The sequence below is a fragment of the Ovis canadensis genome, chromosome 26 (assembly GCF_042477335.2).
Source record: "Ovis canadensis isolate MfBH-ARS-UI-01 breed Bighorn chromosome 26, ARS-UI_OviCan_v2, whole genome shotgun sequence".
Classification (NCBI taxonomy): domain Eukaryota; kingdom Metazoa; phylum Chordata; class Mammalia; order Artiodactyla; family Bovidae; genus Ovis; species Ovis canadensis.
Window position 1 is genome coordinate 35,284,807 of NC_091270.1, and position 576,716 is coordinate 35,861,522.

The 576,716-nt window shown below is 39.5% G+C and overlaps 7 protein-coding genes, 1 long non-coding RNA gene, 3 other non-coding genes and 3 pseudogenes across 16 annotated transcripts; 6 read left to right on the forward strand and 8 right to left on the reverse strand.

Moving 5' to 3' along the window:
• The first annotated feature begins 5,385 nt into the window (after positions 1-5,385).
• Positions 5,386-135,614, forward strand: MTMR7 (myotubularin related protein 7). 2 transcript variants are annotated; one of them, XM_069573327.1, is made up of 15 exons: positions 5,386-5,512; positions 46,094-46,216; positions 48,430-48,592; positions 56,632-56,789; positions 65,927-66,055; positions 74,503-74,637; positions 85,058-85,190; positions 94,827-94,936; positions 96,642-96,767; positions 98,316-98,365; positions 100,394-100,594; positions 102,050-102,190; positions 104,085-104,211; positions 128,025-128,102; positions 134,656-135,614. In XM_069573327.1, the coding sequence occupies exons 1-14, from the start codon at positions 5,489-5,491 to the stop codon at positions 128,091-128,093; spliced, it is 1,689 nt and encodes a 562-aa protein (XP_069429428.1). In that variant the 5' UTR covers positions 5,386-5,488; the 3' UTR covers positions 128,094-128,102; positions 134,656-135,614. The 2 variants fall into 2 exon arrangements, with proteins under 2 accessions (XP_069429428.1, XP_069429429.1); XM_069573328.1 differs by lacking the exons at positions 128,025-128,102; positions 134,656-135,614 and adding an exon at positions 105,154-106,189 and having other exon boundaries at positions 5,405-5,512.
• On the reverse strand, positions 34,990-35,061 carry TRNAE-UUC (transfer RNA glutamic acid (anticodon UUC)). The gene has a single exon. It is a non-coding gene; the product is annotated as a tRNA-Glu (tRNA).
• TRNAE-UUC (transfer RNA glutamic acid (anticodon UUC)) lies at positions 77,384-77,456 on the reverse strand. The gene has a single exon. It is a non-coding gene; the product is annotated as a tRNA-Glu (tRNA).
• On the reverse strand, positions 111,006-147,032 carry VPS37A (VPS37A subunit of ESCRT-I). The gene is made up of 12 exons (XM_069573333.1): positions 146,270-147,032; positions 130,711-130,785; positions 129,777-129,891; positions 129,173-129,273; positions 121,173-121,398; positions 119,844-119,914; positions 117,882-118,009; positions 117,744-117,802; positions 117,596-117,664; positions 115,129-115,272; positions 113,164-113,244; positions 111,006-111,604 (listed from the first exon to the last, which is right to left on the reverse strand). Exons 1-11 carry the CDS (start codon positions 146,395-146,397, stop codon positions 113,164-113,166), a joined length of 1,197 nt encoding a protein of 398 aa, XP_069429434.1. The 5' UTR covers positions 146,398-147,032; the 3' UTR covers positions 111,006-111,604.
• On the forward strand, positions 117,026-117,578 carry LOC138431118 (U6 snRNA-associated Sm-like protein LSm5 pseudogene; annotated as a pseudogene).
• Positions 137,500-138,211, forward strand: LOC138431115 (pleckstrin homology domain-containing family B member 2 pseudogene; annotated as a pseudogene).
• On the forward strand, positions 146,273-161,406 carry CNOT7 (CCR4-NOT transcription complex subunit 7). Of its 3 annotated transcripts, none has more exons than XM_069573336.1 (7): positions 146,273-146,960; positions 148,427-148,636; positions 150,150-150,343; positions 153,907-154,068; positions 155,585-155,729; positions 158,068-158,178; positions 159,782-161,406. In XM_069573336.1, the coding sequence occupies exons 2-7, from the start codon at positions 148,520-148,522 to the stop codon at positions 159,908-159,910; spliced, it is 858 nt and encodes a 285-aa protein (XP_069429437.1). In that variant the 5' UTR covers positions 146,273-146,960; positions 148,427-148,519; the 3' UTR covers positions 159,911-161,406. The 3 variants fall into 3 exon arrangements, with proteins under 3 accessions (XP_069429437.1, XP_069429439.1, XP_069429438.1); XM_069573337.1 differs by having other exon boundaries at positions 146,773-147,117; XM_069573338.1 differs by lacking the exon at positions 159,782-161,406 and having other exon boundaries at positions 146,737-146,960; positions 158,068-158,184.
• Positions 161,407-165,877: 4,471 nt separating this feature from the next.
• On the reverse strand, positions 165,878-232,284 carry ZDHHC2 (zinc finger DHHC-type palmitoyltransferase 2). 2 transcript variants are annotated; one of them, XR_011253532.1, is made up of 14 exons: positions 231,838-232,284; positions 200,736-200,762; positions 199,575-199,669; positions 191,537-191,657; positions 186,714-186,783; positions 185,961-185,993; positions 181,443-181,563; positions 179,004-179,136; positions 176,765-176,891; positions 176,398-176,490; positions 173,144-173,256; positions 170,906-170,980; positions 167,778-168,305; positions 165,878-166,826 (listed from the first exon to the last, which is right to left on the reverse strand). XR_011253532.1 is itself a non-coding variant. In XM_069573334.1 (13 exons), exons 1-12 carry the CDS (start codon positions 231,962-231,964, stop codon positions 170,940-170,942), a joined length of 1,101 nt encoding a protein of 366 aa, XP_069429435.1. In that variant the 5' UTR covers positions 231,965-232,284; the 3' UTR covers positions 165,878-168,305; positions 170,906-170,939. The 2 variants fall into 2 exon arrangements, 1 of the variants encoding a protein (XP_069429435.1); XM_069573334.1 differs by having other exon boundaries at positions 165,878-168,305.
• A 22,426-nt stretch (positions 232,285-254,710) lies between these two features.
• Positions 254,711-340,165, reverse strand: MICU3 (mitochondrial calcium uptake family member 3). Of its 2 annotated transcripts, XM_069573329.1 has the most exons (15): positions 339,454-340,165; positions 307,924-308,077; positions 304,088-304,119; positions 297,710-297,788; positions 292,496-292,543; positions 289,140-289,222; positions 283,440-283,511; positions 280,266-280,304; positions 271,778-271,873; positions 267,014-267,114; positions 266,333-266,504; positions 263,145-263,253; positions 260,213-260,370; positions 259,110-259,178; positions 254,711-257,121 (listed from the first exon to the last, which is right to left on the reverse strand). In XM_069573329.1, the coding sequence occupies exons 1-14, from the start codon at positions 339,841-339,843 to the stop codon at positions 259,110-259,112; spliced, it is 1,602 nt and encodes a 533-aa protein (XP_069429430.1). In that variant the 5' UTR covers positions 339,844-340,165; the 3' UTR covers positions 254,711-257,121. The 2 variants fall into 2 exon arrangements, with proteins under 2 accessions (XP_069429430.1, XP_069429431.1); XM_069573330.1 differs by lacking the exon at positions 280,266-280,304.
• Positions 325,550-327,393, forward strand: LOC138430784 (mitochondrial inner membrane m-AAA protease component AFG3L1 pseudogene; annotated as a pseudogene).
• A 7,410-nt stretch (positions 340,166-347,575) lies between the features above and the next one.
• On the reverse strand, positions 347,576-348,529 carry LOC138431119 (lecithin retinol acyltransferase-like). The gene is made up of 2 exons (XM_069573341.1): positions 347,925-348,529; positions 347,576-347,824 (listed from the first exon to the last, which is right to left on the reverse strand). Exons 1-2 carry the CDS (start codon positions 348,488-348,490, stop codon positions 347,671-347,673), a joined length of 720 nt encoding a protein of 239 aa, XP_069429442.1. The 5' UTR covers positions 348,491-348,529; the 3' UTR covers positions 347,576-347,670.
• Positions 348,530-349,536: 1,007 nt separating this feature from the next.
• Positions 349,537-356,634, reverse strand: LOC138431124 (uncharacterized). The gene is made up of 3 exons (XR_011253541.1): positions 356,281-356,634; positions 353,090-353,277; positions 349,537-350,576 (listed from the first exon to the last, which is right to left on the reverse strand). It is a non-coding gene; the product is annotated as an uncharacterized lncRNA (long non-coding RNA).
• Positions 356,635-374,176: 17,542 nt separating this feature from the next.
• FGF20 (fibroblast growth factor 20) lies at positions 374,177-383,694 on the forward strand. Its single transcript, XM_069572849.1, has 3 exons — positions 374,177-374,779; positions 380,557-380,660; positions 382,800-383,694. The coding sequence occupies exons 1-3, from the start codon at positions 374,494-374,496 to the stop codon at positions 383,043-383,045; spliced, it is 636 nt and encodes a 211-aa protein (XP_069428950.1). The 5' UTR covers positions 374,177-374,493; the 3' UTR covers positions 383,046-383,694.
• A 40,512-nt stretch (positions 383,695-424,206) lies between these two features.
• On the reverse strand, positions 424,207-424,278 carry TRNAW-CCA (transfer RNA tryptophan (anticodon CCA)). Its single transcript has one exon. It is a non-coding gene; the product is annotated as a tRNA-Trp (tRNA).
• Between the last annotated feature and the right edge of the window lie 152,438 nt (positions 424,279-576,716).

The following is a 576,716-nucleotide window of genomic DNA, read 5'->3' on the forward strand; positions in this document are numbered from 1 at the left end:
GCTAAAAAGGTTGGAGACTACTGCAATACAGTGTAAGTAGTAGGATGATTAGTACCATTGTTTACAGAACCTTCTGAGGAATGACCCAGAAAAGTTATCATCATGTGTGAAATCTGAGCACTAAACAACTTCTTACAGTGCGATTTTTGGACTATCATTCATTCATAAGTTGGTGATTATTCACGCAGACTCTGAAAAGTGACCAAGTGGTCAGGAACGAAATATCGAAAATAAACATGATCGGTTTTATGGACAGCTGATCAGGTTCCTCTGTCTGCTCTGTTCAAGCTCTTGAAGCAAGTCTTTACAATGGCAAGACAGCCAATCACATACGCCGAATCTGAAAGCAAACATGGGTGCTGCTCAGCAAGTTAGATCCAGGTCAGATCCTTGTTAGTTCACCATCTCGCATGAATCTTGTTTACCATTTTTCTTTACAAAAATATTCTTTCTGCCAAAGAAGAGATAGAAAAATTTCCTTGCAGGGCCAGCATGCAAAATTACTCATTATCTCCTCAAGAACAACTCTTATCTGTTTATTAAAAGTCTCAAATTACCCTGGCTACAAGATCTGTGCTTATATGCATTTTGTCAGTATTTAGTATCTGCATCTAAATTTTAAAAAGAGGGGGATTAAGATAAGGTTTTATTAATTATGTATGACCCAAACACCAAAGACGCATCTCAAATTTTTACTAAAAGTTAAAGATCAATTAAATAATTTTTATAGAACATTGGCTTTGAAGCACCACAGAACCTTCCTCAAAGCTGGATTATACTTCATAGAAAAATCTTTGGGTGTTTTTTTTTTTATTTGGTTGTAAAAATATTGTTGCCAAAATCCTGACAGCTCAAGAGGGAGTGCCCTCCTCTTTTCTTTTTCCAGTTATTGATGCACATTCGGGATATTGTTTTTATTGTTTCCTCATGGAAAATAAGCCCAATTTTATGCTTGAAAAATGATTACTTTTCAGGGAGATTACATTTGACTTGCAATTTTAGGAAGTACACACTTAAAAGAGTAGTACACTACTCTTCAGTAGTTAAAAAAAAAACTAAACTTTTCTCCACAAAAAAAATTTGCTTTGACTCTTGACACTGACATGCTTATTGATTATTACTTGTTTTTATTTGAAATGACCTTTTAAAGGACACATTCTTTGCAATTGTTAAAATATGTAAAATAAATATTTGTAAACTATAAAAAACCAAAATTATAATCTCCCACAAATCCGCCATCCAGATGTAATTGTTATGCCTGTACTTTTTCTTATTACTTTCACACATACTCATGGACTCATTTTTTTTGAACTTTTTTTTTTTTTGCTATTAAAAACAACAAAGATTTTTAAATCTGGTACATAAAATTCCTGATTCAAGTGCTTCAGGATGTCAGGAAGGTCTCCTCCACATGGTCATTTAGGATCTCAGATTTTTTGTTTTAAACTTTTTATTTTATATTTGAGGATAGCCAATTAACAAGGTTGTAATGGTTTCAGGTGGACTGCAATGGGACTCGGCCATACATATACATGCATCCATTCTCCCCAAACCCCCCTCCCATCCAGGCTGCCACATACCACTGAGCAGAGTCCCCTGTGCTGTACAGTAGGTCCTTGTGGGTTATCCATTCATACACACTCGTTTTGAAAAACAACTCAGATCACACTGTATATACAGTTTAGTATCTGGCTTTTCAGCTTAAAATTTTGTTATGAGCATCTTTCTATGTCATTAAATATCCTTTGGGAAAAAGCTTTCAAGCTCATATAGTATTTCATATAGAGCTACACCACATTTTATTTAAAAATTCTATTTATTTTTGATCTCTAATGTTTCTAATGTTCTGTTTCACTAATCAAAATGTGTCATGGAAGTCTTGAGTGAACTGGAGCTGGGGCTCAGAAGCTTCCAGATTGTTGGCAGGCAGAAAGAATCCTGGCCCCATAGGGCTGTTGGAATTACTACAAATACTTTCATAGAAGCTGATGAACCTACTGAATTTACAAAAATTTGAACCGTGCATAGATACTTGCAAAAGTCTGATGACTAGGGAGCCTGCGATGATTATCAACCTGCCCCACACATGTATCTAACTCCATCTAAAGAGAGAGAGGGAAACTTATTATAGATGAAAATGGGATCAAAATGAAAAGTATATCTTAGCATCAGGGCTTGATGTCAGGGGAGCACGGTGGTTCTGGGCCCAACATTCTACTTTAAAACCTTGCCTGTTCACAGAGTTAGCACTCCTTCTATGCTGGCCCAGAGGTTCCCCTTTGGTTCCTAGAAAAAGGGCAGAGCTGCCTGCAATCCACAGACCGCTTGTTTTCTATATCTGGCATAGAGCAAGGGCAAAGAAGACATCGGTATTTGGCATCAACGACTTTATAAAAATCCTGGAAGTGAGGATGCTGTTTCTTTGCAGAACCCCAAATGTAGCTCTCACTTGATCCTACTGGGTATCTAGCCTGCTTCGAGCTAAGACTTGGCTTCTACAGAGATGGGTGCCCTCCTCTACTCAGATCCTCATGGACAGCTGGGGCTTATTAGTGTGGAATAGGATTTTCCTGAGTTTGTAATCATTAGCAATACTACCCTCCTGAGGAAAGAGCTCTTGGCTTCACTCCAAATCAGAAGTTTTAGCTGCCTCAGGAGAAATATAAGAATTCCGGAAAACGTCTTCCAAGTGTTTGATATGTCTCCAAATCTCCTCGGGTCGCTGAAGATCACAGCATTTTCGGAAAGTTCCCAGTGAATATCAAGTTTGGATTTAAAAATTCCAATAGCAGTATTATCTGCAACTAGAATATCTGTGTGATAAAAACTTCTAAAGAAGTTCTCCAGGAGAAGTTTGGTAATACACAATACCATTGAGGTCTTCAATTCTGTCAAGACACAGAGAGGCAACGTTAATCCAAATGGCCTGTGGTTCATCACAAACACACCAGTATCATACTTGAGGAATTAAGAATATGACCCTGGGTTCACTTGTTATTTTCTGTATAATTAATATGACAAATGTAGGAAGTGGATCAGTCTCCCTTGAGGCTACTTTTGGCATTTCCACAGGCTCTGCTGCCATCTTATCGGTCTACTTTTCACCTCCTTGATGTTACCCTTATCACTGCTGTGGAACTTCCTATCTTCCTCCTCTGGGTCTCCCTTCAATTTCCCAGCTTCTGCCTTGGTACCTTGTGCATGACCATCAGTCAGTTCATATCAGTGTTTCTTAACCAAATGAATGGCTGGTTTCACTTTCTGCCCTAGCTCAGATCAACATAGTCAGCCACTTCAATGATGTAGTCTCTTCTCTCACTCGCCACTGCCCTCCAACTCTTGCTGCTTTGTTCAATTTCTTCTGCCCCACGGGCTGGTGGTTCAGAGAATCAGTGAAACATGGGGTAGGAGGCAGTTTAAGCATCAGAAAGTGCAGTGTGGCTGACTGGGGTTAACACAGCTTGTGATCCAATAAGCCAGATAGCGATTGGGGCTGGGGGTCAAGTCAAAGAGGATTCTTCAGGGAACTATTAGATCAAACCCAAATGTTTACTTATTTATTGAGATTTCTTTCCTTATTTTTATTTCTAGCCTATTCTATGTTAACTTATCCTAATAAATGGAATGCTATTCTTGACTCATTTTTCACCAAATGCTGATTTTATAGCTATGATGAATAGCAGCTGTTTTTGTGAGCCAACCTGGAAATTTTTCTTAGCACTAGGCTATTTATATTTTTCAGATTTATATCTTTCTACTCACCAATTTATGTTTTGGGTGCTTTAAAACAACTATGCTAATATGTAAGGTCCAAAAGACTTCTTTGCAAAAATTCATCACTATAAGACACAGAAAAACCCTGAAATCACATAATTCCAAGGTTATTATCTCTTTCAGAATGTATCCCCTCAGAATGGACATAGAATTCCTAGCACTGATAGAATTCTGAGATGGAAGCTACCTTTGAGATTATGTAAGCTTGTGACTTTCTCATTTCATAAATGAGGAGCCCAAAGTCAGAGGCTGAATGGAAACCAGAGAGCTCCTGACACTATTCTTGTTGTTCTTGTAATAAGAAGTTATACCCTGGGTCAGTTTTGCCATATGCAAACATCAGTTTACTGAACTTGTTCTTATTGCCTCCCAGAGTGGGAGGAGGATGAAATGATAAAAGGTATGTGAAGAGGATCTGGAAGTTTAAAAACAGGTGCAACATCGTATTGATTAAGTAAACATTTATTTGGAAGGTTGCAATGCAATGTGCCTAGGATGTACTGGACAAAAAAAGAGATAAACAATCAATGTCTCTAGCTAAAAAATTTACAAGCCAGGTAGAAAGGGAGATGAGTAGGAGCTAGAAAAAAAATTGGATAGATATTATTCTAAGAACTATGAACAGTTTTGTGAAATATTAGTTATGGTGAAACTTTACACACAAGTTTGCAAGGAAAAAAAGGCAGGGGGCACATTTCTTCTCTTTGACTTTTCCAAATTCATAAATGAAAAAATAATACCTTGTAATGAATGCGGGGTGTGTGTGTGCACGTGCTCAGCCCTGTCAGATTCTTTGAGACCCTAGGGGACTATATATAGCCTGCCAGGCGCCAGAGTCCATGGCATTTTCCAGGCAAGAATACTAAAGTGGGTTGCCATTTCCTTCTCCAGGGGATCTTCTTGATGCAGGAATCCAGCCCGCGTCTCCTGCATCAGCAGCGGGATTCTTCACCACTGAGCCACCTGGGAAGCCCTTATATAATGGATGCTTTGTGTCTGTATCTTTCAGTTCCTTTAGAGCTAAGTGAGGATGGCAAATGAGAACCCAATTTAGTGCCAGGGGAAAGCATCACTTCCAACAGTGAAGTCACAGGTTGATGTGAGATGCCTGAGTTAACAGCGTGTTCTAGGGCGCTAACACTGTGGCTACATTTCCAGCTTCGTCCCTAGTGCCTTGCCGGCTGGGCTGTGCTGAAACAGAGCCCACCAGGCCACACTGCATCTGGAGTGCTCGTGGCAGCGTTTTTCCCTGGCCCACCCTGAAGTCCCACCTATGCCGGGACGCTATGGAAGGAAGCCGACGGGCGGTGTGGAGCAGCGCCTGGCCCCTTCTGTCCTCCAAGAGGCCACACCCGACACAAGGCCCTCATTGTGTCTCGGGGAACAGTGACCCCCACAGGCCTACGCCGGCTGGCCTTCTTCGGGGGAAGCGAGCGGCGCTGGCTCCCGCGACCCCAGCCTGGCCAGGGGCGCCGAGGCGGCGGCGGGCGGCGCAGGTGGCTGAAGCCAGAGCCGCGCGCTCTAGGGCCGCGCGGGCGCCCGGAGCCCCGCACGCCAGCTCGCGCGGGCGCCGCCGCACCTGGGGGCGGAGCCAGTCCGCGGCCCGCCCCCTCCCGGGCGCGAAGCCCCCTCCCCGCACCCCTACCGCCGCTCTGCGGACGCGCGCAGGTGCTGGAGGCCGCGCCCGCCCAGGACCTGCGGACTCGGTCCCACCATGGAGCACATCCGCACGCCCAAGGTGGGTGCCACGGGTGCGGGCGGACGAGGGATGCTGAGCGGGCGGGAGGCCCGGCTTCCCCGCCCCGGCGCAGGCCGAATCCGCACCGCTAGCGAGTGTGGCAGGAGGCAGCGCCCGAGCATCTCCCGCTTCGCCGGGAGGCTGGGCTCCCTGGAGCTGCGGCCCAGGCCTGGCCTTGGCTGCCGCCGGATCTAACCTCTTGTCCTTGGGGGGTGCGCGGTGGACTGAGGGCTGGATGGAGGGAACCCTAATTGTCTGTTGAGTAATGGGGCTGCTGATAGGCTGATAAACGCTCCCTTCTGGTCTAGCACTGCTTAAAAAAAAACCTTTTCTTTTTTCCCTGTTGGTTGCTCTGAGCAGTGGAAAGAGAAACGAGCCTTCCTAATGACAGGTGCAGGGAAGTGAGTTAGGTGCAGGTGCGTTTGAAGGTACTCGGGAAGCTTGTTGAATCTAAGGCTTGAGACCCGCGCAACCCGCCCTTCTGCTTCTGCGTCTTCAGGCTATCTATCAACTGCAGTGGACCTTGGGCCGAGTAGACGATCAGTGTTCGCTCTAGTCTAAATGAATTATCTGTCCTTCCGTCTTCTTGCGTTTTCCAGTGGGTTGCAACTTACAGATCGTCCTCTGCTGTGCTTTGAACAACACCAGCTCTTACCAACTCAACGAAAGCAACTGGTACCAGGTCCTTCCAGTTAAATTGACCCCTGCACCAAACCTTCCTACTCATAGTTGTACTAGTGATATAATTTAGAGCGAAAAAGGTGAACGAATTCCCGATAAAAACGCTTAACTAGTGACAAAACCTGTTTCAGCAGCCAATTGCCTGTCTCTTGTTACTGCCTCTACAGCGCCTTGCCTTGCCATATTGATCGCTTCAAAACCTAGGCCCTTGACCGCGAAGTCAAAGCTAGCACTGAGCGGGCGGGACGTAGGAGGCCCCAGGGCTCCTAATGATGACACGGGGCCATTGCTCTGAAGTAAGTCCAGGAGGAAAAATTAATTCCTAAATTTTGGAGTGGTTCCTAAGTGCCTCTTTATAAAAGCAGTTTTTACAATTGTCTCATGTCAGTGGAAGAATAAAATCTTTTTGTTCGCTACATGATGTCAATTCCAGCAGTAAAATTCAGTTGTATTGATTTTGCACTGCGCAATTAAATTGTTGCATCACAGTCGGGAAATTGTAAACTTAAAGGAGAGTGCCATAAACCACAAAATAGGTGGCTCAAAGCTTTCAGGGTTTAAGTGGTGCTAAATAATTTATTCTGGAGTGAGGAATTTAGCTCATGGACTCTCTGCCCTTTCCAAGGGCATCCTTTTTATTTTTTCATGATGAAGGGAGCTCTTGATAAAAATGATGTCTAATGTGAATGTTAATAGTAATAGGGTGACATGATATCAGGTGCTTTTTTTTTCCCCTATGGAATGTGAATTTTGGGAGTCAAGGCCTTTTCTAATCTATTCAGACCCATTGTTTATAAAACCATGTGTGCAAACCTGAACAGCAAGCAATATCGTCACTTTGTTCCTCAAACTAGTTTTCATAAACACGCCGTAAGCAGTGTAGTACTTCAAACCAGAAATCACCTGTCAGGAAACAGAAGGAGATGGTGGTTGAGGAGGAGGTGGTTGTAATGGGCAGTTGTCTGAAATGTCATTGAGAGTCATTAACATTTAGGTGGAAAAAATTAAAAGTTAGAGGTTGGGTAGATCAGTCTGTTTATTTAAGTCATGCCACAGGTGTTTGAGAACCTTTCCTGTGATAGGTTCTGTGTTGTGTCCTGGGAGGCCCTGGTCTGAAGGGTTGTTGTTCATTCACTCAGTCGTATCCAACTCTTGGTGACCCCACGGACTGCAGCACGCCAGGCTCCATCCAACCATCTTGTCCTCTGTCATCCCCTTCTCCTCCTGCTTTCGATCCTTCCCAGCATCGGGTTGTTTCTAATGAGTTGGTTCTTCACATCAGGTGGCTACAGTATTGGAGTCTCAGCTTCAGCATCAGTCCTTCCAATGAATATTCAGGGCTGATTTCCTTTAGGATTGACTGGTTGGATCTCCTTGCAGTCCAAGGGAGTCTCAAGAGTTCTCTAACACCACAGCTTGAAAGCATCAATTCTTCTGCGCTCAGCTTTCTTATGGCCCAACTCGCACATCTGTACATGACTACTGGAAAAATCATAGCCTTGACTAGACGGACCTTTGTTGGCAAAGTAATGTCTCTGCTTTTTAATATGCTATCTAAATTGGTCATAGCTTTTCTTCCACGGAGCAAGCATCTTTTAATTTCATGGCTGCAATCACCATCTGCAGTGATTTTGGAGCCCAAGAAAATAAAGTCTGTTGAGGCAGCTGTAAATCTAGAGAGAAATGTGTACACAGGAAAGTGGGCAGAGATGTCAGTGGATAGAGGGTCCACTCTACCATAAAGGGTGAGGGAAGCCTTCTTCAAAGAGCTGAGTCTTAACACGCAAGATGCCAAAGAAGACCAGAAGCATTGGAGATGCTGGCAGGCAGTTGTGTACGTATGATGTGTTGTAATATATCATTACAACTTCAAAGATGCCAAAGGCCTTAACAGCGATAAAGATAGAAATGATGACACCATTCCCTGAGGTTAAACAATATAATTTTATTTTACATTTTAAAAACAATTTAAAAATTTGTCTTTAGTTTCTTTTTCTTCTAGTTTTATTGAGATAGAATGTACATATGGTGCTGTATAAGGTGTACGGTGTAATGATTCAACTTATATACATCATAAAATGCTTACTACAATAAGTTAATGACCACCCATCATCGTATAGAGAGAAAATTAAAGAAATAGAAAAAAACCTTGTGATGAGAACTCATAGAATTTATCATCTTAACTTTCATGTATAACATATAGCAGTATAAATTATATTTATCATGTTGTACTTTCCATCCCTAGTAGTTACTTATAACTGGAAGTTTGTACTTTTTGACCGTCTTTTCCCAGCCACCCCCCTTCCCATAGTCACAGATTGGATCTCTTTTTCTATGAGATTGTTTGTTTTGAGGTGCAGGTAAAAAGACTCTGATACTGGGAGGGATTGGGGGCCAGAGGAGAAGGGGACGACAGAGGATGAGATGGCTGGATGGCATCACTGACTCGATGGACGTGAGTTTGGGTAAACTCCGGGAGTTGGTGATGGACAGGGAGGCCTGGTGTGCTGCGATTCATGGGGTCGCAAGGAGTCGGACATGACTGAGCGGCTGAACTGAACTGAACAACATGCCTGTGTTAGTTCCTGTTACACAACATAGTGACTGCATAGTTTTGAAAACTTCATTTTACATTTAGAAAATATTTATCTTGGCTGTGCTGGGTCTTCACTGCTGCATGGTCTTTTCTCCAGCTGCAGTGAGCAGGGGCCACTCTCTGGTCGCAGTGTGCAGGCTTCTCATTGCGGTGGCTTCTCTTGTTGCAAAGCACGGGCTCTAGGGCACATGGGCATTAGTAGTTGCAACTCCCAGGCTCTAGAGCACAGGCTCAGTAGTTATGGGGCATGCGCTTGGTTTCTCCGTGGCATGTGGGTTCTTCCAGGACCAGGGCTCGAACCCATGACTCCCGCATTGGCAGGCAGACTCTTCACCACTGAGCCATCAGGGAAGCCCCGATTTTACATTTTTAAGTACAAAACTAATTTTCACAATGTAAATGAAAAAGGAGAGAATATTACTTAAGAGTTTGTATTGAGAATGCATAATTATTGACGGTCATAGTCATCTTTGTTTTTGGCTTCCATTATATTCTGGGGGTGTTGAATAGGTATCTTGCCTTATATTGTATGATTTCATGTGTTAGATGATTTGTGAGGCGTATACATGAAGTTTGTCTGTAGGTTTGACGTGTGTTTACCATGTGGGTAGCAGGGGTTTATTTTAAGAGGAGAGGAAATGCATGTATAATGTGCAGTTGTTTTCCTATTATAATGAAAGTCATTCATTGACTCTGCAAGCTGCATGATATCCATCACAGCCTGTGTGCTCCACTTCAGTCTCTGGAGTGCAGTGTAAGGAGACAGATGCCCATGAATAATCTGGAATGCTTTGCACATTTTTCTCTCTTGGTGTGTGTGTGTGTTTAACTGAAGCCTTTAATAGAGCATATGCTAGACAGGGTGTTCTTCTCCCAGAATGGTTCCTGTATCAGAAAGAAAAAATGTTCCAAGGTTGAGCTAGTTTGCAGTTGGGTTGAAGTGAGGACATCAAGCATTACCTGTATTCATCACAGTGAACTTTTTGTTTCTACTTCACTGTCAGGCTTTCTTTGACACTCTGAATACTCGCTGGTAAGGAAAAAACCTTGCAAGAAGCTTAGGGATAATTTGGGTTCAAGTGTTAGTTCTATAGAAAACCTTCTGGGCTTTCAGAAGTAGTTTGAAGTGTTCTGTAGGGTGTGGGGTTTTAGTATTGGATAGGTGCTAATGAGTCTAGCTGGGATTCTGGCAAAGTAATCTCTACTTTTTGTGCTTTGTCCTTTCCAGAAGACATTTTCCCCCCACATGTGTACATTTGAGTTGTGAAATAGAATACACGATGACCTCCATAGCTCCAAACTGACCTTGAAAATGCCTTCTCTTCCTTTCCACCCCCATTACCCTCAGAGCCTCCTAGCTGGTCTCCCAAGTTCCTCTTTGCTTTTCTCCAGTCCCGCCTCCACAGAGGGAGTCGGGTGATGCTTTTATGACACAGATTGGTTATGTTACTTCCCTGCTGGAATTCTCAGATTCCTTCCCTTTGTACCCAGGTTAGGGAGCAAGAATCCCCGAAAGGCCTGCCTGGATGGACGTCTGCTTCCTTGCCATCCTGGTTCTGTGACAGTCGTCTTCTTGCTTACCTTCCTCTGACTGCAGCTGGCCTTCGTGGGTTCCTCGCCTGTGACAGGTTCTTTTTCTGCCTGAGGACTTTCGCACTGCTGTTCCTCCTGGGGGATACTCTTATCCCCACTGTTTACTTGCCTAAGTTTCCAATCTTCCTGCTTTCAGATTCAGTGTAATTTCCTCAAGGAGGCTGTTGCCCCATTCTCCATCTAAATCAGGGCTGCCTGTTATATTCTATCATGGAACCCAGGTTTTCACCTTATGCCCCATGTTACATGCAAGTTTTATATTTATGCAAGTGATTATTCATCTCAAGCTCTTCTGTTAGACCAAGAGCCCTGTGAAGGCGAGGGTCACATCTCATTCACCCTTGTATCCACAGCACCTAAAATAATTTCTGGGACCAAGTAAGCACACAGTAAATAAATTAATAATTGGATAATAGAAAGAATGGGTAATTCTTTTTTTTAAAATGTTTTTTATTGTGTTAAAAGTCACATAATGTAAAACATACTATTTTAACCATATTTAACTGTACGTTTCAGTGACTCTAAGCACAGGAATGAGTAATTCTTAATTTCAGCCCTCTGGTTTTTAGTTTTTTCTTTAGTAATCCAGGCCTCTTGTGCATTGTACCCATGACTAGCTATGATATTGTCAGTCTTCTAATAGTATAAAGTACTTGTGGGTATCAATATAGTTTATAAAATTGATAGCATATATATATAATGATATGTATTTTGTCATTATATATAGTTTTAATGAGACAGAATTAAAATAACGTAAGATTCCCCATTCAGCCTTTTCAAAGTGTAAATTTCAGTGTTTTTAGTGTATTTACATTGTAGAGTTCCTCTCACCAGTATCTTATAAGGAACATTTTCATCAGCCCCTAAAGAAACCCATTACCTGTTAGTAGTCAGTGCTCATTCCCTGGTAGCTGCGATGATACAGAATCTGCCTGCAGTGCAGGAGACTGAGTTCAATCCTTGGGTCAGTAAGATCCCCTGGAGAGGGAAATGGCAACCCACTCCAGCATTCTTGCCTGGAGAATTCCATGGAGAGAGAAGATCGGCGGGCTTTTAAAGTCCATGGGATGGCAAAGAGTCAGACATGACTGAGTGACCGACACTGTCTAGGTTCATCCAACTCATAGCAGATATTGGTGCTTCATTCTTTTTTATTACAGAATGATATTCCATTCTGTGGATTTACATTCTGTTTATGCTTTCATCAGTTCAGTTCAGTTCAGTTGCTCAGTTGTGTCCGACTCTTTGCGAGCCCTTGAATTGTAGCACACCAGGCCTCCCTGTCCATCAACATCTCCCGGAGTTCACTCAGACTCACGTCCATCGAGTCCATGATGCCATCCAGCCATCTCATCCTCGGTCGTCCCCTTTCTCGTCCTGCCCCCAATCTCTCCCAGCATCAGAGTCTTTTCCAATGAGTCAACTCTTCGCATGAGGTGTCCAAAGTACTGGAGCTTCAGCTTTAGCATCATTCCTTCCAAAGAAATCCCAGGGTTAATCTCCTTCAGAATGGACTGGTTGGATCTCCTTGCACTCCAAGGGACCTTCAAGAGTCTTTTCCAACACCACAGTTCAAAAGCATCAATTCTATGGCGCTCAGCCTTCTTCACAGTCCAACTCTCACATCCATACATGACCACAGGAAAAACCATAGCCTTGACTAGGCGGACCTTAGTCGGCAAAGTAATGTCTCTGCTTTTGAATGTACTATCTAGGTTGGTCATAACTTTTCTTTCAAGGAGTAAGCATCTTTTAATTTCATGGCTGCAGTCACCATCTGCAGTGATTTTGGAGCCCCCCAAAATAAAGTCTGACACTGTTTCTACTGTTTCCCCATCTGTTTCCCATGAATTGATGGGACCAGATGCCATGATCCTCGTTTTCTGAATGTTGCGCTTTAAGCCAACTTTTTCCCTCTCCTCTTTCACTTTCATCAAGAGGCTTTTTAGTTCCTCTTCACTTTCTGCCATAAGGGTGGTGTCATCTGCATAGCTGAGGTTTTTGATATTTCTCCCGGCAATCTGGATTTCAGCTTGTGTTTATTCCAGCCCAGCATTTCTCATGATGTACTCTGCATAGAAGTTAAATAAGCAGGGTGACAATATACAGGCTTGACGTACTCCTTTTCCTATTTGGAACCAGTCTGTTGCTTCCTGACCTGCATACTTGTTTCTCAAGAGGCAGGTCAGGTGGTCTGGTATTCCCATCTCTTTCAGAATTTTCCACAGTTTATTGTGATCCACACAGTCAAAGGCTTTGGCATAGTCAAGAAAGCAGAAATAGATGTTTTTCTGGAACTCCCTTGCTTTTTCCATGATCCAGCAGATATTGGCAATTTGATCTCTGGTTCCTCTGCCTTTTTTAAAACCAGCTTGAACATCAGGGAGTTCACGGTTCACGTATTGCTGAAGCCTGGCTTGGAGAATTTTGAGCATTACTTTACTAGTGTGTGAGATGAGTGCAATTGTGCAGTAGTTTGAGCATTCTTTGGCATTGCCTTTCTTTGGAATTGGAATGAAAGCTGACCTTTTCCAGTCCTGTGGCCACTGCTGAGTTTTCCAAATTGGCTGGCATATTGAGTGCAGCACTTTCATAGCATCATCTTTCAGGATTTGAAACAGCACCTCCACTAGCTTTGTTCATAGTGATGCTTTCTAAGGCCCTGATTATTATGAATGGCACTGCTGTGAACGCTTGGGAGAATATAACTTTTTATTGTTTTTATTATTATTGATTTTTGTTACACATTTAAACAGTTTCTTAGAGAAACAACCTAATGAGATGAAGTTATACTCACATCATTCCAAATTCACTTCTAATTTGTGATAATATGCCCTTTTTATATAACCATAAGTAGTATGCTTTTTCTCTTAATGACCTTTTTACCCACCATTATTTTGCATGCTTATTTTATATTTGAATGTCATCTGCCTATATATTGTTTTAATAATTATGTAGTATTCATTTGAGTGTGGTTTGCTGAAACTATATCCACTCATAGGGATTTGGGTTTTGTGCCCCTAGGAAATCCCCTAGTACAGGTTTCTCAGTGTATTATTTGCCCAGAGTGGAATGAGGACAGTAGGAACAGTCTTCATAAGGATTCTAATAATGAGGTATCTTTCAGTATTGGAGGGCTTCTCATATGGCCCAGGGTTTAGAGAAACTCTTTGTAGTCCCAGAGAGCAGCAATGGAGGGACTGCAGAGGAGATCTTGGCTCCATGTAGAGAAGTTCTTTCCCACAATTATCCCTGTTGTGGGGCTTCCTGGATGGCGCCAGTGGTAAAGAACCCACCTGCCAACGCAGGAGACATAAGAGATGCGGGTTCAATCCCTGGGTCGGGAAGATCCCCTGAAGGAGGGCATGAGCACCCACTCCAGTATTCTTGCCTGGAGAATCCCATGGATGGAGGAACCTGGCAGGCTATAGTCCATGAAGTTGCAAAGAATCAGACATGACTGAAGTGACTTAGGGCACACACATCCCTGTTACAGAAATTAGTGGATGACAGGTGTTTTATGCAGAGTCAGGGTGACTCTTGTCAGTGGAGACACGAAGGTGTTTCAGGCATCTGAGGGGAGAATAGACTAGAATGGTGCTTGGATTTCTTCTGAGCCCAGTACCCGGCTACCCCAAGCTTCCTACTTCTGATGCTGAGAGCTCACTCTGTCCCTTGGCAATCCATGACCACCATGGACAGCTCTAGACATTAGGAAGTTCGCTTTATCTGGCTCACTGTTGTTTCTAGTAATTGCGTCTAGCTCTGTCCTGTGGGATGTTCCCCACTGCATCAACCCTCCTTCCAGAAAATGGCCCTTTGGCCACCTCTGTAACCCTTTCCTGCTACCTGAGTGGTTGGCTTTTCACTGCCTGTTCTGGCAACCAATCAGTGACTTGGTTTTAAGTTCTTTTATATCCTGGTTTCCTTTCTCAATGAGTTAAAACAAACTAACAAACATGTGATTACTCTCGGTTTTGTTGAACTCAGGGGGAGTAAAGTTTGCTAACTATTTTTCAAATTTAAATACCATCCAGCCACAGCTCAGTGGCCTTCTGGGGAGCTGACTGTGGAAGGGAACATGAAGTTATCTCCACACATTGAGCTGCAGAGTCGGGTCTCCCTGCCTTTTCCTTGAGTGATAGTATTGTACACTTTGCTTTGTTAAGTGTTATCTCATTGTACTTAGGGCTTCCCAGGTGGCTCAGTGGTGAAGAATCTGCCTGCCAATGTAGGAATTTCAAGAGATGCGGGTTCCCTGGGTCAGGAAGATCCGTTGGAGAAGGGCATGGCAACCCATTCCAATTTTCTTGCCTGGAGAATCCTATGGACAGAGGAGCCTGGACGGCCACAGTCCATGGATTTAGCTTCTTGCCCACTGCCCCGCCTCCCCCTGGATTTAACTTCTTACACACGCTCACGCACCCCTTAGTGGATTTACCTTGTTGCTTAATCCCTAGCTCTATTCTTTGGGGTTCTGATGCACATGTGCCATTCCTCTCAGCCAGGCACCATCCACAGCCTTGCCCTCTGCTATTACTTCATCCGTGATCTCATCCAAGAAAGAAACTGAATTAGGCGGATGTGACTTCTTAGTAGCTTAAGTCACTTTGCCTTCATCTCTCAAGCTCTCTGTCCTGGTAACAGATACACTAGTTCCCTCAGCTTGGTGCCAGCTACCGTTTGATAAACTTGCCCTCTGTCACCTCTCCAGATAGCTCATCAAAGACAAAAATGAAGTAGTCTGTGAGTGATTGAGTGAATCCTCGCGCTGACTGATGATTTCCTTTTCTGGGTTCATACAAAATTCCATTTTAGAATCTTGCCTGGAATGAATGTCAGACCCACCAGCTTATAATTCAGAATTCCACACCCCCATTTGAAAATAGCAACCTCATTTGCGAGATCTGTCATAGAGATTCATAGAATCATGAGGAGGCTGGCTTTGTGCCAGTCACTATCCTCATACTGTCAGCACCAAGTGTTATATCTTCTTTCATCGTTATTAAAAAAAATATTTTCAGGTGATAATAGTGTATTGCCTTTTGATTCCATAATAGGAAAAATATAGAAATTAGCCACTGTTAATATTTGAGTTTATTTCCTTCTGACTTTTTTCTTTGTATGAATGTTCAAATTTTTTATTTGCTTGTTTAGAAATTAAGGATTTCTCAATTCAATTTTGTACTATGCCTGTTTTTATTTACCCTATTGTGGTCTTTGAAAACGTGCTTTTAGAAGACTATGTGATTTTCTTTTATCATATGGATATGTCATTATCACATTAAGCATTTCCCCATAAGGCTGTTCCAATAATATAATGATGAATATCTTATTTATTATTTGCATATGTGATTACTCCCTCAGGATAGAGCCCTAGATGAAATTACTGTGTCTCAGAAGATGAACAATTTTATGGCCGATATGTGTTGCCTAATGACTTTCCAAAAACGTTATATTAAGTTTCAGAAATGGAGTACAGTGTCTCTCTCACTGTACCATTGCTTTATTATGTAAAAATATTTGTTAAAGGGGGATAGTGCTGCTTTAGTTCATTGCATGTAGTTTTTTTTTATTTCTAATAAGTTGAAATGTTTTTCAAAATTAAGTTTATTGACCATTTTGTTACTTTTTTGAATTGTCTATTTGTATCTTCTACCATTTGAATAACTGTTGCTTTTATGTGTATGTATAGTCTGTGTGTGTATAATGTTTAATGCTTTCAGTTCAGTTTAGTTGCTAAGTGGTGTCCAACTCTCTGCGACCCCATGAACCACAGCACACCAGGCCTCCCTGTCCATCACCAACTCCCAGAGTCCACCCAAATCCATGTCCATTGAATCAGTGATGCCATCCTACCATCTCATTCTCTGTCGTCCCCTTCTCCTCCTGCCCCCAATCCCTCTCAGCATCAGAGTCTTTTCCAATGAGTCAACTCTTCACATGAGGTGGCCAAAGTATTGGAGTTTCAGCTTTAGCGTCACTCCTTCCAAATAACACCCAGGACTGATCTCCTTTAAAATGGACTGGTTGGATCTCCTTGCAATCCAAGGGACTCGCAGGAGTCTTCTCCAACACCACAGTTCAAAAGCATCAATTCTTCGGCATTCAGTGTTCTTCACAGTCCAATTGTCACATCCATGCATGACCACTGGAAAAACTATAGCCTTGACTAGACAGACCTTTGTTGGCAAAGTAATGTCTCTGCTTTTTAATATGATGTCTAGGTTAGTCATATCTTTCCTTCCAAGGAGTAAGCGTCTTTTAATTTCATGGCTGCAATTACCATCTGCAGTGATTTTGAAGCTCCCCAAAATAAAGTCTGACACTGTTTCCCCATCTATTTGCCATGATGTGATGGGACCAGATGCCATGATCTTAGTTTTATGAATGTTGAGCTTTAAGCCAACTTTTTCACTCTCCTCTTTTCTGCCTTAAGGGTGGTGTCATTTGCATATCTGAGGTTATTGATATTTCTCCCAGCAATCTTGATTCCAGCTTGTGCTTCCTCGAGCTCAGCGTTTCTCATGATGTACTCTGCATAGAAGTTGAATAAGCAGGGTGACAATATACAACCTTGACGTACTCCTTTTCCTGTTTGCAACCAGTCTGTTGTTCCATGTCCAGTTCTCACTGTTGCTTCCTGACCTGCATACAGGTTTTTCAGGAGGCAGGTCAGGTGGTCTGGTATTCCCATCTCTTGAAGAATTTTCCACAGTTTGTTGTGATCATCACAGTCAAAAGCTTTCGTCTTTGTCAAATGAAGCAGAAATAGATGTTTTTCTGGAACTCTCTTGCTTTTTCCATGATCCAGTGGATGCTGGCAGTTTGATCTCTGGTTCCTCTGCCTTTTCTAAAACCAGTTTGAACATCTGGAAGTTCACGGTTCACATATTGCTGAAGCCTGGCTTGGAGGATTTTAAGCATCACTTTACTAGCATGTGCTGCTGCTGCTAAATCACTTCAGTCGTGTCTGACTCTGTGTGACCCCACAGATGGCAGCCACCAGGCTCCCCCATCCCTGAGATTCTCCAGGGAAGAACACTGGAGTGGGTTGCCATTTCCTTCTCCAACTAGCATGCGAGATGAGTGCAACTGTGCGGTAGTTTAAGCATTCTTTGACATTGCCTTTCTTTGGGATTGGAAGAAAACTGACCTTTTCCAGTCCTGTGACCACTGCTGAGTTTTCCAAATTTGCTGGCATATTGAGTGCAGCACTTTCACAGCATCATCTTTCAGGATTTGAAATAGCTCTACTGGAATTCCATCACCTCCACTAGCTTTGTTCGTAGTGATGCTTCCTAAGGGCCACTTGACTTCACATTCCAGGAGGTCTGGCTCTAGGTGAGTGATCACACCATCGCTGAGATGGAATTTACATACTATAAATTTACTCTTTTGAAGTATGCAATTCTGTGCTTTTTTGGTGTGCATTCACAGTTACATAACCATTACAGTTATCTTAATTCCACAGCATGTCATCACTCTAAGAAGCAGCTCCTTACCGTAAAGTCATTCTCCCTTTCTCCCTTGCCCCTGCTATCCCCGGCAATCATTAATGTACTTTCTGTCTTTGTGTATTTCCCTTTTGTGAACATTTCATATAAGTTGAATCATGCAGTGTGTGGTCCTTTGCGGCTTGCTCTTTTTACTTAGCATAGTGTATTAAGGATGGTTTATTCAAGCTTGTCGTATGAACTAGTGCGTCATTTCTTTTTCTCCATTCTGTGGGTATATCACGTTTTGTTTTTCAGGTGTTGGACATTTGTGCTATTCCTGTTTTTTGCTATTAGAAGTAACGCTGCTATGAACTCCTATGTGGAAATTTTTGTGTGGGCATATGTTTTTATTTATTTTAGGTGGAATTTCAACTCCTTTGAGTGAAACTGCTCTCATATGGCAATCCTTTTTTAACGTTTTGAGGAACTGCTGAACTGTTTTCTGGAAGTGACTGCACCATTATCAGATCCCAGCAACAATGTGTGAAGGTTCCAACTTTTTCCCGTCTCTGCCAGCGCTTGTTATTGTCAGTCTCCTTTATTCATTCCAGGAGGTGTGAAGTGGTAATCATCACGGCTTTGGTTTGCATTTCCCTGATGACTAATTGTGTTGAGCGTATTTTCATGTGTTTAATGACCATTTGTGTATCTTTGAAGAGCTGTCTATTCAAATCCTTTATTCATTTTTATTGGGTAATTTGTCTTTTTAATTATTGAGTGGCAAAACTTCTTTATATATTATGGATATAAGTCCGTAATCCGTATAATAAGTAATCCGATGTAAGTCCGTAAGAGGTATGACTTGCACATGTCTTCTCCCAGTCTGTCAGTTTTTTTTTTCACTGTCTTGATGGTGTCGTTTGAACACAAGGGCTTTCCTGGTGGTTCAGATGGTAAAGAATCTGCCTGCTAATAGAGGAGACCCAGGTTCAATCCCTGGGTCAGGAAGATCCCCTAGAGAAGGGAATGGCTACCCACTGCAGTATTCTTTCCTGAAGAATTCCATGGACAGAGGCACCTGATGGGCTGCAGTCCATGGGGTCACAGAGTCGGACAAGACTGAGCGACTTACACTTTTTTTTTAAAATGCAAAAGTTTTGAATTTTGATGTCAACCTTACCCAGTTTTTCTTTTGTCACTTGTCCTTTTGGTGTCATATCCATGTTTTTTTAAAAAACTCCTTTTTTTCCTGATTAAAAATGTAATACAGAAAATTTAGTTCAAAAAAGCAGAAAGAAAATGAAAGCCGTGCATAATCTCAACACCCAAGAACCACTGATAACTTTGTATCTATTGCAAGCCCTTTTCTTTGATAGCTCAGTTGGTAAAAAATCCTCCTGCAATGCAGGAGACCCCAATTCGATTCCTGGGTCAGGAATATCCCCTGGAGAAGGCTACCCACTCCAGTATTCTTGGAATTCCCTTGTAGCTCAGCTGGTAGAGAATCTGCCTGCAAAGTGGGAGACCTGGGTTTGATCTCTGGGTTGGGAAGATCCCCTGGAGAGAAGGGAAAGGCTACCCACACCAGTGTTCTGGCCTAGAGAATTCCATGAACGGTATAGTCCATGGGGTTGCAAAGAGTCAGACATGACTGAGCAACTTATCTTTATATAAACTTTATAAGCTATATACATATAACTTTTCTTTGTATAAAAATAGGAAAACAACATAAAACAAAATTAGGTCTCTTTTATTTTTGTGTGTGTGTAATTTTGGAAAGTGAGAACCTGTGTTTTGCATCTAATAGCATACCATAAATACATTTCTTACTTAATTAAACTTTCTTCTGAAAACTGATCTGTCGTCACTACACGATCTCACGTTGTGTGGAGGCATTATAAGTTGTTTAGGGTTAGAAGGCAATCACTTCTCCATGGGTCTTAAACATTTCTGCACTTTTGCTCTGAAGTTATCTTTTTCAAGGGTGATTTTGTAGTGAACCACCTTGGAAGAAAGACACAGTTCCCCCCCTGGGCAAAGGGCAGATTTGTTTGCTGTCTGGGATAAGAAAGACAATATTTTCCTCGGGGGCAGAGGTTGCTCAGGCTTGTTAGCAGCCCTCTTACCAGATTGGCATGTGGGCGGCTCTGGGCTCTGAGTTCTTCATCTGGGAGCTGCTGTGTGCAAGGCCTGTGCTGGGCACTCTTTTCCTATAGACTGGAGAGGGGGCAAGGGAAGGGGGCGAGGGGAGAGGGTAGGCGCCTGGCACAGGCCTGGGGCCCTGTGTTCTGGGTTGGAGAGAGTCACGGAGTCCAAGTTCCTGACCCTGGGGTCTTGTGTCTTCTGTCAGCATCCTTGATACCATGGATGATACTAACTTGTGAGGTTGCAAGCAGATTAACATTTCAGACATTTTACAGCTTTTAACTAAGTTTATTCTAGGCTTCAAAATCACTGCAGATGGTGACTGCAGCCATGAAATTAAAAGACACTTTCTCCTTGGAAAGAAAGTTATGACCAACCTAGACAGCATATTAAAAAGCAGAGACATTACTTGGCCAGCAAAGGTCCATCTAGTCAAGGCTATGGTTTTTCCATGTATGGATGTGAGAACTGGACTATAAAGAAAGCTGAGCGCCGAAGAATTGATGCTTTTGAATTGTGGTGTTGGAGAAGACTCTTAAGAATCCCTTGGACTGTAAGGAGATCCAACCAGTCCATCCTAAAGGAAATCAACCCTGAATATTCATCGGAAGGACTGATGTTGAAGCTGAAATTCTAATACTTTGGCCACCTGATAGGAAGAGCTGACTCATTGGAAAAAACCCTGATGCTGGGAGGGACTGGGGGCAGAAGGAGAAGGGGACGACAAAGGATGAGATGGCTGGATGGCATCCCTGACTCAATGGACATGGGTTTGGGTGAACTCTGGGAGTTGGTGATGGACAGGGAAGCCTGGCATGCTGTGGTTCATGGGGTTGCAAAGAGCTGGACACAACTAAGCGACTGAACTGAACTGAACTGATTCCTTAAAATATCTGATATTTATTTGCTTCCGTTTTGTCACTAGAACAAATAACTGTGATAAACATCAGTGTTTAAATTGTTGGGCAGATCTCTCTGTTGCCTTAGCTTAAACTTCTGCAGTGTGTTTGTGGGGTCCGTTTCTATATATACCGTAAAGATTTTTTACGTCATCTGCTCCATTTGCCGTTGGAGTTGTGTCGGCTTTACCACTGTAAGCAGAACTTTTTTCTTTCTTCTTAGGAGAATGATAAATGAAGCATTGCTGTTGTTCAGTCTCTGAGTCACGTCCAGCTCTTTGCGACCCCGTGGACTGCAGCATGCCAGACTTCCCTGCCCTTCACCATCTCCAAGCTCATGGCCATTGAGTCAGTGATGCCATCCAGCCATCTCATCCTCTGGGACTCCCTTCTCCTGCCCTCAATCTTTCCCAGCTTCAGGGTCTTTTCCAATGAGTCGGCTCTTCACATCAGGTGGTCAGAGTATTAGAGCTTCAGCAAGTGTGGTTTCTCATTAATTTATATAGCTTTGCTTGTGAGATTGAATATACTTTTGGTGGCTGCTGTAACACTAGCAATATAGTGATAGTACTGGTGAAAGAAAATCCTTCAGTAGTACTTTCTGTGTGCTAGGCACTCGGTTCATTAGTCCTTAAAATAACTCTATTAGGTAAGTATTGTTATTATCCCTGTTTCACAGATGAGGAAACTGAGGTGAAATGTTGGTCAGCTGCAAGGAGCAGAGGGAGGATTCAGAAGCAGACAGTATAGCAATGATTGCGTTCTCAACTCCGCTGTCTTGTATTTGGATGTTAAGAGCAGGAGAGAAGGTGGTCTGGGTTCCCAGTGCTTTGCACTCTCAACCCTCCTCACATTCTTGCCCCGAGGGAAGGTATCAGACATTCCTCTCATTTTTTCTTATTATTGCAAGTTGGTTTTGTCAAAAGAACCAAGGTCAGCCTTTTGTTAAAGACTGTCAATCCTAAAGAAAATCAGCTGTGAATATTCACTGGAAGGAGTGATGCTGAAGCTCTAATACTTTGGCCACCTGATGTCAAGAGCTGACTCATTGGAGAAGACCTTGATGCTGGGACAGATTGAGGGCAAGAGGAGAAGAGGGTGATAGAGGATGAGATGTTTGGATGGCATCACTGACTCAATGGACATAAGTTTGAGCAAACTCCGGGAGATGATGAAGGATGAGGAGGCCTGGCGTACTGCAGTTTGTGGGGCTGCAAAGAGTCAGACAGGACTTAGTGGCCAAACAACAACAAGGACAGATTATTGCCCAGTTGTTAAGGGCTGTTCCATTGCCCAGTATTTGACAATACTGGGGAGGTAGCCTGCGTAATCAAGTGCATGATCTCAGTTCAGAAGCAAGGCTGATAAGTTTATTACAGTGAAACACACCACTTAAGGGATGTGTGTATAGTTGTGGCTTATTTGTATTGTTGTATGGCAGAAACCAACAAAACATTGTAAGAAAAAAAACTAAAAAAAAAAAAAAAGAAAAAAAAGTATAGCTGTAGCAGTTACATTTTCTTTAGTTTTCTGAGTTGTGGCTAAGTGGGAGTTATAGTCAAGCATTCCTCAAAACCACCTATGTGTGTTGAAATCCTCACTTCTAGTAGGTTTAGCAAAAGTGTCGTTGAAGTCTGGGTTGTCTGTGGGTACAGAGCGCATAATGTGTCGTAGGCCATAAGAATCCCTATTCATTTTATACTGTGTAAGAAAGCAGGTGAAAGTGAAAGTTGCTCAGTCGTGTCGACTCTTTGTGACTCCATGGACTATACAGTCCATGGAATTCTCCAGGCCAGAATACTGGAGTGGGTAGCTTTTCCCTTCTCCTGGGGATCTTCCCAACCCAGGGATCAAACCCAGGTCTCCCGCATTGCGGGGGGATTCTTTACCAGCTGAGCCACAAGGGAATTCCAAGAATACTGGAGTGGGTAACCGATCCCTTCTCCAGCGGAATGCAAGCAGATTCTTTACCAACTGAGCTATCAGGGAAGCCCTTTCTAATTAGGGGGACCCACTCCAGTACTCTTGCCTGGAAAATCCCATGGACGGAGGACCCTGGTAGGCTGCAGTCCACGGGGTTGCACAGAGTCAGACACGACTGAAGTGACTTAGCAGCAGCACACTGTATGTGTGTGTGATGGTGAAAATTCTGTGAAGAGAAATAGCACAATATAAAGAGGAGAGGGATGTTGGTGGGAGTGAGTTAGGATGGGTCTGTTTGATAATAGGCTGATAATACAGCCTTCCTGATAAAATGACATTTGAGCAGAGGCCTGCAAGTGAGGGAGCCGATTACCTGCTCACCTGAGGACAGCAGAGGGTCTGGAAGTAGGCGCCTGTTTGGAGTCGCAGGAGCAGGAAGCCAGGTGGGTGAGGGGCAGGGATGGGGTAGCTGTGGGGAGCGAGCTTTAAGCGGGAGCAGGGACTCTCACTCTGCCTGTGGGGAGATCCACAGAAGGGATCCGAGCTCTGGCTTACCTTTAATAGGATCTTGGGCAAAAATAAACTGGATGCAGGTGGGAGGGTAGGCAAAGGTAGAAGGGATGAGGGTAGCAATGGAGATGGAAATAAACCAAATATATTTAAAAGTAGAGTGGTAAGGATTTACTAATAGAGTAGATAAGAGAGGAGAGAAGAAGAGGCATCAAGGAGAGCACCTAGGTTATTTGCTCCAGCCTGGAATGGTGGATTGCTAAGACGGGAAGAGCCACAGGAGGAGATTGGAAGTGAGGGGAGAGGGACCCTGGGGCTCAGTTTTGGACACACCGAATCTGAGATGCCTGTTGGGCACACAGGTGATTTCCTTAGTGGGATGGAGGCAGCCTGTCGAGGAACTGCAGAAGGACAATGTGAGACTGCATACTTTTTGAAAATAGGGCTGTTTCTTTTTTATCACTTTATAAAGATCTCAAATCCTTTAGAAGGTAGTCTGATGTGAATAAAGTCAGTCATGAAATACAAATTCTGGAAACTTTCTCATAAACCATATATGCTTGTATGTTAGGTCAGAGTTCCCTATGGATTTCATTGCGTCTAAGGACTAGCATCAAATTATTTTCAGTTGAATATTGAATTATGTGTCTTGTAGGTAAATAATATATTTTTTTTTGTTTAGTCGCTAAGTCATGTCCGACTCTTTTGTAACCCTGTGTACTATAGCCTGTCAGGCTTATTCCCAGTAGCTTAATTTTATTTTTTTTTCCCCCCACCTTCACCTATCATTTATCAAGATGAACTGTAAATAGATACATTTTCCAGCATGAGAGGAGTGTAATATTTAAAGGTGTGCTAGATGATTCCTTTGTAATAAGAAAGATTCTGCCGTGCTTTCTCTGGCTCAGATATTTGCACCTGTTTTCAAAAGGCAAACAAGTACCTTTATAATTCACCAATAATAACAAAATCCAAGCAGCTCAATTAAAAACTGGGCAAAGACTTGAATAGACATTTCTCCAAAAAAGACATCCAGATGGCCAGTAAACACCTGAAAAGATGTCCAGCATCACTGTTAGGGAAATGCAGATTGAAACCACAGTCGAATGCCACTTCATATCCATTAGATGGTTACTGATAACAAACAAACAAAAATAAGTTTTGGCAAGGATGTAAAGAAGTTGGAACTCTTGAGCATGGCTGGTGGAAATGTGAAATGGAGCAGCTGCTGTGGATAACAGTTTGGCGGTCCCTCAAAAACTTAAATATAGAATTACTGTGAGGGTCCAGCAATTCTGTTCCTACATATATGCCCCAAAGAATTAAAAACAGGGACACAAATAGACACTTGTATGCCTATGTTCATAGCTGCACTAGTCACAATCAATTACTATAGTATCATACAGAGTAGCTTCACTACCCTGAAAATCCTGTGTCCCACTTACTCATCCCTCCCATCCCAGCCCTTGGCAATCTCTGATATCTTTGTGTCTTCACAGTTTTATCTTTCTCAGAATGTCATACAGTTGGAATCATCCATTAGGTAGTCTTTTCAGTTTGGTTTCTTTCACCTAATAATATGCATCTAAGGTTCCTCCATATCTTTTCATGACTTGATAATTCATTTCCTTTTAGTGCTGAATACTATTTCATTGTGTGGATGTATCACAGTTTACTCACTCACTTACTGAAGAACATCTTAGTGGCTTCCAAGTTCTGGCAATTATGAGTAAAGCTGTTATAGACTTCTGTGTACAGGTTTTTGTGTGAATGTAAGTTTTCAGCTCCTTTGAGTAAATCCGAAGAAAGTAATTGCTTGATTACCTAGTTAGAGCATGTTTGGTTTTATAAGTAAACCATCAAACTTTCTTCCAATGTGACCATACCATTTTGCATTTCTATCAGGAATGAATGAGAGTTCCAGTTGCTTCACATCCTTGTCAACATTTGATGTTGTCAGTATTTGTATTCTAATCAGCATGCAGTGGTAGCTCATTGTTGTTTTAATTTGCATTTCCCTGATGATGTATGATGTAGGGTGTATGCTTATTTGTCATCTTTATGTTTTTGGTGAGGTGTCTGTTAAGGTCTTTGGCTCATTTTTTAATCAGGTGTTTTTTATCAGAAGTGCCTTTTGGAAATATTTTCTCCCAATCTGTGGCTTGACTTTTCAGTTTTGTTTTTTGGCAGTGTCTTTTTTTAAAAATTTTAATTGGAGGCTAATTACTTTACAATATTGTGGTTTTTCCCATACATTCACTTGAATCAGCCATGGGTGTTCCCCATCCTGACCCTCCCTCCTACTACCTCCTTCCCCATCCCATCCCTCAGGGTCTTTTACAAAGCAGAAGTTTTCAATTTTAATTAGCTCTCACTTATCAATTCTTTCTTTTGTAGATCATGCCTTTGCTGTTGTATTTAAAAAGCACTGTATTTAAAAACCATCAAGATTTTCTTCTGTGTTATATTCTAGCCAGATGTTCATTTTTAATTGTGTCATCTATATTTGTATTGTTGAGTTGTAAGTCTCTGTATATTCTGGATACCAGATCTTTATCAGATATATGACTTGGAGATATTTTCTTCCATTTTGTGGGTCATTTTTTTCACTTTCCTATTATTGTCCTTCAGTTCAATTCAGTCGCTCAGTCGTGTCCAACTCTTTGCGACCCCATGAATCGCAGCATGTCAGGCCTCCCTGTCCATCACCATCTCCCGGAGTTCACTCAGACTCACGTCCATCGAGTCCGTGATGCCATCCAGCCATCTCATCCTTGGTCGTCCCCTTCTTCTCCTGCCTCCAATCCCTCCCAGCATTAAAGTCTTTTCCAATGAGTCAACTCTTCACATCAGGTGGCCAAAGTACTGGAGTTTCAGCTTTAGCATCATTCCTTCCAAAGAAATCCCAGGGTTGATCTCCTTCAGAATGGACTGGTTGGATCTCCTTGCAGTCCAAGGGTTAGGGGCACAAAAGTTTTTGATTTTGATAAAGTCCAATTTCCCTACTTTTTCTTTGTTTGCTCGTGTTATATGCCATATCTAAGAAACCATTGCCTACTCCAGGGTCATAAAGGTTTACACTGTGTAGTTCTTTGATCCATTTTGAGTTAATTTTTGTATATGATATGAGACAGAGGTCTACATTCACTTTTTTGCATATGGGATTCCAGTTGTTCCAGCATCCTTCACTGACTTTCCTTATTCCCTTTGTCTGCACAACCATGTGAAAAATTATTTCCCTATAGATGATCAGACCACAGATGCTTGGGTTTCTTACTGGACTCTTGGTTCTGTTCCTTTGATCTCTGTCCTTCACTAGTACCACACAGTCTTGATTACTATAGCAACGTATATGATCTTGACTGAGTCACTTGAGGTCTCCCAAAGCCTTGATTTTTCCATCTGTAACTCATTAGGACATTAAACAAGAGGATACATTGAAACACTTAACGTGCCGTGTAGTAAATATTTTCTGTTTTTATTGTATTTATTATCATCATCATTGGGAAAGGAGGTGGGCACAGGTTTGTATGGTGGAAGAACTTTGACAAAATTTGAGAATAAAAATTTTTTTCTTAATCCAAACATTTCATTTGACTTACACATTCACTTCATTTCCTCACCGTACGATGTGGTTGAGTACTTTTTCCTCTGAAGGCACTCAGCAAAGAGTCCCTTCCCGCCACCCAACTGTAGTTCATATCCATATTGGAGAGCATATTTTTATTTTATAAAAACATTAATTTCATCAAACACATGGATTTGGGGAAAAGTGTCGAGTTTTGCTCAGGAAGCCCCCGCTGTGGCTTCTGTTCCCTGGAGAAGAAGCCTCCATGACATCATCGAGAACTTCTGAGAGAGAGTTCCCTTTGGAGTGGATGTGTGGGGAGGAAACTGAGAAATACACTGACTTGTCTTTTTTTTAGTGGGTGAAAATAACATGGTTACATTTACGCCTGCATTAAAGCTTTCAGAAGCTTCATGTCTTACAGTGAACACATTATACACCTTGAAATATTTGAACGCTTATGAGAAATGATCAAGACGTGAACACATAGCCTCCTACGTTTGTCCATTGGACATTCATTTATTTATTCATGGATTTCAGCATTTGTCACTTGACCTCACAGTATTGACTGATTTGCCTTTAGTTATCACCTCTGTCACATCTCCACAGGCAAACAGTGTCTGAAGTGCTTGTTTTCACAGAACCTGTTTACGTATATTTTCTCATCCTTATTTAAAGGTTATTTTTATTGGTTTTTCCATGGTGAATGGGACACACTGTGAAGTATGCATGAAAGTAAACTTCTTGACCGAACATCCAGGATTTCGTGACTCTGTCCCGTGTGATGGTTCTGTTTCATATTCTTCTATTGCACTCAGAGGGAGGCCAAGAAACTCATTTTGTACCATACTTCTTAGGCCAGGAACAGTCAAAACTATTTTTTTCTAGTGGCCTTTCCCCTAGTGGACAGCGAATTGAAGCCTTTGGGAGTTAAAGTTACTTCCCAGGACACAAGTCCAACCCTTCCTCCCACAGCCATTTAAAATAGGTTAAAAATAACCCCCACTTAACGTTTTGTGGCAGGCTATGACAGCTTTATAAAAATTGTATGTTTACTTTTCTCCTCTTTTTCATGTATTAAAACACTGCTTATCACAGATTCCCGGAGAAAGAAATTTATTGCCAAGCTCTGAAAGAAAGCCTTGTTCCTCAGGGCATGTAGCAAAGCACAGATGATTTTGAACGTTTGGGACATCGTTGACTTCCACATGGGAGTGAGCCATTCAGCCTGTGGGAGTAGTGGTGGCTTATCATAGGGATTCTACCTTCTTGAGCTGAGCGAGTCAGTTCAAGTACTCTATTCATGACTTTATTCTTCACTTGGACCTTCAACAGCTATTCATTGAGTGCTCTCTGTAGGTCAGGTGCTGTTTTAGGCCTTGGGGATCCATCTGGTGGTGAATAAGACAAGCTCCCTAGTTGTGTGGTACTTACGCTGTAGGAAAGGCATAGGCAAACAAACAAAAAAATATATCGCAATATATATATATATATATAAAATCACTGTAAGCCAAGACCTTGGAAAATCTTCCACTTTTAGATTTATTTGCCAAATCTTGGTTGCCTTTCTTCTCTTGTAAACCTTCCAGTTGCTTCTCACCCACCTCAGCATGCAAACCAATGTCCTAGGATCTCCCTGGAACACCTGACAGACGACTGGGTATTTGTGTACATTGTAAATTGATCACAATAAGTCTAGCTAACATCTGTCTTTAAACACAAGCTAGTGCTCCCTGGTTGTCTAGTGGTTAGGGTTCAGTGCTCTTATATTTATGCTAGTATTTTATTAAAATAAAAGTATTTCACAAGAAAATAGAAATACGGCTTCCAATAAAAATATTATACCTGGGCTTAGTACCAAGTTCACAGATTTTAGTTTTGCAAGGAAAATCAGGCTTTAAAAAGTGAAGCAACATTGTAACCAAAACTTTAATCCCAAGGATTCTCAGAAAACACTACAAATGATTGCATGAAAACTAGTTTGCCAGAAACTGGGAGGACATGGTGTGTTGAATAGTCTCAACTTTTCAAATAAAGAATTTCATGAAGAGCTATGTAATTACATACGTGCTTATGCTCACTTGTGTCTGTCAGTTTGCAACCCCATGGATAACCTGCTGTCTGTCCATGGAATTTTCCAGCAAGAATACCTGTGAGAAAACGAGTGAGTTGCCCGTTTCCATTCCAGGAGATCTTCTTGACCCAGGGATTGAACCTGTATCTTCTGCATTGCAGGCTGATTCTTTACCACTGAGCCATCTGGGAAGCCTGTAACTACATATAGCAATTGCATAAAGAGCTTATGACCTAAAGCAAAGTGACCTAAAGTTTCTTGAAACCTGTCAGATTCTATATCACCTGGGTAACGTCTTTCCAGTGTGAAGACTAGTTGGATTAAAAAAAAAAACTTAAGTAGTAGGGCGCAGCTTTTATTTTTACCTGGTGACTTGTGTTCACAGCAGCTTTTAAAAACTGATTGTTTAACCACAGCTGCATCCTATACCCCAGCTACGGGGAAGAAAGTCAAAAGTCTTAGTTCCATGGCATTTAGTTTTAGTCTTCACTTTTGCAGAGAGAGCTCTTTTGTTATTTTTTCATTTGTCCTTATTCCTTATTTCTTGTACTTGCAACATCTTCCAGCATTGAGAATTCCTTACCTCCTTGACTGAAGATTCAGATTCAGTAATAGAGCATTCTTGGTTAATCATATCTGATTCTACCTCTAAGCCCTCACATACTGTTCATACTGTTCATGGGGTTCTCAAGGCAAGAATACTGAAGTGGTTTGCCATTCTCTTCTCCAGTGGACCACATTCTTTCAGACCTCTCCACCATGACCCGCCCGTCTTGGGTGGCCCCACACAGCATGGCTTAGTTTCATTGAGTTAGACAAGGCTGTGGTCCTAGTGTGATTAGATTGACTAGTTTTCTGTGATTATGGTTTCAGTGTGTCTGCCCTCTGATGCCCTCTTGCAACACCTACCATCTTACTTGGTTTTCTCTTACCTTGGACGTGTGGTATCTCTTCACGGCTGCCCCAGCAAAGCACAGCCACTGCTCCTTACCTTGGACAAGGGGTGTCTCCTCACGGCTGCCCCTCCTGACCTTGAATGTGGAGTAGCTCCTCTTGACCCTCCTGTGCCCACACAGCCACTGCTCCTTGGATGAGGGGTTGCTCCTCTCGGCCACCGCCCCGACCTTGGGCATGGGATAGCTCCTCTTGGCCACCTCCCCTGACGTTGGGCATGGGGTAGCTCTTCTCGGCCACTGCCGAGAAAAGGCAAAATGATAGGATATTGAAAGAGGAACTCCCCAGGTCGTTAGGTGCCCAATATGCTACTGGAGATCGGTGGAGAAATAACTCCAGAAAGAATGAAGGGATGGAGCCAAAGCAAAAACAATACCCACTTGTGGATGTGACTGGTGATAGAAGCAAGGTCCAATGCTGTAAAGAGCAATACTGCATAGGAACCTCGAATGTTAGGTCCATGAATTAAGGCAAATGGGAAGTGGTCAAACAGGAGATGGCAAGAGTGAACGTCAACATTCTAGGAATCAGGGAACTAAAATGGACTGGAATGGGTGACTTTAACTCAGATGACCATTATATCTACTACTGCGGGCAGGAGTCCCTTAGAAGAAATGGAGTGGCCATCATGGTCAACAAAAGAATCTGAAATGCAGTACTTGGACGCAATATCAAAAATGACAGAATGACCTCTGTTCATTTCCAAGGCAAACCATTCAATATCACAGTAATCCAAGCCTATGCCCCAACCAGTAACGCTGAAGAAGCTGAAGTTGAACAGTTCTATGAAGACTTACAAGATCTTTTAGAACTAACATCCAAAAAAGATGTCCTTTTCATTATAGGGGACTGGAATGCAAAAGTAGGAAGTCAAGAAACACCTGGGCTAACAGGCAAATTTGGCCTTGGAATACAGAATGAAGCAGGGCAAAGGCTATTAGAGTTTTGTCAAGGGAACGCACTGGTCATAGCAAACACCCTCTTCCAACAACACAAGAGAAGACTCTGCACATGGACATCAGATGGTCAACACTGAAATCAGAGTGATTATATTCTTTGCAGCCAAAGATGGAGAAGCTCTATACAGTCAACAAAAACAAGACCATGAGCTGACTGTGGCTCAGATCATGAACTCCTTATTGCCAAATTCAGACTTAAATTGAAGAAAGTAGGGAAAACCACTAGACCATTCAGGTATGACCTAAATCAAATCCCTTATGATTATACAGTGGAAGTGAGAAATAGATTTAAGGCACTAGATCTGATAGATAGAGTGCCTGATCAACTATGGACTGAGGTTTGTGACATTGTACAGGAGACAGGGATCAAGACCATCCCCATGGAAAAGAAATGCAAAAAAGCAAAATGGCTGTCTGAGGAGGCCTTACAAATAGCTGTTAAAGGAAGAGAAGCGAAAAGCAAAGGAGAAAAGGAAAGATATAAGCATCTGAATGCAGAGTTCCAAAGAATAGCAAGGAGAGATAAGAAAGCCTTCCTCAGCAATCAATGCAAAGAAAGAGAAAAACAACAGATTGGGAAAGACTAGAGATCTCTTCAAGAAAATTAGAGATATCAAGGGAACATTTCATGCAAAGATGGGCTCGATCAAGGACAGAAATGGTATGGACCTAACAGAAGCAGAAGATATTAAGAGGTGGCAAGAATACACAGAAGAACTGTACAAAAATGATCTTCACGACCAAGATAATCACAATGGTGTGATCACTCACCTAGAGCCAGACATCCTGGGATGTGAAATCAAATGGGCCTTAGAAAGCATCACTACAAACAAAGCTAGTGGAGGTGATGGAATTCCAGTTGAGCTATTTCAAATCCTGAAAGATGATGCTGTGAAAGTGCTGTATTCAATATGCCAGCAAATTTGGAAAACTCAGCAGTGGCCACAGGACTGGAAAAGGTCAGTTTTCATTCCAATCCCAAAGAAAGGCAATGCCAAAGAATGCTCAAACTCCCGCACAATTGCACTCATCTCACATGCTAGTAAAGTAATGCTCAAAATTCTCCAAGCCAGGCTTTAGCAATATGTGAATCGTGAACTTCCAGAAGTTCAAGCTGGTTTTAGAAAAGGCAGAGGAACCAGAGATCAAATTGCCAACATCCGCTGGATCATGGAAAAAGCAAGAGAGTTCCAGAAAAACATCTATTTCTGCTTTCTTGACTATGCCAAAGCCTTTGACTGTGTGGACCACAATCAACTGTGGAAAATTCTGAAAGAGATGGGAATACCAGACCACCTGACCTGCCTCTTGAGAAACAAGTATGCAGGTCAGGAAGCAACAGTTAGAACTGGACATGGAACAACAGACTGGTTCCAAATAGGAAAAGGAGTACGTCAAGGCTGTATATTATCACCCTGCTTATTTAACTTATATGCAGAGTATATCATAAGAAACGCTGGGCTGGAAGAAGCACAAGCTGGAATCAGAATTGCTAGGAGAAATATCAATAACCTCAGATATGCAGATAATACCACCCTTATGGCAGAAAGTGAAGAGGAACTAAAAAGCCTCTTGATGAAAGTGAAAGAGGAGAGTGAAAAAGTTGGCTTAAAGCTCAGCATTCACAAAATTAAGATCATGGCATCTGGTCTCATCACTTCATGGCAGATAGATGGGGAAACAGTGTCAGACTTTATTTTTGGGGGCTCCAAAATCACTGCAGATGGTGATTGCAGCCATGAAATTAAAAGACGCTTACTCCTTGGAAGGAAAGTTATGACCACCTAGATAGCATATTGAAAAGCAGAGACATTACTTTGCCAACAAAGGTCTGTCTAGTCAAGGCTATGGTTTTTCCTGTGGTTATGTATGGATGTGAGAGTTGGACTGTGAAGAAAGCTGAGCACTGAAGAATTGATGTGGTGTTGGAGAAGACTCTTGAGAGTCCTTTGGACTGCAAGGAGATCCAACCAGTTCTTTCTGAAGGAGATCAGTCCTGGGTGTTCATTGGAAGGACTGATGCTGAAGCTGAAACTCTAGTACTTAGGCCACCTCATGTGAAGAGTTGACTCATTGGGAAAGACCTTGATGCTGGGAGGGATTGGGGGCAGAAAGAGAAGGGGACAACAGAGGATGAGATGGCTGGATGGCATCATCGACTTGATGGACATGAGTTTGAGTAGACTCCGGGAGTTGGTGATGGACAGGGAGGCCTGGCGTGCTGCAATTCATGTGGTCACAAAACGTCAGACATGACTGAGCAACTGAACTGAACTGAAGCCCTCACATAACTTTGTCTTTACCATAGTGCTGTTATTTTTCATTCACTAGACAAAAACTTTATCATGTGCGTGTGCTAAGCATTAGGGCACAAAGATGAAAAAAAAAAAAATACTGCCCATTATTAAGGGACCTCGTGTTGAAGGCTGCCGTGTTGCTCTGATATCACCGAGACGGTGCATCGTTTCGGGAAGTCAGGGAGCCAGGGACTGTATCTTTGTCCTTTCCACATTTCTAGTGCGGGTGTGGGTCTGCATGGTTCATGGTGTTGCAGGGAAGGTTGGAAATAAAAGAACCTCTTTGAGGACACACATTCTTGGAAACAGAGTTGGTCAGTGATAATAGCATGTAATAAACCAGTGTAGAATAAATGCGAAATAAATATTTAATAGTAAAACCAGCAGTGTCCCAGCAGTTTGAAGGAAAGTGGGTGATCTCTGTGATCTGGAATGGCCAAGGACAGGCAGGATTCAGGAGGCGGGGCACGGGTGCAGGCTGGAGGGGACAGACCGTGCTGGGTGTGTGGTGTCCTCAAGCTCTCGGGGATCTCAGAGCTCCCTGTCACAGGGAAGTTGTGTAGCCTTGGAAGAGGTCTTCACATCTTTGTGTCTGCACGACATCCTGCTGTATGCTTCTTTCCCACAACGCAAATGAGGGGCTCCCAAGGGCTGACCCGTAAGACGAGAAGGGGGAAAATATGGTGCCGATTATGGAGTCTGTCCCTGGGGGCGCAGAGCCAAGGGGTGAGGCATGGGAACGTGTAAATGAGCTGGAACCTGGCCTTGCCCGGCCGACCAAGGGCTCTCCAGCTTGGTCCTCTGGCGCCGAATCCTGCCAGGAGATGGTGGGAGGGGCCGGGGTGTATATGACTTGGTTCCCTCTGTGCCCGGCTGTCTCCACTCTTTGGACCAGCAGTAAGTTCCATTTGGCTCAACTTGCCCTTGGAAAAATGTTTTCCCATAGTTCTCAAAGAACTGTATAAGTAGACGGTTTAGACCTTTGCTAGCGCCGCCTTTGTCAAAAACACATCAACTTCAGGAGCATTTTGGAAATGTTTTTTAGAGGAAAATCATGAAGAGAAGCCTTTGCTTTTTATTGCTTCCTGACTAGGTCTTATTCTCCCAAATACTATCTTAGTTTTCAAAATCACTAATGTGTTAAGGCCAGCTATCTTCAATAGGTTACTCCATGGGCTTATTCTTTGAGTCACAGAGGGCCCAGCATCTGTTCTTCATTTATTTTCCTCTTAACTCTTCTTTCTTCCTCTTTTATTTCTTATTTAGGTTTGTTGAAAATGGTATTTTTGGTTGAGGTTATTTTAAGGTGGTGTTGAAATAAATCCCGAGTCTGTCCTCTTGTTCAACAGTGCGTGTTCTTTTAAGCCTACACATCCAGGGTCATCCTACCAAAATAAATTATATGGGCCCTGTGCAGATCTCTCAAGTGCCTGGCTTTATTTATGAGTTTGGCTGCTGGCATAGCATTTATAGTTTCTCTTGAGCAAAAAATGGGCTCACTTTTCTTTTCTCTGTCTTTTCCAAGAATTGCTAGCAGTCTCATTTCTTAAGTAGCTATGGGTCTGTGTCACTAACTATTTTAGTTTTATTATCTCCCCTCAGGGAATTTTTAAAATGTAGTTGCATGTCCATCAAATCAACTGTTGCAACAATTGTATAGGTAGATGGAACTCAACATCCTGCCCATTTATAGGCATTCAGGGCTATCTGAAATTGCCGAGATACTTCCTTTACCTTGACCTACCTAAGCTGGATGAAAACACTTTTCTTTTTTAATTAAAAATTTTAAAATGAAAAATAAAAAAAGTAAGCTGTGCCCCATGGTGTGCAGGATCTCAGTCCCCTGACTAGGGATTGAACCTAGGCCATGGCAGTGAAAGCACCACGTCCTAACCCCTAGACCATCAGAGGAGTTCCCCAAACATCCTCTTTTATATAGGAAAGTTGACCGGCTTTTTTTCTTCATTTAATAGTAAATTTTGCACAACTTATGTCTTTTCAGAGTATAGCCTTATTTATTGGAATTATCTGATGATTTGTAGGTGGCTTGAAAAATCTGTAGAAGTGTGTGTGTCAAGTACCCTATTTCTTATGTGAATAAAGGTCTTACATTTTTCCAGCAAACTGAGGAAATCTGTGAATTCTTCATTTTGAAAGTTGACACACCAAACATCCTTCTAACATGCATATGATTTGGGATCTTTATTTTCAGTGTCCTCTTTTGCAGCTAGCATAACAGAATATTCTGGATAAACCTATTCATTCTGGATAAACCATTCATTTGAAAATGAGATCAAGATTACTGGGATGAACTTCTCTACCCATATCTACCCGTGGGTCTATCTAAAGTCCTTGAATTATGAGTCTGTTTGAAATTGGGTTTTAGTCTTTCCAAATCCAAACCCTCCTGCTTCAGTTAACCTGCCTGAAACTGGCTCTGTCCAGGGAGACATTGGTGCTCGAGGAGGTAAGATTGAAGAGGCGGGAGATGCTGGTGGAGGTAGAAGCATGGGGGGTTTTGTTCCCATGTGTGGATTCTGGTAGCTCAGGATCTCTTTGGAGAATAATTGGCGGCACCTGTTATACGATACTGAAAGTGGTTTGGGGCATTAAAAAAGGAGCCTGATGAAAAGATAAGGTGGGGCCAGTCTGTGGAAGGCCCTGATCAGTAGCACTGGGAACCGGGGAAGCTTTAAATAGGGAGTGATGCACAGAGGTGTGAGGAAAGATGACAGGCTGGGAGAGAGTGTGTGGCAGCCGTGCTACAGGCTCTGGCTGTTCCCCGTGCATTCTCCCAGGCTCACCGAGGGCCCAGCCAGCTCTGCAGACCATCCCTGTGTTCTTCTGTGGCTCAAGCCCAGCCACTCACCTGTCATTCCTGTGACCACTCTGGCTGGCTTAAGGAGAAGCCTGGAGACTTGGGCTGTGGGGAAAGTGTGCAGTGAGGTTGGGCTTCTGAGCCCTGAGCCAGCAGAGAGGGAGGGGGCCCTGCTGAGAGATGTGGGGTGGGGGATGCTGGGGGCTCTGAAGCCCTGGCCAGCCTGATGGGTATGGATAAGTGCTTCCTTAAAAAATCCCTTTTGACTGAAGCCATATGAAGTTGAGATTTCTGTCTCTTGCTCTGTAGAAAGTCCTAGCGGACAGAGGTGGAGTCAGATAATCTGTGGGCAGTGTTGCTAATTAGGAGCCTCTGGATAACTCAGTCTGGGTCCTTGGCACAGGCTAGATATTCAACAAATTAATAACATGAATTATTAAATTAATGAAATTAACAGGGCTTCAACTGATGGGTGGCAGCCCAGTTTCAGGGATTTTTAACAAAGGCCTTACCTTGTATTTTATCTTGACTGTATTGACGTTTTAGCAAATAATTTGGCTTCATAGCAGGATACATTTTTGAGAGACTTAATTTTTCAGACAGCCTGAAAATAAGATTATTTTCATGCATTCTGAATATGTGTCTCCCTCCAGCATCTCTCTCAGTGTTATGTCAAGGATATTTTATAAGTTTTATGAAGGGCAGAATGTCTAAGTATTTCTTCTGGTTACATGCCATGTATTTTCTTGGATTGGGCTTTGTGATTTTTGCCTTTCCCTCAGTTCTTCTCCAATATCTGACCTCTGAATAAAATGGTCCTGGGAAAAGACTTTCATTGGTTTTATAGTTTTAAACAGATTAAATCTGCCTTTTGGGAGAAGGTTTGGTGTTTCTGATTTTTCTACCAAACGACTGGATTAGAAAACGCCTGAAGCTTAGTGACTACCCCCTTTTATGTGTTCAAGCAACTTTATATAACTTAGGAGAAATGTGTATCTCTTAATTTTTTCAATTAAAACTTTTTTTTGCGAGCAAGTTTATTATGCCACACTTTACCATGTAATTTTTCCAGTTTTATTGAGATATAATTGACACAGAACATTGTATTAGTTTAAGGTCTGTAGTATAATGATTTGATAGAGGTATAGGCTTCCCAGGTGGCTCAGTGGTAAAGAACCTGCCTGCCAATGCAGGAGATGCAAGAGATGTGAATTTGATCCCTGGGTTGCAAAGATCCTTTGCAGAAGGAAATAACCCACTCCAATGTTCTTGCCTGGAAAATTCCATGGACAGAGGAGCCTGACTGGCTACAGTCCATGGGGTTGCAGAGTCCGACACGACCAAGCACACACACACACACACACATATATTACAGAACGATTACCATAGTGTTCGTTAACATTCATCATTTCAAAAGAGTTAACAATTTATTTCTTGTGATGAGAACTTTTAAAATCTGCTCTCTTAGCAACTTTCAAATATACAATACAGTATCGAAAGTACTTCTTTTTAAATGAGAGAAATCAAATGCTTCCCCCCCATTGTAAGAGATTATAACAATTCCAAATAGTCTGCAGACTTGTGTATTTCTTTTTCTTTGTCTATGTCAAAATTTTTTGCAGCTACCACTGAGTAGCCCATCTATCTTGCAAACTCTGTTATCATTGCTGTTAAAAGGGAGAATGGAGTCACAGACATGAGGTGAGCATTCAGTGGGAACAAGAATGAAATCTCTGAAGTCTCTGTTATGGATTTGTCAGTAGTTACTGTTCATTCCTAACTATAGAGACGGATGCTTCGTCTCTTTCTCTCCCATGCATGCAGTTCCTCACTGGGGGAATCATTCATTGTCCAGGAGCTCTGGGATAAGGTTTTAAACCATCCTACTTAGCACCACAAGGACACCTACCATAAATGAAACCTTTCTAGAGTTAACACGTGGTTGGTGAGCAGAAGTGCAGCTTGATTTCTGATGCAGTTCTTCTGCCTTTGCAGGAGGTCATGGCACCTTCTGACATGAAACACGCCAGTGCACCTATCACAACTCCGGCTGGCTGGTCCTGGGACCCCCTGGGAACCAGGCTCTCCAGGCTGCCTCGGAACCAGGTGGGATGCATCCCTCCAGGCCAGTGAAATGGACAGACGGGGGGTTAACATGGCCATTGTAATGTGAAGCTCTACACTGAGTGATCAGTGCTTTAGCTTTGGCCAGAACTTTTCACTTGTTCACTGTGTCAGCTCTCTCATTGCAATTTTAGGGCAAATGGAGGCTGGGCCATTGAGCCATTAATTTACAATGTTAGGCCTGGACTGAAGCGGTAAAGTGTGGGAGAGACCTAGGGGAACGGATGTGGGAGTCAGACACTTCTGGTCTGAAATCTGTCTCTCTCGCTTTCTAGCTGCGAGGCCTTGGGCAGTGGATTTACAGGCTACACTAGTATCATTTGTTCAATGGGATCGCCACTTCTCCCTTTCAGCCAGGGCTAGAAACACTGTGTGAACAACACTTAGTACCTACCTGACACTCAGCGCTGTTCACGAAACGGTTGTCAGTGCTTCTGTTCTTATTCTCCTTTCTTCTTCTGCCCCTGCTGCTCAAGGGAGAGGTCGAGAGGGGGCTTCCTCTATTGTGCTTCCTTCTTGACCTTCAGCATTTCTGGAAACTTAGTCCTGGATCATCCAGTTGTGAGTCTCGGCAGTTTGTGAGTGAGGGGTAGTATCTGCTTGAAGCCAGAATAGCCTCCGCACCCAAGACTCTGAATGCCCAGGGCGGGCTCCATCCTTGGGGGCTTCTGTCCCAGCCATGGGACCCTTGCCACCCTCTCCTAATTCCGGTGTAAAAGACCATACAGTGGGATGGGGCACTGCAGTGGCTATGGGGCACTTTATTTTAAATTTTTAAAAAGTTTTAATTGGAGGATAATTGCTTTACAATGCTGTGTTGGTTTCTGCTGTACAACAGCATGAATCAGCTATATGGATACATGTATCCCCTCCCTCTGGAGCCTCCCTCCTGTATCCCCCACCCCCAATCACTCCTCTAGGTCATCAGAGCACCGAGCTGAGCTCCCTATGTGATACAGCAGCTTCCTGCTAGCTGTCTGCTTGACACATGGCAGGGTATCTGCATTAGTGCTGCCCTCTCAATTTGCCCCACCCTCTCCTTCCACCACGGGGCACTTTAAACAGCACATTTTTATGTCACGTTTGCCCACATTTTGTGGCTCATATGACATGTTGTGTTCCCAAAGAAGAGCATTTTAGAAAAAATGGATTCTGTGTGCCCGTCTAGGTTCTCATCATTGCAAAGGTCTTGAGTTTGGTTTCTGCATAAGCACTGAGCCATGTCCTGGCCAGTAGAGTGGGAAGTTGATGGATGGGTTTTAAGAAGACAGGTTGGTCTCTGTGCCGTGTAAGTTCGAGTATCACCATGAAAGATTGTTTTAAAAAAAATTGGATGGCTAGATAGATTGCAAAATATCATGTTGGCATTCTAATGTAAACATACATTTTACATAATTGTTTCATTTTTATCTGAAAGAATTTTATGAGCAATAAGATGATGTATCATACTTAAAAAAAAAGATTTATTTGTTCAAGAAAGGCAACGAGGAGACTTTCTTTTAAACACTGTAGTAAGAGACTTTATGAATTCAAACAACACTTAATTATCAAAGGTAGAAGTCACCCTTACCAAGTACTCGGGGGTCTCAGGCAACTATGTCCAGACTCCAAAGACTTTAGGAGGAAAGAGGAAAAGATATCAGGTTGGATGGGAGCCTGGAGACGGAGAAGAGCCAGGTGTGGCCAGTGGCCCCACCCCTGGACTAGTGGGGAGGATGCTCATCTCTCTCCTCTGGGCCCCAAACACTTGGCTTCAGTGCAGCCTCTGGTCCAGTTTCAGAGGCTGTCGTAGCACCTCTCATGGCTGAGGCTGGTGTTTCCCTTCCTGGGGAAACCTCAAGAGTTTTGTTGAGGTTGAGAACCACAGTCCTGAGGGGCTGAATTTCTTGAGATGTAATATTGAGTCATTATCGTGTGAATCCAACCATCTCATCCTCTGCCGTCCCCTTCTCCTCCTGCCCTCAATTTTTCCCAGCATCAGGTTCTCTTCCAATGAGTCGGTTCTTGGTTGGATGGCATCACCGACTCCATGGACATGAGTTTAAGCCACCTGCAGGAGATGGTGAAGGACAGGGAAGCCTGGCCTGCTGCACATGGGGTCACAAAGAGTCGGACACGACTGAGCGACTGAACAGCCACAACCTCATGTGTGTTTTCTAGCATCTCTCTGCAGCACCTCAGACAGAGAGAGCAGTCCGAGTGGGGAAAGGCATTAAACAGCCGTAGGTCCTTTGCAGGAGTCAGAACCCAGAGGGAGTCGCTCAGCCGCCTGAGCCCAGCGGATCCCTTTCAGAACCAAAACCAGAGCCCAGGCCTCCACGACTTCCAAATACTTCACTTTCCACGTTGCCGGAGTTAGAAAATGTCATGATACCAAATTTAGCACGACAAAGTATTTCTCTAGTTGCTTTTCTTAGATTAGAACATAAACTTGTCTTCGGTTTTGGCTGCTGCAGACACGTTGGTTTCTCCCTGGTCGGCAGCGTCTGGATCTCTTCCCTCCAGTGACTGGCAGAGGCCCTCAGCCTGCTTTATACGGTATTGAGCACTGGGCCTTTGGCCCAAGCCAGACCTGTGGCTGGTGCCGTTCATTTTCCTTGGTTTCAACAAAAGGTAACCCTGCTCTGCCCTTCAGACTCCCCGCCTCCAGGGCAGCTTTTCTTTCCCAGATAGAGATGATTCTAGAACCTCAAAACGACCTGCAGGTTAGAAAGTAAGGACTTCTGTTTAGATTGAAATTAGAAGGTGGTATGATGGAGCATGGTTGAGGAGAGGCTCTGTCTGCCCGTGATTGATGGGAAGGACCAGCGATGCCATGGTGGGACCTGGTGTTCTCACTGAGGCTTTTCAGCCTTCACCTAGAAAAGCTGATGAAACCTTTCTCCACCCCCCACCCCTGTCTAAATCCAGCAGGGCAGGGATGGGAATGAAAAGGCTGTTAAACTGGGGCACAGCCTTTTCCACTGAGGCTGTAAGATTCTTCAGCACAAAGACTCCATCCTATTCAGTCTCTGTTGTTCTTTCCAGAACCTAACACCATCCCACACAAAGGCATTCTGTTGAGTGGAATCAGATGTTTGCTGTTCTTTCTTTTGGTCGTGAGAATCCTAAACATCTGCCTATGCCAACATTTGGGTTCCCATATCCCATTTTCAGGCTATCTTTGGGTTTATCTCGAAGAGGATGAGGTGGTTGCATGACATCACTGACTCAGTGGACATGCATTTGAGCAAACTCCAGGAGCCAGGGAAGAACAGAGAAGCCTAGCGTACTGCAGTCCATGGAATCACAAAGAGTCGGACATGACTTGGCGACTGAAGAACCACCACCACAAAGGAGAATGTTCTGATGGTGGTTTGTGAATATAGCTTTGCAGTGTAATTTTGTCTTAAGGTGTTCTATTTTCAAATACCAATTTCAAGCAGAAAGTTACTTAAGATAATTGTTAGCCGATTATCCTAAACATATTAATATTGAGTGGTCAGGCTCCCCTCTCTGGCTACTGCCCACACTTCCACAAAGAGTTGAGTCTCCACTTTCTCAGCTTTGGTGCCTTCACTCCTGCAGCCGTTGAGTGATGGCTTCTGATCCCAGGGCTCCCACCACCCCTCCTGCATCTTCTGCGTCGCTGAATCCACTGGGCAGTTTCCAGTTCTGGCTTTACTTGACCTGGCGGCAGCATTCCGCATACACACTCTCTCTCATACAAACCACTCTCTCTCGTACAAACCACTCCCTCCGCACACTCTCCCCCAGTAGTGTGCCCTCTGATTTTCCTCCTCACTGGCCATTCCTCCCCGCTTTGCTTCTCCAATTCCTCCTCTTCCATCAGACCTTTCACTCTTGCATGTCCTCACATCTTTCCGCTTCTCACTCTACATGCTCTCCTGAGGTAACCTTTCAGTCCTGTGGTTTCAAATATCATTTGTACGCTGGTGACCGAAAACTAAACTGCATTTCAGCAAATCTAAGCCACACGTGATGTGAGATGCACCAAGATTTTATGTAAAGGAAAAAAAAAATGCTGCCAATGAAATGCCACAGTGTCTTACCATGTTAATCTTAAGATGCATTCCGCTTTCAGAAATGTCAGAATGTGAAAAATGTACACCCAATAGTTAATGATATAATGGGATATATCACATGGATATACTGATATAACGTGATATTACATAATGATATAATATCTTTTGTGTAGATGAACTGCCATTTGCAGAGCACAGATCCCTTATGTGTCTTGAGCATGGTGTTCCTAGGAACATGCAAATAAATTGCAATAACTTTGTCTTAAGGAAAATTGATAGTTTCTTAAAGGTCATCATTTCTCCAAGTATGAAAGAGGCCTTTTTACCATACAGTTTATTTATATGCATAGATGAGGTAGACTTGAGTTAGCCGAGCAGTGAGGCAGAGTTATGGAGCCACTGGGTCTTCATGATGGCATCAGCACAATTGAGGTGTATTTCACTTGGTCTAGAATTGACCGACTCTAGCATCACGGTCAAGAATGTCCTGGCTGTCTCAGTGTAAACCATGCAGGATCCCTGAGCGTGCTGTCCGTCTTCACAGAATTTCTCAGGCAACGGAATTTTAATTTTTATTACTCATTTCTTCTTATTACATCATTGGGAAATCATGCTGATGGTGTTTCCCTCATCTCTTTTTTTTTTTCCTCCCCCTACTTCAGAATTACTTTTGACAGCTGTGAGACCTATGAGAACGATGGCTATATCTTGAAATGTAATTTTCCTGCAGCAGCATCCAAAATTAACAAAAAGACATGGAAAAATCTCATTAAGTGTTCTAATCTACCACCATCTGTGAACCTTGTTCTGTTCCACTGAGAGGTTTCTAAAAATAATTTAAGTGGTATATCTTTACTTCTATAGGGAGAATAATTCATACTAGATGCTTTGACTTTAAAATATTATCTTATGGTCAGTATGGTTACCCTAATAAAGTTTTGTTTCATGGGTTCTAAGTGCAGAGAAAATTATTTATGTTCCATTTTTTGATATTGTTAATTGGTTTAACACCCTCTGATTTGTTGTTTGTTTTAGTCGCGCAGTCCAGTCTGACTCTTCTGAGACCCCATGGACTGCAGCCCACTAGGCTCCTCTGTCCATGAGATTTCCCAGGCAAGAATACTGGTGTGGGTTGCCATTTCCTTCATGGATCTTCCTAATCCAGGAATCAAACCCATGTCTCCTGCATTGGCAGGTGGATTCTTTACCTCTGATCCACCAGGAAAACTCATATCACCCTGGACCTCTGGTTAGTTTAGCTAGGCACATTTCAGTGTGCAACTGAGGTTTTTTTCCCCCATAGAAATGTCTTGCTTTATCTCCTTGCTCTTCTCCTCCCACTGCCTCTCCCATGATATCTTTCTCATAGGCAGTTCAAAGTAGAATATTTAAGGACAAAAGTTTAAATACCATAATCAAATCACATGGGAATTGAAAAATATTCTCTTTAAAAACTATTGGGTCAGAGAAGAAATAAAGACTGTAGTTGTAAACTACCTAGAAAATAAGAATGATAATATTACAAACAAAACTCATAAGATGCTTGCCAAAGATTTGCTTGAAGGAAAATGATTGGACTTGAGTCTTGTTATTAACCAAAAAGAATGAAAATTAATGAGCTTATCAAACCTGAGGATTTAAAAATGAACAAAGGAAAACCACATAATATACTCAAAAAAGCATGCTAAACCATTTATTAACCAACACAAGCATAAATGAATGATTGGAAAAGAGAAAAATTAATTTCATAAATCCAAGACCTGTTACTTGGAAGAGAAACCTCTGCGTATCTAATTATATCTAATTATAAACATGTAAGAACCTAGTTTACAATATTAGGAATGAGAGAAAGGTTGAGGAGAGAGGGATTTGCCCACAGACAAGAATGAAAAGATTATAAGAAATTAAAAATTAGCAGTAAGAAGATAATTTGAAAAAAATGAATGTCAAAATGAGATTTAGTAAAAAAAAAATTATATATATATATATATATATAGAGAGAAAACATTGAATGGATCTATAACTGAACAGAAAATTGGAAGAATTATTAAAGAATTGTTTATGTATAAAGAAGTGCCTGTATTTGTCTCAAATACTAAATAATTTGTATGTTGAGAGCTTCCTAATTAATGTAATCATAACTGATTTCACCTGATAAAAGTGGCACAAATAGGCTAATGTAGGCCAATATTTCTTAAAAGCATAGATGCAGAAAAACCAAAAAGGAAAACAATTATAGAAGATAAAATACAAGGAATATTAAAACATTAATACATGGATTCCAAGTTGGCCATATACCAAGAATCCAAGACTTAAGGGTTAAGAAAATCCATTACTATTATTGATAGCATCAGACTAAACAAAGCAAATATTCCTCCAAGGCATTGATGTTCATTTCTAATTTTCAAAAATCAGCACTCATTAGACTAGGAACAGGTCATTTCCATGATGTGCTATTTTTTTAAAAAATCAACATCAAATTCAATGGTGAAATATAGGAAGCGTTTTCATTAAACACAGGTGTGAACATGAGCAGACATTAGCATCTTTAACCACTAGGGAAATGCAAGTAAAAAATCACAAAATACCATCTCATACCTACTCAGATGGCTATGATCAAAAAAAGATTATAACAAGTGTTGGCAAAGACACGAAGTCAGAACCCTCATGGAGTGGTGTTGGGAGTGTAAAATGGTACAGCCACTTTGGATTTGGAAAATAGTCTGGGAATTCTGCAAAAGTGAAATAAAGAGTTACCATATGACCTGGCACAATTCCATTCCTAGGTATATATACACCCAAGAGAAATGAAAACTTATCCTCATAAAAACTTGTATGAGAAAAAAAACTTGTATAAGAATGTTCATAGCAGCATTATTAATAATAACCAAAAAGTAGAAACAACCCTAATGTCCATCAGCTGACAGATAAATAAAATGTGGTATATACATGTAATGGGACGTGTTTGGGGCAGTAAAGATAAATGAAGTACTGACATATTCTACAAATGGATAAACTTTGATTCAGACGTGGATTGAAAACATGATGCTAAGTGAAATGAACCAGTCACAGAGTACAAGGTACTGATTTGAGAGATGAGGACTGAGCCAGTGTCTGTTGTAGATGGTTCATTCTTGGCAGTAGTACGTAGCATTGCTAAGCCCCGCCGCCATTGCTGGAATGTTCTACGGGTGTTTGAGGTGGCTGCCTTATTGGGGTTGTCGTCATGTGGGTTTTCATTTGCCCTGTAAACACTCTGTCATTTCCTTTACGTTTCGTATTGGAATGATCCTGCTGCATGTATTCTTGAAATTACTCTATATTTCAGAGGTGTATACTTGGTAAAAATTGTTTGCAGAAGTCTTATCTGACAGTTTGAATTGTAGTTCAGGGGTGAGAATTCTATTTAGTAGAAAAATTTTATTATAAATATCAGCATCTTCATTTGGCAGATTTTCTTGGGGAACATACAGAACATTCTTGTGATGCTTTTTGCTCCTGTATGTATGTTTGTATTCCTGCTAGTTTATATGGGAGCAGACAACCTTGGGGCCACTTCCGCAACTGAGAAATGCATAGGAAAATACACTGTTTTCTTTTTAATAGAATGCAATTCATATATAGTTAACATGTATATAAAGAACTTTCATGTGTTTACTTCCTGCCTTAAGTTAGAATTATATAATTAAAGTAAAAACATTGACCTCTTTAAAACTCAGAGTATTCTTAAAAAATAGGGTGTGTGAATCTTTTGTGGCATGTTTAAGGTTGCATTTAAGGAATTGGTGAATTTGTATCTTTTGATATACAGACCTTTGTGAGATCTAATTAGCTTAAGGGGGCAAGTTTTTGTCTTTTGTTTTTGGAAAGATCTTGTTCAAAATCATATTTGGATTAAGCACGAGAGTACCTGCTGACTCTTGTTTGTGACTAGCTCTTTTGCTTTACGATAACCCTGTCAAACTGATTTCCCTAGGTTGAAAACGTCCGCTTGGTGGATCGAATATCTTCTAAAAAAGCAGCCCTCGGGACTTTGTATTTGACCGCCACTCACGTCATATTTGTGGAAACGGCACCTGATACAAGGAAAGAAACATGGGTATGCGGTCCTTAATTTTGGCTTTTTGTGTTTTCCACTGTTTGAAGTAACACGTTTTGACTGTTTTGTCTGTTCTCAAGGTGAGGAGGGTGGGACTTGGGGGGGTTGGGTGTTCAGAGCACTCTTTTCGGAATGTGAGCACTACCTTTTTTTGTAAAGGGTCATGTCCACTTGATCTGTTTACTCACTTTAAATACTGATGATTTGGACATCATCAAAGAGAGACAGAGGAATAGCCAGAGGTGTAAGTGCTTCGTGTCACAGCTGACAAGTAGAGATTCAATAATGTTACTGTACCAGATACAGTGTTTACACAGTGATTTGCAATCCGCTTTGTTCGTAGCATCCTGTGGTGCAGGCCGTTTAGTCATTATGTTGTCTACAGTTTTCTCATAATTTAAAAAAGAAAAAGTCTAGGGAAGAGTCCTATTATCAGGTATGTCTGCTACATAACAATGAGACCATTAGAAGGTCCTTATTTTAAGAGAGCTGCCCAACCATGGCATTAGGACCAGAACCGGAATTTGTGGATTGTAGATTCTGCCTTTTCTGTAGACTTGATCTTTGCAGCAGAAGGTGGCCCGCCCTACTTAGTGGAGAGGAATTTAAAGAATGAAGCGTTGCCACTGAAGACTGAGCAGAGACCCTCCTGAAAGCCAGAGCACTTCAGCATGGTTTCCTTTCAAATAAATCTCCTCTGCAGCCTGCCTGACCACCAACAGCTTAGAAAACAACCATCTCAAGTTGCTGTTGAACTCGAGCATTCCATGTGGAATTAAGGAGCATGGTGGCACCTCCCAGCGGAACCGTCTCTAACTTTTGTTGATTGCAAGGTTTATTTTACTAACTTCTCATGACCTTATTTAATTTTAGCTACCCAGTGCATTTCAAGCTTTGACGACCCAAATGTTCCCTTACCTGGAGCTGTGCAGAATTCTAGGCTGAAGGGTTTGCTTCGTATAATGAGCTTGACTATCAGAAAGCTTGGCACTGAAAAATAAAATGATGAATTCAGACAGCTGGTTCTTACCCCCAAACATACCAGTTCTTGTCAACTGAGTGCAAGCCAGCTGAAGGTCAAGGGTGTTTCTTGTCTCTATGTGTGGCTCAGAGATTGTTACCAAATCGCAAGGCTTTGTGCCCAATGCACAGTGAGGCCCATCAATACTAAAACACTAGCTTTTGGAACAGAGAAAGGTTTATTACAGGTTTATACAAGCAGACGGGTGGCTCATGCCCTAAGAACCCCAAAGTTACTGAAAGCTTTCAGCAAGCCCCTTTAAAAGCAAAAGGTGAGGTTGGGCGTGGTTAGTTGTTGCAGACTTCTTGGGGTCAGATCCTTTGCTCTTGAGGTCAGGTCATGGTCAGGTAACCATGTTCCTATAAATCTCTACCAAACGAATGTTATTCTCCGTCCTGACAAGAAAGGGCAAGGTCCCAGGGCACAACTCTCACCCTCCAAGGCCTCATTCCTGGCTAAGAGAAGGCCAGAGCTCAGCTGGCAGCTCTGTCAGGGCCAGGTTCCCACACCCTGCCCAGCTGTCATGCCTAAGGGAGCCAGGCACCTAATCCAGTTGCCCCTCGGTCTCCTCCAGGTGCCCAAATGGAGGGGCGGGGGGGGGAGGGGGAGACCAGGTCTCACAGACTGTGACCCAGACAGACGGCCACTGCTAGTGGGTCACAGAGACAGGGATGGGGGAGAGGTTCGCCACTCCTCAAGGCCTGGGCCATGGCTAGTGGAGTGCTTTAGTCAGAGCTCTGGAGCCCCGCAGGACGTCAGCCCCAGTCTGTTCCCCGGGCCCCCTGGCTCACCCACTGGCTCAAGGCTGGGTGAGCTGGAGGGCCTCCAGGAGAAGGCCTGACCCTGCCTCTTACCTCACTCTCCACCTGACGACCACCTCACTACCAACCCTTGAGTGGAATCCCTTCCCCAATGGTCCCTCATTGTCAGTTACCAGTGGGCAGTGCCCTCTGCAGCACTGACCAATGGCTGAGCAGGACAACTTACAACCGACCAATGGCTGAGCCAGACCTGTTGCCTAGTAACAGGGTGAAGGAATAATGAGGCCCAGCAATGGCTGCCTGCTAAGAGCTGTGCTCTCACCCTGCTCTGTGACAAGACCTGTTGCTTTCTGTCCTATGTACCTGTTATGTGTGCTTAGTTTACCCACATTAACTTTTTTTTTTTTTTCCACATTAACTTTTGTTGGTAGATTCTCCACAGTCAGATCGCCACCATCGAGAAACAGGCAACGACGGCCACTGGGTGCCCTCTACTGATTCGCTGCAAGAACTTTCAGCTCTTACAGCTCATCATCCCGCAGGAAAGGGACTGCCATGATGTGTACATCTCTCTTATCCGCCTCGCGAGGCCAGGTAGGGCAGAGCGGCCTGGCATTCAGCGTGGACTCACGCTTAAGAAAGTCACAGATCGTGTTGAAGAAATGTGGATAATGCTTCTTAATTATAGTGCTTTAGAGATTATACATTAGCCCAGCCTTCGGATGGGGGCTTCCCTGGTGGCTCAGATTGTAAAGAATCCACCTGCCAATGCAGGAGGTGTGAGTTCGATCCCTGGGTCAGGAAGATGTCCTGGAGAAGGAAATGGCAACCCACTCTAGTATTCTTGCTTGGAAAGTCCCATAGACAGAGGACCCTGGTGGGCGACAGTCCATGGGGTCGCAAAAGAGTTGGACACGACTGAACAACTAATCAACAACAAGCCTTCAGATGAGGCCAAGAAATCTGACTGATTTAGTTTCTGTCTTTTGGGGCCTGTGTCTGAGTTAATTACTGTATGAGCCTCTTTCATTATTCATAGTATTTATCTTGGAGGGAGGTTATAGTTGTGCTTTACTTTTGGGATGAAATCATCCCAAAGTGTGGTAAGCCACCTTGATTGAAGCCTCGGACAAAACCCACAAGTTGTTTTGTGTTGAAAACATATCAAATGGTCTAGTGCAGTTTTACCTATGTGGGGGCTTTTAAGTTTTGCTTTCTGTTGCTTTTTGATCCTAATATGTATGTTCCAAGGTTGGCATCAGTGACTGTTCAAGGTATGTATATGTTGATTCTCTGACAGAAAACCTTCTTATGTTTTGTAGGAAGAATGGCTGATTTGAAAAATGTATGCTTTTAGTTACTGTCTGGTTGTGTATCCCTTACTTAGAGTTTTCAGACTTACAGCTTATTATGCTATAAATCTATGACATTTACAGCTTACTAAGCTATAAATTTAAGAAGCTCTACACAAGTGTTTCTTGTGTGTGTGGCTTGTGTGGACTGTGGGGTTCCTTTGCTAAGTGTCTTGGAAGTGTACAGTGAAAAGAGATCATTTGTATAAACAGTGACATCCACAGTAGTGTTCACCCAGAAGTCACTAATAAGGGAAATAGGACAGGTTCTTACAGTTACGTTGTTGTTGTTCAGTCACAAAGAGTTATGTCTGACTCTTTGCAACCCCAGAAGCTGCAGCTTGCCATGCTACCCTGTCCTTCACTATCTCCTGGAGTTTGCTCACATTCACGTCCATCGAATCAGTGATGCCATCCAGCCATCTCACCCTCTGTCGCCCTCTTCTCCTCCTGCCCTCAGTCTTTCCCAGCATCAGGGCCTTTTCCAATGAATCAGTTCTTTGCATCAAGTGGTCCAAGTATTGGAGCTTTAGCATCAGTCCTTCCAGTGAATATTCAGTTGCTTTACTGAATAGATACTTTACTAAATGGTTTTTGGTTCAGGGCAAAATGTTTGATTGTAAACTCTTCAAAGCTTTTGGTTGGGTCCTCAAATTCTTATGATACGAACAGACCACATCATCTGTTGAGAGCCAGGAGCTGAAGTTTTGAGATGGGAGGGTTGCCAGGGAGCTGTCAGAATCTGATCACTTTGACTTGACTTAGCTTCCCTTTCAAGTCAGCCCACTGAGGCTTTTTTATCTCTGTGTGTTGAAAAGAACTGCAGAGTTAGCCAGAAATGCAGTTGAACTTTTTGGAGGGCGCACTATAATTGGAACAGAAGTTCTGGGAAGATGTACGTTAGGCTGCGTGTGGCAGGGAATGAGAGGGGAATTGTGCGCCAGCAGTTTCTGTGTCACTGATTAATGGATGTCCTGGATAATACATGTGTTCTGGCCGGATTAACGGGATTTAGGAGTAGCCCAGAGAACTGGGAAAGGCCTGAGTGGAAGAGTCCATCACAGTGGCGATGAGAGCCCTGGCCCCAGATAACAGCGAGCTCCCAGATTTACATTGTGAGGGTCCCCAGGGAGGAAACCTGCTATGTTTCCCCTGCTTTTAAAAATATATACTTTTTCTTAAAGATGTGGTTTTGGGAGTTCGGTGTTAGCCAGAGACCAAAGAAGGAGACTATAGTAATTAATTGAATTAAAGCCATTAGCTTGAAAGATGTTTTTTTAAAGCCACCAGCATTGTGAAACATTGGAATTAGAATTGCCAGTTTATGTAAAACATGGTACTTAAATGAGTGTGGAAAGAGGAACTAGAACCCAGGCAGCTTCACAGTTTAATGCTAAAGGCAAGGCTAAAATTAGGACATATTACAGCCCAGTCTTGGAAGTAGGGTTTTGAATCTGGGTGGAGGTGGGGAAAAGTGGAAGGGTTTCCCCTGGACGTGGGGTGGCTTCTCAGGACATCCCAGGACCTTTCACAAATTACACCTTCTCTTTCCTTGAGGTATGTCAGAAGAGGGCTCTGGGTGTGTGTGGTAGGGGGGCGCGGGGATGGATGTGTGTGGGTGTGTGGATGTGAGTGTGTGAGTGTGTGTGAGTGTGTGGATGTGTGTGTTTGGTGGGGAAATGACTTTGAGTTCCAGCAGCACAGTATTGATCTCTGGGGTTATTGTGGTTAATCATCAATACAAAGCTCGTATTTTCAGCTCTCCTTACGGATATAGCTAACTCCAAGGTCCTATAGAGGAGACTTTTTCTTTTTTAAACAAAAGATGAAACGTTTGGGAGTCTGTTTAAGTCAAGGCCTATGAAGAGATAGTTTTAAAGCCCTTGAGAGTCTCTTTTCACTGAATTGCAATTTCTGGGATAAGAATAAATCAAATGACTAAAAAATTTGTCGAGATTTTATTGGTTTGTCTTTTATATGAATTCAGGTTGGTAAGGACTTGGACATGGACTATGAAAGATCCCCAGCAAAATATACTGTAGCCAGATCCAGAGAACTCTTTAATTCTTCTTAAAGGAATAAGTTAAAATTGGGCTGTACCCCAAGTAAGGAAATGCATTGACTCTGTAGATCTGATGTACAAATAAGGGTTTTTTTGTACATTTTTCTGATTAGAGACCCCTGTTTCTCAGAGGGCTTCATTTCTCCCACATCCTTTCTTTTCTCCTCTCTCTCATTAGCTTCCTGCTGTTTGTTTTTATATCTATCATCTTTCTCTCTTGTAGTTTTTGTGGGCCCTTTTTAATATTTAAACCATTTTTGGGATCTGTTTTCCCATTTTATAGTAGCATTTTTTTTTTCCCTGCTCATCTGAGTCCCTAATTCTTCTGCATATTTTCTGTGGTTTTTAACATCTCAGGATTGACATAGTCTCATTAGCTTACTTTGACTTTTTGCAGTTCTTATCAGAGTCAGTGCCACTTAAGCAGTTTTTACAGTAACAATTTTTATTACTTTTTATTGATGATATTAAACTCTGGGTCCAATAGCCCTTTTCTACTAAGTGTCAGCTTCCTGATGTTTAATTCGAGTACTTGTCTGGTGAAAACAGACAAGAAAGTTCTCCTTATTTTTATTTTAAAATGTGCAAAACCCAATGTAACTGTTATCTTCTCACTCCTCTTTAAATGGTTTTTCAATTACATTTAAGTTGCCTGAATTAAGTAGAACATGGAGAACAATTTAACTTTCATTACTTTGGGTTCTAAAACCCTATAGATCAAAGGATGTGTGCATGCTAAGTTGCTTCAGTTGTGTCCAGCTCTTTGCGACCCCATGGACTGTAGCCCACCAGGATCCTCTGTTCATGGGGATTCTCCAGGCAAGAATGCTGGGTTGGTTTGCCATGCCCTCCTCCAAGGGATCTTCCCGACCCAGAGATTGAACCCATGTCTTTTGCATTGCAGATGGGTTCTTTACCTGAGCCACGGGGGAGGCCCCTATCAGAGAATCAGTTTAGTTCAGTTCAGTCGCTCAATCGTGTCCAACTCTTTGCAACCCCATGGACTGCAGCACGCCAGGCCTCCCTCTCCATCACCAACTCTCGGAGTTTACCCAAACTCATGTCCACTGAGTCGGTGATGCCATCCAATGATCTCATCCTCTGTCATCCTCTTCTCCTCCCGTCTTCAATCTTTGCCAGCATCAGGGTCTTTTCCAATGAGTCAGCTCTTTGCATCAAGTGGCCAAAGTATTGGAGTTTCACCTTCAACATCAGTCCTTCCAGTGAACACTCAGGACTGATCTCCTTTAGGATGGACTGGATGGATCTGCTTGCAGTCCAAGGGACTCTCTCAAGAGTCTTCTCCAATACCACAGTTCGAAAGCATCAGTTCTTCGGTGCTCAGCTTTCTTTATAGTCCAGCTCTCACATCCATACATGACTACTGGAAAAACCATAGCCTTGAATGGGTACATGTATATGTATGGCTGAGTCCCTTTGCTCTCCACTTGAAACTATTACAACATTATTACTTGGCTATACTCCATACAAAATAAAAAATTTTAATAAAGTAAAACCCCACATACCTGTCCTTCTGATGGATGACTCCTGGTGAATTTCCCCTTTCCTTCCTTATCTTGCCTTACTTAACTGACCTGGTGCTTAGTTGCTCAGTCATGTCCGACTCTGCGGCTACATGGACCTTAGCCCGCCAGGCTCCTCTGTCCATGGAATTCTCCAGGCAAGAATACTGGAGCCAGTTGCCATTTCCTACTCCAGGGGATCTTCCTGATCCAGGGATTGAACCCACGACTCTTGGATCTTAATTATTAAACATTCTGCTATGTATTTTGCAGGAGATGGAAGTACTTTGGAAATGTTCAGTAAACCTTGAATCAATGTGTATGGTACTTTTTATATTCTCAGAGTAGGCAGTTTGTAGCTGAGGGCTTCTCCTGGTGGCCTCTGGGTGAGAAGCTTGCCTACATTAACAAAACTGAGCTTTGACTTACAAAAATGGGGGTTTCTCTGCCATTATGAAGAGTTTTACATAAATTGGGCCAAAGGTATAGTCGATCACCCTTTTCCTTAAAAATAATTGAAAGAGAAAATTTTGTTATTTTAATGGAAACCCATTCTGATGGCTCCCAATTCAAGAGTGATCTTAATATTGGTTACAAATTATTCTTGCATCAATTTCTGTGTGGTTTCCTTGTCTCTTCCTAGTGACAGCAAGAATGATCCCAAACACAGAAAATCATCAGTAGTCATAGAGTGGTTTTCTTCCTCTACCTTTAAACCTATGTGTAGGCATTTTACCAAGGGAACTTAACTTCTGTCATTTCCCCATCTTCCTTAGCACTCCTTTCACTGAGGGAACGGAGGCTTTCTCAAGAGATTCTTTTGGCTTCTTAAACAAATTGCATTTGTGGTTAACATTATGATATCAGAAGCCTGAGTCATGAAAATGGTACTTAGAGATGGAAAACATATGTTGGTGTCAGGCTAACCATTCCCAGAACTGGATGTCAATTTTATATGCTGTCTGCTCAATTTGCTAAAATGGCAAGAAACTGTTTTTACTGGAAGTGTCTATGTTGTGCGTGTGTGTGTGCGCTTGTGTGCATATATGTGTACGTGTGCATCTTCTTCTTGGTTGAAACTGTATGCTCAATTCTCAAATTGGAAATACGACATCAAGAGACACTAAAACAGAATATAGCTCATCTCACTGATAAACCCTAGTCTTCTTGCTTCTTTTTCTGCAAGAAAGAACACCTGCCTAATGCTAAAGTCTAGTACTTAAAATACAACCCTTATCATACTTGTGTTGTCGTTCAGTTGCTCTGGCATGTCTGATTCTTTGCAACCCCATGGACAGCAGCAGCATACCAAGTTTCCCTGTCCTTCACTATCTCCCAGAGTCTGCTCAAACTCATGTCCATCGAGTCGGTGATGCCATCCAACCATCTCGTCCTCTGTTGCCCCCTTTCCCTCCTGCCTCCAATCTTTCCCAGCATCAGGGTCTTTTCCAATGAGTCAGTCAGGTGGTCATACCTGTAGGTAAGTTATTTCAATAGTAATCAAAAGAAGCTGGAAACAGTCTTGACCTTAGGCCGCCTGTGTGTTACTGCAGCCGTTTGCTGGTGCTAGTTTGCCCTGCTGGACCTTCAGATGCATGTTTAGGAGCATTCAGTTGTTCATGCTGAATACCACTGACAGATGAAGGAATAAAAATGATCGAAGAAAACTTTAAGGAGAAACAGTTCTGTTGGAGAAATGAAAAGGAAGTTTAGGGGCATGGTTGGAAAGAAAGTATGCAAAAGTGGCCTGCATGGGAGGAAGGGAGCAGGGGCTGCCTCTGAGGGGCAGCAGGTGTGGTGGGGAAGCACATGCGCTGTATAGCAGACTCCAACCTGCGTGCTGTGTGACCCTGGGGACTCTGCCGAGCCTCCCTGTGCCTTGGATTTTCTCTGCAAGGAGACCTGTGATGATGCCTACTAGATGCCCGTCAGTATGTTTAATCAGAAGAGAACCTGGAATGAAACCAGGGTTCACTGACTATCGGCCACGGTTTATTATCACCAAAAGTGCTTCGATTTGCACTGTCTAGAAGGTAACCGCTAGCCACATGGGGCTATCGAGGGCTTGAAATGTGGTTGGTCTGAACTAGGATGTGCTGTTCAGTGTGAAACACACACAGAGTTTCAAAGACGGTACAATACAATGTGAAAAATATTAATAGGTACTGTACTCCATATATGTTGAATGATGCCTTGGATATGCTGGGCTAAATAAAATATACTGTAAAGATTAATTTCACTTTCTTTTTACAATTTTCGTGTGACTCCAAGGACATCTTACATGACACACGTGGCTTACGCTGTATTGTGGGCAGCACTGGTTAAGTTGCCTCCCTCAGTGTGGCAAGGCCAGAGCAAGAGAACCGCAATCCTCGATCTTGCTGGGAACGGCTATCAGGCCTGGCCTTGCAAGCATAAACGGGGATGCCCAAAGTCAGAGATGGTCTGGCAGACCTGAAAGAAGCCTGTCATCGCACATCCTTCAGCTCACCACTCATGCACTGCGTGCCACGCACTGTGAATGGACCTCGTTTAATGACTCCTGGAAATGCTGTGAGAACAGTACAATTCTGACATTTACGTAGTTGTTGAAAGTTCAAGTGTGTTCAGTGCAGATATTTAAATATACTCCACAGTTTTTTCCAGCTGTTTTATCATTTCTTTTTCAACGCTATTTGAGCCTTAGAACATGGCAGTGGCCAGGCCTCTCTGTAACTCTGAGAAGCCATCCCAAACTTGAGCTCGACTTACATAAACGGATTGAGTTCTGGTTGTCAAAGGAATATGTATGTCCTTAAAAAAAAAAATTGCACTATATTTGATTTACTATATTGTGTTAGTTTCAGATGTATGGCAGAGTGATTCAGTTATGCCTGTATGTTCTTTTTCAGATTCTTGTCCTTTGTAGGTTATTACAAGTTATTGACTATAGTTCCCTGTGCTAGACAGTAACTCCTTGTTTAGTCTATATGTCGTGGTGTGTATCTGTTTAATCCCATACTCCTAATTCTCCCACTCCTTTCCCTTTGGTAACCATAGGTTTGTTTTCTATGTCTGTGAGTGTGTTTCCGTTTTGTAAGTATGTTAATTTGTACTGTCTTTTAGAATCCATGTAAAAGTCATGTCATATAATGTTTGTCTCTCTCAGCTTGACTTAGTGTGATAATCTCTGGTCTGTCTATGTTGCTGCAAATGGCAATCTTTCATTTTGTATGGCTGAATAATATTCATTTTTAATATATGTGTGTTTGGGTGTATGTATGTGTGTGGGTGTAGTATGTATGTATGTATATATATATAAAACATCTTCTGTATCCATTCATCTGTTGGTGGACACTTAGCTTGCTTCCATGTCTTAAATACTGTAAGAAACATATGTTCTTAATTCATTTTTAAGCTCCATATTTTATGTGGTCTGAAAATATATTAGTTTTCAAAAGAAATTAAAAAAAAAAAAAACACAAGATGGGGAAGGTCACACTCCTGAAACAAAGCTTTTAAAGCTTTGTTTGGTTGTCCTGAGGTCTTGTTGTTGGGAGGTGGTTGGTCCCACTGTAGAGACAGGGTGCCTCTAGGAGGGTCCCGAAGGTGAGCAGCTGGGCTGGCCTCTCCAGCCTGGACAGAATGTACTTGGGGGGATTTGGTTGTGGCTTTGACTTGGGTTGATTTGGTTTTATTCTCCCTTATTTTTTGCAGTGAAATACGAGGAACTATACTGCTTTTCATTCAACCCCAAGCTGGATAGAGAAGAAAGGGAACAAGGCTGGATGCTGGTCAATCTCAGTGAAGAATACAAGCGCATGGGCCTCCCTAATGATTACTGGCAGCTCAGCGATGTGAATAGAGAGTACAGGGTGAGTGGAGGCATTTAGTGAAATGAGTGCTTAGTCGCTCAGTCACGTCCGACTCTTTGTGACCGTTTGGACTGTAGCCCGCGGACTGTAGCCCGCCAGGCTCCTCTGCCCATGGGGCTTTTCAGGCAAGAATACTGGAGTGGGTTGCCATTTCCTTCTCCAGGGTATCTTCCCAAGCCAGGGATCAAACCCGCATCTCCTGTGTCTCCTGCATCGCAGGCGGATTCTTTTCCCACTGAGCCATGAGGGGAGCCCGTTTGGTGAAATGCAGATACTTAATCCAGATGAAGCCCTGATGTCACAGAGCTGAGTGTGACTTCTCTTAGCTCTCCTTTCTTTCCGATGACTCTTGTGGGTAGAGATGTGTGGAATTTCCAGGTCTCCCTTGGGTATTGCCAGCTGTATTCTCCACCTGCATCTGGGATCAGAAAGTTTGAAGAAGCCACCTTAGAGACCATCCGCTCCGACGGCTGAAGGAGTGGAACCCCAGAGAGGCCCAGCGGCGCCCTCGGGGCAGGCCTCCCTTCTCCCGCCCGGTCTTTTTATAGCTCAGTGAGTGATGAGTAGGGAGTCGCAGAGGCTCTGATGGCAGTTTGGCACCAGCTCCCTCTGGGCTCCCTGAACTCTTGATTGGTACACAAGGTCACCAAGAGGCTTCCCTGGAGAACTGTGGGGAAACATGTCTGCACTTCCAGAGGGAATGGGGGGTGGAGGGATGTGGAGGGTGGAGGGGGCAGAGCTGATTCATATTCTCCCTGAGGGTGGGCTTGCAAAGCAGGGCTGGTTTCCCTATTAATTTTTAAAGTGTTTCCAGTAATGAAAGTACAGTCAGAACATCGTAGAGAATTTGCAAAAGAGAGAGGAAAATTAACAAAACAGCCCGTATCTCATTGCCCTAATGTTCTTTCTGTGTGTGTGTTCAGTCATATCCAACTCTTTGCCTGGAGAAAATCCCATGGACTGTAGCCCACCATGCCCCTCTGTCCATGGGATTTTTCGGGCAAGAAGACTGGAGTGGGTTGCCGTTTCCTCCTCCAGGAGATCTTCCCAACCCAGGGATCGTACCCAAGTCTCTTGCATAGGCAGGCAGATTCTCTCCCACTGTGTCACCCGAGAAGCCCATATTCTTCTAGTAGGTTTTAAACTTGTCACTTTTTTCTCATCTGCGTAGTTTAATAACTTTTTTCTTACACGAGTAATGTATTTCATTGTTTATAATTGGAGAATGTGGAGGCAAAAGAATGGTTCAAATACATACAACAAAAACGGAATTATACTACCTGTGCCCGTGTCTTGCTTTTCTTCATATAACATATTGAGTATGTTGCTGTCAGTAAATATGTGGACTGTCAGGTCCTCCCACATCTTTCTTCTGAATAACTTTATTATTGTTTTTGGCTGTGCTGGATCTTTGCGGCTACATGGCCTTTTCTCTACTTGCCGTATGAGGGCTTCTCATTCCGGTGGCTTCTCTTGGGGGGCACAGGCTCAATAGATGTGGCGCACGGGCTTAGTTGCTGTGCAGCACGTGGGATTGTCCCAGATCAAGGATCAAACCCGTGTTTCCTGCACTGGTGGAGTCTTGACCACTGAGCCACCAGGAAAGCCCTCTTGTGAATATCTTGAATTTATAGATTATCTGGAATAGAATGGCCACTTTCAGGATACTGACTTTTCTTCCTAATGGCACTTAAATCTAGCAGTCATAATCTTACACCGTGAGTAGACATTTGCACCCTTTCTGTCTTAACCATTATAAAGTATCCGGCTAATGTAATGATTTGTTCCGCCACTAAAGCCAACCTTTGCAGTGGATTTTTAGCCTTGAAATGAAGGAAAGGATTTCCCTGGTGGTCCAGTGATTAAGAATCCACCTGCTAAAGCAGGGCACACAGGTTCAGTCCCTGGAAGGCGTGGGAGGATTCCACATGCCTCGGAGCATCTAAGGCCCGTGCGCCACGACTGCTGAGCCCACGAGCCGCATCTGCCGGAGCTCGCCCGAGAGTCTGTGCTCCGCAGCTGAGAGGAGCTCCCACTCGTCGCCGCTACAGAAAGCCTGTGAGCAGCAACGAAGACGCGGCTCAGCCAAAAATAAATAAATAATTGGTTGAAAAAAGAGAGAGAGAGAGGCAGAACAAAATGAAGGAAAATCCAAGTGTAGTATCGAAAATTGAATAATTAAAAACAATTTTAAAAAAACATGGCACACCCTTGAGTGAGGGTGAAAGTGAGTCTAAGCCGCATCTGTGGAATAGTATTTCCTTGGAAAACACAGGTTCTTCCTATGTCTGATGAGGTTTCCTTCTAGACTTAACACCACAAACATGACTCACATTTAGTCACTCAAGTCCCACCGTGTAGAGACGGCAAAACATGAGTTACTCAGCATCTTTTTCCCAAAAGTAATAGATAGCAAACATAAACTAAAAATCAGCAAATTGTGCTGAAACAGAAAAGGTGAAACCCTAGGGGATTTTCTGCTTTTTACAAATGTTGTTAAATGAGACAAAGATGATGAACCCTTATTTATTACCACCTTAGAAAATATAAGTTAATTCTGTCAAACTATTTCTGACTAATAGTCCATTGGGAAGGTTATGTCAGCATCCATTACTTTTGCTTTTAACCTCGTGGGTGAGAAAAACATCTGCTTTTTCCTTCCTTCTTTTATAAGAGTTACTTCTTTCTTTTCACAAATTCCTTGATGTAAGTGGGGCTAGTGGTATCATCTGTTGGAGAAGAAGCTATTGCCTGTGGTGGAAACAACTCCATACGTGGAGTACTGAAACTGAGGTTCCAGAACCAACGCTGGCCCCTCAGATGGATGCTACCCTGCAGTGGTAAATGCATTTACTGGGAGGTGGTAACCAGGGCAACAAGGATCAGTTTTTCGGGGAATGTGCAGTCTTTGGGCTCAGTAACTCTTTTGTTATTCATTACCGCCCTAGCACCTAACCTAACGCCTGGCACATAGTACGTCATGTTCAGTAAAAATTTGTTGATAGACATCAATATTCTGTTATAATCATTACACTTTTAAGAAACTAGAACTTCATGATTCCTGCCACTGAAAAGAAAGGATGATCATGTCACATGATAGAGGTGCTAATTGTCACTATGATGGCAGTCGTATTACAGCAGACAGATATATCAGATTAATATGTTCTGCACTGGAGATGGCAAGAGTGAACACCAGCATTTTAGGAATCAGTAAACTAAAGTGGAATGGAATGGGCAAGTTTAATTCATTATATCTACCACTGTGGGCAAGAATCCCTTAGAAAAAACGGAATAACCCTTATAGTCAACAAAAAAGTCCGAAATGCAGTACTTGGGTGCAGTCTCAAAAACGACAGAATCTCTGTTCATGTCCACGGCAAACCATTGAATATCACAGTAATCCAAGCCTATGCCCCAACCAGTAATGCTGAAGAAGCTGAAGTTGAACGGTTCTATGAAGACTTACAAGACCTTTTAGAACTAACACCCAAAAAAGATGTCCTTTTCATTATAGGGGACTGGAATGCAGAAGTAGGAAGTCAAGAAACACCTGGGGTAACAGGCAAATTTGGCCTTGGAGTATGGAATGAAGCAGGGCAAAGGCTAATAGAGTTTTGCCAAGAGAATGCACCGGTCATAGCAAACACCCTCTTCCAACAACGCAAGAGAAGACTCTGCACATGGAAATCACCAGATGGTCAACACCAAAATCAGATTGATTATATTCTTTGCAGCCAAAGATGGAGAAGCTCTATACAGTCAGCAAAAATAAGACTGGGAGCTGACTGTGGCTCAGATCATGAACTACTTATTGCCAAATTCAGACTTAAATTCAAGAAAGTAGGAAAAACCACTAGACCATTCAAGTATAACCTAAATCAAATCCCTTATGATTATACAGTGGAAGTGACAAATAGGTTCAATGGATTAGATCTGGTAAACAGAGTGTCTGAAGAACTATGAACAAAGGTTCACTGTATAAGAGGTGGTGATCAAAACCATCTCCAAGGAAAATAAGTGCAAAAAGGTGAAATGCTTGTCTGAGGAGGCCTTACAAATAGCTAAGAAAAGAAGAGAAGTGAAAGGTAAGGGAGAAAAGGAAAGATATATCCATCTGAATGCAGAGTTCCAAAGACTAGCAAGGAGAGATAAGAAAGCCTTCCTAAGTAATCAATATAAGATCAAGAATGGGAAAAGACTAGAGAGCTCTTCAAGAAAATCAGAGATACCAAGGGAATATTTCATGAAGAGATGGACACAATAAAGGAAACAAATGGTAGGGACCTAACAGAAGCAGAAGATATTAAGAAGAGGTGGCAAGAATACACAGAAGAACTATACAAAAAAGATCTTCATGACCCAGATAACCACAGTGATGTCATCACTCACCTAAAGCCAGACATCCTGGAATGTGAAGTCAAGTGGCCCTTAGGAAGCATCACTATGAACAAAGTTAATGGAGGTGATGGAATTCCAGCTGAGCTGAAATTTCAAATCCTAAAGATGATGCTGTTAAAGTGCTGCATTCAGTATGTCAGCAAATCTGGAAAACTCAGGAGTGGCCACAGGACTGGATAATGGTCAGTTTTTATTCCAATCCCAAAGAAAGGCAATGCCAAAGAATGCTCAAATTACTGCACAGTTGCACTCATCCCACATGCTAGCAGAGTAATGCTCAAAATTCTCCAAGCCAAGCTTCATCAGAATGTAAACTGTGAAATTCCAGATGTTCAACCTGGATTTAGAAAAAGCAGAGGGACAGAGATGAAATTGCCAACATTTAGAAAAAGTAGAATCATAGAAAAAGTAAGAGAATTCCAGAAAAACATCTACTTCTGTTCCATTGACTATGCTAAAGCTTTTGACTGTTTGGGTCACAACAAACTATGGAAAATTCTTAAAGAGATGGGAATACCAGATAACCTTACCTGCCTCCTGAGAAATCTGTGTGCAAGTCAAGAAACAACAGATAGAACCGGACATGGAGCAATGAACTGGTTCCAAATTGGGAAGGGAGTACGCCAAGGCCGTATATTGTCACCCTGCTTGTTTAACTTTTATGCAGAGTACATCTTGTGAAATGCCAGGCTGGATGAAGCACAAGCTGGAATCCAGATTGCCGGGAGAAACATCAATAGCCTCAGATATGCAGATGACATCACCCTTATGGCAGAAAGTGAAGAAGAACTAAAGAGCCTCTTAATGAGAGTGAATAAGCTGGCTGAAAACTCAACATTCATAAAACGAAGATTGTGGCATCTAGTCCCATCACTTCATGGCAAATAGATGGGGAAGCAATTGAAACAGTGACAGACTTTATTATCTTGGGCTTCAGAACCACTGCAGATAGTGAGGTGACTGCAACCATGAAATTAAAAGACACTTGCTCCTTGGAAGAAAAGCTATGACCAACCTAGACAGCATATTAAAAGCAGAGATGTTACTTTGCTGACAAAGGTCCGTCTAGTCAAAGCTAACATTTTTCCAGTAGTCATGTATGAGTGTGAGAGTTGGACCATAGAGAAGGCTGAGCCCCAAGGAATTGATGCTTTTGAACTGTGCTGTTGGAGAAGACTCTTGAGAGTCCCTTGGACTGCAAGGAGATCAAGCCAGTTCATCCTAAAGGAAATCAGTCCTGAATGTTCATTGGAAGGACTAATGCTGAAGCTGAAACTCCAACACTTTGGCCGCCTAATGGGAAGAACTGATTCATTGGAAAAGACCCTGATGCTGGAAAGACTGAAGGCAGAGGAGAAAGAGATGACAGAGGATGAGATGGTTGGATGGCATCACTGACTGGATGGACATGAGTTTGAGTAGTTTGAGTATGCTCCGGGAGTTGGTGATAGACAGGGAGGCCTGGCGTGCTGCAGTCCATGGATCACAAAGAGAAGGGCACAACTGAGCGACTTAACTGAACTGAACACCTGAAATTGTGTTTCCCTGGTGGCTCATATAGTATAGGACTTCCCTGGTGGCTCAGAGGGTAAAGCGTCTGCCTGCAATGTTGGGAGACCCTGGTTCGATCCCTGGGTCGGGAAGATTCCCTGGAGGAGGGCATGGCAACCCACTCCAGTATTCTTGCCTAGAGAACCCCATGGACACAGGAGCCTGGCAGGCTATAGTCCATAGGGTCGCAAAGAGTCAGACACAACTGAGTGACTAAGCATGCACCCACACCTTGAATTATCCAGTGTTATATGTCAAATATATTTCAATTTAAAAAAACTTGTTGAATGAGTGAATGAATTACCCCCAAAGATTCTTCTTGACCAGTCCAAGTAAGACATGTAGGCACTGCAGGAGGGTTTATTTAGTGGAAGACAAAGCAAATCACTCCCTTATTAAAATAAAAATATTATGCAGGAATGTTTTTAACTTAATCCACTTCAGTTGTCTAAGGCAGAATAAATATAAAGAAAGTTCAAAAGAGAAGCATTTCCCACTTTTCTGAACTTCTCATTTTCTCCCTGAATTTTCTTACGTGATTTTCCAGGCCAGACACACTTTCGGGGGGCACATTGAGTAGTCTCAGAATCTGGCAGCCTAAATTGCCCTGTGCTTTGTATTTTTCATTGTCATAATTTTAACTTCAGCTGTGTGAGCTTGTTGCAAAAGCATTACCCGTCAGTGCTTTCTGGAAAGTGCTGTCGGCTTTCATGCGAGCAGGGATGAATCTACTTTTGTCCACCTTGGTGGTAGTGGTTGTTGTTCAGTTGTGAAGTCATGTCCGACTCTTTGTGACCCCATGGATTGCAGCGTTCCAGGCTTCCCTGTCCTTCACCATCTTGCGCAGCTTGCTCATACTCATGTCCATTGAGTCGGTGATGCTATCTAAGCTCTCATCCTCTGGGGTCCCCTTCTACTCCTGCCTTCAGTGTTTCCCAGTATTGAGTCTTGTCCATTAAGTCGGTTCTTTGCATCATGTGGCCAAAGTATTGGAGCTTCAGCATCAGTCCTTCCAGTGAGTATTCAGGGTTGATTTGCCTGGAGGAGGAAATGGCAACCCACTCCAGTATTCTTGCCGGGCAAATCCAATGGACAAAGGAGACTGGTGGGCCACAGTCCATGGGATTGCAAGAGTTGAACAAGACTTAGCAACTGAAACCCCCACCAGCACTGTTAAAGAAAGTGGGTAATTCCCAACTTCTGAAAACCTACTAATTTCCTTTTTAAAAGTGTTATTTTAAGGAAACATAGTAAGTCTGATGCAGTGACCACACGTCTCTTGAATCAGTGTAGTCATGTCCTGGCTGCTGACGCGAGAGAGGTCCAGACACTGGATTTGCAGGGGAAGCCAGGGCAGTGTCTGGGGGAGTAATTCCAGTAAAAGCTCGGGTTCCAAGTAGGTTGGACCATCTATTCTTGGGATTTTCCTCCTGAGTCTCAGTGCCAGAGCCCACGTTGATGTCTTCGGTAATCTTTCCTAAAATGCCTTTGGGGAAATGCTTTGGGCCTGAGAGTGTCACTTCAGTGGCCTTTCCGTCTCCTGCTCAGTGTGGTGCCCAGTCTGGTAACAAAGAGAAGCGGGGAGGCAGGCGAGGGAGGACCTGAGCACAGAACAGCTGACGCGAGCTTTGTGGTGCATTTTCGTGCCCTTCTGCCTTGAGGTTCAGAGTGGTCAGGGCAGGCGAAATGGACAGAGGATATGCACACAGCATTTCGCCTGCTGCTGCACCTGCCTGAGGACTCGCCTTCAAATGCCCAAGAGGATGCTTGACTTCTAGGAAATAAAGTTTAGGAACTGCCGTTCAAATGATCCTCCTGTTGCAAAAAGAGGGATTGTTGTTATTTTAGTCAGTAAATAACATCTAACTCTTTAATGATCCCACAGACTGTAGCCCGTCAGACTCATCTGTCCGAGGGATTTCCCAGGCAAGAATACTGGAGTGGGTTGCCATTTCATCCCCCTCCAGGGGGTCTTCCCGGACCAGGGATCAAACCTGTGTCTGCTATACTGGCAGGCCGATTCTTTACCACGGAGCTCTCAGGGAAGCCCCAAACGATGGGTTGACTGATATCAAAGCAGATGATGTGTCTAGCAACAAGTCAACTGTTACTCTAGCCACCACTTCCACTTTTGTCAGACCTAATGGGTGAAGAGTCTTGTGGATGTTACCTGATTTGATCCTTGTATCAGCCCCGGGTGATGTCATTTCTGTTCCCTGTCAGTCTTAAGAGAGTAGCAAGTGCTCAGTAGTTGGATTTCTCAAAAGTCATAAAGTTGGCAAACTGGAACCGCGTTCTCAACCCCTGCTTTCCTTTTTTAAGATGGCTTTTTAACAGTTTTAATCTATTTATTAATCTGGCTGCACTTCGTTGCAGCACGTGAACTCTTAGTTTTGTGGCGTGTGTGCATCCAGTTTCCTGAGCAGGGAGCCAAGCCGGGTCCCCCCCACCACCCCGTATTGGAAGCTCAGAGTGGAGTCCTAGCCCCTGGACCACCAGGGAAAGTCCCCTAAACCCCTGACTTCTGATAAAATTCCCAAGATCATTCCAAGGCTCCAGAGATTCCACTGGGGGAATCATTGCCAGGGATGCGAAGAAAGGGTAATCCATTTCTTACCACTTGTAAAATCGACACATAAAAAGCAGAAAGCTGTTATATGCATGGTGAGGGGTGGAATGCTAGGAAGTCTGGGGGAGAGGCCCTGAGTTGGCCCTGAAGATGAGCTTGGGAGGTTGGAGGGAAGAGGGGTCCAGAGAGCACGCTGGCTCGGGTGTTGCCTCAGATGGGAGGACATAGAGGACGTGCCAGGGACAGAGGGGCCCCGAGGAGGACATTGTTTCCCAGGATTGGGCTATCTTGAACAGATAGCTGACATTTTCTCAGTTGCCAGGATGCAAAATTGCTTTTCCCTTTTTGATGGGAGAAATACCCATTGGTCCCTGTCTTGCCTCCCACTCCCATGAAGAGCCCTGGGAGATAAGGGGCAGTGCCCAAGGGCAGGAGGCTAAAGCGTGTCTGACTCTGTTTCACTGTGGTTTCTTAGCATCAGAGCTTCGTTTTCTCTGCAGGGGTTCTGTAACTGAAGAAAACTGAAGTATGCGACCCGCAAGCCCTGTGGAATGGAATTTCTGGTGGCAGTTTGCACAGCACAATGAGGCCTAAACACCCCTTGTGTTTTCCACGCCAGGTCTGTGACTCCTACCCGACCGAACTGTACGTTCCCAAGTCGGCCACGGCACACATCATAGTGGGGAGTTCCAAGTTCCGGAGCAGACGGCGATTTCCTGCCCTTTCTTACTACTGTAAAGATAACCACGTAAGTCTGAAGGCATGCTTTTGTTTCGGGCTTTGCTTTTCTTCTTTTATCATAAACAGGCCTTTTTCCAGGGGCCTTCTGCCCTGTGTGTGGGTTTGAATTCCTTTTCAAGTGTGTGGATGTTGCTGTGTGTGTGGTATGGCACAACACAACTTGTGTTAGAGCCTTATCTCGTGTGGACGTTGGCCTCCCATGTTTATTTGACAGTAAAGGAACAGGAGGCAGAACACTCCTAGACTTAATCATCTGAGTGAACACGTCCTCTTCTAACCGGTCACCTTGAAAGGCTCTCTGTGGCCAAGCCGTTGCAATGCCTGGTTTAGAAGAGCCCTCAAAGTCATGGCAGACTCTCTATCTTTTTTAAAATGGCATATATATACATATATATATATATATATTTATTTATTTATTTATTTCTAGCATCTAGTGCCTTTTATGTGTAATATGTGTGAGCTGCTCACATCCTGTTGGTTAGAACTGCACAGGGCAGGTGAGAAAACCCAGTCTTACAGGTAACCATGTAAACAACCAAAATGTATGCTTCCATTTCTGTGAAGGACACAGAAGCTAATTTGGGAAGAAAAGAATGGTCTCAGCTCCCTGCTTTAGAAGTCGTTTGACTTTAGCCAGGAGAAAAAGTTTGGGTGGTGCAGTGGTGAAGAACCTGCCTGCCAGTGCAGGAGATGTAAGAGACCGGGTTTGATTCCTGGGTGGGGAAGATCCCCTGGAGGAGGGCATGGCAACCCACTCCAGCATTCTTGCCTGGGGAATCCCATGGACAGAGGAGCCTGGGGGGGCTACAGTCCACGGGGTCGTAAAGAGTCAGACACGACTGAGCATGCATGCACACAGGCACTTGACTTTAATTCAAAACTGTTTGATGGGGACTTCCCAAGTGGCGCCAAGGGTAAAGAATCCACTTGCCAATGCAAGAGGCATGAGAGACATGGGTTCGATCCCTGGGTCGGGAAGATCCCCTGGAGTAGGAAGTGGCACCCAGCTCCCGTATTCTTGCCTGGGAACGCTGTGGACAGAGCAGCCTGACAGTTGCAGCAGATGTGTGTCAGTGTGTGTGCCATGCATGGACCTGTAGGCAGGATGGAGGACAGGGTCTATGTTTGTTCTTTTCTTTAAAAAAAAAGTCATTTGATTTTTGGCTCTGCTGGGTCTTTGTTGCTGCCTGCAGGCTTTCTGTGGTTGTGGTGAGTGGAGGCTACTCTCTAGCCGTGCTGTGCGGGCTTCTCACTGTGCTGCTTCTCTAGTTGCAGAGCCCAGACTCCGGTGCGTGGACTTTAGTAGTTGTGGTTTGTGGGCTTAGTTGCCCTGAGGCATGTGGGAACCAACCGCTAGACCGCTAGGGAAGTCCTCTGTCTGCTCTTAAAAGGAGGCTTTGGGAAATACTCTGAGCAATGCCAGCTTGGCTAGAGTAAGCGTATGGCCTTCAGTGTTGCCCACTTTGAAGGGAAATATTCAGCAGTGTACATTCTGTTAATTAAAATGATACAAATGGTGTTATTCTCACTGCTCTGAAATGGTCTGAAGAAGTCAAGTAACTTCATTAATGTCCTATATTGTGCTTTGCTAAGTCACTCAGAAATGTCTGACTCTTTGCAACCCCGTGGACTATAGCCCTCCAGGTTCCTCTGTCCCTGGGATTCTCCAGAGAAGAACACTGGAGTGAGTGTTGGGCCCTCTTCCAGAGGAGCTTTCCAATCCAGGGATCAAACCCACATCTCTTCAGTCTCCTGCATTGGCAGGTGGGCTCTTAACCACTAGCACCACCTGGGAAGCCCAATGTTGTATGTTATTTGACTCCTAATATATTTCAGCAGCTGGTGCTATGGTGAGAGGAAAAGGAAGATGTGAATCTTTTTTTTTTAATGATGGGATGCAAAGGGATGTGGAATTTCATGATACTGTATTGAATATTGAATTCAGGCTGCCAGTAACGTGTACTCTGTTTTGAAGCATCCACTGGTAAACAAGTAAGAGAGGAGAGGAAGGGAGGATCTTTTACTGTTATTTCAGAGGAGGAGGGGATGTGCTGGATATTGAAAACGCAAGCATGGCACTCATCCTGCTTCTTTTCCTTCTGTTCGGATTTTCTTGAGAAAAGGGGTTATTTTTTGGTCAGTGTGAGTATCATAAAGGGCAAATATGTCATGTCTGAGGATGGGAGAGAATTTTTAGCAGTTAGACCGCAGAGGCCGGCCTCTCTGCCTGATGACGTGAGACCCTCATCAGCCTGTTCCCGCTCTCGGGTGCTGTCCTCTGCTTGATCTCCAAGCCTGGAAATGAACTCACACAGCTATCAGTTATAGTTCAAAATAATTGATTTCCTGAACTTAAAAATGTAAAGCAGACAGTATCCTTTAAGTTTTAGCCCCTCTTACAAGGTGCCGAATAGAGATGTTTTCTAAGTGTGGCCAAAGGATCCAGTTGCCCCAGGGAGCTACTTCGTGTGCAGATACCTACACGCCTACTCTCCCAGCCCGGGGATCTAACATCTATGCTGCAGGTGGAATACAGTCAAATTTGTGGGTTTATAACAATGTTCAGGGCTTCCCTGGTGGCTCAGACAGTAAAGAATCTGCCTGCACTGCAGGAGACGCGGGTTTGATCCCTGTATCAGAAAGATCCCCTGGAGGAGGGAATGGCAGCCAACTCCAGTATTTTTGCCTGGAGAATCCCATGGACAGAGGAGCCTGGTGGACTAATGTCAGTGAGGTCACAGAGAGTTAGACATGACTGAGCAACTAAGCGCAAGGTCAGTTAAGTAAAGCAGGTAAATTAAAACCAACTGCAACCAAAGTCGGGCTAGAGAAACGTCCAGTCTTTATGGAATCTGAACTGAGAGGAAATATTTCTGTGCTTTGGGAAGACCGAGTCCCTGATCTTCCACCCACTCTTAAGACAAACCCAATAAATACTCCACTAGCTTTTTATTGAGTGACTAACTCAAACTTTAATATCCAGGTTAATTATGTCATGCTTCCGAGGTAACCAGGGATTTTCATAGCGGGAAGCGTCCTCATTAGTGAAGGTGGATTTCTGTGGTTCTGTGGGAGACACGGGAAGTAACAGTGCAGTTTTTGATGATGTTGCTCAGCAAAAACAAAACCCACCCTCCAACCAGGTGGTCTGCAGTGAAAAGTAAAGTTCCTAAGTTTGCTGACCTGTGTTTCTTCCTTTCTGTGATTTTATTTTTTAAATTATTTATTTATTTATTTACTGTGCTGAGTCTTCATGGCTGCGTGCAGGCTCTCTCGTTGCAGGGAGCAGGGGCTACTGTCTAGTTGGGGTGCGCGGGGCTTCTCACTGCCGTGGCCCCTCTTGTTGCAGAGCATGGGCTTTAGGAGCACAAGCTTCAGTAGTTGTGGCTCGAGGGGTCTAGAGCTTAGGCTCTGTAGCTGTGGAGCATGGGCTTAGTTGCCCCCAAGGCATGTGGAATCTTCCAGGACCAGGGATCGAACCTGTACTCCTGCATTGGCAGATGAATTCTTAACCACTGGGCCACCAGGGAGGTCCCTTTTTGTGATTTTAGACATTTTAGACTTGAGTATTTATTCCTGCTCCAGTAGAACTTCACTTCAGTTGCTCAGTTGTGTCCAGCTCTTTGAGACCCATGGACTGCAGCATGCCAGGCTTCCCTGTCCATCACCAACTCCCAGAGCTTGCTCACACTCATGTCCATCGAGTCGGTGATGCCGGTAGAACTGAGGCTTGTGAGTAAATATCACATTTTCTAGTTAAATACCATTCCTCACATAGCACCTTGTTACCAAGGAGCACCAAAGATTTTGTTGGTGAGATGAGTCGGCTACTGTTGGGTAGTGGGAATCGGTGATTAGATTAAGAAAAGTTTGCCACGTACCTCATGTCAGAAACAGGAAGTCCTGGTGAGGGTCCTTGGATAGAAACCCCCTTGCTGGTGGTATAAAATTCCTTCTGGATCAGCTTTTATCAGACATGGTGTTACAGTCACTTCCTGTTCACCCATTGGTGAGGTCAGGATTCCTGTCTAGGATTACTGGGATGCCTAACACACGTGCCACCTGACGCTGGACAGATTAGGTTGACAGCAGTTTATTAGCTACATACACTCACTGCCCAGGGGAGGAGAGCACTGTCAGGAATAGAGTGAACCAGCAGGGATGGTGGAGGCAGGCTTTGTAATATCAAAAGGGTGAGGGGACCCCTGGTTCCCAGTGGAGGATGTGATTGGCTTGTTTGAGCAATTCCACAGGTTGGCAGGACAAAACCCACTCCTTGAAAATGAGAAGGAGCTGCACCTGGTCCCCTGGGAGAAGGGTTGCTTATCTGGGGGACTTGTACCCACGGGGGCAGGGTATGGATGGGAACTTGCTGCTGGCCATTCAAGGCCATCCCGATTTACCAGGTGCCGTGGGCAGCACGTGCTATTACTTTGGGCCTTGAACCACACTCCAGGAGTTACCTGGAGCCATCCAGAATCATTTAGGATATCAAACATTAAACAGCTTTGTAGATCACCGTTGGAGAGCTTATGTGTGTCACTTGTGTTTGGAAGCTGCTTATCCTTTGTTCTTATTTATTAAGTACTCTTAATTATTTTTAAGAAAGCAGTTCTGCTTTTAAATTGTTAATAGCATGGCTCCCCAAATTCACAGTACAGATCTCTCAGAACCCAATTCTGGAAGATTTCCAAAGAGGCAGTTTTTTCATAAGAATAATACAGACCATCTTGCCCTCCTTTTATAAATAATGTTGATTGAAACTAACTGCGTTAGGCATAGTTCTAGGTGTGTTATCTACCTTATCCACTCTGCAGTTTTGTTATTATTAGTATATCCATATTAAAGGTGGAAAAAACCAAGGTTCAGAGATGACATGTAAATCACCTAAGATTATAAAGGAAGTGAGAGCGCTGTGCTTTGTCACTCAGTCATGTCCAGCTCTTTGCAGTCCCATGGACTGTATAGCCCGCCAGGCTCCTCTGTCCATGGGGATTCTCCAGGCAAGAATACTGGAGTGGGTGGCCACACCCGCCTCCAGTGGATCTTCCCAACCCAGGGTTCAAACCCAGGTCTCCCACACTGCCAACAGGTTCTTTACTATCTGAGCCACCAGGGAAGCCCAAGAATACTGGTGTGAGTAGCCTATCCCTTCTCGAGGGGATCTTCGCGATCCAGCAATCAAATCAGGGTCTCCTGCGTTGCAGGCAGAATCTTTACCAGCTGAGTTAAAAGCCAGGTGTTTTTGAATCCTGCATCTTAATTCTGTATCATGCTTCCTGACTTATTTACATACATGGACACTGTATTGTGTTGGTTCAGAATCCAGGAACAGGAAATAATTTTGCCTGGATTCAATTCCTGGCTTCCGCTGTCACTAGCTGTGTGACCTCGGGAGAATTACTTCACCTCTCTGTGCCTTGGCTGTCTCATCTATCAAATGGAGCAAATAATAGATCTTAATGTATATGGTGGTCGGGAAGATTAAGAATACACAGAGTTCTTATAATAGTGGCCACCATATAGGAAGCATTCAGAAAACATTGGCTGTTTTAATCAGTACCTCTGTTAACGGTGTGCGCGCGACAGTTTACAATTGCATTCTGACTCTGCTCTCACATGGCTGACATCAGTAAGACAGGCCACCAGGTAATGGTGAGATTCAGTCAACAGTCTGACTCTCTGGGGAGTGTGTAGGGTGGACATGAGCACCTTGAGGTTACTGACCGCCCTGTACCAAGTGTACAGCAGTGTACCAGTAATCACTGAGTCGGTGACGAAGTCTGTTTGGAGCCCATCTGCACATTACTAGGAAAATGTAACTACAAAATATTAAAATGTAGTCTAATATGTCTTGTTTAATTTATCGACTTATTCATCTCATAGTAGAACTCTGTTCTGACTTAACCCTTCACTGAAAGCAGTTTTCTCGGCCTGGAGGTAATTAGTAATGGTTGTTGTCACTGACTGGCTTCATTTCAGAGCGGGAGACACACTAGTTGAGTGAGTTTCGGTGTGCTACCTGCTTGCTTGGACAAACTCTCATTTTAAAATGTTCTCTTCCACATCGAGTTCTTCTGATAGATCTGAGAAGCTGCCTGATGGTAGCGGTCCTTAATTAGTATTTCTTTAGCCCAGATTAAGCAGCTCAGAACTGTTCTCTGCTCGGTCAAAGGGGGTGGCTAACCCGACCCCTCTAAACATCAGAAGACACAGGAGCCTGCGTGCAGCTCCATGAAAGCCATCTGTGGCGATTTGCTTTCTGCACAGGATGCAGCTCGCCTGTGGTCCCCGAGGCCGGCCGCCCCCCGCCACTGACAGTCTCTGCCATCAAGCGCCTAGCCCCTGGCTCTCCTCTTGCTGGCTGGGCGCCCATCTGTGGTCAGACGCCCCGGGCCCTTCCTCCTCCACCCTGTGGTTGGACATCTGTTGGCAGCAACTCAAAAATTCAACAGCCCTTTGCCTTGCTTCCCACTCTGCAGGCACCCCACTCCTGAATTCTGGCTGCAGGCCCAGGGCTCCTGGAGCCCCTCAGTAATTGCCGCTCTGTTACAGAATGTGCTGGAATCCTCAGATGGGTGCTGTTAGCAATTGTTAGAAATGTCTGCAATTCTCCACCCTGCCAGCAGAGTCCTCCATCAGCTGGAGGATCGTGTGTGTGTGTGTGTGTGTGTGTGTGTGTGTCTGTGTGTGTGTGCACATGCTGAGTTGCCTCAGTTGTATCGGACCCTTTGCAACCCCATGGACTGTAGCAAAGCCCTGTCCATGGGATTCTCCAGGCCAGAATACAGGAGTGAGTTGCTATGCCCTTTTCCAGGGGATCTTCCCAACCCAGGGATCAAACCCATGTCTCTTATGTCTCCTGAATTGGCAGGTGGGTTCTTTACCACTAGCGCCACCTGAGGATCATGCAGTTAGTAAGAAATATCCTGCCTTCTCCAGTGAGGAGCCTCAGAGCTCACCTTTCTCTGGAGAAACCCAAGCCTGGCTGAGTAGCCCTGGGATGAGCCTGACGGACAGTTAAGCTGCATTTGGACTCAGAGCCGGGGTGCCTTCCAGGATGGAGTCCAGTATGTGGGCGCCGGAATGGGCTGTGCCGTGGCTCTTTCCAGGGGAGGTTTCCCCCCTAAGCACTGCCCCCTTCCCTGAGCCAGGGGGCACCTCCGCCTTCGTACACGTGGGTACCCAGGCTCAGTGCAGATTCTTTGAAAGAGTCATTCCTAGATTGTATTTGGCAATTTGACTTCAATCTAAGTGTTAAAATAAAATCTAAATTCATAGGAAGTACTTTGCCACAAAAGTATAAGTTTCATGGCTGCGAGGTTGTGGCCATACTCACCCATTAGTAACTCAGAGGGATGTTTATGCTATTGTGTACATTGTCCCACAGTTCAGGGCGAAAAGTGAATGTCGCTCAGCCGTGTCCAACTCTTTGTGACCCCATGGACTATACAGTCCATGGAGTTCTCCAGACCAGAATACTGGAGTGGGTAGCCTCTCCCTTCTCCCCTACCCAGGGATTGAACCCAGGTCTCCCACATTGGAGGCAGATTCTTTGCTAGCTGAGCTACCAGGGAAGCCCTGAGCCACAGTTCAGCATACTTTGTTGGAATCACAGAACAGGGAGATCGCAGAACAGCACACAGATTGGTTCCCAAGGGAGCCCTTGCTTCTAACCCACCTGCGTCAGCCGGGGTCTAAGCCTCCTGTCCTTAGACACTGGTAGCAGTGTGGGGTCTGTCACCATGAACACTCCCCCATTTAGGATGAGAATCAGTTTGAGGGTTTTGTGATGTTTCTAAGTGAGCTAGTAAATGATGGAAACACTAAACAAGTAACTTTTATAATTTTTAGGAGAAGAGTTACTTTATATTTCTACTTTCACAGGAAGATGGAGTGGTGTCAAGCAGAGTAGGCTATTTATTTAGATGGTTTTACAATTTCATCATTTGGATCCTACCTAAACAACCTTGCATTCGTGCATGCCTCAATCGTGTCCAACTCTCTGTGACCTCATGGACTGTGGCCCACCAGGGTCCTCTGTCTGTGGAATTTTCCAGGCAAGAATACTGGAGTGGGTTGCCATTTCTTTCTCCAGGGAATCTTCCTGACCCAGGGATGGAACCCAGGTCTCTTATGTCTCCTGCACTGACAGGCAGGTGTTTTTTTTTTTTTTTTTAACCACTAGCACTGCTTGGGAAGCCCATGCTTATGTGTCCTAGTTGTTACTCAGAGAAGCTTTTTGCACTGCTTGCCCATGTAATGGTTTTTTGAGTTAGATGCCAACTTTGATTTCCTGAAAGCATTGATACTTTCACAAGCCAGGGGCGTAAGTAGACTGGGGAGTAGGGGTGAGTGGCCTTTGTTGTGGTGACTGCCCTGAGGGTCTCGGGGTGGGGGGTGCAGTCGACCCGCTGCCTGATGCTGCGGTGCTGCCGCGGCCTCTCCCCACAGGCCTCCATCTGCCGGAGCAGCCAGCCCCTGTCTGGCTTCAGCGCCCGCTGCCTGGAGGATGAGCAGATGCTACAGGCCATCAGGAAGGCCAACCCGGGAAGCGACTTCCTTTACGTCGTGGACACTCGGCCCAAGGTGAGTGTTGCCATGCCGATGCATGTCTTTGCAGTCTTTGCAGGGAGATGAGGCCTCGCCCGCTTAGGGAGCACCGTCTGCAGAGGGGCCGTTTCCCTTTGCACAGTGGCTGCCTGCCCGCCTGCTTCCTGGGGCCCTGAGCTCTGGGAGGGCCTGACGATGGCAGGGACTTTGGATCTTTCCTGGCTCTGAGCCTCATGCTTGGTACATAGTGCACACGACAAAAGTGTGGTGTGATTCTGGAAGTTGCTCTCCTAAACATGCTGGATTATTCTTTGGTTTGTTCACAAAAGGACCTTTTCTTCTCTAACAGTATGAAATTCACTGTGGAATCCCCACAGTTCAGTGTTTGTGGGATGTTCACCTCTTCTCTTACAAATTCAGCTTATAGTTAATTCCACTATGTCTATGACATGGAAAGATTTCCAAAATGGAATATTAAGTTTAAAAAAATAAAAAGAAGTTACAAATTAATATGTATATTACTGTGTCTATGAAAAACAGGGAACTATAGGTAGGTAAAAATGTCAGTTAAAACAGGAAAAGATCTGGAAGGATAACCACTCACCTAGTAGAATTCCAAGGAGAAGAGGGGCATGGAAGATACAGGATAAAATGAGATGACAGAGTGATATGGCCATTAATTCAACACATTTGGCATCGGAATTTCTTGCCAGTTATGAATAAAATATACCTGGATCTGTAAGTGATGAGAGAGAAGGGTACATGTTCTTTCTCCATGTGGGTGTAGAACAGTGTCTGAGATGTACTGTGAAACAGCAAGAGTGAGCTACAGAAACCTATGACATGATCTCATGTATGTAATAATAATTATAAAAAGTATACATTATTCTATGCACTGAAAAAAGTTTAAAGGTATATATATTAAACTGTTAACAGTGGTTTTTTGGTGTCCCCCCCACCCTTGTGGGGTGAGAGGAGGATTTTAACAAACTTTTCTTTTATAAATTAGTGTGAAAAAAATTTTAATCATAGGTTGACAGAACATAATGTCTTCAAAATGTTGGAGTGGGTAATTGCAGACATGGGTCTGTACTCATGTCTGATAAGAGAAATCATGGAAACTGGATACTGCCCATTGTGTGGCTGACCCAGACCCTGGCAATTTTGCTGCTGCTCTGAGCCCCATGTCACCAAATATTGTGATGCACGGTCTCGTTAGAAGGCAGACTCGTAGTTAGACTTCTTCCATCACTTCCATCACCAGAACAGTCCTGGATGGTCTAACAGGCGGGCGGCTGTGGGGTGGCCGTGGGGGGCAGGGTGGGGCGGTGAGGAAGAGGTCCTCTTAGATACCAGTAGAGCAGACCAACCACGCAGATCAAGGACACACCGGATTCCAGCAGATCACATTCTAGTAGATGACAGGTAAAGGATTCCCTTCGTTTTAGAAAAGTCCTCAAAGTACAGCAGGGAGGAGGCTTTGGACTGGGGGAGAAATAGCTTCTCTGCTTGAGGATTTTTACTTGAAAGGGGCTGGAAAATCTCTTTTACAGCAGCTCTCTTTCATTGTGTGTGTTTCTCTCTGCTTCGTCATCCTTCTCACCTTGACCTTCCCGTCTTCATTCTGCCTCTTGCGTCAGGTTAGGTGAGCTGCTCTGAATTTCTGAAGTCAGAGACGACTGCACAAATGCCTGTCTTAGAGACACAGGCTAAAGACAAAATAAGAAAAGGACAGGGAGTTCCCGGGCAGTCATTGGTTAGGACTCTGCGCTTCCATTGCAGGGGGCATGGGTGTGATCCCTGGTTGAGAAGATCCGCTGGAGAAGGGGACGGCTACCTTCTCTAGTATTCTTGCCGGGAGAATTCCATGGACTGAGGAGCCTGGTGTGCTGCAGTCCATGGGGTTGGCAAAGAGTCAGACATGAGTGAGCAACTTTCACTCTGAGGAACTAAAATCTCGCATACCACTTGGCCAAATAATAGCAATAATAATAAAGGGATGGAAAGACAGGGGCTTTAAAATGAATTAGGTTGCCCTTCTCCGATCCCCTTTTTGAAGATTTAAATAGAGGCAAACAGATTTGGCTGCTGATTTAAGGGCCAGTGATCCAAGTGTGTACTATGTTATGTAAACCTTCTGGGCAATGTGGCAGCTGTTGAGCCAGGCATAGTCCAGATTTAAAAGAAATTAATCCAAAGGATTTGATTTGAAGGGTATATTTAGCACTCAGTGTGTTTGCTCTCAGCGATAAGAAGTTGGAGGCTGATCCATTAAAGAAAATTGGTGTCTCATACAAGTCGTGGTGTCTTCCTATTTGCCTAGGCACACACACACCTTCACCGGAGTTTTAAACTGTTTGCTTAGAGTGTTCGTTCTTTTAAAGATCATGTCTGTTGATTTTTATTTCTCAGTAGCCAGGAGACCGGGTCCATGTTTGCTGTGGGCGGTGGGCATGGCAAATGGGCCCTCGCCAGGTTCGCTTGCAGGTTGAAATGAAATAGAGAAAGGTCAAAAGTCGTTCTTGGCCTTGGAGCAGGGCTCACCTCAGATGCTGCCTGAATTGCTCATTGGTATTAGAATCTAGGGAGGCAAAGGCCATGAGGACTTTAGCTCAATTTAATACCTAAAGAAAAAACCATCCCCTCAAGGTCATGTGTTACTGTGAGAATTTAGTGCATTAAGAGGACAGGAGGTCATATTGATCCCATAGTTGTTGAATTTTATTTTATTTATTGTTATTTTTTGTCTTTTGGCCACACCTCACAGCATGTGGGATTTGAATTCCCTGACCAGGGATTGAACCTGAGTCCCCTGTATTGAAAGTGCAGAGTCTTAACCACTGGACCACCAGGGAAGTCCCAGTAGTTGCTGAATTATAAAATGAGATCAAACTCCTTTTATCTCAGCCTTACTCATGACTTGACTTTGTTCTAGGATTTTGCCGAGCTTGTGAAAATGCCAGGCACTTTTCCATTTGACTCTTATAATACTCCTTCAAATTAGGAGCATTTTTTTTCTTTTTATGGATAAGGTCTCAGATCCAGAGAGGTTCAGGCATTTGCCCAAGGTCACACTAGGCTTATCTTGATCTCCAGGGGAACCTCAGGTCAGTCTCCGGGGGGTAGGGGGGAGTCATCCTCTCTGTACAGGGTTGCAGTGAGGCGGGGAACTCAGAGCTGCAGACCCAGCTGCTGGCTCATATGCACTCAGCCAGGGCCCGACGTGGGCACCTGGGAGGGCAGTGGAGCAAAGAGGCAGGGCAGGCCAGGCACCTGCTCGGCTAACACCTGGCCCCCTGTCTTGGCTGCTTCTCCAAGGGCAGCGCTGTGGCTTGGTGGCCTGTGATGTCACCGTGTGAGCACTTCCTTAGCTGTGTAACAGGAGGTCACATGGGAAGTTGTATCTCTCTGGAATCAGTAATGAGGTGGCTTCCACCCTGTGAGGGGTGTATCTGGGGCGATCTGTGGGAAAGAGCGGGGTGCATGACAGAGGGGCCGCAAGGAGGTCATGGAGGGTAAGTCACTGAGCAGGGCAGCAGGGGCAGCCATGGTGTTTGGGGCAGTGGGGCGTCTCCTTGCCTCTCTTCGGCAGGACCAGGATGGAGGGCAGGCCGCGGGTCCACTGGATGCTGAGAAGGGAAGTTGTACACGAGCCAGCCGGCTGGGGTCCAGTCTCCCCGCCCTTGGAGGTTCCTGGCTGCGAGCACTGCGGGGTACATGTTGGGGAGCAAAGCTGGGGCCCTGGAATAGGCTCAAGCCAAGGTGGGTCTCCACGTGAGCGAGCTCTGTCCATTCCACCCCTGCCAAGAGCCCGCAGAAGCGCCCTGGGATTTGGCCACTTATGTAGGAGTTCAGGTCAAGTGTTAACCAGAAAAGCAGTGATTACTAGCAGAGATAAAACAGCAGTCTTTTCCGGCTTTACGAAGAGATATTTACCTTTTTTTTTTCCTAACCCTCTCTATCACCCCGCTCCCTGGTAGCTCAGATGGTAAAGGATCCACCCGCAATGCAGGAGATGCAGATTCGATCTCTGGGTCGGGAAGATCCCCTGGAGGAGTGCATGGCAGCCCACTCCAGTATCTTGCCTGGAGAATCCCATGGACAGAGGAGCCTGGCGGGCTACAGTCTGTGGGGCTGCAGAGTCTGACATGACTGAGCGACTAACACTTTGACTTTCTACCTCCCCCATCTCCGGTATAAAGACAGAGCCTAGAAGAAACAGGAAAAGGAGAAAGAACCCCTTACCAGTCCAAATCGCCTGTAAGGCAGGAAAGATAATTTTGCTCGTATATGGGGTTGGGATTGTAAATTGAGCTGAATGCTGATTGTAAAGCTATTAATTCTTCCCTGGGGGATAGGGAAGAAGGATTTTAATTAGGAGAGTTGTAGACCATAGTTGCAAGAAATAAAATCATCTGTTCTTTTCTGGTTGTATCAACAAGTTCAGATTCTTCATGGCACCGGACACGGATGAAGATAGATGGACCATTAATTGATGCTGCAGGCTAGAGCCTGGTCCAGGCCTCCTGCCAGGGGCACCCTCAGTGCTCATTTTCCATCCATCAGATCAGATCCTGTCATTCAGGCACAGCATGTGCTCAGCTGTAACATTAGACTTCAAGCCCGAGATGGTGACCACCAGGCTGACCTTTAACTTGATAGGAAGATCGTCATTGTTGACTGAGTTTCCATGGTTTTGATGTGTTTGATTGGTGATTTAAGATTGGAGGGAAGGAATCTGATTCTGTTTTTTTTTTGTTTGTTTGTTTGTTTTAACATTCTTGGGCTGTTCACCTCTCAGCCTCACTCAGTCATTTCTTTGGTCAGTCGGCCTGTCAGTAAATCTTCACAGAGTGCCTGCTCTGTGCCAGCCCGGGGCGCAGGGTTCTAGGCCATAAATAGGCATAGGCCATAAATGAGACGAGCCAGCTCCCTTGTGGAGCTCACGTCCTCTACACACTCCAGTGGATCTTCTCTGACATGGATACTAAATCTCCATAATTTTTCAATTAAGCCTGTTCAGAGGCTTTCAGTAGCCCTCTGCTGACATGAATGAAGTCAGAATTTCTTAATCTATTAGCTGGCGTGTGTGTGTTAGCCGCTCAGTCATATCCAGCTCTTTGCAAACCCAAGGATTGCAGCCCACCAGGCTCCTCTGTCCATGGAATTCTCCAGGCAAGAATACTGAATGAGTTGCCCTTCCCTCCTCCAGGGGATCTTCCCAACCCAGGGATTGAATCTGGGTCTCCTGCATTGCAGGCAGATTCTTTACCATCTGAGCCATGAGGGAAGCCCAGCTTGTGTGTCAAGAACCCTAAAACTTCCCAGCTTCCTCTCTCTCTGCCACCGCCAGACTGGAAGCTTCCTCTGTGCTCGCAGTGGCTGGCTCACTGCTACTCACCTGCTCTCCTCTCTTCTCTTCCTCGGCGCTTCATGTTGGATGCCCTCCCCATGTCTTTCCATCTTTCCTCATCATTGAAGACCATCTCCAGCCTTCCTTCTATCATGAAACATTACGCCTGATGCCCTAGGCCACATGTGGCTGCTCAAGATTTTAATGCCTGCTACCGCCTCTGCCAGGCTCTCAGCTCCATCTGGAGTCCTGCTGGGCTCCAGCGGCCATCATTTGGTGCTGTGTGCTTGCACGTCTATGCTTGGTATAAGCTGCTGGTGGCTGGAAACACTTCTTACTGACATTTTTATTCCGTGCAGTGTCTGGCACACAGTAGGTGTTCATTAAGTGTTCGTTGAGACATGAAGTTTTTTTTTTTTGTTTCATGTATGAGCTTTTTTGCACCCAAAGATGCTGAGATGATCAAATAGCACGGTAACCCTGGGTTAGAAAACAGGACACTTTTTCCAGTCCCATTTGTCAGTTGTCTGTTGTGTTCCTTCAGCACAGATTGAAACTAGAATGCAGTCACTCCATGGTTTTAGCTGAGAAGTTTTTTTTTTAATAGACTTTGTATTTTGAGATAATTAGAGAATCACACACAGTTGTAGGAAATAATAGAGATGCCTGTACATTTTGCTCACTTTCCCCCTATGGTAACATCTTGCAAAACTGTGGAACAGTATTGCAATCAGGATATTGACAATGATGCAATCCACCAATCTTGTTCAAATTTCCTCAGTTTTATGTGTAGGGGTGTGTGTGTGTGTTTAGCTCTATAAAATATCAAATATGTGTGTTTGTATATTCAGTAGCACAGTCAAGTACAGAAGAGTTCACTTCAGCTGCTCAGTCTTGTCCGACTCTTTGTGACCCCATGAACTGCAGCCCGCCAGGCTTCCCTGTCCATCACCAATTCCCAGAGCTTGCTCAAACTCATGTCCAAAGAGTTGGTGATGCCATCCAACCGTTTCATCCTCTGTCATCCCCTTCTCCTCCTGCCTTCAATCTTTCCCAGGATCAGGGTCTTTTCACATGAGTCAGTTATTCCCATCAGGTGACCAAAGTAATGGAGCTTCAGCTTCAGCATCAGTCCTTCCAATGAATATTCAGGACTGATTTCTTCTAGGATTGACTGGCTTGATCTCCTTGCAGTCCAAGGGACTCGCAAGAGTCTTTTCCAACACCACAGTTCAGAATCATCAGTTCTTTGGCACTCAGCTTTCTTTATGTTCCAATTCCCACACTCATGCATGACTACTGGAAAAACCATAGCTTTGACTAGATGGACCTTTGTCAGCAAAGTAATGTCTCTGCTTTTCAATATGCTGTCTAGGTTGACCTTAGTTTTTCTTCCACAGAACAATTACATCACAAATAACCACACATCGGTTCTCCACGTCTATAAATTTTTTTCAAGGACATTATATAATTAGAAGCATAGACCATGTGACATTTTGAGGGTTTTTCCCACGATTTGAAAAGTTTTAGGAGCTGAAATGAATAGCTTTTTCTTGGTGGTGAAATGGAATTCTCACCCTAAAGGACAGGCCACCAAATTAGACTTTTTTTTTTTTTTGTAATATAAGAGATACTCTCTCTGAATGAATATGTATATAGGTCCAAGATAGCGTCTGACTTTTTATTAATTATAAAGCTGTGTTTCCTGCTTTGAGGGCTCAGCTTGTGCCCCATTATCATGAGAGGTTCTGTAAAACGTGTGCAAACCTTGAGAAAGTTACTCTTTGGATGATAGATGAAATATCGCCACCTTCTGTTCATTGTGAGACGTACCACTGACTTTCAGGAGGCCGTGTTGTGTCCTTCCTTTGCTTTTGAAAGACCATCGATAAATTCTCCCAGGTCATAGGCAATCAGCTCTTAAAAATGTGAACATAGGATCCTTATTATAGGTTAAAAATAATAGTATTTTGTTTTTTATTCACTGCACTGTTTAAAAAGTTATCTCTGTGGTATGCAGTGAGCAGACTTAAGTTGAATTATTCAAGGTGCAGAAATACATATAAGTTCATATAGCATAATAGGACATGCTGTTATATTTGCTGTATGATACTGCCTAGTACCCTATTAGCTGCTTTATTTATGAAGCTTGTGGTAAAGAATAAGCCAGGAACTTTGGAAAATAATTATACAAAGCAGTGATATTTTTATAATTGTTGTTCAGTCACCCAGTCACGTCTGACTCTTTGGGATCCCATGGACTGCCAGATTTCCCTGTCCTTCACCGTCTCCTGGAGCTTGTTCAGACCCATGTCCACTGAGTTGGGGATGCCATCCAACCGTCTCGACCTCTGTCATCCCCCTCTCCTCCTGTCTTAAACTTTTCCCAGCATCAGGGTCTTTTCTAATGAGTCGGCTCTTCACATCAGGTGGCCAGAGTACTGGAGCTTCAGCATCAGTCCTTCCAATGACTATTCAGACTGATTTCTTTCAGGACTGACTGGTTTGATCTCCTTGCAGTCCATGTATAATAGCACAATTTCAAAAGCAAAACGTCTTTAGGTAATTTTAGAAAAGTTTTCCCCTTGAGATATTTTAAAATATCCTAATATGTTGATGTATGACAGAAACCCACAAAATTCTATAAAGCAATTATCCTTCAATTAAAAAATAAATTAAAAAACATTTAAGGCATGAATATAACTTGTCTTTAAAATAATATTACTTTAATAAGTTTTTTTTAATGAAGACTAAACCCTTTATTCTCATAGCATGCTTGGGGGAAAAGGGATGCTCTTTTTGTAAACTGGAGACAGTGTGGCCAGGGAAGTTGTGCCCCAGCCGATGTCACGTGAGCCGACTCACAGAGCAGCAAAGTGAGGAGTCTGCCAGCCCAAGCCCCTGGTGGCAGGGACTTGCCTCTGCTGTTTTATTTTTCACTTCTCATACATTTTGCTTCTGTTATTTAATTTATGAACTTAGTATGTCTGGTTTGTAACAAAGACCAGAGGAGTGTACAGAGTGGTATTGATGGGCCCCCCAGCCACGTGACACCTCTGTCTTTCTGCTGTGACAGCTGCTAAATCAGCGTAGCCTTCTGTTCATCTGTATCCTGCTTGATTCAACATGCATAAACATAACCGCACGTCTGTAGCTTGGTTCCTTTTACAAAAAATAGGATACTTCGGAGAAGGCAATGGCACCCCACTCCAGTACTCTTGCCTGGAAAATCCTATGGACGGAGGAGCCTGGTAAGCTGCAGTCCATGGGGTCGCTAAGAGTCGGATACGACTGAGCACCTTCCCTTTCACTTTTCACTTTCATGCACTGGAGAAGGAAATGGCAACCCACTCCAGTGTTCTTGCCTAGAGAATCCCAGGGACGGGGGAGCCTGGTGGGCTGCCGTCTATGGGGTCACACGGAGTCGGACACGACTCAAGTGACTTAGCAGCAGCAGCAGTAGCAATATGAATGTTATTCTGGAGCTTACTTTTCTCACTTCACATGTCATGCGACACTCCCAGTCTTCCCTCCTTTACCTCCCCTCTTTTCTCTCTCTCCTCTCCCTCTTTTCTCTCTCTCCTCTCCCTCTTTTCTCTGTCTCCTCTCCCTCTTTTCTCTCTCCTCTCCCTCCCCCCAGTATCTGTATATCTCTTTGTGTGTCTGCTCACTCAGTTTGTCTGACTCCTTGCAACCCCATGGACTGTAGCCCGCCAGGTTCCTCTGTCCATGGGATTCTGCAGCCAAGAATCCTGGAGCGGGTTATCATTTCCTCCTCCAGGGGATCTTCAAACCCAGGGATTGAACCTGACTGAGTCTCTTGTGTCTCCTGCATCGGTATTCGGATTCTTTGCTGCTAGTGCCACCTGGGATGCCCATATGTCTCCATTTCTCTCTGTCATTATCTCTGTATCCCTTGATCCTATTAGTAGTGCAGGGTATGAATATACCATAATTTGTCTAGTCATCGCCCTATGGAGATATTCATAGGCTTTCAGTTTTTTTAATATCAATTATTATTTTTTAAAGGTTGCAAACACTTTTGGACATCTATCTTTGTGTGCTGGTATTTTAAATAGTGTCAGATTCTCACAAGAGATCTGGGTCAAAGATTATCTATGTTTTTAACTTAACTTGGCTTTATAAACTTTGATTTTTGTAAAGTATTAATATCCTCCCAATACTGCATTGTGGCCTAAAAACTGGTACTTTTCTGGTGGCAAGTTCTCTGCCTGGGCTTTAGCCCTCTTGCCCTTTGTGGGTAGAGGGAGAGAACGGTCACCGAATATAGATGTCTGGGATATGATGGCCCTCTTAGTTGACCGTTAAGAATGGAGTGTTAGCAATAATACATTCATTCTAGAAATCTGTGTGTTTCTCAGCTAAGGCAGGACTTGTCCCCTTCTTGACCTTAGTTACACAGGAGTACAGCAGAAGTTTACATCATGAATTTCTTCAAAGTCCATTACCGTTGAAACCCATTTGCACTAAGAGCTGCCACTTCTTATGTATGAAGTTGTGGTAATGAATGTGATTTTAAAAAGCCCTCTCTGGAGACTGAAATAGGGTGGCTGGAGGAAGTGTCTCTGGAGACGTAGCACCCACTGGTCCTCTGTCCCCCTCAAGGTTGAATTGGGTATCTGCGAGATTCCCCTAGGCAGATTAGAATGATATCGCCCTTCCTCTAAACTGATGTGTTTTTTGGCATTCTAATACTAGAAGATCTAATCATTTCACTTAAGAGCTGTATGTTGCCAACGAATCTGCCGGTACTCTTCTGCCAGCCAAGGCTGTCACATTTGGTGTTAAATCGGGACAGCTTGGCTCTACAGAATCCCACCCTGGGACCCGCAGAAGGCGTCTCCAGATGGGCTTATCTCTAGGATGCTTCCCAGCTCTGAAAATGTTCCCATGTCGACGAACGGACATTGTTGAATGTAGGCTCAGCCCAGGTGTCCATAGACACCCAGGCCAGCACAGTGGTCCTGGGATCGAACGCTTGTTTCTGCATGCCGTGTTGAATGTTCTTATGGATAGCCATGACGTGTTGTGATTGTTCCATGAATATCCTTGGTGACTGTTCTGTTTTGCTGCCCACTGCAGCTTAATGCGATGGCAAATCGTGCTGCAGGGAAAGGCTATGAGAACGAAGACAATTATTCCAATATCAAGTTTCAGTTTATCGGGATAGAGAACATCCATGTCATGAGGAACAGTCTGCAGAAAATGCTGGAAGGTAAACCATTTCCTTATGCACAGCACTGAAAAAAATGCAGTTAAATGTTTTGATGCCAAAGAGGAATAAGAGAGTCTCTTGATGTGAAAATTGTGCTTTACTATGACGTTGTTTGCTGGGGTGGGATCAGTTGGGAAGAATTTAGGGACTCTTTACACATTTAACAGCCATTCTCTTATTTTTGGTGTCATGGTGGAGTGGTTCTGTCACGTGGTCATTAGCTGTCAGCCTCTTTCCCGTGGTACACCGAAGAGAAGAGTGCACAGGGATATATTTTCTGTCTCCCTCGTACTAGTGTGGCCCACGTGCAAGACCATGTGGAGATAAAGCAATCCTGCCTTGAGAGCAATTGTCAACTGTTTGCGTATGGACATGTTTCATAAACTGTTTGTGTATGGACATGAGTTTCATAAACTGAATCCCAGTGCTTGAGCAGCCATTGGAAGGATGTTGAGGGTAGTGGTCCTCCTTTCCATCAGCAGCAGCCACTGTCGCGGAACCCCTCCACCTGTCCCTGCCCCCAGCAACGAGCACCAGGAGACACGTGCACACAGGCTTCCAGGCTCAGGGGGAGAGGAAGTCACAGAGCTGGGCTGTGTGACACAGAGCAGTTATTCGTGTGGCCACACCAGCCATAAACGAATTGCCAGAAATCACGTATTTCAAGCAAAACCGTCTTCATCGACTGGTTATGCCCTTGTGAGCGTCAAGGCCCAAAGAGGAGCCTGTTGCCATGTCCACCACTTCTAGCTCTCGTGGGAACTGAAGAGAAAGAGGAGGGTGCAGAACCCAGAGCTTTGGGTCTGGGGACCAGTGTGCGTGTGTGCTTAGTCCCTTTGTTCGTGTCCAGCTCTTTGCGATCCCATGGACTCTAGCCCGCCAGGCTGCTCTGTCCATGGGATTCTCCAGGCAAGAGTACCGGAGTGGATAGCTATGCCCTCCTCCAGGGGGTCTTCCCCACCCAGGGATCAGGCCCACGTCTCCTGTGCCTCCTGCACCGCAGGCGGGTTCCGCACCACTGAGCCACCTGAGAAGCCCGCCTGGGGACCAGGAGAAGCTGTAAATGCTGTGCTGCTCCCATGTCTAGGGGGTGACGCCCTGGGGAGGTGGCCTGCCTGTGAGGGGAAGGGGTGCGCGGTCCTCTCTGAAGGAAAATATGGGGCCTGGAGTGAAAAGGGACAAAGGGAATGCTGAATTACCTTTTTCTCAGAATACCCATCTGCTCTCAGTTCTCTGCTTAATTTCCCTGCGTAATGAGAGCAGGATGTAGTGAGAACCTAGAGGTGGGGCTGGAGGAACTTGAGTGGCACGGACAAGCCTGATTTCCATTGTCCTTCCTGGGATCCTGGGGTCATCTCGGTCATTATGGAACTTTAAATGCATCATGTATGTTCTTTGAGGCTCTGTTACCTGCTGTAAAATGAAACTATTGAACTAATAATTTCTGTGGACCCATCTAGCCCTGATGGTTCTGTGAGTCCACAGTTTGATGCCCCTGGTTGCAAATAGTTTAAAATGGAACCTTTGAATGGTTAGGGAAAAACCCTCTTTTTGCATCAGTTAAAAAAACAGGGCTTCCCTGGTGGCTCAGCTGGTAAAGAATCTGCCTGCAATTCAGGGGACCTGGGTTCAGTCCCTGGGTTGGGAAGATCCCCTGGAGAAGGGAATAGCTACCCACTTCAGTATTCTAGCCTGGAGAATCCCATTGACTGTATAGTCCATGGAGGCACAAATAGTCGGACATGACTGAGCAACTTTCACTTTGCATCTGTAGAATAATCACGGCTGCAGAGCTATCTCCATCTCTCCTCCACATGAACTTTGTTGTGTCTCAGGTGACAGGAGGGCTTCCCTGGTGGTTTAGATGGTAAAGAACTGCCTGCAGTGCAGGAGATGTGGGTTTGATCCCTGGATCAGAGAGATCCCCTGGAGGAGGGCATGGCAACCCACTCCAGTCTTCTTGCCTGGAGAATCCCATGGACAGAGGAGCCTGGTGGGCTACAGTCCAGTCACAAAGAGTCAACATGACTTAGCGACTAAACAACAGCAGGAGGTGACTGGAGCGTGCTCTGGGCTTCGAGATTCATCAACTTCTAGAGATTATTGTGGATGGTGTGCCTGTCCCTGCTATATGCTGTGCTTTTTAGAAGTTGGCAAACTGGACCAGCTCGGCACTGTTATTGATAGAGTAGTCTGATTTTAGTATGAAGACGGTTCATGATCAGAATCTTTAAAAATGTATCCTTTTTAGTAATGTCATAAGCTGACTTTTGAGAATATATGTTTTCTGCTATATATTCTCAAAAGAAAAAATATATCTTTTTCAGGGCTTCCCAGGTGGTGCTAGTGGTAAAGAACCCGCCTGCCAATGCAGGAGACATGAAGAGTTGTGGGGTTGCAGAGTCAGACACAACTGAAATGACTTAGCACGCACGCATTTTCTTATATGCATAAGGCGACTTCCGAGAGTGCTTGTCACGTGGCAGTCTGGCTTTTGTTTTAAAAGGAGCATTTACTTGGTTTCTTGAGGAACCTTGTCTCCTGCCCTCAGACCTGTGGTCTGACTTGCTGTTTCTCGAGGCCCAGCAAACTGATAGAGTTCCAGAGGGAGGGCGGCCTGTGTTCCTCAGGGGACCATGGTTCTTCTGCACCACTTTCTCGGCTCTGCGTCGGCCCCATAAGCGAGGACGGCTCTCTGGATGCCTTTCAGGGGACTTGACCGATGTCCAGCTATCTGTTTTCACCAAGTAAATTATAAACCACTCGTGGAGGCTTCAGCTGATGAAGTGATGCAATCAGACCCACCTTTTGAGGCTTTCTCTCCTTCCAGTAGTTGTCATGACATCAGAGAGACTGGGAGATTTGTACCGCTGCTCACTTGGTAGGAAGGGGAAGAATGCATTTCCTTGATGATTATTATCTTCTTCTCCGGGTTATTGATATTACCAGAAAAGATGCTGAATAACAGAAATGAAACGTTTTGCATTCTGCCCCTATATGGCCCTGTCTCTGAGCAAGAGCGGCAGGAGATTTCATCAGAAACTGAACTCCAGGACCAAGTTCATGTCTGGTGTGGGTCCTTTTATAGAGCTCATTGATTGAATGTTAACTTCCTTTCAAAATAACTTTATCTGTGTGTTTGGCTGCGCTGGGTCTCTGCTGCTGTGAGGGCTTTCCCCTGGTTTCAGAGAGCGGAGGCTGCCCTCCAGTCTCACTGTGGTGGCCTCTCTTGCTGCGGAGCGTGGGCCCCAGGACACGCAGGCTTCGGTGGTCGCGGTTCCCGGGCTCTGGTGCACAGGCTCCTTAGTTGCGGTGCACTGGCTACGTTGCTCCACAGCATGTGGGACCGTCCAGGATCAGGGATTGAACCTGTGTCCCCTGCACTGGCAGGCAGATTCTCTACCACTGAGTCACCAGGGAAGCCCTTGAATGTTAACCTTGGTTTCTAAGTTCTTACCCCAAACTGTCTTGTGGCATTCCCACCTCCCAGTGAAAAAACCCTTTCAGTTATGTACCAATTTTAACTGAGTTAAATATGAAGTGCTTTTCACAGAGCCTTTCCTTACTTCCCTCAGTATGACACTCTACGGATCCATCCCTGTTGCTGCAAATGGCATGATTTCATTCTTTTTAATGGCTGAGTAATATTCCATTATAACACATCTGGCTGCAAGGTTCCCGTGAAATATTTCTTTCTGCCCAGAGTTAATATTGCAGGTCTCAGCCCCACTGTCCTTTTCATCTGAAACTTTTTTCCCCCCTCACCTCCTTACTTTATGACATGATGGCTAATTCATCCTGGAAGTAAAGAAATATAAGTTAAAACCTCAAAATACCATTTTGAATTATAGTTTTAAAATTCAAAATTGAAAAGTTAAATTTATTTACATATTTAAATTTAAATTGGAGAAGGAAATGGCAACCCACTCACAGTATTCTTGCCTGGAGAATCCCCACGGACAGAGGAGCCTGGGAGGCTACAGTCCATGAGGTTGCAAAGAGTGGGACACGACTGAAGCGACTTAGCATACATGCACTGCTTCCTTATGGGTGGCTTTTCTTAATTCCTTTATTCAAGAGATGTGAAGTAAGCAGCATTTCAGAGGCAGGGAAGCGCATGCCCTTGTGGTATGATCTGTGTCCACTCAGCACAAGTTCATCAAACATAATTTAATAAACCACATGCCGGGCTGGGTGGGTGTTTTCTCAGCAAGTTGTTTGACAGAGATACAAGCCTCAGCCTGACAGCGATCAGATGGGAGCGGGGTCAGAGCACGGGAACAAAAGCCCAGTGCCCAGTCAGCAGTTGGGACAGTACTACAGTGAAGGGCTGTTTATAAGAGTCACTGGAAACAATTGGGATCTTTATAGCAGGCCCCAAGTGGTAACCACTTTTGTCATTTGTCCTGGAATTGGGGGCAGTGATGATGGAGAAAGTTTTGTGGTGAAATCAGCTGGCCCCAGAGACATCTGATCTGTGCTTCTCTGTGAAGCCCGATTATTCGGAACCTTTGTTGGGAATGAAGGGACTGTTGAAAGCAGGGAACTTGGAGTGCGTCCCAGGAGGCACCGCTGTAGCGGGTACTGTGGGCTCATGGCCCCTGCTCTAGGAGCCCCACCAGGGGGTCTCAGGGGCACTGAAATCTAGAAGGGAGCAGTCCCCCAACACACCTGGCTCCAAGGTTCCCATGAAATATTTCTCTCTGCTCAGGATTAACGGTGCAGCTCTCAGCCCACTGTCCTTTTCATCTGATACTTTTTCCCCTCACCTCCTTACTTTATGAGATGATGGCTAATTCATCCTGGAAGACGTGGTAGAGTTCAACCTTTTATATTCAAATTTTTCATTTTTAAGTATTTTCTGTAGTATTGCCTACAAGTTTATGCTATGAAGTTCTACCATATATGAGCTAATAAAAAACTATAATGGTTGATCTTTTTTTCAGTTTTCTATCTTCTGACTTTCCCCCAGTATTAATTTCCTGAGATTACTGACTTATTAGATGAGAAGCAGCCAGTAAGACATGGCTGATAAACCTGGTCATTGTCCCTCGGACTTGCCCAGTTGAGTGTTTGCAGTGAGGTTTGCAGTGAGTGTTCTGTTAGAGCAACCGGGCTCTGCATCAGGCTCACTGGTTATCAACTCATGGTTATTTGGCAGAAAGAAATCCATCAAGAGTATGCCCTTGCTCTCTGTGTTGTAAGAGGATGGATAATGTGGTGTGAGAGCGCTGGATGGCGGTGCCTGGGGTAGACAGTAGGACCACAAGCACCGAGGCAGAGAGGAAAGAGCATGACCCTTTCGGGGGGTGTGCATTGTGACCAGGATTCCTGCTCAGGGATTCCCTGGCTGAGTGACCAGGGATGATTTAGTAAACCTCTTTAAGCCACACTTGCCAGTCTGAAAATTGGGAGTGAACATACCCTGTATGGTGGACAGTGGATGTAGAAGAACCCAGCAAAGTACCTGTTTATGGTAAATACTTCATCACTAGAAGCTACGTAGTTATCTCAGACACTCATCTGTACATCAGACAGTTACCGAGAGTTTTCTTTATGCTGGGCATTGCAGAGAAAAAAAATGTTTCCTTTAGTAATACAAAGTGACTTTTGATGTAGGGCAAAAGTCACGGTAGGAAGAGAAGATAATGCTTGCTTACAAGTGATCTCCCTGCGGGCTATCCTTGGGTGAGTCATATGGTGGGATGTTTTAATTGGATGTCAAAGCCAAAGACTTTGCCTCTGGGTGACTTTAGCAAAGGAAAGGACAAGAGAAAACAGATTTAATGAGAATGACTATTTTTAATCCTAATTATGCTTTACCTTGATGATCCCCAGGACAATTCAGGTTAAACATTTTCACCCTCGGAATTATCATTTCTGTTTTGTTCATCTTGACAGCTAGTGTTTTTGATAACTAAAACATTTACGAAAGGAACACTTGGAGAAGAAAGTGTCTCCCATAAAACTAAAGATAGACATGATTCATATTAGGGAGTACACGAGCAGTTTTTCCATAAGGCTGTGATTGAGATTAGGCAATTCAGTCTCTGCTTGCCAGTGACAATGTGGTTTCAGACTCAGTGAGCATGTTGGTCCTGGCAGCTTTATGGAAAGATTCTCCATTCGTTATGTTCCCAGCTACACATGCTGCTTTTTTCACCACTTCTGTTATTTGCTGCCAGCATCTTAATCTTATGTGATTCGTGGCCATCTCTCCAGCATCTAGTCACTAATATCTTATATCCACCTAGCTTCCCTGCTCTCAGGGCGCTTCCTTTTTCCAAACTAGACTTCTCTATTTCCATCTGCCTTACATTTCCTATTTTAGTCTTTGTCATTCCTTAAGCCCCACCTGCAGCTGAGTCCCTAATTGAGGTGGCCCATTTACTTTTCAATTTTAGATCTTAGAGACGAGAAAGACTGTTCCACAGGGCTGGTCTCCACCCAGCCGCTCTGGAGAAAGAAATGAGCTTCATGTAGGAAACGGCAAAGGAAGATCACCAGAGGTTAATTTTATCCCGAATAAATTTCCTATTTCCTCAGGTACCATAATAATCTATCTTTTCTTTTTAAATGTTGTTTTTATGCTTGTGGGGTATGTATAGTTACCCTGTTCTGTATAAGACCAATGTCACTAGACCTGGACATTAAACTCCCTGTTAGTAAGTCACAGTTCTCTGTGATCCAGGCAGATGCCTGCCTCTGAGGTCAACTGAAATGAACTTTGTTCAGCAAAATGGTTTGTCATTATTGGTTTGGGTTTGGCAACAAGGGTGAATGGATTAGTATTTCCGCCTTATCCTGAGTTTATCCAAACAAACCCACCAGTTTTACATGTGAAAATTCAGGCGCTAACTGTTGGAGTCTCGAGTGTACCCCCCATCTGACCACCTGCGGGCTGATTGCTTTCAAGAAGCACCCCTCAGCATCTGACGGCAAGCACGCTCTCAGTGAAAAAAAAATGCATGAAAGCCAGGGTGGCTGTTCCACCGAACATCCCGTTTAGATGTAACTAAAAGCAGACGTGTTAAACAGGGAGCCGTCCTCAGTGTGGAGGGAAGCAGCAGCTGGCCCCCTGGCCGCAAGCTCAGTGAGGAGGCGGCCTGGGTATCCTCTCCCGGGGCGCCTTTTAGGGCCTTGTTCTCTGAGCCGGCCGGTCCCCTCTTGCCTGTTGGCCCTGGCCGCTCCCTTAGCTGGAAAGCCCGGTATGTTTATTTTTAAACGTGCTGTCATTTCTACACCTGGTGGGAAGAGAAGGCGCAAGGGATCATTTGTTCTTGGACTGAGCTTCAGAGTTTGGACACCAGGACATCCCTCCTACTCCCTGGACTTTTTGAAATGGAGGCGGATGCCAGCCAGCCGTGAGCGCTTTCAAACACCCAGAAAGTCGAGCTGGTTCAGTGAAACGAATGTTTGCCAGTCAGCGTTATCTGTGGAAGATTTAAAGGCCTCAGTGTGTCCTGAGAATGCTTGGTGGAATGTGTGTATTTAGGATGGAGTTGAACGCTCTGGGTCACGGCCAGGGCTCGACAGATGGACCAAATGGCAGGCGCCCGCGGGAGGGGCTGCCTCGCAGAGGGTGTGGGGATGTCCGAGCGCCACGCGGAGGGCGCGTGCGGTATTGCTGCCGGCCCCATCCTCAGCTGAGGACAGATCCACTCCCCGCCCACCTGACTCAATTTCTCACCAGGGCCGCGCGCATTTTTCAACTGCAGTAGTTTCCGTGCCTGTCTTCAAGCTGCGTATGTACATAATCCCCCAAGGTCACAGGGAAGGTTTTCCCAGGGGCGCTGTGGCAGGATTGTTTTATGGCACCAACTTCTGCACGTGCTCCTGTCTTAGAGATGCTCCTTGGCCCAGGAGTGAGCCAGCCATCCTTTCCCATTTCCCCTAACCGACTGCCCCTTTGCCACCTTGCAAAAGGCAAACACCTTCATGCTTATCATGGTGCATTATTCCACGGTGCATAAGAGGGTGCGTGCTAAGTCGCTTCAGTCTTATCCAACTCTTTGTGACCCTATGGACTGTAGCCCGCCAGGCTCCTCTGTCCATGGGTTTCTCCATGCGAGAATACTGGGGTGGGTTGCCATGCCTTCCTGCAGGGGATCTTCCTGACCCAGGGATTGAACCCGTGTCTCTTATATCTACTGCATCGGAAGGTGGATTCTTTATCACTAGTGCCACCTGGGAGGCTCCATGGTGCATGAGAGGGCATAGAGTTTTAAAAATCATTGGAGAGGCATGTATGCAAAAACTTTTGAAAACTGCAAATCAGGTTAATCTTACTTGAACAAACTGAATCCCTGCTGGTGGAGACGGGGCAGCACCATGGTGTCAGGCAAAGGGACAGTGCCTTGAATCAGAGTGAAGCCCATTTCTCCTGCTTGGTGTCTAGCTCAGTGCAGGTTTTTGGAAGGAAGAATTTGGAATCTTAGCTGAAGATATTCATAATACTGTTTTCTTATGAAGGGTTTTTTTTTTTTTTTCTGGGAATCTTGGTGTTATTTCATCATCGCTGCCATCTGTGACTCAATTTTTTGTGTGTGTGACTCAATTTAACTGTTATACTTGTGCTTTTTTGTGTGTGGTTCTTATGCTCCAGGAAATATGAGTGAACCTTCTGTTATCTGGCATATTTGAGGGAAGGGCATCTGATAAATGGTTGTTAACAGTTAATATGTATTACAAATGCACAATGCTTTTAAAAGACAACACATTTAAATCTGGGAGTTTAGAGCTGGAAGGGCACTTAGATATAATTTAGTACACTTTCCCTATTTTAAACATGAAGAAACCAAAGCCCAAGGAAATAAACAAACTCGATGCCCATTATTTAATTTCCTTGATTAACTTATAGGATTCCTCAAAAGAGCTTTATAGGTATGAACCTGGTGAACTTTGGAATGTCATCTTTATGTTGTAGTCAGAACACTGAGCCGTAAAGCTTTTTCATGCTTCATGTTAACTAAAAGAGCAGCTCTTGAGAGGAAACCGCCTGTGATGATATTATAGAGGTGTTTACACACCTGCCTTAGTTTTGTAAAACACAGGTATCTTTGGAATCCTGGATCTTCATTTTCAATCAAAGGTAAAACCCCTAACTTGATGCTCTAGAGGTGTTCAGAAGTCTCATATTTAAATTCATATCCTTTACTCACTTTGAGGGAGGGTTGCTAGCAGGAGGAGTTTGATAATTTCCATTTAAGACTTTTAGGACAGTTCTTGGTGATAGACTTCTAGTTGGGAAGGTGCTGGAGTTCATTATTTAAGTCTTTTCCTCCAGAGCACTCATACTCAAGTGCTCCTTGGTGGTCCACTTTAAATATATTAGCTGGAAGAATAAATCTTACTTTTACTATGGCAACATTCAATGATTTTTATAATATTAGAGTTTAAACTTTACAAATACAATACTTCTGAACAGATGCAATGTCCCCTGTGAACAAAGAAGACAGAGAAGGCTTACTTGGAACTGGTTCAGTGGAATGACATTTAGCAAGCTTGGGCATTTATCTTGACTCCTCCAGAAAATGGCTACAATGAAGGAATCATTAACAGACTACCTGCAAATATGATCACATGTACAGTGAAAGACACCTGTATTTTGCTTCTGTAACAGAGTTTATCTTGCAGTGTGTGAACTTAAATCTCCCTCCATGAGTGATTTTCTGTGGGGACTGGAGAACTCTGGCTGGTTGAGGCACATTAAGGCCATCATGGATGCAGGAATCTTCATTGCAAAGGTATGCGATTGCAGAGAACAGACTATGGGGTAGAGCAGTGCACTGTGATACCAGACAGAGATCCGGTTCCCTTCCATGAACTCCCCTGTCCTAAGCTAGATGATACCTGGCTCGGGGAGCTGGCTTTGCAGACCTCCATGAAATCTGCCCTTTGAAGATGGGATTTTATGAAAGATAGAATGATGTTCAGTTGATAGTGTATCATCAAGGCAATCAACTGGTAAAATACTTTCACAGCAATCTGAAAGTAGTCTTCAATTATGCTTGGTTCTGGGTGGAGGAAAGAATTTTTTAAAAATTATTAATGATGTTTAATTTTCTTATCTTCATTTGAGCAGGAACAATAGTTTGCTTTCAGAAATTAGGAAGTAGAGAAAAGAAAAAGGGAAATAACCATTCGTGTTAGAATCACTTCTTGTCCTTTTACATTTTGTAAAAAGAAAAATCAGTATTGAAAAATGAATGAATGAAACATTATGAATAATTCAGGCACTAAACAAACCTACAAAGATGAAAGTTTGAGTTATCCCCCCCCACACACAAAAAAGTTATCCCAAAGCCTACCACCTAGGAAAAAACCTTCATTAATATGGATGAACATTATTGTAGACATCTTTCTGTATATAGATAAGATATAAATATTTTTATAAAATTGGGACTATATTAGTTTAAAATAAAAGCATAAAATTTACTTTGCATTTAATGGATAAAAAAGAAACTGAAGTAAACTGGGAGGAATTATTGAGCTTTCACTATGTTTTCCACCATAGAAATAGTATTTCCTAAAAGATACTTCTAAAGTTAAGAATAGAGATTATTAACAATAAATTAACAAATTAATGTTTAAAGAATTGGAATATAATTGCTTTACAATGTTGTTAGTTTCTGCTGTACAACAGAGGAAAGAATTTTCTATGAACGAGTACATCCAAATGTGAGTCACCAGAGTGACCCAGGCTCCAGGCTCCCATCTTAGCAAACAGCTACCCATTTTTCAGCAATGGCATAAGCAAACCTCATGTTCCTGAACCTGGTAGGTAGATTCCGTTCTGCCAGAGGAAGATTTTGCTGTAACTTTCATACAAGCTATTTTTGAATGCATTATCTTATTTTGTTTTATGGTGTTTTTTAAAATAAATCCCCCTCAGATTTATTACCTGAAGACAAACATCTTTTCTGATGACATGGTATGCTCCCCTTTATTAGATAATTCATTATTTAACAAATATTTATTCAATGCCAGGCACTTTTGCTTGGCTTTTGTTCTTTTATCTCTAACTTCACTGTTTCAGTTTATAATTTTTGTCTTTTCATTTTTGAGAATGATTGTGGCCAGCCGCAGCTCCAGCATTTCAATTGGAAAGGCTTATGGTGGAAGCTGGGCGGGGCCCAGAGGGGTAGAAAGTAGTCTAGGAGACATTTGTACAAGAAGCTTGCTTGTATGAAGTTCAGAAGCTGGGCTCCTGGCTTCCGGATAGAAGGGATGGGAAGTAATGCTTTGGTGACCAGCCCAAACTGCTCCTTGGCTCCGCCCTAACTAGATAGGTATGTGCATACTCAATAAATGCAGGAACAGGGTTGTGTACTGATTTTTCCTTTTTGCCTGGAAATCTTTTTTTGATTCTGTGAGTGCAAAACTGAACCTAATCCTGATTATTTTTTCTGTTGATTGCCATCCTTTGTGACTGCTGATGCTGTTTTTCAGGCAGTTTCAGAGGAAGGGGCCAGTGTGCTTGTTCACTGTTCTGATGGCTGGGACAGGACCGCTCAGGTGTGCTCGGTGGCCAGCCTCCTTCTGGAACCTCACTACCGGACTCTGAAGGGCTTCATGGTGAGTGCGGCCACCTGGCCACTGTCCTGTGCACACTGTGGCTGGGCAGAGTGGACTTCTGGCAACTATTGACAACTCTTCTTCCCTCCTCACCAATGTTATTTTTCTGTCAGTAGGTCAGCAAGATTAATTAAAGGGGGAAAGGTGAAATAAGCTTGGAATATGATGAATTTCTGGGATTTGGGAGCCAATTCAAATCGATGCTATTAAAGGTGAATTTGGGGGCAAATATATACATTCAGCAGTTTGCAAAATCGTTTCTTACATAATTTGTATTATGTTTCAAGTTTGATATATATTTTCAAGTTTGAGGTAACACAGGACTATAAAACAGAAAACACTTCAGAAAAAATATTTGGAGGAAAAAAGCTATAGGAAAACGTGTTTTCACTTACTGCTTTTGTATTTCAAATAATCCTTCACAGTTGTGGATGAGAATATTGAAAATGTCAGTGTCTTGGGGTTCTTTCCTGAAATTGTGAGTACATTCTCTCCTAGATCTAGCACTTTTTAGGTATGCATCAGAACTTGATGCATTGCTTCAATTGCAAGGCATCTGTGATATTTGTGTAGGTGTCTGGAAGGGTGAAGCTTTGGCTAAGCTGGGACCATTTTCTTAGAATGACTACAGGGACTTCCTAGTGGCTGGGAGCTTATCTGGTTTCTGCCTTTTTAAAAACTTTTTCGACTAACATTTAAAATTTTATTTACTTTTGGCTGCAATGGGTCTTCATTGCTGAGGGGTTGGTCTCCTTTACCCCATCCTTCACCACTGGCTCTTTTTGATTCCTTCCCATTAAATTTATAGGTTTTCAAGGCAAAACTTAAACAAATTTTTTTTTTTTAAAGAAAAGAGCTCTGGCTGTTTTACAGCATTGGTGATATTGACAGTATTATCCTATATAACTATTTTTTAAATTCCAGGCAATTTGAGAGTATAAATTTGTGTTACATCTCTGACTCCACAGCAGGGCTGAAATTTTCAGTATGCTCCAAACCCTCCTCATTCTAGAATTCTTCTAAAGTATATTAAAGATCACTGGAAAACTTTCCTTAGTCTCTTGTAAAGAGGTTGGTATTTCATATACTGCTAGGCAGCATGGGGTACTGACTGAAAGTTGGACTTGATGGGGTGTGATGGTTCCTGGAGCTGTTATCAGGTGGCATTGACCACTTTCTAAGAGTGTGATATTGGATGAGTAACCTCCTTGTTTCTCCCTCTGTAAAATGACAGTGATAGAACACCTCCTCCCCCTCACCCCCGTGAATGAGATGGTACATGAAGCGACATTAACAGTGCTTGTCAAGAGCATTCTGGGTGATGGCATTACATCTTCCCACGTCTACTCCCGTTTATTTCTCCTGCGGAAGACCTTCAGCTTTGCCCTCTGATGTGCACCTGTGTATGGGTAGATAGTGTTCATTCATTTGCAGGTTACCAAGGGTAGTGAATTGCGCTCCAAGAACTTTTGAATCCTTCAGAATCACTGGTCTGGTCTCTTACTTTCCCTCATTTGCTTCTCTCCATATTTATATTTTCTTATATAGGTATTAATTGAAAAGGACTGGATTTCCTTTGGTCATAAGTTTACTCACAGGTAAGAAGTGTTTTAAAATCTTATGATTTTAAATTGTGAATTTAAGGTTGAAAAAAAAATTGCTTCTGAACTTCTCAATTGAGTGGGGAATAATAGCCTGTTTTCAAAACTGCCTTGGGTATCTTATTCAGAAAGTTAAATTTTTGTTATATATGTTGTATCACAGATAAAGAAGTTCTAACTTGAGAACTCTTGGTATTTACTGAGCAGAACTAACTGATGTTAAATTTTTCCAGATGAGGCAGAGAAGTTGGTTCATTGACCTAGAAAGGATAGGCTCACTCTCCCTTCCACATGTATTTCACTTACTAGACTATTCCATTTTTCAAAGTGCAAATATTCCCTGTAAGCTACACATTGTAAAATGCCTGTAGAATAGTTTCTCTTTGATCTTCTACCCTAGGAGTTAAATTAGGCTCATCCTACGGCATTTGTGTCATGGGTGAGGTCTGTGCCAGGTGTCTCTGGGAAGCTAAGGTGGGACAGCAGCCTGGGCTTTTGAGTCCAACAGGTCAAGCCTCAAATCCAGGCTGTGGCATTTACTGTGTGGCTGAGGGCATCAGTGTTCTGAGTGTTGGTCTCCCACCTGTGAAAAGGGGAGCCTTTCCCTATTCCCTGGGGTTATGGCAAGGGTTTTAAAACCGTGTATGGGATTAACCTTAGCCTGAGGGCTTTCAATAAACAGAAGCTACTGGCCTCCTTTGGTTAGTGTGGAGAGTAATGCCTGATGGGTGCTGTGCTGTCTTTAATCCCTGAGTGTTATTAATACAGGTTGTAGCTGGTATGGTCTCATCTTTGGGGCTAAAATTTATATTTTAGACAGCATGCTGATAATGTAGAGGCTTCGATACACATTTTTGATTGGTTGAATGTTTTCTTAAATTCTAAATTTATGGAGCTCCTTGTATTTATTTTTGTAGTTTTTGCATTTAGCATTAGTTTATCATTTATTGTGGTGGTTTCCTGGATTTCTATTTCTATATTTTTCCAGGAAAGCAAAATGATTTGACTTTACAAATGAGAAAATTACCAGGGAGCCTTAAGATCACATTGTTTTCAGTTGGGAGTGGGGGGGGTTCTACTGTCTGCTAGGCACCTAGGACCTCTGAGAGAGAGGATCTGGGGCAGGAAGAACATGGAAGTGGCTGATAAGTGTGTTTTATGAGGAAAGAACCTATTGGGCAACCCCTTTATAAAGTTAACAAAGGTGAGTAGGACTAAACCCTTTGAAGGTTTCCAGTTTCTAATATTTCCACCCTTGGAAAAACTACTAAAGCAATCCTTCCTCATCTTTATTCCTTAAGTTGATTATCCATCACTTGAAAGATGACATTCTGTATTGTTATTCTGATTTGATGGCACCCAAATCACCCTTCTGGATTCTTTCTAAAATTCACGTAACAGTGTAGAAGGACTGGGCAGCTGTTCAAAAATCAACACAAACATGAGGAAGCAGATTCTGATGTACTCTTGAAAACAACAAAAGGGGAGATATAAAGGTATGAGGGAATCTGAGGTCACATGGAAATAAATTATTGACAAGTTTTAACACTGCTTTAAAAATGGAAATACCCCTTGAAACTTGGGGAATCAGTTTTTTAAAGTTGTTTTTCTTCCTAATAAAACCATGCAGAAGTGAGAAACTCTAAAGTGGCTTAGGCATTTCTTTCCACTCTCCCATGGGTCACTGATTAAAATAAAGTGGAAGACTTATTTCAAGTTTTGGATGTTCTTTTAAAATCAGAATGAAAGATTGCTGCTTTTCCCTGTAAAGACTCCTGGAATTTTATCTCTAGCACTAACATTTTTCTTTTATAACATAAATATGTCCCCTCTCTGTCCAGACTTTTTTAATTGCAATGCCAAGAAAAACTTTATATTAAAAGTTATGTTTTCCTACTTCTTTTGCGTTCCAGTTTATAAGATAAGATCTGTTTAGGAACTAGGGTTGCTTTTATAGCTTTCTAATTAAGGAAGAAGAAAAAAAAAAAAAATCTGCTGTAAAATCTCTAATACTTTGTTTTACAGATACGGCAACCTAGATGGTGATCCCAGAGAAATTTCTCCAGTTATTGACCAGTTCCTTGAGTGCGTCTGGCAGTTAATGGAACAGTTTCCCTGTGCCTTTGAGTTCAATGAGAGGTTTTTGATTCACATTCAACATCACATCTATTCCTGCCAGTTTGGGAACTTCCTATGTAATAGCCAGAAGGAGAGACAAGAACTCAAGTAAGTGTGCTGGTATTTAATTTTTATCTAAAGATTTTGTGACTGAGAGTTTCAGATGGTCTTTCACAATTTTGAAGCCTGTTTTAGTTACACATCTCCACTGACAGAGTATCGATTTTCCTGACATCACTTTAGAAGTTTAAGGCCATCAGCTGACAAAGACAGGCACAAGTCCATTTTGCCTAGTTCCTGCCTAATGTCCACAGGTAGATAGGTAAACTTCACACAGATATGGAAAGGAAGCTTCTTGGAAGTCAGGGACAAGTGATTTTTGCATTGAAAAGGAAAATGTTACACAGCTTTGGTGGATATATTCTCATAATAGTTGCAAATATAGTAGTCCCTCCTTATCCATGGGTTTCACTTACGACAATTTCAGTTATCTGAGGCCAACTGTGGTCCAAGATTAGATGGAAGATTCCAGAAAAAAATGATTCATAAGTTTTAGATTGTGGGCCTTTCTGAGTAGCATGATGAAATCTCTCACTCTCACTCTCCCACTCCATCCTGCCTGGGATCACCTGTTACTTAGTAGCTGTCTCGGTTATCACAATGCTTGTGTTCCAGTAACCCCTGTTTTACTTTATAATAAAGTTCAAGAGTAGCGATGCTAGCAATTCACATATTTTCTTATTATGCTTAATTTACAAATGAAACTTTATGATAGGCATGTATGTATAGGAAAACACAGTATATACAGGGTTCACTACTATCCATAATTTCAGGCAACTACTTGGAGTCTTGGAACAAATACCCCATGGATAAGGGTGGACTACTAGACTGCTTTAATTGAGGGGGAAAAATAGATGAAATGTGGACTCTTAAAAAAGTCAAAAGCTTAACAGCAAAGTGACTTAAGAACTGTAAATGAAAGAACATTTTTGAAGTTTTTATAAAACAAATTAAGGTCGTATATAGAATATCAGATTTAATTTTGCAAATGATCAGTTCAAATAAAACTGACTCCAGTTTTATCCTGAGTGGAAAGAACATGACTTTTCCTGGTAGATACAATTCCTGATAAATGGTACATCCTGTAAGCTCATCTGTTTTCTTAGGTATTTTGTGATTTGTTGTGCCAGATTAGCAAAAGGGACAAATGTCATAGGAATACAGTGACAATTAAATGAGAGAAAATATGTGAAGCATTTAAGTAGTACCCAGCAAACAATAATAATCCAGTGACTATTTGGGGGAAATTTTCAACAAAATGCATGTGGTTTATACTCAGAGGGATGGGACATCTTAAGGCAAGATGTCCCCAGAGAGCAGGGGAGCTGCGACTCCTGCAAGTGCTCTTTTGCTGCACCATGAAGACACAAAAGACTGTTAGTTTCCCTGCTAGAGAACAGGGACCCCTGATATAACAAGTTTTTATTCCTTTCCAACTTTAATATGTCTACTATTTCTAAGAACCAAGGGAAGTCATTTTAAGGCTTATTTTCTTTATAACAGAATTCAAGAAAGAACATACTCTTTATGGGCTCATCTGTGGAAAAATCGGGTTGACTACTTGAATCCTCTGTTTAGAGCGGATCACAGTCAGACCCGGGGAGTCCTTCATCTCCCCACAGCACCATGCAACTTCATGTACAAGTACGTAAACCTCTGGGACCTCACTGGGTGTGGTTATGCCTTAGATTCTGGCACTGTTTACCACATGGAGGCTGAAGGGTATGTAACACTGAGCTCCAAGGCATTTTTGCCCGTTTCCTGTCCCTTTCTTTCTCCTCTAAATACAGAATTCTCTTTAGAAGTTGATGTTTTGTAGTAATGATATCCTAAGAATGTAAGTTTCACTTGTATTTAAAAGTGAAAGGAGAGGGAAGAAGGACTGAATAAACCAAGTGCCTGAGAAGTTAAATGTGGAGTCACAGGTTTAGCTAGTGGTCATGACACAGCTTACCTTCTTTTGCTGCTGAATCAAATGGAACTATTGCCCTGTGGAAATAAATTCAAGATTGTCTCTACTGGGATGGGAGAGCCTGCTGGTACCCAACAGATGCTACTAGGTCTGTAGGCTCTCTTTTATCCTTGGGTTTTTTCCTCTGGACTTGTATAATACAGAAGGGGGACTCAGAGGTCAGGAAAGAGACAAAATTACACAGAAATCACCAAGAGACCACATTCCTTCTCCCTCCCTACCTCAATACACCCTTTAGTGGCTTTTCATCTCTAGAGCTTTCATTTTCATTGGGTTGGCCAAGAGGTTCGTTCTGTATCAATAAACCCAAACGAACTTTTTGGCCAACCCAATAATGACTTCAATCCAATTATTTCCCCAGAATTCTATAGAATATTATTAATTCTGTCACACTGAAAAAAAAAAATGCCTCATGGTTTGTGTGAACTGGCAGTTTTGAGACCTGTTGAGATACATACCCTGCAGTCAACTGTACTGCAACCAATTTATTAGCTCTAGCCACTCAATATGTACCTTACTGAGGCTCAAGCACTGTTCTAGGCACTGTGGATAAATCAACGAATGACACCAAGTCCCTGCCCTAGTTTTCTGCGTAAATCTACAGGTATCCTTATGATAATGCTATTCACAGGCATACTTCTGAAATAAGGTGGGTTTGGTTCCTGGCCACTGTGATAGTGAGCACTGCAATAAACTGAGTCACAATTTTTTAGTTTCCGAGTGCATATAAAAGTTCTATTCACACTACACTGTAGTCAGTTAAGTGTGTAATAGTATTATGTCTAAAAAGCAATCTAACAATGTTAGATACCTTAATTTAAAAATACATTATTGTTTAAAAAAATGCTAACCTAATGCTAGCCTTCAGTAAGTAGTACTAGTAGTAACATCAAAGATCACTGATAACCATAAAAAAAGAAAAATCTTGAAATATTCTGAGAATTACCAAAATGTGACACAGACACAAAGTGAGCAAATGCTGTTAGAAAAACTGTGCTGATAGACTTGCCACAGACCTTCACTCTGTAAAAATGCAATCTCTGCAAAGCACAGTAAAACAAGGTACACCTATATTTTTATTTGCATTCCAGTATGCTTTACTGTATAGGATAAAAACGGGAGGATTTGTTGCAAATGTAAGTAATCCTAGTGGCTGTCATTTAAAAAACCTCAAATTTAAAAGATTTCTAAATGGTGATATAAACACTAATTTTCCAAGTTGATTTTCTAATTAAGTCGTCATCTTAAGCCAAAAAAAGAAAAAAAAGAAAATGGTAACATGTACTATTACAATCTCTTTTAGAAAAATATATTATGTGCCTTTTAATTCAGTACCATCTATTCAAGTAGATTCTTCATGAATTTACTCTCCCCAAAAGAAGTTGACTGATTCAAGAAAATGAAAACATTAACATGAAATTACTACCTCAGTGAGTGGCTTTTTTGACCCAGTACTTCGCATTTGGTTGTTACTAGGACTATGGTTTGAAAGATACCTTGGAAGACTTAAGAATGTGAATGTACAGACTGTGACACGGTTTCATGAAGCTCTGCTGTCCTCCGCAGGTTTTGGAATGGAATGTATAATTGCTTTGAGAAGGGACTGCAGCCTCGACAGTCAGTCACAGATTACCTCGTGGCCGTGAAGGAGGAGACTCAGCAGCTGGAGGAAGAGCTTGAGGCCCTGGAAGAAGTAAGACAGTCGCTCTTGCTCACCTTTTTTGCTGACGATTACGGCTCTGGGAATAAAGCCTCTCGTGGCTCAGGATGTGTGAAATGCAGCAACACAGCCATTTCATATTTTTGTGCTCAGTTGCATCCAACTCTTTGCGACCCCATGGACTAGTCTGCCAGGCTCCTCTGTCCATGGGATTTCCCAGGCAAGAATACTGGAGTGGGTTGCCATTTCCTCCAGGGGATCTTCCCGACCTAGGGGTCGTACCTGCATCTGTTTGTGTCTCCTGCATTGGCAGGTGGATTCTTTACCACTGTGCTACCTGGAAAGTCCTTTCATATTTTTAGCCAGAAGGTAACCTGAAACACAATCCTACCAGGTGAACAGTCAGATCATCAAAGCCCAGATAGACACAGTTGATGCATTTCAGACATCTGGTTTGGCTCACTTCCATAGTTTGCTTTGGGGATGATGAAGATCTTAGGAAACAAGATAGTGGTGAATGGTTGCATAACCTTGTGAATATACTTAAAAAAAAAAAAAAAACCTGAACTGTACACTTTAAGAGAGTGAGCTACTTCTATCTTAATTTTAAAAATTAGATAATAAAAACCTTATTCCTGATTTTTTAAAAAATGTGCTTTCAGTTCACAGGATGAAAATCACTATGTAAAACCATACGGGTACAGAAAGAAGGATGACTGCTTTTTGCCAGGTGCTTTACCTAGGCTGTGTTTTCTGCTTTTTTATAGAATGCCATCCTTACATTAGGAAGAGGGCGAGCCTCACAGAATCTAATTATTTGTCCAGAGTCATAAAGTCTAGCTTTGAAACCAAGTCCATCTAAATCCCATTTTCTTAACATTTCACCCAGCTGGGAGATAATACTAAAAGGCAGGCACATACCAAAAAAGATACCTTCTTTATCACTGTTCCCTGAAACTGTGGTTTCTTTTCTAGAGGCTGGAAAAAATTCAGAAAGTGCAGTTAAATCGCACTAAGGTGAGGAGTAAGCAGAGTGAGCCCAGCAAACACTCAGGATTTTCTACCTCGGACAACAGCTCAGCCAACACCCCTCAGGATTACAGCGGCAATGTGAAGTCCTTCCCCTCCAGGAGCCCTTCCCAGGGTGATGAGGACTCTGCTCTGATCCTCACTCAAGACAATCTGAAAAGTTCAGACCCAGACCTGTCCGCCAACAGTGACCAAGAGTCGGGGGTGGAGGATCTGAGCTGCCGCTCCCCCAGTGGTGGGGAGTGTGTGCCTAGCGAGGACAGTGGCAAGGACCGGGATTCCGACGAAGCCGTGTTTCTCACCGCCTGAGGATCCCCCGCCATGGAGTTCCCAAGTAAAGGACACACAAGGAACACTTTCCAAAAATAAGGGAACAGTGCAATCTCAAATAAAAACAGCCCAAGAAATGGTACGGGTCGTCGAAAATTATAAAATGTAGTGACGAAAAGGAAAAAAGTCCAACTTTGAGTTCCTTTAGGTGTTGATGTACAGGAAACAGCCATTTCTTTTATCAAGCAAATATAAGGAAAACTGTTCCCCATTCTAGACTATGGAGGTTTTATTCACTACAGAGCAATGACCTCACCCGAGGTTATCAATTCACATCTTCCTTGCCTGCAGCTGCTCAAAGTGCCCTGACCACGTTCCTTCACACTCGTCTTCAATCTTTCCTTTTAATTCATTTCCAGATGAATATTTTGTTTCCTCAAATATTTGACACTTCCTTCCTTGACTCTGTTATCAAGATTTTTGTTAATAGATATATTTCTGTAACAGATGAGCTTTGTAATTCTGCTTAAGCTTAGTGTTCAGATTTAATGATCACTTTTAACTTTTCCTTAGAGATAATGTATTTTGAATTGTTACAATAGTTTTGTTGCCTTTCCCTGGAATTTCATATTTCTCCTATTTAAAAAATGCTAAAACTTACCACATACTTTTCTCTAATACCAGTCTAATACCCAATAAAGCAGAAACAACATTTATGCTCTAGTTCTTAAATATGATTTTGGATCACATTAGCTTCTTAAAAAAACAACCTTTTATTACTGGTTCCAGAAACTACATTACCAAGACAAGGGGGTCAGCCCCAAGCCTGATTCCAGAAGTGTAACTGTATAAAGGTACAGGATACCACTTCAAAGAAGGAAGCAGCTCACTGAAGAACCAGAGAACACTGTTGTCGTGTCTACTTAACCAGTGGAATACGTTTTGTCATTTGTCACTTCGCAAGTTGTGTCAACATGGTTAAGTCAACACTCTACCTGTGGAGCCCATGAGTCTCAACCATTGGCTCTGTTCATCTGCAGGGTTGCGTTGGCGGTGCAGTCTGAGCAGGGAGTCTGACAGGGAGCAGTCTGCCTCGCTGGGGCTGCCACGGGGGAGCTTTGCTGGCTCTGGAATCTGGTCTGTCCCCAACCAGGCACAAGAGCTAAGCCTCCGCCTTTCCTGCTGAAGATTGTGGCTTCTGACCCCTCCTGACCAGAAAGCCTGTTGAGGAGAACTTGGGAGGTGCCTGAAATGGGCCTTCGCAGTCTTTCCCAGGTGGGAGCCAGAGCCTCACTCACTGGGAAGCATGGCTCCCAGCCCCATCAGACAGGAAGGCCTGGCGAGAACACCCGGAAGCTGCACACCCCAGCAGATCTTGAGCAGAGAAGCGGGTGAGCAGAGCTGACTGTCCTGAGAGCAAAACCAACCGCTCTGACTGGCCAGGAACTGGGTGGGGCACAGGTCAGTGTGAGACCACAGACATAGCATTAGTGATTTTCAAGCTGCTTCTCCTCCTGTGCTTGGGCAGGAAATCTGATCTGCAGCTGCACTTACTGCTGCAAACAGCCATCAGCCTCTGCCCCAACCAAGGAGCTTTCCCAGAAGAAGTGGGAAGCCGCACAACCCATCCGATGGCCCCGCTGACCGCGGCAGCTGAACAGAGCACAGCCCGTGGCCTAACCTGTCTGCAGAGTGAAACTTGTTGCCAACACCTTCCATGGACATTCCTGCCTGACTCAGGTCCCCAAACGATGAACTGTGCAGGCCTTGCATCCCATCCTGCTCCCAATCTTAATGCTGAGTACAGCGTCCAGTCCCAGCTGGGACTGGACCCACCAGTCCATACAATCCACCACAGTCTCACCTGAGTGGGTAGGGAACCAAGCCAGCTGTCCTACCCAGCTGTCTCAGCCAGTGACCCTCCACTCCGCTTCAGGGCTCAAACAGATGCCTCACCCAAGAAGAGACCACCTAAATACATAAAGCAAAATCCAGCAGAGCTAAAAGGAGAAATAATGGGGACTTTACCACTCCACTCTATAGACAATGGATAGATCATCCAAAGAGAAATCATAAGGAAACAGGAAGTCTGAACCAAATGTATACTAATATCTCACTCTGGATGATACATTTTTAAACTGGATTAAAGATAATACAATTAAAAGTGGGCAAAAGACTTAGACATTTTTTCAAAGAAGATATATGAAAGAGTCAACAGGTACATGAAAAGATGCTAAACATCACTATCTTTAGGGAAATGCAAATCAAAACCAAACCTCACTTCTGGCAGGATGGCCAACATTGAAAAGACAAATGATATGAAATGTTGGTGATAATGTGAATTAAAGAAAACACTTGTGTACTGTTGATGGGATCATAAAGAGGTAAAGTCACTATGGAAAATAGTACAGTGGACCCTCAAAAAACTAAAAATACAACTACTGTATGATCCAGCATACAGATCCACTTCTGGGAATACATACAAAGAAAATGAAAACATTAACTTGAAAAAATATCCGCACCCCTTCATGCTCACAAGCAGCACTGTTTTAAAATGGCCAAGACATGGAAACAACCAGTTAACTGTCCACCAACAGATGAATGAAGAAAGAAGCACACACACCACGGAATAGTATTCAGACATAAAATGAGAAAATGCTGCTTTTTGCAACAATATGAATGGACCTTGAGGGAATTATGCTAAGTGAAATAAATCAGAGAAAAACAAATACTATATGACTTCACTTATATGTGTACTCTTAAAAAAAAAAAACCCAAACCACCAAAGTTACAGAAAAAGATCAGATTTGTGGTTAACCCAGCATGAGGGCTGGGGCAGTGGGTGGTTGGGGAATTGGAGAAAGGTGGTCAGGAGTAACAACTTTCTGTATTAGTGAATACCTTATTAAAGATTCTTAGGATATAGTCATAATGGCTTTTATATTTTTATAACTCCATACCACTCTTGAAGTTGATTATCAACTCTTAGAAACTTCTTTGCCTAGTATCAAGGATGAGAATTTAATTTCTTCCATCTGGCAGTATACATCTACAAAAATAAATAACAAATTTTTTAAAAATGACATAGTAACTATACCAAACAGAACTATGCATTTATTTGAAAAGCAAATAATATAAATATCTGATATGTTAAAATTTAGTTCTTTAATGTGGTATCTTTCATATCAGACACCAACTTTTTTCCAGTCCCCACCATTTTACAAAACGTTATAATTTCAGCATATGTTCATTTAGACTACTTACTAGAAGTTAACCTAACACTGAAATTTGTGTTTGTTTTTTTTTTAAGGTTCTATTTATTGCATATTAAGACGTTATTGTGTGGCATGGAGCCTTAAAAGAATATGGCCAATCCAATTAGATTAAAATCTGTAACAGTAAAGTCTCATTTTAAATCAAACATCAATCAGAAAGTTTTCTTTAGAGCAACTGGTTTAAACCAATGTAAAACTGACTCAAGACAGATTACCTCCCCGCTGGTAATATTTAGAGCTCAAGTGATTTATTATTTAGTGATTTTCAGGAAAATTTAATGATATGAAGTAGGTAAGCATTTTGATCATGACTCTACAATCAGCAAAGGAACTTTTTTAGAGTAAAGGAACATAAAAACAAGGAAAACCCTGGTGTGAGGTTTCTATTCTTTAGGGGCACAAGATTAGCTTACTTGCTTTCCCTAAAAATAATCTGAGCTATCCTTCAATTTAAACATATATGAATTATGATCAGACTTACCTGTCAGATAATCTCTATTCCAATATAAATTTCCTAGTATAGATTATTCCTAGAAAATCTTTCAACTTTGAAGCATTATGTCTGGCATGTATCACATCTGTTTAGAAAACTATTTGAGATATCAGTCTTTCTAGTCCTACCTATGACAAACCCCTAACTCTGCATAATCTAATAACGCCTAAGCTTTTCTCTGCTATTCTGATTTCCATCTAGTCCTCTAGTATGTGTTAGAGGAAAATCACAATCTCTGCTTTGACAGATACTTTTTCTCCTTCTGGCACTGCTTCTCCAATATGGCCAATTTTAAGAAAAAAATAATACTAGTACTATAGAAAAGTCACTTAAGTTTTTATTGTAAAACCAAAATTCATACATATTCAAATGTAGACTAACTTCCATCCTGGATGATGTCTATGACCTAATATCTAATCTATTAAAAGCAGATAATGATGATTAGAGTCCTCTTTTTAATGACTAGGTTGTAAGGAGGTTACCTAATTTTAGAAGAAGAAACCAAGGTATGTTAACTGGTATAGAATGAAACTGGAATAGTTCAAGTTTAAAAAAATAAGACATTGAGATAAATTACTTATGTGATTATGTAGAAGAGATTTACTATGTATGAAAATAACTTTTCTGGGTAGAGAGGAAGGTGGATAAGTACATAAACACCTAGGCCATGTTTGAGTCATCATTGGATAGTATTTCCACAGTGCCTCACTCTTAGAGGGCTTAATAAAATTAATGAATCAAATGAATTAATGGTTGTGGTCTGCTGGGCTCTTGTTCTGAGCTCTGTCTGGTTTCTAAGAAAGCTTCCTGATTGCTTCCAAAAGACTAGGATAATCATGTCCTCCACTGTGGTGACTGCTGGGAAAACTGAAGCTTATGTGGCCAGTGCAGTAAGGAAAGGTTTCTCAGTACCCAAAAGACTGCAACAAATCTGAAACACTTACCTCAGTTATGTACTATATGTGTGGAATAATAATCATAACTTCCTTGTCGGGTCATTTTGAAGATTAAATGGCATGCTCTTAGCATAGTACCAGGAAGACAGGTTAAAAAAATTAATTTCTTTACTCAAATTATATCTTTAGAGTCCATGTGAATACCTGTCCTCCCTTAAACACAGACTAAGTATTAAGCATTTTTCAAGTCTCAGAAAATATTTTTCCTAAACTGTTGCCAGAAATAGGTATAGAAAGAAGAATGAAGAAAAAAACCTGTACTGTATGCTAGGATTTGGAATGGCAATCATACTGAAGTTTAAATGAAAATAGGCATTAGGATGCTACTTTATCAAGCCTTGGAAATCTAGTTCAAGATTTTCTATTAATTGGCTTTCACAGCTATCCATAAAATATGTTCATTCTGTAATGAACTATAAAAGCAAACTGTTTAACATATACAAGGTTAAAGTGAAAATCAAATTAAAAACTAGACTGCCTAAAAATTAAATATTAGTTTTATTTATTATTAAAGCTTTCATAAGAGAAAAGCTAACACAGTAAAGGTCAGAAAATTTCACTGACTTTTTTGTGTTCTTTACTATTAATTAACAAAATATTGTTTTAAACTTCAGAATTCAGACAGAATATCCTCATCTAACCACAAACTCATCAGATACTTATATTTAAAAAGCTAGCATGAAAGTTTATGTTAGACTAGTTTAAATGAAAGGCAATTTTTGTATTAGGTAAAATATTTATTTACCTGTATTGCCTTTTAAATGCATCTTTACTTTAAAAAATAAGACCGTATATAAAAACAGCTGGTTTATCCTTTTGATTTATTCTGTGTATTAAAAATTACTTGAGACGGCACATTGGCAGGTTTGGTGTTTCCTGACACTGTGAATATTTAAAAACAAATTATTTTTCAAAGTTTTATCATCCAGAAAGAAAGAGAAAAAATAAGAATCTTTCTATAGTTGAAATAGTAATTTTTCAAAAAGGGTTGAGAGGAAAAAAAATCTAAGCAAACTATCCTTGATAAAGAAATGAGGCAGTTTCAAATTAAAAATACAAATTTAAATGAAGTAATTTTATAAAATATTGAGAGTAGCTAAAATTACATGCACAGGTATTTAATCAATAATAAGAAAGGAACAGCAGTAGAACTTAAATATGATAGAATTTATCAACAATAAATAAACATTTTTAGTGCAAATAGTGCAGAAAAAATTTTCAAAGCAAAGATCATAGCAATCATTCTAATCTGTACAAAATCAGTCCCAGTTCTGTATACAACCTATATAATACATCTAGGAATTCAGCCATTGTGATGAAATGCCAATTTGAAAATCATAAATATAAATGTGCTTAGTTTTGTGTCCCATTCCTCTCTTTGAAGTTCATGTTTTCAGGAAAATCTGAAAAGAAAAGAAAATCAAAAACCTAAGATTTCCTTTAAGATGATAAGATTTCATAAGAAGATAACCTGACAATGAGGGAAAAGAGGTGGGAAAGGATTCTAGCATGCATGTGTCAACAGAGAATAACTCACTGCCCACTTCTCAACTTTGAGATATGTATACTTTACATTAAAAATCAACACTTACCCTCAGAGATTAATAATCTGAGTTGTAAAATAAAACAATGCAATGTTGCTACTAATGTTAAGGACAGCGAAATTGAGAAAAGGGGCAGGTAAGTTTGAGCTGGAGATGAGAAATGCCTGTCACCTCCCTCCCTGTAGCCAGCTCCCTTTTAAAGGAAACTCCCACGCTCTCTTCTCAACATCTGCTTCATCAGCCCAGCAAAGCAGACAGAAGACCACACGACACCAGTCTCCAGGTAAAACGTGAGGTCAGGACGGACACCATCTATGCGGGGCCAGTCTCTTTCCTTGATTTGTTGTGAGACCCTGCTCAGTCTCCCCCGGCTGCTTGGACTGTCAGATCAGGCCTGTGGGCAGCAGTGGCTGGACCACGTGCAAGTGCAGCAAAGAAAGGCCCTTTGAAGAGCCAGTGAGAAGGCACACGAGAGCGAGAGACAGAAAAGGGGAGGAAAGCAGAAATGAGAAACAAGCAGCCTGTGGCAGCATCTAAGGAAGAAGAGCTGCTTTGGTTACGGGTGGCCTCATGCTTTCACTCCCAGGAGACTGACGTGTGCTTTCCTACATTTGGGCTGTTTTCCTGCATTATCCAGCTTTTACTTAAACTTGTTGAGTTTGGGCTAGTCTTTGCAATCAAATCCAGTCCTAAAACAAGATAGATAGGAAAATGGAAGAATGTCTTGAGATCAGATGAGAGCATGAACAAAGACATGATGGTAGAAAAAAGAACGTGACAGAAGAGAACACAGGAGAGGCAAACGGAAAATTAGAATGGATGATTTAAAATGTCAGCCAGCTTATAGAAGGCTTAAAACCAGAGAGAGAAACATGGCATTTATCATCCCCAGGGTTCTTTAAAGGTCCTAGAGCAGAGATGTTATCACAGAGTGGTATTTTAGGAGGATCATTTTGTCAGTGCTCTGCACAAAGGAGAAACCCTGAAGTCAGAGGACTGATCAGAAACTTACCAAATAGATGGAAAAGAGACAGATTGGAAGTTCATTTTTAAAAGGAAAAAATGACAAAATAGACTACTGAGAAATAAGTTAACTTAAGTGTTATGGTATATGCCCCACACCAGCTGAGAGAAAGGAACTTAAATTCTACATATGTAGCTATCAAATACTGAAAACAAAACTCATTTAACCAAATACCATACTGAGAAAACATGCAAACAATTTATACTGGCCATATGCTTAGGTGTATAACATCATGCTTAACAGATAATACAAAGTATTCTACATGTTATATAGCATGGTAGCTGTAACGGTAGTATTATGCTTAAAGCTGGCTGAACAAGCACTGGTAAGAACACTTCATTAAAGAGAGCCATGCAATAACCTCAAGACACAATCCTTCCAGAATACAATTTACCTATAGTGGAGCATGAAACTGGCTGTGCATTGCTATCACTTGTTGAAGTTTCTCTTCCTTGGCTCTTCTACAGTGGCAAATCTAGAAGATAAATTATTTAAATACCAGTCACTTCTTCAATAATCTTCCTACAACTAGCTACATTTTAACAGAATTCTAAGTAAGAATCTTTTAATTCGTTGACATTAACTTGTGGATGTCTAAGGTGGCACTGCAGATGGTGACTGCAGCCATGAAATTAAAAGACGCTTACTCTGTGGAAGGAAAGTTATGACCAACCTAGATAGCATATTGAAAGGCAGAGACATTACTTTGCCAACAAAGGTCCATCTAGTCAAAGCTATGGTTTTTCCAGTGGTCATGTATGGATGTGAGAGTTGGACTGTGAAGAAAGCTGAGCACCGAAGAATTGATGCTTTTGAACTGTGGCGTTGGAGAAGACTCTTGAGAGTCCCTTGGACTGCAAGGAGAGCCAACCAGTCCATTCTGAAGGACATCAGCCCTGGGATTTCTTTGGAGGGAATGATGCTGAAGCTGAAACTCCAGTACTTTGGCCACCTCATGTGAAGAGTTGACTCCTTGGAAAAGACTCTGATGCTGGGAGGGATTGGGGGCAGGAGGAGAAGGGGACGACAGAGGATGAGATGGCTGGATGGCATCACTGACTCAATGCACGTGAGTCTGAGTGAACTCCGGGAGTTGGTGATGGACAGGGAGGCCTGGAGTGCTGCGATTCATGGGGTCGCAAAGAGTCGGACACGACTGAGCGACTGAACTGAACTCAAGGTGGCACAGAATTTAAGAATCCAAAAAAAAGAAAAAAAAATTGTTTGGAAGATAATTTTTGTCTGTAATCCTGCAGAATGTAAAACACACTCTGATCCTTTATCCCAGTTCTGATTATATAATTTCAAATATCTGTGTTTTAAAAATATGAAAATAAATCCTACTGTTGTTACCCTGGAAGCTTAATAAAAACCTCAAAATATAGTTAATAATACAGTATCAAAAAAAAGACTAGAAATGAATGCCTCATAAAAGCTATAGTCAATAATGTCCCTGAACTTCAGTTTTCTCTTGTGGAAAACGGGAATAATAAAATCTGGCCCACTTTCCTTTACAGTAACTACTTAATTGTATAACGGTTATAAATAACTGTGATGTTTCAGAGAAATCAGGTAAATACATAGGACTTATCAAAGGATAAGATACTGCTAAGCAGACTTCAAAATCTTTTCTTTAAATATAATGGAAATACTGGAACAGAAACTATGCCCAGAATATTCTCAAGTAATATTAAAACAAACAAAAAACAAAAACAAAAAAAAATCTCCATAGGGAATTCCCTGGTGGTCTAGTGGGAAGGACTTGGCATTTTCATGGCAGTGGCCTGGGTTCAATCCCTGACTGCGGAATGAAGATCCCACAAGCCATCCAGTGTGGACAATAAACAAACAAAAAAAACCTTTTAAGTAATTCTCCTAAATTTTAAACAGCTTATGAAACAGGTTATTCAGGAGTATATCACAACTATTAAGACTTAGACTCGAGATCTACACAAAAGCATTATATAATTAGAAAATAAAATTAAGGAAAAAAATTCTCTAAAGTTCAAAGCAAATGGAAATAAATGAACCTGTTTTTTCCCCCTAAGTTATACTCTCATCCAAAAAAGCTTCATTAAAGACTTTAAAAAATAGTATTTGACTATTAAGACTAGAGTAGACTTCAGCTGTCATTTCTGAAACAGAACTGTTATGTGATTTACATGCTTGTGTGCTCCCAACAAGCAGGTTTAAAGTGATAGTAGCAAGCTGCTATCATTCTCAGAGGCTCTTCAGTTTCCTCTCATGGCACTCAAAACTTCAGCTCAGTAATGTGCTAAGATTTTTTTTTTCTCATGAATATACATAAGTAATTTGATATTACGCTGTCACTTGTCCTCAACCGAAGAATATTACATACTGTTCTCTTTTCCATGAAGCTACTGAGAAAATCATCTATATCCGTTTTTCCCTCCAAGAAATCTTCTGCAATATTATCAGATTCTTCCTCAGCTTCATGTGCAGCTACTTTTAATCTTGCCTGTAGAGCACTTGCACTACAGCTCTGAAAAAGAAAATTGAGAAAGAAAATCATTAATTTCTAATGCTCTGAAAAACTCCTTAGTGGGAAGGAAAATGGGGTAGAAGTTAAATAGCAGTGATATTGGGGCATCACTGTCTCACGCCTAACATTAAAATGATCCTGGAAATGTTGAGTCATTAACTGTGATGTTTGCTTTTGGTTTCTAGTATTCTTTATTAAATTAAGGAATTAATTTATTAAGTTTGTCTAAGGAATGATACTGATTATTGGGAAAAGCCTCTTCATCTAGTAAGTTCTAAAGTGCCTCCAAAAGATCTTCTGGCTAAGAGAGGGTAGGACTCCTTACGTGCGATTCCTGACTCTGACACTTTCCATTTGTATGACCTCAGGGATGTTATTTAATATCCACGTGCCTCAGTTTCCTCATCTGTAAAATGGAAAAATAGTAACAATACCTACCCTCATAAGTTTTTGTGTGGAATGATGGGCAACATATGCAATGAGCTTAGTGCAATGCAAAAGATATAACAATTGCACGGTGTCAGCAACTGGTTGGATCAAGTAATCTTAAAAATCTCTCATATTACCCTTTGATTCCAGTGCTCCTTAAGGCAATGAAATTATACTCCAGGACAAAGGTCTAGAGTACTATATGCCTTCTAATAGCCAACCAGGAACATAACAGCCAAAGATACATCAATAAACAAAGATAAATCTTCCCTTGCAAAAACTGAGATAGGCCAGAATGTCCCAAAGACTTTAGTACAAATGGAGGAAGACCACATGGGAAAGAAAGCAAGGAGACAGTACAGAAGACATAGAGAATGAACTTAGTTACTAGGCAGGAAGGATGAGGGAAAGCAATAGGTAGGAAGTTTGAGATCAACATGTATACACTGCTGTATTTAAAATGGCTAACCAACAAGGACCTGCTGTATAGCACATGGAAAACTCTGCTCAATGTTACACGGCAGCATGGATGGGAGAGGAGTTTTCGGGGAGAATGGATATATGTGTACGTACAGCTGAGTCCCTTTGCTGTTCACCTGAAACTATCACAACATTGTTAATAGGCCATACCCCAATACAAAATAAAAAGTTAAAAAGAACGATCATATTATATGAAATCTTTTATAAATTTATATTCTCTTTACCTTTTTTTTTTTTTTGCTGTTGTTTTATTTCTAGTTTATGTTTTACTACATTGGCTTCACTTCCTAGAATTCCTGATTTTAAAGGAAACAGAATATCGTTAGTTATGATGTGGGTTGTTGATATATATGAAGATTATGTCCTACTTAATTTTTAAAATGATTTCCAAGGGTTAATTTTATAAAAAGCTTTCATTTTTCACATTAACTGGATTTCTAGTATAAAGTTATTATTTGTGGTGAATTATACTTTATACTTTCCATGTGTTATATTTTCTAATTTGCCAACTTCTTGTTTAAGATAGCTGTATACAGGCTTGCCAGTGAGTCTAAAATTAAATTTTTTCTTTTTAACTTTTATTAGAAGAGTTAAATTGGCTTTATAATAACTCTCCCAGAACAGTTATTTATGGGGCTTTTTATATTTTTCTGTTTTGGAACCAAATGCTCTTGCATGAGCACAAATGACTGATAATGGCTCATAAAACTGAGAGCTGTTCATCTGGATAACTCAAGGCTGTTTATCATGCCTTATAAACTCGAATGCCTAATAAATGCTTTCTGATAATAATACATTTAAGAATGTGGCTCGTGCATATTAAGAGTAATACTTCTAGTCCACTTTCGGATTAGCCATGGCAGCTGACTCTACCACTAACCCATTGTAGCTGCTTCCTCTAGAGCTTGTGGACAAGTGGATAGGATGAAGAATTCATACTGAGATGAAGAGTGATGAGGAGACTGTTAGCGTATTTCTGGGATTTGGTGACTTTGTCAATATGGTACTGGAAGATGTCACTGAATTTGAAATCATACTAGAAGGAAGAACAATTACTAAATTAGATCAAGTTTTGCTAAATGGAAATAATATACCAATGTTGGTTCCTGGAGGACAAGGACCTGAAATATGAATGATTTCCTTGACTTATGCTAGATTTTGTTTTATCTTATAATGACAACAACAAAAAATTTTTTTAGCCTTTTAATGTTTGTATTCTGTGAAGTTTACCATTAAAGGAAAATGCTTTGACAATGCATTGTAAATGCCCATTCTTGTAAGTTAATCCAGATTATATTGGGAAAAGAACAGTTTGTTCGTTGAAGACAAAAATAAACATGTTTTTGTTAATTGTCAAAAAAAAAGAAAAGAATAAAAATTCTTATGGTAAAAGAAAACAGCTCAACAATCTTACCTCACTAAGTTCATGCTGCCTTTGCATCTTCTTTTCAAAAGCTGATTTCATTTGCGTAAGTAATTCATACTAAAAGAGAAAATTAAAATGCTGTTTCATTCTACTTTAAAATTATATGGACTTCTTAAAAATGATAACTAACTCGTACCTTATCTAAAACAGTTTGCCTTTTGGCTTCCAAGCTGGGTTCCAAAAGGAGATTCTTTCCTGTAAGATAAATTCTAGCTTATTTCTAGATAAAGATCACATTTTTCTTGGGAAATTTAAAAAGTAAAGAAAGACATACTTGCTAGTTCCTCAATACTTTTTACTAAGTCATCCTTGTCAGTAATAATTTGTTTTAGTTGAGGCAAAGTCACAAACTGCTCTAGCAATACATCCTCTTGCTCATTCATATCTGTAAGCTGTGACACACTAGAAACACAATAGAAGAAAAGACGTTAATGAATATGAGTTATCTAGTTTTTCTCCATGACAATAAATATCCAGTTTTCCAGCTTTATTCAGCTGACAGAGTTCTACATAATCTTTGACGTGTATTTTTATATATACACAGAAGGCGGCAAACTGTAACCTTAAAAGCAAATAAAACACCAAACACAATGGAACAAAAAGTAGTCTAAACACAGTATCAAGATAATTTAGCTAATAGGCATGTGGCTATCACAATAAATGATATAGGTGTGTGTTTATGTACATGTATTCATAAAAATGTTTTTACAAAACAATGGTGGAAGGGTAATCCCAAAACAAAAATCAATATCCAGAGTGTAAGAGGGAATTGGAAGGATGGGGTATGGAGCAAGCTAAAGCTTTTGAGTGTCTTTCAGTTTTGACTAGAGATGCACACAAAAGCATTATATAATTAAAAAATAAAATTAAACAAGGAAAAAAAAGTATCTGAAATTCAAAGCAAGAGGAAATAAATGAACCTGTTTATTTTCCTAAGTTATATTGTCATCCAAAAACAGTTTCATTAAAAAGCCTTTAAAAAATAGTATTTGGCTGTACATCTCTGATGAAATACATTCTAAAGACAAATGAATTGTAAAAAACCAAAAGAAATAAAAACTTATTCTGCTTTCAATACTGTTATTGATATTGTTATCTTATTGGAATTATTATTTTGAAAAAGAATAAGTTCCCTTCAGAAAAATGGTTGACTTTAGGTCAGGGAAAAATACTGTTCATGATGAACCCATGGCATCTTTGTTTTGCCAAAGTTCCCTACTGACTAAAGATGGAACTGTTTTAAAAAAAAAAAAAAAAAAAAAACAAAGAAAAAAAGATAGTAATGGACTGAAACACTTCAAATATTTTTAAAAGTTTTATGAGTTTAATTCTGACCTATACCCATACTTCCTGAAAAAAGCTGAAGGAAGGTTAGCAAAGAGGTTCACCTTTTCGTATTGACATTTTCATAATAATTTTCTTGAAAAATGAAGAAAGGAAAGAGAATCCTTTATAACATGGCAACAATAATAATACCTATTTTCTGGGGTGGCTGCAAGCATAACACTGCATGCAACTGCTTTATAACATGTATGTAGTATTTGTAAACTTCATTAATTAACATTATTAGCACAAAATAATAAGTCACTATTTTGTAAAATGACTGCAAAACACTGGGTCAAACAAAGTTAAACTTTTTTTAACTATAGGATTTCTCATGAGTATTTGGCTGTATATCCATGGTGGAATATATACTAAAGACAAGAACAACTGCAAACATTTTAAATAGCATTCAGTAGCCTCATTGATAACAGCCTCACAGCTACTGTAAACCTTCAACAGTGGTATAAAGAATGCAACTTCACAAGCTTGAGTTGGCCACAAAACATTTTTTTCATGGAGCCTCTTAGGGAAACAGTGTCTCATGAAAAATGATACCTTAACCTTGAATATTCAACTTTTCTGCCATAAATCTGAATAAAATATGTCTTTGTAAAAACACTTTTCTATTACTTTATGAGAACTTTAATGTATTCAGAAATAGTTTTCACAGGAAGGTAAGCCACACAAGAGAAAGGACATCGTTATCCTGGTAACTATTATAGCATTCCCAGCATCTAGAGAAATTCCTGGATACAGACTAGAAAGTCAGTAAATATGAACTGCAAGACACACCACAGATTCATAAAACTTTCCACTTCCCACTAAGATATAGGAACAGTGAAGACATGAAAATGATACGTGCATTTACGAATTAAATAGACAAACACCAATGTTACTGTCCAAGTTTTCTTACCTTAGTTCTGAGAGTTCTGGAAATGTATCAGGAATATCGGGCATCTTGTAACCAAAACCATTTTGGCTTATCTAAAGAGAGATTGAAATAGTGCTAAGTTTTAGCCATCTTTTTGACTATTCCTATCTGGTTATAAAAGTAACTTTTAATGTACTGCATCCAATAACTATTTTCATTATTACACATCCTCTTGGCACTCCACACTGTCCTTACCCTCCCATTCTTTTTTCACTCCATCTTTCTCAGTGTATCTTTATATATATAGGGTTGCTGGCTCTTTTTTTTTTGGTTTGATGAGGAAGAATCATGTGACTACCTGTGGTTATAAAATAAATCTCCAATTGTGAGATATCTGTGACAAATGTGGAGAATTATATGCATGTTTCATTGATGTATATAAGTATGTCTGTCTCAAGCAAAAGGCACTACGTTTACAAAAATTACTAACTTGGCAAAAAGTCTCAAGTTACCTACATAACTTCTATAAGACAGTAGGGAAGATAAGGAATAGAGTATATATTGTCTGAATATATGGGTCACATTTTAGAACCAAGGACCCATGAAAAGTTCTCTTTTACTAAGGGTTAAAAATAAAGGCCTTTAAATCCCCTTGATATGTTTAATGCATGGTTTCTCCCTCAGTAATGTCTCTTGTGGCAGCAGTTAATTAAAGAACAGTTTTTTAAATCAATGAGACACTGGTTTAAATGTTCTTAGTACCCTAGGGCAGACCTTCCATAAGCTGATACGTGCTTCTCCTACATAATCCTTCTTATGTCTTTGCCTGCGTTCTGTATGAAACCTGAGGGTTCTGTAACAGGCGGCTTCACAAATGTGCCATCTGGTTTATGCTTCCACATCTTTGTCAGAGCTGTTGCCTCTTAGAATTACCTTACATGACAACACCTTATCCTGGCAAATTCATTACCATCTATCAAAATGTGGCCTCAAGCGTGAGTTCATTCATTCATCTGCCTCTTATTTTAAATGAGCACCTACTGTATGTATCAGGCATGCTTTGAGGCACCAAGGGTAAAGTGGTATAAAAAAAAGAATCTCATCTTATATAAAGGTTATCTTTCTAGCTCTACATCGGTCCCTGGGAGCACTGACTATTCCCTCAACTGTGTCTTCATAGTAACTCTAGACTAACAGTTATTACTAACAGTTATTTATTTGATGGTTCCCTCTTTGACATTATTCCTTAAGTTGAAAATGTGATTAATTTTTTTTATCTTTTGTGCCATAGTGGTTGGCACAAGGAGGAATATGATGTTTGCTGACTGAGTATTTCAAGGGTATAAAATACAGATATCTGAAGATACCAACCGGTGTTGAAGTGTCTGTTGTGGGAACAGGCAATGGCAGATTTGAAAGGACACCAAATGAAGGAGCAGCGGGTTTGGTGGTCGTATAACTTGTTGTTGAAGAAGAAACAGTGTCAGCAACAGACAAAGAGCTCATAGTCCTGTTAGCTTCTTGTGGGGGATACGGAGGAAGAAATGGGAAACCCTGAGAAGCATAAGGAGGCATCCCACCTGGGTTACTGTACAGGCTAAAGAGAAAGAGAGGAAAAACATGCAATTAGATTTTAGGAGTAAATCTGTAAAATTATTCCTTAATTGTTCTAAATAACAATTGTTATGCAGTATAGATGGAATTTGTTTATGGCAGGTGCCACTAGTTTTTATAATTATATAAGTAAATTGATATCATGTAAATTGAAAAAATAAGAACACCCCTTAAAAAGAATATTTTGATTTCTTTCCATGAAAAAGAAATATGTTTTAGAAAACATAAGTTCAGCTGGTCACAGCTGAAGTGAATAGAAAGGCCACATTTGAGTTTTGAGCATTCTACTGGCATCAATGAATATTTTCAGAGAAGAAATGGAGAACACTTAATCCAGAAAACTTGTTCAAATAGCAGTTGTTTAGTAGCTTTCACTATATTTGGCAAAATGCTGACTGAAATCCAGACTGCTTTTCTAGAAAATTTCAAAGAAAAATTAATTGTATAGATGAATTGCTAAAAATGCTTAACTCTAAAAAAGATGCATAAACACCTCAGATAGGCTGGGACCTTGAACCTGAGACCTTTCATTGGATGAGTGCCTGCACCTGGACAAAGGTCTCCTTGAGCAATAGAATACAAAGAAACTTTAAGGGACTAACAACAACCAAATGCATGGCAGTCAGGGTAATTATGAATAATATTACAAAATATGTCATGTCACAAAAAGGCCACAAACCAACAGCCACTTCTGAGGTACCTGGGGCAAAAGCAGGGTACTATGCATGATCCCTGTACACAGCAACACCATGAGGTAGGCAGGCCAGCTGGGCCACTCCTTCTGCCCAACCACAAGCCGCCCCCATCTTCACTTCATGTGAGAAACCAGCCTGCTCTCCTTGGAGAGCAAGCAAGGGTACCCAGTTTCTTGAGTTCACTCCCTCGTGCTGCAGCACAAGTTCCAGGAAAGCCTTGCCTGAAATTTTTTTAAAAGATGTATGTAAAAATCATGCATATATATTAGAAAAAGTGGCACAGCAGTATGTACTCAAGATAAAATCAGAAAATATATTTTTGCAAGATGATAAACACAGGGTTCTGATTCAAATGGTGACATAGGAAGATCCTGGATTCACCTTGCACAGAAACTTAATCGACAGCTATATATGGAACAATTTCCTCTGGGAAAAAAACCCCAAAGTATCTGAGCAAATCAGGTTAACAAGAAAAAGACATCTAGGCTGGTAGGAGAGGTTGAGACACAATCTCACCATAAACCTGACTCTCAGGAAGAGGAACAACAACCTGGAGAAAACTCAAAACCCAGAGCTTTTCCCTGGAGGGTTAAGGTTTGAGTTTGAACCTGAGAGACAAACACCCAAAACATCTAGCTCTGCAGACAAAAGAGCTCACATCCCAGAAAGTCACAAGGCATGGCAAACTAAGAACAGCTCTCAGAGGGCTCAGAGGCGCAGACTTCCTGGCTCAGGGCCCAGGGCATTAGAGAACCCCACTTACTGTGACAGAGGCTCATCTGCCCATCTTCAAGCATCATGCGGGGGGGGGGGGGGGGGGGGGGGGGGGGGGCAGGCATCTAACTTAACAACATCTAGGCTAATCCCTATACAGTCTGAGGTCGGGATTGGTCACCAGGAAGACCAAGTAACAGAAAGTTGCAACTTTCAGCTCCACCCATTGATCTCAGGGAAGAGGGAGGCTGCTGATTAAGCTCTATAAAATCTCTTCAACAGGAAGACTCGACAAACGCCCTGATCATGAATGCATCCATAGTCTATGGGGACAAAAGCTGCTGTGCTCAGGGCTCTCCTAGACTGTGCCCTGCCCTAGGCACCTCTTCATCTGGCTATTCATCTGTATCCTTTATAACCAACCACTAAACATATGTAAAATTATTTTTGAAGTTTCATGAGCCATTTAAATTAATCAAAATGGGGAATCCATGGGAACCTCTGATTTATAGCCAGTTAGTGAGAAGCACAGGAACCATCTACGGATTTTCCATTGATATGTGAAATGGAGCAGTCTGTGAGACTGAGTCCCTCATCTGTGGATCTGACCCCATCTCCAGCTGGACAGCATTAGAACTGAGTTCAGTTTGTAGGGAACACGGTGTTTGCTGAGAACTGGAGAATTACTTGGTGGTGTTGGGGAAAAATACATATCAGAGTATTGAAGTGTTCCAAAATATATCTAGCTTAAACAATTTTTTAAATGGGAGTGCTACTGTTTTTAACATAATTTAATGTCATATTTAATGACATAAGTTAGCAAAAATTGGAATTGTTTGGAAAAAAAATTTGTCACAAATGTTAAAATTATAATACTGAAGTTTATACAGAAAAATAAATAAGAATATAAAGAAAAGAACCTGATAAAAGAGGGTAAAGAGAGTTTAACCCTGGCATAAAGCAAAACACAATAGAAAACCTTAATTTTAAAAAACTTTTTTTTAAAGGAAAACACTGGCAATGCATAGGAAGATCAATGGAACTGAATACAAAATCCAGAAAATTCCCAAGCATATATATCAATTCAGTTTAGTTCAGTCCCTCAGTCACATCTGACTCTTTGCGACCCCATGAATCGCAGCACACCAGGCCTCCCTGTCCATCACCAACTCCCAGAGTTCACTCAAACTAACGTCCATCAAGTCAGTGATGCCATCCAGCCATCTCATCCTCTTTCGTCCCCTTCTCCTCCTGCCCCCAATCCCTCCCAGCATCAAAGTCTTTTCCAATGAGTCAACTCTTCGCATGAGGTGGCCAAAGTACTGGAGTTTCAGCTTTAGCATCATTTCTTCCAAAGAACACCCAGGGCTGATCTCCCTTAGAATGGACTGGTTGGATCTCCCTGCAGTCCAAGGGACTCGCAAGAGTCTTCTCCAACACCACACTTCAAAAGCGTCAATTCTTCGGTGCTCAGCCTTCTTCACAGTCCAACTCTCACATCCATACATACCATACACGACCACTGGAAAAACCATAGCCTTGACTAAACGGACCTTTGTTGGCAAAGGAATGTCTCTGCTTTTGAATATGCTATCTAGGTTGGTCATAACTTTCCTTCCAAGGAGTAAGCGTCTTTTAATTTCGTGGCTGCAATCACCATCTGTAGTGATTTTGGAGCCCCCAAAAATAAAGTCTGACACTGTTTCCACTGTTTTCTCATCTATTTCCCATGAAGTGATGAGACCAGATGCCATGATCTTCGTTTCTGAATGTTGAGCTTTAAGCCAACTTTTTCACTCTCCTCTTTCACTTTCATCAAGAGGCTCTTTAGTTTCTCTTCACTTTCTGCCATAAGGGTGGTGTCATCTGCATATCTGAGGTTATTGATATTTCTCCTGGCAATCTGGATTCCAGCTTGTGCTTCTTCCAGACCAGCGTTTCTCATGATGTACTCTGCATAGAAGTTAAATAAGCAGGGTGACAGTATACAACCTTGATGTACTCCTTTTCCTACATGGAAGCAGTCTGTTGTTCCATGTCCAGTTCTAACTGTTGCTTCTTGAACTGCATATAGGTTTCTCAAGAGGCAAGTCAGGTGGTCTGGTATTCCCATCTCTGTAAGTATTTTCCACAGTTTATTGTGATCCACACATTCAAAGGCTTTGACACAGTCAATAAAGCAGAAATAAGATGTTTTTCTGGAACTCTCTTGCTTTTTCCATGATCCAGCAGATGTTGGCAATTTGATCTCCGGTTCCTCTGCCTTTTCTAAAACCAGCTTGAACATCAGGAAGTTCATGGTTCACATATTGCTGAAGTCTGGCTTGGAGAATTTTGAGCATTTACTTTACTAGCATGTGAGATGAGTGCAATTGTGCGGGAGTTTGAGCATTCTTTGGCATTGCCTTTCTTTGGGATTGGAATGAAAACTGACCTTTTCCAGTCCTGTGGCCACTGCTGAGTTTTCCACATTTGCTGGCATATTGAATACAGCAATTTCACAGCATCATCTTTCAGGATTGGAAATAGTCAACTGCAATTCCATCACCTCCACTAGCTTTGTTCATAGTGATGCCTTCTAAGGCCCACTTGACTTCACATTCCAGGATGTCTGGCTCTAGGTGAGTGATCACACCATCGTGATTATCTGGGTCATGAAGATCTTTTTTGCACAGTTCTTCTGTGTATTCTTGCCACCTCTTCTTAGTATCTTCTGTTTCTGTTAGGTCCATATCATTTCTGTCCTTTATTGAGCCCATCTTTGCATGAAATGTTCCCTTGGTATCTCTATAATTTTCTTGAAGAGATCTCTAGTCTTTCCCATTCTGTTGTTTTCCTCTATTTCTTTGCACTGATCGCTAAGGAAGGCTTTCTTATCACTTCTTGCTATTCTTTGGAACTCTGCATTCAGATGCTTATATCTTTCCTTTTCTCCTTTGCTTTTCACTTCTCTTCTTATCACAGCTATTTTGCTTTTTTTTTGCATTTCTGCATGGCTGCAGTCCATGGAGTCGCACAAGTTGGACACGAGTGAAGTGACTTAGCATTTATGCATGCATTGGAGAAGGAAATGGCAACCCACTCCAAGATTCTTGCCTGGAGAATCCCAGGATGGGGTCGCACAGAGTCGGACATGACTGAAGTGACTTAGCAGCAGCAGCAGCACAGGAGTAGAAACTGGTACAACTTACTCCTTAGGGCAATTCTGCCTTATTGGTCAAACTTACAAATATGTATACCACTTTGACAATGTATCCAACAAAATACTTACAGCTGGGTAAAATGTTTTTAATGTTATTCATTGCATCACTGAAGGCAAAAGGGTGGGCCTTTTATGCAAGATTGGAAACAACAAAAATTCCATTAATAGGAGTCTTAAGTTATGTTGTGTCCATAAAACAAGTACTTTGTGGCTATAAAGAAGAATGAGGAAGTGCTTTATGTACCAATATGGAAAGCTCTCTGAACCATACCACTGCTGCTGCTGCTAAGTCGCTTCAGTCGTGTCCGACTCTGTGCGACCCCATACCACTAGTGAGATGAAAATTTTTAAAAAAGGCAAGGGAATAGTATGCTATCATTTGTGTAAAAAAAAGGAGGGAATAAAATACTGCATGTACATATTTCTTTGTATATACATAAAATATCTCAGGAGTTCTATACATATGCACTCAAACAACCATCTTTGGAGACCAATGAGAAGAGAAAGTGAATTGCAAGAGAAAAAGAATTGCAAGGGAACTTTTTACCACACACCCCTTTGTATTTTTAAAATTTTAAGCCAAGTGAATCTATGATTGAAAAAAATAAGTTAAAATAGTTTTCTAATAAGCCTGTTTATTTCAAAGTATGGCTCATCTTAATCTTAGAGCTTTACTTTTATCTAAAGTATATTAATAACGTGTGTAAATATAAAATGTTATTTAGAAAGAATATGATCAACATGAGAATATTTCTACTTGAAATAGATCTTTGAAATAAAGTCTTAATAATTCTGAACAAAACTATATTATAGATACAACCTATAATATAATCTAAGAAATGTAGCAAACTTGCTTTTTAAACAATGTGTACTGAATCACAGAACTTATTTGATATGGGAACAAATAGACTTTTTGGCTTATGTTTTCAAATAAGGTGAATGAGATATATTTGGCCCTATCCTGGAAGAAAATAGTAAATTCAGTTTTTAGATAAAGAATATCAGAGAAGCTTCTGACTCTAGGACAAAGACACAGGAGTGCAAAGTGATGGCTAAGTTTGATATACCTAATGAATGGGATAATCTAGCCCAAGCTGATTTCCAGGCAGTGTTAAAATACGACCTGATTTTTGAACAAGATAAATTAAGTAAAAGAACTGGGCAATTAAGGCAAGAGATATTACAGGACGAGGAAATAGAGACTGTCAGAAGTTGCAGCATTATGCAATTTAAGAATATTGAACACAAAAAGTTACAAGGGATCAGAAATCGAAATGGCACTGGACACCTTACGAATAGAGGAATGCTTTCAAAATTCTCAGTGGAGAAAAACCAAATAAAACAAACAAACAGAAAGAAATTAAAACAAACAAAAAACAAAAAGAAAAGAAAAGAAAAATATTAAAAAGAAAAAAAAACAAAAACTCAGTGGAAACCACTTCAACACAGAATTTGAACTCTACCAACTATGAACTGTGAGGGTATATTAAAGATATTTGCAGGTTAAAGAGAAGAAATCTCAAAATTATTCTTCCCAGCATATGATAGCATACTGTACTTTCAAAAATTGTCACAGCACTACTTCTGGTCCCATGTGCTCTTCCAGGGGGGGTTCCCAGATGACTCAGTGGTAAAGAATCTGCCTGAAAGGGCAGGAGACATGGCTTCAATCCCTGGGTCCAGAATATGCCCTGGAGGAGGAAATGGCAACCCACTCCAATATTCTTGCCTGGAGAATCCCATAGACAGAGGAGCCTGGCACACTACAGTCCATGGGGGTCACAAAGAACTGGGCACGAATGAGTGACTAAGCATGCACACATGCTCTTCTAGAACCTTACCACTCCACCATTAAGAGGAAAAGCCTATTTGCTTCCCCTTGAATCGGATTAGGACTCCGTGACTGCCTCAACAGACTGAATGAAGCAGAAGTGACACTGAGTGACTTCAGCAGCTAGGCCAGAGAAGGTGAATATGACTTTCTCATAACTCTTTCAGGATGTTCACCCCAGAAGCCAGCCACGGTGGTGTGAGGAAGCCCAGGCTGCATCCAGGTATTCCAACTGACCTCCCCAGGTAAGAGCTTCTGACAAGAGCTTGCTGATGGTGAGTAGAACAGAGAAGAGCTCTCTGATGAACCCTTCCTGAATTGAAGAATAATGAGCAAATAAATGTGTTTACTGTTTTAAGCCATGCCAGTTGATGTCAAAGGTGGAGCACAAACAAGCTCTATTAGTACCTAACCAAACTGCAGATTCACAAGGAAAATAAATGCTGTCATTATTTCAACCACAAGTTTTAGGATACACTGTTACTCATCCTTAGGAACTTGAACACACCTTTACTTAGGAAGCCACAGGGAGTAAGTAAAGCAAGAAAACAGGAAATAGCCCAAGAAAGAAAAACACACAGGATGCAGGAAAAGGAGAATCCTATACAGGAAGGTGGAAGGGGAAATCCCAGGATGGCAGGTGGACAGCAGCTGCACAGTAATTCAGAATGGAGGGGAAATGGAGCAATGTATGCAAGGAAAAAATACTGGAACCTCAAGATTACCTGACAGGCTTGAGGATGTGAAAAAATTATTTGAATGATATTTTTCAGAGCTGCTGAAAAGAGGTGGGAAATTAAAAAGATCAAAGAATACAAAACGAATGGAAAACTGAAGTAATTATTAACTCCAGAGAAAAGCAAAAAGTTATACCATAACAGAAATGTAATCATTATAAAGTACTTGGCTCAGCAGGAGGGAATATTCTGAGAGTCAATGTAATGAAAGTACCAAACACAAACTTAAGTAAAAATCATAATTTCACAGAGGATGAGGGAAAAGAAAGGTATGTGAAAAATAACTAAAACCTTCATCAGTCATGATAGGAAGTCAGTAGACAGTATCTAAAATCAAAGAATCAACAGACAGCAGTATCTTTATATTATTCAGAAAGATGAAGATAAATATTAGAGAAGCAGCTAAAAAATAAAATCTAGTTACCTCTGAAAAGTATGAATGTATCTGTGTGTGAAAGCGAGGATGCGGAAAGCAGACTGCCTTTTAACCTTATTTGAATTTTTAAGCTATGCTTTGATTACTCAACTCAAAAGTAAATAAATGTATATGCAAACTCTTTCGTTACAAACATACTTACTATGGGAATGCTGTTGAAGCAGGAGCTAAAACTGGAGGATTCTTCCAAAACTCATCCAACAGACTCTGAATAATTTTCCCAAGATCTGAATGCATTGTAAACTAAAAGTAACAGTAATACACAGTGATCAAAATCATTTTTGAAAAAAGATTATATAGTCTCATTAAGATACTTAAACTGTAAAACTTAACCTTAAATCCACTTTTGTAAGTCAAAAATTAAATGAAAGGCAAAGGATATTATGTCAGCTGAACATCCACAACTTACTATAGAAGCAATACCATAAATGAGGTTAAAATTTTATTTAGTTAATAATGGAGCTGAAATATTTCCACACTTTACTACTGATAGTAATCTGAAGGTTCAAAGGTAATTTCTAAGTACACTGAAGTTATAGTCCTTCATGTTAGTGAATCATATACATATCCTAAAAAATGTAAGGCAAATTTGAATTTTATCCCTTCCTAACTACTATAAAAGATCTACTCTGAACCCAAGTTTTAACATCAATAGGTCCTCACCATTGAAAATCAAAAACCCTTCAAATCAGGATTATCTATTAAGTATAGTGAACATTTTGAAATAAATCATACCATATACATACATTGCTTACTAATGGAGAGGTAACATACACTCCTTGTTTATCCACTAAGTGATGCCGTATTGGTGGATAAACACTGATCACTGGTTTTTCCTGAGGAAATTGTGGAGGAAGCAATCTGGCAAAAGTAGAACAGATTCAAAAACAAAGACAACGTTATATAATCATAATTCTAAAACAAAGTTACTTAAAAGCAAATTAAATTTTCATACTTTCATTTAGATTAATTATTCAGTAATTAGTGCTCTATTATGGTTGTTAAGTTGACTGAACCTATACAGAAAGACACACTTTGGCAACAAGACTATAATTAATTCAATATAGTAAAACCTTTTTAATGTGGAGTAAGGATAATGTGAATTATAGACTGTTCTTCAAATTGGGCCAATTAATTGCTTTCAAACACATCACATTATACCAAACTATCAAAAATTTCAGCGAAAAATTATACATTTTTATCAGGTGAACCATGTTATGCCAGTCTGGCTTTCCGCTGAACCACAGGTCTTGGCATATAACTTTCTAGTGGCATTCCTTCTTTTGAAATGCTGCCAAGAAGTGTTTCACTATACACTGAATTCTTAATGAGCACATAGATAAAATAAGAAGTACTAGGGTTGGAATACTGGAGCTGACACCATGCCTTGGTGCTATTCGGCTCTCTTCAAAATGTCTCAATTAACACATCTCTCGCAACTTTGAGGTCAGTCCTATGGTTTCAGCTAATTAACAGTAAATTCCCAGTACCAAAAGGAAAAAGAGTAAAAATCTTAACCCTTTCAAAGTGACTGCAAATTTGAAATTAGGGAGTGAAGTCTTTAAGAATGCACTTTTACTGGACATGTCTGACAGTAGCTAAGAAACAAAATGATAAAAAAGATTTTTAAAAGTCCTAAAAGTCCTATTACATGAAAAAATAAGATACAATTCTACTCACATATTAATGTTAATTGTCAGGTTATTTACAGTGAAAGGCAACCTGTATTCCACATCTTTCTGTATTTCAGCTATGCTGTAGGAGAAAATTTGAGAAAAAAATTTATCCAAAGTTATAAAAACCATTAATGTTAAAAGCAAACATTAAAATTTGTAGGGTCTACTAAAACTGCTTCATTTTAATCACAGAATCTACAGAGCCAATATAACTTGTATCTTGAGGGGGAAATGACCACAGAAAAGATTATCAAATAAGCAGGCAATACTATTCTGAGATATTGTCAGGGTGTTGCTAAGAGATGGGGTTAACCTGACGAGGTAAAGAGGCAAAGAAAAAGTGTATTAGTGCTACACTGATTACTATCACTTCATCTAATTTATCATTGTACTGTGTGCTGTGCTCAGTCACTCAGTCGTGTCTGACTCTGTGACCCCATGGACTGCAGCCTACCAGGCTCTTCTGTCCATGGGGATTCTCCAGGCAAGAGTACTGGAGTGGGTTGCCATGCCCTCTTCCAGGGGATCTTCCCAACCCAAGGATCAAATCCAATCTTCCATATGCAGGTGGATTCTTTACTGTCTGAGCCACCAGGGAAGAAATTTATCATCAGTAGAAGCAACTGTGGACATGAGTTTGAGCTAACTCCGGGAGAGAGTGAAGCCGGGCATGCTGCAGTCCATGGGGCTGGAAAGAGTCAGACATGACTTAGCAACTGAACAAGAAGAAGCAATTGCCAAGTCCTCTAGTTAAAACAGGTCAGCAAGAGACCTACGTTCTGATTACAATCCTGCCACTGCCAGCTGTATTGACAGGGCTTTCAGAGTTTAAACTGAGAAGTCTGGATGAGATGTCTCCTACAGCCTTATGACAGATAGAGACAGCTGGCTGCTTTTCAAAACCAAATATTCCCCTTCTTCCTAAATAAGAGAATCCTGATTTTATTCTGAGCAGTAATGTTGTAGCTTTTCTTGTAGCAAGTTGTTGCTACAGGCTTAAGTTCCAGCCAATAAAACACAGTTAAGTTGGGTGAGGTAGAATTTAAAGGGCAACAAAAACTGGTATAGAGTCTATTTGCCCTTCCTCCCTGGCCCTGAAAGACAAACTTTGAACCATATTGGACCAGGAGTGACCCTGAGAATCAGAGCCAAACACTAGGGAGAGCTCAGCAGACAGAAATAGCTTGGGTCCTTAATGGTTATGGAATCAACAAACTGAATTTCTTGTATGCAAGAGAAAAATAAACTTTTATCATCTCACTTTTATCAAGTTACTATTTGGGGAATCTTCATTACTAACAGTTGAATATAATTGCCATCTACTAAAAGTTCCCTATACTTTAACATTTTACATTCAGAATTTTTATTAAATTTTTTGGGGGGCCATGCCCCCATAGCATGTGCAATCTTAAAGCTTCCTGACCCAGGATTGAACCCACACCCCTTGTATTGGAAGGTTGGGATCTTAACCACTGGCCTACCAGGCAAGTCCCCAGAATTTTATTTTATTTTTGATTGCTGGCATGTGATTATTACAAGTATAATCTACCAACCAGATCTTTTGGTGACTCACTTGGAATTCTAACTAACATTTATAATCTTTCCAAAGGGAAAAATGTTAAGTAGTATTAATGAGTTATGGTTGAAAGGAAGCCTGATATCCAAAAGGACATGAATCCTTTTCAAGCATGAATCCTTTTAAAAGATCTAGCAGTTACATAACTTATTTTTTGTTCTTTTTGGTTGCTTTAATTAGTAGTTTTGGAAGACCTGTCTTATTTTCCTCATTTTGGGGGGGACGAATCAAGATTGCCGGGAAATATCAATAACCTCAGATATGCAGATGACACCACCCTTATGGCAGAAAGTGAAGAGAAACTAAAGAGCCTCTTGATGAAAGTGAAAGAGGAGAGTGAAAAAGTTGGCTTAAAGCTCAACATTCAGAAACGAAGATCATGGCATCTGGTCTCATCACTTCATGGGAAATAGATGAGAAAACAGTGGAAACAGTGGCAGACTTTATTTTTTGGGGCTCCAAAATCACTGCAGATGGTGACTGCAGCCATGAAATTAAAAGACGCTTACTCCTTGGAAGGAAAGTTATGACCAACCTAGATAGCATATTCAAAAGCAGAGACATTCCTTTGCCAACAAAGGTCCATCTAGTCAAGGCTATGGTTTTTCCAGTGGTCATGTATGGATGTGAAAGTTGGACTGTGAAGAAAGCTGAGCACCGAAGAATTGATGCTTTTGAAGTGTGGTGTTGGAGAAGACTCTTGCGAGTCCCTTGGACTGCAAGGAGATCCAACCAGTCCATTCTAAAGGAGATCAGTCCTGGGTCTACTTTGGAAGGACTGATGCTAAAGCTGAAACTCCAATACTTCAGCCACTTCATGTAAAGTTGATTCACAGAAAAGACTCTGATGCTGGGAGGGATTGGGGGCAGGAGGTGAAGGGGACAACAGAGGATGAGATGGCTGGACGGCATCACTGACTCGATGGACGTGAGTCTGAGTGAACTCCGGGAGTTGGTAATAGACAGGGAGGCCTGGCGTGCTGCGATTTATGGGGTCACAAAGAGTCAGACATGACTGAGTGACTGAACTGAACTGATGACTTTTTTTGCCTTCTGATAAAAACCTAGCCTCTCTAATATGTAAATTTCAGGTTGTCTGAAAGGTTCAAAAGTGTTGGGATGGAATTACGGAGAACTCATAGATGTTCCCTCTGACACCCCATGGATTGAAGTTATGACTGAAGAAAAGAAATAGTTGAGAAAAGACTCAAGAAGATATTCAATATTAAGACTAACAAAGTTTCTCTTTGGGGATCAGGTTCAGACTAGGATACTAAAGTTTTCCCAGTTGTATTGATATAAACACAATCAATAAAACGGCTTAAGCTTTTTGTTTCTGTTATCTTAGACGTCAATGGTGTCAATGCTTCAGAGGAATACTGATCACAACAGTATCAAAGCCAAGTAGAGCATTTTAGTGACTAAGAGCATAACATCTTCAATTAGGCTTCCTGGGGTCAAATTCTTCCTCCACCATTTACTTGTGTGATCACAATCTGCCTAAGCCTTATCTCTCATATGGTAAATGGGGATGTTAAAAATACCCATCTTGCTAAAAGTGTTGTTAGATTAATTAAGATAATGCAGGTAAAGCCCTCCCCACATAATACCATAATTGTTCAATATATTTTAGCATTATTAAGCAAGCATTTAAAATACATATCCAAGTTGGAGCCTGTCTATATTTGTAGTAGTAAAGTGTTAAGTCATTTTTTCAGACACTGTCTTTTTATACAAAACAAAGTGAATTTGATTAAAATAATTTTTGGCTAGAAGTGTTCAATTCAGTGTCCCCATAATTATGTTGCCCTTCTCCGGGGGTTTCCCCAAACCCTGAGATCGAACCCAGGTCTCCTACATTGCAGGTGGATTCTTTACCATCTGAACCACCAGGGGAAGTCAAAGGTAGTATTCGTGATATTAATGAGAACTGAACTATCATTAACAAATTCCAAAACACGTTAGCCATGGCAACTGATGGGTTGAGGACATGTTGCCCCTAAATGTGGCCCCTTGGCATCTTCAATATTTTAAACTGAATATGAGAAAACAGCAGAAACAGGAAGGTTACTCTGACCTTCTCCCTCCTTATCTTTCTTTCTTAAAACAGAAAATAGGTCATAAGACCTCATTAAGAGGTGCCTACCCTACACCAAGAGGAAGGAGCATCTGAATCTCAGAAGACAGAGAGACAGTGAAAGAACCTAAGAAGCCAGGCTTGCTAAGTCATCATTGTTCCCTGCAACCACATGTCCCCTGCCCCTCCTTTTGCTATTTCAAGTAACTTACTACAATGACAAGCCTGCTTCACTTTATTGTGCTTCACTGATACTGCTTTTTTCTTTTCTTTTTTTTTTTTTTAACAAATTGAAGGTCTGCAGCAACTCTGAAGAGGAGCTAAAAAGCCTCTTGATGAAAGTGAAAGAGAAGAGCGAAAAAGTTGGCTTAAAGCTCAACATTCAGAAAACGAAGATCATCACATCCGGTCCCGTCACTTCATGGGAAATAGATGGGGAAACAGTAGAAACAGTGTCAGACTTTATTTTGGGGGGGCTCCAAAATCACTGCAGATGGTGACTGCAGCCATGAAATTAAAAGACGCTTACTCCTTGGAAGGAAAGTTATGATCAACCTAGATAGTATATTCAAAAGCAGAAACATTACTTTGCTGACTAAGGTCCGCTTAGTCAAGGCTATGGTTTTTCCTGTGGTCATGTATGGATGTGAGAGTTGGACTGTGAAGAAGGCTGAGCGCCGAAGAATTGATGCTTTTGAACTGTGGTGTTGGAGAAGACTCTTCAGAGTCCCTTGGAGTGCAAGGAGATCCAACCAGTTCATTCTGAAGGAGATCAACCCTGGGATTTCTTTGGAAGGAATGATGCTAAAGCTGAAGCTCCAGTACTCTGGCCACCTCACGCGAAGAGTTGACTCACTGGAAAAGACTCTGATGCTGGGAGGGATTCGGGGCAGGAGGAGAAGGGGACGACAGAGGATGAGATGGCTGGACGGCATCACTGACTCGATGGACGTGAGTCTGAGTGAACTCCAGGAGATGGTGATGGACAGGGAGGCCTGGCATGCTGCGATTCATGGGGTTGCAGAGTCGGACACGACTGAGCGACTGAACTGAACTGAACTGAGCAACTCTGCATAGATAGAGCAAGACCACTGTTATCACTTTTCCAATAGCATTTCCTCACTTCATGTTTCTGTGTTACATACTGATAATTCTCACAATATTTCAAATCCTCTACCAGCAGAAAGACTGCAACTCACTGAAAGCTCAACTGATGGTTAGTGTTTTTTAGCAATAAAGTATTTTTAAGAATACATACATTGGTTTTTAGACATAATGCTATTGCACACTTAATAAACTACAGTATAATGTAAACATAACTTTATATGTACTGGGAAAAACAAAAATTCATGTGACACGCTTCACTGCAACACAGATCTTCCCTGGTGGCTCAAACATTACAGAATCTGCCTGCAATGTGGGAAATCTGGGTTCAATCCCTGGGCTGGGAAGATCCCCTGGAGAAGGGCATGGCAACCCACTCCAGTGTTCTTCTTGCCTGGAGAATCCCATGGACAGAGGAGCCTGGTGGGCTTTATCTGTGGGGTCGCAAAGGACAGGACTGAAGCGAATGAGCGCGCATGGATGCTGGCACTCAGCTGGCAATATCACTAAGACATGCCTTGCACTCCTTAACCCACCACATTCCTCCACAACTGTCATCCCAACTTTCATCAAGCCCAGTGTAAAATACTCAGGTCCATTTCTCTGACTCTTCATTTCCTTTTGAAGATCTCCCTGATATGTAAACTCACATTAAATTTGTACACTTTTCTCCTATTAATCTTTAGCTGGTTAATTTTCAGACCCAACCCTGAGAGCAAGAATATCAAGGAAGGCTGCTTCCTCCTCTATGTGAGTTGTGTTAGATAAAATGGCAGATACTTGTTCCACTTAATTAAAACAAGAATCATTCCCTGAATCTTTATCACAAATGTGATTCTGAATTTTTTGCTATTTCAAGTGACTTTTAAAAAACTTATTCCAAAAATAATTCTTTCTCAACAGGGAAAAAAAATTATTTTTCCAAATCAGTAAATGTTATTTTATAAGAGTTTTAAATGTCTACATAATGCTCTAATATATTGTTTAATCTATTATGTACTATTAGATATTGAAACTAAGCAGGACCCTGGGGGTTCCTGGGCATGAAAGCCTTTCTAAGTCCCCATTTTTGGTTTGTAGGAATAGACTCCAGTCTCCATGACCTTGAAAGGGCAAATTCAAACAGTCGCTAATCAGGGATGGGAGGAGACTGGGAAACAAAACCTCACCCACCCCCAGGCCAGACTAAAGGCATGGGCGTACCCTGCTCCTTATTAGCAACTCTGCCCTTAAACCTGCTGTAAAACTTTTCAACAAATCATCCCAGGTTGGGACACAGCTTTTCAGGGCACAGGCCAGCTGTGTCTCTTTGCCTGGCAAAGTAAAAGCTATTCTTTTCTATTTCAGCCAAAACTCTGTCTCAGATTTTATTCCGATTGATGCACAGAGGCTGAGTTTTCAGCATCAATATTTAGATTGTTTCCAAGTTTACTGCTATAAACCATGCTCTGATAAACATTCTTAGTCATATCTTTACACTGACAGGTAGTACTCTTTGGATGTAAACACACACGTGTTCTATAGTAATACCGCAATCTCACCAGAGAAAATTTAAATAATCTTCTATTAATAATTTTATTCTCTAGGTTCTCTGAGAACAGTGAATTGCTATGGCTTTATTTCAGCAACTCTGAGTCTGTTCTGGACTAAAGAAAGCTGAGACAGGTAACTTTTGTCAGAATGTGTGGTTAATTGGCATCCACTATATTTGACAGCCCCTAAAACCATATGCAAACAGACCTTGAAATGCAAGAGACACACTAGCTATGGTTGGGATCCCTTTCACAGAAGAATCATTTATCTCCTTACTTTATATTTTATGTAAACCTGGATTCTGTAACTAAGATTAGGTTCAGCTGAACAGCTACCATACATACAGCATTTCCCAAGGAAATGGAAACAGCATGGTCCCATTTGTTTTCTGTCACCAACTGACTGAAAAAGATCAAGACTCTGATTCCATCATTTCCCCTTTTTAACTCAAGGAAGGGTTTTTAGGTGAGGCTGGTGGTGCCGAGTAACCCGGTAGCATCCTTTCGCTTCGGACCCGTTTCTGTTCGCGGTAGTGGCTGGAGGCTTTGCAGGTGAGAAAATGGCATTTGTGAAGAGTGGATGGTTGCTGCGACAGAGTACTATTTTGAAGCACTGGAAGAATTGGTTTGACCTGTGGTCAGATGGTCACCTGATCTATGCTGATGACCAAACTCATCAGAGTGTAGAGGATAAGGTCCACACGCCAGTGGACTGCATCAACATCTGCATGGGAAAGAGTGTCGGGATATTCACCCGATGGGAAGCCAAAAGACTGTATGCTGCAGATTGTTTGCCAAGATGGGAAAACCATGTCTTTGTGCAGAAAGCTCAGATGATTGTTTGGCCTGGAAATTTACACTCCAGGATTCCAGGACAAACACAGCTTATGTTGGCTCAGAAGTCACGTATGATGAGACAGCTGTGGCTTCCTCCCCACCTCCTTACACAGCATATGCTGCACCGACCCCTGAGCAGGCATATGGCTATGGTCCATACAGTGGAGCATACCCACCAGGAACTCAAGTTGTCTATGCTGCAAATGGTCAGGCTTGTGCTGTACCCCATCAGTACCCGTATGCAGGGCTTTATGGACAGCAGCCTGCCAACCAGGTCATCATTTGTGAGGGGTACCGAGACAACGACAGCGATCTGGTGCTGGGCATGCTGGCCGGAGCAGCCACAGGCATGGCCCTGGGGTCTCTGTTCTGGGTCTAGTTCTAGAGTCCATGGAACCTCAGTGTGCATAGCTTCCGATACCCCATGTGCAATAATATGATTTGCAAGGCATTTCTGTTATAAATGTTTTTAGTAATAGGTTTAATAGTTCTTTTGAAAGTAGTGACAAAATGCTTATAAGTACATAGAAGTACTGCAGAGAAAGCTTTGGACTGCTGTTTAGCTAAAATGTGGACTCTGGCGGTGGCACTCGGAGAAGGCAATGGCACCCCACTCCAGTACTCTTACCTGGAAAATCCCACGGACGGAGGAGCCTGGTAGGCTGCAGTCCATGGGGTCGCTAAAAGTTGGGGACGACTAAGCAACTTCACTTTCGATAAAAGGTTTAGATGCTTAAATAAAGACATTAGACAATTTCCCTCTCCCATCTAAATCTCCAGGAAATACTGAAACTGACTTTTAAGAAGCAAATCTATAACAGTGCTGAACTGTAAAGTAAAGGGTTCCATACATAAACTGACAACAAACTCTGAGGAATCTTAGAAAGATAAGAGAAAGATTTAAAAAGATGAGATTAAAGGAAAAGGTAAGTGTTTAAAAAAATTAAATACAGGACAACAGTCCTGTCTGTCCCAGAAATCCATGGGGTGGGAGCCTCGAAAGTGGCAGCACCTCAGGAAGCTCCTGACTCCCAGGCAGTCTCCATCTCCAAAAGACAACTATCAGCTTGCCCCAGGACAAAGCCAGTCATTCTTATTCACCTATCAACTGAGGCAGGCCGAACGAAAGACCTACAAACAAGACTACCAGGAATCTTAAATACAGAGAAGGTTTGAACAAAACAAAAGCATTAGAGGCATGTACCAAACTCAACAAGCTCCAAACACAAAAACTCAGACTTAGAATTAGAGGAGCAAAGAGAAGACTATAAATTTGTTACAATATCCTCAGGGGAACAAAAGAAAACAGCACTTGAGTTACCAGTCCAAGCCTGTACCTTTCTGCGCAGGACAGGACAATAAATCCAGAGACAGTTGTTAGGACAAGGAATAGACTGTATTTGGAAAGCCAGGGAATCAAGAAGACTGTAGACTCAAGTACTAAAAGTGCCATCTTGCCTGAGGAAGAGTTCAGGCTTCTTTCACACTAAAAAGGGAGTAAGGTCAAGTATTTCCTGTTTCTGGTCAGCCACCTGTGGGGAGGTGCTAATTTTCTCCTTTCTGAAGGCATTCACAGGTGGGGCTCATCAGGTATTTTACCTTAATGCTGATTACTAGGGAGGCAGGGTTTCTAGGGATGGACCTTTAAGTGTAGTTGAAGTTTATAGGCAACTGCTGCTGCTAAGTCGCTTCAGTCGTGTCCGGCTCTGTGCGACCCCATAGACAGCAGCCCACCAGGCTCCTCTGTCCCTGGGATTCTCCAGGCAAGAATACTGGAGTGGGTTGCCATTTCCTTCTCCAATGCATGAAAGAGAAAAGTGAAAGAGTGAAGTTGCTCAGTCATGTCTGACTCTTAGCGACCCCATGGACTGCAGCCTACCAGGCTCCTCTGTCCATGGAATTTTCCAGGCAAGAGTACTGGAGTGGGGTGCCATTGCCTTCTCCGTTATAGGCAACAACCCTTTATTAATTAACTTGTAATAGAATACAAAAGCTCTTCCCTATTATACTTGCTTACAAACACACACACACACACCAACTCTTCAGTAGGCAACAACCCTTTAGTAATTAACTTGTAACAGAATACAAAAGCTCTTCCCTATTATATTGCATTCACACACACACACACTGGCTGACATGAAAGTGAATAATTAAGAAACTTGAAATTTAAAATAAATAGTTGAATAGCTGGTTCACTGCTCTGTTTGGAAGATGCTTCATACTGTACCCTGCTCTTGGAGAATGCTGATGCATGTTAGCATAAAGGCTTTTTAGAAATTCTAGAGTACTCAATTTTGTTTTCTGTATGTTTGACACAGACCACTTATTTCATAGCTATTTTTGAAACACTGCTCTGTAGAAGACATTGGATAATGACAGAGATGTGCAAAGAGCTATAGGAACACAGGAGAAAGAACTTAACCTAAAGAAAGGTGGGGGAAATGCGGTCTTTGGGGGAAAAATAGTATCTGAGCTACATTTAAAAGTCAGGTAAGAGTTAACCCCAGGAAACAGAACCAGGGAAATAAGGTGTACATTCCAGAGAGAGGAAGGACAATTAGAAAAGCTTCAGTAGGAAATAACACTGGGTCTCTAAAAGTCTCTGTATCTTTTGCCATTAAAGAAACTTCACATTGTGTCTGCTGACACCTTTCCACTAGTCATATCACTATCTTCTGTGACAACCAGGCATTAAGCTAAAGAAGCTGGCAAGAGTTAGGAAGCCACTGAAAAGAATAACATCATCAAATCCAAATTTTAAAGATTACTCTGGCACCCATGTGGAAGAGAAAAGGGAATAATGGAGGCAGAGAGAATAGTATGAGACAGTGGTAACACAGATGACTAAGTGAAAACAGGATGACCAGGTTTCTGGCTTAGGTGAGCAGGCAGGAGAGACAGCTTGGAAGAAATTCAGAAGTAGGAGGGGAAGAGTAGATGTCAGATTCAACTAGCAATGAGAAATGATTACCTGTGTGGTAACTTTGTTTTTTAAAAGCAGGTATGGATACTACTATGTGGAAAATTAACTAGAGAGAGCACTTGACTGTTACTATCTTTTAGGAAAAGTATTCTTATGTACCAAATTAAAATTCCCTTAATTATGGGATTGTTTGATATACATAATTTTTAAGTTCACTGTTAGGAGTTCAAATTATAGAGTCCAAATATTGACATTTTGTAGGTTTCTGTAGCTTCAATAAGTTGTCATAGCAGATTCTTGTAGGATTTTTTACTGCAACAAGGTGATTTTCTTTCACAAGGAAGTTTTATTCTTAGATATCTTTAAGAGTTAGATAATGTACATGACAGAAGGCAGTTGCTTGTAGTACAACACAGAGTGACTGCAAACTGGTAAAATGGAGAAGAGCAGTCCCAGTAAACACAACAGCCACTCTTAAGCTCAAAGCAAATATTGCTATGTGGGAAATGTTGCCAGATCTTTCTATTTTGAAAGAAAAGTTGGAGGAGACAAAGTCTGTATGAGAAAACTTTGTATTTGCTGCTAAACTTTGCTGTGAACCTACAACTACTCTAAATAATAAAATCTATTTTTTAAAATTTGGATATTTTAATGAAAAAAATCTCACACTATGTTGACAACAGATCCATTAAAAAAAAAATACAGCACTGAACCGGTTAAAACATATACACATATCCTCTCATTACAAACTTTTTGTGTTGTAAAGTTTGTATGTGAGTCCTTTTGAGCTGACAGTAAAAACTACAAAAAGAAAGATTTGGAATCTAGGCTTACTCAGAAACACATGAGTTTACAGAAGACAGCCTTATACCTGAGAGCAGAGGTTAAACTAAACTATACCATAGCAGACTCTCCAAAGAAGTTACAGCGTTTTTAAAGATTTGGGTAATCAGAAAGAATATCGAAGGACTGGTAGCAAAAGAAAATTTCAAAATGATGTTTATAGACTATGGAGATAGTCTATTGTATTTAAGATACAATTATATCTTAATTGTATCTTAAAAATCTTATATTTAAGATACAAATATAAAATAGCAGGCATTTATAGATACATTTTAGTGTGTGTCAGATAATATTCTAGTCTCTCTACATGTATTGTCTGAAACCTTTCAAAATTAAATTTTACATTTCATTTGTGAAGAAAAACTCTCTGGAATGGACTTGCTTTCTGAATGGAAAGTCAGAAGTAGCCCTGCCAGAGACAAATGAACTGGAGATTTGTGAGCGATTCATTAACAATAAGTTGGCTAGATCCATGTAGGCTATGAGGCAAAGGTTGTAGGCACACTGATTCCATGCAGTGGAAAGAAGGAATACAATCTGTTACCTGCATACTGTGTGTCAGAAACTCTAACAAATGTTTATATATATTACTTAAATATCAACAATTCTGCAGGATAAAAATCCCAATTCCTGATTTTACAGATGGAAACTAAAGCTCAGAGTTCAGCTAAGTCATGCTGCTTTTCCTGATGTCATTAATTTTTGCTTGTTTGCATTTATTTTCCTCAGATTCATTTTGTCTAGCATCTCATATCAGAGTGAAACAGAAGAAAGCAATTCCAATAAATATAATAACTCCCAAATCAGATTTTCTTTTTGAATATAAAATAAAAATAGCACCCGAATTACCACAAAACAGATTATTAAAATGAGAAAGAGAGAGCTGATCTCCCTAAGTAAAAGGTAACAAAGACACTATTTGTAGAACTTTGAATCTTTGCAGTTAATCACAGACAATACCATTCACAGCACAGCTTCAGGCTACTGTTTCAGAGCTAAGGAAGTAAAGTAATAAAGAAGCTAAGGAACTAGATATGTGAGAGCGGAAAAACCAGGATAGTTAGGATGATAACTGTTGATTTACCATCAGATTCTGGTATTTTCTGGCTGTCAGGTGCAGTACAGGGAGATACTTAACAGCTTCAATTCTAAAGAATCTTTAAATACTGGGATTAGTGTGTAACAACTGGGATAGTTTCAACTCCAAGTAATTGAAAAATCAGTTCGAACATGTGCTTTATTTGTATGTGTAATATAAATATATATGTATAATCTTATACAGACAGAAATCTAGAGGCAGGAAGGTTCCAAGTCTGGTTAATTCAGTATCACAATATTATCACAGACTTTCCATCTTTCTACTCGACCACATCCAGTAGTCAGCCTACCTTCCTTCATGATCTAAGCAGTTCCAGGCATCACATGTAACACAACAATATCCAAAAACAGAAAGAGGTATTTCCTTTTAGACATCTCTATTACTAAGAAAATGTTTTGTGTAGCTCCCCAAAAGACTTCTTCTCCAACTCCGCTGACCAAGATTAGATCAAGTTTCTGACAATAACTAGCGGTGGGAATAAGACCATCATCACTGGAGTAAACAATCACTATTTACCCATAGAGACTGAAGGGGCTTGGCCTCCATTAAAGAAGTGGCCCTGCAGACCAGGAACCCAAAAAGGTAATGTTCTTCCAAGAAATCAGAAGAATGGAGTTAGATGGGAAATCAACAGTGTGGCTTAAAGTAAGCTTCTTCAGGAAGTACAAGAAACAGAATTAGTTCTACTCTTGCCCCATAAGATAGTGGTAAGTTGAAAATTATGATGACTGTACTTAGAAAGTGGCATATATTACTTCAGCCCAGTAATCTACATAACTTCCAGTTTCCATCTTCAGAGCAGACGGAAACATGCTACTATATAACAACTTTATGGTCATTATGACAGTGTTCCGTGTGCCCTGCCTCGCCAGTAAGGCTTAAGAGCATTTCTTAAGGTAACTAAAAATGAAGTTTAAATTAGGGAAAGGAAATTAAAGAGACTCTTTCCTGATATGGGATTTTTTTGAATTATAAGTAGTTAAAAGAAAATAGAAGTTGGAAGGTAGATGAGAGAATGGGGTGGGGAAAGGTTGAGTGAAAGTCGCTCAGTCGTGTCCGACTCTCTGCGACCCTGTAGACTACACAGTCCATGGAATTCTCCAGGCCAGAATACTGGAGTGGGTAGCCTTTCCCTTCTCCAGGGAATCTTCCCAACCCAGGGATCAAACCCAGGTCTCCCGCATTGCAGGCGGATTCTTTACCAGCTGAGCTATCCTGAGAAGAAAAAAAGTGAGACATTGATGGCAGAAAAAAGAGCTGCTGACCCTATAAATGGAGAAGGGACAGAGTATAAAACATGAGGTAGGGGGGCGGAGTGCAACAATATATTAATATTCATAATTGAGGAAGTTCTGTAGTATTCATTAAAATACCATTTGAAACAGTCTTTCAACTTTTAGAGTGCATTTTCAGAATAACCAATTGCAGTGTCTTTTTGTACAAAAAAAGTTGTAGTATTGAATTTTCAGAATAACCAATTGCAGTGTCTTTTTGTACAAAAATCTTTTTGTACAAAAAAAGTATTGAATTTGGTCATTCAAGCAACATACTGTCCGATACTGCACAGATGTTTCATTTTTACCTGCCAGTTTTAAAACGTATGTCATAAGTTAAAAGGGCAAACTTAACAACAAGAATAGGTGAAATTTTTTTCTGGGACCATACCATTCTTTAAAAACTGCCATGTACATGATCTACTTGATTGTCACCAGAATTATCCAAGTATAGTTTATAAATGTGAAATATTTTGATAAAAACTTCAAGCATTTTTTATGAAAGAAATTTTAATAAAGCAATTAAAGGTAGCTGTTCATAAAATATCACAAAATACTGCAGATAATGTCACACGTCTAATTATATGTCCATAATTTCTGGCTCAAAAAATAAATTACAAATAAAATAGATCCTTTCTGCTTTTGACGCAGGGTATTTACTGATCCTCTTAAGCCAATTACAGAATTCTTGGATTAGCAATTCCTGCCTTCAACTCTAACTTTGTTTGGGAGACACACACAGAAAAATACACAATACATTTCACATCAATCACTTCTGTTATTTACCAGCTGCAGCAGCAAGGGACTTTGGAATATTTGAAAATTCAACTCCAACCTCGAAGAATAAAATCTGCCAGCTGTGAGAATATCTAACAGAATATCCTAAAGGCTTAAAAACAATTAATTCCAAAGGTATGGTTCTAGAAAGTATTTTGGCAATTGTAAACAAACAGCCTTCCAAGGTGAGAACTTTTGTTATGTTTATTAAAAAAGGAGTATCCTTATTTTATAAACATATTTTGTAAGAGTAGCTCTTACAGGTTAGTAGAGAAAACCAGAGTCAGATTGACTTGTAAGGGCTCTATGAACTTAATTTTCCAAAAAGAAAGCTACCATTAAATCAAACACCATGCTATTCTTTCCTGTTTAATACCATAAATTCTCACCTTTCTAAAGTTCTGAACAGCAGAACAATTGAGAAAAAGAACCAAGAACACCTGAGGTTCAATCAGCAACAGGCCTCTAGAGCCAAACCGATTTTGCAATGATTTTTTATTCTAACAATATACCTAACTTAAAACGATTCCATACTACAACTTGTTTAGAAAAAAAATTAGTATAACACAAAAAATGGCTCCTAGAATTAACCAATTTTAATACCTCAATATATATTTCAAATATATGAATAGTCTATTAAGATGTTGATATCTTTCCATTAAAATACATGCTGACACGTAAATATAGTTGCATAATTCATATAAAGAGGCTGTTCTAATTTTTTAAAACCACTAGAGGTCACAGATACCTGCAATAAAAACAGCTGAAATAATCTGAATTGCAAAATATTTCTAAACTGACCACGCTGAAAATGAACAAAACGAAACAAAAACAACGCCAGCAGAACAAGCAAAATGACTTGAAGCTAATTCCTGAGTGTAGGAACAAGAATCACAAAGTGAGAAATGAACCGACTGATAGGTACCAGCTGCGGGGAGCTGGGTTAGAATGAACAGGGTAAATCTATTAGAGACTTAAGAGGATTGAGTACGTTACTCCCAGAAGAGAACTCACTTAAGAAAACTTTGTTTTCCCCTTCCTTTAGGGTTCAAAGTTTTTTTCCAAATATAGTCCACTATTTGTGAAACTTGAATTGCGAAGGGTAATCTCCTTTTTAGCCAAGTATAGAATTTTAACAATTCGGCCAACGCGGCAAACAGGTGGCTAAAAATAAAGGCTGGTAAGGAAGCCGGGCAAAGCAAGACACACTACAGACAAGACAGGAGACAGAGTGCAGTCGGCAGCGGTGTGTCAGGGGAGATGAGGGAAGTCGGAATTAGGGGAGCTGAGCAGTGGTGGGGGCGGGAGGGTGGGAAGAGGGTCCCGGAAGAAATCCTGAACGTCGGTCAGGGATGGGAGAGCAAGCGTGAGACCCAGGACCAAGGGAGATATGTCCAAAAAAAAAAAAAAAAAGCGCGGCAGCTGGCGGGAGTCGGCCTGAGGAGCTGCGAGTGTGGTTAGCACCAGCCCGCCCTCCCGCCCTACTTTCTTCCTCCGGTCGGAGAGGCAGCGGCCAGTCACCTGGAGTGTGAGTTCCGGAGGGACTCGATCAGGCGCTGCTTCTGCTGCTGGAGGCTGGTGAGACCACCGGGAGACCCAGCTGAGGAGGAGGAGGAGGCGCTCTTGGTCAGGGGGAAGAGCCAGCTCATCCTCCACGGGTCCCCGGGCCGCGGCCCCGGAAGGCTCTGGCCTGCTTCTCCCAGCGGCTCAGCCCGGCGGTTCTCCACCGACAGAGGAGGAGCGGGCAGGGAGAGCCCGGCCCAAGTGCTGGGCAGCCGCGTCTTCTCTAAGCAGGCCCGGCGGGGGGTCCTCGGGGCCGCGGGGGCATGCTATTGTCAGTGCAGCAGCTGAAAAGAAGGGAACTCGCCGCTCGAGACTGGCGGTCGGTCCTAACCTTCGCGGCCCTGACGCCCCAGCCAGCCAGCCAGCCAGCCCGACCGCTTTAACTCTCCACCGCCTCAGCCTCCGTCACCTGCGTGCCCCGCCCCCTCTGCGGATGGCGTCATCATCCGGCGCCCCTGCCCGGACGCGCGAGAAGCGACAGCGCAGCGCGGTGCGGCGAAGCTCCGGCTCCCCTTTCCCCCTTGCCCGGCGAGCGGTGTCTATGGGGCACCCGCTGCTGCCCCCGCCGCTACCGCCACCGCCGCTGCCGCCGCTGGGTGCTGTCTCTATGGCGAGGAGGAGGAGGAGGAGCGCGAGCTCAGCGACACAAGTAGATCTCGCGTCTACCTCAGACTTGGTGGGGGGGAGGGGCGGGTTGGGGAAGTAGGAAGGGGGCGGGAACGGCGAACCTGAGAGGGCGCGCGATGGCGCCAGCTGGAGCGCGGCGGCCGCTGGGACGGGCCGAGCGGCGGGTGCGGGGGGGGAAGGTAATTGGGGCTGGGGGGTCTGTCGAGGGGGTGGCGCGGGGTGATGACGCGAAGGCTTTGTACCTGGGGCTTCAGTGGTGCGGGACGGAAATTGGGAGTGGAGGGCGGTGGCCTAGACCGTCAGCTCCTCGCAGTCCTTGCGGCGGGGCTTGGAGTCAATCGGGCTCCAGTCAGTGGTTATCAGCAGCCTTCGCGCTGGCTCTCTGCCAGGGAAGAGAGTTATCTATGACTTGAATGTGTCTGTACTGTCCTCGCGTTTCGTTGGGAACCCGCTGTTCGGAATTGGCTACCTCCAGTAACGAGAAGGCCTCTGGTGCCGCTTCAGGTCTTCTGGAAGTGTAGTAGAGAGCGAGATGGAGGAAAGCAATGTTCAACGACAGGGCCTTTCCAAATTGTGTGTGTGTGTCTGTGTGTGTGTAGCCGAGTGAAGAGGGTTATAAAGGGAGTAGCCCTTCGATCTTTGGTTTCTGTTCTTAGAGCACGCGAGGTTACATTTGTGACTGTAGAGTTATAAGAAGAGGTCACAACTCCTTTTTACACTTGTCTGTTACACGGTTTTTTCAAACTTGTGTGAAAAGCGAAAGAGGATCCGGAATTTCCCCGCTTAAGAACCAAAATGTTGGTCTGTACTGTTACCATGAAACCTGTGTTTGTAAGAAACGTGACGTGTGTTTGGTAACCAGGGAAAATGCTCGGATTTTTAGGAAATTAGAGTTTGAAATGCAGAGACTCTATCGCTTCCCTTCTTTCTCCCATCAGCAGTTACAGACATTGAAACAGTTTCTGTGGCTATTCTTTATTGCTCAGAAAGAACTTCTTAAAAGAAAAAAATTATTTACTTTTGGCCCCTCCCATCTGACCTAAATAAATTCTGGTAAATTTTGTAGTTAAATCAGACTTTGAATGTTCAATTAGGAATAAAAGCAAGTACTAATACTGCCTTTGCCCTAGTAACATCTGATCTTGTTACGTCTTTCAGTATGTCACTTTTCATGTTTACCTGAAAAGGGATGTCTTTATAAAGTTTTATTCAGAGAGTGAGTTGAATTCAGAGCAATTTTTTATTAATGGGAAGTTTTTAAAAATGATTAGTGTGTATGCAGAAAACACTTTTTACCTAACATTAGAACCAGGAAACCTGTGTTGTCCTTTTCCTCCTACTGATTAGTGGTGTGACTTTAGACAAGTCACATCCTAAACTTTGATTTTCTCATAAATCAAGGACCTCAAATAAATATCTCTTAGGTTTCTATCAACTCAATCATTCTGTGATTCAGATTCCTGGTATAACTGATTCTTATTTTGACAGGTACACAAATAAAGGATAAAGCATTTACGAAACAAATCTTCAATCAAGTATAACATTTTGATGCTTGGCAGCTAGACTCCTTGTGCCCTCACTATGCCAGCAGCAACTGTAGATCATAGCCAAAGAATTTGTGAAGTTTGGGCTTGCAACCTGGATGAAGAAATGAAAAAAATTCGTCAAGTTATCCGAAAATATAATTACGTTGCTATGGTATGCCTGTGAGCAAAATCTTTAAAATGCCTTTTATGAAAGAGGATTTTAAAACATCTTGAATTCAACCCTTCTGGTTGATTTTTTTTCTAGGTATTTAATGAAAATAATTTTGTCAATGACCTCCCAACTAAAGACCACCAAGAACACACTAGTAATGTGACAAGTTGGGTTTCTTACTCATTGCATTGAGGGAAAATTCATTCTTAGAACCATGGGGTTATTTGCGTAAGCGAGCGTTAGAAAGACCTTCTAGGAATTGGGGTGTGTGGCAGTGGTTTTAGGAAGGGAGTGAAGAAGTGGGGCTCTGCTCTGAACTTCTGGGAAGCTGGGGTAATTCCACGATAGGATATCTTAATGAGTCTCAACTAGAATGAGAGAAGACTAGAGTGAGGCTAAAGCTGTAAAGAAGCAACAGTCACTTGTTATTTAACATAGAAGGAGGTTTGATCATTTTTATGGTTTGGACAATGTGTTTTTGCATATGTTCAGTTATGATTACAGACTGGCCTTGTCTGATGTTATGGTGTGCAATTGTTTATATTCAGCAGAAGACCCATTAGGACCTAGCTGTGAATGCCAGGTCTGCTCCTAGCAACACTAAGGCCTGATACTAATACCAGATGGAGCTCCTAGATGTCTTTCTCAAACAAAAAAATTCAGATCTTCCATTGAAACATTGTTGATCTGTAGTTTTTTGTTTGTTTTTTAATTACCAGTGGAATTCCGTGAACATACTGTGTTGTTAAACATTTCTAGTTTTGCATATACTGTTCACTCTGCCTAGCCTGCTGCTTTTGGGAGGGGCAGGTTGGTTGGTTAAAATATGAATATTTGAATGTACACAGATAATGTCCTATTTAATAGATGTATTTTCTTATCCATAATTAGAATGAAGTTATTTTTTACGGTAGAAATTAATAGTGATCATTTATTTCTCAAATGAAAGCAGTGACAACTTTAGATATGTGATAGCTTTCTACAAGAATGAGTGGTGGCATGCTGTCTTTAAGGGTATGTTTTCTCTGGAGTGTAGAGAGTACTGTTTTAGGCCAAAAAAGTAGGAGGGTTTTGGTATTTATCTAAATACTTACTTCAGAAAAGCAATTTAAAAGTATGGTACATTTTCTAGTCTTTTTAACCGTCTTCATTGGTTTTAATATTACAATACTACGAGCATAGTTTCACATACTTGTTGAAAAACATGAATTTGTAATTTTCTTCCTCCTTCCTCAGGAATAGAGTACTTAGTTACATTTATTATGTGTACATTATACATGGTAATTTTTTCCTGATATGATATTTAAAGTAAGACGAAGTCATTAAGTTTGTGGTTTTATGGTTTTGAAAAGTAATACTCTTCCTAGTTAAAAGGTACATTGTAATTGAACATGAATTGTGTAGAATATCACCCCTAATTCTTCAATGTGTACTCAAAATTAATTATTCTAGGAATTTTGGGATTGTGGTTTCAACCATTTAGTAAGTAATGACCCTTAAAACTATTTTACAGGACACCGAGTTTCCAGGCGTGGTTGCAAGACCCATTGGAGAATTCAGGAGCAATGCTGACTATCAGTACCAACTGTTGCGGTGTAATGTAGACTTGTTGAAGATAATTCAGCTAGGACTGACATTTATGAATGAGCAAGGAGAATACCCACCAGGAACTTCAACTTGGCAGTTTAACTTTAAATTTAATTTGACGTAAGTAGGAAATAAATTTAACCCAAACTTGTTTTTTTTAGTTTAATTTTAGAAATCAATTTCCATCAGGTACAACAAATGAAATTTGGTATCGCTACCCTGGAAATATTTAAAACCTAAAATTTCAAAACTTTGTTTCTTCTTTTTATTATGGGACAAAAAAAAAATCAGGATAAAGAAGACTTAAATGCTGAAACTTTTGAGTTTTAGAGCTGTTATTTTAAAAGCATAACTGCCACTATTTTGAAATTTGGAAAACTGGGTTTTGAAAATATTTCTTGATAGAAAAAGGATAACTTTACAACATTAATTTTTCTTTCGAACTTTGTGTGCAATTTGAAATATATATGTCTTTGTTGTAAAAGTTATCCTTCTCATGAAGAGATTCTTATCATGGTTATAGTCCATTGTGTGAATAGAAGGCTCATCAGAGGTGATAATAAGATCATTCCTAGAAACTTGGGTGCATTTTCCTTTCAAATCAGTTATTGCGTCAGCTCAGCCCACAGAACCTTTTACAGGTTACATATGGGAGAAGTATTTAGTATCCTCGAGCCTGGTGTTTCTTTTAGGAAACAATTTGGAATCTGAATTCTAACTCAAGTCCTGGGTCACAACCCAGTTTCTTTACTTACAGTACTTCTGTATAATTGGTAAGAGTAGTCTTGATAGCTTAGGGAAGTTTCCAGTGTTTTTGGGTGAGGGCAGATTGTTTACAAACTGACTGTAAGATGGGGAAATGCTGAATACATTCTGAGTATGTTACTATTCTGCAGTATCCTTCTGTTTGACGGTCTCTGCTTGTTTCATATGATCTTACAACCAATTTGCAAAATAGTAAATGAAGCTGTAGGACAATTAATGGTGGTAGTGGTGGTGGTGGTTAGTCCCTTAAGTCTTGTTCAGCTCATTGTGACCCCACGGACTATAGCCCACCAGGCTCCTCTATCTGTGAAAGTAGGCAAGAATACTGGAGTGGGTAGCCATTCACTTCTCCAGGGATTTCTTCCTGATCCAGGGATCAAACCCAGGTTTCCTGTATTGCAAGTGAATTCTTTATCATCTGAGCCACTAGAGAAGCCCCAGTTGATGGTAGTGCCATTTAAGGACCTCTGTTCTCTGTAGTGTGATACTTAGCGTATGTAAGATCTAAAAACAAGCAGGGGTGATGAGCTTAGAGGAGTGTTATCAGTGGTGTAATAGTATGGCTTCTAATTGCATTATGTTTAGCCTGACTCTGTTTTCACTCTGTTGGATTTAATAATATACTCTCCAGAACTTTGTCAAGGGTGAAAGGTACTTATCTCTATTTAGACTGATTAAACATTTTATAAGTTCTTTAATTCTGAAAATTCCCTTTTCTCTTTTTCCTGAAAGGTAACCCTTTTAAAAATCGGTTCTCTACCATTTCATTTGCTCTATATTGCTTTTTTCCCAAGCTGATCATCAGATCCTTGTTCTGTACTAAGGTAGTGCTATGATCTCAGTATGTGAGTAGTAGGTGACCTATCAGGGTCTCAGTTTTGGTAAAATAGACATTTTTCCTTTCTAGAAACATCTTTGGTCTTATAACAACTGCTTTGTTATTGTATTTTCTGAAAGACGTTTTTTTTTTCTTGTACATTTTTTCTCATACAGCAAAACTCATGCTGTAGTTTTATTGCCATTCATCCTAATGTTAATATCTTGAGAGATCTTTAAGGATGTAGTGAAAAATATCATTTAGTAGAAAGGGTCAGTTGGAAAATAAAACCGGTTCTACCTAATGTGGAGAAAGAGCACCATGAATCTTGGATATTTTGAAGAAAGGTAAAAATTGACTTTTATCGAGTTCCTAGAATGGATGTGTCAGCAGCAGCGCTAGGTCCCAGGGACATAATGTTGAGGAAAGTTGGTCATGGTCATTATAACTCTTCCGTCTGCTTTCTGTTGCTGAACTCCAAGAATTAGAACTGTTAGGTACTGATCAGTGTTTGGGAATTTGCTCTAAAGTGAATTTGGACTTGATACATACATGAAAAGTAAAGTAGAATATGATATTTGATCATGAAACACCAGAGTACTCACCCAGGTCTCTCTCCTGGAGATGGCGATACAGTATGTCCAGCTGTGGCACTTGTGAATCCATATTATTGACAAGTTAATCTGAGTGATTATTATCATTGGGCAAGTTTGGGAAATACGGATTTAAATAGTGCAGTACTCCCTGGTAATATAACATTGAACAAAACAGACAAAAATCATTGCCCTCTTCAAGCTTAAATTGTGATTAAGAGAGAGAGCGTAAAAGTAAAGTGAGCATATGGCCCAGAATAATGTGAGCCTGGAGAAGGAGTCTCTTATGCCTTTGGTTGGTTATAGTTGCTAGAGCATGTCTCTTAGTGAGCATCTGGGCATGATGAGTGAGATTCTACTTGTTTAAAGTACATGTTTTAGTATAACAAGGACAGTAATATCTGTTGTGTAATTGAAAAAACTTGTATTGGGTTTATTCAGATATCCTTTTGAAAGAGTTTTCTGGCATAATTTTCCAGGGAATTTTGACTTAAGATTAATTGTTGCAATTCCTGTTTTTAAATATTTCATTTGCTAGTTTTATTACTTTTCAAAGGCAATATTCCTTTTGGCTTAGTTTTATTAAAGCTTTTATAGAACTTTCTTTTGCTAAGTGGTAGAAATCAGTATTCTCACAATTTTCAAAGTAAATAGAAACATCCAGTGGGCACTGCATGAAATACTTTCCATTCTCAGAAACATACCTTTATTTTGATCACTTTTTTGATTTAATATAGTATTTTGGATACCTTTGTGCTTGTGCTTGGATATTAAAGATGGTTTTCTTTTTAGCTTAAGTAAAATCTTGAAAGATTGGTTTATATTTAGATTTCCTGGCTTGATTTTTGAGAAGTAATCTTCTAGGAGTAAGGCTGTTAGAAGGAGAAATTAATGCTGCTCCAGCAGAGTCTTTGATTTTAAACAGCTTACTGCTGATTGGAACTGTTTGAGAGGCTCATGGTAGTGAGAGGATGCAACTCCTCCTTCTTTAAGACAGACTGTGGTTTAACGCTGGCACAGCAGGAGTTTTCCCTTCAATCTCTCTCCCTTCTCTCTGCTGAGAACCTGGGAGATAGACACAGGCTTCACCACTGTGGCTGCAGCTCTGTTTGGCAGCATTAAAATGGCTGCTGAGACTGAAAGCCCAGATAAGAACATGTCTGTTACTCTGTGGTGGTAGCTACGGTGAGTAGAAGACCCTTTTTCTTTGTTTGAACCCAGTTAAATTTACTTAATTTGTGAAAGGCTAATGAGATGGATAGTAAAGATTAAAATCTCACCATTGGACTGTTTCAAATGATAATTTGCTGTATGAACATTCTTCTAAAATTAAGTTGACCTCTGTATTTCAGTCACATTTACCTTCCGTATATATGAAATGTTGGAACAAATGGACTCAGGCCCATTCTCTCTTGATATTTCTGGCACTGTAGTTGTAGATGTCAGTGGGAGAAACATAGTTTGAAATATGGCACTTTTGAATGTTGTCTTTCTTTTTCTCCTGCCAGGGAGGACATGTATGCCCAAGACTCTATAGAGCTGCTCACAACATCTGGTATCCAGTTTAAAAAACATGAGGAGGAAGGAATTGAGACCCAGTACTTTGCAGAACTTCTTATGACATCAGGAGTAGTCCTCTGTGAAGGGGTCAAATGGTTATCATTTCATAGGTAAAAGACTGCATTGCAAATGGTATTTGTGTTACCATTTTCTAGCTGCTTCACACTTGACTTGGGTCATGGTGTCAGCATTTCAGGCTTAGTTCAGCAGAGAATTGGCTGCCATATAGCTCAACAGGCTAATGTTGGTCTCCTTAAAGGTTCATTTAACGATGTGGGATCCATTTCAGACTAAGGGAGACAGTATTGCATAGTGGAAAGAGTGGAGGCTGAAAAAACAGACGTTGGTTTAAGTCCAGCAACGCCATTTGGAATCTGTGTTATTACATAGGTTTATTTATTTAATAAATAGAGTTAACATTTTTAAGCCTTAGAATGAAAACATTTATCCATCAAAAAAAGTTGTTATCTACCGTATGTCAAGCAGTTTGATAAGATTCTAGGAATTAAGTTACAAAATAGGCTATAATCTCTGATTTTATTGTTTATATCTTGATATTCCTTATGGTTTTCAATGTTAAAGCTTTTTTTCCCCTCTTTTTAAAGTAAGAAGTAAAACTCTAAACACTGAATAGAAATTTTATATGTACTGTCACTTTAAAAGGTATGTTAAATAGCCTTTCTCATCAAATATTTAAGTCCCAACTATGTGTCTTAAGGGAAAAAAAATGTCAAGATGTGACACCTGCCCTTTAAAGAAGTGGAGAAAACAGTACATGTGCTTTAAATGGTGGTACAGAAAGCAGCTTGTCTGAAAAATCTGTGGGAGTGGGGCTCTTGGGGGAGGGCATCCTGTGCGAGATCTTAAGGAAAGATTGACAGGGAAGAGAAGGGGTGTGATTGTGGGATGGAGTGCAGGGAGGTATAAAGCTGTGGAAAAGCCAGACAGTAGGGACAGGATCTTGATTTGAGTATGTGGGAGTTGGCTTTTTGTTCTCTAGATACTAGTTCTCAGCCTTTACTTGCTTCACTTCTTTCATGTACAACATTCCCACTAGTATCTCTGAGGGATTGAGATAGGAACAAAATTTTGAGGGAAGAGAGTATTTCTTTATAAAATTACTTAAGTGAAAATACTTTGGTAGGGAATTACTGTTTGGGTTTTTGAAATGTATGATTGTATTATATAAATGATGGGAAGACAGGCATTATTTTGTCTTCTGAGTGCCAGTTTTTCTGCTGTCTTTGACATTTTTGCCAAGTCTCCTTTCATCTCTATTTTTTGAGACATCTGCTGTGGACAGTTTGATTTTAGAGAGTTCTCTATTGAAGGATCTGCTAAATAGTAGTTCAGTGACTACAGTCCTAGGATAGTTGTAGAGATTTGTATACTAACATTCCTGATAGATGATATGACAGGTTCTTATCACTGTCTGTGAATGATGGCATTTCCTCATTATAACTGTAAATGTGTTTCTCTGTTCTTTTGTGCATTTTTTCTGGTTCCTTTCTTTTTTCCTCTCCCGTTTATGGTGTGACTCACTTAAAAATTGTATTGAAAAAAAACGTTTTTTTCACTTCTGTGGTTTTTATGGTCCCTCTTCTGTATTCTTTAACCCTTTCATAGTGGTTATGACTTTGGCTACTTAATCAAAATCCTGACCAACTCTAACTTGCCTGAAGAAGAACTTGACTTCTTTGAGATCCTTCGATTGTTTTTTCCTGTCATTTATGATGTGAAGTACCTCATGAAGAGCTGCAAAAATCTCAAAGTAAGTCTTTAAATGGTTTTATTTGTAATCAACATGCTATTCAGAGTGGGTAACTGACTTAAAAGATGCTGGGTTGGATGTTGATTTAAATCTTATTTTTAAGTTTTATATTAAATGCACATTATCTGATTATACATTGTCATCTGATTCCTTTTTTGCATAAAAAATAGTTTATAAGAAATCCTTATTCAAGGCTTCATTATATATTTGCAGAATAAGCTTTAGCAAGATTCAAACCAAAGATCATATTCTTGTCATTCTTTTGCCACGTTGAACATGAACTAGCACAGAATCTGAGAGTTTGACACAGAAATGCAACTTCTCCCTGTCTCCCAACACATAATCTTCCCATGTAGGAGGAAGTCTCAGGACCAGCAGTGTGCAGCTAGAGTCAGTCATGTAGCAAAAAGAGTTTCCCCTTCAGCTTATATTGGTGAGAGGTTATATTCTCAGGTTTAGTCATAGGGTCATGTTCCTATAAAGGGATTTTTTTCTTTTTTTTTTCCTCCTCACTACCAACCCATGGACATCATCTTGTTAGTAGTAAATGCTGGTAATTGGGTATATCCTATCTAAACAGCAGCTTACATTCTGATGCTTATTACCATGTGTGTAATGATTTGTTACTTCTAAGCATTAATTCTTTCCAAAAGAAAGTGTCTTTATCAGGAAAAGATAGATAGACTTAGTTTTAGAGTGAATTCACTGATAGGGGTACAGACTCCTAAAGAACATAGTGGTTTTATTTTTTCAGGTATGTTTGTGCTTAAGCTGTAACTCAAGAAAAACATTTACATATAAGTTGTTGCTTCATAGAACCTACATCAAGGCTGATCAAGTTTGCTCCTCCCCAGCTTTTTAGAAGTGCAAGGAGTCATACTTTTAGGAGATGGTGAAAACTTTAAGAGTTTTACTTTTATGTAGGAAGAAATAATTTAGGAATTGATTTAAGGAAGCTTTGCTTTTGACAGATGAACTGAAAATCCTAAGAGAAACAGTCTTTGGGCTGAAGTTTCCTTACCTCATTACAGGACATAGCATACCATTTGGGAAGTTTTTAAGAAATACTACTTCATGTTTGTAGTACCAAAAAAAAAACAGAATTCTGTGCAATCTGAATAGACTTCTTCTGTGACTCAGGTGAACTTACAGTAGGCTGTCCTCGTGTCTCTAGACAGCATATCCCTTGAAAGAATTGCATGCTGAGAAGCCAGGGCCTAAATATTCTTATCTGGCTGTGGAAATACGCTTTTTAAATTTGACATGTCTGAATAGTGACAGTTTGGGCGAACAGAGAACCAAATTGTTATTGATTATGAGTATGCTGTTGAAAATTTTCTGAGCATATTAGACATTCTGAATATGCCCTGAGTAACTGGCAGTGTTAAAATTTAGGTTGATGACAAAGGTACTTTCTGACGTATAGTCAGCCATGCTGAATGCCTACTCTGTTGCTCTCCTGAGCAGCTGCTAATGATACCTGATCCTTGTGCTGTTTTTAGCCCTGAAGCAACTGCTGTGCAAAGCACTGTTGCAAGCTGTGACGTAGGAAAGGGCTAGTTTGCTGGTAGAGGCCTTAACAGTTTAGAGAGAAATTTCTTTGTGTGCATTTTGTCATTCGTCCTGATGTTTGTTTCTTTGCTTTCTCTTCTCCTATTTCCCCCTCTTTATTCTCCTTCCTTCTTTCCTTCTCTCTTTATTCTTTCCTTTCCTTTCTTTCAATCTCATTATCTTTCCTTTCTAATCCTAGCAGTATTTACACAGGTGGGTGTTGAGCAGACCCTTCTAAAGGGTTATATTCTCGTAACAACATACTCTTTTTCTTTTTATCTAACAAAAACTGTAGTCAAGGATTGATTAGTCATAAGAGCTTTGTTTTGTGCAAATTATTTAGATGAAGCTATTTAGAGATATTTAGATGAAACTTTTTATATGAAGCTTAAGAAAATTTATAAAGTACCTGCCTACAGTCCATTTTATAAGAATTGATGGATGGAGAGATGGCCTGTGAGTGTACTTTGTAAACGTTAGCCTGTGTTACCTTGTATATGATCTGCTGCCCCCATATCTTGAGGGAAATTACTTGCCATTACATGCCTTAAAGGGTATGATGAAGATAAATTTCCCCAAGTAAGATCTAATTTTCTATTGAATTATAAACATCTCCCACATTCAACAAATGCATCAGTGATTCACATTCTCTTATTTTCTGCTGATCTTCATAAGGTCCATCTTTACTGAAACTCATTGCTGTTTTGATCATTGTCTATGTTGTATAATTTTTGAATCCAGATGTTGCAATGTTTTTCTTTTGACAAGCAATTTTTCTTTCTTGTAGGGTGGTTTACAGGAAGTTGCTGAACAGTTAGAGCTGGAACGGATAGGACCACAGCATCAGGCAGGATCTGACTCATTGCTCACAGGAATGGCCTTTTTCAAAATGAGAGAAGTATGAAGACATCAGTGCCTTTTTCTCAGTTGGTTGTTAGGTTGAGAACATTAAAATATAATGGCAAAAGTTTCAGGGGCAATAAGTACATATTAAGTGAAGATATAATTACAGTTGCCATCTAAGTTATATCCACCACACTTGAATGAAAGTAATCAAAAATTAGTCATCTTGAAATGCAGTTCAGAAGGAAAAAAAGAAAATAAGTTCTTAGTAGAATACGAAACTTAAACTACCTTAGAAATTATGTAGGTCCAACCATATTATTTCTTAGATGAGGAAGCCGAGGCTAGAGGCAGTAGCGTTCATCCAGGGTTACATTAATAGGGGAACTCCAGAGTACTTCCTGTTAATCACATTAGTGTTGCTTCTGTCAGGTCAAGGAATCCATATAATTAAGTTTTCCCTGGCACTGTCTTTTCTTAGGTATTAAACTTGCTGTACTTCAGTACTTTGAGGATTTACAGAGTAGGACTCATGCTGTTTAGTTGATTCTTACAAAGAGGTTTTGAATTCTAAAGAGGTTAAATAAATCTGAAATAGTAGCTAAGTCAAAAATCATGTTGGGCAGACATTCCTTAAGAGGCAAAAGGCAGAGATAAGTTCTTCAAGTATAAAGAAGTCAGCTACAGAAAAATGAAATTTAATGAATCCAAGTCTACTCTTAGGTTAAGTGATGGGCACAGGTGTACTTAACAGATAAATGGAAAGAAAAGAAAGCCAGTTATGCGAAAACAGTGGACATTGTTGCTTACAAAAACGTTTTCCTTTTTGCAAAATACTGTAGAATTCTTTAGAGTATATCTTGTTAGACATTAAAGAAATGACTGAGGATAATTCTGGGAATTTAGAGCTTTTTGTAGAAATGTATTAATAATACGTGTAATAGGAAGCATATAGCTATTTTGCCAAGTGGTATTGATTCAGAAGTGATTTGGACTGTATTCCTGACAAGTAAATATTTTGTTTTGTATGTTTTCATAGTGCTCCATTAGAGAATTAAAAGACAACCTTTTGCGTTCTCAGCTTTGCATTTAAAAATATGCCTTGATAGTTGGGTTAACGGTGGATTCTCTGCTATTAATTTGTTATCTTTATTTTTCTTGGCTTTATTAAGGATAATAACCTGATGTGAATTTTCAGATTTTGCTGTCCAGACATGTTTGGGGGTTTGTTTTTAGCCAAAGTCTTGGCCTTTCACATAGACTTAAGGCTACTTATAAACCTTAGCCCCTTCTCCAACCCATTATTGGCTATTTTTATTCATTCTCATGATTAAGTATTATTAAATTAATGGACTAAAAACGCCTGCCATTTTTCCATTATTACAAATTCTCATAAAATGGTCTGAGTGTTAATAGGAAAGGCACTGTGTTTACGTAGTTTTTGGTAGTCTTTTTCTTTGATTTCTTTTGAACTCTGTACTTCTTAAGAACATCAGTCTTATATGTTTAATTTAAATGTGTGGCTTCAGAGGAGCACCATAGATAAGAGCTGTCATAGTTAAGGAATAATCAGTACTTACATTGCTGAAATATAAATTACCAGTCGTACCTTTTGGTTAAAATTATCTTTTTTTTTTTCTTCCAAAATTCCTTTTTAGATGTTCTTTGAAGATCATATTGATGATGCCAAATATTGTGGTCATTTGTATGGCCTTGGTTCTGGTTCATCCTATGTACAGAATGGCACAGGGAATGCATATGAAGAGGAAGCCAGCAAGCAGTCATGACATGAAATAGTTCTCTTATTTTTATTTTATTTGAGATACACACATGCTTGTATATAGGTTTTATCTCTGGTTGAATCCCTTGGACAGTAGACATTACTTTTTTTTTTTTTCTTCATAGCTTATTTTTCTGCCTCTCAGCACTAAGTATCTACCATTCCTATCTCAGATCTTAATAAATAGAAAAGTATTCAGGTTCAATCCGGCCTTAAATACACTTGTTAGTAGGAGTGTGTGAGTGGGGAAAGCTACACGGTATTGAATACTTTGATAAACTTCACCTACTTGAGCTTGGTTTGTTTTTTCCCGTTCCTAAATTAACTAGCACTGACTGTAATTTATTTCCCTGTTTCATGTCTCCTTTCCATTCTGCAGGAGTTTTAGCTATTTGAGATTGTGGACCATCAATTTTGCACTTTAGAGAGTGATTCTGACTCAAATCCTCTGTTTTATCAGCAGTTTTGGTTTTCCTTGCTCTTAGCTGGAAAAATGACCATCTGCCAACTTTTACCATATTTACTTGTTTTTGACCCATGGAATATAGCACATGCACTGTGCAAATGGTTGAATCTGCAGGACAACAAAAAAGAAAAGACAAAAAACTACTGAGGAGCTTAGTAACTGCTGTTTCTGTGCGTAGTAGTTAACCTTCCAAGCACATCTAGTGTCTGTCAGTTTCTAATTGGCATGTGTGTAGGCTGCTCTGTGACTGAAGTGTTTTTCAAACCAGCTTTACACCCTTCAGGAAAAATCCTTTGTGATTGGACATTTAATGTCTGCCGGGAAACTGGTACCCAAGATGTTGAAGCTGCAGTTATTTTATGATAGCACACTTCCCTTATCTGCTTCTTTTTATTCCATCTCTGTTTACCCTTATTTTAAAAAATTTTATAGCCATATTTACAATGCTCTTGATTTGTTGACGCCACAAATCAATTTCATTCAAATCCAAAGATTGCCAAGTCTTTAGGTATATTTTGTACCAAATTAAATTACAAAAAAATTCGGGCTTTCATAGTTGCTACAAAGATAAATAATGGAGAAATTTGGTGCAAAACAACATAATACAAAATTATATATTTATTAGCTATATACAGTATAGCTAATAAAACTACCTGAGGAGTGTAATGCTTGTTTATTTTTTTGTGTATATCTTTGCAATCTATTTTATATATATTGACAAAAGAGACTGTGAAATATTTAGCCATGTGGAATATGTGACCAGACCAGAGCATGCGTAGGAAGGCATTTTGGTAATAATTAACTGCCCTGAAGTGACGGACTACAAGTTATGATGTGTGTCATCTGCACTTCAATCAGTAATATTAGCAAATCTCCAAATGTTAGCCACATTAGTTTGTTTCCCTTGTACATTCTTTATTCATGATACTTCAATGCTGTAACTGGGTGGTCCTTTTTAAACAAAACATTTGCAAAACAGAGGGATTATTTGTTTTTAAAGCTTTTGTAAATAAAGGCTTCAGAAATGTTTTCTTATATATGTTGGTGGCTGGTAATTTTGTTTTAAAAATATTTGGGATATTGTGGTTTTTTGTTTTTAAATTTCGGCAACTGAACAGAACTCAGTAATTTCGTTTACTACATGATTTTTAATGTCTTAATTGAAAAAAATCAACCTGAGCCTTCTACAGGACAACAGTGTTCGCTTATTTTTTTTATGCATACCTCTACCAAATGTTAAGACTTGACTTCTGACTCCCCTTTCCAGGGATGCATTTATTCTGAAAGACAAAAGTAAATGCATTTGATCTAACTTACTGTGGCTTCCTTTTAAAGTCAATACAGCAGGTATCTAATTGGTTTCTTTTTCTTTTGATCTTCACTTCCTTAAGAAAATAATTACAAAGATTGCCTTTTGAATAGCCATGTAGTTTGTGGAATTTCAAGTTTTGGTTTCAAGAATTAATACATTTTATAACTTCTAAAAGAATAATAATATAACCCTCACTAAATATAGCTTTTGGATCAAAGATATTTGCTTGATCATTTTTTAATGTTCCTAAGACATTAATTCTGGACTCACCATATTCTGTTAAGTCTACTAGAGCAAGAGTCAGCAAATTACGGCCCATCAGCCAAAACCAGCCTGCTGCCTGTTTTTCTCTGGCCAGTGACATGAGAATGGATTTTATAGTTTTTAACGGTTGGGGAAAAAAAGAATATTTCTTGATGTGTGAAAATTATATGAAATTCAACATTTAGCATCCATAAATAAAGGTTATTGGATTGTATCCACATTCATTTATGTGCTGTCTGCGGCCATCTTTCCACGTTAGAGGGAAAGTTGAGTGGCTGCTACAGAAACTGCCCAGGGCAGTCTTAACATTTCACATTTTTGCCTGGTTTGCTACAAATCAGTGATAGAGATGATGACCCGACAGCAATTGTTATGCCATGTGAATCTCTGTACCATACATTTTATTATTTTTTTAGGTTACCAATTCATACCCACTGTGTCAAAACAAGAAAAGTGCACTTTGAATGGTGTGCTTTTAAGGCACATTGGAGTGTGGATTATATTATCAGATTACAGTCAACTGTGACACTGTAACTGCCTTAAAAAAAAAATATGTTGACATAACCAGACTAAACATTCATCACAATATTCCCAACTCATGGGACAGCAACAGGAGAATTAGAATTAAAACTTTTAAAATGATGTATCTTATAACAGCAGAAGTTTCTTCACGAAAATAAAGCTGCAACCAAAGTATGTTTACAAGTGACCCACTTCTTAGCTAAGCAAAGCCGTTTACTGATGGTGAGTTATATATCATGTCTGAATGCAGTAGCCCAAAGAAATACATCCAGAGAAAAGACTGACAGCTTTCTGATGAGAAGAGTTACTTGAAGAGTGCGACACATTGTCAGCAGTTAACTGTGGGAAACAAGACATGATTTTGAGTGTTTTTCTTAATGAGTCAGATGTTATCAGTACTGCCCAGCTGTTCTTCACTTTTGAGAAATCTGTGCTGAGTTTCAAGTAACCAAAGAATTAGTTTCTATTCAGAGTCCGGAATAACTACAGGTAAGAATATTTCACACCAGTAGATCACTAAGTTGGTACAAACTGAAGTGGAATGGTATAACTGATGGTGGTAAAAGAAGCATGGAGCAAGAAAAAGTTGAGCAAATCTGAACACTTGTGACAATGTAAGGTGTTTGGTGGGGACCCATTTCACTTGTGTCATACACCTCTTTTTTCTAACAAGAACAGTGTTTATTAATGGCTGGTGTCTTAAACCCCTGCAAAGACCATGTAGCAAAAGCATAAACAAACCAAAAGACCATACCTGAAGTGTACATATGTATACCGACTGTCCTGTAGATTCTAGCTGTTCCAGGGCTCGCTCATATCCTCTACTTCTTGCCTAAGTAATATTTTTTAAAGAACTTTAAAACATGTTTGCATGTTACACTAACATTAGTGTGTAGTCAAGGTTGCATTTTAAAAATACTCAGCTTTCACACAATAAATGTTTGGATAGGTCATTTAAGATACTTCTAATACTAGGCTTCAGGGGCTATACCTACTGACAGAAAAAGACATGAAATCTAAATTCTGAAAATAATCTTAGTTTCAGCTGAATAAACAGAACTGAAGCTTTCCGTGGTATCAGTTCTTTTAATTCAACGTCAGCAGAACTCTATGGCATGTTTTCTTTTTTCTTAAATTGATTAAGCACCTTTGCCTGCCAAACGAACTATTTTCAGGTCAGGCTTGAACTCCTTACATTGTTAAACCTTCCCTGGAAGATGTAACACAAAGTAGTTTTCATGAACCATAAAATAATACTGTCCTTTACGAGCAATGAGGAGCTGTTTTAGCATAAACCAGAGCTTAAAGTCACTTATCAAAAGGCCCCCTTTGATTTAACTGGTACTTAGAAATAAAAAAAGAAAATATGTATATATAATACATTCCTCTCCTCCCCAACTGCAGACTACAGAAATACTGAATATTGGCTATGACAAGAATATCAAAGATCTATGTTTTGGCATTGGCACCAGTTTTGTTCTTGCTGTCAGCTCTCCTGTGGGACTTCCCTAGTGGCTCAGACGGTTAAGCGTCTGTCTACAATGTGGGAGACCCGGGTTCAATCCCTGAGTCTGGAAGATCCCCTGGAGAAGGAAACGGTAATCCACTCCAGTACTATTGCCTGGAAAATCCCATGGACAGAGGAGCCTGGTAGGCTACAGTCCATGGAGTCGCAAAGAGGTGGAGACGACTGAGCAACTTCACTTCTCCTGTGGTGAGAGGGTTGCAGGTGATTTAAATTGTTTCTATTGGCATTGGCCAGACTTTCATTTGAACTTTTCGTTGGTAAAGAACAATTAAAGGGTGTCACAGAATGAGCTCTTAGTAATCTAGACTGCATTATGGACAAGAATCCTCCTACATCCCCTCTGTTTTTTTTGGAAGATCCTATTTCAGAGCCTCCTGCTACACTGAAGATCAGGGTGGGAGATACCTGTGTATCATCCACAGGAGTTCCTTTCAAATTTGAGTTCAAACTACTCGAACTCATCCCTTCGGTGCTGTCCACTTGCTACAAATCAGGACACTACTGTAAAAGAATAACATCCATTATGGCAAAGACAAGGGGAAAGTGCAGGGTTTGGACCATTAACAAAGTGGAACACAGTTGCCTGAGTTCTGTAGCAAAGTAAGATTTTTTGGTAGTAAATTCTAAATCTAATGGAGGAAAAGACTGCTGGATTTTAAGGTCAAGATTTTCGCTGTTGGAGCATAATGCTTTTAATAAGTGACATGATCAAATTGCTAAAGTTTTAATAAAAATTAGAATCTGTGAATTGTTACCAAGACAAGGTAAAAAAAAAAAATTCCAGTGGTATCTCTGTAAAAGAACACTGAAGGTATGTAACACAATCGGCTTCCACAAGAGAAAGTACTTCTAAACTGGCCGTGCTATGCTCTGTCACTTCAGTTGTGTCTGACTCTGCAACCCCATGGACTGTAGCCCACTAGGCTCCTCTGTCCACAGGACTCTCCAGGGAACAATATAGGAGTGGGTTGCCATTTCCTTCTCCAGGGGACCTTCCCCACCCAGGGATCTGCCTCCTGCATTGGCAGGCGGGTTCTTTACCACTAGCGCCACCTGGGCTAAGTAGGCGGAAAAGGAGTGCATGCTGTTAAAATATTTGGAGTTACTTAGAGCAGTTTTCCACAGAAGGATAGATGCAGAATATCTCTATCTCCGCTAGAGATACATGTTACTAGTGAAAATCCATTGTTGAAATGTTATCACTTCAACCAAAATGTAAGCAGATCAGAATTTGTGGTCTGTGGAGACAGGTGGGATGGCCATACTCGAGGATGCCTTCATTTCGGTTTATCGTGTAAGTGGATTTGCATTTAACTTTTACAAGTTTGTTATATGTGGGGCTTTTTTTTCTTAAATTCAGAATTTTACAAGTAAATATGTGATAGTAATTGTGTACCATAATATATACAGTGTAACTTCAGAGCTGGCCCAGCATGATTATGTGTACTATTTCAAAATAGGGAAAATTTGCTAGGTGATAGCATAAATGGAGTAACAGCTTTTTCACAGGTTTTCTTGAAGCATACATTACATGATTCCTAGCTTAATTTTTTATGAACATGGGTTATAAGACCTTTATGTATGATTTTCACATCTTTATGATGTGAAGACCAGTTTTGTCAAACACGCTGTATTTCCAACAGCTATCTCAAGCATAGTGTACTCGAATATCACAGTCTCTTTCTAATTGTCCTCAGACTCCTTTAACAACTAATGAGTAATCACCTCGTCTTGTTATCCGCCTCTTCTCAAAAGACTTATGTTGTAACCAGGTTGTTGACAGGAATTTTGCCTGCAAGTATCTCTGGTAGACAATTAGGAAAAGTGTATCTTTAAAACAATTTAGATTGTCAGTGCAAAGGCAATTTCATATAGACAGCTATCAAAGGTGATCAACCAGACTTTATTATGATATAACAGGAGGGAATTCATAGATAAGCACTTACTTGAATGTCTCATCATTGTATTTAGATGCAGTTTTTCTTTACCTTTGAAAGAACAAACCTTTCACCGCACAATGGCAACTAGTTAATGTCTATGAAGCATTTGTACAGTATTTTTAAATGAAAAAATTCTTAAATTGATGCCTATATGATATAATCTCTAAAAACAGGAAAAATCAAAATAATTTAATGGACTCTCAGGACTTATACTTCAAGTGTCTTCAAATTTGAGCTAAGCAATTAAGTTTTTTAAAGTAAAGTGTTGAAAGTGTTTTTAAGGTACATTTTATAAATATATACAAAATGTAGGTCTATTTGATGCTCTGTTCACTCAGGTGAAATTTATACTACATATCTAATGAGATATGTCATCATCTCCAAAAATTATAACCCCATAGAATTAAAACAAAAAACCCTTTAAAAATTAGTCATTGTATGAAACCAAAAAGGGAAACTTTACAACTTAATGAGAAAGACTTTATTTTAAAAAATGTTTTCATATCTGATTCTAATGTGTATTTCTGACTTATGTATTTCAATAATTACATGAAAAAGCTAAAGCGGGGATTAAAAGTACTCTAGCAAGATAAAGAATAAAAATACCACTTTCCCCCCTAGTTTCTAGTTTGACAGGAGGGGATGCCTAACAGATTCCTGTCTGTAAAAACAGCTCTAGTACTGTGCTTTGAAAAAAATCTGGCTGCATATAATTCTTGATACATTATATGATGCTCTTGCCCTTAAGACTTCTGGCACTTCAGGTAATGGAAAATGATGACCAAATGCTTTAAGATAAAAGTAAGAATGCATCATATCTTCTGAGTTTTCTTTAAGTAGATTGTCATCAAAATCTTTCACTTTAAAGAAAATCTGAAAAAGACCACCATCCTATTGCTCAAAGAACTGCACTCAAATGATTTATAAAATGGACTGGTTCTTTCATAAAGTCACTGAATATAAAACATCCTACTTCTAGCAAGAATGAGTGAATTGCAAGGATATGCTACCCCATTATCTTCTTGTCTTCCAGTCTACTTTGTGTTGAATTTGTCTAATTCAGATTTTGAAAAGTTAATACCACTGTCTCTTTGATTAAATACCAGTTCCTTAGCTGTGTAGTCTTAAAAGGTAATCTGCTTTAAATCCTCAAAATCAGTACCAAAAAATGTATATAGCGTAATCTAATTGCTAACATTTACAAAACTTGCACTTCACCAAATTAAAAAAGAATGACTTTTAAATAGTGCATACAAGGCACAAGAGCTTCTTAGTATATTTACTGAAGCCGAACATTTTGGCATCAACAAACACACCACTTTAGTTTCTCTTAAACTCAGTTTCCAAACAGCATACCATTTAGTTCATATTGAACTAAATTACCAAAAGTATATGATTTTTGCTTGATGCTTTGCATAATTTAATCTTAATAGGTATTTACGTAGTTTAACTGTCATACTTCTGATGAGAGGACAAAGAATAAAGATATTAATAGATATTAATCTATTGGCCCATCAGGAATTCTTAACAAAAAATCATTATGTCTGCTATGTTCAATAGAAGAAATAACCTAAAAAGAGACTTAAAAGCCAAACCCAAAAAAGAGTATCATAAACCAATCTTCATAATTGTTATTACAGAGTTCTACCCATTTTCAGATAATTAAAAGAGATGAAAAATATATTGCTGATGAAATAGAAATGTATTAAATCTGACAAAGATTTTCTAGCCAGTTGAGCTCAAGCTTCAATGATCATACTTCTTTTCCAGCAGGCAAAAAAGGCTAGAATTAAAGTCTAGCAAGAAAAAAAAAAAGGATGGTGATCTTCAACTTCAGGCCACTTGAAATTTGTAATGAATTCACAGTTTTTATAGTTCACACAGTCTGAGGCTGGATTCTTATCAGAGGGAGTAAACAAGTCTCATCTGCTACCTCCACACTCTCGTAGGTAACTAATAGGTTTTATGAATAAAGCTTATTATAATGTGATGTGATATCTTTTAATCTCAGTATCTTAATAGTCTCAATTTTCTGAATCAGAAAATCAGAGGATCAATGGGCTTCTTATGTGATACATTGTGCTACCCAAATAGCTGGGTGAAAACTGGCCCATGAATTTATTCCAAGTTTTTATGATAGGTATCCTTGTCCTTGATTCATAAACCATAACTACTTTTAATATTTAAGAAGAATTTGTGTTAGTTGAAACAATCTGTATACTGGAGTAAAAATGTGTTATGTTTTAAAAGCAAATGCTGAGAGAACTACTCAATTCACGATCTGCACACCCAGCCAAAGTGGATGGGAACAGCTGGCTAGAGGTGCCTTCCTGGGGGAAGCCTCTTCTATCCATCGACAGCATTCATTACCTTAGGAGGAAACAGAAAACATCAAACTCTTGTGTTAGCTCTAAAAACACAAACAAAAAATTAACCAACTCATTCATTGTTGCAATAACACTTCTCATTCAAAACTAAATGTCTTCTATACTAGAAGGCTCATTAGATGTGTTCTTGAATATAGATAGACCCTTACATGAATTCTTAACCTATAACATATTCACAAGACCAGAGGACCCTATTATAATGCAGGGAATGCAGATGCTGACTCAGTACTTCTAGGGTAAGATCCACAACTGCATTTCTGTTAAGCTCCAGGTGCTGTCAATACTTCTGGTTTGGGGCCCCAATCTGAGCTACAGGGCTCTATGTTTTTAGTTTTGAGGCCAATAGGAGTTCAAGTGAGTTGTTAGAGGATTTAGGAAAATAATTTTGAAATTTCATGTGCACAGGAGCACAGCATTTTAAACTTCCTATTGTATAAGAGGGAAGAAAGTTGGGCAGGCTGTTTAATCTATACTTTAGCACTGTTATGGATTTAGGCACATTTTGACTATTTGGAAACTATGCTGAAACAAAGAAACATTTTACAAAAAGGCCACAGGTTATTTACTAATATAGTTCAAAAAGGAGAAGAGACTACAAAGGTAACATTTAGTAATATAGTCAAATATCACATTATCATTCAGTATAAATGTGTACTAAAAGAATTGCAAGTCTGAGGTGTAAAGCAGGAAAAACTTTAAAAAACTATTTGGATAATCAGCTACCTTAGGAAAGTTCTTTTTTTTTTTTTAAAGACACATTTTACTGGCACTGGTATGCCAACAGAATGAAAAACATTACATCAAAAAACCATTTGTTTTCTTTTACATCAATACAGCTGATTCATATTGCAATTGGGTTTTGTGACCATTATTATATATCCAAATGTAATAAAATCAAGTTTCTGTAAGATTTTAAATTTCAGTGATGCTATTTTATCACCCAATTACCAATTATTTAGAAACCACTATGTCTCTGGTCCTGCAAAGAGTTGAGAATAATGATGAACAAACCCAACACTGATCTTGTCAAAATACTTGGAAATCTACCTGATTTATACACAAAGTGACATTACTATGTTAAAGCTCATAAAATATTTAACCAGATGACCTCACAATCAATGGTGATTATAGCTACTTCAACATACTGAAAAAAAGAATCCCATGAACCTTTGTCTGCTTTACAGAACTATGTTCTGTAAAATACTTTGTGGTATTAGTTAATGATTCATTGTATAATCATAGTTATATTTTAAGAATTATTTCCAGAAATTACACTGTCTCTTTGCTAATTAACCCAACTAAGAATGTTAAAATTTCACTATCCTACATAGTTACAGGTTTCCCCATTGGTCAGTGGATAAAGAATCCACCTGCAATGCAGCAGACACAGGAGACAAGGGTTCGATCCCTGGGTTGGGAAGATCCCCTCGAGAAGGAAATGGCAACCCACTCTAGTATTCTTGCCTGGGTAATTTCATGGACAGAGGAGCCTGGCGGGCTCCAGTCCACAGGATTGCAAACAGTCAGATACAACCGAGCACATGACACTAACCACAGTTACAATCAATCAGATCTACAACACCATCATGCAGAGTCACCCCAAACCAAAAACGCTGGCCAACTGGCACACAGAATTGCATTCATCAAAACCAAAACTGAACAAGGTGAAAACCAGATATCTATGAAGTACTTTGACACAAATGACTTTGTTTAAGGTGTTACTCTCTTGCTAAGTCGCGTCAGTCGTGTCCGACTCTGTGTGACCCCAGAGACAGCAGCCCACCAGGCTCCCCCGTCCCTGGGTTCTCCAGGCAAGAACACTGGACCGGGTTGCCATTTCCTTCTCTAGGAGATCTCCCTGACCCAGGGATTGAACTCACATCTCCTGTGTCTCCTGCATTGTAGGCAGATTCTTTATCCACTGAGCCACTGGGAAAGCCCATTGTTTATTGTAGCAGTACATATAGTTGTTTATTTTGTTAAGATATTTATGGCTTGGTTCCAAAGAGGACATTTTTAGAGCTTTTTATTAACTGCAGGCTCATAAATAGATTTTGCTTTAAGGAAACTGATTTGGAATTACAGGTTTAAAAAAATTATAGGTTAAAGAAAATGACTTGGAACACTGATTAGTCTAAGGGCGACACATGCTCTGGGGTCCTACTATGACTAAAAATAAGGATGGGAGAGATCTGCACTAACAAGCTATAATTGTCTTATATTTTTAGACCCAGTGAGATCCAGCTAATAGGTGGTCATGGATAAGACCTGAAGGAAAGGACAAAACAAAAAACTGCAAGATTATAATTTTAAAGTTCAACATTTTAGGATCAATTCTTGCTATAAAAATGAATTCTGTTCATCAACTTATATTTTATTAAGTTAACCAAATAACAGGCTAATACTGAAGCTAGATCTATATTTAAAGGTTTCTTGTATGACTGATACAATCCCAAGGGTCTGCTAAGACATCTTCTATTTGAGTTACTCAAAAATAAATGTTTATGGAAACTATTTGCCCAAAGAGGGCTAGTAAGTGATTAAAAATATAAAACATAACAATAAAGGAAGAACTTTCCTTACTTTCATGAAGTATGAGTACATTTTGTTAGAAGAGTTAAGTCTCATTCTCCATGGTCAGTGCAGGATTGCTCATACCTTTAAGAGAAAACATACGTTAGCAATTTTTGTGGGTGCTGCTTTTGAATAAAAAGGTAGAGACCTGTTTATTCATCCATGAATCCCACCAGTGTATTGCCAAAGTTATCCTGTACATATTATGAGTGTTTACAAGATGGTTATATAGAAAAAACACACACATACACACAGTACAGTCAGCCACAACCAGCACTCCCAAAATAGCACTTTTTAAAAGTGTATATATAGTTACATATATACACCGGAGGAAGTAGGAGGTGTGAATAAGATAATGTAAAATATGCTAAACCTCACACTTGCACACTACCCTAATCACTGTTTTCTAATTCTTCATTCTTGTCAAACTAATCTTTGAGCCCTTTCTCATCTCACCATTCTCATATTTCTCTTCTTTCTTTTACACAGTCCTTTAAACCATTTCTAAATTCATCTATCAAAGTAACGGAAAATTAATCTACCATGTCCCCAGATTAACAGCACATAGAAACCAGAAAATCACCTCTATGCTAATGTAGAACTATAAGGTGAAATATGAATCTGTTCTGAAAGAGAGTTCTCTGTCTTTCTTCCCTCCAAGTATACATCATTTCTTTGCCTCTAAGGAAACTGAGGGATTCAAAGGGCAAATAGGATACATCAATTTAGTTTGGATAAATATGTAATCCCTCCCATATACTGAAAAATGGAATGGCATTTTTGAAGATGGACAGACCAAATTATGAATATTCAAATGATGGGCCTCTTCAGAGGGAATGTACATTCCTTAAGAACAAGACTATAATTTTAATTTATGTGTATTTTTTCATACCATTCAATATGTCAGTATGTGGCATGTCTACTTAAATTTTACAACTTCACCTCTTTCTTTTAAACTCTTTAGCTCCCAAATTAAACATCATTTTTTTTCTTTTTTTATTTGTATTTGATTAAATATCATATTTTTAAGGCCTGACGATATCAGATGTTTTCAACATTCCTGCAGGATAATGTTAAATGTGTTGTTTTAGTTTTATAGAGAAAGGTAGAGAACTCTTTGTTCAAGGCTAACACAAGATTGTAGAGCATTTGTCCTCCAAAAATTGTATTTTGTTCTATACATCTCAATATTGTACAATTATAATCTTTGATAATTAAAAAAAAAATAGACCTTAGTGCCTTAATTGTGGATACATGGTTTGTTTTTTTTTTTTTTTTTTAAACACCCTTTTATGTATTTGTTTATTTATTTTTGGCTGCACCATGCTGCATGTGAGATCTTAGTTCCCAGACCAGGGATTGAACCCATGCCCTCTGCAGTGGAAGGGTGGAGTCTTAACTACTGGACCACCAGGGAAGTCCCTGGATACATGGTTTTACACTTGGAAAACCACAAATACATACACACCCCTGCATGTATCATCACATGTCTTGTTTGATACTTAACAACCCTGAGAATTAAGTAGTATTTTAAAGACGAAGATGCTAACTCTAAAGGAGGTTAAGTAATTTAACAAATGCCCCACATTGATTAGATGCCCAAATTGGGATTTGCTATCAGCTCTGTCTGTCTTCAAAGATTTGCTTGTTCTTTGCCAATAAACCATATTGACCCAAGTAATCAAAAGATTAAAATCAACAATAACCAGAGAACTGTGAGTGGGATATGAAGAAATAACAGGTAGCTAAAAGTTATGGCAATTCTGTAATGTCTTACTTCAATATATATCCATATATATATCCATGGATATATATATCCGATATATATTCAATATAGCCAATATTTTGAAACTGGATAGAAACTTTCAAGTAAAAACCACATTAATTTGAGATCCCTTTTAACAGATACTTTTCAACCTTCTGCCTGCACTTACTGTACTCTTCCCCATTTCAAAATAAATTATATTTTGAGTTTATCATTTTATTTAAAACATGGTAGTAAAGATTTGGTTCTCTAAACCAGAAAAAAAGTAAGGTAAATCTATCTTTCACAAAATGGTTTTCCACAGCTTCCAGACATTAATCAAAGCTTTTCACAAATGGTTCTTTGAAAATAATTCTATATTTACAATGGTCATCTGACTCCAAAACAAGACATATTCTACAGGTAATAAGAATGAAAAATGTTCACTACTTTCACCTTTTAAAACTAAAATATTTCAAAACAGCCACACAGCATACCCTTACCAGCTTTGCCTTTCCCTAGGCTTGTGCTGTTCTCCGTCCAAGACTGAGAATCAGTAAGAAGGTGGCTCTGGGACTCTCTCAGTGGCTTTGCAGGAAACTGATGGTTTTCGGGACTGAAGAATAATTATCATTATGATCATCAGGTTAACTCTCGATCGTATTTCTTAAAGGAAGTATTTCTTAAAGGAAGGAGCTCAAACCACTCATGGTGCAAGACAATTGTAGGAGTTACCAAGAGAACTTCGGGAAAGCAGGAGCAAGGCATTAAGTCATACTGACTCGCAATGAAAAAAATGTTCTTGCCTCAGCTCTCGTCTTTCCTCTGATTACAATATGATGACAATCCTTGACTTTGGCAAATCTCCATCATTAATACACAGAATAAGCCTCGGCCTCCAATTTTAGCAGGTAAAGGAATGTAATTAGAACTTACCAGTATTTTATTATTGATTTTAAGTTATATTCGATGCCAAATTATACTAGTTTCTCACTGATGACAGTGATATAAAGTTTGGTTTAAAATAAATAACATTTCATTTAGATTTTAAAACATTATTGGCACAGAAACTATTAGTATGTTTTTTGTAACACACCAAAATAGTAATTATAATAATATTAAAGTGAAAAAAGACTACTTAAAATTTTTCCAAGAGTAATTTCACATATTTTAGTCGACTATATTTTTTAAAGGATGTGCCTTTTCCCCTTAATAATTACCTCATATCTAAAATTTGAGATCATTTCAATTTTGTGCTGCTCTAATAAATCCCTTATTAAAATTCTGGAGGAAAACTTGAAAAAAGAAAATTGTGTCTCCTATTCATATGAAAAATTTCTTTTACACTAATTCTTATTTGTTCTCAGGAAGGGGACCATAGACCAGGTATAGAAAAGTAGCTAAGGCCTACTTTAGGGACTCCTTGGAGAGTCATTACTGCAACAGGACTCTTAACAAACAGCAAGGATGTATTCATCCAACAATACTCACTGAAGTACCTAGTATATCAATGAGTAAAGTCTTTGATCTAATTGAGGAAGGAGAAGAATAAATATATAATAAATCAGGTGAGATTAAGAGCTCTGACAACAGTAAAAGGCAATATAAAGGGAACAGAGGGGCAGGCTGCTATGATACAAAGAGTTTTCAAAGACGACCTCTCCTGTAAGGTTACACCTGAGCAGAAAGTGAACTGAAGGCACAGACCATTCAGATACCTGGAGGAGGAACTTTTAGGAAGACGAACTGACAAGTGCAAGGCCACTAAATAAGCAACATGCTTGGTATATTTGAGGAACAGCAAGATCTGTGTGTCGAGGACTGTGAGCAACGGCAAAGAGGTAAGGCATTACACTGAGAGGTGTCAAGGGCTGGATTAGTAGGACAAGGGAAGGACATTCACTAGCTTCTATTCTGAGCAGAAGAGTGACACAATCTGATTGACACTTTAAAAGGCTCACTCTCTCTTTTTAACAGAGAATAGGGTGGAGGAGGGCAAACATGGAGCCAGAAGCTACGTGAGAAGTGACGGATGGACCAGGACAGCAGGCCTGGAGGTGGCGAGAAAGTAACCAGGTTATGGGTGTATTCAGAGGGGACGTCTGACAAGATCTGCAACGTACAGAGTGTACAGGGTCCCCAGAGAGAGGAATCTAGGTGACTCCCAAGTTTCTGGGCTGAGCATCTGGGAGAATGGAAGTCACTACTCATGAATATGAGAGAACGAAGCAGAATCAGGTTCAGGCTGGGGTGAGGGGATAGGTGGCTTGGAATCAAGAGTTCTGCTTTGTACCTGTTCAGCTGGCAATGACTTTTATGTGGGCACATTATGTAGACAATGACATATACAACTCCGGAGTACCCGAGGGGAGACATGAACTAGGCATAGGAAATGTATATGGGCCAATCAGGGGAAATTACAGAATTCTGTAGAAGAGACTTCAGCTGTCAAAAGCCAATCTCAACATTTAAAGGAAAGAGAAGGTCAGAGAGGTTACCTGACCTTGTCAAGACCACCTCGATGGGTAATAGTGCAAGAACTAGGATTTCTCCCCCTACCCACTTAGTAGGAGGAGGACTGTATCTAAACCCCAACTAGTCTTAACTACCAAAACCACTTAACATAGTAAAAGAAAAATAGCCTTCAGCTCTGTGAAATTTTCAAGCCCAAACTCACAGGGCAGGACCAAGTAGGACTATGGTGCCTTTGAAAGTCCCATGTGACACACACGTTAACTGGCAGGCACATAACTCACTCTAGGGATGGGCTGGTAAATAGCTTTCATCTCGTGACAGTTTCAGGTGATTTTGTAATGGCTGCCGGGATCACTGCCTTAGAAAGGATTCTGGGGTGACATCAGGTTCCACGGGAGAAAGTGTTATAAGCAGTAAGAAACTGCTTGGGAGGAGGGTGCTGGGAACACGGCATTCCAGTAATGAGGAAAAGCTTATGATGTGATAGTTATGTTTCTGCTACTGGCTTTCATTTACAAATTAGCGGTATTGTCATATTAAAAAAAATCTGTCTTAAACATTTAAAAAAGTAAGTGGTTCTACTTAAAACTTCATATAGAACATTTTTTTTAAAGAGCATTTTGAAATGTTTAGATCGTTTTATCTTTTGCCAGTCAGAATCCAATTTCAGGCTTTCCTCAAATGCTTGATAGATAGGAACCAAAAGAGACTTAAAACAGTGGCCCAAAGTCCAAAAAATAAATTTCCTAGACTCCTTCCTTTCTCTCTCCACAGAAATGGCTCAGATCAAGCTTAGAGGTCTTTACAGAGGACCAAGAATATGGCGCCCACTGCTAATGGGGCTGTCAATCCGATGTCTGGGATTCCATTCATCTCCAAGGGCCTGGTCCAGGCAGGGAAGGTCTTTTGATTGCCAAGAGGAAAGGCCCAGCAGGTCAGAGGCAAAGTAACCCTGTCAGCTCACATGATCACAAGTGGGACTAATTTGGACTTACACTGTGCTTTTTTTTTAAAGCACCACATTAAAAAAAATCATAATATATTTCAGTCAGCTTACAGAGAATTAACACCTGTTTACTGACTACCCAGATTAATCACAGAATTTTATAATTATGACTGAAGCTCCCTACATACTCCAACCTCAGTCATACTTTCCTCAACCTGGAAACCAGTGTAGTAAATGATCCTAAGTTCTTAACATTTTTTTTTCCTTAAGCAAAGGACACCATAGGATAAACTATATTATTTGAAAGTAAAATAGAAAAAAAAAAAATGGGCTTACTTTTTAGATGATGAATTCAATCCTACAGGAGTAGATGGTTGTTCAGGATCCTGGTTAACAAGGCAAGTTGGAAAGGAGCAGCCATCACCTAGACTATAATTAAAATAAAAAGTTACAATTGTGCGGTAAATGAAAGATGATCTCTGTGAGCAGAACACAGTTATATTATGGACAAAACATGTATCTCAGACACTGGCTTCAGTACAGTATGTTTATGGAGATGGGAGTCAACTGATTTCCACTTTGATATAATAGTGGATCATAAAATAATACCTTAAAAAATAAGAGTTCTTATGCAGAAGGACAGAGTTCTTCTTTTGGATTACTTTCACTAGTCTAAACCCTGAAAAATTTCACAACAAAATACCTTGAAAAAATGGGTAGCAACCAGTACCTCTTCTCATCACCAAAAACCTGGAGCATATTTTTACCGAAACCCAAGCTGAATCCATTCTTATCTGTTCCGTGTCGAAATACTGGGCTTCTAAATGCCTCTAGAAAAGATGGCAGAGCAATCACATAAGGAAAGAGCATGTCAACTAGCAAGCACTAAAGTTAGAAAGGAGTGGATTAAATGAAGAAACTCTGAAAACCCATGGCTAGCCTCCTGCGACCCTTTATATGTCTGTCAACAGCCCCACAGATGAAGACTGTCTATTCTTTTAAAACAAACTTAAAATATGACTCGATCTATTGTAGTTTTTAAGTAACCCTTTTCTTTCTGCAGCAGCACGTGTATTGTAAAAAATGAGAAAATACAAACAAGCAAATAATTTAAAACTCTACATCTACTAGACGGCTGAATAGACAGAGAGATAAGATAGATATAAATATGTTTTAAAATCAAAATGAGACTAAAGATACATTCTATAACCTTTTTCTCAACTAATAAATTCCATTTTCCAATTTCATTAAAATTTTATGTCATCCAATCATATATTTTCTTCTAGCTAATCAAAAAGGTACTTTAAAACTCTCTGTCTAAATCAGGATGTAATGCAGGGTCACACATCATGGCTGGTTATGCCCACGAGGTTCAGAGAGGCTGCGTGACTTTGCTCAATATCACACAAAAAGTAAACGACATGAGTGGAATTTGAACAAGGTCATCAAAGTCCTGTCCTTTATGCTACATTTTTGTCTTAAATAATGCTGAGGTACAAAACCTAAAATGTTAGTTTTGGGATCTTCTATGTGAATAAACATAGAAGTATAATGATTTCTGTCCATAATTTGAGAAAGGAAAAATCTAACTAGCAGAATCAAGGTAATATGCAAAATGTGGTGATTTGCAAGATTCTTAACATTCATTACCCTAGTTTATAGCTTTTTATAAAACTTTTTAATAATTAGGACCATATTGTCCACATGAAATCTTTTCAGTGTTCCAAGTAAAATCTACAAGTTTCTAAAATTGAAAGCTTAGTAGAAACACTTACATTTGAAAAATGATTTAATTGCTCTACAATTTGAATTGCTCTATAATTTGAAATATGATAGTTCATTTAGAAATTATTATACCAATATTTTCACTCTGCTAGTACTTTAGGTGATTAGATTTCACCTCAATATTAAAAATAAACATTCACAATTATATACAATTAATTTTCATTATTTTAATAACAGAATCTCATAACTTGAGTGTCCTTTGCGATCAAAAGAAACGATAAGTCCTGGTTGCATTCTGAAACTCCTATTCTTAGTCTAGAAGACTCCATTTAGCTTAGTTTCAGCTTACTTCTCAAACTTCATAGTATATTTTTTTGTTCTCTAGCTTTCTATGAATAGTTTCTCAAACAGGAATAGTTTCTCAAACATATATAGCTCTTTTTAAAAAAAAAAAAAAGAGATGAAATACAGAGAACATAAAATCGGTCACTTTGAGGTGAACATTTCAGTGGCATTTAGTAATTTATATTATTTTGCAACCGATACCTATACCAAATTCCAAAATATTTTAATCACCTCAAAAGTAACCCTATACTAATTAAAGCAGTCATTCTTTACTCCATCTTCTTCACACCCTTTGGAAATCATCAAAATGCTTCTTTCTCCATGGATATTTCCTATAAATGGAATCATACGGCATGTAACCTTTTCTATTTGACTTCCTTTATTTAGGACGTTTCTGACGTTCATACAGGTTGTAGCACTGCTTTGCTGTATCCCATCTCTGCAGGGCTTTTGAACATAATGTTTTCTCTGCCTGAGATGTTCTGGCTCTTTCCATGACTTCTCAAATACTTTGTTTTCATGAACTCTTTCCTGACCACTCCTAGATAGGTTCCCGACTACCATCCCCAGCCCTTGATTCATAACTCAACACCCTGTTTGTTTCTTTCAAAACACTTTGTAATTAGGTTTATGTTTGGTTATTGATTTTCTGTGTTGCTCACCACTGTATATATACACAATGCTTTGCACACAATGGACAGTTTAAAAATACATGGAATGAGTGAATCTATATTTCTCCCATCAGACAATGTGGGAAGTAAGAGTGGTTTTTAGAACTTCAGGACAGGTTAGCATTTAACCATATGGCAACTTCTGATGAATATTTAGTTTTGTATTGAAAGTTCTGTTAACTACAATAATTATATACTCACCTAATGTAGATTTATTTTTGCTGACTAGCCAACAATGATAGCCAAACAGAGAAGACAAGCTGACAGAAAACATAGCTGCGGCAAAGAATAAAAACATAATATGGAACTTGGCTTGAGTATCAGGTAGGCCATTCTATAAAGAAAGGGAGAAAATAAAACGTTTTGTCAAAGGAATGAGTATTCCCCTAATTTGATAAGTTTTTTTTTTGTTTGTTTAAAATTTTTCTTATATTTAGATATGGAGAAAGATATACAGCTTTATGTTAAAACTTCAAGGGAAAAATACATCTTTAAACTCAAATCAATGCTTACTATAACATGAATATACGTATATATGGAAAAGATATTAAAATTTTGGATACTTTGCATAATCAAATTCATAGAAAAATTATAATTAATATGTGTATAAACTATACAAGTAGGAAGCAAGATAAAATGAGCTACAAAATTTTTATAATTTATAAAATTTGTTTTTAATTTACTTTCTAAAAATGTTTTGTTAACATACTCTAGATTTACAAATGTTTAAACATTATTTTATTATAATGCCAGAAAATGAAGGATAAGCGGCATGACTTAGCTGGTCTTCTCATTGATGTTTTACATTACTGCAAACAACAGCACCAACTACAAACACGTACAACACACTGACAATAATGCTTCAAGCTACTTTAGACAATGTCAGCACAGAAAAGTTCAACACCAGCGCATAACACCTGTCTAAAATAAACCTTAACAATACTCATGGGATGAAAAAGACCATCAAAGCACAACCAGACTGACTCTCCTCGTCTATGCAACTAAGGAGACCTGGACTCTAGACTGTGGGCTTAGGGACACTCAGTGAAGCACCAGAGATACTAGGATGTTTCTCCCTCTGATATTCTCTTTCAATATCCTGTAGTTATCCATCAGATTGAGCCAGGTCACAAGACCTCACTGATACCTTTTGACAGTAGTGTTCTCACTGTGAAAGCCAGTCAATCCTTTACAAATGTATTTGTGGTTTGGAAATAAAACCATCCACAAGAATGAGGAACTGTGGGCCGTCTGCTCTTAGACATTCATGAGAGATCATTCTTCCAGATGGACACTGCAAGTACCCTCGAACGCTAGGACATGCTCGTTTACCTGGGTATTTCTAGTGCTTAGCAATGTAACTGACACATACTAGGCATCAATAAATCTTTAGCCTTGAATGTGGTTCAAATCTCACATCAATGATCTAATAATTCATAAAGTCTTCCCATAATAAATGATAATTTAATGAATGTAATAAGGCAACTCTGGCAGGGATAACTGCTTTTTATATTATATGGTATCCATGAGGACTATCTTGTGGTACTTAAAATACATAGTGTGTGTGTGTTAGTCACTCAGTCGTGTCTGACTCCTTGCGACCCCACGGACTGTAGCCCCTCTAGGCTTCTCTGTCCGTGGAATTCTCCAGGCAAGAATACTGGAGTGGGTTCCCATTTCCTTCTCCAAAATACATAGTATTAATTCTGTTTTGCTTACATTTAAAATATACAGTGCAGAAAACAAATGAGTTGCCTAAAGCATACACTTAATATCAATTCAGGACTTGACTGATATTCTAGTTTAGTAATCTTTTTATACATAAAGAAGAACTTCTATTTTAAATACTAAGAAAAAAAATCTTATATAGTCACTTCTCGTTGTTCGCAGTGGTGATGGTCTTAAAAGTTGCCATGAACACTGAAATTATGATTCCCGAACCATTGCTCCTGGGAAGATACAGGCTTCTGGTTCACAACATTTTTGTCAAATGATCAATGACCTTGTTCCTTGTGTTTCTTCTTATAAAACCTAATTGATACCTTATTTAATCTACATTAAATAAGAGAACTCAGAGCCAACAGTACTGTAAGTCATGTCTGAAGGAAGCTTATCTATATACATGTACTTCCTCCAAGAGGCACATCACAGTCTCTTCTTTTGCTCAGAAAATTCACAGTCTCCTCTTTCGCTCAGAAAATTAGACAGCACTTCAGCACTAAGTTTGAAGACCTTTTAAACAATGAAATCACCAACAAAAAAAAAAGCACAAAAATGCAAAAGACACAGCACTAAATAGACTTAAAAGCACACTCATTTACAGTATGAGAGTTCAAACAGGAAGGCAATAAGACCTCTGGTTTGATCTCAACTGGAAATGTGTTCGTGGGTGACTCAGATTTTTCCTACTCTGTGTATGCTTGCAAATGACCACAAAAGCTACGCTGAGTATGGACTTTGAGGTTTAAAATAAATGTTAGCAAGTAGGTGAATTCACAAACACAGAATCTGCGAATAATGAGGAATGACTATATATAAATTAGCTCTATTCTATAAAATTAGTGTCTGGATTAAGTCACTACTGAAAGTCTATATATGTATTTTTGTATACCAAAAAAAGTCACCAAGATAATAACTTACGGTCCAAAATTTGATAAAATACTGTAAGTCTGTAGCAGCAATAAAAAGGCAGTACAGCAGAGAATAAGCCAAGAAAAGGAGAAAAAATTTATAATTTGAAAATCCAACACAATTGTTCACCCTGTTAACAAAACAAAAACATCATTTTCAGTGAGTTTAATGCTGTTACCCTAGGTACACATATGCTCAACCTTAACACAAGTATTTGATTTCCTAATATTAAAATTTATTGGCATTTCTTTAAGCATAACTCAAAGATTTCTTTTTAAAAATTATTTTTTAAAGATTTTTTTACACATACAAACATTTAAAAAATCCATTTCACTAAAAAGGAATTTCTGTGTTCAAACTAGAAATTTGATATGTCACATTGCTTTAATTACTCATGACCCCTGTATTCCCTATCCAATTATGCAAATAAGCACATGCCTTAAGTATAGATCTTATGAGAAATCTATTAACACCAAACAGATAGGAATTTTCTAAATTCTCTTCTGTGTTACCTTTGGATTTGATTTCTAACTATGATTAAGTAATTTTAAAACTTTTTAAGTTTTCCAAGATTAGATGAGACGTCTTTACAGACTACTTGCACGCTGATGGTACAGCACTGAAGCAACCAGATTATCAAAACTTCTTAAAGGGCAGGTTCAAGGAAAGAAACAGGACTGGGACCCAGACAGTCAGGTCGTCACGTACATTTGATGCTAAATAACTATGTGTCCCTGACAAAGTGCCATAATTTCTAAGGGTCTCCTTTTCCTCATCTGTCAAATCAGCACTCTGAGATCCTTTCTGAGAACCAGGTCTCTATGCTGTTTCCAAAAATGGAGATTCAGAATTCTCAGCTCTTACTCTGAAATCACTGTACTTGGAGAGGGTGGTTTAAGAACTCAAACTATTGTATCAATAAACATAAATACAAATACAACTCATACTTTATAGTCACACTTCTTCTATCAAAGCTTACCTAAGTGGAACTGGTTGCTATCTTCATGGGTAGTGAACCCATGAATTAACAATAAAAATAATAAACTCACTGCATAGAACACACAGATGTTTCTTCTTTCACGTTTGTGTGTGTGTGTGTGTGTGTGTGTGTGTGTGATTCAGTCATGTCCGAATCTTTGCGACCCATGGACTGTAGCCCAGCAGGTTCCTCTGTCCATGGGATTCTCCAGGCAAGAATACTGGAGTGGGTTGCCATGTCCTTCTCCAGCAAACACCTTTGTTGCTACTCAGTACTGGCATAAGATAATCGTCCTCTTTACTGACTTTGCCAATAAACTAGTTGTTTCTCTTTCTCTATTGTTGAGGAGAAACAATATTCATATGAAAAATGTTTACTCAATTACATAAGATGAATACGAACTAGGTCTGCTACACATCATGTACCTAGAGTTAGCAATACTGTTGCTGCTGCTGCTAAGTCACTTCAGTCGTGTCTGACTCTGTGAGACCCCATAGACGGCAGCCCACCAGGCTCCCCCGTCCCTGGGATTCTCCAGGCAAGAACACTGGAGTGGGTTGCCATTTCCTTCTCCAAGCAATACTGTTACTACATGCTTAAAACTTTGGTAAGAGGACAGAGTTCATGGTAAGTGTTCTTAAAATTAAAACTTTTTTACTTTAAAAAATTCAAAGGTTAAACATTGGACTTATGGACAACCCAAAATTTGGAACAAAAATGGAAAATGTTTATATCTTCTACCTCTAAAAATATAAGGTAAAGGGAACAGCATTAGATTTAGTAATTTTAGAACATAAGGGTATTGTGTATGACAGATTCATAAAGAAAGCAAAACTGTGGGTGCACACTGAATGAAAACAGTCGCACTGGCAGCTCGAGAGATTCCAGTGTGAGTGCGAACCAGTCACTGAGACCATCTCTTACGACATCTGAATGAAATAATGCTAAGAAGTAATATCGCAAACAGTTCCATACAAGCTGAGTCTAAATGTGTTCTGTCACAAAAGGAGAGAGGATATCCCCATGCTTATCTGTGTTGGTTACTGGAGGAGTGAATGGGAGACAGAGGCTGGGGTGTTTAGATTGGCCACGTGGATGTCCAGACAATGACGCTTCTGTGGACAAGGGGAGCATGAGATGGGATAGGAAAGACCACTGCTCTTCCTGCCGGAATGTAAGAACCAGCTTTTGTACTAGATGACAAATAGCGCTTTTATAGAAAGGAAAATGATCTTGAATGGAGATTTTTACAACATCTAATTTGGCTTACTTTAACTTCTGCTTAGGGGCATGCTGTGATTTGCCATGTCAAAGTCAAGAAACAGAGGAGAAGGTTAGTCAATAGAGACTGCGCTTGGTAGGAATGTTATACTTGAGATAATAATATTTATTTTTAATAGTAACTTACTCTCTTCTGACAGACAGCTTTTGGTTAGACATTTTAACTGCCTACTACTTTGAAGACTCAATTTGAAAAGTGCATGTACTCTGAATCTGAATGCCTTTATATAGAGAAATAAACACATTCTAGGTAAACATCCCTTACACATTCATTTAAACTCAGTTAAACAGCTCTTGGCTCTGTTTTAGGGAAACGGCTTTCTGAGTCTAAATTGGAAAAAGAACATAATATTAAAAAAGGTGGAAAGAAAGTGGCTGCTGAGGTCCAAACAACTTGATATACGACTTTAAGTCCACTCTGGAACTTTTCTGAGCCTCACTTTCCTCTTGTTTAAAAATGGGACAAATAATTTCTAATAATATCTGTCATGGTTATAAGGATTACAGATTTTACAGATATATGGATATATCATCTCTAGACCTCTTTACCCTCTGAGCCACTAGGGAAGCCCCTAGACATTACAAGCACTCAATAAACTGAATCTGAAATTATTTAATTAGTGCCACCTAACCATTTGCAGACTTGTCAAAGAATATTATTAGTATAATTAACAAATTTAAAAATTATAGTAAAAAGAAAAAACACTTATTTGATAGGATAGCCAATAAGGCAAAGACTACAGGATATCTATTTTAGTTAAAAAAGAAGTGTGAGGTTAGTCCCCTGCACCCCAGAGGGTATTCTGGCCACAGCAGATACACTGAAATCATCACAAACAGGAGGCATGGTTCTCTGATTTTTCAAACACTAAAAGTTGACAGATCCTGAGCTTCAAAATCATATGCAAGACCTGTATAAAAAGGTTGCCTCACTATAAGTCTTAATAAGTGACTGTTACATTTATATAATGACTGTGAAAAAGATCTCTTATATATTGATATGGAAACATTTCCAGGTTATATTAAGTGAAGGGGTGAAAAGGCAGAGAGACTTAGGCCATAAAATTGGAAATATCAGTGGGAAAAGAACTTGCTAAGAAAGAGAACAGAACGAATGAAATGAAGGAAAGAATGAGGACAGAAAAGAGTTACTTCTCTAAGAGAAGCATTATTTTCATAAGAGTTAGTTAGCCTTAACCTGTTATAGCAGAAAATCTAGGTGAAGAAAAGTAAGAGGCACCCTGGGGAGAGATAAAGAATCCTGCAAACCTGGCATCCTGCTACTGTTTCTGGCAGCTAAGATCACTGTTCACTATGTATGCTACCCCCACCTCTGGCGTAGCTTTGCAGGTATGTCTACCTTGCCTGAAAGTCAAAGTCACTCAATCATGTCCAACTCTTTGTGACCCTATGAACTATACAGTCCATGGATTCTCCAAGTCAGAATACTGGAGTGGGTAGCCTTTCCCTTCTCCAGGGGATCTTCCCAACCCAGGGATCGAACCAGGTCTCCTGCATTGCAGGTGGATTATTCATCAGCTGAGCCACCAGGGAAGCCCTACCTTGCCTAGTGCCAACCATGAAGGAAGACAAGGCTTGGAGAATGACCATGCTTAATGTCCAAATCCAACCTGACTGGCAACCTTGGTGAGGTCTCACAGGGATGTGTACACTGAGATGAAAAGTTGTAAGGTAGAAAAGCCAACCTTCATTAGTTACTTAGATCTTTCAAACAATCCTCTAGTCAGTTACCTAATTTCATGACTTATAAATTTTTTTAAAACATTTAATGTATTCTAAGTGGAAACCGTTGTTGAAACACGTGTGTATTTACAGATCTGCTATTCTACTCCTTAACATTAAGTTCTATTTAAAACAGATTGTTAAATCTTTAGATGAATTCATTCCTTATTAGATACTTCAAGTGAAGTGTTACGTATAATTTATGTGCACATTTTGGTGCAATTTCTGTATTCTAGAATCTCTCTGTTTATGCATGTGCATACAAAGAAAACCATTTGTTCTGAGCAAATGTAGGAAAATAAGTTTTACATTGTTAACCTACTGGTGTTAAAGTTATTTCATGGAAACTCATGGAATAGAGACTCTTTCGAGCTAACTAAACAAACACTACAAACTAAACCTAAAGGGATTTCCTAGGTTAGCTAAGGCAAAATTTCATTTATAAAAAGATTTAAATAGACCAATGATTCAACTTATTATGTTACAAAGGACAGAAACTTCTTTAAGTATAGAGCCATACTCACCATGGGCAATGATGATCCATCTTCAAAATACATCTAAAAAGAAACCACACACACAAAATTCAGCATCCCACAAAAGTTTAATTCCAATATGTTATAAAATGAAATACTATTTCAAAAGAGGTGTGGCAGGTAAAATATTGCAAAATTATTTACTTATCTAAAAACTGAATAATAGCAAAAGGCCTCATCTAAAATAAACATTACAGCCAATTCTAGATGATACAAAAATAGAACTTTAAATTCAAAATATACATGCTTTAAGATGTAAATAAAATAACTCATTTTCTAAAAACACAGTATGTTAATATACAACTATTTTATGCTGAAGAAAGTACAAAATGTCAACAGATTTACAGACAGTCTGAATAAGACTTCTCTATTAATGTCCAACCGTAAGACAAGTATATGGTACTGTTTGGTAGATCAAGTATGTAACATCTGACTGTCATGAAGCCAACTGAATTATCTTTATAAAAAGGAAATGAGTCATAGAAATTTTTCTTAACTAGAACTAGCCAAGAATGAGCTGCTAAAATCATGCACTTCATTCAAATCACAAAGAATCTGGGGGAACAGAGACAGCTGATCATGGCCCTTAGCCATACTCGTATTTATGCAAGTGCTGGTCATACCTCCTAAATAAAGGTCTGATAAAAGGAGAAAAGGAAATAATCTGGAAAGCAACAAGAAAAGAAACACATTTAAAAAACCCAGGGGTGTGTAGACATTTTAGAAGCAAACGGTTTTTCTTACTTATCACAGACGGAACAGTGGTGGCAGCGATCTGGTTTTATAAGTTGGCATCTGTCACAATAGCGGATTGCTAGGAACAAAAAGCTCCACTTAGCCTTAGATCTAACAGTGAATTGAATACACAGTTAAACAGCTTTTAATCATTTATCCAAATTTAAATTCTATAAAGCATAATGAATTTAAATTTGATAGAAATGACATATTTGACTGCATAAATACAAAAATGAAATGATTTGACTATAGCCTCAGTTCTCTGCAGAGATTTCCCAAGAATAGATCTTTCGGAGAAATTTTTCTAAGGCTTGCTCAACTATAAATATACTATCTAATTACAAAGTAATCACAGACTTACAAAGGGTACAACCATGTCCATTTTCATCAAAGTAAACAGAATGTCTCCCTTGACTAAACCACTTCATTTCCTGGACTCTGCCAGGATGACTAGGTAAAGGATACAACCACACTTTAGAAGTTTTTCGAGAAAGACATTTTAGAAATTGTGAATAAATTCAACTAGCTGTTTGAATTGGGAAAGAGTCCACATCTTCCCTGTTGGGTGAGATGCAAGATGAGGAATGAGTATTCCAAGAGGTATTTCCACCAGAGAATTTTAATTCTTGTGACTGAAGTCCTGAGCCTTTCTTCTCTAAAACAGACATCAGAGACAGTTATGGATGATTGGAGATGCTCTTTCAGGACACCGGCTTCTAACAGGATGCCCTCAGTCTGCCAAAATTATAGGAGATCTGTTAAGTGGGCAGTACAGTAGGGCCAGCAAAACCAAAAGAGCAAACTTAAAATCTGGAAAACATACTTGCAGGAAGCAATTATCAAGATTATATTAGCTAATATCACAATCTCCTAAAAAAGGAAAAAATTGTTATAAACTAAGAATAAAAAGAGCTTTATTTTTAAGACAACAGGCCTAGAGGGAGTTGTTTTCAATACTGAAATAAGTTCTTAATCACCCCCTTATAACTTTCTTTTTCAGGAATTCCAGAGATGAATGGCATGGCCTGCTCATCTTCTGAATGAAGAAGTCTCACAGGGACACTCCAGGTGAAGCTCTAAAGTATCCCTGGCTCATGCCAGGTATCAAAATGGGAGCAGTGTTGTCCAGAAGGAATATAATGTGAGCCACACGACTACTGTTAAATTCTCTAGGAGCTATGTTAAAAGAAGTAAAAAAAAAAAAAAAAAAAAAGGCGGGGGAGATTAATTTTAATGATATATTTTATTTCACCTAATACATATTTCAACATATAATTATTTTATATTAATTATAAATACATATATTTTATATTAATTATATGCAAATGAAGTGTGTGAACATCAACTGAACCTTTCTGTTGCTTTTAAATAGCCTTTAAAACTTGTTCTGTGTTTCCCACTTATAGTCAAATTTGAAGTTGTCATAATCACAAAAGACTAGTGGTTTCCATAATGGGCAGCATGGGTTTAAAGTCACCCAATTTCCATGTGAGTTTTGTTGGGCAATTGTACATTCTCTCTAAGTGGTGATTATCTCTAAAGTACACTGCGTGTGTGAGGTGAGGATGTACCTTGCAAATTAAAGTGGGTGGTAACTCAAAAATATTTTGAAATTTTTCATTTATAATCTTTTTTTGTGAAAATCTTTTTGTTCACGGTCTTTCAGAAACAGAAATTTAGTCTTATAATTAAAACACACTCCATGTGCCAGATCAGATTCAACTAAAATCATCCCACTGGAATTTAAAGTAAGCCATCTGATTACCATTTTAAAAGTCCTAACAGTGGAGGGGGAATTTTAACTGTCTTTCTTGAATCTTCTGAGAATTTATTCATGTATTATTTATATAATTTAAAACTTTTTTGGTAAATGCTGAAAAGGAAACATTACCAACATCTGTGTGCAAAGTGAACCTAATTACATCACCTCTAATGGTAATCTTCCTAGTCAAAAAGTCTTCAGATATTTTTTTGTAGGAAAGGATCGATAACAAGGGAGAGCTGGAAAAGCAAATAGTCCTCATTAATAAAAATAACTAATAACATAATAGAGTTTGGAGATCCCCATAAGAAATCAGGAGATGGTTGGATCAAAAAAAACACACAGGACAAAAAGAAGTGAGATGAACAGTCTTAACACTTGCCTCACACACCCAAGACTGTACATGGCTGTATTTGCTCTCTATGTATAGCAGTCAATGTAACCTAGGCAGTCACTATTTTTCTCTTTCAGGTCTGGAGGAAAGACCGTGGATCTAGAATGAATGGTAAAACCCTCGATTATATTACTATCCATTTTCTTCAATTCTCTAAGACATGTAAAGTGTGTGGACATCAACTGAGCCTTTCAGTTGCTTCAGTCCATGGCCTTTCTCGGGGTGAGGCAGAAGTTATCTGAACAACCCAGGGGTTTTGGCCGAGGGTGAGGTAAGAAAAAGGACCCTCATATTCCTGCCTTGGGGGCACTGTGGCCCTCCACTGCATGTCTACTCTGCATTCATGATTACCTTTACACCTCACATATTCCAGAGAGAGATTAACCACACCAACATTATCATCTGTTTATTATACTTCCTGTAATTTAGTCTATGACTCTAGTCAGCTAAAAATTGATTTTAGCATGCATCCAGAGGTTTTGCACTAAAAATATAAAGACTATATTAGGAAATTAAGATTCTGTTCCAGATTGTCAAAAATACTGAGAATCATAAGTTCATTCCAGGAGATAGGCATACAATACAAGAGAAGACAGTCTTCAGTTCAGTTCAGTTGCTCAGTCGTGTCTGATTCTTTGCGACCCCATGGACTGCAGCACACCAGGCCTCCCTGTCCATCACCAACTCCCGGAGTTTACTCAAACTCATGTCCATTGAGTCGGTGATGCCATCCAACCATCTTATCCTCCGTCATCCCCTTCTCCTCCCGCCTTCAATCCTTCCCAGCATCAGGGTCTTTTCCAATGAGTCAGTTCTTCGCATCAGGTGGCCAAAGTTTTGGAGTTTCAGCTTCAGCATCAGTCCTTCCAGTGAATATTCAGGACTGATTTCCTTTAGGAAGGACTAGTTGGATCTCCTTGAGGTCCAAGGAACTCTCAAGATTCTTCTCCAACACCACAGTTCAAAAGCATCAATTCTTGGGTACTCAGCTTTCTTTAGAGACCAACTCTCACATCCATACGTGACTACTGGAAAAACCATAGATTTGACTAGATGGACCTTTTTGGCAAAGTAATGTCTCTGCTTTTATAATATGCTGTCTAGGTTAGTCATAACTTTTCTTCCAAGGAACAAGCATCACATAATTCTCACAAGGAGATGACATAAATCCAAAGTGCAGTTGTTTTTAATGAACACTAATACTCTGTTCTGATATGACTTAGTCTTAGTTTGGTGTGTCAAGGGGTCTAGCAGAAAAAGCACTGCACTAGGAATATGGAAACTAGATTTTTGCACCTAATACTGTTACTGCCATTAAATAGTTTTGGAAACTCATGCAGTAATTTACTTTTAGGGGGGTTAAATTTCCTCCATATTAGTTTAGGCCCATCCAATATTCTTGCCTGGAGAATCCCAGGAACAGAGGAGCCTGTTGGGCTGTTGTCTATGGGGTCACACAGAGTTGGACATGACTGACGTGACTTAGCAGCAGCAGCAGCAGCAGCAGGTTAAATATATATACACATATACAGAAACACATTTCTATCTTTGTGGGATAGAATCAGTGGCATAATATCAAATCAGGGAATCACCACTTGCTCACTGACGAGCAGTAAAAACAAACAGGAAAACATCATGTGTGGTACTTAGAGTTATATTGAATTATGATTCTAAAGTGAGTCAGAATTGAATATATACAATATAAAAATATTAATGAGATATTTTGCAGTCCTTTTTTCATCCTAGGTCTTTGAAACTAGTTGTGTATTTTATACTTAGAGTACATCTCAATTTGAATGAGCCACGTTTTAAGTCTCAAAAGCCACATGGAGCTTGTGACCACCGATGTGGGCAGCACACAGCCAAAGTCACAAAGTTTCTGGGTGAGCCTTTGGTGGGAAAGCACCAGTCACCCAAGGGTGTCAGCTTTTTTTTGGTAACATATATTTTTTAAAAGTCTTTACTGAATTTGTTACAATATTGCTTCTGTTTTATGTTTTGGTTTTTTGACTGTTGAGGAATGTGGGATTTTAGCTCCCTGACAAGGGATCGAATCCATAACCCCTGCAATGAAAGGTGTGATCTTAATCACTGGACCACCAGGGAAGTCCCCATGCCTGTCAGTTTTTAAGATAATTACTTGATTGGATAGCTGTTAAATGACCTAAAAAATTTGACCCAAGTAAATGAGATTTATTGGGTTGTATTTGTAAAAAAAAAAAAAAGAAAGAAAGAATTACTATAAATTTTAAAGATAAACTGTACCAATAGCTGAATTAAGTTTTGTATAATTTATACAATAAGTTTTAAACTTATATAAAATTATCAACAATATGTTTATCACATATACTGCTCTTTTGACTTAAGAATAGGCAGGTGTGTAAAACTTTAAAAATGAACAAAACTACAAATGAAGATTTCAGCAGTTCTAACATCTTCACTGAGTCACAACTACGAAGGCAGAATAGAAGTCAAGTCAGTTCTGATTTGGTTGAGATCTCTATGTGATAGCATTTTCAGATTTCCATTCTGTTTTATGGGATTCTATAGAAACAGTTAATAACAATCTGAGCCATAGCACAGTGTGTTTCAATGAGCATTTGAGAGTTTCAAGTACAGATATGCTTTCTAACCGTCACCCCAACCCGTCCTGCTAAAGCGCTCATTGTCCTCTACCTCCAGACATGGTCCTCGTGTAGATGGGGAGGTCTTTGGCTGCTCGCCGAAGGACTTCCTGATGGGCTTCTCCTCTAGGCTCTCTCTCCAGCAATTCTTTCTCTGCATAAGAGAGATGGAACTGTGGAAGAAACTTAAATATTAATCAGTGCTCACAAAGGAATAACATATTGATCTACTATACCCACAAAAAAGGCATTTATAAAATATTAACAGGACATAGCATATATATTCAAAGAGGCAATGGAGTATGAAATCTGGGAAAGTCTATTCATCCTGTAGTTTATAAATCTAGAAAAAGGGAAAAATGATAACCCTTGCTTCCTCAGATCTTTGTGAACCTGAAGAGGAAAAGAGAATGTAAAAGTGTTTTTACAAACTGTAGAGTTCTACCCAAGTATTAGTTATGTTAATAGATGAAATGGCAAAATAAATCAATTAGCTCAATGGATGCAGTTTCCAATCAGTTATAATTAGAAACAAAAATAGAAACAAACACATCAAGCAAGTCTTCTCATGTAGAGGGAGTTTTAACTTAGGGATAATCATTACATGAATTCTTTAGCACTCAAAAGAAGTAGTCTTTAATTTTACTTCTTATACTGCAAATTTTGTCCCACCAATTTAAAAAAATACTTCTTTGAGAAAAATGAAAATCTGTTTGAGTTCCAACTTGATAATCACAAAAAAAAATTTTTTAAGTCTGTTCAAACTCCTATAAATATGCTCTAGGAGACATGTACAAGGATATTCACAGAATCACTGTTTGAAATATAAAAAACTAAACCCAAATGTCCATCAAGGGATAATGGATAAATAACTTGGAGTATAATCCATCCAAATAACTTGAATCCCATATGGCACATAACATTCAATGAACTATCCGGTCCCATCACTTCATGGGAAATAGATGGGGAAACAGTGGAAACAGTGTCAGACTTTATTATTTTGGGCTCCAGAATCACTGCAGATGGTGACTGCAGCCATGAAATTAAAAGACGCTTACTCCTTGGAAGAAAAGTTATGACCAATCTAGATAGCATATTCAAAAGCAGAGACATTACTTTGCCGACTAAGGTCTGTCTAGTCAAGGCTATGGTTTTCCTGTGGTCATGTATGGATGTGAGAGTTGGACTACGAAGAAGGCTGAGCGCCGAAGAATCGATGCTTTTGAACTGTGGTGCTGGAGAAGACTTCAGAGTCCCTTGGACTGCAAGGAGATCCAAGCAGTCCATTCTGAAGGAGATCAGCCCTGGGATTTCTTTGGAAGGAATGATGCTAAAGCTGAAACTCCAGTACTTTGGCCACTTCATGAGAAGAGTTGACTCATTGGAAAAGACTCTGATGCTGGGAGGGATTGGGGGCAGGAGGAGAAGGGGACGACCGAGGATGAGATGTCTGGATGGCATCACGGACTCGATGGACGTGAGTCTGAGTGAACTCTGGGAGATGGTGATGGACAGGGAGGCCTGGCGTGCTGCGATTCATGGGGTCGCAAAGAGACGGACACGACTGAGCGACTGAACTGAACTGAACTGATAGCTGTGTACAACCAGGACTATCAACATACTCATGAACAGATATATAAAATAAACTATTATGCATGTTATTTTTAGGGATATGACAAAAATTATTCATGGGACTTGTTTGGAAACAGTTTTGAGTGATAGAAAATGGATAACATCAAACGAAACAATTATACTGTAATAGTCAAGAAAGGATAGGGTCAATCTAAGAGAAAGTATCTATTAACTTTCAATTCCTCTGCCTAGAACAGTATTCCTCACATTCTCTGGATGGCTCTTTCTCATGCCATCTTCTCAAGGGACCCCCCTGATTCCCTTACTCGCATAGGGACCCTGATAATTCGTCCCTTCCCCTCGCCATATTCTCCATCAGGTCCATGTGAGCTTTGTGTGGCACGCCATAAACTGAATTTCTTTTGTTGGTTCATTTGCCCTTTGTCTCTCTCTTTTACAAGCATGTAACCCCACAAGGGGATTAAGTCTTGGCACAGAGCAAAGTCCTCTGTGAGAACTCTGGAATGGACACAGGAACAAGTACCAGCAGGCCTAAGTCAGAGTGTCAAAAGTTGAGGCAAAAGTTTTTTTATACTCTAGTCTCTAGCTTTCCATTGTCAGAACCCTGATTCTCACAATTCAGGTAGATTTGTCTCCGTTGTTCGTGTCTAAAATTAATTTAAAACCTAGCATTGACAATTAGTAAAAGACTTAATAATAGTCAAAAGGAATAAAAACATCAACATTTTATTACATTTTATACAGAGTTCTGGATCTTTTTAACCTTAGAGGTAAGTTCTGGTAAGTGATGGAACTGGATGGCTCCTCGGTATGTTTAATACTTTTATAAATAAACGTAACACACTGCATCTATCAGGTCCGAAAGACCAAATACTGTTTGGAAGAACTGTTACTTATCTAAGACGGATGTCAAAATACCTAATGCTATCTTGGAATGCACCAAATATGCACTCCCCTTCCTTAGAACACTTTTATGTACAAATGCATGTCACAGATTTGAGGACAGATGACATTTGTAGAACTCTGATGGAATGAAAGATCTCCTGGGGTGTTACCTTTGGATAACAGACACAACCTCCAACCCTCCAGACTGTGGCAGTCCTTTGGCCAGTTAATGCAAGTTGTTTTGCTTTTAAGTAGTTTTATCAATTTTAGAATACTTGGAATTTACCAAAAAATTGAGAAAATGGTATAAGGTTCCCATATATCCTCTCATCAAACTGCTGATATTCCTAATATCGGGGATTAGTATGGTACATTTAGGACAATTAATGAATCAATATGGATACACTGTTATTAACAACAGTTCATAGTTTGTTCAGATTTCCTTAGTTCTTACTGAATATCTTATTTCTCCGTCCCAGGGTCCTGTTGAAGATACCACTGTACATTTGTTGTTCACGTTTCCTTAAGTTCCTCTTGGCTATAACATTTTCTCAGATTTTCCTTGTTTTTATTGAGCTTAATGATTTTGAATAGTACTGCTGAGGTATTTTATAAAGGTGCTTCTCTACTGGAATCTTTCTGATGTTTTTCAGATGATTAGACTGGGGTTACAGGTTCTGTGGAGGAAGACCACAGAAGCAAAGTGCCATTCTTATCAAGAGAACATACAATCAACGTGACTTAGAACTGTTGATGGTGACTTTAATCACCTGGCTGAGGAGGTGTTTTTCAGGGTTCTCCACTGTAAAGTGAATCATTATTTCCCTATCTCATCCTGTAGTCTTTGGAAGGAACTTACTACAGGCAGCCTGAATTTTACAAAGTGGGGATTTATTCCTCCCCTCCTGAGGTCTATGGTCCATAGGGTCGCAAGAGTCAGACCCGACTGAGCAACGTCGCATGCGTGCATGCATCGTGGTGGTGATTTAGTCACTAAGTCACGTCTGACTCTTGTGACTCCATGGACTATAGCCCACCAGGCTTGCCTGTCCATGGGATTTCCCAGGCAAGAACACTGGAGCAGATTGCCATTTCCTTCTCCAGGGGATCTTCCTGACCCAGGGATCAAACCCAGCTCTCCTGCATTGCAGGAGGATTCTTTACAGACTGAGCCACCAGGGAAGCCATTGAGGGCAGAGTATCTACATAAATTATTTGGAATTCTTCTGTAAAAGATATTTCGTTTTTCCACTTATTTATTCATTCAATCATTTCTGAATACTGAGAAATACAAAGATATTTATTTTATACTTTGAGTTGTGTGCGTGTGTGTTTAGTGCCTTCAGTTGTGTCTGACTCTTTGCGACCCTTGGGACTGTAATCCGCCAGGCTCCTCTGTCCACGTGGTTCTCCAGGCAAGAATACTGGAGTGGGTTGCCCGTGCCATTTTCCAGGGGATCTTCCTGGCCCAGTGATCAAACCGGTGTCTCCAGAATTTCCTGCATAGCAGGCAGATTCTTCACCGCTGAGCCACCGGTTGTAACTGAATGCTATTTTATTTATTTTCCTGCTCAAAGTGCTCCAGCTTTGGTAACTGTGACATTTTCAACTGGATCCTATGGCCCTTGGACATATCACCATCATTATATTTTATTTTATAGAGTACTTCTTTACTTTATGGCATGATAAGATGCTTCTGGCTCATCTTCAAAATCTCCTGCCCTAGTTCTAGAATTAGCCGTTTCTATAAGGAGTTCTTCTTCCTTTTATTGGAGAATGATATCAGAAATCAATATTTGGAATCAAATACAGTTTTCAGATAAAAGGAGAGTATGATTTTAAAAGGATGTACAAACTAAGAAAAAAGCAAAATCTAATAACACACAGAAAACTCAGAGAATTGTATTTCCCTTTTTACTAGTTGTTCCTGACTTAAGAAGAAAAGAAACATATCACCTCATCAGTACCTAAAATGTCCAAATTAAAACATAAAACATTTTTCCTATTAAATCGGAAACTTTTCTTAAGAACAGCACACAGTGTGCCAAGTTGGAAATTGCTACGATCCTTTTGGGAAACAATTTGGCAAGTGACTTAAATTTCCTTTGTCTAGAAATTCTACCTCTGATAACTTACATTAAGGAAAATAACCCCAAATATGAGTAAAGCTCTATGAATAAACATATTAATAACACTATAATATGAAAAGCTGGGATCAGCCTAAAACTCCAATGTTTCAGTGAGAATATCATGTTGTTATTAAAAATGGTAATTGTACTTAAAAATAAACCAATGAAGAACTATTACATGAAAAAAATAAGAGTATGTGCCCTCTAAATACAACTAGGAAAAATAACTAGAAAGAAATTCAGAATAGAAACTGGCTGAATTAGTGTGGTGGGATTTGTTTTTTTCTTTTTCTTCCTACTCATCATTTTCAAAATATTATTTAGTATGGTTATATTATTTTTATATTGGAAGAAAATCTTATGAATTGAAAACTTATATTCTCTCAATAGTGACTTGAAGATATTTACATTATTTTCTTCTATTTTCTCTTCTCCTACATTTAAAATCTCATTTCCAAAGGGCAGCTGAAGTCCAGGGCCATCATTTTATAAGTGAGGGTTCTCAGGCTGCTGATCAGTTAAAAGACTGGCCCAAGACCTTGCATTTTATTAATGGAATAAGATTATTAGCCAGCAGACAAGGACTCTTTATTTCATGACAATGGTCTCCAAACTCTTTTGATCATGTAACCCTATCAGTAAAAGAATAATTGGAGACTGTACTGCTAGTATATGCATATTTAGTCATACGTATATATTATTAGCTAATATATTATGTACCTTATATATGAAATTTTTAAAAAAGGAGTTGATGTATGGCAAAACCAATACAATATTGTGAAGTGAGTAGCCTCCAATTAAAATAAATAAATTTATATTAAAAAATAAATAAAATAAAATTTACCTTTTAACTTAAAAAAAATAAATAAAGTGTAAAATATGAATAGAGATTTTGCTAAGTTTTTCCTCTATACTCCAACTGATGTCCTGAGCACCCTTCTCTCCGAATACAGTGTCTACTCTTTTTGCTAGAGCATAGCGTAGGGACAAGAGTGCAGCTGTGAAGGTCAAAAAGACTTTGCTTTGAATGTTAGCTCTGCCATATGCTAGCAGGAGATAATGAGGAACCAGAAAAGGAGACCATGAAGGAGCTGCCACTGTGCATAAAAATAAAATTATTTCCATGAGAAAGGAGGAAAGAAAATTCTGGAAAGAAAATAATGGCATGGTTAACAGCAAAGGACATATAATTAAGAGTTAGTAGAGTATAAAGAAAGAAGTCCAAAATCTGGACAAGTCATCGTTACCAAGCCAGGGAGTCCAGCCTTTTCCCTGTGGGGTGGGCAGAGTCCCTGAGTAGCCAGAAGCAGCAGAGTGAAAAAGTCAGGCCTCAGCTTCAGAATGAAGGATGGATTTCTGCAGGATCCTCGGAATCCTGGAGTGAGGGCAAGACTGGCAGGGATGACTGCCACAGAGAAAACTGCGATGTGTCAAGACGAGAGGGATGACTGAGCCTCCAAATTAGGGCAGTGAGGGAAAGTAAAGGGAAAGGGGCCGGAACTGAAAGAGAAGAATGAGGAAGTGGCACATTTCCAGAATGTGGGTGCTGGGGGAGGGGCGCAGATGCCAAGCTTCTGGCTCGAATGACGACGTGGTTGGCAGTGGCATGAACACACGTAAGAAACAGATGAGTCATGGTTTGGGGAAGGAGAGGGTGGTGACTTCGGTCTGTGATGTGCTGTGTCTGTGGTGTCAGTGCAATGATCAAGGACTTGTGTTTGGCAGGGAGATACAGAAGTTTGAAATCCATGGGAGAGGTCAGGCTAGAAACAGATGTGGAAATTGTGTCAACACAGAGGTTATAAGCAAACTACCGGAGTGGATGAGATGATCTAGCTAAAAGTCAGTTTTTTCATTCAAACCTACAATTCAGGCTATGATGAAGGCAAGAAAGATGATAGGAAGGGAAAAAACATGGTAGGAGGGAGGAAAAAGAGGTAGGGAAAGAAAGTGAGAAAAGAAAGGAAAAGGCTACCTCTTGGCACTCTAGACCAAGCCTGCTATGAATGCTATGCCAATATCTGTGGTTTTATTTTTAATATCCTTTCTCAGTTCACACAGCGTATTTACTGGCCTTTTTGACCACAGCTGCATTTCAAACAGATTACTTCAGGAAATAATTCACAGTGATGCTTAGACCTCTTTCTTTCTTTCTTTTTTTTTTTTTTTTTCAGGTTAGCCTACTAAAACCACACTATTATTATTGGAGCAAAGTTTATTTCTATTCAACATCTATGTACTAGACTAAGTGTCAAGGATATAACAATGAGTAAAATATAGCCCTTTGCCTCAAGGACATTTAACCAGGATTAAGAACCCAGAAACAAAAAGTTAGCCAGAATGATCTTTTCAAAATGCGTATTTGAACAAATAACTTTATTTAAAACCTTCTGAGCTGAGACTGTTAGATGTTCCTCAGTATCGACTCTGTCCTTTTAACATGGTTAATGTGCAGTGAAAGTCACTCAGTCATATCTGATTTCTTTGCACCGCCACGGACTATACAGTCCATGAATTCTCTGGGCCAGAATACCAGAGTGGATAGCCTTTCCCTTCTCCAGGGGATCTTCCCAACCCAGGGATCAGACTCAGGTCTCCTGCATTGCAGGCAGATTCTTTACCAGCTGAGTCACAAGTGAAGCCCAAGAATACTAGAGTGGGTAGTCTATCCCTTCTTCAGCGGATCTTTCTGACCCAGGAATCAAACTGGGGTCTCCTGCATTGCAGATGGATTCTTTACCAACTGAGCTATCAGGGGAGCCCCATGGTTAACATGGCCACTGAGAATAAAGACCAAACTCCAGTCTTCTGTGCAACCAAATGTGGCCATGTAACCAGCTGAATTCTAAATATAAGTGGAAATGGCATTGGCAAATTTTCAAAAGTGTCCTTAAGAAAAAGACATTTACTTCCACTCCTCTTTTTCTACTTTCTTTGGTCTGCTGCCTGGAATGTAGACATGATGGCTGGAACTGAAGCAGCCATTTTAGGTCAAGAAGTAATGCTGGGAATAGATGCTATATATGTCAGAGTAACAGGAGAGGAGCCTGGGTGCCCAGCAGCTGTAGAGTAGCTACAGACTTTGAAAGCGGGAAAGATTAGGTAAGTGGTTATTTTATTCTTGTTGTTTCTGGTAGCTGACAGCCAACTAATGAACCACTAATATGATGACTATAATAGAAACACGTCTACCTTCAGCTCTATCTTTCTATCAACCTATCTACCATCCATCCATCCTTATGTCTGACCCCAAAGTAGAAGTGGAACATATAACATATTTAATATTGTAAATATAATACTTATACAGTGGAAAAATAATATTTGCCAAGTAAAAATTCAACTATTTAACATATTAACATAAAAAAAACCACTAGGCTCAATAGGTTTGCAATATTAATAAAAAGACATAAAATTCATTCTTTAGACAGCAATATTTCAGATTTCCATCTTTAGCAGATAAACTATACTAATATTTTAACTTACTTCTTTTGAAGGATTCATTGGTAATGTAAAGATAGTTTTCCAATACGACCAGACAAACATTGCAAAAAGTAGATGATAAGCAATCAGGCACACAACTGAAATGAGAGAAACAAAATGATCACTGTAGTACGCGAGTACACACTAAAACCATGGTATTCACAAAAGGTATGCTTGTTCTAAAATAATCAAATAATTTAATTATTTAGTTACCATCCTATGATCAGAACCCTCCCATCTGTAAACAGGTCCATCTATTGGCAAAATAGCTACAGGGACCTCTCTTAAATTATAAAAATAAGGAAGTTATGCCTGCAACTTTAAGCTATACACACAGTGTTAAACAAATGTTATAACATTCAGGCTTTAATAACTTTGCTTCACTAACAAAGAATAGCAAAAGCAAAATAAGCTATTTGCTTATTTTGCTCAGCCTGAGTCAAATCTGGTGGCCCTGTTTCAGCAACCACAGTTTTAACCAGAGATCATCTGAACAAAGAGAAAATTCCTCCAAGAGGAGCTTAAGTTTCTTATTGATCACATGTGATGATTAAGAAAAGCATTCTGAATATTCTTCTTAGATACTGCACACAAACACACTCCATGTTGTGTTTTGGTCTTGAAACCCTATGTAAATCTAAAATATTAATTTGGTACCCAGTGTATTGGAGAATACATTAATATATAACTTAATTGTGTAGAAAAAATATGTAAATTTAAAATATAGCATGTTTGGTATTTTTAAACCTTAACAGCAATTTCAGCTTTTTAAAGGACGATGATATTTCTGTTACAGAATCATTAAAACATCCAACTATTTAATAAGGCACGTAAAATCGGTGTGAGATGATCAAGGAATAGAGCCAATGGTCTTTTACATGAATTATGTAGGTGACTCAGGCACGAGGTCATACTCTGTGTGGAAACAGGAGATAGTTGATATTCCTGTATCTGGAAGCCACAAAAGTCTCTGGCACAATGACTGCCGTTTCAGGCCAGAGGTCTCTGCTAAGTGTCTCAGAGAATTCAGCCTGAGATGTCTTTTTACCCCATCTTGACTTCAACATTCTCAAAGTATCATTTATTAATCAAATATAAATGAATGCTATTTATTTTCTCAAACGATCTTTAAAATTTCAGATCTAAAGCAATGATGTATCTTACCTTGTTCTCCAATGTTTTCCATGGACACTACAGAAATAGAGAAAAGAGATGGGCAATATGTTATATGAAGCTTATAGCAAACACAGGGCCTGAAAGAGACATAAGATCTTGAGTAGGTTAATAATTTAGCTCTTTCCAAGCCAACGTTCTTTAAGTATTTGTTAGACTGTTTAGAGGAGAGGTGAGCATTGTGGAAGAGGTGGGGAGGGGAGGCTGGGCCTTCAGCCAGGCCCCGCTAGGCATCCCAGCCTTGGCTCCCATGCAGGAAAGACACCCCATCAAGCGGCCCTGCTGAGTCTTCCTCCTTTATTGATTGGTTTCTCAGGTTTCAACTACAGAGTTCAGATAAAGGTTCGCTAGCTCATCACACTCCCAGAGACACCGATCGCTCTTTGTAAGTTGGCAGCCACTGAGTTAGTGCTCCAGAAGGAAAAAAAAAAAAATCATGTCCACTGTATAGATCTCTCTTGCCGGATTTCTGAAAGTACAAATTCTTACGCCCAATGGCTAACTGCTCCCTATGATATAACGAGGGGCCTGAGAAACTGCCGTCTCTGAGGGGCTGCGGTGAACACTGCAAGGTGGCAGGTAGATGAGGACTGGGACCGCAGAGCTCAAACCGGCTGGGACAAGAAACCCAACTCTGTAACCCTAGATGTTTTCTTTCTTTCTGTTTTTGTTTTTGCCATTTAAACTTTTTATTTTATATTCCAGTATAGCTGACTAACTGCTGTGATAGTTTCCGGTGGACAACAAAGGGACCCTGCCACAAATATACAAGTATCCATCCTCTCCCAGCTAGAGAAGGAAATGGCAACCTACTCCAGTATTCCTGCCTGAGAAATCCCATAGACAGAGCACAGAGGAGCCCGGCAGGCTACAGTCCCTGAGTGTGCAGGAGTTGGACATGACTTAGCGGCTAAATCACCGATCACTCTCATTCTGCCGCAAACCCCCTCCCATCCGGGCTACCATATAACATTGAGCAGAGTTCCCTGTGCTATGCTCCCCGAAGCAAACCATAGGTCCTTATTGTTTATCCATTAAAAAATAGCAGTGTGTAAATGTCCATTCCAAACTCCCTAACTACCCCTTCCGCTCATCCTTCCCTCTTGGCGGCTGTAAGTTCTCTAAGTCTTCTGTATTGTCCGCCTGCTTTGTTTCCCACGCGGTCTCCCTCCATTTGTACTAAAGTCTTTGGGATACGGTCTGCCTTATCTCAGTAGTAGCAAGTCTAGATTCGACTTTGTTTCCTGATGCATTTTTGTTCCTATTCAGCTATTAAAAGGCAGACAGGATTTTCAGTCTTTGTCCTGGAGTATAATTTCATTTGCATTAGGAACATGGGAATCAGAGGGTAATGCTGTGAGAGACTTTTAAGATTACCTGATCAGACCAAACTCCTTCCCAGGAGGGCGACAGTTCAGTCATTTCTAGAGCCAGTGGGAACCACAGTTTTGGAGAGCAGCCCATTCTCTTACTGGACTGATTTAAGAACGACTGTTAAGATCAGGGTGTGCCGAAATGAGCCTCTTGTGGATCCTACCTATGATATCCAGGCTTCCAATCTGTAGCTATAAACAGAAAATCTAAAAGGCAGATCTTCATATGTTCTTTTTTAGCCCCCAAAATAGACAATTTCCAGGTTTCTCACCAATCTTGATGTGGCTCCTTTAAATATTTCCTGATCTTTCAATTTCTGCTAATGTTCCTGATCCCCAGGACGGGACAGGCAGAAGAGATGATCTTTGACTTACAAATGGCCTGTAACACAAGTGTGCTTGCCCATCAGAGGCGAGAGGGAGTCAGAGGGCACTTTCTCACAGAATCCCTAAAGTGGCTGATGTAGGGCAGAGGAAGGACAGAGCTGTCTTTTCTGTCCGACCCCATGACTCCCGTCATGCATTTCTCTGTGGGCCCTGACTTCCCCTTCTTCAAAATGCTCTAAAATTGACTACAGTTCTTCCTTGGATCAAAACTTCTACCCCTGCAGCTAATCGAAGGAATTGCAAAAGCAATTTGAATCCATTTGTGCATTTATGTATGAATGACCCTTAATGACCATTCCAGAGGTTCTGGTGTTTTAAAGAAAATGTGTTTGCTAACCCATGACTCTAGTTGTCAGAACTGAAACAGTAAAACAAAATGACATTAAAAAAAAAAAAGAAAAAGTATGATCAGTATGAGGTAATACGTTTTTTGTCCCAGGCTGTTAATATATTCTGGATATGCATTCAAAGATATTTTCTGTCCTTCACAGCTTGCTTTTCTTTAATGTACTTCAAAATTCACAGATTTTTTTTTTCAGTTAAATGAGTTACTCGTGGATGCATGTTTGTGGAAAATAATCCTGATAAAATTTATAGAGTAAAACGTGAAAGTCCAAAAAGGTTGTATCAATTATACTCCACAAAATTCTGGAGCCTATCAAATTTCCTATGAATGTAAAATGTCTTTAATTTTTGTCAACATTTTGGCCAAAGTAAAAATCACTGTTTTAGTATTCATTTCCCTGATTACTGGTGAACTTTTAAAAATAATTTTTATTAAAAAAATTAAATGATTGGTTTTTCCTATCTCTTCTGATTTTTTCTATCTCTTTTCTTTTACTTTTTGAGAGCCTTTTATATACTCTGTGAAGTAATCCCATATTTGTTACATATATTCTAAATAAAGTTGTGTATAACTACTTTCAAATGACTTAATAAATACTAGTAAAAATAAACAATCTGCCTGCAATGCAGGAGACCTGGGTTTGATCCCTGGTTCGGGAAGATCCCCTGGAGAAGGAAATGGCAACCCACTCCAGTATTCTTGCCTGGGGAATCACATGGACGGAGGAGCCTGATGGGCTACTGTCTATAGGGTCACAAAAAGTCATACACGGCTGAATGACTAACACGTTCTTTAAATAGCAGTGCCAAAACGTTGAAACTGACCTATGTCACTAACATATATATGGACCACACTTGGTTGCGCTTTATTATACTGAGGAAACTGATGTTCTTGCAACCATGTTTACCTCATTATGAGGTCAATGGTTTATCTTGTAATCTTTTTCTTTTTGCTGCACCAAGCATCCCTGACCAGGGATCAAACCCAAGGCCCCTCCCCCACCCCCTCCACACTGGAAGCTTGGAGTCTTAACCACTGGACCACCTGGAAAGTCCCTGTCTTGTAATTTTCAACTTAGGGAAGGAGCTGTCAGTTTCAATATCCTTTCTTATGACAAAACCACATAGAATACAATGTATTTTCTATTTTGTTCATAAATAACCGTTTAAGGTTATTTACTCATGTTTCTAATACATATATATTAATATATAAAGACAATATATGGAAAATACAGGCTCAATTTTGGAAAAAATAGATGTTAAATGTATTTTAATTATTTATATCAATGTGAGAATTAAATAACAATACTGATCATATTTATGACAGATCTTCCAAAAATAATACTGGATTTTAATGTGAATTTTGAGTTTTATCCAGTATTACTTATTTCACAGATTTCAGTTTGGTCTGTTTAAAAATTAGGCTGATACTTATTCTCCAACTGCACACATATAGAAATTTCAAATCTCTTATATATATCTTTACTATATTTTCTAATAACCAGTTTTTGAGGTAAATGAACATAGCTATTTATATTTTTATTAAAAGAAAATGGAGACAGATGAGCTTTACTACAAGTCATAATGAGCAGCATATTAGTTATTTCTATCTGAGATTTTTGTTTTCAATTTTTAAGTTTTATGCATGTGACAAAAATATTATGACTCTGGGTTCTGCTGGATCTTATTAAAATTAGTTCCTCTTTCAAGCAAAACAACTAGCACAGAGCATCTGTCTCATAAATGTTTGCTGAATAAAAACATTGACAAACAGAAGTAAACATCATGAATTTGAATCACATAAAAGTGGAATTCCAATGCAGACCTATGAGAAACAATTCTTTCTTCTGTGGACTCAAAAATTTCAAGAACAGAGTTACTTTTTTTACCTGTCATCTTAGCACACTGTAGAAACTCAACTAGTAATCTGCAAAACCAAAAGCAATCTACCTGCAATGCCTGCTGGCCTACACCCCCAGATGTGAAGACAACACCTCATTACACAAAGGAGGGACAGAAGACCAAGTGGTCCTGATCCCCTAAAAAAGGAAAATCTTGAAGAAGGCATTGGTTTCAACTGGGCTTCAAGCAACTTTAAAAGAAGACAGAAAGGTTTTATACGTTTATAAGGGTTTTGCCTCTTAATTTTGAGTTTTCCTTAGTATCTTATTTTTTAATAGGTCAGTGTGTCAAAATGAAAAAGACTTACTAAGCATAACAGAACTAAAGAGCAAAGACTCCAGATGAAGACAGGCAAAGCCCTACTCCATCTCTGCCTCCTGCTAGTTTCACAGTGATCCTATTGAACAGATATTCCATCACGAAGTGAGTGTAGGAGTAACAAATGCAGTATTACTAGAGCTGCTGTGGAATTAAAAGAGGTAATAAGTGTAAAGCACTTAGCACAGCCTGGCACACAGTAAGCCTTCCAAATATACCAGCAATTATAATACATGACAGTTAATTTTGTGAATACTAACTATAAAAGATGTCATATAGGAAAAGGGCCCACAAATGAAGAAAAACTACAAAGAGACAAGTTATATTTGTACAAACCTCTGAAAGACATCCATGCAAACAGACTTTACAAAGTGAAAAAAAAAGGTGAAAAAGGACTTAGATTTCATATCTTGCCTTTAATCTAGATGTGTCATTTCAGAAACCTGGTAGTAGAAACAAAGATGGTGGGACTCATCCTTACAGAGGGTGACGAGGAGACACAAAAACCCTATTGCTGATACGGCAGTCAGTCCACACGAGACCTTCGTGTGGGGACAAGACCTGTTTTGGATGTGACACCATCTGTTCAACATAACGAATAAAAACAATGACTTAAAAAAGTGCCTACATCTTATAATCATTCCCGAGAATTAGATGTCGTTTACAGTTGGCAATATGAGCACCACTGTTCTCACACTAAAATACTTCCCCTGCCCATATCTGGTGGCCACCTAAATACACAGGACAGTCACACTGTGGGACATGATTTTAATTTTCATTTCAGAAGTGTATCTGCCTAATTTTATCTTGGATTAGCCTAATTTCTTTCTGGTTTCTTAGCCTACAATGATAATACTTTGCTTTGGAGATTTCTAATTTTCCAATTAAAACTCCTCCTTGATTAATTGCAGTACAATGAGGAAACAAGACCTCTGCCTTGTTGAAAGAGCCTAAAGAATAAAAGTACTTTCTTGGCACTGGTGGTATATTGGAAGAGAGAGAGTAGGAATGATAAATTATTACCAGTGTTAGCAAGAATGTTCCTTTTGGCAAGAGTCAAATAAAAGCTTTTAAGAATTACATCTTAGAACCTGGAACCATCAAGAAACGTCAAGGCTGGTCGACTGGGTATCCAGTTGTGTCTTCCGGCTGCACTTTCTACAGCTTAACCCACTTCCTCCCTCATCAATCATTCCTCTAAGAAACAAACTGCAATGTTAGCGAAAAGGCTGACTGCTCAGCTATCAGGTTAGAACTGATGTGTGATACTTTTGTTGTAGTATTGATCCTTAAGAAATTCTTGTGTAAAAATCAAACAGGTAAAACCAAGGATGAAGAGTCAGACTGTCAGCCAAAGTAGTAACCCCTAACATACCAAAGGGTGACAAACTGCTTCTTGTTCCAAACCTGGCTTAAGTAAACAGCCTTGAAAAATACAAACCAAAAAAAAAAAAAAAAAAAGATACACCTCACTTATCTCTTCTGCGTGAATTATCAAATTACATTTAATCCAAGGGTCAGTAAACTACAGTTCTCAATCCAAATACAGCCAGCCACCTGTTTCTATAAACAGAGGGTTTTGGAACACAGACACATTCCTTCATTGGCACAGCTATCTCTCTGCTGCAGTGGAGAGCTGGGTAGTTGTGACAGGCAGAGTATAGCCTGCCCAGCCCTCTATAGAGAAAGCTTTTCAACCCCTGTATGTTCGTTCTCCAGGGAAACAGAACCACAACACTATGAGACTAGATATCAATTACAAGAAAAAAAAACTGTAAGAAACACAAACACATGGAGATTAAACAATACGTTTCTAAATAACAGTTTACTGAAGAAATCAAAAGGGAAATCAAAAAATTCCTAAAAACGAATGAAAATGAAAACATGACAACTCAAAACCTATGGGACGCAGCAAAAGCACTTCTAAGAGGGAAGTGAAAGTGCAAGTCGCCCAGTTGTGTCCTGCCCTTTGCGACCCCATGGACTATACAGTCCATGGAATTCTCCAGGCCAGAATACTGGAGTGGGTGGTCTTTCCCTTCTCCAGGGGCTCCTCCCAACCCAGGGATGGACCCAGCTCTCCCACACTGTATGCGGATTCTTTACCAGCTCAGCCACAAGGGAAGCCCTCTAAGAGGGAAGTTTATACCAACTCAAGAAACAAGAAAAACATCGACTAGGCAACCTAACTTTACACCTAAAATGACTGGAAAAAGAAGAAGAACAACAACAAAGCTCAAAAGTAGCAGAAGGTAAGAAATCATAAAAAACAGAGCAGAACTAAATGAAAAAGAAATGAAAGAAACAATAGTAAAGATTAATAAAACTAAAAGCTGGTTCTTTGAGAAGATAAACAAAATAGACAAACTTTTAGCCAGACTCATCAAGAAAAAAAAAGAGAAGAATCAAGTAAACAAATTTAGAAATGAAAAAGGAGAGGTTACAACAGACAATGCAGAAATACAAAGGATTATAACAGACTATTATGAGCAACTATATGACAATAAAATGGATAACCTGAAGAAATGGACAGATTTTCAGAAAAGTTCAATCTTCCAAGACTAAACCAGGAAGAAATAGAAATTATGAACAACCCAATTGCAAGCACTGAAATTGAAATTGTGATTAAAAATTCTCCCCAAAAACAAAAGCCCAGGACCAGACAGCTTCACAGCTGAATTCTATCCAACACTTAGAGAAGAGCTAATACCTAGCCTTCTGAAACTCTTTCAAAAAATTTCAGAGGAAGGAACACTCCCAAACTCATTCTATGAGGCCACCATCACCCTGATACCAAAACCAGACAAAGATAACGCAAAAAAGAAAACTACAGGCCAATATCACTGATGAACATAGATGCAAAAATCCTCAACAAAATTCTAGCAAACAGAACTCAACAATACATTAAAAAGCTCATACACCATGATTAAGTCGGGTTTATTCCAGGGATGCAAGGATTCTTCAATATATGCAAATCAATCAATGTGACACACCATATTAACAAATTGGAAGAAAAAATCATATGATAATCTCAATAGATACAGAAAAAGCCTTTGACAAAATTCAGCACCCATTTATGATTGAAACTCTTCAAAAAATGGGCACAGAGGGAACCTACCTCAACATAGTAAAGGCCATGTATGATAAGCCCACAGCAAACATTATTCTCAATATTCCCCCTAAGATCAGGAACAAGACAAGGGTGTCAACTCTCACCACTATCATTCAACATAGTTTGGGAAGTCCTAGCTATGGCAATCAGAGAAGAAAAAGAAATAAAAGGAATCCAGATTTGAAAAGAAGAAGTAAAGCTCTCACTGTTTGCAGATGACATGATACTATACGTAGAAAATCCTAAAGATAATATCAGAAAATTACTAGAGCTAATCAGTGAACCTAGCAAAGTCGCAGGATACAAAATCAATACACAGAAATTACTTGCATTCCTATATACTAACAATGAAAAATCAGAAAGAGAAATTAAGAAATCAATTCCATTCATCATTGCAACAAAAAGAATTCAATATCTAGGAATAAACTTACCTAAGGAGATAAAAGAACGGTACATAGAACATTATAAGACACTGATGAAAGAAATCAAAGATGACATAAACATGGAGAGATATTCCATGTTCCTGGGTAGGAAGAATCAATATTGTGAAAATGACTATACTGCCAAATGCAAACTACAGATTCAATGAGACCCCTATCAAATTACCAATGGCATTTTTCACAGAAGTAGAACAAGAAATTTCACACTTCATGTGAAAACACAAAAGACCCCAAATAGCCAAAGCAGTCTTGAGAAGGGAGAACAGAGCTGGAGGAATCAACCTTCCTGACTTCGGATTCTACTACAAAGCTATAGTCATCAAGACAGTGTGGTACTGGCACAAAAACAGAAATACAGACCAATGGAACAAATAGAGAACCCCAAAATAAGCCCATGCACCTATGGGTACCTTATTTCTGACAAGGTAGGCAATATACAATGGGGCAAAGTTAGCCTCTTCAATAAGTGGTGTTGGGAAAACTGGACAGCTACATTTAAAAGAATGAAATTAGAATACTTCCTAACACCATACACAAAGATAAACTCAAAATGGATTAAAGACCTAAATGTATGCACAAAAACTATAAAACTCTCAGAGAAAGACATAGGCAGAATACTCGATGACATAAATCAAAGCAAGATCCTCTATGAACCACCTCCTAGAGTAATGGAAATAAAAATAAAAGCAAACAAGCCAACAAAGGTCCGTCTAGTCAAGGCTATGGTTTTTCCAATGGTCATGTATGGATGTGAGAGTTGGACTGTGAAGAAAGCTGAGCACCGAAGAATTGATGCTTTTGAACTGTGGTGTTGGAGAAGAATCTTGAGAGTCCCTTGGACTGCAAGGAGATCCAACCAGTCCTTCCTAAAGGAAATCAGTCCTGAATATTCATTGGAAGGACTGATGCTGAAGCTGAAACTCCAATACTTTAGTCATCTGATGCAAAGAACTGACTCATTTGAAAAGACCCTGATGCTGGGAAAGATTGAAGGTGGGAGGAGAAGGGGATGACAGAAGATGAGATGGTTGGATGGCATCACCGACTCAATGGACATGAGTTTGAGAAAGGTCTGGGAGTTGGTGATTGACAGGGAAGCCTGGCGTGCTGCAGTTCATGGGGTTGCAAAGAGTTGGACATGACTGAGTGACTGAACTGAACTGAACAAGTGGGACCTAATTAAATTTAAAAGCTTTTGCACAGCAAAGGAAACTAGAAACAAGGTAAAAAGACAACCCTCAGAAGAGGAGAAAATAATAGCAAGTGAAACAACAGACAAAATATTACTTTCCTAAGTATACAAGCAGGTCATACAACTCAATACCAGAAAAACAAACAATCCACTCAAAGAGTGGGAAAAAGACCTAAATAGACATTTCTCCAAAGAAGACATACAGATAGCTAACAAACACATGAAAAGATGCTCAACATAGCTCATTATTAGAGAAATGCAAATCAAAACTGCAATGAGATATCACCTCACATTGGTCAGAATGGCCCTCATCGCTGGAGAGGGTGTGGAGAAAAGGGAACCCTCTTGCACTGTTGGTGGGAATGTAAACTGATTCAGCCACTGTGGAAGATGGTATGGAGATTCCTTAAAAACAAACTAGGAATAAAACTACCATATGGCCCAGAAATACCACTCCTAGGCATATACACTGAGGAAACCCAAACTGAAAAAGATACATGTTCATTTCAGCACTATACAATAGCTAGAACATGGAAGTAACCTAGATGTCTATCAACAGATGAATGGATTAAGAAGTTGTGGTGCATACACACAATGAAATATTACTCAGCCATAAAAAAGGACTGCATTTGAGTCAGTTCTAATGAGGTGGATGAACCTAGAGCCTATTATACAGAGTGAAGTAAGTCAGAAAGAGAGAGATAAATATTGTACACTAATGTGTATATATGGAATCCAGAAAGGTAGTACCAATGAATTTATTTGCAAGGCAAATAAATGGAGAAACAGACATAGACAACAGACGAATGGACATGGGGAGAGGGTGAGATGTATGGAGACAGCAACATGGCAACTTATATTACCATATATAATGGAATAGATAGCCAATGGAAATTCCCAGTATGTCTCAGGGAACTCAAACAGGAGCTCTGTATCAACTGAGAGGGGTGGGATGGGGAGGGAGATGGGAGGGAGGTGACATTACGTACATCTATGGCTGATTTATGTTGAGGTTTGACAGAAAACAATAAAAGTATGTAAAGCAATTATGCTTCAATTAACAAAAATAAAATTTTTTAAAAAGAGAGAAACAGAACCAATAGGGTGTGTGTGTGTGCGTAAGTATGCAGAGAGACAGGGAGGGAAGGAGAGAGGAGGGAAAGGGAGAAAGAGAAAGAGAGAGGGAAAAGGGGTAGAGAATGAATGAATATTAATTTAAATATTGCCTTACATGGTTATGTGGCTGGCGAGTCCCAAATCTACAGAGCAGGCTGGCAAGCAGGAGAGCCTGGGACACCATTGCAATCTTGGGTCTGATAGTAGTCCAGAGGCAGAGGCACCTTTTCTTCAAGGGATCTCAGTCTTTGCTCTTAATGCCCTCGACTGATTAGATGAGGCCATTCTACATTCTAATAGATAACCAGCTTTACCCAAAGTCTATTGACTTAAATGTTAATCACATCTAAAAATGGCTTCACATAGCCAGGACAGGTGAGGAGTTTGGGAGAGAATGTATACATGTATATGCTTGGCTGAGGCTCTTTGCTGTCTACCTGAAACTATTATACCACTGTTAATCAGCTATACTTCAATATAAAAAATAATAATAATAAAGCAGCAACAGTTAGACTGGTCTTTAACGAAACAACTGGCCACCACAGCCTAGCCGAGTTGACACATAAAATTAATCATCACACCTTGAATCTATAATCTAATTTAATTTCGAAAATAGTCTATTAAGAAGACAGATATTGATCTTTTGTATCAATTCTGAAGCCAAGTTTATTATTGATTATAAATAAATTGGAATTATGGCTAGCAAATGAAATGTATATATCTGCTAGACAGAAAACAACAATAAAATCCTTTGTCATACTCTAAAAACTTGACTACAAATAATCCTATTCAAATTAACTTTATATATACACCCACATGATTGCCTAGAGATGCTCTCCAATTCTATTCTCTAAGTAGCTCTAAAAATATTAGAGTCGATTCAGTTTAGATTGATTTAAATTCAATCTTGATTAAAAGTGAAGGTTCATCTCAAAGATCCATCCAGTCCTATATTTTACCAACTGATTTTTTTTAAAGTTTTGCTTTGGTGATTACACAATTGATAGTTTGCTGTCAAAAATGTTACCTATTGCTAAGTAGCACTCACCCTCCCCCACTGCTAAACTGTCAGTAACTTTAACCTAGTTCAACTGTTGGTCCGAAGTACATACCAAACCGAAAACTTCAGATACTAAAACCTGCCTTCATAGTAGGTAAAAAAAAAAAAAAAGTACTTTCTCTCTTAAATTAGCAAAGAACAGTTACATAATTTTTTCCAGAACAATTTGGTTTGGGGGTATTTTCAACACAAATGTTTACTGCTGTGATCTTTTTATTTCTTTTCATGATTTCAATTTTCTTTTTCTTGTCTTCAAATTCAAACTCACTGTTTTGGAGGACTAATTTGCTTGTATTGCATAAACACAGTACCTTTTCTCTATAAATCCACTAGGGCAGTCTCACACAGATATATCTTAGCCCCATAGATTCTGTCTGATAATGAAGAACAGCAAAAGTGAAGAACCGGTTCTAGTGAGGATAACTTTACAGCCAAGCTCTATTTTTTTCTGCTGATCTTTAACTCATTTATTGCAGAACATTCACTGATTATACCATAGTTATAGCACTGAGGATAAGATGGTAAGTGAGACTACTCCTTTGCTCAAAAAGCTTAGTGTTTATGGGACCGTTTTAGTTAGAAGTTGAAACTGATGACAAAACAAAACAAGGACATTGAAACAGTAAAACAATTTCAATTAACCTAACAGAAGCAGCTCAGATTCAGAAAATTAAGATGGAAATAGGAATAGCACTACAAATGTATTTAATATCTCCTGTCCTAACAATATCTCCTGTCCTAACAATATCTCTCCTTTGAGACCTCATGTCTCTAGCTGTCTTTCCATTTTGCTTGTCCTTTCCCAGGAAAACTTATTTTAACAATCATCCAAATGCTCGGCCTCTACCCGCTAATTTCTTGTTACTTTCTCGATCAACACCAGCCGGTTCTGCACCCCCAACATTCCACTGCTATCAGTCCCATCAAGTTCACCAATATTCTCTCTACTAAATCTCAGTACTCAAGTTACTCTAACAGAATTAATTGCTCTCTTTTGGAAAGGCTCTGTTGAGCTGACAGTGAATTCTTTGGTGAAACTGGCCAGTGAAAACCCCTTGAAGCAAGATCCTCTGTCCTTTCGGATATTTTCCAAGAAGCATTAGTTCACTTTGAATGTAACAGAGCTCAGAATTGGGGCAGTGGAAGAAATACATCAAATCATTCCCATGAATACTGGCGACACTGCTGCTAGACCACTTTAATGACAGCCTAAAGAAAAATACATTATTCACACTGATATTTCAGTTGAATTTCAACTGCATTCTTTTCTTTTCTTCCTAAGACATGTTTTAAAATGTATTTTCCTTACAACAAATTTACTTACATTTTTAACTTTATCAAACTGCATTTTCCTCTGTGATCCTCACATGTCATTGTGATCTTACTGACAACGGAAGTCCCTGCCTTCTGGGCTGATAACCTCATCTCACACCGCTCCCCACCTCATGCTCTGCACTTCGGCCATTCTGGCCACACAGTTTCTTAGCACAATCTGTAACTGTTTTTTAGTTGTTCCTTTTCCATGTCCGTCACCGAGGTCTGACTCCTGGCTGTGCCTGGGGTTGATGTTTTATCTCAGCCAAATTATTTACCCTCACCTCAGCCTTACCTTAATCTTTACTCATCGGGCCGCTTTGAGAAATCAATGAGGTAATATAAGTAAAAGCACCTAGAACAGAACCTGGTACTTATGAGGAGCTCACTAGATGTTAGCTGAGTATGGAGCATAAATACAATAAATCGCTAAACAGTGAAACGTTGAGAGGAGGAGTTCCCCAAAGTTGAGTGTTAACAGTTTTATAAACAATCTGAAGAAAGTAGCACATGATGCACTTCTAGCTTGCAGGAGCGCTACCATTTTCTGCAGAGTGAAATACCAAGCAGATGGGAATAACCTGCTGGAAAAATGAGTGAAGAAGCAAAAAAAAAAAAAGCGGGTGACTTACAATGTGGGCAAATTAACATAATGAGGAAACACTATATCAGTGAATTTAAAAACTACATATTCTTTCTCTATTCCTTCCAGAGCTCTTCTCTCAACTTTGCCCCTACCCCCAGCCAACCAAGGCCTGTTCATGTTCTGACAGGGCTTGGCAGGCATCAGCATCTCACTGTGAGGACTGGAGGAATTGTGTGATTTGGGGAGAAGTCAAAGGTAAAGAATCTGCCTGCAGGGCAGGACACACAGGAAATGCGGGTTTGATCCCTGGGTCAGAAAGATCCTCTGCAGAAGAAAATGGCAACCCACTCCAGTATTCTTGCCTGGGAAATCCCATGGACAGAGGAGTCTGGCAGGCTACAATCCATGGGGCCACGAAGAGTTGGACACAACTGAGTGACTAACACACACACTCTACATAAAATAGATAACTAATAAGAAACCTACTATATAGCACAGGGCACACTACTCAATACCCTGTAATGGCCTGTATGGGAGAAAAATCTAAAAAAAGACTGATAAATGTGTATGTATAGCTGATCCATTTTGTTGAACACCCTAAACAAACACAGCACTGTAAATCAACTATACTCCAATAAAAGTTGTTAAAAAACCAAACATGTTATGATCCAAAAGGTTATTCAAGTCATGTGTTATCTGGGCGGCCAGGATTCCATATCAGCCACCAGGAGCCTCTGTAATGCTTAATGTACCTGAAACAACATCACAAAATTATCAATGAACAATACTATGAAAATTCGCTACTTGGTGTCAAGTGAGCCTTTTAGAGTTTGCAGCATCCACACCCCTCCCTTCTACCAGGTAGACAGGAGGCTGCCCTTTTTCTCTTTTCCTACCTGCTAGGCTGTGAGAGCAGATGCCCCTCCCACCCCAAGTCTTCAGTGATGGCTCCTGTGTTAGTCAGTTGGGTCAAGTACCGCAGCCTGGTGACTTCTACATCAAACAGCCATTTCCTCACAGCCCTGGAGGCATCAAGTTGGAGACTGAGGTGTCAGCAGGACTGATTCCTCCTGAGGCCTCTCTCCTTAGGCTGTAGATCACCATCATCTCCCCGTATCTTCATAGAGTTTTCTTCCTGTCCATCTTTAGGTCCAAATTTCCTTTTCTTACAAGGAGACCAGTCATACTGAATTAGGGTCCACCCTAATGACCTCATTGTAACTTAATTACCTCTTTAAAGGCCTTATCTCTGAATTCTGATGTCCTGCAAGTTAAGACTTCAACAGAAGAATTTGGGGGAAGACACAATTCAGCCCGTAACACTCTCTGAAATAAGACTGCAGCCTTAGGACTTCCCTGGGGGTTCAGTGATTGAGAATCCACCTTGCAACGCAAGGGACATTGGTTCAATCCCTGGATGGGCAGATTCCACGTTGCCGTGGAGCAACTAAGCTCACGCGCCACACTATGGAGCCTGTGCTCAAGAGCCCAGGAGCCACAGCTACTGAGTCCACGTGGCTTAGAGCCTGGGCTCTGCAGCAAGAGAAGTCACCGCAGCGAGAAGCCCGAGCACCACAGCGAAGAGTAGCCACCACTGGCTGCAACCACTAGAAAAGCCGGTGCAGCAATGGAGAGCCAGCACAGCCTAAATGAATAAAGACTTCAGCCTGAGAGGGGTGAGGACTGAGTGGGGGGTGACAGGGCCTCAGGTAAGGGGCGATGGTCAAATGACAAGGGGTGAGAATAAACTAGAGGAAGGCAGTGTTTTGTTAAATGCTTACTATAGGCCAGGATTTGCACTAATTTTTTTCAAATGTTTATCTCATTGAAACTTTACAACAATCTGTAAGGAAGGTATTACTATCATAATCTTGAAACCTGGGAAGACAGGCTCACAGAAGTACAGTAACTTTCCTAATGTCATTCAGTCATAATCTATGATGCTAGGATCTAGATGGGGCAATCCCTGGAAACCTGGGTTCAGTCCCTGGATTGGGAAGATGCCCTGCAGAAGGAAATGGCAACCCAATCCAGTATTCTCACCTGGAGAATCCTATGGACAGAAGAGCCTGGTGGGCTACAGTCCATAGGGTAGCAAGGAGTCAGACATGACTGGGCGACCGACTTACATAGGATCTAAACAGCAAGTCTGCCTGGCTCCAAAACCCTCTCAAGGATTCCACCTGCCCCCCCAGGATCTGTGACATCTGATGAATGCTCTCCAGGCTTCTTCATCCAGGGGAGCGGTTCTTTTTCTGGTTGCTCCCACATACTGGCACCTGGGCCGCTACCTGGTACTTCTGATGAGGGATGTTCTAGAGATCAGGGTTTAAGATGTCCTCTTTTTGTCACACTTCTTCCATCAGCCAACTTAAATATAACCTGGAAACTGGTCATTTTACAAACTTTGGGCACAAAAAATCCAAACATTTGGTTATATTTCAGGGTTTAAGAGTTTAGCTTCCCTAAGCTCTCAATTCAAGAGCTGGGGAAGGAAGCGAGCTCTGGGTTTCCAGGACGACAGTAAGAGAGTGATGCAGGGCAGACTGGCGGATGGCACGGGGGCTTCTCATCCGCTCTTCTCAGCCATAGACGGAAAGCTCAGTCTTGAGGTTGGCCTGCTCAGATACACTCCCTGACAGGAACATCCTTCACTTGTAGCAACTGACGATGAAGAAGGATGGAACCAACAGCCATCCTGGAATGGGAATTTGTAATTCTTACTGCTAAAATTGTCCAAGTCAGAAGTTCTTCTATTTCTCTCCACATTTCTTTAGCAATTTGACCAAATCATTCCTCTTAATACCTAAGAAGCTCTATGGAAACATCTGGCATAAACTCTTAACTTTCCCTTGTGGGCTTCCCTTGTGTCTCAGCTGGTAAGGAATCCACTTGCAATGTGGAAAAACTGGGTTTGATCCCTGGGTTGGAAAGATCCCCTGGAGAAGGGAACAGCTACCCACTCCAGTATTCTGGCCTGGAGAATTCCGCGGACCATACAGTCCAAGGGGTCACAAAGAGTCTGACGTGACTGAGCAACTTCACGTCGAACTCTCTCAGAGGAAGGCTGGGAACACAATGAATGTCTGTACTCAACCACTGAGGATGTGCTGATCTTCTGATGCACCAGTTCTGGCCCTGAAAGAACTCGCTACCACTTTTGCCTTAGCAAAGAGAAAGACAATCCCTGACTCACTGAGTGTACTAAGCAGGGCTGGTAAACAGTGAAATCTGATCTTGGGGCTGGTCCCTGGCTTAGTGTCCTTACTTCAAAGCTTACTCACTGGAATCCTCTAATCCCTCTGTCTCAATTAAAATAGAGGAGACTCCTGGTGCCAGCAAGCTCTGCAGATTTCAGTGCAAATGAATTTATTTATTCTATTAGAATGGTATGGGTCCCTCCTCTTTAGCTCAAGTTCCTACAATGCCTGGGTCTTTTCAACTCCAGTCCCCTTCCTTTCCAATTCCAGATGCCTTTCTTTGGGTTGGCCACAGAAGCATGACCGACGCCTCTGAACCAGGCCGGCTGGTGTGGACACTACATCTTCAGACAAGGTATATAACGCGCTGTGCTCAGTCTGATCCGACTCTCTGCCGACCCATGCACTGTAACCCACCAGGCTTCTCTGTTCATGGTTCTCTAGGCAAGAGGTCTGGAGTGGGTTGCCATTTCCTCCTCCAGGGGATCTTCCTGACCCAGGGATCGAGCCTGAGTCTCCTGCTTTGCAGGCAGATTCTTTACTGTCTGAGCCATGAGGGACCTAGCCAAGGTCTACCTGGTCCTCAAATAACGGTTGCCCACTATTGAGGGGAAAGTCAAGCAGGGATTTTAGATCCTGTAAACATCTCCCTCGTTAGTCAGAACCCACATTTTAGAATTGGAGTGGCCTTAATTATTATTTTGCTCAATGTAACCACTCATCTTTCTTATATATGTGTGAATTTATTTATTGGTAATAAGCAAAAATCCCACTTGTATTTTGGATATTTCAGCATTTAAAAATACACATATAAAAGCAGATGAAAACAATTTTTGTAGTTTATTTTTTAATGTCATTAGATCAGTCTCTTACTACCTGGTCTACTCAGAGGACCAAACAATCACTTTCTGATTTATTAAGTAGAAAAATCAACATTTCTTGTTTGCTTCTCTATGGAAACAGATAACCTTCTAAAACTGTCTCCCAGGGTTCACAGCTATATGTTGAGTACCAAATCATCAAGGTACTTAGAACAGAGCACATATAACATATTGACAAATTAAACCAATATTTCTAGGTTCTTTGTAAGTTATCTGACACTTCTGTAGTACTCCAGAGAAAGGAAGTGTGCAAAGCTATAATTCCAACCTCAGTATTATGATGCTCATCAGAATAGAATTAACAGTGGCACAAGTAAAGGGATGACTTAAAAGATTTAAAACAACATTAGCAGCAGCAATAATTACTACAGCAGAGCACTGCAGAATGGTTCCCTTCAGTCTAGTTCACCAAGAAGCAGTATTTTTACTTATAACTTTACTGTCATCAATTCATGAAGTAAACTTCTCACACACACAGTCTTTCTTTGATCTCAGCTTGAGTTACAGTCTATATTTTTCCTCTTACTTGAAGCAAATCACAGCCCTGTCCTACACTGCATTTATCAACAGCACCAGCTCAGTCTGCCCGACAGTAATTGCAGAGATAGAACATATATCCAGCTGCAGCAAAAGCAAATTTAATATAATCATAAACTGGCAGGTCACAGATAAAAGGCACGCACAGCTACTGCTATAAGGTGTAAGAGCACAGTAGTACACAAATACCACCTAATTATAGCCCAGATGTATTCATTAATGTAAACGGGAACCACTACACAATTGTGCACAGAGCTGAGGAAGACAGTCATCAATATTTGGACTGAGCCTCTTCCTCTGCTCAACGTGGGAGCCGCATCTCACATTTCCTACTTGTATCCCTCCACCAATTATATGTATTGATCTTTGTTTTCTGTTCCTAAAACCACTGTCAGTTACCCCAGATCTGGAGACGACACAGTCTGCTATTCATTCATGAATTGTGCTTCCTCTCCGTGCTGTGTACAAGGATCTAGCTCATAATTAACACGGTAGGTTATTGACGCATCCACAGATACATGTATGTCTCCCCATGGCTCCCCACCAGTTCATGTTTACCCAGTATATGTACCCTTTAAACTTGCTAATGTGTTGCTCTTTGAAAGGCTAAAATTTCTATCAGTTAGCGTTAGTGTTCTAGTTACCCAAACACTGTTGTTGAATTTTAGACTATGTACAGTCGGCCAGCAGGTCTCAACGTGCACCTGATGGCCAGCATTTTCATGAGGGACACAGCCCCTAGTAAAGTCTCCTACATGGGCAAGATGGGATTAGTCACAGTCCCACAACCTCCAACTTCGCTGCAGCACTGTGAAAGTACAAGGCAGTTAAAAATTGCTCTGATGACATTGATATGGACCTCACAGACACTTCCCGGGACCCTTAAATTTAGATATGTTTATAGGCAGCTCTGGAATCACATTTCCAACAAAAATCACCTGCTCCAGAAAAACAGTTTGCGGGCCTCAAAAAATTAGGCACACAATTACCATATAATCCAACAATTTAGGGATGCCTGTTGTGCTACAGTCCATGGGGTCACAGAGAATCAGCTACAACTTAGCGACTGAACAACAAGGCATATACCCAAAGAACTGAAATCAGAGATTTGAACGTGTATCTGCAGATGGATGTTCACAGCAGCATCATACACAATAGCCCAAGGTGGAATCAACCAAAAAAGTTCACCAGCAAATGAAGAGATTTAAAAAATGTGGTATATAATAAAATGCAATAGATCATTAAGAAGCTCTGACACATGCTACAACGTGGATAAACCTTAAAGACATATGCTTCAGTGAAATAAACAGACAAAAAAAGACAAAACACATGATTCCATATATGCGAGGTCACTAGAACAGTCAGTTATAGAAACAGAAACCAGGGAAGGCTGGCCGACAGGGAGAACAGAGAGTTACTGCTTAATGGGTACAGAGTGTCATTTGGGATGAAACAGCGCTGGAGATGGTTGACGACGACGCGTGCATAGCAATGTGAATGTACTTAATGCCGCTGAACTGCACACTTAGCACAGTAAAGTTTTATGTTGTGTATATTTTACCACAATACAAATTTTAAAAATCATCTGCTCCAGAGACTATTCTCAAACCACAAATTGAGGTAATTTCACCTGCAGATAAAGTCTCTTTCTCATCTCTGGTTATTTCCACAATGAAGAGTTTTCATTGTTTAATTTTTTCAGAAATGTGAGCTCAGAAATGGTAAGTAGAGAAAAACAAAGCTTTATTGAGATACAGATGTCTAGCTAGGCATTTCCACTGAAGTGGTTCATTCATGCGTCCTTCTAGATTCTCAGTGTTTGGGATTCAGAAGAATGTCTAGGCAAAATGACAAATTCCACGCCTCCTTGGCCTTTTACAGTCAATAGGAAATAGATGAAACTATGAATGAAAAATCTAAGGACTTCAAGGGTCTTGGATATTTTTGGATATTCACTTCATACACACATCTGTCTCAGACTGATGGCTTCAAATTAAAGTTAAATTATGTACAGCATACTCTATTCAAGTAGGCTGAGGCGAGGAAGGGGAAGTTGCAATCTTTTAGGAAGTCTTTTTTGTTTAATCTAAAATGGGTTAAACTTTTAGCATTATCAGGGGAGATTTCAGTTATCTGAAAACTTTCAAAATCGAACATAACATCTCTGGACAATGTTGGCTGACTTTGAGTGCTTCCTGAAAATGCATGTCACTTATTTCTTTAGCAATTATTTTATAAGTATATTGGTGCAAATATTTTGCATAGTCTATAACTTTTCAAATGGGTTATACAATTAATTTTGTCATCTAAATCCTTATTATAACTGATTACATTTCAATATTCAGAAAGGAAAAAAAGAGGCATGTGATTGTTACATTTGTGTATTAGTTCACTAGGGCTGCCATAACAAAGTACCACAGCCTGGGTGCCTTAAACAACAGAAATTTATCTTCTCACAAGTCTGGAGGCCAGAAATCCAAGACCAAGATTTAGCAAGTTTGGTTGCTACTGTGGCCTCTTTCCTTGGCCTGTGGACATATTTTCCCTGTGTCTTCACATGATCACTCTGTACATGTGTGTCCAAATTTCCTCCAATCATACAGTATTAGGACTCATTCTAACAACTTAATTTTAACTTAACTACCTCCTTAAAGGCTCAGTCTCCAAACAGAGTCATGTTCTGAGGTACTGGGGGTTGGGATTTCAACATATGAGTAGGGTGCAGCGGTGATGGTACAACTTGGCCCATAGTATATTGAAACTGTAAAAACATTACAAACTTCTTTATGAACATCTGAGTGATCAAATAATAAAAAGCTGAAGCAGATAATTCTCTCATAAAGGATTCATGTTCTCCGAGGCTTGAAATGTCTACTGTGATCACAAAAGGGTCAATTAACAAGTTCAGTGAGCACCCATTCATTAAAGAGAAGTTATGTCTTGAATGTTACTCTGTGTCAGGCACCAGGCTACAATGGTAACCAGACACAGTTACTGCTCTCACGAAATTTTCTACAGGTTATCTTCAGAATATAAGAAAGTTAAGCTTGCCTAACAGAATAAAATCTTTGTAATTTGGATAGAACAAACTCAGGTATCCCATCAACTCACACACTGGTATATGGTTTTCATTTTGGTAGAACTTTTGAGATTAAATTCAGGGGGTCTTCGGAGCATAGTTAGTAATCAAACAAGAGTTTAATCTCTCACTGTTAAGTTCTCAGTCCCTATTTTACTTGCCATTTGAACATATTTGTCAACTGGGATTGCACCCTCCTCCTTGATACCCTCTCTTCCCCAGGTTCCAGGACCCCACAGCCTCTTAGTTTTCCTCTACTTCACTAGTAATCCCTTCTCAGTCTTCCTTGCTGGTTCCTACGCATCTCCCAAACTCTCAATGTTGGTCATCTTTTGTTCTCATCTCTGCTTAATTGACATTCACTCCCTTGGTGGAACAAATGTATCCAAGGTTAAGACTTTAAATTGATTTATATGCTGAGGACTCCCCAATTTTTCTGGTCCAGACTCTCTGCCAAATGCCAAACTCATCTGTGCAACGCTTACTCAGCGTATCTGTTCCCACGTCTCCATACCACTGCTGATCAACGGTCACCCCGTCCCCAACCATCTCTGTTCCACTGTCTCTGATTTGTTCTTTCTATCATCCAACTAGAATGTAAACTCTAAGAGCCATGAACAAATATTTTTGAATGAATGAATAAAGAGGTAGTCAAGAAATATGGATGGTTTGAAATGCATTCAACTCTTAGATTAAAACTGCTTGCTAAAATGCAAGTTTACGGGGGCCTACAAGGATCCCTTCCAACCAACATAAAGCTCTCAGTTCTGCATATTTTATAGTGTGTTCTAGTCCTAGAATAAGCTGCATTTCATTAAAAATAGGCTCTAATTAAAACCTTGGTTAAGTCCAGCTGGTCTCTGCCCTTCATCCTTTTACATTAATGAACCTCCCTGGAGGTGCCCTGGATAATCACTGCTCATAGTTAGGCATCATAAATGCCTTACTGCCTTCTTAGAACGTGTGACATGGAGTTGTCCACTGTGTAAAAAACCTGATCACAAATTAGCCCCTGCAATTCAGAGCTGGCTTAGAATTTTCATGTTTGAGGCTCATAAAACTGAAATCTTTTTCTTGGTTGGTAAATGGTACCAGGTGTCTCTCATTTAGAGCTCAGCATCAGCTGTTTTGGAGCAGGCTGTCTTTCGTATTGCCAGTGTGAATTATACAGACATCACAGAGACTGTACTTCAAGTCGCACCATCTCTCACATCCTTACAGACTTGGTGAAAATCCCCACTTCAGATTCGGCCACCTACTACCTCTTTTGAGCTGACCTTTGGGCCCTCCAAAACCATCAGCAACACAATCTAGTCTGGGTTTTAAGTCACCTCATCCCAAACATACTCAAATACTGTGAAAATCCATTTTTTATATAACGTGATCAACAGAGATAGAAATTTAATTTTACCTATATGTAAGAAAATAGATATGCATTACAAAGCATTCTGGTCTCCCAAATTTCATCAAGTTAAAAATCAAATAAATCTATAAAGTTCTTGGAAATACATGAAATGCTTTTTACAAGGATTATACCTATTATAATATAATCATGAAGATAAACTACCCCTTGAAACTACTGTACTCTTTGGACATTTGGTTTTAAAGGATGTAGAGAAAAAGATTTTTTTCTTTTATTTTTGCTTGGTGTTTAATGTATTGATACACTGATCTGGACTATTCTGTTTCTCCAGGGTAGCAATGCTACTGAATAAACCCAAAGAGGTCGAAATATTTTAAGTATAGCAGGAAAGCTTAATTGACATTCCACATGAGGAGAAATTTCAGGACACCATGGAGAAAAATTGGCAAAGAAATAAAGCTCAGTCATCTATAAAAGCACTTCTCTTTCATTTGCATTTAAAAATGTAATCAACAACATATCTAAAATGAACTGCTGTCAAGTATGCATTTCAGAGTGCAGAGAAGCACTGAGATGATAAATGCAGCAGATATTTTTGCTCCAGTGTCTCCCAAATAAATATGATTTTTAACATTTCTGGACTAATATTTATAATTCAATTTAAAAGTCACAGTCAGATGAAAAGTCAAATTAGGAAAAATGCTACACAAAGGTTTCAAATGCGATTTCATTTTGAAAGGAAAAATATCAAGCCATCATAGCTGGTGACTTTCTTGCTAACATATGCTTCTGAAGAAATCAGGTCATCTACCTCCTCCTCGCTGCCCTCATCCCAACCCTGCCCTGAAAATTCCACCCTTTTCCATTATCAGCATTTGACTGAGATAGCATTTGATTAAGATATAACAAAAGCACCCTTAAAAGAATAACAGAAAAAATATTACAACAATTTTTAATGGACCATTAGAAAAATTAATTCAATTATATTATATTTTTATTATTAATTCTTTGTAATATATCTACACGGTAATATAAAACCATAGGTTTCCACATAGTATTATGACTATCTTTCTAAATGATCTTTGGAAAACTGTTTACCCAACAGAGAACATTAAGAATCTATGGCTAATCTATCACTTTGCAAGTAAGATGAGACAGTATTTCTCCAGTCATCACAAACAGTGTTGGAGTCTCAGAGGACCCACAAACTCATCACTTCCTAAGAGGGTTGAGAGCTGAGATACAACAGTCAAAAGGCATGAAGTCAGCAGTATAAATCACAACATGTAAGCCATGATTCCATAATTTTCCATCAAGATGAAAAAGAAAAACGCATGAGACAAACAAAAACCACTGAGAATTTTCTCACTGAGAACTCCTCATCCATACTAATCTCTGGAATATTTGTCTTGTTTGTTTTTTGTCTCCCTGGCACTTCTCCCCACCATGAAGGCCAAAGAGATCCAGCACCTTGCTCTTGCTAAATAAACCCTGTCGCCTGGGATGTGGGCTCAACAGCAGCCCAGGCGGCTGATGCTCCCAGAAGCATCTTTACTGAGTCACAGGAGCAGGGCGGCTCCAGGGCGCGGGCACGGCCAGCCACGAGGGCAGCAGCTCCTCCAAAGGCATGATGTCCACTCCAGCTCAGCCACCTTCTCTTGGTTTCTGCTTTATTTTCTAAGCTGGGTTCTCCAGCCTTCCCGTGGACTCAATCAGTTGTATTCGAGAAGTTCTCTGCCTGCTCACATTCACTCAGCAAGTCACAGGTCCTGAGCTGGGAGCAGAGTGAAAGATGCCCAGGCATCAGGGAAGAAATGAAGCAGCAGAAACAGCCCCACAGGGCACAGCTGAGGCAAAAATCACTGCTCGTAATCTTGCTCTGAGATACTTCTATGTGCAAGGTTGTTAATGAGTAGACAGCCCCATTACTAGTGATATGCTCTCACTTCCCTGGTGGTCCAGTGGGTAAGAATCCACCTGCCAGTGCAGGGGTCACTGGTTCAATCCCTGGTCCCGGAAGATCCCACATGGGGTTAGCAACTAAGTCCTTGAGCTGCAACTACTGAAGCCCGGGAGCCTTAGAGCCTGGGAGACGCAACAAGAGAGGCCACTGCAGTGAGACGCCCATGTAACACAACTAGAGAGGAGCCCCCGATCCCCACAACGAGAGAAAGGGTGCAGCAACGAAGACCCAGCACAGCCAAAAGTAGATAAATAAAATCTTAAAAAAAAAAATTAGTGACATGCTCTCCATCAGCTCTTTTTACCTACTGATCACTCTCATTTAACCTTGGTCCAGCAACCGGCTCCCAGGAGAGGGATGTTTTGTTTTCCATTTTTGCTTTCCTGCCCCTGAGCTGTGGGAGCAGCATTGTGAAAGTTAACCACCCTTCTCCTTATGCCTAAGCTGGGCAGAAGGCTTCAGTTTTGCCTTGTGTTTCCAGAAGCAATCTCCCCCCTTAGCTATTAGGAAAAGATCTCTATTCAGTTCTCCTCTAAACCATCTCTGTGGGGAAAAAGTGCCTGGCACGTAACAAGGGTTCAATAGATGCTTTTGAATGAATCCTGCCCCACTGCCTCTCTGAGGTTGGCCTCTTTCTAACCTTGTGGAAATGCACCTTCTCTAGAGACAATTATCTTGACTTAAGAAACCATCCCTCCAGCTTCTGGCTTAATTACTGGAAACACTCGAGCAAGTATTTAATTTGATGGCATGCACAACATTCTCAGTAAGCATATGAAAGCAAACTTTTTTCCCAACAAACTTTACATTGTTTTGACTTCTAAACCCTCTTCTCTCATTTATTTACAGGATACAATTTCATGTTTTCATAAAATTTACCGACATTAATTCATTCAACATTTATTGAGTATTTGTTGTCTCTAATAGGATTTAATAGCAAATAGTAATGCTGCATTGTCTAATATACAAATTAAAAGTAGTTTTCTGACACACTAAATGGAATCAAGAAGGCATTAAGCAGAGTCTTTTAAAGTCAAATGGTACATAGGTTAAGAATCTGTAATCTATTTCATACATTTGAATTTTAGATTGGAGTAATGTTGAGTTCTTATCCCTCTATTTAGATATTTTAAAAATCTTTAAAATATTTGATAATATCAAGAAAAGTTACAGAACTAATACATTTCACATCATTACTGTCAACAAGAAATAATTTCTAATTATGCATTAAATATTTTGTACCTGTAAGTCTTCTATGGATGTCACTGTCCATGTTACTAAAAATGATTTAAATAATTATATATGGTAACATTTGTATTCTCAAGATCATTTGTCTGTACTTTTGTTCTTAAAAAGCTCTAATGTCCTGCATAAGCTTTTAAAATGATAGTTTACCAATAACAGAAACGCAGTTCTTCCTCTGTGGGGCTCAAATTCATTTCCTGATGGAAAACAACTTAGACTCCCATTCAGTTTCCATCCTTGAATGTGTCATGACCTTAAGTGAATGGTAGCTCATCAGAGAATCCATGGTGAGGATTCGTATGTTTAATCCTTAAAGATATCCTTAAAAGAGGGAAAACATAATTTTCTATCTCCCAGAATGACCCCTAAATATGTAGACTAATTCTTTTAATTCTTGAACATCTTCAATAATCACGGTGTAATATGAGGCTGCAATCATTTCTGAGAGGTGTTCATTAATAAAGACTGCACAATCACAAAATTCTAAAAGTCTAACTTTTAACATACTCCAGGGTCAGTAATATATTGCTCAAGGGCCCAGTCTGACCTGCTATTTTAATAAATAAAGTTTTATTGGAACACAGTCAGACCCATTTGCTAAATTAGCTAAAGTTGCTTCTGTACTACAACAGCAGTGTTGTAACTATCTAGCCCAAATTATAAACCCTCTTAAAATTCTGAAATCACTGTGTAAAGCTTACTTTTAATGAGTTGTTAACTCATTAAACAACAGCCATAAAGTTTAACAAATTTGCTAAGGGACTTCATTGGGCTAGAGAGATTTGGCAAGAAGTTTGCAAGGAAAAGGAGACATTTTAACATTTGCAGCACAGCAGCTGAAGTCACATTGGTTAATTTGGAAAAGACACAGAACTGGTAGCAACTCTGAGACATTTAACATCTTCATCTACAAATCCCAAAGGGAGTTGGCCTAAATGATTTTTAAGTTTTTCAATCTTCCTGATTCCTTGAAATGACTTCAGTAAGCCCACACGCAAACTCGGAACCCTATGAGCACACAACTCAATAACAAATATTTCCTGGCACCCACCGAAGGTCAAGGCAGGGAAGGAAAACATTTTAGAAAAGTGGAAACCAAAATGATTACAGAAAGGTATGTGGAGCTTTACTGTGTGATTCTTGAAACTCTCCTGTAACTTTGAAAACGTGAAAGTCACTCAATCGTGTCTGACTCTGCAACTCCACAGACTATACAGTCCATGGAATTCTGCAGGCTAGAGTACTGGAGTGGGTAGCCTTTCCTTCTCCAGGGGATCTTCTCAATCCAGGGATCAAACTCTGGTCTCTAGCATTGCAGGTGGATTCTTTACCAGCTAAGCCACAAAGATAGCCCAAGAATAGTGGGGTGGGTAGCCTATTCTTGCTCCTGCGGATCTTCCCAACCCAGGAATCGAACCAGCATCTTCTCCATTGCAGGCAGATTCTTTACCAACAGAGCTATCAGGGAAGCCCATAACTTTGAAATTATTATCAAATAAAAAAGTATAAAAATGGTTGAAGCAATTTTACATATTCTCACTTACAAGAGGGAAACTTCAGTTACCATATTCAACTTTGTTGAATGGCCATAATGGATCTGGAAAACACATTACCCATGCTCAGTATGTTCCCTGAAGCAAGCATGCCTGCAGACTACCCTCATCCCCTCTATCCTGCATCCTAAACACCCACCTTATAAATGTAACCCTTAAATTTATTAATATCGTACTATATGGAAAATGAGCTAACTAGAAACTAAAAGGACCAAATGACAGATAAGACATTAAAGAAGCTGGAGAGGGGAGAGTAGTGGGAGGCAGAAGGAAGGCAGAGAAGAAACCAGTTCATCAATAAACTAGATAAACGCGTTCTGAATGATCACAAATATTAGCAGCTCTATTTTAGCTCTTCTCTGGTGGAACAGGAAGGAAACTTACCCCAAGTACTTGACTCTCATACAATGTATGTACGCCCCTTATATTTTTTATGTACACATATTCCAAAAAGAGATGGGAGTTTATTTTTCTAAAATCCAAACAGTAAGCAAACATTATGCTAATTGAAAAGTGCCTAGAGAGCCACACACATCCAGGTTGTTAAATATAGAAACCCACTGTAATGAGAACCATTATCTCTGGTTTCCAAGGATACCAGGGTAAGCACTACTCCTAAATTGCAGTTAATTCAGCAAAGGGCACAAAGTCATTTATATTCAGGGTCATCCCAGCTGCGAGCAGATGCAGAAGGAAGGCTAAACCGCCCTCTTTTTCTATTCTGTTCATCACCAGCTCCAGCTGCCAACCCCCACCCTCTGGTCCCAACCCTAGCCAATGATTTCTGGGTGAAATCTGGAAAATCAGCTTGTAAACAGCGACTTCTGAGAGAAAAAGGATCTACAAAGGGCAGGGCAGTCAGAGATGTGAACAATGCTGGGGATGGGGGTGGGTAGGGAAGGTTGGCATTCCTCGTTGTTTGTGAAAAGGACTGAAGCCTAGTTTTGTGTGCCCGCCACACTAGGGGCCCTCTTTCCTGGTGCTTATGAGAGATATGACTTAGCAAGGAAACCACCACCATCATCTTCAGGGAATTGCACAGCTAATTTCAAACCCCACCCCCCCAACCAAGACTATTCAAGCTTTTAGAGTTTATCACTCTTAAACTGTCACAGTTTCTAGAATTAAGTTTATTGTCAATTTGCTCTTCTAGACTCTGGGCTTCCCAGATGGCACCAGTGATGAACAACCTGCCTGCAAATGCATGATGCAAGAGACACAGGTTTGATCCCTGGGTCAGGAGACAGATTTTTGGGTGGGGAAGATCCTCTGGAGAAGGAAATGGCAACACACTTCAGTATTCTTGCCTGGAGAACCCCATGGACAGAAGAGCTTGGCAGGTTATAGTCTATGCGGCAAAAAGAGTCAGACATGACTGCGCATGCACGCACTCTAGACTCTAGGATCTAGACCTTTCATAGGGTTACTTACAACCTGTTTCTATGGCTTTAGTATAAAAACTACTTTCTGACAACTTCAGAGATATTGCCTCTAAATCATTTTGTTGTTGCTTATTCAAGGCTATTTATTGATCACTTTCAACATGACAGGCATTGTACCAGGCTAGGGAGGCAGTGAGACAAATGATATCAGACTTCACTTTTGATGATCATGGAAAGGATCAGTAACAGACCATGTCACTTAGTTTAAAAAGAGGCATTTGGGATGTCCCCAGTGGTCCAGTAGTTAAGACTCTGCCCTTCCAATGCAAGGGGCATGGGTTCAATCCCTGATCAGGGAACTAAGATCCCATATGACCCCAGTACAATCAAGAAATTAAAATAAATAAGAATAGCAAAATAATTTAAAAATAATTTTAAAAAATAAAAATAGAGGCATTCCTCCCTTAGTCAAATTTACACTTACTAAAATACTGGTGTGGGGTTTCATGGATACTTTAGATTTATCTTAAACTTATAGAAAGTGAAAGTGAAGTCACTCAGTCGTGTCCAACTGTTTGTGATCCCATGGACTGGAGCCCACCAGGCTCCTCAGTCCATGGGATTCTCCAGGCAAGAATACTAGAGTGGGTCGCCATTTCCTTCTCCAAAACTTATAGAAAGTATATACAAATTTTAAAAAGTATATGTAAAAAAACTTACAGAAAAAGAAGTATATATATATATATGGGCTTCCCAGGTGGTGCAGTGGTAAGAATCCACCTGCCAATGCAAGAGATGCAAGAGACTCAGGTTCAATCGCTGGGTGGGGAAGCTCCCCTGAAGTAGGAAATGGCAATCCACTCCAGTATTCTTGCCTGGGAAATCCCATGGAGACAGGAGCCTCGTGGGCTGCAGTCCACGAGGTTGCAGAGTCAGACATGACTGAGCATATACATACATATGCACGTATATAAAATTAATATCCAGATAAAACAGCAATCTTCCATTTTCTTCCTCCCCCAATACCTGTCCATTCAACACAGGAAGACCTCCATGCAGAACTCAGCTGGGGCAGAAGTAACCGGAAGGGTCAAAAAGCTCTCTCTGCCTTCATGTGTTTCCTCTTGATGGACATGAGACTGCATCAGGCTAAGCTTCTTAGCTTAATGTGATAAGGTGAATCAGTTTGCCTGTTTTGATAATTGAGGCCTTTTGAGACACCCCTCTCTTGTGTCAATTCCATTAATTGGAGCTGCTCACTGCATCCCAGAGAGAGAACAAATGAAATACAACAAAGGTTTCTAATAGTTATGTAACATTTACAGTATCCCTCAACAGGCAGGTCCTTTAAAAACTAATGGTTAATACAAAAAGTACAACATGGTTCTGAAAACTTTCTTGCTGTACATTTTAGATAACTTGAATACTATGTACTTAGTTGAGCTGTCCTGATTTCAGTACACAATTCTTAAAAAAAAAAAAAAGCTCGCTTTTTTGGGGGTACTGAAATATTGTTTCTTAATCCAATAAACAAAGTAATAATATCAAATCTTAAAACTATACAAAATGGAAAATCAGTCTCAATTCTCTTTAAAGTTAGTCATTATTTTGGTGTATTATTCTGACACTTGCTATTTCTCACAAGGGGCAACATTTTGAGGTAAGACGGCTTCGGAGAAGATTCTGTCTGAATCAGGCAGCTTGCAAAACGCTTAAGTTGAGCAGGCCACTCTTTAACCTTTCTCCTGGTCTCATCAGAAGCTAGTGCTCTGGAGGATGAAAACACAAAACACAAGTCACTGGCAGAAACGTCATCGTCTGGCTTATCCTTTTCTGACAACACATGAGCTTTCACAAAACCTCTAACGGAAGCCTGCTTACATGAAGGAACAGAACTGTATTCCCTAGCTGTGCATAATCAACTTTTTGTTTCCTTCTCATCTTCAGCACTGACAGCACCCTAATCCACCAATTCGGGAGCCTAAAACTTGGACTTGAGCCACTTGGCTCCCTGGATGAAAAAACAAAACAAAACAGCGGAAGGGTCGCCTCTTCTTTTCTTTCTATTATCCTGACACCTAAATTCCGGTCTTGCGTATCGCATAGATCTCTGAAAACACTTTCTAGTAGCTCACCTCGTCCCCCGCTCCATTCTCCTCCCTCCACCTCTCCGTAGCTAGAAAGTGTCCAATTGACAATGTTCCAATCGTAAAGGCAGCAAAAACGGCCCTTCGTGCTGTCACAAATGTCTAAAAAGTGGATTAGGGACCACCAGGGAGGGACAGCTCGGACACCCGTGGCCCCCGTCCTCCGCGCGGGGCTGGCGCAGCTCGGCTCCCGGCCCAGCCCGGAGCCCTCTGGGGCCCAGCGCAGCCTCCCCGGGCCTCCCCGCTCGGCTGGGCGCCGGGGGTCCCCCGCTCTCCCGGGTACCGGCCAGACGAGGGAGGGGGTGTGGCTGGGCTGCGAGCGCGCCGGGGTGGGGGTGACACCGTCACCGGAGAGTTGTCTGGGGAAGGCGACCGTACTGGGAGTGGAAGGAGACTGCCCCGAGGCTGTTTTCGGCCGCGGCGCCGGAGGAGCCGCAGCCAGTTGGTGGCGCCCGGGGCGCTCGGGGGTCCGGGGTGGGTGGGGAGAGCCGGGGCGCGGCGCCGGGCGCTCGGGGTCCCCGCGTCCCGGGACTGTCAGGTGGGAGGCGCGGGGGCCAGGGGCGCGCGGGGCGGCGGGGCGGGCCGGGCGCTCACTCACCGATGCACAGCTGGATGGCGTAGGCGTAGTAGGACCAGCCGAGCAGGAGGCTGATGAACACCACCGGGATCCAGTAGAGCACCCGCCGGCACCGCCGCCTCACGCTGCCCGGACCCGAGGGCGCCATCTTCCAGCCGCATCCACCTGCCCAGCTCCGCTGCCGCCGCCGCCGCCCGCGGGCCTGGCTCCGGGGCGGGCTGGCCGCGCCCGGCGGCCCCGGCGGGACGGGCCCCGGGGCGGCGGCCGGGTGCGCCGCGGCCACTGCCGCCGCCGTGGCGCTAAGTCCCCATCCCGCAGCCCCGAGCCGGCGCCGCGGACTCCCCGCTCCTCAGCGCGGCGGAGGCGGTGGCTGCGAGAGGAGGGCGCGGAGGCGGCGGCCGGGAGGAGCGGACGACAAGCGGGAGGAGGAGGAGGAGGCGGCGGTGGGAGCCTCCGCCCCGCCTCCGCGCGGCCCGCCCGCCCCCCGGCGTCCCCCTCCAGGCCGCCGGCCCGGCGAGGCCCGCGGCGCCCTCCGGCGTGCGCTCGGGGCACTGCCTCCGGTGCCTGCCGCGCCCCAGGCCCTCGCGCCCTCGCCGCGGGGCACCTTACGGGCATCCGAGCGGGGAGAGAAGGTTCCCACCTTGGCCCTTCCATCCCCGCCCTTCGCCCCGGGTCCCTGGACCCCGACGAACCGGCCCCGCGCGGGGCGAGGACACTGGGCGGCGGCGCGGGGCGCGGAGACGCGCCGGGGAGGGGCCGCCGCGGGAGCCGCCGGCGCGGACCCGATCCCCTCGCTGGCCCAGCGCGGAGCGGGCGAGATGCCACCCCTGGGGGCGCGACACCGCGAAGTCCTCAGGCGCCCATCCAAGGTCCCCGCCTCCCGCTTCTCAGAAAGGGTCGCTTCAGCTTGCGGGTCCTGGTAAACGGGGGGCAGCGAAGGCCGGGCTGGCGCGTTACAGCCCGGGCGCCTCCGTTCCCCGAGGCTTTTGGGGGGACGTGGGGGTGCACCGTGCGTGAGGAGGGAGCACCTTGGGTTGGGCATCCAGAGACCCTGGAGTCAGAAACACCAGTTATCTGCTCGGAGAATCTGAACTCTTTCAAGTCACTTTGTGACTGTTAGAGTAAACATTCCCACCGCCCCCTCCCGAAAGTCCGGGGGTTCCTTCTGTGTACTCTTTCCCCAGCCGGCTCCTCACTACAGTGTTTTCTTTTGTGATGGCAATTCTAAACATAGCATATAGCTGGTTGTAAAGCCATTGCTAAAAATCCTGAAAGAATCCTGAATGTAGTGAGACCGACGCCCAGGCTTTAAGGTTGATGAAACGGAAAAGACACGAATGCTTCTGAAATTGTTTTCTTTTTCCCTTCATCTGATTATGAACGAATCCGACTACAACTGGAAACCACCCCCGCCCCCCGCCCCCAGTCAATATAGTGTGTCTAAATTATGTGCATAATCACTATATATAATGCGTGTGATTTTAATAATTAATGAATATGTGTATACACCACACAGCAACCATACTGGATGAAATTACTTCGTATTCATTTGTAGAATGAATGAACAATAAAAAGAAGTACCTATTTACATAAAGAAATTTAAGGTCTTATATCTGCGATTATCTTTCTGTGACTGGATTAAACAGCAAGCTAATCTCCCCTCCTGAAATAGCTATTATGTTAAACACACATACCAACTCTCTTTGCACTTCTATTTTAAAATGCATAGAAAATGCCGTCAACTTTCTGTCAGACTTTGAATTATTGAAATGAGATGACTTCTATCCCAGTGAATCACTTTATGTTGGAAGAAGGCCTTATACCATTGCACAGTAACGAATATAAAAACATAACTTTTTTGGAATCCTTAACCTGAAAACCTGTGAATATCAAACTCATGTTCCCAGTCAGAAGACTCTAAAAGCAAGAAAGTCCCTACTAGGGCTGAGATACCTCCATAAAGATGAGAAAGTCAGCCTTGAGGGTCACTGATGAATTCTAAGGAATAAGAGGTAAGGGATCAATTTTCCCATGCTAGAAACAGTGGAAGAAAGTGCCAAGTGTGCATCTTTAGGTATCAGATGCTATAGTGTCCTCTGCTGCTTCTCTTCAGGCAGTCTTACAGGGTTTTGTGGTCAGAAATGGAGAGTATTCTACAGTTTTCACATCTTTTACCCTTTTGGAAGAATATGCAGAATTTGAAGGAGGCTGTGCTGTGCTTAGTCACTCAGTTGTGTCTGACTCTTTGTGACCCTATGGCCGCCAGGCTCCTCTGTCCATGGGATTCTCCAGGCCAGAATACTGGAGTAGGTTGCCATGCCCTCCTCCAAGGGATTTTCCCAACCCAGGGATCCAACCCAGGTCTCCTGCATTTCAGGTAGATTCTTTACCATCTGAGCCATTTGGAGGAGGCTACATTTTCTTAAAGGAAATCAACCCTGAATATTCATTGGAAGGGCTGATGCTGAAGCTGAAACTCTAGTATTTTGGTCACCTGATGTGAATAGCCAACTCATAGAAAAAGTACCTGATGTTGGGAAAGATTGAGGGCAGGAGGAGAAGAGGGTGTCAAAGGATGAGATGGCTAGATGGAATCACTGATGCAATGGACATGAACTTGGGCAAACTCTGGGAGATGGTGAGGGACTTGGAGACCTGGCACAGGGAGGCTTGGAGTCCATGGGTTCCCAAAAAGTGAGATGTGAATGAGCACACAAAATGTAATTTATAACATTTGAGGAATAATTGCAACCTGTTTTGAATCATCAGTGAGTTCTCCAAGGGTATCAGTTCAGTTCAGTTCAGTCGCTCAGTCATGTCCGATTCTTTGCAACCCCCATGAATCGCAGCACTTCAGGCCTCCCTGTCTATCACCAACTCCTGGAGTCCACCCAAACCCATGTCCATCGAGTCGATGATGCCATCCAACTATCTCATCATCTGTCATTCCATTCTCCTCCTGCCCTCAATCTTTCCCAGCATCAGGGTCTTTTCCAATGAGTCAGCTCTTTGCCTCAGGTGGCCAAAGTACTGGAGTTTCAGCTTCAACATCAGTCCTTCCAATGAACACCCAGGACTGGTCTTCTTTAGGATGGACTGGTTGGATCTCCTTGCAGTCCAAGGGACTCTCAAGAGTCTTCTCCAATACCACAGTTCAAAAGCATCAATTCTTCGGCGCTCAGCTTTCTTTATAGTCCAACTCTCACATCCATATGACTACTGGAAAAACCATAGCCTTTACTAGACGGACCTTGTTGACAAAATAATATCTCCGCTTTTCAATATGCTACCTAGGTTGGTCATAACTTTCCTTCCAGGGAGTAAGCATCTTTTAATGTCATGGCTGCAATCACCATCTGCAGTGATTTGGAGCCTGAAAAAATAAAGTCAGCCACTCTTTCCACTGTTTGCCCTTCTATCTGCCATGAAGTGATGGGGCCAGATGCCATGATCTTAGTTTTCTGAATGTATCACTCTTACCTAAAAAAGAAAATCTAGTTCATGAATACTTGTTTCTAAAGCCACACAAAGACAGGATTTAGCTCTGCCTGGGCACCTCCCAGTGGCTCAGTGGTTAAGAATCCCCCTGCCAATGCAGGAGACGAGACGTAGGTTCAATCCCTGAGGCAGAAGTTCCCTTTGAGAAGGAAATGGCAACCCACTCCAGTATTCTTGCCCAGAAAACCCCACAGACAGAGGAGCCTGGTGGGCTACATACAGTCCATGGGGTCACAAAAAGTGGGACATGATTTAGCAACTAAACAACAACCAGGCACTAATTAGACAGGCACCAGCATGCACGCACAGATGTAAGCTCTTTGGTGAGTGGTCAGCCTCTAGATAATAGTCTCTGATGAGAATGAGGAGGATAACTTAGTTTTTAGGACCAGAGAGCACCCCTGCCCTTTTTTTTTTCTTCTTTATTTAGAGCTGTGCATCAATGGGAAAACAATCTGAAAGTCATCAACAGTTATGAAGAGACTTCACTGGAGACTTACTCCTGAGAGAGAAGTACAGAAGGTTCAACTCACCAATTTTAGATATCCACTAATTATATCAAATTATGAATTCCATGTAATAATTTTGATAAAACTGCTATTGTCATTTATGAAAAGGCAAGTCAACCATGGCAAAGGAGAGAATAACACAAAAGCAAAGAAGAAGGGGGTGGCCTGGGAAGCAGGAGGGCAAGAGAGAGTCCCTAAGAACTGCAGCTCTATCCTTACCAGGCCTCTCTGTCTCCACGCTCCACCCACTTAGTAGTTTATGGAAGTCATTTGCTTTTCAAAAACTCCTATTATGACACCCTGCCCAAAAGAAAACAATTTTTTTTGTCTCCTCCAGTCAAGATCTAATTGGAAACAATCCCCAGATTCTTCAATCCCCAAACTTCAAATCCATCTTGCCATCCTGGTTAATACTCCAAATCTTCCTCCTGCTTGCAGATCCAGATTAAAATATTTGCTTATTGCCTTTCATAGTATGAATCAAAAACAGCCCGAACCAAGCCCAAGCCCTGGACCCAGGCTGTCTCTAGGGAGCATGGACCTCCGCTCCTGCTGCCTATCACAACCTCATCTCATCTTTCAGCCAAACCACCTAGAGCGGTCTGAAAACAATACTGATAGATCCTCTTTCATTGTTTTCTTAAACTAAGCTTATCATTCTTTGGGGGGGGGAAATCCCTTTAGAAGTCAGAGAACTATGACATCAGTGACTCCAGTGATAATTTGCACTTTTGTAATAGTAGCCAAGATATTCTCTGTGGGATGTTAATAGCATGCCCAAACCATGTGTCGTCTCCGGACACATGTAACACAAAAGCAGTCTTAGAAAGGGAACTTGGTTTAGGCAATGCGGTTCAAAGTGCTGCTCAGATATTCTTTGGTTCTCAGAGATTTATAGTGTACAATTAGCCTGGAGTGGAATAGACTGGAATATAATGGGAGAGAATTGCAAAGGCCTAACGAGTGTCTGGTGGATTGGGTCAGAACACTGAGAAAATTGTAGAGTGGGAAAAACTCTAGTTTGCTTTGCAAGCCCTGTGGGATCTCTCCTGTTCAGTCACTCAGCCATGTCCAACTCTTTCCGACCCCATGGACTGCAGCAACCAGGTTTTCCTGTCCTTCACCATCTCCTGGAGTTTGCTCAAACTCATGTTCATTGAGTCGGTGATGCCATCCAACCATCTCAACCTCTGTTGTTCCCTTTTCCTCCTGCTGTCAATCTTTCCCAGCATCAGGGTCTTTTCCAGTGTGGGATCTCTGCTGCTGCTGCCGCCAAGTCGCTTCAGTCATGTCCGACTCTGCGCGATAGCGTTAATAGCATCTTGCCACTAGATGGCAGGCGCGCGCCATGCAGTACAGCTCTACTGACATGGTTTCATAGCGATTTCAATGGCATCAGCCATTAGTTTAACCATGCCAATTACAAATTATGAATTATAACTTCATGACCAATTATATATACTTGTAACTAATTATAATTATATTATAATTATACAATTTTATGCTATAATTTAGTGGCTAATGATTAATAAAAGCCATATTCAGAAAATTGAAAACAATTAAGAGAACAATTTTTCAGTTTAGCAAATCGTTCTGTTTCTGCTTCCACTTCTTTGCAGTTGGCTAAGGTTAATCTCTTTAGAAATAAAGTTGGAACTTTTCCTTTAAATGAATGTTTTTGTCTACACCGACCCCCGTCCCTTGCCCCTTAAACAGGGAGAAAGCTATCTATGAACCCAAAAGGTGAGCAGATATTTCCTCCTCATGGACTGGCAGCATCTTAGAGTGGGGATGCAATGGCAAAAAGTTCAATTAGAAGTGATGAGACGTGGCCACTGTGGAGTTGAGAGTTCAGTGGCCAGCAGAGAGCGACCAGGGGAGGCACTGAGGTGGCGAGTGTCCAGCAGTGGTAAGGCCAGCAGTGGTATCCTCGGAGACTGCCAGTTCAAGTTCGATTCTCCAGGCGTCCAGCTGATTCTGTGGGGTGTATACACTCCTACAAAAACATTTTTTGTGTGTGTAAGCCCACGAGCATTGACTTGTATTTGCAACAAGAACTGTGCCTGAAGCATAGTTTTAACCTTATTCAGCATCCCGTTTCCTGAAGGGTCCTGGAGGCTGAGGTGCTATGAGAAATAGAGACACAGGAATTGGGGCACAGAGGTTCCTACTTGGTGCTTTCAAATCAGTCTCCAGACCTGCACTGTCCAGTAAGTAGCCACCAGTCATGTGTGGCTATTCAATGTTAAATTAAAATCAGTTAAAGTAAAATACCATAATCCCATTTCCTTAGTTGGAATAGCCATGCATCAAGGGCTCTTAGCCACATGACAATAGTGGCCACTGTAATGGACAGTGAAAATCGAGAACATTTCCCTCATCACAGAGGGCTCCATTCAACAGGGCTGCTTAGACATCTACTTTTGTCTGAATATTCATGAGGCAAGCCATATGTTTATAACTGCAACGGAAAAAATTATCTCTAATTATAGCTCTACTGTTTCATAGAAACAAAAAACTCAGCGAATAGGAAGTTAACAGAGAAGTCTGGCGTGCTGCAGTACATGGGATCACAAAACGTCGCAAACGACTTAGCAACTGAACAACAACAGAGAAGCTGAAGGCACTTTAGGTTAATAGTATTAGGAGCTTTCTTCTTTTGAAGATGTGAATCTAAAGAGTCAAGAGCTAGCTGTACCACACCAGAGGGATAAGAGGTCACACTCTAGATTCTTCCACTTGAGGTTTATGTACAAATAATCATTACCAACAGCTAGTGGAGGTGATGGAATTCCAGCTGAGCTACTTCAAATCCTAAAAGATGATGCTGTGAAAGTGCTTTTCCAGCCACAGGACTGGAAAAGATCAGTTTTCATTCCAATCCCAAACAAGGGCAATCCCAAAGAATGTTCAAACTACTGCACAATTGCACTCATTTCACATGCTAGCAAAGTAATGCTCAAAATTCTCCAAGCCAGGCTTGAACAGTACCTGAACTGAGAAATTCCAGTGTTAAAGCTGGATTGAGAAAAGGCAGAGGAACCAGATATCAAAGTGCCAACATCCATTGGGTCATAGAAAAAGCAAGAGAATTCCAGAAAAACATATGCTTCATTGACTACACCAAAGCCTTAGACTGTGTGCATCACAACAAACTGTGGAAAATTCTGAAAGAGATGGGAATACCAGACCACCATACCTGCCTCCTGAGAACCTGTAGGCAGGTCAAGAAGAGACAGTTTGAATTGGACATGGAACAACAAACTGGTTCCAAATTGGGAAAGGAGTACGCCAAGGCCGTATATTGTCACCCTGCTTGTTTAACTTTTATGCAGAGTACATCATGGGAAATGCCGGCCTGGAGGAAGCACAAGCTAGAATCAAGTTTGCCAGGAGAAACATCAATAACTTCAGATATGCAGATGACACCACCCTAATAGCAGAAAGTGAAGAGGAACTTAAGAGCCTCTTGATGGAAGTGAAAGAGGAGAGTGAAAAAGCTGGCTTAAAATTCAACACTCATAAAACAAAGATTGTGGCATCCAGTCCCATTACTTCATGGCAAATAGATGGGGAAACAATGGAAACAGTGTCAGACTTTACTTTCTTGGGCTCCAAAACCACTGCAGATGGTGACTGCAGCCATGAAATTAAAAGACGCTTGCTGCTTGGAAGAAAAGCTATGACCAATCTTGACAGCATATTAAAAAGCAGAGATATTACTTTGCCGACAGGTCTGTCTAGTCATAGCTATGGTTTTTCCAGTAGTCATGTATGGATGTGAGAGTTGGACCATAAAGAAGGCTGAGCGCTGAAGAATTGATGCTTTTGAACTGTGGTGTTGGAGAAGACTCTTGAGAGTCCCTTGGACTGCAAGGAGATCAAACCAGTCAATCCTAAATCAAATTAATGCTGAATATTCATTAGAAGGACTGATGCTGAAACAAACCTGATGCGAAGAACTGACTCACTGGAAAAGACCCTGTTCTGGGAAATACTGAAGATAGGAGAAGGGGACAACAGAGGATGAGATGGTTGGATGCTATCACCGATTCAATGGACATGAGTTTGAGCAAGCTCTGGGAGAAGGTGAAGCCTGGTGTGCTGCAGTGTGTGGGGTCACAGAGAGTCGGCACCACGAGTGACTGAATAACTACTACTTTCAAAGGATATGCAGGGGGAAATATATTACAATAGTACACTCAAATTCCTACCCATAAAGCTACATCTTGGGTTTAGTTTTTCATCCAAAAGTGCTTGACACAGCCTTATTTGGGGATAACTCCAGCCTTCAAGCACAGAATCACGTGTCTTCATCCAGAGGCCATCAAGACCCTTTCTGTTCTTTTGGTTGAGCAGATAATAAGCAAGGGGACCCGAAGAACAGTTGGTTATATTCAGCACTATTTCTGTCAAGCTGTAGGCTAGATTGGTCATGCTGGATTTTCTGTATGGCAGATGTAGGAGGAGGTGGAATTAATACGTCTTGCCCAGCAGTCTGTACAAACTCACTCACGCTGACTCTGGCTCAAGACATGCTTTTGTCCTGCTATATATAATATATATATACAACGTTTAATATTAATAAGTATTTCAAGTGTTGTCAAAGATTTTAAATGAAACTTAAGAGATCAAGCTCACATTGCAATTTTTTACTGTAGAAGAAAAAAAATCTAACCAGAGTTTTCTCAGGTCTTTAAAAAGAGCAGGGAAAATGGAGAATAAATATTTAATGATATTTAACAAAAAAGGCATGTTGGCTTCGAATTTGTAGTAGAAAAGATTTTGATTATTGGGAATTCTTCCATCAGCTAGAATTTACTCAGTGCCTAAGTTATGGTTTACACCTTAGACTTTTTGCATGAATGCTAAGTTGCTTCAGCCGTGTCTGACTCTGTGTGCCTCTATGGACTACAGCCTGGCAGGCTGCTCTGTTTGTGGGATACTCCAGGCACGAATACGGGAGTGGGTTGCCATGCTTCCGGACTCAAGGGTCGAACCCTTGTCTGAGTCTCCTGCATTGGCTGGTGGGTTCACCACTGGCGTCACCTGGGAAGCCCTAGACTCTTTGAGTCTACAATGTGATGCTTGGACACTCCAAGTTCTGAACTTCTTTGGACTGTTTCACTGGTTGATAAAACCTTTCTCCATTTGCTTATATTTCAGTCTTTTTGATAATGGGCCATGCTATGAAATGCTATAATAGATTGGCAGTGGAATATCAATAACTTTTATATGAGACAACATGGACGTTTGGTTTTTCAAGCACTCTATATAGTGGTTGAAAGTTCAAAATCCCAATGATTAGAGGTTCTGGATTTTATGCTTTAAACCAAGTAATGGGTTTGGGTAATACATTCTCATTCTTTTAAGTTTTCTCTTAAACTCCATAAAATAGTGAAGATAACATTTTTAATAAAGATTCAGCAACTTGCTCGGTCATCTTGTGAATTGTTCAAAATATTAATTTAATCATAATGTAGAAATTATACAGTTTAAAAATATTTTCAATTGATATAAGGTAAATTGGACTTTATATACAATGTGATAATGAAACTTTCACAGCGGTAAAGATGGTCACCTATAGAAATTTATAATTACTCTTTAATTAGCAGGAATATGAACACACATATGTGAATGCAAATTCCAGTGACTTAAGCTAATGTTAAAAGCATCAGTATTCTATTATTTTGTTAACTATAGAACACTGTAGTGACTTATACTGCCTGCAACACTGGAATAAAATATCTAGTTTAAATAAGAGTAGTAATTAACTTTGTTTATAAAAAGATAAGTTGTAACTATAATCATTACAAAAAAGCTGAAGTTTCCAACATGTTTATAAACTATAAAAATCATGGTTCTATTGAGGCTGCTTTACTGTCAGTAGAGGCTTTAAAAGATAAAGTCTTAATAAATCCATTCAACAAATTTTGATGGCTTCCTGTTGAGGTATTATGATGGGTAGAGATTACATGGTGAGCAGCAAAGTAAAGCAAACCAAATCAAATGAAACTCAACCCAACAAGGAGCTTCCCTTGGTGAGATTCATGGTTCAGCTAAAGGATATGTCCACTTCTACATCTCTTATTTCAAAGGAAATAACTTTACCAGGGGGGTCACTAGTGTGCATATTATTGAAAATGTTCTTCAGGTTTGTGTACATATTGTCTATACTAATATAAAACTTGGTATAAGATATGCATGAACAAATGCAAGAATCAGTATGAATTGCAGTGATCTAAAATGCAGGCAGAGTGTGTGTATCTAAGGGTGAAAATGTCCATAACCAGTGTGCTATCTGGACATGTTTATGTGAACAGTTTGACTGCTGAAATATATAGTCCTCAAATATTGCTGATATGTATTTTTAGTACAGAGGTATAATTGTAAGATCTTCAGAATCTTCTCATCAGAGCATCTCCCAGCTAATTTAAATAATCCCCATATGGTAGGCATTTCCACTTACTCTTTCAGATCCAATTTCCTCCCTTCTTTGTGTTATGTATGGGATTACCTTATATCAGAGAAGTCCTTCCACTCTGGAGTCTGGTTGGTTCCATCAGTGGGAGGTGGGCAGGTGATCTAGAGAGTCAGAGAATAGCATGGGGTTGTTTGTTTCACTTCCTGGAGCCTGATCACTGAAGATCACAGCTTCCATGAGCTATAGCTAGTCTCTCCCTCTGCCTCTTCAAGACAAAGCAGGGTGAGTATCTAACTCCCTAGGGTGTTCAACCATACTCTGTCTCCGTTAATTAAATTCTCAACTAATCACCACTTTTCTTTGAGTGTGTCACCACTTTCCCACTCTTTCATCACTAACATAATTGCTCTGACTCTTGCAACCCCGTGGACGGTAGCCCACCAGGCTCCTCTGTACATGAGATTCTCCAGGCAAGAATACTGGAGTGGTTGCCATTCCTCTCTCTAGAGGATATTCCTGACCCAGGGATTGAACCCAGGTCTCCTGCATTGTAGGCAGATTTTTTACCATCTAAGCCACCAGAGACTTAACCCCTTAAAAGTCTATCTAAAATCTGAGCACAGTCTGTTTTTTGCTACATAGGAAAAAAAATACAAAAATGCCTATTGAATCCTTATTTAGAAAGTCAGTATTATCTTGAATTATCTTTTAAAATAAAAAATAATCATAACAAAATTATACATTACAGAACAATACATAACAGAAGTCTTGGAAACAGCTATACCACAGAAAATGTGGAAACAGAGAAAGACAAACCTCCCATGATTTCACCATTGTTGTTATTTTGGTATGTTCCCATCTGATCTATTTTTTATGCATATTTTTTCAATGTACAATTTACTGTTTTTCCCTATAAATATTTCATCATAAATGTTTTTCATGTTAATATACAGGCTTCTGAGTGATTTTAAATAGTTGCACAATATTCTCTTCCATAGAAGTACTGTTATTCATCAAACCATTCTTCCATTGCTGTATAGTTAGGTGTGTTTTCTAATTTTTCTGGTAAAACATAACATAAATAGCTTAGTTCACATAGCATTCTCTTGTATCTTATTGTTTTCTTTGAATAAAATAAAATATTTTGAATAAAACTAAATTAAGGAGTCAGAGTTTAAAAAAAATTATGCAGTTGTACTGATTTTTAAGTATGTCTACAAATTATTTGATACTATTCCTTTCAAGAAGTGGAGGTTAATTCTCTTCCTTTTGAGTGTGGACCAGACTGAGTGACTTACTTTTAATGAGCAGATTAAAGCAGAATTGATGGTGGATGGCTTAAAAAACTAGGTTAAAAAAGGTGAGTCTTCCTGGAAGTGGATATTCTAGCTCTGGTCAAGTCCTCAGTGTCTCTACCATAGAATGCAGTAGACTCACATGACTGTTGACAGGAGGCTTTTGTCCCTTGCTATGGCCCTTCCATAGGTCTGCTCATGACATAGCAGCTAACTTCTCCCAGAGAAAGGGATCTGGAAGAAAGAAGAGGAAGTCACAGTGTCTTTTTTAACCTAGTAAGAAATTCTCGGCCTCATGCCCAGCCTGTAGGGAGATGTTACATACACAGAGCATGTGCATATGTGTATACTGTTCTTAAGTGTTTTATATGCATAAGATATATGATGAATATATGTTAGCTACTGTCAGCATTTACTGTCACAGAAGGCAAATTCATTTAATTAAGGCAGAAGCAATTTAGTTATGTGTTTTACTAGGAAACTCTCAAGTATGAGTAATTGTATTTATTAGTTTTAATATTGGAAGGAAGAGGCACAGCTTAGGAAATGTGTTAAGGAGTAAAGTAAAAGTCAGGCAAAGACTGCATTCTTCAGGCTTGATATGTCTTACTTTGTTTATTCACATATTCCATAGGTTTACCCACTTATTCTTTGAACAAGTTTGTATTGATAATTCACCAGATCCTAGGTACTATGCTAAGGGCAGGATTGAGCAATGTTTTCCAACAAGAATAAAGTTTCATTCCCATTTCTTGAATATTACATTAAAAAGATATAAAAGATGTTTGTGTGGGACTATGAGTGACAAGGGATCTGCAGGCAAATTTTAAATATATACATATTTTATGTTTTTCAGGTTGAGTGGATTTTATTCTAAATTAGCTTTGAGCAATTGAAGCTATTTTCTGCTATAAAAAGCAATGCATTTTAGTTTTTGACTTCATGTTGTTGTTTTTTTAAAAAGAGTCAGAAAAACCAAATTATATGAATATATAATTTGGAGTCCTGAAATATCAGCAGAAGGAACTGACGAGAGATAGAATTTTCTTTTTAGCCGTAGGCATTCCGCTTTTCTGTTTTTAGAAGCAAGAAAAACTAGTAGACAGAAACAGTCCCAGGTACATGGACTATATATTTCACATGTGCAGCATAAAATATTCAATAAAGTTAAGAAGGTGCCTGGAAACCAAAAGGATTCAGTAGACAAAGATAGTGTCAGCAACTAAAACAGGAACTACGTACAGGATCGGTTTAAAGTGCTTGGCTATATTTATCAAAAGAAATTTTAAAAAGATATTTTCTTTTCGCTATTTTTAGTCCACTTTAATAATGAATACCACTTTATATTTTTCAGTAGCTCATGAATTTTTACCTTTGTGTTAATCCTCATGGCTAAGTTGATGAACCTGATTACAAATAAGCAAATTTTAAATGAACAGAGATATCATTTAGGAATACTAATAACTAACATTCATTGTCTGTTTGCTAAAGTCAGCTCTCTACAGGCAATTTCTCATTTAATTTTCACAACTATCCTAAGACTCAGCTGCTATTGTCACCTCATCTTACATACAAAAAAGTTTAGATATGTAAAAGGCAGTAAGAGCTTTGCTTAACTACAAAGGTAGACCGTGACAGTCAGGATCTGAACCATTGAAGCTGACTCAAGACCACACCATTCTGAATGGATGGGCTAACTGTATCTCACCTGTTCATGCCTATTTTTCAGTATGTCCTTTTTGAAATAGCTATGTCATCTTGAATTCTGCCTTAAGTCTTTTCTCATTTTCTCAATTCTGTTCAAGCATCATTTAACTTTATAATTATGCAGGTCGACACCTGTCTGAATGATACACTGACTCATACATTTAGTTGAAAGGTTGAAACCAAATTGACTTTTAAAAATACCATAGGAATCTAATTGAAAAATTTCATGAATCATCTTAATGAGAAAACGGCACCAGAATATCAAGCACAGAGAACCTCAGACAATGGCTTTCTGAAAAGTGCTAATCAGCTACCTATTCACCTTGAGTGAAACTGCCTCTCTAGCAAGACACTGTGACAGCAGTGATTACTGAAGCGCTGGATGTGGGAACCACTGCGATGGCTATTGAAGAACTGCTCCTTATTCTTTTCTTCTGCTTGAAGCTGATTTGTCTATTTAGTACTGAGGTGACCAGTATTCTTTCCAGTACTGGGTACATGACAACGTTGATTTTGTTATTTGCTAGTTCTTGCTTTTTTTCTTTCTTTTCTTTTCAGCTGTCATGCATTTCCTTCCTTAGTTTGTTCCAAGGTTAGGTTATCTATTAGGGCTTTCCTGGTGGCTCAGATGGTAAAGAATCTGCCTGCAAGGCAAGAAACCCAGGTTCAGTCCTTGGGTTGGGAAGATCCCCTGGAGAAGGAAATAGCAACCCATTCCAGAATTCTTGCCTGGAGAGTTCCATGGACAGAGGACCTTGGCGGGCTACACTCCATGGGGCTGCAAAGCATCAGACACGACTGAGCAACTAACACTCACTCACTAGGGTATCTGTTACAGTTGTTTGCCCAGAGCCCACAGCTCAAACCCACAGTTGAAAGTATGTTCTGTGGGTCTTTTAAACCCCTTTTTACTGAAATCCCTTCTGCCTCGTGAAATTTAAACCTTATAACATATTGCTGTGATTTATTCTTTATAAATTTACATTTTGCTTTAGTTATAAACTTAACTTCATACATTTTGACCCAGTAAGATGTTATGGGGAGGGAGGTGGGAGGGGGGTTCATGTTTGGGAATGCATGTAAGAATTAAAGATTTTAAAATTTAAAAAATAAAAAACTAAAAATTGAAAAAAAAAATGCTATTAAGCTTTAAAAAAAAAAAAAAAAGTGAACCCACTTGGAATGTTTTTGTTAAGTAGGGTCCCTAAGTCACATAGTCAATACTCAAGTGGTCAGTTCAGACAGTTCATCAAAACTGCTGTCTGGACACCATGTTCTCCTAAGGCCTTAATGCTGTGCTGTTGCCATACACCTTGGGTGTCACGAGCAGCACACTTACACCGTAGCCTTCTTTTCTCTTGTTTTTCTCTAACACAGAAACCATTTTCTCCATTAGTATTTTGAGAAACTCAAAGTCTACTCCCAAGTAGTATAAAATATTTTTTCTTTTTTTTTACCATCCTGGATCTCACCAAACCCACAGAGACCCCTGTACAGTGGCCCCAGTGTCCACATCCCAGGGAAGGACTGGCTATATAAGTTTTGGAGTCTCGTGCAAAATGAAAATGCAGGGCTCTTTGTTCAATAAAGCAGAAAAAAGGGCTAAGGTATTAAAATATAAAGCTTTTTCTTCCTTCCATAGTCTCTCAGAATGTCATGATGTTTTTAATTGGCTATTTAATGTCATTTAAAGTAAATGCAAATTTAAAATTTTAAGTTATTTGCATGACTCTTACCATTCACCTTTATATTATGCAATGCCTGTTTAAGGTGCAAATATCGGAGCATTTACCTTCTACGTGAAATCACTGAAATAATATAATTCATATTTAATGGCACAGCTTCTGAGAATGCTTCTGAGGCATTGCGAGTCAGACTCAGGAAGGCTGGGAGGAGGAAGAGAAGCTTCATCCAGCATGAAGCAAGCCAAGGGCATGCTCCTTCCAGTACGGGGATGCTTCCAAGGTGAGTGCACACCTCACAGGTGTCCTGGGCCCCCGTCCCGTGACTCAGGGTACACACGCACCTGCTCATGATGGCTGCTGGAAAGATGCACCAGGCTTCAGCTGGGGAGCACCTTGGAGAAGTTCAGACAGGTATTTCTTCTTCCTATAGACGTGGTACCCCAACCCATAGTGGATAAGCCACCCTCAGGGTATTGAGATGTCAAAATTAAAAAGCTCCCAGTCCTCAGGTTAGGGGCAGGCTCATCTAATCAAGCCATGCCCTTTGGCTGGCTGCCCACTGAGGTACCATGCCACCACTAGTCCAGGGCATGATGGTCTCCACCATACTCTGCCCCAAGGCTCTGACTGGTGTGAGTGCCCTTCCCCATTCCTACCCATACCTACACTCAGACCCCTGCCAAGGCACTGGATTCTGGAGGCAGTTGCTGCTCAGGGTGGGGAGGGTGAAGCTGGGCAAAGGAGAGGGTGGCCAAGAACCCATCCTGGGGAGTGGGAAGGAGGACTGGGTGTGAGCAGAGGCTCCAAGCCCCTGCACAAGCTCCAATGTCTCACTGACTTCATTTACAAAACAAAAATCCAAAGGTAACGTTATTAATTTCAAGATGGTGACTGCAGGGCTAAGCATTTTATATAAATTTACTTTCTATGAATTATCTCATCTCATCCTTATAACATGGGGGCAGATACAATTTTTAGCTCTAATTTAAGAGATAAGGAACCTGATATAGGAAAGGCAACCTGTCTAAGACCAGGAAATGAAAGAATGGTCTACTGTGATCAGAGTTTATTACAATACTGTATGATCATTTAATACTAGGAAGCCTATAAAGCAGATATATTGCATGTGGAGATCAAACTGGAAAAATGTTTAATTATCTCAGTTGAAGCTGAAAAACATTTGAGATGATTCAACACTCATTCCTTTTTTCAAACTCATCCAAAATAAGGAAATAAAGGATAGTTTACTCAGAGGTTAAAGCGTCTGCCTGCAATGCGGGAGACCCAGGTTCAGTTCCTGGGTTGGGAAGATCTCCTAGAGAAGGAAACGGTATTCTTGCCTGGAAAATCCCATGGACCGAGAAGCCTGGTAGGCTACAGGTCATGGGGTCGCAAAGAGTTGGACACGACTGAGCGACTTCACTTTCACTTTAACAAGATAAACTATTTGTCTCAGATTGACAGGAAAATATTATGCTTAATTTGAAACATTAGATATAATCCTATTGAAACAGGAAATCAAAAGATTCCTGCTATTGCTATTAGTATTTTACATTCTTCTGAAAGCTATACTCAACGCAATAATAAAGGAAATAGAAATATGAGCAGTAAGTTAGGAATGGCAGACAGTTACTATCATTTGCATATAATATGACTGACAAACAGAAAACTCAAGAGAATCAATAAACATGTCAGAACTAGTAGGAGTTAAGTGGCTGAATAAATCAAATTGCTTTTCCATATACCAACAGTAATCAGATAGAAAATCTAACGGGAAAAATTCCAACTATTAAAAGTGACCGTACATATGCAGTAATCTAGAAACTAGTAATCTAGATCTGTAAGTATGCAGGATCTAGAAAAGACCTTCTAAAAAAGACCTTCTAAATATGACTTAGATAGCAAAAGCCATAAATCTTGAGAATAAATAACTGAAATAATTGTTTCTGGGTGGGACAAAAGTATTGTAAAGGTGTTATAATGTTCCCAAGTCTCAGGAAGTCCTGAGAACCAAGAGAGCTGAGGGTTTAATTCCAGTCCCAAGGCTGGCAGGCTCAAGAGCCAGTGTTTCAGGTCCAAGGGAGGCAGGCAGGAGGAATTCTGTCTTACTTGGGGGAGAATCAGCCTTTTTGTTTTATTCAGACCCTTGACTGATTGGATGATGCCCACTCACACTAGAGAAGCAATCTGCTTTACTCAGTCTACTGATTTAAATGTTCAGTTCAGTTCAGTCACTCAGTTGTGTCCGACTCTTTGTGACCCCATGAACCGCAGCACGTCAGGCTTCCTGTCCATCACCAACTCCAGAGTTCACCCCAACCCATGTCCATCGAGTCAATGATGCCATCCAACCATCTCATCCTCTGTCGTCCCCTTCTCCTCCTGCCCTCAATCTTTCCCAGCCTCAGGGTCTTTTCCAATGAGTCAGCTCTTTGTATCAAGTGGCCAAAGTATCAGACTTTTAGCTTCAACATCAATCTCATGCAAAAAAACAAAAAAAAAAACAAAAAAAAAACAAACTCTCCCAGAAACACCCAGAGTATTGTTCAACCAAGTATCTGGGTCTTCCATGACCCAGTCAAGATGACACCAAAAAAAATTAACACTACACCTCTATAAGCTGAGTTTTCTGTTGGTCAGTCATGTTATATGCAAATGATAGTAACTGTCTTTGCCATTCCTGTATTATTGTTCATATTTCTATTTCCTTTATTACTGCATTGACTAGAACTTTCAGAAGAATGTAAAATACTAACAGTGATAGCAGGAACCTTTTGATTGCCTCAGTAACTTTTCCTTTTTCTGTTATCAGTTTGGATAGCCTGTATTTCTCTGCCTTCATGTTTACTCATCCTTTCTTTCTCTGTCTCAAATCTTCTATTATGTCCATGTGATGAATTTTTATTGTAAATGTTATCTATTTCAATCCTGGAGTTTCCATTTGGTTATTTTTCATAGTTTTAACTTTACTGTATGTAATTCCCACTTCTCCCATTATGCTCATCCTTTTCTTTAAACCTTTTAATACATTGGGTTCACCAAAAAGTTCGTTTGGGTTTTTCCATAACATCTTACAGAAAACCCAATACTTATAAGAATTTTTTAAAAGTTCGTATCTATTAACTTAAACATTTGTTTCCATTGACTGCTTTTTCCCCTAGTTAAGGGTCACATTTTCTTGCTTAGCATATATACTTGTTTACTTTATAGCAGATATTATGGATACTTTTTTCTTTTACTTTTTTGTTTTTGTGAGCATATGTACTGTCTTTTTTTTTTAAATTTTTTTTATTTATTTATTTTTTTAATTTTAAAATCTTTAATTCTTACATGCATTCCCAAACATGACCCCCCCTCCCACCTCCCTCCCCACAACATCTCTCTGGGTCATCCCCATGCACCAGCCCCAAGCATGCTGCACCCTACGTCAGACATGGACTGGCGATTCAATTCTTACATGATAGTATACATGTTAGAATTCCCATTCTCCCAAATCATCCCACCCTCTCCCTCTCCCTCTGAGTCCAAAAGTCCGTTATACACATCTGTGTCTTTTTTCCTGACTTGCATACAGGGTCGTCATTGCCATCTTCCTAAATTCCATATATATATGTTAGTATACTGTATTGGTGTTTTTCTTTCTGGCTTACTTCACTCTGTATAATTGGCTCCAGTTGTCTTTTTTTAAATATACTTATTTGCTAATTTATTTCTGGCTGTGCTGGGTCTTTGCTGCTGCACACAGGCTTTCTCTAGTAGTGGTGACCAGAGGCTACTCTTCAATGGGGTGCACGGGCTTCTCATTGCAGTGGTTTGTCTTGTTGCAGCATGGGCTCCAGGTATGTGGCCTTCAGTAGATGCACTTGGGTTCAGTAGTTGTGGCTCACAGGCTCTAGAGTGCTGGCTTAGTAGTTATGGTACATGTGCTTAGTTGCTTCGTAGCATGTGGGATCTTCCCAGACCAGGAATCAAATCTATGTTCCCTGCATTGCCAAGTGGATTCTTAATCAGTAGACTATCGGGGAAGTCCTGTTGTGGATATTACTGAAAATATGGATTTTTGCTATTTTCCTTTAGAGTACTGAATTTTGTTTTGGTGGGTAGTTTCTATATTGGCGAATCAGCTTGCTTCTATTGAGGATTAATTTTAGGTTTTATTATGGTCTAGAGTAGTCTTACTCCTAAGGCATGTCCTTAATTTAATTCTTGGGTTGTTCAGTGAGGACTTTACACAGTGGATGATTTGAATTCCAGTGTCTCCTAGCCCTGTGTGACCTCCAGGAGCCATTTTCTTATCTCATTTCTTCCATCTTCTGTTTTCTGTCTGGGCTTCATTTCTCTCTGTTGCAATGTGGAAAGTGCTTCCAGGCAGCAAGCCAGAGTGAATGTAGAGGCCACTGCATGAATGTCCTTCCTCTCAAGGATCAAAGCCTTGAAGTATTTGTTGCACAATGCTGTAGTTTCTGACAGAACACTAACGCTAATACCAGTTAGTCACAACTGGACCCACAACTCTTGAGTTTTTGATTTAATGCCTGCGGGTTCCCTATCATTCTAGTTTCAAGTACCTGTGAACTTTGTTGCTCTGGCCTGAGATCCTCACCTGTGTTCCTTTTTCCAGGGAGTCCAATTTAGGCTACGAGCTACCTTAATCTACCTAGTTAACTGGGGCTTGGCTTGTGGATTATTTAAAATTTTACTTTTACTTTTTTGGGGGAGGGGAGTCTAGCCATTATGGAGAAGTTAACTTCCGAGTCTCTTAAGCTTCAAATATTAGGGAGCAAAAACACAAGCATTAACATTATAATCAGAAAAATAACAGAAAAGGACAACAGGTATCTGTATGAATTAGTAATGCAATATTTATGTGGTAATTAATCACTATGAGAAATTGAATTATTAGTACAATCTACTCAGCATTTTGTGCTGCTTAATTTATTTCTCAAGTTCAGATACTAGCTAAAGGACACTTTCCATAGACTTGAATCTTTGTAAATTTTAGAAAAACATATTTAAGTTGACAAATGAAGACTGACATTTGGCCATGCTTTAATAGGCTGAACACCAACCAAATCCTACTCCTTTATTTGTTCATTTTGCAATAAGTCTTGACATCACCTTCTCCACTTTCTTAAATTTGCTTACTTAGCAGGGCACAATGCAGTTCTGATGTACAATCTGATTTCAAAAGAATCTTTGAGACAGCTAATCTTCTGTACACTCACTGTAATTAAATATTACAGCACAAATGGTACGTAAGATACTCACCTTCTTGAGAACCTCTTAGCACCAAAGAGCAACGACATAAAAAAAAGTATAGATTTTCAGCATGTTTTTTTTGGTAGATTTTTCAGCTTGAACTTTTAACTCTTACAGCACCTACAGCTTGCAAGGAATAAAGCATTACATACCATGGATTAGAAATATCTTTATTAGTTGTCTTTCCTTCTGTCCTAAACTCTCATTTTACCACATTTTAAAATCTGCTAGAAGATGAATCTCCTTAACCATCAAGCTGCCTGCTCCATCCTTGAAAATATGCAATAGGAAATGCTGTACTGAATTAGACTAGTGGTCCAGTTCAGTTCTTTGTCTCTTCAGTAAACGTCACCAAAATACATTTTGTAAGAGAGTACGGCTGCTATCTTTAACTTTCCAATAACTGATATCCACTAGCTTTCCTTTATCAATTAATGTCTTTCTCATCCCTACCATCCAAGCTTAAATATGTGGTGGTTCCATAAGTCCACAATCACCATAATACTTTAATTTTTCTTAAAACTATTACTATCTGGTTCAAGAAGAGGTAACTTAACTCTGGATTTGGTAAATAAATCCATCTAGCACATGACTTTCATGATTTAGTTTTATTTTTTTTCCAGACTGAGGTCCTAAGTTTTTTAAATGTGCTTTTCTCGAAAAAGTAAACAAAGACATGGTGAAAACATTCAAATCGCTCAATAACAGCTCATTAAATATATGAGCTTATGGCTCCCTTCATTAAATATACCTATGGTTCCATCTTCAAAGGGCCTTCTGAAAAAAACAGTAGCTAGGCTGTGGACTACCAGGTAGGAGAAATCTGACCAGGCAAAGAGAAAAAGACCTAGCAATACCGATAGTCAAGGTGCCTCGCCTAAAGTGGCCCCGCCAAAAACAGCAGTGAGCCGAACCCATCAATCAAAACTCATTTCGTGCACACAGAGCTTCCAATTTGTTTTAAAATACAAACATATAGCAAAAGAAGACCAGAGATCTGAGAAGAACCTTTAATATGAGACACCCAAAACACAAGCAGAATAACGTAATGAGGCAATGAAGAAAGAAGAAAACTTCAAAGAAACTGAAATTAAATAATCGGAGAGAATAAAACTTGAATATACAAAACGTGAACAGCAGATGATAAAAAGTAAATTCAGAGGAAAAAAGTTTTCCTATACATACATATTTATGATACAGATGAATTTACAAATTAGGTAAGAAACTAATACTAAAATAGAACAACTGTAATACTATACCATGATAACAGTTACACGAACATGGCCTCTCTCTCTCTCCAAATATCTTCTTATACAAATTAAATGACTTTTCCATCTTAATTGGGCACTTACCATGCTCTGTAACTTTTGTAGTTTGAGGTGTGACAGTAAAACTGGCATGAATTTCTTTTTCCTTCTTCACAATTTCGGGAACAGAAGATTTGTTCTTAGAATGGTAGATCTTAGCAATCTCAGCAAATGATTTGTATTCTTTTCCTTATTAAGTTAAAAACTTTCACTTCACTTAAAAAAAGCACTGTATAGCTTCTTGGGCTTCCCTAGTGGCACAGACAGTAAAGCGTCTGCCTGCAATGCAGGAGACCTGAGTTCAATCCCTGGGTTGGGAAGATCCTCTAAAGAAGGAAATGGCAACTCACTCCAGTATTCTTGCCTGGAGAATTTTATGGACAGAGGAGGCTGGCAGGCTACAGTCCATAGGGTCACAAAGAGTTGGACGCGACTGAGCGACTAACACATTCACGTTCACGGCTTCTCTTTAACATATCCAAATTGCCAGCACCACTAATCTTGTGCTTTGGGGCTATTATTAAGTAAAACAATGGTCACTTGAACTTAAGCACTGTGATACCATGACAATCGATCTGATAACTAACAGGCAAGAGATGCTGAGCAAAGGACTGATACGCAACTCAGGAAGGACATAGTGGGATTTCATCTTGCTACTAAGAATGACATATAGTTTAAAACTTATGGATTATTTATTTCTGGAATTTTCCATTTGATATTTTTGGACCCAAGTTTACCACGGGTAACTGAAATCATGGAACATGAAGCCGTGGATAAAGGAGGACTACTGCAGTTTATTTTGGGAACTAGTAGATTTCTAGGAGTTGTCTTGGTAAGATGATGCCTACAAGATACCAACACTAGTCAAATGGGCTGCTGTAGTGTTGGTATAATTATTTTAAGCCATTTAAATGGCCCACCTACAAAGCAAAGTTGATATTCCATTCACATGTAAACTTTCTGAAAGTTTTCCAGTACCCATGATATAATGTATGACTCCTATTAGGCACTTTGAAAGGTTTTATGGCTCTGTGATTTATTTACTTACAGAAGTGTTGATGAGATTAATTTCTTGGCCTGTACTGATATAGCAGACGGCATAAGATCAATGGAGGTTTGGTAATCAGCAAAAATTTTCAAAGTTTATATGTGACATTTTTCAGAAAGACGTTATTTAGTTCACAAATATACACAGAAGCAAAGTACTACATTTCTGATTTGAGAGCAAGTATATTTATTTTATGATAACATAAGAATGTAAGACAGGTCACTTTACAGTTATTTTTTATAATAAGAACAACAGACTACAACTTAAGTTAAATGAAATTCTTAGTATGAAATGATTTTTAGAAGACCATAAACCTTTTATTATATAGTCTCCTGTAAACAGTATGATACTAAAATTTTATGAATAGCTTCATCTTTCCAAAGAATAATTTGTAGAAGATACTGAGAACTACATACATGTATTTAGTATAGTACTATTTTCAAAGCATTTAAAATTTCTTAAATTGATGTAAACAGTCCAGTGAGATATTTTTACCTTCCATTTTATAGATGATAAAGTTCAAGAGTGATAACATGGAAAATCACCACAGTTTACTACTCTTTCCCATTTCAATTGATCAGAATACTTTATTTATTTGCAGTATAATATTATGCTGCAGTTTTAGATGAATATCATTGTGATAAGCAATAATGAGTAAAGTTTGCATAGGTAGTATTCCTTGGGAGAATGGCAGAATTATTAATAATCATTAATAATCTTAATGAGCTAATTCAGTTTTAATCTTTATTGATAGGACTGTTCTAAATACCAATTTTTCCATGTATGCAAGGTAACTTAGGTTATAATAAAAGATAAAAATAAGTTGCATTATTTCCATTATTATAATTTTCCATTAGTTCCATAAATTCTTTGCATATTTTGCATTATTTTTCCATTATTTTAGATAGTAAATAATATTGAAGACATTCAATGAAGGTAAAATGAAGCTAGGCATGTTAAATGAGAAGGTATTTTCATTTAGTCAATCACAACCTTCAAAGCAGGTGAAATTAAATTATACTATATGAAATCCTAAAACTTACGAGTCATATATTTCTATATCAATATAATAAATAAGTCAGATAAAGAATGTAAAAAGTCTACCAAATGCACTGTCAATGCTAACAGCATTTTCTTGGAAATAATAATATTTTATAAATAGGCTGATGCAGAACTATCAACTTCACATTTAATAACTTATAAAACCAAAGTCAGTATTTATTTTCCTGTGCAAAGCAAGGTAATAGTTGGAGTGTGTGCAATTTATATTTAATACATCCAAGAAGATAAATTAACCTATCTTCCACATACAGTATATAAATTAAATCCACTGTTCTATTTTTGTATAGTATCCTTTTATAAACTACTCTTTTATCTTTTTTAAACACTCTTTAAATTGAAAAGATTTCCAATAAATAGTATTGAGTTATTTTCCCCATGTAAATATTGAATTTTGTTGTTTTTCAAAAGAAAGTTTTTCTTTTCTTTTTAAAGACATTTTAAAATAATGAATTATATTTAAATTATTCATCATTACTGCCTGTTGGGCTCACTAGTCCATGTGGTCCTTTCACAAGAAACAAAACATTAACTTCTACCTAATATATACATCAGTCTTCTAAACCATTTTATATTAGTCTTTATAGTATTCATTTTGATACTACAGACATATAATAACAATATGCAATAAGTTACAGTGCCATAAGATACTAATTTTATTAGTGTTATTAACATGTACCATCTGCTGTTAGAGCTGCACCATGTTTAAAACAATAATGGCAATAACAGTGACTACTGCTACAAAAACTACCACTGTTTCCACCATCAATGTATGACTTTTTTTGAGAAAGAAAGATCTACATTTTAAATTTCTTTGCTGTACACATAAAAGAATACCAGATATTCTGTTGACCTTGGTAAATGAACAAAAACTTAAAAAAAAAAACTTTATATGATTCAAACAATAATGCTAATTAAGTACTTTTAAAAGTTAAAAGTACAATGTAAACCATCATATTGTACAGTAGCTTAATTTCTACTTGTGTTTCAAAATGATTTCAGTGTAATTAAAAACCTGGTAAGTAACAGAGATCTATTAACGATTCTAAGGGCCCTAAGATAAATCTCAAGGAATATTCACTTTCTGAAAATAAGTTCACAGTCCAAAACCAAAGGGAATATGTTGCTGTTCATTTTTAAGTTATCTAGATTCCAGGAGTCATACATTATTCAAAAATGAGACAAATTTCTAATAAATTAAAAAAAAACATTTAAAATACATTCTTATATAGTCACTGGAAGAATCTATACACTTCTGAAGGGAATGAAAAAGTGCAGAGTTCAGTAAATAACACAAAAGCTCAACATAACACGCAACATCTGTAATTAGTAAGAAGATGTATCTTATCTGTCTTACGTTCAAGAATTCAGTTCAAGAAAAAATTATAATTAGCGTTTCACCTTTTCCTTCATTTCTACGAGTTCTGATTTCAGTCTTGCTTCCGCCCTCTGAAATGTTTGCTTCTTGGATTTTCAAGTAGATAATAATCCTTTAAACTCTGCTTTAGCAGTACCTAATTTAAAAAATATGTAATAACATAAAAGTAACATTTATTTAGGATGAAATTCCGACATGATGGCATTGATCAGTTACTATAATAATGACAAGAAACAGTGAGGAGCATAATAAAAACACCCAACAGATAATATAAGAATCAGACTTATAAACGATTTCCTTTAACTTAAAAGTTGAATGAAAACTTATCTAATCCTCAATCTTACAAAGTTCTAGAATCAATGCAGTCATTTTTAGCTATGGTTCTATATTCTACTACCTAGAATCAATGATGTTAATGTGACACTATTTTAAGTTGGTTAGATACACTATCTATAGAACATATAAATAGTATCATCCTACTGCTTTTTAAAAAAATGTTTAACTTTTTATAATAAGGGCAATATAAAGTTCCCAGAGATGAGGAAGACCTGACCTCTGTTAGCTCAATCATGACAGTTACCCCCTTAGCTAAGTAAATAAGCCTGGTGCTGCTGCTGCTCCTGCTGCTGCTAAGTCGCTTTAGTCGTGTCCGACCCTGTGCAACCCCATAGATGGCAGCCCACCAGGCTCTGCCATGCCTGGAATTCTCCAAGCAAGAATACTAGAGTGGGTTGCCATTTCCTTCTCCAGTGCATGAAAGTGAAAAGTGAAAGTGAAGTCGCTCATTCGGACTCTTAACGACCCCTTGGACTGCAGCCCACCAGGCTCCTCCATCCATGGGATTTTCCAGGCAAGAGTACTAGAGTGGGGTGCCATTGCCTTCTCTGAAGTAAATAAGCCTACTTATCACTAAATATTTTAGACCAGCAATCCCTTAATTGAGTTCCATAAAACATTAGGCTTCAAAGCTTTGCAAAATATCAACTACTGCTGTTTTCTTCTAGGGAGACAAATCAATAGTGGCATGTTAAGATCTTAGTCCTATTGAAGTATTTAATCATGTTTATTATGATTGTTTATGTTTCTCATAGTTATTTCAAAATAGCTTTGGTCTTTTAAGTAACATACACTGATATCCTATGCATATGGACCTCGTTGGTAATGATGCTATAGACAAATATAAATGCTTTAAGCTTGAGAAAAATAGGAAAAAACAGATATTTGCAAGCATGTAAATGAGCAAAACTTTCATTTCCAAGAACTAATCAGTACTCACAACTGACCAAAATTTTATAGTTGACTTTTTAAAGAAAAAAGAAAAAAAAGCTGAAAGAAAAAAGGGAAAACAAATCTCTCATCTTGGAGATCATCAACAAGTTTAAGGTATTTCTTTGGGTTGATACAAACTGAACAAATCTCCTGTATCTTCCTCAACTATTTCATTCTCTGGTGATAGTGCAGTAAATAATAGCTAAGATGGTTTTATCATCACATAGAATGAGGAATTCAAATCCTGTTTTGCAGCTGAGTGGCAAGTTATCTTGGGTAATTGACTCACCAAGTCTCTATTTTCTCTGCTGTTAAATGGGATTTCTGTCTGTAAGGATTAAATGAAATATTGCATATAGAAGAACACCTAGTATAGCGCCAGGCACCCAAAATAACTAAAAAAAAAAAAGTTGTTATTATTGTAGCAGATGTTTGGACTCATGATTCTAAAAAATAGTAAAAGATATCCCTTAGAGGCTGATGATCCTTGATTATACAAATGCAATCTGGATTCATTATACTGTACCTGCTCAGATACAAAACTGAAGGTTAAATGGAAAACTTTTCAGTCAAGACATTCCATGAGAATTTCAGCTGGAGTATTCCAGTTCATTTTTAGATCACAACTTAATAGTGGCAAACTAATGCTTTGTTATAACAATTATTCTTGAATTACAGTCCAAAATGAAACCCTTAAAAGACTGACTCTGAAATTGAGTTAGTGACCCAAGATTTAAAAATAAATTATAATTCCATTTCTTTTAGCTATTACCTAAATGTTATAATAGAAAAATAAATGACCCCTTTCTTTTATTGTTACTGAGAAAATTTTGACAAATAGAGGTGCTAACATACTTATCTACTATGAAGTTCCTTCTTCAGACAGGATTTGAAAGTGGGATACTTCTGAACTGTTTTATAACCCTGTGGAACAGAGGATTAAAAGTATAAATAAAATATGAGGTCATAGATATGCAATAAATAAAGCAAAAATAAAAATGCATAACACCTGAGAGAGGAAGACAGTGTCAGGGGTTTATAGCATATACATAATTTATGTGTTAATTTGATCTTGCTACTCTAAAATATTTGAGGAAAAAAATGATTTTCACTTGACTTGTGCCACCAATGCGAATGTTAACAACTAACCACTAGGTGGCAGTTTAATACACAGTATCTTTATCAAGGCAGTTTGGATTAAAACATTGTCTATGATGAGTCTTGATTTTTTGCACATATATTTTTTTCTCTTTTTAAATGTATAATACTCAGAGGTAGTCTTACCAAAGAAGGAAGACTGAATATTCTAGCTGAATAGAAAACAGTTTTTTTTCTTTTTCTATTTGTGGCATATCAAAATAAATTAAATGTGTAAACATGCACTGATTTATGCACCATTTCACTCTTTAAAATATATTTTTGAGATAAAAATCATTGAATTTCTTGAAATTATTTCGCAGTGTGAGATGTGAACAGGAACAAACAGTTCAACAAACAAAAAAACACTTTTTACCTGATTTTCCATATAAAAAGTACTGAATATGCAGTGACTTAAGAACCTCATGTTGCCTAGTGGAAATCTGCATCACATAAAATGAGAAATGGTGATATTTCTTTGTATACTAACAAGTCTTGAACAGCCAGTGTTCAGACTGAAGTAATAAAAATGTTTGGCAACATCTCCCCCCCACCCCAAACTGGGATAAATACATTAAACTAATTGAGTATGAAAACAAGTTTTTGAAATTCAAACTGATTTTATATTTTAAAAAGTATGAGCTTTTATCACTTCAAATTACTTTTGAAAGTAGGTAGGACTTTATGTTTTACTTTTCAAATATATAACATTTCTTGTTTATATACTTAAATATTCATATAAACTATTTCTGAAACTTAGATGGATTTTTTTCCCCAAGTTTTTAAAAGGAGAGCAATAGGCTTAAAATGTATAGGTTTACCCGGAATCCTCTATGGAGTCTGTCTTTCATAATTCCAATAAATTCTTTATAGCTTAACTGATCATCTTTGTCAACATCAAAAATCTTGAAGACTGTGTTCACTAAATGTGGTGAAAGTTTGAGGCCAGTGGCTACGTAGACAGCACGCTTAAATTCATCTAGATAAATGACACAGAAAAGGGGTAAACCATTAATATTATTTTTATAATATGTGTTAGTTATCAGCAAAGTTATAATGGAAGTTTTCTTTTCCCCCCATAAATGTGGGTCATGATCTTATGTTAATGTAACTCTTTTCATTAATCATCCTATCTTTTAAGTGAAGTGAAGTGACGTCGCTCAGTCGTGCCCGACTCTTGCGACCCCGTGGACTGTAGTTTACAAGGTTCCTCTGTCCATGGAATTTTCCAGGCAAGAGTACTGGAGTGGGTTGCCATTTCCTTCTCCAGGGAATCTTCCCGACCCAGGGATCGAACCCAGGTCTCCCGCATTGCAGGCAAACGCTTTACCGTCTGAGCCACCAGGGAAGCCCTCCTATCTTTTAGGGAACAAAAAATTTTTGTGGTTTTGGTTAAAAGGCTTGGTATCAACCACAGATACTTTAGAGGTTATTAAAGTGAATAGGTTCTCAAGGAACTTGTAGTTCAGGTGGGAGATGAGACACCTGCCCAAATAATCACTGCACAGGATCATGCAGAAAGCAGCAACAGAGCTGCTTTCGCAAAGAATTGGACACAACTGAATGACTGAACTGAACTGAACTGAACCTGAATTAAGGTGCTAGAAGTTGCAACAGAAAAAGAAAAAAAAAAAAAGGCAGATCTATTCCTAGCACCTGCCAAGAATGATGTTTTTCATTTCCTAGTTGCACAAAGTAAAACAGCAGCCTTCCATTCTGAACCAGGTAAGCAGGTACTGACTCTTTTTCTCTTTTAAAGGTTGACTCTCTTTCCTTTTTAAGGTTGATTAGTAGATTTATTGGGCTTCCCTGGTGGCTCAGATGGTAAAGAATCTGTCTGCAATGCAAGAGACACGGGTTCGACCCCTGGGTTGGGAAGACCTCCTGGAGAAGGGAAAGGCTGCCCACTTCAGTATTCTTGCCTGGAGAATTCCATGGACAGAGGAGCCTGGCGGGCTACTCATCCAGATTTATCATGGCAATAAAACACTGGTGTGTTAAGGCAGGGCTCCAAAGGTTTTGGTTTTAATTTTTGAAAAAAAGGTTTTTTGGCTGCACTGCATGTGAGATCCTAGTTCCCCAATCAGGGATCGAACCCAGTCCCCTGCAGTGAAAGCATGGAGCTTAACCACTGGACTGCCAGGGAAGTTCCAGGTTTTGGTTTTAAAACACTAAAATGCATTAAGAACATCGAGATCAGTCAAAGGGTGAAATATGAAAAATTTTCAGGTTTCTTTTACTCAGTGAGAAAGTGAATAAAGCTATGGAAGGGATTCACTGTGTTTTCGAGAGAATTGTCATGTAGGGACTCCAGTGTGCCTTCTCCTATGGAACTTGGTAATAAAATAATGAGACTGTCCTCTGAAATTAAACTGGGGGATTAGCACTCACTAGATATGGCATAGGTAAAATCACTGTTAAGAAATAACCAAAATGTCCTTACATGGCAAGAGTATTTAAAAAATGATATGACCACAAGGGAAGGGAAAATGGTCACAGAATCCTGGGAAAGGACTTGACTTGTAAAGCCTCCCCACAGGAAAGGAAGGAGCTGACCCTGAGGACAACAGCCAATTTTAGGGCAGCTGTCAGTTCAGTTCAGTTCAGTCGCTTAGTCGTGTCCGACTCTTTGCGACCCCATGAATCGCAGCACGCCAGGCCTCCCTGTCCATCACCATCTCCCGGAGTTCACTCAGACCACGTCCATCGAGTCGATGATGCCATCCAGCCATCTCATCCTCGGTCGTCCCCTTCTCCTCCTGCCCCCAATCCCTCCCAGCATCAGAGTCTTTTCCAATGAGTCAACTCTTCACATGAGGTGGCCAAAGTACTGGAGTTTCAGCTTTAGCATCATTCCTTCCAAAGAAATCCCAGGGCTGATCATCTCCTTCAGAATGGACTGGTTGGATCTCCTTGCAGTCCAAGGGACTCTCAAGAGTCTTCTCCAACACCACAGTTCAAAAGCATCAATTCTTCGGCGCTCAGCCTTCTTCATAGTCCAACTCTCACATCCATACATGACCACAGGAAAAACCATAGCCTTGACTAGACGGACCTTAGTCGGCAAAGTAACGTCTCTGCTTTTGAATATACTATCTAGGTTGGTCATAACTTTTCTTCCAAGGAGTAAGCGTCTTTTAATTTCATGGCTGCAGTCACCATCTGCAGTGATTTTGGAGCCCCCAAAAATGAAAAGTCTGACACTGTTTCCCCGTCTATTTCCCATGAAGTGATGGGACCGGGCAGCTGTAGTTTTTGGTAAATTAAGTAAAACTGTCATTTTCATATAACATTCGTAAAACTCGGTTAATTTAAGTCCATCTCTAAGAGGTGGCTTTACTGACAAAATTCGGGTTTCTGAGCCAGCAGAGAGTACAGGTCAAGTCAGTAATACAAACAAATAATATGAATGTCAACCTGTGATGATGTGTGTGGCATGGCTGGCTGGCCCTTCTATAGGGAGACACATACCCTTCTGTTACTGAGCAGCCATGAGGTTTTTTCCCTTTGAACCTTTACAAACATCATTAGCTTTTCCCCATAATATGTGATGAAAGGCAATAATAAGTTTAATACCAAAATTTAGAATATTTCCCTAAACTGTGCTTAGGGAAAACGAATTTCCCATTGATGTATACACCAGACTTTCAGGCAAATGGATGATGAATATGACAGACATATCTAGTTAATTTGTTGTCAAAGGTTGCTAAAGAATTATGGTTTGCTTTTAATTTTTGGAAGTTTATTACTTACCTTGTCCTATAGAACGACTTGCAAAATTATACATATTTAAAGCTATTGCAAAGTCTTCTAGGTTGTTCAAAAACTGGAAAAATGACCTGAATTCATCAAATGTAATGCCCTATATTGGGAAAATACATGTAAATATATTTAGTATTGTCAAATTAATTAAAATAAATATCCACACTTACTAGATATAAATACACTAAGCTTCAGCAATATATCTTCTAAGTAAATATTTCCAGGGTACTTTCTGAAACGTTCTTTCTCCAAATGGAATGTAAAATTTCACTCAATTTTTTCCCATGGGTAATGTGCTACTATTAGCAATGATAGGTGAAAACACTGTCATATCAGCACAGAGTTTAAAAAAATGCTACAATAAAAATAAACTTAAAAATTTCTATTTTATTTCAAGCCTGGATTTTTTAAGCTTTAAAAGTAAATATAATCATTATGAAAAAAATATTTACAAACTTTCTCCTGTACATATATTCTTTAAATATATTTTGACATTACGTCATTAATGCCTTTATAATGACAATGCAAAATAAAAATGTCCAAAAACCCACAGCAGTGTGCTTTTACTTGTTCCTGCTATGATAAGGCTGTCAGGACAGAGGAAAGAGGTTCAATGCACATAGAGCTCTGGCAGGCCCAGCACAGGGCTTAGGGTAGGATCATGGACAGGACTCAGTAATGTTATTTACATAAAATGAAATTATTGCCACTGTTATAGCTTCAGTTAAACAGGAGAGTTACTTGAGGTAAGCACAATGTATCTCTGATAATACAAATTTGGACATGAAGAGCTGTATTTAATTAATGTGTTCTTCTTAGCAAAGTGAACAAAACTGAGAGAGAAAAATAAACTGAGAAAGGAGTAGAGCTTAGGCTTCACAAACTCTGACCTTCCTGCTGGGGTAGCAGGAGAGGGGAATATTTTATATAATAGGTACGTATGTATTAGGTTGGAAGGAGAGACCTCATTGAGAAGTAACGCAGTGAGCCATGTGTATATCTAAGAGAAGAGCTTCAGGGACTGTCTATCTCCTTTTCTAGTCCTCATGACCTTTGGTCCCTTCATAATATTTACCATTATCTGAAAAGATATCATTTACTATTTTTCCTTTACTTGTTTGTTGTACCTCTCCAGTGAAATGTATTCCATGAGAGAAGGATTTTGTTGATCTTATCATTTTATCCACAGTGGCTAGAATAAGGCCTAGTAAACAGCAGAATAAAACCTAGTAAATACTATAAATAATAGCTTAATATTTCCTAGACAAATGAGAGGAAATGAAAAAGCATTTTAGAAATGTAAAGTGCTATTGAAATACTATTAGTTGTTATTCTTTTGGAGAGATGGAAATGACAGGAGAAAGGAAAGGCAGAAGTAAGATGTGGTAGGAACAACACTGGCTATGAGAGTCTTGCGTTTGAATCCTTGGCAAGTGTCTTAAAGTGCCTGAGAGCCTCAGGTTTCCATTTTCTAAAAGAAAGTTGTCAATATCTGGAAGGTTGCTCTAAGGATTGATGAGATAATGCAGAAAAAAAAAAAAGAAAAAATCAATGAGAATCAATGCTGGTTCACTTGCTATATTTTCCCTTCTCACTGTAATGATTTGTTACGTTTAAGATGTGCTATGCTTAGTCGCTCAGTCATGTCTGACTCTTTGTGACTCCATGGACTGTAACCCACCAGGCTCCTCTGTCCATAGGATTCTCCAGGCAAAAATACTGGAGTGGGTTGCCTTGCCTTCCTCCAGGGGATCTTCCCAATCCAGGGAATCGAACCTAGGTCTCCTGCACTGAAAGTGGATTCCTTACTGTCTGAACCTCCAGGGAAGTCCAAGAAAACTGTATGTTTAAGAGATCTCCATCAATGAAAAGTTTTCAGAAGCTGAATTTAACTTAAAAGGAAACTTTCTGTTTTTTATTTTTTTGGCTACCCCACGTAGCTTGCAAGATCAGAGTTCCCAGACCAGGCCATGGCAGTGAAAGCACCGAGTCCTAACCACTGGAATGCCAGGGAATTACCCAAAGAAAATTTCTTATTTTGAAATAATTTGATGTAAAAAAATAGTTACAAAGAATTCAAATGTAAAAAACAGTACAGAGAGTTCCCGACACACTTCACCCTAGAACTGAATTTTTTGAATTACGTATTTTTATAATTTTCCACTGGATAAAAGAGAAAAAGCAGATACCTCAAGGCCCTAAATAATACACCAGTAGCTTGAGAAAATAGTACAGTTTCCAATATTTATTCTTAGGGAAGTGTCTATGAATTGGAAGAAATTTAGTTCAACATGTAAAACAGATTAAAAACAAAAACAAAACCCTAAAAGATTATATAAACCAATAGTCAAAAACATCCAGTCCTTTTTTCCTCATTCCATGGGGACCTGCAGAATTGTCAGCACCATCACAGTGTAAACAAAGTCAAACTGTTTGCAAGTTTTCCTTGGATAGATTAACTTGATCCTTCTACAAACACAAATAGAAGGCAATACATCCCAAACATCCCATGCTTTAAGAGGTGCTTGTAACACCAGTTCTATTCGGTTGCAGTGATGCATTCAAATACCACTAGATAATGTAACTGCTCAGAACTGCTGAAAATATGTGCTACTAAACAAACAGACAATCAGTTGTCCCAGGTTCTTAACCATTCATGCCGTCCAAACTCTTTGAAAAACCTCACTTCAACTACTGATAAAATCATTCACTCATCAATAGCTGTCTTCCAGTGACCTTTTATTAAGGGTATTAGGGAAATGAATAAAGTGTGACTGAAATTATGTCAATATAAACTATTTTATATGAGGTGATGTTTACATAGTAGCCAAAGCATATAGCTCAGCAGAATTCTCTTGAAAAATGATAGTCATAATGTGAATAAAACAACTGTTGATAACATTAAAGGTTTTCAACATGTCTAAGAAAAATAAGGGTAAAAATAAATAAAAAATTTAATAATTTTAAAAAAGAAAAATAAGGATATGTACCCAGAATTTTAAATTCATCAGTTTTTAAAATTTAGCAGAGCACTTAAGACACATAGGAACAAAGAGTGGAATATATTCAAAGTATGTATGAATCCACAGGGGAGCAGAACTAACAGGACAATATATTTTACAGACCTATATAATTACAAGCTAATAACTGTTAACAAAATAAAAATGAGGATCAGATACCTTTTCTTCAGGTATACTGTAACGCACATTTTCCAAAAATACTGATGTATTTTCCACATTTGTATATCGTAAAAGAATATGAGCAAAGTCTTCTTCACTGATAGTATTCATCCCATTAGAGTAGGAAAGGAATTCTATTTCTAAAACTTCTGTTTGGAGGTTATCCATGAACCTGTGACAAAAAAATATATAACCAATGAATAAGATAAGTGAAGAGTGATGGTAACAGATGGTACTTGGCCTCTGAAGACTTTTGCTCCTTACTCTGTAAAATGGGCATAACAACAATACCTTGCAGGGTAGTGATCAGACTTAAAGGAGTTAATGTGTCCTGCCTAGTATTTACTATCATAAATACTGTATATGTGCTTGTTATTACTTATTATTACTGTGGCTTACTAAGACTAAGGAATTGGTAATATTCTTTCTTCTGAACACATAGGAAATAATCCAGATATCTAGACTTTTTTTTTTTTTATCATTCAGTGACTTCCTAATATATTTATCAATATGACTACTGGTACACAGGCACTGATGGAAGTAGATATTTGTTATATGTTATAGAGAGTATCTTTAGCTAAAATGAAAGCAGCAAAGAGGTGAGTGTCACTGCAATAGATGACTCCTTTCTGACTTTAGTATGTTAACATTTTTCAATACGAGTATAAAAATTAAGCTCACCTATAAAAATCTTCAAAGTTGAGTTCAGCTTTTCCTTTCTTCCCAAAAAAGTGTACAAGAAGTGTAGTATCTGTTACTAAGTTTGTAATGTCATCAGCACGCTTAAAAAAAAAATCACAATTTGAAAGTTAGTTACAGAAAAACAGAATAGGAATGTCCAATATCTCCCAAAGAATGTAAATATATTAAAATTAGAGTAAAAAGCATAAAGATGTATCAACACATGCCATTACAGTTAATAAGTTCAAAATGTGAAAACAAAATTATAGATGAAATTGATGTTTATCTTCAAAAAGCTTAAAGCTCTGATTATATAAGAAGTATTCAACCTCACATTGTGGTTTGAGTCTTTCAAGGCCCTTTATGTGACAATACAGATACTAAAGTGTTAGTTGCTCAGTTGTGTCTGACTGTTTGCAACCCCATGGACTGTAGCCCATCACACTCCTCTGTCCATGGGATTCTCCAGGGCAAGAAGACTGGAGTGGGTTGCCATGTGCTCCTCCAGAGGATCTTTTTGACCCAGGGATCGAACCCAGGTCTCCAGCACTGCAGGCAGATTCTTTGCTGTCTGTCACCAGGGAAGCCTCTATGTGACACTAGGTTAGTATAATTTTTGAGTAGTGCTTGAAAGGCACTACTACTTTTACCAATAACTTTAGGTTGAGGAGGTAGACTGATGTAATGGAAAGAGGAAGGGATTTGAAATCAGAAGACCTCAGCTTACTGACTTTTGATCATCAGCTTCCTTACCTGTAAAATGGGAAAAAGCCTATCTGTAATAACCATTTTGAGGACAAAACTAGAATGTGAGTGTAAATGAAATATACAAATGTCCTTATTGGTAGTCATAAGATGTTTTGGACAAAAGCATTAAAACCTTTGGAAGGTGAGAGAAGATATCTCCTGTTAATTACAGACATTCTTCTGTGATTGTGTATAATCAACTCTGGTCAGTTTATTATCCAAGGAACAGCTTAACTTAGTAGGAGGAGGAAATATCAAGGTATTGAGAAGCATGCCTAAATGGAGCATAAGAGTGGAGGCTCAAGCTGATCAGAAGTCAGCAAGGACTGGAGTATTCATCTGCGGGCCAGAGGGATGGGATGTGGAAGGGGTCAGGATGGCTAAGAAGAGGAGCAGGGGACAGGTTTTAGAACAAGTTGCTACTTCACAAATAAGCAGTAATGTGATGAGCAAACAGGAACAATGAACTCTAGAGTCAGATTTCTGAGCTTTAAATCCTGACTTTTTCCCTCATTGGTTAAGTGGCCTTGGAGAAGTTAATCTCACTGAGGATATTATTATCCTCAGGAATAACAGCAGTACTTACCCTAAAGGGTTGTCATGAGGATTAGATAACCCCTGTTAGTCAGCACTATCACTGGCATATTGTAAATGCTCAATAAATGTTAGCTATTATTATTAATTTCTGTCAAATCTGTATATTCTAAGAAGTTGAAAAAGGACAAGACAGGAAATAATGTTGGAACTTAATGCAAAAAAATATTTTTGCATGGTACACTCTTACTTCTTTTGTGTTATTGAAACTACATGTATTATATAGATCTAACAAAATGCCTTACAATGAGGGGATATAGGAACACTAAAAGTTAGTGAACTCAGATAACATAATTACGAATGTTTTCCTCTGGTGTTGTCATGTTCCTGACCTCGAGACATAATACACTGAAATGAGATGGCTTTGTTTCACACAGCTTTTAAATAATGACCTCATTCGGCCAGTTTTTCTCATGCCCATTGAGCAGAGCAAATCTTCATTTACAGTCTTTTATCATCAAAATCTTATTAGACTTAGGTTGCACTTATCCAGATAATCCAGATCCACAGAGGCATAAATAACAGTTGGACATTAGAGAGAAAAATTAGAAAATGGAAATGGTGAAAACCTTTTCGCCTCATTCAATGAAACAGAGTACTGTTGGCAGTCACTGAAAACTATACCAGTATCCTTGGTATCCTAACAGTGTTATATAACTTAAATCACAGGAGCACTGAGACAAAAATAGAGACTTTATCCCTTTGATTCTTGTGCTTATTGTTAAAATAAAATGAATTCAAGTGTTTTCATAACAAAGCAAAAAAAAGAACCCCATGGGCCATTTACATGAAGAGCCATTATCTAACTCTGTTTTGACTAAAAATTACTTTAAATGACTTTATAAAAAATCAAATAAATTTTAAAACCTGCATAAAATAAAAATATGTCAAATTATTAAAGAGTTTAAAGAAATTCTTTCAATGTATTTTTATTGATTACTATGTGATAATAATCTTATCAAGCTCTATTCAATGGCTGGAGGAAACCTTCAAACTCTTGATATATTAGTGAAGGTTTTAAATAACCTACTAAAACTTATTCAGGGTTAGTAATGTTTAAAGCAAATAAGAAAAAAATCTAAATTTCATCTGTAAAGCTCAAAACAGTTTGTATAATTCCAGTACTCACAGACTGTACTCAACAGTTGCACAATAGACATAATATACTATGAATTTATTATCTATTATTTTGGTTAGAAAGTGGTATAATTTTTCTGAAAGCGGCATATTCACATTTTCATTATCACAGGGTTATACTATCACTGAAAAAAATCTATGGTTAGAAACAGCTCTGAAATAAGCATATGAGAGGCTAGTATCAAGTTTACCTACATTATGTAAAGAGACCTGCTTTACTCTCAATATTTACATTTTAAATATAAAAGAAACAAAGAAATACAAATATATACAGATCTAAGCTTTCTTTCTGAACTAATTTGAATACTGATACTATTAACAATTCAATGTTACACTGGCATCTGTAATAACTGATAAGGAATTATAATGAGTTGGAATTTAACTACAGCTAATTCTCAATTATCCTCTCTAATGTTAGGAAGGTAGTAACGGAGATAATCCCTCAATAATTATTTTACCTGAAAACACAAGTTTTGCTTTCTTTTCATTTTACTTCATACTTCCCTCCATCCAATTTATTTTCATGATGTTTTAATTAAATTAGTCAGCTTATGATTATAGCTGCGGATTGATTACAGTCAATGGTGTGCTAGTAAACTAGCTTGCAAAGGGAAAAAAAAAAAGCCAGATTTGTGGTGTTTGCCAATGTCTAATACACTCCTATCACAGCCACTTTGAAGGTATCAATGGGATGTCACAGAATGCTGAGTTGGGAAGAGATGTGCTGTAAAAGCCAGCCCAAGCACAAGTCTGAAAGAGCAATAAACATCTTCAAGAGATCCTATGCGAATCTTATATATAAGATCTTTGAGTATATGTACGAGCCGACTGGTCTTCTGATTTAAACCTCCCAAGATTTAAATTAAAGCAGATTGTGTCTAACTGCAAGAATTTCTTTCTAGCAGAGTTAAATGAGATTAAAGATAGGCGGGAGGCTGAGAGGCGAGCAGTCCGTGGTGGAGAGAGACAGCAAGACAGAACTGCTAATTTGAAGCTGGGCACAGCTGGCTTGTAGGGACTCTAAGGACTAGTGTCCCCAGTTGCTCTTACTTTTAGCCACTGACTACTATGTGCCTACATAAATGATCATAGAATCAAGCACTTCTAAAATATGTGTAAGTAGAATATCCATTAGCACTTTATGCCCCAAAATAGCTAGAATTTAAAAAGGTGATTTTTAAACATTAATAATTACTAGCCATAATCACATTATATTTATATATCACATACAGACTAAATATAGGGGAAAATGCTTTATTTACTTGTTTTAGGATTTTAAAATTGAGCACAAGTAGCAAAATTAGCAATTCTAAGTGTCTACCATGCTCCTGAGATGTCAGTTGAGTAACACTGTATATATGGGTAACAGAAGTCATATCTGATCCAGTTTACTTCTCTAGATAGTTTTAAGTGTAATTTTTAAAAACAAAACTTTAGAAAAAGAAATGAGAAGCCAACTTTAAAGACAAAAAGATAATGAAAAAATACATTTCTTAGTATTTACTGAAAAAGTCCTTTACGATAAGCCAGCCAGCCATCTCTAATAAAGTTCTTAAAAATTCTTAATAGGAAACAGAACAGTATTCAACCTATAACACATAGCCCATCTTTTAAAATGATAAATTCCTATTAACGGGCAAAAAGAGAGTAGAGTGGTGGGAGCTGTCCGCCTGAGTGCAGCAAAAAGGTACGTCTCTATGGAATTCTAAAACAATAATGAGTGATGTAATGGTCGGTCTGCTTTTAATTTTCCATGCACTGGCAATCCTAACCAATGTCAAGGAAAAATGTTCCTCCCTTCCTGGACAGACTGCTCTTAGCACAATTCCCCCATGCCCACCCTTGGTGAGCTGCTCACTATGAATAGTGGGAAACTGGATTGTTTAAATCTACTGTAATTCTAAAGCGTTAGATATCTTTTACTAAGTTCACGTAACATTGAAGTTCATAAGGTTAAAAGAGTCAGTGAAACTATAAATAGTATTTTCAAATTTCCTAAAAGTGATCCTAAAGTGAAAAATAATATTTCCTTTTAATTAGGGTGGAAAGTCAAGTTTCTACAACAAGCAGGTAGATTTAGACAATTAAAGGTGACCTTGCAGCCCCTGCCAGCACAGCTGACATATTCAAATATACCAATTTATATGTAGGAATTATTGCTTTCCTGGAGAAAAGGGAAGATACAAAATACATTTTTGGTTTCATCACTGTGACTCTAAAATGAAACAAGGACCAGATTAAGAAAGTAGCATGTGGTACAAGGACCTAGTTGAGGTCCGATTATACCTCTGCGAGGTCTGAGAAGAGTGCTTGGCTTGTGTTACGTCTTAGTGTATCCCAGTAGCTTCTGGAGACGAGTTCCTCAGCATCTGATTTAAGTACCTGTGGAAGTTTTTAAGAAGCACAACTGAAATCTAAAGAACAGTCCCAAACAATGATAATTTATACACTCTAATCTCTTCTAGCCAAACTTGAGAAGGAAATAAAACACACTAGCTTACCTTTTTTGTTTTCTGCTGCACACAACAGTATTGTATTACATCGCTGGTAAACCCAGGCCATTTTCAAAGCGGTAACGTATATAACCACTATTCCTAAGTACAATGTGGCTTTGTCAAAAAATCACCTTCTTCACTCCCAGGCCCATGCCCTTCTACTGAGACATACATCCCTTCTAAGAAAGTGTGAAATAAAAATTTTATTCACACCTGTGTGAAGTAAATTTATTTGGAGGAGATTTTGGTAATTTTATAGCAACCTGGGAAAATTCTGCTTAACTTAAAACTGAATTGTTAGCTAGCATGTGTTAGTGCATCAAAGAGTCAAAATGACCACATCCATACGTTAGAGAAAATTCAGATTAATCCAAAACTTGTCAGGAAGAAGTACGTGAGTTTCAGGCAAACCACTCAGAGCTAATCAAGGATTTCTTAAGTGTATCTATGGTAAATAGATCAGCTACTTTCTGGTTTATCCCAAGGACACAGCACCAGCTTCTACCTCAGCACAGGCTAGTCTGAAGGTGATAATCAAGATGAAGAAGTGTTGTCTAATCTTCATATGAACTGTCGAACTTCAAGCTTAACTTGGGCTGTAAACGAAAGTAATTAAATCTGGTTTCTGTCAGAATTTATCATGGAAGATTTCACAGATTCTCAGGCTTGGTCTTCTTTGGGTTACTGTGAGAAGAAAAATGCTGCATAATGAACCTAGGGGTGAGTGGCTGACGATGAGAGAATTTCCATTTCTCGTGTGCGTTAATTTTCAAAAGTCCAGTGTCCCTAATGAAATTATAAGCATCTGGGAATTATTTCAAAGACCTATATTTTAATTCATAATTATGAACTAGAAAACACTGCCTATGTATAAAATACACTATGTATATTTTAATAAACTCTTAATAAAATGTTTATAATAAGGTATCATTAAGCAGGAGTCACTTATATAACATAGATGTATTTACTACCGTAACAGTAAACATAGTAATATGGCAAGAGAGTGTGCTCATCACCTCCTTTAGTAACTAAATAAGCTTTCACCAAGTAAAATTAGCTGAGTGGAGAGCTAACACAGTTCTTTTTCTTTTCCATAGATATAAGAGAACTTTGATAAATGGTTACTAGATTAAATACTCTGCCAAGTTATCTAAATATTTTGACCGTGGATATATTTTTAAACTGTAACTATAAAGTTGGTATATAATAAAAATAGGATTGTTAAACCAATGAAACTAGAAAATAAGGCTTACTGCACAATTATTAGGAGAATAACAGGAGATTTGTTCTGTGAAGCCAGGCCTCTCCCCTACTTTCAAACACTGGTCACCATCACCCCTCCCTGCCATCACACACAGACTTTTATGACAATATTTACAACATATGAAGGGATAAAATTAGTTTGACAACCTATATTGACATGGATCGCTATAGGAAAAAATGTATGTTCTGAGAATACAAAAGAGAGAAAGGAGGAAGAAAGGAAGGGAAAGAGGAAGAGAGAGAGGAAGGAAGAAACTAGAGTGAAGCTAGTGTGGAGAATTCAGGTACTGGAACCCTAATCCCCAAGGTGATGGCATCAGGAAGAGGTGGGCCTTTGGGAGGTGATTAGGTCATGAGGCCAGAGCCTGCAAGGATGGGATTGGTGCCCTTAGCACAGGGGCCTGAAAGACCTCCCTTCCTCTGCCTCCCACCTGAGGACACAGTGAGAAGGTACCAGGAAGTAGGCCCTCAGCAACTATCGCACTGAGGCTGTTGGCTTGCTGACCTGGGACCTCCAGCTTTCAGAACTATGAAAAAATGAGCATTCATCATAAGTCATCCACTTTATGCTATTTTTATATAGCAGCTCAAACAAACAGAAGGAAAGAAGTAAGGAAATAAAATAAGGGAGAATGGGAGGCTAGAAGAAGGGAATAAAAAAGGTGGTTAGAGGGAAAAAAAAGACTGATTTAGAGATGGGAATATACCACTGTGGGAAGCAGAACAGTGGTGTCCTAAGGTTGTTCATGTCCAGATAGGCAAATAAACTATATACATAGTATATTTGAGAAAGGTTATACCCAGAGATTAGGTAAACTAGAGGGGAAAAAAATCCCAAAATAGCAGCCCATAGAATTGGTCAGGAAACTGTCTTTGCTATTAGTGATATTTAAAAACACACACAGAAAAATAGAAACAAAGAAAAGAAAATTACATCTTTATAATTTGGGCCAATACAACAACTGTGCCCTGAGACACCATAATCTGAGAATTGTACTTTAAAGTCACACGGGACTGCAGGTCTCTGCAATGTACCACAGAAATACACCCACACACAAGTCTTCCTGGAAAACACAAACCCTTAACCCAAGCCTTCAAAAATCACCACAGACACATTCCAACAAACACATGCTCATAATATGAGATCGTGCGTGCGTGCTAAGTCGCTTCAGTCTTATCGGACTCTTTGCAACACCATGGACTTGTAGCCTGCCAGGCTCCTCTGTCTGTAGGATTCTCCAGGCAAGAATACTGGAGTGGGTTGCCATGCCCTTCCATGAAAGAACGTAAGTCACCACAAGTAGGAACTAGCAGAAAAAAACAATAGAACCAGAGCTGCAGATTTCAGATGCTGAAATGATTAAATATGGAATACAACATAAGCTTAATAAATTTAAAGAATATGAAGTTGCATGTGACAGGATTTTTTTAGGAAAAACAGACTACTGAAAATTATTAGGCTGATTAGAAATAGTAAAACTCCTAGAAATGAAAAATGAACCACTGAAATTTAACTGAACTGAACTATACACAGCTAGAGAGAAAATCATTAAACTTAAAGGTAATATGAATAAACTATACGGAATGCAGTGTGAAAAAAATAATGTGGCAAATTAAAGAGGAGTTGACAGACATAAAACATGAATATCTATGAAAGCTCTAGAAAGTCACAGTCGAGAAAATGGGAGGGAGGAAACATTCAGAGAGACACTGGCAGTAAACATTCAAGAAATAATGAAAGCAAACAATCCTCGCATTTGAAAAGCCCAATAAATTTCATGATAAGTAAAAGCAGAAAGATATACTGTAAGAAAATTGTAGAATAGCAAAGGGAACCTTAAAAGCACCCAGAAAGAAAACTGATTAACTACAAAAGAATAATTAGACCCAAAATGGACCCTTCAATTTCAACAATAGAAGCCAGAAGACTAGAATGACATCACAAGTTGCAGAGAACAAATGTCAATCTATAATAATACACCTAGTAAAATTACCTTTCAAAATAATGGCATGTATACCTATATCAAATCATTATACACCTGAAGCTAATATTATACACAAATCAGTCTCAATTAAAACAAACAAATCCACAGAAACGGAAGAGACTGGCGGTTGCCAGAGGCAGGTGGCTGGAGGGGGCAGGGAACTGGGTGACGGTGGTGAAAAGGGGCAAACTAGCAGGAATAAGGTGAGTGAGTCTTGGGGTGTAATCAACATACCGCCTGGTAACGACAGTCAACAATACTCTACAGTGTACCGGAAGCTGCTAAGACAATACATCTTAGTTTTCATCACAAGGAAAAAAAAACTGTAACTATGTGATGGGACAGATGTCAACTAGACTTACTGTGGTGACTATTTTGTGATAAACATATATATCAAATTATGTTATACACCGTAAACTGATACCGTATTATATGTCAATTATATCCCAATAAACTGGAAAAAAAATAAAGGCAGAATAAAGAGATTTCCTGAGAGAGGGTTTTTAAAAAAATTATCAGAAGATCATCACTTGGGGCTATACTTTGTGAGTATAAGATTATGAGATTTAAGAAGGGGAGAAATTAAAGAGGGAATTACTGAGAAAAGAATAGCAAATTGTAAGTAATTTGAAACAAATGTGGCTGATACATATTTTAGAAGTCTAACTTGGTGGATTAAAAAAGACAACGGTAGATGTTGTTTTAAGTACTCATATCAGGAGCAGAAAGAATGGTACTAAAGAAATTTTAAACTCTATTTTTGAGAAAGAGAATAAAGATACACTCCAATCTAAGACTTTATTATTTTCAGTATACTTACTAAAATTTCAAGAATAACTACATAAAGAAAAGAAATACAGTGAATGTCTTCTAAACTAAAAATAAATCCAGTTTGTATTTGTATAAACACAAATGAAGAAAGGAGAAAAAAACAGTATATAGAATGGCTAAAGTGAATCCAAATAAGTTAGTCATCACAGTAATATAAACTGAATTTCCAATTAAAAAGCCCATGTTATCCACCCAGAAAAAAGAAACTGATAAAGTACACAACATACACTTAAAAAAAGACATATCCAAAATATAAGGGAAAAAATAGGTTGAAAATGATAAACCAGGCTTCCAGTAATGAAAAGCTAGAAAAAAAATGCCAGTCTTCTCACTGAGAACAATTGAAGAAACTAGACAAAATATAATACAGATGTATCTTAAAGCATCTTAAAGACACTATCTGCCTTTTATACTAAATTTTCAGGTACAAAAGCAATGGTGGGTAAAATTTCTGAAGCCTTAGTACAATGACAGCAGTGGGACCAGAGACCAAAGTCATTACATTTTTCAGAAACTGCCACATTCTTCAGTTTCATATACTCACATTAAAATAAAATTCACTTAAGAATATACTTGCTGAAGAACAGAACTCATAATTTTGGTAATTTGATCTTTGAGCACACATCTTTTTAACATTCAATGTGAAGGGAAGCAAGCATAAAGCACTTCTGCTAATGAAGTACTATGGTTGTCTTGAGAAAAAACATCCAGGTGGCGATTTGTGTTGCAAGGTAAATTAGCCACTTTTTTCACGAACCATCATTTTTACTTGAAAGAACAACTGAAAAGACAAACTATGGTTATTTAGACCTTGGTGTATGGCAGACATCTTTTTGGAAAATGAACACAGTGAGCCTGTAGCTTCAAGGGAAACAACTGATAGTATTTGCTGCCAAAACAATATACTGAATAGACTGAATACAGAAGCATCTAAGAGAAACCGGCTGTCTTCTAAGTCAGATGTTAAAGAGATTTGAAACAAATGTAAAAATGCTACTTTTCTCATTACATTTTTGAAGTTATTTTTCATAAAAAATGTTTAGGATAACAAGTGAGTTTTTATTATTTTTAAATATATGAATAACTACTTAAAAATTTCTGAGTTTTAATTTCTAATTTGGTAAATATAGATAAATATATCCAAAATATGAACAAAACTTCTTTGGATTCTCAATAATAAAGGGGTCCTGAGACCAAAACATTTGAGCACTGTTGCTTATAGTAATAAAAATGAACGAACTAGGACCATTCATTAGATTCAATAACGTAGATGAAGCTGACAATCATGATGAGTCAAAGAAGCAAAACACAGAAAAACTCATATAATATGACCTCATTTAATTGAAGATCAAAGTGGGGAAAATCAAACTATCATTTTAGATACATAAAAAGGTTGTAAAATGACAAAGCAGTGATTGACATAAAGGTCATGACTGTGATTATCTTTTCCAGGAGAAGGATTATGACTGGAGATATATAAAAGGGCTTCTTGGGGCATAGTAAACGTAATGCTTAATTTCTTGATCTATATTATATAGTAAACTTCTATTATTTTTTATTTCATATTTACATTTTATTAGCAGCAAGTTTCCAAACTAAAATATATATTTTAAAAAAATCAAGGAAAGCTTCATCATTACTAGAGGCAAAAATAGAAAGTAAAAAACACAAAAAGGAAAAAGTCATATGTTAACAAAAATAAAGGTAGTATATTATTTTGACAACTAAAATAGATTTTTAATACAAACACATTTCTAGAGATCTAGGGATAGTATTTAATCAAAGATTTAATTTTCTAAGATAATTTAAGTGATCTAAATATATTCCTATAGAGGCAATAACAAGGCTTAGAAATATATAAAATAAAACTGGAATTACAGGTAGAAATTAATAAGTCTATCATAGGAATGTGTAATTTAACACACTGTTTGACCAAACAAGTGGACAAAAATTTAGTAATGATAGAGATTTAAAACTCATACTTAATATGTTTGATCATGCATATATTACAACCCTGTACCCCAAGTTGGAGAATACACATTATTTTCAAACAAAGATCATTTATGAATATTGGCATTTAGTCCATAAAACAAGTTCAGTGCATGTTAAAAAATTATATGATAACTGGTACATTTTTGAACTCCAATGAAATTTGGATAATAATCTTTAAAAATCTGTCAAATATAAGGCATGTCAAAGTCATGCCTTGACTTTGCATTACTGACCTCATGTTTGCCTTACTTATTCTTCTGGATGTTTTAAATTTCTTTTCACCATAGTAAGATAATCAAGAGTTGACTATATAAGAAATATGAAAAGAATTAGGGTTGTTTGGAACAAAAAAGGCTATAACGTAACTGTCTTTCAGAATATAAGGGAGCATGTTCAATCTTACACTGTAGGATGGGATAATCTGACAGAGTAGAGGCAAAATATACCATAAGAATGATTAAATTTTGGAACTGGCTACTGCAGACACCACAGAACTTCCATCTGTAATAGTAAAATCCAGGGGTACTGCATTTCCTGAAAGAACTTATTCTTAAAGGTAGAATCTGTTATAATTAGTTCCATGAACTATACTCAAATTACATACTTTATCACTCCAGCTGATCTACAGTTCTGGAAACTAGCAGGTAATTGCCAGCTAATTCATAACATTATACTATTATATTATTCTCTTAGTGTCTAAGTAACTACAATTTGTTTATGTGGCTTAAACTAGACCATATTAGAACCTGTTTCCTTTTAGCAATACTACTCCAAAATATATTATTTTTTTTAAATGCTTGTCTATTATATGAAAATTATTTATGAGTTTAAAGGAAATATATTAGTTGCCACAGTAGGAAAAATGGCTCATGAAATGACAGATTAGAAAAATAAATAACAAAGTCATAATCATTATTAACATTTATTAAGCTTCATAGGGCATGTGGCATTAGAATCTCTGAGATTTCCATCTTTCACATTCTTATATATTTTTGAAATAATTAACAGAGGAATCTTTAAAAAAATTTTAAGAGAACAGTAGGCTTTATTCCATGGAAAACAGTGAATTTTGCAGAAAAATTTTAAAGTATCTTGTAAGGAATCAAAACAACCAGTCAGTCATAAGATTCCTATGGATTTGGCTTGTTTTCCAACCCATTCTAGGTCCATTCCTTGTGACTTAGATATTTTACATTTATTTTATGCTTCATCAGCCTTTAGTGTATACTTGAGTCTCGAAGAGAATTAGTTTTTATAGTTTGGAATTTTTATTAAATATCAATTTCAGGAGGCACACAGCTAGAGTCTACACTATAATGGAACCTTTCAATAGGACAATACTGAGTAGGTCACTGTAAATTCGAGAGTTTCTCTCAGGTGGATTTGTATAATTTGAGGGATCTGTCTAAGTGACTTAAGGAGGCCAGGGAAAATCAAATGGACTGTGCCTTTTACATTCAGAAGAGACCATGGCCTATTCTCAGTTGTGTAGCAACTGGGCTAATCCATAAGCTATGACTTTCTGGGAGAAAGAAAAGAATGAAAGCGTAGCATGAGAAGAGTACATCTGGAAGATCATTTGCAAGAACTCCCAATGTTTTCAGAAAAAGACGAGTTTGAAGATCATAATCCTCTTTGAGAAACAACATGATACAGTGATATACTGAACATATCAAGTGCCATCTTATTCAAGACTTTTGTAGAGACCAAAGGCAGTAGGCAAGCATCAAAAGTTTTAGAAAAAAAATGGGGTGAAATACTGAGAACTAGCAAAAGTTTATCCATTAATATCTTTGTTATTAGAATTTAAGAAAAGACTGTACATCAGATGGAGAGATCTAGCTCTTAAAATACCTGTGTCCTGCAGGAGCATAGCCTGAGAATCTGCTCCATAAATTGTACTTAACTCTTCAAATACCACTGAAAAATATAAAAGGTCAATTACTCTACCAGAGTTTTGGGTTCTTGTTCACTCACCTTCACCTTATCTTAACCTAAAGCTAAAGAGAAAGAATTGCTCTGTAAATTTATAGTTTTCTTATAAATCCAGGAAGGAAATAAAAACTGGGGGCTTGGTTTCACATTATTATATTCAATAAATTCCTAAACAGTCTCAATAGTAGATCTGGCTTTATAAAAGAAATAGCATTGTCAAGTATAACAGGTGAGGGCTATTTACATAAAGAACATTTAAAGGGTTGTACATACACTATTAGTAGGAGAATGGTATCCATAAAGTTGAAGACGCTGACATAGAGCACAAAGGGCCAAATGAAGTGTCACATTTCAGAATGAACCCAAGTATAGCAAAAGAAAAAAAAGAAAAAGACGACAAAATAATCAATTAGGAAGGGCAAATCATTATGCTACATTCTCTATAGAGCACGCACACAGTACAAGTGGGATAAATGTTAAAGATGAGTAGCAAAGTTTTTTAAATCTCGTATAATTAAACATTAAGTGAACCTGTGCTCATTTCAACCACTTTCATTCTAACTTTTGATGGAACTATTGCTTTGAATTAAACATGGTACTCCGAAGTACGCAGTTTTCCTGAGACATGCTTCAGCAATTCCATGTGCGATGAGGGGACAGACCTCAATGGAGCAGCATGGTGGTGGGGACGGCATGAGACCTATGCTGGAATCCTGTTCAGTGCCTGTTAGTGCCGTGGACCCAGGCAATTTAATGAACCTCTCTGAGATGGTTTTCTCTTCTGTGCAAAGGTGTGAAGACTTACCTGAGAGAAATGTAATGAGGACTAAATGAGAGTAACATGTATAATGGAGATAGTACAGACCTTAGCACATAGAAAGTGTCCCAAGAAATATTATGCTCATTTCTCTCTTCTGAAGCAGTTCATTTTGATATGTAAATATTTTAAAATTTATTCTTGCCTAATTTTTGATTTGGGGATGTACTATTCAGTTTAAAATATTCTACTAATTAAAAGAGAATTTCATGTTTCACAATTAGCTAATCTTTTTGAGTATTTATTATATTTCAAACCCTGTTTAGTGGCTACACGATTTAACTCATTTAACCTCCATAATCATCATATGTGCTCATTATTCCTATTCTAGTGCAAATGAAGAAACTGAGGCACAGAAAAATTTAAGGACCTGGTTCAAGGTCACAGAGGTAATGAATGGCAGAGCTAATAGTCAAAATTTGAAAAATCTGACTCCTACAATGTCTAACATAATCTATATGTTTTCACCATAAGATAAATTTCAGTTGCTTCAAAACTCAAAAATCTCATCAGTTCAGATATGCATTGTTTAAAATGTGACAGCTATTAATAATGCTACCACTAATTATTACTATTATTGTAAAACACAGTAAAAAAATATTTGAAGAGAGCTGTATTATCCTAGAGTGTTGCTTAGTTCAGAAGCTGTACTAAAGATTATTTCTGGATTGTTTTAAGAAATAGTTCAGATAGCTAAATTCTGTAAGTGAGATTCCAGGAGCATTAATTAAACTGTAACATAAACACCTCTGGGATACCTATGGAGGTCAGTGTCTTTAGCAACATTCATTTCCATATAAGTAAGTGATAGAATACTTAAAAGTTATTTTTATCTGTTCTTTAAAACAAGTCTCCTTCCCCATATATTTGCTAGATAATGTTTCACTGATCTACGTATGTTCATATAAAATAACACAATTTAGGGTATACTGATATAATTTAGATTTCATAATTTAGATAGACTTTCCCTAAATAATCCAAGTTAATAAAGTTTTACTATATTACTGTTATGAACTTATTTGCATTATATCATCGGTATTAAATTTACTTCACCTGGGATGCAATGAAGCTTTTGTGCTGACACGGTAGCTTTTCCCAACGTGGGTTGACTGCTATTATTATTCCCTTTCCTCTCTCCCTTTGTTACTCACTTAGGTATTTTAGTAAAGGTTACTGATTAGAATAGGATTGTTACTTTACTGAAAGATCCATAAGTCTTTTCTGGAATTAGTATAAATAAACAAACAATTAAATCTGTATCCACTGAAACACTATCTACTTTATCACTGAGGTATACCAAAATATTCATTAACATAATTCAACCTCCTAAATGATATTTTATCAACAACTTGCCTATCCAGTCAATCACTGGCAATCCATCAAAGTTAAAATAATTGTTTACTCTTTCAGTATATTATCAGTAGAGAGTGTCTTCTACAAGTGTCTTCCATAATTTAGTCTATCGGGGAGGTTAAAAAAATACTGATAAATATACCATAGTTAAATATTCTGAGAAATAATAAACATTCATAATCCTGATAATCTGCTTTTATTAATATAAATATATACTTTGTAAATCTACTGAAAATGACACCCATCTGCTACAAATAACCCATGTTTAAGAAAACCTAATATATATGCTTGTAACAGTGAGAAAAATAAAAAGTGTTGCAACTCTTTGAAGTTAATTATTTGAATTCCAGATAAACCAATTAAAGTATTTCACAGGGCCATTAATTTGCAAATAAAACAATTATCATTTACAGACTAACAAAATTCACCATGTTTCTGCTAAGTACCAGAGGAAGAAATATGATACAGTGGATAAAAGTATAGGTTTTGGAGCTGGCCAGCCATGGGTTCAAAAATCTTGGCTTTGCCATTGAATAGTTATGGAATTTTAGACAAGATATTAACCTTTCCCAAGTGTCAGTTTTCTCATCTATAACTAGATAATAACAGAACTGTTTGGTAGATTAAAAGGGGGCAATGCATGCAAAGCATCTAATATAAGGCCTCATACTAAAGTCTTAGTACCTGTTTGTTATTTTTACTAAGTGAACCTAGGATGTTGTCAGGCTGAAATATTTACTTGGGACAAGCAAAAAGAAAACTAGAAGGAAAATGGAGGGAAATGTTGCTTAACTCTACCTTCAAAATAAAATGAAACATTACTCTTCCCAGAAGAAGAATCTATAATACATAATTCTATGAATGCAAAGAAACATATTATTTTCTTGTTTTTGCTTCAACATTCATATTATTATAGTACCACTAAATTTACTCACATGTATAATTAAATCTTTGCAATTCACCTTTAAATTTTTACATGCATAATGATCTGTATTAACCTATCATATGATATACCCTTCAAATTTCATGGATAACAACAATATGGATGGAAATGATTTAATGAATATGGTTATGGATACAGACATTTAATATCAATACTTGATATAAATATTGATATCAAAGCATATAAATACTGAAGTTTTTCTACATAAGAACTTTAGAAAGTTTTCAAGAAACAGACAGATCTAAAGTTACAGGCTTTAATTACTATTTCTCACCATGAATAAAATAATTCTTACCTAGAAAACCCAGCTGAAACCATTATAAATTATTCTTACCAGCATTGCACGCTTTTCTTCATCTCCTTTAGTTTCTCTCTTTTCATTTTTTTTTCTGAATATTTCTTGAAGCTGAAAAGAAAACGAATCAAAAATCAAACACCTGATAAGAGTTTCTGGGAACCTATCTAACATCCCATGCTAGATATATTCTAAGAACAAAGAAAATAATTAGCTTCATATACACCAAGAACATTAAAACTAGTATGAATACATTTTCTGATACCAGGTTTTTTCCTAAGAAAAAGTTTTAGGTCCATCATATAGTTTTACTTTATGATAGTATCTCCTATAGTTTATCTTTATTGTTAAGACACAAAGACATGGAGTCTGTGGTATATACATAAAAAGAGATGAAGCCTACTGAGGAATAAAGGACACTGGACCATGAGTCAGGGGGTCTAGGCTTGAGCCCATCTTCTGTCAGAAACCAATTTTATGGATAGGGGACAGGTCCTCACTGGGCTCCAATTTGCTCATACATGAAATGAAGATGGACTGAATGACCTCTAAGGTCTCTTTCAGGTAATGGTAGGAACATGGGCTCTGCATGTCTAACCTTTTGAGCAAGTTACTCTAATCATTTAAGGCTTGTTTTCCATATGGGGAATATGAATAATTTCTTACCTTAGAGCAATATTTTTTTTTCTCTAGCTTTACTGATATATAATTGATAGGTCTTAAAAAAATAATGTTGTGCAGAGTAGACATTATAAGTAAGTACTTAGCACAAGCACATTGCCTGTCACACAGTAACTTCTCAAGAAATGTTAGCAACTATTACACATGGGCTTCCCAGGTAGCACAGTGGTAAAGAACCTGCCTGCCAATGCAGGAGACCCAGGAGACATGGGTTCAATCCCTGGGTTGGGAAGATCCCCTGGAGGAGGACGTGGCAACCCATTCCAGTATTCCTGCCTGGGAAATTTCATGAACAGAGGAGCCTGGTGGGCTACAGTCCATGGGGTCATAAGAGTCAGACACAGCAACTGAGCACATACACCCTATTATACATGGCATTATTTCCTGTTTAAAATCCTCTTTTACACATGGAAGCTTAATTCTATCTTTATCTCAGTTTTCTGGAGAGGTCCCTGTTCTTGTCCGTGTAATTTGAACAGGTATCTCAATTCTTTTACTTCACTTAGTATGGCTAGAGCTGAAATCCAAAATGTATTCCCTCCCAAGATATATAAAAACAATTTAAAACTACAGTACAAACTGTAAATTATTTTATTAACACATATATTCCATACTTTATCTTAGTGAAAAGAGTTTTTCTCTTTAGCAAGCATTATTAATATTTGCTTTATAAACAGGCAGGAGGATCATAGATTTTACAAATCTACAAATAACTCTGCCCAACTCCACCTCTGCTTTTAGGAACTCTTAGCTGTTTATGTGCGTGCGAGCTAAGTCACTTCAGTTGTGTGTGACTCTGCAATGCTATGGACTGCAACCTGCCAGACTCCTCTATCCATGGGATTCTCCAGGCAAGAATACTGGAGTGGGTTGCCATTTCCTCCTCCAGGGGATCTCCCCAACTCAGAGATTGAACTCTAGTCTCTTACATCTCCTGCATTGGCAGGCAGGTTCTTTACCACTAGCACCACCTTGGAAGCCCTTAGCCATTTACAAACAACAACAAACAATAAAACATTAGTATGGCCACTGCAGAGTAGACCACTGCTCTAAAGGAAGAGCAACTTTTGTAAGAGTGTAGAGTAGAAACAAATCGAAATTCTACAAGAAAGTTTTACCTCCCACCTCCACAAACAGACAAGAGTCCCAAAGACATCTACACAGGCAGCTTCCAATGCACTTAGTTCCAAAAGGTAACCTTTAAGACAGTGGGGTGGAACTTGGACATGTTGCCATAGAACGTCTGTTGAAGGCTGTTTCGATTACAAGGCCCATTCTGAAAGTCCTAAAGTTACAGCTGTACACTATCATGACAGAGCTCTAGTGAACTAAGTTTGCCCATCTTAGGATGTTAGCAACATGTCTCTCTCCATTGCAATGAAACTCCCCACCTCCGCACCATCGCGAGCAGCACTACAGTGAGGGACCCTTTGTGGGTCCAGCTCCCCAGACTTGCTCAGGGGGTGTACTCGGCCAAGGGCTACATGGAAGCCTTTTGACAGATCCCAGTAATTAGTTCCCTGCTTCCTTTTGAGCAGCTGCTAATTCCTACCATGGAAAAGAATGATTTCATAATTTCTCTTCTGTGCTCCAGCCTCTGAAGAAAATACTAAGCTATCTAAGAGGTTTTCCAAGGGATTTTTATTGGCTTGTTACAAAGGAAAAACAGAAAATGAAATGGCTATTTATGTTATTTTCCCCTTCTCTTTTTGCTAAGAGAGCAGAGGTAAATATTGAGTTGCACAAAAAGGCTAAAGGTAGACCTTGTTACTGGGAGGAGTAAACTAATGTTAATCTCTGTTTTGGAGAAAATCAGAAGAGGCATTTTGCCACAGACATAGATATAGGATACATGGGTAAAAAGAGAAAAATTCGGGAAGGAGAGGGTAGTTAAGATGATATTCAGCATAGTTCTGGAAGTTTTGGCCATAGCAATCAGAGCAGAAAAAGAAATAAAAGGAATCCAAATTGGAAAAGAAGAAGTAAAACTCTCACTGTTTGCAGATGACATGATCCTCTACATGGAAAACCCTAAAGACTCCACCAGAAAATTACTAGAGCTAATCAATGAATATAGTAAAGTTGCAGGATATAAAATCAACACACAGAAATCCCTTGCATTCCTATACACGAATAATGAGAAAGTAGAAAAAGAAATTAAGGAAACAATTGCATTCACCATTGCAACGAAAAGAATAAAATACTTAGGAATATATCTACCTAAAGAAACTAAAGACTTATATATAGAAAACTATAAAACACTGATGAAAGAAATCAAAGAGGACAGTAACAGATGGAGAAATATACCATGTTCATGGATTGGAAGAATCAATATAGTGAAAATGAGTATACTACCCAAAGCAATTTACAAATTCAATGCAATCCCTATCAAGCTACCAGCCACATTTTTCACAGAACTAGAACAAATAATTTCAAGATTTGTATGGAAATACAAAAAACCTCGAATAGCCAAAGCAATCTTGAGAAAGAAGAATGGAACTGGAGGAATCAACTTGCCTGACTTCAGGCTCTACTACAAAGCCACAGTCATCAAGACAGTATGGTACTGGCACAAAGACAGACGTATAGATCAATGGAACAAAATAGAAAGCCCAGAGATAAATCCACACACATATGGACACCTTATCTTTGACAAAGGAGGCAAGAATATACAATGGAGTAAAGACAATCTCGTTAACAAGTGGTGCTGGGAAAACTGGTCAACCACTTGTAAAAGAATGAAACTAGATCACTTTCTAACACTGCACACAAAAATAAACTCAAAATGGATTAAAGATCTAAATGTAAAACCAGAAACTATAAAACTCCTAGAGGAGAACATAGGCAAAACACTCTCAGACATAAATCACAGCAGGATCCTCTATGATCCACCTCCCAGAATTCTGGAAATAAAAGCAAAAATAAACAAATGGGATCTAATTAAAATTAAAAGCTTCTGCACAACAAAGGAAAATATAAGCAAGGTGAAAAGACAGCCTTCTGAATGGGAGAAAATAATAGCAAATGAAGCAACTGACAAACAACTAATCTCAAAAATATACAAGCAACTTATGCAGCTCAACTCCAGAAAAATAAACGACCCAATCAAAAAATGGGCCAAAGAACTAAATAGACATTTCTCCAAAGAAGACATACGGATGGCTAACAAACTCATGAAAAGATGCTCAACATCATTCATTATTAGAGAAATGCAAATCAAAACCACAATGAGGTACCACTTCACACCAGTCAGAATGGCTGTGATCCAAAAATCTGCAAGCAATAAATGCTGGAGAGGGTGTGGAGAAAAGGGAACCCTCCTACACTGTTGGTGGGAATGCAAACTAGTACAGCCACTATGGAGAACAGTGTGGAGATTCCTTAAAAAATTGCAAATAGAACTACCTTATGACCCAGCAATCCCACTGCTGGGCATACACACCGAGGAAACCAGAATTGAAAGAGACACATGTACCCCAATGTTCATCGCAGCACTGTTTATAATAGCCAGGACATGGAAACAACCTAGATGTCCATCAGCAGATGAATGGATAAGAAAGCTGTGGTACATATACACAATGGAGTATTACTCAGCTGTTAAAAAGTATTCATTTGAATCAGTTCTGATGAGATGGATGAAACTGGAGCCAATTATACAGAGTGAAGTAAGCCAGAAAGAAAAACACCAATACAGTATACTAACACATATATATGGAATTTAGGAAGATGGCAATGACGACCCTGTATGCAAGACAGGAAAAAAGACACAGATGTGTATAACGGACTTTTGGACTCAGAGGGAGAGGGAGAGGGTGGGATGATTTGGGAGAATGGGAATTCTAACATGTATACTATCATGTAAGAATTGAATCGCCAGTCTATGTCTGACGCAGGGTGCAGCATGCTTGGGGCTGGTGCATGGGGATGACCCAGAGAGATGTTGTGGGGAGGGAGGTGGGAGGGGGGTTCATGTTTGGGAACGCATGTAAGAATTAAAGATTTTAAAATTTAAAAAATAAAAAAACTAATGAAAAAAAGAAAAAAGATGAGTGAGTAGCTGATGATGCTGCCAGACCAGCACCCACATGGGACCAGTCAGGCAAGAAAGCCTGAAAGATAAATACCAAGAACACGCTTATCAGCCCTTGGTCAAAGACAAGGGAATGCAATAGGAGAATGGGCTAAGACTGGAATACAAGGCAGCAACGAGTGGAAGAGAAAAAAAATATTGTAAATCCTTTAAAGAGAAGGAAGGAAGTTTCCACAGGCAGGCAAAGAGCTGCCTATGGCTGGGTGGCTGACATGAGAGGGTCTGGGCGTGTGTAAGCCCAGGATTGCCTGTCTCTCACTTCGTGGAAAATATACATTTCAGACCTCCAGAATATGTGTAAACAATTATAATCATCTTCACGTGTGTGTGTGCTCAGTCACTCAGTCATGGCTGACTCTCTCGAGATCCCACGGACTATAACCCACTAGCTTCCTCTGTCCATGAGATTTTTCAGGCAAGAATACCACAGTGAGTTGCCATTTCCTTCTCCAGGGGATCTTCCCACCCAGGGATCAAACCTCTGTCTCCTGCATTGGCAGGTGGATTCTTTATCACTGAGCCACCTCAGAAGCCCTATAATCATCTTTATATACTGAATAGATTTATATTTTATAGTGTAAAAATAATTCAAAATGAAGTACATGAGAATAATATACTTTATTAAAGTAAAAGCATAACACTTTTACTCTTTTTTCAACAATGTGCTGTGCTTAGTCACTCAGTCGTGTCCGACTCTTTGTGACCCCATGAACTGTAGCCTGCCAGGGTCCTCTGTCCATGGGGATTCTCTAGGCAAGAATACTGGAGTGGGTTGCCATGCCCTCCTCCAGAGGATCTTCCCAACCCAGGGGTCACACCCAAGTCTCTGGCATTGCAGGTGGATTCTTTACTGTTTGAGCCACCAGGGAAGCCCTTTTTCTACAATAGTATTCTAAATAATGCAAAACCATAAAAAATATAAGTAAGCAATAGATGTATTGATAAAATGTAACCAATAATATACATACCACCAAAAACTCCTTTTTATCCACCATCTCATTGCCATCTGTGTCAAACATGTTGAAAGCTATTCTAAAACCTGCATGTGGCTCTGCCAGACAAAAACAGGAAAGTATTTGTGAAATGGAAAAATGTTTTCAAAGTTCAAAACCCACATTAGTTGTAAACAATCCATATTCTGTGCAGAAATACTTTAACCAAGAAATAAAAAGCAACATGTTACTATTAGTTAAATATAGTAAAAGCTATAGGTAAGTATATATACTTCTGCTTCATATATGAGCACACTTAGTAACACAGTTGATAATACACTTGAAATCTACTTGTGTGATACTTGCTGCATATTATTGACAGTAAAATCTGATTACCTTCCTTCCAAAAATAAATAGTTCTTTCTTTTCCAAACTCTATCACTTTGTTTGAAAGGAAAATATCATCTCAGTACATTTGAAATATTTTTAATATGTCAGCTAGTTAGAGCAGCAGCAGCAAAAAAAAAAAAAAAACACACAAAAACAATACAATGGACCAGCCTAAAATCCTGGAGAAATTATAACAGAATGACCCACACAAAAAAAAGTCAGGCATGAGAGATTACATACTTGGGGTTGAACTTCCAGACGCTTCAAATACAGAAATATAAAATAAAAAGGACTTGAATAATTAATTCCTTATTTCCCCCAAATACAAGGAAAAACTGCTTTTCTGAGAAAGACTTTCATACACTATGAACTGCTGTAATTTTAAGAAACTTATAAGATTCAATACCTCTTCTCCCTCCACTTCTAAAGCAAAAAGAATGCTTGGACAGAAGAAAACTTGAACGCGTCCTTCAAAGCGGATCTCAGTGCGCATGCCTTTTTCAAAACATTTGACCTCTTTTGAGATGACTGGCAAAAAGTTTAAAAAGGGACCTCCCACAGGTACACTTGCCACTATGTGTTTTGAAATTGTGAACCCAGCAAAGCGAAGCACATAGACTTGCTTTCTTAATCAGTAATAGCTGTCTCTGAAAATAATGGAAATGAAAGCCTTTTATGCAAGTTCATTTTTTGCATGTATTTTAGGAATCTAAACTTACTTTCATTCTCACTCACTCGAGGAAGAAATAAAAAGTTACACCATCTCCAATGACCAAGTTTTAAGCTTTAAAAAGATCTTGAAGATACACACACACAGAAAGAAGTCCTCAAGCATTGTTTGGAAGGGAGAATAAAGTCAAAAGTAATAAAAAGCAAAGGCGGAGCGGGGGAACTATAGACAGCTAACACGGATTATCTAGCTCACTTCCTGTGTGCTTAGTCGTTCAGTTTTGTTCGACTCTTTTCGACCCCATTGACTATAACCCGCCAGGCTCCTCTGCCCGTGGGGATTCTCCAGGCAAGAATACAGCAGTGGGTTGCCATGGCCTCCCACAGGGGATCTTCCCAACCCAAGCATGGAACCCAGGCCTCTTACATTGCAGGCAGATTCTTTACCATCTGACCCACCAGGAAAACCCAAGAATACTGGATTGGGTAGCCTATCCCTTTTCCAGAGGATCTTCCTGACCCAGGAATTGAACGGGGGTCTCCTGTATTGCAAGCTGATTCTTTACCCACTGAGCTACCAGGGAAGACCCAAACAACACCCATAACTACAGAAAAGTTAGGATTTTTGAGTGCTGTGACTCCATTTGGAATTCAGAACTCATCTTAGAAAAAGAGTTTAAACTGAAAAATTATAATTAAACAACACCCATAAATGGTTTGTGTGTGTGTGTGTGTGTGTGTGTGAAGAATCACAGCACTCAAATATCCTAACTTTTCTGTAGCAAGCAAAAATCACTATATGGGATTTTTTCTAACATGCTAAAACCAATCCTGTCCAAACTCAGCATGTGGTTTTCCTCACCAGTTTTGTTTTACTTGTACCTACCACTATGCTGGTTCAGAGACATATAACTTCTAATTTTGTATCCAAAGTTGTTCTAGCTAACAAGATAACTTTGGAACAAGTCTCTGAGACACTCCTTGGCACCCACTCTCCTAATTTCCATGGTGGCATTCATCCTTGACCGGACTCAAAATCCATGGCTTTCCAGTCTGGAACGTCCTCCGGCAGTACTATTACTAACTGCAAAATACTTTTCTTCAGTCATTTTAATGATTTTGAGCCAGGAGAAAAAAAGCAAGGTCAAAAAAAAAAAAGGCAGTAATTTTTGAAACACACATGTGCACACACATACACATTTCCCAAACTTCCTGTGACAGAACTCCAACATAACATTATCCATCACTAAATTCAGAATAAAACAGTGGCTTGTGTTATCTTCCAATCATAGAAGTACAGGAATTTTAAGACTGGTTTCTAATGATGCAGTTTTATTGATGTTCTTTTTTTCCACACATCTCCATAAATATCCACAGTTGGAAATTCCAATAGTCATTTTCTTGCATTCATTTGCCAGTTATTTTTTGAGAGGCTACCATGTACCTGACACTGTTCTTAATACAGAAATGAACAAAAAAGATAAAATCTTTGCTACTGTGGACCCACACAGACAAAAACATGTAAACCAATAAACAAATACTTTCAAATAGTTTCCGTGCTATGAAGAAAACACAACACTGGACAGGGAAAAAAAGGGAGGGGTGGAAGAGGGAGCTATATTAAGGAGAGTGGTTAAGTAGGGCTTCCCTAACCTTTCATGTTTCAAAGAAAACCTGAATTATTTTTATTATCTGGAGGATCTAGAGGAAAAGCACTGATGGTAGAAGGAACAGAAAGTACAAATGAGACTTCAGGGATTTAAAATGTCAGATAGATGGTTGGAGCACAGTGAACTACAGGGTGTAAGTTCCCCCATTAAATGCAATGAAATTTAACTGAACACTTTAGTAAACTCTTCATATATTTCAAAAGAATTGCTGCATATGAAAAGAAGAGAATAATGAAGCTGTTGGAGGATGTATGATGGGTCTCCTGATGGACTCAGTAGTTAAAAGACACACTAATCTTTCACACTAATCTTGCAGAAAATGTGACTTGAATGAGTGTAGCAGAAAATTTACAAATTATTACTTGTCCTTACCTTTAGGCTCCCACATAGATTAAACCACAAGGATTGATGTAGGATATTAAATTCTTAATTTATGAGCATTTTATTACTATACCATAAGCCGTAATCATATTTATGGTTTTGACACTTCATAGTATTATGCTTAGCATTTTCCACTGGCATTTAGACATGAATTTTGCAAGACAGTGTGGATAGAACTAAACTGATTTTCAAAGTAAGAGAATCTAAAAAAAGATTTATTTCCCAAGGTTATGCTTGAGAAAGAAAACTGCATCCAGAAATAGATTTAAGGAGTATACTTACTTGTTAAAATACATAAAAGAAAAAGATACTCTGTGTAAGAAATCACACCTAGAAGAAAAATAGTATTAGTTATGCTATATATAAAATATTTCTCTTTCATATTTATCAAATAAAATATTGTTCTTATAATAGCAGTAAGTAATAGTTACAAAAAATTCAGACTTTAAAGAAGATGCTAAATATTGTTTTAAATGAGACCAAACTATTACCATAAGATCAGAGCAAAAGAAGCAAGAAATAAATTTTACTGTTTCATATGCCCTCTTAGAAACAAAATTCACATTAATCCTTCCAGATATATTGACACAAAAGCAAAATTATTAATAATATTTACATATAGCTGTAAATTTTAAACGTGTTGCTAGAGCTTTCAATATATGAATCTAATTAAAGATTAGATGTTGAAAATGGTTAACTCTATGAAGTGCTTAATGACTTCTTAGACATCCTTGAATAGAACATTTAGATATTCTTGCTTAGAGATCTGACTGCTGTATTGCATTCAAAAAATACAACTCTATAGTTATTACTTTTCTGCCTTTAAGTTATCATTCATTATTCTTGATACATTTCATGCTTCTATTAAGTCTAAGAAATTTTAATTTTAATTAAATGGCTTACACTTTCTGCATATTGCATCCTGAGTTCTCTGTAATCTCATAATTATAAACTTTAAAAGGAGTTTGTTTAAAGTAAATAAAAATATACATTCTGTTACTCAAATTCTTGCTTTTGAATGATGACACCCAAAACTAGAATTAATGGCTTAACTGATTTTCCAAGCAGATCCTGAGAAAATTAAAATCAGGAATAAGCCAATAATACTCATCCAGATACGAGACAGTCCTCATGTTTGGTAAAACAGGATAAAAATCCTTAAATGATCAGATCGTGAACCTTAAAACTCCACTTCACCTGATGTTCTTTGAGGCTATCCTCTTTGTTACAGAACAAAGAGAAGAGGAGGCACTGTCAGGCGGTCTGTCAGGAGAGGTGAAGGGACCGAGCTAGGAGGCCTGAAAGCATTCCCGTCTTTTGTTTATACTAGAATATTGTGACCTATAGACATAGTTCTGGTTGATTGCCATGAATGTTATGGGAGAAAGATTCTGGAATGGTCAATGTGTATAAAGATACAATACCTAGATTCCATAGGGATCCCTCAAATAAAAAAAAAGAATTGGAAATGGGCTCTGTATCTCCACAATCCAGTCTCACTGACTGTTGTTCTAACTGATGTAGTGGAATACACAAGAGATGCCAGTTCGTGAAAAGAAGTTCAATATCTGCTGTACATCTTTTACTTGGTAATCAACTCAAGAGTCCCCTCAGTGAAGGATTACTTAACAGTAGGTGTCTTAATCATGAGTACTGCAGTAGACACTTGTTGGAAGTACAGAGCTTTTGAGGTGTTTCGAGGAGTTTTTGGTTTTTGAGGTGGTGTCATCCACAGCAGAGAAACACAAAGTGAGAAGCTCATGATAAAATTTAATAAAAATGGTCAAGGAGAAGAGAAAATACTATTAAACATGAACTGTAGATTCATGCTTTTAATTACAAAAATGGAGAATCATTAAGACTAATCTTTCAATTTGTTTTAAGGTCACCCAGAGTCAAAAATAAAATAATGGTAAAAGCTAAGCATATAGTAAACTTGTGATCTTTAGAAAAAGAGGATAAGAAAGATGCCAACTAGGTTTCCTTTGAAAGTTCAATTTAAAAAATTCTAAGGGAAGTTCCTTTAAAAGCACCACACTCTTTAGTTCCTATATCCTGATATATTACAGCTGGCTATTATAACTAAGTCTGTGTAATTCATGTTTCCATAAATGTTACATACCAATTAAATTTTTGTAAAACTGTTTAACATTTTCTTGCTGGGTTGTATTTTAAGCTGATAGAATTCTTTGTAAGTTAGTCTTCAACAGCTCTAAAAACTTAGCTTTAAGATTCCTCTTCCACCTAATCTCTTTATTAAAAAATAAGACTGTAACTCTCTACTTTACCTAACCCAATAGTTCTAAAACTTGGGTACATGGGTTACCTTGATAATCCCATCACTATGACATAGATCTTCACTGTTCTACAGGGTAGCCACTGACCACACAGGGCTACTTAAATTTAGAAATAATTAAGAGTAAGTAAAATTTAAAATTCAATTCCTTAGATACAGTAGCCCCATTTCAGGTTTTTCATAGCCACAACTGACTCAAGGCTATGGACTCTAGGGATATGGACATTCCGGCCACTGTAGATAATTCTATTGGATAGCACTGAATACATTATCTTCCCTGAAAAAAGTACAAATCTGCATACAACTTAAGTAGGATTAGGACTTGCCTAAACCTATAGCTTCCAGATTTAAGCCTCCCTTTAACTAAAATGAATTTCCTTCTTCTATCCATTTATCTTTCTTAGATTACATTTGATCCAATTTTATTTTCCCATGAGAGGTATCAAGGAAATACTTTTTACATTCACCAATTTACCCCATTCTTCTGAGCTTTGAACTTTCTTGATCCTATCATTCCACTCTAAGATTTGAATGGCAATCTTTAACACAATTTCCAGAAAAAAATTTCTAAGAACTTTAAAGATATTATAGCCCAGACTTCACAAAGATATGTAAACCCTAGTTATGAAAAGCCTACAATTAAAGATCAGGTGTCTCCTCCATCCAGAGTCCATGAGATCTAGGTAAAAGCAATTTGAATTTCTAATTCTACTTGGTGGTGGTGGTAGTGGTGAAGTCGCTCAGTTATATCCGACTCTTTGCGACCCCATGGACTGTAGCCTACCAGGCTCCTCCGTCCATGGGATTCTCCAGGCAAGAATACTGGAGTGGGTTGCCATTTCCTTCTCCAGGGGATCTTCCTGACCCAGGGATCGAACTCAGGTCTTCCACATTGGAGGCAGACGCTTTAACCTCTGAGCCACCAGGATAAACATATATGAATTATAACTACTCTTTTAAAGTAGTTATCTTCATATTAAATAAATTATTTTCAAACCAATATTGGTTAAGTGATAGAAAAGAAAAAGGTAAGTTTATACAATTGCTTTATATCTTTATTTTGTATATTCTTATATTTGAATATAAAAATATATATTTCTAAGAAACATTCCTTGATAAGATTAAAGAGATTATATTGATTAGTTTCTACTATAACTATTTATAAAAAGTACACTGTAAAAGAAAATTGCAGTAACAGCTATATAATTTGACTGCAAGGACATACACAAATTAATGAGTTAACATATATATAGATGTGGGTAATACAGTAAATTGAAACAATTGGATTTTGCAGTGAGTTTTGTCTTAAGAAAAATGCTCAAATTGTACAGCGAAAAGATATACCCAATAAGCTTTTCATACTGATTAAATTTAAGAAAATCTGTAATCCCCTGGAAGTAAACAGAAAGAAGAAAAAATATATTTGGAAATCAGTATTTCTGAAAAATACTTTCTATAGGTAAATATAATGTATACTTCTTAATATGGTTAAAAAGGGTTTTTTTACACTGTGCTGTTTCAAATCCTGAAAGATGATGCTGTGAAAGTATTGCACTCAATATGCCAGCAAGTTTGGAAAACTCAGCAGTGGCCACAGGACTGGAAAAGGTCAGTTTTCATTCCAATCCCAAAGAAAGGCAATGCCAAAGAATGTCAAACTACCGCACAATTGCACTCATCTCACATGCTAGTAAAGTAATGCTCAGAATTCTCCAAGCCAGGCTTCAGCAATACGTGAACCATGAACTCCCTGATGTTCAAGCTGGTTTTAGAAAAGGCAGAGGAACCAGAGATCAAATTGCCAACATCTGCTGGATCATGGAAAAAGCAAGAGAGTTCCAGAAAAACATTTATTTCTGCTTTCTTGACTATGCCAAAGCCTTTGATTGTGTGGATCACAATAAACTGTGGAAAATTCTGAAAGAGATGGGAATACCAGACCACCTGACCTGCCTCTTGAGAAATCTGTATGCAGGTCAGGAAGCAACGGTTAGAACTGGACATGGAACAACAGACTGGTTCCAAATAGGAAAAGGAGTACATCAAGGCTATATATTGTCACCCTGCCTATTTAACTTCTATGCAGAGTACATCATGAGAAACGCTGGACTGGAAGAAACACAAGCTGGAATCAAGATTGCTGGGAGAAATATCAATAACCTCAGATATGCAGATGACACCACCCTTATGACAGTAAGTGAAGAGGAACTCAAAAGCCTCTTGATGAAAGTGAAAGTGGAGAGTGAAAAAGTTGGCCTAAAGCTCAACATTCAGAAAACTAAGATCATGGCACCTGGTCCCATCACTTCATAGCAAATAGATGGGGAAACAGTGGAAACAGTGTCACACTTTATTTTTTTGGGCTCCAAAATCACTGCAGATGGTGACAGCAGCCATGAAATTAAAAGACGCTTACTCCTTGGAAGGAAAGTTATGACCAACCTAGATAGCATATTCAAAAGCAGAGACATTACTTTGCCGACTAAGGTTCGTCTAGTCAAGGCTATGGTTTTTCCTGTGGTTATGTATGGATGTGAGAGTTGGACTATGGAGAGGGCTGAGCACTGAAGAATTGATGCTTTTGAACTGTGATGTTGGAGAAGACTCTTGAGAGTCCCTTGGACTGCAAGGAGATCCAACCAGTCCATTCTGAAGGAGATCAACCCTGGTATTTCTTTGGAAGGAATGATGCTAAAGCTGAAACTCCAGTACTTTGGCCACTTCATGAGAAGAGCTGACTCATTGGAAAACTCTCTGATGCTGGGAGGGATTGGGGGCAGGAGGAGAAGGGGACGACAGAGGATGAGATGGCTGGATGGCATCACGGACTCGATGGACGTGAGTCTGAGTGAACTCTGGGAGATGGTGATGAACAGGGAGGCCTGGCGTGCTGCGATTCATGGGGTCGCAAAGAGTCGGACACGACTGAGCGACTGAACTGAACTGAACTGAAAGTTCACTTTGTTAGAAGAAATGAATAATGTATCATAAATAAAGTAACATAAAAACCACCTTTAACCTGACTATCAAGAAACATTCATTATTAATATTTTGGTATTTTTCTTTTTAGTTTTTTTCTCTCTGTACACAGACACGTATATAACTGTAAAGTTATTTAAGCATGAGGAAAATATACATGTATAATAGTATAAGCAATACAGTGTCAGTACTAAAATACATAAATACTAAAGTTAACTTACCTTTTTCTTTAAGATTTCGAAATAGCTTTGATGATCCTTTCCAAACTGGTGGTGTTTCTGATAGCATTTGATTTAATTCCTGTAAAAAGTATCATTATACTGATTAACGGGTAAGCCACTTATTTATAAAATAGACCAAAAATATTTAAATGCCAATGCAAAAAAATTCTCTGCTTAGAAGACCTCCAATAATGGCTGTATTTATACTAGTATCTCTGTGGTCCATTCAACAGTAAAACCCAATATTTGACCAAAAGTGTAAAAGTAAAATTGAGTGATAAAGATGCTACATTAAATTCAGTTAGAGCTACCAAAAATTTCAGATAATGTATTAATTGGGGATATATAGGGCTTCCTCAGAGAAGGCAATGGCGACCCACTCTGGTACTCTTGCCTGGAAAATCTGATGGACGGAGGAGCCTGGTAGGCTGCAGTCCATGGAGTCACTAAGACACAACTGAGCGACTTCACTTTCATGCACTGGAGAAGGAAATGGCAACCCACTCCAGTGTTCTTGCCTGGAGAATCCCAGGGACGGCAGAGCCCGGTGGGCTGCCATCTATGGGGTCACACAGAGTCGGACACAACTGAAGTGACTTAGCAGCAGCAGCACCTCTTTAGGCTAAGTGGAATGACTAGATTTTTCTTTAGGGGAGGACCTTAACTACCTCCTAAAAAGTCACTGGTAAGATAAGGCACAGACTGAATTTACACCAAAACCATTTAATTTTTTTTTTAACTTTGTGTTGTGGACATTATGAGAGAGTAATATAATTACTTCCTACCTTTAGCAGCTATTAACATTTTACCAGTTTTGTTTCACTTATTTCCCTTTTCCCACTTTTCTTCTGTGGGGGACTTCAGGGCTTCCTAGGTGGCGCCTGTGATAATGAATCTACCTGCCGATGCAGGAGATATAAAAGACGCAGGTTTGATTGCTGGGTAGGGAAGTTGCCCTGGAATAGGGAATGGCAACGCACTCCAGTATTCTTGCCTAGAAACTCCCATGGACAGAGGAGCCTGGCTGGCTACAGTCCATGGGGTTCCAAAGAGTTGGACACTACCGAGCACCAGCACCACCACATATATATATCATATATGTGTATATATGATAATCTAATTAAGATAAAACACTGAATTTAAGTTCTGGGGCCAGTTAGTGAAGGATGGTTCCATGGAAGCCATAAGAAATGGTGTACGCCTAATGCAGGTCAGATATGATCAGCAGGTTGCACATACTATCTGTTTTCTGTAGCCCATTTGGATTTAGGCAGTTCTGGGGTGGATGAAGCAACTGGGCAACAGATTATACTGGGAAAGAATGAAGAGTATTTTATAGTGACTTAAAGAATGACGACATCAGGTGAAGTGGGAAAACAGGCTATTGAGTTATTACGGTCACTGTTGCAATTTTTTTCCTAATTTTAACCTAAATATTCAGTAAAGAATACACACTCCAATTGCTGATTAGTCAGCTTTTTTTTTTTTTAAACCAAGCAGAAGTGCGACTATTTTGGAAAATTTAAACATTTGATTCATTACTCAGATACTAAAACAATTTTGTATTTATTGTGCATACTTGTGTTACGAGCAACTAAGTGAAAATTATAAATAGGTTAATTGTGAAAAATTATTAAAGGATTTGGTGAGATAACTTGAAATAATTTAAAATTAAAAAAAAATTAATCTGCTAAGTAACACACTGAAACACAAACACACACTAGGAAGTGCTTCTTTTCCAGATCTGATTTTTGCTACTCAAAAGTGTGGCTCCCTAAAAGGCCCTGGCATCATTACCTTGGCAGACAGCTTGTTAGAAATGCACAATCTCAGATCTCATCCCAGACCTACTGAACCAGAATCTACTTTTAACAAGATCTACGAATGACTTTAATGTACACAAGTTTGAGAAGCACTTTAGACCAATCCTTTCTGATGTGTGTGCTAAGTTACTTCAGTCGTGTCCAGTTCTTTGCGACCCTGTGGACCATAGTCCATGTATATCAAAATGCTGTCCATGGGATTCTCAGGCAAGAATACTGGAGTGGGTTGCTGTGCCCTCCTCCAAGGGATCTTCCCCCCTTTCCCGATGTCGTTGTACCTTAAAAAGCCCTGTGACATTTATAAACCATCTTTTTCATTACTGAGCTGAGTTAGCAGACAAATAGGGAATCGCTGGGATGCCAAAGGCAGGAGAGGTATTTTTAGGGGATTTATAGAGGCCCTGAAGTCCATCTGTGAGTCCTTGGTCTCACTTCCTTTATACTGTTATTTCCGCACGGCAGGTAACAGATGCCACCAATGCTGAGTACTGTCTCACTAGGATAGCAATGGCGCAGAGGTCAGAATTCACAACGACTAATGATGCTTAATGCTTAAACAGTAAATTCATGAAGATTTTTGTTAAAACAGGAAAAAAGTATTTTGAGTATACTTTATACACTTTCATTTATACTGTCTCTATTATATTGATATTACCTCTCTTTCTCCCTTTGAACTCTTTCCATGTATTAAAATCCATTTCTTCTGCTCAGCAAAAATTTAAGACCAAAAAATCAGAGCTACCTTTTATTTGAGTTTCTTCTATGTGCTTAGCAACGGGCTAATACACACTTCTTTTAATTCTAAAAATTAATTCTCATTATGCATATATTACTACATCTTAAAGAAGATAAGTAACTTACCCAGGATCACACAATTAATCAGTGACTGGCCAGATCCTTACTCACTCTATGAAGTTTATTTTTGTAATAATTTAGTTCTGTCTGGTCTAGATCATCCAACTGACACATTGACCTTCTTTCATATCAATTTTAGAGAGTCTTAAATTTTATTAAAATTTGTATTTCCACGCAGGCTCGGACTCTCTCTCCCCACTGCCAGTGCCTATCTTAGTCTCTTAAAGGCAGTAGTATTGAAGACAGAAAATTTGATTGGCTTTTGTCCCTGGTTTCTGGGAGCAACACTCCATATCCTTAGACCACACCAAAGTGTATGCCGAGGAGAAGAATCAGGATGGGGGCTGACCTTCAAAAACAACCCCGTGACTCAAGGGTTGGGGGTGTGAGCTAGCCTGACCTTTGGGGAGGGGAGAGGAGAGGAGAAGGAATGGAGATTGAATTCATTTGTGTGGTCAATGATTTGATCAATTGCAGCTATGCAATGAAACCCCCAATAAAAACTCTGGACACCAAGCTCAGCAGAGCTTTCAGGTTTGTAAACACTTGGGTGGGCCAGGATGGGGCCATACCCTGATCCTCAGGGAGAAGGCACAGAAGCTGTGTTCGGAACCCTCCTACACCTTGCTGTGTGTGTCTCTCCCTTTGGCTGGCCTTGATTTGTTCCCTTTCTTTGGGAATGGAATGAAAACCATCTTGAGAGTCCCTTGGACTGCAAGGAGATCCAACCAGTCTATTCTAAAGGAGATCAGCCCTGGGATTTCTTTGGAAGGAATGATGCTAAAGCTGAAACTCCAGTACTTTGTCCACCTCATGCGAAGAGTTAACTCTTTGGGAGGGATTGGGGGCAGGAGGAAAAGGGGACGACAGAGGATGAGATGGCTCGATGGCATCACTGACTCGATGGATGTGAGTCTGAGTGAACTCTGGGAGTTGGTGATGGACAGGGAGGCCTGGCATGCTGCAATTCATGGGGTCGCAAAGAGTCGGACACAACTGAGTGACTGAACTGAACCAAACTGAACTGATTTGTTCCCTTATAATGATAATTATAAATTGGAAATCGAAGTGTAGAATGTTTCTGAGTTCTATGAGTCTGTCTAACAAATTATTAAACTTGAGGGAAGTTGTGGGAACTATCTGAATTTGTAGGCACTTGGTCAGAAGTGTGCATGGTCTGGAATCCTTTGAAATGCAGCTGGCATCTGAAATGAGGGCAATCTTTTGGAGGATTGGGTCCATAAATCTGTGGGGTCTGATGCTAACTCTGGATGGTCAGTATCAGAATTAAATTGCAGTACTGCAAGTAGGGACTAAATAAATATTTGCTGGATTGAATTCATTTACCTAGAATTATAGATGCCTTTTAAAGGATTTATACAATTTTCTTGAGTACAATTTTTTTCCTTGTTTTTTAAAAATATAAATTTATTTATTTTAATTGGAGGTTAATTATTTTCCAATATTGTATTGGTTTTGCCATACATCAACATGAATCCGCCACAGGTATACATGTGTTCCCCATCCTGAACCCCCCTCCCTTCTCCCTCCCCGTACCATCCCTCTGGGTCATCTCGGTGCACCAGCCCCAAGCATCCAGTATCACACATCGAATCTGGACTGGCTATTCATTTCATATATGATATATACATGTTTCAATGCCATTCTCCCAAATCATCCCACCCTCGCCCTCTCCCACAGAGTCCAAAAGACTGTTCTATATATCTGTGTCTCTTTTGCTGTCTCGCATACAGAGTTATCATTACCATCTTTCTAAATTCAATATATATGTGTTAGTATACTGTATTGGCGTTTTTCTTTCTGGCTTGCTTCACTCTGTATAATAGGCTCCAGTTTCATCCACCTCATTAGAACTGATTCAAATGTATTCTTTTTAATGGCCGAGTAATACTCCATTGTGTATATGTACTATAGCTTTCTTATACATTTTTAAGTAAATACTTAATATATATGTTATAGGAAAATTAGGAAGTGTAGAAAATAAAAACAGATTGTGATCCAGGGATTAACCAAAATTAAAATTTTAATTTCATTCTTTATCTATTTATTTTTTGTCATTCTTGTTGCAAATATTGAGTAATTTTCTATGTAAAGTTTTATAACTTACTCTTTGCACTTAATATATCATGATCATATTTTCCTGCCAAACATTCTTCATTTTCATTTTAATGGCTACACAGCAGTTCTGAGTAACTTTTTATATTCTTAAATCCTGTGAACCCAGAAGAGATATTGCTTATGTGGATTATATTTAATTATATTTAAGGTGTGTGGAAATAGAAATGATACTTTTCTTATTGGTCACACCCCATCGCTTGTGGAATCTTAGTTTCCTGACCAGGGATTGAACCTGCGACCTCAGCAGTGAAAGCGCTGAGTCCTAACCACTGTGGTGGTGGTAGTTTAGTCACTAAGTCATGTCCCACTCTTTGTGACCCCATTGATTTAGCCTGCTAGGCTCATCTGTCCATTGGATTTCCCAGGCAAGAATATTAGAGTGGGTTGCCATATCCTCCTCCAGGGAATCTTCCTGACCCAGGGATCAAATCCGGGTCTCCTGCATTGCAGGTGGATTCTTTACCAAGTGAGCCACCAAGGAAGTGCCCTAACCATTGTGCCACCAGGGAAACGATATATTCCCAAGAAACAATATATTTTTAAACTGCAAAAATACATAAGCACATATTCTATTATCTCTCAGAGTGATGATTTCATCACTCATCATGAAGCCTCTGGAAAACTCCACTGTACCCTTGTGAGAGAATGCGAGTAACAGAACAAGTAACTTCTCTGTTTATTATGAAGATAGTCTTGACTTTATGGATGCCCCCAAAAGGTCTTTGCATGTTAAGAAAAACCAGTTTATATTATTTTATAATGTGCTGTTTTATTCAACCCTATGTTTTTAGGCCTATTCATGTTGATAAACATAGCTCTTATGTATTACTCATTTTAGCTCTTCTTCATTTGTCCTTCATATGCCTACTTCACATTCTTTTATTAATCTTCTACTAATTGACATTTATATTGTTTCTGATTTTTTCAGGACTCCTGGTATAAGCATGCAAATGTTTCTCTTATAAACATACCTAGAAGTAGAATTTTTGATATGCATAAGATATTACCACATTTCTCTCAAAAGAGAAAATACCAACATACATTCTCACCTGGTTCCTCCTTTCTATCCTTGATAATTACTGGTATTGTTAAGATTTCTAGAAGCTGACTACTGGATGGGTGTAAAACAGTATCATATAGTTGGTTTAATTTGTGTATCCCTGATTACTACTGAGGTCTGCATATCCCTGATTACATACATTTATTGGCCTCTCTGGCTATGGCCATCCATTATTTTCTTATTGATTATGTTTTATATATTGATTTACAGGAATTCTATATAATTATAAGATACTTAGCCTTTTCTGTTCATAGGTTGCAAGCATATTCTCCCACATGTCATACCTCTTTTAACATTGTTGATACTGTCTTTTGTGTGCCAAAATTTTTAATATTTAATTTAGCAAAATTTGCCAATAATCTCCTTTGAGTTTAGCTTTATGTATATTTATATATGTATATATCACAACGTATGCATCATAAATATATATGTGTGTGTATATATATATACACACACATTTAATTGTGTGCATGCATATGTATAGCAAGAGCTTTAACTTACCTGCTTGGAAAGTGACTTCCATGTTTTAGCAACTATAAAAAACAAACATAAAAAAGTGGATAATAAATACTTCATGTAATGTATATAAAAATCCAGTAACCATCTACATCATAACTCATGACACTGACTTTTATATCTAAAAGGCAAAGTATTTTTTAACTTCAAGATGTGGAACTATGTATGTTATATATTTTATATTTGTCTCATGTACTATAAACTATTCACAGTAATATCAGTGGAGTAGAAAACATATTTTCCATAATCATAATCTCACTTTGGGGATTTCTAGATTTACAAAGTAAATTAACTTACTCCAAGTTAAATATCCTATGGGCTTAAAGCCCAAATAATGATATTCATTAAATGTTGTTAGAATATAAAGTAATAGAGAAATTATAATTTTAAGGTGTTACCCGTGATCTCTGCTATGTTAGTATCTCTGATTACAATTCGAAGGTTGGGTTTCTGTACAGTGAATGGGAAGGACAGGGCAAAGATAAAAAGAGATGAAGGAGAGAACGGGTGATGTTCTAAAAAGACTCAGCCTGTTTTCCACTCTTCTTCTCTAAGAATGTTACAGTTGAATAAAATACCAGAGGTCACTTTCTCTTTCCGATTTCTCCTCACATCCCTGAAGACCTCAAACACTATAAGTCTTATAATATTAAAATAAGTGCAGTCAACACTGTTGTTTCTTTGCTCGGATTTGAACACTGTGAATATATAATGCCTGTGCAAGAATTATCTCCAGGTTTGGATGTGATTAAGTCCTATAAAACAGCTGTATTAGCAACTAGTAAATATTAACTATTTCAGCTACAGCACAATAATGACAAGCAATATTTTTTCTCCATGGTCATGTGGGTTTTTCTATATAATTAACCATAGTTAATATAAATAATATATCAAATTCAAGATTATAAGATAGGCATTTTTTGCTATGTACTTTTCTCTCTTTTAAGCAATGTAATAAGTCATTTTAAGATCACAAGGGAAGAACTATATTGTAAAATTTAGCAAACTGATTTCTATGAAGATAGTCTTCTTCTCTATGCAGTAACAACATCCTTTCTTTACCTAAGATAGTTAATATGGAACCCTGTAATCAAGTGATTAAAATCACAGGTCTATAAAGTAGACTTCAGCATTTAACCTTAATTATAATAATTTATACATTCACTTCATAGACATCTTCCTTTACACAGTGAACATAATAATGCAAATAATTTTATTATTCTGTTGCTTTTGAAATATAGCAGTAAGAAAGGAAGAAAAATAAACGGTACAAAAGTACATGCATATGCTCTTATGCAATGTTCAGAAGGTATTTATCAGAAGAGGAAGTTAGACACTCTTGAGTTTTGTAGGGTTTATGAGATTTCCAGGGTCAGTTATTCACAAAAGACATATTCATTCTGCCGGATATGTCACCATGTTCAGTATTACTGGCTTTTTAAAAAATAAAACTAAAGAGCCATTAAGATTGTTCTTCAAAGGGTTTTCTGATTTTCTAAATTCTTTATTTCAAATGATGTTACTGCATATATAAGGTAAAGAGAAACTTCCTTCTTTTGGACATATTTTATTTCTTAGGCTATAGGTTGATGTTCATTTTATTTTTAATAATTTTATTTAAGTCTGAATTTTTTAAACAATAAATTCTTTAAAATTAACAAATACTCGAAGCTACATGAAAATAATTACTTACTTTGGTTCTAGATGGAAATTTTACCTTTTAGGTTCTATATAAGTAGGTAAAATAAATTTTCTTGATTTCAAACATAAAGTTATAATCAGTGATCTGATGTATATCTCAATTAACATTTCTCTGAATTATAATTATTAAGCAAATGTTTACATGGCATAGCATTTTCCTGTTGATGTTGCCATAAAATTAAGGATTTTAAAAAATAATGATTCTGAATTCAAGTGATAATGATGATGGTAACAATGACACCTCTCAAAGCTTATTAAGTTCCTACTCTATATTGGTATTACACTAAACATAACTGATATCATTCAATCCTCAAAAAACCTCCTAAGACTTTTTAACTTTCACTTTTATAAATGAATAAACAGAAGACTACATAACTTACTCAGGTTCTCAAAGCTCATAAAAAATGCCAAGGTCTAAACACAAGTCTATCTAATTTTAATATGCTACTTTGATATGTATATGATTTAATATCCCATCTCGGAAGCATATTTTCTTTTTTGAGGTAAATATTTCTTTTTAAAGCCCTATACTTTTAAAAAAAGTTTTTACAAATACCTTGATTTTTAGTTATCATTCTTAATTACAGCTTAGAAGTACTGATTAGAAATTAACTGATGTTGACAGAGAAGGAAAAATATTATATGATATATGACATTTCTTATATGTGGAATCGAAAAAGAAATGATACAAATGAACTACTTACAAAACAAAAAGAGACTCACAGACTTAGGGAATGAACTTATGGTTGCCTATACACACTGTCATTCTGTTTAAAATGGATAATCAACAAGGTCCTATGTATAGCACATGGAACTCTGTTCAATGTTATACGTCAGCCTGGATGGGAGGGGAGTTTGGGGGAGAATGGATACATGTATTTGTATGGCCGAGACCCCTTACTATCCACCCCATCACAACATTGTGAAATGGTTATACCCACTACAAAATAAAAAATAAATTAATTAAATTTAAAAAATAAACTAATGTTAATCTGAGTTTCTTGCTTAAAGAAAACACCTGACAATATTTGTTGAACACCTGACAATATTTGTTGTCAATAATAACATCTGAGATTTCAAGTGAAAATTAAAATTTTGGAAAGCTTGTATACACCATGCATTTGACAGCTTTCCAACAAGCAAAGACTTTTCTGATAAGATTCTGATGGTATTAGTGAATGTGATTTTAAAAAAATATTGTACAATGAAATATGGCAACATTTGACAGATCGGTGTAATTTAATGAACCAATATTTTCTAGTGGATAGTACAAAATTATATCAATATAAAGAAAAAAGAGCCATTCAAATATGCAATGTAGGCCAAAGGATTTTAACAAAATCCTTGACAAAAATGTTAGAGTCCACATTGCAACTAAACTTTAAGAAACTCTCAGCAGCCAACTATTGATATGATACCAAAGAAGAATATCTATGATTATTTCAAAAAGGTTTTTGTAATACCCTTCCCTTTTCCTCCTTCTATATATCTGTTAGGCAGACTTTGTTCATTTGTCAACACTTTCTGAAAACAAACACTGCAACAAATTGAACACAAAGGCAGATATAAGAATCCAGATGTCTTCTATTAAGTCAGCCATTAAAGTGAGTTTGTAAGAATGTACATAATGCCAAAAAGTTTGAGAACCACTGCCCTAACACACAGAAAAGTGAGAAACAATCAATCTACATTTACACTGCAGGAACCATGAGATATTCAGAAGAGATACAGGAAGAATTTTTGTCCAAGTCTAACTGCAAAGCCAGTTCTCTGAGTTTTTCTGTCCAGGCTGGATATAAGAACTGATTTGGCAGAATAAGAACCTTTATCAAGAATATTAAAAATAAGGTGGGTGTTTAGTCTGATGTACTGAGAAAGAGGGCACAAATGAAATTTCTGAAAAGAGAAAAGATACCAGTAGGGGTTTATAAGAAGTATTAGTCTGGTAACATTGTATCCTTTGATACACTGTATCAAAACATCAAAGCATAGTGTCTTTTGAAGTACCACATTACTTGGTTAGTTGTTCTGAAAAACTTACACTGCTCCACAATTTTAAAAAATAGAGATAAGAAAAAATGTTATAACATTGTTGAGATAAACTTGATAAATATACTTACTTTTGGGCTCATCTGTTGTAACAGCCAAAATAAAATCATAGGGAGTCATGAACAACTGCCCTTCACATTCTATAGAAGCAAACAAACGAAATCGCCTTTCCCGAGATGTAGCATAGAGGTCCAGGTCTTCAACTTCTGCTCTGCCAACAGCAACCTGAAGTTAAGAAAGCAAAAAAGTCTGGACTGTGTGAAGTGACACCTCCTTCAAGAAGATACATGTCTTCAATTATGTTGATAGGGAGTTAGCAGAGCAAAAGAAAAAAGGTGAAAATACATAATCATAAACAAATATTCACATGAATAAAATGAATTAATGTTCAGAAGATCCTACTATGAATATCATTCAGATTCTGAAGACTTTACACTGGCTCTTTGAAGGAGTTGTGCTTTCTTTCTTTAGTTTCAGTCTCGGAGAACATTCAATTTCCGAGCTAGTAGTTTCTTCAGAAGGAACACCAACACTTGTTGAATGCCTACTATGTACTCTCTATATAGGCCTACTTATTTAATCAGAACTCTTTTCACTGTAGTCTATTAATTTTCTAAAAGAAAAGGAAACCCTGATAGGCTGTTCATGGCAACCACTAAGGAAACCATTTAGTGGCAGAGTTTAGATTTATGCTGAAGTTGCTAACTCTAGATCACTACGATAGAGTTACCACCAATGGTCACTCTGAATTCCACCCAAGGTTAAGATAAGCAGAATGATGAGTGTATGTGTATGGGGGGAAGGGAATCTCTTTTGTTTTCCTTAATTATAAAATCTTTCCTTGTAGATAAATAATTTCTATTATTTATTTTCTTTGAACTGTAACAAAACTGTTAATTTTTTTCCTGATTCCATAAGCAATGCATAGCTACTGTATATAATTCAGAAGACAGAATTTAAAACTTATAATTGTTTATGGTTTTTTTTTGCCAAAAAATCAGGGTTATACTATACTGTCCGGTTATCTGATTCTTTTTACTAATTAATATATCATTTTTCCATGTCACTAGTCTAGTTTTAGTAACTATGCAATATTTCATAGTAAATATTTGTTGCCTAACTAAATTAATGAATTCTACATGGTTGAATATGCATAGTACTTCACTACTATAACACAATGTTATTAACATAATGGCCAGCCTTGGAAATATTTAGATGTATCTATAAGTAGTTCCTTGGGATTAATTCCTGGGAGTAAACTTGATTGGTCAAACAGTCATTTCATATACATTATTGAGATGCTTCTGGGAAGTTTATGGCAATTCACATGGCTATCAACAGTATAAAATTATACCTCTGCACATTTCACACAAAACATTTTATATCAGAAAAAAATTCTTATTTAGGATGACAAACTTAATCTCCTTATTGCCTCTTCTAAGTCATTATCCAAACTGTGTACAAACTTAAAATTATTTAAACATCCATTATTTTGAGAAGTTGTATCAAAACAGAACTTTCAGTAAGGAAAGTATATTTTATATTCTAAGTTATACCTTATTAAATGAAAAGCCAGGCAAATTATTAATCTTTTTTCTACTACTCTGAAGACTAAGACTTTTTAAAACATAATGGAAATAGTCAAATAAAAAAATTTTTAAATGCCTTTTTTAAATGGCCTGTATAATGGTAGAATCTAGTCTCAGCCCTTAAAGAATATATGATTTATGCTGCTGCTGCTAAGCCACTTCAGTCGTGTCCAACTCTGTGCAACCCCACAGACGGTAGGTAGCCCACCAGGCCCCCCTGTCCCTAGGATTCTCCAGGCATGAACACTGGAGTGGGTTGCCATTTCCTTCTCCAATGCATGAAAGTGAAAAGTGAAAGTGAAGTTGCTCAGTCGTGTCCGACTCTTGGCGACCCTATAGACTGCAGCCCACCAGGCTCCTCCGTCCATGGGATTTTCTAGGATCTATATAGGTGGACAAAATGCTAGTTGGAGGGACAAAAGGTACAAACATGGAAAAGAAAGTCAGAGTAAATAGAAGAAAAGCACAATAGATTGAGGTTAGTAAGAAGGCTTTAAGAAGATTTCCCTGGTGGCTCAGTCGGTGGAGTCTGCCTGCAATGTGAGAGACCAGGATTTGATCCCTGGATTGGGAAGATCACTTGGAGACATGGCAACCCACTCCAGTATTCTTGCCTGGAGAATCCCTTGGACAGAGAAGCCCTGACAGGCTACAGCCCCTGGGGTTCCAAAGAGTCGGACATGACTGAGCAACTAAGCACAGGAAGAAGAACATATGAATTTTAGTGTCAGGAAGAGATATGAGCATTCTAGGTTTACACAGCGTATTTGAAGGTGGAAATCATCTTCCTGCAACAAAAGTTTTGCATTCATGGAAAAGTGTATAAACTGTTAACAGTCTTTCTGAATGAAAGACTAAAGGACCAGGATTTAATCTGACAGAAAACAAAAATGGCCTTAGGAGATTCTTAAGTGAAGTAATGACAGAAAGAAAATTGTGCTTTACAAAGACAGAAATATAGATCAATGGAACAAAATAGAAAGCCCGGAGATAAAACCTATGGACACCTTATCTTCGACAAAGGAGGCAAGAATATACAATGGAGTAAAGACAATCTCGTTAACAAGTGGTGCTGGGAAAACTGGTCAACCACTTGTAAAAGAATGAAACTAGATCACTTTCTAACACCATACACAAAAAGACTCAAAATGGATTAACGATCTAAACATAAGACCAGAAACTATAAAAATCCTAGAGGAAAACATAGGCAAAACACTCTCCGACATAAATCACAGCAGATCCTCTATGATTCACCTCCCAGAATACTGGAAATAAAAGCAAAAATAAACAAATGGGATCTAATTAAAATTAAAAGCTTCTGCATAACAAAGGAAACTATAAGCAAGGGGAAAAGACAGCCTTCTGAATGGGAGAAAATAATAGCAAATGAAGCAACTGACAAACAACTTATCTCAAAAATACACAAGCAACTTATGCAGCTCAATTCCAGAAAAATAAACGACCCAATCGAAAAACGGGCCAAAGAAGTAAATAGACATTTCTCCAAAGAAGACATACGGATGGCTAACACATAAAAAGATGCTCAACATCACTCATTATCAGAGAAATGCAAATCAAAACCACAATGAGGTACCATTTCACACCAGTCAGAATGGCAGCGATCCAAAAGTCTATAAGCAATAAATGCTGGAGAGGGTGTGGAGAAAAGGGAACCCTCCTACACTGTTGGTGGGAATGCAAACTAGTACAGCCACTATGGAGAACAGTGTGGAGATTCCTTAAAAAATTGCAAATAGAACTGCCTTATGACCCAGCAATCCCACCACTGGGCATACACACCAAGGAAACCAGAATTGAAAGAGATACGTGTACCCCAATGTTCATCGCAACACTGTTTATAATAGCCAGGACATGGAAACAACCTAGATGTCCATCAGCAGATGAATGGATAAGAAAGCTGTGGTACATATACACAATGGAGTATTACTCAGCCATTAAAAAGATATATTTGAATCAGTTCTAATGAGGTGGATGAAACTGGAGCCGATTATACAGAGTGAAGTAAGCCAGAAAGAAAAACACCAATACAGTATACTAACACATATATATGGAATTTAGAAAGATGGTAACGATACCCCTGTATGCGAGACAGCAAAAGAGACACAGATGTATAGAACGGACTTTTGGACTCTGTGGGAGAGGGAAAGGGTGGGATGATTTGGGAGAATAGCATTGAAACATGTATACTATCATGTAAGAAACAAATCACCAGTCTAGGTTCGATACAGGATACAGGATGCTTGGGGCTGGTGCACAGGGATGATCCAGAGGGATGATATGGAGTGGGAGGTGGGAGGGGGGTTCAGGATTGGGAACTCATGTATACCCGTGGCTGATTCATGTCAATGTATGGCAAAACCAATACAGTACTATAAAGCAAAATAAAGTAAAAATAAAAATTAAAAAAAAAAAAGAAAATGGTGCTTTAGAAAGACAAAGCAACCTGGTAACAGAAATAAGCTAGCTCAGCAGTATATTAATAGCAAAGTCAGATAATCCTTGTATTGGGAAGTTATTTGGGCTCTACCATGGGTAAGGAGGGCTTCCCTCATAGCTCAGTCGGTAAAGAGTCTGACAGCAATGCAGGAGACCTGGGTTCAATCCCTGGGTTGGGAAGATCCCCTGGAGAAGGAAATGGCAACCCACTCTGGTATTCTTGCCTGGAGATCCCACGGACAGAGAAGCCTGGCAAGCTACAGTCTATGGGGTCGCAAGAGTAGGACACGACTGAGCGACTAAGCGCACATAGGTAAGGAGTCACTCAATCACTCAGTGTCAATAATGAGCAATAATTGCCCTGAATACTCCTCAGGGATCCATCTACCATCTTAAGTCCCCTTCTACATATATATCTCAGGGGCTTTTTCTTCCTCTCTGGGCAGGGGAGCCAATCTTGTCTGTGACCATAGTTTACTCTCCTGTTTTCTTCTTGCTAAGCCATTTCCTTGGGTCGAGGTGGCCTCCATCAACCATGACTCATCTCCAGTGAATTTCCTGGAGGACCACTCGATGTGGGGCATTCATAATCTGAAGTCATGCTTCAATCTAACACCCAGAACCACAATTTTTGCCTATTTCCTGTGACTTAATATGCACTTTATGTGTGACTCTGCCCTTACCTGGTGCTGCCACTACTGCCCATGAGGTGCCTGTTGCTTTCTCATCAAAACTATCCCTCCTTAGGCCTAGTCCCAGCACACCAAGCCTGCCTGCCTGCTGTAGCTGGTAATCTGATCTACCTATGAACTAATGCTGACAAATCCTCCTTTTCCTTAACTTTTACCAACAATCAATTAACAAAGCCTGTTGTTCTCCCTCTAATTTCTCACATCCACCCACTGCTACTACCTTTGTTTAAGCAATCACTACTTCCCTAAAATTTTAGTCATGGCCTGTGGCTTTCACCTCTATTCTATCCTATGTTGAGAGGAAGAAAGAAAAAAACAACAACACGTGGAACTGTGGAATAATTTGTATTCTTTGAACACAAGAAACAGTTCCAGAAGAAATCTGACTTAAAGGTTTTCATTAAAACATCACTGTATGTATGAGTTCTACCTCTTGTTGCCTTAGCAGAAGTACCCGTCATTTTTGATAATGGCACTAGGTGCCTACTGCTCTATTTATCACCTTAAAAGAAGGTGTGGGGAGGAGTTTGGTAACAGTCTGTGCCCCAGACAAATACATATATTTATAAATATATATTTCTATCCCTAAAAGGGATATATATATATACACACACAGACATATATTTGGTATACATATATAGATCCTAAAGGGGAAGAATATGATTTACATATAAAAAAGATAACCAGAGCCTGAGTGCTTAAAAGGGCCTTCAGCTACTGCAGTTCTGTAGGTTCCTCCATTGCATCTGCTCAATTTAGTGTGATAAATCACATGTTGCAATAATACACATTGTTGTTGTTCAGTCACTAAGTTGTGTCCAACTCTTTGCCACCCCATGGACTGCAGCACGACAGGGTTCCCTGTCCTTCACCATCTCTTGAAGCTTGCTCCAAACTCATGTCCATTGAGTCGGTGATGCCATCCAACCATCTCATCCTCTGTCACCCCCTTCTTCTCCTGCCCTCAATCTTTCCCAGCATCAGGATCTTTTCCAATGAGTCAGTTCTTGGCATCAGGTGGCCAAAGTATTGGAGTTTCAGCTTCAGTCCTTCCAATGAATATTCAGGGTTGATTTCCTTTAGGATTGACTGGTTGGATCTCCTTGCAGTCCAAGGGACTCTCAAGAGTCTTCTCCAGCACCACAAATTGAATGCAACAATTATTTGTCATTCAGCCTTCCTTATGGTCCAACTCTCTCATCCATATATGACTACTGGAAAAACCATAGCTTTGACTAGACGGACCTTTGTTGGCAAACTGATGTCTCTGCTTTTAATTACTCTGTCTAGGTTTGTCATAGCTTTTCTTCCAAAGAGCAAATGTCTTTTAATTTCATGCCTGCAGTCAACATCTGCAGTGATTTTGGAGCCCAAGAATATAAAATCTGTCACTGTTTTCACTTTTTCCCCATCTTTTTGCCATGAAGTTGGCAGTGCTCAAATGAAGCACAGATTGGTAGTAAGCAAAAAACAATTTTCTCATGCGATCACAGCCAACCAGCCTGATCCTAGAGCATTCTAGTTATCATTAGCTGGTAGGACTGGGCTCATCTGGCTGGAGGATCTGATGGGATAGAGAGCAAAACAGAAAATCAATACTTGGGTCGGTTTTTATACTTTTTGTTTACTTCCACTGACTGATTTGTCTCTTCATACTCAAATACCATAATGCTTTAATTGCTATAGCTTTTGATCATGTTTTTGACTTTAGGTAAAGCGAGACTCCATATGACTGTCAATCTTTTAAAAATATTTTTGCTGACTGATATGCAATTTTTTCTTCTACGTGAGATTTGAAATTAATCTATCAGGTTCTGTTTTTAAAATTCCATTGATACTTTGGGAGTACACTGAGTTTTGGTGCAATTTAGGATGACTTGACTATAACAAAAAAGCAGCAGACTCACAGATAGAGATACAACTAGTGGTTACCAGTGGGGAGAGGGAAGGGAGGCACAGAATAGGGGTGGAGGAGTGTGAGATACAAACTCTTGGATGTAAGATAGGTTATAAGGATGCACAATGCAACACAACACAGGGAATACAGCCAATATTTTGCTATAATAGTAAATGGAGTGTAACCTTTAAAAACTGTATAAAAAACAAAATTTTTTTCAAAATTGCCTTTTCATTTTACAGCTGCTGAGAAATTGCATTTTATATGTTTTAGGAAATTATTTCATGGGATTTGTATAACGTTCTTTTCAAGTTTGCTGAAAATGTTTAGGGAATCTTCTTTCTAGCTCTTAAAAAAAATGCTATTTACTAAGAAGTTGTAAAACATTCTACATTCGAGTTCTATAATCTCAGTCTTGTTACTTACAAAAATAGGACATATACATGTATATATATATATATGGAAATAAAATTTTCAAACATACCTGTAAAATAACAGTTATAATTTAGTAATAAAAATAAGTAATGATCATTTTCAGGTAACTGTGGATCCTCTAAATTATGCCAACTTAAGTAAGACAAGTGGTTTAAGAAAACAATAGAAATGATAAAAGTTACATTTTTAATTACCTCATCTTCCCAAAAGAAATTAAAAAATACTGTGTCAATGTAATTATTTTCTCTGGAATTTCCAAGCTCAGACCTTTGCAACTAGTACTTGGATGTTACTTCTTAAGGTACTGAAATGAGGGCCTTCAGGCCACATCATTATCCTTCCTGTGAATAACAGAAAGCAAAGGTTCACTGCCAAGGCACAGGCTCATGTTACTTCAGGTCAGCAATTCGAAAATTTACTCTGTAGTAAGGTCTGGTTTTCCCAAGGAGGCAAGATTAAACGCCAGATAAAGGATTCACTACTTAACAATTAGAGAAACTGATGCTTACAAGCTGATAATAACCTAAAAAGGTAACTTGAAACAATTATATCAATTATCTAAACACCATAAAATGCATTACCTTTTAGCAGCTGAGAATCGGAGACCTGAGAACAAAGGATGGAAGAAGGAAAAATAAAAACCATTTGTACTGAGTAAAATTATGTCAATTACTCATGCTTAGTAGTTTGTTTTTTAAATGTTTTATAAAATCAAATCAGTACTATTTTTTTTAAAGTAAAGAACGATTAAAACATGCATTTGACTTCATGTAGGATGGTGATCATTTGCTATGAGGCCCTACCTCATAGGCAACTGTACCAACATTTTTATAAAACATTAAAAAGCAAATATCATTTGAATTTAGATCTTTATTTTCTATTTTCTAGGCAAGAATCTTATGAGATGTGCATGAGATTCTATTCACATCTATTTTTATTCTAGCTAAAAAGACATTCATGGAAGTATTACATTTGGCTTTCTCAAATGGCTTCAGGCTGATTTAAAAGCTTCTAAGAAGATAAAAGGGGTAACATTTTCTTTGCTTGTTGGGTGGTCGAAAGGTTAAACATCAAGTTCTCAGTGTGGGAAAATCCCAAAGTCCTCTAAGAGAAATCTTTTGATGCTTGGTAAATGTGTCCACTTGGAAATATACACAACTGAAGATCAGTCAAGAAGCACTTCCCTGGCTGACATCACATTGGGAAAAAAAAGTAACTGACCACTTAAAGTCTCCACTTGCACTGTTACATTAGCTTACATTACAGGATTCTTTTATAAGTTTACAAAGCACCTTCACATATATCATCTCATTATTTGATAGGACGGTAGGTGAACATATCTCTGAGGTGTTAGTAATCACGGTTGATACATACATCTAGCCTCTTCCTGTTATTCCAGGGCCTTGCTCCAGCAGTGACCTCCCCTGCCTTTCCTACCTCACTGTTTTTGCCTCTTCCATGCCCACTGAGTGCTTCCCTTCAGTGCACACACATTTCTCCCATCTTGGAAGCTTTCCGGCCCACCTCTCCATCCGCTTGTCACAGCGGGTTTCCTCTCAGCAAGTCCTCCCCTTCACCACTCCACTAATACTGCTTGTAAGGTCACTGATGACCTCCATGTTGCTAAATCCAGAGGTCAATTCTCAGTCAATTCATCTTACAGCATCTGACCCAGTTGATAACTCTCTTTTCCTTGCAACAATTTTTCCTGTCCAAGTCCACCCATTCCTCATTTCCCTTCTATTACCCAGGCAGTTCCTTTGTGGTACTTTTGTTGATACTGCCCTAGGCCAGTCCTTGGACTTCCTCTCTTTTTTTGAATCTATACTTACTTCGTTAATCATCTCATCTAGCCTTTACAGATTATAAATATACTGACAAATCCAAAATTTCCATCTCCAGCCTTCTGTGATAATAAAAATTCCATGAAGCCAGGAATTTTTGTCTGACTGGTACACTTTTGCTTCCCCAGTGCCTAGAAGAGTTTCTGGCTTGGAGCAAGCTCTCAAATATTTGCTGAATAAAAGAATGACTGAATATGTTTTTAAAACTTACTGTAATTGTTAAATAAGGATTCCCTTAAAAATTAAAACATACTATTAAAAAACAAAGTTGATAACTCTTTTCCTTCCTCAGCGATCAATGCAAGGAAAGAGGAAAACAACAGAATGGGAAAGACTAGAGATCTCATCAAGAAAATTAGAGATGCCAAGGGAACATTTCATGCAAAGATGGGCTCGATAAAGGACAGAAATGGTATGGACCTAACAGAAGCAGAAGATATTAAGAAGAGGTGGCAAGAATACACAGAAAAACTGTACAAAAAAGATCTTCACGACCCAGATAATCACGATGGTGTGATCACTCATCTAGAGCCAGACATCCTGGAATGTGAAGTCAAGTGGGCCTTAGAAAGCATCACTATAAACAAAGCTAGTGGAGGTGAAGGAATTCCAGTTGAGCTATTTCAAATCCTGAAAGATGATGCTGTGAAAGTGCTGCACTCAATATGTCAGCAAATTTGGAAAACTCAGCAGTGGCCACAGGACTGGAAAAGGTCAGTTTTCACTCCAATCCCAAAGAAAGGCAATGCCAAAGAATGCTCAAACTACTGCACAATTGTACTCATCTCACATTCTAGTAAAGTAATGCTCAGAATTCTCCAAGCCAGGCTTCAGCAATACGTGAACTGTGAACTTCCAGATGTTTAAGCTGGTTTTAGAAAAGGCAGAGGAACCAGAGATCAAATTGCCAACATCCGCTGGATCATGGAAAAAGCAAGAGAGTTCCAGAAAAACATCTATTTCTGCTTTATTGACTATGCCAAAGCCTTTGACTGTGTGGACCACAATAAACTGTGGAAAATTCTGAGAGAGATGGGAATACCAGACCACCTGACCTGCCTCTTGACAAACCTATCTGCAGGTCAGGAAGCAATAGTTAGAACTGGACATGGAACAACAGACTGGTTCCAAATAGGAAAAGGAGTACGTCAAGGCTGCATATTGTCACCCTGCTTATTTCACTTTTATGCAGAGTACATCATGAGAAATGCTGGGCTGGATGAAGCACAAGCTGGAATCAAGACTGCTGGGAGAAATATCAATAACCTCAGATATGCAGATGACACCACCCTTATGGCAGAAAGTAAAGAGGAACTAAAAAGCCTCTTGATGAAAGTGAAAGAGGAGAGTGAAAAAGTTGGCTTAAAGCTCAACATTCAGAAAACTAAGATCATGGCACCTGGTCCCATCACTTCATAGCAAATAGATGGGGAAACAGTGGAAACAGTGTCAGACTTTATTTTTGGGGGCTCCAAAATCACTGCAGATGGTGATTGCAGCCACAAAATTAAAAGACTCTTTACTCCTTGGAAGGAAAGTTATGGCCAGCCTAGACAGCATATTGAAAAGCAGAGACATTACTTTGCCAACAAATGTATGTCTAGTCAAGGCTATGGTTTTTCCAGTGGTCACGTATGGATATGAGAGCTGGACTGTGAAGAAAACTGAAGAATTGATGCTTTTGAACTGTGGTGTTGGAGAAGACTCTTGAGAGTCCCTTGGACTGCAAGGAGATCCAACCAGACCATCCTAAAGGAGATCAGTCCTGGTTGTTCATTGGAAGGACTGATGCTGAAGCTGAAACTCCAATACTCTGGCCACCTCATGCAAAGAGCTGACTCACTGGAAAAGACCCTCATGCTGGGAGGGATTGGGGGCAGGGGGAGAAGGGGACGATAGAGGATGAGATGGCTAGATGGCATCACTGACTCAATGGACTTGCTGCTGCTGCTGCTAAGTCGCTTCAGTCATGTCCAACTCTGTGCAACCCCATAGACGGCAGCCCACCAGGCTCCCCCATCCCTCGGACATGAGTTTGGGTAAACTCCGGGAGTTGGTGATGGACAGGTGTGCTGCAACTCATGGGGTCACAAAGAGTCAGACACAACTGAGCGACTGAACTGAGCAGGAGTGGGGAAGGTGATACAGGAAAACATGTTCAACGACGTGTCTTTTTTTGGAATGGTAATTTGTCTTTTTTTGGACTGGTAAATTTTCTTATACCAATTTATATCATGTTTGAGATGTATATATTAAAATATATACAGTTTGTTAAAGTGATATATAATCACTTGGAGACTGGAAATAGGATGTATAATTCTCAAAGCACTAGAGGAAGAGAAATGATAAAGGAAGAAAAGACCAGTCTAACGCCAGGTGATAAAGGGAAAGAGATAGTAACACATACACATAATACAGTAAAAACGCACACAAACATGTCCACAATTATAATAAGCAAGATTGGGTCAAACTCCTCCATTAAAGTGAGCAACTCTCATATTGTGGTTTTTAAAAAAACTATTAAATGTTCCTTACAGAATAAAACAATACCAAGAGTGTTTGAAAATACACAGAATTAAGAACGAAAAGTGTTAAATGGGACAAAGAAAGATTCACCAAGAAGGTACTACACACATGAACAAAGCAGCTTAAAATTATATGGTGAAAAAACTGTTAAAAGAATGCAATTTGATCAACTCACAATCATGGCTGAGATGTCAATACTTCTTTACTAGAAATGGATAGGTCAAGTGGAGAAACAAGAAAAAGGATCTGGGTAACTAAACAAAGAAGGTGCTTATTAACTTTGATTTCAGTAAACCAAGAATGTAAAAACTTTATCATGAAAACATCAATAAGATAAAACTGTGAAAGTTATACAGGTTTAATGAAATATTCATATAGTAGAGGATTTTACAGGAATGAAAATAAACTAGAAGTACATGTGTCTAGATGGATAAATGTCTTAAACATTAACTTAAAAGACAAATTATAAAAAGGTAGGTACTGTTTATATAAAATATTTTAGTTGCAAAATAAGTTCAGTTCAGTTCAGTCGCTTAGTCGTGTCCGACTCTTTGCGACCCCATGAATCGCAGCACGCCAGGCCTCCCTGTCCATCACCATCTCCCGGAGTTCACTCAGACTCACGTCCATCGAGTCAGTGATGCCATCCAGCCATCTCATCCTCTGTCATCCCCTTTTCCTCCTGCCCCCAATCCCTCCCAGCATCAGGGTCTTTTCCAATGAGAAAGTGTATACTATTCAGAGATACATCCATTTGCAATAAAACTATGAAAACTTATGGGAATGATAAAATGGTTATCTCTTTGGGGAAGAGAGGATCATGACAAAAGAAGGTACATATATTGGTAGTTTTTTCTTTAAGCTGCTAGTACATACACAGCTAATATGCATTTCAGCATTACTATCTATTTAAAAGTTAGATATGTTCCATTTTAAAAAACAAATTCTTTCAAAGCTTATTCCCTGATGCATATGGGAAAATGCTAAAAAGACTAAAAGAAAAAAGGCCACTTCAGAAAATTTAAGATACACTATTAAATAAACAATGATTGTATTAAAAAAGAAATAAAAACTGAGATTATAAGCTTTTTGTAAATAAATGACACTTAGGAATTTACAAAGAGCCCCCTGTATAATTTGGTCAATGTCATTACTGACATAAAAAAATTCATCTATGTATTTACTATAAGAACAATTCAGAATTTAAAATTAATGAACTAAGTATTTATTTGCTAAGTCGCTTCAGTCGTGTCCAACTCTGTGTGACCCCATAGATGGCAGCCCACCAGGATCCCCCATCCCTGGGATTCTCCAGGCAAGAACACTGGAGTGGGTTGCCATTTCCTTCTCCAATGCATGAAAGTGAAAAGTGAAAGTGAAGTCGCTCAGTCGTGTCTGACTCTTCACAACCCCATGGACTGCAGCCCACCAGGCTCCTCTGCCCATGGGGTTTTCCAGGCAAGAGTACTGGAGTGGGTTGCCATTTCCTTTTCCAAAGTATTTATTTATATAGAAACTAAAAAAGAGGATACGAACTCAAGAAGTTAAAAAAGAAGATAAATTTGATGAAAATAGAAGGGAATAGACAATAAAGATAAAAGCAGAAATAAACTCCCCCAATAAAACATTAAACACAAAAAAGTGGCATTTGAAAAGATATAATAAAACAGACAAACCTTTATCAAGTCTGATTTTTTTTAAAAAACTGAAAATGGAATAAACATTAAACTTGAATTATGACATATCCATAGTTTGGAAGAGCATCCAAATATAAGAAGAGACCTATAATATATTGATATCTCAATATAATATCAGATTAAAAGGCAAGAACAATATGTACAGTATGGTCACATTTTTGCTAAAAGGGAAATGATATGTGTTTAGCTTACAGGCCTGTAAAATACATTTTTAATAGCACTGAGGGCAGAAAAGCATTTGTGACCTATAAAGCAGAAACAGGATTTAATATTTTGGCATATTCTAAAAATCAGTCAATAAAAAATAAAAGTTGGCAAAGGATATTAATGGGCAATCCCCAGGAAACTATAAATAAACAAAAAGTTCTCCACTTCACTAACAATCACAGAAGTAGAAATTATAACAAGCATGGTAAATCATTTTTCATACTCAAATTGGGAAAACAAATTTGGCAAAGTGAAAGGGGATACTGGACGCCAGTTACTTAATTCTGGCAAAAGTATACCTTAGTATAACCATTTTGAAGAACAAATTGATAGTTTCATCAAAATATAATAGCTATGGACCCAGCAACTTAACATTTGCATCTACAAAGAACCCTGGATATTCACCGTAGCACAGTTAACAGTGGAAAAATAGAAACAATCAAAATTCCCATCAGTAGAGCAATGGTTAAATAAATTATGGCACATCACTGGAGTGGTCTGTGGTCATTTAAAAAGGATTTGATTAGGTAGATCTAGAAGTGGTTTTATGGTAAGAACCATAAGACACATAGCAGAGTGAGAAAAAGCAAATTACAGAAGAATGGGTAAAAAATAAAAAGATAAAATCAAAAAAAGCTCATTCTTAAACATGAATCATTTATATATCACATATAAATACATACACATATACACATGCATACACAGACATATGTGTATAGACAGAAAAAATTGTGGAATGGTGTATTATTTCTTAAAAAGCAAATGGAACATATATTAGCTCCACTTTACAAAAGAGTTAGTTTAGTCCAGCATCTAGACAGGACTTAATCAGGGCCACTCAGGCAGCAAATGAATCTGAGACCAAAACTCAGGTTTCAGGACACCCAACTGAGTGTTCTTCCATATTACACAACTTGGTACACTGAAATACAAGCACACCGATTTTACAATCCTCCAGGCCTATGTTCAAATGCCAGTTTCAATACTTCCTAATTAGGTAAATTTGGGAAAAAGACATTTCTAAACTTTAGCATTTTTACTGTAAAATGGACAAATTAAGACTAACTCTTCTGGTTTCCCCAGTGGCTCAGCTGGTAAAGAATCTGCCTGCAATGCAGGAGACCCAGGTTCGATCCCTGGATTTGGGAGATTCCCTGGAAAAGGAAATGGCAACCCACTCCAGTATTCTTGGTTGTAGAATCTCAAGGACACAGGAGCTTGGCGGGCTACAGTCCATGGGGTAGCAAAGAATCAGACACGACTGAGCAACTAAACAGCGAACGTTAACCACAAAGTGTAAACATTACATGAAAATTAAATGAGAACACTTCCATCTCCTCTGGTTAATAAAATCAGTTTATGAAGAGTATCCTATGTGTTAATCAGCAGGGTCCAGAAATAGTCTTTGACACCTCAGATCCACGCATATATTTGCCAGCTCAGTACTTCCCTGTCACTCTAAGTTGGGAGCTCTCTAAATACGTCCATGGTGACCAAACAATTCCAATTGCCTGACATTTCCTTGTGGCTCCCATCTGCTTCATGCGCTACGACCTTTCTCTCAATCATCCTGACGCAGCTCCAAACACCTAGGTTATGCAATATGAGCATATTGCATATGCAACACCACATATTCTACTGATTTCTTGAGAGTGACGCTGACCCTCAATGACAAAACCTCTGGCTATGCAGACAGCCATCGTCTTTGGGGCCTGATTACACAATCACTCCAAACAGTTTTTCTAGATTACAACTGAAAGAATCAAACACACCATACCATTAATAGTCGGCTATTTTTCCTTAAATAAGTCACCTTGAATTTACCTGCAGCTATAACAAAATAGCAGAGACTGGAGGGCTTACTGACAGAATTTACTTTGTCACAGTTCTGGAAGCTAGAAGTCCAAGATCAAGGTGCCAGGACTGACGTGGTATGATCTCTCTCTCTGGCCTGCAGACTGCCACGTTCCTTCTATGTCCCCACATGGCCCTTCTGCAGGGTGTGGGCACACAGAGAGAGGGCAAGCTCTCTGGTGCCTCTGCTTACACTAATCCTATCAGATCGGGAGCCCACTCTCCTGACCTCATTTAACCTTAATTACTCCCTTGGAGGTCTCACTTTCTAATACAGCCCTAATCGAGGGGTTAGGGCTTCAGCATATGAATTTTGGGGAGATACAGACCATTGGGCTTCCCTGGTGGCTCAGACAGTAAAGCGTCTGCCCGCAATGCAGGAGACCTGGGTTCGATCCCTGCGTTGGGAAGATCCCCTGGAGAAGGAAATGGCAACCCACTCCAGTACTCTTGCCTGGAAAATTCCATGGACAGAGGAACCTTGTAAACTACAGTCCACTGGGTCGCAACGTCAGGCACGACTGAGCGACATCACTTCACTTCACTTCACAGACCATTTAGTCCAGAACACCAACCACAGAGCAACCCACCTGCCTTGTCCTTTACTCACATATATAGTCCTTAAAAATGTTCTTTTATAGGCCATTCCAATCAAGTTGGAAATTTACTCTCTGGAAGAACTTGAATATTTGGAGATTTAACTATGTTCCCTCTCTTTTGGATAATTTATAAACAACCAAACAAAAAACATTAAATAAAATCAGTCTCAGACTCCTCAACCTACCTGTACCCCAGTGGGGGTGAGGGTGGCGGATCGCTGCTTGCTAGTCACAACTTAAGATTCTCGGCCTAACTAGCCTTGGCCTGTATGCTTCCCAGCTGGGGGTGGGGGGAGTGGGGTCAGGCATTTCCCGTCCAGGATTCCAGTCTGCCAACACTGGCCCAGTGGTACCCCAGCAGGAGGCTTGCAGACTGCTGGTCCCCGCTTGTGGTTCTTTCTATGCCAGCCTTGGCCCAGCAACTTGGATAAACTCTAGCAGTGAACATACCTTCCAACGAGGCCTGATTCCCAACTGAGGGATGCCACTGCTGCTGTCCTTTCAACTTTGTTCCTTCCTTGGGTACCCTCTCTTAGCCCAAGGGTATTCTTTATAATCCTGATTCCTTCTTAGTAGTTAATCCCCTGTAAATGGTTAATATTTCTTTATACTGAGCCTTAACTGTTCAAGTTACCATGTGGCTTTTGTTTCTGACTGTTGAAATTATTACAGAAAAGGATAAACAAGTTTTAAAATGATGTAGTTTGGGTAGTTTATTCCCATTACACTGGCATTAAATTTTTTGGAAGAACTTAAATGTTACCTGAATTTAATAGAAAGGAAAGCTGAAGGCATTATCTGGGACAAAGTTTATAAAACTACTGCCTTCATTTATAAAACAGATTTAAAAATTAAGTTTGGAGAGGATTAAGAGATAGGAACAAAATTAAAGCTACTACTAATAACCCAATAAAGTATTCAGTTCAGTTCAGTTGCTCAGTCATGTCCGACTCTTTATGACCCATGGACTGCAGCACACCAGGCTTTCCTGTCCATCACCAACTCCCGGAGCCTGCTCAAACTCACATCCATCGAGTCGGTGATGCCATCCAACTATCTCATCCTCTACTGTCCCCTTCTCCTCCTGCCTTCAATCTTTTCCAGCATCAGGGTCTTTTCAAATGAGTCAGTTCCTCATATCAGGTGGCCAACATATTGGAGTTTCAGCTTCAGCATCAGTCCTTCCAATGAATATTCAGAGCTGATTTCCTTTAGGATTGACTGGTTGGATCTCCTTGCAGTCCAAGGGACTCTCAAGAGTCTTCTCTCAACACCACAGTTCAAAAGCATCAATTCTTCAGCTCTCAGCTTTCTTTATAGTACAACTCTCACATCCGTACATGACTATTGGAAAAACCATAGCTTTGGATAGACAGACATTTGCTGGGAAAGTAATGTCTCTACTTTTGAATATGCTGTCTAGGTTTGTCATACCTTTTCTTCCAAGGAGTAAGCGTCTTTTAATTTCATGAGTGCAATCACCATCTGCAGTGATCTTGGAGTCCAAGAAAATAAAAGTCTCTTAATTTTTCCATTTTTTCCCCATCTATTTGCTATGAAGTGATAGGACCAGTTGCCATGATCTTAGTTCTCTGAATGTGGAGTTTTAAGCCAACTTTTTCACTTTCCTCTCTTACTTTCATCAAGAAGCTCTTTAGTTCTTCTTTGCTTTCTGCCATAAGGGTGGTGTCATCTGCATATCTGAGGTTATTGACATTTCTCCTGGCAATCTTGATTCCAGCTTGTGTTTCATCCAGCCTGGCATGTCGCATGATGCACTCTGCATATAAGTTAAACAAGCAGGGTGACAGTATACAGCCTTGACGTACTCCTTTCCCAGTTTGGAACCAGTGCATTGTTCCATGTTCAGTTCTAACTTTCTAATATTAGAAAGAGTAAAATGATTTTGAGATTAAAAAACTATATAGGTGAAATAGACCTTACAGATTCAAATCCACCATCCCTACACCTAATCGGTAGGGTGTTTCACTATAGTTGTATTTCCCTATTGTTAGTGATATTAAGCATCTTTTCATGTATTTATAGGTCTTTTGAATATCTTACTCCTGAATAGCCTATTCGGACTTTTTGCCCATTTTTCTATTGTGTTGTTGTTTTTCTTATTAATCTGTAGATCATCACTATATATTCTGGATACTTACTTCATGGGAGTGCTATGTATCTTAAGTATCTTCTTCCATTCCAAGACTTCTTTGTATTTTCATAGATATTTTTGTTTTATTGAAGTGAATTGAGGCAGTGTTTTCCATCCGAAATTGTGTTCTTTGCCTTATTTTGAAAATCCTCCTCCTCCTAGGGTCAAAATTTCATTTTCATATATTTTTCTCTAAATATCTTGAAGTTTTACTTATCACCTTTAAGGCTGTAATCCACCTGGGTTATTATTGCAATGGGGTAGGCATCTAATTTTCGAGATTGATGCAACTGGCCTGAACCATGGCCGTGGGCGCTTCAGAGGCCAGAGTGAGCAGAACACCCTGAACTCGCTGCTCATGGAGATGGATGGATTCAACTCTACCATGAACGTCATTGCGCTGGCCGGCACCAACCGCCCAGACGTCCTTGACCCAGCCCTGATGTGGCCAGGCTGCTTCGACCGTCAGATTTACATTGGCCTCCTGGAAATCAAAGGCAGGTTGTCTATCTTCAGGGTCCACCTGCATCCACTCAAGTTGGACGAGAGCCTCAGCAAGGATGCCCTGGCGAAGAAGCTTGTGGCCCTCACTCCAGGCTTCACAGGTGCTGATATTTCTAATGTTTGCAATGAAGCCACCCTAATCGCCGCCCGCCACCTAAACCCCTCTGTCGGGGAGAAGCACTTCAAGCAGGCCATCCAGAGGTCACTGGAGGCCTTGAGAAGAAGACACAGGTCCTGCAGCCCAGCGAGAAGATGATGGTGGCCTACCAGGAGCCTGGCCATGCCATGGTGGGCTGGTTCCTGGAACACGCAGACCCCCTGCTCAAGGTGTCTATCGTCCCCCAGGGCAAGGGGCTCGGCTATGCCCAAATGCCTGCCCAGGGAGCAGTATCTGTACACATGGGAGCAGCTCTTTGATTGCATGTGCGCCATGCTGGGCAGCCACGTGGCTGAGCAGCTGTTCTTTGGGCGGGTCACCATGGGGGGCCAGGACGACCTGAGGAAGGTCACCCAGTGCACCTATGCCCAGATTGTGCAGCTCAGGATGAGCGAGAAGCTGGCCCAGGTGTCCTTCGATTTCCCATGGCCAGGCGAGGCGCTGGTGGAGAGGCCATTCAGCGAGGCCATGGCCCAGCTCATAGACAAGGAGGTGAAGCGGCTCATCGGCTCCGCGCCTGCGCACACCCTGGACATGCTCACACACTGCCGCCGAGCAGGTGGACAAGGTGGGCAGGCAGCTACTGGAGAAGGAGGTGTTGGAGTGGGCCGACATGGTGGAGCTGCTCGGGCTGCGGCCGTTGGCCAAGAAGATCACCTATGAGGAGCTCCTGGAGGGCACGGGCGGCCTGGAGGCGGGCACGGGCGGCCTGGAGGCGGGCACGGGCGGCCTGGAGGCGGGCACGGGCGGCCTGGAGGCGGGCACGGGCGGCCTGGAGGCGGGCACGGGCGGCCTGGAGGCGGGCACGGCCCTTCCTGAGGGTCTGCAGGGCTGGCTTGGGAGGCCCGCTGCAGGAGAGCCCAGCCTAGCACCTCCGCCCAAAGAGCAGCCTCCGGGACCCCCAGGAAGCAAATTAAAGCACATGTAACCCGAAGCAATGGCACCCCACTCCAGTACTCTTGCTTGGAAAATCCCACGGACAGAGGAGTCTGGTGGGCTGCAGTCCATGGGGTCACTAAGAGTCGGACACGACTGAGCAATTTCACTTTCACTTTTCACTTTCACACATTGGAGAAGAAAATGGCAACCCACTCCTGTGTTCTTGCCTGGAGAATCCCAGGGTCGGGGGATCCTGGTGGGCTGCCGTCTATGGGGTTGCACAGAGTCGGACATGACTGAAGCGACTTAGAAGCAGCAGCAGCAGGCATCTAATTTTACTTTTGCTTCCCACACAGAACAGTTCAACTCTAATCAAGTCCTACTGTTTTGTATATCACTGTTATCCAATATTTGAGATCCAGTTTGGTTTAGCTTTTGAGATAATAATTATTATTTTTGTAATATGTAGTTAATATTTAAGATTTACTTCATCTTTACTGATTTCTTTATTTACTGTTGCTTCTTAAATTTCACCCTTTTTTCATGTTCATTTCTTCCTGATAGTCACTGTTTAATAGTTCCTTCAATGATGATCAGAGATTGGTAAGCAATCTCAGACTTTGAAAAATGAATTTATTTTATCCTCATTCCTAAATGATAATTTATCTAGGTAAAGATATCTAATGGTAGTTATTTTCTCTTATCTCTTTGAAAATACTGTCTAGTTGTTTCCTAACTTCTATCCATTGTCACAAATTAGTCTTCAATCAGGCCAACAGCCACGCCTTTCTAGGAAACTGGTTCTATCTTCCTTTATTTTTGATTTTCAGTTTCACTATAATCTGACCATTTTTATTTATCCTGCTCAGGACTGTTTATGCTTCCTGAATCTGAGGATTAATGTTTGTGTTCCTTCTAAGAACTGTTCAGGTATTCTCTCTTAGAATACTGCTTCTCATTCTCTCGGTTCTCTGAGCCTGTAATTCCTAGTTGAGGAATTTTAGACCCTTTCAGTCTATCTTCCACATCCCTTAAACACTCCTTAGTATTTGCCATCTCTCTCTCTCTTTTTTTTTTTTTTTTTGGCTGTGATGGGTCTTGGTCACTGTGCGGGCTTTTCTCTAGTTGAGACAAGTAGGGGCTACTCTCTAGTTGTGACCTCAAAGGCTTCTAATTGTGATGGCTTCTCCTGCTGCAGAGCATGGACCCTAGCGTACTCAGGCTTCAGTAGTGGCGGCTACAGGCTTAGAACACAGGCTCAGTAGCTGTGGCACACGGGCTTAGCTGCCCCACAGCATGTGGGATCTCCCTAGACCAGGGATCTAATCCATTTATCCTGCACTGGCAGGTGGATTCTTTATCACTGGACCACCAGGGAAGTTCTGCCATTTCTTTAAAAGTGTGTTACATTCTGTGTAGTTCCTCAAAATTATCTTCCAGATTACTAATTGCCTCTTCAGTTATGTTTTATATGCTGTCTAATCTATCCAACCTCAAAGACCATATTTTACATTATGAGAAGTTCTATTTGGTTCTTTATTATAATCTACCATTCTTCATACTGATTTCCCATTATGCCTTTAATCATTCTGAATATCCTTAATTGACAGACTCAACCAAATGATCCTATTATTAAACTGTGAGGAATATAATCACTCAGCTTGCTGAGTTTATGAGTTTATCCTCCTAGAGGCCTTCTCTGTAGAAATTACAGGTGACCTGTATTTAGGGAATCTCCCTCAAAGAAGTTTTGCATTTTTTTCTGCCGGCTTTATCAGTTTGTTGTTGTTGTTTGTTTTTTTTTTTTTCCACCCAGGGTAATAGAAGTGCTAACTCTAAACCCATATGAGGCAGTGTTGTTGTTTATTTACTAAGTCATGTCCAACTCTTTTGCAACCCCATGAACTGTAGCTCACCAGGTTCCTCTGTTCAGGGATTTCCCAGACAAGAATATTGGTGTGGGTTGCCACTTCTCACAGGGATCTTCCCAACCCAGGGATTGAACCCGCATCTCCTGCATTCGCAGGCGGATTCTTTACCACTGAGCCACCTGGGAAGCCCCATGAGGTAGTGTGGGACCATTTTTATACATTCTCAGGAGAGTCCTTTTTTCCACTTAGAGCCCATGCAGACATCTTCAGGCTTCCCTGTCATTGCCCAGCACCGGGAGGGTGGGGAGGGGTCTGGGGAATCACTCGTTCATCATCGGTTCTGTTGCTGTAGGCTCTGGCTTTAGGGAGATGGAATTTCAGTTCCAACTTTCCAAGGTCTTGTTTCCTGTCCCCACGAAGGCCTTAAAATCCAAACCCCCAGGATTCCATGAATAACGACTCAACTGCTCTCTCACTGAAGCCACAGCTCACACTATTCTAGCTCCTAGTTTCCTCTTTACTTCTGCCCTGGCAATTTCCTTTAGTTTCTTAAAAGGGTGGAATGGTATTTAAAAGGATGTTTAAAATATTCTGATGACAGATTATGGAGCATGCTGTATGGATAAAACCAGAAGTCTAAACCATTTATTTTATTAAGTGAACATCCCATAATTTATTTAGGAGCATTTTCTTTTCACTTAAAAGCTATTCTCCCAACACAATATATTTCACAACCGACAAAGACCAATATATACCTACTGCTCATTCTCTAGTTTTTCCTTAGAAAGAGGACTCGTGTTAGCTGGGCCCAAGAGCACATAGAACAAGGTCATATCTCTCAGGCTTTGTTGCAGTTGGATAGGCCGTTTGATGAAGTTTTCGCTAATGTAAATAAAACTGTTTTTTAAGACTTCCTGGAAAGTCAATTTAAAGGCTGCTGACTCAGCCAGACAGGGCACAGGAGAGTAAAGGCAAGGTCATCATCCTGACTTCTTTCTCCTGACCTCAAGCCAGCTGCTCCTCATGGCACGTTGCTTTTACTTATTTCAACCTATGTTATTTCCACAATCACTTTAATCCCTGAGTTTAAAGCTGTGGCACAGGGCAATCAGTAGTCATTTACAGATGTGAGAGTTGGACCATAAAGAATGCTGTTCAGTTCAGTTGTTCAGTCGTGTCCGACTCTTTGCAACCCCATGAATCACAGCACGCCAGGCCTCCCTGTCCATCACCAACTCCCAGAGTTCACACAAACTCATGTCCATCGAGTTGGTGATGCCATCCAGCCATCTCATCCTCTGTCATCCCCTATTCCCCCTGCCCCCAAATCCCTCCCAGCATCAGGGGCTTTTCCAATGAGTCAACTCTGCGCATGAGGTGGCCAAAGTACTGGAGTTTCAGCTTCAGCATCAGTCCTTCCAGTGAACACCCAGGACTGATCTCCTTTAGGATGGACTGGTTGGATCTCCTTGCAGTCCAATGGACTCTCAAGAGTCTTCTCCAACACCACAGTTCAAAAGCATCAATTCTTTGGCGCTCAGCTTTCTTCACAGTCCAACTTTTACATCCATACATGACCACTGGAAAAACCATAGCCTTGACTAGACAGACCTGGCAAAGTAATGTCTCTGCTTTTGAATATGCTATCTAGAATGGCCAGAACTTTCCTTCCAAGGAGTAAGCGTCTTTTAATTTCATGGCTGCAGTCGCCATCTGCAGTGATTTTGGAGTCCAAAAAAATTAAGTCTGATACTGTTTCCACTGTTTCCCCATCTATTTCCCATGAAGTGATGGGACCAGATGCCATGTTCTTAGTTTTCTGAATGTTGAGCTTTAAGCCAACTTTTTCACCCTCCTCTTTCACTTTCATCAAGAGGCTTTTTAGTTTCTCTTCACTTTCTGCCATAAGGGTGGTGTCATCTGCATATCTGAGGTTATTGATATTTCTCTCAGCAATCTTGATTCCAGCTTGTGCTTCTTCCAGCCCGGCATTTCTCATGATGTACTCTGCATAAAAGTGAAATAAGCAGGGTGACAATATGCAGCCTTGACGTACTCCTTTTCCTATTTGGAACCAGTCTGTTGTTCCATGTCCAGTTCTAACTGTTGCTTCCTGACCTGCAGATAGGTTTCTCAAGAGGCAGGTGGTCTGGTATTCCCATCTCTTTCAGAATTTTCCACAGTTTATTGTGATCCACACAGTCAAAGGTTTTGGCATAGTCAAGAAAGCAGAAATAGATGTTTTTCTGGAACTCTCTTGCTTTTTCCATGATCCAGCGGACGTTGGCAATTTGATCTCTGGTTCCTCTGCCTTTTCTAAAACCAGCTTGAACATCTGGAAGTTCATGGTTCATATATTGCTGAAGCCTGGCTTGGAGAATTTTGAGCATTACTTTACTAGCGTGTGAGATGAGTGCAATCGTGCGGGAGTTTGAGCATTCCTTGGCATTGCCTTTCTTTGGGATTGGAATGAAAACTGACCTTTTCCAGTCCTGTGGCCACTGCTGAGTTTTCCAAATTTGCTGACATATTGAGTGCAGCACTTTCACAGCATCATCTTTCAGGATTTGAAATAGCTCAACTGGAATTCCATCACCTCCACTAGCTCTGTTTGTAGTGATGCTTTCTAAGGCTCACTTGACTTCACATTCCAGGATGTCTGGCTCTAGATGAGTGATCACACCATCGTGATTTCTGGGTCGTGAAGATCTTTTTCGTACAGTTCTTCCATGTATTCTTGCCACCTCTTCTTAATACCTTCTGCTTCTTTAGGTCCATAGCATTTCTGTCCTTTATCGAGCCCATCTTTGCATGAAATGTTCCCTTGGCATCTCTAATTTTCTTGATGAGATCTCTAGTCTTTCCCATTCTGTTGTTTTCCCCTATTTCTTTGCTGAGTGGCCAAGAATTGATACTTTTGAACTGTGGTGCTGGAGAAGACTCTTGAGAGTCCCTTGGACTGCAAGGAGATCCAACCAGTCCATCCTAAAGGAGATCAACTGCGAATATTCATTGGTAGGACTGATGCTGAAGCTCCAACACTCTGGCCACCTGATGTGAAGAGCCAACACACTGAAAAAGACCTTGTTGCTGGGAAAGACTGAAGGTGAAAGGAGAAGGAGGTGACAGTGGATGAGATGGTTGGATGGCATCACCGATTCAACGTACATGAGTTTAAGCAGACTCTGGGAGATAGTGAAGGACAGGGAAGCCCGTCATGCTGCAGTCCATGAGGTTGCAAAGAGTCAGACACCACTTAGCAACTGAATGACTACAACAGGGCAATCACAAGCAGCCTTGGGCAGAGATCACTGTAGAGGGAGGACAGGAGGGAAAGAAAGGGGAGGAAGATCTGTACTTTCTCAGGCAGAAGCTAAACATTAAGTGAAGATCAAATTGCTTCTGATTAGTATGCGATACTCTGAGTGAATCAGGAGTTACACCAGAGTGTCTCCACCCATTTTTCTAGGTCAGGTAACTGTCCCATCTGTCCCCCAATACCTTTTTAGTCCAAAGGAATCAAACTTCCTAGGGAGTCACTGTACCCATCTACAATTAAGAGAGCACAGCTGCACAGCTACGTGAATTACATATGCATTGAAGAATGCCACTTTCTCTACAGATTTTAAGAGAATCTAAGTCCTGAATAAAACATATCAATGAAACATGGAAGAGTCATGTTTCTAGAATTTTTCTCTCAGCCGATCATCAAACAATGCACCCCCTATAATCCCAGCAACTTCTGCCCTTATAAATCTTGACAATTAGATCACTCTACTGTGGTTCATTTTTCCATATCCTCCCAGTTTTCACCATTCTACTGAAGATCAATGTTCAACTCAATCTATGGCTTCAGCCAAGCTTCAAATTCTGAGAGATGAGGGGTGTGGGGAAGAAGACACAAGTGCTATTCTCTTATAATCTGCCAGCAGGTGGCAGGCACCTTGAGAAGTTTGCCTCCTGGCCTACAGTTTTATAAAACCTTTTAAGTAACTACCATAATGACTCAGGATAAGTTCTAGATTTTAATTATTTGGTGATATATAGGTGCAATATTTTTGAAAGTTAAATACTTAGTTCATGATAGCACTTTAGAGTAATAAACTTTAGAATATTTGAATTGCAATCTTTTGTTGGTTTCCGTGACCTTCCTGGCTTTCTTTAATCTGTCTGGGTCTCAGCTTTTTGCAGAGTTCCATTTCTCTGTTGGTCTTATAAATTGCTGATGCTCACCAGGGCTCTCTCCTTAAGTGCTTTTTCTTGTTATGTGTATTCTGAATAATGTCATACATTCTTACGACTTTCAACACTTGACAACTCCCAAGTCAGTATCTATAGTACAGATTTCTCTCCAGTGCTTCTGACCTATGTATTGAGCTAGAAACATCCCTTCAGCTGTCCAAAGATCCTTTGATCCACTGTGCAAGTTAGAAATTCATCATCCATGTACACTACCCCTAACCTGTCTTTTTGTTATTTCTCCTGAGGACCTAGTCTCAGTGAACTGCTGCACTACCCACCCAAGTCACCCAAAACAAAAACTTGAATCTCATCCTAGACACTTCCATCTCTCTCATTCCTGAAGACCAATCAACTGCCAATCCTGTTGACCTCCTAATCTCTCTCCCATCCAGCAACTTCTAAGTGCCTCACTATCATTTTCCTAGTAAAGCCACAACCATCTCTTGTCTAAAGAAATATCACTGTTAAAAACTGCTTGCCATGGAAATTCCTTGGTGGTCCAGTGGTTAGATCCCATGCTCTCTCTACTGAGGGCCTCAGTCAGAGAACTACGATCCCACAAGCCTCAAAGCACAGCAAAAATGAAACAACATAAACTGCTTGATGTGTATTTTCTTTTTAACCAAGAATGTGGAGAACCATACCATCTAACATTCTCTCCTAAGAGGCAATAGCATCTCACCTGGCCACCCTGTGACAAATAAATCTACCAGATCCTGAAAGTGAAAAAGTGAAGGTGTTAGTGAACTCTTTGTGACCCTATGGACTGTATGTAGGCCATCAGGCCCCTCTGTCCATGGAAGTCTCCAGGCAAGGTACTGGAGTGGGTTGCCATGCCCTTCTCTAGGGTACCTCCCCAACCCAGGGATCAAACCTAGGTTTCCTGCATTGTAGGCAGATTCTTTACCATCTTAGCCACATGGGAAACCCAGATTCTACCAGGAAAACAAAAGAGGGGATCACCTAGTTTAACTTCCTATACAACCAGGTTATTCTACACAGAATTTACCTATCTTCAGCTTTCCATCTACGTGACTCCTCTCATAAAATTCTTCTACATTTACACATCTGGCAAGTTCTTCAATATTCCGAGAAAGAAGAAGCATTACCTCAAGTATCAAAATGTGTTGCCTTAAAAAGAGGTTGGAAAAGGTATACAGTGAAAGAAACTTAAAAATACATGATTACTGGCCTTTATTATAGAAACACACAAAAGAGGTAAAAAATAAAAAAAATACTGTTCTCTTTTCTTCTTAAGATGAACAAATCATAAAATAGGTCATGCCTTACAAATAATATATAAAATAGTAGGTTAAGGTATGTTAAGCAACCTAGCAGATTTAAAAAAATTCTGACCCTGAAACAGAAAGCCAGTTTTAGAACAAAAATTTTTCCACTGATAAAAATAGTGCTTTAAGGTTAACTGTAGGGTTCTAAACAAAATCTTGTCAACATCTCTGTATAACATTAATAACATTCAAGTCCATATTTACAGAAAAATTTTGGCAAGCCAAGCTTGCACAATTAAAACAAATAAAATGTCACATGATTTGGTCTCCCAAAGCCCAGAATTTTGACCTTGGCTGAAGTCTTCCCAATTCTAATGCTATAAATAACTACTTTAGTTGAATAAAATATGAAACTATTAATTCTCACAGGATGGGGTTGTGTCTTTTCAATGTGTATGTCTTGGGCAAATACTTAGCATGGGTTTATTTGCTCAACAGATATTTACTGTGTGCCTACTAAGATTAGAGGGCTTCCCTGCTGGCTCAGTGGTAAAGAATCCGCCTGCCAATGCAGGAGACACAAGAGACGCGGGTTCAGTCCCTGAGTTGGGAAGATCCCTGCAGGAAAAAATGGCAACCCACTCCAGTATTCTTGCCTGGAGAATCCCATGGACAGAGGAGCCTGGCAGGCTACAGTTCATGGGGTGGCAAAGAGTCAGACACAACTGAGGGACTAAACAACAAGAAACCAGGAATAGGCTCCATACCAGGCAATGAAGATATAAAGGTGATCAAGACCAACACTATGCTGCTCCTTAAAAGACGAAGACAGCAGAGAAGACAGTTAACAAAAAATTGCAAAAAGTCATCATCTGGGAATACAGGATAAGCAGGGGTATTTGAACAAATCTGTCAGGGAAGGCCTTCTGGAGGAAGTTCAGAGGCAGTGTCTTTAAAACAAACATCTTCAAGGTAACAGAACTGTATGTCTGTAGGCTACTGTTGTTCACTCCCATCAGTTATATTATTCTCATAACAGCTACAGGTTAATTTATATGCTAGGTTTATGTTCAATATAAAATGAAGCTTAAAAGAGGCTTTATAAATCGAAGTTTCTTAGCTATAGTATGAAACATCAAAAGGAATCACTTCTACCACTTCAGGGAAATCAAATATCAGCATAATAAATGAAGAGGCAACACAAGTTGAAACTATTTCTGACACATGGCAGATTGAGCTCATGACTTTCAGCCCCTTCCTCTTTTAACCACATTAAAATCACAATAAATGAATCTCTCAAAAGGTGTAAACACACAAGGACTAAAAAAGGAAAGGAGACTTAAACACTCAAGATAAGTCATCAGACTTGTAAAACTGCAGACCTGGAGGAGTGATAATTGACCTAGAGAAGCAGAGGCGCTCCCTGGGTGCCGTGGAAGAGGAGGCCAAACAGAAGTTGGCTGATTTTCAGCACAGACCCCAGAAAGGATGAGGCCCAGGGAACACATGTTGTTGTGGAAGCAGAGCAAGCAGTGGGGCTGAAGACAGAGGATGAGATAACAGCATGGAAGCCCATCCCTGGACACTCCCCCAGCACACAGGCACTCACAGGAACATGCACCTGTGCCTGAATCCAGAAGACAACTCCTCCTCCCAACTCACCTATTCTTTACAGAAGTGCAATGACACCAGAGAAAAAGACTTTTAAAATACTGACATTTGGATGCCACCCTAATGAAAGGCCCAGATTACCAAATGAAAAGTCATGCTCAGGTACAAACAGCTTCTCAAATTCAGCAGCAACCACAGGTAAGCAAGGCAAACCACCAAAAAGAAAGTGACAGCTTAGAAAATCAAACAAAAATTAAAAAAAAAAATCTGGAAGAAACAACACAATGCATAGAGTAGTAGACAATTTTTTAAAATCCTATAATTAATATCCTTATGATACAAAGAGTACTTTAGCAGCCATAAAACAAAACAGAATGCTGAAACACATGAATAGCAGAGAACACAAAATAGTTCTTAAGGCAGGTTAGAAGATAAAGCCAAAGATACTTCTCATAAAAATAAACAGATTAAAAAGCTGGAATTTAAGTAAGATTAGAATTTGAATTAGATTAGGATCTGTCAGGAAGTGTAACTTCAGACTGACACAGATTCCAGAAAAAGAAAACAGAGAAGAAACTCTCCAAGAAATAATACAAGAAAAGTACAAAGAACTTTCAGATGTGAATTTCCTTACTGAAAGGATCCTTAAGTATAAGGCACAATAAACGAAAAAATGCCCATACCAAAGCTCATTATCCTGAAATTTTCAAACACCAGGGATAAAAAGATTATAAAAGTTTTCAGAGGGCAGGAAAAATAAAATACAAAAGGAATAAGGGTAAGACACAGTTCAGTTCAGTCGCTCAGTCATGTCCGACTCTTTGCAACCCCATGAATTGCAGCACGCCAAGCCTCCCTGTCCATCACCAACTCCCAGGGTTCACTCAGACTCACATCCATCGAGTCAGTGATGCCATCCAGCCATCTCATTCGTATTATTTGATTTTTAAAACAATGTACAAGAATTTTATAAACACCAAGCAATAATAATGTAGGTAAATAAATACAGACAATAAGTAAACAAATGAATAAAATAAAAATACAAATTTGCTGAATGCTCACTACATGCTAGGAGTGCCATTCTAACTCCTTTAAATATATTAACTCATTTAACTGTCACAACTCTATGAGACAGACTCTATTATTTTCACAGATGAGGAAACAGGCATTGAGTTTCAGTAATGACACGACTAGGAAGTGATAAAACCAGAGTCCCAGCTTTCTGAGTGTGGGCTTTCAAAAACTGCATGACACTCTCTCAACTTTAACAGTAAAATTGATTTTTTAGAAAGAAGAAAATACCATTTGAATCTTCAATGTTCCCAGATAACTGTGGTTGATTAAAAGGCTTCCCTTGTGGCTCAGCTGGTAAATAAACACCCTGCAATGTGGGAGACCTGGGTTTAATCCCTGGGTTGGGAAGATCCCCTGGAGAAGGGAAAGGCTAGCCACTCCAGTATTCTGGCCTGGAGAATTCCGTGGACTGTACAGTCCATGGGGTCACAAAGCCTTGGACACGACTGAGCACCTTTCACTTTCACTTGGTTAAACAGGACACAAGCATAACATGTGTTTGTGGCAGGGGCAAGGGGGTGAAGGTTGAGGGTATTTGCTAGTATTTTAAGCATTCACTGTATAAAGAGACTTTGTGCTATGTATTTGTGATTTGCTACTAGAAGGTCCTTAATATAGATTCCCTGCTCTAAATACATCAATAGTCTCCACCAAAAGAACTGATGAACTTACATCAGATCACCATCACCTATTTGGGCAAAGAATAAAGGGTGTATAAATTATATTAAAGTTCAAAACAGAATAGCTGTCTCTTTCCCCAATTATTGTCATCTAAGCCCTTCACATTCTTCCTGTCTTGCAAGAATTTTCCTAGATGACTTCCTAGTCATGCATGACTCAATACACTAGTAAGACAAAAGCTTCCTGCCGCTCTTCTCACTCTTGCCTCATACTCACCTTTACCTTATATTGTCAACTACATGATACCTGAACAGTTTCCTCTGAAGTTCCTCTACAAGAGTTAATCCTCTTTCAGTTTCCTACTTTTACTGTCCTATCCAACTTCTCGCTTATTGACCGTACTTAAGAGTATCTCGGAGAAGGCAATGGCACCCCACTCCAGTACTCTTGCCTGGAAAATCCCCTGGGCAGAGGAGCCTGGTGGGCCGCAGTCCATGGGGACGCTAAGAGTCGGACACGACTGAGCGACTTCACTTTCACTTTTCACTTTCATGCATTGGAGAAGGAAATGGCAACCCACTCCAGTGTTCTTGCCTGGAGAATCCCAGGGACGGGGGAGCCTCATGGGCTGCCGTCTATGGGGTCGCACAGAGTCGGACACGACTGAAGCGACTTAGCAGCAGCAGCAGCGGCGGCGGCGGCGGCAGCAGCAGCAGCAGCAGCAGCAGCAGCAGCAGCAGCAGCAGCAGCAGCAGCAGCAAGAGTATCTGGCTTTACTGGGGGAGGAGGGAGAGAGAGAAATATACTTCTTGAATAATTGTTGTTGTTGTTTTTTAATCTGGTGACATCTTCACTATTCTTTCTGACCTATGTATGATAAGGAGGCTACACAGTTTTGGCGTTTCCGCTCTTGGGACTCATAAACCTCCATACAATAATGCAGTGGCCTCTGGGATCTCAGACCACGCCTTTGATGCGCTCCTATGGCGCTGAACCTCCTTGATCATGCGCTGAGGCCCGGGAGTATGTTCTCTAGCGTTATGCAGCCCTTCTTTTTGCCATAACTTTCAGCCTCCCTTGTCCTTGGCTTCGGCTGGGTCGGGGTTTTTTGTTTTATTTTGTCGTGGGTTTGGGCTTTGGTGGCTAGGTGGCGGCTGCAGCAACCTAAAGGTCCTGATGTGATGCGTCAAGACATGTGATGCACCAGATGTGTCTTGCCCACGCTGGGTGAACAGACTCGGGGCTGCCCGGCCTAGAAGGTTTCGGTCTCGCTCACAGGACGTCCCCGATCGGCGGCCCCAGAGTCACACCGCGACAACCCCCAACGTCGAGTCTCACGCGCGCCCCGCGCGGCCGTCACCCCGTCTCTCCCGGCGCTCAGGTATTAACACCTGGCCGTCCTCACCCCAGGAGTCACCTGCCGGCCAGCCCAGGCGCGCGCAGGCGCTCCCACGCACGTACCGTCTCCTTGGCAGCGGCGACCGGGATGGGAAGTAGCCTCCCGCCGCCGGGCGGGTCCTCTGACTCGGCAGCCGCGCTCTCCGAGGGGAGCCAGGCGCCCGCCGCCCGCGCGGAGTCGGCCCTGGGGTCCCCGTACAGCTGGTAGCACACCAGGCCGACCAGACCCCCGCCGGCCGCGGCCGCGAAGCTTAGCTCCCGCCAGCGCCGCCGCCGCCTCCAAGCCGCCTCCGCCACAGCCCCCTCGTCCTCCTCCCGGCAGGAGAAGGGCCGGCCCGGAGGGCCCGGGGCTGTCCCCGCAGGCCGCCCCCACGGCCCAGGGGCGGGATGGTGAGGCGAGCACGGAGGCGGCAGCCGAGGCGGCGGCCACAGGAGCCTCCGCAGCGCAGCCATAGCGGGAGCTGCCGGCGCCTCAACCAGGAGGGGGCGGGTGAGGGGGCGGAGGGGGGGCCCGAAACCTCGCGAGAAGTCGGTGCGCCGAGCTTCGCTGCCGGTCGAGAGCGACCCTACGATTGCCGCCCCTCACTCGAGTCACCTGTCGGAGCGCCTTCGGCTGAGGGGTGTAGAGAGTGGGGGGACGGGGGCGTCTCTGGCTGCGAATAAGCCTGGGGAGGAAGAGGCACAACCGGCTGCTCCTCTGCCCTGCATTCCCGGCCCAACCCCGCGGTCATAAATATCTTGCGCCTGCCTCCGGAGACACCTGACTGCGCGAGAAGCCAACACCGCAGGCGACAGCCCGGGTCGGCGGGACTGGGCCGAGCCCTCGGTTGCCAGGGTGTCCCGGCGCCCCTCCGCTGACTGGGTCCTCCGCCTCTGCTTCGCGGGGGTGGGTCTCCGTCAGCCTAGCGCCCCGCTAAGAAAGTCACATCCCCTAACGGTATCCTGATCTTCAGATAGACCGTGAATAATTTGCAATTGTATCTTCAGGCGTTGCGACAATAAATGGCACATAAAAATTTGGCTCAAGTCATAAAACTATTAAGTCAAAGAATTTTTTTTTTTAATTACGTGACAGTTTCTGATATTTTGATGGGAGAAGGGTAATACTGTTTGAGGGAAGAAGGCTAATACATTTTTTTCTTTTTTTTTGAAGGAGAGGTGCAACTGCTTTACAGCGTTGCGTTAGCTTCTACTGCGAGACAAAGTGAATCAGCTATACTTAAACACGTATCCCTTTTGAGCTTCCGTCCCAGCCACCCCTTCCCGTCCCACCCATCTAGGAGATCAGAGCACAGAGCTGAACTTCTGTGCTGTACAGCAGCTTTCCACTAGCTATGTGGATCGTCTTAGAGTCTTGTCGCTCAGAGTTAAGTCAGGAAGAGAGAAACAAATAGAGTATATTAACCAGTATATGTGGAGTTTAGAAAAATGGTACAGATAAACCCATTTCCAGGGCAGGCATAGAGAAGCAGAGTAGAGAACACACGTGGGAGGCGTGGAGAAGGAGAGATGGATGATCTGGGAGATTAGGATTGGCATACCTGCTGTTTTTTAGTTATCCTCCATGTGTTTAAAAACTATTACTATACCTGCAGTGACTTCATTCAATACAACAGAGCTGTCTTGAAAGATACTTTTGGGAGAAGCTGTTGATATAAATAATGGGTAAGCACATTGTGTCATTTTTGTTATTTCTGTACTTGTTTGTTTGCTATACTTCATGAGAAAGTGTTTATGACATTTTTATCAGTTTCCTACCCCTGAAGGCAGTTTTGGTAACTTGGTTACCTAGCTTTGGTATTTATATTCTGGAATGTTTAGAGGAGCCCTTCAAATATTCTGGATCTAGGGATGTGCACAATTAAATTCAGTAATCTCAATTGAGCTGTAGTCACAAGGGGTTTGAGTGCATGCTGTCACTTCAGTCATGTCTGACTCTTTGTGACCCTATGGACTGTAGCCAGCCTGGCTCCTCTGTCCATAGTATTCTCCAGGCAAGAATCCTGAAGTCAGTTGCCATGCCCTTCTCCAGGAAATCTTTCCCATCCAAGGATCGAACACCCAGTTCTCCTACAGCTCCTGCATTGCAGACGGATTCTTTACCACTGAGCCACCAGGGAAACATCCACAAGGGGTTTAGATCCTGGCAATTCTTATGAAGACTAAGGGTTTTCAGAGGCAAACAAAATGAGATTTTCTGGCCCAGATTCTGAAATTGCCATTCCTAACAAAGCCCTTGCCTATAAGTAATCTATCAGATACACCTGAATTACTTCTTATTTTAATATAGGCTAATGCCAACATCTGTTGGATCATCCAAAATGCAAGAGAGTTCCAGAAAAACATCTACTTCTGCTTTATTGACTAAGCCAAAGCCTTTGATTGTGTGGATCACAACAAACTGTGGAAAATTCTTAGAGATGGTAATACCAGACCACCTGGTCTGCTTCCTGAGAAATCTGTATACAGGTCAAGAAGCAACAGTTAGAACTGGACATGGAACAACAGACTGGTTCCAAACAGGGAAAGCAGTACATCAAGGCTATATATTGTCACCCTGCTTGTTTAACTAATATGCAGAGTACATCATGTGAAATGCCGGGTTGGATGAAGCACAAGCTGGAATCAAGATTGCCGGGAGAAATATCAATAACCTCAGATATGCAGATGACACCACCTTTATGACAGAAAGTTCAGAGGAACTAAAGAGCCTCTTGATGAAACTGAAAGAGGGGAGTGAAAAAGTTGGCTTAGGACTCAACATTCAGAAAACTAAGATCATAGCATACAGTCCCATCACTTCATGGCAAATAGATGGGGAAACAATGGAAACAGTGACGGACTTGATTTGGAGGGGGCTCCAAAATCACCATGGATGGTAACTGCAGCCATGAAATTAAAAGACGCTTGTTCCTTGGAAGAAAGGCTATGACCAACCTGCTGCTGCTGCTGCCAAGTCGCTTCAGTCGTGTCCGACTCTGCGACCCCAAAGATGGCAGCCTACCAGGCTCCCCCATCCCCGGGATTCTCCAGGCAAGAACACCGGAGTGGGTTGCCATTTCCTTCTCCAATGCATGAAAGTGAAAAGTGAAAGTGAAGTCGCTTAGCCGTGTCCTACTCTTAGTGACCCTATGGACTGCAGCCTACCAGCCTCCTCCGCCCAGGGGATTTTCCAGGCAAGAGTACTGGAGTGGGTTGCTATTGCCTTCTCTGATGACCAGCCTAGACAGTATATTAAAAAGCAGAGACGTTACTTTGCCAACAAAGATCTGTCTAGTCAAAGCTATGGTTTTTCCAGTAGTCATGTATGGGTGTGAGAGTTGGACCATAAAGAAGGCTGAGCACAAAAGAACTGATGCTTTTGAACTGCGGTGTTGGAGAAGACACTTGAGAGTTCTTTGGACTGCAAGGAGATCCAACCAATCAATCCTAAAGGAAATCAGTCCTGAATATTCATTGAAAGGACTGATGCTGAAGCTGAAACTCCAAAACTTTGGCCACCTGATGCGAAGAACTGACTCATTAGAAAAGACCCTGATGCTGGGAAAGATTGAAGGCAGGAGGAGAAGGGACGACAGAGGATGAGATGGTTGGATGGCATCACCGACTCTATGGACATGGGTTTGGGTGAACTCCAGGAGTTGGTGATGGACAGGGAAGCCTGGAGTGCTGCAGTCCATGGGGTTGCAAAGAGTCGGACACAACTGAGTGACTGAACTGAACTGAACTGAACTGAATGGAATTTTTCTTTCTTAAAGCCACTATAAGTGATAAACAGAAAAGTCCTCTATTACATGAAACAAATGTGTCTATTTCAGGATGCCATCTCTGTTTCTTTTACTTTCAGCCTGTTGGTTTTATGTATTCAGTATGATAAGGAAAACTCTGTGATGGCTCCCTGTTTTATCACCAAGATTCCTTCAAATTCTGGTTCCTCTGAATTCTGAAAATTTCCACAGAAGCATTTATTCTCTGGATATGTAATGCAGTTCTTCTTCTGGCATTGTTTACTTTGAGCTAAATACAATTTGTGGATTTTTCTCATAAATTTCTCACATGGCCTAATAGCAGAGTTCTTGGACAGACTGATGAATTTTTAATAGACACATATTAAAAACCAAGTAGGTATAAAGAGAATTAGGGAGGTAATACAATAAGGTATTACAGATAAGAAACATGACAGAAATTCTCTACCTAACATGATTTCAGATATATATCTAACTCTATATAATTTCTCTCTAGTTAAAAATTTATAGAGTTCTTGCAGGCCATTTCTTTGGCTCAAAATCTAGTTCTGCTGTGAGAGTTACTGGATTTAGTAGGTTCTCCAAATATTCAGAAGGCTTTGTGTAAAAGGTCTCTCTGCATGCAGAAGTTATTCTAATTATAGAATAATTAGATAATTTCCTTCGTAACTCCCTCCTAAAAGCTGTGGTGGTGCTGATTTAGTCACTAAGTTGTGTCTGACTCTTTGTGACCCCATGGATGGTAGCCCACCAGGCTCCTCTGTCCATGGGGATTCTCCAGGCAAGAATACTGGAGTGGGTTGCCATTTCTGCCTCCAGGGGACCTTCCCGACCCAGGGATGGAACCTGTATCTCCTGCGGCTCCTGTATTGGCAAGCAGATTCTTTATCACCCAGCCACCTGTGAAGCCTGCTTTGGAGACTCGTTTCCTACAAAATAATGAAATATAGGTGATCACCTTCTGAACCCATGAGCCTAATTAACCAAAATGCTCCAAGCTTATTAGTAAACCGAATATAAATACTTTCTTCATAGCATTTTTCATATGTCATTTCCCTTCTTGAAACCCATGCTGCTGTGCTGTGCTTGTTCGCTCAGTCGTGTCAGGCTCTTTCGACCCCATGGACCATAGCCCGCCAGGCTCCTCTGACCATGGGGATTCTCCAGGCAAGAATACTGGAGTGGGTTGCCATGCCCTCCTCCAGGGGATCTTCCCAACCCAGGGATGGAACCCAAGTCTCTCGCATTGTAGGAGGATTCTTTTACTGTCTCAGCCACCAGGGAAGCCCTTCAAAACCCATAATTGCCCTATAGTTGCTTTTTTCTTTCCAATTACAATTCCATCTTATGACCCAATTATTTTCACCTTTTAATACTTTAAAATTGCAAACAAAATGAGTGACTTTTAAATTTTGAAAATGTGAAATTTAAGTGTAATATGTGTCATGCCTAGGCAGAAATGTCCTGTTTAACAAAAACTCCTATTAAAATAATCCTGCTTGTCTAGTTTTATTCATTCTGAGCACTAGAATCTTGACTGGTTGGAAGAGGAACAATTATATCTGAGATCCTACATCAGGGCAGATGAGCCCCGCCCCCATCCTTAGGCCTACTCAATCCTGACAGAGGGAGGCCACCAGCCAAAGGCTGCAGCAAGCCACTCCCCTCTTGGGAATGTGGTCCTCATCTTCAGTGCTGTTTTCCTAGGGGGAATAATTGGCAAAGTCGAAAGAGAAAGTGATGGGAAAGCATGTTCTATGGAGTTGCAGCCTTTTCTTGGTCATTTGTCTTTAGAGGGCCAGCCTCTAGGAGCCTAGAACTTTATTCCCCAGCATCTAGAGCAATGGAAACCCATTTATGGAAGGTGCTAAGGATTCTTTTTCTATTTTGACCAGCTTCCACTACCAAAGACAGGTTGATAATGGTTTGCACTCTGACCTCTCCCCTTAGTCTAAGTAAAGCCTCCTAGCTCCATGAAGCCAGATCATCTACTTAGTCCAACTGCTTGCACATAGTAGGACTTCAACAAATGTTTATTAAATGAAGAAGGGAATTTATTATTGTTGTGGGGGTAGAGGGAGAGGCTAAGATAGGAAGGCGAATTAGGAGACAAGAAAATAAAGTAGGTCACCTGATGCTAAAGAAGTTGATAAAGTAAGCAACACATCCTAAAATGCAATTAATGCAAATAGAAGCAAAAAAGGAGAAAGCAAGAGGTTGGCATGGAAAGGTTGTGGTCATGACAAAGGGCAGATTCAGAAACAAAGTTTGTGATTTGAAGCCATCCTCTTACATATTATAATTTAGCATAATCTAGCAACATTTATCAGAGAAGACAATGGCAACCCACTCCAGCACTCTTGCCTGAAAAATCCTATGGACGGAGGAGCCTGGTGGGCTGCAGTCCATGGGGTCAGTAAGAGTCGGACACAACTGAGCGATTTCACTCTCACTTTTCACTTTCATGCATTGGAGAAAGAAATGGCAACCCACTCCAGTGTTCTTGCCTGGAGAATCCCAGGGACAGGGGAGCCTGGTGGGCTGCCGTCTCTGGGGTCGCACAGAGTCAGACATGACTGAAGTGACTTTGCAGCAGCAGCAGCAGCAGCAGCAGCAGCAGCAGCAGCAGCAGCAGCAACATTTACAGCCTTAAAGCAGTAAGCTTCTGCCTGGTTCTTTCTGTGCTCTGAGAAATTCCAGCCTGCTCCATGGACAAAGTTCAGTGACTTGACCTTGATGCTTTCCTTTTGTTCTTACATGTCTCACTGGTGACACCACCAAGCTGTCAGTGGTATACATTTATTTATTTATTTTTTTAATGTTTAAATGAGTTTATTTATAAACAATTGCTACATAAGTAATATACAGTAAGTGAAAAACCACTAATACAATGAAGTTCTCATAGTGGTTGTTTTTATGTATACACACTAAGAATAACTTTAAATGGTTGGAATAGGCCCATAGAACACTTTATTCTGTGGTGTTGTCATTTCATGTTTTAAGTATTCAACACATTTAAATGATTAAATACAAAGTTATTATTAAACTCTAACTGAATTTGTTGTTGGTAAATTAGTGGTGATAAAACATCAAATATACTAAAATTTACCCTTAAATTTGTTCTGATCGGATCACTGAGTTACCAACCCTGTCCTCCTCATACCACTCATCATGTGACTCATTATTTTCTGATTCTTGATAGTTTATAGGCTTGTAGCTTAGTTTTTAGAATTTGGTGATTTTGCAAAAGTACTTGCACACTTGCTTTAACATTGCTGCATCTCAACCCTGACATTAAAACAGCCTCTGTGTAATCAACTTACATGCCTGGTAGTATTAAGACACTTAAAAATGACTTCTAACAGCTATTTCCCTTAGTCTTACTTGCTTGGGTTTTTATATATTGCTGAAGCATCATTCTTTTTAAGGATGTAAACTATACTGACTTGGTAATGAAATGGAGAAACCTAAATAGAAGACAAATGCCAGGGCTTTTAAAAATTATACAGCGCATTAGTAAGTGCTTTAAAATTAAACCATCCAATGACATGCAAGTTACACTATAGATGCGAAAAACGGACTGAATGTGCTTTGATGTTTACCCCTACCAATGCTCTAGACTAACTACACCATTATGACAATAAGCAATTAAGAACTAACAGTTTGTCAGTCTGAGTACATGTCTGAATACCTGTACTCAGTCTCAGCACATCAGTCTGAGTACATGTACTCAGTACATCTGTGTATTTAATTGGCACATACACTCTCCAAGTACCCAACTTGCTTCAATCCTATGTTTATTTTCCTCTCAGAGTGGTTTAAAGTAACTACAGTGACACATAAAAGGGAAAAAAAAAATGAATGCCAGGCTTCCTATTAAGTAAAGCCAAATCAAAACTATAGTATTATTAGCTATTTCTGCAGGCAAACATATTTCTATAGTTCTGGTCAGTTATTTTATCATTAAACCTTAACTTTGCCAATGTTGTTTCAAGAAATGAAAATATTCTTGACTTATTAGAAATTATATATCATACACCAAAAAAATGTGATTTTTTTGGCCAATCATCAAACATGCTTTCATCTGAATAAGGGAAATTATTTTAGTTTAACATAAAATTTTCAATGAAAAAGCATAAATTTACAACAGTTAGTGGTCTCATTCAACAAATTTTCCAGTCTTCTAATTCAGACTTAACAGAGAAGAACAATGATTATAGGAGAAAAAGAATAGCAAATAATCTCCTGTGGCCATCACCTTACAGGTTGCTTTTCTTATAACGGTGAATTCTAGCACAAGCCATCATGCTTCCAAGACTCACAGTGCATGGGAATGGAACTGCCTGCGAAGATTCAGAAAGCCTCCATCCTTGGGCTTACATGGTAAGCACTTTGTGTCATTCTTAATCACATTTTTATCCAGCACACATTATTACAGGTCACATTTTTCTCGACAGTGCTTATACTGATTTGTGCTATATAAATATCAACATTTCTATACAGAGAATGCATACACTGGCACAGGAGTATGAAGTTAGCCAGCCAGCCATAAGCAGAATGGAATAAAAATTGCAGGAAGAGTAGTATATGATGCAAAGCCCAGACAGACTATAGACGCCAATCCCAAGACCGCAGAAGCAAGGACACTTCTCTGATCACGAATAATTATCTTCACCTTCTCACAAAACCTTGTCATTTCAACTACGCTGGGTGGACACCCTGATGACTTCTGCAGCAATAACTGGGCAGCTCTCTGGCGTCACTGGCAGCGGTACTGCATTGCCACACTCTTGCGCCGTGCATTTCGAGATATCCTTGTCGGCTTGGGGGCTAATCGCGGTGCCGAACCTGCAGTAGGTGACGAAATGCTCGCAGTTGTTCCAAAGCAGGCTGTAGGGAGTTGTGCCCAGCAGCTTCTCTGCCCTCTGTGCCACCTCTTCGTTGAGCAGTGCCTTCTTCTTGAGGGATCTGTCCAGGTGATTGACCAGGATCTCGGTTCCGTAGGCGAAGTCCTCCATGGTGTCCACGCAGATGCTGGCCACCCTGCCAATGACGCCTAGGATGAGAAGCTTGTTGGAGACCACTTTCTGCATGAGCCCTTTGTCGTCAGTCAGGGCCAATAGGATATCGGGCATCATGTGGGCGACACGGTTGTCGCCCAGGTAGATGCCATAGTGCGTCAGGTGGGTTCGAGGCATCTCCAGCACATCGCCGCGGAGAAAAGAGTTGATCTCATATAAAGTGTTCCCCGCCTTGTCTTCGCCCGGGGCGCCCGAACTGAAGAACTTGAAGTCGGAGATGAAGAGTAGCTTCTCCAGCACGAGCGACACCGCCTCCAGCATTGGGTTCTTCATCCTGGAGGCCGGGCAGGGGCGCAGGGCCGCGCGCGGTACTGTGCGGTATACATTTAAATACCTAACATCAAGACCAGTAATAATATTACTTTGACCATTACATCTGGCCTATCTGATTTATGTAATTTCTGGTTTTATAAAAGTTCCACGATCTTTGCTGATAGTGTATCATCATTCAATTCTTATTGTCTTTATCCTCCATTTGGTGGCAGGGACATCTTTTTTTATGTCTTTTGGAAACAAGGACCAGTAAAGCTGGCTGCCTGAAACATGTGAGCCCTTTCTTAATAGTCTTGTTCTCATGCCTGATAGTAATTAAGTTTTCAAGCCCACAAAAAGCTGTCTTCTAGTGAAGAATGACTTCTGAGTAATATATCCATCATCCATTATGCAAGCATGACACTTGGGTAAGAAAACAAATACCATCTTTTTAAAAGTATTGGCTATAACTACTAGAGTTTAGCATATGCATACCCTATGGCCCATTAATTTCATTCCTAGATGAAATATTCAACAGCAATGAGTATTTATGTGCATCAAAAGACACATAGAAGAATATTTGTAATTGGCCAGAAACTAGAAAGTATTCATAAGTTCATCAACAATGCCCTGGATTTTTAAAAATTGTGATATAGTCACAAAATTGACTGCTGTATAGCAGTGAAAATTACTAAAATGCAGCTCCATGTAATTACATGGTTCAAAGAAGGCAGGCACAACAGAAATGTGTTACTCTATTTATAATGTTCAAACACAACAACATATAGACATATACATGTGGTGTCAGAAATCATGATGGTGGTTTCTTTGGGCACAGGGTAGTGACTGACAGTGGGAAAAGGGGGTTCCTACAGTCCTGTTCATGTTCTGTTCCTTGATGTGGGTGCTGGTTAAACAAGGATATTCCCTCTGTGAAAATTCCTAGAACTATCCAGTTACAATGGCTATTTGTATATCATTTTAATGCATATAATACTTCAACAAAAAGTTTATATATTAAGTCAGTGCAAACTTAACTGGGGTTTTGAACCATGTATTTTAAATCATTAAAACCAGGCTCAAACCTTTATTAATCAAAACAGGAACCATTGTAATCAACACATTTTTGCCAATGAGAAAATAAGTTAGTTTATTCCTGTACTGTAAAAATCCATGCTTCAAGATTCGACAAACTCTTGGAATATTTCTGCCTCCTGCTGGCTGTGGAAGCATTTCTTCTGCGAAAAGTCATCGAGATACTTGAAAAAGTGGCAGTCGGTTGGCAAGGGGTCAGGTGAATATGGCGGATGGGGCAAAATTTCATAACCCAGTTTATTCAACTTTTTAAGCTCTGGTTGTGCAATGTGTGGTCAGTCATTGTTGTGGAGAAGACTGGGCCCTTTCTGTTGATCAGTGCTGGCTGTAGTTGTTGCAGTTTTCAGCTCAGCTCATCAATTTGCTGAGCATACTTCTCAGATGTAATGGTTTCATGGGGATTCAAAAAGCTTTAGTGGATCAGATGGGTAGCAGACAACCAAACAGTGACCATGACCATTTTTTGGTGCAAGTTTGGCTTTAGAAAGTGCTTTGGAGCTTCCTCTTGGTCCAACCACTGAACTGGCCATCGCTGGTTATCCACTTTTCATTGCATGTCACAATCGATCGAGAAATAGTTTGTTGTTGCTACGTAGACCAAGCAAAGACAGTACTTCAAAACAATGATTTTTTGATTTTCAGTCAACTCATGAGGCACCCGCTTATTGAGCCTGATCTTTCCAATTTGCTCCAAATGCCAAATGACTGTACAATGGTTGTCACTGAGTTCTTTGACAACCTCTTGTGTAGTTTTAAGAGGATCAGTTTCAATGATCCTCTCAATTGGTTGTTGTCAACTTCCCATGGCCCACCACTAGGCTCCTCATCTTCAAGGCTCTTGTCTCCTTTGCAAAATTTCTTGAACCACCACTGCACTGCGTGTTCATTGACAGTTCTTGAGTCAAATGTGTCATTAATGTTGTGAGTTGTCTCTGATGCTTTACGACCCATTTTGAACTCAAATTTTAAAAACTGCTCAAATTTGCTTTTTGTCTAACATCATTTCCATAGTCTAAAATAAATATAAAATACACAGCAAGTAGCAAGTTATTAGAAAAAAAGCATAAAGTGAGAAATGCATGTTAAAATGATGTATAACATAACCATATTTATTTAAGAATGTATTCCAATATCAAATGGCAAAGTTTAACAGTGCACAACTGCAATCACTTTTGCACCAATCTAATAAAAAAATAGATTTTCTTCCTAATGCTCTTGAATGATATGCTGCTTGCTATGGTGTGTTAAAACTTGGTTAGTTATGTACTATGTGACTTAAAAGAAATTGAGCTTGTAAAGCATTAAGAGGAAAAATTGAAGAATTGGAAACTAACAGAAAAGGTAGATAATCTTGATACGGCCTAAAGAGATTTTTTTTTAGCATCTATAATGATATCTTCTCTTTAATTGTTTTAAACTTTTCATTTTGTAATGAAGTATAGCCAAATAACAGTGCTGTGATAATTTCAGGTGCGTAGCAGAGTGACTCAGCTCTACGTACGCATGTATCCATTCTCCACCAAACTCCCATCCCATCCATAGCCTAAAGAGATTGAATGAAGGAGCATCCTAAAAAGTGTTCTAATAAAAACAAAAAGTGCTTTAGTACCCAAAAATCCTTAAGAAGCTGCTCATGAACTATTTTCCTTATTTAGAAAGGAAAGGTATTTTAAGAAACAACCTAGTGTTTCATCTTCTTTGACTTCCAGCACTCTCTCCTGTGAAATGTCCATATGGACAGGCTCAGTAGGTACCTGGTGGTAGGGCCTAGTGCAACCAGTATATACTCTCATCTCTGGCTTGAACCCCAGACTGTCAGGTGTTGGATGGGAAATTGTTTTAAGGGCAGATAACCAAACAGAAGGGCAGCCTTCAGAACAGATGGAAAGCTCAGCACCAAGAGGGAACCATTAGAGAAATCAAGCATAGCATAAGGTAAGTCTGTGTATGTACATGCAGAAGCTTAGAGGGACAGCAAACCAGTCTCATTTCTAGCCAGCTCCAGTTGATTTTTACATGTTCCCCAGAACACTGTGCTGAGCAACGTTTTCAGACCAGGTCCAGAATTTCCAGTAAATAACACCAGAGTGTCTCTAGTTGAAAACAGGGGGACATCTGGATCCTGCCTACTTAAAGCTCTCTTTAAACACCCACAGTCAGGCCTGAAGCATCTTGGTACAACCTTCGGACTTAAAAACCATGAAAATGTACATGCATTTAATTTTTTTCTGATGAGTGAAAGAATTAAATAATTTTCTGTGGGCCATGCAACCAGAACTTGAGCCTTCATATTCTGCCCTCCATCTACATAGTTTCTATATTACAATCAGAAACTAAGAATTTAAGACAGTTTCTCTTAAGACACATTAATTTGTGAACAGTAGAATAGAAATTGCATTAGCTCAAATAAGAGATATGCTTTATGGATAAAATCCACATCAAATTGGGGAAAAGTGGTACCATGAGATAAAAGTGGTACTGTAAGTATGTAAGTAAGTGTGGTAATCAGGTAGGCTCTACAAACCCACATAGTAAGAGTTCAGGACATTTATTCTAACATACTGCTGTGACCATGTCACAGTCTAATTTCATCAGTCTCTATGAATCTTATTTCAGAGCCTAAAGAGAAAATGTTGGTTTGGTCTAGCCTAGAGGGGCTTTATATTTTAGTTAGTTCCTTACTCTAAGACCGATCTGCTGTGCCTGGGATGAAAGAGGTGGAGTCACATGTAGGAATGGTTTTTGGAAAATGCCGGAATTGCTTTTCTTAGACAGCTTAGTGTTCAGGCCCCAGTGCTGTACTGGTAAAAGTTTAACAGCTGGTTCTTGGGTAGAAGGCAGGAGAGTCCTGATTTGTAGTGTTTACAGATTTCCACAGTATAAATACACCCACCATGGCTGATTTCAAGCTACCAACATGACATTACCGGTGGTAGAGTTGTAAAAAGATGCACAGTAGCACCACATCATATAGAATTTGCATGATACACATATCAAAGAGGTAATAAGAATAGTAAAATAATTGGGGAGTGATGAGCTTTTAGCACTTTTTACTTTTGATTTTAATATAATTTATCTACTCATAAATTTATATAACATTTTAAAATAATGCCTCTTACAACTTGGCTCACTAAATGCCTGAAAATTTAACAATCAGTTCTATTGAGCTTGAGCAAGCAGCCTGCAGAACACTGCTACCAGGTATTTAAAGATTACTATATCCATTAAGGAGTCTGGGAGATCTTGAAGATCAGTGTTTGACACCAGAAAGAAACAGAACAGGAAGGATGTATTGTGTAGCACAGGGGGGTCTACTCAACGCACTGTGGTGACTTGAATGGGAAAGAAATCCGAAAGGGAGGGGATATATGTACATGTATGGCTGATGCACTTTGCTGTACAGTAGAAACTAACACAACATTGTAAAGCAACTAGACTCCAATAAAAATTAATTAAAATAAATTGAGGGATTTAAATAAAAATATGAACACAGTATGGGGAAAAATAGAAGGACACAAAACTAACCCAAAAAAGATCAGGATTAATTTGCCTTTATCCACAAATGGCAAGTGAATTTACCCATCCTTTAATCAAGAAGAGGGTTAGAGACTTCCATGGCAATCCAGAAGTTAAGATTCCATACTTCCACATGCAGGGACTGTGTGTTCAATCTCTGGTTCCTGCCTGCTGTGAGGTGTGGCCAAAAAATAAAACTAAAATTTAAAAAAAAAAAAAAGAAGAGGGTTAACAACCTTCTCTCTATTCTTGGGGTTGTTAATTGTTTTCAAGCAACCTGCATATAGATACTACTATGGAATTATTTTTATTCTTTCCTATTAATTCTGTTTGTTTTTCCAAAGAGTTGGAGTTAAAGAATCATCTCAGGTTTGGATGAGTACAACTGACTACCCAGAACCAAATAAAGACTATTTATGTTTTGAATTTGCAGTTACTTAGATGAAAAGCATTGCATTAACAGCTGATACCGTATAGGGATTAACTTCACTTGATATTGACAGGTTGTTAGGTCTTGCTGAATGCTAATATTAATCTTTAGGTTTGAATAAAATTTGTTATTTCAAATTTAAAACACAGCAATATAATATACCTAAACAATACTTGAATTTATTATGTTTAAAATTCAGGGGTTTTGTTCACAAGAAGGTATTCACTCTTAAACCAAAGTAACAATCAAGTTGTTTTGGTCACTATGTAGTATCTTTTTATGTTAGAATAAATCAGCTTGCCTCAAACACTAGAGATTAATCTAAAAGCAAAATGTCTCAAAATATGGGTGTTCATAAATTTCTTGGCAACTGAAGCATATCAAAATTCTTGTGCTTTGAAAATGATTTTTTTTTTTTCAGGATTGTTTCAAATCTTGTGTTCAGGAACCTGCAAACCTCAGACCACCACATCAAGGGAAATAAACTGAACCTTTCACTTGGTGACAAGACTTTATAGAACATCACTACACAAGTTGCTCTAAGATCATCATGCAGGTGCAGGGGGCTCCTTGAACAAATTATTCAAGAATAAGGAGGTCTGTTCCTTCATCCTTCCAGTGTTATACAAGAAAACAGTGTTTGATTAGAATTTCATTGTGTGCAGTATTTGTTTCGGGGCGTATGCTTTGATCAAAATCTATGTAATGGAAGCCTGTGTTCTATGATATCCAGAATTAATCATTGAACTCTTGACTATGGTTAAATATAATAATTACACTCACTTACTTATTAAACACCTATGAACCTGTGAAGAGTTTGTCTCTAAAGTGAATTTTAAATAAAGAGAAACATCAAACAGCGATAAAGCCAACATATGAAACTCAAGGTCATTATACAAACCAGGTGCTTTCTCAAAGTGAGAATGAATCAAATTAAGAAAGAAAGAGCTAGAAGCTGAACAGATGTAATTCATCATTCTTAGTCTCTTAAAAGTAGAAACAAATGAGAAATAAATTTCAGAACACAGTGTGAAGATTCCTTTTTTCTCATTTCCAGTCTGTAGGTTAAAATTAAATTTCCTTCTAATCTTTCTCCGATAATTGTGTCTGATTGATATGACATCCAACTGGAAGAGGCCACCAGGCAGTCAGAGATGTAAAACTGGAGAGAGATCTTAAAAGTGGTACCACTATGCAGCTTTGTGTTGAAACTTAGAGTTTTAAATGTGATTTTAATTAAAAATAACATACTTTGAAAGAAAGTTTATATATACTCTAAGCGGACTATGTTAGAGTCAAAAATTATAAAATTATGTGATGTTTACATAATAATGGAAGCTTGCAGATACATCTAAAGAAATACTGTGTTGTGTTTAAGAGCATCTCAGAAGTTGGAAGTGCATGTATAAATATCTTTATGTACACATTTGTTTTGCTAAAATATCAGTATTTGAGTTTCATAATTAGAATCACTCATCTTCCTTACTCTCTAGTTTTGAGGGATGAAGAACTGAAGTAATTTGAAAAAATCAGTTTGTGAAAATCAGTTTATAAAGCAAAGTTACTGAATTCTATCTTCCAGTTAAATTTTACCTTGAAATTTGGATAGAGAATCATAAAATGTTAGGTTGAATGGGACCATGGGGATAATCTAGTCCAAGACCTGTGTTTTAGAGGAGGATCAGGAGGAATGTTGTAGTCTGCGTTCTGTTTGCTTCCCCTCTTTAACAGGACTCTGCTGGATTCAACTTCTTCCTGAATGCTTCTCCTATTCCAACACTGGTTTAGTCTACCCTGCCACCTGCTTTCAATGAAATACCTTGAACTTTCCCATCATAACCGACACCCGCCCCCCCCACATACACACACACACACTATAATGTTCTCCTTTACTTGTTTATCAGCCAATTAGAATGTGGGAGACCAGAGTTCTATCCCTGGGTTGGGAAGATTCCCTGGAGAAGGAAATGGCAACCCACTTCAGTACTCCTGCCTAGAAAATCCCATGGATGGAGGAGCCTGGTGCAGGCTACTGTCCAGGGGGTCACAAAGAGTCGGACATGACTAAGTGACTGAGCGACTTCACTTTCACTTTTCAGACTGTAAACTACAGGAAGATGGTGTGGAGATGGTGTTTTGCCATTTAACAAACACAGACAGTGCTTCTTACATAGTGAGAACTTATGCATTTTTTGAATGAGAGGCAAATAATTGTTTTTATAAAATTATGTAGAAGGCATGCAAATTTAACACAAACAGAAATTCCTAAGGATATTAAAGATATACATTAAATTGTTCAAAGTTCAGAAACCCGCTAATGAACTACTAGGTTAAAATAATTCCCCTGAAAAATACATCACAATCATAACAGCTCATTGAAATACAATATATTATATTCATAACTTTGAGGAACTTGTAGTGGGTCTGATTTTACTGAAGTCAGTTGTGAAAAGCTGTTGTCTGAACCTTTCACCTCTTACTTAAAAAAAAATACACATAAAGGTTATTTGCTATTGTGATTGTGTCTTTTTTCTTGTGTATTTTGGTTCATTCAGTTTTATGGGTGATATAATTCTCAAAAAAGAACTGCTCTTTGAAATTTCCTGGCCATCCAATAGCTGGGGCTCTGCGCTTCCACTTCAGGGGCACAGGTTTGACCTCTGGTGGGTGAACTAAGATCTGGCCTGCCCTGCGACTAGGTCAAAAAAGTCAAATAAAAAAGGAGCTGCTCAGACTACTCTAGAATCCAGTTCCTTGCTGTTTCACTTACTTGGCTCAGCTCCTTGTCCTTGAACTCTTTTCACAATTTCATTGCCAGCGAGAAACGTACAGCCTTGTTGGTAGGAACGGCTTCAGTCAAACGCTGAGCGTCAACACTTTCGCGATGTCCTGACAGCTGCACCAAATCAGCTGAAGCTGCGTTTTATTTCCCATCAGGATTATTGACATTTTCACATTTCCTGGATTTTTTTTTCTTTGCCAAGGACCTCCTCAGAACAGTGCTGTTTTTCTGTTTTCATATATGGAAATGAGATTCCCATGAGGAATTTACCAACAGCAAAGCAGGAGCTGGAGAAGCGAAACTTGGCAGAATTCCTTCCTCTCTGTCAAGGTCCCTCTTGGCAAGGGTCTGGCAGTGACTGTGCCCACACCGTCCCCTAGTGGCTGGCCCCACAGCGGGCCCCTCAGGGCCAGGCATCTCCTGTGCCCTGCTGACCAACAGCTCTTTCTCTCAGAACATGGCTTTTATGCCCAGGGGCGATCTTTCAAAGATATATTTTCTCTTGTGTGCAAGAGAAATATATTTGTTTCTCTTGTGTTTTCTGACAGTTTTATGTCTTTGAATAAACATTCTATGACTTAGAACCTTTCTAAGGGGAAATAGAAAAATAAGTTCAAACATCATACCATGTACTATAGGTTTCTGAAAAAGTCTTAGTGTGCCTGTCGATCAAGCAACAGATATTTCTCAAGCATAAAAAGTATACCAGACACTGTTGTGGGCACTTGTTATATATTCATGAACAAAACAAATATCCCTGCCCAATGGAGTCTATGTTCTAGTATCAGAAAGTATGAGAAGAGCACTAATAATGGACATTTCCTTAGAGTAACATTCAAACCAGGTTACTTGTAAATGTGATGTATTCAATAACTGTACTACTGTGAGCTGTTTTTGCATCCAGTGATGTAGTTGATATTTGTTTCATCTTCTCTAACTTGCAGTCAGGGTAAGCTGTGAGTGACCGCAAGGTGTTACTCCTATAGCTGGTCCCCGCCCCAGGCACTCCTTGCCATACAAATGTGTTACTCGGCTCCCATATGCTAATTTTCTCACTCTAGGGTGGCCGTTATGGAGAGATTGATATGTCTTCCTAAGTTCAGTTCAGTCGCTCAGTTGTGTCTGACTGTCTATGACCCCATGGACTGCAGCAGGCCAGGCTTCCCTGTCCATCACCAACTCCTGAGCCTACTCAAATTCATGTCCATCGCGTCCGTGATACCATCCAATCATCTCATCCTCTGTCGTCCCCTTCTCCCGCTGTCCATCTTTCCCAGCATCAGGGTCTTTTCCAATGAGTCAGTTCTTCGCATCAGGTGGCCAAAGTATTGGAGTTTCAGCTTTAGCATCAGTCCTTCCAATGAATATTCAGGACTGATTGCCTTTAGGATGGACTGGTTAGTCTCTCTGAAGTCCAAGAGACTTTCAAGAGTCTTCTCCAATACCACAGTTCAAAAGCATCATTCTTCAGCTCTCAGCTTTCTTTATAGTACAAATCTCACATCCATACATGACTATAGGAAAAACATAGCTTTGACTAGATGGATCTTTGCTGGTAAAGGTTTTTACCTTCTCTGATTTTCACTATGCTGTCTAGGTTGGTCACAGCTTTTCTTCCAAGGAGCTGCTGCTGCTGCTGCTAAGTTGCTTCAGTCGTGTCCGACTCTGTGCGACCCCATAGATGGCAGCCCACCAGGCTCCCCCATCCCTGGGATTTTCCAGGCAAGAACAATGGAGTGGGTTGCCATTTCTTTCTCCAATGCATAAAAGTGAAAAGTGAAAGTGAAGTCGCTCAGTCGTGTCCGACTCTTAGTGATCCAATGGACTGCAGCTCACCAGGCTCCTCCGTCCATGGGATTTTCCAGGCAAGAGTACTGGAGTGGGGTGCCATTGCCTTCTCCTTCCAAGGAGCAAGCATCTTTTAATTCCATGGCTGCAGTCACCATCTGCACTTTGGAGCCCAAGGAAATAAAGTCTGTCACTGTTTCCATTGTTTCCCCATCTATTTGCCATGAAGTGATGGGACCAGATGCCACCTTAGTTTTCTGAATGTTGAGTTTTAAACAAACTTTTTCACTCTCCTCTTTAACCTTCATCAAGAAGCTCTTTCAGTTCAGTTCAGTTCAGTTCAGTCCCTCAGTTGTGTCTGACTTTTTGGACCCCATGAACTGCAGCATGCCAGGCCTCCCTGTCCATCACCAACTCCCGGAGTTCACACAAACTCATGTCCATTGAGTCGGTGATGCCATCCAGCCATCTCATCCTCTGTTGTCCCCTTCTCCTCCAGCCCCCAATCCCTCCCAGCATCAGAGATTTTTCCAATGAGTCAACTGTTGAGGTGGCCAAAATATTGGAATTTCAGCTTTAGCATCAGTCCTTCCAAAGAACACCCAGGGCTGATATCCTTCAGAATGGACTGGGTGGATCTCCTTGCAGTCCAAGGGACTCTCAAGAGTCTTCTCCAACACCACAGTTCAAAAGCATCAATTCTTCGGCACTCAGCCTTCTTCACAGTCCAACTTTCACATCCATACATGACAACTGGAAAAACCATAGCCTTGGCTAGACAGACATTTGTTGGCAAAGTAATGTCTCTGCTTTTGAATATGCCATCTAGGTTGGTCATAACTTTCCTTCCAAGGAGTAAGTGTCTTTTAATTTCATGGCTGCAGTCACCATCTGCAGTGATTTTGGAGAGTCCCAAAATAAATTCTAACACTGTTTCCACTGTTTCCCCATCTATTTCTCATAAAGTGATGGGACCAGATGCCCTGATCTTCGTTTTCTGAATGTTGAGCTTTAAGCCAACTTTTTCACTCTCCTCTTTCACTTTCATCAAGAGGCTTCTTAGTTCCTGTTCACTTTCTGCCATAAGGGTGGTGTCATCTGCATATCTGAGGTTATTGATATTTCTCCCAGCAATCCTGATTCCAGCTTGTGCTTCTTCCAGCCCAGCATTTCTCATGATGTTCTCTGCATATAAGTTAAATAAGTAGGGTGATAATATACAGCCTTGACGTACTCCTTTTCCTATTTGGAACCAGTCTGTTGTTCCATGTCCAGTTCTAACTGTTGCTTCCTGACCTGCAGATAGGTTTCTCAAGAGGCGGGTCAGGTAGTCTGGTATTCCCATCTCTTTCAGAATTTTCCACAGTTTATTGTGGTCCACACAGTCAAAGGCTTTGGCATAGTCAATAAAGCAGAAATAGATGTTTTTCTGGAACTCTCTTGCTTTTTCCACGATCCAGCAGATGTTGGCAATTTGATCTCTGGTTCTTCTGCCTTTTCTAAAACCAGCTTGAACATCTGGAAGTTTACAGTTCACATATTGCTGAAGCCTGGCTTGGAGAATATTGAGCATTACCTTACTAGAGTGTGAGATGAGTGCAATCGTGCAGGAGTTTGAGCATTCTTTGGCATTGCCTTTCTTTGGGATTGGAATGAAAACTGACCTTTTCCAGTCCTGTGGCCACTGCTGAGTTTTCCAAATTTGCTGACATATTGAGTGCAGCACTTTCACAGCATCATCTTTCAGGATTTGAAATAGCTCAACTGGAATTCCATCACCTCCAGTAGCTTTGTTCATAGTGGTGCTTTCTAAGGCCCACTTGACTTCACATTCCAGGATGTCTGGTTCTAGGTGAGTGATCACACCATCGTGATTATCTGGGTCGTGAAGATTTTTTGTACAGTTCTTCTGTGTATTCTTGCCACCTCTTCTTAATATCTTCTGCTTCTGTTAGGTTCATACCATTTCTGTCCTGTATCGAGCCCATCTTTGCATGAAATGTTCCCTTGGTATCTCTAATTTTTTTTGAAGTGATCCCTAGTCTTTCCCATTCTGTTGTTTTCCTCTATTTCTTTACATTGATTGCTGAGGAAGGCTTTCTTATCTCTCCTTGCTATTCTTTGGAACTCTGCATTCAGATGCTTATGTATTTCCTTTTTGCCTTTGCTTTTCGCTTCTCTTCTTTTCACAAGGAAAGGAACCCTTATTTGTAAGGGTTCCCCAAACAGCCATTTAGCTTTTTTGCATTTCTTTTCCATGGGGATGGTCTTGATCCCTGTATCCTGTACAATGTCACAAACCTCATTCCATAGTTCATCAGGTACTCTATCTGTCAGATCTAGTCCCTTAAGTCTATTTCTCACTTCTACTGTATAGTCATAAGGGATATGATTTAGGTCATACCTGAATGGTCTAGCGGCTTTCCCTACTTTCTTTAATTAAAGTCTGAGTTTGGCAATAAGGAGTTCATGATCTGAGCCACGTTCTTCACTTTTTGCCATAAGGGTGGTGTCATTTGCATATCTGAGGTTATTGATATTTCTCCCGGCAATCTTGATTCCAGATTGTGCTTCATCTAGCCCAGCATTTCTCATGATGTATCTGCATATAAGTTAAATAAGCAGGGTGATGATATACAGACTTGATGTACTCCTTTCCCAATTTGGAACCAGTCTTTTGTTCCATGTCCAGTTCTAACTGTTGTCTTTTGACCTGCATACAAGTTTTTCAGGATGCAGGTCATGGGGTCTGGTATTTCCATCTCTTTAAAGGCCAAAAGCTATGTCTTCCTAAACTCTGTGCCAAAATGTAAGTGGTGTCCTTCCAGTCTTCCCTCTTGGCCACTTTTCCCAATGCTCTGCCCTCCAGGGGTAGACACTCATGGCCCCTCTCCTTCAGCATCACTTGCCTGAAGAACTCCTGGGCAAGTGTTGCCTGGGGCCGCGCTCTAGTTCACATTAACAGGCCCAGTTATCTCAGGCCTCTATGGTTGAAAAAACAGGTAAATAAAGTTTTAGTACTCTTATCTCATTACTGTGCTTAAAAGACATGAAATTGCAAAGTAATTTAATAAATTACTTTTTCATTTTCTGACTTTTAAAGGAAATGTGTGCATGTGTGCCTGCTCAGTCATGTCCCCAATTCTGCAACCCTGTGGACTGCAGCCTGCTAGGCTCCTCTGTCTATCAGATTCTCCAGGCAAGAATACTGGAGTATGTTCCCATTTCCTTCTCCACTGGATCTTCCCGACCCAGACCCAGCGATTGAACCCACATTTCCTCCATTGGCAGGTGGGTTCTTTACTACTGAGCCACATAGGAAGCCCAAAGGAAATATAATAATTTATATTATTAATGTTGTAAAAGATTAAACACTTATATCTCCATTTTGTAATGATGTCTTTTATTTCTAACTAATTCTAGGGAGAGACAAGGAACAAACTCATTAATTGTTTAAATTTATTGATTTCCTAAATTTTATAAATAGATTTTCTTATTTTGAAAGGTGTCATTCAAAAAGATCTGATGTCAATTCTATGCCCTCCAAAAATATAGTTTATTTTTAATATTGATGATTTAATTTTATTATAATAAAATTTTCTTTAGTGTTTATATGGCATTATGTTTCAGTAGGCTGAAGCACATTTATATAATTTAAAATACTGTTTCTTTATTTTTTTTTAGAAAAGTATTTATTTTTATTTATTTATTTGGCTGTGCCTTAGTTGTGGCATGTGGGACTTTTGTTGTGGCATTGGAACCCTGAGTTGTAGATTGAGAATTCTTAGTTGCTAGGATTCAGTTCCCTGACCAGGAATCGAACTCAGGACCCCTCCATTGGTTGTGCAGAGTCTTAGCCACTGGACCACCAGAGAAGCTCCTTGCTTCTTTACTTTGAAAATGGAGAAAGGAAAACAAAGAGGCTTAGTGGTATCTGTGGATACATTCATAGTAGTTCAGTTCAGTTTAGTTGCTTAGTCATGTCCGACTCTCTATGAACCCATGGACTGCAGGGCGTCCCTGGTTCCATGCCAGGCCTCCCTGCCCATCACCAACTCCCAGAGCTTGCTCAACTCATGTCCATTGAGTTGGTGATAACATGCAACCATCTCATCCTCTGTCGTCCCCTTCTCTTCCTGCCCTCAATCTTGCCCAGTATCAGGGTCTTTTCCAATGAGTTAGTTCTTTATAGGGTTGCCAGAGTATTGGAGTTTCAGCTTCAGTACCAGTCCTTCCAGTGAACATTCAGGACTGACTTCTTTTAGGATGGACTGGTTGGATCTCCTTTTAATCCAAGGATTAAAGAATCTTCTCCAACACCACAGTTCAAAAGAATCAGTTATTTTGTGCTCAGCCTTCTTTATGGATGTGTCCAACATTCACATCCATACATAACTACTGGAAAAACCATAGCTTTGACTAGACAGACCTTTGTTAGCAAAGTAATGTCTCTGCTTTTTAGTAGGCTGTCTAGGTTTGTCACAGCTTTTCTTCCAAGGAGCAAGCAGCATCTTTTAATTTCGTGGCTACAGTCACCATCTGCAGTGATTTTGGAGCCCAAGAAAATAAAGTCTCTCACTGTTTCTTTTGTTTCCCCATGTATTTGCCATGAAGTAATGGGACTGGATGCCAAGATCCTCAATTTTTGAATGTTGAATTTTAAGAAATCTTTTTCACTCTCCTCTTTCACTTTCATGAAGAGGCTTTTGAGTTCCTCTTGGCTTTCTGCCATAAAGGTGGAGTCATCTGCATATCTGAGGTTATTGTTATTTCTCCCTTCAATCTTAATTCCAGTTTGTGCTTCATCCAGCCCGGGATTTTGCATGATGTACAACCAGTCTATCCTAAAGGAGATCAGTCCTGGGTATTCATTAGAAAGACTGATGTTGAAGCTGCAACTCCACTACTTTGGCTACCTGATGCGAAGAGCTGTCTCATTTGGAAAGACCCTGATGCTGGGAAGGATTGAAGGCAGGAGGAGAAGGGGACGACAGAGGATGAGATGGTTGGATGGCATCACCAACTTAATGGGCATGGATTTGGCTAGACTCTGTCAGTTGATGATGGATAGGGAGGCCTGGAGTGCTGTGGTTCATGGGGTCACAAAGAGTCAGACACGACTGAGCTACTGCACTGAACTGAACTGAACTGAACTCTCCGTAGAAGTTAAATAAGCAGGGTGACAATATATGGCCTTGACACGCTCCTTTCCCATTCTGGAACCAGTCCATTGTTCCATGTCTGGTTCTAACTGTTGCTTCTTGACCTGCATACAGATTTCTCAGGAGGCAGGTCAGGTGGTCTGATATTCCCATCTCTTGAAGAATTTTCCAGTTTGTGGTGATCCACACCGTCAAAGGCTTTAGTGTAGTCAATGAAACAGAAGCAGATGTTTTTCTGGAATTCTCTTGCTTTTTCTATAATCCAAAGGATGTTGGCAATTTGACCTCTGGTTCCTCTGCCTTTTCTAAATCCAGCTTGAACATCTCGAAGTTCTTGGTTCACATACTGTTGAAGCCTGGATTGGAGAATTTTGAGCATTACTTTACTAGCGTGTGAGATGAGTGCAATCGTGCGGGAGTTTGAGCATTCTTTGGCATTGCCTTTCTTTGGGATTGGAATGAAAACTGATCTCTGCCAGTCCTCTGGCTACTGTTGAGTTTTCCAAATTTGCTGGCATATTGAGTGCAGCACTTTCACAGCATCATCATTTAGGATTTGAAATGTCTCAGCTGGAATCCCATCACCTCCACTAGCTCTGTTTGTAGTGATGCTTCCTAAGGCCCACTTGACTTTGCACTCCAGGATGTCTGTCTGTAAGTGAGTGATCACACCACTGTGGTTATCTGGGTCATTAACATCTTTTTTTGTATAGTTCTTTGTATTCTTGCCACCTCTTCTTAATATCTTCTGCTTCTGTTAGATCCACACCATTTCTGTCCTTTATCGAGCCCATCTTTGCATGAAATGTTCCTTGGTAACTTTAATTTTCTTGAAGGGATCTCTAGTCTTTCCCATTCTATTGTTTTCTCTATTTCTTTGCACTGATGACTGAGGAAGGCTTTCTTACCTCTCCTTGCTGTTCTTTGGAACTCTGAATTCAGATGGATGTATCTTTTCTTTTCTCCTTTGCCTTTCATTTCTCTTCATTTCTCAGTTATTTTTAAGGCCTCCTCAGACAACCATTTTGGCTTTTTGCATTTCTTCTTCTTGGGGAAGGTTTTGATCACTGCCTCCTTGATGTCCATGTGTAGAGTCATCTCTTGTGTTGTTGGAAGAGGGTGCTTGCTATGACCAGTGCGTTCTCTTGACAAAACTCTGTTAGCCTTTGCCCTGCTTCATTTTGTATTCCAAGGCCAAACTTGCCTGTTACTCCAGGTATCTCTTGACTTCCTACTTTTGCATTCCACTCCCCTCTGATGTAAAGGATGTCACCTTTTGGTGTTAGTTCTAGAAGGTCTTGTAGCTCTTCATACACCCATTCAACTTCAGCTTTTTCAACATTACTAGTTGGTACATCGGAGAACGCAATGGCACCCTACGCCAGTACTCTTGCCTTGGAAAATCCCATGGATGGAGAAGCCTGGCAGGCTGTGGTCCATGGGGTCACTCAGAGTCGGACACGACTGAGCGACTTCACTTTCACTTTTCACTTTCATGCATTGGAGAAAGAAATGGCAACCCACTCCGGTGTTCTTGCCTGGAGAATCCCAGGGACGGGGGAGCCTGGTGGGCTGTGTCTATGGGGTCGCACAGAGTTGGATGTGACTGAAGCGACTTAGCAGCAGCAGCAGGGGTTGGTACATAGACTTGGATTACTGTGGTATTGAATGGTTTGCCTTGGAAATGAACAGTGGTCATTCTGTTATTTTTAGATTGCACCTAAGTACTACATTTTGGACTTTTATTTACTATAAGTGCTACTCCATTTCTTCTAACATTTATAGTAAGGAGGTAATAAAGCAATGGAAAAAAAAAAAAACCATAAGTGTTTTTCCTAATCCACTAGTTAGTTGCTGCTCCTGGGAGTAACCAAATAAAGTGTTGTATGTGAGCAATGATATCAATTTTTTGGAAAAAGGTATGTACTTCAGTTTTGCTAGAGAATCAGCTTCTATTACTCTTTGGACATTTGAAGCATTATTTGGTGGTGTTAGATGTGAAATATTTAACTAAAAATTATGATATTTTCCCATTAACAAGGTGACAGTTGCAAGATTAAGATGTTCGGTTGAGGTAACTTGGCAAATTCCTTCCAAAAGAAGAAAAGTAGAAATTACTTTCATACTATAATTTTGTGATATATTCAGATGATGACTGAAGACCTTATAAAAGACAAATAAATGATGTAGAGTCATCCAGATGCTGTGGCTACTTCCAAAACATCTTGTATTAGGAGCATATTTCCTTCCAACCCCTCTCAAAATACTATTGGTGAAAACTTTAATTGATGGAAGCATAAATATCATTTTTTCTGTGCTCCAAATAAGGACCACTATAAATCCTGTAAGTCATCTTTCTCTTCTTGCAACTTTGAGCAGAACAGGGAATTTCAAGTGGCCCCAAACCTAGGGAAAATAGATACTGATTATCTTCATTCACATAATTACTTAGATGTTGTGTAACTAATGAAACTTCATATGCATTTATCCACATAGTTCCTATAATACTTCTTCACGTTAGACACATTATACTTCATCTTAATTTTATAGAGGAAAAACTGAGCTCCAGGGAGGTAATATAATTTTCCCAGGGTCTTCTAACTATCGAGTGGTAAATATCTTGCCTGTATCTAGCCAGGTGAACAGGAAAAAATAAAATACAAGGCTAAAATCAAACTATATTTGTTGTTTATTACTCTTGCTCTTTGTGGTGGGGAAACTGAGAAATGGGATTGGATTACAATAGTTGACATTCCTGAACTAAGGAAGCAATAACAAAGATATTCAATTTGTGTCTTCATTCTGCCTAAATTTGATCCCCCAAATTATATGACTTTGTGGTGAGTTAATACTCCTTTTCCCATGAATGTTCAATACTATGCACAGGAAGATATCCAACCTTGTTTTGCTCAAGGTTTGAAATTTTGTGCAGACTGCGACCTTTCTATGCACATAGTTCAAATTCAGGAATTCTGATTTATCTCAATTACTTTACATAGTAGCTGTTTAATTTAGATATTCTCTCCTATAACCGAAGTACTTCTAATATTTGTTATAAACTTTCAAATTTTACCTTAATAATAATGTCATACTTACAGAAAAGTTACAAGAGCACTGCAAAGAATTTTGCATACCCTATATTCACTTTCTTCAACTGTTAACATTTCACTCACCTGCGTTATCATCTATTTTCTCTTTTTTTGTATATAGTTGTATATAAACTTTTCCCAAACCATTTGAGAATAATTTTGCAGCTATCACGTTATCTTTATCCATAAAGTTTTATTTTGTATTTCCTAAGACTTTTCTTTATATATTCACAATAAAACTGTCAAAATTAGGAAAATTAGCATTGATATAATACTATTGTTTCATTCACAGTTCATAGTAACCGTTTCCCCATTGTCTCAATAAGGTCCCTTATGTTGGTTTATTTGTTTTTCTGTTTTAGGCTCCATATCAGGATTATCATCAGATTCAGTTTTCACGTCTCTTTAGTTTCCTTTCATCTGGAGCAGGTTCTCAACCTTTGTCTTCTTGACAAAGCATTTTGGAGGAGTAGAGGCCAGTTGTTTTGTAGACTGTTGCTTATTTGGGGTTTAGTTTATGTCTCTTCATGATTAGATTCAGGATGTATTTTTCTACAGTGACATCAAATAAGTGACAATGTATTCTTCCCAGGATGTCAAGAAGCTCATGGTGTTGGTTTGTCCCATTATTTTTGTTTACATTTATTATGCGGTAAAAATAGTTGTTGTTGTTGTTTAGTCACTCAAATGTGTCCAACTCTTTTGTGATTCCACAGCCTGTAGCTCTCCAGGCTCCTGTGTCCATGGGATTTCCCAGGAAAGAATACTGGGGTGGACTGCCTTTTCCTTCTCCAGGGGTTCTTCCCAATCCAGGGGTTGAGCATCTCCTGCATTGGAGGCAGATTCTTTACTGCTGAGCCACTGGAGAAGTCCCAGTTAAAACGGGGTTTACTACATTAATCCATATAATGTTATTATTTTCTCTTTATGGTCAAGAGACAATTTGTAGGAGGATATTTGAGACTACGTACATAGCCTCTTCCAGGATTTGAAATAGCTCAACTAGAATTCCATCACCTCCACTAGCTTTGTTTGAAGTGATGCTTCCTAAGGCCCACTTGACTTCACATTCCAGGATGTCTGGCTCCAGGTGAGTGATCACACCATCGTGATTATCTGGGTTGTGAGATCTTTTTTGTACAGTTCTTCTGTGTATTCTTGCCATCTCTTCTTAATATCTTCTGCTTCTGTTAGATCCATACCATATCTGTCCTTTATTGAGCCCATCTTTGCATGAAATGTTCCCTTGGTATCTCTAATTTTCTTGAAGAGATCTCTAGTCTTTCCCATTCTGTTGTTTTCCTCTATTTCTTTGCATTGATTGCTGAGGAAGGCTTTCTTATTTCTCCTTGCTATTCTTTGGAACTCTGTATTCAGATGCTTATATCTTTCCTTTCCTCCTTTGCTTTTCGCTTCTCTTCTTTTCACAGCTATTTGTAAGGCCTCCCCAGACAGCCGTTTTGCTTTTATGCATTTTTTTCCCATGAGGATGGTCTTGATCTCTGTCTCCTGTAAAGTATCACAAACATCCATCCATAGTCCATCAGGCATTCTGTCTATCAGATCTAGTCCCTTAAATTTATTTCTCACTTCCACTATGTAATCATAAGGGATTTGGTTTAGGTCATACCTGAATGGTCTAGTGGTTTTTCCTACTTTCTTCAATTTAAGTCTGAATTTGGCAATAAGGAGTTCATGATCTGAGCTACAATCAGCTCCCAGTCTTGTTTTTGCTGACCATATAGAGCTTCTCCATCTTTGGCTGCATAGAATATAATCAATCTGATTTCGGTGTTGACCATCTGGTGATGTCCATGTGTAGAGTCTTCTCTTGTTTTTTTGGAAGAGGGTGTTTGCTATAACCAGTGCGTTCTCTAGGCAAAACCCTATTAGCCTTTGCCCTGCTTCATTCCGTATTTCAAGGCCAAATTTGCCTGTTACCCCAGGTGTTTCTTGACGTCCTACTTTTGCATTCCAGTCCCCTATAATGAAAAGGACATCTTTTTTGGGTGTTAGTTCTAAAAGGTCTTGTAGGTCTTCACAGAATTGTTCAACTTCAGCCTCTTCAGTGTTACTTCTTGGGGCATAGGCTTGGATTACTGTGATATTGAATGGTTTGTCTTGGAAGTGAACAGAGATCATTCTGTCATTTCTGAGACTGCACCCAAGTACTGCATTTTGGACTCTTTGTTGACAATGATGGCTACTCCATTTCTTCTAAGGGATTCCTGCCCACAGTAGTACATATAATGGTCATCTGAGTTAAATTTCAAATCCTAGAAGAAGATGCTGTGAAAGTGCTGCACTCAATATGCCAGCAAATTTGGAAAATGCAGCAGTGGCCACAGGACTGGAAAAGGTCAGTTTTCATTCTAATCCCAAAGAAAGGCAATGCCAAAGAATGCACAATTGCACTCATCTCACACGCTAGTAAAGGAATGCTCAAAATTCTCCAAGCCAGGCTTCAGCAATACGTGAACCATGAACTTCCAGAAGTTCAAGCTGGATTTAGAAAAGGCAGAGGAACCAGAGATCAAATTGCCAACATCCGCTGGATCATCGAAAAAGCAAGAGAGTTCCAGAAAAACATCTATTTCTGTTTTATTGACTATGCCAAAGCCTTTGACTCTGTGGACCACAATAAACTGTGGAAAATTCTGAAAGAGATGGGAATACCAGACCACCTGACCTGCCTCTTGAGAAACCTATTTGCAGGTCAGGAAGCAACAGTTAAAACTGGACATGGAACAGACTGGTTCCAAATAGAAAAAAGAGTACATCAAGGCTATATATTGTCACCCTACTTATTTAACTTATATGCAGAGTGTATCATGAGAAATGCTGGGCTGGAAGAAGCACAAGCTGGAATCAAGATTGCTGGGAGAAATATCAATAACCTCAGATATGCAGATGACACCACCCTTATGGCAGAAAGTGAAGAGGAACTGAGGGGCCTCTTGATGAAAGTGAAAGAGGAGAGTGAAAAAGTTGGCTTAAAGCTCAACATTCAGAAAACTAAGATCATGGCATCATGGTTACTTGGTTTTTTTAAAAAAAAATTATTATTCCCTCCATTGTGGTTAATGTTATTCACTTGGATTTAATTAAGTTCATTTGTACCTGGTTTTAATCCATTCTCCCTCCCTCTATTCTTATTTATTTATTTAAAAAGATCTAAAACATTAACATTTTTCTAAAAGTCAAAACTCCATAAAAAGTTTTCAAAGGTAAGTCATTCTCCATCTCTTCTGCTCCATTCATATCCAACTAAGGTACACAATTAACAACATAACCAATTTCATTAGCTTCTGATTTATCCAACCTGTATTTATTTGGGGGAAAAAAAAGCATATATAAAAAGCTTTTTATTTCCTTTCTTTGTTAGCAAAAAATAGCATATTATATATAAAGCATGCTAAAACTTTGCTCTTTTACAAATAATACTATTTTCTGGGCCCATTCCATGTCAGTTCATGTAGGTCTATCTCATTCTTTCTTGATCGCTGATGAAAGCTTTCTTATCTCTCCTTGCTATTCTTTGGAACTCTGCATTCAAATGGGTATATCTTTCCTTTTTTCCTTTGCTTTTCACTTCCCTTTTTCATCATGAGAAACGCTGGGCTGGAGGAAGCACAAGCTGGAATCAAGATTGCTGGGAGAAATATCAATAACCTCAGATATGCAGATGACACCACCCTTATTGCAGAGTGAAGAAAAACTAGAGTCTCTTGATGAAAGTGAAAAGAGGAGAGTGAAAAAATTGGCTTAAAGCTCAACATTCAGAAAACTAACGTCATGGCATCTGGTCCCATCACTTCATGGCAGGTAGATGGGAAAACAGCGGAAACAGTGTCAGACTTTATTTTTCTGGGCTCCATAATCACTGCAGATGGTGATTGCAGCCATGAAATTAAAAGATGCTTACTCCTTGGAAGGAAACTTATGACCAACCTAGATAGCATAATAAAAAACAGAGACATTATTTTGTCAACAAAGGTTCATCTAGTCAAGGCTATGGTTTTTTCAGTGGTCATGTATGGATGTGAGAGTTGGACTATAAAGAAGCTGAGCGCCGAAGAATTGATGCTTTTGAACTGTGGTGTTGGAGAAGATTCTTGAGAGTCCCTTGGACTCCAAGGAGATCTAACCAGTTGATCCTAAAGGAGACCAGTCCTGGGTTATCATTGGAAGGACTGATGTTGAAGCTGAAACTCCAATACTTTGGCTACCTGATGCAAAGAGCTGACTCATTTGAAAAGACCCTGATGCTGGGAAAGATTGAGGGCAGGAGGAGAAGGAGACAAGAGAGGATGAGATGGTTGGATGGCATCACCGACTCAACGGACATGGGTTTGGGTGGACTCCAGGAGTTGTTGATGGACAGGGAGGCCTGGCGTGCTGCGGTTCACATGGTCACAAACAGTCGGAGACGACTGAGTGACTGAACTGAACTCATCTCATTCTTTTATTCCAGCTATATAATGCTCCATTGTATGAGTGTACCAGAATTTATCCAGTCATTTTCCCAAGTGTAGAAATTTATATGCTGTCAATAACTTGTAATTACAAATAATAAACAATGTTGGGCAAAGGTACTTGTAATTTATTGAGAGTATAAGCCATGACTTATACTCTTAATCAGCTCTTTTCTTTTTCTCAAGTTAGACACATGTCGAACTATTAAAAGACATTAATTCCTTTTTTATATACAAAAGATTCCTTTGCCATTGATTCATAACACTGTGCTTGCTGCAAAACTACATCAGAATCATATAGCCTGGAAAATTGTAAGGACATTTTGTGGAAGTAGAAATTGTACCACGTATTTGTATAACAGCAAGGCAAGTGTGGTCTCTAGGAAGTATAGGTAAAGTTGATTAGATTGCAGTGTATACTTAAAAGCTGAATAATGCACTCTTGTAAAACACTCTTCAAAATTATTTAACTTCCCATGATATCATCACAGCATGTGCAAAAAAAAAAAATCTTTAGTGTTATCTTTTCCTGTCACATGACTAGTGCAAACAAAAGAAATCCTTATCTTTTTGTTTCTATTCTGGCCCTTCATAAAATGGCATTAAGCACCATTCAAAATTTACACAGTAAGGACTTAGTTTGAGGAAAAAAGATTCATTTTGTGTTTCAAACAAATTATACTTGCTAAATTGTAAAGCAAAAGTTTTCTCAACAACTATAGATTTCTAGCATTTTACATGTGCAGAAAATATTTTAGTTTTAAAACCACTTTCCTAGGTATTTTTACATGTAAGTCTCATAGCAAACCTTGGCATAGAGAATTATGCAGGAGTTCTTATTGTACATAAGGTTTCTATAAGTACAATATATTATACTTATTTTGCAAAAGGGGAAAGAGAGGCATTTAGAGAGTTTAAGGAAATTTCTGTGGGATGTAAGATTCTGAACTAAACCCTGAACTAGAATCCAGGACATTTTTTTCATTTAAAAAGTGAAATGTGCCTATTTCATAGCATTATTGTGGTGACCAAATAAGGTCATAGACTTGAAAATGTTAAAGTTGTACAGAGGTAGTAATTTTATTATTCAAGTTTTGGGGCTTTTGCAACTATGGGTAAAATGTCTCTATATTTTACTATTTATATACATATATATTTGTATACATATATATAATACAAGTGACTTAACAGTAGGAGAGATATAAATTTCACAGCAAGACTCAAAGTGTTCATGTGGGGAAATATTTTATAGATTGAACTGGTACCTCTAGGAGCAAATGATGATGTTATATATCCACTGTGGAATAATTAACAGCATTATATATTGTACAGAAGTTAGACCTTGAAGCAAACCTCATTAAAGGTACTTGATCTTAGTTTTAAACCTTTAAGTATCTTCTTTAAAAGTGATCAATGTACGTACTGGCTACTTTGGTTATCCTGCTATGAGATTCATAGAACTTTGATCTAACTTTCTTTGATTTAACTCTGCAATTAAGAAGATTTGGTTCAAAGTAAAAGCTCATTGGTTGATGTTTTCCACTGATGTGATAATGTTTACACAGATGTGCTTTGAAATCTTGATTATGGTGGATTTGGGGGTCCTTCCACAAGACAGATTGCTGTTATTTGAAAGGTGAAATAATATGACACTTACCTGGTACAACCTTTAAAACAGACTTAGCTGAGTACATTTCTAAAGTGATTTATTTGTTTATTGTTTTAAGTCAGTGTTTTTGTTTTATTTCATATCTATCAACAGTAAATCACTGGCTTTAAGGACTCTTTTATAACTTGGTTGCATAAGGGTCAGTACTTAGGGCCATAGTGATGAAAAGGTGTAACTTTACCTACTTTAAAGTACCTGCCAATTAATTAGCAAAAATCCCTTCAGAGCAAATAAAATAAAAAATCCCATCCATCTGCACTCCCAAGTTGAGGCCTTTGTTAAGCAGACCGTGAAATAGGGCTGAAAAACTCATTTTCAGTGAGTCCCTAAAATTTTTGCTTAGAGGAAGTGTAAAAACCTGCCAAATGATTCTCAACACTTTGGCCACTGAAAAACTGTAACATAAAGATCTTAAATTTAACTAGTGGTACAAAACCAAAGTCTGAAGTTTTAAATGCATGTGTATCCATCTCCCTCACCTTGATGACTTTGGATCTGGCAAATATGCACTGGGCAGTTCCACATGCAATTTCCCGGGTCTCAAAAACACATCAAGAAGCAACACCATTTTTCGTTTATTTGTTTTCATAATTCAAATGTGAACGATCAAAAAAAAATTTAGTCTGAAAGCAAATGCAACCAAGAATAGGGAGGTACTCTTAGACTGGATAAGGGTCCCAGAGGTCACTTATCATTTATGACCCTATTACAGATATTCATTTTCTGTTTGTGGTATCCATAAGAATATGGACCATCTCTTTTCAGCCTGCTTGGATTTACTCTTAATCCGTAGATTCACAATTAGATTATGTTATTATATTAAGATGCTTAAAAGTTCACAAACTTAGCACACAATTTTAAATTTCCATGCTTATAGAAGGTTATATCATGTGTTATCTGAGTAAAGATAAACATTAAAGAGAACCTGGGTAGGGGGCGGTGTGTGTGTGTTCCTAACCTAACCTTGATTATGTAAAGAAAATCCCCCATCTAAATGATAAAAGAAACGAGTAATGCTTGTACATTTTATTAGTGTTTTAAAATTAGTGAGTTAAACTGTCAAAGCTTTGATTTTTCTTTCATGTGTGTCTGGGCAGGTCTAAGCCTCGGGTAACGCCCTTTTTCCTTCTCCCTCTCTTACCTTTTTTTTTTTTTTTGCACCTGTCCACTGCAGGCTCCCAGCAGCTCCCAAGGGGTCCAATTCTCTCCTTTCCTTTTCCTCCTTCTACCCATCCCCTCCTCCCTGCTTCCCCCCTCCCAGTTTCCCCCCCCCCCCCCCACCTCCCCTTTCTCTTCTTCAATCTACCTGCCAAGTTGGGCTCCTTTCGGCAGCAATCTATCACTGCAAAGGAGCTCACATCAAAGGCGACTGCACGGTCGCAGCCGCACGGCATCACGGTTGTTTCAGAGACGACCGCAAAGAGGGGCCTTGACTGCGCCTCCCCGAAGTTGCTGGCCAGCTCTGGCCAATGGTGGGAATGATTTTTTTTTTTTTTTTTGCGACTGCCACTGATAGAGAGCCGTCAAGGGCCCCTTCTGGTCACTTCCGAAGAGCAAAAACGTGTTGAGAGGAGGCCGGTTTAAGATTTCAAACGGAAACCTCCCCAGCGCGCATGAAAGGACTTGATTAGCATATGTCAAGAGGAGCCGCATATATACTGTGTGTATGTACACAGGACTCTGATCTGATCAGTTTGCGGAGTTGGAGCCCCAGCCCCCAGCCCCAGTTTTAGTATTGGCAGCGGCAGCTTATAGATGTTTCTGCAAGGCCAGCAGCCGGCTCCCACCTACCCCGGGAGAGAAGATCGCTCCAAGACAGTGAAAGCGTCCCTGCTCTCAGTGCAAAGTCCATCCTGCGACCTCACGGGAGTAACCGGGCCTTAACTTTTTTTTTTTTTTTTGGCGCTTGTTTGGCCATCATTTTTTCTCATCCACCTCCCCATCTCCGCTACCGTTTTGCTTGTGGGGTGGGGGGTCTTTTGTTTTCCGGATCGTCCGCCTCGCCCTCTGGCCGCTCCATGGCTCCCTTAGCCGAAGTCGGGGGCTTCCTGGGCGGCCTAGAGGGCCTGGGCCAGCAGGTGGGCTCGCACTTCCTGCTACCTCCTGCCGGGGAGCGGCCGCCTTTGCTGGGCGAGCGCCGGGGCGCGGCGGAGCGAGGCGCCCGCGGGGGCTCTGGGGCAGCGGAGCTGGCGCACCTGCACGGCTTCCTGCGCCGCCGGCAGCTCTACTGCCGCACCGGCTTCCACCTGCAGATCCTGCCCGACGGCAGCGTGCAGGGCACCCGGCAGGACCACAGCCTCTTCGGTACGTATGGGCGCCCGCATCCCGTGCTCCTCCCTGCTCGCCTGCTGAGCGACTCCGGCTTGCGCGGGGCCGGGAGCCCCAGAGACCCTTTGGGTGCCAAGTGCGGGCTGGGACTTACGGGACCCCGGGATTTTGCCTGTCCGCCGGCCTCTGTGTTCTCCGGCAGGCCTGCTGCTCCAGACGCTGGAGGGGGCGGGAGGGGAGAGGGGGGTGCTCCGCCCGCACCTGGCTGCCTGGGACGCAGAGCCCTGGACTCGGGGCCACATCTTTCCCGCACTTCTTACCTCGCAGTTTTTTTTTTTTTAATCTCTATTATTTTCTCCAGCGCCCCCCACGTTCCCCCCAGTAACTGTCCACTTAACAAAAGTTAACAACAGAAAGCCTTCCGCTTCTTTCGACCTGCCCTACAGCCAGGCAGTTGATGATGCTTTATGGTTACTGCTCAAAAATAGGAAACGAGCTTTTACTTGTCTACCTAGAGCACCACACATGTTGAGCAGGTAACAGATTAATTCTCCGTGGGCACCATCGCTTCTGTCAGGCTCACCTGCCTGCAGTTCTCTGCGCTGTTAAAAGTTTGGTGAGAAACAAACAAAAAGCTTATCGGGCTACAGAGCATGCCCAGTCCCTTAACCAAGATCCTCTTTAGAAATTATGAAATCCTGAAGCAAAGATCTTGGTATTGACCATAGGTAAGAGGGAGTAGGGAAGCGAAAGAAGACATGGGTGGGAACGCAAAGAAACGTTTCAGAATACCTCCAACAGTGCCTGGGAGCAAAAGGCTTTAAAAGAAAGAAAGAAAGAAAAAAAACAAAAACCAACAACACCAAACAAAACCTGAATGATTGTTAAGGCAGATTGCTAAGAGACTAGATTGGGAAACCATAAAGTCTCTACTGTAATTCCTCCTTACTTAGCTGTATGACTAGCACGTGCTCTAACCAGTGAGCCTGAGTTTTCTTTTTTTGTCTGTACAATGATGGGGTTGAATCAGGTGATTCTTTTAAGATGCTCTCCTGTTCTAACAGTCCCGGATCTTTCCTCTACTGTGGAAGTGTTCATCATAATCCAGTTAACTTCAAGGGTTAACACTCTTGAAGGATTTTGGTCATCTAAGTTGGGACTTCACTAGATAGAATCATTATATCTCTTTTTAAAGACTCCGTTTACCTGTCAGCAGCAATGTGAAAGGGCCTGCCTAACATAATGTTACTTTTCCTTCTCCCTTCCTTAGCAGTGGAATTCTCTGAGAGTCTTATCTCTGAAGGGCCCTCTCTTGTCTTCATCCCTTGTTCTTATTTGGCTTTCCCTTATTGACTTGAAGTCCTCATTAAAACTTTGGAAAAGTGTAAATCTCAGTTTGAGAGGGCATTTGTAACCCTAGATGTGGAAATGAGCATGTGGTGGTCATTTGGTAGCACTTAAAGGCTTAGAAAATTAACTTTTTAAACCCCACATGTTTGCAACTTCCACTGATCTCTTCCAAATTCCCATTGACTATGAGTCCAGAGTGTCATGACCTAGTGGCCAACCTTGGGGTCACTTTCAGAAAGTGGTTTCTAAATTGAAGAGGCTGAAATTCCACGTCTAAAGAACTTTGCTGACACCAGGTGGCTCAGTTCCCTCCTCTTGAGTAATTACTGCACTTCACTTGTTACAGAAAAACCCTCCAGCTACCAGAAAGGTTTAGAAATGAGGGCAAATATGTTAATGCCTATAAGTAGAACAGGTAGAAGTTAAGCTTAGGTAATAGACCCCACCCCCTACCCCTCTGATACATAGCGGTGGTGGTGGTGAGGTTACTAAGTTCAACTCTTGTGACCCCATGGACTGTAGCCTTCGAGACTCCTCTGTTCATTAGATTTTCCAGGCAAGAATACTGGAGTTGGTTGCCATTTCCTTCTCCAGGGCATCTTCCTGACCCAGGGATCGAACCCATGTCTCCTGCTTGGCAGGCGGATTCTTTACTGCTGAGCCACCAGGGAGGTCCATGTGATACATGGTGTAACTTTGGAAATTCTACTTTTAAGATACTTGTAATTTAACTGTGATCTCCCCAAAGTCAAGTAGTTGCTTCTCCTACTTTGTGTCTTTTTATAAGACTGACTCTATGAGAAGAGATTAGTAAATATTTGTCGACTTGATAACATTCATTAAACTGGTATTTTATTCCATTCTTTAAGATACAGATGTTGCCTATCAGAATGACCATCTTAGTGGAAATTTTGTTTTTGCTAAAATTTTGTATGCTTATTTAGTAATTGCAAAAATATGACTTGGACTGATTTTTGTACTGGGTTAAGTCACTGTATGGTGCAGGGGTACTTATAGGAACAAAATATTTACTGCTACAAAAAGGAAGGATAACCCAGATTAGTATGGTAGCTTAAATGAGTAACAACCTCTAGAGTGCATTACAGTGCATCCTAGTGGCATTTGATAGCTAAAGCACCATAATTTACCACAAGGAAGTGTAGATGAGAAGAAAGTATATATTCGGCATGCATGTGTAATATTAAATGGACTTCCCAGGAGGCTCAGTGGTAAAGAGTCCACCTGCTAATGCAGAAGTGAGTTCGATCCCTGGGTCAGGAAGATCTTCTGGAAAAGGAAATGGCAACCCACTCCAGTGTTTTTGCCTGGGAAATCCCATGGACAGAGGAGACTGGCAGGCTGCAGGCCATGGGGTCACAAAAGAGTCAGGCATGACTTAGCAACTAAACAACAATGACAACATTATATGATTCTCTTTACCTTTGCCTTCTTTTCTTAGTTCTTCAGTGATTGACTATGAAATTATTTATTCTCTCTAAAATTTATTTCTTTGTCATCAAAGTAAGAATTCTGAAAATTCTTGCTTAAGGTGTACTATTTGAGATGTTAAAGTAGATAACATTTTTGATTATTTATACTAATTTGACCATGATTAAATAAAAAATTCATAATACTGTGTTTTAAAATTTTAAAACCACATCAATAGAATAAAAACAAAAGGTCCCAGTGAGGCTTAAAAAATTCCCTATCTGAGTTAGCTCCGTATTTATAATAGAGTTTTTCTGCACAGTAGTATAGTAGAAAGATTTTACCTAATACGTAAACATGGAATCATTACTCTAAAAAAAAGTTTAGCCTGAGATCAAACATATTCCTTTAAAGGCTTTTCCTTTCTTCTCCCCTATTCTCCATAGATTTGTCTGATGTGGTTGCATTGTGGGTTGACTCACCTGTTTATTATGATTTTTTTAAAGGCTGGCTTTGAAAATGATACCAGAAAGACAAAGTACGTGCAAGCCTTTTTATGGGACACTGGGCATTAGAAAATCTATCTAAAATCTGTGATTACCTCTAAAGGAAAGTTTTTCATGTCTACTCTTTGTTAAGGAATTAGCTTAGTTGCCACCTCATATTATAAATAAGAAAGACTTGTCAAATCTCATTTAAGAATCAAATGATTACAAATTACTGTGTGGTATACTATTTCCTTGTGGAGAAAAAGGATCAGAATTTAAAAGTGTGGCTAAAATCTTTAAGAGGAACATGAAAAGCACATAACCTTTTTCCTATCAGCTCCCATGAGCCACCACAAAATTATTTTGACCTTGTTATATGTATATGAGGCTTTGCATATCATTTAATGAAGTTGAAGCTATTGAATATAATTATTCTAAGAATATATAAAATTGCTTGTCTTTCTGCAATTAACATGTTTTATGACAAGACAGCAGCATTATTTTAAGATTAGACTTAAAGTGCAGGTGGTTTACGATTTAGTTGTGAGAAAAATGAATACATTATAAGATCTGTTTTATAATTAATTTATATGGAAATGAAACTTTTATTGTACTTGAAAACTAGTTCTACTATGCAGTCTAATCAGTTAATCAGTTCCTGTTCTTTGAAAGACAAGAGTGTCTTAATGTAAATCAGATACCTAAAGAGAGTTAAGTTACAAGTGAGCCACAGTACACTTTTCAGTTTGAATGTAATATTCATTACAACTTCAAGTAATTATACATTGTAAGTATATCCTGGATGAAATTCCATCAGTGTGCCTTCTTCTACCAGTCATGTTTTGGGTCTTTATTTTTGTTTCTAATAGAGATCACTGATGAGCTTGGTAGTAAGTTTAATTTTCTTCTACTTCCTACCTCTCTATCAGTTATCATAATGCCTATCCTCTGAGGTCTGTATCATCCTACTATATATGTTTTCTCTCAGCCTTGGGCAAGCTACTTACAGGAAATTTGGCAGTATATTGTTGCTGTTAGATCCTTGTTAGGTCTAGTGTTCTACATGATCTCCTAATAGTTTGAAAGAGCTCCTTTGAGCTCTTAAGAATCTATGTTTAGAGCTTAAGCATCTATGTTTCTGCCAATGAATGAATTAGGATCTGGGCAGAACAGAGCCCTTCATATAAGCAAATAGCCAGATTTTGTATTTTCCCTTGGCCTTGGTAATATCATGTGTCCAAACAGAAACTTGTAGTACAATAAATCAAGAAATGACTTAAGAGCAAGAGTTAAGCTAAATGGTACACATTTATACTGTCATGGATCTTAAGACAAGACGAAGGGGTGAAGGTAGATAGCTATTGAGGAAGGCAGTTCCAAGCATAGAAAGTCTGTCTATATACTTTTTCAGCAAAGAGTCTAAAGAGAAGAACAAGACAAAGACACTAGTCCAAAGGTTAGTGTGTGCCAAGGAAAAGAATGATGCAGAGGGAAGCATTAAGGGTTTTATTTGTTCTTGCTTTTGTTGAACTATAGTGTGTTAATAGTGTTGAGTGGAGAGTTTTTGTACTAATTTACCTATTTGTTGTTGTTGCTCAATTCTGGAAAGTTTCTGAAAGTGAAATCTATTTGCATGTTAAATTCTTGGTATTTAGCTATCACATTTCATGAATTACAAAGTCATTTAACTTTTGAACCATAAAATTTAAGAATCATGGGATGGGAAACAGCATATTATATAACCTGTAATTTTTGAAACTACTTTCTTGAAGCAGTGTTCCAAAGTATAAACACTGAGTTAGGGCTCAGAAGATATGACTCCAAGTATCTGTTCTGTTAATTACAAATATCATTATCTTTAGGCAAACCTCAGTTTCTTTGTATGTAAAATGGAATAATAATATCTTCCATACTTATTTTAAGAGGTTGTTTTTGAGGACCAGATGGGAAAGTAAAAGTAGAAGCCCTTTATGAACTACTAAATACTAATGCATCCGTATAAAGTATATCGGCTGCTGCTAGAAAAAAATTTATTTAGTTCATACTAAGCAAAAACAAAGCAAAATAATTAACAGGACATGGTTATAATTAGTGGAATCAAGGAGAACCAAGAATATCTCTATTATACACTAATTTATGGTAATAATAGCTTCCATTATTGGTTGCCTAAAAATGTTAGTCCTTACCACTCTCCTGTAAGGAAGTATTTCACCCTTTTATGTATGAAGACATTGAAGTTCAAAAAAGACAAATGACTTATGTACTCAGACTCAGTAAGTTACTAAACTGGATTCAAACCCAGGTTAGTTTTGTTTAAGGTTTATACCTTTAACGCTATATCACAATGAACGATTTTTTCTTTTTTTAGTTTTTTATCTGTAAAATGGGAGTTTCATCATAATGACAATTGTACAGCACTTTTCAGTTTATGAAGGACTTCCACACACAGTATTACATTTAGCAATTTGATCTACTTCTCCTTGGAAGATTTTCATTAGTTGTATGTTCTTTAATAAATGCAAATCATTGTTTTGTTTATAAATTCAGGTATCCTGGAATTCATCAGTGTGGCAGTGGGACTTGTCAGTATTAGAGGTGTGGACAGTGGTCTTTACCTTGGAATGAATGACAAAGGAGAACTATATGGATCAGTACGTATTTTTTTTAAAAAATTACTATAATTCATTAAATAATGACTATCCATTTTTAAGTAAAATAGTGCCAATAATGCATATCAGAAGAAATATATAAATACACATACTTAAGTAGAAATGAAAAATCTTTATCTTGATAAATTTCCATATGTTTAGACTGTAGTATAGCATTAATAACTCACTTACTTCTTAAACCCTAAACCTTTATTGCTTTTAGTTCACTAGTTCTTTCTGCCCATTATCCTGGGACCAGAGATAGGAAAATGAGAGCAGTTTCTTCTTGCCTTGTTAGATTCTTTACATTCATTTACTATAAATTTTCTCTACCCATTACTACCTTTGTAGGTAGGTAAGTATACATCACTGACTTGCTGACGTTTGCAATATAGGAAATGATTAAATCTTAGGATACTGTAAACAACAACAGACAATGGCAACACACTAGTTGGGCCATATCTGATATCTTGATAATGATAGTAGCTGTGCTTTTGGAGTTGCATTGGGAAGTTTTTAAGCTCATCACTGGGGATAAGTGCACATATTTGTAGGTCTACCATAACTATTTTAAATATGGAAATACTTTAAAAAATTTAAACTTTTCAGGTTCATATTTCATCAGTGTAAGATTTTTTCTTTTCTTTTTTAAACGACAAAACAGCAACAACACAAGGATTAGAATAACAGGATAATGTAAAGTTCAATCTGCAGTATGATGTAGATCTTTATCTTTCACTCGTAACATTACTTATTTGCTCACAGTTTCTTATAATTGATTTAATTTTAAGAAAATTGTTACAGTGTAAATGTGTGCCACTCCCTCCCATCATCTCACATGAAATTCCTTCTTAACGTCTAAATCTCTGTAGCTATTTCCAAAGAGAATTTAGCTTTTATGGTTTATCAGATGACATTATCGGGTACTTTCCTTCTTCTTAAAATCTCAACTGAGACCACAATGTACAGTTAGAATCTTAATATACACTGAGGAAAATTGGTTATCATATTTCAGTAAATGGTATTCCACTTAATATCTATCCTTTTAAAGGTAAAACTTGCCCTTCCTGGGATTTCTGTCAGCTCAGAAGAAAGAGAAAGAATGCATTTTGTAATCTCATAAGAGTAGAATCACAACTGAAAGAGAAAAACAGTCACGTGGTGGCTCAGACGGTAAAGAATCTGCCTGCAATGCAGGAGGCCTGGGTCCTTCCTGGGGTCAGGAAGATCTCCTGGAGAAGAGAATGGATAGCCACCCCAGTATTCTTGCCTGGAGAATTCCATGGACATAGGAGCCTGGTGGGTTACAGTCCATGGGGTTGCAAAGAGTCAGACACAACTGAGCAACTAACACTTTCACTTCAGTCTTCCCTCTTCATGTATGTGTCAGATTTTAAAAAAAAGCAACTTAGTCAATGTCTTGGGACAATATGCAGTCCATCTTGAAATGACAAGAAATTACCGGGCTTTTACTACATTTGGTGCATTTACCAAATAGTAATATCCAGACACAAGTTAATTGTGGGTATTGTATTAAATAATTAATTCCTAAAGGGAGGATATATGATTTGGAATGATGATCTTGAATTAGGAATTTGAATGTTAGCAATACTGACTTTAGTAATTTAGCAATTTGAATGTTAGCAACATCTTGAAATGTTTCAAGATGATAGTAGAGATTTATCCGTGTAGAACTTTGGCATCTAATGATGGAACAAGATAAACTACAAGTCTGTTTGGTGGTTATGGTGTAGGAATTGAGATAAAATGAAGCATGGCCAAATTTAGAATATTTATTACGTACTGGGTTGGCCAAAAATTCATTTGAGTTTTCTGTAACAGCTTATGGAAAAAACCAAGTGAACTTTTTGGCCAACCCAATATTTGGAAATAAAATTGAAAATTGACATTCAACTTAAAGTTCTTTGAATTAAATAAACTGCTGGATGGAGTCACCTGGGAGAAAGAGTTCCACGTAACATGAGAACTAAAACAGAACAAAGCAGAAACAGTTTATCCTTTCTCCTTCTTTGACAAGGATATAGTTATAAACAAAGAAATAAAAATATAAAAGTCGAGATTTTTCTAAGGAAATTTTCTTAAAAATATCATTTTTAATGGTAACCATCTTCTCTCTTGTAGGAGAAACTGACTTCTGAATGCATCTTTAGAGAGCAATTCGAAGAGAACTGGTATAATACCTATTCATCAAACATATATAAACATGGAGACACTGGCCGCAGGTATTTTGTGGCACTTAACAAAGATGGAACTCCAAGAGACGGGGCCAGGTCCAAAAGACACCAGAAATTTACACATTTCCTGCCTAGACCAGTGGATCCAGAAAGAGTTCCTGAACTGTATAAGGACCTACTTATGTACAGTTGAAGGGGGTTGATGTCTTTACTGAAGAACCAGTCTACAACTATTCTTTCTTGTTTCTGTTCTCATCATAAAATAGGAACCCAGGACAACATTCAGAATGTTATGGAGTCTGTTTTCCACTGAGATACTTGCTTTGGAAAGAATATGGAGAACAAGAAACAAAAAATATTTTCACTTGAAGTAGGTCAAGATCTCTTTTTACAAGTGGATTTAGTTCCCTCGGGTACACGGCTCAGTGCTGACTCACAGATTGAAGCTGAAAATCTGTTCAACTGTGATCCTGGGAACTCAGCTGAGTTTGCTGCTGGTGCCTCACTTCTCTGGAGTATGTTTACTTTGAAGGTTACATTACAAATAGATACTTCATGTTGAAGAGATGGGTTGACATAGTTGGCCAAGATTATTGCTATATAAATTCTAAGAACCTTTCAGGATTTTGCAGGTGATGACATTATATGTACAAAGTTGGGGTGAAATATGGACTAGGAAGCAGGCCCACACCAAGATGGACCGTTTTTTTAAAGGATGGACCTATTTATACATTTTCAGTTGGCAAATATTTATTATATATATTTATTTATTAAAGAGTATATTTTTTACTGGTATATGAAGATAATACGAAGAGGAGAAAAAACAACCAAAATTTCTTTATCATGCCATTCCTTTGCTGTGATATCTTTGGCTGTCAAGAAGACTTTGTTATTGCTACACATTAAGCATAGAATAAGATCCTGAATTTCTTTTAAAAAATGAAGTATAGCATAGATTATATATTTTTTGCAATCAGTTGCCTTCAAAATGTAACATTGGTTTCTTTGACCTAGAAAAATTCTGTATCAATTTGTATTGAACTCAACACACATTCAAAAAGGGAATTAAACACCGATACTTTAATGTTTTGGCATCATTCCTTTAGAGGTGAAGTTATTCTACGTATATAACATATTTTTATGGTGACATAATTCTAAGTTCCTGAGAAAAATGTAATATTTAGTGAACTTCTAATGTTGAAAATTATTGGACATTATAAATCAGCTATGCTTACTTATTTTCTTGACTTAGTGTGGCAAAGCTCATTTCTTTTTACTCACTATGATCATAGATGGGGCTTCCTTGGTGGCTCAGATGGTAAAGCATCTGCCTGCAATGTGGGAGATCCAGGCTTGATCCCTGGGTTGGGAAGATCCTCTGGAGAAGGAAATGGCAACCCACTCCAGTACTCTTGCCTGGAAAATTCCATGGACGGGGGAGCCTGGTAGGCCATAGTCCATGGGGTCACAAAGAGTCAGGCACAACTGAGCACCTTCACTTTCACATGATCATAGAAAGAATGAGGCTTAGCGGAACCACAGTTAGTAATAGTAGGGCCCCATCTACCTATCTGAGTGTGCCATCCTTTCCATTATATCTCCTAATTTGTCGTTTTGCGATAGTCATTAAGCCTACTATACAGAAGGAAGTGGAGTCACTTAGTCGTGTCCGACTCTTTGCGACCCCATGGACTGTAGCCTATAAGGCTCCTCTGTCCATGGAATTTTCCAGGCAAGAGTACTGGAGTGGGGTGCAAGATACTGTTAAAAACTAAGGAAAATACAGTAATCAAGACAGAAGTGGGTCCTGCTTCATGAAGCTTGTTATCTAGTAGGGGAAACTGACACAGTAATGGTGAATTGTGATGTACTCTATGAAAAAAACAAGGTTCAGACAGAAAAAAAGAGAGGAAAAATTTAGATAGGATGGGTCAGAGGCTTTTCTAAAGAGCTGACATTTCTTAAAGGATAAGGCTAAGATGGGGCTTCCCTGGTGGTTCAAATGGTAAAGAATCTGCCTGCAGTGCAGGAGACCTGGGTTTGATTGATTCCTGGGTCAGGAAGATCCCTTGGAGAAGGGAATAGCTACCCATTCTAGTAATCTTGCCTGGAGAATCCCATGGACAGAGAAGCCTGGCAAGTTACAGTCCATGGAATTGCAGAGTCAGATATAACTGAGTGACTCACACTTTCATTACATTTCTCTCAAGAGAAGGTTAAAAAGCCACGATGGAAGAGGAAACAGTGAGTTTGGAGTCCTTAAAGCAAGAAAGAACTTTGTGGCTGCTGTTGAGTAACCAACTGGGAGAGTGGCACACACAAACTTATTAAACCACACAGATACAATCCTGTAGTTTTTATTTGCTCCAACCAGCCGTTGTTGCCACCCTCATGCATGGCAGTCATCACTGGGGATGTGGTAATAATCACAGAGACAGCTCCCACCAGTTAGAACGCAGAAGCCTTGTAAAACAGACTGCTGGGCTCCAGCCCCACCGTTTCTGATGCATGTGTCTGAAAGGGATCCTACAAATGTGCATTTTTAACAGGGTCCCAGGAAACATTGATGCAGTTGGTCCAGAGACCATACTTTAAGAATCACTAGTCTAGAGCAGGGTTTTTTGAACTTCAGTGTACATGCAAAAACACCTGAGGATCTTGTTAAAGGACAGATCTGTTAAACTAGGTCTGGGTTAGGGGATGGAGAGCTGAACTGTTGTATTCCTAACAATATCCCAGCTGATGCTCGATACGGTCATACCACATATTACGCTTTGAATGCAAGACTGACTGTTGCTTTAATGTTCTCTAGAGTAGTCTTGCCTGGAGTATCCCAGGGACAGAGGAGCCTAGTGGACTGCCATCCATGGGGTCGCACAGAGTCGGACATGACTGAAGCGACTTAGCAGCAGCAGCAGCAGCAGAGTTATTCCTATTGGTTCATCCTCTCATGACTTGAATACATTAATGGTGGTGTGTGGCATGATGGTAGAAGTTCCTCACATACCTTTAATAAAGCTATATGGGAACGTGTGTGTGTGTGTGTGTGTGGTGGAGGAGTAGTGCGTGCACTTGTGTGCATACAGTGTAAGAGGCAGCAATATAGCTTAAAGTCTACTGCTTTCATAAATGTAAAAAATGGTTTAGCAGTAATATTTTCATAATAGTCATAATAAAACAATTCCCATTTATTTTTATTTGTCAGCAATAAACTAATTTTGTTTCACTGCTGAACATCTATATTGAAAGCATGTGTCCCAAAGCAAGCATTATGCAAGTATTTCAAATCATCAAAACAATGCCAGTGGCTAAACTTACAGCTGTGGAGGAAGTCTTATAAATTTAAAGAGAGAATCCATTGTTCAAAGATGGCTCACAATGAATATCCTTACTCAATCAAAATTTCTTCTTTTTTAAGATATAACAGGAATATAAGTTTAACATTTTTATGGTGATAACTACCTGTAGAAATTTGGGATATGAAATATGACTGAGGCAATGATTTTACAAACTTTCAGATAACTAAAAAGTCACTGTATCTTGCATTCTAATTCTACTTATATATTGGCATGTCTTCCTATGTCAGAAAAACAATTTGTATTTACTGAATTTATACTACTTGAAGAAATGATCTGTTTTCTTAATACGTTTCACTTGATTTCACCTGATATTCCTAAATGGAAGTTGCTGCTAAGTCGCTTCAGTCGTGTCCGACTCTGTGTGACCCCATAGACGGCAGCCCACCAGACTCCCCCGTCCCTGGGATTCTCCAGGCAAGAACACTGGAGTGGGTTGCCATTTCCTTCTCCAATGCATGAAAGTGAAAAGTGAAGTAAAATGGAAGTAGAGTGTGAGCATATTAATTCATACATGGAAGGATAAGAATAATTTGGTTTATTATCAAATTAATATTTTGAAAATAAATTTATTCTCAGGATGCTTGGGGGAAATTTTGCCCATTAGTCATCCTCTTCTTTATTTTAAATGTTTTATTGTGTGTGTGTGTGTGTGTGTGTGTGTGCCTGCTAGTCGCTCAGTCATGTCCGACCCTTTGTGACCCCATGGACTGTTGCCCATCAGGCTCCTTTATCTGTGGAATGAGCCAGGCAAGAATACTGGAGTGAACACTGGAAGAATATATTTCCTTCTCCAAAATGTTCTATTAGAAATCATTTACTAATTTACATTTTCCATTCTTTCTTGCTTGGAATGTTAATCATCATTTGCAAAATTTACCTGCAGTAATGATAAAAGAACATATGTAAATCAACTTGCATTAACATCTACTTGCTAAAATAAAACAGATTGATCTCTTTCCTGCTTGCATATTCCCCGCATGTCCCAGCCATTGCCCTGCATGACTAGATATAACTAATACTTGGAGACCAAGGTTCTTCTCTTTAGGAAAAGTATTTCTTAGAAGAAGCAGTGTACCTTAGGCATCAGTAAAGGCGCCCTTGCCATGGGATGGCTTCCAGTTTAGCAGCACACTTCTGTGAAGGGCAGTACTCTATCCTGATGCTACCACTTCCATTTAACAGTTGAGCTCTCATTTGCCCATCATTCCTGGAGAGTGTGTGGGTATCAGATATAATCGAATTCATGGTGGTGACAAAAGGACTTGCTATTCTCTCTTTGGGTTGCTCTGTTTTAATGCTGCTGCTGCTAAGTTGCTTCAGTCGTGTCCGACTCTGTGTGACCCCATAGACGGCAGCCCACCAGGCTCCCCCATCCCTGGGGTTCTCCAGGCAACAACAATGGAGTGGGTTGCCATTTCCTTCTCCAATGCATGAAAGTGAAAAGTGAAAGTGAAGTCGCTCAGCTGTGTCCGACTCTTAGCGACCCCATGGACCACAGCCTACCAGGCTCCTCCATCCATGCGATTTTCCAGGCAAGAGTACTGGAGTGGGGTGCCATTGCCTTCTCTGCCTGTTTTAATGATGGACCAATAAGTGGCTGGCAACTGATCTGTACTCAGAAATGAAAACACTATTTGACAGACATTACACATTTGTCGTTTCTTTGGGGCATGCCAATAATTCCATGCCATCAGATCACTGGAGAGTCCACTGGAGAGTCATGTCTGGGTTATATAGGATGAGAGGTTAGAGAGTTTCCTGTGTAATCTTTAAGAAACTTGCCTTTCAGGAGGCCATGTGATCTAGTTATGATACTGCAGGATCATATCCCAGTGGGTCAGTATCCATACCTTTCTTTGCATCCTGTTTAGTGATGTGGGTTTCAAGGACAAACATTGTGTTCCAGTCAGCGCATAATTAATTTTTTTCAAAACAACAACATTCCCAGAAAAGTTACTGCTTTGGCAAATGGTCTTTGAATTTAGTTTTTCTGTTAAATTGTTTTACCATTTTTAGTCATAAACTGATAAGGAAAGGAAGAGCCTCAAATACAGTTATTTCTCACTGTTATCCAGTGTGCTATAAAATGAATACATTTTCTATTTGAATAAAATGAAGACACCTGTTTAAAATTTACCATATGAGATGATAAAACAGTGTTAAAGAATTTATGGTATAGTAGGATGATAAATGGAGAAGGCAATGGCACCCCACTCCAGTACCCTTGCCTGGAAAATCCCATGGATGGAGGAGCCTGGTAGGCTGCAGTCCATGGGGTCGCCAAGAGTAGGACATGACTGAGCGACTTCACTTTTACTTTTCACTTTCATACATTGGAGAAGGAAATGGCAGCCCACTCCAGTGTTCTTGCTTGGAGAATCCCAGGGATGGGGGAGCCTGGTGGGCTGCCATCTATGGGGTCACACAGAGTTGGACACGACTGAAGTGACTTAGCAGTAGCAGGATGATAAAGGTATAATTTTGGCCAAATGAAGCAAATTATATTGATGATCAGAATGAACAGGGATCTAAACGAATGCATTTGCTACATCAGTGACACAGATTACTAAAAGGTTAATTCAATGTCCATCTTTATTTTGGACCAGTCAAACCAGGTTACAAGGGGTAAGTGGTATATGGGATTAGCCCCAATTTCTCCAACACCCTATATAGTTCCAGTTTCTTTAATACCCTATATAATTTGGCATAGACCTACTGCACTTCCATATGATTCCACATTTGCAACAGTGTTGTTCCAGAGGTTCTCATTTGGCAGGTCCAATTTTGGGGACCCTACTCTTTAACCTTTTGAAAGCTCTTTACATCCCTAGAACTTAATGAATCTCTTGCAATTACACACTTGGAGAGGAAATACCACTCCAGGAAAACTTTTGTGGCCCCCTGTGTCCAGCTGGGCTTCCCAGGTGGCTCAGTGGGTAAAGATCTGCCTGCAATACAGGAGATGCAGGCAGATGTGGGTTCAGTCCCTGGGTTGGGAATATCCCCTGGAGGAGAATATGGCAACCCACTCCACTATTCTTGCCTGGACAACCCCATGTACAGAGGAGCCTGACGAGCTACAGTCTATGGGGTTGCAAAGAGTTGGACAAGACTGAAGCAACTGGGCATACACGCTGTGTCCAGCCATTATCACAACTCAGCAACCTCAGCTACTTCTCTTCTATACCCTTCGATAGTCAAAACAATTTCTCTCCTTGCATTCAAATTTCCAGAATTAGTGTTATCTTTGATCCTGTATCTAAAAGTACCTGAGATTCTTGAATATTATCCTTTGTTCAAAATAAGTCACAGAGTTTAAAGTCTCTCCAGGTCGATCTAATGTTTTAATGGACTTGACGTTAAGGACTTTGGAGCAATTTGTCCTTCCCTTTGAGAGACTGGGCCTGATCTCCAGACTTTAGTGCCAGGGTTCTTAAATTAAGAAAGATCAGAAGAAATCAAAGGAGATGCTTTGGAAGGTGTCCTTTGTTTTTCATGTGCAGGGAGCTTATCCTCAGGATTTATGAAGTCCTTGTCTCAGTGTTCCCTCTCTTGGCTAGGCTCCCAGTGATCGTGAAGTGGCTTGTTGCTATCTGTGTGGAGGGTTTGCCAAGGTTGTTACCATGGCTGCCGTGCCCGCAAGTTTAGCTGATTCTTCTGTCCTATTGATCTCCTCTGAGTCTTAGCAACTTGCCAGCGTCTCTCTTGTGAACTGGGGGATGTGATTCCAAATCTAATGGCCTTTTCTCTTAGCTTACAGGGAAATTGTTGTGCACACAGTGGGCCCAATCAAAATTCATATCTTTTCATTAGATCATTCTCCAGAATTTCCCATGAAATTCATGCTTCCATAAAAAGCTTTTGGGAATTAGGAATGTAATCTTCTGGGATAGACTCAAGATGCCTGTTTCTTTGCATTTTGTCATAATCATCTGGATTTTTAGGTTCACCTGTCCTCTTGGTCAGGCTAGTCCCTATTGAAGTTCTTTCTTTCTAGTCTCCTTGATCCCTTGCTTATCAGTTTTGCAAGGTGAGATTGCTCTACTATTCCTTGCAAATCACCTCATCTTGGTTTCCAAGCTTTCCCTACCCATGGAAACAAAGCACCAATTTCAAAGTGTTGTCCGTCTTTTCCTCTCACATAGTATATTCACCACCTCTTGAATTGTGGTAAAATGTGTGTAACACTAAATTTACCTTTTTGAAAGTTAAAAAATGTACAATTCCATGACATTAAGTATGTTCATATTGTTTGTGCAACCATCCCTACCTTTCAACTCCAGAATTCAGCTGAAACTCTGATTCATTGAACACTAACTCCCCATTCCCTTCTCCTCTTAGCCTCTGGCAACTACCATTTACTTTCTGCTTTTATGAACTCAACTGCTCTAAGAACCTCATATAAGTGGAACCATACATTATTCATCCTTTTGTAACTGGTTTATTTTACTTAACATAATGTTTTCAAGGTTCATCTATGTTGTACCAGGTGCCAGATTTTTAAGGCTGAATAATAATTAATTGTATGTATATACCATATTTAGTTTACACATTCTTCTGATCATAGACACTTGGATTGTTTCCACCCCTTGTCTCTCTTGCAAAACTGCTATGAATATGGGTGTACAAATATTTATTCAAGCCCTACTTTCATATATTGATCATCCTGTAAACAATTTTTACAAGTGTTAAAATTTTTTATTGCAGTATAATTTACATAAAATAATTCCAAGGTATTAAGCACAGTGTTTTATGGCTTTTGACATATATATACACACCAGTGTAACCCCCATTACACTCATTATATGGAATATTTTCATCAGGCCAGAGTGTTTCTTGTTGCCCATTTGCTCAAGGAAGCCACTCACTGATTTGCTTACTGTCACTACAGATTAGCTTTCATTTTCTAGAATTTATCATTGATGGTACCTTTGATGGAGACATTCACCGTGAACTCTTAATGTTTTTGAGATTTACCCACAATATATGTATCAGAGGTATCTTTCTCCTTATTGCCGAGTAGAACAAGTTCATTGCAAGGCTAGAACACAGTTTTTTCTATTTGGGAGGTTATGGACATCTGGTTGTTTCCAGGGCTATTATGAATAAAACTGCTATAAACATATATTTTTCATTCTCTGGGATAAATATCTAGAGTGAAATTGCTGATTTATATTTTTACTACAAAGCCAATCAGTGACCCAAAGTGATTGTACCATATTACATTTAAAAGAACATCATGTAAGAGTTCCAGAAGTTCTACTAGGTTGCCCAAAAAGTTCATTCAGGTTTTTCCATAACCTCACGGAATACATGCTCATTCACATTTGGTCTGATTAGTCTTCCAAGTTTTAGAAATTTCAGTGATATATCAGGTTTTTAAATTGCATATTATTTGCATCTAAATGCACTTTAATTCCATAGTAACTTGTGACATGGACCGTATTTTCAGCTCATTTGTCATCTATGTATCTTTTTCAGTAAAGCATTAGTTCAAACGTTTTGCCTAAACTTATTGTTATTTATATTATTGAGTTGTAAGAGTTCCCTATGTCTTCTAGCTACAACATATATTTTGCAATATTTTCTCTCAGCCTGCGGTTTACGTTTTCTTTCATTACCAGGCTCTTTTGATGAGCAAAGGTTTTAAATTTTAATGACATCAAATTTATGAAAAATTTTTTGTTCATGTTGTTTGTTTAGTAGCTAAGACATCTTTGCCAGACTCAAAGTTACTAAAGATTTCTCCTGCGTTCTTAAGTTTTTTATAGCTTAAACTCTTACGTTTAGATCTATGATCCATTTTGAGATTATTTTTGCCTGTGAAATTTTTACAATTTTATTAATTTTGTTTGATGAAAGACTATCTAATTCTTCAAGAATCTAAAAACAGACCAGATGTGTTTTGCTGCGAACACTTTGTAGAGACAAAGTGGAGGTGGAAGTTTAATGAAATAAAGAAAAAAAAAAACACCCAAAAAGAATAAATCAGTACAGTGATGGAATGCAAAAATTCAGACATTTTGTGGAGGGTTACTTTCCTTCCATTCAGAGGCCCATAAAAAGGCACCAACTGATATCCATTGGAGGAGTCAGCAGAAGCCATGTTTTCCCCACCCAGGTGATAGGTTTTTGCTGCTAGATCCTCACTGGCTCCCTTCCCTTTGGCCTGAGATGGCAGGGCAGTACAAGGGCCTTGAAGGAGCCCAACGTGACTCCTCATTTACAGAACCCCCATCATCCTAACCCTCGGCTCTTCGTCCTCCTCATCTTCGGCATCACGTCATCGTCGTAAAGTTGTCATAAAGCAAATCTGAGCTGCTGTCACTGGAAGGCCCGCTAGTGCTGGTGCAGCGTCCTGTCAGGGCCGCGAGGACCTTCACTCCATCCTCTTCTGCTTTCGCTTTAGTGGCTGAAACCTGCTTCCTAACGATTTCAGCATATTCTTTGTCTTCTCCTTTACTGTCCTCCCTTTCATGGACAGAACCGAAGCATCCATCTTGGTTGTGGACAAAGTGTCGGGCTCATGAAGCAACTGGGACTACGCTTAACGGGACAGTCCTGAGAGTTTGAGGGCAGTTCTCCACTCCAGGGGGGCGTCTACAGGCGGATGAAGAGGTGAAACGTATCCGTCTCCATCCTCTTAAACGTTGCGATGCCTCACTTTGGTCGAGGATCTGAAGGTAGGTGGTGACTGTGGTTAGTCACTGGGAAGCTTACTGTGCGCCTTGAAGTAGCTGTCTTCGGAGGGGGTGTGAGGCCGTCGGAGGAGGGCAACCTCCCAGGTGTAGAGGTCGGATTCACTCCTCGGGGTGATGTGGCACCTTCCTCAGCTTTCTCCGGCGGGGATTTCCGCTCGAGCCTCAGGGCCTTCTGGGAACGGGTCATTACAGCGGTGGCGGTGGCGGCGGCGGCAGCGCCGGGCTCCGGGTCCTCACACCCTGGCCAGGCAGACCAGGATCCTCTGGACCGTGGGCCAGGCTGCTGCGAGATCCTGTCTTCACAGCCCGAAGGCCTGCACCAGGCCCTGGAGGCCGCTGGGCCGGTCGAAAGGGCGGCAGGCCGGGTTGGGGGGAAGGGTGGAGAGAATTCGAGAAATTCCTTGGGGGTCCGGACTTCCTCCCCTACCCCCACCCCGGAAGGGGCCTCAGCTTGGGGGTCGCGAGAGAGGAGGCGCAAGCGGAGGAAGGTGGCGGAAGGCCGGTGAGGAAAACGCCAGGCCCTGCTGCCCTGTCCTGGAATTTGATATATGTCAAATGTATCAAATCAAATACATTTTGTGTACATTTCAGGTAAAGAAAGATACTTGAGGACTTATTTACTTGCTACTTCATTTAGCATAAACTGCTAGTATTAATCCCAGGAATAAGTTTCAGATACGGATTTAACGACAGTGTATTGTGTAGATTCATAAAAATGTCCTGAGATTGTACCATGCTCTGGGGCAGCGGTCCCCAACCTTTTTGGCATCAGAGACTGGTTTCATCGAAGAAACATTTTCTGTCTTTGGGGGGGGGGGTGAGGGGTGATTAGGGGATAATTCAAATGGGGTAAATTTTTTTGTGCACTTTATTTCTATTATTATTACATCAGTTCCGCCTCAGGTCATCAGGAGGTTGGGGACTGGAGCGCTGGGTCTCCCACTCTGTGCCTGAGATTCATTCAGAAAATGTAATCCAGGTGGGTTCTTTAGACTGTGAGACAGAGTTTAGAGAATAGGATGTTTATTATTAGAGAATAGGATGTTTATTAGGCATTGTTTCCGACCCCCATGGACTGTAACTCACAAGGCTCCTCTGTCCATGGGATTTCCTAGGCAAGCATACTGGAGTGGGTTGCAATTTTCTTCTCCAGAGGATCTTCCGGTACCAGGGATTGAACTTGTCTCCTGCATTAGCAGGTGAATTCTTTACTGCTGAGCCACCAGGGAAGTAACAATGCAAAATCTCAATGATACTGTAAGAAACAAACAGGTAGTAATGTGTCCTCTTGCCACAAGAAATCATTAATCTGTAGAAATTCCAGGGGAAAAATTGTAAACTAAAACCCTCACCAAACAAACTGTAAATGACAAGCAACATTTTAATTTCATCTAATATTATTAAATTTAACATTTTTCATGGAATAGTTACCATGTGTTCTTAGTTCTTAAGACACCACAGTTGCCCTTGGGTAAAACAAGTGTGGGAGCAAAAGGCAAAGGAATAAGACTGGGGAGGAGATGTTGGGAATAAGTCTGAGCAGAAATGTTGTCAGACTTGGTCATTTTGTTTGAGCGGAAGCTAAAATGGCCCAACTCACTGTTGTGGGTTCGCTGATGCTTTATGCTCGTGCTTGGGGATGGGGGTGCTCTGTTGCTGGATGGGGGTCGCCACAGGAAGTGGGGCTGTTTGTTTCTGAAAGGGCTGACAACACTTGGGCAGCTGGAGCCATAAATTCTTCCTCACAGAGGCCTGTAGAGGATGAATCTCCATTGTCCATCACAACCTACTTGTTACTCAAATCCACATTTTCATGGAAATGATATGACTGGTGTATGTCCGTGTCATTGGACTACCTTATGCCTGCTGTGCTGTGTGTGGGTTCCTATGCAGGTAAAACAAACTCTTGGTTAGTGATGCTGGCTGAGACTCTGAGGGCAGGAAAGGCAAGCTATACCAAAAAAAGGTCTGTTCCTATCTGAATCAATCACAGGTTTTTTAAAGGTGAAAGGAGCTCACTATAGGCAAATTGCTTTCAAATGGACAGATGGTCTCCTTAAAGAATGGTGCCATGATATGGGCTCTGTTAGTCTTTGTTGCTTGCAGACTGGACATTTATCGATGACAGTAGCTCGATTCATTATGGAGAGTGGGAGCCCCTGCTTCTGGGTGACACCTAACCTCTGTCTCTGTTACCAGCGCCACTTCCTAATTAATATGTTAATATGTGTTAATATGCTAGGACACCAGCGAGAGCTTGCTGTCACTAGTTGACTGTTATTCTATCTACTTAATTGTTTAATGCCACTTCCATGTTGGGAACTCTTGGATTTATTTTTTCCATGTGCCTTATTTTAGAAACTCTTGGACTGATGTTAACTCATTTTATACCCACTCCCATTTAACATACACTATATTTCTTTCTGCCAGATCTATTTTTGATCTTCCAATCATTTTTCTTCTATGATTTTGATCAGCTAGCCAGACTACCTGTGAGTCCTAATCTCCGTAAATTTCTTTTGTCTAATGTTCTAATCTCTGTAAACTTCTTTTGTCACAGTCAGAAGGTGACCAGAGATGCACTGTCTCAAACTCTGCCAATTGGGAGGACCTCCTCTGAATTAGGCTATAGTGGCTTGCATCCATACTCTAAGCTCCATACTCTGACCCATCTGTAAACCAAGCTTGGGCATTTTCATCCTCAATCAGCTCATCCTCAGAGATCCCCTTTCTGGGCCATGAGATTATGCTGAGGAAGTGGTGCTATTGCAGCAGTGGTGGATGACCAGAGTCTGGGCTATCTGAGTTTATGGCAGAGTGGGGATTTGGCTCATGAATTCTTATGTCCCATGGTTGGGCTTTGTGCCATGCAAAGAATGGCATTTCAGAAGACATATATCTATTGCAAATTGTGTGACCTTGCGCCAGTATTTCAGGGGGCAGTGCTATAATTTTCCCACTTGGCTTTCTCCTAGATTTCACATGGTGTTTTTCCCTAGCACTGATATCTTTAATAAAAGAGGGTCTATTGGCTCAAGGGGCCAGGTACAGCTTGGACCTAACCGTAGACATTCCTGCTTACTTGGTCATATTCTTAGTTGCTTAGTGGCATCTATGATTTGATTTGATTTTAACTCTGTTACTTTTTAACAGCATATTTGAAGAGCTGTGAACCAGGGTCAGAATGAAATGCCTTCATAGTGCAGTGTCTCTAGCTGAACTGTCATGGGAGACACCTGCAATGGATTCTAGAAAGGGTTGTTTCTACTCTGTGGTTCCTGAGGTTGCTCTCTATTGCTCTCAGTAAATTAGAAATGATCCTATCCATAATGAACATCCTGATGGGGTAGGTGTTTAAGAGGATTGGAGTAGAAAGAGTGGTATAAAAGAGAGAGTAAAGAGGTGGCAGAAAGTCCTCTGATGAGCTGTTTGCTCAAGCCTGCAAATGATGTTTCTTTTGTATTTTCACTTCTTAGAGAGGTAAGACTGCATCCATGTCTTCTGGTTTATTAACACATTAATAAATGTAAAGTAAAAATGTAGAAATGGTGAAACATAGATGCCTTTCCTTGTAAGAAGAGGAAAATATGTACTATAGGTAGTATGTAATACTTTATGTTCTATTTATTTAATCTAAGTAAAAACATTAGAATTTTTAGAGCTTAAAGATAGCTTTCATCTAGGTCAATCTCTCCATTTTATAAATGAGGAAAATCTTTTATCTTACTGACTCTTTTCAGTAAAGTCATGAAACATTTCATTGTTCGTAAGTTGGTAAATGTATCCATACGCTTTCATAAGGTTCTTTTGTGATTTTGGCCAGCAATGATGAAATTAGTATGTTTTGATCTTTGTGCAAGTTGTTCAGAAGGAACTTAAAAGAAGTATTTAGGAAAATCCAAGTGCTGAAACATTTAAGATATGCTTTATGGTCTCAGTTTTGTGTGATTGTCAGCCAGGAAGTTTTCTGATTAAGACCGCTTGCCAATTTCCTGCCAAATATATTATTTATTACACTAATGGGGATTTCCTATTTGAGACGTTAAAGACAAAATGCTACTAATATTATTTCCCTTAAAATAATTAACATAGATCAATTGATGCAGGCTAATAAATTAAAATGAAGAACAAGACAGTGGTCCAAAAACACATAAGTATTTTATAGTATATGCATACTGAAGTAAACTACATTTCTTTGAATTAGAGATTTTTCATTCATTATTGATAGTGAAAATTGAAGCTGAATACTAATGGATTTGGTTTTTTTTGGATATAATTCTTTGTAAGAATAAAATAACTTTCAGTGAAGACTAAATTATGTTGGATTAAAATGGCATTAGGATTCAGAAATTATGTGCACAGATTTTAGAATTTTGAGGAGCTCAACAGTAAAGAATCTGCCTTCCAAGCAGGAGATGCAGGTTCTTTGCCTAGATCAGGAAGATCCCCTGGAGAAGGAAATGGCAACCGACTCTAGTATTCATACCTGGGAAATCCCACAGACAGGGGAGCCTGGTGGTCGACAGTCTATGTGGGAACAAAAAAGTTGAACACAACTTAGCGACTAAACAACAATTCCCCCTGCCCCGTCCCCCGCCAAACTATAAAGAAATGTCTGCATGCTCATGTGTGTGTGTTCTTATAGTAGTAACTAAAAAAGGAGATGGGTGCCAAGCATTAAGTAAACAATAAATACATATAGTAAATTAGCATTCTAAATTATACCTCATTTTCATCAGACAGAAAAAGCATGAAACAAATTTTAATAATTACACATTTGTAATTTGTTTGTAAAATTAAAATACATTTAAAAATTACAGATTGGAATAACTGCTATTAAGGAAAAGAACAAGGTGCTGTAATAAATGCCAGGGGGCATTTTCTTTACTTGAGACAATCATAAAAGAGCTTCTGAAGGGCAAATAACTAGGTGAACAGAGAACTCTGTATTTGGGAGGAAGGATGTGTGTGGACAGCAATCCATGAAAAAGACCTTGTAACTGGGGGTGTGAGATGTTCAAGAAACTAAAAGAAGGCCATGATGACCAGAGTGCAGTTAGTGAATACAAGTTAGCATGAGATGAGATCGAAGAGGTTGGCATGGTTGCGCCATACTGAGTTGTTTGAACTGTGTTTTAGTGAAATGTGGGAGACAGTCATAAAAGGATTTGAAATACAAGAGTGACACTATTTCATCTATATCTTTAAAAGACCCTGTGGGCTAAAATATAGGCATTGCATTGGATCGGATTGAGGTAAGAGAGGAAGAAGGTTAACTTTTTAAGGAGACAGTTGCATTAGTCCAGGTGTGAGCTGGCATACCTTGGACTGAGGTGTTGGCAGTGCAAATGGAGAGTGATGGATGGATTCAGGGTGTTTTGAGGGTACATATCAGTGGAGATGAGGAGATGAGAGAGACATATGTCAAAATGTGCCCAGATTTGGGGCTTAAGCAAACGGATAAGGGGAGGTGAGAGTGTCATTTATTGAAATCATGTAAGTCTGGAGGAGTAACAGTTTTCAGAGAAAATAAAAAGCTCAAGTCATGTTAGTGTGAGATAAGAGATCAACAGAAAGTTGTGTACTGACAGACACTGGTCTCCCAGTGACTGTCTCCTATGGATTGAGTGCATATTTCCTGAAGTGAAGCGTATGCCTTTGGAGTATTTCTTTGAGGTCATCCATGATTTTGGATTGCTATGGAAACAAAGAGTCTGCTTATGTCCACTGGGATTCCAATAAAAAATGGACAAGTAAATGATCTTTTTGCTGCTATTCTCTTACCTCCTGAAATTGCTGCTATCAAAATTGAGTCTCACACTTAAAAGATTAAACCTGAGTCTCAGGAAAACACCCTGACTGACTTTCATGCAAAAGCAGCAGCAACAGAATCTATAAAGGATATGATACATGAGGATAAAGTCCAGTCTACTTGTGCAAAAAATGACCCCCTGTTACCAAACTTTTGCCATCTTGATGTCCTTGGGATATGGCACCATTCTGTTCCAGAATCAGAGAAATCACAATGGACAAATGCAGGTTGTAAATTCAATGAAGTGTCCAGGGTTACAGGAAACCCAGGATGTCTGCTTGGTTCTTCCTGGCTCCCTGGCAAACCCCGTCTTTCATTCCTTTACCTACCACGGTACAGTTAAGATAACTCACATTATGAATAAGTATCTGTAGACTCTACAACATTGTGAAGACAATTTACCATAATCCTGGGAAAACTATTTTTGTTTCCTGAAGCCTCAAACCCTTGTTTCTCTCGACCCTTTGAGCATCTGCATCTGGACTTTATTCAACTGCCACCTCATGTGGGTTATCAATACATTCTTGTTATTGTATGTATGTTTTATGGGTGAGCTGAAGCCTTCCCTTGCCACAAGAATGATGCCTTCACAGTGGCAAGGGAACTGTTAGAAACATATTTTCCACTTGAGGTATACCAATCACCAGGAACTGGGCTTCCCATTTCACTAAGCAAATCATACAAGCCTTCACAAAAGCCTCACAAACTTCTTGGAATTATCACTGTCCCTGTCACTCTCGTTAGGTGAAGCAGAAGGAACTAATGAGATCCTCACACTCAAGATCTCTTGTTGACTGTTCACAGCACCCATTTCAGGAAATACACACTCAATCCACAGGAGATAGTCACTGGTAGACCTTCTGCTGATCTCTTGTTATCTTACACTAGTATGACCAGCTACTTAAGTCTTTAGTGTCCTGCTAAAACCCACTGTAGACAGGTTAAAGAAACTTTCCCAGATTCTAATTAAAAGGATCCCATTGGTCACAGTCTGGAGCCTACTGACTGGATGTTCTGGAAACATCACAAGAGGAAGACAGCTTTTGAGTCTTGTTGCAAAAGATCTTACTACGTACTCCTGACCCCTGATACTGCTGCAAAACTAGAAGGCATTGTACAATGGACATACATCTCACAGCTAAAGAAAGCTCCACCTGACATCTGGTTTGGTTTAAATTCTGGAAGTCTCCAAATCAAACTGATGAAGAAGAGAAGTAGCTGTCACAAAAGCAGACTGCTTGTACCTAAGACACTACATACTCTATTCTTTTCTTTCTTTTAACTTGGCCTTGAAAGATAGCACCATCATCCATATCTCCCAGGACATTGCTAAGAAGGGTAACCTCTTAGACTACTGGACTTACCAAAAACTTTGAACAGGCTAGGATACTAAGTGAAAGTCGCTTAGTCATGTCCAACTCTTTGGGACCCTACGGACTGTACAGGGGTCCACCCCATGGATTCTTCAGGTCAGAATACTGGAGTGGGTAGCCTTTCCCTTCTCCAGGGGATCTTCCCAACCCAGTGATCAGACTCAGGTCTTCCACATTGCAGGCGGATTCTTTACCAGTTGAGCCACAAGGGAAGCCCTAGGATACTGACACCTTTAGGATACTAAAGGTCCCCGGTAATCAATTTTTCTTCTATTTCCAATTATCGTAAACTACAATCAACCACCCTTAGAGGTCATTCATAATCCAACTTTCACAGCCAGAACATCCAGTTTTACCTTTCTCTGATTATAGCTGTATTGCCCAGTTACACACAAATCCATATGCAAATCATTTGCACCCCCATGTTCTTGGGATTGTTCAGTGGCTAAGTCATGTCCACTTCTTTGCCACCCCATGGACTGCAGCATGCCAGGCTTCGCTGTCCTTCACTAGCTCCCAGAGTTTGCTCAAACTCATGTCCATTGAATTGGTGATGCCATCCAACCATCTTATCCTCTGTCGTCCCCTTCTCCCGCCCTCAATCTTTCCCAGCATCAAGGTCTTTTCCAGTGAGTTGGCTCCTCATGTCAAATGGCCAAAGTATTGGAGCTTAAGCTTCACATCAGGCCTTCCAATCAATATTCAGAATTGATTTCCTTTAGGATTGATTGGTTTGATCTCCTTGCTATCTGAGGGACTCTCAAGAGTCTTCTCCAGCACCCCAGTTCAAAAGCATCAATTCTTCGGCTATCAGCCTTCTTTATGGTCCAACACTCACATCTGTGCATGAGAACTGGAAAAACCATATCTTTCACTATATGGATGTTTTGTCAGCAAAGTGATGTCTCTGCATTTTAATATACTGTCTAGGTTTGTCATAGCTATTCTTCCAAGGAGAAGGCATCTTTTAATTTCATTGATGTAGTCACCATCTGCAGTGATTTTGGAGCCCCCCAAAATAAAATCTGTCACTGTTTCCAAGTTTCCCCCATCTCTTTGCCATGCAATGATGGAACTGGATGCTATGCTTTTTCATTCTTCTCTTTCACCCTCATCAAGAGGCTCTTTAGTTCCTCTTCACTTTCTGCCATTATAGAGTGGTATCAGCTGCATATCTGACATTGTTGATATTTCTCCCAGCAATCTTGATTTGAGCTTGTGATTCATATAGCCTGGCATCTTGCACAATGTAGTCTGCATAGAAGTTAATTAAGCAGGGTGACAATACACAGCCTTGTCATACTCCTTTCCTAATTTTGAACCAGTCTGTTGTTCCCTGTAAGGTTCTATCTGTTGCTTCTTGACCTACACACAGGTTTCTTAGGAGACAGCTAAGGTGGTCTGGTATTCCCATCTCTTTCAGAATTTTCCACAGTTTGTTCTGATACACACAGTCAGAGGCTTTAGCATAGTCAATGAACCAGAAATAGATGTTTTTCTGGAATTCTGTTGCTCTCTCTGTGATCCAACAAATGTTGTCAATTTGATCTCTCATTCCTTTGCCTTTTCTAGACCCAACTGGTTCATCTGGAAGTTCTTGGTTCATGTATTGCTGAAGCCTACCTTGAAGGATTTTGAGTATTACCTTGCTAGCCTGTGAAATGAGAGCAATTGTATGGTAGTTTGAACATTCTTTGGCATTGCCCTTCTTTGAGATTGGAATGAAAAAACTGACCTTTTCCAGTCCTGTGGCCACTGCTGAGTTTTCCAAATTTGCTGACATGTTGAGTGCAGCACTTTCACAGCATCATCTTTTAGGATTTGAAATGGCTCAGCTGGGATTCCATCACCTACAGTAGCTTTGTTCATAGTGATGCTTTCTAAGGTCCACTTGACTTCATACTCCAGGATGTCTGCCTCTAGGTGAGTGGCCACACCATCGTGGCTATCTGGGTCATTAAGACCTTTTTTGTATAGTTCTTCTGTGTATTCTTGCCACCTCTTCTTAATCTCTTCTGCTTCTGTTAGGTCCATACCATTTCTGTCCTTTACTGTGCCTGTCTTTGCATGAAATGTTCTAGGGGTAATCTAAATCAGATCTGTCCCTCATCACAAAAAGATCTCACCAGCAGACTCATCTATGCCAATAACTGAAGACAACTTTTTATTTCAAGATAGAAGATTTACTTCCCAAATGCACTGAAAACCTAACTGACCCCTGGCTTGAGTGGGCACATGCAACAATCCCTGAAGTAAATTCATTAACAGTGCTGCTTCAGCAGAATGGTTTGTGCCCTGACAGGATTTACCTTTGTGATCGATGTCATTCTCCTTGAGCCTCTGAAGGTCTATATAGCTGGAACATAACCAAGAAATGTACTCTTGGGTTATCTAACTGTACCCCTAATTGTCCACAATCAAATTGAGACATCTCATAAACAACTTTAAAAAGAAATGTGAATAAACTACAGGTATTTTAAATCTTATAGTGAGTAGACAACTTTTAAAGCTTAAGCTCCATCTGAGTTTTCTCATGCTGGTTAGTACCAGAACTCAAACTACGCAAGGAAGGTGTTTTTTTTTTTTTTTTTTTTTTTTGCATAAAATGATCATAAAAATCTCTTACCAGAAAGAGAAAACAAAGCACATGTATTACCTTTCCTTTAATATCCATCTAAGTCCCTTTTTTGGTAAGTTAGTTCTACAGTATCTGGGATTTTGTTTCTTTTTGTTCACTAGGAAAACTTAGGTTTAAATTTTGACTCTACTACTTATCTCTATGTCCTTGGGCAAGACAGTTAACTAGAGGTAAGGATAATATGAACATCATAGGGTGTTGTTAGATTAAATAAAATAATATATTTAAAATATTTGTATAGGAAGTGGTACATTGATACTTTTAATTAAACTTAGTCTTCTTTTTCTCCTAATATTTGATATCAGAGAAGAATTTCCCTTTTACATATTTTCCCTCACATTTAGGTGCAGAAGAATCATGAGGAAATTGTGAAAAAGACAAATTTCTGAGGCTTACCAAGTCTCTTCTGGATTTTGGAAGTAGCAGGATAACCAGTCTCCCTAACTCCTGTATTTCCCCTTCCAATTTGTTCAAAACCATCATCCTTATTACATTCACATATAATCATATCATTCCTGCATCATATGTAGAAACTTTAAATAAGAACATTGCTGTGAATAATAGTCAAACTCTCTAGTTGATCTTTAATGCCCTTTATACTTTCTATCTGGGCTTCCCAAATGGTGCTAGTTGTAAAGAACCCCCACCAATGCAGGAGACATAGAGATGTGAATTTGATCTCTGGGTTGGGGCAATCCCCTGGAGGAGGGCATGGCAACCCATTCTAGCATTCTTTCCTGGAGAATCACATGGACCGAGGAGCCTGGTGGGCTATAGTCCATGGGGTCGCAAAGAGACGGACATGACTGAAGCAACTTAGCACGGCACACAGCATGTACTTTCTACTTACCTTACTCTTCCAAACTTCCTTCTCACCATATCCACCTTCCTGTGCTTCTGTAGGATTTTGAACATGTTTTTATTAATGCGTTTACCATCTATTTATGTAATACTGATGAATTTAAGCATTTGTTCCACAATCTGTAGTAACTATAGGTGACACAGCACCTCAAACACCATACACATGAAATTATCACTTATTGAATGAATACCTTACCATGATCAGAAAACTTGGTTTTACTTTCTTTTATTTGAATTTTGGTTGAAAACCATACAGCTTTATGTCCATTTTACTAATGAGGAGATAGATTCATGAAAGTTAGGATCCCTAGGACATCCCTGGTGGTCCAGTGGCTAAGACTCCCACATTCCTGGGGTTCAGTCCCTGGCTGGAGAACTAGATCCCACATGCCATACCTAAGAGTTCACATGCTGCAACTAGGACCTGGCACAGCCAAATAAATATAAATAAATATTTTTTAAAAGATTAAAAGCCCTGCTCAGGTCACAGAGTACTAGAGCCTTTAATAAAATATTGTTATCCAATTCCTTCAGGGTTTGCTTTACTCTAATTAACTATTCTGTATCTTCAAAAACACTATGTATTTGCATATTTTGAAAAAGAAAATTTAAATGCCAAAATCAGGCTGTCAGTTCCACATAATATTTCTTTGATTCCACGTTATAAATATATATGGGACTTTCCTGGTGGCTCAGACGGTAAAAAATCTGCCTGCAATGCAGGAGACACGGGTTTGATCCCTGCGTTGGGAAGATCTCCTGGAGGAGGGCATGGTAACCCACTCCAGTATTCTTGCCATGAGAACTCCATGGACAGAGGAGCCTGGCTGGCTACAGTCCATGGGGTCACAAAGAGTTGGACACTACTGAGCAGCTAACACTTAGAAATGTGCGGTGAATTCTTTCCTTTGGTTGAATGTAAAGTTGTATAGTAATAAAATATTTAATTATTATTTTTCATTATGGTCAGCCTTTAAATAACCCAACCTCTTTTTCCAGTATCTTAGAGAAAGCTTATCATTCCAGTAGGGTCAGCTTAGTAAAATCAACATGTTTAATCTTCATGTGTAATAGTTGGCTGAAAGCCAATGGAATCAAAAGGGCAGGTGTGAGCAACGAAGAAAACAGGCAAGTGTAGACGAGCACAGGATAAAACATCTCTTTAATAGATGCAGGAGAACATGTACTCTATTCTGTAGGGAGTGAACAATTCTGACGGGCTGAATAAGTTGCTGATTGCTTCTCCCACTCATTTAATTGTGACCTTGACTATTTTACTTCATTTCTCTAAGTCTTGAAAAATAAAAGTAACTATGTCTGACAAGTTTGTTGGGAGTTTAGCTGAAATATTATACATAGAGCCGTACAATATACATTGTACAGCTGTACAACTGTACAATGTCTGGCATATAGCAAGTTAGCAACAAATTGTAACAATTATAACTGTTACGGTAGATAGTAAGTTTTTTTTAGGTTAAGTAGGGTAATTGCTCATAATCAATACTAGAGTGTTGAAATAACACTCCCAAATCAAAGCCATTTTGCTACCTAGGGAATATTTTATTTAGAATGTTACTGTTATCCTGTGGGAGACTTGGGTTCGATCCCTGGGTTGGGAAGATTCCCTGGAGAAGGGAAAGGCTACCCACCTACTCCAGTATTCTGGCCTAGAGAATTCCATGGACTGTATAGTCCATGGGGTTGCAAAGAGTCAGACACAACTGAGGGACTTTCACTTTCTTTCATTTAAAACTAGAAGGAAGATATTGACCAGAATGTATAAAATGTGTTGGCTAACCCAATCAAGTGGCAATGTGAATGAGATGCAATGATTAATTTGGACAATATCAGTTCACACCCTTAAGGGATTTGACCACTCAGATATCACTGAAAAAGTGGGATTCTATTAGCGTGGGGGAAATAGCTGTTGGGTAGTCAACTAATGGTGTCTACCAAAGTTGTCTCTACGTCTTTTCTCTACTTCATCTTTCACTCTTCAATCCACTCCAGTCTCACATCTGTCCCTCTTGCTCTTGAAGTCACATCCTAAACTGACCGTGGATACCCATGTCCTCAAATTTAACCAATATTTTTAGCTCTCATCTTATTTGGCTGCTCAAAAACACACAACACAATTGCTTCCTCCTTCTAGAAATGCTCTTTTCTTGTTCTGTGTAATAAAAAACTTTACTGATTTTCTAACCAAGCATCTTCTTTCCTCTCTTTAGATAACTTTTCCTCTTCCACTTGACTTAATGTGATCCGGAACTTTTTTCTCCATACTGTCTATATGCCAGTAACTCCAAATCATATCTCTGATCTACACTTAGAGACGTATATATTTCATTGTTTACTTGACCCAGCCATTTGATTGTCTCCATGGCATCACAAAATTAGCAGTTTATCATTCTGATAACTGATTTGCTCTAGGAACGGCATGGAGCTCTGCTTGTTGGGCTGATGTAGCTGTGGTAGGCTTCTCAAGTATTTGAAACTGGTTAGTGACAGCATAGATAGCTTGGAAATTCCCTTTTCATTTTTACAGTGTGACCTACCAACAAACAAAATTAGACCAGGATTAGTCAAAGGGGTATTCCATAAATCAGGACACAGTATCACTAAATGGGACATTATTACCTCATGGTTGTAGGGTTCACCTTGGTCAGGCAGGGGTAGCAGTGTAGCAGCATTAGTGGCATTAAGAATGTTGCAGCATTTAAGATGCAGATTAGATGGTTTTGCAGATGGATTTCAAAGGATGTTAGTCAGCTTGCAGAGAAATGCTGAGTCAATTCAGAAGACTTTGGAAAGTGAGTATGTGGAATTTATAAATAAATATCATTTCATAGGGTTAAAACTGCTGAGGCCTCTACTCAGCTTGCAACTGCAGCGATAGCCTTAAGGCAGTTGGGACAGGAAAGAGCAACTGAATCAAGCTGTATGCTGTAATAGGCAATAGGTTTCTGTGTATTGCCTTCCTGTGAGCATCCCCAGGGCTTGGTTATCTTTTTTGTGCACAAATTAAGGTGAAACAGTATGAACAGTATGAAAAAGCAAAAAGATAGGACACTGAAAGATGAACTCACCAGGTCAGTAGATGCCCAATGTGCTACTGGAGATCAGTGGAGAAATAACTCTAGAAAGAATGAAGAGACAGAGCCAAAGCAAAAACAACACCCAACTGTGGGTGTGACTGGTGATAGAAGCAAAGTCTGATGCTGTAAAGAGCAATATTGCATAGGACCCTGGAAGGTGAGGTCCATGAATCAAGGCAAATTGGACCTGGTCAAGCAAGATATGGCAAGAGTGAATGTCGATATTTTAGGAATCAGCAAACTAAAATGAACTGCAATGGGTGAATTTAACTCAGATGACCATTATATCTATTACTGTGGGCAAGAATCCCTTAGAAGAAATGGAGTAGCCACGAGAGTCAACAGAAGAGTCTGAAATGCAGTACTTGGATGCAATCTCAAAAATGACAGAATGATCTCTGCTCATTTCCAAGGCAAATCGTTCAATACCATGGTAAGCCAAGTCTGTGCCCCAACCAGTAATGCTGAAGAAGCTGAAGTTGAACAGTTCTATGAAGACCTACAAGATCTTCTAGAACTAACACCCCCAAAAGATGTCCTTTTCATGATAGGGGACTGGAATGCAAAAGTAGGAAGTCAAGAAACACCTGGGGTAACAGGCAGATTTGGCCTTGAAGTACAGAATGAAGCAGGGCAAAGGCTAATAGAGTTTTGCCAAGAGAACACACTGGTCATAGCAAACACCCTCTTCCAACAACACAAGAGAAGACTCTACACATGGACATCACCAGATGGTCAACACCGAAATCAGATTGATTATATTCTCTGCAGCCAAAGATGGAGAAGCTCAATACAGTCAGGAAAAACAAGACCCAGAGCTGACTGAGGCTCAGATCATGAACTCCTTATTGTCAAATTCAGACTTAAATTGAAGAAAGTAGGGGAGACCACTAGACCACTCAGGTGACCTAAATCAAATCCCTTATGATTATACAGTGGAAGTGAGAAATAGATTTAAGGGACTAGATCTGATAGAGTGTCTGATGAACTATGGACTGAGGTTCGTGACATTGTACAGGAGACAGGGATCAAGACCATCCCTATGGAAAAGAAATGCAAAAAAGCAGAATGTTTGTCTAAGGAGTCCTTACAAATAGCTGTGAAAAGAAGAGAAGTGAAAAGCAGAGGAGAAAAGGAAAGGTATACCCATTTGAATGCAGAGTTCCATAGAATAGCAAGGAGAGATAAGAAAGCCTGTCTCAGTGATCAGTGCAAAGAAATAGAGGAAAACAATAGAATGGGAAAGACTAGAGATCTCTTCAAGAAAATTAGAGATACTAAGGGAGGATTTCATGCAAAGATGGGCTCAATAAAGCACAGAAATGGTATGGACCTAACAGAAGCAGAAGATATTAAGAAGAGGTGGCAAGAATACTCAAGAAGAACTGTACAAAAGATCTTCATGACCCAGCTAATCATGATGGTGTGATCACTCACCTAGAGCCAGACATCTGGAATGCGAAGTCAAGTGGGCCTTAGGAAGCATCACTATGAACAAAGCTAGTGGAGGTGATGGAATCCCAGCTGAGCCATTTAAAATCTTAAAAGATGATGCTGTGAAAGTGCCACACTCAATATGCCAGCAAGTTTGGAAAACTCAGCAATGGCCACAGGACTGGCAAAGGTCAGTTTTCATTTCAATCCCAAAGAAAGGCAAAGCCAAAGAATGCTCAAACTACCACATGATTGCACTCATCTCACATGCTAGTTTGTTCAAAATTCTCCAAGCCAGGCTTCAACAGTATGTGAACCATGAACTTCCAGATGTTCAAGCTGGTTTTGGAAAAGGCAGAGTAACCAGAGATCAAATTGCCAACATTTATTGGATTATTGAAAAAGCAAGAGACTTCCAGAAAAACATCTATTTCTGCCTATTGACTATGCGAAAGCCTTTGACTTTGGTGGATCACAGTAAACTGTGGAAAATTCTGAAGGAGATGGGAATACTAGACCACCTGACCTGCCTCTTGAGAAATCTGTATGCAGGTTAGGAAGCAACAGTTAGAACTGGACATGAAACAACAGACTGATTCCAAATAGGAAAGAAGTACATCAAGGCTGTATATTGTCACCCTGCTTATTTAACTTATATGCAGAGTACATCATGAGAAATTCTGGGCTGGATGAAGCACAAGCTGGAATCAAGATTGCCGGGAGAAATATCAATACCCTCAGATATGCAGATGACACCACCCTTATGGTGGAAAGTGAAGAAGAACTAAAGAGCCTCTTGATGAAAGTGAAAGAGGAGAGTGAAAAAGTTGGCTTAAAGCTCAACATTCAGAAAACTAAGATCATGGCATCAGGTCCCATCACTTCATGGCAAATAGATGGGGAAACAGTGGAAACAGTAACAGACTTTTCAGCGGTGGGGGGAGGGGGGATGGTCCAAAATCACTGCAGATGGTGATTGCAGCCATGAAATTAAAAGACGCTTACTCCTTGGAAGAAAAGTTATGACCAAAGTAGACAGCATATTATGGAGAAGGCAATGGCACCCTACTCTAGTACTCTTGCCTGGGAAATCCCATGGGTGGAGGAGTCTGGTAGGCTGCAGTCCATGGGGTTGTGAAGAGTCGGACATGCCTGAGCGACTTCCCCTTCTCTTTTCCCTTTAATGCACTGGAGAAGGAAATGGCAACCCACTCCAATGTTCTTGCCTGGAGAATCCCAGGGACGGGGGAGCCTGGTGGGCTGCTGTCTATGGGATGGCACAGAGTTGGACACGACTGAAGTGACTTAGCAGCAGCAGCAGACAGCATATTAAAAAGCAGAGATCTTACTTTGCCAACAAAGGTTCATCTAGTCAAGGCTATTGGAGAAGGCGATGGCACCCCATTCCAGTACTCTTGCCTGGAAAATCCCATCGATGGAGGAGCCTGGTGGGCTACAGTCCATGGGGTCAGTAAGAGTCGGACACAACTGAGCGATTTCACTCTCACTTTTCACTTTCATGCATTGGAGGAGGAAATGGCATCCCACTCCAGTGTTCTTGCCTTGAGAATCCCAGGGATGGGGGATCCTGGTGGGCTGCTGTCTATGGGGTTGCACAGAGTCAGACACGACTGAAACGACTTAGCAGAGCAGCAGTGAAGGCTATGGTTTTTCTAGTAGTCATTATGGATGTTAGAGTTGGAGTATAAAGCAAGCTGAACTCTGAAGAATTGATGCTTTTGAACTGTGTTGTTGAAGACTGTTGAGAGTTCCTTGGACTGCAAGGAGATCCAACCAGTCCCTCGTAAAGGAAATCAGTCTTAAGTATTCATTGGAAGGACTGATGCTGAAGCTGAAACTCCAATACTTTGGCCACCCGATGCGAAGAACTGACTCATTGGAAAAGACCCTGATGCTGGGAAAGATTGAAGGCGGGAGGAGAAGGGGACAACAGAGGATGAGATGGTTGGATGGCATTATCAAGTCAATGGACATGAATCTGAGTAAACTCCGGGAATTGGTGATGGACAGGGAGGCCTGGCGTGCTGCAATTCATGGGGTCACCAAGAGTTGGACACGATGGAGCGACTGAATTGAAATTAACTAAAGTGAAAGGCTTTGAATAGTTCAGTAGCCTTAGGGCAGGTGTTTCTTTTAGTCTTATAAAGGCCTACTCATGTTTATCCTCCCAAGGAAGGGGTTCAGGGACTGAAATTTTAGTAAGTTCTTAGAGTAGGGAAGCGGCAGAGAAAATTAGTAACACAAACTGTACAATAACCAGTTAGGCCTAGGAACCCACAGAGCTGTTGCATAGTTGAGGGCCTAGGGAATTCTTGGATTAGATGAATTGTTTTTGGAGATAGCTAGATTCCTTCAGCTTTCAGATTATGCCCTAGGTCACATCTAAAAATAATTGCAATTTTTCCTTAGAGACTTTGTCCTTTTTCGGCTAACTGTTGCAGTATGGAATAGATGGGCTCCAATAGATGGAGTCCTTTATGGATGCCTCTTTGGTAACTGAGCACCTCAAGGGGTCATCTACCTACTGCAGAAGGGTCCATTTCCTGGGGGGCTGGAGGGTACTTACATCTTGGTAGAGCTCTTGGGATAAACAAGAAGTGTTTAAGATGAACCCTTGAGGCATGACTGTCCAGTTGTATTGTTGATCGTTGCAAGTAAAGGCAAACACATGTTGGCTATTGGGCTCTGTAGGGATGCTGAAAAGGATTGAGTCAAAGTCCACATCAATGAACCATTTTGTGTCTGACGGAACTTGTGATAAAAGGGTGTTGGGTTTAGAAAAACTAGGAAATGGTAAATAACTACATTGTTAATAGCTCTCAAGCCCTGGACTGATCCTCATCCCTACTCATTATGTTTCTGAACTGGCAAGATAGTTGTGTTGCAGGGGCTGGCACAGGGAATGATTATTCCCCGGGCAGTTAGGTCTTCTGACATTAGTGTGAGGCCTTAGTTGGCATCAGGCTTTAATGGGTATTGAGGAAACTTTGGAAGAGGTTTAGTTAGGTCTCTCTGAATTTTTTTAGGTTCTGGACATTTTATTCTTCCAATGTTAGTGTTAGAGGAAGACCACAGATATTTGGGCACCTCAGGTAAATGAGGACTTTTTTGACAGAATTCTTCCTCTTCTAATCAAAGACAGATTGTAAGAAACATAAAAGATCAGGTTCAGGTTGATGAGAAAATTTGAAGGCAAAAATCTCCATTGAAGGCATTATTTTAATCTTTTAACTATAGAAAGAGTTATAACCTTTTAATTATAGAAACTACCCAATAGATTGGACAATTACTCTTCTTCCAAATGAACAGCATTGATTAGTTAGAACTAAATAACAATATTATCCCCTTAACTTTCATTTTATTTTACTTTCTTTTCCACATTTCCCCTAAGGAATATGATTATTATAATTGCTTACATTTAACTAACAAAAGAAAATAAAAATTTAAAGCTTCTGCAACAAAATAAATCTTCAAAGAGCTGGTAGACTTCTAATGTTTAGTTGTATCTTTAGATGTATATCTAAATTGATATTACTACTGTATATGCTATTCCATTCTCAAACCACATCAGTGATAGCCTTCATACATTGTTTCTTGAGTTGAAAATTAATTTGGACTAACATAAAAATTTCATTTTTCTTGATATGACAACATTTTTGCAGAGTCATTTTATACATAAGATTCCATCTACCTCATATACTTTTAATCAGAAACTCAGGAAACAGATACATTCATCTTGAAACCTTGAAACTGAAAACAAGAGTATTTTATGTGCATAGTGCCAGACCCCACAAGCTGTTCAACAGTTTAAGATAGCCACTGCAAAAAGAAATTCACCTGAGTACTGCTTTCAAGGCATGTTGAGTAGTGATGAAATCAGGTGATTACAGTTTGAATTATTGCCTGGTCAACTAGGAAACCACTGAAGCACAGAACTGTATTGACTAGTGTCTTTCATCACAACATTCTGTTGATAGCAGAGCTCTAAGTCATACTAACAACTTGTTGGGTAGACGACCTTCACGTTGTTCAAACACCTGGCTCTTACATAGAAACTTGCAGGGAGGCTGAGAGAGCACAGAGAGAAAACAGAAGTGAAAGATGAGAAACTGAAGCTAGGGTAGGGGAAGGTAATAAAAAAGAGAGGAGTGTTAACCTTCTAAAGAACCTCTATTGTTCTAACCCCAGAAAGCCATAAATTCAAAGACTCAACCTGTCCTAGGCCCAAAGGGTCAGGGAAACCAAAATCTTCTTTGGGACACCAGATCCAGTGGGTCAACCTAAAGTTACCAAGTAACATGCAAGTAACTGCGATATTCAGCCACCCATCCTTCAACATTAATAGGACACTTAACATCTCTTGTCTCAACAGTGCAGTTGAAAAATGGGGGTTCATTCCCTGGAAGAAACATGAAGATGGGGAGGGGGAGGGGTCAGCTGGGTACAAACAACTTCATTCCCATCAAAGGCAAGGTCTCATTCTCATGTGTGTTCCAAGTAATTCATGGCACAATCCATCTTATACTAAAGTGTGGCTGAAAACTGTCTAAGAAATAATTCACATCCATAGGAGTATTTTCAAAAAAAGTAAATATTTGAAGTTTTAAAATATATCAATCATAAGAAATTATATACTAAATATTAATGACCTTGTGCTATTAACCAGGGGGACTACTTAAGTAATAATCTCTGTGATCTCTAAAAATGGACTACTGTTGTATGACAAATTAAGAATAAAGGAACATAAATTCTTTCTAGGTCTGTATTCCAACAGAGAGGCTGTGAACCACTAGTGAAGAAAAGATATACAAAAAATAGCAGGTTTAGTTATGGTTTAGATATAACTCAAGGTAGGACATTTTTATTAAAAAATCAAGTAAACCTCTGATTAGTAGGAAGATGCTTTTGATCTAGAGGAGATGCTACATTTATTGCTGTATAAGTTTGCAAACATTATACCATTTATCTATGGGGCTGCTATTTAAAATAGTCACTAATGAGCAAGGTACAAATGTAGCAGATTGCATCTTCAGTGTTTGCTCTTTTAATGTGAAGACTCTTTCAATACAGTATCAAGGTTCTTAACTGTCATGAAAGCTTTGCCTGACTGTGAACATTAGTGCATCCTAATAGTCATGTCTATGGATGTTTTCCCTCAATGTCACTGTTGGCTTTTGTCTCATTACAGGAACTTCCACCTCTTAACTGGTGACTATTCACTGGTTGATACCTGCTGTATCATCAAGCTCTGTTTATTTTCCAGATCATTTCTAAGAACGGGTGTATTTATGGCCTCATCCAGATGATGCTGATTTGTTGTCACAGAGTTATCAAACCCTGACTTGGTCACTCATTCCTTCAGCAACCTGTTACTATAGCTGCGGTTTCTCTATGTTCTCAGTTCCATGCATCCCACGCAGTGAGCACCATTCCCTCTCTTTCCAGTCCTGTATCCTGCCCCCATGGCCTCCCAGCTCCAGTCATTCATCTTACCTTCCTTTTAATATCTTTTGCACTCCTGTATGCTCACTCCTCTTCCTACTGCTTAAGTTTCATGGTCAGTGATCATGATGACTTCCTTGCCTCCCTCTGGCTTTCTAGATCTTGTACTCACTTGCCAAAATCACAATCGTGGTTAAATCCAGCTCTCCCTACTCCCCACCTACAGCTCTGAAGGTGAATGAAACTAGAGGAAGACACATGGTCACACTGTCTTATTTTACTTTTTTTTAAACTGAAGTATAGTTGACTTACAAAATTATATTAGTTTCAGGTATACTGCATAGTTATGAAATATTTTTATAGATTGTACTGCATTTAAAGTTATTATGAAATATTGGCTATTCCTGATGCTGTATAATATAGCCTTACAGCTTATTTCATAAATAGTACTTTGTACCTCTTAATCCTCTATTCCTATCTTGCCTCTCCCCACTTCCCTTTTAGTAACCACTAGTTTGTTCTCTGTATCTATGAATCTGTTTCTATTTTGTTATATTCATTCATTTTATTTTTTAAATTCCACTTGTAAGTGGTAACAAATAGTATTTATCTATCTCTGACATTTCACTAAGTATAATATGCTCCAAGTCAATCCTTGTTGTTTGAAATAGCAAAATTTCATCTTTTATGGCTGAATAGTATTCCACTGTGTATACATATACCACATCTTCATCTATTCACTTGACGGTCTTACTTTTGGAGTCATGATCACAAACCTCAAGTGATCTCCTAACACCTGGCAATCACACGATACTTTCCTAGCGTTATTTACTCTTGCACTGTCTCTTAGAAGCCTTCTTCCCCTATTAGCATCTTCAACTATGTGTTTTGGTTTCTTTTCTTTTGAATTTTTCACATTGCTGTCTAAAGCCAATTCCTGACTCCTGCATTAGATCCTATTTCCCCTCATTTGTTCAAGGACATTTTCCCAGCAATTTTCTTCTCTTTTTCCTGCCTCATCATTTTTTCCAGCTGGCACACAAGTATGCTATTATTTCCTCACCTTAAAAACCTAAATGACAGGCATTCTTCTGATTCCACTTCTTGCATCATTGTTAAACAGCACGTTTTCTTTTTTGTATTGATACCAAATACCATATCTTCTTGGGTTTCATCCAATCTTACTTATCCTTCTTCCTCAGCCTCCTTTGTTGACAGTTCCTCCAGTTTAATTTTAGGGTACACCAGTGCTCAGACCTTGCTTCTCTTCTTTCCCTATGCTCTTCCTACCCTTGATCTCCTCCAGTGCTATGACTTTAAATATCATGGATACACTCTGTGTATGTGCTCAGTTGTGTCCAACTCTGCAACCCCATGGACTGTCACCCACGAGACTCCTCTGTCCATGGGATTTTCTAGCCAGGAACACTGGAGTGGGTTTTCATTTCCTTCTCCAGGGGATCTTCCCAACCTAGGGGTCAAATCTGAGTCTCTTGCATCTCCTTGGCAGGCGGATTCTTTACCACTGTGCCATCTGGGAAGCACCATGTATACACTGGTGACTCCCAATTATTTATCTCCAATTTGGATATTCTTTTGAACTCCAGACTAATAACATATCCAAATGCTGTACTGACCTTCTTTTTTTGATGTCTAAAATATGTATATTTCAAAATTTTCTTTTTTAAAATTTTTATTTGCATATAGTTGCTTTACAATATTGTGTTAGTTTGTACTGTACAGCAAAGTGAATCAGCTATACACATACATATATCCCCTCTTTTTTGTATTGGATTGATGTCTAATATTAAACTCAACATGTTCAGAACCATTTTTTCTTCCAAAATTTATTTTACCCACAGCCTTTGTCATCTCATTTAATGATAGCTGTGTCCTTTCAGTTGCTGAGGTTAAAAATTTTGGATTCATTTTTGCAACCCTTATTTTTTCCCATTTTCTATCCAGTCTTCTAGACTGGAAGGTCTATATCCTATTGGGTCTATGTTTAAACTGCACCTAGAATCTGACTGCTTCTTACCTCCTCTACTGCTATAGTCCTGGCCTGAGCCACAGTCCTCTTCACATGGAGGATGCAGATGCCTCCTAACTGGTCTTCCTGCTTTTCCCCTTTCCCCCACTTTCTAGTTGCTCTGTTGTCATTCCAGAAGTTAGAGTGATGCTCTGAAAATCTATCTCCGCTTGGATCACTTCTGTGTTCAAAACCTTATAACTCATCCCCATTTTACTCAGTCAGAGCCAAGGTTTTTACAGGCTCTGTATTATATGCTCCCTGTTTCTACATGTTCACTTTAACTTCTTATTCATCTACTCATTTTCACTCTGTTTCAGCAACATCCTAGCCCTTTGTGTCAGGTTGAAACTGTATCTGCTTGAAACAGTCTTCTTCCGATTGTCAGCATTAAGATTCCCTCACATCCCGTTAGCCTTTGCTGAGTGTCACTTTCTCAAGGAGACCATCACTGCTCTCTCGGTGTAATATCACATCCTGACCTCCTGCCCCAACACTATGGGTTCCCTTCTTAACCTCTTCTCTATGATTTTTTTTCTATAGATGTTCATTAGTTTTTTTTTTTTTAACATCTTAGATAACTTACTGATGTATCATTTCCATTAAATATCTTCCTTTCTCCTTTTGGAATGTAAGCTCCAGGCAGACACAGATCTTTGTTCACATGTATAACTGAAGCATCTAGAACTGTCTCTGTTATTTAGTTGGTGTTCAGTACTTTTTTTTTGAATGAAAAAGTATGAATGTAATTTTGCATTATGTTCAGTCTGTTTTTAAAAATTACATGTGCTTTTTGATCGATGAGTTCAAGATAGAATAGAAAATGTTCATGTAAATACTCACTTTCCCCACATTTATTTTCCTTCCACAACTTCTCAGAGATGTCTTATTCCTTACCAGAATGTTAGACTTTGGTTTGGGGTGTTGTGCTGCCATCTAATGAGGTGAATATAAATTACATAAATTTTCTTTTCTTCCACCGTTGCAGTGACTTTTTCTTTAGGAATGCCTCCTTACCTTCCTAGTCACAAAGACTTGAGAGGAATATTAACTAGTAGATTTTGATCCAGATTCTTGGATGCATGCGAGTAGAAGCATGGAAGCCGCTCTCTTGAAGTCTTAGAGCGTCCGATGTACAAAGCCAATGCAGAGTAAAAGATTATATCAATTACAAATGCATTATCTTTACTTCAAATAACGTTTGCACTGGAAAATGAAACAGATCATTTATGTATTTACAAAATACATCTCTGGTTTGACCGTGTACTGACCTGTAACAATGGGGGAGTTTCTTTCCTATAAAATGGAGCCCAAAGGGGAAACTTGCGAGAGACTTGGGAAAGTGAAAGAAAGGACTGTGTTTTTTCCTTTATGCCTGGGTCTCAAAAATAGCTTACCGGAGCTAGAGTTTTAGAGGTAGTGGACTACAATAGATTTCATTCAGAAGCCAACTCTGCAGGACATATTTCACAGGACTATGGACATGGTTCAGCTTTAAGGACCTTGTAACAAAGGGAAATGTTAAGGCCTGGAAGACTGTTTGATGATCTTGACTGATTATGGAGCAGTATTCGGAGAGAAGCAAATGAAACCTCCTCTCCCCCGATAACTTAAAATATATAAAATTGATCACAGTGGCTCCAATATATATCATTTTATGCCTTCTGTACATGTTTAAAGGTTTCCCAAGGACTAGAAAGTTATACATACTGTATTGGCAGTCTACTCCACAGCCTGCCTTCAGCTAATATATTTTTGTTCTCCTAGGAAGTTGTTTCTCTACCATGTTCTTTTTTGGTCAAGACTTAATTTTGAGGTATAGTTGATGTATAATATTGTGTTAATTTCAGGTGTATAACCCAGTGATGGAGTATTTTTGTGGAGTATACTCCATTATAGGTTATTACAAGATAATGGCTAGATAATTTCCCATGCTGTGCAATGTATCCTTGTTGCTCATCTGTTTTATACATAGTTCTTTGTATCTGTTAAACCCATACCCCTAATTTTCCTCTTTTCTTCTATCCTGCCTTTGGTAATCACAAGTTGTTTTCTATCTGTGAGTCTATTTCTGTTTTGTGTATACATTTGTTTGTATTATTTTTTAGATTTCACATATAATTGATATAGTATTTGTCTTTGACTTGTTTTGTTAGGCATAAGATCCACATTACTGCAAATGGCAGTATTTCATTCTTTTTCATGGATGAGTAATATCCCATTATATGTATATATACCACATCTTCTTAATCCAGTCTTCAGTTGATGGACATTTTGGTTGCTTCCATGACTTGGCTATTGTAAATAGTGCTTCTATGAACATTGGGGTGCATGAATATTTTTGAATTAATGTTTTTATTTTTTCCAGATATTATACTCAGTAGTGGGATTGCTGGATCCTATGGCAGTTCTATATTTAGTTTTTTGAGGAACCTCCATGCTTTTCCATGGAGAAGGCAATGGCAGCCCACTCCAGTACTCTTGCCTGGAAAATCTCATGGACGGAGGAGCCTGGTAGGCTGCAGTCCCTGGGGTTGTTAAGAGTCGGACACACCTGAGCGACTTCACTTTCACTTTTCACTTTCATGCATTGGAGAAGGAAATGGCAACCCACTCCAGTGTTCTTGCCTGGAGAATCCCAGGGATGGGGGAGCCTGGTGGGCTGCCGTCTATGGGGTTGCACAGAGTTGGACACGACTGAAGTGACCTAGCAGCAGCAGCAGCAGCAGCAGCAGCAGCAGCATGTTTTACCATAGGGGCTGTGCCAATTTACATTCCTACCAACTATTAAGGGTTCCCTTTTCTCCACATCCTCTCCAACACTTGTTATTAGTAGACTTTTTAACAAAGGCTGTTCTGACAAGTGTAAGGTGATATCTCGTTGTTTTTATTTGCATTTCTCTAATAATTAGTGATATTGAACATCTTTTCATATGCCTGTTAGCCATCTGTATGTTCATCTACCTTGTTCTTTATGATAACTGTGAGTTTCTTTTTAGTTTTTTTTAAACTTAAACTATATATATGTGGAACACGTATCTTGAATTTCTGCCTTTTTAAGACCTATGATCTTAAAATGTCACCTTTATTTTATAGACCACAAGGGTATGTTGTTACTTTCATTCTGTTAATATTTAGTGTTAATGCAGTCTCTTGGCTTGTTTATTCTTAAAAATTAGTTTAACAGGAATATCTCTAAACTTAAGTGCTTGACAGTTTGAATGGTATAAGATACAAAGTAGAAAATTGACATCTTCATTAAAATTCTATGCAAAACTTATACCAGAATGAGTCCTTAAATGAAATTTATTAAATTCATTCTCTTCCAAATATTTTATCAAGTATCTAGGAATGAATTTACTAAGAATAGTCTGTATATAATTCCAAATATTTTGACATTTTGATTGGTAACTCTCATAGTAGGACAAAGCCTATGGAGTCTCTGTATCACTACTTCAACTACAGAACCATGAGGCTGAATTTGTGCTGTTATCTTCCTTCTCCTCTAGAAGTCATTTTCTTTACTTAAATACTTGAAGCTTGATTCACTTCTCATCCTCCATTATTCTTCTCCTGCCTCATGCCTGGAGTTTGAACTTGAGAATTATAATAATTTGCAGTGTCATATGAGTAGAGGGGAGCACTGCTAAAAGTGATTCACAAGTCTTGACTGTGCTTATAGAAACTGAGTTGAGTTTCATCCTATTGTTAGTCTTGATTTTGTATTGTAAATGAAATACTAATTTATTGAAATAATTTTATATAAAAAAGTTCCAGACCACTTAATTTTTCTCTTCTCAGAGCAGTGACAATCTACTGGTAGCTTTTTGGAGGCTCATGGATTTCTCTTTATGGGAAAGTGTGAGTTGTGTACTATATTGTTTTCTTAATGTGATTAATGTGCAAGGCAAAGTAGAAACTTAAGTTGTAAATGATTATTTCATGATCTTTTGCTTTTAGAATCTTGTTTTCTTCAAATTATGTGAAGTTCACATAGCCTATTTTCCTTTTTTGTTTTATCACCAACACATATTTTAGAGCATAGATATCTCTCAACAAATAGAGGCCAACTCTAGAGGTTTTCAAGTATCCCTTCCCTGTTCAACTCTTCTGTTCATTTCTCCCCAAATAATGTATGTGTTTAGTATTTAACCTTCCTGATAGGGGAGAACCGTCTCTGGTCAAGGATATGAGTGAATGCAAGCTCCTACCAGAAGATGGAAAGCAAGGGCTTGACAGAAAGATCACTGGATCTTTGTCTCATTTCCACAAATAAGTAAAGAGGGTTGAGTATGTGAACTATTTCTCAGAGCGTGGACGAGGAAGAGCTGCCACAGTGAAGAATTTGCTCATCCTTGTGAACCTGAGTGGGATTAATCCTCATTGTGGGATATGATTTAAAGGCTAGATTTCAGAGGGGAAGTCTAAGTGAATGAATAACCCATATGTTTAATAAAGAAATAGACTAGTATATAAATGGTCACCAATAACTGCAGTTAGTTTTGTGCAGTGCATATTCACAATGTAGAATAAAGGCAGTGGCCAGTAACCAAGGGGTAGGGAACACTTTAGGAACCAATCAAAAGATTTCCTTGGTAGTGCTGTAAATGCTAAGGTCTTGTGGAAAAATCTCTTTTTTCCTTTGCTTGACTTAAAAATGTAACTTCCTTCCTAAACCTAATCCCCAACCCTGTGCATTTCTTTCATAGCATTTAGCATAGCATGGACTTTTTTGCATGTGATTATTTGGGGATGTGTGTGTCTCCCCCAGGAGACTGTAAGCTCCGCAGGCTGGAACAAGTTCACTTTTGCTCATTGCATCTTCATTGCCTGTCACAGCACCTAACACATAGGTATTCAGTAAATGTTGAATAAGTAAAATTGACAATGTATATATCTATTTGTGCCAGATGATGGTTTCATGTAACTACCCATGTCTGAATTCTAGTAATGAATACAGCTTGGGTTCAAATCGGATCTCTCTCATCCTATACCCCCATGTCCGAAAATACGGAGATGTGAAGTCACAAGGGTTTGAACACATTTGAAGTGAACTAATGGAGTATGTCTTTGCTCATAATAATTTAGAACAATAGAGAGAAGCCTTCCCATAAGAATATGACTACCCTGGTAGTGGCAGCAAACTAGCAAGAACCTACTGGTCAAGCAGAACTGGTCTGCCTGACCAGTAGGTTAAGACTGGTCCGTCTATGCTATTTAGTGAATATAGTGACCAAGAACAAGTGACTTAACTCCCAATGACTTCACTTTCTTCATCTGAAAGCTGAGAGGGCTGAACTAGATAGTGTACAGTTTCTTCCTTTGTGTGCCACGTTCCTTGCAATAACCATGGACACATAGATTTGAGGTTTTTCTGGCAGGAATGGAATGACAACTAGAGGTAGTGGCTATTTTACAGACCTTGACACTCAGTAACAATTTTAAAGTTAGGAAACATGAGATTTTAGGGAACTCATGAAAAAAGAATAGATAGAATGAACAACAGACACCCTCTGCCATAGGGATAATCCACTTAGGATATTTCAGCTTTCAATATTGCTAGTGCATTATTGAATTTTTTACTCTGCTTTCCATGCTGTGAACAGTGATTGTCTTTTTCCAATTTTAGAATCACTCTCTATAGATTCAAAGTCTAAGAAGTAACCAGTCAGCCAGGGTCACGTCCCTTGCTCATACCCTGGCTACCTGAACTCTCTCCGCTTGTCTTTCCATAGAAAGAACCAAGATCTTGCTTCTTTTCTCGTCTAGCTGATCAGTTTCTAGGGAGGCAAAAGGACAAACCTCTGCCATATTATACTTGTGACAAAATAACAATTGACTGAATTCTTTAATCTTAAAATTCTGAGGCTGAATGTTACAGCTTTGTGGCATGGATCAGAGTTAGAAAATATGTCTTAGGCAGAACTAGGGGATGGATGGTGCCAGCCTTTGTTCCTGTGCATTACAGGACACCCGCTGCTCTGAAAGCTGCTCCGGATTTTCTAGGGGGTCAGAGGAGGCTGTTCCTTTCTAAGACGGGCAGCCTCCCAGAGACCACAGTCATTGTGGACAATCATTTGTTTCCTATGCCTGTGCTTCTTCCACTGTCTTACTGCCTTGAAGCTATGAAATCTGATTATTTGCTCTGATGGTAAAAATTTATCCCTCTGAAAGTGTGCCATGGCTACTTTTGTTTTAAATGAGAGTCTTAAGGAATTCTTGGTTAATGGGGGATATATAAAGCTTCCATAATGGCTTCATCTTACTTAAGGAAATAATCTAACATGTTTCCAGCATCCTTTTGTATGTGATTAACCCCCCTCTAATCTGCTGACCTTCTTAGTCCTGATCCCCAAGGTTTCATTTATACCTTCTGTTTTATTTAAGCTTTGTAATTTCTTGTATGTTCATACAAAGTTATTATGAATCCTTTGTGGACAATATATAGTAATTTACCTATTCAACAAAGAACTAAACTCAGTATTCTAAGTGCTGAGTATACAGTTGATGAACAAGATTCAGTTCCTGTTCTTGAGTATCATAAACACTCTGAGGCAAATATACATGTAAAAAATTATAGTACAGTAGTATGAGGCAGGTATTTACACATCTCCACAGTGTCCTGGGGAGCAGGTTGGATGGGCACCCAGCCTCTCAGTGGGCAAGGGGAGAAAGGGTTATGAAAAGTTTTTCAGGCAAGTTGACAGTTGACCTGAAATCAAGAGGACAGAAAATATTTTTTTAATAGGATAAGCATGATAATGGCATTTTGGAAAGTGGAAATAGTATTTTCAAAGTGATCTTGGCATAACTGGTGAGCAGAAGGTAGTTTGTTAATGACTGGTGTATAGTTACAGTTATTATTGATGAGGTAGAATTTTTGGTGTGGCAGTGCAATGATCATGTTTGAGCTCGAGGCAGATCACTTTGGTGGCAGTCACTGTGGAAGATGACAGAGAGGAAGTGGTACTTAGGCATATGCTTGTGCATAGGTGTGTGTCTGAATGTGTGCTCTCAGAGAGGAACAGGGGAGCAAATGGCAATGGAAGGTGGCATAGTACTGTCCCCTTTCTGGCTTTAAATTCTAGTGCCAGGTGTGTATGGGTGTGTGTGTACACCTGCATGTGTAAAGGGAAACACCATAAAAAAAGTTATACCAAGGGAACCTGAATAAGACTGATTGAGAAAAGGCACTAAATATATAAATGGGCGGGTATACTTGAGTAAATTGATGAGTATTAAATTTTGAATTAAATAAAAGGCTTTTGTGTTTATGTAAATTCACATGGCACATACATTTCCTCAGTTAGGGCTCTGTTTGCAAGCTTGAACCATCTAGCATTGCTAATATGTGCATGCATATGCCACTTGGTAGCACATTTGCTGGTTCACACACAAAAATACAGTGTGGATCTCAGAGCCATCTGTCATATGCTCAGCTGGATAGTGTTAGAAAATGAGCAGCTCTTTGAGGCAGTTAAAGAATGAGATACTGAAATAATATAGAATCATATTCTGAAGATTAGGAAGGATTTAGAATTGTTTAGTTTTCTTGTTAATGACCACTTTATTTTTAAACCTCACTCATTGCTGAGTATGTGATCAAAGACAAAATGTAAGGAGAGCAAGCAAATATTCCTTCTTGTATCCCTTTCTGCTTTTTTCTCTCTTTCTGTCATGTGTTTGCTGTCTGCCAGGCTCTGTGCTTCATGCTGGGGCACCAGGGAGACCAAGACACAGATCCTGACCTCATGGAATTCAATTTCTCTAAGAGGAAGCAGACAGGACAAGAACTAATTATAATGCAATGTAATAAGTACTCTAATAATAGAATGAGACAAGATTTGGGAGACTGGAGAAAAGAGCAATTAATTATTGCTGCCCAGCAGGATTGGAGAAATCTTCACAGGAGAAGTGACACCTGACCTGGCTGTTGAAGGATGGACAAGATTTTGCCTCGTTAGGAGATTCGTCAACAGGGAATTTCTGACTTCCGGCAGAATACACTTCCTTACCATTCAAAAAGAGCCTCCTGAATCTGTGTTAAGCAACTCGAGAACTTGAGGACATACGTTAATGCTGAAACAGCAGATTGAATAAATTAAAAAATTGGATTAAAAGCTTGGACCAAAGTTGGAGCATGATGGTGATATAGGGAAGGAAAAGAGAAATACTATTTGCTGTTTGCTATATTTGATCAAGTGCTGTGATATAGTTGTTCTCAATCCCCAAATCAGTAGAGTAGGTATGAGTGCTTTAAGAAAAATGCTCAAGGTCACTCAATAGCCAGTATTTGAATTTGCATCCTTCTGACTGCGAAAGCCAATGTGATTTTCACTGTGCACTCTTGGGTTTATGCACCTATGTTGAGTATAAAATGTACATATACACAAATACAGAGCATTGTAAACAAATAAAAACACATACAGCTAAATACATCTATACACATGTATATATCTTATTTATGCTCTTTCTAAAAAAAATACTGATTTATTTATTTAGCTGCTTCAGGTCTTAGTTGCTTTCATGTGGCATGTGGGATCTTTAGTTGTGGCATGTGAACTCTTAGTTCTAGCATGTGGGATCTAGTTCCCTGACCAGGGATTGAACCTGGGCCCCTGCTTTGGAAGCATGGAGTCTTAGCCACTGGACCACCAGGGAAGTCCCTATTTGTGGTCTTTACCATGGTAAGCAACTATTTTGTAGGAATATTTTTGTCCCCTAGTGATTTGGAAATAAAATATACTTTTCAAGATAGATGCTTTATTAGGGAGTAACTTTGGGAAATTTATATGAATGGAAATTATCAGGCCTGATCCTGGCTTGAGCTGTGCTCTTTTGCTTTGTTTTGGTACAAAATACCAGCAGCACAGCCTGTGGCAGGACTCAGCCCATTGCTGAATCTTTTCAATGAGAAGCTTTCAGCACATCATTTACTGTTTACTAACACTTGCAAGTGTTAAAATCTTTCATGTCCACAGGTTGGGGATCTGGCTGTTGAGTCACTGGGAGCATTTTGTTGACTTCATGGGGTTTTTACAAAGGAGATCAAAGGGATGCATTATGTTTCAATACATAACTTTATAGGACAGATGGAATCCACCTTGAAAGACCCATGACACTTAAGGCCAGATTATCAAAAGTTTTAGACACTAAAACCTATTAGCTTGCTCCAACCTTATCCTCACACTGTCAGCAATTTTTAGCTTCATTTATAGGTAGTGGACAGTCCAATTTGAATTTTAACTACTGCCAAAGTTCAAGCGTAGGTTAGAAGGATGGCCACTGAAATATGGGCTCTTCTAATGATACTCTGGTCTGGTATGTAAACTTGTTCTCTTGAATGGTGATATCACACAAAGGGCTAAATCACTTTATTTGAATAAATTTTCGGAAGAATTCTGGAGCTTGGTATTTGGCTAGGTGGCAGCTTCCCAAGTCTGTCGTATCTCTGATGAGAAAAGAGCATGAAAGGAAGTTGTTTGTTCTTTCATCTTTCAGAAACTCCAAAAGGATTCTGCTCCTGCTCAAATTTAATGTTGGACATACATATAACCTTTGAGTTTCCCCCCTCAAGCCTTGAAACAAACTGCAGTGTCACAAATGAGGATGGTGCACTCAAGTATCCTGATTTTTTTTTTTATCTGTGAAAAGACATAATTTTTGTGCATCCAAACCATTAATGATTAAATCTCATAAAGAATCTTGTTTTGTAAAAACAATGCGTATGTATAGTAATTTAAAATGATTATTTTACAAGTTAAGAGATATCTTGCTATTTAATGAAATAGGCATTTAACCCAGTGTCTGAAAATATTTTTAAATGTAATTGTGTCATAATTACTTTAACATATACAACATTCCAATTCTTTCCCACATATATTGCTATTTTAAGTCATACTGCAAAGTGAAATCTTTTGGATTTTCTATAAACTCTTCAAGTTTCCCAATTAAAAAAATTATTTTTCTGTTACCTTATTTTTTATTTTCATTTTTTAAATATTTTGGCTGTTCTATGAGGCATGTGGGATCTTAGTTCCCTGAACAGGGATGGAACCTGTGTCCTTTGTGCTGGCAGCATGGTATTTTAACCACTGAACCTCCAGGGAAGTCCCTCTAATACTTTAACATAATAAACATTTTCCCAAACAGATGCTATCTTTGTTCATTTCTTAGTGACTCATCTATTTTTCAACAAAGTTAGATTAAAACAATTGTCTACTGTTTTTTAAATAGTATGAATATGCATAGCACTAAATTGATTAGGCATGCAAAGGTTTAAGGTCTATAAATGACATGTCTAGTATTTGTGAAAAAACTTTGTTTTTCAGAAAGAATTTTTTAGTAATACACATATGCTGTGTTTAGACTTGAGAAATTTTCTAGTAATAAATTGATTTTATTTCATACATACTATGAAATGTCGTAAGTTTCCTTTAAATAGTTATCTATCTTTTGGTGTTTTTAGAAATCTGCTTCCCTCCCCATTTCTTTTAGGAGCAGTTACGAATATTTTTTTCTGTGAGTATACTTTCTTTCCAAGCGTATTGCCAGATATATTCTATAATTAAGCATTCAACCTCGTCATAGAGAACACTTTTGTTTGCCCGCTCTCCTGCCCTTTGAAGAGCATGCTTTAGCGCTTCTGTCTTGCAGGGACCCACCAAGAGCCGCAGAGGTTAAAGGTACCCACCCATCCAGCAGGTGTGGAGGTAGGGGAAGGCTCGGTCTCCTTTGTTGGCAGCTCTGAAAGCGCAGGTGTTGAACATCAGCATCATCATTCCGTTTGATAGTTGGGCTTTTGTGTGTGTCAGGTGGGACATTTACACTAAATCTGAAGGGAAAAAACCTCTCATAACTTTGTTGTCTTGTCTGAGAAGCATGAAACAGGTTTTTTTTTTTTTTTTTTTCCCATTGGTTTAAAGCTGCAAAGATTGGAGTGGCTTTACCTGTCAAGCTTACAAGTAGAAGTCTTGTTTTAACTTGACCATAAAAACAGATACAGTTTATTCCTTATCTAAAAAAATAAACATTAAACGGTTCTAAGCAGAGCACTAGATATTTCCAGCATTTAACTAAGAGTTCTCGGGCAAAGAGATTGCTTTGCCCACATTGGAAAATATACCACCCCTAAGATACTTTTATTTGTTTGGAATCTTTGGGTTTAAACTTATAATTATACTTTGTTTTCTATCACACTGTCGACTTAAATTAAGACATATGCGGCACTAGGTCAGAGGAACTGGAGAAAATCTCCCTTAAAAACAAAGAAATTATCTGTAGCATCTCTTGGTCGCCTCTGCTCCAATCCACCTGTCACTTCTGCTCCATGATTCATTCTGATAATGGTAACCAGCTGTCGATGTCAGAACCTATTACTGCTAAAGTTCAGTCCAGGCTCTTTTGTTCTTTCTAAAATTGCCAAAATGGTATAATAATGGTTTTTATGTTCTTTATCCCCAAATATGTTATTGTCCCTCTGCAAACCAAGTGGAAAAGTACATGTATTATGCTCTGAATTTCCTTCACGTCTGAACATGATGCAAGTGGAAAAATAATTCTTACATTTGCATCACATGGAAAAGTATCAGGAAGGTGGCCAGGGCTCCATAGTATCAACATGTGACAACACTGACTTTTGTAAATATCTTAGTATCATGTGTTCCCTTTTAAAAAAAATTATTGAACATTTTTGTTCTTATCGCCCAAGAGGCTGTGTGACTCAAGGAATGTCAAAAATTTGGTAAACTTAACAAGCATGTCTCTCTAATTATTATCTTATAAGTCACAGAAATTGGTATTAAGGTGAAGCCATTTTATTAAAGAATTTTAGGGACTTCCCGGGCGGTCCAGTGGTTAAGACTCTGCACTCCCAATGCAGGGGGTTCAGGTTCCATCCCCGTTTGGGGAGCTAAGATCCTACATGCTGCATAGTGCCGCCAAAGTAAGAGGGAATTTTAAAATAGCCTTTACATGTTTTTAATGCTAAGCCTTGGTTAGGGTACAAATTAAATGTTGAATATTCTAATAAGTGTTTCATTGAAAGATTGAATAACCACATGCATTATAATAATGATAACAGCTACTGTTTATTTTTGGCCTATTTTATGTCAAGTAGCCTCTTTAATCTTTATACCAATGATTATTCAAAGTATGAGAAAACTGAGACTAGGAAAATTTTAAGTAACTTGCAGTCACCCAGCTAGTAAGTGACAGCTGAAGTTCAGACCTGGAGCCAGCTTATTCCCAAACACTGTCTTTTTTTTAGCTTCTCGTTGAAACAACAAAAAAAAGTCTGTATCTGAAGAAAGAATTGTATAATATCATATTGGAATTAATTGCATTTTAAGGTTATAGTGCATTCATGAACAAAATCTTCCTTGGTTTACTGTATTACCAAAAGATTTCACACACACACACACACACACACACACACTTGCTTTGAGAGTTTAATAGGAAAACTGAAGTGATGATATTATATATCCACATTTCCTATGTGCTTGACATGAATTGTCTTATTGTTACAACCTCATGGAGTAGATACTATTATTTTGATTCCTGTTTTACACAGATAAATACACTGAAGCCTAAGAAATCTAGTAAGCAAACAGAAAAGCTGGATTTTGAACTTAGGCTGCTCCAGTTCCAGGAGCTAGGCAATACTGCGTGCTTGACTTACTCTGGAGGTCCGTTTTTACCGCTTTTATCCTTTATCTAAAGGATCCACAGGATTTGAGGTTAGAAACGTATACTGTGCCCAGGATATTCTCTAAAAATTGCGTGCATATGTTTAATGAAATCTAATATGAGGTTCTTTTCCTTGTGATTTTCCACTGTCTCCCAAAATTGTACAAAAAAGAAAAGAGCAGTTAATGAAGAATTCTAGTTACTGACGTTTTACTCTATCTTGAGTCTTAACATTAACAAAAGGGAATATTGGAAAAACACAAAAGGCAGGAAGGTTACTTGGCAACGTTGAGCACAGCCCTTGCTCCAGAGTCCGTTGGCTTTGGTGAGAACCATGTGTACAAATTTGGTCCGAATTTGGCTGGATGAAAAACTGTTGTTCTTTCTACTCTCTGTGGAAATGTGACTATGTGTAGAACTTTCTTGTGAATTTTGTGGTTATTTTATTTTCACCATTCTTCAGAGTGTTTTTACTCTGCCTTTTTAGTGGATAGAAGAGCTCAGAGAAAACATACCTAATTCACAGGTGTATTGAGGCACTTAAATGAGTTAACACATAGTTTGGAACTTTGTTTCCTAATGAAACTTACTCTAAACACTGACTTTTCCATTTTAATTTTGTATTTTTTTTACAGTATGGCTGTCAGCTCTATTATAATAGGTCAATGAATTAACATAAATGTTTTTAAAACAGTAATTCAGTCAAGGTTCGGTCAAGAGATTTACCTTCTAAATCCAGGTCACCCTGTTAAGCATTTCTTTCATATCTTAAAAACTGCCCTTTGTGGACCCAGCTTATTGTAGCTATTTAGCCAGGTTTTAGTCTTGGTTATATAGTTCATATGCAAACTCACATTAGTTAATTAGTTATATCAGTAAAGTAAGAGTGCTAAGCCCTTAGTGCGTTTTATTACTGTAGTTGCTAAATTAAGCCTAATGTGAGTGTCTACAAGCATATTTGCATGTTTCCCCACTTGAATGTGTAATATTTTTATATGATTAAAAAAATCCATAGTTCTTTTTTTGCACACAAGTAAACCTTAAAGAAAATTATGTGCTTTTAAGGTTTTGTGGCAGTTGGTTGAATTTTGAGTTTTTAAAATAATTTCTTTATTCTCTTAGATTGTTCTTCAGTATTCCTTCTGGAAATATCATTATTTGTTCTATTCTCAGTTGCTCTAGAATACTTGAAGTAAATGTAACATGTTAACCCAAAGTACATTGTTTCATAGTAAATAAGTTATGACACCACCCTTATGGCAGAAAGTGAAGAACTAAAGAGCCTCTGGATGAAAGTGAAGGAGGAGAGTGAAAAAGCTGACTTAAAACTCAGCATTAAAACACTAAGATCATGGCATTTTGGCCCATCACTTCATGGAAAATAGATGGGAAAACAATGGAAACAGTTTTTTTCCATTGTTTACAAATAAAACAGACTTTATTTTCTTGGGCTCCAAAATCACTGCAGATGTTGACTGCAGCCATGAAATTAAAAGACGCTTGCTGCTTGGAAGAAAATCTGTGACCAATCTCGGCAGCATATTAAAAAGCAGAGACATTACTTTGCTGACAGAGGTCCATCTAGTGAAAGTTACGTTTTTTCCAGTTGTCATGTATGGATGTGAGAGTTGCACCATAAAGAAGGCTGAGCACTGAAGAATTGATGCTTTAAACTGTGATGTTGGAGAAGACTCTTGAGAGTCCCTTGGACTGCAAGGAGATCCAACTAGTCCATCCTAAAGGAAATCAGTCCTGAATATTCACTGGAAGGAATGATGCTGAAGCTGAAACTCCGATACTTTGGCCACCGGATGCGAAGAACCGACTCATTTGAAAAGACTCTGATGCTGCAAGATTGAAGGCAGGAGGAGAAAGGGATGACAGAGGATGAGATGGTTGAATGGCGTCACCAACTTAATGGACGTGAATTTAAGCAAACTCCAGGAGGTGATGATGGACAGAGTAGCCTGGTGTGCTGCAGTCTCTGGGTTGCAGAGTTGGACACGATTGAGTGACTGAACTGAACTGATAACATTATATATAAAGTAGAAATACTGCCAGGTACTCTGTAGCCATTGTTAAGGACTAGACTAGGTGTAGTAAACAGATATTTTTATATTTATAATTTCTTTACTTGACTTAAGATCCGAATAGGTTTAAAACACTGTGATTGTTATAGCTCTTAGGTCTATTTTAATCTCAGATTCTTCTCCCACCCTTTGCGATATATTTTTTTCAGCATTATGAACAAGATCATGTGAGTTTAAGATGTACAATGTGTCAATATGATGCCCTTATATGTTGCAAAATGATTACTACCATAGCTTTAGCTAACACCTCCCTTACATCACATAATAACTATTTCTTTCTTTGTGGTGAGAACATTTAAGGTCTATGCTCTTAGCAACTTTCAAGTATATAATTCAGCATTCTTAACTATAATCACCACGTTGTACATTAGATTCCCAGAACTCATTCGTTCTGTATCTGGAAGTTTGTACTTTTTGACAAACATCTCCCCATTTCCAGATCCTATTAACTGAGCATCTTTAAATATATAGGCATCTTCTTTACTTCTCCCAAGAAATATAGTCTCTCTAGTTTTTCTTGAAATAAACTGCTTTCATTCAACAATTATCTTCCCACATTTGAAAAGGAAACTTAGATATGAGATATCATATATTTTGTTCTTCTAAATCTGTAACATGGGAATAATAGCACAAGCACAATGATAAAAGGCAACGGACACAGTTTCATAATAGAAAGTACTAGGTATGGGGCTATCACATTAGAGAGTCTAATGACCTTGAACATGCAGCTTCAGCTGACTCCATTCTAATAATTATTTCTATTACAGGAGAAGCCAGTAACATGCATTTTTATATGAATTCTTCCAACTTATAAAGATTGGCAATGAAATGATTTAAAAAAACAAAACAAAACAGGATACCTGCTTGAAAGAATTAAAGCTCAAGATCTACAGGCCTGCATTTTACGGTAACTGGCCCTGTTTTTCTCTTCACTTAAGTCACCCAGAGAAATGACAGATTTCCCATCAACCCAAAATGTAATATTTCCCTCCTCTCCAAATGTTTCTATTTCTCAGCATTATTAGTGATATTTTTGTTATTCTTCTTTTAATAGAAATATTAGTGTGTAAGCATCTAGGTTAGCTATTTTGATGCTTCTCTGGGTCAAAAATTTTAGAAACAGTTTAGTCCATTTTCCTCATTTTATAAATAAGAAAAATGAGGCAGAGGAGCACTTGTGCTTTTCTGCACCTTAGGTTTTATTATTTGTCCAGTACCATTCTTTCTGGAGGATATTGTACAAAGTAAATTTCAATTTTGTTCACTAGACTTGTATTGCAGTATTCTCAGAATATAGTTTCTTAAAAACGTTATCTGGTTTATTTACTTAGAGTTGCTATTTCAGGTATTGTCTTTGTTGTTGCTCCATCACTAAAGCATGTCTGACTCTTTGTGACCCCATGGACTACAGCACACCAGACTCCCACTGTCTCCCTTAGTTTGCTCAAACTCATGTCTATTGAGTCAGTGATGCCATTGAACCATCTCATCCTCTCTCACCCCTTTTTCCTCCTGTCCTCAATCCTTCCCAGCATCAGGGTATTTTCCAGTGAGTCGGCTCTTCACATCAGGTGGCCAAGGTATTAGAGCTTCAGCATCAGTCCTTCCAATGAATAGTCAGGGTTGATTTTCTTTAGGATTGACTGGTTTATCTCCTTGCTGTCCAAGAGACTCTCAAGAGTCTTCTCCAGCACTACAGTTTGAAAGCATCAATAAAGTAGATATTTTCTACTTTATCCTTTAATATTCTGTTTGTGAGAATCCTCCAAGGAGAAACTTTTGTTGGATCTTGATGTAAGGAAAGTGTTGCTTTTCTGATAACACCAAGGTATCCAGTCTTATGATCAGTTTGGCATCTGTTGGCCACCAGAAAAATCAGGGCAAAATTAACAACTGACATTTAGGAACTGACTTTAAGGACCTTAATGCCTACCTTTTTTTGCTTAATATTTCTCTCTCTCTCTTTTTTAAGCTCTAGAGCTTCTTGGTCTTTTTTATTTTATAGCTATTTATTTTTATTATATAATGTATATTTCTGTAAGATGCACAAAATATTTTTCAAAGTTATCTGGAGTATAAATATATATATGTGTATTATATATATATAAAACCTATATTTATAAATACCTATGTATATAGATATAAAATATATACCTATATTTATAAATGCATATATGTATATCTGTACACACACATGTATACATTTATATAATAAACAACTCTTCAGAGTAGGTTATGTATTTCATAATTATCTAGTAATTTTAGCAATTGTAATTTTTAAAGTAATAAGAAAAAATAAGCATTTAATCTGTTTTTTAAATGAATTTGTTACTTTAACATGTTTATTGTGCAAAGGAGGAATGATTAACCAAGCACATTCTCATTATTTAAGGCCAGATTACTATTTTGGGGGGCAGCTCATAAAAATTCCTGAAGAATGGATATTGACATTGTATTCAAGTTCTTTAAAATTGATTTGCTTTGCCAACCTTGGATTATAGGGTTCTCAAGGCAGGGACAATTTTGCTTAGTATGCTGTATACATTATGTAACACTTTCTTACAGAGCTTAATTAAAGCCTTTCGTGATGGGAATAGTTATTTTGCATTTTATATAGGAAGGTGTTGTTCCTATTTTCTAGAAATGGAAGTAAACCAAAACATTCCTGAGAATATGTAATGTTCCAGTTACTCTGTCCATAAATCTCTCTAATTGTTCAACATTCTCACTAAATAGGCTGTTATCCTTATTCTATTTGGTTAGAAAACCAAGACTCTGATTTGCCTGAGGTCGTGTGTCACCAGTGATTCTTGAGCTGTGATCAAATTCCATCCATCCTTATATCCACCTATTTTTATGGCACCGTTTTTCAGGAAGACTAATTTTGGGGATTCATTTGAATCAGTTTCATGCTCATCTCTCATTAACCCACCTCTGCAAAATAGTATTATATTGTTCAAGTAAAGAAAAGATTTGATAGGTTTCTGGAAGTCAGTGTTCATTTAGGTTCAATGAGAATGTGATTAAATGCCTTTATACAATTTATCTCAACTGAACCCACATAACAGAATTATTTAATTTAGAATAATGCTGTCTTCTTTTTATAAAGTTACTTAAAAACTATGAGGGCCCAAGTTTAGTTAATCATTTATCAATAGGCAGCGTTTAAATTCCTTGTTAGTTATCTTTGCCTTAATCATGTCCTGTGTGATGCTCTTGCCCTTTCTCCTGGGACTTGTGACTTATTAATAGTATTAAGCATTTAATAACTACTCTACATTTTGATTTCTTAATATACTTATGAGAGATGATTCTGTTGAAATAAGTATTATTTATTATTGACTTGTTGCTAAACACTCACTCTTACCTAATTAGCTTCCCAATGTAAATAATGCTCATATAATTTTGGGACAATTAGATTGATTTTTTAATGGATTACTCAGTGACAAATGGCTGACCTAATGGCCTGGGCAGTTAGAGCTTTGCATTGTCAGTTCCTGAAAGATAGGAACTTTGCTGGCTCCTCAGTTTTTCTATTCTGAGGAATGCCATGACAGATAATTCTAGTTTCGACTAAATAATTAACAAAAAGATTACTGTAGAAAAAATTTTAGTTGATATTTTCTTTCTTATTTTATTGTGAATAAGAATGTGTTATTTATGTTACCAAGAAAAAAAATATGGCTATCAGCGCTTTGAAAACTAAAAATAAACCAGTGAATATGTAGGCTATGTTTTTGTGGATCAAGGTGTACATGAGAGGATTCCTAGGAAGAAAGGTATATTTGTTTGTTTGCTTTTTTTTTTTTGTCAGATTGAAAAGTATTTATTATTATTATTTTTAAAAAGCAGCTTGAATACAAAATAAACATTTGGCACACTAAGAGCTGGGCTTGTACTAAGATTCAGGTTTTCATATTTTGCCTTTATAGATATACAGCAGACTCCAACTCTGTTGATGATATTATTTATGTTGAATGTAGTGAAAAGATTCTTGGGACAATTGATGATCACCACTAGAGATTACATGAATTAGTTGAGACATGAAGTGCAAGAATAACTTAGATGGCTGTGGAACATAATCTGACCATAATAGTTGTGTCTTTTTAACCTAAGGACTCAATATGAAGTGATTATATCAGATTAGAATGAGAAAAATTCAGGCTTATAACCATTGGGCTTTATCTAAAAAAAAAACCCAACCCAGCCTTTATTATCAAAAGATTAAAAAATATATCATGATATTTACTGGTTAACCATTAAAATAGATACAGATGAATCTGTAGAAAAGAGACCATTTAAACAAGTAGGGGCACACAGGGATTTAAGATGATATCTCTAATGAAATACAGAGCTTCAGCACTGTGAGAAAATTAAGACTTGGGCCAAGAATCAAAGAGGAGCTCGATAGCCTTCAGAAGGCATTTTTATAGTCTGGGATCAAGGAGGTTTCATCTACTGAAGTGTCGAGGACTAGTAATGGTTTGTTAATCTATGAGGTGCTTTTATATTGTTTGCTTTGCAATTTCTGAGACTGTTAAAGCTGAAGAGGAAGAGGCTGCAGGCTGGAAATCAGGTGTGTTCTAGAGGCAAGGTGTCCCACCTAAATTTGAGTGCCATATGATGTTCAGGAGGGCATGGGATTCCCTTAAAGGTCAAAGATGTTAAACTCTCTCAGTCACTTCAGTCATGTTCTAGGGACAAAAAATTGGAGAATGAAAGTGGAAGATCCAAAGACATAGTCAGCTCTTCAGAACTGAGAAATTTCTGAATTGAGAGTGACAATTGCATGTAATTGTTTGGGTTCATGACCTTGGATTCTTCCATATTAAATTAACCTAGTGAACAGTATAAATTGGGTATATACCTGCAAGGAGATCAAACCAGTCAATCCTAAAGGAAGTCAACCGTGAATATTCATTGGAAGGACTGGTGCTGAAGTTGAAGCTCCAATACTTTGGCCACTTGATGTGAAGGAACTGACTCATTGGAAAAAACCCTGATGCTGGGAAAAACTGAAGGCAAGAGGAGATGGGGGTGACAGAGGATGAGATGGTTGGATGGCATAACTGACTCAATGGACATGAGTTTGAGCAAACTCTGGGAGATGGTGAAAGACAGGGAAGCCTGGAATCCTGCAGTTCATGGGATCTCAAAGAGTTGGATATGACTTAGCAGTGGAACAACAACAAAATATACCTGTACATCATTTAACTTGAATATTTATGGAGAAACTGAGGCTTTTCATAATATGTTTTAAAACTGACATTTGATCTTCTTAATTAGAAAATGGTGAATAAAATTTGCTTGTTTTCACTTTGAATTCAGTGGTATCACATCTTACTTGGGACTGATTTCCCAAGTTAGAAAAACAAAAATCACATGGAGTCAAAATTACAATTGAAAATTTTTTACAACCTCCACTAAGTGCAGCATATCTGGTTTTATGTAAACAGGCTCTACAAGAATTATGTGAACATTCAAATGTAATATAGATTATGTAAAGTTCAATTTAACAGTTAAAAACATTTTTTAATTGCATCTTTATTATTACTACTTACAAAGCACATTGTGCAGGTTAAATATACATCTGAAGAAACTGTACTCTGAAGAAAAACCAATTAAATATATGATAAAGTGGAAGAAAAAGGCCTTTGATTTCCAAATGTCAATGAAGCAGAAATACCCAGAAGATAATGTTGCCTTGGCATATTTAATATTTAGTTAAGATTCTGTTGATTAATTATATCATTACCATTGGACTCAACAGAGTAATCTTCAGAGAAGAGCTGAGTGTTCGAAAAAACCATCCCAAAGGGCTTTGAAAAGATTTCAGCAATTAGATCCATGAAGTAAGCTATTGGAAGATCTTCAGTCCTGTCATTTCCTTTATGTTATAAATTTAGAAAACAGCAAATAAAATCTGACAATAGATGACTTTCTAAGAATATTTAAAATTCTAGTGAAAAGCGAAGCTTGGAAACTTGCTATACCTTTCTTACTTTTCCATTGTTTTCTTTAAAAACCCTTCTATTAATACCTTAAAAATAATCACTGCTACTGAGTCATGATTTTTAGTAGCCAAATAGAAAAAAAAATGTTTCCCCTATTTTACCTCTAGAATACTTTAGGATAGGAAGATGGATAGGCTAAATTAAAAAAAAATTGGAAAATTAAGAAAAATATTTCCATATTTTAGATAGATCCAAGTATGTATTACATACTACTGAAGTAACCTTCTTTCCTCCATGGCTATTTGTTTTAGAAATATAAATGATAAAGAAACAGTGTTTAGATTTGACAGTTTATCTCTTTTAAATTAGGCCACATTTAAATTAGGCAGCTATAGGCTTGGGTTTGAGTCTAAACTTTATACTATTAATACATGAAATATGGACATCTGAGAATGATTGTGAGAATTAAATAAAAATGATCTGTGAACTTCTTTATATACCTCAAAGCACTTTAAATTCGATTTGGAGGTAGCATTGCGTAATGCAGAATAAAAGCTTTGTTGTCAGACAGTTAAACCTTAAAACCCCAACTCCTGAGCAAACTCTGTGTTGCTTTCCCAATTCACCAACCTCCTTAAACCCTAGATTAACAGTCAGTAAAATGAACACTATAATAGTATCTACAGATAAAGTTGTGCACATTGAGTGAAATACTGCATGTAAAGCTTCTGGCCCAGTGCTTAGCAGGTGTTAGGTTTGCAATAAATATCTGTTTTTAAAATGATAATTCTTTAGGTCTTTCAGGGGCTAAAAATATTTCATAGAAAATGCACATATAAACAACACATTTTCTTACTTAAGTCTATAAGTTATAATAGTTTTGAATAGTTATACAAATAGAATGTAACACAAAAAGCAAAAACCAATGAAGCTTTTGCTACCTTGGAGTTTTATCAGTCTCCCGAAGACTCAGCACCTGGCTGAGGGATCTTCCAGAGTCATCTGATCTCAGCCTCAATCCAGTAAGCTCCTGGGATCCTTTCTTGAGAGGAAATAGGACAGACTTCCTTACTTGGTTAACTGTGGGTGTGAGTTTAGTAGTAGTAGTAGAGAGCTGTGGAAAATAACCAGTTGTTCAAGTTGTACTGAAGCCATTTGCCAGGAGATTTCTAGCCATGGGAGGATCCACAGGAGACGTGGGTTTTATCCCTGGGTTGGGAAGATTCCTTGGAGAAGGAAATGGCAATCTACTTCAGTATTCTTGCCTGGGAAATCCCATGGACAGAGGAGCCTGGCGGGCTACAGTCTATGGGGTTGCATAGAGGTACGCGTGCATGTGTGCGCACACACATAGTTCAAATAAACCAATACTTAGATTGAAAATAAAAATGTAAAGAGGAACATTTCTCTGACCTCTTCATGAACTTTAACAGTTAATTTTATTTTTTTGCTTAATATATACACACTATACATTTTAGGATTCAAGAAAGTTTCGTTATAAACTGTGATTTATTTACTTATAAGCATGCATGACTTCCAAGTGCTCTGCATGCTAATAAATTTTTATTTTGGATCCCTCTTGGGTTTCTAGAATATTTATACTTGGTCTTAGGCAAGACACCATTTGTGCATGTGTCTAAGTTACTTCAGTTGTGACTGACTCTTTGCGACCCTATGGACCGCCAGGCTTCTCTGTCCATGGGATTCTCCAGGCAAGAATACTGGAATGAGTTGTAATGCCCTCCTTTAGGGGATCTTCTGGACCCAGGGATGGAACCCAATTCTCTTACGTCTCCTGCATTGACAGATGGGTTCTTTACCACTGGTGGTACTTGGGAAGCCCTGTAAGATATGTATCTCCTAGTAAAAATGTGTTTATTGCATCTTGTCATGTAGAGGACAACTTTCATGGGGAAAAGAATTAAATGAACTATAGTGATACCTTAGGTAATTGATTAATTTTGTTGATTATTGTTTCCTAAATGGCAATAAGAAAAAGCGGTCAAGTATAACTTTTCGGTTTTTCATTTTATTTCATGTTTATTTTACTTCTGTGGTTAGATCTGGAAGTGATAATTGATACATTTAGCAGCTAGTATAATATAAATTAATATATAGATCAGAACTTTAAAATGAGTCAATGTTTTCTCTAAATAATTAGAATATCAAGTGATATAGGTTGAAGCGCAACTCCTCAGAACATTCCAGTAATTTCTGAATTATTTGAATCCAGTTTATTGAAACTATTGAATCATTTTAGAAACTATTAGCGTAATCTTTTCATTTTATATGGCTGTTACCAGCTATATGGTGCCCTTGTCTGAGTCATGATTTGTCATGGAAACTGTCATGATATAGGGCAAACAGCCAAGCAATGTACACACCCTACCTTGCCTCAAGCCCTGGGCTAAATTAGTTTCCTTGGAGCCATACAGCGGGTCAGTTCCTTTTCTGGGAGGCTGGCCTACAAGTGAACCATCACCATCAGAAACCACATCAGAATCTTCCAACTCTTTCTAATTAAAATGATATTCAGTTGACTTACACTTTCTTTAAGTAGCAAATTTCACTTAACATCAATGATATTGTTAAGTGTGCTATTTTTTTTTCTCAGCTTCTGCTGAACTTAGATCAATTTAAATTGTTTTCTAGTTCTTTTAATTCCTGCTAGCACATTTAAGTAGTAAATTTCTCCATCATGTACTAAACAAAAATGATATGCTGAAAGGTCATACTTGATTAAGTCAAACTGAATCCTTAATGTTGGAAGTGTTATATAAAAGTGGTATAGTTGAACATTGCTGTTTCCAGGCTGCCTGAGGGTTTATGTTACATAATCTCTGCTTCTCTTTCCTCACCTGTAAGCATCAATTAATGATAATCATAATTATTCTTTGGGTTAATACATGTTTAAGAAGGTACTATATGAAAGTAGTTTAATTTTTATGAATAGAATCGAAGCTGTTATGTACATAGGGATGGACAAGTAGTCAGGGTTTTGGTGTTAAGAAGTTTAAATATTCCAATGACAATGGAAAGCCATTGGAAGGTTTCAAAAATTATTTTTAATTGACTTTATTTTTTCACAAGAAAAAATTTTTAATTGAGTTTATTTTTTTCACAAGAAAATTGGGCAGAAGGCACAGAAATTTCCTGTATAACCTCTGGTCCTCCATACCAGAGTGGTAGTGCCTACCACTATCAACATCACCCATCAGAGTGGTACATTTGTTTACAATTGATGGACCTACATTGACATATTATTATCCCCTAAAGTCCATAATTTATGTTAGGGTTCATCTTTGGTATTGTACATTCTGTGGGTTTGGAATGACATGTATTCACCATTATACCATGCAGAGTACTTTGACTGCCTTAAAAATTCTCCGTGTCTCACCTATTCATCTTTCTTTCCCTTCAGCTCTGGCACACACCACTGATGCTTTTTACTCTCTCCTTAGTTTTGCCTTTTCCAGAAGTCATATAGTTGGAATCATACAGTAATATACCCTTTTCAAATTATTTCTTCCACTTCAGTTCAGTTCAGTCTCTCAGTTGTGTCCGACTCTTTGCGACTCCATGAATCACAGCACGCCAGGCCTCCCTGTCCATCACCAACTCCCAGAGTTCATTCAAACTCATGTCCATCGAGTCGGTGATGCCATCCAGCCATCTCATCCTCTGTTATCCCCTTCTCCTCCTGCCCCCAATCACTCCCAGCATCAGAGTCTTTTCCAGTGAGTCAATTCTTCGCATGAGGTGGCCGAAGTATTGGAGTTTCACCTTCAGCATCATCCTTTCCAATGAACACCCAGGACTGATCTCCTTTAGGATGGACTGGTTGGATCTCCTTGCAGTCCAAAGGACTCTCAAGAGTCTTCTCCAACACCACAGTTCAAAAGCATCAATTCTTCGGCGCTCAGCTTTCTTCACAGTGCAACTCTCACATGTATACACGACCACTGGAAAAACCATAGCCTTGACTAGATGGACCTTTGTTGGTAAGGTAATGTCTCTGTTTTTTATTTTTTTATTTTATTTTTTTTTATTTTTATTTTTTTTAAATTTTTTCAAACTTTTTTTTTTATTTTTTTTTTAGTTTTTTATTTTTTAAATTTTAAAATCTTTAATTCTTAAATGCATTCCCAAACATGAACCCCCCTCCCACCTCCCTCCCCATAACATCTTTCTGGGTCATCCCCATGCACCAGCCCCAAGCATGCTGCATCCTGCGTCAGACATAGACTGGCGATTCAATTCACATGATAGTATACATGTTAGAATGTCATTCTCCCAAATCATCCCACCCTCTCCCTCTCCCTCTGAGTCCAAAAGTCCGTTATACACATCTGTGTCTCTTTCCCTGTCTTGCATACAGGGTCGTCATTGCCATCTTCCTAAATTCCATATATATGTGTTAGTATACTGTATTGGTGTTTTTCTTTCTGGCTTACTTCACTCTGTATAATTGGCTCCAGTTTCATCCATCTCATCAGAACTGATTCAAATGAATTCTTTTTAACGGCTGAGTAATACTCCATTGTGTATATGTACCACAGCTTTCTTATCCATTCATCTGCTGATGGACATCTAGGTTGTTTCCATGTCCTGGCTATTATAAACAGTGCTGCGATGAACATTGGGGTACATGTGTCTCTTTCAATTCTGGTTTCCTCGGTGTGTATGCCCAGAAGTGGGATTGCTGGGTCATAAGGTAGTTCTATTTGCAATTTTTTAAGGAATCTCCACACTGTTCTCCATAGTGGCTGTACTAGTTTGCATTCCCACCAACAGTGTAGGAGGGTTCCCTTTTCTCCACACCCTCTCCAGCATTTATTGCTTGCAGATTTTTGGATCGCAGCCATTCTGACTGGTGTGAAGTGGTACCTCATTGTGGTTTTGATTTGCATTTCTCTAATAATGAGTGATGTTGAGCATCTTTTCATGTGTTTGTTAGCCATCTGTATGTCTTCTTTGGAGAAATGTCTATTTAGTTCTTTGGCCCATTTTTTGATTGGGTCATTTATTTTTCTGGAGTTGAGCTGCATAAATTGCTTGTATATTTTTGAGATTAGTTGTTTGTCAGTTGCTTCATTTGCTATTATTTTCTCCCATTCAGAAGGCTGTCTTTTCACCTTGCTTATATTTTCCTTTGTTGTGCAGAAGCTTTTAATTTTAATTAGATCCCATTTGTTTATTTTTGCTTTTATTTCCAGCATTCTGGGAGGTGGATCATAGAGGATCCTGCTGTGATTTATGTCTGAGAGTGTTTTGCCTATGTTCTCCTCTAGGAGTTTTATAGTTTCTGATCTTACATTTAGATCTTTAATCCATTTTGAGTTTATTTTTGTGTGCAGTGTTAGAAAGTGATCTAGTTTCATTCTTTTACAAGTGGTTGACCAGTTTTCCCAGCACCACTTGTTAAAGAGATTGTCTTTACTCCATTGTATATTCTTGCCTCCTTTGTCAAAGATAAGGTGTCCATATGTGTGTGGATTTATCTCTGGGCTTTCTATTTTGTTCCATTGATCTATATGTCTGTCTTTGTGCCAGTACCATACTGTCTTGATGACTGTGGCTTTGTAGTAGAGCCTGAAGTCAGGCAAGTTGATTCCTCCAGTTCCATTCTTCTTTCTCAAGATTGCTTTGGCTATTCGAGGTTTTTTGTATTTCCATACAAATCTTGAAATTATTTGTTCTAGTTCTGTGAAAAATGTGGCTGGTAGCTTGATAGGGATTGCATTGAATTTTGTAAATTGCTTTGGGTAGTATACTCATTTTCACTATATTGATTCTTCCAATCCATGAACATGGTATATTTCTCCATCTATTAGTGTCCTCTTTGATTTCTTTCATCAGTGTTTTATAGTTTTCTATATATAGGTCTTTAGTTTCTTTAGGTAGATATATTCCTAAGTATTTTATTCTTTTCGTTGCAATGGTGAATGCAATTGTTTCCTTAATTTCTTTTTCTACTTTCTCATTATTCGTGTATAGGAATGCAAGGGATTTCTGTGTGTTGATTTTATATCCTGCAACTTTACTATATTCATTGATGAGCTCTAGTAATTTTCTGGTGGAGTCTTTAGGGTTTTCCATGTAGAGGATCATGTCATCTGCAAACAGTGAGAGTTTTACTTCTTCTTTTCCAATGTGGATTCCTTTTATTTCTTTTTCTGCTCTGATTGCTGTGGCCAAAACTTCCAGAACTATGTTGAATAGTAGCGGTGAAAGTGGACACCCTTGTCTTGTTCCTGACTTTAGGGGAAATGCTTTCAATTTTTCACCATTGAGGATAATGTTTGCTGTGGGTTTGTCATAGATAGCTTTTATTATGTTGAGTGTCTCTGTTTTTTAATATGCTATCTAGGTTGGTCATAACTTTCCTTCCAAGGAGTAAGCATCTTTTAATTTCATGGCTGCAATCACCATCTGCAGTGATTTTAGAGCCCCTCAAAATATAGTCTGACACTGTTTCCACTGTTCCCCCATCTATTTGCCATGAAGTGATGGGACCAGATGCCATAATTTTATTTTCTGAATGTTGAGCTTTAAGCCAACTTTTTAACTCTCCTGTTTCACTTTCATCAAAAGGCTTTTTAGTAATGTGCATTTCCTCCATATCCTTTCATGGCTTGGAGGAAAGAGAGCTTATTTCTTTTTAGTACTGAATAATATCCCACTGTCTAGATGTACCATAGTATCCTTTTACCTACTGAAGCACATTTGATTGCTTCCAAGTCTTGGCTATTATGAATAAAACTGTTGAATATTGGTGTGCAGGTTTTTGTGTGGAGCTAAGTTTTTAACTACTTTGGATAAATACTAAGAACCATAATTGTTGGAACATATAGTAAGAGTATGTTTAGTTTTGTAAGAAACCACAAAACCATTTTCCAAAATGACCAGCATTTTGCATTCCCACCAGCAATGAATGAGAGTTCCTGTTGCTCCACACCCTTGTCATCATTTGATGTCAGTTTTCTGGATGTTGATCATTTTAATAGATATATAGTATTATCTCATTATTTCCTTCTTTATTTTCCTAATCATATATTAAACATATTTTCATGACATCCTATCTTCTGTTATGATTTTTTGCCATTTTTTGGTCTTTTTTCTTTTTCTGATCATTACATTTAAAAAATTCTTCATTTATTTTGGATAACAATTCTTTATCAGATGTGTCTTTCACAGATACTCTCTCTTTGCAGAGAGGTACACATCTAAACTCCTTAAACTGTGTTCAAGCCCTTTAAGGTCTGTGCCCCATCTAACTTTATGATGTACATATCTCTATATAACTATAGAAATAAATAACTTTATGGTTATATTTTCACCTTCCCATTTCAATTTTCAAAATGCTCAAACTGTACCACATAATTTCCTATCTCAGAAAGTACTATGGTTGTGCCTCTGGCTGAGCTTTTGCACATACTGATGTCTTTGCTTGGAATCCTCTTTCCCTTGTTGCCTATAACTAATATTCCCAGTAATTCTTTCATCAAGGCTCAGATCAAGCCATATCTTCTCTGCAATGGTTTGGATCTTTCCTATTCTAATTATCTATCCTCCCCAATGGTCTGTGAAATTCTCTGTGACCAGGAATGTGTCTTTGCATACTTGTATCTTCCCTTTTTCTCTATTAACTGCAACCATTATGCTGTCTGCCACATAGAAGTAATCCATTAAATATTTACTGAATGTATAAAAAATCAAACATTCCTAACAATAAAAAAGAAATGAAATAGGTTTGCTTGGATAAAGTGAATTTTGACCCATAACTCTAGGTGAAAACATGGTGGAAAAAATAATTTTTGAGAAATATACTTGAGTACATATTTTCCTATTTCTGAAAAGATTAAACTCTTTAGAATAATGTTAATGTTACAATTTTGTTTCTATTTATTTATCCTCAGAAATTTTCTTTTACCAGAGTAATGTACTTTCCTATTCCTCTATTCCATGTATACCTATGGCAAGAGAATAATCCTAACCCAGTGAAGGGTCTGTTCACTAAGAGATGTTGGTGCATGTTCACTTCAAAAGGAAATAGTGCCTCTTTAAGACAGCTCCAGTTCTGAACCCCTGCCCAGTCATTAAAACTCAAAGAGAATTCTCCCTTAATCTTAGATTTTAGTCCTTTTTTTTTGAGCTTTAAATTCCACTATAATCTCTTGTCTGGAGTATTAATCTTTACCACTTGAAGGGACACTTAGCATTATTATTATTTGACTATAGAGGTTAATCCTTAACTGTAGGTTTGTGGTTGGGGGCCTTCTTAGAAAAGCTGCATTTTGGCAGGAACTTTAACCACAAATATTTAGGGGTTTTTCTTCTCAGTTCACTGACCATATAAGACCCAAACAGAGTGGATATTAAGTACTTGTCTTTTCTGTAGAAGGCAAACTCTTAGAGGGCAGGGTTCGGGATTCCTCAAAGCATTCTGAAATGTGATTATGAATGGATTGAAATAATAATAATTTACACTTTCATGTTTTGAAAAGTTTTACAGTATAAAAACCTGGTACCACGGAAATGCCTTCCTTTCATCCTTGAGCCTGTAAATAAAACTAAACATCAGTTCATTTTGGTTCAGTCGCTGAGTCGTGTCAGACTCTGCAACCACATGGACTGCAGTATGCTGGGCTTCCCTGTCTAATACCAACTCCCGGAGCTTCCTCAAACTCATGTCCATTGAGTCAGTGATGTCATCCAATTATCTCATCCTCTGTTGTCCACTTCTCCTTGTGCCTTCAATCTTTCCCAGCATCAGGGTCTTTTCCATGAATGAGTCAGTCCTTCCCATCAGGGGGCCAAAGTACTGGAGCTTCAGCTTCAGCATCAGTCCTTCCAATGAATATTTAGGACTGATTTCCTTATTAAGGATTGACTGGCTTGATCTCCTTGCAGTGCAAGGGACTCTCAAGATTCTTCTCCAACACCAAGGTTCAATTCTTTTGTGCTCAGCTTTCTTTATACTCCAACTCTCACATCCTTACATGATTACTGGAAAAACCATAGCCTTGAGTAGATGGACCTTCTTTGGCAAAGAAATGTCTCTGCTTTTTAAATGCTGTCTAGGTTTGTCATAGCTTTTCTTCCAAGGAGTAAGTGTCTTTTAATTTCATGGCTGTAGTCATCATCTGCAGAGATTTGGGCCCCCCAACATAAAGTCTTTCACTGTTTCCATTATTTCCCCATCTATTTGCCATGAAGTGATGGGACCAGATGCCATGATCTTAGTTTTCTGAATGTTGAGCTTTAAGTCAACTTTTTCACTGTCTTCTTTCACCTTCATCAAAACGCTCTTTAGTTCTTCTTCGCTTTCTGCCTAAAGGTGGTGTCATCTGCATATCTGAGGTCATTGATATTTCTCCTGGCAATCTTTATTCTAACTGTTCTTTATCCAGCCTCGCATTTCACATGATGTGCTCTGCATATAAATTAAATAAGCAAGGTGACAATATACAGCCTTGACATACTCCTTTCACAATTTGGAACCAGTCTTTTGTTCCATGTCATGTTCTAACTGTTGCTTCTTGACCTGCATACAGATTTCTCAGGAGGCAGGTCAGGTCGTCTGGTATTCCCATCTCTTTAAGATTTTTCCACAGTTTATTGTGATCCACACAGTCGAAGACTTTGGCATAGTCAATAAAGCAGAAGTAGATGTTTTTCTGGAACTCTCGATCACTGGTTCCTCTGTCTTGTCTAAATCCAGCTTGAACACTTGGAATTACACAGTTCACAGACTGTTGAAGCCTGGTCTGGAGAATTTTGAGCATTACTTTGCTAGTGTGTGAGACTAGTGCAATTGTGCGGTAGTTTGAATATTCTTTGGCATTGCTTTTCTTTGGTATTGAAGTGAAAGCCTACCTTTTCCAGTCCTGTAGCCACTGCTGAGTTTTCCAAATTTACTGACATATTGAGTGGAGCACATTCACAGCAGCATCTTTTAGGATTTGAAATAGCTCAACTGGAATTCCATTGCCTCCACTATCATTGTTCATAGTGATGCTTCCTAAGTGCCACTTGACTTTGCATTCCAGGATGTCTGGCCCTAGGTGAGTGATCACACCATTGTGATTATCTGGGTCATGAAGATCTTTTTTGTGGTGATCTTCTTTGTATTCTTGCCATCTCTTCCTTAATATCTCTGCTTCTGTTAGGTCTATACCATTTCTGTCCTTTATTGTGCCTATCTTTGCATGAAATGTTCCCTTGGTATCTCTAATTTTCTTGAAGGGATCTCTAGCCTTTCCCATTTAATTGTTTTCCTCTATTACTTTGCACTGATCACTGAGGAAGGCTTTCTTATCTCTCCTTGCTATTTTTTGGAACTCTGCATTTATATGGATATATCTTTCCTTTCTCCTTTGCCTTTCATGTCTCTTCTTTTCTCAGCTATTTGTAAGGCTTCCTCTGACAACCATTTTGCCTTTTTGCATTTCTTTTTTTGGGGGGATGGTTTGATCACTGCCTCTTGTACAGTGTTATGATCCTCCATCCATAGTTCTTCAGGCAATCTGTGTATGAGATCTAATCCCTTGAATCTATTTGTCACTTCCACTGTATAATTGTAAGGGATTTGATTTAGGTCATACCTGAATGATCTAGTGGTTTTCTCTTCTTTCTTCAGTTTAAGTCTGACTTTTGCAATAAGAAGTTCATGATCTGAACCACAGTCAGCTTCTGGTCTTGTTTTGGCTGACTGTATAGGGCTTCTCCATCTTCAGCTGCAACACATATAATCAGTATTATTTTGGTATTGACCATCTGGTGTTGTCCATGTGTAGAGTCGTCTCTTGTGTTGTTGGAAGAGGGTGTTTGCTATGACCAGTGCGTTCTCTTAGCAAAACTCTGTTAGCCTTTGTCCTGCTTCATTTTGTACTCCAAGGCCAAATTTGCCTGTTACTCCAGGTATCTCTTGACTTCCTACTTTTGCATTCTGTCCCCTATGATGAAAAGGACACCTTTTTGGGTGTTTGTTCTAGAAGGTCTTGTAGGTCTTCATAGAACCACTCAACTTCAGCTTCTTCTGTGTTTGCGCTTGGTGCATGTACTTGGATTACTGTGATATTGAACGGTTTGACTTGGAAATGAACAGAGATCATTCTGTCCTTTATGAGATTGCAGCTGAGTACTGCATTTTGGACTCTTTTGTTGACTATGAGGGCTACTCCATTTCTTCTAAGGGATTCTTGCCCACAGTAGTGGATACAATGGTCATCTGAATTAAATTTGCCCATTCCAGTTCATTTTAGTTCACTGATACCTAAAATGTCAATATTCACTCTTGCCATCTTCTGTTTGACCAGGTCCAATTTACCTTGATTCATGGTTCCTGTACACAGTTGGCTCAGACAGTAAAGCGTCTGCCTACAATGCCGGAGACCTGGGTTCGATCCCTGGGTCGGGAAGATCCTCTGGAGAAGGAAATGGCAACCCACTCCAGTATTCTCGCCTGGAAAATCCCATGGATGGAGGAGCCTGGTGGGCTACAGTCTGTGTGGTCACAAAGAGTCGGACACGACTGAGTGACTTCACCTTCCTTCACCATGGTTCCTGTGCAGTATTGTTCTTTACAGCATCAGACTTTACTTCCATCAACAGTCACATTTGCAACTGGGCGTTGTTTTTTCTATGGCTGTGTCTCTTCATTCTTTCTGGAGTTATTTCTCTACTGTTCTCTGGTAGCTTATTGGTCACCTACCGATCTGGGGAGTTCATTTTTCAGTTCATATCTTTTTGCCTTTTCATGATGTGCATGGGGTTCTCAAGGCAAGAATACTGAAGTGATTTGCCATTCCCTTCTCCAGTGGGCCACAGTTTGTCAGAAATCCCCACCATGACCCATCCATCTTGGGTGGCCCTACACTGCATGGCACCTAATTTCATTGAGTTAGACAAGGCTGTGGTCCATGTGATCAGTTTGATTAGATTTCTGTGATTGTGGTTTTCATTCTGTCTGCCCTCTGACTGATAAGGTTAAGACACTTATGGAAACTTCTTGATGGGAAAGACTGAGTGGGGAAAACTGGGTCTTGTTCTGATGGTTGACGCCATTCTTCAGTTCAGTTCAGTCGCTCAGTCATGTCCGACTCTTTGCGACCCCATGAATCGCAGCACGCCAGGCCCCCCTGTCCATCACCAACTCCCAGAGTTCACTCAGACTCATATCCATTGAGTCCGTGATGCCATCCAGCCATCTCATCCTCAGTCGTCCCCTTCTCCTCCTGCCCCCAATCCCTCCCAGCATCAGAGTCTTTTCCAATGAGTCAACTCTTCACATGAGGTGGCCAAACTACTGGAGTTTCAGCTTTAGCATCATTCCTTCCAGAGAAATCCCAGGGTTGATCTCCTTCAGAATGGACTGGTTGGATCTCCTTGCAGTCCAAGGGACTCTCAAGAGTCTTCTCCAACACCACAGTTCAAAAGCATTAATTCTTTGGTGCTCAGCCTTCTTCACAGTCCAACTCTCACATCCATACACGACCATAGGAAAAACCATAGCCTTGACTAGATGGACCTAAGTCGGCAAAGTAATGTCTCTGCTTTTGAATATACTGTCTAGGTTGGTCATGACTTTTCTTCCAAGGAGTAAGCGTCTTTTAATTTCATGGCTGCAGTCACCATCTGCAGTGATTTTGGAGCCCCAAAAATAAAGTCTGACACTGTTTCCACTGTTTCCCTATCTATCTCCCATGAAGTGATGGGACTGGATGCCATGATCTTCGTTTTCTGAATGTTGAGCTTTAAGCCAACTTTTTCACTCTCCTCTTTCACTTTCATCAAGAGGCTTTTTAGCTCCTCTTCATTTCTGCCATAAGGGTGGTGTCATCTGCATATCTGAGGTTATTGATATTTCTCCTGGCAATCTTGATTCCAGCTTGTGTTTCTTCCAGTCCAGCGTTTCTCATGATGTACTCTGCATAGAAGTTAAATAAGCAGGGTGACAATATACAGCCTTGACATACTCCTTTTCCTATTTGGAACCAGTCTGTTGTTCCATGTCCAGTTCTAACTATTGCTTCCTGACCTGCACACAGATTTCTCAAGAGGCAGGTCAGGTGGTCTGGTATTCCCATCTCTTTCAGAATTTTCCACAGTTTATTGTGATCCACACAGTCAAAGGCTTTGGCATAGTCAATAAAGCAGAAATAGATGTTTTTCTGGAACTCTCTTGCTTTTTCCATGATCCAGCGGATGTTGGCAATTTGATCTCTGGTTCCTCTGCCTTTTCTAAAACCAGCTTGAACATCAGGGAGTTCATGGTTCACGTATTGCTGAAGCCTGGCTTGGAGATTTTTGAGCATTACTGTAGTACCATGTGAGATGAGTATAATTGTGCGGTAGTTTGAGCATTCTTTTGCATTGCCTTTCTTTGGGATTGGAATGAAAACTGACCTTTTCCAGTCCTGTGGCCACTGCTGAGTTTTCCAAATTTGCTGGCATATTGAGTGGAGCACTTTCACAGCATCATCTTTCAGGATTTGAAACAGCTCAATTGGAATTCCATCACCTCCACTTGCTTTGTTCATAGTGATGCTTTCTAAGGCCCACTTGACTATATATATATATATATATAGCAGGCATACTAACTATATACCCTGCAGATGAAAAAATACCAGGTTTGTGTATCAGCTAAGTAACTGGCAGGAGAGCAGAAGAAAAGTGGGGCGGGGTGGCACTCCACCCTCACAGGAGTAGATCCACAGGTAAACCACCAGGTGGATAGACCCAGGCACAGGACCTTCTTGCAGTAGTAGTTTTTATATACAAAGTTGAAGGTGTCAGAAAGTGAGAATTCCTTTTCAATCCAACAAAATGAAGAATAAAAACCTGCTAATTCTGGACACTGGACTGGGAACGATTCATGGGAAAGTATCAGAGTGTAGGTCTGAGGAGGTCATTTAGCAACACCCTTGTGAGACATGAGGGAAATTCACTCACCCTATATTTTGGCAAAAACTTAAAAATACATTGATGAAGAACCATCAATATTGGGCCCATGGAACTGAGCTGGAATGTGTGGCAAGTCATTTAAGATTTTATCCAGGGGTAACCCTGAAGTGGCTACCCTCATGGGACCAACTAGATCTAATAGAACTTCTCTATGACCAATACTAAAATGAGAATGCATGTGAATATTGACTTGGCCCAATTTAAACATATTCAAAAGACTGATACAACAGAGAAAGAAACTGATTTGGAGCCTAGTAACCTGATTAGTGTTTCTAGAAATGTTTCTGCAATTAGCTAACTATGACCTGGGGCACATCCCTTAGTGTCCTGGGATACTGCATTCTTCATAAATTCAAATTGTTGGATTCATTTTATACAGTCCCTTCCAGAACTGTAATTCAAGATCCATTTCTATATTCTTTCTTTTCTGTCATTCTGTTTTTCTATAACATATGAAAATGCATCTGTCCAAAATTAAGGAAAACAGAGGAAGTAAGAGAAAGAAAATAATGGTATTTATATGTTAGAGCCAGCTACTCAATGATCAAATATTGACTAAACACTTATAGTGCATAGTTGTATATTGTGTTTACAGAATAAGTGGAATGCTAATAATTGGTCAGTATGTTTAGTTTTGGAAGCATTCAGTGCAGCAGTGCATGCACAGGACCTTTCGAAGGAGGGCACCTATCATTATCTTCATTACCTCCACCATGGTTTGGTCTCAGGTAAAACAACAGGGAGGGAACATAGCCCAGCCCAAAAACAGAAAATTGGATTAAAGATTTACTAAGAATGGCCCGACAGAATGTGGTCCACTGGAGAAGGGAATGGCAAGCCACTTCAGTATTCTTGCCTTGAGAACCCCATGAACAGTATGGAAAGGCAAAATGATAGGATACCAAAAGAGGAACTCCCCAGGTCATTAGGTGCCCAATATGCTACTGGAGATCAGTGGAGAAATAACTCCAGAAAGAATGAAGGGATGGAGCCAAAGCAAAAACAATATCCAGTTGTGGATATGACTGGTGATAGAAGCAAGATCCGATGCTGTAAAGAACAATACTGCATAGGAACCTGGAATGTCAGGTCCATGAATCAAGGCAAATTGGAAGTGGTCAAACAAGAGATGGCAAGGGTGAATGCCGACATTCTAGGAATCAGCGAACTAAAATGGACTGGAATGGGTGAATTTAACTCAGATGACCATTATATCTACTACTGTGGGTAGGAATCCCTCAGAAGAAATGGAGTAGCCATCATGGTCAACAAAAGAGTCTGAAATGCAGTACTTGGATGCAATCTCAAAAATGACAGAATGATCTCTGTTCGTCTCCAAGGCAAACCATTCAATATCACAGTTATCCAAGTCTATGCCCCAACCAGTAATGCTGAAGAAGCTGAAGTTGAACGGTTTTATGAAGACCTACAAGACCTTTTAGAACTAACACCTAAAAAAGATGTCCTTTTCATGATAGGGGACTGGAATGCAAAAGTAGGAAGTCAAGAAACACCTGGGTAACAGGCAAATTTGGCCTTGGAATGCAGAATGTAGCAGGGCAAAGACTAATAGAGTTTTGCCAAGAAAATGAGCTGGTCATAGCGAACACCCTCTTCCAACAACACAGGAGAAGACTCTACACATGGACATCACCAGATGGTCAACACCGAAATCAGATTGATTATATTCTTTGCAGCCAAAGATGGAGAAGCTCTATACAGTCAACAAAAACAAGACCGGGAGCTGACTGTGGCTCAGATAATGAACTCCGTATTGCCAAATTCAGACTTAAATTGAAGAAAGTAGGGAAAACCACTAGACCATTCAGGTATGACCTAAATCAAATCCCTTATGATTATACAGTGGAAGTGAGAAATAGATTTAAGGGACTAGATCTGATAGATAGAGTGCCTGATGAACTATGGAATGAGGTTCGTGACATTGTACAGGAGACAGGGATCAAGACCATCCCCATGGAAAAGAAATGCAAAAAAGCAAAATGGCTGTCTGGGGAGTCCTTACAAATAGCTGTGAAAAGAAGAGAGGTGAAAAGCAAAGGAGAAAAGGAAAAATATAAGCATCTGAATGCAGAGTTCCAAAGAACAGCAAGAAGAGATAAGAAAGCCTTCTTCAGTGATCAATGCAAAGAAATAGACGAAAACAACAGAATGGGAAAGACTAGAGATCTCTTCAAGAAAATTAGAGATACCAAGGGAACATTTCATACAAAGATGGGCTCAATAAAGGACAGAAATGGTATGGACCTAAAGAAGCAGAAGGTATTAAGAAGAGGTGGCAAGAATACATAGAAGAACTGTACAAAGTTCTTTACGACCCAGATAATCATGATGATGTGATCACTAATCTAGAGCCAGACATCTTGGAAAGTGAAGTCAAGTGGGTCTTAGAAAGCATCACTATGAACAAAGCTAGTGGAGGTGATGGAATTCCAATTGAGCTGTTTCAAATCCTGAAAGATGATGCTGTGAAAGTGCTCCACTCAATATGCCAGCAAATTTGGAAAACTCAGCAGTGGCCACAGGACTGGAAAAGGTCAGTTTTCATTCCAATCCCAAAGAAAGGCAATGCAAAAGAATGCTCAAACTACCGCACAATTATACTCATCTCACATGGTACTACAGTAATGCTCAAAATTCTCCAAGCCAGGCTTCAGCAATACGTGAACCATGAACTCCCTGATGTTCAAGCTGGTTTTAGAAAAGGCAGAGGAACCAGAGATCAAATTGCCAACATCCGCTGGATCATGGAAAAAGCAAGAGAGTTCCAGAAAAACATCTATTTCTGCTTTATTGACTATGCCAAAGCCTTTGACTGTGTGGATCACAATAAACTGTGGAAAATTCTGAAAGAGATGGGAATACCAGACCACCTGACCTGCCTCTTGAGAAATCTGTGTGCAGGTCAGGAAGCAATAGTTAGAACTGGACATGGAACAACAGACTGGTTCCAAATAGGAAAAGGAGTATGTCAAGGCTGTATATTGTCACCCTGCTTATTTAACTTCTATGCAGAGTACATCATGAGAAACGCTGGACTGGAAGAAACACAAGCTGGAATCAAGATTGCCAGGAGAAATATCAATAACCTCAGATATGCAGATGACACCACCCTTATGGCAGAAATGAAGAGGAGCTAAAAAGCCTCTTGATGAAAGTGAAAGAGGAGAGTGAAAAAGTTGGCTTAAAGCTCAACATTCAGAAAACGAAGATCATGGCATCCAGTCCCATCACTTCATGGGAGATAGATAGGGAAACAGTGGAAACAGTGTCAGACTTTATTTTTGGGGCTCCAAAATCACTGCAGATGGTGACTGCAGCCATGAAATTAAAAGACGCTTACTCCTTGGAAGAAAAGTCATGACCAACCTAGACAGTATATTCAAAAGCAGAGACATTACTTTGCCGACTTAGGTCCATCTAGTCAAGGCTATGGTTTTTCCTATGGTCGTGTATGGATGTGAGAGTTGGACTGTGAAGAAGGCTGAGCACCAAAGAATTAATGCTTTTGAACTGTGGTGTTGGAGAAGACTCTTGAGAGTCCCTTGGACTGCAAGGAGATCCAACCAGTCCATTCTGAAGGAGATCAACCCTGGGATTTCTCTGGAAGGAATGATGCTAAAGCTGAAACTCCAGTAGTTTGGCCACCTCATGTGAAGAGTTGACTCATTGGAAAAGACTCTGATGCTGGGAGGGATTGGGGGCAGGAGGAGAAGGGGATGACCGAGGATGAGATGGCTAGATGGCATCACTGACTCGATGGACGTGAGTCTGAGTGAACTCCGGAAGATGGTGATATACAGGGAGGCCTGGCGTGCTGCGATTCATGGGGTCGCAAAGAGTCGGACACGACTGAGCGACTGAACTAAACTGATGGCAGCCCACTCCAGTACTCTTGCCTGGAAAATCCCATGGATGGCGGTGCCTGGTAGGCTGCAGTCCATGGGGTCGCTAAGTGTCGGACACGACTGAATGACTTCACTTTCACTTTTCACTTTCATGCATTGGAGAAGGAAGTGGCAACCCAGTCCAGTGTTCTTGTCTGGAGAATCCCAGGGATGGGGGAGCCTGGTGGGCTGCCATCTATGGGGTCGCACAGAGTTGAACATGACTGAAGTGACTTAGCAGCAGCAGCAGTAGGTATGTAGTTGTGGTGGGAGACTGTTGACTCTTTTCTAAATAATATATTTCACTCTTTCTCATGGTATAATGTGCCCAAGCAGTATTTAAAATTCTGGTTTTGTTTGATCAATCTGAAGTTAGTGTAAATCTTCCAAGGTTTGGTAACACCTTGACTTTCCTTTCTTGTTTTCAGTGTTGTTCTGAAGTTTTTAGTTTTGCTTTTTCTTATGCTCCCAAGGTACTTTATTAAGAAGAAAGGAAAGGCTGTATGACCAGCTGATATAGTTATTAATATATTGTAAAGTGGAAGCATTTATTATTTCTGATTTTATAATCATAAAAGTCTCTAAATTACTTTTTATTTAATATTATATAGATTTCAAACATAATCAGAATGAGGGCAGACATTATTAACTCTGAAGAGTAGACGTAAAATGTGTGCCTGAACAGAAAAATTCCATAAAATGCTTGTCATGTTGGTTTAAAAACAAGTGTGGAATAAAGTGAAAACTTCACCCAAACTGGTTGATTTTGAATCACAAATGCTCCAAATAGGAAGTAAAATTTGTGAGTTTTTATATATTCTCCTTTAAGCTTAAGAGTTGGAAACATATTGTCAAGAAATGTAAAAATCACACAGCACATTATGTCTGATGCTTAGGAGTAATCAATAAACATTATTTTCTCTCCCTCTGTTCCTTCTTTCCATTGGCATTCTTCCTTTTGTTCACCCCTTCTTTTCTTTTTAAATTTGGACTCATACTGAAGACACAAGCCTATAACCTAACAGCATGTGTCAATGTCTTTGTTAGTGGGAGACAGCCGTGGTGCAATTCCACTGAAGTGTTTCTTATCTCAGATGAATAATACTAATTTTTTAAGATCTGTCTATCTACCCATCTCTTTATCCATCCATCTATCTCTTCTGAGGAAGAAGTCTTTGGTTGCTAATTTTTGAAAAAGTAATAGTGGGAGAGACTTCTTTTCAAATAATCTTATATTTCCTAATGATGGCAGTTCAGTAGAAGAAAAATGTTAGAAACAATACCACTAATTTCAAAGGAGTAGAATATAAATTATATATGATATCTCTTTATTAATATAATAATAATGATTGGAGAAGTATTTTTGCTATTTCTTTCCCATTTTTACCATTTTTCTCAGCACCTAAACTTTAAATATATAATTATTAAATCCAGTTTCAACATTTGACAAAATACTTTGAAAGAAGGTACTTAAAGCTCTATAGCTTGACTTGGTCTTTTATACACCCTGGGTGGCTAAAGCCAGCTGTATAGAAAGTTCTTCAGGTGTCTTGAAGAGCTATCAATGGACCATTAAATGGCCCTGTGGTGCCATAAAGCTATATTCCTAAAAACAGTTGACCCCTATCACCATGTTCTTCCCTGCCTGTCTTCTAAAATAACAGTTCGACAGTTTTATGTACCCATGTGTAGCCTGGTAATGGGATCTCAGGCAAGGTGTCAGGATCATGTTCAGCTCAGATATGTTGACCTGTGGTCAAACAATGGATAACGTGTCAGTCACAGGATTCATTTTCAATATGAGACTTTGTTCTAAACTGTGACACATTTTGGTATATGTCACTTTTGTGTAAATCTTCAGGTGAAATCATAATTTTGAGGAAAAGATATAGGTAAATGTATTTGGGAGTCCTTTCTGTTTTTCTTTTCTTAATGTGTGTGCCCCTGTCAACTGCCAGTCAAGTTCATGGAATTCACTTCATGCATATCTTTGGGAATGCTTTATGGTCATTAGAGTCAAATGGGAAAGATGGCAAACAAAGCACAGATAATGACAACTAAAGGCAGCATGGTAGGTGAATTTGGTGATGCACAATTTATTGCTTTGAAAGATGGGTAATATACAGATAGGTCAAATAGATAGGTTAGGTGATGGTGGGCAAAAAGGCTTTAGGCCTGATGTGGAGGACCAGTTTCTTGAGAACAGTAGAAACTCACAGAAAATAGTATTTAAGGAAGGTTGATAAAGCAGTGGGCCATCAAGAGCCTGAAATAGGATTATGATTAGAGACGAGAGACTATAAAACTATATTTGTCTATAAGTAATGACATGGGAGCCATAGGGTGCAGAAGAAAGGTGATAGCCCAAAAAGAAAGAGGCAGATTCAAAAACAATTTTGTGAAGAATCATTAAAATTCAGATATGAGGCATAATTGGCTAAATCAAGGGGTGATAGTAGGAGGAATCTAAAAATTAGTTGTGCTGGAATGTGAATCCCTAAATTTTTCTCTTTAAATTATATTTTCATAAAATAGTCAACGATCTTAAATTATCTTTCCAAATACATGGCACTAACATCTAAAAGGTTGCAACAAATATATTAATAATAGAGAGAAATAAAGAAGTAATCGAGATTGGAAATGGTGAAAAGAGACTGATGGGAAAGCAGGACAAGATATTTCCCCTCTATAGTCTTGAGAGATAAAAAGAAACTGCCAAGTACACTGAGGCTTTGATATTGCATCCCTATGTCCACGAGTGTGAAGAGCCAAGCTGGAGCCGGGTCAGAAGTTTCTGATGAGTTCTTACCTGGCTTAGAGTCATCACTGCAGCCCTAAAGCTCTGTAACCCTACATTGCTAGAGAGGTGGTTGGAGAAATACCATAGCAAGATCTTCCTTTAATAGCACACGTTTCTTGTTTCCCCTGTGCCAGGCAGTCTTCACAGACCTTCATGTGTTTTCATTTGGTCATCACAATACTTCTCTGTGGTCAGTATCCTTATTATCCCCTATTTTGTAGGCAAAGAATCTGAGACCCAGTGAAGTTAAATAACTTGATTTATGTTACAAAGCTGATGAATGTTAGATATGACATTATCTAACATTTATCTGACAGTTATCCTGAGTCAAATGAGCCAGTGCTGCTCACCTGAAGCTTTTTCTACGGCAAATATCAAAAGCACACTGAATTACTAAGAACCCCATTAAAATCAGAATGTGAGCGTCAATGAAGTGCAATCGTTGGATTACACATTTGTATTAGGTAATATTGATACTTACCCTTGTAGTTTCCCCTAATATCTATTTTACTTATTTCCCTTGGCTTACCTTTCTTTTTCTCCTTTACCTTTAGCTTCTCTTCTTTTTTCAGTTATTTCTAAGGCCTCAGACAACCATTTTGCTTTTTTGCATTTCTTTTTCTTGAGGCTGGTCTTGATCCCTGCCTCCTTTACAGTGTCACAAACCTAGGAGAAAAGGAAGGAAAGATATACCCATTTGAATGAAGAGTTTCAATAGCAAGGAGAGATAAGAAAGTCTTCCTCAGTGATCAATGCAAAGAAATAGAGGAAAACAATAGAATGGGAAAGGCTAGAGATCTTTCCAAGAAAATTAGAGATACCAAGGGAATATTTCATGTAAAGATGAGCAAAATAAAGGACAGAAATGGTATGGACCTAACAGAAGCACAAGATATTAAGAAGAGGTGGCAAGAATACACAGAAGAAGATCTATACAAAAAGGATCTTCATGATCCAGATAACCACAATGGTGTGGTCACTCACATAGAGCCAGACATTCTGCAATGCGAAGTCAAGTGGGCCTTAGGAAGCATCACTATGAACAAAGTTAGTAGAGGTGAGCTATTTCAGTCAGTTGAGCTATTTCAAATCCTAAAAGATGATGCTGTGAAAGCACTGCACTCAATATGCCAGCAAATTTGGAAAATTTGGAAAACTCAGCAGTGGCCACAGGATTGGAAAAGGTTAGTTTTCATTCCAATCCCAAAGGCAATGCCAAAGAATGTTCAAACTAACGTTCAATTGCTCTCATCTCACACATTAGCAAAGTAATGGTCAAAATTCTCCAAGCCAGGCTTCAACAGTCCATGAACCATGAACTTCCAGATGTTCAAGCTGGATTTACGAATCAAATTCGAGATCAAATTCCCAACATCTGATAGATCATTGAAAACGCAAGAGAATTATAGAAAAACATCTGTTTCTGCTTTATTGACTATGCCAAAGCCTTTGACTGTGTGGCTCACAACAAACTGGAAAATTCTTAAAAGAAATGGGAATACCTTACCTGGAAGAGGTAAGTCCGCCTTACCTGCCTCCTGAGAAATCTGTATGCAGGTCAAGAAGCAGCAGTTAGAACCAGACATGGAACAACAGACTGGTTACAAATTAGGAAAGGAGTATGTCCAGGCTATATATTGTCACCCTGCTTATTTAACTTATATGCAGAGTACATCATTCAAAATGCCAGGCAGGATGAAGCACAAGCTAGAGTCAAGATGCAGTTGACACCACCTTTATGGCAGAAAGTGAAGAAGAACTAAAGAGTCTCTTGATGAATGTGAAAGAGGAGAGTGAAAAAGTTGACTTAAAACTCAACATTCAAAAAACTAAGATCATGGCTTCTGGTCCTATCACTTCATGGAAAATCGATGGGGAAATAATGGAAACAGTGAGAGACTTTATTTTGGGGGGCTCCAAATCTCTGCAGATGGTCACTGCAGCTGTGAAATTAAAAGACATTTACTCCTTGGATGAAAAGCTATGGCAAACCTAAACAGCATATTCAGAAGCAGAGACATTACTTGTCAACAAAGGTCCATCTAGTCAAAGCTATGGTTTTTCCAGTAGTCATGTATGGATGTGAGAGTCGGACCATAAAGAAAGCTGAGCACAAAAGAATGGATGCTTTTGAATTGTGGTGTTGGAGAAGAATCTTGAGAGTCCCTTGGACTGCAGAGAGATCCAGCCAGTCAATCCTAAAGGAAATCAGTCCTGAATCTTCATTGGAAGGACTGATGCTAAAGCTGAAACTCCAATACTTTGGCCACCTGATGTGAAGAACTGACTCACTGGAAAAGACACTGATGGTGGGAAAGATTGAAGGCAGCAGGAGAAAGGGATAACAGAGGATGAGATGATTGGATGACATCAGCAACTGGGTGGACATGAGTCTGAGCAAGCTCTGGGAGCTGGTGATGGACAGGGAAGTCTGGTGTGCTGCAGTCCAAAGAGTCAGACATGATTGAGTGACAGAACTGAACTGAACCTGGCTTACCTGTTTCCATCTATGGACCTTGGGCTGTCTGTGTCCTGGGATTGGTTGCTAAATTGGTGAGAAGCAGGGATACAAAGCATCCTGGCTGAGGCATAAAGCATCAATAGCTTATTGTGACTGTGGTTTTTATTTCACAGCCTCTAGACTGGCACCCTGCTTTCCAGGAGGCTCAGTGGTAAAGAATCTGCCTGCAATGCAAAGACACAAGAGACACAGTTTCCATCCCTACATGTGAAAGATCCCCTGGAGACAGAAATAGTGACCCACACCAGTATTCTTGCCTGGAGAATACCATGGACAGAGGAGTCTGGTAGGCTATAGTCCACAGCATCACAAAGAATTGGACGTGACTTAGTAACTAAGCACGCACGCACACAGGCTAGCTTCCTAACTTTCTTGTATCCTGTTTCTGGATAGACTAAATTCCTGATATTCAACGTGTCACGTGTGGACTAGCAGCATTGGTATTACCTGGGAACTTGTTAGAAATGCAAAATTTCAGATCCCATACCAGAAATGTAGAATCAGAATCTGCATTTTAATAAGATTGTCAGGCAGTGTATATGTACATTCACATTTGAGAGGCACTGATCTAAGTGGTTTTTATTTCTTGCTAACATGTCAGTGTAGTATCTGATTTCAAATGTGATTTCTGACTCACCAGGTAAACTGTTTTTGGCACCTGGGATCTGTTGGTTTATAGATATCTACCTTGTTGTTCAGTTGCTCAGTCGAGTACAACTCTATGCAACCCCATGGACTGCAGCACACCAGGCTTCCCTGTCCTTCACCATCTCCCAGAGCTTGCTCAGTCATGTCCATTGGGTTGGTGATGCCATCCAGCCATCTCGTCCTCTGTCATCCCCTTCTCCTCCTGCTTCAATCTTTCTCAGCATCAGAGTCTTTTGTAATGAGTCAGCTCTTCACATCAGATGTCCAAAATATTGAAGCTTCAACTTCAGCATCAGTCCATCCAGTGAATATTCAGGGTTGATTTCTTTTAGGATTGACTGATTTGATTTCTTTGGAGTCCATGGGCCTCTTGAGTCTTCTCCAACACTACAGTTCAAAAGTATCAATTCTTTTGTGCTCAGCCTTCTTTATGGTGCAACTCTCACATCCTAGTTTCTCAAATACATCCCTGCCCAGACTTTTAAAATGTGCATATTTCTCAAATTTTCCGTTTTTGATTTCTTATTCTGTCTCCTCTGTGGTCTTCAGCAGAAGATATCTATCTATCTATCTATCTATCTATCTATATCTATATATATCATATATATGAGATATATATAGATAAATATATATGTAATATGTATGTTGATATATGTAAATATACATACAGACACACAGATCATATATCTGTAAGTTTTGTAGTATTTCCCTTTAAGGAGTTAACTTTTTTGTGTCCAACAGTTCCATAACACTTTTCTCAGCAGTTGAAATTCATAAGCACCATTGTAGTCTTTTATGAATGATGGGACTTCCCTGGTGGCTCAGACTATAAAGAATCTGCCTGCAAAGCAGGAGATTCAGATTCAATTCCTGGGTTGGAAAGATCCTGTGGAGAGGGAATGCAATCTGAAATTCTGCACTTCTAACAAGTTCCCAGGTAATGCCAATGCTCCAGTATTCTTGCCTGGAGAATACACAGAAGAACTATACAAAAAAGGTGTTAATGACCCAGATAACCATGATGGCATGGTCACTTATCTAGAGTCAGACATCCTGGAGTGTCAAGTCAAGTGGGCCTTTGGAAGCATTACTACAAACAAAGCTAGTGGAGGTGATGGACTTCCAGCTGAGCTGTATAAAATCCTAAAAGATAATGCTGTTAAAGTGATACACTCAATATGTCAGTAAGTTTGGAAAACTCAACAGTGGCCATGGGACTGGAAAATGTTGGCTTTCATTCCAATCCCAAAGAAGGGCAATGCCAAAGAATGTTCAAGCTGCCATATAATTTCTCTCATTTCCCATGCTGGTAAGGTAATGCTCAAAATCCTTCAAGTTACGCTTTAGCAGTATGGGAACCAAGAACTTCCAAATGTACAAGCAGGCTTTAGAAAAGGCAGAGGAACCAGAGATCAAATTGCCAACATTTATTGGATCATAGAGAAAATAAAGGAATTCCAGAGAAATTTCTGTTTCTATTTCATTGACTATGCTAAAGCCTTTGACTGCGTGTATCACAACAAACTGGTAAATTCTTAAAGAGATGGGAATACCAGATCACCTTACCTGTCTCCTCAAAAACCTGTATGTGGGTCAAGAAGCAACAGTTAGAACCTTACAGGGAAAAATAGACTGGTTCAAAATTGGGAAAGGAGTACATCAAGACTGTATATTGTCACCCTGCTCATTTAACTTAAATGCAGAGTACATCATGCAAAATGCCGGCTGGTTTGACAAAATTCAACACCCATTTAGGATAAAAACCCTCCAGAAAGCAGGAATAGAAGGAACATACCTCAACATAGTAAAAGCCATATATGATCAACCCACAGCAAACATTATCCTCAGTGGTGAAAAATTGAAAGCATTTCCCCTTAAATTTAGGAGCAAGATAAGGATGCCCACTCTTACCACTACTATACAACATAGTTTTGGAAGTTTTAGCCACAGCAATCAGAGAATAGAAAGAAATAAAAGGAATCCAGATTGGAAAAGAAGTAAAACTCTCACTGTTTGTAGATGACATGATCCTTTATATAGAAAACCTGAAAGAATCCACCAGAAAATTACTAGAGCTAATCAATAAATGTAGTAAAGTTGCAGGATATAAAATTAACACACAGAAATCCCTTATATTCCTATACACTAACAATGAGAAAACAGAGAAATTAAGGAAACAATTCCATTCACCATTACAATGAAAATAATAAAATACTTAGGAATAAATCTACCTAAAGAAACAAAAGACCTATATTTAGAAAACTATAAAACACTGATGAAAGAAATCAAAGATGACACAAATAGATGGAGAAATATACCATGTTCTTGGATTGGAAGAATCAATATAGTGAAAATGACTATACTACCCAAAGCAATCTATAGATTCAGTGCAATTCCTATGAAGCTGCCAATGGTAATTTTCAGAGAACTAGAACAAATAATTTCACAACTTGTATGGAAACACAAAAAACCTTGACTAGCCAAACAATCTTGAGAAAGAAGAATGGACTTGGAGGAATTGACCTGCCTGACTTCAGACTATACTACAAAGCCACAGTCATCAAGACAATATGGTACTGGCACAAAGACAGAAATATAGATCATTGGAACAAAATAGAAGGCCCAGAGATAAATCCACACACCTGTGGACACCTTATCTTTGACAAAGGAGGCAAGAGCATACAGTGGATAAAAGACAATCTCTTTAACAAGTGGTACTGGGAAAACTGGTCAACTACTTGTAAAAGAATGGAACTAGAACACTTTCTAACATCATACACAAAAAGAAACTCAAAATGGATTAATGATCTAAACATAAGACCAGAAACTGTAAAACTCCTAGAGGAAAACATAGGTAAAACAGTCTCTGACATAAATCACAGCAGGATCCTCTATGACCCACCTCCCAGAGTAATGGAAATAAAAGCAAAAATAAACAAATGGGACCTGATTAAACCTAAAAGTTTTTGCACAACAAAGGAAACTATAAGCAAGGTGAAAAGACAGCCTTCAGAATGGGAGAAAATAATAGCAAATGAAGCAACTGACAAAGAATTAATCTCAAAAATATACAAGCAGCTCCTGCAGCTCAATTCCAGAAAAATAAATGACCTAATCAAAGAATGGGCCAAAGAACTAAACAGACATTTCTCCAAAGAAGATGTACAGATGGCTAACAAACACATGAAAAGATGCTCAACATCACTCATTATCAGAGAAATGCAAATCAAAACCACAATGAGGTACCATCTCATGCCAGTCAGAATGGCTGGTATCAAAGAGTCTACAAACAATAAATGTTGGAGAGGGTGCAGAGAAAAAGGAACCCTCTTACACTGTTGGTGGGAATGCAAACTAGTACAGCCACTATGGAGAACAGTGTGGAGATTCCTTAAAAAACGAAATAGAACTGCTGTACGACCCAGCAATCTCACTGCTGGGCATACGCATCGAGGAAACCAGAATTGAAAGAGACGTGTACCCCAATGTTCATTGCAGCACTGTTTACAATAGTCAGGACATGGAAGCAACCTAGATGCCCATTGGCAGATGAATGGATGAGAAAGCTGTGTTACATATACACATGGAATATTATTCAGTCATTAAAAAGAATGCATTTGAATCAGTTCTAATGAGGTGGATGAAACTGGAGCCTATTATACAGAGTGCAGTAAGTCAGAAAGAAAAACACTAGTACAGTATCAGTTCAGTTCAGTTCAGTCAGTCATGTCCAGCTCTTTGTGACTCCATGAACCACAGCACGCCAGGCCTCCCTGTCCATCACCAACTCCCAGAGTCCACCCAAACCCATGTCCATTGAGTCAGTGATGCCATCCAACCATCTTATCCTCTGTCGTCCCCTTCTCCTCCTGCCCTCAATCTTTCCCAGCGTCAGGGTCTTTTCAAATGAGTCAGCTCTTCGCATCAGGTGGCCAAAGTGTTAAAGTTTCAGCTTTAGCATCAGTCCTTCCAATGAACACCCAGGACTGATCTCCTTTAGGATGGACTGGTTGGATCTCCTTGCAGTCCAAGGGACTCTCAAGAGTCTTCTCCAACACCACAGCTTAAAAGCATCCATTCTTCCGTGCTCGGCTTTCTTCACAGTCCAACTCTCACATCCATACATGACCACTGGTAAAACCATAGCCTTGACTAGACGGTCCTTTGTTGACAAAGTAATGTCTCTGTATTTTAATATGCTGTCTTGGTTGATCATAACTTTCCTTCCAAGGAGTAAGCATCTTTTAATTTCATGGCTGCAGTCACCATCTGCAGTGATTTTGGAGCCCAGGAAAATAAAGTCAGCCACTGTTTCCACTGTTTCCCCATCTATTTGCCATGAAGTGATGGGACTGGATGCCATGATCTTCGTTTTCTGAATGTTGAGCTTTAAACCAACCTTGTCACTCTCCTCTTTCACTTTCATCAAGAAGCTCTTTAGTTCTTCTTCACTTTCTGCCATAAGGGTGGTGTCATCTGCATATCTGAGGTTATTGATATTTCTCCCGGCAATTTTGATTCCAGCTTGTGCTTCCTCCAGCCCAGCATTTCTCATGATCCTAACACATAAATATGGAATTTAGAAAGATGGTAATGATGACCGTATATGTGAGATAGCAAAAGAGACACAGATGTAGTCTTTTGGACTCTGTGGGAGAAGGTGAAGGTGGGATGATTTGAGAGGGTAGTGTTGAAATGTGTATTTTATCATATGTGAAGTGGATCGCCGGTCCAGGTTCGATGCATGAGACAAAGTGCTCAGGGCTGGTGCACTGGGATGACCCTGAGGGGTGGGATGGGGCGGGAGGTGGGAGGCGGGTTCTGGATGGGGAACACATGTGCGCCCATGGCTGATTCATGTCGATGTGTGGCAAAATCACCACAATATTGTAAAGTAATTAGCTTCCAATTAAACAAACAAAAAGTGCCGGGCTGGATGAGGCACAAGCTGGAATCAAGACTGCCGGGAGAAATATGAATAACCTCAGATATGAAGATGATACCACTTAATGGCAGGAAGTGAAGAGGAACTAAAGAACCTCTAGATGAGGGTGAAAGAAGAGAGTGAGAAAATTGGCTTAAAGTTCAGCATTCAAAAAGCGAAAATCATGCCATCTGGTCCCATCCCTTCATGGCAAATAAAAGGGAAAAAAGTGGAAGCAGTGACAGATTTTATTTTCATGGGCTCCAAAATTACTGTGAATGGTGACTGCTGTCATAAAATTAAAAGACGCTTGCTCCTTAGAAGGAAAGCTATGACCAGCCTAGATAGCATATTAAAAACCAGAGACACGTCTTTGTCGACAGAGGTCCATTTAGTCAAAGCTATTATTTTTCCAGTAGTCATTTATGGATATGAGAAATGGACCACAAAGAAGGCTGAGTGCTGAAGAATTAATGCTTTCAAATTGTGCTGGAGAAGACTCTTGAGATTCCCTTAAACTGCAAGGAGGTCAAACCAGTCAATCCTGAAGGAAATCTACACCAGATATTCACTGGAAGGACTGATGCTGAAAGCAGAAGCTGCAGTACTTTAGCCACCTGATGCGACGAGCTGATTCACTGGAAAAGACCCTGATGCTAGGAAAGATTAAAGGCAAAAGAAGAAGGTGGCAGAGGCTGAGATGGTTAGATAACATCACCAACTCAATGGACATGAATTTGAGCAAACTGTGGGAGGAAGTGTTGCATGTAATGGTGTCGCAAAGAGTCAGTCATGAATTAGTGACTGAACAACAATCAATGATGAGGACAAGATGACATAATTGTTTTCTTTATATGATAGAAGCTGAAAACACAAATGCCTTCTGTTTTAACCACATGCTTTCAGTTATACAGACTTGTAGGCACAGCTAAGTCAGCTTTTTGAGCACACCTAGGCAACCCATTCTAGTACTCTTGCCTGGAAAGTCCCATGGGCGGAGGAGCCTGATAGGCTGCAGTCCATGGGGTCGCTAAGAGTCGGACATGACTGAGCAACTTCACTTTCACTTTTCACTTTCATGCATTGGAGAAGGAAATGGCAACCCACTCCAGTGTTCTTGCCTGGAGAATGCCAGGGACGGGGGAGCCTGGTGGGCTGCTGTCTGTGGGGTTGCACAGAGCCAGACACAACTGAAGCGACTTAGTAGCAGCAGCAGCAGCAGCATGTCCTCTTCATCCTCACCCTGCCCAAAGGAAACTTTGAGAATTTCAACAAACAAGAAATTAAAAGCAGATGAGGCGATTTTGATTAATTTGAAAAATGAAGATATAATAAGCTTTTCGGAGAGATAACCTGCCAGTGTCAGAGGAGGGGACCAAATGAACAATAAAAGGGAGGAGGATGGCACCCTCGATGCACAGAAGAAATGCTTCCCTGAAAACCAGTGCTGAAGATGAGAAAATGGAGATCATTTCAGGCAGGAGACCTTTAAGTTTAGGCTCTTTCTTCCCTGCCTCCTGTTCTAATGAGTTTGTATTAACAGGTTAGTGATGGAATTGGAAGATGAGGCCTGGGCTCTGGACTCCTGTTTTGTTGCACATCTTTACTCCAGCACTCTCATAGAGTGCAAATAATCCTCAATGGAATAGAAAGACACATTCCCCACCCCTGCACCCCTTGCCAAATTTCAACATAATTACTTCTTTCCCATAGAAGGAAAGTACTTACCAAATATGTAAGTAGTTTTTTTTTTTTCCTGCATTTATTTTTTATTTATTTATTTATTTATTTATTTTTTTAAATTTTAAAATCTTTAATTCTTACATGCATTCCCAAACATGAACCCCCCCTCCCACCTCCCTCCCCATAACATCTTTCTGGGTCATCCCCATTCACCAGCCCCAAGCATGCTGCATCCTGCGTCAGACATAGACTGGCGATTCAATTCACATGATAGTATACATGTTAGAATGGCGTTCTCCCAAATCATCCCACCCTCTCCCTCTCCCTCTGAGTCCAAAAGTCCGTTATACACATCTGTGTCTCTTTCCCTGTCTTGCATACAGGGTCGTCATTGCCATCTTCCTAAATTCCATATATATGTGTTAGTATACTGTATTGGTGTTTTTCTTTCTGGCTTACTTCACTCTGTATAATCGGCTCCAGTTTCATCCATCTCAACAGAACTGATTCAAATGAATTCTTTTTAACGGCTGAGTAATACTCCATTGTGTATATGTACCACAGCTTTCTTATCCATTCATCTGCTGATGGACATCTAGGTTGTTTCCATGTCCTGGCTATTATAAACAGTGCTGCGATGAACATTGGGGTACATGTGTCTCTTTCAATTCTGGTTTCCTCGGTGTGTATGCCCAGCAGTGGGATTGCTGGGTCATAAGGTAGTTCTATTTGCAATTTTTTAGGGAATCTCCACACCGTTCTCCATAGTGGCTGTACTAGTTTGCATTCCCACCAACAGTGTAGGAGGGTTCCCTTTTCTCCACACCCTCTCCAGCATTTATTGCTTGCAGATTTTTGGATCGCAGCCATTCTGACTGGTGTGAAGTGGTACCTCATTGTGGTTTTGATTTGCATTTCTCTAATAATGAGTGATGTTGAGCATCTTTTCATGTGTTTGTTAGCCATCCGTATGTCTTCTTTGGAGAAATGTCTATTTAGTTCTTTGGCCCATTTTTTGATTGGGTCGTTTATTTTTCTGGAATTGAGCTGCATAAGTTGCTTGTATATTTTTGAGATTAGTTGTTTGTCAGTTGCTTCATTTGCTATTATTTTCTCCCATTCAGAAGGCTGTCTTTTCACCTTGCTTATAGTTTCCTTTGTTGTGCAGAAGCTTTTAATTTTAATTAGATCCCATTTGTTTATTTTTGCTTTTATTTCCAGAATTCTGGGAGGTGGATCATAGAGGATCCTGCTGTGATTTATGTCTGAGAGTGTTTTGCCTATGTTCTCCTCTAGGAGTTTTATAGTTTCTGATCTTACATTTAGATCTTTAATCCATTTTGAGTTTATTTTTGTGTGCGGTGTTAGAAAGTGATCTAGTTTCATTCTTTTACAAGTGGTTGACCAGTTTTCCCAGCACCACTTGTTAAAGAGATTGTCTTTACTCCATTGTATATTCTTGCCTCCTTTGTCAAAGATAAGGTGTCCATATGTGTGTGGATTTATCTCTGGGCTTTCTATTTTGTTCCATTGATCTATATGTCTGTCTTTGTGCCAGTACCATACTGTCTTGATGACTGTGGCTTTGTAGTAGAGCCTGAAGTCAGGCAAGTTGATTCCTCCAGTTCCATTCTTCTTTCTCAAGATTGCTTTGGCTATTCGAGGTTTTTTGTATTTCCATACAAATCTTGAAATTATTTGTTCTAGTTCTGTGAAAAATGTGGCTGGTAGCTTGATAGGGATTGCATTGAATTTGTAAATTGCTTTGGGTAGTATACTCATTTTCACTATATTGATTCTTCCAATCCATGAACATGGTATATTTCTCCATCTATTAGTGTCCTCTTTGATTTCTTTCATCAGTGTTTTATAGTTTTCTATATACAGGTCTTTAGTTTCTTTAGGAAGATATATTCCTAAGTATTTTATTCTTTTCGTTGCAATGGTGAATGGAATTGTTTCCTTAATTTCTTTTTCTACTTTCTCATTATTCGTGTATAGGAATGCAAGGGATTTCTGTGTGTTGATTTTATATCCTGCAACTTTACTATATTCATTGATGAGCTCTAGTAATTTTCTGGTGGAGTCTTTAGGGTTTTCCATGTAGAGGATCATGTCATCTGCAAACAGTGAGAGTTTTACTTCTTCTTTTCCAATGTGGATTCCTTTTATTTCTTTTTCTGCTCTGATTGCTGTGGCCAAAACTTCCAGAACTATGTTGAATAGTAGCGGTGAAAGTGGACACCCTTGTCTTGTTCCTGACTTTAGGGGAAATGCTTTCAATTTTTCACCATTGAGGATAATGTTTGCTGTGGGTTTGTCATAGATAGCTTTTATTATGTTGAGGTATGTTCCTTCTCTTCCTGCTTTCTGGAGAGTTTTTATCATAAATGGATGTTGAATTTTGTCAAAGGCCTTCTCTGCATCTATTGAGATAATCATATGGTTTTTATTTTTCAATTTGTTAATGTGGTGAATTACATTGATTGATTTGCGGATATTGAAGAATCCTTGCATCCCTGGGATAAAGCCCACTTGGTCATGGTGTATGATCTTTTTAATGTGTTGTTGGATTCTGAGTGCTAGAATTTTGTTGAGGATTTTTGCATCTATGTTCATCAGAGATATTGGCCTGTAGTTTTCCTTTTTTGTGACATCTTTGTCAGGTTTTGGTATTAGGGTGATGGTGGCCTCATAGAATGAGTTTGGAAGTTTACCTTCCTCTGCAATTTTCTGGAAGAGTTTGAGGAGGATAGGTGTTAGCTCTTCTCGAAATTTTTGGTAGAATTCAGCTGTGAAGCCATCTGGACCTGGGCTTTTGTTTGCTGGAAGATTTCTGATTACAGTATCAATTTCCGTGCTTGTGATGGGTCTGTTAAGATTTTCTATTTCTTCCTGGTTCAGTTTTGGAAAATTGTACTTTTCTAAGAATTTGTCCATTTCTTCCACGTTGTCCATTTTATTGGCATACAACTGCTGATAGTAGTCTCTTATGATCCTTTGTATTTCTGTGTTGTCTGTTGTGATCTCTCCATTTTCATTTCTAATTTTATTGATTTGATTTTTCTCTCTTTGCTTCTTGATGAGTCTGGCTAATGGTTTGTCAATTTTATTTATCCTTTCAAAGAACCAGCTTTTGGCTTTGTTGATTTTTGCTATGGTCTCTTTTGTTTCTTTTGCATTTATTTCTGCCCTAATTTTTAAGATTTCTTTCCTTCTACTAACTCTGGGGTTCTCCAACTCTTCCTTTTCTAGTTGCTTTAGTTGTAGAGTTAGGTTATTTATTTGACTTTTTTCTTGTTTCTTGAGGTATGCCTGTATTGCTATGAACTTTCCTCTTAGCACTGCTTTTATAGTGTCCCACAGGTTTTGGGTTGTTGTGTTTTCATTTTCATTAGTTTCTATGCATATTTTGATTTCTTTTTTGATTTCTTCTGTGATTTGTTGGTTATTCAGAAGTGTGTTGTTCCACCTCCATATGCTGGAATTTTTAATAGTTTTTCTCCTGTAATTGAGATCTAATCTTAATGCATTATGGTCAGAAAAGATGCTTGGAATGATTTCGATTTTCTTGAATTTATCAAGTTTAGATTTATGGCCCAGGATGTGATCTATCCTGGAGAAGGTTCCATGAGCACTTGAAAAAAAGGTGAAATTCGTTGTTTTGGGGTGAAATGTCCTATAGATATCAATTAGGTCTAACTGATCTAATGTATCATTTAAAGTTTGCGTTTCTTTGTTAATTTTCTGTTTAGTTGATCTGTCCATAGGTGTGAGTGGGGTATTAAAGTCTCCCACTATTATTGTGTTATTGTTGATTTCCCCTTTCATACTTGTTAGCATTTGTCTTACATATTGTGGTGCTCCTATATTGGGTGCATATATATTTATAATTGTTATATCTTCTTCTTGGATTGTTCCTTTGATCATTATGTAGTGGCCGACAATCTCAGAGACCTCCAGGACAATATGAAACGCTCCAACATTCGAATTATAGGAGTCCCAGAAGAAGAAGATAGAAAGAAAGACCATGAGAAAATCCTTGAGGAGATAATAGTTGAAAACTTCCCCAAAATGGGGAAGGAAATAATCACCCAAGTCCAAGAAACACAGAGAGTCCCAAATAGGATAAACCCAAGGCGAAACACCCCAAGACACATATTAATCAAATTAACAAAGATCAAACACAAAGAACAAATATTAAAAGCAGCAAGGGAAAAACAACAAATAACACACAAGGGGATTCCCATAAGGATAACAGCTGATCTGTCAATAGAAACTCTTCAGGCCAGGAGGGAATGGCAAGACATACTTAAAGTGATGAAAGACAATAACCTACAGCCCAGATTACTGTACCCAGCAAGGATCTCATTCAAATACGAAGGAGAAATCAAAAGCTTTACAGACAAGCAAAAGCTGAGAGAATTCAGCACCACCAAACCAGCTCTCCAACAAATTCTAAAGGATATCCTCTAGACAGGAAACACGAAAAGGGTGTATAAACCGGAACCCAAAACAATAAAGTAAATGGCCACGGGATCATACTTATCAATAATTACCTTAAACGTAAATGGGTTGAACGCCCCAACCAAAAGACAAAGACTGGCCGAATGGATACAAAAACAAGACCCCTCTATATGCTGCTTACAAGAGACCCACCTCAAAACAAGGGACACATACAGACTGAAAGTGAAGGGCTGGAAAAAGATATACCACGCGAATAGAGACCAAAAGAAAGCAGGAGTGGCAATACTCATATCCGATAAAATAGACTTTAAAACAAAGGCTGTGAAAAGAGCATCATCTTTTAGAATTTGAAATAGCTCAGCTGGAATTCCATTGCCTCCACTAGCTCTGTTGATAGTGGTGCTTCCTAAGGGCCACTTGACTTCATACTCCAGATGTCTGGCTCTAGGTGAGTGATCACACCTTCGTGGTTATCTGGGTCATTAAAATCTTTCTTATATTGTTCTTCTGTGTATTCTTGCCACCTCTTCTTAATGTCTCTGCTTCTGTTAGGTCCATACCATTTCTGTGCTTTACTGTGCCCATCTTGGCATGAAATGTTCCCTTGCTATCTTGAATTTTCTTGAAGAGATCTCTAGTCTTTCCCATTCTGTTTGTTTTCCTCTATTTCTTTGCATTGATCACTGAGGAAGGCCTTCTTATCTCTCTTGCTATTCTTTGAAACTCTGCATTCAGATGGGTATATCTTTCCTTTTCTCCTTTGCCTTTAGTTTCTCTTCTTTTCTCAGCTATTTGTAAGGCTTCCTCAGACAACCGTTTTGCCTTTTTGCATTTCTTTTTCTTGGAGATGTTTTTGATTACCACCTCCTGTACAATTTTACAAACCTACATCCATAGCTCTTCAGGCACTCACTCTGTCAGATCTAATCCCTTGAATCTATTGTTCACTTCCACTGTATAATCTTAAGTGATTTGATTTATATCATACCTGAATGGTCTAGTGGTTTTCCCTGCTTTCTTCAACTTAAGTCTGAATTTTGCAATAAAGAATTCATGATCTGAGCCACAGTCAGCTCCTGGTCTTGTTTTTGCTGACTGTATAGAGCTTCTCTATCTTCAGCTGCAAAGAATATAACCAGTCTGATTTTGGTATTGACCATCTGGTGATATCCATGTGTAGAGTCATCTCTTGTGTTGTTGGAAGAGGGTGTTTGCTATGACCAGGGTGTTCTCTTGGCAAAATTCTGTTAGCCTTTGTTCTGCTTCATTTTGTATTCCAAGGCCAAACTTGCCTGTTACTCCAGGTATCTCTTGACTTCCTACTTTTATGTTCCACTTCCCTGTAATGAAAAGTACATCTTTTTTTTTGATGTTAGCTCCAGAAGTTCTTTTCGTCTTCATGGAATCGTTCAACTTCAGCTTCTTCTGCATTAGTGGTTGAGGCATAGACTTGGATTGTTGTTATATTGAATGGGTTGCCTTGGAAACAAACAGATCATTTTGTCGTTTTTGAGATTACACCCAAGTACTGTATTTTGGACTCTTTTATTGACTGTGAGGGCTACCCCATTTCTTCTAAGGGATTCTTGCCCAAGGTAGTATGTATAATGGCCATCTGAATTAAATTTGCCCATTCTTGTCCATTTTAATTCACTGATTCCTAAAATGTTGATGTTCACTCTTGCCATCTCCTGTTTGACCAGGTAGAATTTGCCTTGTTTCATGGACCTAAGATTCCAGGTTCCAGTGCAGTATTGTTCTTTACAGCATCGGACTTTATGTCCATCAACAATCACACCCACAACTGGGTATTGTTTTTGCTTTGACTTCGTCTCTCTTTCTGAAGTTACTTCTCCACTATCTCCAGTAGCATATTGGGCACCTAATGACCTGGGGAGTTCATCTTTCAGTATCATATTGTTTTGCCTTTTCATGCGGTTCATGGGGTTTTCAAGGCAAGAATACTGAAGTGGTTTGCCATTCCCTTTTCCAGTGGACCATGTTTTGCCAGAACTCTCCACCATGACCCATCCACTTTGGGTGGCCCTACATGGCATGGCTCATAGTTTCATTGAATAAAACAAGGCTGTGATCCAAGTTATCAGTTTGGTTAGTTTTTTATAATTTTTGTTTCCATTCTCTCTGCCCTCTGAAGGATAAGAATAGGAGGCTTATAGAAGCTTCCTGATGGGAGGGACTGGCTGTGGGGGAATCAGGGTCTTGCTCTGGTGGGCAGGGCCATGCTCAGTAAATCTTTAATCCAATTTTCTGTTGATGGGTTGGGCTGTGTTCCCTCCTTGTAGTTTGGCCTGATGCCAAACTATGGTTGGAATAATGGTAGTTATGGTGACCTCCTTCAAAAAGACTTATGCCAGCATGCTGGACTGTTGTATTCAGTGCCCTTGACCCCACGGCATGCCACTATCGATCCACACCTCCACCAGAGACTCCTGAACACTCACAGGCAAGTCTGGCTCAGTCTCTTGTGGGGTCACTGCCCCTTTCTCCTGGGTCCTGGTGTGCACAAGGTTTGTTTATGCCCTTCAAGAGTCTGTTTTCCCAGTCCTGTGGAAGTTCTGTAATCAAGTCATACTGGACTTCAAAATCAATTTCCCCTGGGGTTCTCAGTCTCTTTGCTGGATCCCTAGGTTGGGAAATCTGTTGTGGGCCCTAGAACGTTTGCAACAGTATGAAATGAGATTAGATTAGAGTTGAATGTAGATAGGACATACCCAACATTCTTGGCAGTAGGATCAGCATTGTTTCATTTAATTAATCACAAAACCTATTCATCTTTGATTTTACTACCAGAATTTTCCTCTCATTCCTCCTTTCCTTCTCAAATGATTAGAGCTCAGTCTTGGCTTGCATTAATTCCATCCCAAGCCTATATCAATACTGTTATATTAAGGATTTTTGAATATGGCTTGAATGTTTTCTTGCTTCAGTAGTTAGATTTTAGGCAGAAAGTCCCTCCTAAGGACAACATATATTGAGCACTTTTGGATGTGAGGGCATTAAAGTGACTTGACATGTTAATAAAAAGTGTTTGTTCTACAGGGATTATCAAAGAATGGTCTTATTTGAAGGCTGAGCCATTTAGTAGATACAGCTCTTCTTATAAACAGAAGTTTCTCTATTTCCACTTTGGTATTTTTTGTTTGTTTTGTTTTTGGAGTATGTACATATCTAGACTAAATAGTTCAGAGCTTATAGAGGTGTGAAGACATGGCATTTATTAAGGATTAAAATAGTCTTCTAATTTATTGCTTTGGAAGTGAGTAGGTCCAAAGGCATACTCTGGGACATGTAAATAGTGCTCATTATTCACTTTCTTGTATTCAGTTAAAACTTTGGCATCTGTATCACAGGCTTTCCTTCCATCTCAGTCTCTGCCATTGTTCTCCCTGGCTTCGGTAGACACATGGAAGGAACAGCTAAGAGTGTGACTTTTTGCTTTAGGGCCCTCTTCATCTGCAGTCACCATCTCTTCTTTTGTAACTGAGCCACTGGCTCCCACGAATATACCACTGACCTTAAGTAGGAGAATAAACACCTTAACCCATTGGCTCTTTAACTTAAATATACTACTCTGTCTCGCAGTCTCTTCTTTCCCCAGTGAAGTTATTCACTACGTCTGATCATTCTTTGACCTCATCTGCAACTTCAGTCTGTGGACTGCATATTTCTTCCAATCCATCAGCCTTCGTGTTTCCTCTTTAGTCCATCAGCCATTGTCTTGCCTCTCTCTCTTCCACGTTCCGTACATTAAGTTCCCTTCCACATCTAACATTTTGTTTCAACTATTTGGCAAAACTCAATGAAAATGAATGTTTTACCCATGTCTTTTGCTCCTACATCTGAACACGATGGCACTCTGGGCAAGTGTCATACAACAGGCTGCTTGGTTCCCTAGTCCATCTTTTACAGTGACTTCAAATGGACTGTCAACACTGCAGGCCACATTTCTCAGGTCAAGGGCACTCCCAGGACAGTCAGTGGTGGGAGGGATTGATCTAGGTAGAAGAAACAGCTCCCCTTGTTATAACGGGAAGCATGATGCTAGGATGGATGAAGCTGTAACTGTGTGTGTAAGTTGACAGAGTGAAAATGAAATATATAGAAGGATAACCATCCCATAAATAATGTATAAACATCAGCCAAACCATGGATTATTTTTATGTCAGATTAGTCTTTTCTATGAAGAAAGATTGTTAACTTTATTTTCTGTTATAAATCGTTCTCCATAATAAGTGAATTGAGAAATTTTTGTTCAAATTTCTAGTAAAGAAAATTTGCTTAAACATAGCTTCCAGTCACAAAGCTGTATTTGACAAATGGGAGATAGCACCAGAAGGTAAACTCAGCTGCAACATTAAGTCTTGGGAGCCAAGCATTTTCCTTCCACTTCATCTTTCAATGGATTATCCTAAAGCATCATTTTGATCATATCACTTTTCTTCTATAAACCTTCCATAGGTCTGATTGCCCACTCTGTTATGTCTCAAAATAACAAAACATGATTTTCAAAGCCACTTATAATTTGATTCCACTCAACCTGTTCAGTATTATAACTTACTGTATGTAGCCTTATTTTTAATCCTTCTGGTCCAGTTCATTACCTGTCTCCTTATTCCCTCTCTCTATATCTCTGTTTATGAATCTGCTGGCCAGTTTGACTTGGAAATAACCACAAACTGGGAAATATAGGCAGAGAGGGAATTTACCCATACAGAACCAGCTAATCCATCGTCATGAGGCAGAATCAGCCCCTGACCTTAGATATGAAATTTGGAGAGAGGAGCATGGATCAGGTCAAGGAGAGAACATAAGTATGGCTGAGATGGACTCAGAGAGCTAAATTCCAGGAAGGTCAATTGAGACTGGTCATGATAAAAATTCAAGTTGTTAATTATCATACATTTTCCTCTGTGATCATTCCCTTTGGGTTTTGGGCGGGAACAATTCTCATGTCAGGTTGGAGGGCAAAAGATACCAAATTCTCAACCCGTAAATTGAAAATGCCATGGTCCATTTCTCTGTTGTTAATAGAGAAAAGTTTGAAAATGAACTGCTAATACATCTTCATCCTTGCCCCACATGCTTTCCCTTCATTCCCATCCTCAGACTTAAAAACAAACAAAAAAACCTTTCAAGCTAAAGTGCAGACGTTCTGGTGATGAAACAAGAAGGGTTAAAAATTAGCATGGAGGCTCAGCACCCTTTATTTGAGTTTCTGAGGGGTGTTCTTTGTAAAGAACAACATGATGGAATCTCAGTTTGGGGACTGCATTCCTATTCTGCCATTAGCAGCCTTACAGAGAGGATGGGTAGAGGTATGAGCGAGTGCACCCGTCAACACCGGCTCTCCCAAGGACACCAGAGAGGCGTGGCAGTACCTTTGAACTCATGTACTGCCCTCACAAAAGACATGGAAGGGCTAATGGGGGCCTAGTGAACCCCAAGAGGGCCAGAATTCAGGAAGAAAAGACAGTTGATTGATCTGTTTTTACCTGATGACCAGACACTGGCAGAAACGCAGACACCTCTGTGGAGCTTTGTCTGCAGAGATAGGGACCTAGAGGCTGGAAGCCCTGGAGAGGAACAAGATTTGAGTGTTCAAGGGCAAGGGCCTGGCAACAACAGAAATACTAAAAGAGTACTGCAATAATAGTCTGAAGGTAACACTCTGGGCTGAGTAGGATAAAGGCAAAGCAAAGAAAACCCCGAGAGGGACAGGGTTTTTGTCTCTGAACTGAAGCTATGTTTTGGTTTTGCAGGGCTAAAACCCTGGTGGGCAAAGTGATAGAACTCAGCTGGGGATGGGGACTCTAGGGTAGAAGATGGCAGCCAGAAGTGAATGTGGTGCGTGACTGACACCACAGAGGTACGTGTGCATATCAGCGGCAGCCAGGATGCAACTGTTTAGAAGAGTGCAATTGTTAGTGTGACCCCAGCTGCTTGACAGCCAATATCTCCTCCAGTTTTGGTCAAGCCCCTAAGTAGTGATCATAGAAACATATATTATTTCAGGGGGCAAGATTGGGCAGGGAGCATTCTGAACTAATTCTGTGTAACAAGGGACGTCTGAGTTTAAACTGTTTTCTACCATGTAGAAAAATGAGAACTTGAAAGTCAAATTGTTAGACTGAAAAAAAATTACTTTTGTAAAAATGAATGTGTAACTTTAAAGGTGAATACAATATATATTGTAAGAAATAGGCGAAGAGCAACATAAATGTAACTTACCTTTGGGAACAGGTCCAGAAGCATAATATGCATTGAACTCAATGGACCCGCACTTAGGATTTGATTCATGAAAAACACAAATTATTCAGAAGCTCAAGAGATATCTTTATTTTGAACACCTAAACATTCTGAGAGTGCTTGAATAGTCCATTAGATCTTGAAAGGGCAGAAAGGGCTCAGTTGAATTCCAACCTTCCTGCCACTGATGGTAGAACATAGATTGCACTCATATGCCTGATCTGGTTATGATTGAACAGAAGGAAATCCTGGCTAGAGGTGGAAGGAAATTAAAGGGGCTGGAGTCAACTTTAGGTTCAGAATTTAGGTCCTAGGCTAGCTTCACCAATAAGCTGAAACTGTTGAGAAGTTTCTTTTTCCTTACCTGTAAGATGAAAGGAGTTGATCCATGGTGTTTCTCTGATTTTAGGTGTTTAAGAGTGATAGGAGGCAGTGTGTGTGGCAGCAGACATGAAGGTATAAGCTTTACTTTTCAATAAATAAAAATCATGAATGGGACTGATCTTACTTCCTGTTCTCCCTTTGGGGCTCCAGGAAACAGAAATATAAAAATTCTGACACCTGGCATGCCTTTCTCCCTGACCTCTGGTCCCACAAACACCTGAGATTTAGAATATTTAAAAAGCCACCTCAAACTGGAACTAATCCCTAGTTGATTTCAGGGCCTCCTCTTCGTGACTTCTCTTGGATGAGAAAACAGTGGTAGCATAGTGCTGACTATTGGTTTCTAATTTTAGACAATCTTAGAGGAAAGCACTTTAGCACACTGTATTCATTCAACAGGTCATTCCTTCCTTATGTGGAAAACCTCTCCCCCTCTTATCTGGATCCTCAACACTCTCTGTCCATTTCTAACTTCTTCACATACGTGATGTACTAATGGGCTTAGTGCTACATGGAACTTTTCTGACAATGTAGATGGTAAACTATACAGAGTAAACTCAGGGACTTGTTGACTTTGATAGCAGAGTTCAAAAAAAGAGCCCCTTCCTGCTGCTTTACAAGGACCTACCTGTGTAAACAGACACTCAGGTGAAGAGCACACCCAACAGAGGCAGTAAAGATGGACTAAGTAACCCCTTGACCCGAGAAAAGAGAAACAAATGAACTCAATGGTGGACTAAATCTTGGAAATAAAAGGACTGAAAGCAGCCAGGATGATAATGTTGTGTATAATTTCACCCTGGGGATAATGTCATTTCTGTGGGTATGATTTTTCTACCAATCTGTTTTTGAACACCAGTATATAGAGAGTTTGAAGAACTTTTTGAAATTCATCTTGCTATCATCATTTACCAAATCACTCATTATTGTGATACTTTATAAAAAGAAGAGAGCATATAATGCCAGGTGTTGCAAGTTCATCCACTCTCTAGAAATATGGGATATGCTCTTCCCCTCTTCCCCTCAGCCTCCAGGGTAGGTGATCATAGTGAGTGCTTATAATAAGCAAATGCTGGTACTTAAATTTCTGCAAATAACTCAAGTGAGATTTACACTGGATTATTTTAAAGGTCAGTAGATACAAATGATTCACAAAATGTAAGTCCTTGAAGTATGAAATCTTGTGCTGTTTTCTTCTGAGAATTATTAAAAATTTGAAATTGAGTGAAAATAGGGAAAATCATAAGCTTTTGGCAAAGGTCAAAAGAAAAGGATCTCAAACTGAATTCTCGTCCATCAAGAGGCAGTGTCTTAGAACTTTTTGTTAGTGTTGAGAGAGTCTCTTGGCTTGGAGAAGACTCATCCTTGCAAACCTTTCAGTTCCTCCTACAGGCAGAAGCTCCCCTCTGCTCTTTCCGTGGGATTTGCTCTTCAGGGTTTGCTCAGGGGGCATCTTCCTTTTGGACTTCTTGCTTAGTGGTTAGGAGCTCTTTTTTGAATGGCCTGATCTATGCTGGAAGAGGCTGTGTATCCAGGCTGCTCTTATTTACCACTACTGTGATCCAGATAGAAGCTCGTTTGCTTATCACATTGCTTCATAGTGAACATTCAGTATGATGTGGCATCCACTGTGGTGATCTTGTTTAGTCACATCCGACTCTGTGACCTCCATTGGCTGTAACCTGCCAGGTTCCTCTGTCCATGGGATTTCCCAGGAAAGAATACTGGAGTGGGTTGCCATTTCCTTCTCCAGGGGACCTTCCCAACCCAGGGATCGAATCCATATCTCCTATATCGGCAGGCAGATTCTTCACCACCAAGCCACCAGGGAAGCCTGGTGATCTTGTTAGTTGTGTAGAAAATTTGTTAGAAATTAGATGGCTTTTCCCTGGTGTGCCCTTGTTGAACAGCCTTGCTCACCTTATTCTGAGGTTAAAAGCATGATGAAATGTGTGTTTGTGTTATTGTTTCCATTTCCTATATGCTGGTGTCAGTGAAAAAGAAAATAAACGTTTTCCATCTGTCACTAGAATGGAGAGAGGTAACCATGGTGACACCAATTTTTTAGAGCAAGTATCTCCTCCTTCCAAATGTGAAAATTTCCCATTGCAATTTTAATGTAGGGTGTGTTAGAGATCTTTTAAATGCTACCTAGCACATTGGCCCACATTTTTGCTGCAGCTGTTGCTACAGCAACCAGCAGTGTGCAGCTGTAGCTTGAGGGCCCCTGGCTTTAGCTGTATTGCTTATCTTTTGGTTTCTGCTCCTGTTTGCTTCTCCAGTCCACTCCTGCAAACTTTGACCAGTAGAGATGGGAGCCATGTTCTCTATAACATCTTTGGGCTGATAATCTGAGACATGTTATATATAGTTCCTCAAGGAGTTCCCAGCTATGGTTGCCAGAGAAAATATAGGATTCCTAGTTAAATTTGAACATCAGAATAAACAATAGATACTTTTTCAGGTAGAAATATGTCCCAAATATTCCACTGGATTTGGTTTGCTAGTATTTTTTGGAGAATTTTTGCATGTATATTCATCAGGGATATTGACCTGCAGTTTTCTTCTTTTGTAGTGTCCTTATCATGCTTTGGTATTTGGATAATGCTGACCTCATAAAATGAACTTGGAAGTGTTCTTTCCTCTTAAGTTTTTAAAGAGTTTGGGAAAGATTTGTGGGTTGTATGAGTCTAGGAATATATCTATTTCTAGGTTATTCAGTTTGTTGGTATATATTCGTTCATAGTAGTCTCTTGTGAGCCTTTGTATTTCTGTGGTATCAGTTGTAATGTCTCCACTTTCATTTATAATTTTCTTTATTTGGTCCTCTCTATTTTTTCTTGCTATAAACTTAACTAAAGGTTTATACATTTTTTTAATCTTAAAAAAATCCCAACTCATAGTTCTGTTGATCTTTACTATTGTCTTCTAGTTTTCTATTTTACTTATTTATATGCTAATCTTTGTTATTTTCTTATGCTAATTTCAGGGCTTAGTTTTTTCATTCTTTTTCTGGTTCCTTGAGGTATAAAGTTAGGTTTTTTCAGATCTTTCTTTTAATATACACACTTATCTCAATAAACTTAACTTTTAGGACTTCTTTTGCTGCCTCTCATAAGTTTTAGTATGTTGTGTTTCCATTTTTGTTCGTCTGAGGGTATTTTTTAATTTTCTTTTTGATTTTTCTTTGATCCTTTGGTTGCTTAGGAGAATGTTGTTTAATTTTCAAATATTTGTGAAGTTTCCAGTAGTCTTTTTATAATTGATTTTTAGTTTCATTATATTGTGGTCAGAATAGATACTTCATGATACCAATTTTTAAAGAGTTGTTAACATTTGTTTTGTCTGAGCATATGGGCTATCTTGGAGCATATTCCATAGTTTTGAGAAGAATGTGTATTATAGTGCTGTTGGATGGAATGTTTTGTACACGTCTGTTAGGGCTATTTGGTGTATGAAAGTGAAAGTCACTCAGTTGTGTCCGAGCTCTTTGCGACCCCATGGACGATACAGTCCATGGAGTTCTCCAGGCCAGGATACTGGAGTGGGTAGCCATTCCTTTCTCCAGGGAATCATCACAACCCAGGGATTGAACCCAGGTCTCCCACATTGCAGGCAGATTCTTTACCAGCTGAGCCACCAGAGAGGCCCCAGAATACTGGAGTGCATAGCCTATCCCTTCTCCAGGGCATCTTCCTGACCCAGGAATTGAACTGGAGTCTCCTGCATTGCAGGCGGATTCTTTACCAGCTGAGCTGCCAAGGAAGCCCATTTGGTGTATAGTATTATTTTAATCTACTGTTTCCTTGTAGATTTTCTGCCTGGATGAGCTATCCATTATGGAAAGTAGGGTATTGAAGTCTCCTACTATTACTGTATTGTTGTCTATTTTTCTCTTCAGTTTTTTCAATATTTGCTTTAAATCTTTAGATGCTCCAATTTTGGATGTATATCGGAGAAGGCAATGGCAACTCACTCCAGTACTTTTGCCTGGCAAATCCCATGGACGGAGGAGCCTGGTAAGCTGCAGTCCATGGGGTCGCTAGGAGTCGGACACGACTGAACGACTTCACTTTCACTTTTCACTTTCATGCATTGGAGAAGGAAATGGCAACCCACTCCAGTGTTCTTGCCTGGAAAACCCCAGGGATGGGGGAGCCTGGTGGGCTGCCATCATCTATGGGGTCGCACAGAGTCAGACACGACTAAAGCGAGTTAGCAGCAGAGGCAGTCTATTTATAATTGTAACTTCTCAGTGAATTGACTCCTTTAACACTGTATAGTGACCCCATTTGTCTCTTGTGCTCAATTTTGACTAAATGTCTTTTTTGTATGATAAAAAATATGGGCATTCCTACTCTCTTTGTGTCATCATTTCCATGATTATCCTTTTCTATCCTTTCACTTTCAGTCTGTGCATGTCCTTAACACTAAAGAGTCTCTTGTAGGCAGTATATTGTTGGCTCTTGGTGTTTTGTTTGCTCAACCACTCTGTGTTCTTTGGAGAATTTAATCTATTTACATTTAAAGATATTACTGATGACTAAATTACTAAATTTAGTAATTACTAAATTTACTAATTCAGTTCAGTTCCGTTTGGTCGCTCATTGGTTTCCGACTCTTTGCGACCCCATGAATCGCAGCACATGAGGCCTCCCTGTCCATCACCAGCTCCTGGAGTTTATTCAAACTCATGTCAATTGAGTCAGTGATGCCATCCAGCCATCTCATCCTCTCTTGTCCCCTTCTCCTGCCTCCAATCCCTCCCAGCATCAAAGTCTTTTCCAATGAGTCAACTCTCCGTATGAGGTGGCCAAAGTATTGGAGTTTCAGCTTTAGCATCATTCCTTCCAAAGAACACCCAGGGCTGATCTCCTTTAGAGTGGACTGGTTGGATTTCCTTGCAGTCCAAAGGACTCTCAAGAGTCTTCTCCAACACCACAGTTCAAAAGCATGAATTCTTCGACAGTCAGCTTTCTTCACAGTCCAACTCTCACATCCATGCATGACCACTGGAAAAACCATAGCCTTGACTAGATGGACCTTTGTTGGCAAAGTAATCTCGGCTTTTGAATATGCTATCTAGATTGGTCATAACTTTTCTTCCAAGGAGTAAGCGTCTTTTAATTTCATGGCTGCAGTCACCATCTGCAGTGATTTTGGAGCCCCCCAAAATAAAGTCTGACACTAATTACTAAAGTGATTAGTGAGGACTAACTATTGCCATTTTTCCTTCATTCTTGTCTTTATCATTTATCTTTTGTAGCGGTATGCTTTCATTTCTTTCACTTTCTTTTCCCATGTGTCTACTGGAAGTTTTTTTCCTTCCTGGTTTGCATCTTATTGAATAACTCTTAACAGTAAATCTGTTTCAGTAATTTAGTAAGACATAGTTAAAACAAAGATATCGGAAACTGCAGGCAATCCTCTATAAGGGTAAATTATCTCTAAAATCATGCGGGTGGGAACTTACTTATAGTAAGTAAGTTAGGAAATAAAATAGGTAGGAAATAAAATCAACAAGAGTTAACATTATACAATAATATTTAATGTCTTAAGATATGTCAGGCCTTATGCTAAATAATTTACCTGTCTTCTGCCACAATACTCTTATGCAAAAGGCATTAAGTTGCTTATGTTTTATACTTAACATATTTGATCTAGGATTCTACAAGCAAGTGTAAGAACAAAAAGTCAAATCTAGGTATGTTTGAATTCAGAGTCTAAATGCCAGATTATTTGAGAAATAGGACACAGCTGATGGGAATGATCAGGGCTAGGTCTCTGGTAAGCAGAATAAAAAATTGTTGAAATTAGTTAAAGTAAATATAAAATTTATTTGTTTGTCTCTGTTTTTCTAACTAGATACTGATGAAGTTTTGGTTTATAAAATCTGAAAAATGATTGTAAATCTTGCTTTGTCATAAGTCATGTTCTGTTACAGATATACACACATAAAGGAAAACTTAAATCTTTTAGCACAGTTGATACCCTGACTCCAGTTTGAAGCTTAATTTCCTATTTCAGGTCACCTATTTGGAAATTATGTGATTGGTTTGGTGACTAAGCTGATGAACTACAGTTGCTGCTTTGATAATGATTCAATCTCAGTTTAGTTACATCCAAAAAAAAAAAAAAAAGAGAGAGAGAGAGAAAATTTCTACTCTAAAACAAACCTAGCAGAACAAAGTCACATTAGGAGAAACATTATACATTAGAAAAAGTCTTTGCATGTTATTCCTGAGATAACGATAAAATAACTCTTTGGCATTGTCCTAATATAGGAGACATTTTCTTTATGGTCTTTGAACTGTAACTTCTTAAATATCTTTAATGTCTGTAGGCAAGAGATAATGTTCATAGGTAACAAACACACATCAGCGTTCTATTTCTGACTTCTATTATTGGCTCTTTCAGCTCAAGAGAGAAAACCAAAACTTTATTTTAGAATGACTCTGATACCTGTTCTTCCACCATGGAGATGACCAACTTTGTATACAATATAAGACTTTTTAAATTCTGTATTACTTCTTGGACTGAATTTTTTTTTTTTTTTAGCAAATTATGCCTCCTATTAGCTTATTTCATTAGCAGTAAGTTTTTGTTTGTATGAATTGAATTGTTCGTATGTTTTTGAAGAGAAAGCTTACTAAGGTTGATGTATACATTTATTTTAAATCTGTAGTTGTATTTTGTCTAGTAAAATTGACTTCCAGTAATGAGTATGTTGTGGGCAGAACAACTCAGGTCATTATTGTTGATTCTGTCTGGCACTGGCAGTAGGTATGTTTGACTTGTTCTTTGTTGATAGTATTTTGTAAGAGATTGAGTTGAACAACTGCAACCAAGGATCAATAATAACACCAGGATTTGAAAAACTCTGCTCAACTGTTAGGAATGAAGCTTGGAGTGACACAAACCTTGTTCAGAGAGCTTACTGTGTGGTGCTGGAGAATTAATCTCTGACTGTAAACCTTCTTCTCTTTCCTTAATCAGATAAACTGTCTGGCCTAGAACACAGGTCTTTTCTTTTCACAGACAGCTCTGTTTTCTTCCCATAAGACATTTTGTACTGCATAAGGACATGTTTCAGTCTAAGTGGAAAGCATCCTAGATTTGTATGATTTCATTCATCTCATAACAGTTATGAGAAAAAGAGAAAATTTCTATAAAGTGGTCATTTAGTTTTTTAATTTATTTGGGATAAATCTGAGGTAAGAAAATAATTTGCATCTTTTTGCTTTGGTAAAGTATAACTATACTATTTTATATATTTTTTAAAGGGATTTGTTTCACTAGTTTTTCAATAGGGACTATAAGCAAAACTATTAACAAAATCACAAAATACCCCTTTACCACATCATTGTGTATAAGTGAAACTTAGTTATAATGGTATAGGACAGAGCTGTTAGTTTTACAGCATGGTAGTATATATTTTATTTTATGTTTTTGTTTTACTTGGTATTTGGATTTTGTGCCTTTTTCACATCCCTCTGTATAGCTGAGTATTTTTCAGGTAAAGAGATATTTTACTGTAATGGCACAGTTTTTATTCTTTTAAACCAATTATTAGTTGGACGTGACTGAGCACAGAGGCACCAAGTGTTTGGCAATGAAATCACTTGTTTTTCTCTCCTGTTCCCTCCCTTCTTTCCTTCTCTTTTTCAATATTTTTAAACTGCCTTGACAATAAGCTGTATAAATAAGTATATTTTTTATTATCACGTCATAGGGACACAGTTTTATTACTTTTCTTATATTTTTCCTAATTGCTTTCTTAACAGGTTAACCACTTTATTATATTTACTTAAAAACATTTTTTTGCCTTATATGTTAACTATATGTATATAATAATACTTATGCAGATGGAGGCATATAAGAAAGGAAAAGAGGTATCCACTGCTGTGGTAGACAGCTTCTGACATCGCTTTCAGTGATCTCCACCTCTTGACAGTCCTAGTTTTGTAGATTCTTTCCCCTTAAGTAACTTGCTTCTAACTAATAGAATATAGTAACACTGAGGAGATGTCACTTTGGTGATTAACAAAAGATTGTGATCTCTGATTTGCTAGCAGGCCATTGTTGGTTTTGATGAAGTAAGCTGCCATGTTGGCAAGGGACTGAGAGTGGCTTCTGGTGATATCCAGCAAGGAACCCTCAGTCCAGTACCCTTTGGGAAAATGAAGCCTGCCAACAACCATGTGAGTTTGAAAGTGGAATCTTGCCTAATTGAGCCTTCAGTCCTGATTGATAACATGATTATAACTTTGTAAGAGACTGAAGCAGAGGTCCCAACCAAGATGTGCCTGGATTCCTGATTCATAGAAATGGTGAAATAATAAATGCATGTTTTTTGAAACTGCTAAATTTGGGAGTAATTTGTTAGGCAGCAGTAGATAACTGATACAGTTGATAACAATTCTCAAGTATTTTTTCCAAGAAACAAATATATACATATTAATATTGGGATAATGTAAACATAATATTGCATTCTAAATTGCTCCCAACATTTCCCTGATACTAAATAATTCTTCAAAACCAGATTTTTAATGGTGATATATGATTGTATAAATTCACTGTAGTTAATAAAATACTCCATTATTATCAGTTTTTATAGTGGGACATAATTCTGTGGAAAAATTCTATGGAAATATATGGCTTATCCATGATATTCTGTTTAGCCTATTAATCTGAAAGTGAATTACTTGGATAAAAAACATTTAAAGGCTCATAAGTAATATTTACAATTTCCATTCTGGAATGATTGTTGTAATTTCTTATTCTTACCAGATATTTATGAAACAGTCATCTTCTTGTTATATATTGGGCAACATTGGAATTATAGTTATTTTTCTTAACAATTTGAGAGATAAATTTTCTTATATTAATATGCATTTTGGTGTCTAACAAATTTGAACAAATTCTCACAGTTTTAATAGTCATGTAGGTATTCTGTTGTTAGTCAAATTCTGGCTCATATTTTGGTTATTTTTATACTTTACTGATTTTAAGAGCCATTTTATTTTAAGGATATCACTTTATTAGGTGCTTTATTAGTTAGTTTGCAAATAGCTTTTTCTTATTAATGTATTGTTCTTTAAAAATCACTGCTTTTTAAAAACTAATTTATTTTGACCTCAATGCTAGCGTGAAAGGGGCCAGATGTATTCACTGTTTTGATAACATTCTGTCTGACTCATATACACACACATGCACCCACATTCATTGTTGGCATTTTACCTTGTAAAAATATTAACATCAGTCTTTTCAAAATCTGTGTCTATGTATAGTTCCTTTTATTTATTGAAGCACTGTGATATATGGGCTTCCCTTGTGGCTCAGTGGTAAAGAATATGCCTGCCAATGGAGGAGCTTCAGGAGATGTGGGTTCAATCCCTGGGTGGATAAGATCCCCTGAAGAAGGAAATGGCAACCCATTTCAATATTCTTGCCTGGGAAATCCCATGGACAGAGGAGCCTGGTGGGCTACAGTCCATGGGGTCGCAAAAGAGTCAAACATGATGAGCCACTAAACAACAACAACTGTGATATATATTATCTCATTTGATACTCATAACAACCTTTTCTAGGTAGGCATAGGAGGTCTTACTATCCCAATTTTATTAATGGTTTCAGTGAAGCTCAGAAAACTTAATTGACTCACGGTTATAGAGTTTAGTAGTTGCTAGAGTTGGACAAACCATTTTCTGCCTTTGGATCCAATACTTTTTCTTCTGTGAACTCCATAGCCAGGTTTTTTAGGTAGTGATGCCTGTAGACCAAAGATGTTTACAATGTGACATGCATTAACTCATTTGATCCTTACAACAATCTTTTAAGTAATAATTTCCTTATTTTTATAGAAAAGACATAAGTCTCAATATTTACTTGCCTCAGTTATAAAACTAATAGAGGCTATATTATCCAGCTGTTCAGTCAGTCAGTTCAGTCTCTCAGTCGTGTCCGACTCTTTGTGACCCCATGAATCGCAGCACACCAGGGCTCCCTGTCCATCACCAACTCCTGGAGTTCCCCCAACTCATGTCCATCAAGTTGGTGATGCCATCCGGCCATCTCATTTTCTGTCGTCCCCTTCTCCTCCTGCCCTCAATCCCTCCCAGCATCAGGGTCTTTTCCAGTGAGTTAACTCTTCGCATGAGGTAGCCAAAGTATTGGAGTTTCAGCTTTAGCATTAGTCCTTCCAATGAACACCCAGGACTGATCTCCTTTAGGATGGACTGGTTGGATCTCCTTGCAGTCCAAGGGACTCTCAAGAGTCTTCTCCAACACCACAGTTCAAAAGCATCAATTCTTTTGTGCTCAGCTTTCTTCACAGTCCCAACTCTTACATCCATACATAACCACTGGAAAAATCATAGCCTTGACTAGATGGACCTTTGTTGGCAAAGTAATGGCTCTGCTTTTTAATATGCTAACTAGGTTGGTCATAACTTTCCTTCCAAGGAGTAAGTGTCTTTTAATTTCATGGCTGCAATCACCATCTGCAGTGATTTTTGAGCCCAAAAAAGAGAGTTCCAGAAAAACATCTATTTCTGCTTTATTGACTATGCCAAAGCCTTTGACTGTGTGGATCACAATAAACTGTGGAAAATTCTTTAAGAGATGGGAATACCAGACTACCTGACTTGCCTCTTGAGAATCCTATATGCAAGTCAGGAAGCAACAGTTAGAACTGGATATGGAACAACAGACTGGTTCCAAATAGGAAAAGGAGTACGTCAAGGCTGTATATTGTTACCCTGCTTATTTAACTTATATGCAGAGTACATCATGAGAAACACTGGGCTGGAAGAAGCACAAACTGGAATCCAGATTGCTGGGAGAAATATCAATAACCTCAGATATGCAGATGACACCACCCTTATGGCAGAAATGAAGAGGAGCTAAAAAGCCTCTTGATGAAAGTGAAAGAGGAGAGTGAAAAAGTTGGCTTCAAGCTCAACATTCAGAAAACGAAGATCATGGCCTCTGGTCCCATCACTTCATGGGAAATAGATGGGGAATCAGTGGAAACAGTATCCATCTGTTAGGCAGATTGTATTCAAGGCCTGGGATTGCTTTTCTGGAATTTTAAAGTGATTTAGTGTATGGAATGATTGGAATTTATTACAGAGATATTTTCTTTTCATACTTCTGTTTTCCTATGGTCTTTTCCATTCTCTTCTGAGGACTCCTAAGGGTAAATGAAGTTTTGCCGAAGCTGAATTTTTCACCTGGTTAATGCCTAGTCTTTGCTTAAGGCTTGTGTTAGGTGTTGCCTCCTCCAAGGAGCCTATCTTGAACTCTTTTTGTCCTTATTCAGACAGCATGGCACTTGTCTCACTGTGTTCTATTTATCTGTTTGGGTATCTAACTTAAAGTGCCTAACTACTTTAAAATGTGAATTTTGAGACATCTTGGAGGACTGCTCATGGTTCGTTTTGAATTCTCCTTGTGAGCACAGCACCTGGCTCAGAGTTAGTGCCCAATAAGTGCTAAATGAACGAGTGAGGATGCTCAGGACCGGAGTGGGGTGCATCTGGCCCATCAGGCCTGCTGTAAAGCACAGAAATCTTAGGTGCTTGGGATGGACAGAGTCTCAGTATCTGTTTGTAGGGAATTCTCATAAAAAAGGTCCAGAAAAAATTGTTTTAGTCTCTCTTCCCTTTCAATGTGGGATATCTATTAGAAACTTTCAAAATAAATCAAGAAGATTAAGATAAAATAGCAATTTAACTATGACATTTATTTTAAATGGCACTTCTGGGGATTCTGTAGGGTTCTGATAAACAAAGTTGGAAAATATGTGCTACAAATGATACACATTTTAATCTTACTGTTTTTCCCTTATAAATCTGAAGTAGTCATATATGCTACATGAGTTCTGATTATGTATTTATTCCTACAGTAGTTACTATGTAGATAAATTATAGGCTGTGTTAGTCACTCAGTCATCTGACTCTCTGTGACCCCATGGACTGCAGCCCACCAGGCTTCTCTGTCCATGGAATTCTCCAGGTGAGAATACTGGAGTAGGTTGCCATTTCCTTCTCCAAATTATAGGCTAGAGATGTTCAAAAACTGAATACAAATGATAATTCTATTATTCTTGCCTCGTTTCTGCAAGTAGATATTGGAGGCAGTGATGAAAATAAAAGTCACATTCTATAGGTGAGAATTTACAAACTTTTCTGAAAACATGAAAATAAAATATTTTTTCTGAAAAAAAGAATATGCAAAATTAAAATAGTTAAATATTAATTCTAAATATAACTAAATCTGTTAATTTCTTTTGTTTAGTAGTTTGCCTGTGACTCATTTTTTAAAATTAATGTATTAGTGATGAGCTGAGGTGAGAGTAGCATGGGATAATCTCTTCTTCAGTGGGCCTGCTGATGAATGTGGCCTATCTTCAAGCTTTAAAGTACCTGAAAAGGTGTAAACAATTAAATTTAAATCAATAATTAAAACTGAATAATAATATGTTACAAAACGTTATCCAAGGCATAGTTACTACTTAGGTAAGTGGGTGCAATGGAAAGGAGGTAACCTATGTGCTTGTATTTGCCACATTTGAAATTGTATAATTTGGAAGAAGGGAAATTTTTCTGGAGAAATCAGCTACGTGCCTGCCAGTTGTGATCAGGTTATAAGCCCCAAAGATCCTTGGGATTTTTAAAGCTGTTATTTCTACTGAGGAATTTCACAAATACATGGAACATGTTGATACTATTAATTAATGACAAAGGCTTAAAAAAGATTTCAAAATGATGAAAATCCTGAATGTGAATATTGATGGTCCTATTTCAGGGTCAAAGAATATATGTAATACCTATTAATAGATGTCTCTTTCCTTTCAGAGATGCAAAATATCACTCTCAGAAGAGTTAGATTCTTAAAAATCCTAGTGATAATATTTGCTTTAATTCCTAACAGAGTCTTATATCCTAAAAAATATGAAACATCTATTAGACTAGTACTTTCCATTCGGTAACTGTAATGTACTGACTAGCTATGCACGTGCTCTAGCGCCATCTAGCTAGAGTCCAGGGTAATTCATTATAGCTCATTCTGCTTCTGGTAATTATTTCAAATTTTCATCTTTTAATTATATTGTATTATTAAGATGTTTTTGTTTTTCCTCTCTTTAAACATAGCCCCCAAGGATTTTTAATCTCAGTTTAAATAGTACAATGTGGTAAATTGGAGAAGGGCGTGGCAACCCACTCCAGACTCCAGTATTCTTGCCTGGAGAACCCCATGGACAGAGGAGCCTGGCAGGCTATAGTCCACGGAGTCGCAAAAGAGTTGGACACAATTGAAGTGACTAACACAGCAACATACATAATGTGGTAAATGGAGTCCCACTCCCCTGTGAAGATTTATTCATCAGTGGTAAATCCCTGACATGTTATAATCGTTCTACAACAGACATGACACTCTGATTCGGTTTTCAGAAGCTTGTTCCGTGAAGTTACTAACACTCCAAGGTTAGTTACCTCTACTCACACTTGAATTATTATTTATTTTCTGATAGTCAAGATGAAGTTAAGGTGAGACTCTGTCTTTGGGTGATGTATGTTTCTCCAGCAGATCCCCCCCTGTTGGCAGGCCTTGAGGGCCAGGGTGAGGAGGTAAGGAGAGAATGCAGTGACAGAATGGGAGTTGAGCCGGGGAGCACCCGTGACAAAGGCAGGGTTGGAGAGGCAGAGGATGGCTTCAAAGAGGGGAGCTTTAGACAAAAAAGCCAAGGGACTTGAAAAGGAGCGAAGAAAGAGGAGATGGGAGACACTAAATCAAGAAATCAGACCAAGGGACCGACAGGGGTCAACCTGGGGTAAAGAAAGAATAAGAATAAAGGAAGGCCAACAAAGAATAAAAATATAAAGGAAGAATAAAAGCAGAAAGCCGAGAATAGGGATTTGTTTTCACCTTCACAGTTAACATTCTTATGTGATACGACCTGTTTGAAAACTAGAGTCTGTAAACTGGAGCCAAATCAACATTGTTGATGGCTAACTAACCTACTAACATTCACTTTCTTGATCTTAACTTGATATGTAGAAATTTAATGAGTTGACCATACATTTTGAAATAAGAAGTCAGAGTCCCTTTTTAATCTTTAGAGTCAGTTTACATCCATGAAAGGGAAAATTACTTAAAGAAAATTGAGATTTACTTTGATAAATACATATTACTAATCTTTTCTCAGAGTCAGAGATGCTGAGATGTTCTTGGGTGGCCAGAAGTTGTTGAAAGGCAGAGCTTTCTTCATGGGAATAGATTGCTTTACTGTATAAAATCACATTTCAAATGCTTTTTCCTATAATGAGGCAACTAGGCATATAAGCAAGGGTTTTTTGACAGTTCCTCAATACAGAAGAATATAAAAATAAAGAGTTTTACAAGTATTCTTAAAGAGGAAATGTTATTTTAGAAGTAACATTTAACCTGAATTTTCAATGTTTTTAGGTTTGTATACTAATGGTTTTGTAAAATTGCTTACAATTTCTCATTTAAAGAATGTGTCATAATTCTATAAGACTTTCTCTTTAATTCTTAGAAACTTCTATTTTGCAAGTGTAAATCAAGATGACTTTAATTTCATAAGTTTATACCGTGTGCAAAACGTGGAGCAGGCAGTTTGTCATTGACCCTCTCTGTCACTCCTCAGTCTTCCTTTGGTATCTTTGACTCTAACTTGTCATCTGGCTTTGACTCTAACTTGTCCCAGTTTCTGCTCAGGGAATACTCCACTGTGAAGGCCATTTGTATTTTCCAGTGGCTTTTTACTAATCTCTACTTGGTTATGAACTGATAATTAAGAAATGAGCACACGGTGAGTTAAGACATAATTCTTTCCAAATATTTCGTTCTGAAAAGAGATCTCGCCCCTTAGGAGATGTGCCCTGGTACCAGCTCCCAGGTACCATCTGACTACATCTCTGCAGTCATATGGGCTCCTGAGTGGCTTGACCAGGTGAGTGTGGGCTGAAGTCCAGCTTCTCTCTGCTGCCAAGTCCTTCACTGTGGAGCCAGGCTGCATCCCTTGAAGTGATCTGTGGGACAATGAGGCCTTTGTGGAGAGTGACAAATATGAATCTTTTAGTCACTTCAACTTTCTATCATAGAATGATGGTTTGAAGCTACTTATAGCAACTGAAAGGAGAAATTAAGAACAAAATTTAAAATTTTTGTTACTCTATGTAGACTTATTTTACTTAGATTCTCTTGTCATGATACCATTATGTATACTGTTTAATATGTAGTCTAAAATATGAAAAATTTTCTAATTTTTTATTTCAAAGACTCACAATAACATAATAGGGAATATCTCAATGTTTTTACATTGTAAAAATACTAGGTCAGGAGTTGTTCCAGAAGAACAGCTTTCCTGAATACCTAACCAAAGCCTTAGCTTTCTGGTTCTGTGTATTCATGACTCATTTTTCTGAAGTTTTAGAGTAATGCCTGATTTTTAAAAAAATGTGAAGTTCTGACTTGCTTCAAGTGAATTTCCAAGGACAGAGAAACTTCCTAGAAAAAAGCAGATAACAGTTTTATTACACTAATCCAGAGCTTCCTATTAACCAGTTCTGATTTTTTTTTTTTGATACCAGGAAAGACAGCCATTATAATTTTCTCAACTGCTTCACTGGTACAAACCACACTGTTTATAATTCCTCCTTTGAATTCTTCTCCCATGAGAAGAAGAATTCTCTCCTCTCAGCTATGAGCAGGCACACATTTTACACAGTATCTCATTATTCTGTGCAATGATCCAACCAAGTTAGTCACCATTCTGTCCTTGTTGCAGATGTAGACATCATAAAACAAGTTGCTGAGGGTCATACAACTAGTGGTGGGAGAGCCAGGGTTTGATTCAAGTTGGTCTATCTTGGAAACGCTACTAAAGTGGGTCTAACTTGGATGCCATTTTAATAGGTGGTGTGTGTAAAGAAAAAAAAAATGTGTAAATTGTTGACATATTACTGATATTGATCTTGTTAATATTTGAATTATTGTTTACTAAATAGTGCTTAAAATTCAACAAATTGAAAAATATATCAGGGCTATGAAGAATTATAGTTATTGCCAGATAATAATAATAATGGGCTTCCCTGGTGGTTCAGGTGATGAAGAATCTGCCTGCAATGCAGGAGACCTGGGTTCGATCCCTGGGTTTAGGAAGATTCCCTGGAGAAGGTAATGGCAACCCACTCCAGTATTCTTGCCTGGAAAACTCCATGGACAGCGGAGCCTGGTTGGCTACATACAGTCCATGGGATCGTAGAGTTGGACATAACTAAGCAGCTAACACAACAGCAACAACAATAAGAACAGCATAATGACAAAAACTAAAATTAATTGTGTACTTATGAGCAAAATACCATGCTAAGCACCTTGCCTTACAAATAGCTGTGAAAAGAAGAGAAACGAAAAGCAAAGGAGAAAAGGAACGATATAAGCATCTGAATGCAGAGTTCCAAAGAATAGCAAGGAGAAATAAGAGCCTTCCTCAGCAATCAATGCAAAGAAATAGAAGAAAACAACAGAATGGGAAAGACTGGAGATCTCTTCAAGAAGATATCAAGGGAGCATTTCATGCAAAGATGGCCATAATAAAGAACAGAAATGGTATGGACCTAACAGAAGCAGAAGATATTAAGAAGAGGTGGCAGGATACACAGGAAAACTGTACAAAAAGAGCTTCACAACCCACATAAGCACAAAGGTGTGATCACTCACCTAGAGCCAGACATCCTGCAATGTGAAGTCAGTGGGCCTTTGAAAGCATCACTATGAACAAAGCTAGTGGAGGTGATGGAATTCTAGTTGAGCTATTTCAAATCCTGAAAGATGATGTTGTGAAAGTGGTGCACTCAATATGCCAGCAAATGTGGAAAACTCAGCAGTGGCCACAGAACTGGAAAAGGTCAGTTTTCATTCCAATCCCAAAGAAAGGCAGTGCCAAAGAATGCTCAAGCTACTGCACAATTGCACTCATCTCGCATGCTAGTAAAGGAATGCTCAAAATTCTCCAAGCCAGGCTTCAGCAATACGTGAACCGTGAACTTCCAGATGTTCAAGCTGGTTTTAGAAAAGACAGAGGAACCAGAGATCAAATTGCCAACATCTGCTGGATCATGGAAAAAGCAAGAGAGTTCCAGAAAAACACCTATTTCTGCTTTATTGACTATGCCAAAGCCTTTGACTGTGTGGATCACAACAAACTGTGGAAAATTCTGAAAGAGATGGGAATATCTCTGTCCTGCCTCTTGAGAAATCTGTATGCAGGTCAGGAAGCAACAGTTAGAACTGGACGTGGAACAACAGACTGGTTCCAAATAGGAAAAGGAGTATGTCAAGGCTGTATATTGTCACCCTGCTTATTTAACTTATATGCAGAGTACATCATGAGAAACACTGGACTGGAAGAAGCACAAGCTGGAATCAGGATTGCCGGGAGAAATATCAATAACCTCAGATATGCAGATGAGAACACCCTTATGGCAGAAATGAAGAGGAGCTAAAAAGTCTCTTGATGAAAGTGAAAGAGGAGAGTGAAAAAGTTGGCTCAACATTCAGAAAACGAAGATCATGGCATCTGGTCCATCAGTTCCTGGGAAACAGATGGGGAAACAGTGTCAGACTTCATTTTTTTGGGCTCCAAAATCACTGCAGATGGTGACTGCAGCCATGACATTAAAAGACGCTTACTCCTTGGAAGGAAAGTTATGACCAACCTAGATAGTATATTGAAAAGCAGAGATATTATCTTGCCAACAAAGGTCCGTCTAGTTAAGGATATGATTTTTCCAGTGGTCATGTATGGATGTGAGAGTTGAACTGTGAAGAAAGCTGAGTGCCGAAGAATTGATGCTTTTGAACTGTGGTGTTGAGAGAAGACTCTTGAGAGTCCCTTGGACTGCAAGGAGATCCAACCAGTCCATCCTAAAGGAGATCAGTCCTGGGTGTTCATTAGAAGGACTGATGCTGCAGCTGAAACTCCAATACTTTGGCCACCTCATGCAAAGAGTTGAGTCATTGGAAAAGATCCTGATGCTGGGAGGGATTGGGGGCAGGAGAAGAAGGGGACGACAGAGGATGAGATGGCTGGACGGCATCACTGACTCTATGGACATGAGTTTGAGTGAACTCTGGGAGTTGGTGATGGACAGGGAGGCCTGGCGTGCTGTGATTCATGGGGTCGCAAAGAGTCGGACACGACTAAGCTACTGAACTGAACTGATAGGTACTTCATACGGATCTTCTCGATCCTTACAACAGCCATATAAGGTTGTTCTCATTATTACCTCCATTTTATAGATGAGGATGCGGAGGAACAAAGAAGTTAAGAACTTTTCTGAAGATCACACAGTTAATGGGTAGAAAACTGAAATTTATACTCTGGTCATTTGATTCCAGAGTCATCAATTTTACTATCAAATGTGGTCATTTTGACAAAATAATGTTTCTTTAAACTCATCTGTGATCTCTTTAAGTAAATTGGGTTTAAAAATAGGCATTGCTCTGCCAGTAAGTCCCTAGGCTCAATATTAGGTGGTTCTATGTATATGTATAAAGTTAAACAGGCAACTTGCCTAAATTAGATTGTCTTAGAAGTCTCTTTTAAATTGAATACCTTGTTTTCAAAATTTCCTTCTCCCTGGCAGTAGTATAAGGGATACAAATAAACTGTCAAATGAAGAGGCACAAAATGAGGTAAAGTCTGAAAGGGCGCCAGATGTGGGCTCTTCTGTCCTTGTGGAATAGGGTGTATCACCCTGACAGGAGATGAATGCATTCACCATCTTGGAAGCTCTCTGAACCCTGTTATTTAAGGTTTTTATGGAAGTCCCATTCTATAAACATGTTGATTAAATCACTGCCATTGGTGGTTAGCTTGATCTTCTGTTCCAGTCTCTACTCTGGGAGTGGGGTGAAAGTCAACCCTTAAATCATGTGGTTGGTTCTACTGGCAGGCAGCCCCCATCCTCTAAGAATCACCTTATTGGCTTAAATTCAGGTTTGATTGAAAGGGACTTACTATGAATAACAAAAGATGCTCCTCTGGTCGCACCACCCAGGAAATTCCTAGGGCTTTAGAAGCCCCAGTGCCCAGAACTGGAGAAAAAGAGTAAATATATTGCTCATTATACCATAATATCCCAACAGTACAACCAAACTAAGTGATTGAGAGTTTAATGAAGAGAAACCTTTTATTAAAAAGTGTGCAGAACTAAAGAAGCCAAAAAGGGATGGTGGATGGTGATGTTTATGGGACTAACTATGATGAGGCAGTTTTGCCTTTCCTAGGACTGAAGGGGAACTAGGTTTTGGAGGCTCTGGGTAAGAGAGAGATGCAGGCAAGAGCCACCTAATAGAAACTGTAGCCTTCAGTAAAGAATTACTTTATATCCATTGTTTTTAAGATTTTTTTTCCCATATAGGCCATTATAGAGTACTGAGTAGAGTTCTGTGTGCTATACAGTAGATCCTTATTAGTTATCTCTTAGTAGTGTGTATGTGTCAATCCCAATTTCCCAGGTTATCCTTACCCTGCCTCACTATCTGGCAAACAGGAAGTGGAAAACAGAGAGTTTGTTTATGACATCTGTGACTCTTATTTCTGTTTTGTAGATAAGTTCATTTATGCTCTTTAAAATTTTTTTCTCTTTTTATTTTTATTTTATTTATTTATTTATTTTTAAAGTATAATACATTTACAGGAGGCTTTGAAAATACAGAATAAAGGTACATATAGTTCCACTATATATTACAATTATTCTAAGAAGATAATAAATTAAGAATTTATTTGGAGTTTCAATATCAAACTCTTGAAAATTAATAGAACGGATATACAGACAAGAAGAATATAGTAGACCTTTAAAGCACCATGAACTAATTCAATGTTATTAAGAGTTATACAGTGTTCACACTACAGTAGGATGCAAATTCTACTACAGCTCTCATATACTATAAACTAGGAGAGATTGGAACATTTCAGGGACATAAAACATGGTGCAAAAATTTCATGATGTAAAGAAATTGAAATGATATGGAGTCTGTTCTCTGTCACTGTGGAATTATGTTAGAAATCAGTATCAACAGATACTTTGGCCATATTTTCAAGTACAATGTGACGTTTACCAAGAGAGACCTTTGACTTAGCCATTGAAAGCCTCAGTAAACTTAAAATACTGAAGGAACACAGTGGGTGACTGAGGAGAAGAAAGCATTTAAATGAGAAAGTAATATCAGTGATAATTAAAAAACCCTGTATATTTTGAAATTAAATGTCCAGTTTTAAATGATGGTTGTACCTAAGAAGCCATAATAAGGAAAATTAGAAAATATTTGCAGCAGAACAAAAATGGAAAGAGGATTTACTGAAATTTGTTGCATGCAGCTGAAGCTATTCAGTGAAACTAAACACTGTGGAATTTTGTAAGATATGAAAACAAATAATGGACACTGGCACAATATTTTGTGAAATTTGAACAAAATCTGTATTTGTAGTGTTTTTTAGATTCCTTCCAATCCCAAAGAAAGGCAGTGCCAAAGAATGCTCAAACTACTGCACAATTGCACTCATCTCACACGCTAGTAAAGTAGTGCTCAGAATTCTCCAAGCCAGGCTTCAGCAATACATGAACCTTGAACTTCCAGATGTTCAAGCTGGTTTTAGAAAAGACAGAGGAACCAGAGATCAAATTGCCAACATTTGCTGGATCATGGAAAAAGCAAGAGAGTTCCAGATAAACACCTATTTCTGCTTTATTGACTATGCCAAAGCCTTTGACTGTGTGGATCACAACAAACTGTGGAAAATTCTGAAAGAGATGGGAATGTCTCTGTCCTGCCTCTTGAGAAACCTGTATGCAGGTCAGGAAGCAACAGTTAGAACTGGACATGAAACAACAGATTGGTTCCAAATCGGGAAAGGAGTACATCAAGGCTGTATATTGTCACCCTGCTTATTTAACTTATATGCAGAGTACATCATGAGAAACGTTGGGCTGGATGAAGCTCAAGCTGAAATCAAGATTGCCAGGAGAAACATCAATAAACTCAGATATGCAGATGAGAACACCCTTATGGCAGAAAGTGAGGACGAACTGAAGAGCCTCTTGATGGAAGTTTAAGAGGAGAGTATGGCAAAAACCACCACAATATTGTAAAGTAATTAGCCTCCAATTAAAATAAAAAAATAAAATAAGAGAAGAGTGAAAAAGTTGGCTAAAGCTCAACATTCAGTAAACTAAGATCATGGCATCTGGTCCCCATTCACTTCAATTCAGTTCAGTCACTCAGTCATGTCTGACTCTTTGCGACCCCATGAATCGCAGCATGCCAGGCCTCCCTGTCCATCACCAACTCCCGGAGTTCACTCAGATTCATGTCCATCGAGTCAGTATTGCCATCCAGACATCTCATCCTCTGTCGTCCCCTTCTCCTTCTGCCCCCAATCCCTCCCAGCATCAGAGTCTTTTCCAATGAGTCAACTCTTCGTATGAGGTGGCCAAAGTACTGGAGCTTCAGCTTTAGCATCATTCCTTCCAAGGAAATTCCAGGGCTGATCTCCTTCAGAATGGACTGGTTGGATCTCCTTGCAGTCCAAGGGACTCTCAAGAGTCTTCTCCAACACCACAGTTTAAAAGCATCAATTCTTCGGCGCTCAGCCTTCTTCACAGTCCAACTCTCACATCCATACATGACTACTGGAAAATCCATAGCCTTGACTAGATGGACCTTAGTTGGCAAAGTAATGTCTCTGCTTTTGAATATGCTATCTAGGTTGGTCATAACTTTTCTTCCAAGGAGTAAGCGTCTTTTAATTTCATGGCTGCAGTCACCATCTGCAGTGATTTTGGAGCCCCCCAAAATTAAGTCTGACACTGTTTCCACTGTTTCCCCATCTATTTCCCATGAAGTGATGGGACCAGATGCCATGATCTTCGTTTTCTGAATGTTGAGCTTTAAGCCAACTTTTTCACTCTCCTCTTTCACTTTCATCAAGAGGCTCTTTAGTTCCTCTTCACTTTCTGCCATAAGGGTTGTGTCATCTGCATATCTGAGGTTATTGATATTTCTCCCGGCAATCTTGATTCCAGCTTGTGTTTCTTCCAGTCCAGCGTTTCTCATAATGTACTGTGCATATAAGTTAAATAAGCAGGGTGACAATATACAGCCTTGACGTACTCCTTTCCCGATTTGGAACCAATCTGTTGTTCCATGTCCAGTTTTAACTGTTGCTTCCTGACCTGCATACAGATTTCTCAAGAGGTAGGTCAGGTGGTCTGGTATTCCCATCTCTCTCAGAATTTTCCACAGTTTGTTGTGATCCACACAGTCAAAGGCTTTGGCATAGTCAATAAAGCAGAAATAGGTGTTTTTCTGGAACTCTCTTGCTTTTTCCATGATCCAGCAGATGTTGGCAATTTGATCTCTGGTTCCTCTGCCTTTTCAAAAACCAGCTTGAACATCTGGAAGTTCACAGTTCACGTATTGCTGAAGCCTGGCTTGGAGAATTCTGAGCATTACTTTAGTAGCATGTGAGATGAGAGCAATTGTGCGGGAGTTTGAGCATTCTTTGGCACTGCCTTTCTTTGGGATTGGAATGAAAACTGACGTTTTCCAGTCCTGTGGCCACTGCTGAGTTTTCCAAACTTGCTGGCATATTGAGTGCAGCACTTCATAGCATCATCTTCCAGGATTTGAAATAGCTCTACTGGAATGCCACACCTCCACTACCTTTGTTTGTAGTGATGCTTTCAAAGGCCCACTTGACTTCACATTCCAGGATGTCTGGCTCTAGATGAGTAATCACACCATTGTGATTATCTGGGTCATGAAGATTTTTTTTGTACAGTTTTTCTATGTATTCTTGCCACCTCTTCTTAATATCTTCTGCTTCTGTTAGGTCTATACCATTTCTGTCCTTTATCGAGCCCGTCTTTGCATGAAATGTTCCCTTGGTATCTCTAATTTTCTTGAAGAGATCCCTATTCTTTCCCATTCTGTTGTTTTCCTCTATTTCTTTGCATTGATTGCTGAAGAAGGCTTTCTTATCTCTTCTTGCTATTCTTTGGAACTCTGCATTCAGATGCTTATATCGTTCCTTTTCTCCTTTGCTTTTCGTTTCTCTTTTTTCACAGCTATTTGTAAGGCCTTCCCAGACAGCCATTTTGCTTTCTTTGCTTTTCTTTTCCATGGGGATGGTCTTGATCCCTGTCTCCTATACAATGTCACGAACCTCATTCCATAGTTCATCAGGCACTCTATCAGATCTAGGCCCTTAAATCTATTTCTCACTTCCACTGTTCCCATTACTTCATGGCAAATAGATGGAGTAACGGTGGAAACAGTAGGTGACTTTATTATTTTGGGCTCCAAAATCACTGCAGATGGTGACTGCAGCCATGAAATTAAAAGACATTTACTCCTTGGAAGGCAAGTTATGACCAACCTAGACAACATATTAAAAAAGCAGAGATATTACTTTGCCAACAAAGGTCTGTCTAGACAAGGCTATGGTTTTTCCAGTAGTTATGTATGAATGTGAGAGTTGGAGTATGAAGAAAGCTGAGCAGCAAAGAATTGATGCTTTTTGAACTGTGGTATTGAAGAAGAGTCTTGAGAGTCCCTTGGACTGCAAGGAGATCCAACCAGTCCATCCTAAAGGAGATCAGTCCTGGGTGTTCATTGGAAGGACTGATGTAGAGGCTGAAACGCCAATACTTTGGCCACCTGATGAGAAGAGCTGACTCATTTGAAAAGACCCTGATGCTGGGAAAGATTGAGGGCAGGAGGAGAAGGGGACAATAGATGATGATATGGTTGGATTGCATCCCCAACTCAGTGGACATGAGTTTGGGTAAACTCTGGGTGTTGGTGATGGACAGGGAGTCCTGGCATGCTGGGGTCCATTTGGTCACAGAGTCAGACACAACTGACCTACTGAACTGATAAGGGGTATCATATTATTTTTGTCTTTCACCCTCTGACTTACTTCACTCAGTAAGACAACCTATAGGTCCATCCATGTTGCTGCAAATGGCATCATTTTGTTCTTTTTCATGGCTGAATAATATTCCACTGTATTTATATATGTACCACATCTTATTTATCCATTCTTTTGCTGATGGGCATTTAGGTTGCTTCCATGTTTTGGTTGTTGTAAGTAGTGCTTCAGTGAATATTGGGGTGCATGTATGTTTTTGGCATAGAGTTTATGCTGTTTCTAGATACAAGCCCAGGATATATGCTGGATCATATAGTAGTTCTATTTTTAGTTTTTTAAGGAACCTCTGTGCTATTCTCCAAAGTGGCTGCACCCATTTACATCTACACTTTTTTTCTATAGATTTTGCTTGTCCAAAGTTTCTGAAGGTAAAAATTATTCTGTTTTCTTTTAGAATTGCATTGTCCAATAGCTCTATGTAGTGAATAACTACATATAGCTAAATTTACACTTGAATTAATTAAATGTAGATTACATTAAATTAAAAAAAAATTCAGTCTCTCCATTGCACCAGTCACATCTCAAGTGTTCAGTAGCCACAGTTGGCTTAGTAGCTATCTTGTTGTACACAGCAAATACAGAATATTTCCATTATCACAGACATGTCTGTTGAATTATGCTGTTCTGGCACCCCACTCCAGTACTCTTGCCTGGAAAATCCCATGGACGGAGGAGCCTGGTAGGCTGTAGTCCATGATGTCGCTAAGAGTTGGACACAACTGAGCGAATTCACTTTCACTTTTCACTTTCATGCATTGCAGAAGGAAATGGCAACCCACTCCAGTGTTCTTGCCTGGAGAATCCCAGGGACAGAGGAGCCTGGTAGGAGGCTGTCTATGGGGTCGCACAGAGTCAGACATGACTGAAGCGACTTAGCAGCAGCAGCAGCAGCAGAAGCTTTAGTAATTTACTGTTTACTTTTAGATCTGTCATCTATCTGGAATACTTTTTCATCAAGGTATAATTGATATATATTAGTTTCAATTATGTGTGTTAGTTGCTCAGTCGTGTTCGACTCTTTGCGACCTCACAAACTAGCCTGCTAGGCTCCTCTGTCTGTAGGATTTCCTAGACAAGAATGCTGGAGCGGGTTGCCATTTCCTTCTCCAGTTTCAAGTATACAACACAATGACTCGATATTTGTATATTTGCAAAATGATCACCATAAATCTAGTTAGCATCCATCAGCATATATAGTTACAAAATGTTTGTGATGAGAACTTTTAATATGTCTTCTGTTAGCAACTTTCACATATGCAGTATAGTTATTAACTATAGTTACCATGACCATGCTTTATATTATCCCCCCATGCTTATTTATTTTTAACTATAGCAGTTAGTTTTTGCTGTGTAACAAACCATCCCAGAGCATAGTATCTTTAAATAGTAATCATTTTGTTTAGCTTGCAATTAATACTTTTTAGAATCTGCGATTGTCTCTGTCTCCTCATCTATAAAATTGTAGCTTAAATATATCTAAAAATATATTTTCTATTCACACATATGTTATTTAGACAGAAAAATGGGAAGATGAAGCATTAAGCTTCTGTCATATTACTATAGGAACTAGAACTCCATGTATTTGATTTTTATCAGTGAGAATTAATCATATATTTTATGTGGTTAAAATAAGAAAAGGAGAAAAAATAAATTGATTTATTTCTTAAGCTTTAGTTTGAAAAAGAAGCAGGCATAGTTATAGGTATACTGTGATCTGGCACTTAGCCAGATCTTTAAAGGAACATTTATGTTAAAAACTGAGAGGAACATTAATAAACAGTATTTGATTGACCATGATAAAGACTGTCCCTAAACAGACTCCTGTGCCAAGTAGTGATCTTTACTGAACACTGCAAGCCATATTGATTGCTTTGGAGACTGTTTTAAATTGTATTACTTTAAGAATCTCCTTAATTTAAAACTCTTAGTTTTCTCTGTAACATATTTTCTCATATTTTTATCTTTAGTGCATTTCAATTTTTCCTCTAAAATGTAACTAATACTTTTTCATTTAAAGTAATATTTATGGTTATCTAGAACATTATGATATGATTTTGAGGCAAAGTTTACATTTTCCTTGGTTCAGTTTCAATTTGATAACATTTATAAGTTGGTTTTAGTGTGGAACCCAGATAGAAATCCAATAATTAATCCCTTCCTCCTATTTGATGAAATCCTACGGAGATCAAAGGATAACGTGTTAGCCGTATAGGAATACAATAGTTAAAGCCCAAGGAGCCTGAACTATTTAGAAGTTCCAAAGTTACCCATCAGACTTTGAACAAGAGAAAAACTGACAAGTTTAAGGGACTAAACAAAATATCTTCCTAAAACAACTGTTCATAGGTAGCCTCTATATGGGTATTTTACCTAAATACAACAACACAGGTTTCATGGTGGCTTTGTAGCATATTTATATTTTGGTAAAAACTAAACAGGCCTTCCCTGGTGGTTTAGTGGTAAAGAATTTGCCTGCCAGTGCAGGACATGTGGATTCAATCCCTGGATCGGAAAGGTCCCCTGGGGAAGGAAATGGCAACCCACTCCAGTATTCTTGGCTGGGAAATCCCACGGACAGAGGAGCCTGGCAGGCTATATAGTCCATGGGGTCTCAAAGAGTCAGACAAAACTTAGCCACTCAACAACAGCAACAAAAAGCTAAAAAACAGCCTAGATTCTCTCAGAAACAGATGTGTATTGAAATCTGGTAAGTTCTCACATTATATGCTTCAAGAGCATCTTGTGTTCATCTTCAGTACTTTGCACAGTTTAAATGATTTAATTATTTTGAAACAGTTTGTTCAATCTGTCTTTCCAGCAGTACCATTAAGTATTCAGGAAAGAGTGGTATCTCTTTTGTCTAAAACCATCTCCGCATAAGCACTCAGTGTCCAGCACTCAGTGTTTATTTATTGGCTAACTGCAAGGAAATCAAACGAGTTGATCCTAAAGAAAATCAGTCCTGAATATTCATTGGAAGGACTGATGCTGAAGCTGAAGGTCCAATACTTTGGCCACCTAATGCAAAGAGCGTCACTCATTAGAAAAGACCCTGATGCTGGGAAAGATTGAAGGTAGGAGGAGAAGGGGACGACAGAGGATAAGAAGGGAGATAGCTGGATGGCATCACTGACTCAATGGACATGAGTTTGAGGAAGCTCCTGGAGTTGGTGAAGGACAGGGAAGCCTGGCGTGCTGAAGTCCATAGGATCACAAAGAGTTGGACATGACTAAGCGACTGAACAACAACAAGCATTAAGCTGAATGTGTGTTGAAATCTTTTTAGCATTTGTGGTTTAGGGTGGTGGAAAGCTTAGAGTTTAAAATTAAACTTCAGTAAAATTTTTAGATTTCCCCTGGAGTTTTGTTTGAAGGCTGATCTTTCAAAAACTGCAATAGGTTTTCTGTGTACTTGCTAATAGACTATTTTTATAAAGTTACCTTCTTCCACAATAAAGTCCTCTCTATTAACTTTCTTTTCAAGTCTTTCACTGACATTACTTTGTCTCATCACTAAACTTCCTGCATCTATAGGGTCAGGACTTGGTTTTTCCAATCAGGACTCAAGAAATACTTACTGATTGACTGCTTGGTTGAATGAATAAAAAATTATCAGTTTATTATTGATTTAAATGTCCTTATTGGGTGGGCTTCTACATAGAGAAGAATTCTTAAGCAAAACTTACATTTAATTTTAATATATTCCCTCTAGTCCTCTTGGTGAGAGAGAAAACTTATGAAATATTTAATACAGTATAAAAAACATGACTTATTTATAAATAAAACTAGCCAGAACTCAGTATTTGAATAAGTGCTGTCACCATCTAAGCACTTCCTTTAAAAATAAACTATTCTTAAATTTTAGCCTAAGTATACATGTAGGGAATGCCTTAAATTTTGAGAATTAATTTTGATGATTAATTTTGGTAAAGCCATCTTGTTGTTATGATCTAGCAAAATTAATACTCTCATGAGGGTCATAATCAGACTCTCATTGAAAAAAAGACTTCTAAATTCATTTTTTAGTAATGATTGTTCATTGAATAAGTGCAAAATGTTTTGTCTGATTATTTGAAGAAAACTTGACCGATGGATTCTATTGTTTCTACTGATAAAGTCTAATTATGGTGTAATACTTCAGAATTTATAAAGTGTGTTTTCATGTTATATCTCATGTCATCCTCAAAGCCTTCTGGGTTATTTAGTATCTTCTTTATTTGACAGACTAGGAAACTAAAATGAAGAGGGATTAAGGGGTTATGTAGAACCTGCTAGTTTGTCAGTCCATGGACTTTATAGCTGTTTTGTAGGAAAAGTAGGACACTATTCTTCATATTTGTATTGATATATTTCCCACATGGACAACACAGGTTAGGATGGTTCTGTTTCCTACATATTTTGGATAGAAAAACTAAGCATCATAAAACAGTGTTTCCATGATCCCAAGGTGATGGATTCAAAGGTAAATAGAACAGAAGGAATAGAATGTGGCTCAAGCAGGGGATTAAAATTCTCACAAATGTTTGGGAATTCTTCTTTCAACTTCTTTGGTTTGTAGTTGAGCTTTTTAGCCACTAATTATGAAGTTTTAATGATGTATACCATTGTAGGAGTATAAAGGAAAAAATGCCATAGTAAAAGTTGACTGGAAAAATCTATTGTTTTCTTCTTTTTCTTAGACTCTCTGTCTTTATATATGTACTCATGTTCTCACATGGCATTTGCTTTCTTATCTACTGATACATAAGATTTTAATCTTGAATCCCTCATTTATTGAGAGCTTGCCCTCATGTTCATAAAGGAGTATTTTTATTTCAAAAAATTAACTTTAAATAGGATCTTCGATATAGATTTTACCTTGTTACAGCAGGATTTTATCATGCAGTACACTTTCTTTTACCAAGTATATGGCTTGAGAAAAAGATTTGAAAGAGCCGGTTCATCCAGTTTCATTTAAGAGTTTCTACATGACCCTAGAGGGCAGCTGTGGCCCTTGGATTTTACTAAAAGAAATAAACTTGTCTAAGAAAATCCCAACTTGTTATCTAAATTTAAGACACTGGCAAGCATTTGACCCTGATGGTCCTAGTAAAACGTGATAGTAAACATATGAAGAACTATTCCTTTTGTTTTTCTTTCTCTATTGCTCAAGCTTCAAGCAACATGAAGTAGGATTAGAACTTTTTGATTTTTGATATTTTAATGCTACAAAAATGAATAAGGGACACATTCATCTCATGTATTGATACACTAATATGTTCATTATTTAAATTTATATTTGTAAGCTCTAATAGAAATGTTGAACATTTTAGAATTGTAATTTCTTTAATCCTCTGTGTCTTTACAAGGACAAATTCCAGGAAATGATGCCAAAAGATTACCTAACTGTGATATGCTAATTTGTTGTAAACTTTGGAACCTGATGCAAAAAAAAGAGAAATATTTCATTTATTTTGGGTAATATTTAGAATAAAATAATAAAGAGAATCAATGCTAATATTCAGGATTTAAACTAAGTAGAAGTTATGGAATCTTCTGTGTAATTTCAAGATTTGCATTTACTCTCTCCTTGCCAGTTAATTAATTAAGCAAATATTTATTATATACTCTTCTCCGGGCTTTTTTCTAGGCTCTTGAGATTTATAGGTTAATAAAACAGATATAAATTCTGCCTACCAGGCACTTGTGTGTGAAACATATTAACATTTTATACACATTTATGTTGTATGCATGGTAATAGATTTTATAATATAGTAGACAGAGCCTTTTATTCATTATGCAGAAAAATTTTTGCAAATGCACCCAGTGTGGATTTCTATTTTTTGTTAATGCAAAAAATTTCCTTTCTTGATCTTAGTGAACCTAATAATTATGAAGTTATAAATCCTAAAAATGTAATAACCTGATATGGAAGATGGATGAGAGAAACTAAGTTCTTAAGTTTTAACTTAAGAGATTCTAAGCAACGCTAACCCATGTTATTATTATGATAATCATCAACCGTGTGGTGCTTATTTTTTCTCTTGGTGAAGTGGATTTGTAGAGCCCTAGAGGACCAGTGTGGCTTATAGTAGCAGAGGTCTGCACACTCCTTTTAAATCAAACAAGATGTCCTTGTGGGGCATCTTCATCTATTGATAGGAGAGTGGAAAAGAAAGTGATTCCCCCAACCCCCAGGGCTTTTCACATTGGCATTTTGTTACTGAACTTGGTCTACTTGCCCGTAAGCAGCAAGGGCAGTTGTCGGCACCAGGTTGTAATGAAGGAAAGTGCAGTGTTTATTGAAGCGTGCCAAGCAAGGAGAACAGGCAGTTCATGCTTAAAAGACAGAACTCTCTGATGGCTTTCAGGGAACTATTTTTAAAGGCCGCATTTGGTGTGAGGGCTGCAGGGACTGTCTTCTGATTGGTTGGTCATGAGATAATGGGGTGATGTTTCAGAAGTTTTAATCATCAACCTCTAGTTCCAACAAGTCTGAGATCTATATGCTTGTGTGCTTGTGGTCAACATGGGTAAGGGCCTTAGTTTCTGCAAAATAACTCAGATACTCATCAGATTGTTATGTATATCCCTTGAGGAGGAACTAGGGATCTGAAGTATCATTCAAACTATTTTGCTTAACTGCTTTTTCTTTGTTTCTGCGTTCCATCACTTCTCAAATTAATAACTGCTTGAGTCTGCTCTATTGTAACTAAGGGAAGGTCTAAGAAACTAAAGCCTTTTTCCTACAAATAAGAAATGGGGGACACAGAGGTCTTGTTATCAGGGGAAGCTTTACAGTGTCCTGCTTGGTTTCAGTTTGACAATATCTCTAGAAGAATATTTTATTTAAATATAAGACAAGATTCCATTAAGCAAGTTATATATAGTACACTGACCTTAAACGCATCCTACTAAGTTTTATTCACTATAATTTATTTATATATTTATATAATATATAGAATATATTATTATATATTCAAATTCATGTTTATGAAATGACACTGATGGTATATACTTTTTTCTATTTAGAAATATATTGAATAAAGATAAAACATTTTAGGTGCATTTAAGAACATATAGAAAAGGTTTAAAAATTTTGTACATCAGTAACTAAATAGAATCAATGGTTATTTAAATGATTCTATCTCATTGTTTAGGCACAATGAGACAACTTAGATGGTGACTCCAACAATCCCCTTCAAAAAGCCAGCATTTCACCCAACTTAAGCATTTTAGTTAAAAAAAAAAAAAAAAGAACTTCTGTTCCTGTTGCTTTTGTCCCAGAATGAGGAGGGGAGTGAGGGAGGAGCAAACTGTAGAGCAAGCTTTTAAAAACAGACAGAATGATATTTTTCTTTAGAATGGGCAAGGAAGTTTCATTGAAAGAAACACATCTCAGGTAAAGCTAGTTTTCCTATTATTCCTCTTAAAACTGGCTGGAGAGAGGTTCATTGTGTGCTCTACACTTTTTGTTCTGGGCACCTGAGCAGCGCACAATGTATCACCTATCAGTAGAACAAAAGATTCCTTCATCAGTCAAGCGGCTTGAGGAAGATGACAGCTGCAGACTCATAGCCCCTCTAGGTAGCTACTCTGCTGACACAGAACAGGAAATAGACTATTCATGTGGACTCTTATGTCTAACCCTCTTTAATTTGAGTCAAGTAAGATTAGCTTCTTTCAAAATATATCCATGTTTAATAGTAATCCTAGACGTTTGTTTCTTATAAGATACTTGGTTATCTTTTTTATTTTTAAAGTTTATTATTTATTTTTAAATTAAAAAATAAATTGTATAATGTGTGTTTCACAGTAGAAACAATAACTATTTTTATTGAGTCATAGAGTACTGGTATATATTTTGAACACCTTATGTTTTAGAATAATATCTGCTCATTACAAATTATAAAAATAATGTTGTGACATTAAATTATAATCTAATAATACTATAAAAAGCAAAGAAAATTAGGAGGTTTTGTGCTAGTGATAGTGTAAAGGAGTATTAGAAGAAAAATTTCATTGCCTGCAAAGAAACAATTTTAATTATACTTTAATTCTAAATATTAATGCTGTTATTGAGTAAATTTTTTTCTTTTTTATGTAAATGTAGTTATCCTTTTAGGATTCTAAGATTCTACTTATATCTCCACTAAACTAAAAAAATTCTGCTTGAAAGATCCCTAAAATGTAGAATTTCAAATTCTTGAGCATTTATGAAAGAACAGTTTCCTTAATAGCTCGAAGATTTTTTAGTTGCTATGTAGGTCACCCCATGTGAGAATAATTTAATAAGAATATTTTATGCGTAAGAAGTCAGCACTGATCACATTTTGTTTTATTCTGTTTCGTGTTTGCCTAATATAAATGTGTGAGTAATCATAAATTAGAATAATTAGATATAATGATATTTATGCCCCTATAGACCCTAAGCCAAGACTGAAAACAGAATAATGTTATTTATCTGTAGTATGATTAATTATAGACCCTTATTAATTTGGGATGCTCTCAAAGAAGAAAATTTATATTAAAAAATAAAATTTAGAAAAATAAAAAATTTTACAAACCACCCAGATTTATAGGCTGACTCTTATTGACTTAGTAAAATATGCCCTATAAAGATTCTTGTTGCAATAAACAATTAAGAATTGCTTCTATCAGTTTTTGCCAGTTCTTTTGCTTGTTGTGTTTTGTCGCTAAGTCGTGTCTGACTTTTTGGGACCCCGTGGGGTGTCGCCTGCCAGCCTTCTCTTTCCATAGGATTTCCCAGGCAAGAATACTGGAATGGGTTACCATTTCCTTTTCCAGGGGATCTTCCCTACCCAGGGATCAAACCCACATCTCCTACATTAGCAGGCAGTACCACTGAAGCAAGCAGATGCTTCTGTGTATTTGAAAATAATTTCTTCTTTCCCACAATTTGGCACTGGTTTAGACACTGAGAATAGCTATAAATAAATGATTTAAGTAGCTTGGTTGTAAGTGCTTTGGAATATTTCTTAGTCATTTAAATCATGGAATGATTAAAGTTTTATGACAGTATAATTGCAAACTTAATACTTTGTACAGATCTAATCTTCCATTCAGTGTTTTCTTATTTGCATCAGGTCAGAAAGTTGGTCCAACATTCAATTAAGTAGTATTTAAAATTTGGTATGTTGGTTCTGTTGTAATTTGGTACCCAATTTGTGTGCGTATCTATCATGAGTTTATCTAGATATATAGATTATATATTTAAATATATATGAATATAGATATTATATACAGAAGCAGAAGATATTAAGAAGAGGTGGCAAGAATACACAGAAGATCTGTACAAAAAAGATCTTCACGACCAAGATAATCACAATGGTGTGATCACTCACCTAGAGCCAGACATCCTGGAATGTGAAGTCAAGTGGGCCTTAGAAAGCATCACTACGAATAAAGCTAGTGGAGGTGATGGAATTCCAGTTGAGCTATTTCAAATCCTGGAAGAAGATGCTGTGGAAGTGCTGCACTCAATATGCCAGCAAATTTGGAAAACTCAGCAGTGGCCACAGGATTGGAAAAGGTCAGTTTTCATTCCAATCCCAAAGAAAGGTAATGCCAAAGAATGCTCAAATTACTGCACAATTGCACTCATCTCACACACTAGTAAAGTAATGCTCAGAATTCTCCAAGCCAGGCTTCAGCAATACGTGAACCATGAACTTCCAGATGTTCAAGCTGGTTTTAGGAAAGGCAGAGGAACCAGAGATCAAATTGCCAACATCTGCTGGATCATGGAAAAAGCAAGAGATTTCCAGAAAAACGTCTATTTCTGCTATATTGACTATGCCAACGCCTTTGACTGTGTGGATCACAATAAACTGTGGAAAATTCTGAGAGAGATGGGAATACCAGACTACCTGATTTGCCTCTTGAGAAACCTATATGCAGGTCAGGAAGCAACAGTTGGAACTGGACGTGGAACAACAGACTGGTTCCAAATAGGAAAAGGAGTATGTCAAGTCTGTATATTGTCACCCTGCTTATTTAACTTCTATGCAGAGTACATCATGAGAAACACTGGGCTGGAAGAAGCACAAGCTGGAATCAAGATTGCCAGGAGAAATATCAATAACCTCAGCTATGCAGATGACACAACCCTTATGGCAGAAAGTGAAGAGGAACTATAAAAACTCTTGATGAAAGTGAAAGAGGAGAGTGAAAAAGTTGACTTAAAGCTCAACATTCAGAAAACAAAGATCATGGCATCTGGTCCCATCACTTCCTGGGAAATAGATGGGGAAACAGTGGAAACAGTGTCAGACTTTATTTTTTGGGGCTCCCAAATCACTGCAGATGGCGACTGCAGCCATGAAATTAAAAGATGCTTAGTCCTTTGAAGGAAAGTTATGACCAACCTAGATAGCATATTCAAAAGCAGAGACATTACTTTGCCAACAAAGGTCCATCTAGTCAAGGCTATGGTTTTTCCAGTGGTCATGTACGGATGTGAGAGTTGGACTGTGAAGAAAGCTGAGCGCTGAAGAATTGATGCTTTTCAACTATGGTGTTGGAGAAGACTCTTTAGAGATCCAACCAGTCCATTCTAAAGGAGATCAGCTCTGGGTGTTATTTGGAAGGAATGATGCTGAAACTGAAAATCCAGTACTTTGGCTACCTCATGCGAAGAGTTGACTCATTGGAAAAGACCCTGATGCTGGGAGGGATTGGGGGTAGGAGGAAAAGGGGATGACAGAGGATGAGATGGCTGGATGGCATCACCGACTCGATGGACGTGAGTCTGAGTGAACTCTGGGATTTGGTGATTGACAGGGAGGCATGGCATGCTGCGATTCATGGGGTTGCAAAGAGTCAGACACTACTGAGTGAGTGAGCTGAACTCAATATAGATTATACACACACACACACACACACACACACACACACCCTGGTCTGTATACCATGGGCCTAATAAAAATGATCTTACACAAATCCAAGAAGAACAAATATACCTTGTCGCTATTAAAATATTCCTATTTTGGAGACTTCCCTGGTGGTTCAGTGGCTAAGACTGTGTGCTCCCAATGCAGGGGGCATGGGTTCCACCCCTGGTCAGTAAACTAAGATCCTACATCTTAAAATATTCTCTTTTTATTTACTTTTCATAAGATTCTTATTAAATTAAAAATGCTAAAGCAGTCAAAAAGGAGTTTAGATTGAAAATTTAATTCTGAGGGTTTTTTAAAGTTAAATTTCTTTTAGTTAAGTACTTATTTATGGCTGATGATTTTGCTGATGTTATTTGAATATTATTATGTTATATTCTCTCCATGATTTGCCTGTCTGTGATCCTGATCACCTTCTGTTTTAAAGACAGCTAACTTGTCTGTCTCTCAGAGCAATTGTTTTCCCTTACACAGCTGGATGGAGAAGGCAATGGCACCCCACTCCAGTACTCTTGCCTGGAAAGTCATATGGATCGAGGAGCCTGGTGGGCTGCAGTCCATGGGATTGCTACAAGTCGGATGCTACTGAGCGACTTCACTTTCACTTTTCACTTTCATGCATTGGAGAAGGAAATGGCAACCCACTCCAGTGTTCTTGCCTGGAGAATCCCAGGGATGAGGGAGCCTGGTGGGCTGCCGTCTATGGAGTCTCACGAGGTCAGACACGACTGAAGCGACTTAGCAGCAGCACACAGCTGGATGTAGAATTCAGCCAGAAGTAACTTTTCAGAGTAGTCCAGGTTTCTTGTTTTCTACTCCATTCTCAAACTGTCCAGCCATATATGCACTGATCATGGTACAGTTGGAAGCAATATCATCTTTTCATTAACTATTTAAAAATCATTGATTAAAATGAGAAATTTGAGGGCTTTAGTAGTGGTCCTTATTCTCTCCACCAACCTCTTCTTATTCTCATTACCACTCCTGGAGATGTCAGCAAAGTAGTTAACTTTTTGTGATGAAATATAGATGACTCCTGTTAAGAGGAGGAGTATGTGTTGGTACTTTGAATGTTTGAATCATTCCATAAGATCCTACAAGCTTTTGCTGAAATTCTCCTCAAAGGATATTTTCAGTAATTTTTTTTCCCCATTACCAGAGGTTCACTTGTTTTCAATATTATTCTTTCAGGAAAAACAATGTTTATAAATTTCTTGAAAAGTAGAAGTTCTTAATGTGTTAGTGAAATAAGCTATAAGAAAATTAGAAAATGTAAAAAACTCTTAATTGAGACTTAGAATGATTGCTTATTCATGGCTGGTTATCATAGCTCTATGAGAGCTGTGATATTTGGATGTCAGCTTTAATTAAAATAATTTTATTTATGTTAAATTTATTTCTTCAATTTTAGATCATGGACAAGACATTCTAAGGAGGAGATGTACTCCTAGAAGTTGTGCTGGTGGCCAACATGGAGACAGGCAGACGGGGGCTGGGGCAGCTTTGGTGCCCTGGATGCCCTCAAGGAAGCTGCAGGTACACTCCCCTCCATGAGAAAGCAGCCAAGAGCCCCAGGAGATAGCAGCAAGGAGGTGGGATGACTCCAACAAGGTGTTCATTTAAGCAAGTGTCATGATGTATTTCATGAGAGGAAACCACAGAGAAGATACTAATAGAAACTGTACAAGAGAAACTGTGTTACCTCATAACAACTGTGGGACTGGTATTTCCTAAAGTTTCCCCAAACAACTGACGTTGCATGGGTTCTCGTTAAAAATGCCATCTGAGCCCCACGTCAATCCTCTTCATCCTAATCTAGGGGAACTTCTGCCCTGGAATTTAGGACCTTATGGAGAGGGAGTCTTTGAGGCCACTTTGCTCATTATGCAGGGAGGAAAAGTGAGAATGAGGGGAGTTAAATGGCACTTAAATGGATTTCTGATCTCCTAGCTTCTTGAGACTGTTGGGAATGTGGGCAGCAGTGACTTGCAAACAGTGATCTGTGTTCCTCATCAGGATACTGCTGCCTTTGTGCTTCCTCTGGCTTAAACATTTCCTCTCTTGGTTTCCTTATCATTGTTCAGTCCTTCATCTCCCCCCTTTCCTTTGCAGCTTCTTCTGAGTCTCTGGCTCGTCTTCCCCTTCCTTTCCTGAGTTGTTGGTCTTCTGTAGGATTCCACCGCGATCCTCCTTGTTCTCTAATTTTTTTCTGCAGGAATCATCTCCATTAATCCGTGTGTTATCCAGTGCAGCAAGTCTGTATCTGCATGTCTCGTCAGCCAGGATCCTGTCAGATTTTACTGTGTTAGTTTGCGTCAGGTGTATGGACTATGCTATAACAGACATGCTGATGAACCGTGGCCTCTGCTCTTCTCCCTACTGCTCAGACTGGTTGAAAATCACAATTTACGAACACTGTGCAGTATTATCTGCTCCCAAGTCTTTAACCTGTATTCCTGAGAATCCCAGGCTCTTACTTACATGTAGATATTTATTTTTCTTTTCAAGTTTCCCCTATTCATATCTAAAATCACCCTTCACTTTGTCTAGTTTCACTTGCATTGTATATGTGTGTATGTGTACGTGTGCAGACATGTTACCACATTTCTTAGATAATCATTAACATCATCCTTTATTTTCTTCTTCATGCCTCTTACCTGTTTTATCACTTATACTTACTGAATCTATTTCTACAATCATCATTCTCCTTTCCTCCTCTTTCCTATGTACTAATATATTTGCTCCTCAATGCCTCTTCCAATTGGCACTTCTGTCACTTCCCAGTTATCCTTCTACATTGTGCTATTTTTGGTAATTGAAATTCTGTTTTTACAATGTTGGTAAGTTGTCAACATAAACAAACAAACCTTAACATGGCAAATAAAACCTGGCATAAACCAGCTCAGATCTGTCTTTTTTTCTTTTCTTTTTTTTCAAATCTTATCTTTACAGCCTACCTCTCTCTGCTTGCCACCTGGAGCTAATAATAGCACAGAGACCAGCATGCAGTAGACACTTCATAAATGATTATTGGTGACGAAATACTGTTTGGGTACATTAACCAATAGACAAATGGAAATGTGTGAATACTGTAGTGATGCAGTGGTCTAAGGCATTGGCTCTCAGACTTCAGCAAGCAAGAGTTACCCAGTGGGCTTGTCAAAACCCAGATTGTTGGGGCACAGCCCCAAGTTTCTGATTCAGTAGGTGTGGGAGGGGCCTAAGACAAGCTCCCATGATAGTGCTGCTTTTGGGAAATAACACTTAAAGATCAACTAGCCTAATTAATACCACTTAAATTGTTAATTAAACTGAAAGTCATTAGTTTTTAATTTCTGTTGTTTGTTGTTCTTCCATACATCTAATTAAATACCTGCTTTTGTTTATGACACCTATATACCATCTATGTAATTTCTGCTTGTATCTTCAGGTCTTCTAAGCTTCCTGTGATGGTTGGTTTTATATGTCAGCCTAGCTAGGCAATGTTCAACCTAGATATTTGATCAAACACCAGTCTAGAAGACGGTATCTATTAAAGATGAGGTGAACATTGAAATTGGTAGATTTTGAGAAAAGCAGATTATCCTACAAAATGTAGATAGGCCTCATCTAATCAGTTGAAGGCCTTAAAAAAAAAAGATTGAGTTTTCCAGAGGAAGAGGGTCTTTGGCTTGTGGCCTTGAACTGTAACTTGAACTTAACTCTCCTAGGGTGTCCAGCCTGCTGGTCTGCCCTGCAAATTTAAGACTTGCCAGCTTCCACAATTGTGTGAGTCAGTTCCTTAAAATAAATTTATATCATCCATATCTACCTATATCTGATCTCCTATTGATTCTCTTTCTCCAGAAAACCTTAACACGCTATGTTCTTAATCACTCCCTCTCAGTCACAGGATTGAGAATCAGCTGGCATCATTTCTCTGTCTTTTGGTAGGGCTGTATGAAATGGATTGATATCTTAAGGACTATACATTTTTTAGTATTTCAGATATACATGATATAACTACTAAGACAACAAAGTACTATTCAAGTATAAGTTATATCACTTATAGGTACTAAAAATTTTAACCTTTGTTTAGGTTAACTAGTCGTACTGATTTTTCTATAGTTTAGCTTTTTAAGCTAATAAATGAAATCTAAAAGAATATAACAGCGATTCTTTTTTTTTCCGTTCAGGAGTTAAATTTTTTTATTGGCAGGTCAAAATCAATTAGGAAAAGAGAAAAAAAATTAATGGTCATTACGGCTATTAATAAAATAGTGGTTTTGAATTTACGAGTATCCCTTTAGTTCCCAGTATCTTTAAAAGAATGTAGCAGTGTTTTTGTGTTGGTTTTATTAATAGATTCTATTTCCAAGAGAAATTGAGTCCCAGAGAAATAAAATGGAAAAATAATGAGAACATGTCCCTATCTCAAGCTTCATAGTTCATTGCAAGAAAATTATTTTCTCATTTTCCCTTAGTTGTAGGTACTTCAGTGACATAATTACATTTTAGAGGAAAGAAGGGATCACAATGAGACAGCATTTTGTCCAATTTCACACTAAGGAACATGATCACTTTATATATATATATATATATATATATATATATATATATATATATATAATTTTTTTCCTTTTCTGTATACCAATAGGAATGTAAGGATTACACAAAATAATTGCATAAACGGCTATTTCCTGCCGATATAAAATGTCACTGAACACAATGGTAGAGTCTTTTTCCAAATTGCTGCTGACTTTTTGGTCTGACCTAGGAAGGTAAATCACATAAGCTACTTAAAGTTGGAATAATAATCTTTGGAGATAAAATGATGAAAGCTTTAAAGCTGGCCAGATGCCAAATTTTAATTTCCTGTTGAGTCTTGGGGCAGAATCTGGTGAATTTTAGGAAATTGTTTGCTTGGTTAGTATTCACATGCTTTTTTGCATTTCATTTCTGCTTAGCCACTGTCATATTTTAATAGTCAGTGGGGGTCAGGTAATAAGTTATAAGAAACATGGCACTTTAGGATTGTTTTTCCACTTTGCAGTGGGGCTGTGTAGAGTAGAAGCCAAGAGCACAGATTTTGAACAAAGAGAAGGGTTTAAATTCCAGCTTTTCCTTTAGTTCCGTGATCAGGGCAGGTTAATTAACATCTGGGTAAAAATTATGAATAAAGTTGTCGTGAGAATCATCTCAAATCAGATGATGCGTATAAAGTATGGTACTTACTGGTCACTGTTGTATCACTTAGGAGAGTAAATAGATTGTTTTCCAATGTATTTCACTGTTTTCTGCTGCTACTGCTGCTGCTAAGTCGCTTCAGTCATGTCCGACTCTATGAGAACCCGTGGACGGCAGCCCACCAGGCTCCCCCGTCCCTGGGATTCTCCAGGCAAGGACACTGGAGTGGGTTGCCATTTCCTTCTCCAATGCATGAAAGTGAAAAGTGAAAGTGAAGTCGCTCAGTCGTGTCCGACTCTTAGCGACCTCATGAACTACAGCCCAGCAGGCTCCTCCATCCATGGGATTTTCCAGGCAAGAGTACTGGAGTGGGGTGCCATTGCCTTCTCCATCACTGTTTTCTAAGCATCTCCAATTTAACACGCCCAGTACTGGATTCCTGATCTCCATCCCTTTCAAATTTCCCCATCTCAGTTGATGAAAACTGCATCTTTCCAGTCGCTTTGTTGTTGTTCAGTTGCTAAGTCATGTACCATCTTTGTGACCCAATGGATTTCAACATGCCAGGCTTTCTCATCCTTCACTATCTCCTGGAGTTTGCTCAAACTCATGTTCATTGAGTTGGTGATGCCATCCAACCATCTCATCCTCTGTCACCCCCTTCTCCTCCTGCCCTCAATCTTTCCCAGCATCAGAGTCTTTGCCAATGAGTTGGCTCTTTGCATCAGATGACCAAAGTGTTGGAGCTTCAGTGTCAGCATCAGTCCTTCCAGTGAATACTCAGGGTTGATCTCCTTTAGGATTGACTTTCAGTAAAGCCTCCATAGTAATCATTTTACAAAGTATGATGAATCATATAACACCTGATCACAAACCTCCAATGGTTCTGTATTTTCCTCAGAGTCAATGCCCACGGGTTTGAGTGGCTCATATGATGTTATCTCGTGCATATGGAAGCTCTATTGAAAGTAAACTCTAGTGGGGCAAGGGTAAACTCTAGAGGGACAAGGAGACAAGTTAGGAGTCTATTTCAGCCACCCAGGTAAGAGATGACGATAGCTTAGAGCAAAGCTCATCTTCTCACCCTCACACTTTCTCTGCAGGCTCACCCCCTCTCTCCTTTACCCTGTGTCACCATGTCACCTTCTCAGGGAGGCCTTCCTTGATCAGGGCACTGTCATTCCCTCTGATTTTCTTATACTTCTCCATAGTATTTACAACTTTCTAACACATCTGGTAATGTCCTATTACCCTGTGTGCTATTTATTGTGTTTATCATGTTATTTGTTTCTCTCTGTTTCTCCACTAAAATCTTAAGCCCGCTATTTCAGGGATTTTTGTCTCTTTTCATGGATGTATATACCCAGTATCTAGAACTGTGCCTGCTACACAGTAAGTTGATGCTTTTGACTTGCTCTCTCCAATAGGATGTTAGCAAGTGCCTGAAAGCAGAGACTTGAGCAGTTATCAACTGGAGCTGACGCTATTGGAAGTTTACTGCTATCTAGCAAGGAAGCTTGGTCTTACCATAAGTGTGTGTGAAAGTCACTCAGTCATGTCCAACTCTTTGAAACCCCATTGACTATAACCCGCCAGGCTCCTCTGTCCATGGAATTCTCTAGGCCAGAATACTGGAGTGGGTAGCCGTTCCCTTCTCCAGGGGATCTTCCTAACCCAGGGCTCAAATCCAGGTCTCCCACATTGCAGGCAGATTCTTTACCATTTGAGCCACATATTGGAAATTTCAAACATATTGGAAGCCCAAGAAGCCTATCCCTTCTCCAGGGAATCTTCGCAACCCCACCATACTTGAGGTTAAAGATCACAGGGAGAGAAAGAAGCAGGGACCAGTATACCCTCCAACTAAATGCAACCAAATTAATGAACCTTGGTGAAACCAGTGGAACTGCTCAACTAACTGATAAATCCATGAGAAACAATAAATCATTGTTGCTTTAAACCATTAAGTTTTTATCTGTTTTGTTATGTTTTAATATATAATTCAATTAGAATACATTGGTAATGATTCACCATTTATTAAGATAGTAATATTATTACTACAGAATTTTATAATTAAAAATCAGGAATGTAGCAAATTCTTTTGACTCTTATCAGGATAACTTCTACATTGGTTTGCTTCTGTAACAATTTTTAAAAATCTGTATTCATATGTGTTAGCTTTTGCATTACCTTTGGAAAAATCAAGTGGTATTCTTTTGTGTTTGTATAAATCAGATAAACTTACAGTTTATGAGACTTTTGAAAAAGTCATCTGGCCATGCTGCATGGCATATGGGATCTTAGTTCCCTGACCAGGGATTGAACCCAGGCCTCCTGCATTGTCAGCACAGAGTCTTAACCAATGGATTACAGGGAAGTCCCTGGATTAAAAGACTTTTGGCTAGTCTTGCCCTATAGAACATTCTGCAATTATGGACATATTTAATATGGTAGCCACTGGCACGTGTGGCTATTTAAATTTCAAACATATTGGAAAGTGCCATTCTAGACTCTTACTATTCAGTGTGATTCTTATACCAGTAGCATCAACACCCTGCGGGACCTTGCTATAAATGCCAAGACTAGCAGGCTCTATTCTAGACTTCCTGAATCAGAACCCGCATTTTAACACGATTTTACATTCAGATTTGAGATATACATTTAAGTTTGCAAAGCACTACTTCATAAGGTGGGCTTCCCTGGTGGCTCAGCTGGTGAAGAATCCACCTGCAGTGCAAGAGACCCTGGTTTGATTCCTGGGTCAGGAAGATCTCCTAGAGAAGGGATAGGCTACCTACTCCAGTATTCATGGGCTTCCCTTATGTCTCAGAAGGTAAAGAATTGGCCTGCAATGCAGGAGACCTGGGTTTGATCCCTTGGTTGGGAAGATCCCCTGGAGGAAGGCATGCAAATCAATCCAGTATTCTTGCCTGTAGAATCCCCATGGACTGAAGAGCCTGTCCAGCTATAGTCAATGGAATCGCAGAGTCAGGCATGACTGAGTGACTAAGCACAGCTTCTGTACTAATTGGCTTCCCTGGTGGCTCAGTGGTAAAGAATCTGCTTGCAATGCAGGAGACCTGGGTTTGATCCCTGGGTTGGGAAGATCCCCTGTAGGAGGCCAGGGAATCCACTCCAATATTCTTGTCTGGAGAATCCCTTGGACAGAGAAAACTGGCAGGCTAAAGTCCATAGGGTTGCAAAGAGTCAGACACAACTGCAGCAAGTGAGCATGCATTCACACTAATCAATGATATTCATTATTTTAATAGGCCTGATGAATTTCATCATGATCATTTTATTTAAGGGAGCTGGATAAGGTGGGTACTTCAATTCTGGTTGGATGTCAGTTTTTATTCATTGCTAAATTTGAGCTGCGGATTACTTGTGTTTCCTTGTGAAAAAAAAAAAGTAACAGATGTACAGAAAATCAGACTTGACAAATGAAATGGGAAGGTTACAAATAACCAGAAAAGTTACATAAAATTCTGAACTATTTGACTTAAGCAACTGTATGAAAGTAATATAATTAAATGAAATATTACAGAAGAGCATATTGAAGCAGGCCTTCAAAATGAGGCAGTTTTAACCTATTTAATGAGCTTTTCAAAACTCAACATTCAAAAAACTAAGGTCATGGCATCTGGTCCCATCACTTTATGGCAAATAGATGGGGAAACAATGAAAACAATGGGAGACTATTTTCTTGGGCTCCAAAATCACTGCAGATGGTGACGGTAGCCATGAAATTAAAAGATGCTTGCTTCTTAGAAGAAAAGCTATGACCAACCTAGACAGCATATTAAAAAGCAGAGACATTACTTTGCCAACAAAGGTCTGTCTAGTCAAGGCTATGGTTTTCTGGTAGTTGCATACGGATGTGAGAGTTGGACTATAAAGAAAGCTGAGCGCTGAAGAATTGATGCTTTTGAACTGTGGTGTTGGAGAAGACTCTTGAGAATTCCTTGGACTTCAAGAAGATCAAACCAGTCAATCCTGAAGGAAATCAGTCCTGAATATTCATTGGAAGGACTGATGCTGAAGCTCCAATACTTTGGGCACCTGATGTGAAGAGCTGACTCATTAGAAAATATCCTGATGCTGGGAAAGATTGTGGGCAGGAGGAGAAGAGGATGAGATGGTTGGGTGGCATCACCGACTCAATGGACATGAGTTTGAGCAAGCTCCTGGAGTTGGTGATGGGCAGGGAAGCCTGGTGCGCTGCAGTCCATGGGGTCGCAAAGAGTCGGACAAGACTGAGTGACTGAACTGAACTGAACAGAACAGAACTGAATGAGCCTTTCTAAATTCTTGATCAGAGGAGTACAAAATACTAAGAATTTCATGTTAAGATTATCTTAGAATCACAAAGTAGGTCTGGAAGGGACTTTGGATAATTTCTAGCTCAGTATCTGAATTTAAACGATGAAGTAGTTAATATCAGAATAAGATCTTATTTCGAGGCTTAATCATGGTTTTCTGTAATTGTCATTTAGTCAGATTAAACTTTTCATGGTTGCATTTTACTGCTGCTAAGTCACTTCAGTTGTGTCCAACTCTGTGAGACCCCATGGACGGCAGCCCACCAGGCTCCCCTGTCCCTGGGATTCTCCAGGCAAGAACACTGGAGTGGGTTACCATTTCCTTCTCCAATGCATGAAAGTGAAAAGTGAAAGTGAAGTCGCTCAGTTGTGTCCAACTCTTAGCGACCCCATGGATTGCAGCCTACTAAGCTCCTCTGTCCATGGGATTTTCCAGGCAAGAGTACTGGAGTGGGGTGCCATTGCATTTTACTAGGACTTGATAATTTAACAACTCTCAGTTCTTATCTTCATTAAAATGCTTTTTCCTTTTCTATTCTCCTCTGAATTCTTGCCATGTTACTCCATCAAACTGTGTCTGTTTATCCAGGTCTCTTAGACAACTGTACATTGTTCACCGTAAAGTTCCATTATTGCCATTATGTTAATTTCCAGTTCCAGAGAGCTATATAACTGTTTATGTATGTTTTTCTGCTTCTGTTATTTGCTTGATGAAAATCTTCAAGAGATAGCATTTATCAGTCACTTACTATGTACAAAGCTTTTTTAAATGCTAGTTTCTTCCTTAATCTTCACAATGGTATTTGAGGGTAGTGATCTCATTTTATAATCGGGAAAATAGAGGATTTTTTTCTCTATTTTTCTCTCTTATTGTTTGTCAGATATGAAAATGTCACCCCGGGGGTGCCCTCTGCATGCATGTTACTATGATTAGAATTATTTGTTCTTTCATCTCTTCTATTAGATTTGAAATGACTTTAGGCTAAAGCTGTGCCTTTTTCCTCTTTGCAGTCTCCCACAGCCTCTGCCCTGTATTCCCAGAGTTATCCATACTTAGTTTTGAGTGACCAGATGATTATTTTTGTCTGTTAACAGCAATTGTTTATTGAGTTCATGTCAAGCAGCAGCAGAACTCCCATTTGCTAGGAAGTGGAAGCTGCAGCGTCAGCCAGCACATGCATCATCATGGTGCAGTCACTGATGCCGTGGCTGCTGTAGAAGCAATGTGCTGGTCACCTCACTGCCACTGCCCGGAGCTTTGCCCAGGTATTCCTGTCTCTCCTTGAGTTGGCTCTTCACCGTCGATCGTTCACCAGAAGTAAACCTCTTACAGTGGTCATCTTTTAAGTCACCTCGAGAAAGATTTGAGGCAGCAATTACTCAACTTTATTGCCTCACAGACTAAAATGCCTTTTGCTTTCATGGGCTGCCAAGCTATAGAGAGAGAATGTCTGTGGCGGGACCAGAAAGAGGGTGCACTGGGAGTCAGAAAAGTGAACTCCACTCCCCGGGGCTTTGGCTCAAGAGCTGCCTTTTAGATTTCTGTGTTTCATGTAACTCTCTGATGCTGGCAGCTGTGAAGAGCTGTGTGACCCCCTTTATCACCTGTTCATGTTAACACACAGGTTCACAGTGTCATTCCTTGTCAAAAGAACTCCGCTAGATAGAAGAATCTAACTGCCTATTTTGTCAGGCTGATATTAATGACCCAGGGGGAGGAGAGCACCACACAAACCCTGCAGGGAGAGTATATCACAAAGGTGATGGCACAGAGAGCCCTGGGCACAGCCCCCCGGATCTCAGATATATCTGTTACCACATATTTATGTTTTCTGTGGACAACAGGTGCCCGAGGAGTCATTTGAATAGGGACAAATTTCTCTCTCTCTTTTTTTTTCCTTTTTTAAATAATCCCAGGTTGCTGTCATCAATAGAGACAAGTGTATTAAGTGCATCTTAAAAGGACTCTTCAAATGAATACAACAATTGTTATGTGATCCTGAAGGAAGACTTTTATCTCACTCTCTATTACTCTGACAGTGTTTTATATTGCATTAGGCCAATTTGACTTACAATATTCTGGAATACAACAGCGTTTCAAATTGTTCCAGGAAATTTGGTCTGCCTTACATGATTCTGTACTTAGCTGTGGAGGCTCTAATGTAAGATTTCTGGCAGTTGAAAACAAAGAACCCGGAAGGTGATTTCCAGGCTTCCATTTAGGTTGAGGGTGAAATGAAAGAAATATATTCCTGTGAGTTATCTGTATGAGATTCAGTGATAATTATAACCTTAATTAGAATCAAGGAGAGGACTGATGTGGCAGCTCTGTTTAACAACTAATAGCAGAGATATGACATAGTTTGCCAAAGGTTGTGATGCTTAGAGACTGATGTGCTAGAACCAATATAACAAAAGAAAAGTGATTGTTATTTTAGGGATAAAAATTTTATGGTGTAAAGAAAGAAGTTGGAAGCAGTGAGATTTAGCACCAGGATTTTTAAGGGTCTATATATTTTTTTCTTAGATAATCCTAAAGTTAGATAATTATACATGACTTGTATAATCATAAAAGTTATCCTAAGAATTATTGCAGATTTAACACATGAATGTTGTAACTTACTTTCTTACATTTTTTAAACAGCAAGCTTTTTTAGGTTTCTAAAATCATATTTGACTAAGCAATAAACTATTACATTAAAAAATAAAAATTTAGTGCAGTATGATTTTTTTTGGTATGAAACAAGATTTATAGCCAGGTCCATTTTATGATAGTGTCTGTAGTTCAACTGAAGGTTATAGGCAAGAACTCCCTTGCCACATCCACTTCCCCTCCCAAAATCTTTTAAAACTCACAGATAAAATTAATATATAACCTATGTAGGATCAGATATGATAATATTATCATAAAAGAAGAGAACTGCTAATGGGAGGCCTTCAGTTTAGTTCAGTTGCTCAGTCATGTCTGACTCTTTGCGAACCCATGGACTGCAACACACCGGGCTTCCCTGTCCATCACCAACTCCTGGAGTTTACTCAAACTCATGTCCATCGAGTCGATGATGCCATCCAACCATTTTGTCCTCTGTCATCCCCTTCTCCTCCTGCCTTCAATCTTTTCCAGCATCAGGGTCTTTTCCAGTGAGTCAGTTCTTTGCATCAGGTGGCCGAAGTACTAGAGCTTCATCTTCAGCATCAGTCGTTCCAATGAATATTCAGGACTGATTTCCTTTAGGATTGACTGTTTTGATCTCCTTGCAGTCCAAGGGACTCTCAAGAGTCTTCTCCAACACCACAGTTCAAAAGCATCAATTCTTCAGCATTCAGCTTTCTTTATGGTCCAACTCTCACATCTATATATGACTATTGGAAAAACCATAGCTTTGACTAGATGGACCTTTGTCAGCAAAGTAATGTCTCTGCTTTTTAATGTGCTATCTAGATTTTTCATAGCTTTTCTTCCAAGGAGCAAGTGTCTTTTAATTTTGTGGCTGCATATGGGAGGCCTTAAAAAAGTCAAAATAATGTGAGATGACAAATAGAAATGTTTGCATAGCCTTTTCTGTTGAGAGCATTGTGAAGCTGTGTGTAGGTTTGATGGGGGAAGAGTTCGGTGATGGATTAGTGCTGCTTTTCATGGGCCACACAGTTAGGGAAGGTGAGATATTTGTCTTTTATTTGCTGAAGTTGTAAGTGAAATGGTGTCTTGATTCTCAGCTAAAATATAGAGAATTCGAGTTCATCGGGTGACGTAGGTTGATGAAAATGTAAGTGGCTGTTCCTACCAGTGTGAGGGTTCCTTCCAATTTCCTCAAATCCTTACCAACACCCAGCACTGTCTGACTTTTGTCAGTGGCATCCTAGCTGATGTAAAGTGAGATTTCATTGTGGTTTTAATCTCCATTTCCCTAGTGACAAATGATGTTGGATAGCTTTTCACGTGTGTATTAGCCATTCCTATATTTTCTTTGGTAAAATATCTATTTAATTGTTTTGACCACTTTTCGTTGGGTTGCTTACCTTTTAAATTATTGAGCAGCACGAATTCTTTATTCTAGATACATGTCCCTTATTGGATATATGATTTCATTTTTTTTTTCTATTCTGTGGCTTGTCTTTTTACTTTCTTGATGGCCTATTTTGAAGTGCAAAGGTGTTGAGTTTTGATGAAGTCCAATTGGTTAATGTTTTCTTTTCTTTATGTGTTTGATGTATTAAAAATTATTATCAAATAATAATTTGGTAATGGTAACCAAAAATAATTACCAAATACCATAATCTAATATAACCAAAATTTACACTTATGCTTTCTTCTAAGAGTTTTATAGTTTATATTTAGATCTATGATACATTTCAAGTTACTTCTTGTATATGGTGTGAGATGAGGGTTCATATTCATCCATCTTCATGAAAATGTCTGACTGTCCAAGCATAATTTTTGGAAAAGGCTATTCTTCCCCTATTGAAATATCTTGGGACCTTTATCCACAAACAGTTTCTTATTTGATATAATTCTCATTGCAAATTAATGTGCATATATCTGGTGGCTACATACTATAGTCAGTATCTTTATTATGCCCATAAAGCAGCCTAGAGGTAAATGCTAAACAAGGCATTATACTATTTTGCTAAGTCTTTGTTGTGTGTAGGGCACATTTAAAATGCAGGACAGTGGCTACAGAGAGGCACCAATCACATAGTTATATAATGCACGTACAGTTATGGGCTGTGATAAGTCCGAAAATGATTTTTATTACTAAAAGCAGTAGTTCAGTAAGGCTTCCCTGGTGGCAGTGGTAAATCATCCACCTGTCAATGCAGGAGACTTGGGTTTCATCCTTGGGTTGGGAATATTTTCTGGAGAAGGAAATGGCAACCTACTCCAGTATTCTTACCTGGGAAGTCCCATGGACAGTAGAGCTTGGCAGGCTACAGTCCATGGGGTCACAAAAGAGTCAGGCATGATTAAGCAACTAAAATAACATTTTTTACACTGATTTTATAATTTTTAAACCTGTAAAATACTATAATGGTCATATTAACAACTTGTGTTGATTGTAAAAAGAAACTGCATAACAAAAGTCTTATCAGTCAGTCAGTCAGTTCAGTCGCCCAGTCGTGTCTGATTCTTTGAGACCCCATGGCCTGCAGCATCCCAGGTCACCCTGTCCATCAGCAACTCCTGGAGTTTCCACAAACTCCTGTCCATTGAGTCGGTGATGCCATCTAGCCATCTCATGCTCTGTTATTCCCTTCTCCTCCTGCCCTCAATCTTTCCCAGCATCAGTGTCTTTTCAAATGAGTCAGCTCTTCGCATCAGGTGGCCAAAGTATTGGAGTTTCAGCTTCAACATGAATCCTTCCAATGTATATTCAGGACCGATTTCCTTTAGGATTGATGGTTGGATCTTCTTATAGTCCAAGGGACTCTCTACAGTCTTCTCCAACACCACAGTTCAAAAGCATCAATTCTTTGGTGCCCAGCTTTCTTTATAGTTCAGTTCTCACATCCATACATGACTACTGGAAAAACCATAACCTTGACTGGACAGACCTTTGTTGGCAAAGTAATATCTCGCTTTTTAATATGCTAAGTTGGTCATAACTTTTCTTCCAAGGAGTAAGCGTCTTTTAATTTCATGGCTGCAGTCACCATCTGCAGGGATTCTGAGCCCTAAAAAATAAAGTCTCTCACTGTTTCCACTGTTTCCCCATCTATTTGCCATGAAGTGATGGGACTGGATGACATGATCTTAGTTTTCTGAATGTTGCGCTTTAAGCCAACTTTTTCACTCTTCTCTTTCACTTTCATCAAGAGGCTCTTTAGTTCTTCTCTGCTTTCTGCCATAAGGGTGGTGTCATCTGCATATCTGAGCTTATTGATATTTCTCCTGGCAATCGTGATTGCTTGTGCCACATGCAGCCTCGTGTTTCTCATGATGTACTCTGCATAGAAGTTAAATAGGCAGGGTGACAATAGACAGCCTTGATATACTCCTTTCCTTATTTGGAACCAGTCTGTTGTTCCATGTCCAGTTCTAACTGTAACTCCCTGACCTGCATACAGATTTCTCAGGAACAGGTCAAGTGGTCTGGTATTCCCATCTCTTTAAGAATTTTCCAGAGTTTGTGGTGATCCACACAGTCAAAGGCTTTGGCATAGTCAGTAAAGCAGAAATAGATGTTTTTCTGGAACTCTCTTGCTTTTTCGATAATCCAGCAGATGCTGGCAATTTGATCTTTGGTTCCTCTGCCTTTTCTAAAACCACCTTGAACATCTGGAAGTTCATGGTTCATGGACTGTTGAAACCTGGCTTGGAGAATTTTGAGCATTCTAGCAAGTGAGATGAGTGCAGTTGTGTGGTAGTTTGAGCATTCTTTGGCATTGCCTTTCTTTGGGATTAGAATGAAAACTGACCTTTTCCAGTCCTGTGTCCACTGCTGAGTTTTCCAAATTTGCTGGCATATTGAGTGCAGCACTTTCACAGCATCATCTTTTAGGATTTAAAGGAGCTCAACTGGGATTCCGTCACCTCCACTAGCTTTGTTCATAGTGATGCTTCCTAAGGCCCACTTGACTTCACATTCCAGGATGTCTGACTTTAGCTGAGTGATCATACCATCATGATTATCTGGGTCATGAAGATCTTTTTTGCATAGTTCTTTTGTGTATTCTTGCCCCCTCTTCTTATATCTTCTGCTTCTGTTAGGTCCATACCATTTCTGTCCTTTATTGTGCCCATCTTTGCATGAAATGTTCGCTTACCTCCCTAAGAAGGTATTTCTAATTTTCTTGAAGTGATCTCTAGTCTTTCCCATTCTATTGTTTTCTTCTATTTCTTCATACTGATCACTGAGAAAGGCTTTCTTATCTCTCTTTGCTATTCTTTGGAGCTCTGCATTCAAATGGATATGTCTTTGCTTTTCTCCTTTGCTTTTCACTTCTTTTCACAGCTATTTGTAAGGCCTCCTCAGAAAGCCATTTGCTTTTTTGCATTTCTTTTTCTTGGGGATGGTCTTGATCCTTGTCTCTTGTACAGTGTTACGAACCTCCGTCCATAGTTCTTCAGGCACTCTGTCTATCAAATCTAATCCCTTGAATCTATTTGTCACTTCCACTGTATAATTGTAAGGGATTTGATTTAGGTCATACCTGAATGGTCTAGTGTTTTGCCCTACTTTCTTCAATTTAAGTCTGAATTTGGCAATAAGAAGTTCATGATCTGAGCCACAGTCCACTCCTGGTCTTGTTTTTGCTTACTGTATAGAGCTTCTCCATCTTTGGCTGCAAAGAATATAATCAATCTATTTTGGTGTTGGCCATCTCGTGATGTCCATGTGTAGAGTCTTCTCTTGTGTTGTTAGAAGAGGATGTTTGCTATGACCAGTGCATTCTCTTGGCAAAACTCTGTTAACATTTGCCCTGCTTTATTCGGTACTCTAAGGACAAATTTGCCTGTTACTCCAGGTATTTTTTGACTTCCTACTGTTGCATTCCAGTCCTCTATAATGAAAAGGACATCTTTTTTGGGTGTTAGTTCTAGAAGGTCTTGTTGGTCTTCATAGAACCATTCAACTTCAGCTTCTTCAGCATTACTGGTCAGGGCATAGACTTGGATTACCATGATATTGAATGATTTGCCTTGGAAACGAACAGAGATTATTCTGTTGTTTTTGAGATTGCATCCAAGTACTGCATCTCAGACTCTTGTGGACTCATAGGGCTACTCCATTTCTTCTTCTTCTTTTTTTTTTTATTCCATTTCTTCTAAGGGATTCTTACCCATAGAAGTAGATATAGTGGTCATCTGAGTTAAATTTGCCCATTCCAGTCCATCTTAGTTCATTGATTCCTAACATGTCAATATTCACTCTTGCTATCTCCTGTTTGACCACTTCCAATTTGCCTTGATTCATGGACCTAACGTTCTAGGTTCCTATGCAATATTGCTCTTTCCAGCATTGGACTTTGCTTCTATCACCAATCACACCCACAACTGGGTGTTATTTTTGCTTTGGCTCCGTCTCTTCATTCTTTCTAGAGTTATTTCTCCACTGATCTCCAGTAGCATATAGGGCACCTACCGACCTGGGGAGTTCATCTTTCAGTTTCATATCTTTTTGCCTTTTTATACTGCTCGTGGGGTTCTCAAAGCAAGAATACTGAAGTGGTTTGCCATTCCTTCTCCAGGTGACCACATTTTGCCAGAACTCTCCACTGTTTCCTGTCCATCTTGGGTGGCCCTACATGGTGTGGCTCATAGTTTCATTGAGTTAGACAAGGCTATGGTCCATGTAATCAGATTGGTTAGTTTTCTGTGATTGTGGTTTTCAGTCTGTGTGCCCTCTGATGGAAAAGGATAAGAGGCATAGGGAAGCTTCCTGATGGGAGAGACTGAGAGGGAAACTGGGTCTTGTTCTGATGGGTAGGGCCATGCTCAGTAAATCTTCAATCCAATTTTCTGTTGATGGGTGGAGCTGTGCTCTCTCCCTGCTATTTACCTGAGGACAAAATATGGTGAAGGTAATGATGATAATGGGGACCTCCTTCAAAAGATCTCATGCAAAGTCTTTTGCTGTGGTCTAAATGTGTTTCCTAAGAGACTAGATCTGATAGACAGCGTGCCTGATGAACTATGGACGGAGGTTCATGACATTGTACAGGAGACAGGGATCAAGACCATCCCCATGGAAAAGAAATGCAAAAAAGCAAAATGGCTGTCTGAGGAGGCCTTACAAATAGCTGTGAAAGGAAGAGAATCGAAAAGCAAAGGAGGAAAGAAAAGATATAAGCATCTACATGCAGAGTTCCAAAGAATAGCAAGAAGAGATAAGAAAGTCTTCCTCAGCAATCAATGCAAAGAAATAGAGGAAAACAACAAAATGGGAAAGACTAGAGATCTCTTCAAGAAAATTAGAGATACCAAGGGAATATTTCATGCAAAGAGGGACTTGATAAAGGACAGAAATGGTATGGACCTAACAGAAGCAGAAGATATTAAGAAGAGGTGGTAAGAATACACAGAAGAACTGTACAAAAAAGATCTTCACAACCCAGATAATCATGATGGTATGATCACTCACCTAGAGCCAGATATCCTGGAATGTGAGGTCAAGTGGGCCTTAGAAAGCATCACTACGAACAAAGGTGGTGGAGGTGATGGAATTCTAGTTGAGCTATTTCAAATCCTGAAAGATGATGCTGTGAAAGTGCTGCACTCAATAAGCCAGCAAATTTGGAAAACTCAGCAGTGGCCACAGGACTGGAAAAGGTCAGTTTTCATTCCAATCCCAAAGAAAGGCAATGCCAAAGAATGCTCAAACTACTGCACAATTGCACTCATCTCACATGCTAGTAAAGTGATGCTCAAAATTCTCCAAGGCAGGCTTCAGCAATACGTGAACTGTGAACTTCCAGATGTTCAAGCTGGTTTTAGAAAAGGCAGAGGAAATTTGAGAAAGGCAATTTGAGAAATCAAATTGCCAACATCCGCTGGATCATGGAAAAAGCAAGAGAGTTCCAGAAAAACATATATTTCTGCTTTATTGACTATGCCAAAGCCTTTGACTGCATGGATCACAATACACTGTGAAAAATTCTGAAAGAGACAGGAATACCAGACTACCTGATGTGCCTCTTGAGAAACCTATATGCAGGTCAGGAAGCAACAGTTAGAACTGGACATGGAACAACAGACTGGTTCCAAATAGGAAAAGGAGTATGTCAAGGCTGCATATTGTCACCCTGCTTATTTAACTTCTATGCAGAGTACATATGAGAAATGCTGCTGGAAAAAGCACAGGCTGGAATCAAGATTGCCAGGAGAAATGTCAATAACCTCAGATATGCAGATGACACCACCCTTATGGCAGAAAGTAAAGAGGAACTAAAGAGCTTCTTGATGAAAGTGAAAGAGGAGAGTGAAAACGTTGGCTTAAAGCTCAACATTCAGAAAACGAAGATCATGGCATCTGGTCCCAGCACTTCATGGCAAATAGATGGGGAAACAATGTCAGAGTTTATTTTTAGGGGCTCCAACATCACTGCAGATGGTGATTGCAACCATGAAAGTAAAAGACGCTTACTCCTTGGAAGGAAAGTTATGACCAACCTAGACAGCATATTAAAAAGCAGACACTTTACTTTGCCAACAAAGGTCCGTCTAGTCAAGGCTATGGTTTTTCCAGTGGTCATGTATGGATATGAGAGTTGGACTGTGAAGAAAGCTGAGCACCAAAGAATTGATGTGGTGTTGGAGAAGACTCTTGAGAGTCCTTTGGACTGCAAGGAGATCCAGCCAGTCCATTCTGAAGGAGATCAGCCCTGGGTGTTCATTGGAAGGACTGATGTTGAAGCTGAAACTCCAATACTTTAGCCACCTCATGTGAAGAGTTGACTGATTGGAAAAGACACTGATCCTGGGAGGGACTGGGGGCAGGAGGAGAAGGGGACAACAGAGGATGAGATGGCTGGATGGCATCACTGACTTGATGTACATGAATTTGAGTGAACTCCAAAAACTGGTGATGGACAGGGATGCCTGGCATGCTGTGATTCATGAGATCGCAGAGTTGGACACGACCGAGCAACTGAACTGAACTGAACTGAAAGGTCATATGTTGGAACCTGAAGCCTCAGGTGATTGTGTTAGGAAATGGAGTCTATGGAAGGTAATTAGTTCATGAGGGTGAAGCCTCACAAATGGAATTGCATGTGTATGTGCTTAGTTGCTCAGTCATGTCTGACTCTTTGCAACACTGTGGACTGTAGGCTGCCAGCCACCTCTGTCCGAGGGGATTTTCCAGGCAAGAATACTGGAGTGTGTTGCCATGTCCTCTTCCAGGGGATCTTCCCAACCCAGGGATAGAACCCAGCTCTCCCGCATTGTGGGTAGATTCTTCATTCTCTGAGTCATGAAGGAAGCCCCAGAAATAGAATTAGTGGACTTATCAAATTGTGCTCCCTTGCCCTGTAGGCCTTATGAGAATGCAGTGAGCAATCTGCAACTCAGGATAGGGCCTTCACCACACCATGCTGGCACCAGATCTCAAATTTGTAGCCTCCAGTACTGTGAGAAATAGTACAGTATATTTCTGTTGTTTATTAGTTACCCTGTCTGTGATATTTTTTTACAGGCACCCAAATGGTCTAACATATCCCCTAATAGTTTAGTGAAAATGAGTTTATGCATATTTTTTTTAAGTGCTGAGCTAAGCATTGAGAATCTCACCTAGTCTTCTGTAAATGTTTGCATTTCCTTTGAAGGTTAAAGCTAAGACGTACTTCATTCTTATGATTCTAGGCAAGACATTTATCTCTTTTTGCTCTAGTTTTCTTTTCTCTTAAATAGGAACACTAACGAAATCAATCTCAAAAGGTTGTGAGGACTGAATTAGTTCATTTACCTGTGTGTTTGTTCTCAGTCGTGTCCAATTCTTTGCGACCCCATGGACTGTAGCCCACCAGGCTCCTCTGTCCATGGGATTTCCTAGGCAAGATACTGGAGTGAGTTGCCATTTCCTTCTCCGGGGATCTTTGTAGCCCAGGGATTGAACCCACATCTCCTGCATTGACAGATGGATTCTTTACCACTGTGCCACCTGGGAAGCCCTGTTAAATACTAAAAACAGTACTTGGAGTTAACTGCTTTTGCTCACTTGAGTTTACATAAGCTCTTTGAGGGCAGTGATTTTTGTTACTTTAATTCATGGGTATATTCTAATTTCCTAGAAACAGTCCTGACACAATATTTGGCACTTAAAAATTTGTAGATGGGACTTCCCTGGTGGTCCAGTGGTTGGGGCTTCACCTTCCAGTGCAGGGAGTGCGGGTTCGATCCTTGCTTGGGGGCTAAGATCCCACATGCCTCACAGCCAGAAAACGAAAACGTGAAACAGAAGCAACATTCTACCAAATTTTATAAAGACTTTAAAAATGGTCCACATCAAAAAAGTCTTGAAAAATTTTGTAGGATGGATAGTATGAGACATAAAAATGCTGGTCTTCAATAGGGCAAATTGTGGATATTTGATTAATGGCTCATGCTGGTGAAGGTCTTTCCCACATCATTCACCTGTTATGGTCTGCAGGGACATCAGTAGGGTGCACAGTCATCATCACTACCTGGACAAGTCATAGATTCGGAAAAATCTTACAGAGGTGAATGTGGGAGATTTTCAGAAATGTGGATTTAATTGAGATAAGTGTAGAGCGAACCACAAAGAAAGTTTGAAAAAGAGAAAAAGCCTAAATCTTGTCAGAACTTCCAGATGGTGGTGGGGATTGTGAAGAGAGAGTTTGGTAGAAAAAAGAAGTGTTGGAATGGAAGTCCTCCTTGGTTTTAGCCAAGTTCCCTACAGGTATACTGAATTTCCAATAACAGGATGATTTGAGAGAGGAAGAATTAGCTTCTAGAAATAAATTTAAATGTGAATGCCACAAAACCCCCTTGGAAACTCTCACTGCTTGCCACTCTGAGCTAACTATCCAGTCAAGTCTAGATTCTATCAAATGAAGATTCTTACTTTAAAAGAAAAGGGAAATTTGATCACTGCTAGGAGTAGGCAAGTCAATAGCTGAAATGAGTAAGAAAAGGACACAGTTTCAAAAAGAAAGTGAGAGTATTCATCCACACTGGCTCCTTCAATATGTTTCTTGACAGATGTGCCATCTCTGAGCTTATTTTCTTGAGGAAGGAAGTTAAGGAAGTGAGTCTCTAACAAAGGATGGCTCTCAGGTACTTCCTCCTGTGGAAGGTTGCATCTCTAGTTGCATTTGGTGAGTTTTAAAAGCCAGAGTTCTTGTGGTTTGAGCTTTTGTGGGTTTTGGGAAAAAGTTTGAGTAAAGCTAATATATTTATTTTTAGAGCCCCAAAAGGCAGATTTTATTACAATGTGTCCAGTACATATTTTATTAAAACTGAAATAGAATGCTAAATACCTCTGGAGAGAGTCATTTAATGACATGAAGCATTTCATTACAGTCTAGATTAATATTAGTTTATCAGAATCTTTTCCCCTTTATCTCAGTGGATTTGTTTAAGCATCATTAATTATATAATCAGTTATTATATTGCTGTTGTTCAATTGTTCAGTTGTGTCTAACTCTTTGTGACCCCATGGACTGTAGCACATCAGGCTTCCCTGTCCTTCACCATCTCCTGGAGTTTGCTCAAACTAGTCCATTGAGTCGGTGATGCCATCCAACCACCTCATCCTCTGTCACCTGCTTCTCCTCCTGCCTTCAATCTTTCCCAGCATCATATAATAATAATAATAATAATAATAATAATAATAATAATAATAATAATATATAATTAGTATATAATTAATATTATGTGTGTTATATCACACACACACACATATATATGATGGTATCTGCAGGGAGTGAATGACAAATACAGCTGAGATTTTCCTAAGGAGTTCAGTATTTGCCACCCTGGATATTGAATGGGAGCAGATGAGGATAATCCTGGATCCAGTTCTCATTTAAAAAAAAAAAAGGGAATAAGGTAAAGCAGAAAAGTTGCCAAGCAAACAGAAGTTGGGATCATTGTTTCCACTGGCAACAAGATGTGGATTCCACATAATATAAAATAATGTTATATCTGCATTAGTACTTTAAATGGCAGAATTATTATTATTACATGTATTATTATATCTGAGCCTCACTGTCCTGTTATGACAATGCCTCTGAAGTGGAGATTCCACAGATGAAATAGCAAAGATGATTAAGTGAATGTTGAACCAGAGGGTTAAGTGCTCTTACATATGTGAAATTCGTAGGGTTAAACGAAATAAACTTCTGACTTGCAGGTCTTTCTCTCAAGGTCTTTAATGGTTGATTTTAGTGCATTTAGAGTTTCCAAGGCAGAGGCAGTGTTTTCCAAGATTATTTGAAGAAGAGAATTCCTTTTTGCTGAACTTCAGGGAATAGTGGGCTTCAGAGCATAGTTTGGGAAACAGTGCCACTCAGCACAGAGTGGCTCAATTGCTGTGGATAACCTGGGAGAAGAGTCATAGGAACGGCTACTTACTATGAGTTAAATATCGTGATAGGTGCGTCAAATACATTAACTCATTTTTACAACACACTCATGAGATAGATTCTATTATAATTGTGCTATAGCTGAGGAAATGGAGGCAAAAAGCAGTCCAGCCATTTGTGCAGATTCACACAGCATTAGAGCCTGGTCTCTAATAAAGCGCATCTACCTAATCAAGTTGCTGCCATAATCACTGTATTATTCCAATATTTGAGTATTCTAACACCAACTCCAGTGCAACCAAATAATGAAACATATGCAAATCAAGTCTCAAGACTCTGGAAGGCAGCACCCTGGGTGACTGTGGCATCAGGGGAGTCTGGCTTGCTGTCCAGTCTGTCCGTCATCATTTGTCACTCAGGGTTCTGACATGAAACAAAGCTAGTGCTCTTGAAGGAGGCAAAGAAGTACCTCAGGACTTATGTCAAAATTGTTTCAGTCCTCGGGTAATTTACTAGGCTTGGTCCTATCCCTGTTTACTTCAGAGTTTCAGTAAAAATGGAAGAGGTGCAAATGGTATTTAGTTTTGCAGAAACATCTAGATTCTTCTCCTGGATCTGGCCTTGCTGACAGGAAATGTCTACCGTCAATTTCATGGTTGTGCTGAGGTGGAAGGTAGGTCTTTGAATCAGAAGTAAAATCCCATATGTTTTTCTTGAATATTCCCCATCAGATTGTCTAGGGTGCACTTAAAACTTTCCTCTGCAATTAACATCTACTGCCATTGCTCTGCATTTATTTTAGGAATGGAAGCTGAATTATTTAAGAATGAAGAAGGTTATTAGGTAGAACAAGACCACAAGCCTTATTTCGAGGGGTGGCTTCAAGCTCACAGGATTAAATCAGTTACTGTTTGTCAGATGCTTTGGACAGTGCCTGCTGCATATAAATACTGGGCAGCTAAATACAAATACAACTCTGGGAGAACTTGCCTTCCATGGAGGTGGTCCTGGGGGCTTCTGGAAGATCCAAAAGGAGTCAGCCATGCAGTAAGAGTGGGTCTTCAGAGGTGAGCTGAGCTCAACATGCAACAGGTAACGATTTCCAGCTTTTTAAGCATTGGAAATTGGGCACGGTGACAAATGTTCGTGAAAGATTTCTGGCAGAAAAAAGTTCCATGGTATTTACAAGGAGCCTCAGGAAATTTAGAGAGAGATTATTACCATTGCTTTTCACACAAGGAAATTGAGTCTTAAGGAGTTGAAGTTTTCTGCCCCAGGTCAGGCAGAGTGAGGACTCAAACCTATGCCTCTCCTCCTCCCCTGTCAAGTTGCTTTTCCTAGCAAGGTGGAGGCATGGTTGATAAATAGTCTTCTTAAAACTACTATTTGTTTATATACTTCTTTTTTTGATCTTATGAAATTCTGTTCCTCAGACAATAATTCTTGTTGCAAGGTTTAAATGGACAGAATTTCTGTTGCTTGAATTAATGCTTTTTGTGGTGGACTCAGGTGACAAAATGTTTAGAAACTAGATGTTGTTATTGTGCTTTGAGAGGATGGGAGTTGATACCTTCTTTTTTTTAAAAAAAATTGATGAAATAATTAAAAAATTTGGTTGTACCTGATCTGGGCTCATTCATTCAGCAATCATCTTTTGAAAGGAGACTTTATGAGTGTGCCTGTACTGGGCTAAGGGGATATAAAAGGAAGATATGTACCTTGAAATAAGCTTACAACAAATATTTGCACAGTCTGATAGTGCAAGTCAGTTAGTGCTCAGATTTGCTAAATACTGTAAAAGTAAGCAGAAACTATGTATTATTCAACCACTAAGCTAACATGTTTAACCAACAATTTTATATAGCAAAAAGTTACATCTGCGTGTATAAACATATAAATGATTGTGCTCATGCTAATTTGCTTCAGTCGTATCTGACTCTTCACAACCCCATGGACTGTAGCCCACCAGGCTTCTCTGTCCATGGGATTCTCCAGGCAAGAATACTGGAGTGGGTAGCCATGCCCTCCTCCAGGAGATCTTCCAGACCCAGGGATTGAACCCATGTCTCATGTTGCTTGCTTTGGCAGTTGAGTCCTTTACCACTAACACACCTGGGAAGCTTTGTATTTTAACCACATTTTCTCTTACATTATGTCATTAAGTTGGGGCATAATGAGGAAGAAAAGATTAGGATAATTTATATTAGATGTGAGATTAAAATGCAAACAAAAACATTGACAAAATAAACCCAATCAAACCAAATTGTCCTTACACATTACATGATTATAATTACTAGCTAAAATTTGTAGAACTTCTGGGTCAGATGCCATATATTGTTAAATAATGTCTTACTTGTTTACTTATTGAGGGTATTTTCCACTTGATTAACAACCCCATTATATCTTTCCCTTGTTGTCTGTGACTTGCTAATGCAGTAACACAGGTACCAGCTTCCGTTCTATAGCAGTCTTTACTAAACAATATTCACGAAACACTTACCCAAAATAAGCATCTTACTCTACCTTCTCTCTTCATCCTTTGACAACAGATGTTGGGTTTTGTTATTAACTATGGCATGTGTCTCCCAACACTTTCTTAAGGCTTAAGTTTCAGGGAGCCAGAAATAAAACACTGTAAAAGGCCCACATCCTGCTTCTTGTCTAAAAAACCTCTAAATCGTCAGAGCATGGCATATGCATTCCAATTTTATAATGGGTATGAAAAAGCATTTTGTAATTAACTTTAAAATTATACATAGTATGAGGTTATTCCTAAAGACCTTATACATAAATGTGCTATCTTGTAAATAACAGGATACAGTAATATGATTCACAAAATCGTTAATTTTTATCTCTCCCCAAGAGTTTTTTACTTTCCCCACTACTTCCTAAAACAGATTTTTTTTTCCTATTCAGTTCTTTGACTCTATTTTTGCTTTAGCATAGTGAATAACTTTTATTTTTAGCAACCTTCAATCAGTATGAATTTGTTAGAACAGCCTGTGTCTTTTGTGTCTGTTATTTCTCACTGAGGGCAAATGAATCTGCCTTACCCTTGGACCCTGTCCGGCAAGTTTGCCTTCCCTTTCCCATCCCCAAGACAAATTAAGAATGCTAAAACCTTTCACTCATAACAAAACAGTGATAAAGCAGGTAACAAGACCTCACATTAATCAGCTCTTTCAAAGAAGAGGCCTCAACCTGTAGCCTTTGTCTAATCTGCTGGTAGGTGGGTTTTTTTCAGGCTCCTTTTAGGGTCCTAGCATTCTTTAGTCCGGCAGCACATTCTCCTTGGGAATGTTTCACTTTTCAGACAGCCTCTGTGTTGATCAAAAACCCCAAAGAGCCACTACAGAAATCTGAACTTCTAATGATCTTCTTTTATACTTTCTTACAATGGACAATGGTTCTCTCAATGCTAATGGCGCTGGTACACAAAGAGAGGCAAGAATGTGCAGAGCTGGGGGGTGGAGGGAGAGTAGCCACTATCACAGGATGGGGTGTATCACCTTGGTGCAAAAAAAAGTCCTGTTTTCTGTAGCCAAATTGTTGCTGTCTTTTGTTGAAAATATTTGAGGCCCCTGCAAACCAATGCTGAGATGAGAAAAGATAAGAGTAGATGAACAGTTTTCTCCCAGGAAGAAATATTACCATCAGTTGAATAGCAATAAATGAGTCTTCTTGTGCTTTTTTAATCCTTTTCATAATAGAAAACTCACTAATAATTCTTCCCTTAAGTTCCTTGCATACAGTGCTAGATCTTTTTCTAGGCTCAGTGAAGCCTTCCTGTGTATTATACAATTATGTTGAGTCAAGTGCGCCCTCTAGTGATCAATCAAAATATCACCAGACTGGTATAAGTCACCAGATTCGTGAAATCAGAAAGGGTTAATTGGACAGATTATTTACAAGAGTGTTTTTCAAAATTATATAGGAAAATTGTAAAAATATGTGTATTATATTTCATAGAAACAGAGTTAACTGTAAATCAGTTTTTATAACTTTTTGCCTGAAGGTTGCTATTCATTCTTCTAAACATTTTAGAACTTATCTTTTTTATTAATTTCTAGACTGAACTGATAAACTTCACTAAAACTAATGAAAAGTTAAAACTGGCAGGGTCATCAGAGGTTATTTAGTACAATGCTTTCATTTATGGAGGAGGAGACTAAAGTCCAGAGTAATTCCTGAATGCTTTTCTAATCACCTGTGTTATCACTGAAACAACTTTAAATGATTTCTGGATACTTTGGTAAGATAATGTATGAAATAATGCTTTGAAACTTGAGAGAATTAAGCAAATATTATTGAGAGATATTTGCATTTTCTGTCCCTTTGAAGGACCAGCTCTCAATAAATGATAAAACTGCAACAAATCAGTAATACCTCCCTTGAATGGAACCACCAAGACTTTTAGGGAGATGATCTCACATAGATATTTTATGTAAATGTCATGATCTCATAGATTTTAGAATTTCTGTTGGCAATTGCATGTTGAAGTGACTATAATTTATCTTGGTATTTGAGTCAAGTTGTGCATTATATATGTAGATGCCTGAAAACCAAAGATCGATGTATTTTCACTATTGGGTTATTCATTATTTAGCAAAAGATACCATTCTGTGACCTGGAGGAGGAAAGGAGCTTGGCGGACTACAACCCATGGGATCACAAACAGTCAGATGTGACTGAGTGACTGAGCACACATCATTAAGTGAAGACAAAACCTTTGTGGCACTGCATATACATGAAATTTCCTAGAACTTAATCCATGGCTCCATATTCTGACCAAAAGTGAATTTCACATCTTTCAAATTAAAGTTAACAATGAAGACTTCAATGACTAATTGCTGAGTTGATTTATTTTATTACAACATTATTCAAAATAGTGAGAGGCACTGTGTTAAGTGTTAGTGATAGAGTTCTGATTTTTTAAAAAAGCCCCCCCTAAGCCCTTGCTCTCTATGAACTTTCTTGAATTATTATTGGAAAGTCCTTGAGCTCTGACTCTGAGAACACAGAAATGAGCATGATACCAAGTTTGCACTCAAGAAATTATATGGGGAATAGAAACAAATAAATGAGAATAATGAGATGAGAATAAAAATATAATAATTATAAGATGAGAATAATAATGAGTTGGCACTAAACAGGCATATAGGGAGGAGATTATTATAAGATGAGAATAATAATGAGTTGGCACTAAACAGGCATATAGGGAGGAGATTATTATTTCCTTATGGACTTGGAGGAATGCTTTGCAGTGGAGTGATTGTCTGCTCCAAGTCTTGAAACCTGAATAAAATTGAGCAAGTGAAGAAGAAGCCAAAGAGGAAAGTACAAACAGACTTCCTTGACCGAACCAGCATCTCATTAAAGACATAAAATGAAATTTGCTTGGTAATAGTGAGTAAACTCTTGTGTTTGGACCCTGTGTGCTTTTTTGAGCAGAGGATTATGACAGAGAAGTTGTTTGGACCCGGGTCATGGGGGAGATTGAGAATAATGAAAGGAGGTTGAGTAGGTATTGAAGAGCCTGCAAAGGTCTTTTCAACATGATAGTGACATGGTCAGAAATGTGTTTTGGGACAGTAACCTTAAATGGATCAAGTTTGAGGAAATATTATTTATAATTGTGAGGGACAGGCCATTGTAATAACTTGGGAGAGAAGTCACAAAGGTCTAAACTTCCCACTGGTGTGTGTGTGTGAAAAAACAGAAAGAAATGAAATTTGATTTCAAAAAGTGGAGAAATATATACAAATATATACAAAACCGGGTGACATTAAATGAACTATTGATAAAGAGAGAAAAATAAGATAGCTTTTAGAATTTGTTACATACATGTCCGATCAATTGGTAATGGCATTAATAGATGAAACAATAACAACAACAAAAAACCTATTTAGATGGAAAGAATACTAAGTGTTCTTTTGGCCTTACTGAGCTGTGAAGTGGGAGTAAAAAGACTAAATTGTGGGAATTTGCCAATATGCTCCTGATTCTTAAAACAGATTTAAATTTAGAAGTCACTTGCATAAAGTGATAGTCGAAGCAATGGCTGCTACTGCTGCTACTGCTGCTAAGTCACTTCAGTCATGTCCGACTCTGTGTGACCCCAGAGATGGCAGCCCACCAGGCTCCCCCATCCCTGGGATTCTCCAGGCAAGAATACTGGAGTGGGTTGCCATTTCCTTCTCCAATGCATGAAAGTGAAAAGTGAAAGTGAAGTCGCCTAGTAGTGTCTGACTCCTAGCGACCCCATGGACTGCAGCCCACCAGTCTCCTCTGTCCATGGGATTTTCCAGGCAAGAGTACTAGAGTGGGTTGCCATTGCCTTCTCCCGAAGCAGTGGAAAGTGATGGCTTACAAGTTTTATGGCTTACAAGTTTTAATTTTAACAGGACTAAGCTTTCCATTTCAGTCAATTTGCGGCTAGAGTTTTTTGGAAAACTCTGATGTCATACATTCATATGCACTGTATATTTGATAAGAATCTCTTTGGTGGTTAAATTGAAAGGAAATCCTTTAAAATGTTGGGACTTGGGACTCAGCAATTTGTTTTTATTTCTAAATGGATAGGAAGGGTCTATTATTTTGGAAGGAATTCTTAAGATCCTGGTACACTAGACTTGTTGCCTATTTAGATTTTTTTAAAAAAAATGTTCCTTTGATGTTCTCTGAAGTCATTGTTAAGGAATGACAAAATTCAAATGATTTTCAGAAAGTTGAGCTTATGAGCATAATAGAGTTTGAAGGGATTTACAGCAGTCTCCAGTTTTCCAGCCTCTGTTTTCATTCTGAGACCATTTCTAATTATGCTTACAAATTTAATCCCTCATAATGTTTTATTTGTATTTATGTTTTAATGTATTTATGGAGCAGGAAAAGAAAAATAGTTAGCATAAAAGCTTCCTGTTTGAACTTAGGAACTTAATATTCAGTGAAAAAAGTAAAAATAAGCCTAAAAAGAAGATAATAGTTTATGAAGTGGAGGCTCAGCAGCCCACTCTGAATGAATGGAATAAGTCGACATGTGACCAGACAAAATAAAATACGTGATGGGATTTTACAAAATTAATAGAAAAATAGAGAAGGGACCAACATCATCAATCCCGAATGCCCACAGTAGTGTTGCCTTCCTTCAGTTCAGTTCAGTTGCTCAGTCGTGTCCAACTCTTTGCAACCCCATGAACTGCAGAACACTAGGCCTCCCTGTCCATTACCAACTCCTAGAGTCCACCCAAACCCGTATCCATTGAGTCAGTGATGCCATCCAGCCATCTCATCCTCCGTCGTCCCCTTCTCCTCCTGCCCTCAACCTTTCCCAGCATCAGGGTCTTTTCCAATGAGTCAGCTCTTCGCATGAGGTGGCCAAAGTATTGGAGTTTCAGCTTCAGCATCAGTCCTTCCAATGAACACCCAGGAATGCTCTCCTTTAGGATGGACTGGTTGGATCTCCTTGCAGTCCAAGGGACTCTCAAGAGTCTTCTCCAACACCACAGTTCAAAAGCATCAATTCTTCGGGCTCAGCCTTCTTCACAGTCCAACTCTCACATCCATACATGACCACTGGAAAAACTATAGCCTTGACTAGACAGACCTTTGTTGGCAAAGTAATGTCTCTGCTTTTTAATATGCTGTCTAGGTTGGTCATAACTTTCCTTTATTTACCTCCTGTTTAAAAAAAAGAAAATCCATCGTGTTACCACCCATTTTCCCCACTGGTGCTGTGAAGGTCAGATGCACTAGGTCTCAGATACGATGGGAAGGGATTCAAGGAGAGTTCCAACATGGGAGAAAGGAAAACTGCCCCTGTCTAATATTCATGAAATGAGAGCTAGAATAACAACTCTGAAGAATTACTGCAGCTATTTTAAAAATGAAATAAATGAATTTCCCATCAGAGCACTCTTAATACATACCTCAGAAAACAAAAGAAAAATATTCACAAGCAGTGCTTCACATTTTTAAAGAATGAATATAGAATATATGAAACCGGAAATCAGAGGTGTAGGAAATAGACAAGAGGATAATTTGGGGGATATAGAGAAATAAATTGAATGCAAAAACACATAGTTTTGGAATTAATTAAAAATACTGAAGTAGTGCACTACTCATTCAGGAGTTATAAAAACCAGGAAACTATTGCCAGATATAATTTTATTAAAAAATTCCTAAAATAAAGACATTAGTAAGTTAAAAATTGAAAGGTACACTACACTTTACAGGTGAAGTCTACCAAATACTTAAAGAATGATTAATGCCAATTCTCAGAATTCTTCTAAAAATTGCAGTGAAGGAAACACTCTCATACCCATTTCATGAGAACAGCATTACCCTGATACCAAAGCATGATAACGCTATAAGAGAAGAAAAATGCAGGTCAATATCTCTGATTAATATACATGCAAAAGTTGTAAACAAAATACCAGCAAATTGAATTCAACAGCACATTAAAAGGGTCATATGCCGTGATCAAGTGCAATGTAACACTAGGATTAAAAGATAGTTCAACCTACACAGATCAATTAATGTGATATACCCTCTGGTGGCTCAGAGGTTAAAGCGTCTGCCTCCAATGCGGGAGACCTGGGTTTGATCCCTGGGTCGGGAAGATCCCCTGGAGAAGGAAATGGCAACCCACTCCAGTATTCTTGCTGGAGAATCCTATGGATGGAGAAGCCTGGTAGGCTACAGTCCACTGGGTCGCAAAGAGTCAGACATGACTGTGCAACTTCACTCACTCACTCACTCTCACATGAGTAGAATAAAAGATAAAAATCATATGATAATTTCAATAGATGCAAAAAAAATTGACAAAATTCAACATCCTTTTTTACAGTTTGGGTACAGAAGGAATATACCTCAGCATAATAAAAGTTATTTATGATGAATACACATCTAATATCAAACACAATGGTGAAAGATTGAAAGCTTTCTCTCTAAGGTCATGAGGTAGACAAAGGGTGTCCATTCCCACCACTCCTTTTCAACATAGTATTACAAGTACTAGTCAGAGAATTAAGCAATAAAAACAAATAGAAGAATCCAAATCAGAAAGGAAGAAGTAAATTGTCTCTACTGATGACATCTTTATGTAGGAAATCCTGGGGAATTCCCTGGCTGTCCAGTGGTTTGGACTCCGTGCTTTCACTGCCCAAGGGTATGGGTTTGATCTCTGGTTGGGGAATTAAGATTCTGTAAGTCGCTTGGCATGGCCAAAAATAAAATCTTTAAGACTCCACTGAAAAACTGTTAAGACTACTAAATTCAATAAAGTTTCAGGATGCAAAATCAGCATGCAAAAATTAGTTGCATTTATGTGCTAACAATGAGCCATCTGAAAAAGAAATGAAGAACACAGTCCCATTTACAATAGCTCAAGAATACTATAGCTCAAAAATACTGAAGAATAAATTTAACCAAGATGATGAGAGATCTATACAGTAAAAAACTGTAAGATCCTAAGTAAGAAATAGAAGAAGATGCAAACAAATGGAAAGATATCCTGTGTTCATATATTGGAAGAATTAATATTGTTAAAATGGCTATACTGCCCAAAGCCATCTATAGATTCAGTGCAATCCTTAACAAAATTCTAAAGGCATTTTTCACAAAAATAGAAAAAACAATATAAGTGAAAACTTTAGTAATGTTGTCCTTGGAAAAGATTTCTTAAATACAACACCAAAGTCACAATTCCTAACAAATAAATAAATAAAGTGGATGTTATCAAAACTGAAACCTTTTACTCGGTTGAGCAAGTAAAATTGGCAGAAAATATTGCAAAGCATGATAAAGGACTTGTTTTTACAACATGAAAATGTCTTAAACCTTAATAAAAGGAAAACAGTCTAACAGAAAACGGACAAGATATTTGAACAGATATTGTTTTCAAAGATGTTACAGAGATGGTCAATATATAAAGGGATGCCCAGATTGTTAGTTTCTGTGGAAAAGGAAATCAAATCACAATGATATACCTCCACTTAACCTAATTGAATAACTGTCATTGAAAAAGACTGATTATATTATAAAATGTTGGGAAAGAGGTGCACTTTTGTATATTCTTGGTGGGAATGTAAAATGATAAAATCACTTTGGAAAAAATTTGGCTTTTTTTTTTTTTTTACTTTCAGCATTTTCTTAAAAAGATCTATGTATACTTACCAAATGATCCTACCATTCCACTCTTAGAGGTTTACTCAGTAATTCTCAAGAATATAGAAGTACATGTCCACAAAAAGGTTTGTACATGAATATTCATAGTGGATGGGGCCAGGTTCAATAGATCTTTCATGACCTCACCCATCAGAACAAGACCCAGTTTTCCCCGCAGTCAGTCTCCCCCAACAGGAAGCTCCATAAGCCTCTTATCTTATCAGAGGGCAGACAAGATGAAAATCACAATCACAGAAAACTAATCAAACTGAGGCCATGGACCACAGCCTTGTCTGACTCAATGAAACTATGAGTCATGTCTTGTAGGGCCACCCAGGACAGATGGGAAATGGTGGAGAGTTCTGACAAAACGGGGTCCACTGGAGAAGGGAATGGCAAACCCCTTCAGTATTCTTGCCTTGAGAACACCGTGAATAGTATGAAGAGGCAAAAATATATGACGCTGAAGATGAACTCCCCTGGTCAGTAGGTGCCCAGTATACTTAGTAGAGAACTAACTCCAAAAAGAATGAAGAGACAGAGTCAAAGCAAAAACAATGCCCAGTTGTGGATGTGACTGGTGATGGAAGTAAAGTCTGATGCTATAAAGAGCAATATTGCATAGTTGAAGTTGCTCAGTCATGTCCAACTCTTTGCAACCCCATGGACTGTAGCCTACCAGGCTCTTCTGTCCATGTGATTTTCTAGGCAAGAATACTGGAGTGGGTTGCTATTTCCTTCTCCAGGAGATCTTCCCAACCCAGGGATTGAACCCAGGTCTCCCACATTGTAAGCAGATGCTTAACCATCTGAGCCACCAGGGAATGGAATGTTAGGTCCATAAATTAAGGCAAACTGGACCTGGTCAAGCAGGAGATGGCAAGAGTGAACATTGACATTTTAGGAATCAGTGAACTAAGATGGACTGGAATGGGCAAATTTAATTCTGATGACCGTTATATCTACTACTGTGGGCAAGAATCCCTTAGAAGAAATGGAGTAGCCCTCATAGTCAACAAAAGAGTCTGAAATGGAGTACTTAGGTGCAATCCCAAAAATGACAGAATGGTCTCTGTTCATTTCCAACGCAAGCCATTTGATTCACAGTAATCCAAGTCAATGCCCCGACCAGTAATGCTGAAGAAGCTGAAGTTGAACGGTTCTGTGAAGACCTACAAGACCTTCTAGAACTAACATCTAGAAAAAATGTCCTTTTCATTATCGGAGACTGGAATGCAAAAGTAGGAAGTCAAGAAACACCTGGAGTAAAGGCAAATTTAGCCTCAAAGTACAAAATGAAGCAGGGCAAAGGCTAGCAGAGTTTTACCAAGAGAACGCACTGGTCATACCAAACACCCTCTTCCAACAACACAAGAGAAAACTCTACACATGGACATCACCAGATGGTCAATACTGAAATCAGATTGACTATATTCTTTGCAGCCAAAGATGGAGAAGCTGTATACAGTCAGTAAAAACAAGACCAGGAGCTGACTGCGGCTCAGGTCATGAACTCCTTATTGCCAAATTCAGACTAAAATTGAAGAAAATAGGGAAAACCACTAGACCATTCAGTTATGAGCTAAATCAAATCCCTTATGATTATACAGTGGAAGAGAGACATAGATTCAAGGGATTAGATCTGATAGACAGAGTGCCTGAAGAACTATGGATGGAGGTTCGTGACATGGTACAGGAGGCAGTATTAAGAAAATCCCCAAGAAAAAGAAATGCAAAAAGGCAAAATGGCTGTCAGAGGGGGCCTTATAACCAGCTGAGAAAAGAAAAGAAGTGAAAGGCAAAGGAAAAAAGGAAAGATATGTCCATTTGAATGCAGAATTCCAAAGACTAGCAAGGAGAGATAAGAAAGACTTTCTCAGTGATCAGTGCAAAGAAATAGAGGAAAACAATAGAAAGGGCAGCAGAGATCTCTTCAAGAAAATTAGAGATACCAAGAGAACATTTCATGCAATGATGGGCACAAAAAAGGACAGAAATAGTATGGACCTAACAAAAGCAGAAGATATTAAGAAGAGGTGGCAAGAATACACAGAATAACTGTACAAAAAAGATCTGCCTGACCCAGATAACCACAATGGTGTGATCACTCACCCAGTCAGACATCCTGGAATGCGAAGTCAAGTGGGCCATAGGAAGCATCACTACAGCAAAGCTAGTGAAAGTGATGGAATTCCAGTTGAGCTATTTCAAATCCTAAATGATGATGCTGTGAAAGTGCTGCACTCAGTATGCCAGCAAGTTAGGAAAACTCAGCAGTGGCCGCAAGACTGGAAAAGGTCAGTTTTCATTCCAATCCCAAAAAAAGGCAATGCCAAAGAATGCTCAGACTACCACACAATTGCACTCATCTCACATGTTAGCAAAGTAATGCTCAAAATTCTCCAAGCCAGGCTTCAATAGTACATGAACTGAGAACTTAAATATGTTTAAACTGGATTTAGATAAGGCAGAGGAACCAGAAATCAAATTGCCAACATCTGTGGATCATGAAGATAGCAAGAGAATACCAGAAAAACATCTGCTTCTGCTTTATTGATTATGCCAAAACCTTTGGCTGTGTGGATCACAACAAACTGTGGAAAACTCTTCATGAGATGGGAATACCAGACCACCCTACCTTCTTCCTGAGAAATCTGTATGCAAGTCAAGAAGCAACAGTTAGAACCGGACATGGAACAACAGACTGATTCCAAATTGGGAAAGGAGTATTCAAGGCTGTATATTGTCACCCTGCTTATTTAACTTATATGCAGAGTACATCAAGCAAAATGCCAGGCTGGATGAAGCACAAGCTGGAATCAAGATTTCTGGGAGAAATATCAATAACAGATATGCAGATGACACCACCCTTATGGCAGAAAGCGAAGAAGAACTAAAGAGCCTCTTGATGAAAGTGAAAGAAGAGAGTGAAAAAGCTGACTTAAAACTCAATGTTCAAAAACCGAAGATCATGGGATCCAGTCCCATCACTTCATGGTGAATATAAGGGGAAAAAGTGGAAACAGTGACAGATTTTATTTTCTTGGGCTCTAAAATCACTGCAGATGGTGACTGCAGCCATGAAATTAAAAGACACTTGCTCCTTGGAAGAAAAGCTGTGACCAACCTAGACAGCATGTTAAAAAGCTGAGACATTACTTTGCCGACAAAGGTCCATCTAGTCAAAGCTATGGTTTTATCAGTAGTCATGTATGGATATGAGAGTTGAACTATAAAGAAAGCTGAGCACCAAAGAACTGATGTTTTTGAATTGCTGTGTTGGAGAAGACTTGAGAGTCCCTTGGACTGCAAGGAGATCCAACCAGTTCATCCTAAAGGAAATCAATCCTAATATTCATTGGAAGGACTATTGCTAAAGCTGAAATGCCAATACTTTGGCCACCTGATGTGAAGAACTGACTCATTGGAAAAGACCCTGTTGCTGGGAAAGATTGAACGGAGGAGAAGGGGATGACAGAGGATGAGATCTTTGGAGGGCATCACTGACTCGATGGACGTGAGTTTGAGCAAGGTCCAGTAGTTGGTGATGGACAGGGAGGCCTGGTGTGTGTAGTCCAAAGGGTCACAAAGAGTGGACATGACTGAGTGGCTGAACTGAACTGATTCATAGTGGCTCTATTTGTGGTAGTTAAAAACCAGAGACAACCAATATTCTATTAACTATTAAATGGATAGAAATTAGAAGAATAATCATGTAGTAAAAAGGAATGCATTATTGACTTACATAGCAGTATGAATGGATCTCAAAATGATTATGTTCGTGAATTGAAAAAGGGCAAATAGAGTACATAGTGTATAATCCATTTATATAAAATGCAGACCTGCCTATCATGATAGAAAGCAAATCAGTTGCCTGAGGATGGGACAGAGCTCAACAAATTTTAACTGTTATTGTTAGCCTCTCAACCCCACAAATGATGAAGGAATGAAGCAGAGGAGGAGGTATTCTAAGTCTGAACTGAAAAAGACTGAGAGGGGCTTCCCTGGTGGTCCAGTGGTAAAGACTCTGTGCTTTCAATGCAGAGGGTACAGCTTTGATCTCTGGTCAGGGAACTAAGATTCTATATGCCTTGTGGCATGGCGAAAAAATAAAGTAGATAAGCAGCAAGGATTTCCTGTGTAGCACAGGGAACTATAGAAAAAAAAAAGACTGAGAAAACCCTGAGAAAATTGAGTGATCAGTTTTCCGTTGTTACAGGGAATAGGATGTTGAAATTAAGGCTGAACTGTAGAAAAATAAGGAGTTTTAATTTTTTGCAACCCAGAGTGTCTTTGAAGCATCCTGTCCCTTATGCACACAAGCATTACCCTCAGCCCCACCCTTCACCCCCATGTACTTCATCTATATGTCTTATTTTGCTTTTCCCCATGTCTGATCAGTTACTATTTCACAGTGCTATTTTTCAAATGCTTATTTCTAAATCTGCCAAAAGTCAGCAATGAGACTAAAAACAAGATCTCTGTAGGAACCCTAACATGCATTTCATGTGCCCTTTTGTGCTTTCAGTTCAGTTCAGTTCAATCACTCAGTCATGTCCGACTCTTTGTGACCCCATGAACCACAGCATGCCAGGCCTCCCTATCCATCACCAACTCCCGGAGTTTACCCAAACTCATGTCCATTGAGTCGGTGATGCCATCCAACCATCTCATCCTCTGTCGACCCCTTCTCCTGGCCTTAGATCTTTCCCAGCATCAGGGTCTTTTCAAATGAGTCAGCTCTTCTCATCAGGTGGCCAAAGTATTGGAGTTTCAGTTTCAACATCAGTCCTTTTAATGAACACCCAGCACTGATCTCCTTTAGGATGGACTGGTTGGATCTTCTTGCAGCCCAAGGGATTCTCAAGAGTCTTCTCCAACACCACAGTTCAAAAGCATCAATTCTTCGACGCTTAGCTTTCTTTATAGTCCAACTCTCACATCCATACCTGACCACTGGAAAAACCATAGCCTTGACTAGACGGACCTTTGTTGGCAAAGTAATGTGTCTGCTTTTGAATATGCTATCTAGGTTGGTCATAACTTTCCTTCCAAGGAGAAAGCGTCTTTTAATTTCATGGCTGCAATCATCATCTGCGTCTGCCTTACTCACTGGGTTCAGTGAATTCCTCCAAAAGCAACCGTTGATGCCTGTTGAGTGATGGGCTCAAAGTACATATGATTTGTTGACTTTAGTAATATCTTTTTATGTTTGACTAACTTTGGGCCAGGGTTTTCCAGGTGTCTCAGTAGTAAAGAATTTGCCTGCCAAGCAAACTTGGGTTTGATCCGTGGGTTGGAGATCCCTTGGAGAAGGAAATGGCAACCCATTCCGGTGTTCTTGCCTGGGAAATCCCATAGACAAAAGAGCCTGGTGGGCTACAGTCCATGGGGTCACACAAGAGTGAGACACAATTTAGCAAGTAAACAACAACAACAACTTTGGGCAAAGAAGAGACAAAGATTCCAGAGCCTGAAGGAACTTTGCCATGGTTTTCACCAGCAGGTTTTACCGTTTCCCATAGGAGTGAGCTTTGGAATTTGTGGGGCTCTTTTAGTATTTTGAAGATGGACTTAACTCTTGCAGTCATGAGGTAATCCTTCACAACCAAGCACTCCCTTGGTGTAGAAACACTGAACCCTGGTCAGTGTTACTATATAGTAATGGAAATGGAGGCTGCACGGATGTTGTCTGAAATGATCCTCATGCTCTCTTAGTTGCTTTTCTCTTAACTGGAGGCGTAGGCTCATATTTTATATACAGTTATGATCATCTTGCAGTGGATATTAGAGTGTTTATCCACTTCAGCCATTACCCTACCACATCCCATTAACTTCACTACAATGCCTTATCACTTCCATACCAGGAACACTAGGAAAAGAGGCAGATCATTTCATTACAAAGGTTAAGTAAATGGTCTAATGTCAAAAGGGCAGTGAAGGCAGACAAAGTTAGAGCCTACGACTTTTTTGCACAGGATTTCTCTAGTTGTGGTGAGTAGTGGCTACTCGTGGTGTGCGGGCTTCTCGTTGTGGTGGCCTGTCTTGTAGGGCACAGGCTTGAGGTCCGTGGGCTTCAGTAGTTGTGGTTTTTGGGCTCCAGAGTGCAGGCTCATTGTTGTAGTGCATAAGCTTAGTTGCTCCTTGACACATGAGATCTTTCTGGACCAGGGATGTACCTGTGTCCTCTGCATTGGCAGGCAGATTTCTACCTTCTGTGCCACCAGGGAAGTCTGAGCCTAGGACTTGTGGTTGTCACTTCAGGGCTTGTTCTAACAGTGAATCCAGATGTTTAGCTATTTATTTAAAATTACCAAATAAATAATATAAATTAGAAAAGGATGTACATTTCTCCTTAAAATCACTGAGAAATATGCATGCTCTGTCGCTTCTTTGTCCGAGTCTTTGCGGCCTCATGAACTGTGGCCGGCCAGGCCCCTCAGTCCATGGGATATTCCAGGCAAGAATACTGGAGTGGGTTGCCATGCCCTTCTCCAGGGGATCTTCCCAACCCATGAATGGAACCCGCGTCTCCTGCGTGTCCTGCATTACAGGCAGATTCTTTACCACTGAGCCACCGGGGAAGCCCCCATTGACAAATATACACTTTATATTTTACTGACTTGTTTCTGTTTTCATTCGGAGATTAAGGAGGTGGCCTCTGGAGTTGGACATTCCAGTTCTGCCACTTTTGTGCCAGTTTCTTTATCTGTTAGAACAGTTTAAGACTGTTTTGGGGATTATATAAAATAATTTATATCAAGTTCTTACCAGTACCTAGAACATGGTGAATCTTCAAAAATTAGAATAATTTTGTTTAATCTCTGCAGGTTTTAATAAATGTAGTATAATTGTAAGCCTCAAATCTGTGTTTCCGTAGATTTTAAATTGTTGTTCAATCACTAAGTCATGTCTGACTCTTTGCAAGCCCATGAACTTGTAGCCTGTGAGGCTCCTCTGTCTGTGGGATTTCCCAGGCAAGAATACTGGAGTGGGTTGCCATTTCCTTCTCCAAGAATTTTAATTAACTCATAATAAAAGCCATGCAATTTGAAGACTATTATGTATAAGACTCCTATATTGCCTTTGAAAATGACCTGATTGTCACACTTTTTGTCTTCTGACCCTGGAAAATGGCCATCCCACAGGGCTACTGGGGGATGAATACCCCACACTCTGATGGCCTGGCCACCGTGGTGATTGTTGTGGTGTTGAGGATTATGATACAGTGTCCCTATTAAATTTTTTCCATACTTTTCCATACTTCCATAAGTTTGCCTTCTTTCACTTTCTTCTACTAGCTACATTTACTTTAAAATGTATCATTGGTGACTGTGAGCTTTCCCACTCTCCTTGAAATATTGGGGAATTCTTTTCAAGTTTTGGTGGGCTTCATATGTAAATAAGAGCTAATTATTGGCATTTTATTTTATAGCTCTTTGCATATATCACAGGTGGCATCACCAACTTGATGGACATGAGTTTGTACAAGTTCTGGGAGTTGGTGATGGACAGGGAAGCCTGGTGTGCTGCAGTCCATGGGGTTGCACAGAGTTGGACACGGCTGAGCGACTGAACTGAACTGATTTATCATGGTATTTTATTGTGTAAAATCCCAAATGAGACTGTAGAAACCCAATTTTTGAATTATCCACTAGGGGGAGGGCTTGTTCTTCCATTAATTGTGGCTTTTTCATCTTTTTTTTTTTTTTTAAATCAAATTTACATTTCCTCTCCCTGTGAAAAGTTGATTGCCTCAGTCCTGGTATTAAGAACTCTGCTGAAAGTCACGCTTGTAGCTTGGCTCTTGTGAGGTTGACAGTGCAGAAGTCACTCAGGGAGAAAAGATATGTGTCGATCTGTGACCAGGCTTCAGTTTCCTTCCTTCTTTATCTTTACTGGGCTACTGAGGCAACAGTCTCACACAAAACGTTATTTTTCACAGAATGTCACACCAGTCTAAAGACTAAATCTAAGAACTATCTTCTGTCTCTTTACGGAGATGACTGGCTGAAGGACCTTCCTGAATCACAAACACACTTATTAGTCTTCAGCCCTTCACCACTTTGATGGAACTCTTCACAGTAAATGTAACAGTGATATGAATGTAATGTTTCTGACATTTTCAAGCAACTTTACAAAAACAGGAAGGTTACTTTTCAAAGCCCATTTGTATTCCAATTTTTTAATGGTTCTGAGTAACCAATATTTAATTTCACCAAATTATGTCATTTTTGTAATACATACATAGAGTGGAAACAATGACAGATCTTATTTTCTTGAGCTCGAGAATCACTGTGGACAATGACTGCAACCACTTTATATATTGTTCATTGTTCAGTTGCTAAGTTGCATCCAACTCTGCAACCCCATGCACTGCAGCACACCAGGCTTCCCTGTCCTTCACTGTCTTCCAGACTTTGCTCAAATTCATGTCCATTGAGTCTGTGATACCATCCAAACCATCTCATCTTCTGTTGCCCCTTTCTCTTCCTGCCTTCAATCTTTCTTAGCATCAGGGTCTTTTCCAATGAGTTGGCTCTTTGCATCAGGTGGACAAAGTATTGGAGCTTCAGCATCAGTCCTTCCAATGAATGCTGCTGCTGCTGCTAAGTTGCTTCAGTCGTTTCCGAATCTGTGCGACCCCATAGTTGGTAGCCCATCAAGCTCCCCCGTCCCTGGGATTCTCCTGGCAAGAAATTAAGATGCTTGCTCCTTGAAAGAAAAACCATGACAAACTAGACAGTGTGTTAAAAAAGCAGAGAAATCAATTTGCCAGCAAAGGTCCACATAATCAAAGCTATGGTTTTTCCAGTCATGTACGGATGTGAGAGTTGGACCATAAAGAAGGCTGAGTGCTGAAGAACTGATGCTTTTGAATTGATGCTGGGGAAGACTCTTGAGAGTCCCTTAGACTGCGTTTTAGATCAAACCAGTCAATCCTAAAGGAAATTAACCCGGGGTATTTATTGGAACAAAGAAGGCAATGGCACCCCTCTCCAGTACTCTTGCTTGGAAAATCCCATGGATGGAGGAGCCTGGTGGGCTGCAGTCCATGGGGTCACTAAGAGTCGGACACGACTGAGCGACTTCACTTTCACTTTTCACTTTCATGCATTGGAGAAGGAAGTGGCAACCCAGTCCAGTGTTCTTGCCTGGAGAATCCCAGGGATGGGGGAGCCTGGTGGGCTTCCGTCTATGGGGTTGCACAGATTTGGACACGACTGAAGCAACTTAGCAGCAGCAGCAGCATTCATTGGAAGGACTTGATGCTGAAGCTCCAATACTTTGTCCACCTGATGCAAAGAGCCAACTCATTGGAAAAGACCCTGATGCTAAGAAAGATTGAAGGCAGGAGGAGAAAGGGGCAACAGAAGATGAGATGGTTTGGATGGTATCACAGACTCAGTGGACATGAATTTGAGCAAAATCTGGAAGACAGTGAAGGACAGGGAAGCCTGGTGTGCTGCAGTGCATGGGGTTGCAGAGTTGGATGCAACTTAGCAACTGAACAACGAACAGTATATAAAGGAGAAAATGATAGTGCATAGTAGAAAATGATAAGAGTTGGCAGAGGTTAAAAGTCCACTTAACTTAAGAAATCAAGGCTGGTTCAAAGCACAGTGATAGTTATCTGATGCTCCGTAGATTTGAAGTTAGGTGAAATGATGCTGCACCTACTTTGCAAAACCGTTTGGCAGTTTCTAGAAATGTTAAACATAAATAAATATATGACCCAGCAATTGCATTCCTAATTATCTCCCCAAGAGAAACGAAGTCATATATCCACATAAAGACTTGTATATAAGTGTTCATTAGCAGCATTATTCATGTTAGCCCCCAAGAAGAAGCCATCTATGATGTCTATCAACTCGTGAAGAGATAAACAAAAGCTGCTATATTTGTACAACAGAATATTCTTGAGCAATGACAAGGAATAGAGTAGTGATGCATGCTACAGTGTGGATGACCTTCAAAACTACTATATTAGTGATAGAAGCCAGACTTAGAAGATCATATATTATAGAACTTTATTGAAAGAAAAGTCCATGATAGGTAAATTTATAGTGACAGTGAGTAGATTAATTTTCTTGGGGAGTTGGAGTGGAAGTAAAGGGTGCCTGCAAATAGACGTGAAGTTTCGTTTTGGAGTGATTGAAGTGTTTTAAAATTGGATTGTGGTGATGGTTACACAACTCTGTACCTTTGCTAGAAATCATTGAATTGTACACTTAAATTTTATTGTATGTATAAATCTCTTAAAAATTAGTAGAATGAATCTGAAGATGAAATGTTTTTATGAAAATTTGAAACATTCTTCCAGAGAGAGGAACTCACACTCATTAGATATTCTAGCTACCAGATCAAATCAGCTTCTTGTCTTAGTTTCAGAAAAAAGTAAGAAATTTCGACTTTCATTTCTGTCACCCTGGAAAAAACAGCCAGTGCTTCTGAATCAGAGCATCGGAATTCAAGTCATGGGGCTTGTGTTTGCCTGTGACTTGTGAAATATTGCTCTAACTCACATAATCTGCCCCCCACTGAACATGACAAGACTCTATCAGGTTTGGTTCTTTCTCTCAAGAAACGTGTTGTTTGCATATATTGAGCAATTTAATGTTATTATTGGAAGTGAGGTGGATATGAAGAGAATAATTTTTTTCCTAGTTAACTTCTGACAGACTATAAACACTGTTCACCTTTCTCCATGTGCCTTTGGGTAACTTCCTTTGCTATTATCTGGCCAGAACATTTTTTTTTTTTTCCTGACATCAGTGGTGGTGGATTTATGGCATGACAGAGATGTGCAAAGTTACTTTTGATAGAAATCTTAAGGAAAATATATGAAATTGAGGAATATTCACAATATTGACTATTTTCACTTTAGAAATGAATCTCTTCAGTTCAGTCACTCAGTTGTGTCAGACTCTTTGGGACACCATGAATCACAGCACACCAGGCCTCATGTCCATCACCATCTCCATGGAGTTCACTCAAACTAACGTCCATCGAGTCAGTGATGCCATCCAGCCATCTCATCCTCTGTCGTCCCCTTTTCCTCCTGCCCTCAATCCCTCCCACGTCAGAGTCTTTCCCAATGAATCAACTCTTCGCATGAGGTGGCCAAAGTATTGGAGTTTCAGCTTTAGTGTCAGTCCATCCAATGAACACCCAGGACCGATCTCCTTTAGGATGGACTGGTTGGATCTCCTTGCAGTCCAAGGGACTCTCAAGAGACTTTGCCACACCACAGTTCAAAAGCATCAACTCTTCATTGCTCAGCTTTCTTCACAGTCCAAATCTCACATCCATACATGATCACTGGGAAAACCATAGCCTTGACTAGACGGACCTTTGTCGGCAAAGTAATATCTTTGCTTTTGAATATGCTATCTCGGTTGGTCATAACTTTCCTTCCAAGGAGTAAGCATCTTTTAATTTCATGGCTGCAGTCACCATCTGCAGTGATTTTGGAGCCCCCCAAAATAAAGTCAGTTTCCCATCATTTGCCATGAAGTGATGGGACCAGATGCCATCATCTTAGTTTTCTGAATGTTGAGCTTTAAGCCAGTGTTTTCACTCTCCTCTTTCACTTTCATCAAGAGGCTTTTTAGTTCCTCTTCTCTTTCTGCCGTAAGGGTGGTGTCATCTACCTATCTGACGTTATTTATATTTCTCCCAGCAATCGTGATTCCAACTTGTGCTTCTTCCAGCCCAGTATTTCTCATGATGTACTCTGCATAGGAGTTAAATAAGCAGGGTGACAATATACAGCCTTGACGTATTCCTTTTCCTATTTGGAACCAGTCTGTTGTTCCATGTCCAGTTCTAACTATTGCTTCCTGACCTGCATATAGGTTTCTCAAGAGGCAGGTCAGGTGATCTGGTATTCCCATCTCTTTCAGAATTTTCCACACAGTGATTTTCCACTGTGATCACAGAATTTTCCACTGTGATCCACACAGTCAAAGGCTTTGGCATAGTCAATAAAGCAGAAATAGATGTGTTTCTGGAACTCTCTTGCTTTTTCCATGATCCAGCAAATGTGACAATTTAATCTCTGGTTCCTCTGCCTTTTCTAAAACCAGCTTGAACATCTGGAAGTTCATGGTTCACGTACTCCTGAAGCCTGGCCTGGAGAATTTTGAGCATTACTTTACTAGCGTGTGAGATGAGTGCAATTGTGTGGGAGTTTGAGCATTCTTTGGCCTTGCCTTTCTTTGGGATTGCAATGAAAACTGACCCTTTCCAGTCCTGTGGCCACTGCTGAGTTTTCCAAATTTGCTGACATATTTAGTACAGCACTTCACAGCATCATCTTTCAGGATTTGAAATAGCTCAACTGGAATTCCATCACCTCCACTAGCTTTGTTTGTGTGATGCTTTCTAAGGCCCACTTGACTTCACATTCCAGGATGTCTGACTCTAGGTGAGTGATCAATCCATCGTGATTATCTTGGTCATAAAGATCTCTTTTGTACAGTTCTTCTGTGTATTCTTGCCACCTCTTCTTAATATCTTCTGCTTCTGTTAGGTCCATACCATTTCTGTCCTTTATCAAGCCCATCTTTGCATGAAATATTCCCTTGGTATCTCTAATTTTCTTGAAGAGATCTCTAGTCTTTCACATTCTGTTGTTTTCCTCTATTTCTTTGCACTGATCGCTGAGGAAGGCTTTCTTATTTCTCCTTGCTATTCTTTGGAATTCTGCATTCAGATGCTTATATCTTTCCTTTTCTCCTTTGCTTTTCACTTCTCTTCTTTTCAAAGCTATTTGTAAGGCCTCCCCAGACAGCCATTTTGCTTTTTTTGCATTTCTTTTCCATGGGGATGGTCTTGATCCCTGTCTCCTGTACAATGTTGAACCTCCGTCCATAGTTCATCAGGCACTCTATCTATCAGATCTAGTCCCTTAAATCTATTTCTCACTTCCACTGTATAAGCATAAGGGATTTGATTTAGGTCATACCTGAATGGTCTAGTGGTTTCCCCTACTTTCTTCAACTTAAGTCTGAATTTGGCAATAAGGAGTTCGTGTCTGAGCCACAGTCAGTTCCCGGTCTTGCTTTTATTGATTGTATAGAGGTTCTCCTTCTTTGGCTGCAAAGAATATAATCAATCTGATTTCAGTATTGACCATCTGGTGATGTCCATGTGTAGAGTCTTCTCTTGTGTTGTTGGAAGAGGATGTGGGGTGGTGGCCAAGAGGAGCTACCCCACATCCAAGGTCAGGGGCAGCGGCTGAGAGTGCCAGGCTGTGACGGTGCAGGAACGGTGGAGAGGAGCTACCTTACATCCGAGGTCAGGGGTGGCAGCCGGGAGGAGCATCCTCACGTCCAAGGAGTGGTGGCTGTGCAGGTGCAGGAGGGCCTAGAGGAGCTATTCCACGTTCAAGGTCAGAAGGGGCGGCAGTGAGGAGATACCCCTCATCCAAGGTAAGGAGCAGTGGCTGTGCTTTGCTGGAGCAGCCGTGAAGAGATACCTAACGTCCAAGGTAAGAGAAACCCAAGTAAGATGTTAGGTGTTGCAAGAGGGCATCAGAGGACAGACACACTGAAACCGTAATCACAGAAAACTGGTCAATCTAATCACACTAGGACCACAGCCTTGTTTAACTCAGTGAAACTAAGCCATGCTGTGTGGGGCCACCCAAGATGGGTGGGTCATGGTGGAGAGGTCTGACAAAACGTGGTCCACTGGAGAAGGGAATGGCAAACCACTTCATTATTCTTGCCTTGAGAACCCCATGAACAGTACGAAAAGGCAAAATGATAGGATACTGAAAGAGGAACTCCCCAAGTCAGTAGGTGCCCAACATGCTACTGGAGATCAGTGGAGAAATAACTCCAGAAAGAATGAAGGGATGGAGCCAAAGCAAAAACAATACCCAGTTGTGGATGTGACTAGTGATAGAAGCAAGATCCGAGCTGTAAAGAGCAATATTGCATAGGAACCTGGAATGTCAGGTCCATGAATCAAGGCAAATTGGAAGTGGTCAAACAGAAGATGGCAAGGGTGAACATCGACATTCTAGGAATCAGCAAACTAAAATGGACTGGAATGGGTGAATTTAACTCAGATGACCATTATATCTACTACTGCGGGCAGGAATCCCCTAGAAGTAATGGAGTAGCCATCATGGTCAACAAAAGAGTTTGAAATGCAGTACTTGGATGCAATCTCAAAAACGACAGAATGATCTCTGTTCATTTCCAAGGCAAACCATTCAGTATCACAGTAATCCAAGTCTGTGCCCCAACCAGTAACACTGAAGAAGCTGAAGTCTTCTATGAAGACCTACAAGACCTTTTAGAACTACCACCCAAAAAAGATGTCCTTTTCATTATAGGGGACTGGAACGCAAAAGTAGGAAGTGAAGAAACACCTGGAATAAGAGGCAAATTTGGCCTTGGAATATGGAATGAAGCAGGGCAAAGACTAATAGAGTTTTGCCAAGAAAACGCACTGGTCATGAATCTCTTATTTCCCCCCAAATCCTATTCATCATTGCTGCTATTTTGAGTCATTAAAAATACTTGAAATTTGTTTGATAAAATCCATTCAAAACTTCAGATATGGCTGATTCATGTTGATATGGTGGAAACCATCAGAATATTATAGAATAATTATGCTTCAGTTAAAAATAAAAGAAAACAAGAAATGATGACGTGTTTGCCTATGTACTGTATTTGTCTTTTTCATCTTGGGCAATTTTCCTTGATGAAATTACCTTGTGAATGTTTTTTTCCTTCCTTCTTTTGGCCATGTTTTCACTGGCCTTAGAAAGAGAAATTGTCAGTGGTTACAGTGATGACCAACAGAACTCTGCTTCTGTCTCTCAGCAACGTTTGTCAACACCTAAAATGTCTCTGATGGGGGATCAATAACCAACTCTTTTTTATTTTATTTTTTATTGGAGTATAGTTGCTTTACAATGTTATATTTAAATTATATGCAGAGTACATCATGAGAAACGCTGGACTGGAAGAAACACAAGCTGGAATCAAGATTGCCAGGAGAAATATCAATAACCTCAGATATGCACATGACACAACCCTTATGGCAGAAAGAGAAGAGGAACTCAAAAGCCTCTTGATGAAAGTGAAAGAGGAGAGTGAAAAAATTGGCTTAAAGCTCAACATTCAGAAAACGAAGATCATGGCATCCGGTCCCATCACTTCATGGGAAATAGATGGGGAAACAGTGGAAACAGTGTCATACTTTATTTTTTGGGGCTCCAAAATCACTGCAGATGGTGACTGCAGCCATGAAATTAAAATATGCTTACTCCTCGCAAGAAAAGTTATGACCAACCTAGATAGCATATTCAAAAGCAGAGACATTACTTTGCCAACTAAAGTCCGTCTAGTCAAGGCTATGGTTTTTCCAGTGGTCATGTATGGATGTGAGAGTTGGACTGTGAAGAAGGTTGAGCGCCGAAGAATTGATGCTTTTGAACTGTGGTGTTGGCAAAGACTTGAGAGTCCCTTGGACTGCAAGGGGATCCAACCAGTCCATTCTGAAGGAGATCAGCTCTGGGATTTCTTTTTAAGGAATGATGCTAAAGCTGAAACTCCAATACTTTGGCCACCTCATGCGAAGAGTTGACTCATTGGAAAAGACTCTGATGCTGGGAGGGATTGGGGGCAGGAGGAGAAGGGGACGACAGAGGATGAGATGGCTGGATGGCATCACTGACTTGATGGATGTGAATCTGAGTGAATTCCGGGAGTTGGTGGTGGACAGGGAGGCCTGGTGTGCTGCAAATCATGGGGTTGCAAAAAGTCGGACATGACTGAGCAACTGAACTGAACTGAGTAGTTTCTGCTGTACAGCGAAGTCAATCAGCTATATGTATACACATATCCCCCCTTTATTTATTTCCTTCCCATTAGGCCACCACAGAGCACAGAGTAGAATTCTCTGTGCTGTACATATATAGTAGGTTCTCATTAGTTATCTATTTTATATCTAGTAGTGTATACATGTCAGGCCTTCCCTTGTGGCTCAGCGGTAAAGAATCTGCCTGCAGTGTAGGAGCTGCCGGTTCTATCCCTGGGTTGGGAAGATCCTCTGGAAGAGGGCATGTCAACCTACTCCAGTATTCTTGCCAGGAGAATCCTGTGGACAGAGGAGCCTTGGAGGCTACAGTCCATAGAGTTGCAAAGAGTAGGACATGACTGAGTTACTAAGCACAGCACAGCATAATATATACATGTCAGTCCCAATCTCCCAGTTTATCCCACCCGTCTTTCTCCCCTTGGTGGCCATAGTTTGTTCTCTACATCTGTGTCTCTATTTCTGCTTTGCAAATAGGTTCATCTGTACCATTTTTCTAGATCCCACTTATATGATCTAATATAAAATATTTGTGTTTCTCTTTTCTGACTTACTTCACTCTTATGACACTCTCTTCTAGGTCCATCCATATCTCTATAATTTCATTCCTTTTTATGGCTAATATTCCATTGTATATATGTATCACATCATCTTTGTCTTTTCCTTTGTTGATGGACATTTAAATTGCTTCCATGTCTTGGCTATTGTAAACAGTGCTGCATGAACATTGAGGGCCATGTATCTTTTGGAATTAAGGTTTTCTCAGGATGTATGCCTAGGAGTGGGATTGCTTGGTCATACTGTAGTTGTATTTTTGTTTTTTTAAGAAGCCTCCATACTGTTTTCAATAGTGGTTATACCAATTTATACTCCTACCAACAGTGTAGGTCAATACCCTTTTCTCCACACCCTCTCCAGTATTTATTGTCTGTAGATTTTTTGATGATGATGACCATTCTTACAGGTGTGAAGTGATACCATATTATAGTTTTGATTTGTATTTCTCTAATAATTAGTGATATTGAATATCTTTTCATGTACCTCTTGGCCATCTGTATGTTTTCTTTGGAGAAACGTCTATTTAGGTCTTCCACCCATTTTTAGATTATGTTGTTTGTTTTTTGATATTGAGCTACATGAGTTGTTTGTATATTTTGCAGATTAATCCCTTGTCAGTTGTTTCAGTCGCAAATATTTTCTCCCATTCTGAGGGCTGTCTTTTTGTCTTATTTATGGTTTCCTTTGCGTGCAAAAGTTTTTGAGTTTAATTAAGTCCTATTTGTTTATTTTTACTTTCATTACTCTAGGAGATGTGTCAAAAAAAGATCTTGCTGTGATTTATGTCAAAGAATGTTCTGACTGTGTTTTCCTCTAAGAATTTTATAATGTCTGGCTTTACATTAATTCATTTTGAATTATTTTTGTGTATGGGGTTAGGGAGTGTTCTAATTTTATTCTTTTATATGTAGCTGTCCAGTTTTCCCAGCAGCACTTATTGAAGAGCTTGTCTTTTTCCCATTGTATGTTCTTCAGTTCAGTTGCTCAGTCCTGTTCAACTCTTTGTGACCCCATGAACCACAGCATGCCAGGCCTCCCTGTCCATCACCAACTCCTGGAGTTTACCCAAACTCATGTTCATAGATACCATCCAACCATCTCATCCTCTGTCATCTCCTTCTCCTTCTGCCCTCAATCTTTCCCAGCATCAGGGTCTTTTCAAATGAGTCAGCTCTTCGCATCAGGTAGCCAAAATATTGGAGTTTCAGCTTCAACATCAGTGCTTCCAATGAACACCCAGGACTGATCTCCCTTAGGGTGGACTGGTTGGATCTCCTCGTAGTCCAAGGGCCTTGCAAGAGTCTCCTGCAACAGCACATTTCAAAAACATCAGTTCTTTGGTGCTCAGCCCTCTTTATAGTCCAACTCTCACATCCACACATGACTACTGGAAAAACCATAGCCTTGACTAGATGGACCTTTGTTGACAAAGTAAGTCTTTGCTTTTTAATATGCTGTCTAGGTTGGTCATAACTTTCCTTCCAAGGAGTAAGCATCTTTTAATTTCATGGCTGCAATCACCATCTGTGGTGATTTTGGAGCCCCCCAAAATAAAGACAGCTACTGTTTCCACTGTTTCTCCATCTATTTCCCATGAAGTGATGGGACCAGATGCCATGATCTTCGTTTTCTGAATGTTGAGCTTTAAGCCAACATTTTCACTCTCCTCTTTCATCAAGAGGATCTTTAGTTCTTCACATTGTGCCATAAAAGTGGTGTCATCTGCATATCTGAGGTTATTGATATCTCTCCTGGCAATCTTGATTGCAGCTTGTGTTTCTTCCAGCCCAGTATTTCTCATGATGTACTCTGCGTATAAGTTAAATAAGCAGGGTAACAATATACAGCCTTGACGTACTCCTTTTCCTATTTGGAACCAGTCTGTTTTTTCATCTCCAGTTCTAACTGTTGCTTCCTGACCTGCATACAGGTTTCTCAGGAGGCAGGTCAGGTGGTCTGGTATTCCCATCTCTCTCAGAATTTTCCACAGTTTGTTGTGATCCACACAGTCATAGGCTTTGGCATAGTCAATAAAGCAGAAATAGATGTTTTTCTGAAACTCTCTTGCTTTTTCTATGATCCAGCGGATGTTGACAATTTGATCTCTGGTTCTTCTGCCTTTTCTAAAAGCAGCTTAAACATCTGGAGTTCATGGTTCATGTATTACTGAAGTCTGGCCTAGAGAATATTGAGCATTACTTTACTAGTGTGTGAGATGAGTGCAATTGTGTGGTTGTTTGAGCATTCTTTGGCATTGCCTTTCTTTGGGATTAGAATGAAAACTGACCTTTTCCAGTTCTGTGGCCACTGCTGAGTTTTCCAAATTTGCTGACATATTGAGTGCAGCACTTTCATTATAGGGGACTGGAATGTATATTTTGCCTCCTTGGTAATAGACTAGATGGCCATAGGTAGGAGCTAACTCTTGAATGATGCTGTCAAGCTTGGTTCTTCCCTTCTCCCATGTGGGGAGGATTAAAATCATGATTTTCACTAATGAAGAGCAGAGAAGTTAACTTTTTTATCTTTAACATACTCCAGCTCTAGTTGGAAGAAATTTTCATTTGTTACCCCCACTCAAAAGAAGCTCTGCATAAGGATTATGAATAGGTTTTAAGAAAACTGTTATTCCTAGATTCTACCAATCCCAAAGAGAGACAATGCCAAAGAATGCTCAGACTACCACACAATTGCACTGATCTCACATGCTAGCAAAGTAATGCTCAAAATTCTTCAAGCCAGGCTTCAACAGGCTTATGCTTTATTGACTACACCAAAGTCTTGACTGTATGGGTCACAACAAACTGTTGTAAACTCTTAAAGAGATGGGACTATCAGACCACCTTTTTACCTGCCTCCTGAGAAATCTGTATGCACGTCAAGAAGCAACAGTTAGAACTGGACAGGGAACAACAGACTGGTTCCAAATTGGGAAAGGAGTATATCAAGGCTGTATATTGTATACCCTGCTTATTTAACTTCTATGCAGAGTACATCATGCAAAATGCTGGGCTGGATGAATCACAAGCTGGAATCAAGATTTCCAGGAGATATATCAATAACCTCAGATATGCAGATGACACCACCCTTATGGCAGAAAGCGAAGAACTAAAGAGCCTTTTGAAGAAAGTGAAAGAGGAGAGTGAAAAAGTTGGCTTAAAACCCAACATTCAAAAAACTAAGTTCATGGCATCTGGTCCCATCACTTCATGGCAAATAGATTGGGAAACAGTGGAAACAGTGAGAGACTTTATTATTTTGGGATTATCCAAAATCTCTGCAGATGGTGACTGCTGTCATGAAATTAAAAGACACTTCCTCCTTGGAAGACAAGCTGTGACCAATCTAGAGAGCATATTAGAAGGCAGAGACATTACTTTGCCAACAAAAGTCCATCAAATTAAAGCTATGGTTTTTCCTGTAGTCATCTATGAATGTGAGAGTTGGACTATAAAGAAAGTTGAGCACCAAAGAACTGATGCTTTTGAAGTGTGGTGTTGGAGAAGACTCTTGAGAGTTCCTTGGACTGCAAGGAGATCCAACCAGTCCATCCTAAAGGAAATCTGTCCTGAACATTCATTGGGAGGACTGATGCTGAAGCTGAAACACCAATTCTTTGGCCACCTGATGAGAAAAGCTGATTCATTAAGACCCTGATGTTGGGAAAGATTGTAGGCAGGAGGAGAAAGGGATGACAGACGATGAGATGGTTGGATGGCATCACCAACTTGATGGACATGAGTTTGAGCAAGCTCCTGCAGTTGGTGAAGGACAGGGAAGCCTGGTGTGTAGCCATCCATGGGGTTACAAAGATTTGGACATGACTGAGTGACTGAACTCAACTGAACATATTCTTTTCATGGTTGAATAGAACATTAAAACTTTTTGTTAATGGGCTTATTGACAAACTTTTTCTTTAAGCTGTCCATGTTCTGGCTGTCCCCTTCTAATGGTGACATTAGTTATTATGTGAGTGTTACTATCTATATGCATTAAAAGAATTTGCCTACCCATTATCTCCACCTACAATGCAATTTCTCAGTCATTGTTGCTTGATGAGATAGATCTTTTCCATCTTTTCTTTGTGGAGCGGGGGTAGTAGTATTTAGCTGAATGCTTTCTTCATGAGTCTGTTTTTGATCCTCTTGGTGAAAGACTTTCTTCTCCAGGACACTCTAGCATTTCATTACTCTCTCATAAATATAATCTTTTCTTTTCTTTTTTTTTTTTTTTAGGGCTTCCCTAATGGCTTAGTTGGTAAAGAATCCGCCTGCAATGCAGGAGACCCCAGTTCAATTCCTAGGTCAGGAAGATCTGCCAGAAAGGGATAGGCTACCCACTCCAGTATTCTTGGGCTTCTTTTTTTTTTAAGCAACCAATATTGGGTAACATCATTATATTAAGAAATATGCATTTTTTCCAAACAGTTCCCTTATTTTAGAGGAAAATTCATATAAAGATTTTAATATGAAGTAACTTTTACTTGTATATTATATGCATTGTCATTGAAAATAATAAAATCACAGAACATTGGAACTATTAAAAAAATTCAGAATTTATTGGTGCCATAATTCTAGAAGCTATTTCATTCTATTTTGATTTATATTTATTTACATCTCATCTTATCTCCTCTCTAGGGTTGGCGTATAAGATCCTTGAGAGCATAAAAAATACTGACACAAATTTGTAACTTCTGTGAAACACCCAGAAGAGTGACTGACACAAAATAAGAGGTAAAAGATTTGTCCTCCCTTCTTTTGGTTTTTCAGCTTAAAGGGGCAATGTTTAATTTTACTTTTGAGGCACAGTGATAGTGAATACCACACAGCTATTAGGATTCTGTTTCTTTGCATCTTGGTATCAGAATGCTTTTGCTTCCAAAAGAATTAACAAATATGTAATTTTTGTGGGTTTATTGTATAATTTATAATAATATACAATATGAAGCCAGGGTTATCTGTGGAGGAGATTATCTTTCTGTTTGAAGATCTTTTACTTCTCCATTTCATCATGCTCTTCCTAACACTTCCCCAACTAAATCTTGCTCCTTCTCACCATAGTACCTACCCTGCTGTCCGTGGAATACCCAAGGATCCTGCTGGGGATCTGACTTCATCCTGGTAGCCATTCCATCCTCCAGCCAAATCTTTCTACCATTAGCTCAGTAAACATTGGTGGTTTTTATGTGCTGAGCTTTATGTTTGTCCTGGTGCTGGTGTTACAGCAGCCAACCCATTACCGTTCCTGCCTTCGAAACCCATTAAAAAAAATGATCTTCAAAAAGGAATTGGAGATGATCAGCTGAAATAGAGAAAAATTGAGAACTGCTATTTTACATTTTAGGGAAGTTTTAATTTCTGTTTTTGCGAATGTTTAGATGGGACATAATATATTAGTTACCAGAACATGTGTTTGATTTATAAGTTTAAAATCCACAGATATTAAGAGTACTTGCTCATACTACTTATTGATAGAGATTTTAGTCAAAAATGTCTTCAGGCTTCTCGTTTAGTACATTGGTGGTACTATCATGTGGTTTATGAGAAGTTTTAAGCCCTCTACCCCCACAGTATTTGTTATCTCCTCTAAATGTATACCAAAAAAGAGTAACCATAAGTAAAAATAGAGCACTTACTCACTAAATTTATCCTACCCTCAAATCACTTTTCTATTTCCTTTCCACCCTAACCCCAAATCCCTTTTATGCTGTTATGTGCATTATATGTAGGAAATTTCTGGCATTAGCATAATCTGATGGCTAATTAAGGTTAAAAACTAAAAACTACAGTGCCACATGGATAGGGATGGGTGTTGGCAGCACACGGAGGAGCATGCTAGCTGGTTCTCAGGGTTGGAAAAAGCTTTCTGTGGATGTAGCATCTAGCCTGAAACTAGATTGCTATGTAGAAATTTGGTAGCAGAGAAATATACAAAGAGACTTTTGGGAAGATACAAGAGCAAAAGGTTATTCTGGGATCAAGGGAGAGTATGTAAATAGAGGGGAATACAACCTGTGGCAGAAGCATGGGATGATAAAGGGGTGGGAGGTGGGGCAGGAGAGCCCGGTGGGGCCAGACCATGACAAGCCTTTCGGGAGGTTTGTTCATTGTTCAGAAGGCAATGGGGGAGCCATGAATACCTTTTAAGCAAACACGTGACATGGTGAGGGATGTGCTTTAGAAAGATGTCTAACTGCAGCCTGATGGTATGATTGCCTGTCCTGCTTTTCCAGAATAGATCCAGTGTTTGCTTGTTATCCTGCTGTCAATATGAATAGTGCCCTCTTTCAATTGTAAAATTTGATTTTAACGATAAATTATGTTTTTTTCCAAGAGTGGGCAAAAAAGACCGTGGAGCAGTAAGGTCTTGGTTGTAGTTGGTTGCAGTATTCTGAAGGGAAGAGATTATGCCTTGCATTGTTAGTGATAGTGAGGATAGACTGCAGTAGAAGATAAATAGTAGTAGTTGTATTCAAGAGTAGAACATGTGGTACTTCTCTGGTAGTCCAGTGGCTAAGACTCCACACTCCCATTTCAGGGGACCCAGTTTCAGTCCCTGGTCAGGGAGCTAGATCCCACATGCTGCAACTAAGAGTTTGCATGCCAGAACTAAAAATCCTGTGTGCTGCAACTAAGACCCAGCACAGCCATATAGATAAATGAATAAAAATAATAAAAGAGGTAGAACCTGCAGAAGGTGGTGGCTGATTGCATGTGGGCAATGGGGATAGTGACAAGGGCTAGAACACCCCCGGTTTCTCCTTTGGCAGCTGGTAGGTAGTAGACCATTTTTGGAAAACATCGTAAGATGAACATGTTTTGGGGATGGAGAATAACAGCTGAATTTTGGGAATTGTGGAATTTAAGATGCCTGCAGAGTGTCTGAGAGATTTGGGAGACATTTTGACCTATGGACCTGAAACTCTGAATAGATTTCTGAGCTGAAGGTAGAAACTTCAGCCAGTCTGTGTAAATACAGCAACTACACAAGTGGCCGAGATGATCCTAACTTTATATAGAAAGAAGAGAAAAGGCCTGGGACAGAGCCCTCAGGAACTTCAACACATGATGGGTAGTAAAAGAGGGGGTAGTTCACAGAAGAAACTGTGAGAAGGAGGCAGAGAAATAGGAAGTGAGGAGAGTATGATGCCCTGGTGCCAAGAAAAGAGGATGTTTCAAATGCAGGAAGCTGTCAATGGTGTCAACTGCTGGAGAGATTAGGATAAAGCCTGTACAAAACTGCGGGGGGCGGGGCGTTTAACAAGGTCACCTTGGCAAGAGGGTCTACGTGAAAGGATGAGGACATATATAGGGAGTGAAAAAGGAGAGTGGGAAGAAACTCTTTCCAGAAATTTTAACACTTAGATAAGTGTCTCTGTTAATTGAAAAGAGATGGTAGTAAGTGAATTAATTCCTTCTTTTTAGTTAATGTGTCCCATTTCCTAGAAGATGCATCAGTTGATCCACTTAAGATACAGGTTTCCTTGAGACTTCCCTGGTGGTCCAGTAGTTAAGACTCTGCACTTCCACTGCAGCGGGTGGGTGTGACCTTGGTTGGGGAACTAAAGATCCCACATGCCTCATGGCTTGGCCAAAAAGAAAAAAACAAAATGCCTTACAAAAAAAGATACAAGTGTCCTTTAAAAAACCTGTAAGAAGGTTAAGGGTAGGAATGTCTGGGTCTATAAATGACTGCCAGAAGGATCTTTAATACCTGTGTAAAGAAAGATTTAAGGTCTCTTTAAATGTCATGACATAGTCAATAGTCTACTTTTCCTATAGGGAAGCCTAGAACTTGCTGTGAATTTTGCTTTTCCTTTTTCTTAGAGCCTGAAAGCAATCAATTACCTGCTGTCATTTGCCCTGCACTATTTTTAGTACCTGCTTTTTCAGAATTATCAGTATACATCAAATGCCCTGAACATTAACTGATAGGAAGCCAGATGGAAGAAACAAAATACCTGGGGTGTGATCTCAGAAGGGGCCTGAGAGCTGGGCCCTGAGATCAAATAGACCTGATTCAGCCCCAGGCCTCAGTTTCCCTGTCTGTGAACTGTGGGTATCAATCGTAACCTCATGTTGTCATAAGGATTAAGTGACGCATGATGTAGATAATAAAGCACTTAGTTGCCTGGTCCACAGTAAACACCCTAATAAAAGTTCATCAATAGACAAATTATTGCTTCACTTTTTTTCTAGTACAGTGTCATTTCAAAAAGGCTTTGTGTGTGGAGAAGCTATTTCAAGGTCAGGATTAAAGTCACTATCAGTGTTGTAAGAATAAAATTGATAGTGCATTTATCTATCATATTCATTTGCCTGCTATATTGAAAAACTAGGAATAATCTTCTTAGTGTCAGTCAACCCTCTTCTGCTTCTGCCTTCCATTAGCAAAAACTTAACTGTCTTTTCCTACTTTATGTTGTTAATTTACAATTGCTGATATCCCTGCTTCCTACAGAGGAATTGTGGCCTTTTTGAGTATCACTTAAATATTATTTATATAAGATTTAGCTGAGTCTGTCAAAGAGATAGCATGTCACTGAGCACAAGAGTTCCTAATTGTGTGATGCTGTTTGTAGCATCTTCAGCCAGAGTTGTCAGAGGCTGAGGATATATCGTCTATATTAACCATGTTGAAAGATTAGCTCATGGTGCTTTGAAGATTCTTAGATACATTTGTTTCAGGACTATTAACTTTATGAATGTGTCAGCCACCAGCAAATGAACAGTCACCAGAGCGCAAAAAGAGAGGGAAACATACTTTTCTCAACTGCTAACCAAAGAGAACAGTGAGAGAAAGTAAACATGCGTGTAGTATGTTTTCAGTGTGCAAAAACACGCACATTTCTCCATTGACTGAAATGTATTCCACAGCAGGACTATGGAAGGATCTGACAAAAATGAAAACATTCATGCTTTAAGTAGTACTGGCCTGATTCTAGCACCTCTTGCTAACTTATGAATGACTAGAAATTTAGGTGGAAGGAAGAACGATGACTCAAGGGATTTGGGGATATTGCCAAAGTATGAACAAAGTGATAGATGATAGAATCTGGATAATTCATATAGAAAGTGAAGGCAGGATGGGTTTGAAAAGGTTCTAAGAAAGAGGGGGAGACAGTGGACCTAGAAGGTAAAAGATGTGGTATCGTGGGGATTAAATGTGTCAAGGTCCGACCAGCTCTAGGTTATCAGAGACAAGACTTGAGCCCCTGGTATTGTCCGTTTGTCCCATTTTTGCTCATCTGCAGTCTTGCTGTCATAACTGCTGCTTTTGGAGATAATGTGGACCAGAAGTAAGCTAAATTTATAGTATTTAAAAAATGTAGCCGGATGCTAACTCACCTTTGGGGGAATGAGTCATTTTCCCTTGTATAGAGAAGAAATGCCAATCTGTCTTCATACATTTTCAGACTCACTTAACTGTTTATTGATGTACTCTGGGATCATTTGGATTCAGAGAATAGTGTACATGAGTCAGTATTCTGCGATAATATTTTCTAATTTAGATGTTTTACTTTTCTGAATGTAGTTTTCAGAATTACCTAAAGAGAGTGGCTTAGAACCTGCTCTACAAAACCTGTGTATTAAAAAAAATTCATTGCATGCACAATTGCACAGTAATTCTTGAAATTTTTAATGGCTGGAGTTTGTGAGCTGTAGACTGAAAAAATGATCGAAGTGCTATTAGAACTAACCTTACTTCTATTAACAGTCATCATAATGGCCCCCAGCCCTGACTGCTTCTGTTATTCAACTTCAGTCATCCTGAACCCATCACCAAGCTGTCCACAGATTGGCTTATTCTCTTGAAGTTTCACTGATGAATGTTTTCCCGTTTGGTGCCTGCCTTTGGAAAGATAGCTGCAAGCAAGGAACACTCATTAACTCAGTTACACGTGGGGGAAGCGCTAAAGAAAGGCAGACTTATCTTACTGATGTGAAGTCATTTGGGGATCTATTAAACCTTTAGAGGAGAAAATGATTCTGCAGTGCATATTCTTGCCTAGTAGAGTCTGGCATGAGTACAGCCCATGACTTTTAAAGATACTACTTTAAAAAAAAGGCCCCCCACAGTTATCATATTTAAATGTGGCCCCAACATGACGCCCAGCAGGTGTTGCTGAAAAACACCTCAAGTGGTCAAAGTTCGAGCAGTTTCTTACCTCAAGTGGTCAAAGTTCGAGCAGTTTCTTGCGAGCTCTTCAGAGAGAGTGAACTGAACCTTTCCTCCCAGCCGGCAGGAGGGAGAGGGCAGGCAGGAAGAGAGGTGACAATGTAGATTCTTCCGTGTAGGTGTGTGGATGAGATAATGAAGTTAGTTAATTTGGGCTCTGCTGACTTATTTATCTGTTCCTGGCACTTTTCTCCATACAAAACAGGAAGCCGCCTCCTTGGTGAGGTTTTTAATGAAACAATTTACTTGAAATAATAATAATAATAAAGAGTTTCCCATGCTGCTTGCATTTCAATGAGAGGCCTTCCTCTGCAGCTTAGGTCTTTGTAATTGATTAGAACCACTGGGATGGACATATCCTACTTCTCTCTGGGAAAGCCAGGTAATTCCCTATGTGGTTTGACAAGCACATCCAAGCAGTTTGAATGGTTTTACTCCTTCACTTAAAATGTGACCCTGATAAGCTTTCAGAAGGTTAACATATATATTATATTTACAAAAGAGAAAAGAAATTTTAACCCATTAGAGAAAAATAACATTAGTCTTTTAAAACTGTTACCAATATTCTTCCCCAAAGGTGTTATAATTCCTACTTTAAAACTGATTTATAATTTAAATCTTAAAATGGTTGTCTATTGACTTTTTGTAACATTCAGATTGTGCTGTTCTGTATGGAGTATGGACCCAGAGAAGGGAAACACTCTTATTTGGGGAGTGTTTTGCTTAGGGCAGGTAATTTGTGAGTACAGGTGTTAACTAACGTTCTTGACTCCAGAGGGGCTTATGTGTAGGGTTGTATTTTTGAACACTGAGTTTATTTAAATATCCAGAAGGATATTCTTCATTTTTCTTGGAAAAATGACTTGTACCACCCTCTGATAATCTCTGGTGTTAAGAAATCCTTCATTATATTTAAATAAAATTGTAGACTCACAAGACTCCTCTTTAAGAAGTTATTTCTTGGTGCCCAGGCAGCCCTTTGAGAGCCCACTACAACATTTAAAAACCTAAAATTCTTCAGATGCAACACAGCAGATTTCCTTTAGATTATATTCCAGTGTCAAATAACTTTTACAGCTGAGAACTTTTTCCTGCCAAAACTAAATTCCTCCCCTTAAATTTTAAGCCTATATATCAGAACCCAGAACCAGGCCCTGTCTACCCACCTTATACAAAGCTATCATTCTCTTTTTCTCCTGCAAGGATGGGATTGAAAAAAAGCTGTTTGGTTTTACACAAGGGGCCAATTTTTCACCTTGACAAACTCATGAGATTATAGTATTTACTGACATAGTTCTATGACCAAATTTGAGTCATCTCTTTGGAGATTTTACCACTTTTGACTGGAAGGGGAAAAGAAAGTTATATGGAGCTATTGTTCCAAGGGCATCAAATACCTGGGGAACAAAAACTGTGGGATGATCACTTCACCCAGCAGGCTCTAGAATACTAGCAGATTTCTAGGTGATTAAAATTTCAAAGGACACAGATTTAAATGTAATGGGGCTGTAGATGAAAGTGTGCAGGGTTGTTTGGTTGATTCTTCAGGATCTAGCCCAGACTAGATGCAGCTAATGTTCGGTAACGGGACAATGCCCTTTATTAGCCTAAAGCTTTTTCTCAATTTCCATTTCCAATGCAAATCTAACTATCACAAACATATTAAACTATTGTGGGGGAGTAGAGCAAACAAGAGGGTATAATTGTTGCGTATACCTTGGTTCTGGTATATAGACAGTACCTTGTTGGAGATCAAAAGGTATGTAAGGTAGTGTTCTTGCCTTTAAAGAATGAATGTTCTAGAAGGGACAAAGGTAAATACGAAAGCATATTTTTCACAATGTGAGAAAATTAAAGATGTAGGAGTAGAAGGAAAACAGCAATTCTTAGGGAAAGACTAGTAAATCCCATCACAAGTATTGAACAAAGTGCTAAGCAGCAGGATTGGGGAGGGAGCATGCAGAATTGAAGAAGGAAAGATATTCGTATTAGAGAGCTAACATTGCACAAAGCAGCGGGAGCTGAGCAAATAACTCTTCAAGTGAGGTGAATGAGAAGACAGAGCCAGATTTTTATAAAAAAATATTCCAAGTCTTTCCTTGAATTTATAATGACCAGTTTTATTGCTTCAAGATTTAGGACTACTGCCATATTGAATAAAATGAGAAAAAAACTCTTCAGTATTTTCAGAAAATTGCCTGGAAGGAGAAAAAGAAGCAATAAGTGAAGATGACAAATAAATGAGTCAAGGTGGTAACAGGATTTTATCCTATTAGTTTAAAGTTAAGGCTGGTTTACAGCTTTTGAATTGCCTGATTGTCTTAAGAATAAATCATTTAATTTACTCCTCAACTAAAGAAGAAATGAAGATCCAAGATCCAAATGTGTATTTTTATAGTATGCCTCTTTGAAACTTTTAATTTTCGTATCCTCAGTGAGATGAAAACAGGTAAAGCATGGGCACAGAAGGGAAGAGCTGTGCCTTCTCATTGGGAGACTTGTTGGAAGTCCTGTCCAATCACTCTGAGGCTGTTTCCTCATCTATAATATTTATGCAGTTAGTTTCAATAGAGGAAGATATAGTCCAGGGATCCTGGTTGCCGAGGAATAGCTCTGATACAAAGGATTATATAGGCATGTGTGCCTACTACTTCTCCCTTGGGACTCTGTCATATCATATTCTGGTGGTTTTCTTACTTTCGGCTCCTGTGTTCTCATCTCTCTGATGGCAAGAGTGAAATGTTAATCGCTCAGTCATGTCCAACTGTTTGTGACCCCAAGGACTGTAGCCTGCCAAGCTCCTCTGCCTATGTTTTTCCAGGCAAGAATACTGGAGTGGATAGCCATTTCCTTCTCCAGGGCATCTTCCCTAATCGGAGATAGAACCTGGGTCTCCTGCACTGCAGGCAGTTCTTTACCACCTCAGTCACCAGGGAAGCCCCAGATGCAAGGGAAGAACCATAAAGATGAATGCAAGATGAATATTTCTTTCTTCAGCTGTTAGAGAAGAGTTGACTTAAGCCATCCAAATCACGGTTCTTTTTTTTCTTGGACTCTACCACATTCTGGTAGGTCTCCTGAGGGTCTTACCTCCTCCAGAAGGAGGTGGTCCAAGTTACAGGGGAGGGAAGAGAGGGCCATGAAATCAGCACACACATGTACTCATAAACAAAAACAGATAAACAGTTGTGCTGTCCAAGTAATGTAGGCTAAAGAGGGAGAATAATTGATGAATGGTAGTCCAGATAGGTCATTTCAGGCAGACGGTTGGCTGGTTGATTTGGTTGGTTGATTTGTGTGTTCACCGAAATCTTACAGTGGTGTCTTCCACGATTCAGACACTTCTTAGGGACAAGACAAAGACCCTTCATTCATGGAGCTTATATTTTAGGTATGAGAGAAACAATAAGCAAGTAAAACTAGCTGGATAACCTAATTTATTATAATGGTAAGAATTATTAAGAAAATCAAATATGGATAGTAAACAGAGGGAGGCTGAGTGAAGTCAGATTGGGTCTTCTTGGGAGGCTTTACCATTCAGTGAATATAGATTTGGTATCAGGTATAGGCCTGAAATGACCTATCTGGACTATCATTCTTCAATTATTCTCCCTCTTTAGCCTACATTACTTGAACAGCACAACTGTTTATCTGTTTTTGTTT

Excerpts from the sequence above, each read along its gene's own strand:
- MTMR7 (XM_069573328.1), top strand. The coding sequence starts at position 5,489 with ATGGAGCACATCCGCACGCCCAAG. Across the intron at positions 66,056-74,502 it reads ACTACTGTAAAGATAACCAC|GCCTCCATCTGCCGGAGCAG; the intron begins GTAAGTCTGAAG and ends CTCTCCCCACAG. Across the intron at positions 98,366-100,393 it reads GGTCATAAGTTTACTCACAG|ATACGGCAACCTAGATGGTG; the intron begins GTAAGAAGTGTT and ends TTTGTTTTACAG.
- VPS37A (XM_069573333.1), bottom strand. The coding sequence starts at position 146,397 with ATGAGCTGGCTCTTCCCCCTGACCAAGAGCGCCTCCTCCTCCTCCTCA. Across the intron at positions 119,915-121,172 it reads CAACAGACACTTCAACACCG|ATAAGCCAAAATGGTTTTGG; the intron begins GTTGGTATCTTC and ends ATCTCTCTTTAG. Across the intron at positions 117,803-117,881 it reads AAGTATTGAGGAACTAGCAA|GAAAGAATCTCCTTTTGGAA; the intron begins GTATGTCTTTCT and ends TTTATCTTACAG.
- CNOT7 (XM_069573336.1), top strand. The coding sequence starts at position 148,520 with ATGCCAGCAGCAACTGTAGATCATAGCCAAAGAATTTGTGAAGTTTGG. Across the intron at positions 148,637-150,149 it reads AATATAATTACGTTGCTATG|GACACCGAGTTTCCAGGCGT; the intron begins GTATGCCTGTGA and ends ACTATTTTACAG. Across the intron at positions 158,179-159,781 it reads CCTTTTTCAAAATGAGAGAA|ATGTTCTTTGAAGATCATAT; the intron begins GTATGAAGACAT and ends ATTCCTTTTTAG.
- ZDHHC2 (XM_069573334.1), bottom strand. The coding sequence starts at position 231,964 with ATGGCGCCCTCGGGTCCGGGCAGCGTGAGGCGGCGGTGCCGGCGGGTG. Across the intron at positions 191,658-199,574 it reads CAATGAATCCTTCAAAAGAA|TTCCATCTCTCTTATGCAGA; the intron begins GTAAGTTAAAAT and ends TTTCTTCCACAG. Across the intron at positions 170,981-173,143 it reads CCTAGGGAAAGGCAAAGCTG|GTATGAGCAATCCTGCACTG; the intron begins GTAAGGGTATGC and ends TTTCTCTTAAAG.
- MICU3 (XM_069573329.1), bottom strand. The coding sequence starts at position 339,843 with ATGGCTGCGCTGCGGAGGCTCCTGTGGCCGCCGCCTCGGCTGCCGCCT. Across the intron at positions 304,120-307,923 it reads TACAACAGATGAGCCCAAAA|TTGCTAAAACATGGAAGTCA; the intron begins GTAAGTATATTT and ends TGTTTTTTATAG. Across the intron at positions 292,544-297,709 it reads TCGAAATCTTAAAGAAAAAG|GTGTGATTTCTTACACAGAG; the intron begins GTAAGTTAACTT and ends TTTTTCTTCTAG.
- LOC138431119 (XM_069573341.1), bottom strand. The coding sequence starts at position 348,490 with ATGAAGAACCCAATGCTGGAGGCGGTGTCGCTCGTGCTGGAGAAGCTA. Across the intron at positions 347,825-347,924 it reads TCGAAATGCACGGCGCAAGA|GTTTTGTGAGAAGGTGAAGA; the intron begins GTGTGGCAATGC and ends TGAAATGACAAG.
- FGF20 (XM_069572849.1), top strand. The coding sequence starts at position 374,494 with ATGGCTCCCTTAGCCGAAGTCGGGGGCTTCCTGGGCGGCCTAGAGGGC. Across the intron at positions 374,780-380,556 it reads GCAGGACCACAGCCTCTTCG|GTATCCTGGAATTCATCAGT; the intron begins GTACGTATGGGC and ends TTATAAATTCAG. Across the intron at positions 380,661-382,799 it reads AAGGAGAACTATATGGATCA|GAGAAACTGACTTCTGAATG; the intron begins GTACGTATTTTT and ends TCTCTCTTGTAG.